The following is a 576,716-nucleotide window of genomic DNA, read 5'->3' on the forward strand; positions in this document are numbered from 1 at the left end:
CACTAGTCATGAGTGAAGCAAGCTTCGGATGCTACATCCGAAGTTGCTTCGTTCAAAACATCAGATTAATACTGTACAGAAATCCGTCACCATATAGTAATAGAATGTATGGGCTCCGATGAGCCGATCTACCTACTTAGATTAAATTGCAAATTGGTACTCAAGGGCAGACACTTGCTTATTACAGACATTAGAAGTCAGTCTAAAATTCCAAGTTTGAAAGATGCCCGATTGTCCTTTTCTGGTGGATGACGGATCATGTGAAATAATCACTCAGTTGATCAACCAGTTGGGGTTATATTATGGTGCTCAGTACCCACCCATATAATGAATGGATGTATTTTGCAAAATCAACTTGACAGCAATCAAGTCACATCTAGGGGTACCTTAATAGCACACAGGAGGTAGGAGGCCTTGGTACAGATTTTGCACTGGGGCCGTGGAGCTTACATCTGGCTATAGTGAACAACAAGTCTTTATGATAGTTGGAATGAGAATCCATGTCTCCTTACATGTCATATCTTTGTAAAAACAGTCATTAACATTGTTTTTTTGTTTTTGTTCTTTTTTTAGATTTGAAATGTAGAAAGCCAGAACAAGCTGTGCCCATGATGATGACTTTTCTCAGTTTGGGTACATCATTTAATAGCCATATCGTCAATTACATATTGTACTCATGGTGTTTTTTTTATTTTATTATAAATACATTAGTCATTAATGAAGAACATTTCCATGGATACTGGAAATTTGGAAGAAAACTATGAATTCTTTTCTAGGAACTGATTTAGAGAATCAATTAGTCGCCTCAAGAGATCAGCGGACACAATAAAACATTATGTACGTGAAAGGGACCTAAAATGTCACAGCTCAGAGGTCAGCATGCTTGTCCGGTATATGCAGTTGCAAGAAAAAGTATGTGAACCCTTTGGAATTATATGGATTTCTGCACAAATTGGTCATAAAATGTGATCTGATCTTCATCTAAGTCACAACAATAGACAATCACAGTCGGCTTAAACCTATAACACACAAATAATTAAATGTTACCATGTTCTTATTGAACACACCAAGTAAACCCCTAGACTAATGACATCTCCAAGAGCTAATTGGAGAGAGGTGTCAGCCAACTGGAGTCCAATCAATGAGATGAGATTGGAGGAGTTGGTTACAGCTGCCCTGCTGTAACGGGGTTCCGAAGGCGCACTCGGTCTCCCATCAGCCGCAGACCTGCTGCTTAGCTTCCGGAGCGAGGATCTGTGTTTGACCTCGTTCCCAGGGCGGCTTTGCTAGCTGGGAGGCTCCCTGCTCCTAGGTCTGCCATGAGCGCCGAGCTGATCACTCGGTGCTCGACTGGTCGGTCTGTCGGGCATGTGACGCTGGCCACGTCACATGACCCTCACTCCCCACTATAAATACAGGCAGCCTGCTGGCCACAGGTTGCCTGTTAATTTAGGTTCCTGGCAGTTGTTGGATACCTGTGTACTTACCTGATCCTGTTCCCTGACGATCCTTTGCCTGCTGCTCCTGTACTGCGCATCCTTCCTGGTATATTGACCTTGGCTTCCACCTGACTATTCTTTGCGGACTCCTTTGGTACTTCTCGACTCTCCTGGTATTTATGACCCCGGCTTCTCCTGACCTTTCTTTGCTTATCCCTCTGTACTGCGTTGTCCTCTTGGTTTTGACCCGGTCCGTTCACTATCCGTTATTTGTCTTGTCTGTCCTTCCTGCACGTATTGTAAGTTAGGGACTGCCGTCCAGTTGTTTCCTGTCATCAGGACTCGTGAGGCAAGTAGGCAGGGCCAGGGGTGAGGGTGGAGCGCAGTGGTCACTATCCTCCCCCCTGTGTGTGTGTGTACGTGACCGTTACACCTGCCCTATATAAAACACACACCAGTTCTGGGTTTGCTTTTCACAAGAAGCATTGCCTGATGTAAATGATGCCTCACACAAAAGAGCTCTCAGAAGACCTACGATTAAGAATTGTTGACTTGCATAAAGCTGGAAGGGGTTATAAAAGTATCTCCAAAAGCCTTGCTGTTCATCAGTCTACTGTAAGACAAATTGTCTATAAATGGAGAAAGTTCAGCACTGCTGCTACTCTCCCTAGGAGTGGCTGTCCTGTAAAGATGACTGCAAGAGCACAGCACAGACTGCTCAATGAGGTGAAGAAGAATCCTAGAGTGTCAGCTAAAGACTTACAAAAGTCTCTGGCATATGCTAAGATCCCTGTTAGGAAATTTACGATACGTAAAACACTAAACAAGAATGGATTTCATGGGAGGATACCACAGAGGAAGCCACTGCTGTCCAAAAAAAACATTGTTGCACGTTTACAGTTTGCACAAGAGCACCTGGATGTTCCACAGCAGTACTGCCAAAATATTCTGTGGACAGATGAAACCAAAGTTGAGTTGTTTGGAAGAAACACACAACACTATGTGTGGACAAAAAGAGTCACAGCACACCAACATCAAAGCCTCATCCCAACTGTGAACTATGGTGGTGGAGGCATCATGGTTTGGGGCTGCTTTGCTGCGTCAGGGCCTTGACAGATTGCTATCATCGAAGGAAAAATTAATTCCTAAGTTTATCAAGACATTTTGCAGGAGAACTTAAGGCCATCGGTCCACCAGCTGAAGCTCAACAGATGATGGGTGTCGCAACAGGACAATGACCCAAAGCATAGAAGTAAATCAACAACAGAATGGCTTAAACAGAAGAAAATACACCTTCTGGAGTGGCCCAGTCAGAGTCCTGACCTCAACCCAATTGAGATGCTGTGACATGACCTCAAGAAAGCGATTCACACCAGACATCCCAAGAATATTGCAGAACTGAAACAGTTCTGTAAAGAGGAATGGTCATGAATTACTCCTGACCGTTGTGCATGTCTGATCTGCAACTACAGGAAACGTTTGGTTGAAGTTATTGCTGCCAAAGGAGGTTCAACCAGTTATTAAATCCAAGGTTTCACATACTTTTTCCACCTGCACTGTGAATGTTTACATGGTGTGTTCAATAAAAACACGGTAACATTTAATTATTTGTGTGTTATTAGTTTAAGCAGACTGTGATAGTCTATTGTTGTGACTTAGATGAAGATCAGATCACATTTTATGACCAATTTGTGCAGAAATCCATACCATTCCAAAGGTTTCACATACTTTATCTTGCAACTGTATATATATATTTACTGTAAATGCAAGGAGTGCTTTAAAATACTGAAATATTGCTGAAATCAGTGATTGGCCTCCATAGTGGCGCTGGATCAGTGGTGGTTAAAATACTGGTATTGGTTAGGTTAATGTATGACTTAAAAAAAAAATGTTGTGTCGGATAATCCCTTTAAGCCTAATTTAAATACAACACCCACCTGGTGGAAAAGACAATGTAATATACTGTAAATCAGAGTTTGGCTCATAGGGAGCTACTTTTAAAAGGTGGCAGTAGCGAGATGGCTCTCTCACTGGAAGATACGCTGTCAATTATAAAATATGATTTGTAATTTGTCTAGTATAGTTTAATGTGGATATGTTTCAGAAGGTGATTCATATTTCCATATAACTCCCAACACAACTAGCAAGACGATATAGAAGAGAGCTTCATTAACCACCACTAAATTAAAACAAACCTTAGGAAAGATTACATCTGTCCATACATAAACAAGTGCGTACCAGTCCAAAAATAAGGACAATACTGAAAGCCTAGAAAATCCAAAATGAGCAAGTAAGTGTATACATAATGCTACAACATAACATGCAATGCAAATAGTTAAATTATAATCCCCATGATGTAAAGGTCCATGTATGCACAACTGCCTAGCCCCACGTGTATCGCTGGAATTACCAGCTTCCTCAAGGGGCTCCAATTGTTAAATGTGGTTTAATATATATATATAAATATATATATATTAAAAGTAATTATACATTATAATAATCACATGTATCAAGTCTTAATGTGAATGTGTTTAGGCAAGACACAGTGTCATGGTTCCCCCAGCTTTCCCAGAAATAGACCACGCATACTCGCAACAGCGTACCAAAGTAAGTGCATTCTACCATGTGCTCCATAGACCGGAACTGACATGGCCCATCACATCTCCCAAAATACACAGCTGGAAATGCACATCGCCATGTGTTTCAAATCCCGGGACTAAAGTGCTCAGATGGGTATACAGGTGGAACACATGGTCAGAAACTCATGATGTCCTGTGTTCCAAATGAAAAAAAAAAAAAGAGAAAAAAGAAAGAAAGAATGATTGCGCTCAACATTCAGCAATTAAACATATGTTAAAGTGCTGAAGTTCAAGGGGAAAAAGTGTAAGTCAGAGCGCATTGCCCCAGGTACAAGATATGCGTTCTACCATGTGTTACAAATATCAAAAAGAGAAGTATCACATTTCATCATACACACTCCAAAGATTTCAGCAATATAAACAGAGTTATAAAGTGCCCTGTGCCTATAAGAATAATAAGACAATAATAAATAAATGAAATAACAATCAATAAATATATAAATATAATGAAATACGTAATCATGATCATATAATCACATTAGATGGAAGAATTCTCCTCCATTCAGAAATCAATAATAATGTTCTACCATTGTATTGAAAGAAATATATAAATGTAATACAAAAACAAATATGACTTAATACATACGCTTGTGCTAGGCCCATAAAAATATATGGTACCAAAAATAACTACATTATAAAAAGGAAAACTAAATTGCTGAAATATGAGGCACGTTATACAAAGAATATTGGTTGAAACCATGAACATTGGAGAGAATAAAACCTGGTATAGCATAATAAAAATAAAGATATATGCAAAATAAAAAATGATAAACAATAATAATTCAGAGGCCATTGTGGCCAAATGACGGTGAAGGATGTAGGTGACAAATCCCAGAAAGTCCCATAATCAATATCTATGTTTATTCAAATTTGTTGCCATTTTCTTTTACTTTTAGTTTTACTTTTCGTTCCCAAAATTCATTTTATTTCCATACAACTAGCATTAATGTAGTAATTGATAAAAGGAAAAGTGAAAACACTAGTGCAAGATTAGAAGTATGGGCAAGTTGTATATTTTTGTAACAGTTGATTAAACTTAGGCATACAGTAGCTTATTATTTTCTACTTGATGGAGTGTGTCTATATTAAGCTGAAAAAAACACCCCTAAAAACAGTGAAGAATGCAGAGCTGAAAAGGTCTGAAAGTCAGTGCCTATCAATGATGATTACCCACTGTTTCTCTTCTCAGTCAATGCTGCTAGGCTTTTCTTTTTTTTTTGTAAAGCTATGATCTGTGACTACATCTTAGCTACAGTGCCTACAGGAAGTCTAGAGGTCTAGTCACACCTCCTGTCTCCTGATTGGTTCAGGCTGCTGCTCCCTCCCCACCTGATTGGTTGTTGTTTGACACCAGCTTGTCAAGAAGCCAGTGTATAAAAAGCACCGCGAAATAGCATCTTCTCCAATGTGAGTTTCTATAGAAACCCTTTAACTGATTACTTTGCTTAAAGTTTTTTTTTTAGGATTACTATAGTTTTTAACAGATATGCTCATGTAGTTGCTTACCCAATTGACATCTTCCCCATAATTTATTTTTTTCAATTTGGATTCTCCCAACCCTTTTTCACTATGTAGACAAATTACTCTGATGTGTTCCCATCCTGTATGTAGCACTTCCTGTTCTTCTGGGCCCCACAGCAAATTTTTAAAAGGGCTCCCCCCCAAGCAACGTCTCCCCCTGCTCCTGTGCAACCCCCACTCCTGTCGCTAGTTAAGATCACCCTTTATGGAGAGGCCCAACAGCTGCTCCATCCATTTCCGATAGTGTCTCTGTATATAATGTCAGAGTACAGTGACTTCCTATCTTTGACAACAGTACAGGACCTTCAGAGACATCAGTCACAGTGGACTGAATCCCATCCACAGGACTTGCAGCCAGGGGGCAGCACTTCTGCTTGGGTGCTATTATGTCACTTATTTATCTACAGAAACATGGAGAACAGGCAAATGGGGCCAAAAGAAACTCATTATACCACGTACAGTGGACAAAATGGTTATCATCCTCTGGGAAATAAATAATAATAGTATATTTTTGTTAATTTTCTTGTACTATATTAAAAAGCAAATCTAAAGAAAAAAATCCCATATTAGAGGTTATCTAGTCCGAGTGACAGAATAATACTTCTATCGAGAAGCAACATTTCAACAGAATATGATGTAGAGGATTACATGAGTGTTCTCCGCTGTAATGATCTTAGTGTTCGGTGTCACCCAGCGAATGAATTAGCTGTGGCACATAATCCTAAGCATAGACAGATCATGTCAGCATCGATAGCCGTTTGGTGTTCTTGACTGAAACTCAAAGGAATCACATTTGATGTTCACACATGGTGTTCTGGCAGTGTGTGTGCGGGCATGGCAGTGTGCCCAAGAAGAGTCATCATGCCAGCCAGCCTGAAGTCTCAACATGAGTGAACGAGATCACGGCACACACGAGGAGGAGCGCAGAACTTTTGTGCAAAGCCATTAGTTGTTGACACTAACGAAGCACTAATAAACCGCATTTTAATTGAAATCCAATAGGGGGTGAAACATCTGCACTAACTAGGGCTAGGATCCTAAATCCACCAGTATCATAGTATTGAAGAAAACTTATTTGGGTTTTCCGAGACTTTCCAGTAAAGTCAGGGTGTGTTCTAAACAAGGGATGCCCAATCTGCGGTCATCCAGCTGTTGCAAAACTACAACTCCCAGCATGCCCAGACAGTCTACAGCTATCAGCCTGCAGCAGAGCATAATGGGAATTGTAGTTTTACAACAGCTGAAGGGTCGTAGGTTGAGTATCCCTGTAAATCTGAACAATAGAAGACTTACTTGTCCAGCCCTCGGCCATTCATGCACCGACGCTCACACTAGTCTTTGTTTCCAGTGCTGCAGCGGTAACATCCCATGTGATCACTGCAGCCAATCCCTGGCCTTATTGGTCATGTGGGGTAGTCGAACACAACATTGCTGAAGAGAGACTAGTGATGATTTCCTGGACTACCCCATGTGACTGCAGAGAACAGTGATTGGCTCCAGGGATTACATGGGCTAGTCAGGGACGTCATCAATGCAGTGAAACAATGACCAGCAAGGAGCACCAGAGCGTCAGCACTGGAGCAACAGAGGATCGGACTTGTGAGTACTCTCAGACAACCCCTTTAACATTGCATCAACTGATTGGATGAGAGCTGGTCATATAACATTGAATCATGCTCCCTCATTGCTGTCCTTTAATTCCACCATGCAGTAAACTTGCTAAAAGGGGTTGTCCAGGATTAGAAAACCATAGCTGCCTTCTTACAGAAACAGCACCGCCCCTGTCCCCAGTGTGTGTACTGCAGCTCAGCGCCACTGAGGTGAATCACTGGTATATGATAGAAAGCAGCCATGTTTTTCTAATCCTGTACAACCCCTTCAGGGCCCCTTCACACACAAATGCTGTCTACTATTATTTTTTTAGGCCACCTGCACTTTTTTCTATGGTTTTGTGGCTTTTCTTTTTCATGCGTTTCCTTGCAAACAGTGTTTTAGCCCACTAAAATTTTCTTCATGGCATTTTTCCACTATAGAAAAGGTAATGTAAAAGCAACAAAAAAAACATCATAAACTGCAGCATTCTGCATTTTTGAAAAGAAGCAAGAAAGAAAAAAAACACCACTTAATGTACAAAAATCCCATGAGCAAAAATAAATAAATAAATGCTTGCATAGACCTTCAGCAAACATCTAGAGCTAGTGTTTTTACTGTAAAAAAATATATATAAAATCACCAAAAATTTGCAGGTGCATAAAAAGCCACTGAAAAAAGCTAAAGTGCAGAAAAACAGGAAAAGGCCATGATCACACGTGCGCTTTATTTTTTTATTTTTTTTATTAACCAAACCCAGCTGTGGATCCAGCAGGAAGAAGACGTAGAAGTCTTTCCTTTATATTGTCCATTTCGAATCTATTTCTGGCTTCTGTCAAAGAACTATATTAAACACGTCACCAAAATCTTCATCAAGCACTTCATGTGTGATTACAGCCTTAAAAATGATGACAAAATGAGAAGCGTATATATGGTGAGATGACAACAACCCTATGAAGTGTAGCTAACAGTACGGTCTATGTAATAATCACACATGGGAAGCACACCAGGCTCAGCCTGCAGATATCAATATAGACCGTGTGTCACAGTAATGAGGTCGTCCCACCACTATTCATGCCGTCTTCATCCAGAGTCTATCATACAGGGTGTCTATTGAAGAGGGAGTTCATTGTAAAACGGCCACCTGTCTCCTCTGCTCTCCAGTCTATTTCACACCAGATGCCATAGAATAGTTTAGTTTCAGTCACTTGGTCGCAGTCAGGTGTCGGCTACAATCCAATACAATTCATAGACCGACTCCTGTGAGCCATTAATCAATGTATCTGATTGCCATCCATTAGAAGAAATGAGGAGTCTACCTTACATGGGCTGCTGCATATGATCTATACCTCTTACTGGTTTGTACGGTAGTAGGTATAATCACCAGGATGCACATGTAAAAACACAAAAATCGGAATCATCCAATGCACCAATCACCGGTGAACCTGACAACACCAAAGAACACTATATCAAGGCTGACACCTGGGACAGTGCAGCATGGCACATTAGTCACATTGCTCATCCTATTATCACACACTACAAATATAATGCTATTTATATAGCCCTCTAACATATAAAGCAGCTTTAGTTAAGTGGTAACCTATCTTCAGAATAAGTCATCACTAGCTGACCGGCGGGGGTCCGGCACCCCGCAGTTCCGAGCAGCTGTTCGCCAATAGCTCAATAGATGACACTCTTGAAGACTACATTTCAGGCTAACAAATTTAAATGTTACATTTATCAGGACTGCAGTTGTTGGTTCATTAAATAGGTCAGTTCTTCAAATAAAACAACCTTTATCTATCATGGTGGACCACCAGTGACCTTTTTCTATAGGGTTTCCTGGTACACAAGTGTTTTTTTTTTTTTTGTGAGTCTAAGCAAACTGATCAACCTGGTTTTCTTCATTATCCTCTAAATGGCTTCATTGTTTCTGAGAATAAGCCACTGAGGTTTGTAGTTCACCAGCTTTATAGTGCCTGTCTCATATGTACCTATAACAATATACCTTCAGCAACCGATACCCCGAGCTGCCAACTCACCATTGCTATCGGCACCAGAGGAGCATGACATAGTGACTTACTGATGTCATGCTCTTGCATAGGCTTGGCACCTAGCTACTAGTTCCTAAAGCAGCCTTGCTATGAAAGTAGATTGAAGGGGAAATTCTAAAAAGGCGTGTCTGGCCAGCAATCACAATCGACTATTGGGCCAAACCTGATGTAAAGGATTTCCCAGGAACCAAAGCAGGAACTATATATTCAGTTTACAGCAACTGCTCTTGGTGCTACTTTCATATGGAGTGTTCAGCAACCATCAACTTTTCATCCCTTTGGTTTAGTTCTCCTTCAATCTGACAGTGTTCCCCATACAAAATAATAACCACTGCCATATACAATAATGCATATCCAGAGTCCTACAACACATCAATGGCCAGGATCCATAGTGTTCCATCGAAAAAGTCTGAAACGCAAAGAAGACATCTGACTTTCTCATCATGTTTATGCATAACCTCATTAAAGTCATTTTTTTATTCACATTTGCTAATTTGTTTCTACGTTAATGTGCAAAACAATTATGAAACTAATCAACAAGAAATTGCAAAAAAATGAGTATAATAAGGTGGTATCAAACACAAAAAGCGAAAACAACATACATTAAAACCACATCTGTATGATATAACGCTGGCATGACAACTTAATGTGCCAATTCATCTTCCCCTGTAATCTGACATCTGTAGTCTTGCCAAGAGAAATGGTTGTAATCAGTTCCCATTCCATTTCTGAAACTGAGAACAACAATAAAAATTAGGTGTCTATATCTTTAAGACTCTTCTTTATTATAATGATGATCATTTTATAGAGTAATGATTTCCTGTGACTATGAAAACAGTCCATACACTGAAATAGTCCCATGCTACAAATAGGGCCACCATCCGGATGGTACAAGTGGTAGTGCTGTAAGGTACCCAGGCAAATGGGACCAAGCAGAATCCACAAGGACCTATTAATAAGAGAACCCTAACTACACAAGCCACAAGTAGTCTTCTGTATTCTAAAGGGACCCACCAAACATATTGTATGGGGCCCACAGTTCCATGTCCCACTGTGTGTGGGAAAGAGAATAACTGTGTGCTAGAAAAATACTGGTATCTTAAAGTGGATTTAGACAAACCAATAATCGTCCAGATCACCAGGAACGACTGTTCCTGAGAGCGCTCGTTCCCCATAATCTGGCCATCTAACTGTGCCGCTGATCACCTGATTAATGAGCAAAACGCCCATTCATCGGGTGATCCTGTCGCTCATGCAGGCACCACCGATCATAGTTTATGGGCAGCAGATCGTGTGGTCTAAACAGTGATCTGCCACCCAGAAAAAATTATTCTGTATGGGGACGAGGGATCGCTATAGCTATCTTTCGTCCTCATACTATGAAGGTGGTCTCCTTCACTGAGCGAGCAGACGGCGGTTAGAAAGGAACACTTCCTTACCAACAATCCGCCGTTCCATCAGCCCATCTAAACCCACCTTAAAGGGGGTCTCCAGGAATTAAGAAAATGGAAATACTTAAATATTACTTTATTATAAATATATTCCCAAATACCTTTAATTAGTTAGAATGGCTCGTTTTGTCTGGGGAACAATCATCATAGGCAATAAAATGGTCGCCGTCCTATTAGTACACACAAAACCTGTCCTTATCACACAGCAGGACAAGTTACATTACAACATTAAGCTAAAGAGCTGCCTCATCCTCCTCTCTGCTCTACTTGTCAGGGATTATGATCCTGAATACAGTTTATTATGATCTTCAGCTGAATTTCTGTGTTCTTGAGGAGACTTCAAGTACAGGGTGGGGGTGGGAATGTGGCTAATGAGCAGCAGCACTTGTATGTAAATAGCCTTCCTGCAGAAGTTGTAGCTGCAAATACAGTGGAGTTTAAGCATGCATGGGATAGGCATAAGGCCATCCTTCATATAAGATAGGGCCAGGGGCTATCCATAGTATTCAGTATATTGGGCAGACTAGATGGGCCAAATGGTTCTTATCTGCCGACACATTCTATGTAGTCTCCAATACCACAGTCTGTCCTGTCCATCCTCTCTGTACTTCATGTCTCCTCATGAACTCCATTCCTGACAAGCAGAGAGGAGGATGAGGCAGCTCTTTACCTCAGTGTTCTGAAGTAACTTGTCCTGCTGTGTGATTAGGACAGGTTTTGTGTGTACTAAAAGGACAGTGGCCATTTTATTTCTCCTAATTATTTCTCCCTAGAAAAAATTTGCCATTATAACTAATGAAAGGTATTTGGAAATATATTTATAATAAACTAATATTTAAGTATTTTCATTTTCTTAATTCCCGGAGAACCCCTTTAAGTCTTCAAGTGTCTGTCAACAATGGAACTCAAGATGGAAAATTTCAAAGGAAACCTAAGGGCCCTTCAGCAGTTAGGTTAGTTATATGGCAACCAGATATTCTGACCAGATTATCAAAAATAAACCTTACAGTCTGGCATTCAACTCCCTCAAGGTGGATTTTAAATTCAGGCAGATTATTGGGAACGAACATTCCTGTGAACTCTCGTTCCTGACAATCTGCCCATGTAAATGTGCCGACGATGATCCAATGAATGAGAAAAATGCTTGTTCATATGGTGATCCTGTTGTTCACGCAGGCACCTAAATTATTATTTCTGGGCAGCAGATCGTGCTATCTAAACAGCGATCTGCTGCCCAGAAACAATGCAGCTGTATGAGGATGAGTGATCACAATAGGGATCCCTCGTCCTCATACTGTGGAGGTGATCACTGCATGTAAATATAGCAGTCTCCTCCACTGAACAATCAGCCGACTGTTGGAAAGGAACGCTTCCTTTCTAACAATCGGCTGTACATTGCAGCGTGTAAACCATGGGCGTAGGGATCACCATAGCAGCCATAGCAATGGCTATGGGGCCCAACACCACTGGGGGCCTGGGCCGCCGGCTAAGGATTTCTTTTTTTTAAATTCATGTGGCATAGCTACAGGGGTCGCAGGCCCCTCCGGGACAGAGAAAGCTCTATCTGCAGGGCCTGCAGGCTGTGGGCGGTGCGATAGGGCGCGGCCGGAGGCAGAGAGGCCTACCTGCAATGAGGAGATCGAGTGGTCCCGCTCCCAGTCTGGGCGGCAGTCCAACTGGCCAGAAGTGGAGGAGGCGGAGCGTACAGCGAAGCTGCGTGCTGCTGGACCTGGCAGCGCTGCTGGAGTGTGGGTGTGCAGACGTTCAAGTGGCTGTGAGGTGAGGGCTGGCTGACTCTGGGACTGGTAAAACTTACTGTGGAGTCCTGGACCATTATATCTGGGGTGGAGGGGGGAGCAGCACCCTGGAGGTCTGGACCAGTACATTTAAGGAGAAGGGGGGAGCAGGACCCTGGAGGTCTGGACCAGTACATTTAAGGAGAAGGGGGGAGCAGGATCCTGGAGGTCTGGTCTGGACCATTATATAGGGGGGGAAAAGGACACTGGAGGTCTGGACCATTATATCTGGGGAGGAGGGGGGAGTGGGATCCCCGAGGTCTGGACCATTATATCTGGGTAGGAGGGGGGAGCAGGACCCTGGAGGTCTGGACCATTATATTTAAGGAGAAGGGGGGATCAGGACCCTGGAGGTCTGGACCATTATATTTAAGGAGAAGGGGGAGCAGGATCCTGAGGTCTGGACCATTATATAGGGGGGAACAGGACACTGGAGGTCTGGACCATTCTATTTAGGGGGGAGGAGGACCCTGGAGGTCTGGACCATTATATATTGGGAGTAGGGGGAAGCAGGATCCTGGAGGTCTGGACCATTATATTTAAGGAAAAGGGGGGGATTAGGACCCTGGATATCTGGACCATTATATTTAAGAAGGGGGGGAGCAGGATCCTGGAGGTCTGGACCATTCTATTTAGGTGGAGCAGGACCCTGGAGGTCTGGACCATTATATAGGGAGGAGAGGGGAGCAGGACCCTGGAGGTCTGGACCATTATATATTGGGGGTAGGGGGAAGCAGGATCCTAGAGGCCTGGATCATTATATTTAAGGAGAAGGGGGGGGATTAGGACCCTGGAGGTCTGGATCATTATATTTAAGAAGGGGGAGCAGGACCCTGGAGGTCTGGACCATTATATTTAAGGAGAAGGGGGGAGCAGGATCCTGGAGGTCTGGACCATTATATAGGGGGGAACAGAACACTGGAGGTCTGGACCATTCTATTTAGGAGGAAGCAGGACCCTGGAGGTCTGGACCATTATATAGGGAGGAGCAGGACCCTGGAGGTCTGGACCATTATATATTTGGAGTAGGGGGAAGCAGGATCCTGGAGGTTTAGACCATTATATATGGGGAGTAGGGGGAAGCAGGATCCTGTAGGTCTGGACCATTATATATGGGGAGTAGGGGGAAGCATGAACCTGGAGGTCTGGACCATTAGATAGGCAGGAGGGGGGAGCAGGACACTAGATGTCTGGACCATTATATCTGGGGACTGGCGGTGGAAGATTTAGGGTGGGAGGTCCTGCAAGGGTGTTTGGGTGGGAGCTCTGGAAGGGGTGGGGGTCTGAGAGGTATGTGGGGGTGGGAGATCCGGGAGAGGGGGGCCCAAAAGAAATGTTGCTATGGGGCCCAGTCATTTCTAGCTACGCCCCTGGTGTAAACCCACCTTCAGTAGCTATAGGGTGGGTGAGTTCCCTGGTACATTATGGTAGTCTCCAGTGCCAAAATATGAACATTTCCATCAGTGCTGTAGCTAGGTCTTCCTTCACCTATGCAAAAGTTCAGTTCACTGCCTGTGCCCAGGCAAAATGTTATTTTGGTACCCTCCCATGGAAATCAGCACATGGGACACATGTCCTGGTTGCCCTTACAGTTATCCCTGATATTCATAGTACCATCAGAATAAGCCAGAGCATATTTCAGGATTTCCAATAAAGCAGACGCTTTTCAGGTCCTGAACACAACTGATTACCTTGCTCTAATAGTGCATATTCACATAAGGCCAATTTGTGACTGAAAATCGGTTCCTTTCATCTGAATGGGGGGGGGTTGTTACTGGCAAGAATATGCAAGCGCCATTTAAATGAGCAGAAAAGAAATTTCTGCAACAAATTGTAAGTATGAAACTACCCTTATAATGCATGTGAAGGGAGCAATAGTGAATATGTTAAAATGATATATTAGGAAATTGCTGATTATCCAGTGTCCTAATATATAAGCAAATTGACTTGTGTGCTTTATAAAAGAACAAGCATAGGACTTTCCCACTGCTCTCCCCTCAGTAAGAAGACTTACTGCCACCAACAGAGTACGACTTCGTCAGTCATGAAATAAAAAGCTTACAAATGATGCCAAACAGAAGGGTAATTAGTTCCATTAATTTACAACGGTTTTGTGTAAAAATAAAAAAAAAAATCACACTGGATGTCACCAACATTAAATGAGCTTTAGTACACAGTCATTTTTTCCAGTGAATAGAATTTACATTAGCAAAATGACTAATTAGCTCCCATATACAGTAATTGTAGGAGGCGACGTGCCGCAAAGAAAACAATTCACAAAATGGCCCTGTGGTTTGCCACTCACTGAAAAATGTGTCATTTTCATATTCATGAAGATATTAACCATTTCTTTTACAAAACTTAATATAGAGGGTGTACAATAACGAAACGAGTGATAATATTAATAATACTCAAACAAGGGGAACAATAAATCCCCAAAAATTGTAACACAACCGCATTAATGGAGGTTTCCAAATTAAAATAACAAACATTAGATTTTATGTGTTGCCCTCTGCTAGGCGATGTTATGAGTCCCGATAATCTGTGAAATGCCAGGACCGCTTAGGAAGGTTTTGTATTCTTCGTGTAATTCAAACAGTGATGATCTATGATGTTTATAATGAGCAGGGACAGACTGAGAACTTAAAGTGGCCCTGGGAAGCAGCCTAAAAGTGGCCCCGGGAAGCAGCCTAAAAGTGGCCCTGGGAAGCAGCCTAAAAGTGGCCCCATGCTGTAGACGGGTCCAAATTGACAGAGGGTAGGGCAACACATGTAGGCAGGGAGAACAGAAGTAAGAGAGTTGAGAAACACCATAGTACAACACAAATACAGCCCTAACAGAAACGAATACCACAGCACAAAATACTTCTGCCCCTTAGGCCGAATGCACACGTCCGTGTTCAGCGGCCGAGAGCGGTCCGTGGTATGCCGGGCTGGATTCCTGTTCAGAGCAGGAGCGCACGGTGTCATTGGTTGCTATGACGCCATGCGCTTCATTCTGCCGCTGCTTTACAGTAATACACTCATATAGTGTATTACTGTACAGCAGCAGCGGCATGAAGCGCACGGCGTCATAGCAACCAATGACGTTGTGCGCTCCTGCTCTGAACAGGAATCCAGCCCGGCATACCACGGACCGCTCTCGGCCGCTGAACACGGCTGTGTGCATTCGGCCTTATACAGATGAATTCAGGGGAGCACCTGATAATCCTAGTATTATTTAATGCTGAGAGCATCCGGTCATTATGGACCTGGACATCGGTCCATTGGAAAATTTCCCTGTAGGGTCTATTGCCAGTCTGCTCCTGATAATGAGAACTGCATGATGAGTGGTTGGAGAACACAGGCAGCAAAGCAACATGTAATTCAGATCCAACTTTGTGTCACCATTTTCCCTGCACTTCAAGGAGTCTTTATGAGGAACAGGAGTAAGGAACCCTGGAGAAGCCAAGGTCTGTTGGAGTGAGAGGAAAGGTTCTGAGGATCTACCATTCATTTTATTAGTGTACCCCCAAGCCCTATGAGTCATCTAAAAATACAATCTTTCGAGAAAATCAGTGGATCTACTAGAAACATCAGTTGGCATGCATGCTCCTTGCTGCTATAACAGTGGCTGCTGTACGACGCTGTTCCCCCGCTTACTGCCGTGGTCCTGGGCGTCATGCTTAGCGGTGATCCTTCCGTCCACCTCTGCAATCCTGGGCTCTGTCGCTGTATGTGCTGTGGTGCTGAGGATTCCGCTCGGCAGGTTCCACTCAGCCCAGGCCACAGCATGCATGCTGCTGGTGTCTTGTTACACAGCCCTAGGGGTGGCGCACATCACTCTGGACTGCATGGGTTGCGTCATGTGACCTTTCTGACCAACCCAGGCTCTCCTGCAGGTACTAAAGTTGCTCAGCCCCCTTCCCAGATGCCTGTGTCAAGGTCTTTGTGTTTGCTAAGCTCCTGATACTCACGTGTGCTCCTGACTTATACCTTGTTTCTGGATTCTGCTACTCTTCTGATCCCTGTCTGCTTGGCTTGACTCTCCTGTTGCCAATCCGGATTGCCTGACCTGTACCTGTGCCGCCTGCCCTAACCTTTTGCCTGTCTGACTACGCCTCTGCCTCATCCTTCGGTCCTGCACTGTTGCTCCTGGTAATGACCCTGCATTCCTGACTACACTAGTACTTCTAGTACCTACACCCAGAAATAGAAATTTGGAAAGTTGCGCATTTTTCCCCATTTTTTGTAAATTTGGTATTTATTTATAAATAAAAATGAAATATTTTGATTCAAATTTACCACTGTATGAAGTACAATATGTGATGAGAAAACAATCTCAGAATGGCCTGGATAAGTAAAAGCATTTTAAAGTTATCACCACATAAAGTGACACGTCAGATTTGCAAAATCCCCTTAAGGGGTTAAGGACTATTGTTGTATCTGGCAGTAATATATATTATTAGCGCAACCTGCGCTAAATTGCATGCAATTGCTTGAGACCCAAAAGTCCTTTTAAGGACTTTTGTTGTATCTGGCAGCTTGCAATTGTTTGGCCGCTGCAGACTGCGACATTATCTGCGCTACATCTCCTGTGTAACATGTGCGCAGACTAAAAATATCTGCAACATCCAGTGTACTTTTTCCGTAGACGGTGTCCACTGCGGATAGTTACATTACCTGCGCTACATCTCCTGTATAACGTTTGCGCATCCTATAAATATCTGTGACATCCAGTGAACTCTTTCCGTAGATGCTGCGGACAGCGACATTATCTGCGCTACATCTCCTGTTTAACGTGTGCACATACTAAAAATATCTGTGACATCCAGTGTATTTTTTTCCGTAGACACTGCAGACAGCGACATTATCTGCGCTACATCTCCTGTTTAACATTTGCACATCCTAAAAATATCTATGACATCCAGTGTACTTTTTCCGTAGACGCTACAGACAGTGACATTACCTGCGCTACATTTCCTGTATAACGTTTCCACATCCCAAATATCTGTGACATTGACTGAAATCTTTTCTTAGCCGCTGGTGACAGCAGCGACATTTCCTGCGCTACATCTCCTGTATAACGTTAGCCCCTGGTGACAGCAGCAACGTTACCTGTGCTACATCTTCAGTATGACGTTAGCCGCTGGTGACAGCAGCAACATTACCTGCGCTACATCTCCTGTATAATGTTAGCTGTTGGTGACAGCAGCGACGTTACCTGCGCTATATCTTCTGTATATCGTTAGCTGCTGGTGACAGCAGCAACATTACCTGTGCTACATCTCCTGTATAACGTTTGAGCATCCCAAATAGCTGTGACATTCCCTGTAATTTTATATTAGCCGCTGGTGACAGCGACATTACCTGCACTACATCTCCTGTATAATGTTTGCACATCCTAAATATCAGTGACATTCAGTTAAATTTTTTTGCGCATGCACTTACAAAACCTGCGCTACTTTACTTGTGACATACTTGCAAGCATACAGTATATACCATTTAATATGCAGAAGGTGAGCAGTAAGGGAAGGGGAAGTGGCAGTGCTGCTGATGGTGCACGAAGAGGCAATGGCCCTGGGCGAGATGAAACTGTGCCTGCTGCCAGAGCACAAGAAACAGTCATCCACGATACTTAGCTTCATGTCCCAGTTTGCAGGGCGGCGCAGGACACCACCCTTGAAGTCAGACCAGTGTGACAAGGTGGTTGGTTGGATTGCAGCAGATAATGCTCCCAGTCGGTTAAGCACCACCCTGTCTTCCACAAAGTCCAGTCTCAGTAGCCAAGAGTCTGGTCAACAGAATCCTCATCCTGATCCTCCTTCCTCCCACCATGGAGAGTCTTGCCAAACAAGTGATCCCACACTCGGATATTCCAAGGAGCTCTTTTCATCGTCATTCCTTGATTTGGGCCTCTCACCAAGCCCACTTGAAGAGGGACATGAGGAGATTGTGTGCACTGATGCCCAAACTCTTGAGCATCCACAGTTACAAGAAGATGATGGTGGGAAATGGCAATTAGTGTTTCACAAGGTGGATGATGATGATGAGACACAGTTACCAATAAGTCAACGGCAATTAGTGTCTCAAGAGGTTGATGATGAGGATGAGACACAGTTGTCAGTAAGCAACGTTGTTGTTAGGTCAACAAGTCAGGAGGATTACCAGAGTTAGGAAGTAGAAGAGGAGGTGGTGGATAATGAAATCCCTGACCTGACCTGGGAAGATGGCAAGCCGAGCGAGGACAGCAGTACAGAGGGGGAGGCAGTGGGGTGGCAAAAGGGAGAAGGAAGACCGCACCAAACAGGCCCGCAACTGTTCCCCGGAGCACACCCTTGCGGCAATCTCCCTTGCCAAGGGGTAGGTGTTCCGCAGTCTGGCGCTTTTTTGAGGAAAGTGCGGACGATAAAATAATTGTTATTTGCAACCTATTTGCCGTACCAAAAAGAGAAGGGGCGTGAACACTAGCAACCTCACCACCACCAGCATGATCCACCACATGGCATAAAAGCACCCTAATAGGTGGGCCGAACACCTGGGTCTACAATCAGTGTCTGCCAAACTACTGCCTCCTCTTCCCCTGTGTTACGTGCTTGCCAATCCCCTGTCCAAGATGCAGGCCCGGATGCCTCCCACCCTGCATCTGGGCCTTCGCAAGGACCATCAGCTAGCACATCCACTTCTTTGTCTCAGTGCAGCGTACAGATATCCATACCCCAGGCCCTTGAACGAAAGCGCAAATACCCAGCCACCCACCCAGAGGCCATAGCACTAAATGCGCAGCTTTCCAAATTGCTGGCCCTGGATATGTTGCCATTTAGGCTTGTGGATACTGAGGCTTTCTGCAGCCTGATGGCAGCCGCCACTATTTTTCCCAGTGTGCCGTCCCCACCTTACACCAGCATGTGTCCCATAACATCACCTGTGCCCTGACCAACGCAGTTATTGGGAAGGTCCACTTAACAACTGACACATGGACAAGTGCTTTTGGCTGGAAGCAGTGTAGCGCTGCAGTGGGGTAGCGGCAACAGGCCGGGCTGAAACTAATTTGCTTAGGTGACATACAGCACACCGCCGCAGAGCTGTGGCAGGGTATAAGGAACCAGACTAAGCTGTGGATCTCACCACTCAACCTGCAACCAGGCATGGTTGTGTCTGACCATAACTTGGTCGCGGCTTTGGAGCTCGGCAAGCACACACACATACCATGCCTAGCCCACATGTTAAACTTAGTGGTTTAGCGGTTTCTCAAAACCTACCCCAATTTGCCTGAGCTACTGGTGAAGGTGCATCGCGTGTGTGCCCATTTCCGAAAGTCATCTACAGCTGCCGCCGGTCTGGTAGCGCTGGAGCATCACTTGCAATTGCCAGCTCAATGACATGACACGCGTTGGAACTCCACCTTCCACATGTTGGCCAGGCTTTGTGAGCAGCAGAGGGCAGTAGTGGAATACCAGCTGCAACATGGTCGTCGTCTTTCCAGTCAGTGTTCGCTCTTCACAAGCGATTAGTGGGCATGGATGTCTGACCTCTGTGAGGTTTTACGCAACTTTGAGGAATCAACACAGATGGTAAGCGGTGATGCCGCTATTATCAGCGTAACCATCCCACTTCTGTGTCTACTGAAACACTCGCTGCTCACAATGAAGACAGATGCTTTGCATGTGGAAGAGGTGGAAATAGGGGAAGACAGTACACACAGGGTGCCATACAACCCCCCGTTCGTCTTCTCAGCGCAAATTGGATGATGATGAGGAGCAGGAGACAGTTGCCTCTGCTACAGAGAGTAGTACCCACAGCAGGTTTTTTCCATCTGTTCAGTGTGGATTGGCCGAAGAGGAGGAAGAGGATGAGGAGATTGAGAGTCATCTTCCTGATGAGGACAGGTCTTGTCTGTTGGGACTCTGGCACACATGTCTGATTTTATGTTATGCTGCCTTTCCCGTGATACTCGCGTTATACGCATTTTGGCCAACACCGATTACTGGTTGTTCACCCTTCTCGACCCCCGCTACAAGAGAACTTCTCATCTCTCATTCCTGTGGTGGAAAGGACTAGAAAAATGGTGCAATACCAGAAGGTCCTTGTGGAAAAATTGCTTCAAAAATTTACAGCTGATAAAGCTGGCAGCAGAGTACGTAGTTCCATGGGTCCCAAGGAGGGGAGGGGAACACACAGCAGTCCCAACAGAGGCAGGGCAACACTCGCCAAGGCTTGGGACAGTTTCAGGACACCCCGCCAGAAACCTCACCCTGATGTGTGGCCTAGTGTCACAAGGAGAGAAAAGTTTCGGAAGATGGTGAAGGAGTTCGTAGCAGACCGTGTCAGCGTCCTCAATGATCCCACTGTGTCTTACAACTATTGGGTGTCTAGGCTGGACACGTAGCACGAACTGGCACTCTATGCCTTGGAGGTGCTGGTCTGCTCTGCCGCCAGCGTTTTGTCAGAGTGGGTATTTAGTGCTGCTGGGGGCATAATACCTGATAGGCTCATCCACCTGGAAAGCGGCTTAACATAAAGACACTTTAAACGTGGTATTTATGGTGTATTGAATTCACTGTATTCCCAGTCACCCCTTCCACCACAAAAAAGGGTATATGGTTCAATCTTCCTTTTCTCGTCCTCCTCCTCCATCATATCAACATGCTTATTAGGCTGCCCTTGCTCCTAATGTTTTAGAGGGTCAGCTCAGCAGCAGACCCTCAACCATAATTTTTTCGATGGTCAGCTCAGCAGCAGACCCTCAACCATAATTTTTTCGATGGTCAGCTCAGCAGCAGACCCTCAACCTTAATTTTTTACATGGTCAGATCAGCAGCAGGCACTCGCCCCTAATGTTTTAGATGGTCAGCTCAGCAGCAGGTCTTCGCCCATAATGTTTTAGATGGTCAGCTCGGCAGCAGGCCCTCGACCCAATGTTTTAAATGGTCAGCTCGACAGCAAGCCCTCGCCCATAATGTTTTAGATGGTCAGCTCGGCAGCACGCCCTCACCCATAATGTTTTAGATGGTTAGCTCAGCAGCAGGCTCTCTCCCCTAATGTTTTAGATGGTCAGCTCAACAGCAGACCCTCACCCCTAATGTTTTACATGGTAGGATCAGCAGCAGGCCCTTGCCCCTAATATTTTAGAGGATCACCAGTAGGCCCTTGCTTCTAATGTTTTTGAGGGTTACCAGCAGGCCATCAATCATAATTTTTCAAGGGTGTGTATGATGTCCTCCTTTATGTGTAATAAAGGGTGTATTTTAGTGTCGGTTGCTTATAATTTTTAGCAGCCCTTTCACTTAGTGCATAGGCTTTATGACTGTAGGAGTCCCACTACCTGAACAATTGTACCACAATGTGAATGAGGCCCTCCATTATACAGGTTGTATTAGAGTACCTCTTCCTTGTAAATTGATGGCAGCACTTGCACTTTATATACAAATAAATATACAGGAAAGAATGTTTCCTAACAATTTTTCCTCTAAAATCGATTTTATCTTCGGTTTGGTGCGTATTATTGTCGGTCTGTAAAAGTGGCGTACTACTCGGACAACATCGTTCCCAGCAGCGACCTGGGAGTTCAAGATGCATCCAGACATCCTCCCCATGCTGTTTCTGAACCATTTCAGTGGTGTTTTCATCAATTTCTGACCTTTTCATGTCAACCAGACACCCTCTCCTATTCAGAGCAGGGGGTGCCTATTTTAATGCTAAGGTTCTCCCATTGACTTCCATTATCCTGAGGTGTTCTACTCGAACACCCGAGCACTTTGGTGCTTAATCAACACTAGTAGAGAGGAAAACCCACCAAATCTAACAAGTGGCCCCACAAACCCATCTTAATTACATAGTACACACCTGGAGAAAGCTTGTAATGTACTTACTGTCCCAAACTCATGAGGATCATCTGCTCTGAAACCAGATCAAATGATACTCCTCTTTTGAAAAGCCTGCTTCTGCCAATGTCACGTTCTTTACCAAGTTTCAAGTCTAGGCTATGGACAGGACATCACTTCCATTGTGGACAAGGCCAAAAGCATTCCTCTACTTGGTGTAGATGCAAATGAGATGGATTCATGAGGTTGTGCATGTATCCATAGGTTATGCCGGAAACTTGTTAAAGAAAGTGACATTGGCAGAATCCGGATTTTCCGAAGAGAAGCGTCACATGACCAGGTTCCAGAGCAGATGATCTTCATGAGTTTGGGACAGTAAGTATATTACAAACTTTTTTCAGGTGTATACTGTGCAATTAAGGTGTGTTTGTAATATCAGTTTTAGATTTGTATGGTTTTCCTTTTACAGTTAAGGTTCTCGAGTGTCTGATCCATGCAACTTTGGAACAGTAAGTATATTACAAGGTTTCTTCTCCAGGCGTATTATGTGCAATTAAGGTGGGGTTGCAGGGCTTGTTGCATCCCAGAAAACCCCTTAAATGTTCATCAATACATTGCAGCCTTGGCATAATATATTATAATATTACCTCAATGGGTTGCAGTATGTGATTAAGGACAATATAGATCAATGTGAGGGTGGATTGCTATAGTTATCTAACCAGGAGTAATGCGTTACAGCAGATATCTCATGTCACTGAGTAAGTCCAGACACTATGCTTCCTGAGAACACAAGTCATAGCATTAGCCATAACTTTTGAACACACTAACCCAGTCAATGTCTTGTCCATGGATGACTCCCCATGTATCTAATAAAAAACTATACAATAAATCAATGTTTTCTGTAAAATGTCAGCATGTGCTTTATGAAAAAGGAGACACTTTTGAAACCATGGGTAACTAGAGTACATGTACAGTAACAGGAGAACGTCATATAATAAAGAATAACTTTATTCTGCCCAAAACTTTCCAAAATACTCTCATTATGCCTATGACAGGGGATTTAGAATGTGTGCCTCTAAGCTCTGTCCCTAAAGATCAGCATGGTAGCTACCAAATGGAAAATGATTACTGTAAAGTAAAACAGGGGTATCGTTTGGGAGGGTGGCTACCCAGGTTTTTGCCCAGGGGCGGATTGGCCATAGACCTTACAGGGAAATTTCCTGGTGGGCCGATGCCCAGGGAGCCGCCTGAGTCCTCCACACGGCCGGCCAGTGGAAGTTTTTGGGGATGTATTTTGATGTATTTGGCTCTGTTAGGGGTGGTATAATGTGCCACAATATGGTATTCCTTTTCCTGCTTTCCATCAACTAGGACCAAACTACAAAAAACGGGGCTACTTTTTGTATTTTTCCCAGTCCGTCCCTGTTTGTGCCCTTGGTGCCAATAAACCACTTATCCAGGATATTTAGACACATGGCAAGGGCAGCAAAATTAAGGAAAATCTAGCTATTGCTAAAATAATTCTAGATATTTAAAGTGAAATATCCCATGTTGTTCCCCTTCGTCACCCCTTCCTTTATGATCCAGTCTCCCTATTTCCAGTTCCCATTTTAGGGCTGCCCTCTTAGCAGATATCTGTAGTAGGGTCTATGAGTGACTGCAATCTCCTCCCTCATTTGTTGTACAAACAGTTCTCTACCAGTTGTCTTTTCCAAATGGTTAGTAGAAACCTGTGCACGTCTAAGGCTAGATATCTTGCTTCACATATGAACGTACTAAAAACAAAAATGAGCAAAATGATGCTTTCTTGCTTGGTCCTAAGGGAACGATTACACAACAATTTTGGGTGCAATGCATGTTAGATTGTTTGCGATTCACGTATGGCGAGCCATGCTGACTCCATTCTTTCCTATGGCAAGCCTGCTACACTGCAATATTTGGGTTCGACACATGTTGTGCCCAAAATTGCCTTGTAACTGTACCATAAAAGCCATCCTGGATGGGAACAGAAATGGATGTTCTGAAAGTATGATCGCTGTTCACCAGGAAAAGCTGCTACCTACCTTTGGAAGACTCCACCTAAAAGCAGGTCAAGTACAATTGTATACACTGTGTAATCACAGTCTGTGCTCCGTCAGGCTATAGACCATGGTAGGGAAGCTGCAAAAAGGGTTTTAACAAGCTCTCGGCAGAAAAAGATGACGGCCTCATTGAGATTGTTAAGAGCCAGCTGAATGGACCAAGACATCATTAGAATCTCTGGTCTTGGAATCATAGCATAACCATCTTCCCAATTTACTGAAGAGTAATTCCTGTAACTTATTATTTGTGGTTTTAAGTAGTGCCCTAAAGCCCAATTAAAGTGCCAGGCTCTTTTTACTTCCATTTAGCACAGCTCTGATTGCCCAAATAAGAAGATGAGTGCATTTTTACTTCTCTTCGTCTCGAACAAAAAGAGAATCAATTAGACTGCTGCAGTGTTGATATTTCTCTCTCTTTGACTGTTGCACTTGAATGCCTTGTAAAAGCCCCTTTTCTCCTTGTTTACAGTCAATTTAATGGAATAAGTTGATTGTGGTGGGTTTAAGATACAAAGGAAAAGCATGGGGCCGAGCAGCCAAACAAACAGGCCTTTCTTGAATAAAACCGCGTACAAAAGGTTATCCAAGTGCAGCCTCCTCCTCCTCGTGATGAGGCATTCAAAAGGAAACTACATTTTATTTAAATTGGTATCTTCTCCGGTCTTCTCATTATTCCACTGAACTAAATGCTCTTATCAACATTGCCCTACCATGGCGCAACTCATATCAGGCTACCGGAGAAATACATGTCCTTATTATACACATGACTCAATATTCTAATTCAGATTTATTTATGTCTAAAAGCTGTATGTATTTATAATATACACAATAATACAGAATTTTACTATTGGTGACATCAGTAAAGGCACTACTGGAGGTTGTTCTGGCCGAATCCTTTACTTCACCGCCAGATCCCCATTCACTGCAATGAGGTCCGGCAGTGATCCGGACGATTTCCGGCATAAGTGTTGAGGCACTGAATAGTTGGAATATAGGATGCCATCTGCACCCTCACCTTAGTCCTGGGATTGCCACTTCATGTATAAAATATTTTGCAATGACATCAGGAAGTTGTCAGGAACTGAAGAAAAAGACCCCATGATCAGCATCAAGGCCCATAGACTGATGGCGTAGAGGAAGCATTGTGTACTATGGCCTATACTTAAGTATGTTTTTATCTGACACCCATAACTTTTAGTCCTGTGGAGCTGTGTGAGGGCCTGTTCTATTGTTAGTGAAACCATTTTGGGGTACATAAAACCAGGGGCAGATTGGGAACTTAAAGTGGCCCTGGAAAAAAAACAAAAAGTGGCCCCATGTTGTAGGTGTGTCCAAATTGACAGAAGACGGGACAAACAAGTAGGCAGGGATGACAGAAGTGGCCAAGGGCCTACAATGCAACAGTGCAGCACAAAATATCGCCCCACCAGAACCAAATACCACAGAGAAGCACAAAATACTGCCGCCCCACCCACAGTATTCAACTGTATCACCGTCAAGAGGACAGTAATACAGTTGAGTTTAGGAGGGCACCTGTGGCAGTTGAGCATCAGATCATTATGTACCTGGCCTGGAGCCATCAACAGGGCTTGAGTGGCCCCCTGGGCATCAGCCCACCGGGAAATTTCCCTGTAGAGTCTATGGTCAATCCGTTCTGAATAAAACCTTTTGATCATCATTTATTCTTTTTTTGTGGAGGTGAGGTGACCAATAAACAGCAGGTCTGGGATTTTTAGGGTTTCCATATAGGATAAATGATCTGATCCTATAATATGTAGTACATTTTTGCCTGCTTCAATACACATTATGTTTATATTTTTATATAATTGAGGAAAAAGGCATTTTTAAAAATTACATTTTATATGTCATGCTTCATTTTATTCCCCCAGTCAGAGTGTAAAATGAGTACTAAGATGGCAAGCTTGTGCAGATCTCAGCCAGTGCAGAAAGTTTTCAACTGTACAGCACAGCCGGCACCTGCCATTTATGGAGCAGACTCAGCCTGAGTATACTCTAGACCAGTGTTTCCCAACCAGTGTGCCTCCAGCTGTTTCAAAACTACAACTCCCAGTATGCCCGGAAAGCCTTTGGCTGTGCGGGCATGCTGGGAGTTGTAGTTTTGCAACAGCTGGAGGCACACTGGTTGGGAAACACTGCTCTAGACAATCCTTGCCTATCTGTGACATAAAAATACTTCACTATGTGCCGTGGACTTAAAGGGCATCTGTCAGCAGATTTGTACCTATGAAACTGACTGACCTGTTACATGTGCGCTTGGCAGCTGAAGACATCTGTGTTGGTCCCATGTTCATATGTGCCCACATTGCTGAGAAAATGTATGTTTTAATATATGCAAATGAACCTCTAGGAGCAATGGGGCGTTACCATTACACCTAGAGGCTCTGCTCTCTCTGCAACTGCCGTGGCCTCTGCACTTGACGTTTATACTGTCTGGACCTGTCAATCAAAGTGCAGAGGGCGTGGTTTTCTGATCAGACCTTTACATTTTAGAGTATTGTATTATTATAATTTTTTTTATATTCCATACCTTTAGAAATGAAATATTATATCGTAGACTTTCTGCAATATGAGGGAAAGGGCTGATATTGTTTGTGGGCTGATGGGGTTGGAATGCCAGGGCTGCTTTCTAGCCCCAGTCTGGCCTTTATCCCAAATATAAAAAAAATTAAAAAAAATCCCATTACGCTGTTTCCAGTATAGGTTTAATATTTGTATATTTTAATAATACAGGCTTCTTTGGATGTGAAAATGCCTATGATTTCATTAATTATGGGGAAAGGACGGGGGATGATTTGAGCTTTAACATTTTTGATTTTTTGGTATTTTTTAAAACTTTTTTTTAAGTCACCCTAGGTGACTGTAACAAGCAATCATTAGATTACAATTTGTATTCTGTAATTAATTTTTATCCATCACAGAATACAGCATTCCATATCTCCCAATGCTGTGCTGTCACCTGCGGGCCTGTATTGGAATATACATCACAGCCTCAAGCAGGCTCAGACCTATCACTGCAATGTAACAGCTTTCCCTATCTCAGCTGGGGGAGACGGTTACCAGCACGGGAGCATGGAGCTCCCACATTTTCACTACTCTTCTTCTTCTTGTCACTCTTGATCATGGCATCTGAGGGGTTGTCTGTGATCAGTATTATCGCCGATCGCAGATATTAGCTCGGGGTCTCTGTTGTGTAAAACGTGTATGACAGATGTCTTGAATTGGTTAAGATCGGTGTATGAAATGCTAGTGTTTAGTGAATGTGCCCCTATGTATTTTGCTACCCAGTGGTATGCCAATTGGTATCTGAGGATCTAATGAGTGCCATAAGGACATTCTCTACAGCATCATCAGTTTGAGATGTTAATGTGTTGCTTACGTTAAAAAAAATGGCTCTTCTATTAAGATTGTAAAAAAATATCCAGTCTTCGTCACACCAGGTGATGGCTCATCAAGAAACCTGCGTCATCCTTACCAATGCCTTAATCATGGCGTGGTCACCAACTACTTAGACATACCACTCACTGCTGTCTATTTGCCCTGTTCTCAGTACCCATTACCCTCTTGTCCTCTTGTGAAATGAATGACTGCGCCATGAATCATTGCATCTACCATGTTGGGTATAGTGACAGATACATGAAACACCGTAATTCAGAATGCACAGGCACGTTATTTGATTTAGTCCATCTTCGTAGTCCTTAAGGTGACACTGGGATGACCATTTTATTGCATAACATTTATCATGTCAGATTCTCTAAGGATAAGTATTGATGTTAACGTTAAAAATGTAAAAGTTGAAAATATTTGTATGATGAAATACTGAAAAAAAAGACCTGCCTATTGCATCTGGAATTGTGTCTAATCTGGGAGGCCAGCGAGAAGTTCTCCTGGTCACATTTAAGGTTACTTTGTATGCAGTCAGAATACATTTAATGTGTATGAGGATGTGTAGAGCTGCAGCACGGCAGCTGAATGGCAGCAAGAATGGAGGCTATTTGAATACTGATGTGTCCCTCACATTCTCCTATTTCCATTAATGACATGCTCATCAACAGCAGACAATAGGGCCGGCTGCCTGCGCCTGTCACACTGTGGCGGTCCTGGCATTGCCAGCCTGTCACTCCCCGGTTGCTTTTAGAGACCAGCAAGCTAATAAGAAGCGTTCTAAGCAGACAGGTGCTTCCGCCGCTGAGGATATGCTCCATTCTCTCCCACAAACCCACCTCTTCCTCAGGTCTGTGACAGACACCATGAAATGCTGAAATTAACAGCCCCATTATCTTCTGATGCTGCCTCTGGTAACAGCAGAAAATCTTCTTGTCACCAGACAACGTAGGATGATGACCAATGTTCTCCAGGAAGGAGTCCAGTCCATGACATTTTCCAAATCCAAATTATGTATAATACAATAAGAATGTAAAATAGAATCTAATCATTTAATTGATCATTTGTACAGGATAATGAGATATAAGGGGCATTTACACAACTTGAAATAGCACACTTAATGCAGCCAAAATATTATCTACTATATAAAGCTCAGTGTATGTATGTGTGTGTGTATGTCCACTAAAGGAATCCGCACCGTCGCATTTACAATCACGAAATTTGGCACATAGATACATCAGGTATCTGGGAAGGTTTTAGACCAAGTCTCAGCTCTCTAGCACTTACCGTTCCTGAGATATTCCCTAAAAATGCATTAGCTTATAGAAGCTTGGTCACATGACCCTTATCAGCCAATAGAAGCTGGCAGGTCCTCCAGCCTCCACATACAGTTTTACTCCAGGTTTCTATAACAACCCAGCCATTTATCTTCACTGCTGTAGGTGAGCTTTAAAGGAAATCTGTCACCAGGATAATTGCTATTGAAGTAAAGCCATGTCCTAATAGCACCTAGTACTTTATTTCAAGATGTGCCTTTGTTCCAACAATAGATGTTTTTATCCTCTGAAAATACAGTTTATTTGATATGCAAATAAGCCAGTAAGGTGCCCAGAGGGGCGTTAGTCTTGCAGGAAGGGGCCGAGACACGCCCCCCTGCCACAATGTGACCACCCTCAAAAGACTTAAAACCCCGCCCCCATGTCCCACTAAGACACGCCCCTTACCTGGTTAGACCACGCCCCCTCCCACTCTTGAGCCAACAAGGATTGAAAAAAAAATGGTAAAAATCAACTTCTGTCAACTGCAGGGGTGGGGGGGTGGGGTGACTTTCTCCCTGCACTTACACTCAGACAGCACAGTACTGCTGTCTTAGAGTGAGCTGTTCAAAAAGACACGCCCCCGATTCAGGTTAGGCCACTCCTGCCCCACTCCTCAGCCGAAGGGGATTGAAAAAATGAAGGTAAAAATCAACTTCTGTCAGCTGCAGAGGTGGGAGGGAGGGTGACTTTCTTCCTGCAGCTCACACTCAGACAGTACAGTGCTGCTGTCTTAGAGTGAGCTGTTCAAAAGGACATGCCCCCGATTCAGTAAAGGCCACTGTTAAGGGGGCGGGCCCCTGTGGAGGTTGCTGTTAAAGAGAAAGGCTGCTGTAAAGGTCAAAGTTAAGGGGGTGGGCTGCTGTGGAGGTCCAATTTTAAGGGACGAGGCACTGTAGGGGGGTCAGTATTTAGGGGTGGGGGGCTGTAGAGATCACTGTTTTGGGGGCGGGTTGCTGTAGATGTCACTGTTATAGTGGATAGTGTTGATAACTTTCAAAGACACACACAAACATTAAATTAAATAGATTTAATATACCCGAGTGCATGTATGCCAAAGGAATCCGCACCGTTGCATTTACAATCACATGTACATCAGGTGTCCAGGAAGGTTTTAAACTGGGTCAGCTCTCTAGCACGTACCGTTCCTGAGATATTCCCCAAAAATTCAAATATGGCACATTACATTACCTACATTAGCGAATAGAAGCCTGCAGGTCTTTCTCTTCATATCCCAACTGCCATACACATGTTCACATGTCCCTTATCAGCCAATAGAAGCTCCAGGTCCTTAGTCTCCACATACACACAGTTTTACACCAGGTTTCCATAACAACCCAGCCATTTTCTTGACTGCTGCAGGTCAGCTTTAAAGGGGCAGGGCGCTGTGTATGACGCTGTTAAGGGAGCGGAGGGCTGTGGATGTCAGTATACACCACAGATAGAGATAGTCCAGACGGCACCACTCCCTTATAACACGCTGGTAATAATAAATTACTGTCCTCTGTGTAAGTCAACATATCATCACTTTTATTGTGACAATAGGTACATGCTTTTACAGGGCTGGGGCGGACAAGCCTTTCATTGAAATAAAAAAACGCCTAAGCGGTGTGTGGCAGCGACAGACGTTTCGCACAGTGTGTGCTTCTTCCGGCTACCTGAATGATGTGCACAGGTGTGCCAGCCCATTTAAAGAGGAGCGTGAGAATTAACCTTGTGTGGGGTAACTGGATCTCAATCGCAACTAAAGGCAACACCTGTGTACGTATACAACTGAAACAAAATCAAAAGCAACTCAGTACATTGAAATGAATACATTGAGGTCATTCCGATCGTTCAGACCTAGGGGTCCCATGGCATCTGTGCGGATTATCCATCTCACTTCTTTCTGTAACAGGAGGCGATGCCTGTCGCCTCCTTGTTTCAAATGTGGAATCACCTCAATTCCAGCAAAACCCATGCATTTTTTTTTACCCCTGTGTTTCTGCCATACATGGTCTATTAAGCGCGGGCAGCCCTTCTTACTCTTGATGGAATTGAGGTGTTCACGGAACCTTTCCAGCATAGGTCTTATTGTTTTTTCTATATAAAATGACCCGCACTTGACTACGTACACGACATATGTGGTTTTACATGTGCAAAATTGCTTCATTCTGTTGATGTCAGTGGATGTCAGGCTGTGGATGCCAGTGTTTAGGGGGCAGGTAGGGTGGCCATTCAGGCCACCCTCAAAAGACAGACTTAAAAACTCTGTCCCCAGGTCCTGATGAGCCAGGTTAAAATCAACTTCTGTCAGCTGCAGGGGTGGGGGGGAGGGTGACTTTCTCCCTGCAGCTCACACTCAGACAGCACAGTGCTGCTGTCTGAGAGTGAGCTGTTCAAGAGAACATACCTGTGTTCGTCCAGGCCCTGCGCCAGATGGAGGACAGGGAGTCTGAAAGCTGGACTGTCCGGCCTAAAACCAGACCTCTGGCCACCCTAGGGGCAAGCTGCTTTTGAGGTCACAGTCAGGCCTCATGCACACAAAGTTTGTGGTCCGTAAAAATGGGTCCCGCAGTTCCGTGATCCGTGTCTGTTTTTTCTTCTGTGGGTCTTCCTTGATTTTTGGAGGATCCACAGACATGAAGGAAAGTAAAAAAAAAACGTTTTGGTGTCCGCCTGGCCGTGCGGACCCAAACGGATCCGTCCTGACTTACAATGCAAGTCGATGGGGACGGATCCATTTGACGTTGACACAATATGGTGCAATTGCATACGGATCCATCCCCTATTGACTTTTAATGTAAAGTCAGGAGTCCCTATTATACCATCGGATCGGAGTTTTCTCCAATCCGATGGTATATTTTAACTTGAAGCGTCCCCATCACCATGGGAACGCCTCTATGTTAGAATATACTATCGGATTTGAGTTAGATCGTGAAACTCAGATCCGACAGTATATTCTAACACAGAGGCGTTGCCATAGTGATGGGGAGGCTTCAAGTAAGAATATACTATGAACAGTGTACATGACTGCCCCCTGCTGCCTGGCAGCACCAGATCTCTTATAGGGGGCTGTGATCAGCACAATTAACCCCTCAGGTGCCACACCTGAGGGGTTAATTGTGCGTATCATAGCCCCCTGTAAGAGATCAGGGGCTGCCAGGCAGCAGGGGGCAGACCCCCCTACCTCCCCAGTTTTAAATTCATTGGTGGCCAGTGTGCGCCCCTGGCCCCCCTCCTTTCCTCTATTGTATTAATTTAATTGGTGGCCAGTGTGCGGCCTCCCCCACCCCCGATCATTGGTGGCAGCGGAGAGTTCCGATCGGAGTCCCAGTTTAATCGCTGGGGCTCCAATCGGTAACCATGGCAACCAGGACACTACTGCAGTCCCGGTTGCCATGGTTACTTAGTAATATTAGAAGCATCATACTTACCTGCTGCGCTGTCTGTGACCAGCCGGGAGCTCCTCCTACTGGTAAGTGACAGGTCTGTGCGGCGCATTGCTTAATGATCTGTCACTTACCGGTAGGAGGAGCGCCCGGCCATTCACAGACAGTGCAGCAGGTAAGTATGATGCTTCTAATATTGCTATGTAACCATGGCAACCAGGACTGCAGTAGCGCCCTGGTTGCCATGGTTACCGATCGGAGCCCCAGCGATTAAACTGGGACTCCGATCGGAACTCACCGCTGCCACCAATGATGGGGGGGCGCACACTGGCCACCAATTAAATTGATACAATAGAGGGGGGGAGGGACACTGGGGGGGAGGCTGCACACTGGCCACCAATGAAATGAATACAATAGAGGGAGGGAGGGGGGGGGCCGGGGGGAGGCCGCACACTGGCCACCAATGAAATTAATACAATAGAGGGAGGGAGGGGGGGCCGGGGGGGTTGAACACTAGCCACCAATGAAATTAATACAATAGAGGGAGGGAGGGGGGCCGCACTGGCCACCAATGAAATTATTATAATAGAGGGAGGGAGGGGGGCCGCACTGTCCACCAATGAAATTAAAACTGGGGAGGGAGGGGGGTCTGCCCCCTGCTGCCTGGCAGCCTCTGATCTCTTACAGGGGGCTATAATAAGCACAATTAACCCCTCAGGTGCGGCACCTGAGGGGTTAATTGTGCGGATCACAGACCCGTGTAAGAGATCGGGTGCTGCCAGGTATGTACACAGTTCGTAGTATATTCTAACCTTGAAGCGTTGCCATCACTATGGGAACGCCTCTGTGTTAGAATATACTGTTGGATCTGAGTTTTCACAAAGTGAAAACTCAGCTCCGAAAAAGCTTTTATGCAGACGGCTCTTCGGATCCGTCTGTACGAAAGTAACCTACGGCCACGGATCACGGACGCGGATGCCAATCTTGTGTGCATCTGTGTTTTTTCACGAACCCATTGACTTGAATAGGTCCGTGAACCGTTGTCTGTCCAAAAAATAGGACAGGTCCTATTTTTTTGACGGACAGGAAACACGTATCACGGCCGCTGATGAACAACGGTGCATTTTCCGAGTTTTCAACTGACCCATTGAAAGTCAATGGGTCCGCAGAAAATCACGGAAAATGAAACAACGACCACGGATGCACACAATGGTCATGTGCATGAGGCCTCAAGGGGACGGTCTGCTATGGAGGTCAGTGTTAAGGGGCAGATTGCTATGGAGGCCACTGTTAAGGGGACTGGTTGTTGTGGAAATCACTGTTATGGAAATGGGGTACTGTGGAGGTCGCTTATAAAGGGTGGCCGCTGTGGAGGTTAGTTGGAGGTGTTAGTCTTAGAGTTACATTTTTCTTCATATGATTTTTATTAATAATGTCCAATTTTTAACACCTTGGGGATAATCCTATGGATGGCAGAAGCATAGAAAAGTTGTGTAGACCTGCACAGATTTATCCCTGGGGCTCAGACTGGAGAATAAATGTGGTGCAGGAATAGACACTTTGCTCTGACTCTATAACAACTGTAGGTTGGCTTATTTTGAGCAAGATTTTACTCCAGAATTGTGACACAATTTTGTCGCTAAATGTTTTATATAAGGCCACACCCTCTTTTGGAAAGCCACGCCCTCTTGTTGGGCTAGGTGCAGAGGATTTCTCAAGAACTAGATGTGCTAAACTGTGAGAAATGTTGGTGCAGTGACATTCTGGGCTGACCCAGTTCTTATTAAGTTTAGCTCTAGGAGAAATTTGAAAGGCGACTGTATATATAGTTGACTGTATATATATATATATATATTTATATATGTATTTATATGTGACTGTCTATGCATATATATATATATATATGACTGTATATATGTGTGTGTGTGTATATATATATATATATATATATACACACTCACCTAAAGAATTATTAGGAACACCTGTTCTATTTCTCATTAATGCGGTTATCTAGTCAACCACTCACATGGCAGTTGCTTCAATGCATGTAGGGTTGTGGTCCTGGTCAAGACAATCTCCTGAACTCCAAACTGAATGTCAGAATGGGAAAGAAAGACCCCACCGGATACCACTCATCTCCACTACAAATAGGAAAAAGAGGCTGCAATTTGCACAAGCTCACCAAAATTGGACTGTTGAAGACTGGAAAAATGTTGCCTGGTCTGATGAGTCTCAATTTCTGTTAAGACATTCAAATGGTAGAGTCCGAATTTGGCGTAAACAGAATGAGAACATGTATCCATCATGCCTTGTTACCACTGTGCAGGCTGGTGGTGGTGGTGTAATTGTGTGGGGGATGTTTTCTGGGCACACTTTAGGCCCCTCAGTGCCAATTGGCCATCGTTTAAATGCCACGGGCTACCTGAGCATTGTTTCTGACCATGTCCATCCCTTCATGACCACCATGTACCCATCCTCTGATGGCTACTTCCAGCAGGATAATGCACCATGTCACAAAGCTTGAATCATTTCAAATTGGTTTCTTGAACATGACAATAAGTTCACTGTACTAAAATGGCCCCCACATTCACCAGATCTCAACACAATAGAGCATCTTTGGGATGTGGTGGAACGGGAGCTTCGTGCCCTGGATGTGCATCCCTCAAATCTCCATCAACTGCAAGATGCTATCCTATCAATATGAGCCAACATTTCTAAAGAATGCTATCAGCACCTTGTTGAATCAATGCCACGTAGAATTAAGGCAGTTCTGAAGGCAAAAGTGGGTCCAACACCGTATTAGTATGGTGCTCCTAATAATTCTTTAGGTGAGTGTATATACAGTACAGACCAAAAGTTTGGACACACCTTCTTATTCAAAGAGTTTTCTTTATTTTCATGACTATGAAAATTGTAGATTCACACTGAAGGCATCAAAACTATGAATTAACATGTGGAATTATATACATAACAAAAAAGTGTGAAACAACTGAAAATATGTCATATTCTAGGTTCTTCAAAGTAGCCATCTTTTGCTTTGATTACTGCTTTGCACACTCTTGCCATTCTCTTGTTGAGCTTTAAGAGGTAGTCACCTGAAATGGTTTTCACTTCACAGGTGTGCCCTGTCAGGTTTAATAAGTGGGATTTCTTGCCTTATAAATGGGGTTGGGACCATCAGTTGCGTTGTGGAGAAGTCAGGTGGATACACAGCTGATAGTCCTACTGAATAGACTGTTAGAATTTGTATTATGGCAAGAAAAAAGCAGCTAAGTAAAGAAAAACGAGTGGCCATCATTACTTTAAGAAATGAAGGTCAGTCAGTCCGAAAAATTAGGAAAACTTTCAAAGTGTCCCCAAGTGCAGTCACAAAAACCATCAAGCGCTACAAAGAAACTGGCTCACATGCAGACCGCCCCAGGAAAGGAAGACCAAGAGTCACCTCTGCTGCAGAGGATAAGTTCATCCGAGTCACCAGCCTCAGAAATCGCAGGTTAACAGCAGCTCAGATTAGAGACCAGGTCAATGCCACACAGAGTTCTAGCAGCAGACACATCTCTAGAACAACTGTTAAGAGGAGACTGTGTGAATCAGGCCTTCATGGTAGAATATCTACTAGGAAACCACTGCTAAGGACAGGCAACAAGCAGAAGAGACTTGTTTAGGCTACTGAACACAAGGAATGGACATTAGGCCAGTGGAAATCTGTGCTTTGGTCTGATGGGTCCAAATTTGAGATCTTTGGTTCCAACCACTGTGTCTTTGTGCGACGCAGAAAAGGTGAACGGATGGACTCTACATTCCTGGTTCCCACCGTGAAGCATGAAGAAGGAGGTGTGATGGTGTGGGGGTGCTTTGCTGGTGACACTGTTGGGGATTTATTCAAAATTGAAGGCATACGGAACCAGCATGGCTACCACAGCATCTTGCAGCGGCATGCTATTCCATCCGGTTGCGTTTAGTTGGACCATCATTTATTTTTCAACAGGACAATGACCCCAAACACACCTCCAGGCTGTGTAAGGGTTATTTGACCATGAAGGAGAGTGATGGGGTGCTGCGCCAGATGACCTGGCCTCCACAGTCACCGGACCTGAACCCAATCGAGATGGTTTGGGGTGAGCTGGACCGCAGAGTGAAGGCAAAAGGGCCAACAAGTGCTAAGCATCTCTGGGAACTCCTTCAAGACTGTTGGAAGACCATTTCAGGTGACTACCTCTTGAAGCTCATCAAGAGAATGCCCAGAGTGTGCAAAGCAGTAATCAAAGCAAAAGGTGGCTACTTTGAAGAACCTAGAATATGACATATTTTCAGTTGTTTCACACTTTTTTGTTATGTATATAATCCCACATGTGTTAATTCATAGTTTTGATGCCTTCAGTGTGAATCTACAATTTTCATAGTCATGAAAATAAAGAAAACTCTTTGAATGAGAAGGTGTGTCCAAACTTTTAGTCTGTACTGTATATATATATATATATATATATATATATATATATATCTTTATTGTGGGGACTCGCTCTGGTAGACAGGATTAGTGGATGCAGTATAGAGGCAACAACAAGTTCTTTGGATCAAACAGTAGAGTGTTTTATTCACACTTTAGGCAAGTGACAAAACAAGCAGTCATATTCAAACAAAAAGTCACCTAGCGGTGTTGGTGGTAATTCACACCATGCGGCAATTCTGCCTCAAATAATCTTTGTTTATAGCAGCACCAATAGGTAGCAAGCCTTCATCCAGACACAAGGCTCCCAGATCTCAACACAAATACATGGCTTTTGAGCCTAGCTGCCTATTTAAGGACAGCCAGGTGCTGCCAAAACCCAGACCGGCATTTAAAATCCGGTCCGATATTTGAGCTCACCTGGCTGTAAATCAGACCAAAGCTCTCACTGTGTCAGATACCCCCCCCCCCCTTTGTTCAACCCTGAGGGGGTAAACACACGCCAGACAGTGTACCCAGGACAGGGCACCCGCTTTTCCCTGTAATCGGCGTGCTCTGTGTTCCACCAAAAACGTAAAGTTTTGAAGGCAGAGAAACCATCAGGTGACCCAGGAATTTCTGTCCTTGTCCTGGCTCATCCACTTGAGAGGGGAGTGGTCAGTCACCAGGCGGAATTTTCTCCCCAATAAATAACAGCGGAGAGATTCTAGTGCTCACTTGATAGCCAGGCACTCTCCCTTCACTATACTATACCTGGTCTCAGCTGGGGTAAGCTTACGGCTGAGGAAGACAACGGAATGCTCCTCCCCATTGACTTCCTGAGACAGTACAGCAACGAGGCCTACTTCTGAGGCATCCGTCTGTACTATAAACTTCCTTTTGTAGTCAGGCATCACCAAAACCGGGGGGGAGGGTAATTATGTTATAGAATGGGAAGATAGTGCAGATAGAGACCGGGGGGCAAGGTAGTGAGACTGGGGGAGGAATGGAAGGAGGGACTAGAACAGTTCAGAAGGAAAGGTGTAGAGTAAAAATTATACATAAACCTCTCAAATGTATGTATACTAATGCCAAAAGCCTGACTAATAAAACTGGTGAACTGGAATTAGTGATGTGTGAGGAGGACTATGACATAGTGGGAATAACTGAGACATGGCTGGATGATAGCTATGACTGGGCGGTTAATGTACAGGGTTACAGGCTGTTTAGAAAGGATCGTCAAAACCGGAGAGGGGGAGGGGTCTGCCTTTATGTAAAGTCCGGTCTAAAGACCACACTCCGTGAAGATATAAGTGAGGGACATGAACATGTGGAGTCACTGTGGGTAGAGATACATGGCGCTAAAAACAATAATAAATTACTAATAGGAGTTTACTATAAACCACCTAACATACCAGAGTCCACAGAAAATCTACTACTAAACGAGATAGACGAGGCGGCAAATCATAATGAGGTGGTTATTATGGGGGACTTCAACTACCCAGATAAAGACTGGGAAACTGAAACTTGTATATCTCATAAAGGAAACAGGTTCTTGGCAATTACCAAAGACAATTACCTCTCCCAACTGGTTCAGGACCCGACTAGAGGGATGGCCATACTGGACTTAGTATTAACCAATAGGCCTGACAGAACAACAGACGTGCAGGTTGGGGGACACCTGGGAAATAGTGACCACAAAGTAATAACCTTCCAATTATCATTCAAGAGAGCGTTTCTACAGGGAGGAACAAAAATACCAAACTTCAAAAAAGCTAAATTTAGCCAACTAAGAGAGGCCATAGGCCTAACTAAATGGGATAAAGTCCTCACAAATAAAAATACAGCCACAAAATGGGATATCTTTAAAAGCATCCTAAAATCTCATTGTGAGAGGTACATACCGTATGGGAATAAAAGGTTAAGGAACAAAAAGAAACCAATGTGGATAAACAGAACTGTAAAGAAAGCAATAAATGACAAAAAGAAAGCATATAAAACACTAAAACAGGAAGGTAGCACGGAAGCACTGAAAAACTATAAGGAAAAAAATAGAACATGTAAAAAACAAATAAAAGCGGCCAAACTAGAGACTGAGAGATTAATTGCCAAAGAGAGTAAAACTAACCCTAAAATGTTCTTTAATTATATAAATGTTAAAACGTATAAATCTGAAGGTGTCGGCCCGTTAAAGAGTAATGAGGGGGGAGTCGCAGAGAGCGACGAGGAGAAAGCAAAGCTGTTAAATATTTTTTTCTTCAATGTATTCACTGAGGAAAATAAACTGTCAGATGACATGCCGAATGTTGAAATAAATTCCCCATTAAAAGTGTCCTGTCTGACCCAAGAAGAAGTGCAACAGCGACTTAAAAAGATTAAAATAGACAAATCGCCAGGACCGGATGGCATACACCCTCGTATCCTAAGGGAATTAAGTAATGTCATAGCCAGACCCTTATTTCTGATATTTGCAGATTCTATATTGACAGGGAATGTCCCACAGGATTGGCGCATGGCAAATGTGGTGCCAATATTCAAAAAGGGTCCAAAAACAGACCCTGGAAACTATAGGCCGGTAAGTTTAACATCTGTTGTGGGTAAACTGTTTGAAGGTTTTCTGAGAGATGCTATGTTAGAGCATCTTAACGGAAATAAGCAAATAACACCATATCAGCATGGCTTTGTGAGGGATCGATCATGTCAAACAAATTTAATCAGTTTCTATGAGGAGGTAAGTTCTAGACTTGACAGCGGCGAATCAATGGATGTCGTGTATCTGGACTTCTCCAAAGCATTTGACACTGTACCACATAAAAGGTTAGTATATAAAATGAGAATGCTCGGACTGGGAGAAAACGTCTGTAAGTGGGTAAGTAACTGGCTCAATGATAGAAAACAGAGGGTGGTTATTAATGGTAAATACTCAGATTGGGTCACGGTCACTAGTGGAGTACCTCAGGGGTCAGTATTGGGCCCTATTCTCTTCAATATATTTATTAATGATCTTGTAGAAGGCTTGCATAGTAAAATATCAATTTTTGCAGATTACACTAAACTGTGTAAAGTAATTAACACTGAAGAGGACAGTATACTACTACAGAGGGATCTAGATAGATTGGAGGCTTGGGCAGATAAGTGGCAGATGAGGTTTAACACTGACAAATGTAAAGTTATGCACATGGGAAGGAATAATGCAAGTCACCCGTACTTATTAAATGGTAAAACACTCGGTAACACTGACATGGAAAAAGATCTAGGAATTTTAATAAACAGCAAACTAAGCTGCAAAAAACAGTGTCAGGCAGCTGCTGCCAAGGCAAATAAGATAATGGGTTGCATCAAAAGGGGCATAGATGCCCGTGATGAGAACATAGTCCGACCACTTTACAAATCATTAGTCAGACCACACATGGAGTACTGTGTACAGTTCTGGGCTCCAGTGAACAAAGCAGACATAGCAGAGCTGGAGAGGGTCCAGAGGAGGGCAACTAAAGTAATAACTGGAATGGGGCAACTACAGTACCCTGAAAGATTATCAAAATTAGGGTTATTCACTTTAGAAAAAAGACGACTGAGAGGAGATCTAACTAATATGTATAAATATATCAGGGGTCAGTACAGAGATCTATCCCGTCATCTATTTATTCCCAGGATGGTGACTGTGACGATGGGACATCCTATGCGTCTGGAGGAAAGAAGGTTTGTACACAAACATAGAAGAGGATTCTTTACGGTAAGAGCAGTGAGACTATGGAACTCTCTGCCTGAGGAGGTGGTGATGGTGAGTACAATAAAGAAATTCAAGAGGGGCCTGGATGTATTTCTGGAGCGTAATAATATTAGAGGCTATAGCTACTAGAGAGATATCGTTGATCCAGGGATTTATTCTGATTGCCTGATTGGAGTCGGGAAGGAATTTTTATTCCCCTAAAGTGAGGAAAATTGGCTTCTACCTCACAGGGTTTTTTTGCCTTCCTCTGGATCAACTTGCAGGATGACAGGCCGAACTGGATGGACAAATGTCTTTTTTCGGCCTTATGTACTATGTTACTATGTTACCCACACAGGGCCGACTTCAAAGCGGAGAAATCCTCTTCCGCCCGATCATCCCAGCGAACCATCATTTACTTGTGTCTCTTCAAGAGTCCTGTCAAGGGCACGGCTAGAGTAGCAAAGTGGGGAACAAACCTCATGTAATAGCCCACCATTCCCAGGAATTACTTTATTTGCCTAGTGGTGACAGGTCGGGGCCAATTTCATATCGCTTCTATTTTGTTCACTTGGGGTTTGATGACTCCACACCCAATGACATACCCCAGGTACTTAGTGTCTTCTAACCCTATCGCACATTTTTTGGGGTTAGTGGTTTGGCGAGCTTTCCGAAGGGAGTCCACTACAGCCTGTACTTTGGGTAGGTGACTTTCCCAGTTGGTACTGTATCGTCCAGGTAAGCCGAAGCGTACCGATGATGTGGACGAAGCACAATGTCCATTAGTTGCTGAAAAGTGGTGGGGGTGCCATGCAGACCAAAGGGTCTTAACCTTATATTGCTACAGAACCTCAGGCATGATGAAGGCAGTTTTCTCTTTGGCAGCCTCCGTTAAGGGCACCTGCCAGCACCCTTTTGTGAGGTCCAAAACAGAAAAATACTGGGCTTGTCCTAACCTCTCGATGAGCTCATCCACCTGGGGCATGGGATACGCATCGAATTTAGATTTTTTTTTCGAAAGTCGTTGCAAAACCTCAACGTCCCGTCCGGCTTGGGTATCAATACTATAGGACTGGCCCACTCACTTTTTGACTCCTCAATGACTTCTAGCTACAACATTAGCTGCACCTCCTCTGATATGGCTTCTTGCCAAGCCTCGGGTACCCGGTATGGTTTTAATCGGATTTTTGCCGGGGGCTCCGTGACAATGTCATGCTGGATTATGGAAGTCTTCAGTCTGTTTAGAGGAGAGGTTGTCAGGAATTTTTACTGTGGCAGCCGCCTCTCTTGCATCAGACAGAAGGGCTAGTACCTTTTCTTCTAAAAAACCCGGCTGCGGGCTGTCTTCTGTACAGGTTTCCTTATCTTTCCATAGTTTGATTAAATTCACATGGTAAAACTGCTCCGGCTTTCACCGCTCTCGCTGGTGTGCCTTGTAGTTTACATCTCCAATTTTCTCGAGTACCTCGTAGGGCCCCTGCCACCTAGCCAGAAACGTACTGTCCACGGTCAGCACCAGAATCAAAACCCGATCACCCGGGTTAAAGATCCGGACACGTGCCTGCCGATTATAGACCCGACTCTGGGCTCACTGAGCTGCCTCCATATGCTCCCTATCAAGAGGCAACACTGTCTCTATCCGATCTTGCATCTGGGTAACGTACTCAATGACACTTTTATGTGGAGTGGGTTGTTGTTCCCATGCCTCTTTGGCCACGTCCAAGAGATCGCAAGGGTATCTGCCATAAAGGCAGTTCGAAGGGCGAGAACCCAGTAGAGGCCTGGGGTACCTCTCGTACTGCGAACATGAGATTGGGCAGAAGGAGGTCCCAGTCCTTCCAATCTTTAGACACTACCTTTTTCAACATTTGTTTTAATGTTTGGTTAAACCGTTCTACCAGACCGTCCGTTTGCGGATGGTAAACGGACATCCATAATTGTTTTATGTCCAGCAACTTACAGAGTTCTCTCATCACCTTGGACATAAAAGGGGTCCCTTGGTCGGTCAGAACCTCTTTAGGTAGTCCTACTCTGGAAAACATCTCCATTAACTCCTTAGCTATGAGTTTGGCCGAGGTATGTTGCAGTAGCACCACCTCCGGGTACCAAGTGGCGTAGTCTAGAATGACTAAGATGTGTTGATGCCCTCTGGCGGACTTCGGTACTGGGCCTATGAGGTCCATAGCTATTCGGTCAAATGGTGCTTCAATAATCAGGAGATCAGGAGAGGTACTAGGGGGACTACGGAAATGTGGCTGGGGGCTAGTTATGCAGGGCCAGTAAAACCGCTGTAGAATACGATCCTGAGTTTTCTGCAGCCCCAGGTGACCCCCAAGGCTCATCTCATAGTTGGTTTACCCGATACAACATATTTGAACCGCCCCAAGTTGTTGTGGTTTACCATCTACTTTTAATACATTTTCCCAGGCGCGGGATAGGGTTGGGTCCCGACGTTGGGCGGTACCAAAATTATCCCCGGAGACTTTGAGGTCTGCCAATTCAGGACCCGGTGGCAAGTCCACCACGTCTTTGACCAAAGGTTTTCTCGAAGTGGTGGTCACCCCTACCGCTGACTCTTCGGTCTCAGGTTTCCAGGGTTCTGGTCTCCCCCCTGAGCCAGACCACTCTGCTAGGGTTACCCCTGTCTCATGGGTATCAGTCACTCTAATAGCAGGCCACAGTACCGCACCAGGGTAGCCCTTACTAGGGTCACCAGACTCCCTGAGTCCAACAGAGCCTCCGCCAGAGTGTCTTCCACTTCCACTTCCACCTGGCACAAGTGATCTAGAGACTCTGGGGTACCCGTTGCACACAGCCTCCGAAGTCGATTCGCTCATCCCTAATGAGGACCTGCTGGCAAGTAGCTAATGGTGGTAGATCCGGCAGCTTGAATCCCCAGCATTATGTCCTGCAGTAGCGGATGGAGGAGAAATATGGTATTCCATGGCATGTGAGAGCTGATCTTATCAGCTGTTTATGGTAAGGTTCTACGTAGCATGGTATAAACGCCCTGTTTCCGCCCCAAAGCCAGCTCCAAAAAGCACCTAAAAATAGCCTATTCTTGTCTGTTTTGCGGACAAGAATAGGTATTTCTATAATAGGGACTGAGGAAATTGGGGTATTCGCACGGCCGGCATCTGTATTTGTGGATCTGCAGTTTGCAGAGTGTGCATGAGGCCTTACCAAGGGATAAATGACAGCCTAGTAATACATTAACAAGTGTCAATGGTTTTCATAGCATCTACTGCTGCCTGGATTTTACTTGATTAATTCTATAATTATAGAATGTAAAATGTCATTAAAATCGATGACCTGGGATTCTGTGTTTTAATTTTTGTTACTTCATAATAGATTTTAATATCAAGTTTATAAAAATAATGTAATAATATAATGGAAATTTGAGAGCTTAGCAGCACATCAGACTTCATTTAGATAATTATATATTTTAATGATAATAATTAATATCATATTTGAAAATATTTGTAAAGTGATCATCAGAAGCGCAGATAATGTTCTGATGACGCATTTCAGTTTTAGATATTTCCTAATGCTTCAAAGGGACACTTCCATCAGAAAGGAGTTTTCAAAAAATGTTTGATTTAGTTTTTTTTCATCAGCACTAGTATTAGAACCATGGAAGAATAAGTACAAAAAATGTCCACTTTGCTGCACAAGGAAGGTTTTATCAGCAAGGTAATCTCATTAGAATAGTAAGTGGAATGACGAGCAGAATGTCAGCTCCATTGTTCTGCTGATAGGCATTGAAAAACATGCAAATATAGGAGCATTGCATTGATTCTATATTTATATTTAAAAAAAATGTAGAATTTTTTTTGCAGTTTTTTCCCCCATTAGTACTAGTATTACTAATAGAGATGAGCGAATTGAAGTTGACGAAGTGGAATTCCATCCAAATTTTAGAAATAATTCAATTTGCACCGAATCAAAATTTCCTCGCGCTTCGTGGTAACGAATCACATTTTTCCTAAAATGGCTACTGCACGTGTTAGGACATGGAGCAAGGAACTCTGGGAACGAGGGATCACCCACAATGCCATGCATGTAGCCAATCAGCAGCCAACTCTGTGATGTCACAGCTCTATAAATAGCCTCAGCCATCTTGGATTCAGCCCTTTTCCAGTGTACTTAGTGCAGGGAGAGACGTCAGCAGGCACTAGGGACAGTGTTAGGAAAGACTTGAAAACTTTTATTTTGCTGAATCGAAGTTCAGGTAAAGAGCATTAAAAGTGTAGGGAAAGGATAAAGAGGAACTATTCCACACTATAAAAGGAGAACAGGGTCCAATAGGGGAGTGTACAGCCTGGGTAATAGGAGCAATCCTATTACACCTTGCTGCACTTACTGGGGATCCAAATCGCCATTATACTGATGCTTTCATGTTTGCAATAGATTATACCCCTGTAATTCCAGCAAACCGCTCTTTTTATTGGGGTGCAAGTGCTGTGTGATACACAGGGTGTACTACTAGGAAATATTAGCCCTTGTGCAGTGCAGTTAAGTTCTAAAGCCTTTTTTGGCTTGTATAATTGGAAAAAAGGGCTTATTTACCATTCAGTGGTGCAGTTATATGTTATAAAGCCTTTTTTGGCGTGCATAAGTGGGAAAAAAGGGCATATTAGCCGTTGTGTGGTGAAGTGAGAAAATTACAGCCCTTTTTGGTGTGTATTAGTGGCAAAAAAGTATTATTTGCTGTTCAGTGGTGCAGTTATATGTTCTAAAGCCTTTTTTGTCGTGTATTAGTGGCAAAAAAAAGTATTATTTGAAGTTCAGCGGTGCAATTATATATTCTAAAGCCTTATTTGGCGTGTATTAGTGTGGGGGAAAAAAGGGCATATTAGCCATTGTATGGTGAAGTGAGAAAATTACAGCCCTTTTTGGCGTGTATTAGTGGCAAAAAAAAAAGTATTATTTGCCGTTCAGTGGTGCAGTTATATGTTCTAAAGCCTTTTTTGTCGTGTATTAGTGGCAAAAAAAAGTATTATTTGAAGTTCAGCGGTGCAATTATATATTCTAAAGCCTTTTTTGGTGTGTATAAGTGGAAAAAAGGGGCTTATTTGCTGTTCAGCAGTGCAGTTATATGTTTTAAAGCTTTATTTGGCATGTATTAGTGTGGGGAAAAAAGGGCATATTAGCCATTGTGTGGTGAAGTGAGAAAATTACAGCCCTTTTTGGAGTGTATTAGTGGCAAAAAAAAAGGATTATTTGCCGTTCAGTGGTGCAGTTATATGTTCTAAAGCCTTTTTTGTCGTGTATTAGTGGCAAAAAAAGTATTATTTGCAGTTCAGCGGTGCAGTTATATATTCTTAAGCCTTTTTTGTTGTGTATTAGTGGCAAAAAAAGTATTATTTGACATTCAGCGGTGCAGTTATATGTTCTAAAGCCTTTTTTGGCGTGTATAAGTGGAAAAAGGGCTTATTTGCCGTTCAGCGGTGCAGTTATATGTTCTAAAGCCTTATTTGGCATGTATTAGTGTGGGAAAAAAAAGGCTTATCAGCCATTGTGTGGTGAAGTGAGAAAATTACAGCCATTTTTGGCGTGTATTAGTGGCAAAATAAAAAGTATTATTTGCCGTTCAGTGGTGCAGTTATATGTTCTAAAGCCTTTTTTGGCATGTATTAGTGGCCCAAAAAATGTATTATTTGCCGTCCAGTGGTGCAGTTATATGTTCTAAAGCCTTTTTTGGCGTGTATTAGTGGCAAAAAAATAGTATTATTTGCCGTTCAGTGGTGCAGTTCTATGTTCTAAAGCCTTTTTTGGCATGTATTAGTGGCAAAATAAAATTATTATTTGCCATTCAGTGGTGCAGTTATATCTTCTAAAGCCTTTTTAGGCGTGTATAAGTGGCAAAAATTTGCCGTTGTGTGGTGAAGTGAGAAAATTACAGCCCTTGTTTGCGTGTATTAGTGGCAAAAAAATGTATTATTTGCTGTTTAGCGGTGCAGTTATATGTTCTAAAGCCTTTTTTGGCATGTAATAGTGTGGGGAAAAAAAGGGCTTATTAGCAATTGTGTGGTGAAGTGAGAAAATTACAGCCCCTTTTGGCGTGTATGAGTGGCAAAAAAATGATATTATTATTTGCTGTTCAGTGGTGCAGTTATATGTTCTAAAGCTTTTTTTGTCGTGCATTAGTGGCAAAAATATGTATTTACTGATCAGCAGTGCAGTTATATGTTCTAAAGCCCTTCTTGGCGTGTATTAGTGGCAAAAAATGTATTATTTGCCATTCAGCAGTGCAGTTATATGTTCTAAAGCCTCTTTTGGCGTGTATTAGTGACAAAAAAAAAAATATTATTTGCCGTTGTGTGGTGAAGTGACAAAATGACAGCCTTTTTTGGGGTGTATTAATTATTTACTTATTTGATCTAACAGTATGTCAGACAGAGAAGTGACAGACCCTGCACAGAGGAGGGGCAGAGGCCTAAATGTTTCTGGCACAGGTCGCAGCAGAGTAAAGGGTGTGGCAGCAGGGATCACTTCCAGAGGCCTGAGATCCCAGTGTCAGCTAGCGGTTGTGTCTTGACCAGCAACCCAGCGGTTCTTGAATGGTTGACTCGGTCATCCACTTCACCCCAAGTTACATCAGACACCCCCAGCCAAGAGTCAGTGGGTTCGTCAGACACAACCCTCAGTTGGCATGGCCCGGGAGCAGGCCCTGTGCCCTCATCTGTCCTCAACCTGCCTTTGTCCTTTTCTGGGGGTAAAATCACCTACTCGGCGGTGTGGTAGTTTTTTGTTAAGACACCGGAGGAGGTGAACATGGCAATTTGCCAAATCTGGGGGCAGAAGATGAAATGTTCCCAGGGTACCAATGTTGGCACCACGACCCTGCGTCAACATATGCAGTGTCATCATAATGTTGCCTGGGAGAACTGTGGCTCTGATGTGGTGGTCCAGCCTGCCACAGCAACAGCTGCATCACCCAGTGGCACGCACCCGATTTTAGAAAGTCAAGGCTCCACACCTCAGCCGAAGGGCGCTGTCTAGCCTTCCCATCATCTACCGGTCCTGATGCTCCTGCTCCTCACCCTCCTACTCCTCTCTTAAGTCATTCCGTCAGCAATCGATCACCGAAGCGATTTTCAAGAGACAACTGTATGCATTCATCAAACAGCGCAGAAGCCGAACATGCTTCTGGTCAAGTTGCTGGTGCTAAAGTCCCTCCGTTTCCAAGTGGTGAACTCTGCACCTTTCAGAGAACTGATGGCTTGTGCCGAGCCGAGGTGGAGAATCCCAAGCCGTTATTTCTTTGCCAAAAAGGGAGTACCAGCCCTGCACAAATATGGAGAATAGAAGGTGGGCCAGTCATGCAGCCTGTCGGTGTCTGCCAAATGCACGGCAGCGCCGACGTGTGGAGCTGTAACTACAGTCAAGGACAATATATGTCCTTTACGGCCCACTAAGTAAATGTGGTTCCTGCCCAGCCAAACCAGCAACTTGACCAGGTGACGCCTCTTCCGCCTCCATGTTCTCACGCCGTTGGTCCTGCGACAATGTCCAGCTCTGCCTCCTCATCCTCCACTGCAGGGACAATTCACAGTGCTCCTCCAGCATACAACATGCGCAGGGCACGGCAGTGTCACACTGTTTTACACCTCGTTTACCTGGGCGAATGGAGTCACACAGGGGAGGAACTGAAATCGAATCCTGGCTTTCTCCACGACAACTCAAAATCTGAACCATGGTGACCAACAACGGGAAGAACATGGTGTCGGCGCTGCGTCAAGGAGGGCTGAGCCATGCTCCTGGCATTGCGTACATGTTCAATCTGGTTGTCAAGCGGTTCCTGAAGTCTTCCATGCATCTGCAAGACATCCTAAAAATGGTCATGAAACTTTGCATGCACTTAAGCCACTCGTACACCGCCAAGCATATCCTCCTTGAGCTGCAGCGGCAGAACGGGGTCCCGCAACATAGGCTGATAGGTGACGTTTTCACACGTTGGAATTCCACCATCCATATGTTAGACCGACTATACGAACAGAGAAAGGCCATAAACAATTTCTTGATGATCCAAGCGGACAGGAGTACTTCCCTGTGTAACTTCGATGTCAGCCAGTGGTAGCTCATGCGTGACACCTGCCATTTGCTCAGGCACTTTGAGGATGCCACTTTATTTGTCAGTCGCCAGGACTATGCAGGGCCGTTTTTAATATTGATTGGACCCTGGGCAAGAATTTACTTGGGCCCCTGGATCCCGCCCCCCCCCCACACTTTGCTGTACTTGCTATACAGCAGCACTTACCTGTCACGTCCAGGGCCTCCAGGTGACGTCTCCTCTCAAAGACACTTGTGCCGCATAAGAAGACACACAAAGCACTGTGGGCAGGGGGGCCCAAGCTGAACTCTTGCATCGGAGCCCATGAGCCTTTAGTTACGCCCCTGCCCCCCCCCAATACCCCCAAATACTATCCTGAAGAAACATTACTGCCTCCCATAGTAATAGTGCTCCTCATAATCCCACCAATAGTAATTCCCTTCTAGAATGCCCTTATTAGTAACACTGCCCCAACCGTGATAATGCTCCTCCACAATGCCCCCATTATTAGAAGGGCCCTCCCATATTAATAATACCATCACAGCGTCCCCAGTAGAAATAAGGCCTCCTATTGTTCGCCCAGTGGTAATAAAGCTCCCTACAGACCCCCCAGTAGTAATAAGGCCCCCATAGTGAGCTTAGTAGAAAACAGGCGGATCTATAAGACCCTTCTATAGAGCCCCCAGTAGTAATAAGACCGCCTATAATGTCCCCTGGATCTGCAGTGCCCCCTGCAGTTATACTCCTCCCTCCACCATACAGTCCCATGTAAATAAGATCACCTCCTCCAACGCACAATCCAATGTAGACATCACCCCCTAAGGCTACTTTCACACTTGCGTTCGTGCGGCTCTGTCCTGTACTTGTACAGGACAGATCCGCACCGATAATACAAACGAATGCATCCGTTCAGGACCAATACGGATCCGTCCTGACTTACATTGAAAGTCAATGGGGGACGGATCCGTTTACAATTGCACCATTTTGTGTCAATGCAAAGGGATCCGTCCCCATTTACTTACATTGTAAGTCAGGACGGATCCGTTTGGCTCCGCAAGGCCATGCGGACACAAAACCGCTGCTTGCATCATTTTAGGGTCCGCCTCTAAAACGAAACGGGGGGGCGCATGGAGCCGAACTAATACATTCTGAATGGATCTGCATTCATTCAGAATGCATTGGGGTTAAACTGATGCATTTGGGGCTGCTTATGAGAGCCTTGAAACGGATCCCCAAACGCAAGTGTGAACGTAGCCTAAACATTAAGTCCCATGTACATAAACATCATTCCCCCCCCACCATCCACTTTCAACATACAGTCCCATGTAAATAACATCACTCCCTCCCCCAGCCACCTCAAGCACACAGTTCCATGTCAATAATATCCCTCTCTTCAGCCCTAACATACATTCCAGTTAAATAACTACAACTCCCAGCATTGCTCTGCCTCCCCCTTCACTTACCTTTCCAGTCCTCATATACAAACATCAGCATTAGGCTCCTTCTCCTCTTCACTCCGGTCCAATCCTGCACTGGTCACATGATGGTGACATCATCCAGGTCATCCTATCACAGCCTGTTTTGCTGATCACATGACCTGTGATGTCACCACAGGTCCTTCACCTCTTCCCAGTGGATTACATTCAATTGTATTGCCGTTCTGTGTAAGGCAATACAGTTGTATCTAGTAGGCAGGCAGGACATTCGGGGCCTGGGACAAAACATCCGGGGCCCAGGCCCCGAATGTTTTAACCTAGCGACGCCCCTGGACTAGTGAATGGGAGTCGGGAAACGGAGCTCCCTTGGGCCCCCAGGAGCAACTGGGCCCGGGGCAGCTGCCCCTTTTGCCCTGCGGCAAAGACGGCCCTGGGACTATGGGATGAACAACGTTATTCCACTGCTTCATATTCTGGAACAGATGCTGATACATCTGGCTGGTCAGGGGACTGGAGACGTGGCGCCTACATCTCATGGCCACATGAGCCCTGTGAGGGGCTGAACAGGAGGAGGAGGAGATGGAGGAGGACATTGGAGCACAAGCAATGTGTAGCGAAATGGGTGGTTTTTCTACACAGGTGACAGGAGCAGGAGCAGCCGGAGGAGCAAGAGGGAGAGGGAGAAGAGGTAGACGAAGCAGATGACCCAAGCACACCATAGCAGTATGCAGTGGAGATGGAGGAAGGGAGTCCCTCCGAGTCACTTGCGCAAATGGCCCGCTGCATGCTCATTTGCTTGGGAGGTGGCAGCCGAATTGTCACCATTCGGCAGAGGTACAAGTTATTGCTCTCCACCTTGTTGGACCCTTGCTACCGGTCCAAAACTTAACTACTAGAGAGACATCCTATTTAGGATGTACCGTTATTGGGTTTCTGTGGGGAGATATGTATATCTCCCTTCCCTGGCACCCAACCTCCAACCTATGACCATGGGCATGTTCATCGTGGCCACCGGGACACAAATATGTATCCGGTTTGCGCCTGTGATGGCCGGGTGATTCATAATTCCTTTTAAATCGCCGGTTCCATGCTGTCTGCTAGATTTGATTGAACTGGGGAATGGCTTAGACCTCATGCTGAGGGATTCTTTCTGTCACATCATCTTGCTTCCTTGCTCACTGGTTGAGGTGTGAATTCGTACGCATGTGGCCTCCTTGAAACCAGAACCCCTGTGGAGTTCACTACCTCCACTATATAAGTGAGAACTTATTTTGCATGTACACTGACAAAGGTGAATCAGATGAAAATCATGGCTGCCAGTAAATAATGATCCATATTCCTCACAAGGCCTTTGTTTACTTTTCTGCAATGATGATGTTCCCGTCTATTAAAAGGGGTTGTCTGGGTTCAGAGCTCAACCTGGACAAATCCCCTTCTTCACCCAGGCAGCCTCTCTGAGATGAGCATCAGAGAATTTCATGCTCCAATGATCTTTCTTGCCCTGGGTGGAAAAATACAGGGAAAGGGCTTTTTGAGCAGATCCGGTGACAGGGAAAACAGGCTACGGCAGAGCTAAAGCCCGTTGATTATTACCGGTGGCGTCACTGGGAACACTACTAGGCGGAAGCCTTTGCGGAGCAGTGAAAGTTTGTAAACAAAAAAGCTCCGATGCTCCACTCAGGGCTGCCTGGATGAAGAGAGGGATATGTCCAGTTCTACTCCAAACCCGGAAAACCCCTTTATGTTATTATTATTATATTAATATATTTTAGGGTAAACATTGAAAAGTATTCCAGTTTCCATATTTATCAAAGACACTGCCTCCATTATGAATGGATACGGTTGTATTATCTTTAAGGCTACATTCATACAAGCGTATTTTGTTTCTGTGTTTCTACCAGTTTTTTTTTGCAGATAGGATGCAGACCCATTCAATTCAATGGGTCTGCAAAAAATGTGGACAGCACACCGAGTGCTATCCGCATTTGTATGTCCGTTCCATAGCCCTGCAAAAAAAAATTGAACATGTCCTATTCTTGTCCGTTTGGAGACAAGGATAGGCATTGTTAGAATGGATCCGTATCCATATGGAACGTCATCTGTTTATTTTTTTGCGGATCTGCATTTTGCAGACTGCAAAACACATACAGTTGTGTGAATGTCAAAAGGAACGGAACCATTTTCTATTGTGTCTGAGAAAATGGATCTGTCCCCATTGACTTGCATTGTGGGTCATGAAGGATCTGTTTTGCTCCACATCACATGACGGAAAGAAAACCACAGCACACCCAAACGGAACGGAATACATTATGAAGCATTCCGTTCTGTTCAGTTCCATTTTTTTCCCATTGATAATGAATGGGGACAAAACGGAAGCGTTTTTCTCCGGTATTGAGATCCTCTGTCAGATCTCAATACCGGAGAGTGTTTTAACGCAAGTGTGAAAGTAGCCTAACACTTATCTGGATGCTGCTTATCAGAATTCCCAGTAGATGTAGTGACTGCAGTTACGGAAGTGAGTCTTGGCAATTTAAGACATACAGGTAAAACCAATCCAAAGGACTACCTGATAATTACAATTTAAAAAAAAAAATTTTTTTTTTTTAAAGATTTTCTTTGCTGAGCCGGACGGACCCTGTTTTTCTCGACCCTGCAAATCTGTTAAAAACTGTGTCTCGGTTAAATCAACCTCAACCTGACCAAGGATAAAAAGTTTCACTGAAATGCCTCACATGGGCAAGAATTTAGATTGGATCCAGTACAGTACACACAAATTTTTAATGTCCAAGCAAAAGTGAATTGTTACCTAGATCTCTCCCAGCTTCTGAATGGTGGCTCTGCCTAGCTATACAGCTATATATAATAGAAGATGAAAAATTACTGCATAAAGCCTCATTCACACGTCAGTGTCCCATGTACGAGTGCCAATACGTGTTCTCCACGGACAGGACACGTACCCATTTATTTAGTGTGTATTCAGACGTCAGTTTTTTTTTACCTCGGCCCATGTTTTTAGCATGGAAGCATGCTCTCTTTTGTCTGTGGTCACTGATCCATCACGCTGATTAAAGTGTATGGGTCTGTGAAAACCACGGATGCCATGCCACAGATCATTATAGAGATCCTTTGAAAATTATTTTTTTGGTGTGCCGTGTTCGTGAAAAACTGATGACACACGGACCAAACATGGATTCTTCATGGACAGCTTCACAGAGGCATCATTGACCATCTTTTCAAGATTTCAGGCTCATGCACACAAACGTATTTTCTTTCCGTACCCTTTCCATTATTTTTTATAGACCGTATGTGGAACCATTTATTTAAATGGATCTGCAAAGAAAACAGAAATTACCCACACCCCTGTCCCTGCCTACTTGCCTCGCAAGTCTTAGTGATAAGGGACAACTGGTCAACAAGCCCTTAGCTAGGAAAGTGCAGGGAAGACAGACAACAGATGCAACAGAGTAGTCAAAACAAGCCGAGTCAAAAACCAAGAGAGCAGTAAGGTACCGGAGGACCAAGCAGAGGATTGTCAGGAGAAGCAGAGGTCAGAACCAGGAGAAAACGCCAAGACCAAGGGATGAGACGGACGGGTAATCAGAAGCCAAGCAGGAACAACAAACCAGGTAAGTATCGCAGGAAGGACCTCAATAACAGGCAATCTGTGGTCAGCAGATTGCCTGTTTAAATATGGCGCTAGTGGAGTCATGTGACGTGGCCAGCGTCAAATGACTCCTGAATTCGGATTCAGCCGAGCGATCAGCTCAGCACTCAGCCCCAGTGTGGTTACCATGGGAACAGGCGAAGCCGGGCGCGCTGATGATGCGAGTGAGCCTCGGCCGTCCCCACTTCATGGAATCACGCACAGAGCGCACCGTGACAGTACCCCCCCCCCTCCACCCGGGGCCACCGGATCCAAGGCCCCAGGCGACAGCTTCTCAGGATGTTCCACATTAAATTTCCTAACAAGTCTAGAGGCATTAACATCCTTAGCTGGTACCCAAGGCCTCTCCTCCAGTCCATAGCCTTTCCAGTGCACCAGGTACTGTAATGAGTTATGGACTCTCCTAACATCCAAGATTTTTGAAACCACAAACTCCTCGGAATCATTAACTAGTACCGGCGGCGGAGTGGACTGTGAAGGAACAACAGGGGAAAAAAAAAATTTAAGCAGAGATTTGTGGAAGACGTCATGGATGTGTAAAGATTCGAGCAGCTTCAACCTAAAAGATACTGGATTAATTACCTCTGCAATCTCGTACGGACCTATAAAGCGATGTGCAAACTTTTTGGAGGCCACCTTAAGAGGCACATTTTTAGAAGATAGCCACACCTTCTCCCCAGTGGCGTCGCCAGGGGGGGGCCAGAGGGGGCCACGGCCCCCCCAACATCATGCTGGGCCCCCCCATGTGCCCCCCCAACTAAAATGCGCCCCCCCCTGCTGCCAGCAGCATTCACTTGACTGATCCGAGTTCAGCTCAGCTCAGTCACACTCTCTCTCTCACCTCACGCTGCTGGCAGCAGGGACGCAGGGAGCCGAAGCCTGAGGGAGGGACGGGGAGGAGCGTAATGTGATCTCAGAGTGGAGGCTGCTTCTGCCAGCCCCACCCCTCCCCGCCCACCAACCAATCACCGACCAGAGCTGAGGGGGCAAGGCAAGCACAGCACACCAGCAGCTCTCTGAATCGTGTCGTCTGAGTCACACAAGTAAGTGCAGGGGAGTCTAATAGAAAGGAATCGAATGAGTCACAAGTTAAAAGAATCTAAAGATCCGACTTAGTTTGTGACTCATTCGATTCATTGAGTTAAAAGAGCAGTGAGTCAGAGGGTAGAACAGGTAAGGCTACTTTCACACTTGCGCTTGATCGGATCCGTTCTGAACGGATCCGATCATATAATGCAGACGGAGGCTCCGTTCAGTACGGATCCGTCTGCATTAATAACTTAGAAAAATTTCTAAGTCTGAAAGTAGCCTGAGCAGATCCGTTCAGACTTTCAATGTAAAGTCAATGGGGGACGGATCCGCTTGAAGATTGAGCCATATGGTGTCATCTTCAAGCGGATCCGTTCCCATTGACTTACATTGTAAGTCTGAACGGATCCGCTCGCCTCCGCACGGCCAGGCAGACAGCTGAAAGCTGCAAGCAGCGTTCAGCTGTCCGCCTGGCCGTGCAGAGGCGAGCGGAGCGGAGGCTGAACGCCGCCAGACTGATGCAGTCTGAGCGGATCCGCTCCATTGAGACTGCATCAGGGCTGGACGGAAGCGTTCGGGTCCGCTCGTGAGCTCCTTCAAACGGAGCTCACGAGCGGACAGCAGAACGCTAGTGTGAAAGTAGCCTTACACTGAGGCTGAGGCTGCTTTTGTTGCAGCAGTGATAAGATTAAGGGACAGGAGAAGTGACAGATGACACAAGAGTTTAGATTACAGGTTGAATTAAATTAACCCTTTAGAATCAAATTGGCTTCTCAGGAGATATATATGTTAAAGGCATCTCATTCAGTAGCTATATAACTAAGGGCCCTTTCACACTTGCATTGTCCGGATCCGGCGTGTACTCCACTTGCCGGAGGTACACGCCGGATCCGGAAAAACGCAAGTGTACTGAAAGCATTTGAAGACGGATCCGTCTTCAAAATGCGTTCAGTGTTACTATGGCAGCCAGGACGCTATTAAAGTCCCGGTTGCCATAGTAGTAGTGAGGAGCGGGGGAGCGGTATACTTACAGTCCGTGCGGCTCCCGGGGCGCTCCAGAATGACATCAGAGCGCCCCATGCGCATGGATGATGTGTACATGCGATCACGTCATCCATGCGCCTGGGGCGCCCTGACGTCACTCTGGAGCGCCCCGGGAGCCGCACGGACGGTAAGTATGCTGCTCCCCACTACACTTTACCATGGCTGCCAGGACTTTAGCGTCCCGGCATCCATGGTAACCATTGAGAAAAAGCTAAACGTCGTATCTGGCAATGCGCCGAAACGACGTTTAGCTTAAGGCCGGATCCGGATCAATGCCTTTCAATGGGCATTAATTCCGGATCCGGCCTTGCGGCAAGTCTTCAGGATTTTTGGCCGGAGCAAAAAGTACTGCATGCTGCAGTATTTTCTCCTGCCAAAAAACGTTCCGTTCCGGAACTGAAGACATCCTGATGCATCCTGAACGGATTTCTATCCATTCGGAATGCATTAGGATAAAACTGATCAGGATTCTTCCGGCATAGAGCCCCGACGACGGAACTCTATGCCGGATCCGGACAACGCAAGTGTGAAAGGGGCCTAAGGGTGGGTTCACATCACCTTTATGGATTGTACTGTCAGTGTCAGACTGTTGTCACTGTGGGTAACATTGCACACCACAGTGACAGCTTCTGACTCCTGTCTGACTCCTGACTCCTCCTGTCCGGCGTCAGCCTCAGCTTCCCTTTACTATAATAAATCACTCAATACTAGTAATCAGAGTTCAGAGAGAGCTGAAGAAGACGAGCCGACTGCACTGAGTCAGCAGCGCAGCAAGTAGTGAGTGAATCGAATGTATCAAGCATCTGCGCATGCGCACCGGCACCTAGAGTCTTCGGTTCACTTGCGAGTCAGCTCAGCAGTCTGACTCACCAAGTGAACCGAAGATCCGATTCATGAATTGGTTCATTTGAATGAGCTGATTCAAATGAACCGATTCACCTAAAAGATCCGAACTTCCCATCACTAAGCGGCGGTGCAGGGGAGGGAGAGGCGTGTCCCTTCCCCTTGCTCTGATAGGCTGCAGGCACTAGACCGGCAGCCTATCAGAGGCCGGCGCAGGCGCGCGATGACGTCATCGCGCCGCCTGAGCCATACAGCGTGGGACACAGGCCAGAAGAGGCCTGCATCGCATCGCTAACACTGAGGTAAGTATAATTTTTTTTTTTTTTTTTACAATAGTGATACTTGGGGGGGGGGGGGGGGGGGGGGACTTACCTAATAATGGCACATGATGGGGGGGGCTTACTTAATAATGGCACATTGGGGGGGACTTACTTAATGATGGCTGGACTTTTCTTCCCTGTTGCGGTTTTAGGTATTGGGTAAAGTATCGCAGCATTTCTAAGTGTACTTGTGTAAATGTATCGTTGTTATAGCTGCCCCCCCCTACTTTTGTCCTGGCCCCCAGTGTGCCCCCCCAAAATTTAAAAGCTAGAGACGCCACTGCTTCTCCCCAACCTGAAAATCCATCCCCTTAGAATGTTCCTTATTTGCTTAGATTTTTTTGATTGTTTTGAGCTTTTTCTAGGTTCGACTGAACCAATGCCCAAGCTGTGCACAGTTCTGACGAGACCTTATCTGCCTCGGGGTTAGACGAGGAGACTGATGACCCAGAATGAAAAAGAGTATGGAAACTGTAATTACAAAAGAATGGGGAGACACCAGCAGAGGCATTAACATGGTAGTTTATCGCAAATTCTGCCAAAGGAAGGTACTTAACCCATAATTGTTGATCATCGGAGATGTATGACCTGAGAAACTGTTCCACAGACTGATTAAGTCGTTCCGTCTGCCCGTTACTCTCAGGATGATAGGCAGACGAGAAAGACAATGAGATTTGGCACTTCTGACAGAAAGCTCTCCAAAATCTAGACACAAACTGGACCCTTATCAGATACAATGTTCTCGGGAACACAGTGCAAACGTACAATTTGTTCTACAAATACAGAGGCCAGAGTCTTAGCAACAGGAAGCTTAGCAAGAGGAACAAAATGTACCATCTTACTGAACCTATCGACCACTACCCAAACCACAGTTTTACCCTCCGCAGGTGGCAGGTCCGTGATGAAATCCATAGAAATATGAGACCAGGGTCTACTGGGAATGGGTAGGGGTCGCAACCCACCAGCAGGGCGAGTTCTAGGGGTTTTAGACTTCGCAGGCCAACACATAGGACTTAACATCCTTCAATAGGGTGGGCCACCAGTAAGACCTTGATACCAGCTCTTTAGTATTCTCGATACCAGGACATCCACATAAAACTGAATCATGACACTCGCCCAACAGCCGGAGACGGAATTGTTCGGGGACAAACAACTTATCTGTTGGTGTGGGTGTCGGGGCCAGATGTTGTTCTGCCTTAAGATCCATAAGATCTTGGGACAAGGCTGCTAAATAGACATTAGCTGGCAATATGGTTTCAGGTGATGCATCTGTAGGCTGAAACTCACAAAAACTCTGAGATAGAGCATCTGCCTTCACGTTCTTACTTCCTGGCCTGAAAGTGATGAAGGAATTTAAAGGTGTAAAAAACAATGCCCATCTGGCTTGATGGGGATTTAACCTCAAACTCAAGAAACATCAGATTTTTGTGATCAGTAAGCAAGGTAACACAATGTTTCGCCCCCTCAAGAAAATGCCTCCACTCCTCAAACGCCCATTTAATGGCCAGCAATTCACGATTCCCTACGTCATAATTTCTCTCAGTTGGAGAAAATTTTCTGGAAAAGAAGGTACAAGGCCTTAAATTGTTAAGACTAGAAGGGCATTGTGAGAGGACCACCCCTACTCTGTCCTCTGAGGCATCCACCTCCACAATAAAAGGTCTCTCTTGATCCGGCTGAATCAAAACAGGAGCGCTACTGAAAGCCTTTTTAAGAGTTTCAAATGCTTCAGTAGTTTCAAGGTTTGTTACACGTCTAAATCTGAAGGGAAAATGCGACAACGTGCCTCAAAAATCCCTATTCGTAACACAATGTGCCATAGGGCCTCATACTGTCAGAATATTACATCACCTTTTATACCACCTGGCCGAGCTGGTACAGGTTTTGTCTAAAAATATGCACCAAAAATCTCACACTGCACCAAAACAAGGCGCAAAATAGACAGACACAAAAACATTGTGTCTAGCATGTCATAAATTAAGAAGAATTGTGAATACACTTCATATTTGGCGCAGCAAGTGTGTGCCACAGATTCTGGTGCACATTAAGACACCTTCTGTCACACAGTGGGTTGGGAAGTTACCACTTTGCTCCACCCACACCCCTGTCCCTGCCTACTTGCCTCGCAAGTCCTAGTGACAAGGGACAACTGGTCGACAAGCCCTTAGCTAGGAAAGTGCAGGGAAGACAGACAACACATGCAACAGAGTAGTCAAACAACCAGAGTCAAAAACCAAGAGAGCAGTATGGTACCGGAGCAGCAAGCAGAGGACCATCAGGAGAAGCCGTAGTCAGAACCAGGAGGAAACGCCAAGACCAAGGGATGAGACGGACAGGTAATCAGAAGCCAAGCAGAAACAACAAACCAGGTAAGTATATCGTAGGAAGGACCTCAGTAACAGGCAATCTGTGGCCAGCAGATTGCCTGTTTAAATAGGGCGCTAGTAGAGTGGCCACGTCACATGACTTCTGAGTTCTGATATAGCCGAGCGATCAGCTTCAGTGCGGTTACCACGGGAACGGGCGACGCCGGGCGCGCTGATGACGCAAGTGTGCATCGGCCATCCCTGCCTCCTGGAACCACGCACAGAGCGCATCGTGACACCTTCCAGGCACAGTGACCTTGATATACGTGCCCCAATATTTCTATCAGGTAATTGCGTGTCTTATTTTAGGTGCAGTTTTTTTTCGGGCACCAGTTTCTATTCTCAGTATAAACATTCAGACCGTTTTTGTACCACGAAGAAATAAAGTGCCCAGTGACAAGAATCAGTCAGTGACTTGTAGCGCCAATATAATTTACTGTAGGTAATCTGTTATTCCCTATATAATTTATAAGATATTATCCAGAATAAGCACATTCATATTAATCTGCTGCTGCGAGAACAGACGCCATCAATATATCCTCCGGGAGGGATGATAACATTAAATGTGGGAGCTGCATCTGGTAAAGCTGTTTACATAAAGTTTCCTAAAATATAGTATGGTAAGCTGAAGTAATGGAGGATGCCAGCTCTGCCGAGCTGTGGATTTAATGGTATAATGGCCAGAGAAATCTTCTACAAGCCCGAGAGCTACTGACTAAACTTACAACATAAAACCCCCCTCCTGTCATATTTTATAGTAACAGTAAAACATTTTATTGAATTTATGAGCTACATAATAGCCATGGAGAATGTAACTTGAATTAGGACCAACTCTCAAGTATAATGTCAACTATAAACCCTTCTATTGCCCTGTTCCTTTAGCTTTTACACTCACTTTTTTATTTCACCAAGGGACTGCATTACCATCAAATTCTTCATCATGCTGCCAGCCAATGAGTTCACCACGCGCATAAATTCCTGCGCTTTCCTCGAGTGCAAATCTCCCACAAAGCGGAGGCAATTAACCCCTTCAGAGCTGACGGACTGTCCTGATGATGATATAGATGAAGACTCCTCCGGTTTAGCTAATGAGTTATAAGCAAAGGAAATAAGATCTCCATTTAGAAAAAAAAATACATAAATTATAAAAATATTGACTAATTAAAGGGGTTGTCCGGGTTCAGAGCTGAACCCGGACATACCCTTATTTTCACCCCGGCAGCATCCCTGAGCCTAGCATCGGAGCATCTCATGCTCCGATGCGCTCCAGTGCCCTGCGCTGTGTGTCAGGCTCTTTTGTTTTCAATAACACACTGCCGGGCGGTAACTTCCGCCCGGCAGTGTGTTCGGTGACGTCACCGGCTCTGAGGGGCGGGCTTTAGCTCTGCCCTAGCCATTTTACTGGCTAGGGCAGAGCTAAATCCCGCCCTTCAGTGCCGGTGACGTCACCGGGGTTCCTGTCAGCCCCATGGAGAGCCCCGGTACGTCACCGGATCTAAAAAAAATGCCTTTGCCCTGCGCGATTTAGCGCAGGGCAAAGGAGAGCATCGGAGCATGAACTGCTCCGATGCTCATGTCAGGGGGGGTGCCAGGGTGAAAATGGAGGGATGTCCGGGTTCAGCTCTGAACCCGGACAACCCCTTTAAGTGTACAAGAAGTAAAGCAAATTCAAAGGGCCATCTTGGATTTTGATATTGATGACCAATCCTCAGCATAGGTCATCAAAAGTGATGAGCGAAGTTTTAAAAAATTTGATTCGGCCGCTATGTCAAACTTGGACAAGAAATTCTATTCGTTACAAATTAGTTTGTAATGAATTGCATTCCACTGTACAGAGTGGGCGGAATGACGGGGAATGGCAATCACGCCGCCCCCCTCCGTCATTTAAACCCTCAGATGCCATGTTCAACTCTGATCACGGCATCTGAGAGTAACATTCAGACTATCAGGGGGTTAATCAGAGGTAAAAAAAAAAAAAAAGACATACTTGCCTCATCCATTTCATCGCGGAGAAGTCATTGCGGCCATCTTGATTGAAGAAAACGGGCTCTGGTGCGATGACGTCATCACGCTAGGCGGGTGCACTGATGTCATTACCGATGGCGGCCTCTCCGCCATCAAATGGATGAGGTATGTTTGTTTTTTTTTACCACTATTTCAGGAAAATTGATTCATTACCTTGAAGCGTCAAGAAATTCAGATTCGTGGCAAATCAAATTTTTCCTGAAATTTGTTTTGAATTCCACTTTGTTAACTTCGATTCGCTCAACACTAGTCATCAATATCTGATCGGAGGGGGGCTGTTTGAAGAGGCTACGGTGGTCCTGTGAGAGCTGCGGCCTCTTCCTAGACCAGTGACGTCACATTCATTGATCAATTGCCTAGGTGCAGATCAGTCCCAATCAAGTGAATAAGGCTAAGTTGGTATACCAAGCCCATCCACTATACAATGTATGGCGCTGTGCTCGGTCAGCTGTGAGAAGGTCGCAGCACTCAAAATCACAGAAAACCAATTTAATAGTTTTTCACACAAAAAAAAATCTAAATAATAATGTCACATAATACAGGCCACATTAGGAGCTGCAAGCCTTAGGGCTCATGCACACGAGTGTGTGTGCCCCGTGCTGCGGCTTGCAAATAGCAGTCCACAATGCACAGGTACCAGCTGAGTGCACGCCATTTGCGATGAATAAGACACTGCCAACACAGCCAACATATTGTACTAAACATGTAAAAAGTTTTTTTTGTGTATTATATGTTCTCTTTAAAAAAATAAAAAATAAATGCTTCAGTTCAGACGCTACACAAAAATAATCAAACTTGCAGTGCATCTATTATCTGCATGGTGAGTGTTATCTGCCGTAGGACGGAGCCAGATTTATTTTCCCCCAATGTGACAAAGCCTCAGCGTATGGGTCCACTCTGCAGAATCTCCATCAGAAATCCGAGACAGGCCCTCTAATTCCTGTTGTGGGTCCGCACGCAGATTTAGCACCATTCAATGGGGGGGGGGGGGGGGTGCACCCATCATGGATTCCACGCAGAAACCACAGCAAGAAATTACACATCCCTTATTTTTTTCCTGTTACACAAAAAAACATGCAGATTTCAGCACGGAATCCTACTTTAAGATCATAGTCCCTGCTGTATATATTTTTTTCTCGTCCTCAAGGGCTAATAAAACAGGATGGGTGAAACAAAGCCATAAGCCGACTCTGTCTGAAATCCATGTCATCTCATCTAAAAAGAAGAAACAGACCATTTCCACGTCTGGCCTGACAGTAACGCCTGAACTGGCAAGAGTGCAATTCCATTTGATTTATAGAATAACTGTGTGACAAATGATGACAAAAATAAACTTTTACTGCTCCGAGCTTCTCTTTTATTTATGAAATTTGGCCATGTAGTGAAATCTTTTATCTGCAAGTTGTAAGACAGAGTGGAAATGAGCATTTATGATGAGGTAATAGTAAACCGGCGGTAGAGGGCGAGTCAGTTGGAAATGGATTGAAGCAGGATAAGCACCGCACCATGATAAATGTGAACATTGCTTTGCTGACAGATGATCTAACAGGTGTTCATAACAACTATATAAGAGGATTTATTTATGACCAGCCACAGCCGCAGCGGTGTAAATCAAACAGAGCAGCTGCACTCCACTGAAACAAACTCCCTGATGGAAGCGCCGAGCAAGAACCCACACAACACAATTCATTCTGGAATCTCAATCATCAAATAACAAGTTTCACTTAATTACGCTCTTGCATACAAACCACAATTACCTTTAATTAAAAAACTCTGTAGGTTCTATAACTTTTTGTTGTCATATTAAGCCTTTTCAGGACAGATTATACTGTGCACGTGTGTTAGGCAACTGAGGCAGCCATGTTGACTCATGAACCACCATCCAGGAACTCAAAGAGTATAGGCCATCCATGATGAATACTGGTGCGGCCAAGTAATGTTTATCAGATGGTCCACCTTGAGAATTTGTGCAAGGATAGGCATAACTCTGTTTTAAATGTTGGATTAATGTCAGTGGTTTGGCTGACAGTGTCTGAGAGCACAACATTTACAATAGAGTTGTGCCTATTCTTGCACAAATTGTCAAGGTGAAGCTCTAGTAACTTTGGGCCATCAGCCATATGTTTTGAACATACTCGCCCTACAGTGCGCTGTTTTGATGTGACAATAAGTGCAAATGATCCAACCAGAAAAAAATAATTTATAATCATAAAATACTGTGGTCAGGTGAACCACACTGGTCAAACACCATCCTAATGTTGGTAAGGTAGTTCTCGTGGTTGTGAAGATATACTACAAAGGGCCTTTCACTGGATAGCTAGCATAGCAATATTATCAGCTGATTTTGCCTCCATTTCCATGTTATGTTGGGTTCAAGAGACAAATGAACAGTAAATTGAGGTAAACATTTCATTTTGGCATAGACTTTGACTTATAGTGAGGCTGAGGCCCCGGTTTCACCATGCTAGATTGTGAGATCCCAGTAGGAAAAAGTTGACAAGCCATGGCTTAGACAGATTTTTTTTCAATAGGCCATACTAGGTATAGGAATTATTTTTTACTCAGCAACCTTCTAATAGGTCATTGATCTGTAAATAGGGACATTGAGGTAACTCATAGATCTGTTCCTTGAGCCCCCAAAAGTAAAATGTATCTTCAAAACAAAAATGGAATTAGTTGGGTAACAATGGGCTTCATTACTGTCAGCCCAACTGAATGTAAACTTCACTAAAAGGTGCATTGTCACAGGCAGGTAGTGTAGAAAAAAAAAAATCACATATTTTACAGAATTACCATGGTTTTGGCAGCTATTTTTGTACAGGTTAAAGATTTATTCAATGAATTTCACCAATACAAAAAATAAAAAAACCTTTGTGGACCGATTGAATTAAAATTTTAAAGAAGACATGGGTCTCATTTACATCATCATCTGGTGTTAAGCTAACACAGCATAAAAAAAAAACCATGAGACCAAGTCAAACATGACAATGGAGGAAATTAGGAATTATCTACACAATTTGGTTGCAAGTAGTTGATTCTAAAGGAGGCACAACCAGGTATGAGGTTGAGATAGGCACTGGGACATTAATATTATAAGAGCATTTTTTTCTACACAGACACATGGAAACTGCATTGGTACTGCACTATATATGAGGCTTTACTCCCACCAGACTAAAACTGTCATCATAAAGAAGAAAAAGTAGGTTACTGGTGGCTCACCTGATCAGTACAATGTATAGGTGCTCTGGTTTTAAACTGATTCACCCAATCAGAGAGGAGATATATGCAAATAGAAGGATAAGTAAAAACCGGCACTCTACATCTAGCAGTGATACTGAAGGAGCAATATACACAGATATGGTAATAAAAATGCGTATTTATTTTTGAGGATACAGTCTAAAAATGAGGGATAAGGTATAAAATGTAAAAGATATATAAAAAATGAAAATTTTAATTTGCGGTGGTGCGGATGTACAATGAAAAATATGTGCAGAGGTAGATGCAGGAGTAAAGCACTCTGGTGGTTGTTCAATAATGGTTTCCACCTTTAGTAAGTTCAGTAATTCATTGTGTCCATTTATGTATAGTTCATAAAAAAAAATATATATATTAAGAGTCTCAAATATATGGAAATATATAGATTTATTGCAGAGGAGAAGGTACGATGTTGCCCTGTTTGGGGCTTGTTAGCTGGACATTAGTGTTGGTCACAGTAAGAAAAAATTTATATTGACAACAGGATAAAAGATATAAAAATATTGGTAATATATCAGTTGGATACTGCACCTGGTGTGGCGTCCCACACAGAGGAGGGCTGTATCCTGATTGGTTACCTTCTCTGAAAAATTTCGGTGTCTCAGCGATCTTTTTACGATCCAGAAACTTCGGATGTGATTGATTGTTTGGAAGCGCTTCATCCGAATCGATTACATCCGAAGTTTCTGGATCGTAAAAAGATAGCGAAAAGTCCAAAAGTTTGAAAAATAAAGATCGATAAAGACACGTGAGACGCCAGATAAGTGACGTTACACCCACGTGGATCGCAAATGACCGGGAAACAGCCATCTCAGAGCGCAGCCAAGACGCTCCACCAGCCGAGACACCGACATTTTTCAGAGAAGGTAACCAATCAGGATACAGCCCTCCTCTGTGTGGGACGCCACACCAGGTGCAGTATCCGACTGATATATTACCAATATTTTTATATCTTTTATCCTGTTGTCACTATACATTTTTTCTTACTGTGACCAACACTAATGTCCAGCTAACAAGCCCCAAACAGGGCAACATCGTACCTTCTCCTCTGCAATAAATCTATATATTTCCATATATTTGAGACTCTTAATATATTTATATATTTTTATGAACTATACATAAATGGACACAATGAATTACTGAACTTACTAAAGGTGGAAACCATTATTGAACAACCACCAGAGTGCTTTACTCCTGCATCTACCTCTGCACATTTTTTTCATTTTTTTCATTGTGCATCCGCACCACCGCAAATTAAAATTTTCATTTTTTATATATCTTTTACATTTTATACCTTATCCCTCATTTTTAGACTGTATCCTCAAACATAAATATGCATTTTTATTACCATATCTGTGTATATTGCTCCTTCAGTATCACTGCTAGATGTAGAGTGCCGGTTAAAACTGTCATTAGCCACTGACTAAGGGTACTTTCACACTAGCGTTTAATTTTTCCGGTATTGAGTTCCATCATAAGGGCTCAATACCGGAAGAAAACGCTTCAGTTTTGTCCCCATTCATTGTCAATGGGAGCAAAACTGAAGTGAACAGAATGGAATGCTCCAAAATGCATTCCGTTACGTTTAGTTGCGTTCTCATACCGGAGAGCAAACCGCAACATGTTGTATTTGGGAAATTGATCAAAACGGATCCATCATGACCCCCAATGCAAGTCAATGGGGATGGATCAGTTTTCTCTGCCACAATAGAAAACTGATCCGTTCCCCATTGACTTTCAATGGAGTTAATGACGGATCCATCTTGGAAATGTTAAAGATAATACAACCGGATCCGTTCATAATGGATGCAGATGGTTGTATTATCAGTAACGGAAGCGTTTGGTGAACCCTGCCAGATCCAGCAAAAACGCTAGTGTGAAAGTACCCTTATCTTATTACACACAATTAAGGATGGTGGGGATTCTCCCTGGTAGACAGGACAAGCGGACGCAGTATAGAGGCAAAGACCAGTTTGTAACTCAAAAACTTCTGTGTTTTATTCACACTTATGGCAACAAAACAGTACAACAATCCATTTGCAGTGTTGGTGTTCGTTCACACCTAGACAGTTCATACAGCAAAAACAGTCACCTTTTATCCTGGGTGTTAATCCACACCTGGTCAGAATAGCACAGGACAGAGCAGTCTTCCCGGTGTCAGGCCTCCAGCCTGGAACAATGCTCAGATCCCAGAGAGATTGCCAGAGCTCCAATGTTAGAGAGGGATCATCACTACCACCTGACACTGCTGGATGTTTTTTATAGGCCTCTCAAAACCCGGCCTGGAACGTGGGGAGTAGCCACCCACCCAGCACTTTGACTACTCCCAGTAAGAGCCGTCCCGGATAAGCTATTACAGCTATACTAAATAGAGAGGTGTCAAACAGCAACTGCTGCTGACACATGAAAACTGGCTCTTATACTTTCTGTCAATGACGATCCCTTGCGCCTTCCTACAGGATAAACCCCCAATCTTCACATAAAATCAGCTTCCAAATGAATATTGCTCATTGATTACCTTACTCTCCTTCCAAACAAATTGAGCTGTAGCAATGTTTTACTTTAGAAAATGCTGAACATTAATAGATAGATTTCCAAAATAACTTCATTTCTAAACTTTACATGTTAGGTTAGACAGTATCAAGACTAAGAGTTCACATGTAAATTAATACTTAAATTTTTTTTTTATATTACAACAGAATATTTTTACCATTCCAGTGTGTGTGTGTATGGATATAGATTATATATATATATATATATATCTCTATCTCCATAGAAAAAGGTCAGGCAGCACTCCTTTGGATATACAGCTGTAGCTGTAAGGTGCCCGCGGTAATCCCTCGATTCAGGACTTAAGCAGCAAAGAAAATCCGCAGCACTCCTTGAAGTGTAAAAAAATGTGTACACGTAAATAAAACTACACATTTTTCTATACTTCAAGGAGTGCTGCGGATTTTCTTTGCTATATGTATATATATATATATATATATATATATATATATATATATTAGTAACGGATCTCCTAGCACCCCGACCGGGTACCTCCATTGATAGATGCTCCTAGTGCTTCCCGAGGACTCCAAGCACTCCACTTGACACCGTAGGCACTGCAGACCCCACAAACCGCCGCAGCTTGGTTGGGGTCTCACCGTCCTCCACCCATGCTGGACCCAAGACCGGGCTTCAGCTTCCAGTGGGTGAACCTCTCCTACAGCCAAAGAGCAGGAACAGCTCTTATGCTAGTAGTTATGCCAGGGGAGTATAGCAAATCTCCAGCGTATAGCATTCCCCCAGTGTTGATCAGTTACCCAAACACCAGCCTCAACATGATGAAGGATAAAACAGGCACTCTTTATTGAGGGCTACCCGCCCGTATTTATGCAGGTCCCCATCTGGTGGACACACCCCTAGGGGACCAGAAGGAAGACTGTGACACAGGACAGATATGCCGCAATTCAGGATACACAGATACAATACATCCCCACAATGCATCATGGTTTCCTCCTCTCTGCCCTGGAGACACCCGAGGAGCAATTCAATTATCTCTCAGGACAAAGGGAAATCGCCAATACACATGTGGAGACAACAGGACAGAAATCGCCATTTAAACATACAATGTCACACCCTTACAGTAAACACAGACATTTAACACATCCCCAGATAGCTCAAGTCTGAGTGCCTATTAGGTGAATGGCACTTAGACTACACAAATACAATAAAATTAGCTATCTGGGTACCCTCACAAAACATAAAATACAATTCCAAAGACAGGTTTAAGCTGCGCGGCCGGTCTGTCTTCTCCTTTAAAGTTAGTATGGGCCATAATCCTGAGGCAAGAGGCTGGTAAACGGGCCCCTCCAAAACCCAGTGGCGAGGTTGATTTCGCCACATATATATACACACACACATACACACAACAAAAAGTTAGGGATATTTGTCTCTCTGGTGATATTTATCGAAAATGTATAAAGTTCATGCTACAGTGATATTATATCATGAAAGTAGGACATTTAGGTAGAAGCATTTCCTCATCTCAAACTATGTATTGAATCAAAAGCCAACACTGGTGGTGGGTATACCACAAAAGATGTCAATGTCTTAATAACTTGTCATGTGGCCTTGAGCATTAATTACAGCTTGACAACTACATCTCATGCTGTTCACAAGACGACTTATTGTCTGCTGAGGCATGGCATCCCATTTTCTTGAAGGGCGACCCACAGTTACGAACTTCTACCCAGCGACTCAGCTGATTCCATAGGTTTTCAATAGGATTCAGGCCTGGAGAAAGTTCAGGCCACTCCATTTGAGGTACCCCAATCTCCAGCAGCAGTTCCCTAATGACGCAACCTCAATGAGCTGGCGCATATTTCGTTCATGAAGAAGAAATTAGTCCTGTGTTGTTCATGCAGAGGCACGACTGGATTAATGATGTTATTAAAGTAGTTTTGGCCTGTCACTGTACCATTCACAAAGTGTAGGGCTGTTTTGTATTGACTAGACACACCTGCCCATATTGTAACACAACCACAACCATCAAAGGCAAACTGGCTGATGCATAGCGCTCTCCTTGACGTCTCCAACATTGTTGGCAGCCATCATTTCTGCTCAGCGTGAATCGACTTTCATCAGTGAACATCACTGGGGCCCACTGGTCCCTCGTCCAGCGTAGATGCACCCTGGCCCATGTAAGACAATGACGCCTGTGTTCAGGTACCCTTGCAGGTCTTCTAGTACGCAGACCACGCTGTTGTAAACGGTTTTGAATGGTCTGACTTGACACTTGGGTGCCTCTCACCTCCCTTAAATGTGCCTGGAGTTGTGTGGCATTCGTCGTCTGGTTCCACAAGGCATTATTCACAATGAAGTGGTCATCAGTGTGGGATGTGGCCAAAGTACGTCTTCTATGCCTTTCTGTGACTCTTCCTGTCTCTCTGTTGGAACCTGCTGATGACACTCTGTAAAACTCTAAGCTTAGTGGCCACTTCCGTGTGAGAACATCCTCCTTGAAGACTCACAATGATGAGGTACTGATCATCAATTGTTAGGTGTCGACTTGGTCTCATGATAACAAAATGTGAACAGCATGATGCGGAGCACTGTTTAAATACCAATTCTAATAGAACCAGGAAATTTATTGGGCGATTCATGGGTCAAACACCTGTTGTGAATTTTGCTGTTAAGCTCTCCTTGTTAGAGAACAGCAAGTTGTGCAAAAAGTACAGAAACACTGAACATTGGACACATGCATTCAAAAGTTTAGAGAAGGTCACATTAAGCTCACCTGTAAAGGCTAGAGTGCATTTTAGGTTCATCCTGAAATTTCACCCACAAGCCATATATCCCTAACCTTTTTGGGAGTAGTGTGTGTATATGTATGTATGTATATATAAATATATATATATATATATATATATATATATATACACATACATACATACATACATACACACACACACACACACACACACACACACACACATACAATTATATGTTCTTCCTTACCTTTAGTTTAGGAAAACTAAGATCCGAATTTTCTTGTGCTTCGTGGTAATTCGGGATGAGCGAATCGACTTCAGATGAAACATCCTAAGTCTATTCGCATAAAACTTTGAATACTGTATGGAGAGAGAGCTCCGTACAGTATTAGAATGTATTGGAACCGAAACAGAGTTCGGGAAAAGGTTTTTAACAGTAGAAATTCATTTTTGAAGTTATTACCCGAAGTCTCACGAGACTTTAAAAAGGAACAACTTCGGCTCATTTGAGCCAATACATTCTAATACTGTACGGAGTGCTCACTCAGTACCGTATTTAAACTAAGTTTTATGCGAATCGACTTTGGATGTTTCATCCGAAGTCGATTTGCTCATTCTTAGTGGTAATGAATCAGGTTTTCCTGATGGAAATGGAGGCTGCACATGTTACAAAGCGAAACTAAGTGTAGAGAAGACCAACCCAGCAACGCAAGATCACCCATAATGCAGTGCAGCCAGCCAGCCAACCCACAGATAGCCATCCCCATATAAAAGCCTTATCCCATGCGGTCTCTGCCATTGTCCTGTGAGCTGAGCAATTCTAACATTTTTGGCTCTATACACCACCACAATGGATTTGAAATGAAACAAACAAGATGTGCTTTAACTGCAGACTGTCAGCTTTAATTTGAGGGTATTTACATCCAAATCAGGTGAACGGTGCAGGAATTACAACAGTTTGCATATGTGCCTCCCACTTGTTAAGGAACCAAAAGTAATGGGACAATTGGCTTCTCAGCTGTTCCATGGCCAGGTGTGTGTTATTCCCTCATTATCCCAATTACAATGTGCAGATAAAAGGTCCAGAGTTCATTTCAAGTGTGCTATTTGCATTTGGAATCTGTTGCTGTCAACTCTCAAGATGAGATCCAAAGAGCTGTCACTATTAGTGAAGCAAGCCATCATTAGGCTGAGAAAAAAAAAAAAAAACAACATCAGAGAGAAAGCAAAAACATTAGCCATGGCCAAAACAACTGTTTGGAACATCCTTAAAAAGAAGGAACGCATCGGTGAGCTCAGCAACACCAAAAGACCTCGGAAAACAACTGTGGTGGATGACCGAAGAATTCTTTCCCTGGTGAAGAAAACACCCTTCACAACAGTAGGCCAGATCAAGAACACTCTCCAGGAGGTAGGTGTATGTGTGTCAAAGTCAACAATCAAGAAAAGACTTCACCAGAGTGAATACAGAGGGTTCACCAGAAGATGTTAACCATTGGTGAGCCTCAAAAACAGGAAGGCCAGATTAGAGTTGCCAAACGACATCTAAAAAAGCCTTCACAGTTCTGGAACAACATCCTATGGACAGATGAGACCAAGGTCAACTTGTACCAGAGTGATGGTAAGAGAAGAGTATGGAGAAGGAAAGGAACTGCTCATGATCCTAAACATACCACCTCATCAGTGAAGCATGGTGGTGGTAGTGTCATGGTGTGGGCATGTATGGCTGCCAATGGAACTGGCTCTCTTGTATTTATTGATGATGTGACTGCTGACAAAAGCAGCAGGATGAATTCTGAAGTGTTTCAGGCAATATTATCTGCTCATATTCAGCCAAATGCTTCAGAACTCATTGGACGGCGCTTCACAGTGCAGATGGACAATGACATAAAGCATACGGCAAAAGCAACCAAAGAGTTTTTTTTAAGGGAAAGAAGTGGAATGTTATTCAATGGCCAAGTCAATCACCTGAGCTGAATCCGATTGAGAATGCATTTCACTTGCTGAAGACAAAACTTAAAGGGAAAATGCCCCAAGAACAAGCAGGAACTGAAGACAGTTACAGTAGAGGCCTGGCAGAGCATCACCAGGGATGAAACCCAGCGTCTGGTGATGTCTATGCGTTCCAGACTTCAGGCTGTAATTGTCTGCAAGGGATCTGTAACCAAGTATTAAAAAGTGAAAGTTTGATTTATGATTATTATTCTGTCCCATTACTTTTGGTTCCTTAACAAGTGGGAGGCACATATGCAAACTGTTGTAATTCCTGCACCGTTCACCTGATTTGGATGTAAATACCCTCAAATTAAAGCTGACAGTCTGCAGTTAAAGCACATCTTGTTAGTTTCATTTCAAATCCATTGTGGTGGTGTATAGAGCCAAAAATGTTAGAATTGTGTCTATGTCCCAATATTTATGGACCCCAACTTCTGGATGGAGGGAGTCACGTACAGCGCTGCAGCCAATGACTGGCCTCAGTGGTGAGATGTCCCGAAGCAGCTTGTGACCCAGCAGTGGTGTCCCACTTGGGGACACATCACCTCTGAGGAGAGACAGTGGCTGCAGCAGCACACAAGACTCCAGCTAACTGGAAGTTCACAGACGGGGACTGGAAGACCATCAAAGACAGGCAGGGAGCTGGAACAGAGTGATGGAGATGGAGTATGTTTTTTTTTTTTGACAGGCACGGCTGGCTGGGGTGCAAATAAAAAAAAAAAAAAAATAGCTGGAAAAAACCTTTTTAAGTTATTTTATGTTGTTTTGTAATTAAAATAAGACATTCTATTCCATTCCCTGCCGTCCAGACTCCCAGCATAGCTATATGTTCCTTCTTCTCCCACTTTATAAAACTCAATATGAAAGAAAAAAAAAAAACTGACTTCACCATCTCTCCCTGATCTCACACAGCTATACCTGACCAATTAATCAGTTAAATGGCTCAACAATTTCTCCAGTATCACAAGTCTGCTGCTTACGATAACATTTGATTCTGCCCTGTTCATCAAACCGCACGTCCATGTCGTTACCACCTCCTGATGCTTCCAACTCAAAAACATTTCTAGTTTCCACTCTCTTCTCAACCCTGAATCAATAAAACTTTCAGCCCTAATCAGCTCCTAACTAGCGTACCTTACCATCTTCTTCTGTGGCCTCCCACCTAACCTTCCTGCTTCCCTCCAATCAGCTATACTGCCCAGTTAATTCATTCAGTTCAAGCTCTACCCCTAATGCCACCAGATGTAAGGCAGCTATCCTATAAGCCAACACCTCATCTGCAGACAGCTGTTTCGGGGTCATTGCCCCTCATCAGTGCAGGGCAGAGATTACTGGCCTTGGGGGGGTACTATCTCTCCTTGGGAGAGAGCGCCTTAGTCGGCGTGAGGAGACTTATAGGGCATACATGCTCATTTGCATCCTTTTCTTTGCAGAATTTCAGAAGAGCATGTGCGGCCTATAAGTCTTCTCACGCCGATTAAGGCGCTACCCCTCCAAATTCATTCAGTTCAAAATGCTAAAATGCAGTACAAAGCTGTCCATAACCTGTCCCCTCCTTACATCTCTGACCTAATCTTCCTTCTGTCACCTTCCCACATATAATCGCTAATTCTTTCAAGATCTCCTCCTTCTTTGCCCTCTTCGTCTGCTCCTCACAAAATCTCAGATTTCACAGGTGCTTCCCCATACTCTGGAACTCACTACCCCAACACATCAGAATCTCCCCCACCATACAAACTTTCAAAATCAACCTAAAAATACACTTCTTCAGGAAAGCGTACAATAGCCATGCTGCTACTACCTTACAATATGAGTGGCTTCTACATCACCTACTGTCTTATCTCCTCCCTTGTAGTCCTCACGTACAGCGTCCTCTCTCCCTTTATACCAGTCTGTCACTCTGTTCCTATTTTTATTGTAGTTATTTTTTTTATTATTACTATGTGTGTAGACTCTTTTTCATATGTACAGCGCCCTGGAATTAATTTAACTTTAAAATAAATAATCAGAATGCTGGCCATAGACTTCTATTATGACGGAATGCAATGCCTCTTATAGGCTTCCATGGTGCATGCCATTGTAGAATTCCATTATGGTTTGTAAAATCCATGACAGAATCCATGACGGAATTCTTAGACAATCCGAACGCCGAACTTGCAAATAGCAAGTTCGCTCAACACTACTGATGGCCTATCCTGAGGATAGGTCATCAGTATTAAAATCCCAGAAAACCCCTTTAACTTTACACTTCATTCAAGAAGAATGCATAATGTTATTAAAGGGTTTCTGTCACCAGAATTAACCCTATTAAAGTGTCTGACATGAGCGATAGGAGATATATTCTTATGCTTATCGATGATCCCCTTACTGCACAATTTTAACTTTGATGATATGCAAATTAGCCTCTAGGAGCAGGGGGCGGGGGGGAAGCGTTCCCCTGCTCCATTCTCCCACCCCGTGTCACGCCCTGCCGTCCTTGATTGACAGGGCCAGGCAGCGTTCATCACCTCCTGCTGGCCCTGTGAGCTGGGTAAACGGCACTGTGCAGGTGTGAGATTTATCCAGCACATAGGGTCGGCAGGAAAAGACGAACGCTGGCCCTGTCAATCAAGGACGGAAGGGCGTGACTTGAGGTGGGAGAACGGAGCTTCTAGGAGGAGGAGCAACGCCCCCCCCCCCTGCTCCTAGAGGCTAATTTGCATATCAAAGTTAAAATTGTGCAGTAAGGGGCGCACCATAAGCATAAGAATAGGAGAGTTAGGGTCTGTGGACATTAGCACATCGCTAATGTCAGACACTTTAATAGGGTTAATTCTGGTGACAGAAACCGTTTAATATAGAATTTAGAACATACTCTTTTTACATGGCACTATTGTCTTTCAGGCTATGTAGTGTGTGTTACAAATCTGCTCAATTTTTATGTAGGTTGTAATTAATTCTAACCACCATATTTTCTTTCCTCTTATAGCAGGAAGCTGTATGGTGACCAGTGAACAGCAGATTTAGATAGTGTTCTTGACCAAAACACAAACATTAAAAATGGATAAAAAAATAAATAAAAATCCTCCATGGAATAGTTTACATCAGTATCAAAGACGGATGATTTCTGTCAAATAGTTTTTCATTCTGCAGCTTTCAAGCTGAGTCTCTCTGAACAATGTTGTGATGACTACAAAACCACCAAGAAACTACTTAGAACTCATAAAGAAGCTGCCAGGCAGTACTAGAAGGATCGCTTCTACCTTATGAAGGCTTGTGGATTCTCCATGTGAATTCACAGGGACAATATCAATGACTCCAGTGTTATTTTATCCAATTCACAATTTCAAGCCAAAACATGTGATTTAAAAACAAGATTTTCAGAGGATTAATAGATGTCAGTGTCTCTACTGTTTACTGTGCAGGAGTACGCCAAGATAACCCATAAAGTGACACAACTATCTTAGAGCTGTAATTTGGCTGTACAAACACGGCCAAATCACTTAAAAGTCACATGCAACTTGTACTGTGGTTTATTGTGACAATACGACCAATACCAGGTTTAAGTTTGTAGATTGTGGAAAACAAAAAGTTGAGTTACAGAGGAGAGAATATTAGAGAGCAGACAACAGAGTGATGTCATGGGATGAGGTATATACAGTAATTGGGTGTCAGTGTAGAGATGGTACTGAAAGCCAAATATACTAATAGTTTGTCCGATACAGGATGTAGAGAGGAAAGATGGGAGGACCTAAGACTGAACCATGAGGAGCCCCAAAATCAAGGGGAAAACGAGAAGTTAGGGCTCATGCACACAAACGTGTGCCTGCTGGGCCCGTGCTGTGGACTGAAAATTGCGGTCTGCCATGCACAGACACTGACCATATGGCTGCCGTATGTGGAGACAGGACCCATTCACTTGGACGGGGGTCGTGATCTGCACCTGATGGTCTGCACCGCAAAAGAAGTAGTGCATGCACTACTTTTTTTGCGCTGTGGATACATGGACAGAAACCCCACACTCCATAGTGCTTCTGTGGGGTTCCGTGCCTCCGTTCTGCACAGCACCCTCTGGACTGCGGACCCATTCAAGTGAATTCAAGCGGTCCGCAATATGGGGACGGCCGGGCAACGGCCTTGTGCATAAGCCCTAAAGCTGTCAAATAATACACTGAACGATCAGTCAAAGAGACAGAAAGAAAACCAAGCGACATAGAAATTCAGATGAACCAATGAAGAGTAGATGTCATCCAGTATTGAAGCTCGGACCCATTCACTTGAATAGCACACAGACAAGAACGGGCGTTGTTTCCAGGAGAAGACGACCATGTGTTATTTTTCCATCTCATACATCCCCTTAAACACCACCCATTAGTAACTGGAGGGTATAGAAATGTACTAAGTAAATAAACTGTTCATACCGACAAGTCCATGAAAACAATCACTTTGGTGAAGATTTTGCAGTATTTTTGCTCAATACATAAACTCACTCACTGGACGTCATGTTCAATAACATTTATTCATGAAATGAAAGCAGGAATGATCACAATCGTATAAAAACCTGGTGGTAACAGATTCCATTTTTATTTCACCAAATATGTGAGAATGTCAAACGTTCAGTCATGCCCACTTTAGTACCATGGACATATCTCAAGTGGCAGACTGCGGAAATGTCTTACCCAGACCCAAGGTGCTTAGTGGACTGGTATTACAAAGAAAACAAAGGTTTTCCAATAACTGCTAGTAAATGTAACAAATGGCAGAGAAAAATGACATAAAAATGTATGATCTTTGGTTAGCAAGCTCCGCTATCACAAGGGCTTGCATACATGATAGATACTAGCATTCTGAAGCAGGAGACAAGATTGTCCAGGGTGTATTCTTCCCACTACTGCCAGATGGAAGGGCTATTATTATAAATGAAAGGCAGCAGTAGTTGATGCCAGGCACTTTTGTTTTGTGCCAGATTCTGAAGTCCAGATGTAAGCTGGTTACCCCTGGGACAGGACAGGCTTCAGCTCCCGCAGCAGAACTGAGCCAATCACCGTCTTCTCTGTGTTTATGATGAGCCGAGCTGTAGAGCCTTCCTTCAGCTCCACTGTGACCAGCATCAATGACCCACTGTGCACAGTCTTTGCTGCAAATCTGCAAAAAGAAGCAAGGGGGGGAGCATAGTGAATACACGGATCATGGCTTCTGTAGATAGTATACAAGTCTGTGTTTGTACATATACACTAATATATTAAATATATTACATGATGAGCAGAATTTATCACAAGAACCAAGCCTGTCACGTGCAAGCCTGGCTCAATTTCCCGAAAAAAAAGAAAAGAAATAAGAACAAAGGTAACAATATTGATTATAATAATGTAATAAAACAAAGCATCAGTCAATAAAATGTGTACCGTAAGTTAAAAAGGAAATTTGTCTTGTTAGAGTTTGCGACAGCAGAAAAATTCCAAAACACATAAATCCCCCAAATTACATGTAATTAGAAGCAAAACGGTCCTTTTGTGCTCGCCAATTGACTGAAAAACCATCCTAGCTACAAAGGACTTCTGTCAGTCCTGCTAATTCATTCCACAAGGTTAGCAAGCGATGGGCAAGAACACAGAAGCCGCAGCCTAGATGGCATATCCCATGCAAAGTAACAGCCCCTCGTTCCCCTGCTAACTGAAGGACAATGATGTGGCTGCACATGGTCCTTTGAAAACACTAACAAGTAGAGGAGCAGGTCTGTGACCCCCTCTGACCCCCACTCTAGACGTCTTTCCCCTCTTCCCATTCTGAATGACACGTGTCTCAATCGGAGCCATCTGCCTCAATTTGTGAAACAACTCTAGCCACAATAACCTGCAGTTAGCCCTAACAACAGCTGACAATGCAAAAATAATAAAACTGCTCTACTGACAGCACGACTCTGGCTACACAATAGCAAACCAACTGGTCAGTGTCTCCTGCCTGACAATTAGCATGGGCCCTTCACAGCATACACTGCGGTCTGCGGGGATCTGTTTAATTACCATCAACATAAAGGAGAGAGTTTATCAAAGATACTGTGAAAAAGAAAAAAAAAACTTCACAGGAGACTTAATTAAAATATTAGTCACTTAAGCAGGAAACAGATTCCCCTCAAATGAAAAGTAATTTCTTTTTTATTATTATTTTTTTTTATCACATCAAAACCTCTTAACGCATTACACTAGTCAGAGAAGCATAACATGTCATTTCAATCTTTTTAACCAGTTTATGTGCAATCTGAGGTTAAGTCGGTTTTCATTTTTATTGGATAACTTGCATTTTCTAAAAACAATGGCTAAAATTTAGATTGTGCAAAATTGATAGCATTCTACCACACACATTCTTTGTATTATATATATATTTTTTCATGTTCATGATCCCTTTCAGTTTTGCATATTTTTATTCCTAGTTGTTGCTGTCATTTTCAGATTTTTTTCTTAAATTTAGGGAAAAATCAAATATGTTACTTTTAAAACATAGGCACTGTGCTAAAGAATTGCAGGTGATATATATATAAGATTCTGTGCGTTTGTGTACAAGTCGCAGCACTATTCATCACACGGTTTGGCTCTTGGTATGCACTGCGCCTGTAAGACATCTGCTAAGAATGCTGACAAGACAGGAAAGAAGAAAGTTCTAGCTATTGTTGTGCGGAGAATTTTGTGGGGTTTTGGATGGACTCCCAAGCATAAATTAAACATGTGTTGTTAGAGGGTCTAAATCATTCGCGTATGTGTTGCCTCTCTGGAGAGAAGGAATATATTCTCTCTCTGTTGTGACAGCATTAATCACAATTAGTTCTCTGGTTGAAGATCACAAACCCACAATATCAACGGAATGTTATTATCTCGGCAGATTAAATGCTTCCCAGGGTTGTTGTTTTTTTTATCTGGAAGGAACATTTCACTCTTGTACTTCTTCATTTAAACTTGGCAACAAGAAAAACCCTTAATGGTTAAGATTGTGATTTTTGTTTTAGCTAGTCTATATAATCATATATAAAGTCAGCACTGAGGATTTAACCCTTAGGTAAAACACGTCAAAACAAAATAAAAAATATAAAATATATATTTATTTGTGCATACACTGCAATGTGTATATATATTTGCAAAATCATTATCACACTACATCTTGTCTGCTTGTTGGTACACTGCTAGTTACGGTTTATATATTAATATATTTTTATATAGACAGTATGTATTTTGTTTCTATCCTGCTTCTAATTTTCCTTTTTTTGTGCAGCCTCCCAGAAGCTGTGACAATGAGCTACATTGCTAAAACTTTGTCTCTGTACATGAAACCTCCAATTACTGATTGCTGAAGCAGACAGAATCCTATTAGCAGGAAAGACGATGAGGCGAAGCGTTGCCCTGCCCTGGCAGTATAAAAATAATTAGCCAAAAGTTATTATACATACTAGAAAACATACACCGCAACTAGCACCATTGTCATAAAACAAAAAATAAAAAACGGGGGAAAAACTTGCCTACACGGTAAATCAGTAGTTTAAAAAATATATATATATATAATTTTGAAAAAATTAGGGTGGATTCACAGTTTTTCCATAGACATTTTTACTCAAAATGTACAAAAAAAATTGTAGAAATTTATATTTTAATTTGGTAATATAAAACAGATAAAAATATAGAAGTTCTAAAATGTATACAAAATAGGAACGAATGCTTTGAATTTAAAACAGAAATAACACAACTTCTATTGTGCAAATATTATTTTAGTCTTTCGCAAAGTGAAACATTTTACATTTACTTTTCAAAACCACTTTGGCATATATATTCACAGCCTGACAGCCAGGACTGCAGATATATTTTAATACATTTTAATAAAATAAACTTAAAAGAATATAATGATGGATCTAACACTGTGTTTGCAGCAGTTCATACTGCAAAGAGTAAAAATCCATCCTGCACTAGAAGGCTTATGTCTAGGAAATCTGTGTGTTAACGCTTTGTAAAGTGTCAGGTGCTGATGTTATAGCGGTGCTGACCCCTACTGTGAGGAAAGAGAACTCCGCACTTACTGATTCCACAGCTTTAATACAAGTAATGATCAGCTGCAGGGCTGCTGACATTGTAATGTACGATATATATGGCTCATTGATACCAGTTCATTTGATTTATTTACTAAAATATGAAGAGTGTTGTGTACATAGAGAAGACGGTAAATAGTGTTTGAAAAAGGTGAACAGTTGACAAACTTTAAAAGGGTTGTCTCTGCATAGACATATGGGATGATTGACCCCCAGCCAATGATTAAAATGTAGAGGCGTAAATGTGTGATTTATGGGGCAGTAGGACTTCAGTAACCCTCTTTTATTATGGGAATTAAGTGGCAGCAGCGCTAATAAGTGCCATGAGTGTAAACATGCACCAGAATGAAGTGGCCACGGCCCTAGGAAAGTGCTAGGTGGGTGCATGGTTGAACAATGACTAAAGCTGGCTGACTTTTAACCCCCTAATAAAAGCTGTGTAGCGTCGGCAGGAGATAAAGTGGCATGGTCCAATACTGGCATTGCTGACATTTTGTTCTAAAGATCAGAGGAAGTCATAAACCCATCGTTCTACTGGCCAGGTAAGAGCATGTGTCAGGCGAATTCAACATTCCCAGGGGTGGACTGGGAACTTAAAGTGGGCCAGGCAAAACCAAAAAGTGGCCCTGTATTGTAGAAGAGTTTAAAGTGACAGAAGGTAGGGGAGCACGTGTAGACAGGGAAAAAATAAGCAGGCACGGCCAGCAATCCAAAATTCCACCCCACCAAAACCAAAACAACAGTGCAGCATAAAATACTGGCCTATCACCATACTGAGTACGGTGTGTAGAAAGGCACAAGGGACCATCATAGATGGAAGATGTGTGTCACCGAGGTTCCTGGCCTCGGTGAAGTAGGAGCCAGTAGTGTATATGTCCGCAGCAGTTGCTGATAGACATTTTGATAGTTAGCATAGCTGTGAAAAGCTAATCCGGGCCGGCTCTTACTGGGAGCAGCCAAAGTGCACGGTGGGTTGGCTGTTCCCCATGGTCCAGGCCGGGTTTTGACAGGCTTACAAAAAGTCAACGAGCAGGGTCAGTGGTGTGATTACCTGGTTGATGGTGGAGCTCTGTGTAGCTGTATGTTTTTGGAGCAGAGTGAAAACCAGAGGGTCTCTGCTGAGAGACAAAGGACAAAGCAAGGTTCCCATCCACTCCGTGGGGAGTACGGTACTGTGCCCTAAAACTTTCTATGTGATTTTTCAGATTCAAGACTGAACTGTTTTCTTTCAGTGTCGGCTGAAGTAAGCTGATCACTACCGCCTGTTGAATTGTGGTGTGCCAACAATAAAAGACATTTATTACTTTGATTTCCACCACTAAAAGGCTACTGTGTATTTATCTGAAGGCTACCATTTGGGAAATCCCTACAGGTGGTACAGTTGAATTCAGGACAGTACATGCGGTTGCTGATCAGGTACATAATTACCTGATGCTCCTAGCATTAATTAATGCTGACAGCATCAGATAGTTATGTACTTGGCCTGCGTGAGGAGGGCTCGGGTGCCCCTCTGGGCATCAGCCTGCCAAGAAATTTCCCTGTAGGGTGTAGGGCTAGTCCATCCCTAAACATGCCACTCTGCCTTACTCATAGTATTTATACAGGCTACTGAAATGAATCTCTGTCCAGAGTGAAGGAAAACCTCAGTACTGGAAAGGGAAGAAACTGTATAAAAGGTGAACAGAATTTTTGGTAAAGAAAATAAGTTATTAACTGGATTTTTTAAATATAGGTTACATTATTCATCCTATACTAGACTCCATGTCGGCCATTTTGTTGGCTGAATCTATTTTTCATGAGATTGCATTTTATCAAGCCGCAAGGAATCAATGACACTTATGAAGCATTTCATGACCAGATATTCTTGAGGCACTACTTGCCAACTGAGACTACATTTTCCTAATACCTGCCTCTACACGGCATGCATATTATGGGCATTCTTCACTGACATTAACCCCCTGTTGCGGAATTAGTGATGTGAACATTACCACTGAAGCTATAGGAATTGCTGATGTGCTTTTTTAAGCTGCAAAGCCTGTAGAAGCATCACTGTAATGTAATGTGCTTTACCATGTGATTCTGAACCCCCCCCCCCCCCCCCCATCTTACAGATGATACATTTATGAGGTTTGCTTTAACACTAAGTGAATAAAACAACTTACCTGGCGATCAAAACAAAGTCTGAAATAACTTATCTGTATTGGTCAATCTAATTGTCTACACACTGAACATACAGCCAGACAGAAGTTTTATACCCATTTTTTTTTTATAGCGTTTATTTAACACTTTTGCATTAAGTACAACAATCCCAAAGGGAAAGGGAACAATCTACATAGCACAATCACCAACATAAGCAATTCCGGTAAGATCCATTGTTCATACATTTCTTGACAGCAGGAGACATAAGAGTAACTTTAATGAATGAATATCACTGTTGTCGTAAGATTGACACCAGAACCCACTCATTCCACACTCACACATGCTTGGGTAGAACAGTCTCCACCTCCAACAATCACTCAAGCTGTGCCCTCAGCCTGCACCTACAAGCCCCAAATTTTGTCGAATCGATCGGGTACCCCCCTTGCTTCATATGTCAACTTGTACATCTGAAGGTCCTTATTTATAAGGTGCAACCACTGGTCCACGGTAGGACATTTAGGCGGTTTCCAGTTCAAAAGTATGTTCTTCCTCTGATAGAACATTAATAGTCGCAACAGTGCTCTACTATACTTATACCCATTTTTAAGCATAAAATAATAATAAAAGTATCACCCCCCCCCCCAAAAAACAACAACTCATCAGTAACCATCAAGGAGAATGTTTCCTTTTGACTTCATGGTATTAACACAAACTTTTTAAAGCCTATTAGAGCCTTTAGTCTAAGGCAGGGATGGCCAACCTGCGGCTCTCCAGATGTTGTAAAACTACAATTCCCACAATGCCCTGCTGTAGGCTGATAGCTGTAGGCTGTCTGGGCATGCTGGGAGTTGTAGTTTTGCAACAGCTGGAGACAGATTCCAGATGTGATATTCCTGTCAAAGTGCAGAGGGCACAGCACTTGCAGAGAGAGCAGAACCTCTAGGTGTAACGGCAACGCCCCCATTGCTCCTAGAGGTCCATCTCCATATATTAAAACTCAATTTTTCTCAGAAATGTGGGAACATATGAACATGGGACCAACACAGATGCCTTCAGCTGCCAAGCGCACATGTAACAGGTCAGCCAGTTTCACATGTAAAAATCAACTGACAGATGCCCTTTAAGTTTTAATTAAAAGGAACCTAATTTATTTATATATGGATGAGATTAGCATTCAAGTTATATACACACTATTGGGTGGCCCATAGAGTTGGGCCTTAGAGGGGGAAAATTTCCTAAGGGTATACTTACCTGGCAGGGGAGATACCATGATCACTAAGGTGGTTCTCCCAGGGTGAGGCTCATCCATTGCACTCCGGGTGTGCTGGCCCCTGCGATTTCCCCAAATGCGGGAAACTCGACTGCATAATTTGTGATAGTGGGGGACTGCGTTCGCGCTTTCCCCTGATTTTTATTTTTTATTTAAAAAAAAAATAAAAATTTCCTAAGGGTACTTTCACACTCACGGCAGAGGATTCCGGCAGGTCAGTCAAAACGCATGCAAACTGATTGTATTTGTCAGACGGATCAGGATCCTGATCCGTATGACAAATGCATTGAAATGCCGGATCCGTCTCTCCGGTGTCATCTGGAAAAACGGATCTTGCATTTATTTATTTCACATTTTTTGCGGTCTGAGCATGCACAGACTGCAATGCCGGATTTGTTTTGCTGGAACACTCGGGTCCGGATCTGGCATTAATGCATGTCAATGGGAGAAAATGCCGGATCTGGCATTCTGGCAAGTGTTCCGGAATTTCAGATGGAGATCAAACCGCAGCATGCTGCAGTATTATCTCTGTCCTGAAAAGTCAAAAAGACTGAACTGAAGACATCCTGATGCATCCTGAACGGATTACTCTCCATTCAGAATGCATGGGGATAAAACTGATCAGTTCTTTTCCAGTATTGAGCCCCTAGGACGGAACTCAATGCCAGGAAAGAATAACGCTAGTGTGAAAGCACCCCAAGACCGCCGTTTCAGTATAAAACCGGTCTCAGTAAAAAGTATTCTGGTGTGAGGTGCAACAAATTCATAATTTATTAAGAAGTGCAACTTGGGGGGGTGTTCCCCAGAAACTGCAATCTATGCCAGCTACAAGGTGAGTAGATTTCTGGCGTAATTTAGGGTACTTTCACATAAGCGTTTTTCTTTTCTAGCGCCGAGTTCCTTCCTAGGGGGTCAAATCCGGAAAAGAACTGATCAGGTTTATCCTAATGCATTCTGAATGGAGAGTAATCTGTTCAGGATGCATCAGGATGTCTTCAGTTCAGTCTTTTTGACTGATCAGGCTTTTCCGAAAACCGTAGCATGTTGTATTTTTACCTCCGGCCAAAAAGCCAGAACACTTTGACTGAACGCCGGATCTGGCCTTTTTCCCATTGACTTGCATTAATCCGGCGCTGTGTGTTCCGTCAAACCGGATCCGGCTTTTGCATGTGAAACCAAAAAAATGTGAAAAAAAAGTTTAAGTCCATAAATGGCGGATGCGTTTTTTCAAATGCTTTTTTTCATTGTGATCAAAATCCTGATCAGGATTCAAATGTAATCAGTTTTCACATGTTTTTCCGCATCCGGCGGGCAGTTACGGTGTCGGAATTGAACACCGGATTTAAACAATGCTACTGTGAAAGTAGCCTTACACCAGTTTTATGGCATAAGTAATGTTATATTTGTTGGGCCACATGTCCAGCTAACACACAGCTTTTTTTTAGAAAAGTGTCCAGCTTCGTGTAAATCTACAGACACAGATCTTTGTACAAGGGGTGCTTACGCGAAAAAAAAAAAAAAAAAAAATCCAAATTTTGGGGTACATGTACACGTTCAGGATTCATGTGCGGAGAATCCGCGCGCAAATCCGCAGGCAAATCCGTGCGGTCAATCCGCATTAATTGGTGCGGATTTTCATGCAGATTTGGAGCGGATTAAGAAAATCCGATCAGGAAAAATAAAATAAATTGACATGCTGAGGAGATTTTAAAATCCGCACCACAGTTCAAAATCCGCACACGGAAAAAAAATCAGCATTGTGTACATTGAGATTTTCAAATTTTCATAGAATACAATGTACATGAACTACAGTGCGGAATTTCCGCACGCAATCCGGATTGTGTGCATTTAGCCTTGTATGGTAGAAAAATACAGCAGAAGCTTTGAAAAATTCTCCTCTTTAGGATGTAGATTAGCGCTACCCAAAGTATTCCCACACCTCTGTTAAGATTCTCCATACTGGTAAAGCTATTACTCCTTGGTGAAATTCGAATATAGTACCCACAAAGTTACAATTCATGGAGTTTGCATAGTTGACACCATACAGCGTAATAGTGTACTCTGTTATCTATTCGGTGTTCAATTAATCTCATCAATCAGTATCCAGTTAATCAAAAAATGTGTTGCCCAACTGAAAATGCCCTTCGGTGCTCAAGTAAAAATCTGTTCAGTATGCAATTTATCCCACAGTTAAGGGCCCAATTAATCCCACCATTCAAAGGTCAATTAATCTTGCCATTGAAAGGTCAATTAACATCACCGTTCAGTGGTCAATACTCCCATACAGTTCCCCTATAAATCCTGAAAACATATACACCAGGACACTCCTCCATCCACATAGGTGGACATACAAGGAGGTAGATTCTGGTTCTTGAACCTGTGCGCCAAGATTTTGTCGCAAACCAAGCAAACTAATAGGTGGACACAGGTGTCTAAATAGGCAAACTTATCATCCAGGATAAGACACCTTTAGATTATCTGGTTATGTCATCAGTATCTGATCAGTGGAAGACCCATGTGAGATGTCACATTATTATTTTATTATTTGTAGGATAGCATCTGATATTTCAGAAGCTTTATTATATATATATATATATATATATATATATATATATATATACACACAAACAGTCATGTGAAAAAATTAGGACACCCTTTGAAAGCATGTGGTTTTTTGTAACATTTTTAATAAAAGGTTATTTCATCTCAGTTTCAACAATACAGAGAGATTAAAGTAATCCAACTAAACAAAGAAAACTGAAGAAAAGTCTTTTCAAGATCTTCTGTAAATGTCATTCTACAAAAATGCCTATTCTAACTGAGGAAAAAGATAGGACACCCTCACATGTATTCCCTCTTAAATTGGCTCACATCTCACACAGGTATATCACACCAGGTGCACATAATTAGTAGATCGTTACTCTGCATGTTGAATGAGGCTTGCCCTATTTAAACCTCAGACATTTAGTTTGGTGTGCTCCTGACTGTTGAAGTGAGAGTGAGCACCATGGTGAGAGCAAAAGAGCTGTCAGAGGACTTCAGAAAAAAGATTGTAGCAGCCTATGAGTCTGGGAAGGGATTTAAAAAGATCTCAAAAGATTTTGAAATCAGCCATTCCACTGTCCGGAAGATAGTCTACAAGTGGAGGGCTTTCAAAACAACTGCCAACATGCCCAGGACTGGTCGCCCCAGCAAGTTCACCCCAAGAGCAGACCGCAAGATGCTAAAAGAGGTCTCCAAAAACCCTAAAGTGTCATCTCGAGAACTACAGCAGGCTCTGGCTACTGTTGATGTAGAAGTACATGCCTCTACAATCAGAAAGAGACTGTACAAGTTTAACTTGCATGGGAGGTGTGCAAGGAGGAAACCTTTGCTTTCCAAGAGAAACATCGAGGCCAGACTGACATTTGCCAGAGATAAAGTTGACAAAGACCAGGACTTCTGGAATAATGTTCTTTGGACAGATGAGTCCAAAATTGAATTATTTGGACACAACAGCAGAGGACATGTTTGGCGTAAACCAAACACAGCATTCCAAGAAAAGAACCTCATACCAACTGTGAAGCATGGAGGTGGAAGTGTCATGGTTTGGGGCTGCTTTGCTGCAGCAGGACCTGGTCAGCTCACCATCATAGAATCCACGATGAATTCTACTGTGTATCAGAAGGTGCTTGAAGAACATGTGAGACCATCAGTTAGAAAATTAAAGCTGAAGCGGAACGACACCCTTGCCCCTAATAGCGAGTGTTACCTCCTTTGGCTGAAATAACTGCAGTGAGACGGTTCTTGTAGCCATCTACCAGTCTTCGACATCGGTCTGAGGAAATTTTACCCCACTCCTCAATGCAGAACTTTTTCAGCTGTGAGATGTTTGAGGGGTTTCTTGCACGTACAGCCCTTTTCAAGTCACCCCACAGCATCTCAATGGGATTCAAATCTGGACTTTGACTTGGCCATTCCAGGACTCTCCATTTCTTCTTTTTCAGCCAATCTTTGGTTGATTTACTAGTATGTTTTGGGTCATTGTCATGTTGCATGGTCCAGTTCCGCTTCAGCTTTAATTTTCTAACTGATGGTCTCACATGTTCTTCAAGCACCTTCTGATACACAGTAGAATTCATCGTGGATTCTATGATGGTGAGCTGACCAGGTCCTGCTGCAGCAAAGCAGCCCCAAACCATGACACTTCCACCTCCATGCTTCACAGTTGGTATGAGGTTCTTTTCTTGGAATGCTGTGTTTGGTTTACGCCAAACATGTCCTCTGCTGTTGTGTCCAAATAATTCAATTTTGGACTCATCTGTCCAAAGAACATTATTCCAGAAGTCCTGGTCTTTGTCAACTTTATCTCTGGCAAATGTCAGTCTGGCCTCGATGTTTCTCTTGGAAAGCAAAGGTTTCCTCCTTGCACACCTCCCATGCAAGTTAAACTTGTACAGTCTCTTTCTGATTGTAGAGGCATGTACTTCTACATCAACAGTAGCCAGAGCCTGCTGTAGTTCTCGAGATGACACTTTAGGGTTTTTGGAGACCTCTTTTAGCATCTTGCGGTCTGCTCTTGGGGTGAACTTGCTGGGGCGACCAGTCCTGGGCATGTTGGCAGTTGTTTTGAAAGCCCTCCACTTGTAGACTATCTTCCGGACAGTGGAATGGCTGATTTCAAAATCTTTTGAGATCTTTTTAAATCCCTTCCCAGACTCATAGGCTGCTACAATCTTTTTTCTGAAGTCCTCTGACAGCTCTTTTGCTCTCACCATGGTGCTCACTCTCACTTCAACAGTCAGGAGCACACCAAACTAAATGTCTGAGGTTTAAATAGGGCAAGCCTCATTCAACATGCAGAGTAACGATCTACTAATTATGTGCACCTGGTGTGATATACCTGTGTGAGATGTGAGCCAATTTAAGAGGGAATACATGTGAGGGTGTCCTATCTTTTTCCTCAGTTAGAATAGGCATTTTTGTAGAATGACATTTACAGAAGATCTTGAAAAGACTTTTCTTCAGTTTTCTTTGTTTAGTTGGATTACTTTAATCTCTCTGTATTGTTGAAACGGAGATGAAATAACCTTTTATTAAAAATGTTACAAAAAACCACATGCTTTCAAAGGGTGTCCTAATTTTTTCACATGACTGTATACACATACATACATATACACACACACTTTAGGTGATTATACTTGTTATATTTTTGCAGCTATTCTTGTAGCCTGGAATTGATTTTTAAACTAATCAATACCAGTAGGAGTCACAATTAATAAGCTATATTATAACCTATAAAGAAAGTGCCATGATATAATTAGGAAATATTAATTGGTGCACCAAAAACATATTGGATTTCAAATACCAGTAATCTGTTTTCCGTGGGCCCATGATTATATACAGTACAGACCAAAAAGTTTGGACACACCTTCTCATTTAAAGAGTTTTCTTTATTTTTATGACTATGAAGGCATCAAAACTATGAATTAACAAAAAAGTGTGAAACAACTGAAAATATGTCATCTTCTAGGTTCTTTAAAGTAGCCACATTTTGCTTTGATTACTGCTTTGCACACTCTTGGCATTCTCTTGATGAGCTTCAAGAGGTAGTCACCTGAAATGGTCTTCCAACAGTCTTGAAGGAGTTCCCAGAGATGCTTAGCACTTGTTGGCCCTTTTGCCTTCACTCTGCGGTCCAGCTCACCCCAAACCATCTCGATTGGGTTCAGGTCCGGTGACTGTGGAGGCCAGGTCATCTGGCACAGCACCCCATCACTCTCCTTCATGGTCAAATAGCCCTTACTTTAAAAGTTTTCCCAATTTTTCGGACTGACTGACTGACCTTAATTTCTTAAAGTAATGATGGCCACTCGTTTTTCTTTACTTCGCTTCTTTTTTCTTGCCATAATAAAAATTCTAACAGTCTATTCAGTAGGACTATCAGCTGTGTATCCACCTGACTTCTCCTCAACGTAACTGATGGTCCCAACCCCATTTATAAGGCAAGAAATCCAACTTATTAAACCTGACAGGGCACACCTTTGAAGTGAAAACCATTTCAGGTGACTACCTCTTGAAGCTCATCAATAGAATGCCAAGAGTGTGCAAAGCAGTAATCAAAGCAAAAGGTGGCTACTTTGAAGAACCTAGAATATGACATTTTCAGTTGTTTCACACTTTTTTGTTATGTATATAATTCCACATGTGTTAATTCATAGTTTTGATGCCTTCAGTGTGAATCTACAATTTTCATAGTCATGAAAATAAAGAAAACTCTTTGAATGAGAAGGTGTGTCCAAACTTTTGGTCTGTACTATATATATATATATATATATATATATATTTATATTACATTCTATAGAAAGAGTAAGGCTAAACACTAGGTGATGTCATGCAACATTTATGCCCATAACAGGACCATTATTAGAAATATTAGAATAGTAAATAACTAGGGAGGGAATACAGCTTGCAACACCTTTCTTCCAAAGGATAAACGGTCATTGGAACCCAAATCTAACCTATGGAGCCCGCAAAAGGTATTGGGGGAGCTCCATGAAACCTTATCTCCCCTATTTCTGCCCCCAAACTGAACAAAAAGATGAGAAATCTTTCTCCACTGACTAGTCACCTCCAAGTTTCTAGAAAGACATCTTAATGTCAAGACGGCACAGGTTCTGGGTAAAAAGAGAACGTCGTCCTTCTACCGGGAACCTGGCATCATTACTAACTTTAGCCTTGGCTTCATATTGTGAATTAAAAAGGAAATCCTTGGTCTCTTTGTTTCTAATTTCCCTCCAGTTACTCTCCTTCTTAAAGCCTTTGTTGAAATCTGTTCTGTTTTTACAAAAAAAATGATGTGCCTTAGGTAAATTTAGAGACCGGGAAACCCTTCTTAGGGTCCATTCACACGTCCGTTTTTTCTTTCCTGATCTGTTCCGTTTTTTCAGGAACAGATCAGGACCAGATCTGGACCCATTCATTTTCAATGGGTCCTGGAAAAAATCGGACAGCACAATGTGTGCTGTCCGTTTCCGTTGTTCCGTTCCGCATGTCCGTTTAAATATAAAACATGTCCTATTCTTGTCCTGAAAAATCGGATCCTGGTACAATACAAAGTCAATGGATCCGCAAAAAACGGATGACATTCGGATGTCATTCCGTATGTCATCCGTTTTTTGCGGATTCCGTTCCTGGAAACACATAACAAATTATTATTTTTTTTTTTTCAATTTTTTTTCAAAGAAATCCAAACAACTTTATTTGATTATTGAAATGTATACATGTTTCCGTTTTTTGCGGATCCGCAAAAAACGGATGACATACGGAAACATTTTCAGGAACAACGGATCCGCAAAAAACGGACCATTTTTCAGGATGAAAAAAAACAGGACGTGTGAATGGACCCTTACTGCTTTTTCTAAAATGTCTTCTAAAACTGAACAAAAAAAAAAAAAAAACCTCCCTGACAGGGGATAGACTAAAGCTTATTCTTAGACCCTGTGTCAGCTGAACACCCCCCTTTAGTCATAAGGTTCTCCTAGGGCCTTACAACCTGGAATTAAGATGGGTTGTTTGAGGATTTGCATCATTTAATTTACAGATAATGCCCACAACTTTGAATATGTTTATTTTTTTATATTGTGAAGCAAACAACAAATAGGACAAAATAACTGAAAAAGTCAACGTGCATAACTATTCACCCCCCTAAAGGCAATACTTTGTAGAGCCACCTTTTGCGGCAATCAGAGCTCTAAGTTGCTTTGGATAAGTCTCTAGGAGCTTGCCAAATCTTACCACTGGGATTTTTACCCATTCCTCCTTGCACAACTGCTCCAGCTCCTTCAAGTTGGATGGAAGTCTGACCACAGATTTTCTATTGGATTGAGATCTGGCCTTTGACTAGGCCATTCCAACACATTTACATGTTTCCCCTTAAACCACTCAAGTGTTGCTTTAGCAGTGTGTTTGGGTTCATTCTCCTGCTGGAAGGTAAACCTCCGTCCTAGCCTCAAATTACGCACAGAGTGGTACAGGTTTTGCTGAAGAATATCCCTGTATTTAGCACCATCCATCTTTCCCTCAACTCTGACCAGTTTCCCAGTCCCGGCTGCTGAAAAACATCGCCAAAGCATGATGCTGCCACCACGTTTCACTGTGGGGATGGTGTTCTTTGGGTGATGTGATGTGTTGGGTTTGGGCCAGACATAGCGTTTTCTTTGATGGCCGAAAAGTTCAATTTTAGTCTCATCAGACTAGAGCACCTTCCTCCATACATTTTGGGAGTCTCCCACATGCCTTTTCACAAACACACAACATGCCTTTTTGTTTTTAGCTGAAAGTAATGGCTTTCTTCTGGCCACTCTGCTATAAAGCCCAACTCTATGGAGCGTACGGCTTATTGTCGTCCTATGGACAGATACTCCAGTCTTTGCTGTGGAACTCTGAAGCTCCTCCAGGGTTACCTTAGGTCTCTGTGCTGCCTCTCGGATTAAAGCCCTCCTTGCCCAGTCCGTGAGTTTTGGTGGGTGGGCGGCCGACTTTTGGCAGGTTTGCTGTTGTACCATGTTCTTTCCATTTGGTTATGATAGATTTGATGGTGCTCCTGGGGATCCTCAAAGATTTGGATATTTTTTTAATAACCTAACCCTGACTTGTACTTCTCAACAACATTGTCCCTTACTTGTTTGGAGAGTTCCCTGGTCTTCATGGCAGTGTTTGGTTAGTGATGCCTCTTGCTTAGGTGTTGCAACCTCTGGGGCCTTTCAAAAAAGGTGTGTATATGTAATGACAGATCAAGTGACACCTAGATTGCACACAGGTGGACATCATTTCACTAATTATGTGACTTCTGAAGGTAATTGATTGCACTAGAACATTTCATGGGCTTCCTTACAAAGGGTGTGAATACATACGCACATGCCAATTTTCTGTTTTCTATTTCTAAACAATAGTTTCATTTATATATGTTTCTCATTTCACTTCACCAACTTAGAGTATTGTGTTCTGAGCCATCACATAAAATTCAGATTAAAACATTGAACTTAAGGCTGTAAAAAAAAGTCAAGTGGGGTGAATACTTTTGCAGGGCACTGTACATCATATGCCGATGCATCCGATATAAAGTTGACCACTTTAAAAATGGTAGGGAAAACTGACAATTGATCCCTTAAAGTTTTATTCTGGATATGGGCTTTCAATTTCTGTAGCCATAGTTTCAAGGACCTAGCAGTGTATGTAGTGGTTATATTAGGTTTGAAGGCTTGACTAGAGGCTTCCCATACTTTTTTTTTTTTTTTAAATAAACTTCAACCCTATGATCGATAGGGTCTTTCAAAGCACCCAGGTCTTGAAAGGTGAAGGCTGACTTTTTTGAAATTTTAGTGATTAGTGCATCCACTTTAGGTGGTCTATCCCAGCATGCAGACTCACTGTCAAAGGAATATTTGCGTTTAACATTTCTTGGGACAAACCCCCCCCCCCCATTATTTCTGTATCAAATGCTTAATATTTTCATAAAAGGGGAAAATTCTGGATTTTTTATGACCAACCTCCCCAAACATTATATTCGGTTTGAATTTCTGCTCCCTGGTCTCATTCAGCTTCATTGTAGCCCTTATGGCTTTAAGGAGGTAATCTGTATCCTCTGGGCAAAATAATGGTCTACCCGCAGAATCTTCATCAGAGGATGAACTGGAATCATTCAGGATTTCTCCTTGTTCTTCCCTATCTGAGGACTCAGTGTCAGAACAGATATTAGGAGTGCCAACCTGCCAGATAAGGAAGAAGGGAGGCTTTTCTTAAAGGCTCTCAGAGTCAGAAACCTCCGACTTAACAATGTCCTTAATGCTGTGCAGAAGTGACGAACATTCCTCCTCAACCACTTTATTAACACAATGCTGACATAAAATATTAGGTCAGGATGGGGAGAGCTTCTTCTTACAAATTCCACATTTCCTTCTTTTAGACTTAGCAGTAGCATTTCTTTGACATTCCTTGGTATTCTATCACATAAATAAGGTACATCAGAGACCCTAAGGGAACACACAAAATGGGGAATGAACCCCCTTACCCCTTCCAGGGACTACCGGTCTGCTGTCACGGCCCTCTGGAAAAAAAGCATGCGTAATGCTCTACTATTCCATACTGCCAGAAAGAGAGAGAGAGTTTTCCACAGAATAAAGCAGTCTGACTGGGCGCCTTCCATGCAGTGCACTGTTCAAAAACTGATGGTTTTAACACATGCGTCCAACATCCGGAAGACACGCTCCCCACAACATTTCCACTGAGCATCTCAAGCACATCCAAATGCATTGCAAATACCGGAAGTCATGACGGCCACGTCACTTCTGATATGCGTGCCTCCTGTCCGCATTCAGGGGACTGCTCTCTAAGAAAAAATATCCGGGCGTTGCAAAAAAATGGCCCTGTTGCTCCTCAACACTGCGTGCCTGAACAAACTCCAAGTTCCCAAGGGCCTGCCATCAACGCCGGCTCGACAGTAGTCAGGATCAGGGACAGAGAACCCCACTCTTCACAGGCGGCTCCTAGAGGAGTCTTACGCCGCCCCAGGTAACCTCACAGAACCAACAAAATTAAGGCCCAGCAGCCTGAAGGCAGTTCTTCACAACGATGCCTGTCAGGAACTGATGTTACAGGGGAGTTCTTCCTCTTAAAGCTCTCTACAGAAGTTCCTGTTTCCTGTCCTGGATAGGAAGTGGACTATCCAGGGTGTGATCATGGGCATAAATGAAAATATATGTATCAGAAAAATCCCCCAAAAATAAATAAACCAATGCTCAAAGGGGTTTTCCAATTTTTTTTTTAACTGTTGAACTATCCAACTGTATAGGTATCAGTATCTGAATGGTGGGGTCAGACACCCAAGACCTCACCGATAATCTGTCCGAGAAGGCAAAAGTGCCTGTAGTAGAGCCGTACCCTTCTTGCAGCTTTGCCTTGGACATGTGACTTTACCTTCATCAGACACATGGGCTAGGTGCAGCTCAACTCCACTGAAGTTAATGAAGTTGAGCTGCAACACCAACCACAGCTGCTGTACAAAGTATGGCACTACTTGGTGAGCAGATAGAAAGCTGAAGCACTACTGTGGGTGCCTTTGCCTTCTCAAACAGCTGATCAACGAGCATCCTGGGTTTCAGAATGCCACTGATCAGATACTGTTGACCTATGCAGACAATAGGTCATTAGTTAAAAAATCTAGGGAAAAAAAACTTTTATGCATTGGTTTATTTATTTTAAATTTTATCATTGATTATAATAAATTTACTTTTAACTTCTTGTCCAATAAAGCTGTATTTTAGACATTCATTTGGTCATGGCGTGCACCTTTCTGTAGCATGTATTCCTTTTTTGCATTGTAGGAGCAAGACGTTGAGTGCAGTGGGGACCTGTACACAGTTGGAAGGACAGCGGCGGCAAGGTGAGTATAAGCTACTTTATTTTTTTAACCATCTGATGGCCATCCCAGAGTTTTTTTGCACTGGAATACCATTTGTGTTTATGTTTTTCTGCAGAAATTGGTAATAAAATTTAGCAGCTTCTATTTACACAATTTGTATCTTTTTAAATGTCAAAATGAAAGTAGCAAATGAAAAGCAAGAAATAATCATTAAAAAAAAAAAACACCAGAACCTGGTGTATGGCGGTGTACTTCTAAGTAGAGTCTTGTTATATTCTGCATGTGGAAGACACATAAATCAATGCCAAAAAGGTGCAGACTTGTGATAATTGTGGCTGTAACCCAAGGTATACTGACCTAATTGAAGAAGGCAAAGTAATGATGCTTCTAGGCATATAGGAAGCACAATTCAACATCAATATGCATAGTATCAATCATTCTAGTGAAAGATACCTCTAACACATTAAATGAACAAAAAGGATGTTGCAAATAAAGTGAAGGCAAATAAAGTGGTAATTTTGAAGAACACAGGAGGATTACAAAATGTAATTCAGATTTTTTTTGGTATTCTTTTTGCATTGTGCTGTAGTTATATGGTATATATTTGGCTTCCCCACTCACCTGTGTACATTGTTTTGGCCTGAGGGTACAACCCCTAGGTTGGCAGCTGCCAAAAACTTCTGTACCACCCCTTGTGGTGTACTGTTGTGTGGAGATACCGTTATAGTCGCTGAGCTTTCATTCATACCTGTTAGCTTTGCTGCGGAATTACAACAAAAAAGGCATGTTACTGAGAGAAATGTTTTATAAAGTTCAGAATTGTAATTTCAGCAAATTTACTCTACACCCTCCACAACTACCATATCCATAAAGGGGCAGCATTTCCATATGGAAGAACAGCAATTTCTCATCATACAGAAGAGACTCAGCACAGTATTAAGTTACAATAATCTCATGCAGAAAAGATCCATGTTCTCAGTGGTACTGAATATTAGTTTTACTAAATTAGATCAGTAAAAAAAAAAAAAAATTCTGTTGAAACCATTTAAAATTGCTGTTACGTACTTGTTACAGCGCCCCCAGCTGTTCACTTCATTTCTCTTGGAATGTCCATTAATGTGTCCATTGATGTTGAGAAGTAGCTGCTTCTACTTCATTCTCATTGACTGGCCATCACAACTGCATGAATCACTTTGCCATCCATATACAAAAGGAACTGGGTGGTAGGACTGACTTCTAGAGCATGTATGACCACTGGCATCGGACACATTAGGTGGACATTCTGAGAAAATGAACAACACCTGGGGACACCATAATAAGTATGCTACAGCATTACTGAGACAGGAGCATCCTCTAAGTTTTCGCAAATCAAAATGTATGTTTTATGTGACCTAATTTAATATTTAATTTAATTACAAAACATTTAAAGGAATATTCACACATGCCAATTTTGTGGCTTTATTGACATTTTGGCTATATTTGATATAACCACAGCAACAAACACCAAAAAGACTGCACAAATATAGAAACGGCTAAATGAAAAAATGAAAAATATTAGGGTGTCTATACAGGATTCGATGATGTGCTTGATTAGAATGGTCTTATCATGTAAAGACTTGCAGGCTGGTGTCTCAAATCTTCAGGAGAGTGAAAACTGTCAACTTTCAGATCAAACTGAGGTGCATAAATGCAATTACTTTATTTTTGTAGTGTGATGATTGTGTTTATGATTGTCACTTCATCGCAATATCCATTAATGTAAAGATTTGTCATATGCATTTGTCACAATTTGGAGCTATACTGGTGTTTAGAAAAGGCCCGATTAATTGGAAAAGAAAATGCTCCACAATACAATGGAAACTATAACAAATCACGTACGTGTCATTGAGAAGCCTAAAGAAGAACAGATTATTTGGAAGAAACACAATTTATAGACCTGCAGAAAACTGACTCATCGTAATTTCAGGGATGAAATGTACTAGTTAGTACAAGTGTTGGGAATGTTGTAAGCGACTCTGAAAATTCGAATATAAGTAATAAACACATACTGCAAAATACACAGTAAACAGCACTTTCCATCACCATCAATCCATTTATAGCGCACAGAAGCAGTTAAAATGTTAAAATATAATATAACAACCTATAGAATTTACTACTGTAAGAAACACCAAACTGAAACATTTTTATTTTCTGCATAAAAAGTTAGGTGTTCCATTAAAACATATACAAAAACATAAAAAGCTGTTAGCATCCTAAATAAATGTGTAAATAAAAACAGTTGACGTGAAAGCTGCGACTACATACAGAAAACATATCAATACGAAGGTTTTATACACAAATAGACACATACATAATATATAAACACCCCGGTATAATAGTTTGTGTCACCAGTGCATCTGTAGAGACTGCAACCTAGAACAATATATATCATAACAGATTGTAAATGACTGAATACATGCAAAAAGCCTTGACCTATTGTCCAATATATGCGAATAAGTTGCCCATAGTGCCCAATTTACCATAACTATACTTGAAACTTGACAATGTCCTGCATAGACTACTGCAACATCCCTTTCTGTGGCCTCTCATCAAACACTCTTGCACCCCTCCAATCTATCCTCAACTCTGCTGCCTAGTTTATCCACTTCTCCCCTTATTTCTCCTCTGCCACTCCATTACCCAGTGAATTCAGTTCAAAATATGAACATACAGGGCCTTCCACAACCTGTCCCCTCCTTACATCTTTGACCTAATCTCTCTATACATCCCCACATGTAATCTCTGATATTTTGCCTTCCTTCTCAATACCCCAACACATCAGACTCTTCCCACCATCGAAATTTTCAAAGGCATTGTGAAAAAAACAAAAAACACCTCTCCTGACAGCCTACAACCCACAATAACCCTGCTGCCATTACACAGCCATATGAACAGTTTTTACACTCCTTTGTAAATTCTTAAAATCCTAGTGGAATTCTTTTTTTCTACTGGAGGAAGATACTGGTCCAATAAAATGTATAAGATGAAAAAAACATAACGGCCAACTGCAGGGGAATTTCAACTATATATTCAATATTATTTTCTTTGGGTCCATGCACACAATTCTGTATTCACAAACTCTGTGGTGGCGGCATCAAGAGATGCTATGGAGTGCTGCAGTGTGGTTCCTCATTAAAGGGGTTGTGCAGCCAGTAATAGTGATGACCAATGCCTATGATAGGTCATCAATATCTGATCAGTGGGGCTCAGACTCCAGCATCCCCGGTGATCAGCTATTTCAAGAGGAGTCGGCGCAAGTACAAGTGCTACTTCCTCTTCAAGATTACACTGCGCATCGTCTTGTAAGTCACAGTGTAATTACAAGTGCTTGCTCCATTCATTTAAATGAAACAAGTACTTGTAATTACACTGCGTCATTAAGATTTCTCAGACAACGCACAGTGAAATCTTCAAGAGGATATAGCACTCATACTAGCACAGACTCTTCAAACAACTGATCGTCAGGAGTGCTGGGATCTGATGATAAAATTATATATATTCAAACTATTGGTACAGGGAGGAGGTGTTATCAGTGACTGTCAGCTATCTCTAAAGCTGTTACACCAGCAGATAATCGTGCAGATCATAATTTGCCTGTGTAATACTGCCATCGATGACCCAGTGAACCAGAAAATACTAGTTCATCGGCAAGCGGTCTGTAAAGAACCATTTCCCGAACTCTGGTTCAGTTCCAAGGTACCACTTGAAACCGAACCAGAGTTCGGGAAATGTTTTTTTACAGTCCAAATTAATTTATAGGTTTAAGTTACTTAATAACTTTGGCTCATCGGAGCCAATACATTTTAATACTGTAGGGAGCTCCTGATTCGTACAGTATCAGAACAAAGTTTTATGCAAATCGACTTTGGAGGTTTCATCTCAAGTCGATTCGCTCATCCCTACCAACAATCATCAGTATCTTTCCTGTACCAATAGCTGTTCACAGGAGGTGGACAAAGCAAAGATATAAATGTTTAAATTACAGGTTTTACCGAATCTCCCCCCCTGCCAAAAAATATATATACACACACACACACACAAAAAGAAAAAATATGGGAGGACCAATTCACAATAATAGTCACAGGTGCTATGTCCCAGGGTGTAGCTTCTTACCCAAAAATATAGAAGGAAACGGACAGCATTTCCAATAGAAAACCTTGATTTATTCAGCCCAAGTGGCACAGTGAGGCAATGTTTCGGCTCGGACACAATTTTTTTTTTTAAAAAGCACCAGAATCTGCAGAGTGACCATTTCAGCCAAGTAAGGTGTCTGCCGTTCTTAGAGACCATGTAAGGTTATCTTGAATACACTGTACATTTTTTCTCAAGGACTCCCTTTTTTTTTTTTTTCAAGTACAGTAATTTAGTAATAATAATTATGTGCATTTGAAGAGTCAGCTGCTCATCCAGACTGAGACTACTTGTATCTTGTTCTCCTCTCCCACAGTTTCTATGATTTGCTACAATATAAGGATGGTTAGAATCGTCACCAATTAACTAGTAACTTATATACTATTGACTTAAAGGCTATGTAAACCTTTGGGGGCAATTTGTTTTTATTATTGCATTGTACTCATTCGAAGCTAAAAATTATTTTTTAAAATTGGTCTTTATTAAAAATATGGAGTCCTTTTTTCTGTACAGAGCTGAAAAGCTCTAGTAGCACCCTTTGGATTTTCTGTCTTTTTCATCAGACCAGGAGCAGATGGACTCCTTATCTCTGCTCTCTGACATTATAAACACTCATTATAACACATTTGTTATCTTACTGATAAGAATGTGGCTTAAATAAGTGTTTTTGACCTCTTAGTATTTTAGAGATAAGGTTTATTAGATGACAGCACAAAGTGAAAGTGAAAGTACCAGTCACACAGCCAGAAAAACAGTTAACCCTTTGTGAGAGAACAACTCAATATTTTTAATAAAACTTTTAGCCAAAAATGAGTAACATGCGATCATTAAAAGAATATTGCCTCCAAAGGTGTACATAGCCTTTAAGAACTAAAGCCACATAGAAACTTTCGACTTTATTCACCAATATGTTCCATAAATATCTAGATTTTTTAATTATTATAAAATCTTCGGTAATAATAATTTCTGGTCATTTCTAACAGGTTAACGTTAACAGGGAAAGCAAAAACAGAACCCAACCACCATGGTGGTTGTGGAAAGGATTACAAGATGACTGCAAATCAAGAAAACATTTTGGAAAATTGAAATTTTCACTTGTGTATCATATGTTGTAGCTCTAAAAGCAGCAAGAAAATAAAAGCTAATACGGTACATCCCCCCCCGTTTTTTTTTTTTTTAAAGGACAAAAAAAAAAAAAAAAAACACCTTTAGAGCCTTCAAGCACCTTTCACCCAACAACTGCCTGAAAAAGACATTGAGGAAGATGTAGCGAGTGTATGGCCCCTAAAACGATGGAATATTACATTGTGTTTAGGGCTGTTTAACCACAATATTAGGACAGGAAGGACGGAGAAAGAAAACTCAGGCGGTATAGAGTTGCTTTTAAGCAGAGAGCGCAGGGTGCCCTAACACTGCCGCCAGAAGTGTACACTCATTCGGGATTTAAACCTTCTCCATTAAGCTATATTGAAGAGCAAAAATCTCAGTCAGTAAATGAATGCAACTATGTTTATGTTAAAAGCCTGTTTCCCGCAGACTGTAATTAAAGGAAATTTGGTACAAAGCTAGGATTTTTTTTTTTGTCAAGCGCCCGCAAATGGAAATATGGATAGACAGAATTCATACAAGTGGATGCATCGTTTCATATTTAACCTTAACACTCCCGCCATTAATGCTTTGTGTAACTTCTTCTATTAAAGACAGGGTACTGCTCCATTGAAGTAAAATTAAACAAAAAGAAAAAAAAGAAAAAATCAACTATACCATGCTTTTTAGAAGAGACGATTCATTATTGCCAGCTAATGTATTGGCATAAAGAAAACTAACATCCTATCAGACAAGGCACACATTCAATCTGCCTGCCCAGCCCCCTCCCATTTTAACTCGTGCTGTTTTATTGTTATAGGCAATTTGTACCACTCAGCATGACAGTGTAAACTGAATTAAGATTAATTTACATGCAAAAGAACACTTAGGAGAGCAGCATGGTAAGCAAATGTATTGTCTCGATTGCTGAGGTGGAAAAGAACCTGGGAAGAGGGGGGGGGAGCCAGTTTAATTAAGGGGCATCAAATATGATTGCTTGAGGTAGTTAAGAGGCCAGAAAATAGTAAATGTCCGACTAGTTAAAGAATTTGCATCTTGCTTGCAAGGGATTTACAAGATAGATTCATAAATCTTAATAAGACAAAGTAAACACCTCACCTCAAACTTTCATCTGATGTCTTTCCAAAAAGAAGAGAACCGCTTACTACTAAAACTCTGCGTGTAAGAACTGGAGGCCAGACACGACATCGCTAGGGTAGGATGATAACACTATGTGGCAGAACATGGACTCTTGGTAATCTTAGATTTTTATATTTTTTTATGAAAACATTATACAAGACAGAAATATGTATGGTCCCTGGATAACTGCCCTTCCATACAACAATTTCCATCAGTGAAAAACAAAGGAAACCGTATGGATCCTTAGGCAAAAAGAAAGGGAACAATGCATAATGATATTTCGATTAGCATTGTACAGGAGGATCTCAAGACATGGATTGTGTGCACTTGAAGAAGCAAATATACGTTGAGGAAGAACAGCCAGTAAGCCATCGAAGGACTCCATCTATTTGGCTTAAATTTAACCTACACAGTGAGTTTTCTTTTTCTTTTATTTGCCAATAACTACCAAATGAATAATATGAATGAGGAGAGGGGCACTGTTGTTTGTAAGTCCTGCCCCAATTTAAGAAAATCAAACATAAAAAATTATATTGGACCTCCTGGCAAACAGTCTTGTGAAAAAACAGCAATAACACAATACCAATAACTTGAGAGGAAGTTCTGGTTTTGAGCAATAAACTCCAAATTCAAATAAATTATAATGTTACGGGCTGTGGGTGTGTAACCATTACACCAACCAACTGTTGCAATAGCTATTTCCGTCGGCCCCATAAAAATGAATGGTAGCGGAGGCCGTGCAAACGCTGTGCTCTCCCATTTACTTGTATTGGGAGAGCGCTTGGCGGTGTCCGGACCCTGGTATACCCGGGGTCCTCCAGCCACCACTCTCTCCCCACTCCATTCTCGATGTAGGTGATATCAGACAATGGGGGCATATCCTAGCAATATGCTGCCATTATTTGTGATGGGAATACCCCTTTAAGTTTATTATACAGACAAATTCTGACTAAAATATGTAATATGCAACGTGACCTCTGAGAACCTGACAATTATATATGATATTTACTCTGCCCAAAGTTATTCCCATTCTCTCCTAAAAGAAAACTCCAGCAAGAAGCAAGGAAAGTGAACTACTGTACATAGGCTCCCCTTAAGAGAAGCCGTGCATAGCTCAATAGCTTATAATTGGATTTATTTTATTTAAGTTGTAATTTCAATTCCATGAAAGATCATGAATGGAAGAAAGATCTTTCTTTAAAAGAATGTTCCCAGAAAGTTCTTTCATCGATGGCCCGATTTTACTGAATATGTATGGCTAGTTTAAACAATTGTAACATTCAATGTGGACAAAAATGTTCATGGCTGTACTATGCAGACTATTGTTTGTTCAGGTGCTGTTCAATCATCAGCCTACTTCTATTTAATGTATATGGTCAGCTTAAGACATAGGTAGTGGAAACAGTCCAAGAATGCATAACATTTATCAATGTGACTGATGCTGGATAATACATTTGGCACACCTTTAAACTGTCTAGGCTAACAGTATACCATGTATTAGTTGACTTTTCTGGCGCATTTTTTTAGCTCATGTTAAAGGGAATCTGTCACCATGATTCTAGACTACTATCTGCAGTAATAAATGAGTAGTACTGCGCATAATTCCAGATCACATCTTTATTTTCCCACTGCCCCAGTTCCCTTATTGTCAGAATTAAAGGGATTCTGTCACCTCCCCTAAGCCAAAAAACGATTTTAAAGCAGCCATGCAGCACAGCTTACCTGGATTAGGCTGTGCTCTTTTATCTTGAAATCCGTCCAGCAGTTACTGCAAAAAACGACTTTGATTGATATGTAAATGTGTCCTGAAGGTGCCCAGAGGGGCGTTTTTTTCTTCTTAGAGAGCCCAGTACCGCCCCTCTTTCAGTGCCCAGCCCGCCTTCCTTGTACTGTCTAACCGCCGCCCCCAGCCTGCCACAGCCTCTCCTCCCTCTCCTCCCCCTCCCTCACGCCGAACGAACTCTCGCACAGGCGCAGTACCCACTGAGGGCTGCGCCTGTGCGATCATCAGGAGACTGAGGGCGGCAGCTTCATCTTCGTCACTGGGCATGCGCCGAGCCCAGTGACGTCCGATGTTCGCTCTTTCCCTCAGTCAGCCTGGTAGGAAGCGCAGAGGATTGCCGATCGGCTAAATACAATACATATAATAATACCTAATTTGCCCCAACAAATACTTATTTCTTTCCTGAAGGGAGGGTGGGGAAAGAAATCGCTGGCCGTCTTCACTGTGGCAGGCAGACTGGAGAAAGCGCAGGGTGCAGCAGCCGATCGGCAATCCTCTGCGCTTCCTACCAGGCTGACTGAGGGAAAGAGCGAACATCGGACGTCACTGGGCTCGGCGCATGCCCAGTGACGAAGATGAAGCTGCCGCCCTCAGTCTCCTGATGATCGCACAGGCGCAGCCCTCAGTGGGTACTGCGCCTGTGCGAGAGTTCGTTCGGCGTGAGGGAGGGGGAGGAGAGGGAGGAGAGGCTGTGGCAGGCTGGGGGCGGCGGTTAGACAGTACAAGGAAGGCGGGCTGGGCACTGAAAGAGGGGCGGTACTGGGCTCTCTAAGAAGAAAAAAACGCCCCTCTGGGCACCTTCAGGACACATTTACATATCAATCAAAGTCGTTTTTTGCAGTAACTGCTGGACGGATTTCAAGATAAAAGAGCACAGCCTAATCCAGGTAAGCTGTGCTGCATGGCTGCTTTAAAATCGTTTTTTGGCTTAGGGGAGGTGACAGAATCCCTTTAAAGGGGTCATCCAAGATTTAAAAAGACCTCAGAGTGGCTGACCCTCGGTGAGTTTCATGCATACTGGTCCCCGCTGCTAGGTGTCAGCTGGCCGTCTCTTCAGTTCTGCGATGTTCTGTCACATGGTATAAACATCCTGTTGACAGGTGCCATGTGACCACTGCAGCCAGTGACTGGGTCACATGGCGCATGGTTGACAGGTCACAACTGCGTCCAGTAATTAGTTGCAGCGGTCACTTGGCACAGATCAACACAATGTTGATGCCAGAGCATTGACAGCCAACCACTGTCTAAGTTTGCAGTGGTATCATGAACAAGAAACCTGTACTGCTATGGACTGGAACCACATAGCATTTAGTGACGAATCCAGGTTCTGTTTGGCATCATATGAAGGTTAGGTTAGAGTATAATGGCTTCATGGGGAGCGCTTCAAACAGGGGTGGACTGGCCATAGATCTACAGGGAAACTTCCCAGTGGCGATGTACAGGGTGCTGCCTGGCTTCTCAAACAGCTGATTGGCGGATGTCCCGGGTGTTGGACCGCCACCGATCTGTATCAAAATCTCGGAAAACCTCTTTAAGTCATGATCCCTTTTTTAGCAGGGTACATCATCCTTGCCAAACAAATTAAAAAAAATTTTTTCTGTTTTTTGGTGCGAATTAAGCCTGAATTCTGGCACATTTTAATTGGTAAATGTCCTCTAACCCAAGCACCACAGGGAAAAATCACCAGAGGTTATGACGGAAAAAAAGGTACTTTCTTCATTTTGCGCATGTGCTAAAATAAAAAATTTAAATTAAAAATCCCCATCATTTTGCACTCAATTCTCCTTAATGAGAAAATCAAAAACAGAATTTTAAACATATTTACTAATTTATGAACATGAAAAATTTAAACCTTGCATTGACATAAGTATTCAGATCCTTTACTAAGGACTTAATTGAAGCACCTCTGGCAGCTTAAAGTCTCTAGTCTTGTTGGGTATGATGCCATAAGATTTGCACACCTTAATTTGGCAATGTTCTGCCATTCAGATACCCTCAAGCTTGTGTTGGCTGTGTGGTTAGAGTCATTGTCTTGTTGGAAGGTGAACCTTCATCCCAGTCTGAGGTCCAGTGCACTCTGGATCAGGTTTTCATTAAGAATATCTCTGTAGTTTGCACCATATGGCTTTTCCCTCAACCCTGACCAAGCTCCCTATCCAGGCTGCTGAAAATCACCCCCAATAGCATAATAGTGTCACCAACACTATGCTTCACTGTAGGGATGGTAGTGGGCAGTTGATAAGCAGTGTCTAGTTTCTCCAGACAAAAAGCTTAGAATTGAGACCAAAAAGTGGTTTCATCAGACCAGAGAATCTTGTTTCTCACAGTCTTCGAGTCCTTTAGGTGCTTTTTTTTTTTTTACAAACTTCAGATGGGCTTTCATGTGGCTTGTTTTGAGGAGACCGTGCAGAAGGAGAAAAAACAAATGAACCTTTTGGATGGCGCTGTCAGCAGGAATCAGATAACAGGCAGGTATTGCTAACACAATACTTTTTATTATCAGTCTACGCGTTTCAGGGAGGCGGAGAGCCCCCTTCATCAGGACAATGTTGTATATTGTCCTGATGAAGGGGGCTCTCCGCCCCTGAAACGCGTAGACTGATAATAAAAAGTATTGTGTTAGCAATACCTACCTGTTATCCGATTCCTGCTGACAGCGCCATCCAAAAGGTTCAGCTGTTTTTTCTCCTTCTGCACGGATACCTCTCCCTGACGAATGCTATCAAAGCACGGGCTGGAACCTAGGCAGCAGCGCAGGCACCCCGCATGCCGATCGGGCAAATCGGCACAAGCTTTAAATGGTGTTGTGACTCTTCACAACACAATCTGGTAAGAGTTTCTACACATCACTTATCAATTTATTGTACAACACCACACATGAGGCGCTGCCTCGTCTTTCCTTTATCTTGTTTTGAGGAGAGGCTTCTTTCTGGCCACTGCCCTAAAGACCAGATTGTTTGAGTAGTGCAGTGTTGGTTGACCTTCTGGAAGTTTCTACCATCTGCACACCTGATCTTTGAAGCTCAGCTACAGTAAACATTCGTTCTTGGTCATCTCTCTTAAAGCCCTTCTGCCCGGATTATTTTGTTTGGTGGGACTGACAGCTCTAGGAAGGGCTCTTGCTGTTTCAAACTTCTTCAATTTAAGAATTATGGACACAACTGTGCTCTTGGAAACTTTCAGTGAAGGAGAATTATTTGTAGCCTTCTCCACACAATCCTGTCTCTAAGCTCTACAGGCCGTTATTTTCACCTCATGGCTTGATTTTTGCATGGTCAGCTGTGAGACCTTATATAGACAGGGGTGTGTTGAATCAACTGGATTTACCACAGGTGGACTCCAATCCAGGTGTAGAAACATCTCAAAGATTATCAAGAGAAATGTTATCTAAATTTAAAGTGTCAGAGCAAAGGGTCTAAATACTTGCAAACGTTTCTAAAATACTATTTTCACTTTCTCATTATGGGGTATTAGGTAGAGAATCATAGGGAAAAACTAGAAAAAAGTGAAAGGGTCTGAAGACTTTTCAAATGCATTTTAATAATGATCAGTGCATTTCCAGCTGAAGTAAACAGACCACTCTCCATGGCAGCATTCAGTCGCTACGGTATTCTCTCAGGAAATAGAAAAGGCATCACTCACCTTTCTTTGCAGAGCAGCAATTAATCAGCAATGAAGGCTTTAGCCAGCAGAAAGTAAAAAAAAAAATACCAAGAGAGACGACAATGGACATCAGTAACACAAGATAACAGTTCTAACGTCCACATACAGAAAAATCCTAATCATATGTAATATTGCTCCAACAGCAAAGCATAGATGCTACTCACAGGCAACATTAAAGGGGTTGTGCAGTGGCTTAACACTGACCCGCGACCCCTTCAAACCGATGATGGGTGGGTGTGCTGGGAGTCTGCCCCCTGCCGATCTAATATTGATGACATATCCTGAGGATGGGTCTCCATTATTAAGCTGCTTTACAAACCCTTTAACATTCATTGATCATGTCCACGAGACAAGAAATACCAAGTCATTGGGTCTCCTTCATGTAGTGTAGGATAAGAGGTAACAATACCCTCACAATAAACACATGACTCTTACCTCAGTATACCATCAATCACAATTTTTTTTTTCTAATTTAAAATTTAGTTGAATTGGTACTGAAATTTGCCTTTATTCATCCATCCATCCTGACACAAGTGAAATATTTTCTCTGAAACCACCAGCCTTGCAAGAAATGCCTGTTAGGCAAGTCTCAGGCTGTCTTTAATGTCTAGAAAATCTTGATATACATAGTTACACAGTTGTTAAGGTTGGAAAAAGACAAAAGTCCATCAAGTCCAACCTGTAATCCTGCTATATTGATGGACGGAACAAATCCCTGGATCAATGTCCATCTTCCTATATATGAGAAGACAGCTAATTATTAGTGTCTGCACCAGGCTCTAACATCAAGAGCGTAAAGTATAAAAGAGACAGCCGGTGCTGCTAATATGGGGCCACACAGTTATCGGGGTCCACCTTGGGTCCTCCCCATATTTGGGACAGATTTCATAAAGGATGTCCCTGTTCACAGACTTTACAATTTTTGCAGACAAGAGGGCTTCCACCAAGGATGAATGGCTTAGTGGATGAATAAGCACTGGGCATTTTTTACCCTAAATGGGGGCATGTAATAGAGTTACCATTTGGAATAGACATCACGATGGGCAACGTTTTATACAGAGCTATGTGTTCTCTACGCGAATCCTTGCTTAATATGACTGTCTAGGCTGAGGAAAATAGGGTCAGAGTTTTGTCCCCCCAGAAACAACATGTTTGTCTGTGGGGAATGCCTGTTATTACATGCTTTCTTCATTCAAAAGAAAGGGAATGAACTGCAATGCCATTCACAGACTAAGACAGAGGTGGCATTGTATCTGGAAAAAGTGGATAATTATTTTCTAATCCCTAAGAATCCCTTTAATATTCATACTTAATGGGGCTGGCCACTTTTTGGTTACTGTTGACCAGTGTGTTTGTAAGATGACTAATATGGTACTCACTAATACAGCCTTTGTTGATATTCTGCCCTAGATTCTATATACAGTCAGGTCCATAAATATTGGTACATCGACACAATTCTAACATTTTTGCCTCTATTCACCACCACAATGAATTTTAAATGAAACTAACAAGATGTGCTTTAACTGCAGACTGCTAGCTTTAATTTGAGGGTATTGCAATATACATGCAATTCAGGTGAATGGTGTAGGAATTACAACAGTTTGCATATGTGCCTCCCATTTGTTAAGGGACCAAAAGTAATGGGACAGAATAATAATCATAAATCAAGCTTTCACTTTTTAATACTTGGTTGCAAATCCTTTGCAGTCAAATATAGCCTGAAGTCTGGAATGCATAGACATCAGACACTGGGTTTCATCCCTGGTGATGCTCTGCCAGGCCTCTACTGCAACTGTCTTCAGTTCCTGCTTGTTCTTGGGGCATTTTCCCTTCATGAGCAGTTCCTTTCCTTCTCCATACTCTTCTCTTCCCATCACTCTGGTACAAGTTGATCTTGGTCTCATCTGTCCATAGGATGTTGTTCCAGAACTGTGAAGGCTTTTTTAGATGTCGTTTGGCAAACTCTAATCTGGCCTTCCTGTTTTTGAGGCTCACCAATGGTTTGCATCTTGTGGTGAACCCTCTGTATTCACTCTGGTAAAGTCATCTCGATTGTTGACTTTGACACACATACACCTACCTCTTGGAGAGTGTTCTTGATCTGGCCAACTGTTGTGAAGGGTGTTTTCTTCACCAGGGAAAGAATTCTTCGGTCATCCAGCACAGTTGTGTTTTCCGTATTCTTCAGGGTCTTTTGGTGTTGCCGAGCTCACCGATGCGTTTCTTCTTTTTAAAAATGTTCCAAACAGTTGTTTTGGTCACGCCTAATGTTTTTGTTATCTCTCTGATGGGTTTGTTTGTTTTTTTCAGCCTAATGATGGCTTGCTTCACTGATAGTGACAGCTCTTTGGATCTCATCTTGAGAGTTGACAGCAACAGATTCCAAATGCAAATAACACACTTGAAATGAACTCTGGACCTTTTATCTGCTCATTGCAATTGGGATAATGAGGGAATAACACACACCTGGCCATGGAACAGCTGAGAAGCCAGTTGTCCCATTACTTTTGGTCCCCTAACAAGTAGGAGGCACATATCCAAACTGCTGTAATTTCTACACCGTTCACCTGATTTGAATGTAAATACCCTCAAATTAAAGCTGAGAGTCTGCAGTTAACGCACACCTTGTCAGTTTCATTTCAAATCCATTGTGGTGGTCTATAAAGCCAAAAATGCTAGAATTCTGTCAATGTCCCAATATATATGGACCTGACTGTATTTTTATAAAGGTATGCCCCTTGTTGGCCAAGCCTTTTGTGCTGTCCACGTCGCTGCTGATGGAAGGTCATGTGACCATCAGCGGACATCTTATGGAAAGGACCTTAATGTGGACAACACAGAAGATTTGCCAAAAAAGGGGGCATTGCTTATAAAATATAGAAAACAGCATAAAATATAAAAAAAGACTATATTATGTGCCATATAGTCATCTTACATGCACACTGGTAAACAGTAGCCAGAAAGTGGCCATTCCCTTTAACACTGCACTGAGCTTTTCCTTAGAGGGATAAAATCCAGCCTTTCAAAGAACCCACATGAATGTAGTAACCTGAGATGGGTTAGTTACAAACAGAAAACATCAGTTTTTATCAGGTTTTACACTACATCTGATGTTGACATGCTGAACTACATCAATAATAATACTGTAAGTCACATTAGCATACTTACCCTGCTCTTTCTTAAAGTCTGTTTCTGACATGGTTACTGGTAAGAGAAGTTCTCCGGGTGGTGGTTGTATTGCAACAGAAAATCTGTCATCTTTGGTGCTACAAGAAAAAAAAGAAAAAATATTGAATGATCTTCAGCGAGTTACTTGTTTTACCTACTTGAGTGTGACAAGTGGTCTTGGCATAAGCGGGTATCTGACCACCATCACTCCACATGTTCATTTATTTTATTTTTAATTTATTCAAGTAGGCTTTGTCTGTAAGGAATGAGATGCAACATCTCTGAATGACTACTGTATACAGATGTGTGGCTCTGGTTTGGCTGATCGATTTACACTACTAGAATCAGTACCTTTTGAGAGTAAGATCTCTGATAAAACATGAGTGATACTAGAACAGGCCAATTCATACAAGATAGCAAAGCCAAAAAAACACATCAGCTCACCGCCATACAAGAGAACTCTATACATGTGTATCTCTGTAAGCGTGGATGCATGGCGGACGCACCGGGCCAGATCTGGGGTATAGCAGAAGGAACGCAGAAGATTGCCATCATCCAAAGTGAAGGTATTTTTTTTTTCCTCTGATCCGAGGTTTGATTAACATGGGGGGGGGGGGGGTCTTATAAACATAGGGGTCTGATTTGAGGTCCGATTGCGGGTTTATAAACATTGGGGATCTGATCTGAGGTTTGATTGGGGATCCGATATGAAGTCTGAATAGGAGTCTTAGTAACAATGGGGGTCTGATATGATGTTCGGGGGTCTTATAAATATAGGGGAGCTGATCTGAGGTCTAATTGGGGGTCTTATTAACATTAGGGGTCTAATCTGATTAATATTGGAGATCTTTTTTTTTTTCTTCTTATTTTTCTACTTTAACCACTTCAGCCCCGCTAGCTGAAACCCCCTTCATGACCAGAGCACTTTTTACACTTCTGCACTACACTCCTTTCACCGTTTATCGCTCGGTCATGCAACTTACCACCCAAATGAATTTTACCTCCTTTTCTTCTCACTAATAGAGCTTTCATTTGGTGGTATTTTATTGCTGCTGACATTTTAACTTTTTTTGTTATTAATCGAAATGTAACGATTTTTTTTCAAAAAAATGACATTTTTCACTTTCAGCTGTAAAATTTTGAAAAAAAAAAAACCGACATCCATATATAAATTTTTTGCTAAATTTATAGTTCTACATGTCTTTGATAAAAAAAAAATGTTTGGGCAAAAAAAAAATGGTTTGGGTAAAAGTTATAGCGTTTACAAACTATGGTACAAAAATGTGAATTTCCGCTTTTTGAAGCAGCTCTGACTTTCTGAGCACCTGTCATGTTTCCTGAGGTTCTACAATGCCCAAACAGTAGAAAAACCCCACAAATGACCCCATTTCGGAAAGTAGACACCCTAAGGTATTCGCTGATGGGCATAGTGAGTTCATAGAACTTTTTATTTTTTGTCACAAGTTAGCGGAAAATGATGATGATTTTTTATTTTTATTTTTTTCTTACAAAGTCTCATATTCCACTAACTTGCGACAAAAATTTAAAAATTCTAGGAACTCGCCATGCCCCTCACAGAATACCTTGGGGTGTCTTCTTTCCAAAATGGGGTCACTTGTGGCATAGTTATACTGCCCTGGCAATTTAGGGGCCCATATGTGTGAGAAGTACTTTGCAATCAAAATCTGTAAAAAATGGCCTGTGAAATCCGAAAGATGCACTTTGGAATATGTGCCCCTTTGCCCACCTAGGCTGCAAAAAAGTGTGACACATCTGGTATCGCCGTACTCAGGAGAAGTTGGGGAATGTGTTTTGGGGTGTCATTTTACATATACCCATGCTGGGTGAGAGAAATATCTTGGCAAAAGACAACTTTTCCAATTTTTTTATACAAAGTTGGCATTTGACCAAGATATTTTTCTCACCCAGCATGGGTATATGTAAAATGACACCCCAAAACACATTCCCCAACTTCTCCTGATCAATGACAGGGGGGTGATCACCCATATAGACTCCCTGATCATCCCCCTGTCATTGATCACCCCCCTGGTAAGGCTCCATTCAGACGTCCGTATGATTTTTACGGATCCATGGATCGGATTCGCAAAACACATGCGGACGTCTGAATGGAGCCTTACAGGGGGTGAGCAATGACAGGGGGTGATCACCCCCCTGTCATTGATCACCCCCCTGTAAGGCTCCATTCAGACGTCCGTATGATTTTTACGGATCCATGGATCGGATCCGCAAAACACATGCGGACGTCTGAATGGAGCCTTACAGGGGGGTTATCAATGACAGGGGGTGATCAGGGTGATCACCCCCCCTGTAAGGCTCCATTCAGACGTCCGTATGATTTTTACGGATCCATGGATCGGATCCGCAAAACACATGCGGACGTCTGAATGGAGCCTTACAGGGGGGTGATCAATGACAGGGGGTGATCAATGACTGTATAGGGGTGATCACCCGCCTGTCATTGATCACCCCCCTGTAGGGCTCCATTCAGACGTCCGCATGTGATTTGCGGATCCGATCCATGTATCCATGGATCCGTAAAAATCATGCAGACGTCTGAATGGAGCCTTACAGGGGGGTGATCAATGACAGGGGGTGATCAGGGAGTGTATATGGGTGATCACCCGCCTGTCATTGATCACCCCCCTGTAAAGCTCCATTCAGACGTCCGCATGTGTTTTGCGGATCCGATCCATGTATCCGTAAAAATCATACGGACGTCTGAACGGAGCCTGACAGGGGGGTGATCAATGACAGGGGGATGATCAGGGAGTTTATATGGGGTGATCAGGGGTTCATAAGGGGTTAATAAGTGACGGGGGGGGGGGGGGATGTAGTGTAGTGTAGTGTTTGGTGCGACTTTACTGACCTACCTGTGTCCTCTGGTGGTCGATCCTAACAAAAGAGACCACCAGAGGACCAGGTAGCAGGTATATTAGACGCCGTTATCAAAACAGCGTCTAATATACCTGTTAGGGGTTAAAAAAATCAGATCTCCAGCCTGCCAGCGAGCGATCGCCGCTGGCAGGCTGGAGATTCACTCGCTTACCTTCCGTTCCTGTGAGCACGCGCGCGTTCACAGGAAATCCCGGCCCTCGCGAGATGACTCGTATATGCGTCGTTGTGCGCAGGGCTGCCGCCTCCGGACCGCACATCTGCGTTAGGCGGTCCGGAGGCGGTTAAACTGCGTCTTAGGCCTCATGCACACGGCCGTTTTTGTGGTCCGCTTCAGAGCCGCATTTTTTGCTGCTCGGGTGGACCCATTCACTTCAAATGGGGCTGCAAAAGATGAGGACAGCACTCTCTGTACTGTCAGCATCCGTTGCTCCGTTCCGTGGCCCCGCAAAAAAAATATAGCATGTCCTAGTCTTGTCCGTTTTGCGGACAAGAATAGGCATTTCTACAGTGGGCCGCCCGTTCAGTTTTTTGCGGATCCGCGGTTTGCGGACCGCAAAAAAATGGCACGGTCGTGTGCATGAGGCCTTATAGGGTGAAAAATACAATGCTAATTATGCTATTCAATTCCTCAGCTACTAGAAGTTTATTACAGGTTATGTCTAACGACAACTCTGCTTAAAGTTGGCACCAGAATACAACAAGGGAGATCCAAAGATCACAGTATCTTGCATGCAACTCCAACAAGAACATAACTGTAAAAACATGTATAAAGCGCCTATCACCCTGACTATTCATATTAGTATTCAGCAGTTTTTTTTTTTCTCCTGCCCCTAAAGCTGTTTATATGCAGCGGATAAATATTGGCTAATTTGCTGCCAATTAAATGTGTATATGGAACTACAGATTGTCACTGCTGATAAGATAAGAGAATCAGGCATGCTGGTTTGCTAACATAACTAGTATGGGATACCGCGGACCTCCTCTCCGATAAACACACTGATTCCCCCACTACAGGCAGCCTCCAACACATGTCAATCCAAATCCAAGATTACCTTGCTGTTGATACTGTATCCGTGGCTAATATTCTCTTTATCCTTCTCTGTGGGTTTTAATTCAGGGAATATCGGTCAGGTATCTATAGCATTGAGCGCGCCCCGGCCGGTGGCTGCGCTCCGTATAGTTCAAAAGCTCGCACTCACGTGGAGCAACTAGTGGCGTCACTATTAGAGCTACGGATAGTCATAAGTGCCAAATTCCCAATTTCCAATACGCTGTTCTTTGTCAAGGAATCAATTTAGCTCCCATAGATACCTTACTTATATACTCCATCGGACTTCCTATTTTAACCCTTCCCTCTCAGTCTCTAGTAATCGACACCAGTAAAACCACCAACGATCTTATTATCCATTTATGACAGCATATAGCTCCATTTCTACACCTTACTGCAATTTTCATGCTCTCGATCTAACCAAATGCAAATAGCTCTATTTCAGCATTCAAACCCATAGGTGCTAATGTGTTCATATTAAAGATCTATTTTGTTTCTGCTCTAGACATACTTTTGATATAATCCCTTCCTCGTTTATCCATTTAAGATATCTTCAAGCCACAAAATGTGGACGCTCCAAATTTACCCTTGTGTTTTTCTACATAATGCCTTTATTGTGGGTGCCCCTCAAATTTTCTCTGAATGTTATACATATGTTCTCCTATTCTTTTCTCTAATTGCCTTTTTGTGCGGCCAATATAGATTTTTTCACATGGACATGTGATCGCATATATTACTCCCTGACTATGGAAAGTAAGGGTACTTTCACATTGGCGTTATTCTTTTCCGGCATTGAGTTTCGTCTTAGGGGGTCTATACCGGAAAAGAACTTATCATGCTGCGGTTTTATCTCCGTCCAAAATTCCAGAATGCTTGGCGGAATGTCGGATCCAGCATTTTTTCCCATTGAAATGCATCAGTGCCGGCTCCGGCATTAAAATTACTGCATTGACGGATCCGGTCTTCTGGTCTGCACATGTGCAGACCTTCAAAAATGTGAAAATAATAAATACCGGATCCGTTTTACCGGATTCGGTATTGCAATGCATTTTTCTGACTGATCAGGCATTTTTCAGACTGATCAGGATGCTGATCAGTCAGAAAAAATGGCATGCGTTTGCATACAGTTTGCCTGATCAGGCAGGCAGTTCAGGCAACGGAACTGCCTGCCGGAATCAAACGACGCAAGTGTAAAAGTACTATTATGTGTTGTCTAATCTTGTATTTATATCATCCATCTTTGTTTTCTATTCCAACTTGTTTTTTTTATTATTTGGGGATTTTTTTACACCCCATACATCTTTTAAATGGAAATAAGCCTACCTATGTTTTTTGCCTTCCGATACACAAATCTCGGAGCATCTGGAACATAAGTTCCAATTATTTTGTCTTCTTTCAGAGTGCCCCAATATCTGTTAATGATATATTTAAAATATCTTGTATGACCATTATAGGGTATAATAATAGGTGGAAAAGTTTATTTAATTTTTTTTTGTTCATGCATTTTTATATCTCCTTTATCTTCCAACAGGGTTTTTCTGTTCAATTGTCCTATTTTTATTTTTTGCGCTATCAATTTTTCTTTATCATATCCCTTGGACTTAATTTTTTGCTGCATATATTCCGCTTCTTTTTTATATTCTTCTATTTGGCTACAATTCCTTCTAATGCGTAAAAACATGGATTCGTGGAAGATGACAACTTTCTTTAGAAATAAAGCTATTAGCGTCAGTTGTTTTTTTTAAATGTTTTGGTACATATTTTATCCCCCTCAACATAAAAAGTTAAATCTAAAAAAATGTATTTCTTTAGTGCTAAAACTAGGTGTAAATTCTAGATAATCTTTTTTTAATTATACTTAAAAAAAAAAAAAAAAAAAAAAAAAAAAAACTCTAATAAAGCTTCTTCGCCAGATTCTAATATAGAAATCACGTCATCAATAAAACGGCGCCAGAGAATGAGGCCCGCACGGAGCTCACCATTTGGATGCATAAAAGGTAATTTCCACCATCCCACATATAGATTGGCGAACCCCGGTGCCAAGAAGGCCTATTGGTGTCTGGAATAAATAGCTTAACTAGCTCCCTATCTAAATATGTGGATCAACATTTGCAACCGTGTGCTCAATCGTTCCACACTAAGCATGTGCTGCAAAGGCTGAGTGATATAAGGTGGTAGGCAGGGTATATAATAGGTACATTAGATGTTACGTCACTATATACGGTTATTGAAAAACAAAAGAATGTGATGCGGCGCAATTTTTCTTACCTAAAAAAGGTGAAATACCAAAAATCCAAATTGAACATATAGGGGAATACATTATGTTTATTTTGCAGAGGATTTATTTAATTTTTAAGGAAGAATTTTACCTCCAGACATGGGAGACCACGATTAGGACAAGGTTTGCAGCGGGGTTCGCCAATCTATATGTGGGATGGTGGGAAGAACATTTTATACATCCGAATGGCGAGCTCCGTGCTGGCCTCGTCCTCCGGCGGTGTTTCATTGATGACGTGATTTTTATATGGGAAGGGGCGAAGAAGTTTTATTAGAGTTTTTTAAAAGAATAAATAAAAATGATTTTTATCTAGAATTTACACCTAGTTTTAGCCCTAAAGAAATCATTTTTTGTTTTTAGATTTAACCATTTATGTTGAGGGGGATAAAATATGTACCAAAACATAAAAAAAAAAAAAACTGACGCTAATAGCTTTATTTCTCAAGAAAGTTGTCATCTTCCACGATGGCTCGAAAGCATACCAAGAATCCATGTTTTTACGCATTAGAAGGAATTGTAGCCAAATAGAAGAATATAAAAACGATATGATATATAGTCCAAGGGATATGATAAAGAAAAATTGATAGGGCAAAAAATTAAAATAGGACAATTGAACAGAAAAACCCTGTTGGAAGATAAAGAAGATATAAAAATGTATGAACAAGAAAAAATTTAATAAACTTTTCCACCTATTATTATACCCTATAATGGTCATACAAGATATTGTAAAAATATCATTAACAGATATTGGGGCACTCTGAAAGAAGACCAAATAATTGGCACGTATATTCCAGATACTCAGAGATTTGTGTATCGGAAGGCAAAACACATAGGTAATATGATAGCATCCACAGGGGCATGTGTAGCTATGGATTGTAAAAAGATGGAAAATAAATGCGCTGTAAAAGGCTTCTTTCCATGTAAAAGACATATGGGGTGTAAAAAATCCCAAAATAATAAAAAACTAGTTGGAATATAAAACTAAGATAAATCATATAAATACGAGATTAGACAACACAAACTTGCCATAGTCGGGGGAGGGGGTAATATATGCAATCACATGTCCATAAGAAAAATCTACATTGGACGCACAAAAAGGCAATTAAAGAAAAGAATAGGAGAACATATGTATAATAATCAGAGAAAATTTGAGGGACACTCACTGTCAAGGCATTATGTAGAAAAACACGAGGGTAAATTTGGAGGGTCCACATTTTGTGGCTTGGAGATAGTTAAAATGGATACATGAGGAGGGGGATTATATCAAAAGTATGTCAAGAGTAATGTTGAGCGAACCCGACCGGAAAAGTTCGGGTTCAAGTTTGGTGTTCAGGCATTTAATAAAACATGGCAGCCAATCAACAAGCTTTTAAGCCATGGGCAGGGCCGCCGTCAGCACCCGGCCAAGTGCCGGGACCCACTATGCCCGTGCACTCCTGCAGCTGTGTTCTGCCTGTTCTGAATTTCGCCATGTGCACTGCTGGGGTGGGCGGCCCCAGGACTCAGAACAGGGTAGATAGAGTTTTGGTAGATGCGATGCTAGAATGGAGTTCTTAGGAGGTGGTCTGTGATGTCACTGGACACATGCTTCTTCATGGTCACATGACGAAATGTGGGAAGTGCAGACAAACCCCGACTGCAGCAGCTTGTGAGGGGAGGGGCTGTGTGTGCAAGCAGCCCAGTGAGGTAGGATGTGCGGCAGCATATGGAGCTCATATATGAGGGGGCAGGTGGAGCACTCAGGGGCAGTGGGGTTCAGGTGGAGTGGAATCTGGTGCAATTAAGGAGGTTTTATAGTACAGATCCGGGTGTATTCTGAGGGCCATGATTTGTGTGTGTGTGTGTGTCTGTCTGTCCCTGTGTATGTCTAAGGCCTCATGCACACGCATACAGCGGGTCCGCAATACACGAGGCACTTGAATGGGTCAGCAATCACGGAGATGCAGAAGCACTACAGATGGGAAGCACTACGGAGTGCTTCTGTGGTGTTTCTGGCCGTGCCTCTGCACCGCAAAAACATAGAACATCAACTGACGGATCAACTTGAATGGGTCTTGATCCGTCCCGGTTGCCGCACAGACGTTGCCCGTGCTATGGGGACCACAAATTGCGGTCCCCAATGCACGGAACGGACGCACAATGACCGTGTGCATGAGGCCTAAGGCATTGCTTAGACTCCATCCCAGTGCCTAATGGGTTACAGTGTAGACCACCTTCTGTTACATGTTGATAATTCCCTTTTAAACCCCAGTCCATGTCTCCTCAGTACTGGGAATCAGTCGGAGTCATATTAGAAGGTAACAAAAGGTTGGAGCATAACTAAAGGTGGAATTCCCTTTTAGTGTTCTCCTAAAGGGGGCCACAAATTAGATAGAAGTTGGTTGACAATCGCACAGGTGTCTGTCCACACACAAGGACACACTCTGGGACGGTCAAATACACACAGACACACACACACACACAGACATACACAGGGGCGGGGACACACACACATAAAAGGGATGGACACATACGTACTGTGTGCGTGTGTCTGTCCATGTGTGTATTTGACAGTCCCAGTGTGTGTGTGTGTGTGTGTGTGTCTCTCTCCCTGCTGGTGTGTGTGTGTGTGTGTATCTCCCTGTGTGTGTGCCATCGCCATGCCCACAGTCCTCCTATATCTTGACGCGGCTACAACAGGATGTTCTGTGCGGGGCAAGAAGATGGAAGAGGAGGCAGCGCCGCCAGCATGAAGTCCGTGGGAGAGGCACACTAACTGGGTAACACTACCACATGATCTACACTAGTGTTATCTGTGATTTTACATAGGACTGCAGGTAACACTACCACATTATTAGCACTAGTGTCATCTGTGGTTTTACATAGGACTGCAGATAACACTACTACATTTTCTGTACTCAGATAGCCATGACTGTGTTATCTGTGCTGTTACATAGGACTGCAGGTGATATCTACTATATTATCTGTACTCAGAGTTATCACTGTGTAAGGGGGCCTACTGAGACTTTATCGCCCAAGGGCCCACATGAACCTGGACCCGGCACTGGCTGTGGGAACTTAGAAGCCATCATAGCCATGCCTAGTAATGGTATGGCTGTGATTGGCCGATGCATCATGTGACCCAGCCTCTATAAAAGCTGGATCACGTGTACCACCGCCCATCAGCTCTGAGTAGTGCAGGGACAGGAAGCAGGCAGCTGAAGTGAGGGAGAGTGTTAGGAATCTCATCTGGCTATTTGTTCTGTTGGTGACCTATAGTAAATCTTTGTACCCCTGACAAAGAAACATAATAATTAATCTGGCTGTTAATTCTGTGGGTGACCTATAGCGATCTTTTCTGGGTGCAATGGACCATCTTTGCACCCCTGACACAGAAATATAATAATCTGGCTGTTAACTCTGTGGGTGATCTATAGCAATTTTTTTGTAGGTGCAATCCACAAATTTGTACCCCTGACACAAAAATATAATAGTTAATCCGTCTGTTAGATTGGTGTGTGACATATTCCCATTCTTGTTGTGAGGTACACCTACACTGCATCCGTGACCGGGAAATAAATATAGTTAATCCGTCTGTTAGTTCGCTGGATGAAATATACCAAATTTTTGTGTGAGGTACACCTGCATTGCATATGTGACAGGAAAATTAATATAGTTAATCCGTCTGTTAGATTGGTAGGTGACCTCAAAGAATGAGGAGAGCATCAAATAAGGGACGTGGCCCCGATCATGGTGCTGTTGGAGTTCCTGTTGGAGGGAGAGAACGTGGTCGATCTGTGCCAGCTACACACCCAAATGAAACGCCTTCCTCAGGTGCACGTAGGCGACAGAAGGTTCAGCGTTATTTTGTAGGCCCGAATTTCGGTGTACGAATAGTGAGGCCAGAACAAGTGGAGGCAGTAGTAGATTGGGTGGCTGACAGTGCCTCCAGTTCCTTCACATTGTCTCCCACCCGGTCCCTTGCTGAAAGCGCAGAGTTGGCACCTGCAGCCCATGGGCATCTGTCTTTCACCTCATCCCCTTGCAAATCAGCCAAGCAGTCTGAGCCCCAAGTCATGCAGCATACTCTTATGCTTTTTGATGACTCTGCTGGCAGGGTTTCCGTGGGCCATCCAAATAGCCCCGCCCCAGAAGTGGAAGAAATTTAGTGCACCGATGCCCAACCACTTATGTTTCAGGATGTGGACATGGGAGGACCACCGCAGCACGTCTCGGATGATGACGAAACACAGGTGCCAACTGCAGAGGGCTCTCTGCAGTGTGCAGACCGGCAAGGAGGGCAGGGGTGAAGAGTAGGTGGAAGATGATGGTGGAGGATGATGAGGTCCTAGACCCCACATGTAATAAAGGTCATGCGAGTGAAGCGTGCAGTTCGGAGGAAGAGGTGGTGGTCACACAGCGCCAGCCGCACAGCAAAAGAGGGAGCAGTGTGCAAAAGCAGAGTGGCCGTCCCCTAGCCAGTACTTCTGCTACTGCCCACCGCACCCAGGGACTTCGCACACCAAAGCCAGCTCCAAGGAGTTCCCTGGCGTGGCAGTTCTTCAGAATGTGCTGACGACAAGACGCGAGTGGTTTGTACGCTGTGCAATCAGAGCCTGAAGCGAGGCATAAATGTTCTAGACCTGAGCGCCACCTGCATGACCAGGCATCTAAATTCAAAGCACAAGCTGCAGTGAAGTAGACACCTTAAAAACCACAAAAAGATCTCAGGCTCCTCCTGCTCCCTCTTCTGCTGCAGTCTCGGCCTCTTCCTCCCCCTCTAGAGAGTGACAGTGCCACCCTGCAAACAGAGGATGTGGCAGCAACGCCACCACCTCCACCACCATCATCATCATCAAGCATCTCCACACTGTCCCATGGAAGCGTTCAGCTGTCATCTCGCAAACACTGGAGAGAAAGAGGAAGTACCCCCCTACCCACCCGCAATCCCTGGCCCTGAATGCCAGCATTTCAAAATTCCTGGCCTTTGAAATGCTGTCATTCCGTCTGGTGGAGATGGAGACTTTTAAAAACATTATGGCAGTGGCTGTCCTTCAGTACGTGGTTCCCAGCCGCCACTACTTTTCCAGGCGAGCCATCCCTGCCCTGCACAGCGGGGCTAAGTGGAAGCACAAGGCGAAGGCAGAGGAGGAGGAAGAAGTACCAGAAGGGAGGGTTAGCATGGCAGAAATGTGGAAAAGCTTTGTCAGCACGCCACAACAGCCAGCACCACCAACTGATACAGAACGTCTTAACAGGAGGCAGCATTTCAGCAACATGGTGGAACAGAATGTGTGCACACGCCTACGCGTACTAACTGATGGGTCTGCCCCCTTCAAATTCTGGGTCTCCAAATTGGCCACATGGCCTGAGCTTGCCTTTTACGCCAGTGTATTGTCCGAACGCGTGTTTAGCATGGCAGGGGGAAGGTAATCACAGACAAACGCAGCCACCTGTCCACAGCCAATGTGGACAAGCTCACGTTCATGAAAATGAACCAGGCATAGATCCCACACGACTTGTCCATATCTTGTGCTGAATAGACAAGTATACCCAGCCATTGGTATACTCCAGTGCACTTTCTCTTTGCATTCTCTTTTCTATTACCCAATGTTTTGAGGTCTACCGAAATTTATAAAAGGAAAAATAAAAATACAAAAAACTGTGTTGGCTACCTCCTCCACCACTTTTACCTACACCGCCACGTCCACCGCCTCCTCAACCTCCTACTCCAAGATTATAATTTTTTTTTATTTTTCTATTCTATGTTATATGATGTCATTTCCCTATCCACATTTGTTTGCATGGCAATTGTCCTGCTCTTACCCCCATTTTATTTCCTTTTGCAGCCCTCTAGCCCTTACTATGACTATTTTACAGGCATTTTAGTGCCCCAAAGTTCAGGTCCCCATTGACTTCGGGATCAAGTTTGGGTCCAGAACCCGAACTTTGAGCCGAAGTTCTGACGAACTTCCAGGTGTTCGCTCATCCCTAGTCAAGAGCAGAAAAATAAGATCGTTGGTGGTTTTATTATAATGATTTCTAGAGATGGAGAAGAAAGGGTTAAAATAGGAAGTCCGATGGAGTATATAAGTAAGGTATCTATGGGAGCAAAATTGATTCCCCGACGAAGAACAGCGTACTGTTCAAGACGCGTTGGAAATTTAGTGCTCACGGCTATCCATAGCTCAAATAGTGACGTCAATAGTTGCTCCACGTGAGCGCAAGCTTTTGAACTATACAGAGCGCAGCCACCGTTCAGGGCGCGCTCAATGCTATAGATACCTGACCAATAGAATATTAGCCACGGATACAGTATCAACAGCAAGGTAATTTTAAATGACATGTGTTAGTGGCTGCCTGTAGTGGGGGAATCAGTGTCTTTATCAGAGAGGAGGTGCGCGGTATCCCATATACTAGTTATACTGTGACGTTTTCTCTTTAAGCAGCAGGGAGCGTGGTAATGCTGTGATACCGCAGCATAGACTGATAAGGAGAGCAGAAGCGCCAGTGGAATAGTGTTAGTATATGGTTTGTTAACATGTCTGACCATTTGTAGTGTTGAGAAATAAACTGCTGCCAATTGTTGGTGAAAAAGTTGGTGCGTTAGACAAAAACATAATTTTTCAGAACCTCCTGGTAGATTCCTACAGCAATATTCAACTAGAAGATTCTTCAAATTACCAGAATTTCTGGATTAAAAATAACAAATTAGAGGAATTTTACAAAAGTTTCTTGTAATATCAGAAACTTGACACATGCAGGCAAGTGTTTTATAGACAATATAAGCCAACACAAATGATCGATTATAATGCAACACCCTATGTATGGTATATACTATTCCATGAATTCCAAGATTATGGTCACTATTGATTCTGGATAGTTGTTTGGGTCCCATTATAATCAGAGAAATATAATTACTTGTAATAGAAAAATCAATTGCTTAATGTTCATGATATTTAAAAGAATATTTACAATAGGTTATTGATGAGGGAAGATTTTTAAGATGGCGACAAAAAGAATTGGCTGCGTTATTGATGTGTACGATATTCATTCACATAGGTCAAGAATAATATTAATAGTGTTGATGAGAATGGATCCTTCTGAAAATGAACCAAGAGCTTCAAGCATTATCAAGTCCCACACAAAAAAAAAAAAAAAATCACCAATTTCTACAATTAGCAATATACTCAAAATGTAATAAATGTACCGTATTTATCTGCTCTTACAACACACTATATGACATCCATGGTCAAAAAATTTGTTTCACCGTAATATTTAATTCAAGCAATGTGATAAATTGCAGTAAAGAAAAAAAAAAAAAAACACTGGGGGTCATGTAGTAACTTTCTATGTCAGCTTTTTTCTGGAGAAAAGTCTAAAAGTTTGAGTCAAAATTCATGTTTTTTCAGCATTTTATGACGCCATTGACACTTTTCCGAAAAGTGGGCAGGAGTGTGCAGGGAAAGGGGTCCATGGGCAGGAGCCCTGCTGCCCGATTCAGACTTCTGATCTGGCACCTGCCAGGCCTATAAAATCCACACGGTTCTCTAGGACCAAAACAGCTGCATCCTGAAGGAGTAAATATCAAGTCTATTTTATGTCCTTTTTGTGCTGCTTCAAAACTCTCCCTAAAATTTCAGATGCTCCTATTTCTGTAAAATTGACTTTGAAGAACTCAAACAGAAATAGCTTCCGACTATTTTTTTTTTATACATTTTGTGACTACAACTCCCATCACAGAGGAATTGATCTTTTCTCTACAGCACAGGTAACCAGCGTTTGCTATGCAATACACACAGCCAGAGATTGGCATCCAAAGTCAATTGATCTGCCCATTACCACCGTCTCCCAGCCCCCACAGGCTCTGCTATAAAACTATTGATCTAAACTCTGCCGATCGGTTTCCATTTTCTGATTTTGGGCAGGCCAATTAAGAATGTGAATAATTGTGATTACACAGCTTCAGGATCAATTACATCTGATGTAAAGACAGAGCGCTCATACCGGGGCGACCCAAAAGAAAAGGATTATGACGATTGATGCTTTTATGTACTATGGTTCTTGAAGAAAGTATAGAAATAATGGTGAGCTCGCCAAGAAACCGATTTGTAGTTAAAGCCTTTACTCTCCAAAGCGGAGGCCGTGGAAGGAACAATGGTGTGCCGTGCATTCACCTCCTAGTGTCAGGAATACTTACAATAGGATTCAATAAACCCATGTTTAATAATCCTGATTTGGAGTCATTTAGCTTATTATAGGCGATTTGACTAAATATCACAATCAACTTTTCCCTGTTAGGCTGCCTGTACATGGAATGGTTTCAACGTGCTTCTCCCGCCGAGGCGCCACAACCTCTACCTGTACAGGCAGTATTTACTGCCAACTGTTTGATTCTACATAGACTGGAGGGTACTTAAAAGGAACATGCGCAGTACCCCCGCTGATCCTGAGGTTGGGGGGGCTCATTCCCCCGTCCTGATTGAGCAGCAGCTCTAGTGTGCACCCTACCACTCCATTAATTTTCTATGGGACTACTGGAGACAGTGCAGTACAGCGCACAGCTATTTTCAGCAGTCCCTAAGAGAATGAATGGGAATATATTCAACCTGTCAGGGTCAGCGCATTTCTGTGCTCTGGATTGCTAGGGTCTCAGCGGTTGGGTCCCCAACGCCCCAGCCCACGATGATTTAGTTAATCTCTATCCAGTGGGCACATTATAGGTTTTAAACTTGGCACAACCCCTTTAAAGAGGATGTCTCATTTTGACAACCGATTGAACCTAATGTGGGGATCATTTGATACCCACAGTGATCGGCGGTTACTGCCAGGGGAGCTTGCGCGTTCAGCCATAGATTTACCTGCTGAGACTGCTGCAGGGGAAAGGTAATTCAAAGTAATAGCTTATATTATTATTATTATTTATTTGAAAGCGCCGTTAAAATGGTTTTCTGAGATTTTTATACTGATTACCTATAGGTCATCAATATGTGATCGGTGGGGTCCAACACCCAGGACCCCTGCCGATCAGCTGTTTTGAGAAGGCAATTGCGTTCCTGTAAGCACCGGGCCTTCTCCCTGCTCGCCAAGCACAATGTCGTACATTGTAAAGCGGCTGGGCTTGGTATCGCAGATCAGCCTACTTTAATTCTATGGGGCTGAGCTGCACCTAGGGCCACGTGATGTCATTGGCCTAGGGAAAGCAGAGAGAAGGCTGTGGTGCTCACAGGAATGCTGGTGCCTTCTCCATCAGCTGATTGGCGGGGAGTGTTCATGCTCGGAGCGCGCAGTGACGTCATCACGCTGAGCGCAGGTCCTTTTCAGTCCAGAGAAGCGACTGCCTCTGTATGTGCAAGTGAATGAGGTGAGTATTTTTTAACTTTTTTTTCGTGTGCAAAAACTAAACTTTACAGCTAGGGACCACCATGGGGAGCATTATGGGCCACCATGGGGGACATTACTACTGGTGGGGGCCACTATGGACGACATCATTACTGCTGCGGGTCACTATGGGGAACATTATGGGCCACCAAGGGGGACATTATTACTGCTGGGGGTCACTATGGGAAACATTATGGGCCACCAAGGGGGACATTATTACTGCTGGGGGTCACTATGGGAAACATTATGGGCCACCATGGGGGACATTATGGGCCACCATGGGGGACATTATGGGCCACCATGGGGGACATTATGGGCCACCAAGGGGGACATTACTACTGCTGGGGGCCACTATAGACGACATTGTTAATGCTGGGGGCTACTATGGACGACATTATTACTGCTGGGGGCCACTATGGACGATATTACTGCTGGGAGCCACTATGGACGACATTATTACTGCTGGGGGCCACTATGGACGATATTATTGCTGCTGGGGGCCACTATGAACAATATTATTACTGCTGGGGGCCACTATGGACGATATTATTACTGCTGGGGGCCACTATGGGGGACATTACTACTGCTGGGGGCCACTATGGGGGGACATTACTACTGCTGGGGCCCACTATGCGGGACATGATTACTGCTGGGTCCCACTATGGGGGACATTATGTGTACTGAGGGTAAAAAACAAAAAACACACTGAAATTCATCCGTTTTTAATGGCTATTTTTAATGGCCAGTCGGACAGAAAATAGATGCACAAATGGTTGAAAAATGGCCATTAAAATCTGACAGTTTTTGAGGGACTTTCTTTTTCATCATGTGCATGTAGCCTTACTGGATATAGCTCACAGAAGGCAGACCCCGGCAAGAATATGGAAAGGGGTTGATTCCATGGAAAAAAAAAAAAAAGTCCAATAAAAACAGATAAACTGGCCATTTTAACTGACTTTTTTTCACTGATGTCTTTTTGAGAAATGAAAGTTAAAAACTGACCTATTCAATTGTATGGGGGCGGTCAGTCAATGAAAAACGGACAAGATAGGACATGTTCTATTTTTAGTCTGTTACTCACTGGCCGTCAAAGAAACTGCCATGAGAATAACCCCATAGACTACCATTGGCCCTAAAACAGACATGTGATAGCCGAGTGCATGTAGCCGAAGAACGGTTTTTGAAATATTTTATTTTACTGTCTTAAAGAGGACCTGTCACCTCTGCTGACATGTATGCTTACTAAGTACTTGCATTCCATACGAAATGAAAATTCTGGAGCATTTAGGGTTATGATTATGTTGTGCCGCTCCTCTATTATTCCTACTAGAAAAGTATGAATAGAATTGCCAACAGGGTGTCACCAAATGGGGATGTATTGCTGCCCAGTCTGAGAATGTCCAGTTACTGCAGTGGTAGACTGAACAGGGACGTAACCTTTTGACAAGAGGAATGATAATGCCCAGTTGGCAATTTAATTCTAATTGGAATAATAAAAGAACGGCACAGCATACAATTCTAAGAAAATATGTCCTAGAACGGTTATTACACGGGAAATGCCAGTAGTTATTAGCTTGCCCGTATGGGGCAGTAAGTCCACGGTCTTGTCTACGATGTGTTCCATAGTCATTGGGTCACTGGTAACATTTCAGTGCTGCTGCGGCTTGGTAATTGGACCTCTACTGTATGAATATGGAGGATTACACAGAGAACTACTTCCTAAAAGTGTACATTATATGTAGGACGTATAAGATATGATGCACCCAACATTGTCATTGAAATAACTTTGCTGGGGATCAGGACACGTAACATCCAGCGTGAAGGAAATCTATTTCTAGCGTGGCTGGTCAGTAATATTGATCGGCCTGGTTTGTCTAATAGGAAAATAATAAACAATTACTTTGCCATGCCAGAATAAGTAATCCGTTTTTATATATCTGATACAGCAACCCTCCCTAAACATAAAGGTGATGATCTGCATAAATCAATGTGCTAGTTACCATGCTTGTATTTATCATTGCGAGTATCCTTTATTCAACATGGTAACAGTCAAATAGTCCCATCAATAAACTGCCTGCTTAACACCGGCGCCTATTCCTGAATGATATTCACAATTACTCATAGACTTCATGTTATTTATGACATTCTATAGAATCCATAATGTGCAGGTACAGCTGGCCCGCATGAATGTCAACCAAACTCACCAGTTTTGGTGGGACCAGACAATTTTGGTGGTGTCCAAACTCTCCTATAATGACAGAATTCGGGGGGGAATGTCAACATGCCTGATCCTTTGGTCTTAAAGGGATTGTGCCAGCATTAAAGGGGTATTCCCATCTAAGACAATGGGCGCTTATCGCTAGGATATTCCCCCATAGTCTGATAGGTGTGGGTCCCAGAGTTGGGACCCGCACCCATCTTATAAACGCAGCCGGAAACAGAGCCAGCAAAGTGGTGGATGATGGTGCCAGGTCCGGCCACCACCAAGAGTTCCTACTGGCCTGTCGAAAATAGCTGAGCGGAGTGTGTGGCTATTTTCAGAATCCCCATAGAAATTAAAGGGAAAACTCCTTTAACCATAGAAGAGTGACGGCAAAAAAAGACCACCTGGTTCATCTAGTCTGCCCTTATATTATTTATTTTTTTATCTTAGGATAAGAACTCACTTGATAGTACGAAAAAGCAAATTTAAAATTTTTACTACATATTGCCCATTTATGAAGGAGTTGGAGTCGGAGTGTGATAAAATGCAGGAATCGGAGTCAGAACTTCACAGCCCTGCTCATCTGATCGTAGGAGGTACGACTCCCGACACCCCAGCCGATCACTCCTGTGATCGTTGCAGTCTCTTCCTAGGCCAGTAACATCACATTCATTGGTCACGTGGCCTCGGAGCAGCTCAGCTTTGTTCAAGTGAATGTGTCTAACCTGCAATACCAAGCACAGAAGCTATCCAATGGACGGCTCTGTGCTTGGTAAGCACTTATCTGAGCACTGCGGCCGGGTTCCCAGGTATCGGTCATCCACCGATCTGATTAATGATTAATGGCCTATTCTGAGGATAGGTCATCAATATCAAAATATGAAAAAATCTCTAATAAAATTCATCATGAAAGAGTAATTAATTTTGCAATTTACTTTATATTACAAAAATGCACCAGTTGTCAGAGATTATCTTTGTTTCTTCATTATGGCACCCCTGGTGTTTAATCTGCATAGTAACGTGAGTAATGTGTATGTCCACCAACTGAGCTGGATAAACAGGGTCGCACATGCTCAGTTTCATCTTTCAACTGCCACCAGCCACATCTACAGTTACGGCCTCTTGCACACGACCGTATGGCCTCCGAGACAAACGGTCCATGAGCAGGCCATATGTCCCGGAGCAGCATTGATTGCGTGCAGGGGAGCACACAGCATCATAGGTTACTGTGATACTGTGCACGTTGGGTCGCCCGCGGGACTATTGTCCCGCACTCATATGATCATGATCTTATGAGTGCAAGACAATAGTCCCGCGGGTGACCCAACGTGCACAGTATCATTGTAATCTATGATGCTGTGTGCTCCCGTGCGCACGATCAATGCCGCTCCGGGACATATGGCCCACTCACGGACCGTATGTCTCGGAGGGCATACAGTCTTGTGCAAGGGCCCTTATAGAGAGAGGGCTGCAAGAAGAAAGGTCACTGCCCCGAGCTGCAGAAAAAGGACACACCCACAGATCTGCAGAAAAAGGACATGCTCCCTGAGCTGCCAACCTGAAGAGAATCTGGCAGAGCAACTACAGCAATGAATAGGGAGATCTCTGGATCCATATGAGGTACAGGGCTGGTTCTAGCTTTGTTAGAAAGAAATTGTCATGTACTATATGCTATATTTTACATTATTAATGGCACAATTCATGGGAGACACTGCTGCCAGAGGATTCTTCGGCCAACAGCTATCTCTGCAAACCCTCCCATGCATATGTGTGCCCAGCTTGGCCGAGCATGCATATGTAGTAAATGGGGATAAAGTCACTACCAGACAAAACTGAAACTTGTCCTTCCTACTGGATCCACTATTGATGTTGGCGCAAAAAACTGCATCAAAACCCGCAGCAACGTCCCCCCCCCCCCCCCAAAAAAAAAAAAAAAAAAAAAGCTGTAAGTAAAACCATCCTTAAGGTTGTCCATTTGGAATTGTCTAATTGGAATTGTGAACCAAGCAGATTATAAGTGCAGTCCCTCAAATTGAAAGTGAGATAGTGTTATATTGGGGGCCATGTGGGCCCCGTGCACCGCCACTGCTCATAAACCCTGTCTGCCCCCTACTGACGCTCATCTCTCTTTACATACATCCATTCAGCCAGCATCAAGCACCGTATTTATTTGATTAGTTAGTATTTCTTCTTCTTTTCCTGCTTCATTAAGCGCAAATGAAATGCTGATAACATGTGATAATGAATGGTTCTGACTAAGCTTTGGATAAAGGACTTCATAATTTTCTATATTCTTTGTTTAAAGGTTTGTCTGGAATACAGAACTGTCTGGGATGCAAATGGAAAAGTAAGAACTGCGCTAAACAATGGCAACATGATGACGTCACGTCCGTGCGGCTAAGTGACTGCTCATGTGATGAATGGACATCATGTTCATTTTGTAACCAGAGAGTACCTGAGAGACCAGAACAGCAACGACATGGGAAAAGGGAGGAATTTATAAGGTACATTACATCAAGTAACATTATCTTAAAGTGGTTGTCTCACCAAATGCCAATGTCATTTATCATGTAGAGCAAGTTAATACAAGGTACTTACTAATGTGTTGTGCTTGTCTATATTGCATCCTTTGCTGGCTGGATTTATTTTTCCATCACATTATACACTGCTTGTATCCAGGCGTTACGACTAGAGAGGAGCGTATTTCTCAAAAATTCAATTCGGCCGGTTTACTGAATTTTCCCAAAAAATTTGGTTCGCTCTGAGAGCCAGAAGTCATCCCTCTGCCGAATGCTTCCACTGCACAAGCAAGTCAGCATGCATCGGGCTATTTGTGCATGCATCGGGCAAGTAACTCGGAGGGACTCCATCTTCACTGCATACTGACACGATGTGTGTGGGTCCTCTGCCTCATCTTCTTCATCTCCCTGTAGCTCCTCTGGCTGCTCCTGCTCCTCCTCTCCTATCACCTGTGTATAAAAACCACCCATTTCGCTACACATTGCTTGTGCTCCAATGTCCTCCTCCTCCTGTTCAGCCCACACAGGGCTCATGTGGCCGCGAGATGGCAAGATCTAGGCGCCAAGTCACCAGTCCCCTGACCAGCCACATTTACCAGCATCTGTTCCAGGACATGAAGCAGTGGAATGGCGTTGTTCATCCCTGGCGACTGACAAATAACGTGGCCTCCTCAAAGGGCCTGAGCAAACGGCAGGTGTCACACATAAGCTGCCACTCGCTGACATCGAAGTTACACAGAGGAGTACTCCTGTCCGCTTGGATCATCAAGAAATCGTTTATGGCCTCTCTCTGTTCGTATATCCAAAATATGGAGGGTGGAATTCCAACGGGTGAAAACGTTGCATATCAGCCTATGTTGGGGGATGCCGTTCTGCCACTGCAGCTCAAAGAGGGTGTGCTTTGCGGTGTACGACTGGCTGAAGTGCATGCAAAGTTTCCTGGCCATTTTTAGGAGTTTTGCAGATGGGTGGAAGCCTTCAGGAACCGCTTGACAACCAGATGGAACACGTGTGCCATGCAGGGCACATTTTGCTCAGCCTTCCTTGACGCAGCGCAGACACCATGTTCTTCTCGTTGTCGGTCACCATGGTTCCGATTTTGAGTTGTTGCAAAGAAAGCCAGGATTTGATTTCTTGATGAAAAATTACTCCGTGTGACTCCATTCGCTCAGGCAAACAAGGTTTATCCAGGCTGTAAACTCCCCTACTGAACCCTTTTCTGCTTCAATACTGTGGAATGATTCCTCCATATCCTTTCCCTGAACTTCTATACAGCAAATGAAAAGTTTTAAAGACTTTCCTAGCACTGTCCCTAGCGCCTGCTGATGTCTCTCCCTGCACTAAGTACACTTGAAAATGGCTGAATCCAAGATGGCTGAGGCTATTTATAGGGCTGTGACATCACAGGGCTGGCTGCTGATTGGCTGCATGCATGGCATTATGGGTGTTCCCTCGTTCCCAGAGTTCCTTGCTCCATGTCCTAACACGTGCAGCAGTCATTTTAGGAAAAATTTGATTCGTTACCGCAAAGCATGAGGAAATTCGGATTCGGTGCGAATTGAATTTTTCCTGAAATTCGGATCAAATTCCATTTCGTTAAACTTTAATTCGCTCATCTCTAGTTACGACCACCCTGAAATCCAGCAGCGGTAAACGCGCTTGCACGCTATATGAAAAGACGTCAGACTCTTTGGCGGGTGGGACCGTGGGAGTGCGCATAGGCTGGTGCTTTTTCCTATAGTGTGCAAGCACGACCACCACTGCTGGATTGCAGGGTGGTTGTAACCTTGGAAACGAGCAGTGCATAATGTGATGGAAAAATGAATCCAGCCAGCAAAGGATGCAATATGGAGAATCACAATACATTAGTAAGTGCCTTGTATTAACTTTCTCATCATGATAAATGCTATTTGCTGAAGTAAAACAACAACTTATCCATCTGGAAAAATCACCTTAAAAAGGACGTATACAAGACAAGACCGGCACTCACTGGATGCGATCTCTCTCTCTCTTTTTTTGTCACACGAAAAACTGTAACGCGTTTCTGCTCGTAAGGTGAGCCTGTTTGAGAAAGGCTCACCTTACGAGCCGAAACGTGTCACAGTTGTTCGTGTGACAAATAAAAAAAGAGAGAGATATTGCATCCAGTGAGTGCCGGTCTTGTCTTGTATAGCGTACATGGGAGATTGATCCAGGACACGTGCACCACGCCACTGAACAAACGGAGTGCCGACTGCACCATTGTTGCTTAAAAAGGACCTGTCCTCTCTCCTGACTGTTTTACTTCTTGCATTCTCATGCAATAACAATTCTGAGGCATTTTTTCCCCCTCACTTATTGGTACTAGAAGATTATGAATAAATCTGCAACTGGGTATTACCAGTGGGGAGGGTGTTCCTGCCGAGTTCCCCACTGGCAGCACTGACTGGATAGTGTCAGGCTGTGCAGGGACACATTCCCGAATGGTAACACCCAATCACAGGCTAATTAATAAACTTCTAGTAGCAATAATCGAGGAATGGAAAAGATAGAAAAGAAAAGATGCACCAGAATCATCACTGCATGGGAAATAAAACAAAACAGACATGTCAGGATGGTGACAGGTCCTCTTTAAAGATTTTCTCTGGGCATTATGAAAAATACAAGCTTTCTGTGGAAGAAATGAATAATTACCAGTCCGTCACATTGCCGATACTGCCGTCCCCAGGCAGGGAGATCTTCCACTCTGGTGCTGACTAGATGTGTGCACTTCACTTCTTGTTCAGCTGCATAGGGGTAAATGTAGCTCATCAAGAAGAGAAGGGCACACATCCGGTCAGTACCCGAGCACAAGAGCTCATAGTCCGTGCGAGTGCCGCACAGACAATAGCATTGGCAGCGCAGCAGACAGGTAAGTATTAATAAAACCATCTAAAACTGAGTGTGTGATATCAGCCTAAAAAGCAAAAACCAATTACAATGCAACATTCAAACAAAGTTCTTCCATTATCTATACTATATAAAGCAATAAAGGCATACAGTATAATGCTACATCATAAGCTATATGATGGCACCCACCGGAAGCATTCTCTCTTAAATAATACACATCCAATGATAGCAGCCACATTCACACAACAGCGTGTCGGCCGTGCCTGCGATGCGGAGTGCAAACTGCAAACCAAGGGCACTGGCTGAGTGCATTCCGCTTTGCGGTGCGGACCCGTTGGCTTCAAGGGGTCCGCGATCCGCAAGATGCGGCGAAAGATTGAAAGATATTTTTTGCAGCACATGTAAATACACGGAAGCCCTTCTGTGTGCTTTCGGATCCATGCCTCCGCGCTGCAAAAGACAACACATCTTGCAGACCTACTGAGGCCAATGGGTCCGCAAAGCGGAGTGCACATAGCCAGTGTCCGTGTTTTGCGGATCCACAACAGCTTTGCATCTCGCAACACAGACATGGCCGTCACACCTTCATGTGAATGCAGCCTAAAGACTTTGAATGAGCATCACATACTGATGCCAGAATCTGATTGTTCTAGAGATAAGCGGCGCTGCCCCAGCAGAAGAGGTCTGCTGCAGTTTACTTCTGTTTGGATGTTGTGCTCCTTCTTTCTGTAAGAAGAGGTTCATCAGCAGCTGCAGCGTGCATCACACCTCACTGTGCCCCAACTACTGAAGGAGATAAGGTACTGCTGCTGCACAGCTTCCTCAAGAATAAGATAAGAATGATTCTATCGTTTAATACCAAGTAGACAGGAAGCTCCCACATCCTTTTCGAAGTGAAGTTCTGCAGCAGCATATGCACGGGGCAGTACATAATGGCAAAGCAGCTAATAACAGTCTCTCTGTTAGGGCAAGGGTGAGGGGAAAAAAAAAGAAGATCCATCTGACACTTAAGCAACATAAGCAGATCCATAAAGTAGTTCCTTGTTCTTTTCCTTTCTTTTCATTAGCATCTAGAACGGAACGGCAGATACTACATCCCTATTTATAGCAATGCGACGTACCACAACTGGAAGCTGGCAGTCTGAGTGGAATCACAAAAGTCAATACCCATTGAGACAGTAATGGATCCCTCTGGCTCCAGAGAATCTGCAAAATAAAATGTTTTCCCCAAATAAATTTACAAAGGTAAAAGAAAATGAAATAGCAAACACCAGTCAGCATGCACATGCAATAAAAATGCTTGGCTTATCACATTACTGGCTGGGGAGGCTGGCTACACATGAGACCATGCTTCCCTGTCAGAAAAACAAGTATAAATAGGAGCCGCCATTCGGCAAGCGAATATCATGTGTTGACTGGGCGAAATTGGATTTCAGTTAATGTGGCATTTGTTCTTTATTTAAATAGATACAACTATGGTGTCTGGGGGTCTGACATAGGGCGGCCATTTACACAACAGCTAAGAGATGGACTGCCTGCTACTAGGATTTACTAAAAACGCTGCCCGACTAGGACCCATGGTCAAGAGATATGGGAAAACCACACATACACATTCCATTAACTTCTTTCTCAACCTACAGTCATCTCAAACACCCACCATGCACCTTAGATACTCATTCAGCCGCTAGCTATTTCTGCCAGCCAGCACACACATGCACACTCGGCGTTATTGTTGGCGGCATGTGTTCTTTCACCTTTGGTGCCGGGTCTCCCTTGAGAACAAAGGATTGGGCATATTGAAATCTAACTGCCTGATCCTTCTATCCCACATCGGCCGTTATAGGAAAGTTGTGACACTCCCATGGACATTAGGTGGCAAGAGGGTCACACCAACATCGGTGCATTTCTCCAATGTTCACCCCATGTGTATGGCCACCTTTAAAGAGTCCTCCTATTAACCCGAGTCCAAATAACCCCCTTCACCATTGTCAATCATAAGTTCAGAAGCATTTCTGCCTTGTGCTGCAGAACTGAATGCTACAGGATTGGTGGCAATGATTGTGCGGTGTCTGTCAACCCCACCGAAAAGACAACCCGACTACCAGGAATGATCAGTTGATTAGCTGGACTGACAGTAAAGAAGGCTACAGCCAGTTGGCAATAGTCAAACCATGACATCTGCCCTCTCAACTGGCATTAATAATCAGACTTTCTTTCCAGGAGTAAAATATTGATGACGTATTCTCAGGATAGGTCCTCATCATTTGATCGTGGGGGTCCGACTCCCAGCACCCTTGTCGATCTATTTGATTAGGCTGCAGCACTCTTGTGAGTGCTGCAGCCTCTTCCTAGGCCAGTGATGTCACATTCATTGGTTGCGTGGCCTAAGAGCAGCTAAGGGCCATTCAAGTGACTGGATCTGGGCTGCAATACTAAAGCACAGTCGCTATATAATGCATGGGATAGGTCTTTAGCCCCTTGAATGCGGCTCTTACAGGGGCCCCCCCAGCGCCGGCCCGCAATACTAGAGCTGCTAAGTTTTCTAACTGCTAAGCGCAGCTGTGCATGGAGTTATGGAAAGGAGGGGGGCCCCCCCTCCAGCGGCTGCTCTGAGCCCCGCTCTGCCTGCCTCTTTAAGAGACTCGAGCGGTGGCTGTGAGTGAGCGTGCCGCCGCTGCCGCACAGGCAGGCACGTCTTCGCGTCTGTCTGACGTTGCTACAGCTCCGCCCTCCGAGCAGAGAAGAAGAAGGAGCGAGCCGCACCAGCGGCAGCCAGCCACAGCCCAGACTCTGCCAGGGAAGGCCCGCCGCCCACACAAAGAAGAATCTTCTGAGACTGTGACAGGAGGCAGCCAGGTAGGTAGGTTGATTAATTATAACAACTTAGTTACTGGATCCCATTCCCACCATCTCACTCGTCCCAGTAGTGCCAGTCAGTGTACTAACCCGCCCTGGTTCAGTTTTTTGGACTGGAGAAATGTGCATTAGATTGGGGTGGGGTGGGGGGGGGGGGGGGGGGGGCTTGAGTCATGAGAGAGATGTCTGTGCATGTGCTGGCACTGCTGGAGAAATGTGCCATGGGGCCGCCCTGGCTGAGAGTCATGAGAGAGATGTGACAGAACCAGGGCAGCCCCATGGCACATTTCTCCAGCAGTGCCAGCACATGCACAGAAATCTCTCATGACTCCCCCCCCCACCCCCCCAATGCACATTTCTCCAGTCCAAATAGAACCAGGGAGCAGCCTCATGGCACATTTCTCCAGCAGTGCCAGCACATGCACAGACATCTCAGATTCATGAGAGAGATGTCTGTGCATGGGCTGGCACTGGCACTGCTGGAGAAATGTGCCATGGGGCCGCGGCTGCCCTGGTTCTGTTTGGACTGGAGAAATGTGCATTTGGGGGGGGGGGGGGGGGGGGGAGGCTTTATTGTTTTTCGGCCCAGGGCCCCATTTTACCTAGCAAAGCTGGAGAGGGTGTGTACATCTGATATCACCCATATTTCCTCCCACTATTAGGAACCTCCTCCTTCCAAACGTCGGAACGTGCTGCGTCACAACAGGAAGTGACGAGGGTAGTGAAAGTTCCCGGGTAGGGAAAAAATTTGGCTCTTAAAAGAAATTTCAATCGCGGTTTTGTTGATATTTGGCTCAGTTGACTAAAAAGTTTGCCCACCACTGGGATAGGTCATCAAGCTTTGCTGATACATTTCCACACGTAACAAGACCTCCTTCTTTGTTCTCCTCTTGTCTGTTCCTTGCAATTCTCCTTGCAAAATTTCTCATGTGCACTTCCCATACTCACAACCCCAGCACATCAGACTCTCCCCCCACCTCTTCGGGAAATCCTACCACCTGTAACCCCCCCCCCCCCCCCCAACGTGTTTTGTGTTATGTATGTGTATCCCCCCACTGTGTTTTGTGTTATGTATGTGTATCCCCCCACTGTGTTTTGTGTTATGTATGTGTATCCCCCCACTGTGTTTTGTGTTCCCCCCACTGTGTTTTGTGTTATGTATGTGTACCCCACCACTGTTTTTTGTGTTATGTATGTGTACCCCCCCCCTTAGATGTACAGCTCCATGGAATTAATGGAGCTTTCAAATTAATAATACACCCAGAAAACCTCTTTAAATAAATCCTGACGCATCTCAGTTTTAACGCAAGATGGATGTGTTCTATCGTATGTGGATCAGTCTGTCCAGTCGTGGCCATGAGCAGACATTACTGGGTATTGGATCTCCAGTACTAGTTGGTCTAGTACAGTGTTTCCCAACCAGTGTGCCTCCAGCTGTTGCAAAACTACAACTCCCAGCATGCCTGCACAACCAAAGGCTGTGCGGGCATGCTGGGAGTTGTAGTTTTGCAACAGCTGGAGGCACACTGGTTGGGAAACACTGGTCTAGTAGACCCTTTGGATCTTATTTTCTGCACAGTTTATCTCCCTACCAGACTCAAAAGAGAACTTCCATATATCCCCATCCAAGTGCACAGCGCGAGTCTGAAGGGGCCTGTGCAGAGGAAAAACCTTAAAGCAGCACTGAGCTTTAGTATTCCTGCCTTAAGGCTTTTAGTGGTTAGACATAACCTACTTACACCGCATGTTCGCACTGTCAGAACTCTTCTGCCATACGTGATTCATGCTGTCATCTGAATTGGGGCTTTTCGTTTTTAAACTTTAAATATTAGAAGCTCAACTTAGCCCTCTGATTTGGTGAACACATGCATACATGAGAAATTCCAGAATAAAGGGGGTCATTTACGATCAGAAATGTAAGCCTATATTAGACATATTTCCTGTGCAGATTGCGGCACAAATCGGCAACTTTTTCCCCATTTGAGCCAGGTCAAAAAAATTGGGTGTGGCATGGGCCTGTTTTAGGTGTAGAAAATGTAGCAAGTAGGCTGGTTTACATTTAGACTGGCGCTGGATATGCTCAAGTTAGGGTACTTTCACACTTGCGGCAGGACGGATCCGACAGGCTGTTCACCCTGTCGGATTCGTCCTTCCGCTATTTCGCTGTGCCGCCGCTCCGTCCCCATTGACTATAATGGGGACAGGACGGAGATCCGGCGCAGTACGGCAGTTCACCGGACTAAAAAGTTGGACATGCAGGACTTTTAGTCCGGCGGCCTTTCGCCGTGCACTGCCGTGCTGTGCCGGAGCTCCGCCCCCGTCCCCATTATAGTCAATGGGGACTGAGCAGCGGTCCGGCGGCACGGCAAAATAGCGGAAGGACGGATCTTACAGAGTGAACAGTCTGTCGGATCCATCCTGCCGCAAGTGTGAAAGTAGCCTTATGTAGGGGCCGGCACCTCTTCATAACTTCGGTAGATCCACTGCCAGCACAGGGGCTTAAGACCGGGGTCTAAAACGCCAGTCTTAATTAATGACCCCCAACATTTTAAAAAAACTGAAAAAAAGTTAGGATTCACATGACTGAATAGTCGTGGAAATCTGACTGAAATCAGCAGTCCCGTTCTCATACACGGCAGATTACTAAAGGTGTCTCAGAAAAAAACTGACCAAGTCGAACACACTAATTTCAGGCGGAAAATACAAAAAGATTAGCCCAGTTGAAGGACAGTGGGGCCAATTCTTTTGCGGGTCAATCACGGCCTTGGATTTCAGCTGTGGAAAAAAATGGTTGGATTCCAAATTTTCCACATCAACACAGCCTTCAACTCAAGGGCTTTTTTTTTCCCTCTTACCTGGAAATGCTCCTTAGGGTCCATTCACGCGTCCGTATGCGTTTTGCGGATCCGCAAACTGCAGACTCACAAAACACGGACACTGGCAATGTGCGTTCCGCATTTTGCGGACCGCACATCGCTGGCACTCATAGAAAATGCCTTTTCTTGTCCGGACAAGATTAGGACATGATCTATTTTTTTGCGGAACGGAAGTGCGGATCTGTAAGTGTTTCCATGTGCCCATTAGGCCATTTGGTTGGGAACCCTCCTTATAAGACAGTCTGGAGAGCCAGTAGATATAATCAGCACTGTAGATACAAGTGACTGGATGCAGCCTACCCCAGTGACATCAGCTACCACAAAGCCGATGTCACTGGGGGATCAGGGATCACAAATATCAGGGAGGGCCGAGGGTGCCCACAAGGTGCCACTGTGCGAAGACTGGTACTATAAATAATATAGGATAGATCTGGGAGTCATTTCTAGAACACGCTCACTATCCTACACCCAACCTCTATTCAGGTCAACAGAACGGAGAGGGACCGAAAGGTACGGGAAGCAATAATCAATTCACCATACCACAGAGATGTACAGAATTCTGAAAATATCTTCTTCTGCTTCCTTCAATTCCTTCTTAACGCGGTAATGGACCATTAAAAGGACAGTCAAATATACAGCAGCTATCAGTCTAATTTGCCATGAACATATAAGACATTAATGAAACAGCGGTCTTCCTATTATCCTTTATGTCTTCACCGACAGGAGCACAGAGTTCCTTCATTCATGACAGGACCAGTCATATGAAATATGTGAAGCTGCAATTCTTGTGGATATTGCGCAGGATGAATCATCCGAGTAATATACCAGCGCTGTCATTTCCTTTAATTAGCCCCTAATAAAACTCACTGCATCTCAAGGCCTTCTTAACATGATCATTAGCTGTTCTTTTCCACATCAGTATGTAATAGTGATCACATTAATACACAGCGCATATACAAAGCATCTAATAAAGATACCGCCAATCGATAATACCCGGACAGAGCAAATATAAGTATTTGTGTCACTTAATGGCCCCAAATCGTATGAAAACGTTTTTGTTTTTTTTGGGAATCATGTGAGAAATGATGATATATTATGCCAGCAGTGGACATCACCATACAATGACATTATGTATTACATCGCTCATATAGGTAATGTGAAGCACCAGTTTTAATTCAAAAGGCATTGTCCACTCTAGACAATACCCTTTTGTAAAAAGGGTATGGTAAAATAAGCTCCTCACATAAGCTATCCCGCTGTTGGGATCCCCGACATCAAGTTGCGGTGGAACCCAACACCAAGTGTGTGGTTTAACTGCAGCGCAGCCACAGGTCAACTGAAGCATTACACAGTTTGCACTGAAATCAATGGGCTGTCTGTGGAATGCATGGATGTGTTGAGTCCCAAACAGTGAGATGCAGGGGTAGGATTTAAATTTTTAACAGGTTCCCTAATAAACAGCAGACACACGGCATCACATGATTACATATACATACACCATATATATGCAACACACATACACATAAATACACCATATACATGGTACACATACATAAATACACCATATATACGCTACACACATATACCACCCAACTAAGGAGCTACACTATCAGCGGTGCGCAAAGCAATGGAACCGAACCTCTCCAGCAGCCCTGCCGGGGCCAGAGCACAACATCGGGACTCAGTCCGTAACACTGTTCTCCGATCCAGTTGTAATTTTAACAACCGGATCTAGAGAACTGGCTGAATCCCATGCCTGGTGCGATGTGGGTTTTAGATGTGTGTTCTGAAAGGGGACTGACCTCTTTAACTGAACGCTTTTGACTAATTTGAGAAAACTGGAAAGGGAATCTGTCACCAGCGACCTCCCTATCCCACTGTCTGCAGACACATAGCTGTAATTCACCTGATTAAAATGCTGTTTTTCTTTTGTTCATCTGAGGTTCCGTTCCAGAGTTAAAGGGGTTCTGCAGTTTGTTTAAACTGATGATCTATCCTCTGGATAGATCATCAGCATCTGATCGGCGGGGTTCAGACACCCGGGACCCCCGCCGATCAGCTGTTTGAGAAGGCAGTAGCGCCGCGGCCTTCTCGCTGTTTACCGCAGGCCCAGTGATGTAACAACTAGTATCACTGGCCTGGGCGGGGATAATCTCTGTTCACTTAAATGGAGTTTAGCCCCGCCCAGGCCATTGATACTAATCGTGACGTCACTGGGCCTGCGGTAAACAGTGAGAAGGCCGCGGCGCTACTGCCTTCTCAAACAGCTGATCGGCGGGGGTCCCGGGTGTCGGACCCCTGCTGATGATCTATCCAGAGGATAGATCATCAGTTTAAACACTGCAGAACCCCTTTAATATACTTTTTCTTAATATGCAAATTAGGCTATTGGTGCAACAAGGGCATCACCATTGCTCTTGTTGCACCAAAGCTCCTCTCATTTCTATGTCTTGCCCCTCCGTCGCTGCTTGGCCTTGTCAATCAAAGCAGTCAGGGAGGGACTGCCCACCTAAAGAAGCGTAGCTTGGGTTGAACAGGAGCTATTGTGACGCCTTTGTTGCACCAATGGCCTAATTTGCATATTAAGCAAAAGTATCAAATCAGTAATGGAGACTCGGATCAACCAAAAAACTGGATTGTAAATCAGGTGAACCACAGCTAAGTGTCTACAAAAATTAAAGCCAGAGTGATTTTAAAGGATTATTCTAGCTGGTCACATCTATTACCTATTCAAAGGATACCTGTGGTTATGAATGATGATGACCCCTAACCAAGAGACAGGAAGGCTCTCCAGTCATATTAAACACTTCATGACCAAGCAAGCCTTCTCCAGTACAATGGAAGAAGGAGGAATGAAAAACCTAAATATATACTCTCTTTAAAAAAAAAAAGAGGTGTTCCAACTAGTAGTCAAACTTCACATGGTGCAATTCAATATTTCTCACCTACTGGGCTGAACAAATGCATCTTCAGATCAGATTTCTGTTCTTCTATGTGAATGTCTTCTATTTCTTTGTCACTGGAATTGTTAAAAGCAATTTGCACAGAGACCATTTGAGCTCCAAAAATACACGGATGTCGTGGGAAGTGGTATTGGGCTGCCAGACCCTTGCCACTCATTCGATGGAGAAGTTCATGGGTCTTTGAAGGGACAAAAGATGGCAAGTACACCTATCAGTAAAGAAGAGACACAGTTTGTATTAAAAAGGCAAATACAGGTCAAGCATAGAGTGATAACATCCAGCAATAAAGGCATTTAGGAACCAATCAACCGAACACCCACAACTGCAGAAACATTGTTTAGTCAAAAAAGCAGTGCCCTCAATTTGCTGCTTCTACCGCACAATGTCTTCCTCAAGGCACCCTGCACACACATTACTGACCATTTTCTTCCCCCATTTTAGTCTGGATGATTTGTAGTGCAGTCCTGTAATGCATGACATGCCTTGGGGAGAGGGACCAAAACAAGCCTATGCACCATGGAGATGCAGGAAATCCTACGGCAGACAGAAAACTGTTTTTGTGTGGTAGTCACTAAGATAGGAAGCCATGTAATTGTTCACACCCTATGTTCACATATATTGGATTTAACATGGACTTCAGTGTGGATTCTGTGCTTAAATCAGCATCAAATCTGATAATCCACATCCCATGCATTCAAAATCCACAGCAGAAAGTAGTGGCATGTTACTTATTTTGGAGAGATTTTGCACAGATAATCCAGGGATTCGCCTCGCTGAATGATAATGGAACTAACCAGTTCCAAACAATCAAACTCTAAATCAGGAAATATGCAGAAGCAGCCACCGATAGTGAAGCACCGCCGCAGAGTTAAATGCCCGCAATACTTTCATTGTACTTACAAGATAAAAGCATCATTGAAAATACAATACAACATATCAACATGAAGGGTCGCCCAACTCTGGTTTCACAATAGCTTCTTCCAGGGCTGAGTTTCACAGTAACTTTTTCCACGATGGGAAGAAACCGGAAAGAAGCTATTGAGAACCTATTGTGATGTTCACTTTAACTTGTAAGTACAATAAAATCACTGCATGAATTTAGCTCTGCTTCACTATTGGTGGCTGTTTCTGCATCTTTCCTGATCTAGACTTTGGTTGTTTTTAGCTGCTGGTGATAAGCCATTAAACGAGGAGTTTGTCACTTCGAGTGTTGACCCCAGAGGAATGAAAAAAAAATTGTGACTCTCTTAGGTTTTAAAATTGAGTAAGCAGTGCACACCTTTCATATATGTATGTATATGTCATATTCTAGGTTCTTCAAAGTAGCCACCTTTTGCTTTGATTACTGCTTTGCACACTCTTGGCATTCTCATGTTGAGCTTCAAGAGGTAGTCACCTGAAATGGTTTTCACTTCACAGGTGTGCCATGTCAGGTTTAATAAGTGGGATTTCTTGCCTTATAAATGGGGTTGGGAACATCAGTTGAGTTGTGGAGAAGTCAGGTGGATACACAGTTGATAGTCCTACTGAATAGACTGTTAGTATTTGTATTATGGCAAGAAAAAAGCAGCTAAGTAAAGAAAAACGAGTGGCCATCATTACTTTAAGAAATGGAGGTCAGTCAGTCCGAAAAATTGGGAAAACTTTGAAAGTGTCCCCAAGTGCAGTCACAAAAACCATCAAGCGCTACAAAGAAACTGTCTCACAAGTGGACCACCTCAGGAAAGGAAGAACAAGAGTCAACTCTGCTGCGGAGGATAAGTTTTAACAGGACAATGACCCCAAACACACCTCCAGGCTGTGCAAGAGCTATTTGACCATAAAGGAGAGTGATGGGGTGCTGCGCCAGATGACCTGGCCTCCACAGTCACCGGACCTGAACCCAATCAAGATGGTTTGGGGTGAGCTGGACCGCAGAGTGAAGGCAAAAGGGCCAACAAGTGCTAAGCATCTCTGGGAACTCCTTCAAGACTGTTGGAAGACCATTTCAGGTGACTACCTCTTGAAGCTTATCAAGAGAATGCCAAGAGTGTGCAAAGCAGTAATCAAAGCAAAAGGTGGCTACTTTGAAGAACCTAGAATATGACATATTTTCAGTTGTTTCACACTTTTTTGTTATGTATATAATTCCACATGTGTTAATTCATAGTTTTGATGCCTTCAGTGTGAATCTACAATTTTCATAGTCATGAAAATAAAGAAAACTCTTTGAATGAGAAGGTGTGTCCAAACTTTTGGTCTGTACTGTATATCTATCTATCTATTAGCAGAAGGACCCGGCTTCGCATGGGTATATTTCATCTATTTAATTTAATGTTTGTGTGTGTCGTTAAAAGATCTACAGTATCCCTTCATACCATGACCTCCACAGCCCCTAACCCTTAACACTGACCCCCCCCCCCCCCCAGTGCCTCACCTCCTTAAAATGGGACTTCCCTAGCAGCCCACCCCCTTAACTTTGACCTTCACAGCAGCCTGCCCCTCTCACAGGGAGTTCCACAGCACCCCAACCCCTCGATAGTGACCTCCACAGGGGCCCGCCCCTTTAACAGTGACCTCTACAGCACCCCACCCCTTAACAGAGACCGCGAAAGGGGACAGTCCCTCTAACTGTGACCTCCACCATTCCCTGCCCCCTTAACAGAGACCTCCACGGAACCTGCCCCTTTAACAGTGACCTCACAGTACCCTGCTGCCTTAACAGTGACCTCCACAGCAGCTGCCCCTTTAATAGTGGCCTCCACAGTGCCCGCCCCTTTAACAGTGACCTCCGCAGCGGCTTGACAACTGTCCAATTGAATTCCTTTTCTTACGGGGCATTATTGTCTTTAATTGATAGTATATAAAACCCCATAGAATTAGTATACACTTTAGGTCATGTGCGTTACATCAGCCTCTACAACAACGTTGGATAAGCGTCGCAATCAAAATTATATTAACTCACACATGAACTGTCTTTTACCTTTGTTGCCGATAGCAACCTATCAGAGCTCATATTAATGACCTGTAGCAAAACAGAGGTGAGCTGTGATTGGTTGCTATATGTAACCTGATGAATAACCAGGCTAACTGCAACAACAGCCAATGGCTCCTGGAGTTTGGTGGTTATTTTTTGGCAAATAATTGGAAAGCGCGGGGTGAAAATTTCCACTCAAAACACAGTCTATGATGTTCCCCGAGTCGCAGGAGGCGGCTGTGCAAAACTTCGTGATTGTAAATGCGACAGTGCGGATTTCTTTAGCAGACATACATGCATACACTCAACTTTATATTATACATATATATATATATATATACACACACACATACACATTTTGTGTGTGTGTGTGTGTGTGTGTGTATATACACACATATATATATATATATACATACATATATATATATATATATATATATACATATTACCATCTAGGAATGAAATGTTTTAGAATTGTGTAAAGTAATTAACACGGAAGAGGACAGTATACTGCTACAGATGGATCTAGATAGATTGGAGGCTTGGGCTGACAAATGTAAGGTTATGCACATGGGAAGGATTAATGCAAGTCACCCGTACATATTAAATGGTAAAACACTGGTTAACACTGACATGGAAAAGGACCTAGGAATTTTGGTAAACCGCAAACTAAGCTGTAGAAACCAGTGTCAGGCAGCTGCTGCCAAGGCCAATAAGATAATGGGTAGAGTTGTTGTGATACCAAATTTTTGATTCGGTTTCGATACCATGAAAAAGTATTGCGATACTCGATACCATTCGATACCACGCGGAAAAAAATAAACCAAAAAAGCCACGTGCATTCCGCATTTTTAAAAATGGCGAATCGCGCAGTTTTTATTAATTTTTTTCTGTTCCGGCGTTCACCACCTAGATTTTTTTTTATATTTTAATAGTTTGGACTTTTCTGACGTGGTGATATGTAATATGTTTATTATTTATATATTTTATATATGTGAAATTGGGAAAAGGGGGTGATTTATACTTCATATTTTGGTGGGGGTTTTTTTTTACACTTTTTATTTAATAACTATTTCCCCCTTAGGCTACTTTCACCCTAGCGTTCGGGTGTCCGCTTGTGAGTTCCGTTTGAAGGGGCTCACAAGCGGTCCCGAACGCATCCGTCCAGCCCTAATGCATTCTGAGTGGATGCGGATCCGCTCCGAATGCATCAGTCTGGCAGCGTTCAGCCTCCGCTCCGCAGGCGGACACCCGAACGCTGCTTGCAGCGTTCGGGTGTCCGCCTGGCCGTGCGGAGGCAAGCGGATCCGTCCAGACTTACAATGGAAGTCAATGGGGACGGATCCGTTTGAAGATGACACAATATGGCTCAATCTTCAAACGGATCCGTCCCCCATTGACTTTCAATGTAAAAGTCTGGACGGATCCGTTCAGGCTACTTTCACAGTTAGAATTTAATGCAGACTGATCCATTCTGAACGGATCCACCGTCTGCATTATATGAGCGGATCCGTCTCAGACGGATCCGCTCTGAACGCAAGTGTGAAAGTAGCCTTAGGGGCGAGAACCTGGGATCTTTCATCCCTTGTCCTATTCAGCTCTATCAGGGTGAATAGGACTTCACACTGTCCCTGCTGCTCTGTGCCTTGTGCACACAGCATCAGGGATGTTACCATGGCAACCAGGGCTTCTGTAGCGTCCTGGCTGCCATGGTAACTGATCGGAGCCCCAGGCTTACACAGCTGGGGCTCCGATCAGAAGCTGCCACTGCACCACCAATGAGGGGGAGGGGAGAGGTCCCTGTGGCCACTGCCACCAATGATTTTAATACTGGGGGGGTTGAGAGGGGCTGGCGCACTGTGCCACCAATGATTTTAATGGGATGGGGGGTTGAGGGGGGGCACACTGCACCACCAATGATAAATTACCCCTTTATACAGGAGGCTGGTACTGGCAGATCAGCAGTTAACCTGAGGGGTTAACTGCCGCTGATCGCAGCTCCCTGTCAGCGGCAGGGTGCCGGCAATGCGATTCTGCTGCCGGCACCCGCCTCCTGTATTGTGTTAAAGACTGACTTTCACTATCAGGCCACACAGAGCGGCGCCCAGCGATGTCTCAGCACTCACATTAGTCCTGGGCGCCGCTCCGTTCGCCCGCAGTGCTCCATTACTGTCTCCTCTCCTGCTCCGAGTCCACATGCTGCTGATTACTATCGGAGCGATGGGAGGAGACATCAGCTCCACTAGTGGGCGTTCCTTCTTCCTGGCTGTAGCGCTGTCCAATCGCAGCGCAGGGAGAAGGAACGCCCACTAGTGAAGCTGATGTCTCCTCTCATCGCTCCGATAGTAATCAGCAGCATGTGGAGCAGAAGAGGAGACACTGCGGGCGAACGGAGCGGCGCCCAGGACTAATGGTGAGTGCTGAGACATCGCTGGGCACCGCTCTGTGGGAAATGGGAATAGTCCTATCATTGGTGGCTCAGTGCGCCCGCCCCTCCTCCGCCCCTCTCTCCTCATTGGTGGCGCAGTGCGCCCGCCCCTCCCCCCCACCTTTTCTCATTGGTGGCAACGGCAGCAGCACAGGGAGAGGGAGGACAGCTTCCTTCTCCCCGTGCTGCTGAGAGAACATGAGCGCGCCGATAGCAGCGCGCTCATGTTCAGAGATACTAGACTGCGCAGAAGCGCAGCCCAGTATTGAAAAAACGGAAATCCCGGTATTGTATCGATACCGGGACAAAAGTATTGATTGGGTATCGAAATTTCGATACCCGCAACAACCCTAATAATGGGTTGCCTCAAAATGGGCATAGATGCCCGTGATGAGAACATAGTCCTACCAATTTAGAAATCACTAGTCAGACCACACATGGAGTACTGTGTACAGTTCTGGGCTCCTGTGAACAAGGGAGACATAGCAGAGCTGGAGAGGGTTCAGAGGAGGGCAGGTAAAGTAATAGCTGGAATAGGGGGACTACAGTATCCTGAAAGATTATCAAAATTGGGGTTATTTACTTTAGAAAAAAGACACCTGAGGGGAGATCTAATAACTATGTATACATATATCAGGGGTCAGTACAGAGATCTCTCCCATCATCTATTTATCCCCAGGACTGTGACGAGGGGACATCCTCTGCGTCTGGAGGAAAGAAGGTTTGAACACAAACAGTAAGTGCAGTGAGACTATAGAACTCTCTGTCTGCCTGAGGAGGTGAGTACAATAAAGGAATTCAAGAGGGGCCTGGATGTATTTCTGGAGTGTAATAATATTACAGGCTATAGATACTAGAGAGGGATCATTAGACGCATCCCCCCCCCCCCCCCAAAAAAAAAGTGGGGGGGAAATGCCCCTGCGTCTTTTGGGGCGAATACTAATGAGCACTTCCATTATGGAAGTGCTCATTAGTACCGGAGGACCGGGAAGCGGTGAAGGATTTGTACTCACCGCTTCCTGGTCTTCTGCTGTCTGCTGTGAAGGCTGCGCACAGCGTGACTGCACTCTGTGATCTCATGCTGTGCACAGCCTTTACAGCACAGCTGAAAGACAGAGCGCGCTAGAGGAGAGAAGCGTCGTCATCCAGGAGCAGGAGAGGTAAGTGGTTTATTTATTTTATTAAACATGAGGCACTGGGAGCAATATGAGAGGCAATGGGGGCCAATATGAGAGGCAATAAGGGCCAATATGAGAGGCAATAAGGGCCAATATGAGAGGCAATAGGGGCCAATATGAGAGGCAATGGGGGCAATATGAGAGGCAATGGGGAGCTACAGAGGGCTGATATGAGGCAATAGGGGCTGCTGGGGGCCAATATGAGAGGCAGTGGGGGCTGATATGAGGTCTGATTGAGGTTTGATGTCTGATTGAGGGTCATTCACATTACTTGCTGGGGTCTTATTAACATTGGGGGTCTGATTGGGGCTGTTAGCTGAGGTCTAATGGAAAATATTTTTTTCTTATTGTCCTACTCTAAAACCTAGGTGTGTCTTATTGGCCGGTGCGTCTTATAAGGCGACAAATACGTTTCGTTACTTTGTTTATATTTTCTATGCATAGCTTTTATACAAATCTGTACAAAGCAATGGTCTGCGGGACCTGGGTTGACTTTTTTTGCTGGCTTTATTATTTTCAAATAAAAAAACAAAACAAAAAACAAGTAGTGTGTCTTCTTTCTTTTTGTTTTGTTTCCAACCACAGCGACCGATAAGGGCATACAAAATATTTATGTGTGTGTGTTGAGCCCTTATGCAAAGAAAAAGGCTGTGATGACAGCAGCAACATACATAAGACCTGAGAAGCTCAAACATAGTATTCTGCATACACAGAGGGAAGAAGGAGTAGAGTTAAAGTGATTACACTCAGCCACTTTACCTCTAATAGAAGACACGGAAGGAAAGAAACTTTAGAGCCATCAGAAAAATCCAAGCGCGGAACTTATGCAGCATATTTGTAAATGATAAGTCACACCTTTGGATGGTTTGCGAAAATAACCAATCAATTCTGTAGACACGACGCTATTTCTAAAGGAAATCTATGTGATTCCTGATGCCTGCAGATACACAGCAGCAAAGCACACATATTTTATCAGTTTATTACGGTAAGCAAATAAGCGTGGAATGAGAGGGCACATAACTGTCTACTTAGCGCTTACTGAAACATTTATAAGAGCTGTTATCTCCCTAATAACAGACAGACAGCGTGCAATTTTAAAGAGGAGAAAAGCTTCATATTTTTTAACACTTCACTAAAAAGTAACTGAAGAGTGTAAAATGAAAAATACTCTGTGCCGTTAGCTGGTAATGGACCATATTATCAACTCGAGTTAGATTTATAGGATACAAACTAGTCGCTAATAGTTATTTTATGACATAGCATGTCTGCTTTTTTAAGGTTATTAAGATTAAAAATCGAGAAACTTTCTAGAACGGAAAGAAATTAATTCTAATTTGTAATAGAGAAAATAAAATAAAAAAAATGCTAAATAGTTGCTTCAGGTGAAAGCTTAGGAAGGAAAAACAAGAGCTTTGCGGAAGAGAAATCTTAGTAGAGGCCCACAAAGACTTGGGGTTCATTCAGATGGCCGTATGCTGCCCGCAAAAATGCGGATCGTTTTTTTTTGCTGGTTAGATGCAGACCTATTCACTCTATGGGGCCCTTTTCTTCCGTTCTATGGCTCTGCTAAACAAATAAAACATGTCCTATCAGGACGAGGCCCCATTGAAGTCTATGGGTCTACAAAAATAAGGACTGCAATCCGTTTTTTTGCTTACATGCTGAACTGTCCGCATTTTTGCAAACCGCATACGGCCATCTGAGCCCTTAGTAAAATGAACGGACAGTGAGACTCCCTCAATTCAGCACCAACGGGATCTGAAAAGGGCTGCATTATCAAATATTCTGGATTAGTGGACTGTAACTCATTTGTATCGACAGACTGCTTCTGAGAGAAAGCACAAAACGATATTATATACAGTTACTTTTAAAAGGGACAAACCATCCACAATTTTTCCTCATACAGTATATTAAAGGGGTTGTGCAGCGATTTATATTGATGACCTATCCACAGGATAGGTCATCAATATCTAATAGGTGGAGGTCAGACACCTAGCGCCCCCGTCGATCAACAGCGGTTTGAGGAGGAGGCAGAGCTCCATCTGAGCGGAGCTTCCTGTTCATCTCGGAAGTGCAGTGTAATTACAAGCACTCGCTCCGTTCACTTGAATAGGGCGAATACATGCAATTACACTACACTGCTGCTCCACGAGACAACGCATAGTGTCATGGAGCGCCGCCTCCACAAACAGCTGATTGGCGGGGGTGACGGGAGTCAGACCCCCCACATCAGATATTGATGACCTATCCTGTCGCTGAACAACCCCTTTAAGGCCTCTTTCACACCGGCGTCGTGTGTGAGGGCTTCTTTTTCCGTGCGAGTGCAAAGCATTTTTATTTTTGCACGCATGTGAGAAAAATCTGCATGTTTGGTACCCAAACCCGAACCATGACGTCTTCACAGAAGATTTTATTATTTTCCCTTATAACATGGTTATAAGGGAAAATAATAGCATTCTGAATAGAGAATGCATAGTAAAATAGTGATGGAGGGGTTAAAAAAGCAGCTGTAAACTGACAAAGGTTTACCTACCTGTGTCTGTGTTGACTGCTACAGAAGGCCAAAATTAAGCATTTAATATTCTAATTAATAGTACTGCTGAAATTAAAAACAGCGAAAATTTCTGGAAAAAATAATAATAGTTATCTATGAATATGGAGTTAAAAAAATTAAAATAAAAGGAAGTGTCCCTTTTACTATATGGCGGATTTTCCGTGTAGATTTGCGTGCGGAAAATCTGCACCATAGGTCATGTACATTGTATTCTGAGAATTTTAAATTCTCATGTAGACAAAGCAGATTTCAACCTGCGGTGCAGATTTTAAAATCCCCAGCATGTCCATTTTATTTTTCCTGACCAGATTTTTTTCTCCATTCACTTCAATGGGGAAAGTAAAATCCACATCAAATCTGCATCAATTGATGCGGATAGTCTGCACAGGTTTCCCTGCGAACACCTGCAGATTTCAGTGCGAATTCTCACCACATAAATCAAACGGTCTGCTTAGTGGGTGGGACTGTCTAATTTCCCCATCTCTGGCACACACACTGGGACCAATTTTATAGAAAGGAAGGGAATAAGTCACCTATAATTTTTACTCATTGAAATTACCTTCTGTAGTGATTATAGGGGAAGGTATCCTGGCAGAGCGGCTGTGAACAGCATTTAAAGTGGTTCTTGAGTTTGTAAATTCTTCAGAATTTTCTATATTTCCGTATAAATGTAACCTAATACTACCTCAGATTTTCACACAAGTGATAAAGGTAGATAAAGATAACCGAAGTAAACATCAGAGTCAAAAATATTAAACTTGGTCATTTATTCATTGAGGAAAATTATCCATTATGACAAGGACGGCCCAGATGCAGAAAAACAGACCCAAACCATGCTACTACCACCACCACCGTGTTTTACAGATGGGATGATTTTTATGCTGGAATGCAGTGATTTCCCTTCTCTAATCGTAACACTTCTCATTTAAACCAAAAAGTAATATTTTGGTCTTGTCCATATACAAAATATTGTTTCAGAAGCCTTCGTCCAGGTGATATTTGTCAAACTGCAGACAAGCAGCAATCTTCTTTTTGGAGAGCAGCAGCTTTCTCCTTGCAATCCTGCCATGCACACCATTGTTGTTCAGTATATACCTGATGAACATCAGCTAACTTGAGAAACACCTTTAGTTGCTTAGAGGTAACCCTGGGTCCCTTTGTGACCTCACAGACTACTGAACACCTTGCTGTTTGACTATGAATTGGAGGAGACCAAACTCTTTAGGGATAGGTTTGCAACCTTTTCCAGCCTGATGAGCATCAAAAACTCTTCTTACAAGGTCCTCAGAAATCTCCTTTGTTCGTGTCATGATACACTTTCACAAACATGTTGTGAAGATCAGACTTTGACAGATCCATGTTTGTTAAATAAAATACTGTAGGTCACCCAATCATACCCGATTGTCATCCCATTGCTTGAAAACACCCGACTAATTTTACCTTCAAATTATCTTCTAATCCTAAAGGTTCACATACTTTTTGACTCATTTTTTTATTTAGTTCTCTTCATCTATTTTAGGATTTGTGAGGATACCTTTCATTGTAATTCTGCTTAATGAGAGAACTGCTGAAAAGTGATCTATGAATGTGTCATATTTTAGTGGCCTGTTAAAACTGCAGGATTTTATGACTTTTGTAATACAGGTCCTTCTCAAAAAATTTGAATATTGTGATAAAGTTCATTATTTTCTGTAATGTACTGATAAACATTAGACTTTCATATATTTTAGATTCATTACACACCAACTGAAGTAGTTCAAGCCTTTTATTGTTTTAATATTGATGATTTTGGCATACAGCTCATGAAAACCCAAATTTCCCATCTAAAAAAATTAGCATATTTCATCCGACCAATAAAAGAAAGTCAACCTTCAAATAATTATGTTCAGTTCTGCACTCAATACTTGGTCGGGAATCCTTTTGCAGAAATGACTGCTTCAATGCGGCGTGGCATGGAGGCAATCAGCCTGTGGCACTGCTGAGGTGTTATGGAGGCCCAGGATGCTTCGATAGCAGCCTTAAGCTCATCCAGAGTGTTGGGTCTTGCGTCTCTCAACTTTCTCTTCCCAATATCCCACAGATTCTCTATGGGGTTCAGGTCAGGAGAGTTGGCAGGCCAATTGGGCACAGTAATACCATGGTCAGTAAACCATTTACCAGTGGTTTTGGCACTGTGAGCAGGTGCCAGGTCGTGCTGAAAAATGAAATCTTCATCTCCATAAAGCTTTTCAGCAGATGGAAGCATGAAGTGCTCCAAAATCTCCTGATGGCTAGCTGCATTGACCCTGCCCTTGATAAAACACTGTGGACCAACACCAGCAGCTGACATGGCACCCCAGACCATCACTGACTGTGGGTACTTGACACTGGACTTCAGGCATTTTGGCATTTCCCTCTCCCCAGTCTTCCTCCAGACTCTGGCACCTTGATTTCCGAATGACATGCAAAATTTGCTTTCATCCAAAAAAAGCACTTTGGACCACTGAGCAACAGTCTAGTGCTGCTTCTCTGTAGCCCAGGTCAGGCGCTTCTGCCGCTGTTTCTGGTTCAGCGGTGGCTCTGGATGTTTCTACTCCAGACTCAGTCCACTGCTTCCGCAGGTCCCCCAAGGTCTGGAATCGGTCCTTCTCCACAATCTTCCTCAGGGTCCGGTCACCTCTTCTCGTTGTGCAGCGTTTTCTGCCACACTTTTTCCTTCCCACAGACTTCCCACTGAGGTGCCTTGATACAGCACTCTGGGAACAGCCTATTCGTTCAGAAATTTCTTTCTGTGTCTTACCCTCTTGCTTGAGGGTGTCAATGATGGCTTTCTGGAAAGCAGTCAGGTCGGCAGTCTTACCCATGATTGCGGTTTTGAGTAATGAACCAGGCTGGGAGTTTTTAAAAGCCTCAGGAATCTTTTGCAGGTGTTTAGAGTTAATTAGTTGATTCAGATGATTAGGTTAATAGCTCGTTTAGAGAACCTTTTCATGATATGCTAATTTTTTTAGATAGGAATTTGGAGTTTTCATGAGCTGTATGCCAAAATCATCAATATTAAACCAATAAAAGGCTTGAACTACTTCAGTTGGTGTGTAATGAATCCAAAATATATGAAAGTCTAATGTTTATCAGTACATAACAGAAAATAATGAACTTTATCACAATATGCTAATTTTTTTAGAAGGACCTGTATTATAGCATAGAAAAATTACTAAAATATGGTTAACATAGAAACTTGATTTAAACATCAGGTCATTTTCTGATGACACATTCCCTTTAAGCTACCAGTATGTTTTTGGTGTGTGGGAGGAAACCCAAGAAAATGAAAGGAACCAATGTAGACCAGGGAGAACAAATACCTTGCAGGGTCAGCAAAAACGCTTCCGTTACTGATAATACAACCGCCTGCGTCTGTTATGAACGGATCCTGTTGTATTATCTTTAACATGGCCCAAACGGATCCGACATGAACTCCACTGAAAGTCAATGGGGGACGGATCCATTTTGTATTGGGTCATTTTGTATTGTGTCTTGCTCCGCATCTCAGGATGGAAAGCAAACCGCAGAATGCTGAGGTTTGCTCTCCGGTATGAGAAAGGACTGCATTTTGGAGCATTCCGTTCTGTTCAGTTACGTTTTGTCCCCATTGACAATAAATGGGGACAAAACAGAAACTTTTTTTCCCCGTTATTGAAACCCTATGACTGATCTTAATACCGGAAAACATTAACGCTAGTGTGAAAGTAGCCTTAGAAGACACCATATGGTAATCAAAGTATCTATCAAGTATTTAAAGGGAATCTGTTGGCAGTCTTCTCTTCACCATGCTAAACCACTGATAAAACTAGGTAGGGACTGTGGAAGGCAGAAGAAATATACTGTACCATTGTGGAGCTTATATCATGAGGAGTAGTAGGAATATAAACTTTATTCTGCCATATACAGCTCCTTAAGGGCAATGGAGGTTGTGCTTTACTTTGAAGTTCTTTCTATATTGAGCACCAAGAGACCACTACATTGAGTGGTCTCTTGGTACTCAGAGTCCCTTCTTGGTGTGGTCAAAACATTAGCATTGTCAAAACTGTGGACAAATTCTCTTTAACCTCTTCCTGCCCAGTGGCGACAGGCCTTTCTAGATGGGGTCTGGGCCAGCAGACACTCGAGGCTAATGCCTAAAATAAACGATAATGTCAATTGCAGACATTTAACCACTCAGATGCCTTGGTCAAATGCGACCATGACATCTGGGCGCTAGGATAAAAAAAAAAAAAGGAGCGGGAACACTCCCAGGCCTACAGGGGATCGGGGGAGCCAGATGGTGTATGCAGCAGCCTTCCATATGAACATAGTGTAATTCTCAGAAATTCCACTGCTAATGCAGAAGCAATCTAATAACTGCATATTCAGTTTTCAAAAAAAGTTTAAAATATAATATATATATATATATATATATATATATATATATATTTATATATATATTCAAATCACCAAAATCAAAACAGATAAATAATAAACAAATAAAAAAATGAACATCATGAGCATCACTGCATGCAAAATTGTCCATTTTCTGGTTGCTTCACCCTCCACAAACATTCCAAAAAGTACAGATCGCCCCGCAAAAAATGAGTCCTCACACAGCTCCATACACGAAACTCACATTATAGTGGTCAGAATTTTGAAATGAAAAGAAAGATATTTTTTTTCTAGGTTATTTTTTTCTTTCAGTATTAAAATGCAAGAAAAACGATACAAATGTGGGATTGTAGTAATCGTACTGACCTGGAGAATAAAGCTAATAGGTCCGTTTTACAGCATAGTGGACGCCGTAAAAAAAAAAAAATTTACTCCATAAAACTTTAGCTAAATAGTTTTTTTTTTCCAGTTCCACCTAATTTGGAAATGATTTCCAGTTTCCCACTACATTGTATACAATATCAAATGGTGTCAAGTGCAACTTGTCCTGCAAAAAACAAGCCTTCTTAGGGTCCATTCACACGTCCGTATGTGTTTTGCGGATCAGTAATACACAGACCCCACATCGCCGGCACTCTCATAGAAAATGCCTTTTCTTGTCCACAATTGCGGACAAGAACAGGACATGTTCTATATTTTTGCGGAATGGAAGTGCGGATCCAGACAGCACATTCCAACCCCATTGAAATTAAACTGCGGACCCATTTTGCAGACGTGTGAATGGACCCTTACAGCTATCTGAACGAAAAAAAAAAAAAAGTTTGGGCCCGTAAAGGTATGGAGTGAAAAACTAAAATGCAAAAAAGGAGAGGGTTAACATATATGGTATACATAAGGAATTAGCGGGTCTTATTCATCAAAATCAGCCCCGTCAATAACCAAAGAAATCTACGGAACAGAGTCGGATTGAATGTACACTATTATTTTTGGATTTATATTTAGTTCTTGCATCTTTTAGTCACACTAATCTATAGGTTTATGCCATTTTTTCACTTTTGTAGTTTCGCCAAGGAAAAGATGGCTTTACATGCACCACCGCCCCCATTTACCACAATCAATCACGCAATTCATTAAATGGATCATTTTGTGAACTGCAATTACTTACATAGATTATGCATGAGTGAGAGTATAAAAAAAAAAAAGGGAAGCCCTATATTTTGCGGGTGCAAAATAAAACAACAATAAATCCTGTGCACGTTCCCTGTGTGCATTTACATATATGGACAGCTTAGGCAACTGAAGTCTTCCCTTACAGCTTCCTTCTCTTTACCAAGTACCTTATCCATAACCTTGGCTAAACTGAACTCTGTTCTTTGAGGAGGTGACAAAAGAACTAGAAAACTGATTGAAGGGGGCCATTATGTATCAACTTAAAAAAAAAAACCAAAGTGATTGATGAAACTCTCAGTCACCTTCACTGTGAGCGGCTGCACCTGAATCCTTTATGTCAAATGACCTGAAAATCCTGCTGACAGCCTAACATTCACCACAAGGATACACTGCTCAGAACTCTTCCTTAATATTATTTTAATTGCTAGCAAATTGGAGACAAGGAGCTGCAATGTGGGATCAGATTCTGATATTTAAGAAAAGGGGAAACAATTATCTGCCATAAATGGACAAATGTAATCACAATACAGAATATTATAATATTTCAACAGATGAAAGACTCCGAAGAAAAAGTAATGTTCTGATCAGCGGATTTGTTCTTGATCTTCATTGGGGGAACCACCAACATGTGCATGTGCATTAACCCCTTAAGGACTCAGCCCTATTTCACCTTAAGGACCAGGCCATTTTTTCGAATTAACTGGTGATTCACAATAGCGTTTACGTACTAGCTCAAAGTGCATCTTTTTACTGCCTAAATAAAGTACGTTAAAATTATTTTTATTAAATTATATATTAAAATTATCTGCAACACGTTAGGCTTGGTAGGGTGAAAAGGGATATCTTAGACTGATGATGCTGATCCCTATAATCATCCCTACCACTAGAGCTCCAAAATATAAGGAGTCAATGATATATGGCGTGTTCCTTTATTTATCTGGGGTGTATAGGTAGCTTCCATACATAGGCACCTGATTGAAACAGTGGGTGAATGTGACAGGTCTCTAGTAAGAGAGACTCTGCACACCACACAGTGTCAGGCAGCACTACTAGGATAGCCAAAACCCCAATCGATAATAATGTAGGAACAGGCCGTAGGCTTCTACAGTCAGCAAGTCAGTCTGTAGTTGTTGCCACAGAAAATGATTGCTCGACGCGTTTCTCTTGTCCAACCTGTTAGTTGGTTCATCAGGAGCAAATAACTGAAGCCTCTGTTATCACCGCATGTCACCCTCTCACACCGGGTGCATTACAGAGCAGCAAGAGGCCTCAGAGATCATCTGACTAAATGAGGAACTATATGCAGTTGGTGTGATGCATGTAGCCCTATATTACACATCAAGCTCACTATCACCGTTTTGATATCATTCCCCTTACACTGGGGATAGCGGTTACTAATGAACTAAGTGTTTTCACAGAATGTGCTGGACGCCACTGATGACGTGCGTGCAGCAGAGAGCCTTCGGCAATATGGCCGTGACCCGCGCGTAGCACGGGCTTGTTTAAATGGAGGAGACACCTCCCATCTTTGAGGCCACCTTACCCGATGCCCAATCCGGAGCAGAGCGCGTCATCCGGCCGCGCATTGTTTATCCCGTCGCGACCGGATGACGCGCATCCCATCTCGTCATCAGCAAGGTACTGGGAAAGCTGCCGCTCCACCCACCCCTCTGCGTCATCCATAGGGGAGGGGAAAAGCCAATGACGGATGTCTTCTCTCTTTGCTGCATTGTTAAAGCAGAAAGGAGGAAATATATTTGTTCTGCAAAGATTGCTAGGGTTTTATAAACATCAGAGGACATTAATCATATAAGGATGCATAGCCAGCAATATGAATCTCTTCAATATTATAATTATTTCAGGAGGATGATCCCATACCTCCCATATTAAATTACAATAGAATGACAGCAATCTTTCCCAGTCTCTTGCTGATGACGAGATGGGATGCGCGTCATCCGGTCGCGACGGGATAAACCATGCGCGGCCGGATGACGCGCTCTGCTCCGGATTGGGCATCGGGTAAGGTGGCCTCAAAGATGGGAGGTGTCTCCTCCATTTAAACAAGCCCGTGCTACGCGCGGGTCACGGCCATATTGCCGAAGGCTCTCTGCTGCACGCACGTCATCAGTGGCGTCCAGCACATTCTGTGAAAACACTTAGTTCATTAGTAACCGCTATCCCCAGTGTAAGGGGAATGATATCAAAACGGTGATAGTGAGCTTGATGTGTAATATAGGGCTACATGCATCACACCAACTGCATATAGTTCCTCATTTAGTCAGATGATCTCTGAGGCCTCTTGCTGCTCTGTAATGCACCCGGTGTGAGAGGGTGACATGCGGTGATAACAGAGGCTTCAGTTATTTGCTCCTGATGAACCAACTAACAGGTTGGACAAGAGAAACGCGTCGAGCAATCATTTTCTGTGGCAACAACTACAGACTGACTTGCTGACTGTAGAAGCCTACGGCCTGTTCCTTCATTATTATCGATTGGGGTTTTGGCTATCCTAGTAGTGCTGCCTGACACTGTGTGGTGTGCAGAGTCTCTCTTACTAGAGACCTGTCACATTCACCCACTGTTTCAATCAGGTGCCTATGTATGGAAGCTACCTATACACCCCAGATAAATAAAGGAACACGCCATATATCATTGACTCCTTATATTTTGGAGCTCTAGTGGTAGGGATGATTATAGGGATCAGCATCATCAGTCTGAGATATCCCTTTTCACCCTACCAAGCCTGACGTGTTGCAGATAATTTTAATATATAATTTAATAAAAATAATTTTAACGTACTTTATTTAGCCAGGCCATTTTTTGCAAATCTGACCAGTGTCACTTTAAGTGCTGATAACTTTAAAACGCTTTGACTTATCCAGGCCATTCTGAGATGATTTTTTCATCACATATTGTACTTCATGACACTGGTAAAATGAAGTAAAAAAAAAAAGAATTTTTATTTATAAAAAAAATACCAAATTTACCCAAAATTTTTTAAAAATACAAAATTTCCAAGTTTCAATTTCTCTACTTCTATAATACATAGTAATACCTCCAAAAATAGTTATTACTTTACATTCCCCATATGTCTACTTCATGTATGGATCATTTTGGGAATATTTTATTGTTTGAGGATGTTACAAGGCTTAGAAGCAAATCTTGAAATTGGGTTTTCAAAAACCCAATTTTTAGGGACCAGTTCAGGTCTGAAGTCGCTTTGCAAGGCTTACATAATAGAAACCACCCAAAAATGACTCCATTATATAAACTACACCCCTCAAGGTATTTAAAACTGATTTTACAAACTTTGTTAACCCTTAAGGTGTTCCACAAGAATTAATGGAAAATAGAGATACAATTTCAAAATTTCACTTTTTTTGGCAGATTTTCCATTTCAATAATTTTTTGCCAGTTACAAAGCAAGGGTTAACAGCCAAACCAAACTTAATATTTATGGCTCAGATTCTGTAGTTTACAGAAACACCCCATATGTGGTCGTAAACTGCTGTACGGGCACACGGCAGGGCGCAGAAGGAAAAGAATGCCATACGGTTTTTGGAAGGCAGGTTTTCTTGGACTGTTTTTTTTTTACACCATGTCCCATTTGAAGCCCCCCTGATGCACCCCTAGAGTAGAAACGCCCAAAAAGTGGCCCCATTTTAGAAACTACGGGATAAGGTGGCAGTATTGTTGGTACTAGTTTAGGGTACATATGATTTTTGGTTGCTCTATATTACACTTTTTGTGAGGCAAGATAACAAGAAATAGCTGTTTTGGCACCGTTTAAATTTTTTGTTATTTACAACATTCATCTGACAGGTTAGATCATGTGATATTTTTATAGACCAGGTTGTCACGGATGCGGCGATACCTAATATGAGAGCCATCATTTTTTTCAGTTTTTGGGGCGATTAACTTGGGTAGGGTATGATTTTTGCGAGAGGAGATGATGGTTTTATTGGCACTATTTTGGGGTGGGTGTGACTTTTTTATTGCTTGCTATTACACTTTTTGTGATGTAAGGTGACAAAAAATTGTTTATTTAGCACAGTTTTTCAAAAAATGTTTTTACGGTGTTCATCTGAGGGGTTAGGTCATGTGATATGTTTATAGAGCCGGTCAAAACGGACCTGGCGATACCCAATATGTATACTCTCCCCCCCCCCCTATTTTTTACCAATTTTTTTAACTTTATTTGGGGAAAATGACGTTTTTGTTTATTTTTTACTTGAAACTTAATTTTTGGGGGAGGAAAACTTTATTTTTTCCACAATTTTTTGTCCTACTTTGGGACTTGAACTTTTGGGGGGTCTAATCCTTTACAATGCATTGGCTGTATGAGTAATACTGTGTGTATTACTCATACAGCTTCGGGCCTGTGAGATCCAGGGGGCTGGATCTCACAGGCTCATCACCGGAAGGCAGCGTGATGCCTTCCTTAGGCACCGCGCTGCCTTCCATGGCATCGGGTCCCCCCTACAGCCGCATGGGGACCCGATGGCACACGCTGCCGCAAACCGCAGGTAAAGCCGCAAACCGCAGGTCTGAATTGACCTGCGGTTTGCGGCGATCGCCAACACGGGGGGGGGGGGTCATTTAGCCAAGGTGCCTGCTGAATGATTTGAGCAGGCACCAGGTTCCGATCACCGCTCGCCAGTGATCGGAAATACACAGGGCGTACTGGTACGTCATGGGTCCTTAAGGACTCGGGAAACATGCTGTATCGGTACGTCCTAAGTCCTTAAGGGGTTAAAGGCTATGGACATCTTTGTAGACTTTTTTTTATAATGAAGTAAAGTATTTTGGGCTAAAACATTTTTCTAATAAATTTTGCACCGTTTGGCTTCTGCCGCTTCTGAGTTTTATACTATATAGCAAGCTGCAGAATCAGGCTGGCTTCCCCTCCATAGCTTTTCTGTCCTCTCCTGAGTGATCTTCTAACCCGATTTATAACTCAAATGTCAACTTTGATTTGTGCATAAATCAGCTTAGAAGATCATTCTGGAGAGGTCACAGAACAGCATTCTGCAGTTTGCTAGGTAGTATAAAACACAGAAGATGCAGAAGCTGAATGATGTAAATTTTTTTAAATTAAAAAGCGATCACACAAATTTTCCTTTTTGCCCCAAAACATGTTAGGCTACTTTCACACTCGCGTTTGGTGCGGATCAGTCATGGATCTGCACAGATGGATCCGTTCAGATAATACAACCGTCTGCATCCGTTTCAGAACGAATCTGTTTGGCTCAGTTTAGTCAGACGGACACCAGAACACTGCAAGCAGCGTTTTGGTGTCCGCCTTGAAAGCGGAATGGAGGCAAACTGATGCATTCTGAGCGGATCCTTTTCCATTCCGAAGGCATTAGGGCAAAACTGATCCGTTTTGGACCGCTTGTGAGAGCCCTGAAACGGAAAGCCAAAACGCCTGTGTGAAAGTAGCCTTATTTAAATTACAAACATCTACAATAGAGCACAAAACCTTCAAGTTATAGTTCACTGCCTGCAAAGATCAAAACGGGGACAGAGACAATGGACTTATAGCTCACAGCCTCTGTAGGAGAAATGTAGTAGAGCCACTTTACCGACTCCTCCATATGGATTAAGATACCCCCTCTCTAAGCACTCACACACCCATAACTTTATTAAAAACATTTTAGCGTGACTTATGGAAAAAGGAAAGCAATACAAACAAAAAATATATTTTCAGCCATGTTCGCACACTTGCTTATAACATTAATAAAGAAGATATTACTATAAAAAAAGGTAAAAAAAAACAAAAACTGTCTGGTCATTTAAAGATGCATCCCAATGTGAAAGTAAGCTGGTGTTGCGCTGTGTGCCACTGCTCTGCTATTCCAGGCGAGGGTCACTCCATTCACCCTGTGTTTATTGGAGCTAGTATTCAGTGAAACTTCTCTGAAACTTCTTTCCGTTCCGCTGTTCAGATGCCGATCTGTCCTCCTACTTATTTTAGTTGTTTGTTCCACCCCTTTGTCAGAGCTTTAGGTTTCTAGTTCTCTAGTTAGACCAGCAAAGTTATGCTTTACAGTGTCTCTGCCCATGTACCGAACTTCTGCCTGTTTACTGACCTTGTTTCTCTGCAGTCTGCCCTGACCTCAGATTTGTTTACGGAATACACGTTAGGGCAGGCTGTTCATCTCTGCCCAGTTTCTGACTTTTAAGTATTGCCTGAACCTCTAGTGCTGTGCACTAGTGTCTCTGACCCTCATGGGTCAGCTACCAACTACAATGGAACTATTCCAAGAGGTAGCGGCCTGGTTGGTTCCCTGCAGCAGTCAGTTCCCTGTACAGGGGTTAAAGGGTCAATACTAGAAGGCAACGTCCTTAGGTTTAGCTCAAAGCTAAACTGGTTAGTTGCCACAGTTTGTCCATGCCCACTGTTCATTACAACTGGCATGTGCAACTGCTTGCCTAACAAAATACATATCAATTTAACAATTTATTTTCAGCCTGTTAATGAATGGTAATTCTTCAGGAACTATACCTTGTAATGCTTTTGACTAACCCCCCCCCCCCCCCCCAGCATCAGTAGATAAGTAATTATGATAACTGTTAGAATTTACCAAGTCATGCAACCTTCATCACCTTAAGTCCTGTGGATGCAGAGGATTCCAGGTTGCTGTGTTGCCATCGCTGATACCGGGGCAGCCAGAGACCGAGGTACAGTACACAATCTCTTATGCTTGCACACAAAACATTACCATTTATGGCCTTTCTACAATTTTAGGTACAGAATGGCCAAACGCTTTAAAGGGATTTTTTCATAAAGAAGTCAACCTGATTTCAAGTGGTCCAGCTTCTCTAACCATTGGCGATGAGCTGGTATTGCCAGGGGAAGCCACTTTCTGAAATTCATTACCTTTTTGAAAGTGCCTGTATATTCGAAGTCATAGAATTGGATATAAAGTTGGAGAACATTCAGCAGTTGTCCATCTGCCCTAATAGGACATATAGACGGTGGCTGTCCTTCTAAGACAACCCTTGAAATCTAGGAAAACCAGGGAACCACAAATTTTACGAAGCTCAATGTTTGACCTGGTAGGACAACTCAAGTGCTTACAGGTAAATTATTTTTATCTTTTCACATGGGAGTTAAAGCGGATCTGTCATTTCAGCAGACTTTACAGAATAAGGGCCATGTGTGTACATTATGAGCAGCACTATATCTGATTATTATATGACTTAAACCTACAGAGAGGACAATAGATGATAAATGCAAGATACCCTCTTTTAATTGTCTGTTTTCCCGAGCTAGTAGGAGGATACTTTGCTGTGCATGAGAGACATCATAGCAGGTAAACAGACGAGGAGCTCCTGCTCCTGACACACCTGTAGAGGCAGAATCTGCATGGAGGACATTACTGTGCAGTACTAAGCAGTATAGCTGTGAATCCAGAAAGATTATACTAATGAATTTAAAGTTAGTGATTAGTGCAGGAGCTGGCAGGCAGAAGCTGGTCATTAGAAAAAGAAGAATATTTCTCTAATAAAATATATTACAAACTTTCTTATCTTCATTTGTACTACTGATTTATGCAAAGTTTCTAGAAATGACAGTGGCCATTTAAGTTACGAAGACACTGTCTCCATAACATATGTACAAGATACCCATTATATGTGAGGAAACTATAATAAATATAGAGCATGGTATATAAATTTAATTCTCTGAGAAAAAAAAAATCCATAAAATATATACCCTTTAATAAAGAATCATAAAAAAATACTCCACTGCTCAAATGAGATCATGTTTCTCTCACAAGCCATGCTCTTCTTGAGGAAAGAGAAAATCATCTCTGTCACTTGTCTACTAAACCCAAAGTGATTTCTTCAAATCAAATCCCTAAAAAGCAGATGACAATAGACCTTGACAGCTATGTGGTATCATGACCTTCTGTGAGGTGACCTCTTACTCTGATTTCTTAATCCATCTGCTCATGTGCACATCACACAGATTATTATTCCTTCCCCACAAGGCAGGAAAACCCTTGAAATAAACATTTCAACATCTTGCAGTGACACACTTGAGAGGTGAGAGATAGACGGGTAAAAAAAAATAAAAATATCTGCACATGCCAGCAACTGCTCTTGTGGGGGGACAAGCGGCATCACTTCCTCTGGGCATTTATTACCTGTTAAAAAACAATCTTTTGGTGAGTGGCAGTTCAGGGTTTTCGAGAGCAGGCTGCAATATTTCTTCGGGTCTGCTGAGTCATAATTAAAGCTGAACCGAGCGGAATTGGAGAGGGAAGGTCAGCGAGGTGCCGTATGAGAGATGAGGCTGGGCTGATCGGGACCAAATGAACAAATTATGATGGGCCCCACTCAATGTGATGAGGTCAAATGCTTGTTTCTACCCACTGACAGTTCAATTTCCCTGAAATGTCTCTCGATTCTCTATGAACTAATTATGAATGAAACGTTATCAACTGCCCACACCAAAAGCGGCCTAAACGTTATTTCTTGGTGCTCCTAATGTCAAAATATTGTCTGGAGGAGCATCGTGCCAGAACATGCTGCTTCTAAAACACAATGTGCAGCATCATTTAAATATCCGTAAATCTGAGCCCCTGGTGTACACTGCACTGCCTGATCCAAGCATAAATGGCTTCTTGTGGATTGATTTGTGCTAAACTGTTTCCATGAGGACTACAATAGGTAGGAAAAAGGAATCATGAACCGCACTAGGGTCTAAGTGACCGTCCATAATACAGTATATAGAAGGCAATATCATTGTTCATGGATTTTGAGTTGTGATTGCTATGTTAAAGGAACTTTTCCGTCAGAAACTGGTATTTTTATTTTGAAACAAAAAATTGATATTTAAGCATTTTTGATGTTTCGCTTCATTTCAGCAGTATACCATTGAAAATGATATACACAATATTGTCCTTCTGTAACATCACAGCTCCTACATATATACAGTGCTTAAAAGTTTGTGAAATATTTGGAAATGTCTATATTATAGAAATTTAACCTGAAACAACATTTGGGGATTTTTTTTAATTGAGGAAAATGGTCTAAATATCACATGTCTGAGAGCTGGAAAGGCATGTGAATCTTTTGGATTAGCAGAAAAGGAGAGTCAGGTGTTTTCAATCAATAGGATGACAATCAGGTAAGAGCGGGCAACCTGTTTTATATGCAGAACAGGGATCTATCAAAGTCTGATCTTCACAACATCTTTGTTGAAGTGTATCATGGCACGAACAAAGGAGATTTCTGAGGACCTCAGAAGAACCGTTGTTGATAATCATCAGGTTACAAAATCATCTATAAAGAGTTTAGAATTCAGAGACAGATTATGCACAAATGGTGGAAATTCAAGACGAATATTAACCTCCCCAGTGGTGGTCAACCAACAAAGATAATGCCAAGAGCAAGATGTGTAATAATCCACAAGGAAACCAAGGTAACTTCTAAGCAACAAAATGCTTCATTACATTGGCTAAGGTTCATGAGTCCTCCATCAGGAAGTCACTGAATAACAATATGCATGGCAGTTGGTGGTAGCATTATTGTTTTTGGCCCCATTTGCTGTACCTGGGCCAGAACGACTTGCCTTCATTGATGGAACAATGTAGTCTGTATTATACCAGCACATTCTATAAGAAAACGTCAGTACATCTGTCTGTGAGTTGGATCTTAAAAGAACGTGGGTCATGCATCATGACAACGATTGTAAGAATGATTAAAGAAGAATAAAGTTAAAGTTTTAAAAGAGTCAAGTCAAAGTCTTGACCGTAATCCAATAGAAAAGTTGTGGAAGGATCTGAAGCGAACAGTTCATGGGAGGAAACCTACCAACATAACACAGTTGAAGCTGTTAGTACGGCGGTATGGGCTAAAATTCTTCCAAGATAAAGATGTTGAGATGATATTATTACTGCACAAGGGGATCACACCAGATACTGAAAGCAACATTTTAAATACTTTTGCCACTCACAAACGTGATATTGAATCATTTGCCTCCAAGTCTAATATTTTAACTCATTTTTTGATTTGGTTATCTTTATCTACTTTTATGAGTTTTGTTAAAATCTGCTGTAGTTTTAGGTCCAACTTATGCAGAAGGGTTCACAAATTTTCAAGCAGCACTAAGTAATCCGATATTTAGTTTAATACTGATGTAAAGGAAAGATGTTATCTGCTAGTATAACAGTAGATTCATAGCCTGTGGATAACAGTACAGAATCTCTGTTGGTCTTTTGATAGGCCTAGATAAAGATGAAGAATACATGGAGAGACTTCAAAAACGTATATCCAGAACACAATATATGCTTCTTTTTTAGAAAAAAAAAAATACATAGAATATTCAAAGACAGACTGTTAATGATAATTTTTTATGTCCCTTTAACATCATTGAAAACTTCTATTTTATAAAGAATTTTGAATGAGGTAAAAAAAAAAAAAAGTTTGTTTTCTTCCATCAAGAGTAACACACAGCAGACTAAGGCCCCATGCACACGGCCGTGTGCGGGCCGTGGAACCGCGGCCTGGATCCCTCCTGAGAGCAGGAGCGCACGGCGTCACTAGTTGCTATGACGCCGTGCGCTCCCTGCTGCCACCGCAATACAGTAATACACTGGTATGATCTATACCAGTGTATTACTGTACTGCGCCGGCAGCAGGGAGCGCACGGCGTCATAGCAACCAGTGACGCCGTGCGCTCCTGCTCTCAGGAGGGATCCAGGCCGCAGTTCCACGGCCCGCACACGGCCGTGTGCATGGGGCCTAAGTCTACTTTTACACTTGCATTTTAGGCGGATCAGTCAATGATCTTCAAAAACGGATCCGTTACAATAATACAACCGCTTGCCTCCGCCATGAACGGATCCGTTTGTATTATCTGTAACATAGCCAAGACGGATCCGTCATTAACTCTATTGAAAGTCAATATGAGACAGATCCGATTTCTATTGTGCCAGATTGTGTCAGGGAAAACGGATCCGTCCCCATTGACTTACATTGTGTGTCAGGATGGATCCGTTTGGCTCAGTTTCATCAGACGGACACGGTGCAGCGTTTTGGTGTCCGCCTCCAGAGCGGAATGGAGACTGAACGGAGGCAAACTGATGCATTCTGAGCGGACCACTCAGAATGCATTAGGGCAAAACTGATCTGTTTTGGACCGCTTGTGAGAACCCATGACGGATCTCACAAATGGAAAGCCAAAACACCAGTGTGAAAGTAGCTTTAATTTACATGCAACTCTGTCTCTGTTGTAAATTCAGTAAAAAAAATCCCTAAACAAATTAGCGCAGCATGGAATCCATTTTAGTCAATGGGTACGTTAGTGCGGTTGGCATCATTATGACGTATCAAGCACAGAAGTTATTTTTGCTGTTCTGTTCCTAGGACAGAGCAGAAAAATGGAAATAACAGCATAGAATGTTAGCCATCCCCCGGGTCAAACCAGCAAACATGTATACACCCTGAGGGGCTAAACAAAATCAAGTGGACATACAGGATAAACCCAACCAGGAACACCCTACTTATGGGCAAGTTAAGTCCCACCCATTTTTTGCTCGAGACCGACAAATTTGCTCGGTCTCTCTGAATATTAGGGAAAGTCCTTGAAAATTCAGGAGGACTGTTGCCAACTATGACGCAGTAGTAGTAGTAGTAGTATGAGCTACATGTTCCTGCAGTGCTACCAAAGGAGACACACAGTATGGTCCGTGGTAGTGGAATCCATAACTGAATCCTTAGATAACCCGAACCTTGTACGCCGAACTTGAAACCACAAGTTCGCTCAATACTAGGGATTCCCAACCTGCGGCCCTCTAGCTGTTGCAAAACTACAACTCCCAGCATGCCTGGACATCCTACAACTATTAGGACATACTGGGAGTTGTAGTCTTGCAACAGCTGAAGGGCCGCCAACTGAGCATCCCTGAGTTTACCAAACCTGACACCACGCCCCAGTGTCATGCCCTGCTCTGACTATGTGCGGAGGTCGGCCAGAATAGCAGCACGTCTTTAGTGTTTGTTTTGGAGTCTTGCTGGATCCGCCTCCCATCAGGTGCACTGGGTGGGGTCATTAGTTTAAATGGCTCTCATTTCCAGTGCTCTGAGCGGGTTATAGAAATCAGTCTGGCCTAGGAAGCAAGCAAGGAAGGAAGGAAGGTTTTCTGTCCCAGCTCTGTTAAGATAAGTGTGGTTTCTGTTCTTGTTGTGTTGATATCATCTCTCCCATCCAGGTTCTGTGCGAGCAGGCTGCTCCTATTTCCCCTTTTCACCATCTCAGGGAAGTTAGGGTGTATTAGCCTAGGTACGAGGACACAGCATTCCTACCACCAAGGAGACTGTGGGCTGAGCAGTGCAGGGAGAGAGGTCAGGGATTAGCTAGGAGGTGACCCTTCCCCTGCTTCTCGCTCAGAGCCTGGTTGTTGGTTTTTCTGTGTGTCCGAGTGCTCGTCCGCCGTGACACCCAGCTACTGACCCTAAGAGTTGTGGTGTGTCCCTATTGTAGCCTTGTTTTAAACAAAATAGGTCCAAAACTGCGCAGATTCATTTCATAATACTGTATATGGTAATTTTACAGAGGGCAGAGATTCATTTTCCAGTCACAGTTATAGTATACAATTCTAACTTCTGCAGCCATAACAATTGGGAGCTCACAATAGAACGTTTTCTCAGTTTTCCCACTAACCACTTAAGCCTAGTCCTAGGCTAGCACTTCCTGTTCTGTATAGATCAGTTTTCATTACAGATTTCATCACCAACACAGACAGGAATAAACACCTCCGCATATAGATAACACAAGATCACACCCAGTAGGTTATGACAGAGCTTATCTACTCCCCTCCCTGCAATGAGCTCTGCACAGGTCACAGAACACATCTACAAAACTCTCCAATAGAAGTCAATGAACATCTCCTGTTTACTGTGCCTTATAGTCTACATAGCTGCAGTAAACCATATCTACATTCAGAAAATGAAAAAAATAAGAGGGGAAAAAAGGGAATACATTTTTGTAGTTTCAATTAATAAGGCGAAGAGGACTTGCACCTGTTCATTTAGTGGTATAAATGATGTCCAGAATACTGGTAATCCAGAGCCAAAGTTTATATTAGGTTTCTAATACTTACAGACATATTGGAATTTGTTCGGCTATGTTTGAAGCAGTCATTTTGGAGTGCGGCCATGTTGGTTTGTCACAAAAAAAACTATATACAGAGAAGCTCACTGAAAGGTTACAACTAGTGTTGAGCAAATAGAACTCCATCAGTGGGATTCGAACCGAATTTCACAGAGAATTAAATTTGCCGCAAAGTGACTGATCGATTTTCTCTGAATGGCGGTAAAAAATTAATTAAGAAAAATAAAAAATAAATCATACTTGCCTCATCCGTTTGAGCGTGAAGAGCTGACCGCTGCTATCTTGATTAAAGATCCCACGTGAAATCCCGTGCACAGTGATGTATGACGCCACTGCGCTAGCTGACGTGATGACGTTATTATGGGCTGCGCAAGACTTTGCACTGGACCTACAATCAAGATGTTGGCGGCCTGCTCTCCACAATCGAATGGATGAGGGCAAGTATGATTTTATTGTTTTCATTATTTTACACTGTAATATTGCTGTCAGATACTGGCAGCTAGGAACACTGCATCTGAGGGGTACAATGACGGGAAGCGGTGTAATCGACACTCCCTGTCATTTGAACCACTACTTACAAAGAAACGTTCTTCATGATGAATTACTTCATCACAAAGCACTTATTTTTTTTTAAATTCGGTGAAGCAGCCTAATCGAATTTTTCAATACTTCGCTCATCACTAGTTACAACCAAAGACGTCTATGAACTCTGAGGCAGAGAACCAGAGAGACTTTCTTGGTAGAGCCAAGACGTGTACTGCATGGTTCTGCTTTCCTACGGTTCACCAAGGAGGAACAGAGGCAGCAGGCTCCACATATTCAACCTCATTATTATCACGCTTAGGCTAGGTTCACATGTCCACTCTGCAATCAGGTAGCCTTGTAGAGTGGACTTTTATTACCATATCCAGCTTAGCCGGACACCACCAGAGCCCCACTCACTAAATTGGATCCGGTGGTTTTCCAACATACTGTAAATGCCAGCTTTCGGGTGGAAAAATAGCACTGGTCAAACTGGCTTCTAGATCTTTCAGTATTTTGCTCATTCCAGGTCATGAAGAGAGATAAGATGACGGCAGTGGTGCAGCCTCACATTTTGGGCCTCTAATATCAAGAAATCCTATCCAGTGAACAGAGCTGAGCGTAATACCAGGCAAAACCCATGGATAAGAGCGGCTTCCGTTTCTAGAAGAAGACAAGTATGTTCTTCATCTGCCTAGCATTAAAATATCTCATGTTTAAATATCTGTTAACCGTAATTACACATACGAGATGTTAACTCTTCTTAGTCATACTCACTGCTCCTCAAAGTTTCCTTTTATATATAACTACTATAGCCGGTGCCATTGATCGTGTGACTAAAATGCCCCGTATAATACCACTGTCATCAGATGTACACTGTGGGGAGTCACGGGACGGAACATGCCCCCTCGGCTGTGGTCACAGAGAAGGAGGACCTCACAATTAGACATGGTACAACGCGGCTCATTATTATTAGATCTCTTTTCTTTGTCAAATTCACACTATAATTGTATTGTTCTAAAGTTGTTCCTTGATGGCAGCTGCTTGCCCATCATTTGTATTTTCCTCGTTAATCCTGACGCAGCAAATTAACCTTTAATTACCATTGTTAAAATTGAAATGAGCCTTGTGTCTGGCTTGGGCTAGCTTCTTTCAGTGAATGATCGTGCTGGAAAAGCAAAGGGGTCAATGAATATGTCCCACGTCATGTCTGATCGCTGCTAAAGATGTGAGGAGGGAGATCTTACCTCGCCAATCTACGAGCAACATATTTTGGTCCTAACACTTATTGACAGTGCTATAACTGGACACGTAATTAGCCTGCAGGTCATTCGCTTCCTGAAGACGCCTCGCCTACACCTGGCCGCACAGAAGGATTGGATCATTATCATATTAACTGTGCCATTAGAATACAGGGTTAGGAGGTATTATTATTAAAAATCCCAAGGTAAACCATGAAGAGCAAGGTCACTTGTATATGGTCACCTTGTAACAATGGCCTCTAAATAGCAACACATATACAGATGCAGGAAAGACAAGGTAAGATAAGTCACTGCCAGATCCAAAGGATTGGACATGTTGAAAAATTAACTGCAATATTAATCTCTCCCAGATATCTGCTGCCAGGGGAGACCCCAATATACATTAACCCCTTAAGGACTCAGCCCTATTTCACCTTAAGGACTTGGCCATTTTTTGCATATCTGACCAGTGTCACTTTAAGTGCTCATAACTTTAAAACACTGACTTATCCAGGCCATTCTGAGATTGTTTTTTCGTCACATATTGTACTTCATGACACTGGTAAAATGAAGTCAAAAAAATTAATTTTTTTACATAAAAAAATACCTAATTTACCAAAAATTCTGAATAATTTGCAAATTTCAAAGTTTCAGTTTCTCTACTTCTGTAATACATAGTAATACCCCCAAAAATTGTGAGGACTTTACATTCCCCATATGTCTACTTCATGTTTGAATTATTTTGGGAATTATATTTTATTTTTTGGGGATGTTACAAGGCTTAGAAGTTTAGAAGCAAATCTTGAAATTTTTCAGAAATTTACAAAAACCCAATTTTTAGGGACCACTACAGGTCTGAAGTCACTTTGCGAATCTTACATAATAGAAACCGCCCAAAAATGACCCCATTCTATAAACTGCACCCCTCAAGGTATTTAAAACTGATTTTACAAACTTCGTTAAACCCTTTAGGTGTTGCACATGAGTTATTGGCAAATGGGGATGAAATTTGAGAATTTCATTTTTTTGCCTAATTTTCCATTTTAACCAATTTTTTCCACTAACAAAACAAGGGTTAACAGCCAAACAAGACTGTATCTTTATTGCCCTGACTTCCGTTTACAGAAACACTCCATATGTGGCCGTAAACTACTGTACGGGCACACAGTAGGGTGTAGAGGGAAAGGTGCGCCGTATGGTTTTTGGAAGCCAGATTTTGCTGGACTGGTTTTATGACACCATGTCCCATATGATGCACCCCTAGAGTAGAAACTCCATAAAAGTGACCCCATCTAAGAAACTACACCCCTCAAGGTATTCAAAACTGATTTTACAAACTTTGTTAACCCTTTAGGTGTTCCACAAGATTTAATGGAAAATAGAGATACAATTTCAAAATTTAACTTTTTGGGCAGATTTTCCATTTTAATATTTTTTTTCCAGTTACAAAGCAAGGGTTAACAGCCAAACAAAACTCATTATTTATGGCCCTGATTCTGTAGTTTACAGAAACACCCCATATGTGGTCGTAAACTGCTGTACGAGCACACGGCAGGGCGCAGAAGGAAAGGAATGCGTTTTCGGAAGGCAGATTTTGCAGGACTGTTTTTTTTTTTTTACACCATGTCCCATTTGAAGCCCCCCTGATGCACCCCTAGAGTAGAAACTCCAAAAAAAGACCCCATTTTAGAAACTACGGGATAGGGTGGCATTTTTGTTGGTACTAGTTTAGGGTACATATGATTTTTGGTTGCTCTATATTACACTTTTTATTTTTATTTTTTTACGTCACCTGAGGGGTTAGGTCATGTGATATTTTTATAGAGCCGGTCGATACGGACGCGGCGATACGCAATATCTATACTTTATTTTTATTTATGTAAGTTTTACACAATGATTTCATTTTTGAAACAAAAAAAAAAAAAAATCATGTTTTAGTGTTTCCATAGTCTAAGTGCAAAAGTTTTTTCAGTTTTTGGGCAATTATCTTGGGTAGGGTAAGATTTTTGCGGGATGAGATGACGGTTTGATTGGTACTATTTTGGCGTACATGCGACTTTTTTGATCACTTTCATTACCTTTTTTGGGAAGTGAGGTAGGCAAAATTTCAATTTTCTCATATATTTTTTTTTTTTTATGGCGTTCACCGTGCGGGGAAAGTAACATGACCGTTTTATAGATCAGGTCGTTACGGACGCGGCGATACCTAATATGTGTAGTGTATTTTATTTTGTTAATTTTTATTCAGTGATAAATGTGTGTGCAATAATTTGCGACTTTAGAGGCGTATGGGAATGTCTTGATAAATGTCCCAATGACTCATGTTGAACATGGTGTCTGAGTTGAAAACAGCATGTTATAGAGCAGGAGGAGCTGATTAGTTTTATTGAATCTTTTAACAAACAAAAAAAAACTATACATCAATCTGCCCAGCTCCTCTTGCCTAAAAATTACTTTGTATTTTCATTGTGACGGGTTCCCTTAAATTCTATTTGTATAGCACCACTTGATGATTGTTCTTATCCTATTTCTATGTCCAGCTCGCCAAGGTAGACACACGTGGTCAGTTCCATCCTTCAACTGGCTTAACAGCAGACACTCGGAGCGAATGTGTGCAATTGGCGATAAAACCTATCGCAGACATTTAGAGGGGTTTTCCTGAAAAAGTTAATGATGGCTTATCCTCAGGATTGGCCATTATTATCACATCAGCAGGGGTCCAAGTCTTGGCATCCCATGGAATGTTTGTTTCAGGCTCCCGGCAGATTTCCAAGGACAGCATCGTACATCAGTGCTGATCAGTGGGGCGTTATACTCCCACAGATCTGATACGGATGACCTATCCTGAGGATGTCAAAAATATATTTTCCTGGACCCCCCTTTAAACCCTCAGATGCCATGGTCAATTGTAACCACAGCATCTGAGACGGTTTTCCACGGAAGCGACGCATTGAAATAGGGGAGGCTGTTACTTGGTGGTGATAGGCCAGATCCTGTAGAAAGCTACCAGGCCTATCACAGGTATATTCCAAATGTAGCCCTGTAGGTGGCATCACTGCATTGGAATATGCTGAATTTCCTATCCACTTATCTATAAGGGCAGGGCATCTGTCAGCAGATTTGTACCCGATTACATTTTCACTGCCTGGTCCTCTCAATCAAAGTGCAGATGGTGCAGCAGTTGCAGAGAGAGCAAAGCCTCTCGGAGTAACGGCAATGCCCCATTGCTCCTAAAGGCTAATTTTCATATATTAAAACTTCATTTTTCTCAGCAATGCGGGCACATATAAACATGGGACCAAGACAGAGGTCTTCAGCTGCCTAGCGCACATGCAACAGGTCAGACAGTTTTATAGGTACAAATACCCTGTCCTTTAAAGTTGTGTATAGGAAAAGCAATCTAATGAAGGCACGTTCAGGTTCCCTTGAGGGGGGTTTTGTGTCTTAAAGTAAAAAAAAAAAGTTTAACAAAAATATTAAAGCAATTAAAAACCTAAAAAAAATGAAAATCACCCTCTTTTCCCATAATAAAAAAAAAAAAAAAAAAAAAAAATCATCATAGGCATCGCTGCATCAAGCGCTCATATGGCTATGTAAATGGAAAAAAAAAAAAAGTTGTGGCTCTGGGAAGGCAGGGAGTAAATAAACAAAAATGCAAAAACTGAAAATTGAAGGGCCCTGAAGGCGTCAATGTAGCATTTTCGGGTTCCAAATAATGCTTGCTGCTGCTGACTTTAATAGCCCCATATTGTCAGGAGAGCTCCGGGTAATGGGTAGATGACAATTCACTAACTTGACTACAGCACAATGGCATGAAAATGTAATATTCAGCGCAATATCTGAAAAGTTGCATTGATCAGCATATCACACCAAGTTGCGGCAGCGCACTTTTTTTAAGCAAGGTTTTTCCGTGTACATATTATCCCTGGCTCCGCTTTATCAGGCTTTTATCTTCATATTGCATTCTCTGATATTCCTACGCGCAAAACATTCCACCTCGAAGTCTTGAAAGTTTATCATACGCCCATAATTGCAAGGTCTCCCAGTCTCAGACATTAGAACCGATTCGCCGCTGTGGACGCCTCTAGTCCTCAAATTGCCTGCATAATCCAGTAACTGATTTACCGATGCATGAGAAAACAGACTGGGTGACATTTCAATCACTCCGAAAAAGAAGGTTGATTTGATTAAAAATAAAATGAACATTTAAACATATTTTCTAGTCTATTTCATTATAATTAACCCAATGCAGACTAGATGCGCCAAAAATGTGCGGATTAGCGTAACGGTACGGGTCTCCTCCTTGGCCCCAGGGTCACAAGGGAATGTACAGAAACGGCGTGGTGATACCATACTCTATTATTAATCTTCATTTGCGGACCAAGTAGATGAAACAAAGGAACAAAGTATACTTTCAATAATGTGCGGCGGCTATGAATTTAGAGAAATAGGCTTTATTGATAGGCTTTATAAAAGCTGGATGCAATTACAGGGCTGAATCATTTGAATAATAGACTGTCTGACATATTCTGGGATAAGTGGCTGCTACATTTCTCTGATATTAGGGTCATATACTCATCTATTCTTACTCTAAGCTCTCCTTCGCCTGGTAATAAATTAATTTCTTAGTGTTAGTTCGGCATGTGCACTACAGTTAAATTCATTTTCTCTCTCACTGAAGGAAAAAGTTGAAAAAAAAAAAAAAAAGTTAGGATTATTATTTCCGATATCACAGCTAGAGTATGCAAATAGCAAGGTGAGAAGCTCCTGGCTGTGTCGCCACAATAAAACTAGAAAAACGCAAAAATAGGGAGATATTAATGGAAAAAAATAAACTAGAAGACAAATAGTCCCAGCAATGTTCAATATAAGACACCACTAACCCACTTTTGTCCCGGTATCGATACAATACCGGGATTTCCATTTTTCGATACTGGCCTGCGCTGCTGTTTTAGAAGGAACGCCCAGGAAAGAAGCTGATGTCTGCTCCCCATCGCTCCGATAGTAGTAATTAGCATACGGATCAGTAGACTGTAACTGGGGCACAGCGTGCGAACGGAGCGGCGCCCAGGAATAAAAGTAGGTGCAGGGATGTCCTGCTAACTTAAAGTCCGAACCCATGAAAGGTAGTCTTTAACTTTTAATACAGGAGGCAGGTGTCGGCAGCAGAATCACATTGCCGGCACCCTGCCTCTGAGAGGAAGCTGCGATCAGCGGCAGTTAACCCCTCAGGTGCGGCACCTGAGAGGGTTATATGCCTCTGATTTGCTGCCAATACCCGCCTCCTGTATTAAAGGTTAATTATCATTGGTGGCGCAGTGCGCCCCCCTCCCCCCCAGTATTAGAATCATTGGTGGCGCAGTGTAATCGCGGGGCTCCGATCGGTTACCATGGCAGTCAGGACGCTACTGAAGCCCTGGCTGCCATGGTAATCTCTCTGCTGCTGTGTGCACTGTGCACAGGGCAGCAGGGAGAGTGTGAAGTCCTATTCACCCTGATAGATCTCTATCAGGGTGAATAGGACAAGGGATGAAAAAAATTCCAGGTTCTAGCCCCTAAGGGGGAAATAGTTATTAAATAAAAAGTAAAAATAAGAAAAAATATTAAGTATAAATTACGTATAAAATATACAAACAATTAATAAATAAACATATCACATATCGCCACGTCCGAAAAGTCCAAACTATTAAAATAGAAAAAATAAAAATGCGGTGAACGCCGGAACAGAATTTTTTTTTATTTTTTTTGCGGAATGCAAGTGTCTTTTTGGGTTTATTTTTTTCGCATGGTATCGAGTATCGCAATACTTTTTTATGATGGTATCGAAATCCAATAAAAAAATTGGTATCGCAACAACTCTACCCAGGACCAACAATGGATGAACCTCTGGCACAAATGTTCAGCTTTCAGTGATCAGTTATTTTACGATATACATTTTTACAGCTTCTGACATGTCTGTTTTAGTAGCTACTTCAATTCCCCATGTAATAACAATTCTGAAGCATCTTTTCATATAATTCTATGTTGTGCCATTCCGCTATTATTCCTACTAGAAGTTCATGCAGGAGCTACCAGCATCTGGGTGTTATCAGTTAAGGGGGAGGGGGGGGGGGTGTCCCTGCACAATCTGACACTGACAGCACTGATTAGATAAAGTCAAATGGTGCAGGGACACCCCACCCAAACTGCTAACATTCAATTGGTCTTTTAATGCAGACTGATGGCAATTCACTCATAACTTCTACACAGGATGCTTTAAAATAATACCTCTGCCACGCCACTTGATAAGTTTCTTGGGAACCCCGCTGGTCTCTATATGTCCTGGTCACTGTCGATACAAACAGGAGACCTGGGAAGTGCCGGAAACAGGAGCGGCAGGGGATCGGTGAGGCGAATATTCATTATTTTATTATTTGAAAGCATTGTGTGTCAGTCTTTTAAATTTAGGTTTGATATACTAATTTTGTGTATGAATCTAGAAACACCGTCAACACCCTGAAGAGATCCAAAGAGTGCTATCAATGGTAAAAACGTGAATAACATTTGCGATGTATGCAAGTTGCATATGTCCGTGATTTATTTTCAATGCATACGTTGCTTTCCCCGCCTACAATGACATCACTCAATAATGAAGCTGGCAGGAGCGTGACTGACTGTGTGAGTTACGTTACGCTGCCGGCCGGACCGCTGCTTTGATAGTGAGTACTGTTACAGAAGAAAGCAGAGCCATTGCTGGAGCATTACATAAAAAGATTTTACATATAAAGACTGCTGTAAGTGGGTGCCCGGTGGTGTAATGGGGGTCACTATTCACACAGGGACAATATACTGTGACACATATGATACTGTGACCAGCATAAGATGATCTTATGCTGGTCACAGTATCATAGGTGTCACAGTATATTGTCCCTGCGTGAATAGTTGTCGCCATTACATAAGATGCTACATGTGTCTCATCCACACATCCCCCATAACAGTGCGTCATCCACAGATCCCCCATAACAGTGCGTCATCCACAGATTCCCCCCCCCGTAACAGTGCGCCATCCACAGATCCCTCCCATAACAGTGCACCATCCACAGATCCCCCCATAACAGTGCGCCATCCACAGATCCCCCATAACAGTGCGCCATCCACAGATCCCCCATAACAGTGCGCCATCCACAGATCCCCCCCATAACAGTGCGCCATCCACAGATCCCCCCATAACAATGCGCCATCCACAGATCCCCCCTATAACAGTGCGCCATCCACAGATCCCCCCCATAACAGTGCGCCATCCACAGATCCCCCCATAACAGTGCGCAATCCACAGTGCGCCATCCACAGATCCCCCCCATAACAGTGCAGCCATCCACAGATCCCCCCCATAACAGTGCACATCCACAGATCCCCCCATAACAGTGCGCATCCACAGATCCCCCCCATAACAGTGCACCATCCACAGATCCCCCCATAACAGTGCGCATCCACAGATCCCCCCATAACAGTGCGTCATCCACAGATCCCCCCATAACAGTGCGTCATCCACAGATCCCCCCATAACAGTGCGTCATCCACAGATCCCCCATAACAGTGCGTCATCCACAGATCCCCCCATAACAGTGCGTCCATCCACAGATTCCCCCCATAACAGTGCGCCATCCACAGATCCCCCCATAACAGTGCGCCATCCACAGATCCCCCCATAACAGTGCGCCATCCACAGATCCCCCCATAACAGTGCGCCATCCACAGATCCCCCCCATAACAGTGCGCCATCCACAGATCCCCCCCATAACAGTGCGCCATCCACAGATCCCCCCATAACAGTGCGCCATCCACAGATCCCCCCTATAACAGTGCGCCATCCACAGATCCCCCCATAACAGTGCGCCATCCACAGATCCCCCCATAACAGTGCGCCATCCACAGATCCCCCCATAACAGTGCGCAATCCACAGATTCCCCCCATAACAGTGCGTCATCCACAGATTCCCCCCATAACAGTGCGTCATCCACAGATTCCCCCCATAACAGTGCGTCATCCACAGATCCCCCCCATAACAGTGCACCATCCACAGATCCCCCCCATAACAGTGCACCATCCACAGATCCCCCCCATAACAGTGCACCATCCACAGATCCCCCCATAACAGTGCGCCATCCACAGATCCCCCCCCTAACAGTGCACCATCCACAGATCCCCCCCATAACAGTGCACCATCCACAGATCCCCCCATAACAGTGCGTCATCCACAGATCCCCCCCATAACAGTGCGTCATCCACAGATCCCCCCCATAACAGTGCATCATCCACAGATCCCCCCCATAACAGTGCGTCATCCACAGATCCCCCCATAACACACCACCACAAAATGACATGTTTTTATATTTGTCTTTTCCAGTACATCTAAACGTATATCGAAAATGAAATGTGAACAGCCCCTTAACTGCCTTCAGCACCTTATACTGAGCACAACTTCCCATATCAGTTGCTGAAAATTGACTCCTTATTTTGAACAAAACTTGATTATAGAGGTTAAGGGTAAAAATGCAGACGTTCAGGTTTTATGTGTGGACAATCCGCACTGAAATCCATGAATTGGTGCGGATTTGCATGCGGATTTTCCTCTCCCCATTAAATAGAGAAAATCCAGTCAGGTAAAATAAAATAAATTGAAAAAAATCTGCATTGTGTGCATGACAATTTCAGAATCTTATAGAATATAATGTACAAGACCTACGGTGCAGACTTTCCTTATGGAAATCTGTGTGGAAAATTCGCACACAATCCTGATCATGTATTTAGCCTAATAATCATTTTATACAAGTCACCACACAGTTGCATACATCTAACATCTAACACTGATGGTCATAATATTCTGCAAGACTCACCAGTGGACAAATAACTGGAACCCAGTACATAATGAAATAATAAAAAGGTCACTTACGTTTATTACTGGAGATGGAGTGGAGAGGGTTAAACCTTGCAGGTCTGATATTAAACTGGGAGAAAGGATGGCAGGTTTGGGAAGAGCTACTGAAGGCAGCACATCATTAACTGCAAAATGAGAATAAAGAGAAAGATGCTAAATGCTATTTGTCATTTCCATATAGCCACAAGTACTGTATACATCCAAGTACAGACATCTTCTACGGACGCCAAGATGGCTTTTACACAGAACCATAACACCCAGCTGGTGCAATTATGAATAAATACACAGACAAGTACATCTTACTGTATAGACCAGTGATGGGAACCTATGGCACGTGTGCCAGAGGTGGCACTCAGAGCCCTCTCTGTGGGCACCCACACCCTGGAAAAAGTCTATGGTGTACCAATATGCCTTAGACTTTTCCTGCCATTCAGCAGCACAGGGCGCACTATGAACAGCACAGGCAGCACATGGAATGTAGGCAGGCTATTGCAGATAAATGATAAAGTACATGGAAGATATTCTATATTGGACTGTAGTATTCAGGGTAAATTGCCGTGTTGGCACTTTGCGATAAATAAGTGGGTTTATGTTGCAGTTTGGGCACTCGGTCTGTAAAAGGTTTGCCATCACTGGTATAGACTATGGACTTACGTAATTTTAGGGATTTAGGTCAAAAGCTTAGGACAAGGACCTCAAAGGTAGTATTTTGCGAAATACTACTGGTACCATGGGACACACAAGAAAGAGAGCGGGAGATTAGAGAGATTAACAAGTGGCTCAAGAACTGGTGTAGGAAGTAGGGCTTTGGGTTCCTGGAGAACTGGGCCAACTTCTCCATCGGCTACAGGCTCTATCGTAGGGATGGGCTCCACCTTAATGGGGAAGGGGCAGCTGTGTTGGGGGAGAAGATGGATAGAAGGTTAGAGGAGTGTTTAAACTAGGGACTGGGGGGGAGGGTAATTACGTTACAGGATGGGAAGATAGTGCAGATAGAGACCAGGGGCAAGGTAGTGGGAACTGGGGAGGAATGGAAGGAGGGACTAGAACAGCTTAGAAGGAAAAGTGTAGGGAAAAACATATACATAAACCTCTCAAATGTATGTATACTAATGCCAGAAGCCTGACTAATAAAACTGGGTAACTGGAATTAGTGATGTGTGAGGAGGACTATGACATAGTGGGAATAACTGAGACATGGCTGGATGATAGCTATGACTGGGAAGTTAATGTACAAGGTTACAGTCTGTTTAGAAAGGATCGCCAAAACCGGAGAGGGGAAGGGGTCTACTTTTATGTAAAGTCCTGTCAAAAGCCCACAGTCTGGGAAGATATAAGTGAGGGACATGAACATATGGAGTTTATTATAAACCACCTAATATACCAGAGTCCCCAGAAAATCTACTACTAAACGAGATAAAAGAGGCGGCAAATCATAATGAGGTGGTTATTATGGGGGACTTCAACTACCCAGATATAGACTGGGAAACTGAAATTTGTATATCTCATAAAGGAAACAGGTTCTTGGCAATAACCAAAGACAATTACCTCTCCCAACTGGTTCAGGACCCGACCAGAGGGATGGGCCATACTGGACTTCGTATTAACCAATGGGCCTGACAGAACAATAGATGTGCAAGTCGGGGGACACCTGGGAAATAGTGACCATAAAGTAATAACCTTCCAATTATGCTTCAAAAGAGTGTGTTTCTTCAGGAAGGAACAAAAACACCAAACTTCAAAAAAGCTAAATTTAGCCAACTAAGAGAGGCCATAGGCCTAACTAACTGGGACAAAGTCCTCAACAAAATAAAATACAGCCACGAAATGGGATATTTTTAAAAGCATCCTAAAATCTAATTGTGAGTGGTACATACCTTATGGGAATAAAAGGTTAAGGAACAAGAAAAAAACTACGTGGATAAATAGAACTGTAATAAAAGCAATAAATGGAAAAAAAAAATGCATTCAAATCACTTAAACAGGAGGGTAGCGAGGAAGCACTGAAAAACTATAAGGAAAAAAAATATAATATGTAAAAAACAAATAAAAGCAGCCAAACTAGAGACCGAGAGATTAATTGCCAAAGAGAGCAAAACTAACCCTAAAATGTTTTTCAATAATATAAATGGTAAAAAGTATACCGTATTTTTCGCCCCATAAGATGCACCCCCCCCCCCCCCAAAAGTGGGGGAAAGTGCCCATGCGTCTTATGGGGCCAATGCTGGCAATTTACATCGCAGATTGCGATGTATTAGTGAGGAGGGTCTGTAATAAGCGGGGAGAGCGGCGGGCAGTGCACTCTGGCCTGCCGCTCAGTATGTACTGTATTATACCTAGTGTTAATCATAATATCTAAACTGCGCTCCCCCTCTGTACCGTACTTACCGGTACATGTCACACTCAGTCTCCTGTAGTAAGCGCTAGCAGGCAGGCCGGGCTGCAGGCGGCCGTAACTCACGTGCCTGCTCCGTCTACTTTATGAATGAAGCTGGCGGAGCAGGCACGTGACCTTAGTGAGTTACGGCCGCCTGCAGCCCGGCCTGCCTGCTAGCGCTTACTACAGGAGACGGAGTGCAACATGTACCGGTAAGTATGGTACAGATGGGGAGCAGGGGCAGCGCAGTTTAGATATTATGATTAACACTAGGTATAATACAGTACATACTGAGCGGAGGGGCCAGAGTACAGTGCCTGCACTGCCCGCCGCTCTCCCAGCCTACTACAGCTTCTCCTTAGGGATCTATGGATGGGATAATGATGGGAAGGTGGGGGGTCTATGGATGGCATTATGATGGGGGGGGGTCTGTGGATGGCATTATGATGGGGGGGGGGTCTGTGGATGGCATTATGATGGGGGGGGGTCTGTGGATGGCATTATGATGGGGGCGAGATCTGTGGATGACACATATAGCAGTGTCATCCACAGATCCACTCCCCCATAACAGTGCCATCCACAGATCCCCCCCCCCCACCATCATAATGCCATTCACAGATCCCCCCCACCATCATAATGCCATCCACAGATCCCCCCACCATCATAATGCCATCCACAGATCCCCCCACCATCATAATGCCATACACAGATCCCCCCACCATCATAATGCCATCCACAGATCCCCCCCCACCATCATAATGCCATCCACAAATCCCCCCCATCATAATGCCATCCACAAATCCCCCACCCCATAACAGTGCATCATCCACAGATCCCCCATAATAATGTCATGCACAGACCGCCATTAGTTCAAACCCACCAAAAGCACACCTTTTGGTTAAAAATATTTTTTTTCCTATTTTCCTCCTCAAAAACCTAGGTGCGTCTTATGGGCCGGTTCGTCTTATAGGGCGAAAAATACGGTAAATCTGAAGGTGTTGGCCCTCCACAGAGAAAGCAAAGCTATTAAGTATTTTTGTCAGCTGAAATGCAGAATGTAAAAGTAAATTCACCATTAAAAGTGCCATGTCTGACCCAGGAAGAAGTACAGTGGTGTCTTAAAAAGATTAAAATAGACAAATCCCCAGGACCAGATGGCATACACCCCCGTGTCCTAAGAGAACTAATGCCATAGCCAGACCCTCGTTTCTGATATTTAAGGACTCTATACTGACAAGTAGTGTTATACAGAATTGGCGCATAGCAAATGTAGTGCCAATATAAAAAAAAAGGAAAAAAAAAAGAGCCCGGAAACTATAGACCAATAAGTTTAACATCTGTCATGGGGTAAACAATGCTATCTTGGAGTACCTCAATGAAAATAAGCAAATAACGCCAAATCGGCATGGCTTCATGAGGGATCGGTCATGTCAAATTAATTTATTCAGTTTCTATGAGGTAAGTTCTAGACTTGACAGTGGCGAATCAATGGATGTCATATATCTGGACTTCTCCAAAGCATTTGACACTGTACCACAGAAAAGGTTAGTATATAAAATGAGAATGCTTGGACTGGGATAAAATGTCTGTATGTGGGTAAGTAACTGGCTCAGTGATAGAAAACAGAGGGTGGTTTTTAATGGCACACACTCAGATTGGGTCACTGTCACTAGTGGAGAACCTCAGGGGTCAGTATTGGGCCCTATTCTCTTCAATATATTTATTAATGATCTTTTAGAAGGCTTGCACAGTAAAATATCAATTTTTGCAGATGATAATAAACTGTGTAAAGTAATTAACAAGAGGACAGTATACTGCTACAGATGGATCTGGATAGATTGGAGACTTGGGCTGATAAGTGGCAGATGAGGTTTAACACTGACAAATGTAAGGTTATGCACATGGGAAGGAATAATGCAAGTCACCCATACATACTAAATGGTAAAATACTGGGTAGCTCACATGGAAAAGGACCTAGGAATTTTTGTGAACAGCAAACTAAGCTGTAGAAACCAGTGTCAGGCAGCTGCTGCCAAGGCCAATAAGATAATGGGTTGCATCAGAAGGGGCATAGATGCCCGTGATAAGAACATAGTCCTACCACTTTACAAATCACTAGTCAGACCACACATGGAGTACTGTGTACAGTTCTGGGCTCCTGTGAACAAGGCAGACAAAGCATAGCTGGAGAGGGTACAGAGGAGGGCGACTAAAGTAATAACTGGAATGGGGGGACTACAGTACCCTGAAAGATTATCAGCATTAGGGTTATTTACTTTAGAAAAAAGACGACTGAGGGGAGATCTAATTACTATGTATAAATATATTAGGGGTCAGTACAGAGATCTCTCCCATCATCTATTTAGCCCCAGGACGGTGACTGTGACGAGGGGACATCCTCTGCGTCTGGAGGAAAGAAGGTTTGTACACAAACATAGAAGAGGATTCTTTACGGTAAGAGCAGTGAGACTCTGGAACTCTCTGCCTGAGGAGGTGGTGATGGTGAGTACAATAAAGGAATTCAAGAGGGGCCTGGATGTATTTCTGGAGTGTAATAATATTACAGGCTATAGCTACTAGAGAGGGATCGTTGATCCAGGGAGTTATTCTGATTGCCATCAGGAAGGAATTTTTGCCTTCCTCTGGATCAACTTGCAGGATAACATGCCAAACTGGATGGACAAATCTCTTTTTTCGGCCTTATATACTATGTTACTAGTCCTTTGTCTCCATGGTAACAGTCTACAGACAAACTGTTCGTAGTCTGATCCTGTCATCATGGATGGATTACACTGTTTCATCTGTTTCCTCTTCTCTTGTCTGTAAATTACAGAGTAAGTAAAGGGAAGAAAGAACACATGACTAACGCGTAAGAAGGATATAGCCGAACTAGGGCAGGTGCAGAGGTGGGAGACTTGGGTAATTAAGGGAATAGGTGGACTGCGCTACTAAGACGGGATTAATAAAGGGGGGTGTTTTCTCCCTAATGTGGGGCATTTGGCATCAGCCTCATATGGGTTTTGCCTTCCACTGGATCATACAGTAAGATTATAGGTTGGACTGAAAGGACCTGTGTCTTTTTTCAACTTTATCAACTCTATTGCCTATTTTTTGCTTGTAATCTATAACTATGAAGACATAAAAGTGTGTCTGAGAGTAGTCTACACAACATGAGAGGATTATGTTAAGTAATATTTTCTTTTAGACCCTTTGAAGCAATAAAACATCTGCTACGGGAAGATTATCTAGTTCAAGGGTTTTGTGCCATCACAATTAGTTATCCAGACCTAGCCAGCCACAATACCAATTCCCTGTCTTAGCCCTTTATTTACTCAACCAAACAACAATACAAAAAATATTTTAAAAGGTACAACATAAAACTATGCAATCTGTACAAAGCAAACCAGATTTAAGGGAGTTCAAACCAAGAATACTTACAGTCGTCTAGGTCTAGAAGGGATATGTCTTTTTTCCTGGCAGGTTCTTTGGCAGGTTTACTTTCAGTTTTCTGTTAATAGAAAACAGGACAACAGTTAGGTTATAGCTAAAATAATAATTATGCATCTCATGGAAATGTGAGTCATCGTAAGGTAAAAAACATTTCAGATAAAGCATGGTAGATGTAGACCTTGGTTTACTATACATCTGATCAAAAGACAGCATGCTTTAATGTCATCTCGGACTTTGATGGCATACCACTTGTGAGACCTGCACCCATCTCCAGAACAGGCCCCGAAAGTAAAGTAGAGCACACCACGCGCATGCGCAGTGTTCTCTCTAATAATGTTTCCTATGGTAGTTCCGAAAATAGCTGAGCAGGCATGCTTACACATATTCACCAAATAGGGCTTAACTGATCCTTTTGGCATACGCTGGAAGTGGGGGAGGGAGGCAAGAATCCCAATATTTTTTTTTTTTTTTTACTGTATGGAATGTAGTCAACTAAGTTGTTCAACATAGAAGTATGCCAAAACTGGACAGAAAACAGTGTAGACATAGCCTTACACTTTTACAATGAAATCACTTTAATATATCCACCACTGCAGTTAAAACGGATAACTTTTGGAGAACTTTCCCTGCATAGGAAACAACTGAGCAGAACAGAACGCATATAGCGAGAGAACTATAAGCCTGATATAATTATATTGATAGTCGGTTCCCTTTTTTTTCCTTTGGTGGAAATGCTGCTTCATCAAGCATTCATCCAAATGCCAGGGCTCCCACCATTCAGAAGAAAAATGACCTCCTGTCCCCTGTTCCGCCCCAGCCACAAAATCATAGCTGGTAGGAGTGAAACGATGCTCGAGCCTACTCCCTGCCTCTTTATTCAAAGTCTATGGGATTGAAGGAAATACCTGTTTTCGGTCTGCTTTTGGTATTATCCTGTCTAACAATCTATATCATCTTTTGAGGCCAGTTCTGATGAGTAAGGCTACTTTCACATCTGCGTTTCTCCTTTCCGGTATTGAGATCAGTCATAGGATCTCAATACCGGAGGAAAACGCTTTTGTTTTGTCCCTATTCATTTTCAATGAGGACAAAACGGACCGGAACGGAGTGCACCAGAATGCATTCTGTTCCGTTCGGTTCCCATGATGGACAGAAAAACACTGCAAGCAGCATTATTCTGTTCGGCATGGGATGCAAAGCAAGACATATCGGGCATGACACACAATGTAAGTCAGTCAATGGTGCCATATTAGTTTTCTCGGACACAAAAAAAAATCTGGCGCCCATTAACTTACAATGGTTTTAGTGACGGATCCGTCATAGCCTTTAAAGGGAACGTGTCACCTGGATTTTGTGTATAGAGCTGAGGACATGTGCTGCTAGATCGCAGCTAGCACATCCGCAATATCCAGTCCCCATAGCTCTGTGTGCTTTTATTGTGTCAAAAAAACGATTTTATATATATGTAAATAAACCTTAGATGAGTCCTGTCTCCTCCATGCTTCAGAGATGAGTCTAACGTTCTCTCACTCTGAGCCCATCCATGCCCACTGTGAAGGAGCCCAGCACCACCCCGCATCCTCCGAATCTCCTCCTTGCTCCCCGACGTCACAAAGCTAGTGTGCCGCAATCTTGCAGTGCGCGAGCTAGCGCATGCGCAGTTCGTTCCCTGAGGCTGATGCCAGCACAGGAAAGGAACACTATGCAGACACTGCGCATGCGCTTGTTCGCGCACTGCAAGATTACGGCGCTCTAGCTTTTTGACGTCTGGGAGCAAGGAGGAGATTCGGAGGATGCCGGGCGGTGGTGGGCTCCTTCACAGTGGGCGTGGCTAGGTTCCGGAAACGTTAGTAGCTATATATATATATATATATATATATATATATATATAAAATAGGTTTTTTTACACAATAAAAGCACAGAGAGCTATGGGGAATGGATATTGCGGATGTGCTAGCTGCGATCTAGCAGCCCATGTCCTCAGCTCTATACCCCAAATCCAGGCGACAGGTTCCCTTTAAGAGATAATACAACCGGATCCGTTCATAACGGATGCAGCCGGTTGCATCGTGATGACGGAAGCATTTTTGATGAATCCTGCCGGATCCAGCAAAAACAGATGTGAAAGTAGCCTAAACTCAGAATCCATTGCTTCTTGGCACATGAATTTCCATGTTGTGATAAGCAGAATCCCTCATGTCTTACAGCAGGAAAACTCTATGAGATCTCACTGATGACATACAGCCCTACGAGAACGGTTGATGATTTGCCAAAACATGCATTAGTCAAAGATTATGGCCAGATACCATGAGGGGTCCATTTAATAAAAAATGTAAACTGAAACACCAATTGTAAACTTTCTACTATCGTCGTGTTAAACTGGAAATTTCTGATGCTGGGCTAATCTTAGGACAGAATTAAGGAGCCCCTGAAGTGCCAAAGGACACCCTGTTTACTTGAATGGGCAGAGTTAAAATATCACAGCCATACTTGTGCGGAAGTAGCTATGTGTAAGACAATGCCCCGGTGCTGGGACCACACCAGATATTTATCTGCGGCTCAATGACAGATCCCCAATATTTTAGTATCATCCACTATTCATCTTATTTGCTTGACCCCCACAGGAATCAGACTGTCTGCACATCTCAGTAAAGCTGACCATACAAACCAGACGAGTGTTGGCCAAACCTGCTGATTTCTAATGTGTTAGGGAGTGTCCTAACGCTTCCCCAAGGGTTGGGCATGCTGGATCTCAAAACGTATCATCTCTTGTTCTCATTGGAGATAAGCCACCGCCAGAGGCATTCTGAAGTATGATCATGAACTGTTTCAACTGTAGCGTAACTGGTTTTAATGGTTTATTTTTCCAACCACAGACATCCATTAAAATGTAGTTGGTGGAATTTTCAAAACACTCATATTTTGTTAGCCCCCCTTTTCCAGTGCTACAGCTTCTGTCCTCACCAGACTGAACATGATGATGTGTTGTACAGGTGCCCCCTTGCTGGCCAAGCAATGGTCTCGGTTGGGACTGTTTGCTTTAAACATTTCTAAATTTTTAATGGTTGTTGAACATTTTATTTAACAATGGTGATCAATAAGTGCAAAATTGCTTAAGTCAGTGATGATTACCTTTATGCTATTATGTGTACTATATATATATATATATATATCTATATATATCTATATATATAGATAGAGAGAAAAAAATGATAAATATATATATATATAAATAAAATTAAAGCATAGACACTAGATAAAATATCTAGAATATTTATATGTAAGTAAAATGAGCAGTGTGTATTACATATTATCCAACAGAAATGCTTATTCCAAAGCATCAACTGAAAAAAAGTGGAACATGCACTACACGTGAAATGTTACCCAAATAGCGGCATTATCAAGATAATGTCTCATTTAAGCCTCCACAACAGATTGACGTTCATTCCACTGTAGGAGGCAATGTGGGTCTAGGAGAAGACGTTAAGGGTACATTGCCTCTAGATTTACCCATTTACAATTCATCTTGTTAATAGAGACAGAAGCTGGGTAAAGCATATAGCAGATGAAGCAGGAGATTGAGGATTTCTCTTGCTCAATGCATAATTCATAGCCCCTGACTGCAAAGTGTGTAAAATGAGAATTTCACACCACTGCAAGAGCTGCGAAGCCGCACAGAAAGCACATGAATTGCAGTTTACTGGCAGAATTTTACCATCTCTTCCAAAATATTTGCGTGTAATGCATCATTAAAGAACCACAACCTCTAACTGATAGCCCAACATTACCTTGTATCGGCTCCTAAAAAGTTACCATCCCGATACGACGTGAGTATTTAGGCCATTTAAGCAAAGGCTTCAGGAAGCTTTATAAGAAGTCAGAAACAGTTGCAGCCTTACTAACTGCAGAAGGTGGAGTATCAATATATGTAGTCCCAATGAAGCCCCATGAATATTACACAGCCTGTCAGAGGACAGTGTCTAGAATTCAAAGGTTCATAAATTTATGCTTTTTCTCTATCAGTATATTTCCAATTTCGGGTAACTAGAAAATTGCCACAAATGTTCCCTCTAAGTTTCCATAGCCACTAAGTGGCCTAATATAGGCCGTGAGTGCCGTTCTTTCCAAGGCAGGCTCCAAAATGGTATGAAATAAATATTGCTGTACAGCACCCAAATAGTTAACCATGCAGCAGCCAGATACACAATGGGTCATATGTGCACGTAAATAGCTTAATGTAGTACCTACATGGTTTTACAGTATCCTGCAGTACACTGCAGGAGGATTAACCAACACATACTTATGATGGATGGTACTGTACAGAAATACGGTGGCATTAGTCGCCCATAGGCTCCCATTGCAAAAAAACTTGCACTCTATGGTATTCATTTTTTACCAGTTATATCTGTATGGAATAGTGTTGAGAGAATGGGGGCATATGAATATGTCTGATGTGTGCGCTGGGAGCTTTTCGGGTGCACACAGCAAGTGGACACTAACGCTGGGTTCACACCTGAGCATTCTGAAAGGAGCGCTCTGTATGCGCGATTGTACTGGCGTTTACAATCGCGCATACAGAGACAAGCGAACGCCCATTGTCGCGCGTTCCCGAAAGTCTATGTACGGGAACGCGCGACAAGACGCCCCAAAGAAGCTCATGTACTTCTTGGAGCGTCGGGCGTTTTACAGGGCAATCGTACGCGCTGTAAAACGCCCAGGTGAGAACCATGCCGATAGGGAAGCATTGGTTTCTCCTTGTTGAGCGTTTTACAGCGCGTAGGAACGCGCTGTAAAAATGTTTAGGTGTGAACCCAGCCTAAAAACACCCTTACTGTGTCTTTGAAGGGAATTAGAGAATATTCCTGGTGGTCTATGACTGTCCAGGGGTTTATATCAGAATCTCAGATAGCCTAGCGCTGGGAAGGGATTAATATCTACATGCCTTGTAGACTAGGACAGTTAAGGTGGTCTAGGGCTAAGAGGAGGTTAGTACATATTTCCCTGGTGGTCTAGGGCAGTGTAGAGTTGAATGTGTGTATCCTGGGAGATCTAGGGCACAAGTGTATGGTGTATGTATATGTATATATATATATATATATATATATATATACACATACATAGTGCAGAATTATTAGGCAAATGAGTATTTTGACCACGTCATCCTCTTTATGCATGTTGTCTTACTCCAAGCTGTATAGGCTCGAAAGCCTACTACCAATTAAGCATATTAGGTGATGTGCATCTCTGTAATGAGAAGGGGTGTGGTCTAATGACATCAACACCCTATATCAGGTGTGCATAATTATTAGGCAACTTCCTTTCCTTTGGCAAAATGGGTCAAAAGAAGGACTTGACAGGCTCAGAAAAGTCAAAAATAGTGAGATATCTTGCAGAGGGATGCAGCACTCTTAAAATTGCAAAGCTTCTGAAGCGTGATCATCTAACAATCAAGCGTTCCATTCAAAATAGTCAACAGGGTCGCAAGAAGCGTGTGGAAAAACCAAGGCGCAAAATAACTGCCCATGAACTGAGAAAAGTCAAGCGTGCAGCTGCCAAGATGCCACTTGCCACCAGTTTGGCCATATTTCAGAGCTGCAACATCACTGGAATGCCCAAAAGCACAAGGTGTGCAATACTCAGAGACATGGCCAAGGTAAGAAAGGCTGAAAGACGACCACCACTGAACAAGACACACAAGCTGAAATGTCAAGACTGGGCCAAGAAATATCTCAAGACTGATTTTTCTAAGGTTTTATGGACTGATGAAATGAGAGTGAGTCTTGATGGGCCAGATGGATGGGCCCGTGGCTGGATTGGTAAAGGGCAGAGAGCTCCAGTCCGACTCAGACGCCAGCAAGGTGGAGGTGGAGTACTGGTTTGGGCTGGTATCAAAGATGAGCTTGTGGGGCCTTTTCGGGTTGAGGATGGAGTCAAGCTCAACTCCCAGTGCTACTGCCAGTTTCTGGAAGACACCTTCTTCAAGCAGTGGTACAGGAAGAAGTCTGCATCCTTCAAGAAAAACATGATTTTCATGCAGGACAATGCTCCATCACACGCGTCCAAGTACTCCACAGCGTGGCTGGCAAGAAAGGGTATAAAAGAAGAAAATCTAATGACATGGCCTCCTTGTTCACCTGATCTGAACCCCATTGAGAACCTGTGGTCCATCATCAAATGTGAGATTTACAAGGAGGGAAAACAGTACACCTCTCTGAACAGTGTCTGGGAGGCTGTGGATGCTGCTGCACGCAATGTTGATGGTGAACAGATCAAAACACTGACAGAATCCATGGATGGAGGGCTTTTGAGTGTCCTTGCAAAGAAAGGTGGCTATATTGGTCACCTATTTGTTTTTGTTTTGTTTTTGAATGTCAGAAATGTATATTTGTGAATGTTGAGATGTTATATTGGTTTCACTGGTAAAAATAAATAATTGAAATGGGTATATATTTGTTTTTTGTTAAGTAGCCTAATAATTGAGAAGATAATCTAAGAAGATAATCTGTGCAACATCCGTAAGATACGATATGGGGTAAGAACAGTCTCGGACCACTCACCCGTACTGGTTGAGGTTTGCACGGGGAAGAACAAGGACAATAGGGGGCTAGGATTCAAGCTGAATCCATATTGGTTTTCTATTATGGATAATCTTCAGCCCACTAAATCATTGATATCCTCCTTTTGGGAGGTGAATCGCCCCTCTGCTAACATCAATATAGTATGGGATGCCCTGAAAGCATATCTGAGGGGGGTTTTTATAAGTGAGATTGCTGCAGTAAAGAGAACATTTAAAAAAAAAGAGGAGGAACTGACCAAGGCTGTTGCATGTACAACTGAGCAATTTACCGGTCAACCTACTGAGCATAATAGGGAGGAGATGCAGAAGGCCAGCTGCTCCTTGGATAAATACATAACAGAGAAAGCAAATCATAGAGTATTCTTCAAGGGTTTAAAATATTTTTCGGAGTCTGGACGCCCTGGTAGGTTGCTAGCTAGGATAATCTCACAACAGGACAAAAAAAATCAATCTATTGTCTCGATCCGCAATACAGCGGGGGAAATTATAACAGATCCAGAAGGAATTAGGGACACCTTTCTACAATATTTTACCCAGATATACAGTCCCTCTTCTGGCTTGCCACCCGACCTGGCGACGCGGTTCCTGGAAAGGATCTCACTCCCCATTTTAAACGAAGCCCAAATAGAATATCTGGAAGAGGAGTTATCCCTTTCGGAACTTCAGGAGGCTTTGGGATCTGTCTCGGGGAATTCGTCGCCAGGGATGGATGGCCTTCCATATGAGGTTTACCGCAAGTACAGCGATGTGATTCTCCCCCAGCTGTTAGAGGTCTTTTCTCAGGCAATACAGGGAGGGAGCTTACCATGCACTATGATGGAGGCTCTTATTGTTTTAATTCCTAAAAAGGATAAGGACCCGATAGAAATGAGCTCCTATAGACCAATCTCGCTACTAAACACAGATGCCAAGCTACTATCTAAAGTTTTGGCTAGGAGGCTTTCACGGGTTATATCCACTATTATCCACCCAGACCAAAATGGCTTTATGCCAAAAAGGGGCACCCATCATAATTTGCATAGGCTATTTATGAATATTCAGTCTCCGGGGCGTGGTGCCTGCTCCATCCTGTCGCTGGATGCCACCAAAGCCTTCGACAGGGTGGAGTGGACTTTTCTCTGGGAGGTGATGAAAAAAATGGGCTTTGGCCCTAGATTTATGGCGATGGTTCAGCTATTATATAGTTCCCCAGCTGCTAGGATCAGGATTAATGATACGATCACAGAGAGCTTCACCCTAGGAAGAGGCACCCGTCAAGGCTGTCCTCTCTCCCCCCTTCTTTTCAATATTTATATTGAACCCTTAGCAGCCAGTATAAGGCAGGATTTGCAGGTGGCCGGCTTTGGTATAATGGGGAAGCACGACCGTGTATCTCTCTATGCAGATGACATCTTGGTCTTTCTTCAGCAAACAGAAACTACTCTCCCTCGTATAATGGATTTGGTTGGTTTTTTTTCTGCTCCGTCTGGCCTGGAGATCAATTGGGAGAAGACTGTTCTCCTCCCTATAGACGAGCTGCGAGGTGACTGGGATAACCAGTTAACAGTCTCTGAATCAATAAAGTACCTGGGGATTTCAGTTTCTGCCAAACCTCAGGAATATCTACAACTTAACTTGATTCCCCTGCTGATTAAGCTGAGGGCTAAAATCAAGATATGGCAAAAAATTCTGCACACAAGAGCTGATAGAATTTCTTTAATAAAAATGGTAGTACTGCCCCAGGTTCTTTATGTCCTGCGCAACTCGCCTGTATGGATCGCAGATAAGTATTTTAGACTAATTGAGCGGATGCTTAACGACCTACTATGGGGGAGGAAGCGTGTTAGACTGAAGGCGCTCTATTTCTCTATGCCTTATAATCAGGGAGGCCTTAACCTCCCTTATTTTAGGGGTTACTTTATGGCCTCTCAACTCTGCCTTTTTAGTGACTGGGAAAATAGCCATTTCTGCAATAAAGTGGTGAAAGACTCAGGCTTTACGGATTTCTTTACTGTATTGGAGTCCGACTATCTATTAAATATACAGATCGGGTATACACTTTTCTGCAGAATGGCTATAAAGACCTGGCGGGTCATTAGGAGTTGGTGTGGAGTTAAGGCATCACTTATTTGCACCCCATTGTGGCATAATCCAAAGCTAGTGAATTTAAGCGATCTGAATTGTTGCCAGTATTGGAGGACTAAGAAGGTTCAGTATTTACATCAGGTGGTTAGTGGTGGACAAATTCTGTCCTCGATGGAAATAGGGCACAGAGCAAATTTGGGTGAGGTGGCCTGGTACGCATATTTCCAATTGAGGTCTGCACTTTCTAGCACTCTGAATAGTCACCTTCTTCTTATAGATACTCCTGAATTCCTACACGATTTTATTATTAAGAAAGCTGCCACGAAAATCAAAATATCACATTGTTATAGACACTTAATGAAACATTTTTTTCGGGGTCTTCTTTCTCCAGGACAGAAGTCCTGGTCTTTGTTACTTTCAGAGGTGGGTCCCCCAGATTGGGAGAATATAGGGGATAGTTTAAAATATGTTTCACATAATTTTAATCACACTGTTGTATAATTTAACATTTTGCACAAAATATATGTGACACCTCTGTGGCTATATAGAAGAGGACTTAGAGCCTCCTCTGATTGCCCACGTTGTGGCGACTCCGAGGCAGACCACTTACACCTGTTTTGGGATTGCCCAATGGTGGGTAGTTACTGGAGATCGGTCCAGACCACCTTGGCTTGTAAACTTAACATTGTTGTTCCTCTGTCTCCCAGGATATGGGTCTTGGGAGACCTATTGGAGGTTAATTATCAGCCCATAAAATGTCAATTATTGATCAAGGTTATGTTCCTGGCTAGGCTTCTTGTCGCTAGACTATGGTTTAGCTCCTCCGCTCCAGACTGCAGCAACTGGCTGGCTCTGGTCGAGAAAGTGAAAAGCTATGAGAAGATTCTGTACAAACAAAGAGGATCTTATCTAAAATGGGGTAAACTGTGGGAAGAGTGGGACATGGTTTAATTAATTTGGAACTTTCCTTTTTTATTATATACCTTTTTTTTTTTTTTTTTTTCTCTTTTCCTGCAAGGTTGGGAGGGGGGGGGGATAGGTGGGGTGGGTTGGGGATGATTTCAGAATTTATAATATTATAAATGTTATGCGGATATGTATTTTTGCATTATAAATAAAATATGGAAATTTAAAAAAAGTTGCCTAATAATTATGCACAGTAATAGTCACCTGCACACACAGATATCCCCCTAAAATAGCTAAAACTAAAAACAAACTAAAAACTACTTCCAAAAATATTCAGCTTTGATATTAATGAGTTTTTTGGGTTCATTGAGAACATGGTTGTTGTTCAATAATGAAATTAATCCTCAAAAATACAACTTGCCTAATAATTCTGCACTCCCTGTATATTTACATTGCAAAAAAAAGTCACATACTTTTATTTCGTTGGACCGCATTTAGCTTTGATTAAGGCACATACAGGTCCTTCTAAAAAAATTTGCATATTGTGATAAAGTTCATTATTTGCTGTAATGTACTGATTAACATTAGACTTTCATATATTTTAGATTCATTAGACACCAACTGAAGTAGTTCAAGCCTTTTATTGTTTTAATATTGATGATTTTGGCATACAGCTCATGAAAACCCAAAATTCCTATCTAAAAAAATTAGCATATCATGAAAAGGTTGTCTAAACGAGCTATTAACCTAATCATCTGAATCAACTAATTAACTGTAAACACCTGCAAAAGATTCCTGAGGCTTTTAAAAACTCCCAGCCTGGTTCATTACTCAAAACCGCAATCATGGGTAAGACTGCCGACCTGACTGCTGTCCAGAAGGCCATCATTGACACCCTCAAGCAAGAGGGTAAGACACAGAAAGAAATTTCTGAACGAATAGGCTGTTCCCAGAGTGCTGTATCAAGGCACCTCAGTGGGAAGTCTGTGGGAAGGAAAAAGTGTGGCAGAAAACGCTGCACAACGAGAAGAGGTGACCGGACCCTGAGAAAGATTATGGAGAAGGACCGATTCCAGACCTTGGGGGACCTGCGGAAGCAGTGGACTGAGTCTGGAGTAGAAACATCCAGAGCCACCGTGTACAGGCGTGTGCAGGAAATGGGCTACAGGTGCCACATTCCCCAGGTCAAGCCACTTTTGAACCAGAAACAGCGGCAGAAGCGCCTGACCTGGGCTACAGAGAAGCAGCACTGGACTGTTGCATGTCATTCGGAAATCAAGGTGCCAGAGTCTGGAGGAAGACTGGGGAGAGGGAAATGCCAAAATGCCTGAAGTCCAGTGTCAAGTACCCATAGTCAGTGATGTTCTGGGGTGCCATGTCAGCTGCTGGTGTTGGTCCACTGTGTTTTATCAAGGGAAGGGTCAATGCAGCTAGCTATCAGGAGATTTTGGAGCACTTCATGCTTCCATCTGCTGGAAAGCTTTATGGAGATGAAGATTTCATTTTTCAGCACGACCTGGCACCTGCTCACAGTGCCAAAACCACTGGTAAATGGTCTACTGACCATGGTATTACTGTGCTCAATTGGCCTGCCAACTCTCCTGACCTGAACCCCATAGAGAATCTGTGGGATATTGGGAAGAGAAAGTTGAGAGACGCAAGACCCAACACTCTGGATGAGCTTAAGGCCGCTATGGAAGCATCCTGGGCCTCCATAACACCTCAGCAGTGCCACAGGCTGATTGCCTCCATGCCACGCCGCATTGAAGCAGTCATTTCTGCAAAAGGATTCCCGACCAAGTATTGAGTGCATAACTGAACATAATTATTTGAAGGTTGACTTTTTTTGTATTAAAAACACTTTTCTTTTATTGGTTGGATGAAATATGCTAATTTTTTGAGATGGGAAATTTGGGTTTTCATGAGCTGTATGCCAAAATCATCAATATTAAAACAATAAAAGGCTTGAACTACTTCAGTTGGTGTGTAATGAATCTAAAATATATGAAAGTCTAATGTTTATCAGTACATTACAGAAAATAATGAACTTTATCACAATATGCAAATTTTTTGAGAAGGACCTGTATTTGCTGTGGCATCGTTTCCACAAGCTTCAGCAATGTGACAACATTTATTTCTGCCCAGCGTTGCATTAATGTTTCCCTAAGATCTTGTATAAGGCTACTTTCACACTTGCGGCAGAGTGATCCGGCAAGCAGTTCCGTCGCCAGAACTGCCTGCCGGATCCGTCAAAACGTATGCCAACTGATGGCATTTGTAAGATTGATCAGGATCCTGATCCCTCTTACAAATGCATTGAAATGCCGGATCAGTCTTTCCGGTGTCATCCGGCACTAATACATTCCTATGGAAAAAAATGCTGGATCCGGCATTCAGGCAAGTTTTTTTTTTTGCCGGAGATAAAACCGCAGCATGCTGCAGTTTTATCTTTTGCCTGATCAGTCAAAAAGTCTGAACTGAAGACATCCTGAACGGATTACTCTCCATTCAGAATGCATGGGGATAAACCTGAGCAGTTCTTTTCCGGTATTTAGCTCCTGTGACAGAACTCTATGCCGGAAAAGAAAAACGCAAGTGTGAAAGTACCCTTAGGAGATTTGGACCACTGTGCAAAGTTTTCTCCAGCACATCCCAAGGATTCTCTATGGGGTTCAGGTCTGGACTCTGTGGTGGCCAATCCATGTGTGAAAATTACGTCTCATTCTTCCTGAACCACTCTTTTAAAATTTGACAAATCCTAGCATTTTCATCTTGGCATATGCCCGTGCCATCAGGAAAGAAAAAATGCATTGATGGAATAACCTGATCTTTCAGTATATTCAGGTAGTCAGCTGACCTCATTCTTTGGGCGTATAATGTTGCTGAACCTAGACCCGACCAACTTGCTTATTTAAATATTTAAATCCAGGTGGTGACCTTTTTTTGGCAATGTATATTTTAACAGATCACAAGAATAGAGCAGCAACCTATCTAGTCATGAAATAAATGTAACCTGATGGAAAATAACTTGCAGAGTAGGACAGTTAAGGAATAAATGTTTGCCTTAGACCATGGGTGTCAAACATGCGGCCCGCGGGCCGCATGCGGCCCGCAATGAATATCTTTGCGGCCCGGCAGTCTAGTATCTCTGAGCATGAGCGCGCTGCTATCGGCGCGCTCATGTTCTCTCAGCAGCACAGGGAGAAGGAAGCTGTCCTCCCTCCCCCTGTGCTGCTGCCCCTGCCACCAATGAGAGGAGAGGGGGGGGGGGGGGGAGGGGGGGAGGGGCGGGCGCACTGCGCCACCAATGAGGAGAGAGGGGTGGAGGAGGGGCGGGCGCACTGAGCCACCAATGATAGGACTATTCCCATTTCCCACACAGAGCGGCGCCCAGCGATGTCTGAGCACTCACCATTAGTCCTGGGCGCTGCGCCGTTTGCCCGCAGTGCCCCATTACTGTCTCCTCTCCTGCTCCACATGCTGCTGATTACTATGGGAGCGATGGGAGGAGACATCAGCTTCACTAGTGGGCGTTCCTTCTCCCTGCGTTGCGATTGGACAGCGCTACAGCCAGGAAGAAGGAACGCCCACTAGTGAAGCTGATGTCTCCTCCCATCGCTCCGATAGTAATCAGCAGCATGTGGAGCAGGAGAGGAGACAGTAATGGAGCACTGCGGGCGAACGGAGCGGCGCCCAGGACTAATGGTGAGTGCTGAGACATCGCTGGGCGCCGCTCTGTGTGGGCTGATAGTGAAAGTCAGTCTTTAAAACAATACAGGAGGCGGGTGCCGGCAGCAGAATCGCATTGCCGGCACCCTGCCGCTGACAGGGAGCTGCGATCAGAGGCAGTTAACCCCTTAGGTGCCGCACCTGAGGGGTTAACTGCTGATCTGCCAGTACCAGCCTCCTGTATAAAGGGGTAATTTATCATTGGTGGTGCAGTGTGCCCCCCCCCCCCTCAACCCCCCATCCCATTAAAATCATTGGTGGCACAGTGCGCCAGCCCCTCTCAACCCCCCCCCCCCCCCCCCCCAGTATTAAAATCATTGGTGGCAGTGGCCACAGGACCTCTCCCCTCCCCCTCATTAGTGGTGCAGTGGCAGCTTCTGATCGGAGCCCCAGCTGTGTAAGCCTGGGGCTCCGATCAGTTACCATGGCAGCCAGGACGCTACAGAAGCCCTGGTTGCCATGGTAACATCCCTGATGCTGTGTGCACAAGGCACAGAGCAGCAGGGACAGTGTGAAGTCCTATTCACCCTGATAGAGCTGAATAGGACAAGGGATGAAAGATCCCAGGTTCTCGCCCCTAAGGCTACTTTCACACTTGCGTTCAGAGCGGATCCGTCTGAGACGGATCCGCTCATATAATGCAGACGGTGGATCCGTTCAGAACGGATCAGTCTGCATTATATTGTAAAAAATAAAAAATAAAAAATTTTTATGCGGCCCACATAAACTTAAATTTTGTTTTTTTGGCCCATGTTAGCCTTTGAGTTTGACATGCTTGCCTTAGACTATCAAGAATGCTGAGACAAGGTTAGTGCATGTATCCCTGGTGGTCTAGGGCAGAGATGAGGTTAGTGTATGTATCCTTGGTGGTCGAGGGCAGAGATGAGGTAGGTTAGTGTATGCATCCCTGGTAATTTAGGGCAGTGTTTGATGTGTGTAGACTGGGAGATCTAAGGCACAAGTGTACGATATTATAAAATGTAACCTGATGGAAAAGAACTTAGGTAGGTGTGACCCAAACAGTCACCATTCTTTTGCGGTAAACAGATCTGTGCATGCATCACTACTTGTCTTACAAATATCCTGGGAAAGTGGGATCGGCAGGAACCCATTTCTAGTCATCCAAAAGCATTCAAAGGCTTCAGACCACAAATAATCTAACATTTATTACTTACCTACCATGTATAGGAGAAAAATGTTACAAACACGATCCCAAGACTAAAATCCACAAAATTGCAGCTTGTCACTACATCAGTATATAGAATGTCCATAAGCGTGATGCTACCATTGTACGTCGTACTACAGGCAGGCGAAAGTCTGGGCAATCGGTATCATCTTACCTTGGATTTGGTCCCATTTCTAGGTGCCTCTGGCTCAGATTCACTGTCCTCTCCAGATTCTGATGAAGAGTCAGACTCCGAACTTCCACCAGAGGACAAAGAGCTTGACCCATCACTCTGTTTGGGGTTTCCATTATTTTCATCGTCAGATTCACTTTAGAAAAAGGAGTAAATCAGATGCATTACTCTTGCTCGTATATACAGGCTTCACTATCAAGTACTCATTCACTTTAAGTTTGTTACTTGCTTTGCCAATTACTTGTACATATACTTGGTGTATTTTCTGCTAGCATTGTGCGCCTGCGTGGATAAACGCACGGATTCTCCTATAATTACTTTTCACCTTCTGAAAGAGGTTCGTCCTTACAAAGTCTGACACTGGCAGCACTGATTGGACAATGTCATTGAGTACAGCCCCAAACTAGTAGCAGCCAGTTGTCAAATCATTTCTAAATTTCTAGGACGAATAACAGAGGACCGGCACATTTCAGGGTTCTAAGAAATAATGCTTCAGAACAGTTATTTGAAGTGGAATGCAGTTAGTTATTAAAGAAGACATGGCTGGAGAACTGATGGGTCCTATTTCCACCATATGCCAGGCATTGCACCAGTTGCCCACACATTATAGGATTCAATCTAAACCTTTCACTCTCCCCCACAAAGCTGTCCATAGAGCTGCACCCCCTACATCTCCTCCCTCATCTCGGTCTATCACTCTACCCGTGCTCTTCGCTCTGTAAATGACTTACGACTGACATTAATCATAATCCGAACCCGACTCCCATCTCCAAAACCTCTCCTTAGCTGCACCAGTTCTCTGGAACACCATGACCCAGGCGATTAGGCCGATTTCCAGGATCCACAGTTTTAGGAGCTCCATAAAAACTCACCCCCCCCTAACCTAACTCGTCTCCATTCACCCCTATTTCAACCTCATCGTTCAGTGCCAGATTGATCATCCAACCGTACCCACCACACTCCATGCACTCAGAAGCACTACAGATATTGGCTAGTGACTGGCTCATACATACAACTCCCCTATTGTGTTAGGATGGCCGGACCACCGTATAAAACGAGCAGTTTTTACCATCTATGTCACCCCTATCTCCTCATAGATTGTAAGCTCTTACAAGCAGGGATCTCACTCCACGTGTTTGAGTTGCTGAATTCAGTTTGCACATAAAGCCTCTGATTGTAATGCGCTGCAAAATATTTTGGTTCTATATAAAGATTATTATTAAGGGTTGGGACAACAATAATTGTTATTTTAATATAATTCAGCATGAAAAAAGTAACAAATCCTCCAGTTGTGAGTTATTCTTGACTTCATTATAGCGTGCCCCCTGGTGTTTAATCCATATAGTAAATGTGCATGTCCACTCATTGAGGTGTTGCTTAGTTCCATTCTTCATCTGTCACCAGCTGGATCTTCTTAGAGAAGCTGTGACAGTTACAGGGAGAAAATTGCAGCAGAGAGGACACCCCACCCTCCCCCGAGAAAGGACACACCCAATGAGAAAAGGCACAAACCCCTAAGAAAGGACGCACCCGCTAAGCTGCCAGCTCGAAATTAATCTAGAAGAGAAAAAGAAGCAATGAATGTGGAGCTCTCTGGATCCATGCGAGCTACAGGGCTGGTTCTAGCTCTGTTAGAGACTGTCTGGTTTTCATTTTTTACATCATTCACGGCAAAACCCCTTTAACTGAAATGTAGGAAACAACTGTTCAAAGGTTTATTCTGCTTCACTTGCAGAGGTCTGTTATCCATAAATGTTTAGTCGATTTCCGTTAGTGAAGAATTTGTTTTCATGCCTTGATTGACAAACATGATACCACACTATCTCGCTATAATTGATGGCACGTAATAAAAATAACGGTATAGTGTAACAATTACATAGATCACTGCCTGATATGAAACCTCTGGGCCCGAGTTTACAGCTAGTTCCATCCTCCTAACATACCCTAGATGTTTACAACCTATAGAGCCCCCCGCTTAGCTAATGAGAAGAATGTAGCGCTCAGCAGCGTTCCTGTTCTGAAGCAATGAAAAGCCTGTAATAATTTAACGTACAGAATTCATTTGTTCTGTGTGGGAGTAACAATATAAATCACTTTTAAAATCATTAAATCCTGACTTAAATTAATAAAGTCATAATTAGGGCATTATGCTGTGTTTGTTATGGAAGTGGCAGGGCGAGTTGCTTTAATTACTGTCTGTAATAAAAGGAGCAGAGTGCGTACTATACCCCAATCAGGGCTGTCAGGCACGACGGAGAGGAACTGCAAACTCATCAACTGAGCTGGCGGCAGGTTACAGAGCAAAGGGTGCTCATGTCTGCAGAGGCCATTAGCCCCAATGATGAATAGGCTACCTATAGTGCTTTACAGGGGTCAGCTCTGAACCCGGACATATCCCCATCTTCACCAGCCCCCCTAATATGAGCTTCGGAGCATTTCATGCTCCAGTTCTCTACCTTGCCCTGTGCCGGATCGCGTAGGGTAATGGCTTTTTTGTTTACTTTGGCACAGTGCTAGGTGAAGGCTTCCGCCCAGCAGTGTTCCCGGTGACGTCACCGACTCTGATAGGCAGGCTTTAATGCTGCCCTAGCCATTTTACAGGCTAGGGCAGCGCTAAAGCTTGCCCATTAATGCCAGCAACATTACCGCGCTCACTGCAGTCAATATGGAGAGCCCGGTACATCACCAGCTCTCCGAAAAATGCCTTTGCCCTGCACGACTCAGCACAGGGCAAAGGAGGGCATCGGAGCATGAAATGCTCCTATCAGGGGGGGCTGGAGGGGTGAAGATGGGGATATGTCTGGGTGCAACTCTGAACACCGACAACCCCTTTAACTTGAGTGGATTTGAGCGGGACTCTATTACGAAGGTTTTCTGAGGAGGAGAATTATTTTTTCTTTTAAAAGGGTCAAAATGGATTAAAGGGGTTTTCTGAGATATTTTAACTCTGATCAGTGGGGGTCCGACACCCGGGACCCCACCAATTGGCTGTTTGAGGAGGGACCAGGGCTCGAAGTAGCACTGCGGCCTTCTCGCAGATTTGCCTTGGCCATGTGACATCATGTTCATTGGTCACATTGCTAGGCGCAGCTGTGCCCAATGGAAATGAATGGGATACCAGACCGACTTCAGTCAGGGATTGGCTGAGCAGACATTTCCATTTCAGAAGTGTTCAGCCGGGACCAGAAGTGGATAGCTGCGAGACCACACAAGCCTCGGGATCGGCAACACACTGTTACACATGCAAACAATAGAACTAGGGATTAGAGATTATTCTAGATTACAGTGGTACTATACCTACTATATATGAAAAATTGAAAAATGAGAGTTTCCATTTTTCATACATAGTAGGTATAGTACCACTGTAATCCCCAAAAATCCCAAATCCCTGGTTCTTTTTCATGTAAAACAGTGTGCTGTCATATGTATTTTGTTTGCTGTCTGCATGCTAGCTTTATGGATGTGCACCAATGACTTTGGATGTACTAGTCTAAATTTTCTTGCGATCAGCAATGACTGTAATGCTTATTTTTTATTTTTAACTTTTTCTGGCCCTCTTTTTTACTTAAAATTATTTCCAGAAGACCCCGTTAAATATATACATCAAGTAAAATTACATATAAAATGCTGAATAGGGTATGGAAATTGCAAACACTGGTCGCTTAAGACATGAAAGTTTTCTTGACAACTAGACATTAAAGGGAACCTTTCATTAACTTTATGCTGATTGTACTGAAGGCAGCATAAATTAGTGACAGAAATGCTGACGTCAGCGGTGTGTCACTAATGAGCTAAAAGTAAGTGGTTGCTGAGAACCAGCATCATAATCATTGCAGCCCAGGCGTTGAGAAGAGTCATATCTACCTGACAAGAGTCCTGGTTATTCATAATCTCCTGCTCTCCAGCCCATGTGCCGATGGTTGGCAGTTCTCTTCTAAGGAGACAACTAGGTAGAAGACTGTCAGCCATCAGCAGGTGGGCAGGAGAGCAGGAATTTATGAATAACCAGGACTCTTCTCAGGTGGCCGGGACTCTTCTCCAGGCCCAGTCTGCAATGATTGTTATGTTGGTTCTCGGCAACCACTTACATTTAACTTTTAAATGACAGACCGCTGAAATCAACTCACCCGTCTCTACTTTATTCTGCTGTTAGTAAGGGCAGCTTAAAGTTTATGACAGGTTCCCTTTAAGCCCGTTACAATAACGGGTGCTAGAACAATAGTGAATAAACATCAATAGGAACAGTCTATATTAAATAGCAAGGTAATATGACCACATTGTATAACAGGGACTCCACTTCCTGCCATTGAGGATGTTCACAAGAAGAGATGTCTACGCCGGGCACGCATCATTCTTAAGAACTCCTCTCATCCTGCCAATAAACTCTTTCAGCTCCTCCCCTCCAGAAGGCGCTACAGGACCCTTCAGACTAAAACCAGCAGGTTTAGGAACAGCTTCTTCCCCACAGCTGTCACCCTACTGAACTCAGTCCCCCGTTGAACCTTTTCATCCACACTCATTTAACCCTCTACACTCCTCCTCCCCTCCATCCTCCCAAAGACCATGATCATGACTGTCATTTATTCTCAACATTCACTGTAAGTTCACATTACACTCCGCCCTGATAAGCGTTCCCATCTCCATGGGAACCTACCATGGTTAGAGTGTAGCGTTGGATATGAGGTTTGCCGTTTGCTTGGTCGGTGCACTGATGTGAGCGGTGCGGGGGGCGTGTAGAGCACTGTGTGCTGATAGGTCCCCGCGCCGCGCATGCCCAGTATGACAAACGGCACACACACGGACACAGTGCACTCACACAGGATTTTATTATTATGTCGGATAAGTAGCAGACTAAACACTTTTTATCATGTTAACGTCACTGCATTGGAGGCACGGAAGTGCCATAATCCCAAGATGCTTTGCCAGGCAGGTTATAACCTTGTAGATTTTAGCCTGAAGTATAAGCCCCCCGAGTACGCTGGATGAGACAAGGCTTTAGTGTTCGCACCGTTACCCAATTTATATAGTGATGGGTGTAAACCTTTGTATGTATAAGCAATTGGCTGAGCAAGATAAGGTGGCCACATGGGTCAGTTCATCTGACCTGCACAGCCATATGCAAGACTTCACATCCTTTCCTACAACTTACACACAGCTCTGTTACATGTCATCTCATGATTAACACAGAAGTGGATCACACATTCAGGAGGACATGGATGCTCTCCTAATAGGTCTGTTTCATTAAGACTGCATTTGAGAGGTATGCTCCCGACTTGAGGGCAAACAATAGTCCTTTTGGCCTCCATTCGGCTGTTTGACATCGCTATGCCTTTTTTTTTTTTTTTAGCTGTATGTTCTTTTAACATTGTGGCCGATGTGTGGCCCTGTAGGACTATACAGAGATATGTGTTAGAGCTTTACACTGGAGGTAAACGCAAGGAAATCTTCATTATGTACACCTCTGTTGGCGGGCTCAGGCACACTCACTTCACCCCGCAGAGCTGGGAGGAATGCCAGGTCCCAAAAGAGCCTTACAAGTCATTGTATACATTTATCATTTTTTACATATAAACTTAAGATCAAAATACAATTCAAAGCTTTCACTTTAATATTTCATTGAAGTGGCTGCAGCATCTACAGCTTCTAGATCAAAGAGGTCCTAACTAGGGATGATCGAACCCAACCTTTTTGGGTTCGGCGTTCAGGCGGTGGAGGAATTCCGTTAGCACGGAATATAATGGAATTTTATGACAGAATGCAAAACGGAACCCTTTAAGAGGCATTCTGTTTTGCTTTACAGAAAACCAAGTCCTGTCCTGCTTAACGGAAACCAGAAGGATCCATTATGCTGCCCATAGACTTATATTATGACAGAAAGCAAAACAGAATGACTCTTAAAGGCTTCCGTTTTGCATTCCGTCATAGAATTCCATGCTAACGGAATCCATAACTGAATTCCTCCACTCCCCGAATGCCGAACCTGAAAACGTTGGGTTCGCTCATAAACCATAATGCAGCATTGTGTCCACTGCACAACAAATACCAAAAAAGAGGGAAAACCGGGTCACCAGACATATCCCTACACAAGGGATCCACTCCCTGTTTTAGTGCTGTCAACCCGGTCTGACAAAAGCCTTGATCCAGCAAGTATTAAAAATAATATACTACAGCAAACAGATATTAAAACCGGGAGGCGTGCATTAATCTCCATTTAATAAAGTCTGTTAAATAAATACTAGATCAAGCTTTTTTTTCCCCAGACCGGCATGACACCACTGGTGCCCTATAGACCCCACCAACTTACAGTAGGGTCTGTCGTGTTCAAACATGACTGGTACCCAACAGACCCCAAAGACTTGGTCCATCATGTCATGGATGTGCATCATTTTGACAGGAGAATGTATGAATCATTATGTGAGGGAGCCTCCAAGGCGGATGTGTGCAGTGCATCATGCATGGTACTGCTCCAAGTTGTATGGAGCCATAATAGGTCACCCATAGACTTGTATGGTACTCTAATGTACCTTGAAAGCATCGCTAGGGGAGAAGGCATCACATGCTGGCCCATTAGACTGCACACATCCTCCCCTTGTGCTAAATGACCTTTCAGATGATATTCCTCTCCTCAGACTCTTATTTTAACACAGCAGGAGGGGAGAAGATACCAGCATATCTCAGGAATGGAAAACTCATTAGTCACAGAAGACTTACCTATCATTTCTAGTTTTCTTCCCTTTTTTAGGGTAGTCTTCATGGCTTGACTTTTCCTCCTCACTTGACGAGTCCTCCTCACTTTCCTCACTGCTACTTTCCTCTTGATCATCACTATCCTCCTTGCTACCAGATTCTTCATCTGTCAAACAGACATCCCATGTAAGACTTGGTGAAGAACTTTACACCACACAACAGCCAGAAAAACACGCTACTTCATCAAACAACAAAATCAATGCAAAGAATACATGTATTACACAGGACTGAAGTAAGAAACTGGCCTCCAGCTGGACAGAGTCCCTGCACTTGATCATTTATTTTTTACAACATTAGGGCTCATTCAGATGACCATATGTGTTTTGCAGCGCTCAAACTGTGGTTCTGCAAAACACAGATACCGGCCGTAACAGCCAGCCATATGATAGAAATGCCAATTCTTGTGCAAATTCCTGTGAGCCAGCCTTTTTTTAAATTTAAGAATAAGACATGTTCTATCATCTTTGCAGGGCTGCGGAATACAAACACGGAAGCGGACAGGACACAAAATTGCAGAATGGCTGCGGACTCAAATATATACGGTCGGGTGAATGGGCCCTTAGTAAAAACATATTTGCACACAACCACAACCCTATATTAAAAATCTGATGCTGATATCAGTATCCACGTGAATTAATAAATTATGACCTCATCCAAAAGTGTAAAGTATTAGACGCGTTTCGAATCCATCAGACAATTTTGAGCACATGGGCAGTTTGTAGTGCTTTTTAATTTTAAGGTAAAGCACAGGAGTGGGTACAAAAGCTGCACTGCAGGTGAAAATCCTGTGCATAATGGAGCTATCCAAATGTACTGTACCCTGTATTCCATTAGGAAAAACAAGGAACTGGAATATTACAGTTTAACATAATCCTGATCCTTTGTTCTTCCATAGGTAAGTGGAGCTAAAGGTGTCTGACAGCTACAATCCTGTGCTCCTGCATCTTGCTGCTGGGAGTGTCTGAATACAGCTTTAAAGAGGTTATTCCAATCTGGACATTCATGGTAAATTCACAGGATATGTCACAAATGTCCGATCGGTGTGGATCCCACCTCTCCACTAGACTACTTCCAGAGCTCTCATAGAAGTAAATTGAGAGAGCAGCTCATTTAAGCCATATTCTTATCAGTTTGCTAAGAGTTTAGCTATAATAATGGTTTATGAGCTCATGAGATCCGAGATAAGGCTTCACATGAGCAGTCAGCTGACTAAACTCAGGTGGGACCATGTGCAAAAAAACTGATTTTTAACCCCATGTACCACAAAAACTGCTGATAATTTTTAATAAAGATTTTAGCTCAAAATGAGTAAAATGCCATTATGACAAAAAATATGCACCTAACGAGTCCATAGCCTTTAAATGCTATGTACACCTTCTGTATAAGGCCGAACGCACATGGCTGTGTTTCATGGCCGTGAGCGGTCCGTGGAACCACGGACTGGATTCCTGCTGAGAGCAGGAGCGCACGGCGTCATTGGTTGCAATGACGCCATGCGCTCCCTGCTGCCGCCACAGTACAGTAATACACTGGTATAGATCATACCAGTGTATCACTGTATTGCGGCGGCAGCAGGGAGCGCTCGGCGTCATAGCAACCAATGACCCCGTGCGCTCCTGCTCTCAGTAGGAATCCAGCCCGTGGTTCCACGGAACGGTCACGGCTGTGTGCATTCGGCCTAAGGCTGAGATGCTCCAGTAGCAGGATCTGTATTTTATCTCTGCTGCTCCGTCAGGCAGCTCAGCAGATGGTTCCTTATCTCTGACCTTATAAGCACTCATAGCTCAGTTCTTATCTTAAAGAGGGCCTTTCATAGATTTTTTTTAATTTCAACTAAATACCTTTTTTTGCCAGGTAACCACCGCTGATGCTGCCCCCTTGCCTGTTTTTTGGAAATATCGCTTGTACACCCCGCTGTGCCCCCTGCTGTTTTCCTGCCCAGCTGTGAGCTCTCCGCTGTGATTGGACAGCAGCAGATCCAGGGAGAAGGAGACGCCCACTGAAAAACAGGACAGTCTCCTCCTCCCTCTACCGATGCTCAGTAGAAACATACTGGGCGGGAAAACAGCAGGGAGGCACAGCAGTGCGTAGAAGCGATATAAAAAAAAAAAACAGGCGGGTGGCAGCATCAGCAGGGGGTACCCGGCAAAGAAAGGTATTTCATTAAACTAAAAAAAAAAAAAAAAAAAAAAAAAAAATCTATGAAAGGTCCTCTTTAAAGATTCGAATGTGGCTTAAATAAGTGTTTCTGACCTCTTAGAAAATTAGAGATGAGGTTTATTAGATGAGCGGCACAAAGTGAAAGTAAAAAGTATGATTCACACAGCTAGACAAACAGTTAACCATTTGTGACTGAACGGCTGAATATTTTTTATAAAAAACAATTGAAAAAAAGATTTTTAGCCTAAAAGGAGTAAAATGCAATCATAAAAAAGAATTGCCTCTGAAGGTGTACATAGCCTTTAAATGTAAGAAGAACTATAAAACATTTCCATATTTAATATGCTGATTTACCACTGCTGGCTGCAGACTCATTATCCTCTTCTTTCTCTTCTTCAGAGGAGTAAAACTTATCTGAAGTAGCCTTCTCTTTCTTAGACTTTCCCACTGAATTAGTCCATGTTTTAGCCTATGGCAGAGAGTAACACAGAATTGGAGCAGTTATAGAGGTCACAGGGTCACAAGATAGACATTTAACAACCATATTATGAACACATTGGAGGAGATTTTTAAAAGTTTTGCAGGAGGCTGCATTGCTGTAATTTGTGGCCAAATATATTAAATGTTACACAATGTTTGATATTTAAGTAACAGTTCTATCAAGATTTTACTTCACTTTCTACACCACCCCTTTACCGAGGTAAGACTGAGACAGTTTTTGCAAGTTAGATAAATCTGAAGGGAATGTACGAATGTGAAAATAACTTTTCAGTAGCCAAAATCATTACAACGACAAGTAACACCCTTGTATAGATAACACAGGATCCACTATTCACAACAGATGATATCACAGCTCATCTTCTCCCTCCTGACCTCTGCACGGGTCACAGAGCATGCCTAGAACATTCTCCCATAGAAGCCCATGGGGCTACTCAGCATGAACAGGAGGTCTTGACATATTCTAGGCTTAGTGGCCAGTGTGAAAATTGCATGATTTTATGATTTATTTATTTTTTATATAGACAGGGACATAGAAAATGTAAAAACAATATATAATATTAATAAACATATATATATATATATATATATATATATATATATATATATATATGTTTAACATTAAAACTTAATTTCAATATTTTTGATTTTAGAATTTTTGGTGATTTTTTTCCCCTTTAAAATTTGCTCCAGAGCCTAACCAGGGCTACTTTTCTACCCACCAACCAACAAAGGGTGTAAAAATTATGCAGAATACGATAAAAGACTTCCATGGTAAAGAAACAGCAAGGCTGTAACCCTGACCATCTCCAATATCCCACAGTTAAAATTAACGGAATACGTTAATTTCATGTGACAATTATAGCCGAAGAGATGCCTTTGAGAACAATTTATGTTGGAAAGTTTGCAAAAGTTATTCAGAGGGCAAGAAGGTGGCTGACTGTAATTGTTCATGTGGGCGATAGGCAGACATAATACAAGCCATATTTATAGTCAGACCTTATGCGATTGACTCCTGGAGTCAATTTTTTTTAAAACATTAATAAGCTCTGCGGAAGATATTGCTGGATAATTTCACTATTAGAACAGAACGTTAAATGAAAGCTTTAAATGTTCTGAAATAAAATGTCAAAGAGACGCTTATACTGGGTCAGAAAAAGTTACTGTGTTGCCCCAAGCAACCTACCAGATGTAAGATTTTCATTCTGAACTGGAGTGAGGAGGCAAGATTGAGGCATTGAGATCACAGCAGCCACGTAATAGACAAAACTGATAGAAAATTGCGCTCTCAAATTAACTCATATGGGATTTTTTACAGGCTGTCTGTCAGGCCTTCATTGGAACCGATCTGATCATGGTGATTTCGCAGTAGGGGTACCAATCGGAGGACAAAGTGAGGCCCCTGTCGGTCTGTCTAAACGCTCAGTTGCTGCGTTCGCACAGCATCTAAGGGGTTAAATGACCAGGATCTGCATAATATTCGATCCTGGTCATTATACAGCTGCATCCACCATGTTTGGAGCGAGCTCAGCTTGTGAGCCAGCGCCATATGTCCCCTTAATGCAAATTACATATTTTACATTACTTTAAGTTAAATGGGTTTTCTGCTTTTTTTTTTTCATTGATTACCTAAGGTCAGGATAGGCCATTAATATCAGAATGGCGGGGGGCCGATCAGCTGTTTGAAGATAAAGCAGTGCTCATACGGTTGCACTGTCCCCCCCGTCAATCTGATATTGATGATCAATCCTGAGTATAGGTCATCAATATAAAAATTTTAAAAAAACAGCGGACAACCAATTTAAGGTGTTAAAAGAGGTTATCTCATGGAGACAACACTTGACCAAATGGAACCTTCCTCTAGGAGTTAGAACAGAGACATGCTCTGTAACAGCTTCTGTTTTGACAGACTCACATCAATGTATTAGATTATTCAGAATAGCCTCCATACAATACTACATTATCCTGGCAGGGGCGTTTCCCTGGGAAAATCAAAGGACTTGTGTCATGAAAAATATTCTACAGTTTTTAAACCAGCACCTAGATCTGATTTCTTCTGTAATTGCATTTAAATTAAAAATTTTGCATAGCCACCGAGTTATTCAATAAAATGTATCCGTATAGTGCCACCTGAAGTTTTTTTTTCCTCTCAATTCTTTGACCTGCTCACTGAGAAGGCCGCACATGCTCAGTTTCATCCTTCAACTGCCTCCTGAGCTGTGATAGGCAGAGCTGAGACACGCCCCCTTAGCTGTAGCAGAAGAGACACGCCCCTTGAGCTGTCAGCTTGATATAAATCTAGCAGAGCAATGAATGGGGAGATCTCTGGGTCCATGTGAGGTACAGGGCTGGTTCTAGCTTTGTTAGAAAGAGATCGTCATGCCCTATATGGTGTCTGATTTTCATTTTTCAGAAAAATCATTGGATAACCCCTTTTAACTATTTATTGGGGCTGCTAGAAACTGGACGTACAGTGATCAGTTGATTGTTGCAACAAACTGACAAGACTTGGTGAGACAACACCTTTAACAGTAAAATGGCGTGTTGTTCATCAGATGTTACATTTTGTTCCTGCTTTGATGGAACATTGATTTCCAAAACAATACAGTAAGTAAAAAAATAATTTTATATATATATATATATATATATATATATATATAGATATAGATATATAATTTATTATATATATAAAAAGACAAATTACACAAATGAAAAGTACAGATCCACATAGGATAAACATATTACAAATTATGCTGAGATACAACAGATCAATGTATACAATGGGGCTGTGCAATCCATGTTATTGCTCTTTTTTGGAACGATTCTTCAAAACCAGACCCACTGGTATAAGACATCTTGCATGACAGGAACACACTTGGCATTGTTCTCCAAGGAAAATATATTAATCTGTTTACTCCACGTTACCCAATACATTCCAAAATTACAACTGAACACCCATTTCAAAAAGGTTCAATTTTGCTCGGGCTGTTAAAGTGTCTGATTAGTGGGGATCCAACTGATCATGCAAGCGTGATGCCCTTTCCCCCTGCATTAATGGAGCACCAGGTCACGCGTGTCCTCTGCTGCTCCATTCATTCTCTATGGACGTACCTGGGTCTCTGACAGTTCCACAGAAATGAACGGAGTGGTAGAGGACAACTGCTGCTTCATTCCAAACGGGGGAATAAGGGGCCACAACAGTCAGACCACAACTGATCGGCCACTTATCCACGGGATAGGGGATACGTTTTGCTGGCAGGGAAACACCTTTGAATTGTTACTGAGCTTTTTAAAAACATTTGATATGTCACAGCAACATATCAAAAATTTTTATATGTGGGGATCTGAGTGCTGAGACCCCCACTGATCGCTAGAACAAGGAGAGAAGCGATCACATATCACTCTCTCCTCGCTGCAGGAGACAGAATTAAAGTGATCATCCCATGAATAATAAAAATAAAAAATGAAAAGCATACATAATCTAGTATATGACAACTTCATTCTAACTGAGCTAGAACCAGCCCAGTACCTCACATAGATCCACAGATTTCCCCATTCATTGCTCCAATTGTTCTGCTAGACTTATTTCAAGCTGTGAAGTTAGGTAGCATGTCCTTTGTTAAGGGTGTGTCCTTTCTGCTGCAGCTGGTAGCAGTTGAAGGATGGAACTGAGCATGTGCCTCCGTCTCCGTAAGCAGGACAGGAAATTGAAAAACAGCAAGTGTACAGATTGATTTCATTGAATACCTCAGAAGCTATAATACATTTTTAATTACATGCAATTACAAAATGGTGCTGGTTTGAAAACTGTAGATTATTCTTCATAGGACAACCCCTTTAAGTTGGGCCCATAGACTTTCTACTGAGACAGTCTCCTGCAGGAGGGACAACGTGCTATGGGAGCATTTTGCTCACTTTAAGCAATTGTTGTGGGTTTCCGCACTCAGACCCCCACCAATCAAAATCTCTGATATGCTGCTACCACATAAAAGTTTTTGAACAGCAAGGGAGAAGGTGAGCTTTTTTGCTCGTGTTTATCAAGGGGCGTCTCCTTCTCCCTGGGTGTGAACTGCCCAATCACAGCGTAGAGCGTCACAGCCAGGGAGAAGGAGATGCCCCTTGAGAAACGCAGTAGTCTCCTCCTCCCTGAACCAATGCTACTAATTAGCATACAGGGCGGCAAAAGTGAACAGGAGACACCGCGGGGGAACGGAGCAGCGCATCAAAAAAAAAAAAAAAAAAAAGTGCCCTACACTGCCAGGTATTAATATTGTAACCTCAGGACCAGTGAAAGGTCCTCTTTAATAACAAAAAAATCCAACTGTGAAATTATTATACCCCTTTAAAATACTGCATATGAACAAAAAAAAAAAAAAAAAATGTAAAGAAAACAAGACACAAAAACATACCGGTTCAATAACTTCCACATTCCGGACAGAGGGATCTGGCGCCACCTCTGGCCAGTCCGACAGCTCCAAGTACCCAGATGCCTTAGCATTCAGCGTGTGAGACAGCGTACCCAGCTGGAAACGGTCTCGATCTATTGAATAAAACACATAAGTAGCAAATAGTTGATTACAGTAAAGCCTATGAGCCTTGCAGCACAAAGTGCAACCATTACGAGGACGGCAGATATTAGCCTGGATATCAAGACATAGATAGAAAGCAGACAGCCTTCCATAAGGTCAGGACGATTATTTCAATCCATACATTATAATAATCTCTTTCATAATGGTCAATATAAAAACTAATCAGTCAGTATGCTTAGAGGCGCCGTGCCAGAATGCAGATTGGGTGAAAGTGACTGGATGGTAAATATGAAGAATGACAGCGCAGTTTAACAATCCATAGACAAGGCTTTCCACGAGCTCATTCGGAATTTTAATCATTCTTTTCTGCTACACCAAACACCATTACTACTGAAATTAGCAATAAATCTACATGATCGCTAAAACACCACAAAACCGGCAGACTTACAGAATTAGCATCTTGTTGCATATGGAACACCTTAGAGATCGCTGAAATATTCTGAAAAATACCCTCACCTCAAAGGTCCTCTATGAACTTTGGGCACTCCGTTAACGGGGGTTTCCAGGGAGATTCATTCAGAATTAGGAGGTGGGGGTAACTATTTTTTCAGTTTTATTTAGTTTAATCTTCCCAGAAAATTCCTTTAGGTCCAGGTCTAGGTTTGCTATTTAGTACCACAGGAATTTTATTGCCTTTGCACATTCTACAAGCCGTAACATTTTTATTTTTCCAGCAACGTAGCTGTATGAGGGCTTGTTTTTGCAGGCGTTGTAACAGTTTGTGGCAACAGTTTGAGGTACATATAACAAGTAAAAAAATATTCTATCATTGTTTAGGGAATTTTATATTTTGCATAAATAATGTGTCACCTTTATTCTAAGAGACAATTACGGCGATACGAAATTTATATACTGCAGCTTTTTTTTATACTTTTTAACAAAATATCCACTTTTATATTGCCACATTCAGAGACTAATAACTTTATCTTATTTCTTGTTGATGTAGCCGCTTTAAGGGCTGTGTTTTTTTTATTGTATTTTTTTTTGTGGGATAAGTCATACTTCTTAATAGAATCATTTTGGGGTATACATATAACTTGTTTTTAGTGGTGTTTTGTAATAGTTTATGTGTTTTGTTTTTTGCCATTTTATGTATTTTTGCGGAGTGAATTAATTTATTATATACTGTAAGGGGTGCACCAAATGTATTTTGTATACTTTTAAAAGGAAAGAATGCATAAAAAAAAAAAAAAAACTTTCCCTGTATTTACCATGATAGGTTCCTGACCGGATTGGTTCACAAAGGCACCAATGAAGGCAATCGAAGGAAAAGCCGGTTGCTAACCCGAAGCCATGGTGCTTCAGATGCCATGGCCCTTTCCCTGGTGATTGCTACTTTTTTCATTGGGGGGATGGGGTTCTATCTAACTAACTAAAAGCCTCTGAACCGGAGATCTGGGTGCCGTCATTGGAATCTGATTGTTTCAGTGACCATTTAATATCCCTGTCCTGCAGGAACTTAACAATCACGGAGTCCCTGCAGCATGGAAGTGTGTGTGGCATCAGACAGTGCCCAGGAAAGTGCCGTTAGTAGGACCTGAACCGATGAGATCCTGTAAACGGTACTGCAGACTGACATACTGCTAGTTGATGTATATTTATGTGATTCAGTCTGGAAATTTTCAGGAAAATTGGGCACGGACACTCTTGGACATAAACTCTGGATAAGCCCTTTAATTTTAGGAGATTCAGCTTTTGTCCAGGTTCCATCTACCTGGAAGATGCTGGTAGGGATCATCACGTCTACTGTCAGGCAGCCATAATAAGGGGTACAGCACTGCACCTGCATGCATTACGGGCACAATCCACTTTTTTATTTTTTTATATATTTTTTTATTTCTAGCAGGATAAACATGCCAGGACACCACAATGTCCTAAACACAGTCACCAGGTCTTAATCCATGAAAGCACTCCTGGGAGATTTGAAGAATGAATGTGAAAACCAACACATTCATAGCAACTCCATTAAAAATGAGAGATGGATTCTGGTCGCTAGAGCAACTACACCATTTTTACTACATCTCCTACTACAAGAAGTGTAATTTTGGCTCTGGTTCAGAAGCTGGACCTAAAAGGCATCCCACATGGAAGCCTCTCTCCTTGGTGCTTGCACAGTCATTACCTGCTCATGCTTCATTGGCTTGCCAGTGCTAAATGTAAGAGGGAAACCCCTAGATGCAGAAGCAGGTCCTGCCTGTGTGAGCACAGAGGAGAGCAGCGCTATCCAAGACTCCTCGCCCACACATACGTATGGGGCTGAGGGGGGCACATATCTAATTTTACCTTTGAAAGGAGATTCTAGAACGGGAGCTGGTTTCTGGGCAAGAAATATTCTCTTGGCGTATTTACTCAGGGCGCCACTCTTCTCGTTTGGAACAATGAGCTGCCTTACAAAGCGCGTGCGGTCCCGGATATCGTAATTCTGATCATATTTGCCGAGATTTAATATGTACTGGGTAAGCAATTTTGTCTGTCGGGGGGGAGAGAGAAAAAAAAAAAAAAAAAGAGAGAGAGAGAAAGCAGAAGAAGTTATTTATGATTATTGATAACTCACGGTAAACCTATTTAAGGCGGTAATAAAAATGAACCGTTAAGACAAACAAATGTCGCCCCGCAGGGAATTATGCGTTTCTGAGGCTGCAAAGGGAGGATCGAAGCCAAAAGCACATGTCCTGTTCTGCGCTGGGAGGTGAATGCTAACGACGGCGAGGCAGCCATGTGCTAGATTATTAAACTGCTGAAGTGGAAAGAAAGGCATCATTAAAAAATAATCATATATGGCAAACCCACTGAAGGGTCTGCGTGAGGATAATGAATGTGGAAATACAACTAAAAACACAGCACTCAAAACTTAATCGAGAAAATATGCAGGACATCAAAACATCAGCCAGTATTAGGGGACTGGCAAAGTGCTCCCTCCGAGGTGAGCTTTATGAAGAGATAGTGTCCCTGGCACCAGAAGGGCCCACACGCCCGCTCTCTACTCGCTCTTACTTTGCTCTGAATTACGACCCATTAAAAGGAGACACATGAATCACTGAACTGGATTACTGCAAATTATTTGCAGTGCATTTAGCTGTTACTTTTTCATAAAAGCAAGCTGCTGATGCCCTCTAAAAAGCAAGATAAAGGAGCGCAGATAGCCTGCGGTAATACTGTTCATTTATTTATTTATGTAAGGTAACAGCTTGTTTTATGGCGGATTTTCCATCATTTCTTAATTCGGCCATTGACTATGCTACATTAAAACTGCATCGAGATCATTTTTATAATAGCCTCCAGCAAACCGAATTTTACCATTATGTTCTAAATTAGATGCATCTGCGACGCATAAATGCTGGTTAAAAACAGGCACCATGCAGTCTGCTGCTAACTATGTGTGTACAGCGCAAATAGAGACACAACTGCCCCAAATCACAGGCGGAGAGTGTGAAATGTGCTTATTTAAACTAATGAAGCAAATTCATAGGACTTGGTGTACTCAACTGAATAAGAAAAATGCCTTCAGCCGGTTTAGGAATTACTTGTAATCACAGCGGCACAGGAGAGGTCTCAGCCTGGAAAACTCGCAGCTCGGCAGCATTTTTAACACCGTCGGCAGGTTGACCCCACGTCCCACCCACTCACTAGCAAATGTAAGCGGTTTCAGGAATGAACGCACCCATATACTTTAGACGGCTGTCTTCTGGACGCCAACTATTTCCCCTGATCTCCCCTTACACATGCATGCTCAGCTCAATGTGCATGACCCCTGTTTACACAGGACAACGTGGTGCCCAAAAATGATGGTATGGGGTTCTGGCCAAGAAATACAATCACAAAATTAAGGGGGTCATTTACTAATCTAAAACATGCCTAAGGCTACTTAAAGATCTGCGTTTTTGCTGGATCAGTCATGGATCAGGAAAAACGCTTCCATCATGATAATACAACTGTCTGCATCAGTTATGAACGGATCCGGTTGTATTATCTCTAAAATAGCCATGACGGATCCATCACTAAAACCATTGCAAGTCAATGGGTGGTGGATCAGTTTTTCTTTTGTGTCAGAGAAAACGTATCAGTCATCATTGACTTACAATGCGAGTCATGACAGATCCTTCTTGCTCTACGTCCCAGGGCGCACTGTGCGCGTCATGAGAACACAACCACACGGAACGGAATGCATTCTGGTGCATTCCGTTCTATTCAGTTTAGTTTTTTCCCCATTGATAACGAATGGGCACAAAACTGAAGCGATTTCCCCCGCTATTGAGACCCCATGACGGATCTCAATAGCGGAAAGGGAAAGCACAGTTGTTGAAGTAGCCTAAATTAGTTGTGCCGCTATCTGCAACTTCTCCCCGCTCACACCAGATCTAAAATTGTGGGTAGGGTGGGGGGGTGGGGGTGGGGGGTTAGGGGGAGGGGGTTGGCGGGCGGGTCCGTCTTAATTATCATTTTCTTTGCCTGGTTTGGAAGCGGTCTTAAATTTAGAACTGGCGCTGGATGCACCGAAGAAGCTTGGCCTGTGCACAAAGCCTTAAAGGGGTTGTCTCACTTCAGCAAAGGGCATTTATCATGTAGAGAAAGTTATACAAGGCACTTACTAATGTATTGTGATTGTCCATATTGTCCTTCACCGGTTTGATTCATTTTTCCATCATCTTATGCACTGCTCATTTCCATGGGTATGACCACCCTGCAATCCATCAACGGTGGCCGTCTTTGCACACTACAGGAAAAAGTGATGGCCTCTTTGGTGTCTGGGACCACAGAAGTGCACAAAGTCCAGCACTTTTTCCTATAGTGTGCAAGCACGGCCACCACTGCTGGATTGCAGCGTGGTCTGTAACCATGGAAACGAGCAGTGTATAATGTGATGGAAAAACTAATCAAGCAAGCAACTGAAGCAATATGGACAATCGCAATACATTAGTAAGTGCCTGGTATTAACTTTCTCTACATGATAAATGCCATTTGCTGAAGTGACACAACCCCTTTAAAATGTATCCAATTCACAGAAATCTGAGGGATAAGGCTTCGTTCACATCAGCGTTCAGCCTTTCTGTTCTCCTGTTTCGTTATAGAAGCAGGAGAACGGAAAGGACGGATTCGGCACATAACGGGCCAAACTGAGCCTATGGACCCCATAGACTATAATGGGGTCCGTTAGGTTTCCGCTCAGAGGAAGATTTTTGAAGCGGAGACAAAAGTACTGCATGCACAACTTTTGTCTCCGCTCCAAAATCATCTTCTGAGCGAAAACCTAACAGACCCCATTATAGTCTATGAGGTCCTTAGGTTCTGTTCGGCTCCGTTATGTGCCGAATCCGTCCTTTCTGTTCTCCTGCTCCTATAACAGTACAGGAGAATGGAAAGGCTGAACGGTGATGTGAACGAAGCCCAAGTAAGATATGAACAGTATTACCTCTTCTCCCATAGAAATTCCCAGAACTATTCCCAGCCTGACATAAAATAAGATCCTCAAGGTCCACTTAGCAATGTCACGGCTTTACCTGTTTGGAATTGGTTAAGTACAGCTTTGCTGCAAGGTTTAATATCTGCAGCTTGACAAGGTCATCCTCATTAATGAAGCTCTTTGCCATCTTCCTCAGCACATCAGGTGCAATTTTAGGCACTCGCTCACAATACTCGCCAATAAGCCACAGAATGCTGGCCCTTGCCATGGGAACCTGGGAACACAAAAGTAGTACAATCAAATAAAATGATCCGATCATTCAGGTACTTTCACATTAGTTGCAGCCTGTCGGATCCGTCCTGCTGCTAGTTCATGTGTGCCCCCGGTCTGCCGCTCCGTCACCATTGACCGTAATAGGGGCAGAGTTCCGGCGGTGGCACGGCAGTGCACAACGAGAGGCAGCCGGACTAAAAGTACTGCATGCTAGGGTGACCGCTTTTACTAGTTGTGGGAGGAGTATATCAGAGAATGTTTTCTAATAGGTTGTTGTCAGTCCATCTGGGCCAGGGCTCTTTCCTACTGGGCTTTCTTTAAGTGCCGTCTGAAGTTCCTGTAAGGCTACTTTCACACTGGCGTTTTGGTTTCCTTTTGCGAGATCCGTTCAGGGCTCTCGCCAGCGGTCCAAAGCGGATCAGTTAATGTATGCCCTTCATGTATTCTGAATGGAAAAGGATCCGCTCAGAGTGCATCCGTTTGCCTCCGTTCAGTCTCCATTCCGCTTTCCGCTGCTTGCAGCGTTTTGGTGTCTGTCTGACGAAACTGAGCCAAACGGATCCATCCTGACACACAATGTAAGTCAATGGGGACGGATCCGTTTTCACAGACAATAGAAAACTGATCCGTCCCCCATTGACTTTTTAATGGTGTTCGAGACGGATCAGTCTTTGCTATGTTAAAGATAATACAAACGGATCTGTTCTGAACGGATGCAGGCGGTTGTATTATCTGAACGGACGCGTTTGTGCAGATCCATGACGGATCCGCACCAAACGTGAGTGTGAAAGTAGCCTAAGGAAAAGGGAGTCGACAGCTGTTTCACCCCTGGTAACTGTAAGGAGTTTAGGAATTGTTCTATCTTCCCCTGTCTAATCTGAGTGGCTTGGGGCGTCTCATCAGCTCTTAAGTGATAAAGTGCTGAATAAAACTTTTCAAACTATGCAGCTACTTCTTTTGTCTCCTTTACTGTTTCGTAGGGTTTGTGACTAATTTCTTGTATATACGTTTGCGCTTGTCTACGCTTTGCCATTAATCTGGTACCCTTGTTACCATGTATATACAACTTGTGTTTTGCATTCAGATAAGCTTTGGCAGCTCTATGGTTTAGTAATTGACTGAGTTTTTCTCTTTATGTCGTGAGTTCAGCAAACACTTGTTGAGCTGATGAGAGTTGGTTTTTGTTCCAGTCGTGAGATCGCTACTGGATCATCTATCTCTCTTTGTCTCCGCTTTTTATCATACGTCCCCATAGCAATCAGCTCCCCTCTTATGGGCTTCCCAAATTATCGTGTGTGAAATTTGGCTGTTGTTGTTTTCAGCGAAATAGTTTTGAATAACCTTTAGTATTTTATTTTTGTTTGCATCAGATTTCAGCAGTGACTCATTGAGAATGCTCTCTTAGGGATGGAGACAATCTTTAAAGTTAAAGTAACAGGGGCATGATCTGAGATCCCAATATTGCCAATTTTGGACTCTACCAAAGTAGATATATGTGTGTTAGATAAAAACAGGTAGTCTAGCCTTTGATATGATTTATGAATTCAGAGTAGAAGGTATAATCCTTCTCCGATGAGCGTGTCATTTGCCATTCATCGCACATCGCATAGCTTGATCATTAAATATGATCAAGCTATCATGACAACCTCTTTCTAACAAAGCTAGAACCAGCCCTGTACCTCACATGGATCCAGAGATCTCCACATTCATGGTTTTAATTGCTCTGCTAAATGTGTATCAAGCCGACATATAAGGCGGGTGTGTCCTTTCTGCTGTAGCTCAGGGGGAAAGTCCATATTGATGCAGCTGTCCCCTTATCACAGCTCAGGAGGCAGCTGAAGGATGGAACTGAGCATGTGCGGCCATCTCACAGAGGTGGACACAGATATAAGGAAAAAAAAATTGCAGGTGGCACTATATAGATACATTTTATTGAATAACTCAGTGAAAATCCATGGCAATTCGGTAGCAGAATGAGCATGCTGCAGAAATGAAAATTTGCAGCATGTTCTAATTTCTGTGCAGATTCTTTTTATTTTGATCCCCACATATGGGACATACCCAGTGCCAGATATACAAGTCACTGGCATGAAAGCAAAAACTGCTAAACGGACACAAACACTGCAGCGTAAAGGCAGACCGTAATTAAGAAATTATTACGGCCATGTAAGAATAGGCCCCAATAATTCTGCAATTGGCTGCATCGAGCGGTCTAGGAATGTTGGGGCCCCTATAGAAGAGCTACCTCTAGGCCAGTGATGGCTAACCTTGGCACTCCAGCTGTGGTGAAACTACGACTCCCAGCATGCTCCATTTATTTCTATAGAGTTCTGAGAGCAGCCAAGCAAGGGGGGCATCTTGGGAGTTGTAGTTTTACCACAGCTGGAGTGCCAAGGTTAGCCATCACTGCTCTAGGCAGAGGTCAACCCTCTATACAAGGGATGCTCAACCTGCGGCCCTCCAGCTGTTGCAAAACTACGATTCCCAAGATGCCTTAATAGCTGTAGGTAGTGCAGGCATGCTGGGAGTTGAAGTTTTGCAACAGTTGGAGAGCAGCAGGTTGGGCATCCCTGCTCTATACAAAACACATTCAATCAGATGACAAAAAATATTCTAATTTGTATTAGATGGTTTCCATTAAAGGGCGCCTCTGTCAGCAGTTTTGCAAGTTCCTTTCAGGGTTCTGGTATTTCTAATGGGAAAGATGGTGCAGTCTGCACTGCAATTCATGGCATCAAAAATGCACTATAGCTGATGGGTAGCAGAGTTCACCAGTGCCCATTTAGAACAGTTAGAAAAAGAATCCGCTATAAACATAAGCCATGGAGCTATTGTGAATGAACCTAAAGTGCACCGTCAGACTGGACCACCAGTGTACCAGAGGAATCCTCTGATCAGCCCAGTCTCCGATACCACAGTGGGCCCCAAAAGTCCAGGAGGAAAAAATATGAGGCTGCCTTTGAAGCTATACAATCTATTAGACTTTACTAATATGGGGTTTGGGCCCCGAGGGTAATTTCCTCTGGTGGGCTTAACCCCTTAAGGACCAGGCTCATTTTCACCTTAAGGACCAGGCCATTTTTTGCAAATCTGACCAGTGTCACTTTAAGTGCTGATAACTTTGACTTATCCAGGCCATTCTGAGATTGTTTTTTCATCACATATTGTACTTCATGACACTGGTAAAATAAAGTCAAAAAAAATTAATTTTTTTACATAATAAAATACCAAATTTACCCAAAATTTTGAAAAATTAGCAAATTTCAAAGTTTCAGTTTCTCTACTTCTGTAATACATAGTAATACCCCCAAAAATTGTGATGACTTAACATTCCCCATATGTCTACTTCATGTTTGAATTATTTTGGGAATGATATTTTATTTTTTGGGGATGTTACAAGGCTTAGAAGTTTAGAAGCAAATCTTGAAATTTTTCAGAAATTTACAAAAACCCAATTTTTAGGGACCACTACAGCTCTGAAGTCACTTTGCGAGGCTTACATAATAGAAACCGCCCAAAAATGACCCCATTCTATAAACTACACCCCTCAAGGTATTCAAAACTGATTTTACAAACTCCGTTAACCCTTTAGGTGTTGCACAAGAGTTATTGGCAAATGGGGATGAAATTTGAGAATTTCATTTTTTTGCCTAATTTTCCATTTTAACCCATTTTTTCCACTAACAAAGCAAGGCTTAACAGCCAAACAAGACTGTATCTTTATTGCCCTGACTCTGCTGTTTACAGAAACACCCAATATGTGTCCGTAAACTACTGTACGGCCACACAGCGGGGCGTAGAGTGAAAGGTGCGCCGTATGGTTTTTGGAAGCCAGATTTTGCTGGACAGTTTTTGACACCATGTCCCATTTGAAGCCCCCTGATGCACCCCTAGAGTAGAAACTCCATAAAAGTGACCCCATCTAAGAAACTACACCCCTCAAGGTATTCAAAACTGATTTTACAAACTTTGTTAACCCTTTAGGTGTTGCACAAGATTTAATGGAAAATAGAGATACAATTTCTAAATTTCACTTTTTTGGCAGATTTTCCATTTTAATATTTTTTTTCCAGTTACAAAGCAAGGGTTAACAGCCAAACAAAACTCATTATTTATGGCCCTGATTCTGTACTTTACAGAAACACCCCATATGTGGTCGTAAACTGCTGTACGGGCACATGGCAGGGCGCAGAAGGAAAGGAATGCCATACGGCTTTTGGAAGGCAGATTTTGCGGTACAGTTTTTTTGACACCATGTCCCATTTGAAGCCCCCTGATGCACCCCTAGAGTAGAAACGCCAAAAAAGTGACCCCATTTTAGAAAGTACGGAATAGGGTGGCAGTATTGTTGGTACTAGTTTAGGGTACATATGATTTTTGATTGCTCTATATTACACTTTTTGTGCGGCAAGGTAACAAGAAATAGCTTTTTTGGCACTTTTTTTTGTTATTTACAACATTCATCTGACAGGTTAGATCATGTGGTAATTTTATAGAGCAGGTTGTCACGGACGCGGCGATACCCAATATGTATAAAAATTTTTTTATTTATGTAAGTTTTATACAATAACTTCATTTTTAAAACCAAAAAATTGTTTAGTGTCTCCATAGTCCAAGAGCCATAGTTTTTTCAGTTTTTGGGCGATTATCTTGAGTAGGGTCTCATTTTTTGTGGGATGAGATGACGGTTTGATTGGTACTATTTTGGCGTACATGCGACTTTTTTGATCACTTTTATTACCTTTTTTGGGAAGTAAGGTGGGCAAAATTTCAATTTTCTCATAGTTTTATTTTTTTATTTTTATGGCGTTCACTGTGCGGGGAAAGTAACATGATTGTTTTATAGATCAGGTCGTTACGGACGCGGCGATACCTAATATGTGTAGTGTATTTTATTTTTTTAATTTTTATTCAGTGATAAATGTTTTTTATTTTATTTTTATCTTTTTTCACATTTTTTATTTTTTTTTGACCCAGACCCACTTGGTTCTTGAAGATCCAGTGGGTCTGATGTCTGTATAATACAGTACAGAACCTATATAGGGTTCTGCACTGTATTTTACTTACACTGAACAGATCTATGCCTTCAGCACAGATCTGTTCAGCACCATGGACAGCAGGATGCCTGAGCAGGCGTCCTGTTGCCATGGGAACCTTCCCCGTCTGCCACAACTTCGCAGACGGGGAAGGGTGAGGACGGGGCTTCGGGGGGGCTGCCTGGGGGCTCTCTCCCTCTCCATCGGGGGGGCTGCAAAGGCACAGCAGCCCCCCGATCGGAGAGGGAGGGAGCTCCCTGCGCTGTTAACCTTTTCCATACAGCGGTCCGTACGGACCGCTGTATGGAAAGGGTTAAACGGCTGACATCGCATCAACGATGTCAGCCGTTTATACCAGGGTGCCAGCAATGTGCTGGCACCCTGGTATACCCACTAGAAACCAACGATTATTCAAGGGGAGGCGGGCGGGGGATCGCGATCCCGCCTGCCGCACCGCCCGCCTCCCGCAACGCCCCCACCGCCTGCGACACCCCCCCTGCACCACCCGCCGCCATCAAATCGTGCAGGGGTGCAGGGGAAGGTGAAATCTTGATTTTAGGCACTCTGAAGTTTCTGACCGCGGGGATCAGAAACTGCAAAAAGCGCAGCAAACCGCAGGTCTGAATTGACCTGCGGTTTGCTGCGATCGCCGACACGGGGGGGGGGGTGTCAAATGAATGATTTCAGCCGAAATCCTGTTCCGATTAACCCCCGCGGCGCCGGAATTCCGATTTTAAGTCAGGACGTACCGGTACGTCCTCGGTCCTTAAGGACTCGGGAAATAGGGCGTACCGGTACGTCCTATGTCCTTAAGGGGTTAAAGGGAACCTGTCACCGGGATTTTGGGTATAGAGCTGAGGACATGGGTTGGTAGATGGCTGCTAGCACATCCGCAATACCCAGTCCCCATAGCTCTGTGTGCTTTTATTGTGTTAAAAAAAACCGATTTTATACATATGCAAATTGACCTGAGATGAGTCCTGTACATGAGAGGAGTCAGGGACAGGACTCATCTCAGGTTAATTTGCATATGTATAAAATCAGGTTTTTTTACACAATAAAAGCACACAGAGCTATGGGGACTGGGTATTGCGGATGTGCTAGCAGCCATCTAGCAACCCATGTCCTCGGCTCTATACACAAAATCCCGGTGACAGGTTCCCTTTAAGGAACCCCAGTGTAGCCGTGCTAACGTGCGGTTGTCTAAAGAGAAGTGAATTTAGATACAATTTTAAAAAAAACATAGATTATGAAGGATATACACTTTAAAAGGACACTTTTTTAATCACATATTCACAAGCTATATTTGAATATTTTATGTCATTTTTGACAAGTATTCTACTTCTCCTTATCTCTTTCTTTGTTTGGACTTTTAGCATGGCTCCCTTTACTCCCTCAGTCAGACCATCACTGTGACCAGAGAGAGACCCCCTGTAGTGACTCTAACACCACACTCATATGTATAGTGCTCTTCTCTGGGCATCTTTATCTAGGTCTACGGGTATCAAGATAACAAAAGAGCGGTCATACCCAGGTTTTACACCTATTATTATCACGAGGATTACCTTTCAGGATAGCATCTTTCCCTTACGGCAGCAGTATACTGACAATATAGGAGGTCTTATTTGTGCCCACTCCTACTGAAGGACAATATTTCTATTTCATTTTCAATTTTATATTACTGCCGAAATAAAGAGAAAAAAACTAAAAAAAGAGGCAAAAACTAAAAAAAAATAAGTTTTCTATGAATATTGGGTTAAAAAATTACCCTAACGGAAGTGCCACTTTAGGGGTATTGCTAGGTATGAATGTTTCATTTACTATTCCATTCATAAAATTATTTTCACGTCATTATTTAAAATAAAAAAAGACGCAAAGTGGGGGGAAAATGTCAGTGAGTCATTATGGAAGCGCTCATTAGTACCGGAGGACCAGGAAGCAGTGAATGCAGTGCTCCCTGAGCTCTGTACTCACCACTTCGTGGTCCTCTGCCGGCGGCTGTTCTGTGGCTGCGCACAGCACGAGGACGCTCTGTGATCACACGCTGTGCACGTCGGGTCACAGCATAGCCGGCGGTAGGAAGAAGAGACAGAGCTGGATCCTGGGATTTTTATTTTCATTGTGGCATGGTGGCTGATCTGAAGCACGGGGGTCTGATCCGAGGTCTGAATGGGGGTCATTTACATTGGGGTCTGAGCTGAGGTCTTAATAATACTGGGGGTCTGATCTCAGGTCTGACTGAGGGTCTTATTAATATGGGGGGTCCGACTGCTGGTCTGATATGAGGTCTAAAGAAAATTATATATATTTTTGCCTTCCTCTGGATCAACTTGCAGGATGACAGGCCGAACTGGATGGACAAGTGTCTTTTTTCGGCCTTATGTACTATGTTACTATGTTATTATTGTCCTCCTCTAAAACCTAGGTGCGTCTTATAGGGCGAAAAATACGGTACATTAAAAATATATTATCAAAAACGAAATACATTTAAATGTTCCCTACTATGAATGGCAAGTTATACAACATCTAACGATTTATTTCTACAACCACATATAGTATTAGACATACAGAAATGTATCAGCAACCTGTTGGGAAATCTGCCTCAAAAAGAAAATCCAGACACCCAGATACTTATATGATAAACACGTAATACCCTTAGTAAGCTGCACTTATTTCCTTTTCAAACTGAATTTCGCCTCCGTTCTCTCATTAATCAAAATAAGTCCATTTCTGGCTTTTCAAACTTCAAGGTTTCGGCTAAAAAGAAAAAAAAATGAAAATACTCAAGGGTTTATTGCTTCCATTACTACCCGGCTTAATGTGGCCATACACTGAGCGCAGGCAGCGGGTCTACTGTGCGGCACAAGCATTTAACCAGCAGTTAAGTGCACTTTCTTAACTCGGACGCATCAACAGTATTTGCCGTCTTGTTACCGTCTCTATTAACAGAAGCCAGGACCTACAACGGCGCTTCCACAAGTAGTCACAGAAGTGAGTATAAAAAGGAAATTGTACAAATTATGTATTGCAAAAAGAGCCACTTAAGAAACAATGCAGGTTTCACAAGCTTCCCTTTACACCAGAACGACGGCCACTAAAAGCTCCGCTTGCCTCCATTTAATCCATTTTAAATGAAGAATGAGCATCAGTAAATGAAATAGCTAAAACATAAAAAGACATACAAACCGCCAAGTCTCGGTACAGCACAGAAAATATCTGTAAACGTTTAGCATGCATCAGAAACAAAGAAGAAACATCATATTATTTGTGTTCCGAGCTCCACGTCGTTGTGTGTTCTACAATGGTCAGCGGTACATGGGTTACTGTGCAGGTTCAGAAAGATTTCAACCTCTAAGGGTACTTTCACACTTGCGGCAGGACAGATCCGACAGGCTATTCACCATGTCGGATCAGTCCTTCCGCTATTTCGCCGTGCCTCCGGACCGCCTATCCGTCCCCATTGACTATAATGGGGACGGGGGCGGAGCTCCGGTGCAGCACGGCAAAAGCCGCCAGACTAAAAAGTCGGACATGCAGGACTTTTTAGTCCGGCGCTTTCGCCGTGCTGCGCCGGAGCTCCACCCCCGTCCCCATTATAGTCAATAGTAGATCCGACATGGTGAACAGCCTGTCGGATCCGTCCTGCCGCAAGTGTGAAAGTAGCCTAACAAACATCCTCTTAAGGCTAAATGCACACGATCAGGATTGCGTGCGGATTTTCTATGGAGAAAATCCGCCCTATAGGTCATGTACATTGTATTCTGTGAGAATTGGATTGCAGATTTTTTCTATCCAGATTTTGAGATTCGCAGAATGTTAAGTTATTTTATTTTTCCTGACCGGATTTTCTCCATTTACTTCAATGGGGAGCGGAAAATCCTCACGCAAATTTGCATGTAAATCTGCATTAATTGATGCAGATTTACCACACAGGTTTCCCTGCGAACACCTGCGGATTGTCCGCACATTAATCCTGAACGTGTGCATTTACCCTAAGGCTACTTTCACATCTACATTTTCCTTTCCGGTTTTGAGATCCAGCAGAAGATCTCAAAACCGGAAGAAAATGGATCCGTTTGAACAATTCAACCAGCTTTATAAATTCAGAACGGATCCGGTTGTATTTTATCGAAAATTAACCTGACGGATTCGACATCAAATACCATTGGAAGTCAATGGGCGCCGGTTCAGGTTTTTTTTTAATGTCCGAAAAAACTGGATCTGGCACCATTGACATACATGGTTTCCGATGTCGGAAACAAAAATGCTGCTTGCAGTGGTTTTGTGTCTGCAACAAAACGGAACGGAATGCATTCTGGGGGACTCCATTCTGTTTGTTCACTTTGGTCCCCATTGACAATGATTGGGGTCAAAACTGAAGCGATTTCCTCCGGTTTTGAGATCCTATGACGGATCGCAAAACCGGAAAGGAAAACGCAGATGTGAAAGTAGCCTAAGGCACCTATGCTGGTTTAAGCAATTATGGGGACAGATCCACACAAAAAGATATTGTGCTGTATGGCAATTTACTTTTACTATATTCGTACATATGACACTCGCATATTCCACATTGTACAGAGATTGTCATCGCTCACATCAGTCCCTGTCCACATTCCCATGCTCGGACTGGCCCCCATGGGAGAAGGCGGATGCCCCCGGTGTGCCCCTGGTCCCCACACCCCCTGCACAGGTGGCAGAAGGCACAGTGCACTATACACCGACAGTCTCAACCAGCCTAAGCATCCATAAAAAAAAAAAAAATAAATTGGGAGATTCTTTAACCTCTTAGTAACAAACCTGTTTTGGGCCTTACTGATCAAAAAGTTTTTCTTCATTTTTTTTCATCGCCTTCCAAGAGCTGTCATCTTTTTTTTATTTTTCATGTAGCTCTATGAGGGCTTGTTTTTTGTGGGACAAGTTGTAGTTTTTAATGGTGCCATTTTGGGGTGCACAAAACTTTCTGATTAACTTTTAGTAACTCTTTCTGGGAAGGAGATGGGAAAAACAGCAATACTGCCACTCCGTTTTTATGTTATAAATTTTGCAGCGAAGAGTGAAGCACAGCCTGCTGGAGAACACTCAAAACAAGATTGGGGCCTATACCAGATCCCAGCCAGCCTATACACACACACACACACACACACACTGGAAACCCTGCGATCGCATTTACAGGGTGCTGATGGGAGAAAGAGATTCAGCTATTGCCCCCGGTATGTAAGAGGTTAAACAGCCCAGATCAGCACTCAAACGAGAGCCGAGCCCCCGCTCACCACTGCGCGGTGGTCCAGCCTAAGGCCCCTCCGTGACCTCCGTAAAAAGGCGGATAGGTCGTCACTATGGGGTTAACAAACTATCCATATTATTAGTTTAGATGCATCAGGTGGTAGAAATAACTTGTAGGCGCAAAGTCAGGATTTACCGGTGGACCCTATGCCCACCAGTCTAACACTGATTGGGGCTCACATTTTAAACTCCAGCGGAAACCCACGCAAACACAAAAACATACAAACTGCATGCAGATGACATCTTTGGTCAATTTCGTACCCAGGACCTAAATGCTGCAAGGCAGTAGTGCAAGCCATAGTGCTGCTGTCACAAAGTGGGTGCCACTGAACAGATCTGACTTGGAGGTACTCCTAAGCGCTTTATCTATGTGGCCCCCCTGGGCTTCCCCTTTTAACCCGTATACAGGTATCTGGACTCCACTGCAGAGGAACACCAGGCCACTACCTGGTGAAGCAGCGTCTGTTCAGTGACAGCTGACCCAGGCAGGTAAAGAGCCCAGTACAGGGCATCAAAGAAAAAGGATAAAGTGTAGTCAGTGGACAGGCCGAGGTCGGGGCAAGCAAAGTTTGTTCAATTTGGTATTCAGGCAACAAGTCAGGCTAGGAGGCACAGGATCAACATGGAAGTCAGACAGCAGTCAGGTCAGGCAGCATGGGCTAAAATCCAGTAAACGAGCAGAGGTTGAGCACTGAAATCAGAACAGAAAAATAGTGCACCTTTCAAGGATTAGAAAAGCCAAGACCTATTGCTCAGGTACGCCCCCAGAAGGGAAGGCACCTAAAATAACCCAGGGTATGGTATGCTATCACTAGCTGCTCATGCTGGCCATAGCCGGGGAGAGAGCATGTGCCCTAAGGAAGCAGGAACTAACAGACAGGAGACCATGTGGGACGAGAGTGGAGACACACCGGCAGTGGGCACAGACTGCCTGCTAGACAGCACTGGAAGAGAGGGCAGCTGCAATGCTGAAAGTAAGAATGCGGACAAGCCGACTGATGACCGGGATTACAGCTGCCCATTAGAAAGTACAACAGATACAGATCAGGAGTCTGAGTATTCATGAGTGGCGCGCTCATCCCTCCTCACACTTAGGCTACATTTACACAAACGTATTTGGTTTCCGCGTACGTTCCGTTTTTTTTTTTAGCTGACCCATTCATTTCAATGACAGGACACCATGTGCTATCTGCATCTGTATGTCTGTTCCGTAGCACCGCACAAAAAAATTGAACATGTCCTATTCCTGTCTGCAAAACGGACAAGGATAGGCATTTGCAATCTGCAATCTGCGTCAGCAAAGAAAAACGGATGCCATACGCACGTTTTTTTTTTTTTTGGGGCGGATCAAACTACGATAACTAAGCGGCAAAACAAGACCACAGTCCTCTGTTTAGACAATTTGGTAGGAACACAAGTCAGTTACCCAATCAGGTCTCCAATGTAATGGGAAATAAAAAATAAATAAAAAAAATTCTTTAATTCTTTAAAGGCAGTGGAAAAGTTAGAATAAGAGGTTTTAAGCAAATAAGCAAAAAAATATGGCAATTCTGGCACTGCTTTTCTTTTTTTAATAGAGTTCGCCGTGCAGGATACATTGTGTGACATTTGAGTATTGCAGTCTGCAAAGGGTTAGCAAAGTACGGATACCTTCCGTGTGCATGTGGTATATTTCTCGCTCCCATCAATAGAAATGACTATTCTCACCCCAATACAGACCAGAAAAGGACCTGTTCTGTAAAGTCTAGAACAGCCATATTGATCTGCACAGAATATGGACTGTTGCATGGTCCAACAGAAATGAATGGGCCAGAGTGCTACCTCCAAAAAAATGCGGGTAGCGCATGGATGAGAAATACAGTCATGTGCATGAGGCCTAGCGGTATGATTGGGAAGTAAGTGGTCTTTCAAAGAATACAACTTCATAGAGAATGTGACTGTTCTTTCATAGTGAGAAAGAAAATACAGCATATTTCATCATTTCTGTTTTCAGGGGGTAGCAGGAAGCTGTGACGCGGCGTACTGGCAGTGTTCTCCTTGGGGTAGCAGGAAGCTGTGACGCGGCGTACTGGCAGTGTTCTCCTTGGGGTAGCAGGAAGCTGTGACGCGGCGTACTGGCAGTGTTCTCCTTGGGGTAGCAGGAAGCTGTGACGCGGCGTACTGGCAGTGTTCTCCTTGGGGTAGCAGGAAGCTGTGACGCGGCGTACTGGCAGTGTTCTCCTTGGGGTAGCAGGAAGCTGTGACGCGGCGTACTGGCAGTGTTCTTCTTTAGAGAGGACCTTTCACCAAAAAAAAAAAAATGTAAACTAAGACTATAGCGTTACTTACATGCCCCCATGATTTCTTGAACGTTAATTCTTTTTTCATTCTGTGCCCCCGTTTGTCCGCTATGCCCCCCGGAATAATTCCCGCCGTCTATGCTAATGAGCCAGCCTCAAATGGGCTGGCTTTAAAAGTTCTCCCGGTCGTGCCTTCCATCTTCTCCCTGGCACGGAGCGCATCCAATCAGCGCGCTCCGCTCTTAGCCAGGGAGAAGACGCTCCAGTTCTCGCGAGACTTCAGAGAACTGGAGCGATTTCGTCTATCACGACCGGGAGAACTTTTAAAGCCAGCCCATTTGAGGCTGGCTCATTAGCATAGACGGCGGGAATTATTCCGGGGGGCATAGCGGACAAACGGGGGCACAGAATGAAAAAAGAATTAACGTTCAAGAAATCATGGGGGCATGTAAGTAACGCTATAGTCTTAGTTTACATTTTTTTTTTAAGTGAAAGGTCCTCTTTAACCATCCATGAATTACAATTCAATAGTTTGTTCACTGAATACATGCACCATCTTTTAAATCTGCAATGTCGTAGAAAAAAAAAGTACATACCATATAAAGCCCTTAGCAAAGTATAAACGCTACTCGCTTTCATCGCCCTGATATTTTTTTATTAATACAAGAAAGCTATTAATCACAAGTCTGCATTTAATGAGCCATTTGCTGCTGTGGCAATATTTGGGAAATTATAATTTAGACTCATCTTAATAACTAATCTAACATGAATAATGTGTTTGGGAAGTAAAAGCTACATCCGAATTTTATTTTAAGATACAATACCTCCCACTTTAATAACTCGACCAATGAAACCGCGTTCCAAACGAAACCCTCAGTACAGAGCTAACCTGTAAAATTATTTCACAGCCTAGCAGTGCTGGAAATGTTTACATCAGTGTAAATATTAATCTCCAATAACGAATATAATTGCCGCTGATTAATATGTATGCTGCTGTACTGTACTATCACTCCACGGACAACAAAGTATATGAAGCATGAAGGGAAGAGACGCCGCGTCTGTGTCATAGCCATGTCCTCTACCCTTCACCAACATTCACTGTTTTTCAAAGACAGGGATCAGCGACCTCCGGCATTACAGTTGTTCTGAAACTACAACTCCCAGAATCCTTGATTCACTTTGGTCAGAGTCATAGGAACAGCCGAGTAAGTGTGCATGCTGGGAGTTGGAATTTCATAGCAGCTGGAGTGCCGAAGGTTGCTGATCTCTGTTCTAAGGGGAATGGTCCCAATATGGCTGTGTAACAATAAGACCTCCTTCAGTTTTTTTTTTTTTTTGCTTCAAACAGTTGAAAGCGTATAGCAGCAACTACTGCCCAAATATAGTGTGAACCTAGCCTTAGTGGCCTGAAAAACAGTGTCGACCAAAAATGGGATATACCCCTACAGTCGATGAGCGGAAAGTGTACATTACAATTTTATTCCACAAAGTGTTGGATAACTGTGAAATAATTCTCGTTTTACATATTGACCCCTAATCCTAAAGGGGTTGTCAGAGTGTTCGAATGGCATCTGTCAGCAGATTTGTACCTATGACACTGGCTGACCTGTTACATGTGCACTTAGCAGCTGAAGGCATCTGTGTTGGTCCCATGTTCATATGTGCCTGGATTGCTGAGAAAAATGAAGTTTTAATATATGAAAATGAGCCCAGCATATAGATGCAACGGGGGTGTTGCCATTACACCTAGAGTCTCTGCAACTTTGTGTGTAAGGTTACATTCACACAAAGTACTCTGCAGTCATTTGCCATTTTTTATTTTCTTTGCCCCCAAAAAACACTGCAGCTGTTGCAGTACTTTAACCACTTCAACCCCGCTAGCTAAAACACCCTTAATGACCAGACCACTTTTTACACTTCTGCACTACACTACTGTCACCGTTTATTGCTCGGTCATGCAACTTACCATCCAAATGAATTTTACATCCTTTTCTTATCACTAATAGAGCTTTCATTTGGTGGTATTTCATTGCTGCTGACATTTTTACTTTTTTTGTTATTACCGTATATACTCTAGTATAAGACAAGTTTTTTGGCACATATTTTTGTGCTCAAAAAGCCCCCTCGTCTTATACTCGAGTCTCGATTTGGCCGACCCGAAAATGCCACTGCAGCGAGCGGCCCGGCCGGCGCGTGACTGACGTCACTTAGTAACGCTCCTGCTTCCTGAAGTGGGAGGAGCGTTACTAAGTGATGTCAGTCACGCGCCGGCCAGCCAGCTCCCGCTCGCTGTAGTGCATTCATCGTAACAGTGAGTACAGAGGCCGGACCGGTTATCAATAGGAGAGAGATTGTTTTACACAGGAGTAACATACTTTACACGCAAAGGCAGTTATGTGCGCAGTTTAGGACACGAGGGGACACATAGGGCCATGAGGGGGACCAGCATAAGATGCTATATGTCTTATGCTGCCCCCCCCCCCCCCCCCATGGACCTATGTGTCATAGCACATATCCCCTATAACAGCGTCCTCCACAGATCCACCCCATAACAGCGTCCTCCACAGATCCACCCCATAACAGCGTCCTCCACAGATCCACCCCATAACAGCGTCCTCCACAGATCCACCCCATAACAGCGTCCTCCACAGATCCACCCCATAACAGCGTCCTCCACAGATCCACCCCATAACAGCGTCCTCCACAGATCCACCCCATAACAGCGTCCTCCACAGATCCACCCCATAACAGCGTCCTCCACAGATCCACCCCATAACAGCGTCCTCCACAGATCCACCCCATAACAGCGTCCTCCACAGATCCACCCCATAACAGCGTCCTCCACAGATCCACCCCATAACAGCGTCCTCCACAGATCCACCCCATAACAGCGTCCTCCACAGATCCACCCCATAACAGCGTCCTCCACAGATCCACCCCATAACAGCGTCCTCCACAGATCCACCCCATAACAGCGTCCTCCACAGATCCACCCCATAACAGCGTCCTCCACAGATCCACCCCATAACAGCGTCCTCCACAGATCCACCCCATAACAGCGTCCTCCACAGATCCACCCCATAACAGCGTCCTCCACAGATCCACCCCATAACAGCGTCCTCCACAGATCCACCCCATAACAGCGTCCTCCACAGATCCACCCCATAACAGCGTCCTCCACAGATCCTCCCCATAACAGTGCCATTCACAGGTCCCCATAAGTGTCCTCCACAGATCCCCCATAACACTGTCCTCCACAGATCCCCCACATAACAGCGCCCTCCACAGATCCCCCACATATGCTGCATTTCCCACCCTAGTCTTATACTCGAGTCAATAATTTTTCCCATTTTTGGGGGGTAAAATTTGGGGCCTCGGCTTATATTCGGGTCGGCTTATACGGTAATCGAAATTTAACGATTTTTTTGCAAAAAAATGACATTTTTCACTTTCAGTTGTAAAATTTTGCACAAAAAAAACGACACCCATATATAAATTTTTCGCTAAATTTATTGTTCTACATGTCTTTGATTTAAAAAAAATGTTTGGGCAAAAAAAAAAAATGGTTTGGGTAAAAGTTTACAAACTATGGCACAAAAATGTGAATTTCCGCTTTTTGAAGCAGCTCTGACTTTCTGAGCACCGGTCATGTTTCCTGAGGTTCTACAATGCCCAGACAGTAGAAAAACCCCACAAATGACCCCATTTCGGAAAGTAGACACCCTAAGGTATTCGCTGATGGGCATAGTGAGTTCATAGAACTTTTTATTTTTTGTCACAAGTTAGCGGAAAATTATGATTTATTTATTTTGTATTTATTTTCTTACAAAGTCTCATATTCCACTAACTTGTGACAAAAAATAAAAACTTCCATGAACTCACTATGCCCATCACAAAATACCTTGGGGTGTCTTCTTTCCAAAATGGGGTCACTTGTGGGGTAGTTATACTGCCCTGGCATTTTAGGGGCCCATATGCATGAGAAGTAGTTTGCAATCAAAATCTGTAAAAAATGACCGGTGAAATCCGAAAGGTGCACTTTGGAATGTGGGCCCCTTTGCCCACCTAGGCTGCAAAAAAGTGTCACACATCTGGTATCGCCGTACTCAGGAGCAGTTGGGGAATGTGTTTTGGGGTGTCATTTTACATATACCCATGCTGGGTGAGAGAAATATCTTGGCAAAAGACAACTTTTCCCATTTTTTTATACAAAGTTGGCATTTGACCAAGATATTTATCTCACCCAGCATGGGTATATGTAAAATGACACCCCAAAACACATTCCCCAACTTCTCCTGAGTACGGGGATACCACATGTGTGACACTTTTTTTGCAGCCAAGGTGGGCAAAGGGGCACACATTCCAAAGAGCACCTTTCGGATTTCACAGGCCATTTTTTACACATTTTGATTGCAAACTATTTCTCACACATATGGGCCCCTAAAATGCCAGGGCAGTATAACTACCCCACAAGTGACCCCATTTTTGAAAGAAGACACCCCAAGGTATTCTGTGAGGGGCATGGCGAGTTCCTAGAATTTTTTATTTTTTGTCACAAGTTAGCGGAAAATGATGATTTTTATTTATTTATTTTATTTCCTTACAAAGTCTCATACTCCACTAACTTGCGACAAAAAAAAAACTTCTAGGAACTCGCCATGCCCCTCACGGAATACCTTGGGGTGTCTTCCCTCCAAAATGGGGTCACTTGTGAGGTAGTTATACTGCCCTGGCATTTTAGGGGCCCATATGCGTGAGAAGTAGTTTGCAATCAAAATCTGTAAAAAATGACCAGTGAAATCCGAAAGGTGCTCTTTGGAATGTGTGACCCTTTGCCCACCTAGGCTGCAATAAAGTGTCACACAACTGGTATCGCCGTACTCAGGAGCAGTTGGGGAATGTGTTTTGGGGTGTCATTTTACATATACCCATGCTGGGTGAGATAAATATCTTGGTCAAATGCCAACTTTTATTCCACTAACTTGCGACGGGGTAACTATTGCACGTGCCACCATACCAGCTTCAACTGCCCTTCTGGTGCTCGCCACTTCACCATGTTGTACGGCAGTGCTGGTACTAGGTCCAGGATGGGCTGCGCTGCTGGTGTATGCCTCACCACGTAATCCGACAGCGCCAGCCCCACTCTGCTGCCCTTGAAGCGGATCCTGCGCAACCTGTGGTCTAGCGACACGGGGCCGGGTACGCCTGGTGCTATCAGGGACCTCAGCCTCCTCGTCTGAACTTTGAGTCAGAGAGCCACTGCTTTCTACAGGTTCATATTCTGACCCGCTAGAATCATCAGATGAGGGTTCCCATTCCTCATCCGACTGGGTCAGAAGCCTGTAGGCCTCTTCAGAAGAATACCCCCTGTTTGACATTTGGGCAACTAAATTTAGGGGTATTCCCTGAGACTACCCAAGAAAAAAAGGAAGCCTGCCTTACAAATGGGAGGCTAGCGAAGTACCGGAGGCCTCTGCGGTTGATAAAAAATATCAAAACTGATTTTTTTTATCGCCGCAGTGCGTGTAAAGTGAATGTGCAGTGATCGAGCAAACACTGCGTTTTGGGTGGAGGGCGAACTAAAGTGACACTAATACTATTATAGATCTGACTGTAATCAGTTTTGATCACTTACAGATACTATAAAAGTACAAATGCTGATTAGCGATACGCTAATCAGCGAATAAGGGACTGCGGTGCGGTGGGCTGGGCGCTAACTGATCCCTAAACTACCTAACCAAGGGGCCTAAACTATCCTAAAACCTAACGGTCAATACCAGTGGAAAAAAATAAAGTGACAGTTCACACTGATCACTTTTTTCCTTTCACTAGTGATTGACAGGGGCAATCAAAGGGGTGATCAAAGGGTTAATTGGTGTGCAGGGGGTGATCTGGGGCTAAAGTGTAGTGTTTTGGTGTACTCACTGTGAAGCCTGCTCCTCTGCTGAGACCAACCGACGAAAAGGACCAGCAGAGGAGCAGGGAAGCCATTTAACACATCATATTTACTAATATGATCTGTTATATGGCTTCTGATTGGATTTTTTTAAAATTGCCAGCCTGCCAGCCACGATCATTGGCTGGCAGGCTGGTGACGAAATGGTGCTTGTAATTTTGCCGGCCTGCGATGCGCATGCGGGCTCAGTCCGAAATCTCGCGTCTCGCGAGATGACGCACGGATGCGTCCAGGAGGAATAAATCAACCGCCTCCCGGACGCATCTGTGCGTTACATGGTCGGGAGGCGGTTAATGTCACTTGCAAATAACTGAAATGTCTACACAGATTTGTGTTTTTGTCTCCCCTTTTTTTTTTTTTTCAATGCAGCATGCGCTGGTTATGGTATTCTCTTCTGGAGCTCTTCCCATAGGCTTCTCTCTAGTACTTCAAAAATGCAATAAAAATACATGGGGCCAGATTCATCATTAGCTCAAGTCTGAATAATGGAGTGAAAAAGTCGCAAAAAAAATGCGCAAACGCTAAAACTGCGCCCAAATTTGTTGCTTACTGACGGATAAACTGCTACCGTCAAACCACATTTAGCACAGTCTTAAAGGGCCGATCATAAATCTGACTTGGCTAAAAATGACTTTAGCCATAAGTGAAAGTGGAGTGAGCTGTCAGAGTCATGATAAATCTGGCCCTTAGGCCTCATGCACACGACCGTTTTTTTTTAGGTCCGCAAAAACGGGGTCCGTAGGTCCGTGATCCGTGACCGTTTTTTCGTCCGTGGGTCTTCCTTTTTTTTTGGAGGATCCACGGACATGAAAAATGAAAAAAGTATCTAAAGTCAAGTTTGCCATTGAAATGATAGGAAAAAACGGACACGGATCACGGACACGGATGACAATCTTGTGTGCATCCGTGATTTTTCATGGACCCATTGACTTGAATGGGTCCGTGAACCGTTGGCCGTGAAAAAAATAGGACAGGTCCTATTTTTTTAACGGCCAGGAAACACGGATCACGGATGCGGCTGCCAAACGGTGCATTTTCCTCTTTTTCCACGGACCCATTGAAAGTCAATGGGTCCGTGAAAAAAAACAGAAAGTGGCTGCACTCAGACATGGCTTCCTGGGCAAAACCCCAGGTCAGGTTGCAGCTGTAGACCTTGTGATTGTCCAAGTAAAAGCTTTCCAGATACCAGTCTATGGGAGGTCCTGCACTATGCTCCTTGTCCTTTATGTAGGTGAGATGGTTACGGTTAGTGGGCACAATCTAGTGTGAACCAACTGGCACACTGGAGATCCTGCTAATAGAAAAGAAGCCAATATACGGAGTCCGATTAAAACATCTGCCCTGCTATTTAAAGTTCTCTCCTTATAAACAAAGAGTGTGTGACTTTTTCTTCTGGATAAGACGGATTTGTTCATGTTCTTTCAGATTTTCTGTACACATACTGCATGAATCGAGGGATTGTTAAGGACTTTCTCCTTCTAACCCCGTGTGAGGCCAATTGGGGATACAGACTGATGCAAGCCAAGCCATAGTACTGAACAGCAAGGGATCTATGGTCTGATCAGATCAAAATACACAAAACATGATAAAAAGTATGATCACTGCAGGTCTGACCGCTGGTGTCCCAACCAATCACAAGAGTGGGAGTGCCCAAGTCCCAGTGTGAATGGAACAGTGTGACCAACGCTCCATTAACCCCTTAAGGACTCGGCCCTATTTCACCTTACGGACTTGTCCATTTTTTGAAAATCTGACCAGTGCTGATAACTTTAAAACGCTTTGACTTATCCAGGCCATTCTGAGATTGTTTTTTCGTCACATATTGTACTTCATGACACTGGTAAAATCAAGTAAAAAAAATAATTCATTTTTATTTCTAAAAATAAAATAAAAATGTACCAATATTTTTTTCAAAATTGCAAATTTCCAAGTTTCAATTTCTCTACTTCTATAATACATAGTAATACCTACAAAAATAGTTATTACTTTACATTCCCCATATGTCTACTTAATGTTTGGACCATTTTGGGAATGATATCTTATTTTTTGGGGATGTTACAAGGCTTAGAAGTTTAGAAGCAAATGTTGAAATTTTTCTGAAATTTTCAAAAACCAAAATCTTTAGGGACCAGTTCAGGTCTGAAGTTACTCTGCGAGGCTTACATAATAAAATCCACCCAAAAATGACCCCATTCTATAAACTACACCCCTTAAGGTATTCAAAACTGATTCTACAAACGTCGTTAACCCTTTAGGTGTTCCACAAGAATTAATGGAAAATAGAGATTCAATTTCAAAATTTCACTTTTTTGGCAGATTTTCCATTTTAATAATTTTTTTTCCAGTTACAAAGCAAGGGGTTAACAGCCAAACAAAACTCAATATTTATGGCCCCGATTCTGTAGTTTACAGAAACACCCCATATGTGGTCGTAAACAGCTGTACCGGCACACGGCAGGGCGCAGAAGGAAAGGAACGCCATACGGTTTTTGGAAGGCAGATTTTGCTGGACTGTTTTTTTTTTTTACACCATGTCCCATTTGAAGCCCCCCCGATGCACCCCTAGAGTAGAAACTCCAAAAAAGTGGCCCCGTTTTAGAAACTACGGGATAGGGTGGCAGTATTGTTGGTACTAGTTTAGGGTACATATGATTTTAGGTTGCTCTATATTACACTTTTTGTGAGGCAAGATAACAATAAATAGCCGTTTTGGCACAGTTTTTATTTTTTGTTATTTACAACATTCATCTGACAGGTTAGATCATGTGATATTTTTATAGACCAGGTTGTCACGAATGCAGCGATACCTAATATGTATACTTTTTTTTAATTTATGTATGTTTTACACAATGATTTCTTTTTTGAAGCAAAAAAAATTATGTTTTAGCGTTTCCATAGTCTGAGAGCCATAATTTTTTTAGTTTTTGGGCGATTACCTTGGGTAGGGTATGATTCTTGCAGGATGAGATGACGGTTTTATTGGCACTATTTTGGGGTGCGTGTGACTTTTTGATCGCTTGCTATTACACTTTTTGTGATGTAAGGTGACAAAAAATTGTTTATTTAGCACAGTTTTTATTTTACATTTTTTACGGTGTTCATCTGAGGGGTAAAGTCATGTGATATTTTTATAGAGCCGGTCGATACGGACGCAGCGATACCTAATATGTATACTCTCAATGATTTGAGCAGGCACCATGTTCCGATAACCGCCCGCCGATACGTCATCGGTCCTTAAGGACTCGGGAACCATGCCGTACCGGTACGTCATGGGTCCCTAAGGGGTTAAAGGGCTTGTCTCACTTCAGCAAATAGCATTAATCATGTAGAGAAAGTTAATACAAGGCACTTACTAATGTATTGTGATTGTCCATATTGCATCCTTTGCTGGCTGAATTAATTTTTCCCCACATTATACACTGCTTATTTCCATGGTTACGACCACCCTGCAATCCAGCAGCGGTGGCCGTGCTTCCACACTATAGAAAAAAGCACCAGGCTATGTGTACTCCCACGGTCCCGACCACCAGAGAGGCCGGAACTTTTTCCTATTCCCATGTGTGGCTTGTATCCCGGCAGGCTGTTCCGGCAGAGAACAGCCTGCCGGAACTCTCCAGATCTGGCACTGCCTGATGCATCCAGAATGCCTATTGGCCCCATTAAGTTTAATTGGGTGCAGTAGAGATCCAGCTGCATTGCAGCAAAAATTCTGAGAATTGGCTGGACACAAACAGCTGCACGTTGTGGTTGGTGTCCGGCTGATTCCCAGAATTCTCTTCCGGAACAGGTGGCGGGATCGCAGTGCCCCAGATGCTAGTCTTTAAGCAGCCTTCTACAGTTTTCAAACTAGCACCTGGATCTGAATTCTTTTGTAACTGCATGTACTTAAAAATGAAGCATAGCCACTGAGTGATTCTATAAAATGCATCTGTACAGCGCCACCTGTTTGTGCTTTATCTTATTCCTTTGTCCTGCTCACTGAGAAGGTCGCACATGCTCAGTTTCATCCTTCAACTGCCTCCTGAGCTGTGATAGGCAGAGCTGAGACACGCCCCCTGAGCTACAGCAGAGAAGACACTCCCCTTGAGCCGTCAGCTTGATATAAATCTAGCAGAGTAATGAATGGGGAGATCTCTGGATCCATGTGAGGTACAGGGCTGGCTCTAGCTTTGTTAGAGATTGTCATGTCCTATATGATGTCCAATTTTCATTTTATTTTACATTAATCATGAGATAACCCCTTTAAGAAAATCCCATTCATCACCTGAAGATAAGCAAAAAACAGTTTAAGCAAATATGAGCATAAAATAAAATAAAAAAAAACGGTAATAAATCACAGCACAAAATGTCCTCTCAAAATAAGGTAGCTAAAGGGGTATTCCAGCAGAAAGCTAAATATCTAGGATGGTAAGAAAATGGTTAAAACAATCTAGTTTAAACTCACCTTGCCGATCCCCAGGGCTGCAGTTCTGATGGTGTCTGGGTCCCTGGCAGGGAATGGCTGGGAATGACGCTCAGCCAATCACTGGCTGCAGCTATGGTCCACCTCAGCACGTGAGCGGCTGAACGGCAGCGGGACCCGTGCACCATCTGAATGGGAAACCAGTGAGATGAGTATGCGCTAGTTTGCTTGTTTTAAAGCATTCATGACCATTGGGAATATTTCTTTATCTTTAAATATACCAACCATGCGCACTAAAACACCATATAAATAAAAGTAGACTAGAAAATGTATCAACAATCGACTAACACTCTGCAAAAATATCTGCTTAATGAACAAATCTGAATAAATCTGTGCTGTCTGAAAATCCCAACCAAACCTATGCACGGCTGATCGGCTGCTCCATCATCATACTGTGTACCAAATGACTTCGGAGGATCTTACACAACAGTGAGTAAATTTCAGAGTGGATGACACCTCGGAGAAACATTGCAATAAAGAATTTTTCTTTTTGAATCCAGGGTCCATTAGGCACCTCATCGCTGAAAATGACATCTCATCAGCTTAGCACAAGGAAAATTTATAACAACATTAATACAACAAATCCAAGACTCAAATCCCAGAACAAGCAGCCCTGCAGCCAAAATCTGCAAGCACAATATTATGCAGGCCGACACCAGAAGCCCCATCTTCTATTTGCAAATAAATAACGATCGCTGACTGCAATTTCCAGGACTGGTTAATCCAGAACCTTTCAGCATTTTGTGATCCAGAACAAAAAAATTATAATTCACGCAAAATATACTGGTATGTACTAATCAAAAAAAATAAAATTTTAGTTTCGTTCCCTCCCCCCACGCTGTCACCATCCAGGTCAGTCTGTCCTATAAGTGCTGGTATTTGCTCGTTGGATGTTAGTTGACCACTTCCCAACCTACGGTCAGACAAGAGATATATAGGGCACCTATGTGCATGATACTCCCTTATTCTATTAGAAAACAGAAAAATACAAAGCGGTAGGACAGACAGAAGAAAAGCAGTATGAAGCGTCTGATGGTAGAGCTTTCGGGTGATTGCACATAAAAAAAAAAAAAAGAAACCTTTAAGTTAAATTTTATGGATTTTGGAGTACATGTTCGCAAATAATTATTTTTTGTCCGCAAGCTTTTCCTGTACACATCTCTATCAGAAGGGAAAAAAGGATGAACCCCCCTTAAAAGGGGTTGTCTCACTACAGCAAATGGCATTTATCATGTAGAGAAAGTTAATACAAGGCTCTTACTAAAGTATTGTTATCATCTATATTGTTTCCTTTGCTGGCTAGACTCATTTTTCCATTACATTATTCACTTCTTGTTTCCATGGTTATGACCACCCTTCAATCCAGAATTGGTGGCCATGCTTGCATGTTGTAGAAAAAAGTGCCAGCCTATATTTGTCCCTATGGTCCCGGCCACCAGAGAGGCCAGTGCTTTTTCCTATAGTGTGCAAGCACGGCCCCCGATGCTGGATTGTAGGGTGGTCACAACCATAAAAACGAGCAGTGTATAATGTGATGGAGTCTAGCCACCAAAGGAAGCAATATGGATAATAACAATACATTAGTAAGGCTACTTTCACACTAGCGTTCTGAACGGATCCGCTCATATAATGCAGACGGTGGCTCTGTTCAGAACGGATCCGTCTGCATTATATTGTAAAAAAATGTCTAAGTGTGAAATTAGCCTGAACGGATCCGTCCAGACTTTTACATTGAAAGTCAATGGGGGACGGATCCATTTGAAGATTGAGCCATATTGTGTCATCGTCAAACGGATCCGTCCCCATTGACTTACATTGTAAGTCTGGACGGATCAGTTTGCCTCCGCACGGCCAGGCGGACCCCGGAACTGATGCATTCTGAGCGGATCCGCGTCCACTCAGAATGCATTAGGGCTGGACGGAAGCGTTCGGGTCCGCTTGTGAGCCCCTTCAAACGGAGCTCACAAGCGGACAGCCGAACGCTAGTGTGAAAGTAGCCTAAATGCCTTGCATTAACGTTCTCTACATGATAAATGCCACTTGCTGAAGTAAAAAAAAAGTGGAAGTGTAGAAGGACCTATAATCAAGCAATAGAAGGGTTGGCCCATCTTGGAGACGGATGTCATATCACTGGGATATACCATCAGTGTCAGACAGGACTAACTCCTATGTAGAGAAAGGGGCCTCCAAAGTGAAGGAGAGAACATCCCACATGTGCAGCTATGGGACCTCCGAAAATAGCCAAGCGAGCTTGCTCAAATATTTTCAGAAGTCCCACGGCAGTGATTAGAGAGCAACCACTTCTTCATTCACCACTATGGGACTGCCGAAATCAGCCAAGCCAGAAGTTCTAGCCTTTAAATCTACTCAATTTTCGCTTCATATGAGTTTAATGTGCATAATTTAAAAGGACTGTCTGCTTTACAAAACGCATTTTCAAATACTTTATTAGAGCCTACCGAATTAATGGAGGGGGTTCCTACATTGGCTCAAGAGAGGCGCTGAAGGGGTGTTTCTTCCACCAGAGGACCCAATGCTTTGGTGCATTACATAAACAGTCCGCCTATTACAAAGGGCTCAATGTAATGAATGACTTCTCTGTGGTGGTGGTGGTGCTGTAGAGGAACTCAACCTTTCGTGCAACATTCCCCAGCTGATCACTGGAAGTCCCGAGCACCAGGATATCCCATGATCGGCTTATGTACTGCTGGTGGGAGACCAACACTATACATACAGATAAGGTTGTAACTCCATCTCTCCATCACCAATATGGCCACCCCAAGGGAGATTTTAAACAACTTCATTCAAATAAAACTCCAAATGAACTTAAAACTCATTCCCTTTAACCAGTGGCATACTGACTAGGGAGGAAGACCACAGGACTGCTATGGGGTCAGAGCCTGTCCTGAACTGCTTCCCGTGTGCCCAAAATAGATTCACAGCAATTTCCATTTGCCTCTCCTAGGGGAAGCTCAGTGCCAAGAGTTCATTTACAGCTTCTATTGAATTAAAATCTAACTGTACAAATTCTTAGGCATTGAGCTCCCCCTAGTGGTGGCTACAGGCAGACAGTTTAAGAATATACAGTTCGATGGAAAGCAGGAGATTAATCAGTGTATTTATACCAGCTGTCCACTGCCTTTTACCGTAGTTAAGGACCGTGGGGTTAAAGACATGTCAACAGTTTGAAGACGTCTTCATTGCAGTAATGTATTATTTGTTTGTTACAAGTCAACAAGATGAAAGCCATTCTGCATTTGTGCGCTGTTCCATGATGAGCTAGGCCGCGCAAACATTAAATGCAGGGATGGAGACTTTTACTCAGGACCCCATCCCCCTCCACCACCCGCCCCGTGCAGTCACAGCCTCCACAATTTCATACCCTCTGCAAAGCCTTTGCCTTTTACAAGCCCAAATACTCAAAGCACCAGGTTTATTAATATCTTCAGCAACTTAATTAGCCCATAATTGCCAACAGGCAACGGTTTTTCATGCAGAGTGTCTCCTAATTGCTCAACCCTACTTATACATTTAACCCTTTGTCCTCTAATGTAAAAACCCTAATTATTCTGACAAAAGTTAACATCGTTTGTTTGGTAAGCAAGTTTTCTGCAGAAATAAAACTAATTAACTAACACTAATTGGATGGTGCCACCTGCCTCCTTAAAGTACAGATCCAGTCTCTTAATTCAGCAGGATGTGTATGAGATTTGCCTTAGTAAAGTGAAAGGGTTATACCCATCTCAGACAAGGATATCTCACCAATGTCAGATAGGATGGGACTCGCTTAGGGCCCACCAAAGTGAAGGAAAGTGCACCGCATATGCATGGCGTGCTCTCATTCACTTCTATGAGAGTTTCAAAAATGGCCGTGCGAGTGCTGTTTTTTTTTTTTAAGTTCCACAGGGATAAAACGGAGAGCGCACAGCATTCATGGAGCTGCCAGAAATAGCCAAGACAGCACTCAACTATTTTGGGAACTAACATAGCAGTGAATGGAGAGTGGCCATGCTTGCTCAGTGTGCTCTCCTTCACTTTGGGGGGGCCCAATCTGGAGATAAGAGGGTGTCACCGAAGTTGGACCCTCGCCTAACTGACATTGGTGGCATATCCTAGCGATATGCGACCAATGTCTGACATGAGACAACCCCTTAAGGGTACTTTCACACTTGCGTTGTCTGATTCCGGCAGGCAGTTCCTTTGCCTGAACTGCCTGCCTGATCAGGCAAACTGTATGCAAACGCATGTCATTTTTTCTGACTGATCATGCATTTTCAGACTAATCCGGATCCTGATCAGTCTAAAAAATGCCTGATCAGTCAGAAAAATGCATTGCAATACCGAATCCGTTTTTCCGTTGACATCAGGCAAAATGGATCCGGTATTTTTTTTTCCCCTCATTTTTAAAAGTCTACGCATGCGCAGACCGGAAGGACGGATCCGGCATTCCGGTATTTTGAATGCCCAATCCGGCACTAATACATTCCTATGGAAAAAAATGCTGAATTCCGCATTCAGGCAAGTCTTCAGTTTTTTTTGCCGGAGATAAAACCGTAGCATGCTGCGGTTTTCTCTTTTGCCTGATCAGTCAAAATGACTGAACTGAAGACATCCTGATGCATCCTGAACGGATTACTCTCCATTCAGAATGCATGGGGATATACCTGATCAGTTCTTTTCCGGTATAGAGCCCCTGTGACGGAACTCTATGCCGGAAAAGAAAAACGCAAGTGTGAAAGTAGCCTTAAAGATCATTTCTTGTTTTGTTTTTTCGGCTCGCTCCTACTATGGGTGACCTTACACAATGTGATAAATGGATACTGTGTACGATTTGTGTACTTACGATTGTCACTTGAGTGTTTTAGTGCATAATCATTCTTGTACGATTCTAACTATAAATGGTCACTTTCAACTAACTTTATATAAATGAATATAAGAAACTTGAATATATCTTATCAAAAAAATCCCCCCCCCCCCTCCCCAACGAACAATCTTTGTTAAATCCATCTTGACAGACAACAAAGCTGTCAGCTCAAGAACATCAAATTACATGCTGCACACAGAAGTCTATGGAGAGGGGGGCGAGGAATGAGCTGCTAGAGGGAGTCAGAGGCATTTTTTTCTGACACAATATATTGCAAAGTTTCTTATACTCACATGTACAGTTGATTTATGCAAAGTTGGTGGGAAGTACAGTGACCATATAACGTAGACCACTAAGCAGATACCGTATACTGGAAAAATTGGTCGTTACAATCTTGTGTGCGAAGATTTTTGGGGATAAGTACACATGGACGACAATTACCTGCTAAATGACTCTAATGCTATTTCACTTACTGTATGCATTAAACACTTGGACCTCTTTATAAGAGGTTGTATGCGTGTATGTATGTGTTCTGAATGAGGAAAAGAGAATAATCACCTCAAGATCATGATCTCAAGAACAAACGGATTGGGCATGTCAAAATCCAACTGCCCGATCCTCATCTCCCCTGACATTGCTTTAGTTGTAGGATGCAAAACAGCAGGGAAAGGTTCATCTGTTGTTATCAGCCTTGTAAGCAATCAGTCTGGTTTTTGCAATGTTGACTAAATCCTACTTTCTGGTTATGAACTGCAGCGCAAGTGTCTACAAAGCAACCATGACACCACTGGCCTACTAATCCTTGAAAAGACCCCCACCATAGTGGTCATGCTGCATCTACTACATAGGTTGTCATTCCCCTACAGGTATAAATTAGGAAGGGAAAGCTCTTAAAGGGGTTATCCCATCTCTGCATTGACTGCTACAACTTCTCTAACAGATTTATTTCAGGTTGGCAGTTCAGGGTTTGGGTCCTTCCTCCGGGGGAGGGGGCATGTCCTTTTTACTGCAGCTCTCTCCATGTAGCTGCCACAGCTTCTAGCAATGATACTGAGGTGGACAGAGAAAAAAGCGACCACCAGTTGGCGCTATTCAGAAACATTTTACTATATAGCTCAGTGGCTATACTAAATTTTATATTACATGCGATTACAAAATAATTCAGGTCCAGGTGCTGGTTTGTGGGACAGAATAAGATATTTCAACATTTATTTTAAAAGGGCATCTGAAATGTCAGCTACAGGATTCCCTTGTTTTTGGTGAGAATTACAATTCTACCTATTTAGAACAACATAACATGATTAACACACTGAGAGACATTTAACAATGCATTTACTCCACTACTGTAGCATAAATATTGTCTTACGTGCACCATAATTTGCTACTCTGTAGCCTTCGAAAAAGTAGTGAGAAAAGGGGGTTTGGCTTAGCGGGACAGTGGGGTTTACTATTACTTACGCCAGTTTCTTCCTCTTAATAAATTAGGTGCATCTCACTCAGGCACACAGGGAATCGAGACTGGCATGTGGGAATGCCAGTCTTGAGAAACATCCCTCACTGTGTTTGTGTATTATTACTTCTACCCATCAAAGCTAAGCCACGCGTCTTCTCTTCTGGAAGGAGACTGCAGTCATCAGCGCTTGCGCAGGTGTCAGTGAAAACAGCCTCCTGAGATCAATCGCTTGGGCTCCGATGGTCTTGCCAACATCAAGGCCAGGCATCCAAACAGTGAGGATGCCTTCCCCTGTCAATCAGGCCATGAGGGGCAGTGGTGACAGGGGAGGGGAGGAGGCAAAGCGGTGCCAAGAGTGGCTAAGCCAGCCCCTTGGTGCTCCAACCATCTAATTTACATGAAAACAGTACATCCGTTTGCAGCAATAGAGGGCTCATTTTATTCATCAGCATCCACCCTAGCAGTCAGTATGCCTGGTTTATTAGTGTTGATCATGGTGACTCAAGTTGTGACAAGCTAACAGCGGGGGGAGGATGGGGTCAGCTCAAGCTAGAAGTCTGTGGGTGGAGGTTGGTGCATTCCTTGTGGCACACAGAAAATCCCCTAGTGTTACTAGCCTATACAGAGCAACTTGGTTCCCATCTCCAATTTAGTAGGACAAGAACCATTTTTTCTTCATTACAAAGCATGGGTCATCTCCCAATGGCGTACCACTGCCTGCAAAGTCCATCACAATTTAAAGGGGGATCTATGTTTAACTCCTTTCCGACCAGGTCTTTAAACACGGCACCCACTCAGAAACCGAGAGGGCACAATAGACACCATGTTTTTGCTGTTTTAAACAGCAGGCACCCAGCGCTAATGTTGGTGATTTATTGGTGATATTGCTGATATCAGACATTTAATCCCTCAGAAGAAATGATCAATTGTGACCACAGCATCTGAGAGGTTTTTTCAGAGAGTGCTGTGCTCCTGGAGCCCGGATGGCATCCCCAAGCTAAGTTCTGACAGATTTACATTAGATTTAGCATCACCGCCAGCTAGGTGAAGGAATGGGCACATACTCTGCTGAAGCAAAATCATTCAAACGCTGAATCATTTTGCATTTCTGAACCAAATGAACAAAATAATTAGTGCAAAGATGTCAATAGCCTTTAAAGAATTGTAAAACTACAGATATTTCGATTACAACGGTTGTTTTTTAGCTTAGAGATCAACTCAAAGAACCTCGCTTAAAGGGCTTCTGTCACCCCCCAAAAGTCATATTTTTTTTAGGCTAATTAAAATCCTTAAACTGTGATTTTTCAATATATAGGGCTTTTACCCTTTTCTGTTGGCTAGTTTTTTTTTTAAACGGCACTTTTAGAATATGTAAATGACCTCTCTACCAGCAAGTAGGGCGGTGACTTACTGGTAGCCGCCGCATCCTCCTTTCAAAAAATGCCCCCTCCTCCTGCTGGTTGACAGGGCCAGCGAGTGCTCTCCTCCTCCGACTGGCCCCGTCTGCAATTCAAATCCCACGCCTGCACCTCATTCGGCGCAGGCGCTCTGAGAGAAGGACGCTCGCTGCCTTAGCACTTCCGGGTGACGTCATCAGCGCAGGCGCACTGAGGAAGTGCTGAGGAAGCGAGCGTCCTTCTCTCAGAGCGCCTGCGCCTAATGAGGTGCAGGCGCGGGATTTAAATTGCAGACAGGGCCAGCCGGAGGAGGAGAGCACTCGCTGGCCCTGTCAATCAGCAGGAGGAGGGGGCGTTCTTTTGAAAGGAGGATGCGGCGGCTACCAGCAAGTAGGGCGAGAGGTAATTTACATATTATAAGAGTGTCATTTTTAAAGAAACTAGCCAACAGAAAAGGGTAAAAGCCCTATATATTGAAAAATCGCAGTATAAGGATTTTAATTAGCCCAAAAAAATAATATTATGACTTTTGGTGGGTGACAGAAGCCCTTTAAAGTGGTTGTGCAGGCCGTTTATATTGATGGTGGGGTCAATATCTGATCGGCGGTGGTCCGACACCAATAAGCTGTTGTGAGCGCTACTTCCTCTTAATTACACTGCCCATCATCTCAGAAGTGCAGTGTAATCACTCCATTCACTTAAATTCACTTAATTAAACTACACCACCGCTACAGGGGGGATGCTTGCATGGAGCACCGCCTCCTCTTCAAACAGCTGATCGGCGGGGTAGGTCATCAATATAAACTAAAAAAAAAATCACAGAAAAAACTAAGATAAAAACATCCTGCCACGGAGATGATATACAAATGTGCGGATGTCCCTGGCAATATTAATTGAAGAAAATCACAGAAATAAGATAATAATGCACTTAGTAAAGTAGATGCAAGCACTATATATGGACAAAGTCCTCACTCTGATATGATAATATCTGAGACACTTAGACAATATATTTTGATCAAAACACATCTAAGCCCGCCTACCGAACGCCAAGGTGGTCTCAGGTCAGGCTGGTCCTACGCTAAACCTACCTAAGCCTTTGGGCTTCTATGTTCAGGAGCGCAGACGCCGCACCTATGGTGTGCTGCTCCTAGTCACCTCCATGTGCATCAAGCAACCAATGGGAGGAGGAGCAAGCACAGCCATATCTACCACCTAATCAAGGCGCTCTATTGGATAGGAAGGGCAAAAGTGCAGAGGAATGCTACTCCCAAGATAAAATAGGTGTGCATTCACACTGGAAGGTGCCACTCCCTCAAACAAATACTACATAGACAAAAAAAAATATTATATAAACTGCCTACAAAACCACTTTAATCTCTAATAAACACATAATTTTCCAATAAAACATTATTGTAAATTAAGTGCCAGGTACATGTACAAAGGAAGGAAAAATGCACAACCATAACTGGCTTGGCCTCACCACTGCATAGTCCCCATGAATATATAAGCATAAGGAGCACTTACAGTAATTTTGTCAAGGAGCTTCGCCATGTGTTTGATTATTTCACCATGCTGACTCGGCTGAGTTTGTAGGAGATTTTTAATGACCACCACACTTTCCGCGACCACAATATCTAAAAAGGGGGTCGGGAAATATAAGTGTGAATATAAGAATGCATAATAATTAATACACATCAGTTCATATTCTTCATTAGACGTGGGAATGAAGACTTGTTAACTTTTGCGTCATCTAGAAATATAATATATCATTCCAAATGGAGCCACAGAGGAAAATGGATTATAACGCGTGCTGTAAACCGCGACCAGTGCAATACAAGTAAAGCAACGCATTTGAAAAGCCAATAGTCTAAAATGTATTTCTATAAACCAAATGTAGCCCTACAGCCCATGTCCATGCGCTTTACATATATTGTACATGAGGACGACCATAAATGTTATCCTGAAAACATGTTACGTGGTAATCCCATGTATGTAGGCAGTGGTCGCACCAGAAAGAGAGTCATCTGTCTACTTCACACATCAAGCTCTATTATGACTAGATCAGAAAAGCAAAGCACAATGTGTAATGTGAACAGCTTCCGGAGATGTATATCTGTGGTATTCTACTGTCACCTGCTGGAGGGGCACACAAAGACGGCACCTTCATTCACAGGCAAGAATAAAGCTCTAGGAAATGGTAGGAAAACTTAAAGGGATATTAAAGGTTATCCTTTTTGAAATTAGAAATTACAAAATCTTTCCTATATTCCTTTTGTTTCAATTCTTGTCCGCATCCCCACTTAAGTCCGATTCTTGTCTATTTTTGCGGACAAGAATAGGCTTTTCTATCATGGTGAAGGACGTTTAAATCCGCAATTTGCGGTCCGCAAAAATGGATACAGTCGAGTGAATGGATCCTAAGTGATACACTTCTGATCAGTGGGGGAGGTGTACGTATGTATGAATGCACACTGAATGTATCCTGTCTTTATGTACACTACAGTAAGCACATAGTTATGGGGGTCATTTATATGCCATTTCTTGGTGTATAAAAGTCACAGATTTTGTCGCACTAGATTTTTGTGGCAAAATCCGCTACTTTTTCCAAGTGCCAAGAAAAGTTTTTGGCGTGGAAAATGTCTTAATTGTACACCTGCTCCCTTGCTGGTGTTGATTTAAGTCTGTCGCACAGCCTGCTGGAGGAAGCCGAAACCTATGTAGAGGCCTGCGTCTTCACATAACTTTGGCGCATCCTCCAGCAGCAAGTGGTCATCTAACCTCAGACATTGGGAGCATATCGCTAGGATATGTCCCAAATGTCTGACAGGTCTGGCACCTATCTTTAGAACAGAGCCTGCAAAGTGAAGGAGGGCGCACCGCACATGCGTGGCCACTCTCCATTCATTCCTATGGGAGCACCCCATTGAAGTGAATGTAGCGGTGCGCTTCCCATTCATTTAAAAGTGGCTGCTGAAAATAGGCAAGCATGCCGCTCGGCTATGTTCAGCGCTCCCATAGGAATGAATGGAGGGCAGCTGCGAACGCGCGGTGCGACCTCCTTCACTTTGCGGACTCTGTTCTAAAGATCGGTGCAGTTCCCACCTCTGCGATCCTAGCGATCTGCCCCCAATGTCTGAGGTGAGACAACCGCTTTAGGACTGGCCCGGAAAATGCTGGTATCACCGTCATGCTTAATAAATGTCCCCCAATATGTACACTGCATGTATACTACGTGTACACTGTATGTATGCTGTGCCAATAAAGAAATACCATGCTGGCACTATGCAAGTCACTGCATACTGTACATATCTCATAAGGCTACACACGTGACTCTAAAACCATGTGAAATTTATACAATTATTCACTCATCTACAAAGATGTGTTTATTTCCTTACGGCAGAAGTCAGTAAATTAACCGTCATCATAAACATGTATTTTTACAGCAAATAACATTTTTCTTCGTACATTCAGGATTCTAGAGATCTAAGCAAATGTGATTTCCCTATCACCAGTGCCCCCTACAGGCAGCTTTAGGCAAGTAATGTGCAAGTAAAGACGGTTAATGAATAAGGTTTTGCCTTCATTGACAAACTATTATATACACCACACTATTATAATCGTATAAGATCACTTGATGTTCTAGGCCTTTTAAGGGACTCATACACTGGAGTTTTTGTCGAGATAAGAAACTGCAAGAAAATACCGTAATAGGGAAAAAAAATATGACATCAATTGGGGTAAAACGCATACATTTTTCTTGCGTTTTTACCGCAACTAAAAAACGCAATATAAAAATGCAGCCCAATTCGTAGGCTGCACTACCGTTTCTGATAATTGTAATTCTCATCTTTATTGATACAGCGCCGACATATATGTGTCATTTAGTTTTTTTCTTTTCTTTTAAATAACTGCTCATCAGAACAGGTTTGTTAAAAAGGCAATGGAAATCTTTAGGGGCATTTTTTACGGAAGTGCATGTATTTTTGGCTGAAAAACACTTTTGTTATTGTGGTTTATTAAAAATATTTCTTCCATTTGTTTACTGCGGCGTACATGCTGCCCAGCAAGCTACTCAGTCCTTACAGTCAGTCTGTAGCCCCTCTCGCCTCTAAACGGGACATTACGCTTGAGGTCAGTCTATTCTATTTGACTGTAAAGATGTCAGCTTCGACTTGTGTTCGGGAGAACAGAGGAGAAGACTATAGACCGAGTCATCGGAAAGATCAGATTTCACACGGAATAGGACTGAGCAGCCTGCAATGTGTAAGAATACGGTACATGCTGACAGAGTTTAACTTTTTTTTTTTTTTTTATTAACACCCAATTACATACATGATTTTTGGGCTTCATGCACACGGCCGTATTTTTGATTCATGTGTTATCCCTATTTTTTGCGGTTAGTACAATGACCCATTCCTTTTCTATGGAACCATGCGCACATTGACTTATATTTTATAGGGGTTGTATAGTCAAAGATATTGATGACCTATCCTGAGGAATAATCATTAATATCAAATCGGCAGGGTTCTGACAACTGGCACCCCCTCCACCCCTGTGTGCAGAGGTAGGGGTGCTTGTTTAAGCGCTGCTACTCCATTAAATGCGTGTCATGCTCTTCCCATTCAAGAAAATGGCATCAAGCTGCAATACCAAGCACAACCAGTATACAATGTATGGCACCGTGTCTAATATACTATGAAGAGCCCCCAGCACCCAGGCCCTTCAAAAAGATGATGGGTTGGGGTGTCAGGAGTCGACAGCCAGTGATAAGAAATTGATGACCTATCCTTAGAATATGGCCCCTATAATGCTGTCAGTGCTAGGGCTCATGCACACGACCGTATGCCCTCCGAGACATGCGGTCCGCGCGCAGGCCATATGTCCCAGAGCGGCATACATTGTGCGCACAGAATCATAGGTTACTATGATGCTGTGCGCATCGGGCCGCCCGCGGGGCTGTTGTCCCGCACTCATAATATCATATGAGTGCGGAAGAATAGTCCAGCGGCAGCCCGATGTGCACAGCATCATAGTAACCCATGATGCTGTGCGCTCCCGTGCTCACAATGTATGCCGCTCCAGGACATATGGCCTGCTCACGAACCATGTGTGTCTCGGAGGACATACGGTCGTGTGCATGAGCCCTTAACAAGTACATTCCATAACTGTAAGGGTTACATAGCATCATAAATCAATATAATGCTACATGACCCTCAGCAGTGCTGGTAGTTCAGGACGGGTGCTGCTCTGCAAGTCTGCCGCGCGACACTCGCTTGTCTGAAAGGGGCCTTAGTATTCAGAATGTAATTCCTAGAAAACCCCTTGAAGGACTTTTGTTTATTGTATTATAATGAAAAGAAAAAAAGACCATATTTTCAGCCCGCATTTTTTGAGGATCGAATGCGGACCCATTCATTTCAATAGGGCAAAATATGCGGAAAGCAATCCGTGTGAGGTCCGCTTCCGCACACTTGTTCCACGGCCCCACAAAAAAAAAAAAAAATTGAACATGTCTTATTCCTGTCTGTTTTGCGGACAAGAATAGGCATTTCTATCATAGGGTCGGAAGTTCCGATCCGCAAAATGCAGAGAGCACAGAGCCGGTATTTTGCAACTCCACAATTTGTGGTCCGCAAAAATAGATACAGTCGTGTGCATGAGGCCCAAGAAGCAGTCGACCGTCCTCTAAAAGATAAACTTTGAAACGTATAAAAAGGATAATGCAGAGAAAGCAAATGGAAGTTGTCAAGCTACATGTAAATGAGGGGAAAGATGGATTATCTTACCGTCCCTTTTTGACAATAGGTACACAAGGCCATTAAGACATGTGTCAGTCACAGCAGATATATTGGTGGCGCAGCGTCCTATCGCCTGAATGGTGGCTGCGGCAAACTGCTTGTCCTGGCTTTTTACATAGGTCTAAAAATAAACAGATTTATGCACGTTACAAAAGGACTTTAAAATTGCATTACAGACTTGGGCAGCTCAGTGACAAGTGAATTCACATAGTAATGAAGTATCAATCTGCCCTATTCGTTCCCTTTTCTACAATTTCATTTCTCAGAGCCGGAGTGTGAGAATCCACAGCACCATTTCCATCTCTGGGGATCCGCTGGCTGCTGAAAGATTTACTTTTCACGTCCTATGCGGAGGCCGGCAGTAACTAAACAGAACACGAACTGGGCTTAATTTTATGACAATAGAGCCAAGGGACGATACAAACCCAAAAAAGAAGGAACGCCGAATATAATTTATTAGTAACAAAAAAAATGTAAGTAACGGATAACACTGACTCAATACGAGAACACATCTGGAAGAAGCGGAGGTGGCCACCGACCAGCAGATGTCAATTATCGTCGCCGTGCCCCAATATGCCCAGCGCAATATCCCACAGAGCTTCCCGATAGGCGACTACCACCAGTATTTCTCACCTTTTACAGATTGTAAATTAATAAGGCAAGGCCTCTCTTTCCTACGGATTACACTGCACGTACATATTGTATACTGCATTACTATTATGTATTAGGCATATTTAGTTTATAGATATATATGGTTTGGTTCCTGTCTGTTGGATTATGGTGTGGTCCCAAGGGTGGCCTTAACCCCTTAAGAACACGGACAGTTTTTGTGTGGTTACATTTTTTCATCCCTGAATTCTAAGAGCCATAACTGTTTTTCGCTCCCATTGCCTCATGAGGGCTGATTTTTTACGGGAAAGGTACTAATCCATTTATCAAAACGAGTTCCTGCACAGCCGGGAGTTGTCCCCACTGCTCAAGAGGTGTCAACCTGACACTTGACAGGACATCCCACCCGGCCTTATCAATCTCACACCTGCACCACTGCTCCAAGTAGAGGTGCAAGCACAGCTGCTACCTGAACGGTGACTGTGCATGCGCCGATACCCCAAACTGTAGTCGGAGTAGTGGCATAGGTGCGAGATTGTCACAACTAGACAAGATGTCTGGCCCTGTCAATCAAGTGGTGGCGCAGTCCTCTGGAGCAGTAGTGACAGCCCCATGCTGCTCAAGATTTTTTTTTTTATGAACGAATCGAATCGCTCATCTCTAAATGATATTTTTGCAGCAGCTGGAGGGCCACAGGTTGGGCATCCCTGCTCTAAGTAATCCCATAAGAAGGACTATACATGAATTAACAGGAATATATCACTATAGTAAACCTGTGTCTTAAAAGAGTTGAGTTCCCTAAAAACAATGTCTTATCAAAGACATCCCCTTTAATACAGGACCTGCTGATGACTTTGCCAAGGGTAGTTGCAAAGACTTGCCGTATTAAGTCTCATTCACATGTCCGTGCTCCAATCCGTGAGCAGGTGGTCAGTGACGCATCCGTGAAGCTGTCCTTGAAGGACAAAATAGAGCATGCATCCGTGCTAAAAAAAACGGACCCACGGACCGTGCTAAAACACGGAGATGTGTGAATACACACAATAAAATGAATTGGGACGTGTGCTGTCCGTGGAGAACACGTACAGCACACATCCGTGAAACACTGACGTGTGAATGAGGCTTTACTAGGTGGTCATTCAGACGAATGTGGATGGATGTCCGGAGTATGCAAGAGCTGCTGTAAGTTAGCAACTCTGCTCCGGCACATAGCGAGGAGACCTCTCTTTAAGGCATCCATATGCCCGAAAAGAGCTCGTCGACATGGCATGGGTTTATGGCAAAAACCTTGACATGAAAATATAAGGTGCTGCTCGAATGCTGGTTCACCTTGATTAGGCCATCTTCTATATGCCCTAATTACGAGGTTTCTGATAGGGCGGTAGATATCTTTTAATAAATATATATATAATTCATCAATATATATATACATACATACATATTTAGAAATTTGTTCACACTTTGTTAGGTGGTAAAAGGTAAATTTGCGTTATGGATTCCGTTACTACGGACCATAATGCAATTCTATGACGGAGTGCCTTTAGAGGCATTCCGTTATTCATTCCGTCATAATAGAAGCCTATGGACTGCAAAACAGATCCTTCCCGTTAAGCAGGAGAGGACTCCCCTGCATAACGGAAACAGGACGGATCCGTTTTGCAGCCCATAGACTTCTATTATGACGGAATAAATAACGGAATGCCTCTAAAGGAATTCCGTTATGCATTCCATCATAGAACTTGCGTTATGGTCCGTGGTAACGGAATCTATCACGCAATTCACCTTTTACCACCAAACGAAGTGTGAACAAATTTCATAAGTGGAAATTCGCTCATCTCTAACGAGTACATTAATGACAGCTGAAGTTCGACATAAAGAGGATTGTGACCTTCGTACACTGACATGTGTAAGGACAGAGTTTAGACTAAATAGGGTAAGATTTTAATGAAAGGAACTATTGTTTTATATAACCAAGCCAAAAATCACCTAAGGCCATGAACTCTAATACAGCCAGTCATTTACAGTGCAGAGACGGTCCACTTACCAGGCTTATAATCGGCCATTGTCTCTACATAAGGACACACTGGTGAAACAGTCCAATAAGCAACTTATTACAACCCAATCTCAGCTCTCTAAAGCGTCTTCTTCAAGAAAAAGAATAAAAAGAGGTGCCTGCTAAGAGGCCACATATCATTTACTGAATGTGCCTGTGGTAATATAAAATATTCTAATATTTCACCAGTGTCCTCTTACACAGACAATGGATTCTGAATATTGCCCATCAGCTGATCACAGGACACCACTGAAGAGGAAAACGAGAATAACTCTTCCTATGAATCCCAATAAGACCTATGGCCAGCATAACAGCATATGTAATTACTAGGCCAGGGCAAACTCTTATTACATAAACCGGTGGGGAAGAATTGTTGCAAAAAAATGCTTTTATTGAAACAATTAAGGTTTAAAAGGTGATTTCCTGCACTAATAATAATTTGTAAGGTATATATATATATATATATATATATATATATATATATATATATATATATATATATATAGAGATATAGAGATATATATATATTTATATAAATAAAGAATATAATACTGAGTGTGTGTGTCCGCTAAAGGAATCCACACCGTCGCATTTACAATCACGAAATTTGGCACACAGGTTCATCAGTTGTCCGGGAAGGTTTTAGACCAGGTCTCAGCTCTCTAGGACGTATCGTTCCTGAGATATTCCAAAAAAAAATGCATTAGCCAATAGAAGCTTGGTCACATGACCCTTATAAGCGAATAGAAGCTCGCAGGTTGTCCAGCCTCTACATACACAGTTTTATCTCCAGATTTCCATAACAACCCAGCCATTTTTCTTCACTGCTGTAGGATTCTTTAACCACCTCAGCTCCCCTAGCTAAAAAACCTCCTTAATGACCAGACCACTTTTTACACTTCTGCACTACACTACTTTCACAGTTTATTGCTCGGTCATACAACTTACCACCCAAATGAATTTCACCTCTTTTTCTTCTCACTAATAGAGCTTTCATTTGGTGGTATTTCATTGCTGCTGACATTTTTACTTTTTTTGTTATTAATCGAAATTGGCCGAAATTTTTGCAAAAAAATGACATTTTTCACTTTCAGTTGTAATTTTTTATTTATTTTTTAAACTACATTTCTATATAAATTTTTCTCTAAAATTTATTGTTCTACATGTCTTTGATAAAAAAATAAAAAAAATGCAATAAGTGTATATTTATTGGTTTGGGTAAAAGTTATAGCGTTTACAAACTATGGTACAAAAATGTGAATTTCAGCATTTTTAAGCAGCTCTGACTTTCTGAGCACCTGTCATGTTTCCTGAGGTTTTACAATGCCCAGACAGTAGAAACACCCCACAAATGACCCCATTTCAGAAAGTAGACACCCTAAGGTATTCGCTGATGGGCATAGTGAGTTCCTAGAAGTTTTTTTTTGTCACAAGTTTGCGGAAAATGATGATTTTTTTTTATTTTTTTTCTTACAAAGTCTCATATTCCACTAACTTGTGACAAAAAATAAAAACTTCCATGAACTCACTATGCCCATCACGAAATACCTTGGGGTGTCTTCTTTCCAAAAGGGGGTCACTTGTGGGGTAGTTATACTGCCCTGGCATTTTAGGGGCCCTAAAGCGTGAGAAGAAGTCTGGAATATAAAGGTCTAAAAATGCCCTCCTAAAAATAATTTGGGCCCCTTTACGCACCTAGGCTGCAAACAAGTGTCACACATGTGGTATCGCCGTACTCCAAAGAAGTAGGGAAATGTGTTTTGGGGTGTATTTTTAGATATAACCATGCTGGGTGACAGAAATCTGTCTCTAAAAGTCAACTTTTCCCATTTTTTTTATACTAAGTTGTCATTTTAGAGAGATATTTCTCTCACCCAGCATGGGTATATGTAAAAATACACCCCAAAACACATTGCCCTACTTCTCCTGAGTACAGCGATACCACATGTGTGACACTTGTTTGCAGCCTAGGTGCGCAAAGGGGCCCTAATTATTTTTAGGAGGGCATTTTTAGACATTTATATTCCAGACTTCTTCTCACGCTTTAGGGCCCCTAAAATGCCAGGGCAGTATAAATACCCCACAATTGACCCCATTTTGGAAAGAAGACACCCCAAGGTATTCTGTGAGGGGCATGGCGAGTTCATCGAAGTTATTTTTTTTTGCAGAAATTGATTTATTTATTTTTTTTCTCACAAAGTCTCCCTTTCCGCTAACTTGTGACAAAAAGTTCAATCTTTCATGGACTCAATATGCCCCTCAGCGAATACCTTGGGGTGTCTACTTTCCGAAATGGGGTCATTTGTGGGGTATTTATACTGCCCTGGCATTAGGCTACTTTCACACTAGCGTTCGATCGGATCCGTTCTGAACGGACCCGCTCATATTAATGCAGACGGTGGCTCCGTTCAGAACGGATCCGTCTGCATTAGAACTTTTTAAAATTTTCTAAGTGTGAAAGTAGCCTGAGCGGATCCGTTCAGACTTTACATTGAAAGACAATGGGGGACGGATCCGCTTGAAGATTGAGCCATATGGTGTCATCTTCAAGCGGATCCGTCCCCATTGACTTACATTGTAAGTCGGAACGGATCTGCTCGCCTCCGCACGGCCAGGCGGACACCCGAACGCTGCTTGCAGTGTTCAGGTGTCCGCTCACTGAGCGGAGCGGAGGCTGAGCGCTGGCAGACGGATGCATTCTCAGTGGATCCGCCTCCACTGAGAATGCATTAGGGCCAGACGGCTGCGTTCAGGGCCGCTTGTGAGCTCCTTCAAACGGAGCTCACGAGCGGACACCTGAACGCAGGTGTGAAAGTAGCCTTAGGGGCCCTAAAGCGTGAGAAGAAGTCTGGAATATAAAGGTCTAAAAAATGTTACGCATTTGGATTCCGTGAGGGGTATGGTGAGTTCATGTGAGATTTTATTTTTTGCCACAAGTTAGTGAAATATGAGACTTTGAAAGAAAAAACAAAAAACAAAAATCTATTTCCGCTAACTTGTACAAATTTTTTTAAATCTTCTATGAACTCGCCATGCCCCTCAAAAGTGATCTTTTTATAGCGCCGCAGCGATTTTACTGTGTTTTTGCAGTGATCAGGAAAAAAAAATTCTGTCACTGCGGTGGGGCGGACTGAACGCAAGTGTGCGCACAAGATCAGGCCCGATCGGGCGAACACTGCGTTTTTTGTAGAGCCTATAGAACATGTCCTATTCTTGTCCGCAATTGCGGACAAGAAAAGGCATTTTCTATATAGTTCTGGCTATGTGCGGATCCGCAAAATGCGGAAAGCACATTGCCGGTGTCACATACAGACGTCTGAATGGAGCCTTACAGGGGGGTGATCAATGACAGGGGGGTGATCAGGGAGTCTATATGGGGTGATCACCCCCCTGTAAGGCTCCATTCAGACATCCATATGCGTTTTACGGATCCGCAAAACACATACGGACGTCTGAATGGACCCTTACAGGGGGGTGATCAGGGAGTCTATATGGGGTGATCAGGGGTTAATAAGGGGGTTAATAAATGACGGGGTGTGTAGTGTAGTGGTGTTTGGTGCTACTTATTACAGAGCTGCCTGTGTCCTCTGGTGGTCGATCCAAGCAAAAGGGACCACCAGAGCACCAGATAGCAGGCATATTAGACGCTGTTATCAGCGTCTCGCGAGATGACGCGTATATGCGTCCAGGAGGAATGAATCGACCGCCTCCGGAACGCAATCATGCATTAGGCGGTCCGGAGGCGGTTAAAGGAAATCTGTCACCAGGATAATTGCTATTGAAGTAAAGCCATGGCCTAATAGCACTTAGTACCTTATTCCCAGATCTGCCTTTGTTCCAGCAATAGACGTTTTTATCCTCTGAAAATCCAGTTTATTTGGTATGCAAATGAGCCAGTAAGGTGCCCAGAAGGGAGTCACTCTTCCAAGAAAGAGCCCAAACAACACCCCCTGCCACAATGTGTCCACCCTCAAAAGACTTAAAACCCCACCTCCAGGTCCCGCTAAACCACGCCCCTTATCTAGTTAGGCCATGCCCACTCTCACTCCTGAGCCGACGGGATTGAAAAAAAATTAAGGTAAAAATCAACTTCTTTCAACTGCAGGGGTGGGAGGGAGGCTTTCTCCCTGCAGCTTACACTCAGAAAGCACAGTGCTGCTGTCTTAGAGTGAGCTGTTCAAAAGGACACAACCCGATCCAGTTAGGCCACACCCCCTCCCTCTCAGCCGACTGAGATTGAAAAAATGAATTTAAAATTGAACTTCTAGGTCCTGATAAGCCACGCCCAGATCTGATAAGGCCACCCCCGCCCCAATCCTCAGCCGAAGGGGATTGAAAAAAATTAAAGGTAAAAATCAACTTCTGTCAGCTGCAGAGGTGGGAGGGACGGTGACTGTCTTAGAGTGAGCTGTTCAAAAGGACACGCCCCCGATCCAGTAAAGGCCACTGTTAAGGGGGCGGGTCCCTTTGGAAGTCACTGTCAAGGGTGTGGTATGCTGTGAAAATCACTGTTAACCCCTTAGTGACCAAGCCTGTTTGGGCCTTTATGACCAAGCGTTTTTCTTCCTTTTTTCATGGTCTCGTTCCAAGAGCTATAACTTTTTTATTTTTTCGTCTATATAGCTTTATGAGGAATTGTTTTTTACGGGACAAGTTGCAGTTTTTAACGGCACCATTTTGGGGTACACATAACTTTCTGATTAACTTTTATTAACTCTTTCTGGTAGGGAGATGGGGAAAAATAGCAATACTACCACTGCGTTTTTACATTATAAATTTTACGACGTTCATTTTTCGGTACAAATAACATAATATCTTTATTCTCTGGGTCAGTACGATTACAGCGATAGTAAATACATTTTTTTCCAATAAAACCCCTTTTATTAACCAAAAAAATGATTTTGCATAGCCACTTCACAAGACCCATAACTTTTTTTTTTCTTTTTCTTTGGAGTTGAGTGAGGGCTTGATTTTTGAGGGACAATTTGTATTTTTCATTGGTATCATTTTGGAGTAAATGCCGCCTTTTGATCGCTTGTTATTACGTTTTTTTCGGTGGAAACTAAGAATAAATTAGAAATTCTGTCCACTATAGGGGATAATTTATGTAATATTTATGTAGTCCGGGTCGTTACGGACACGGTAATACCAAACATATGGGGGATATTTTCTTTTTGCAATTTTTTTAATTAAAAAAACGTATTTTCAATGGATAAAAAAAGCATTTTTTTTATTTTATGGATTTTTTATTTATTTAATAAATGTGTATTTTTTTTCTATTTTTTTAATACTTAAGTCCCACAAGGGGACTATAATATACAGTATTTTGATTGCTTTTAAAATGTAATGCATTATCTCTATAATGCATTCCATTTCAATAGCAATGCTATTCAAAGACTGACCAGCAGGCTGCGCCACAGAGGCACAGCCTGCTGGAGAGAACTGCAGACAGGCTCGGGGCCCTGATCGGAAGCGAGGTAAGCTTCCCAACACATCAGCACCCCGTGATCGCATTTTCGGGGTGCTGATGGGAGACAGAGGGAGTCCGCTCCCTCTGTCACCACTTTACATGCAGCGGGCGCCATTGCGCTCGGCATGTAAAAGGGTTAAACAGCCCGGATCGGCACTTCTGCCGGTCAGGGCTGTTAGAGCAGGGCCCCGGCTCTCATGTGAGAGCCGGGTCCGCGCTCCCCGCTGCACGGGGGAGCTGTGCAGAGCTTAGACCGGGCTGCCGTAAAAACGGCCGTAAAAACACGTATGGGTGGTCACTAAGGGGTTAAAGGAGAAGGCTGCTGTAAATGTCAAAGTTAAGAGGGTGGGCTGCTGTGAAAGTCCAATTTTAAGGGCTGCTGTGGGGGAGGAAGGGGGTCAGTGTTAAGGGGTGGGGGGCTGTGGAGGTCACCGTTATAGTGGATAGTGTTCATATCTTTTAACGACACAAACATTAAATGAAATAGATTAAATATACCCGAGCAAAGCACACACACACACACACAGACAGACAAAGGAACATAATGTAATCCTCATAGACTCCTATCCTAATGCACTGGAGTCTATGACAGAAGCAATCTGCCAATTGCTTGTTATAGTTCTCTGTGGGAGCTGTAAAAAATAAAAAAGTCTAAAATAAATTAATTGTTTTTCAAACTGTAAAAAAAAGATTTAAAAAAATGTATAATCACCCTCGCCTTCCCCCAAAATACATAATAAAAACATCAAAATCATGGGCATCGCCACTATTAAAATATAAAAAAAATCCAATACGGCTAATGGCAAAACCGAAAAAAAAAAAAGTCACGATGGCCAATTTGCAGGTTTTTTTTTGTCGCTTCACCTCTTGCAAAAAATTGCATAAAGAGTGATCAAAAAATCATACACCCCCCAAAATAGTGTTAATTTAAAGTAAAGATCGCCTTCACACAGTTCCATACAAATAACTAAAAAAACCTTATAGGGGTCAAAATACAGTGACTAAAAGAAAAAACTAATTTTTTTCAAGGTTTTTATTTTTTTCAGTAATTAAATGCAAGAAAAACTATACATATGGGGTATAACCATAAACATACTAACCTGGAGAATGAAAGTAACATGTCACTTTTACCACATAGGGAATATCGTAAAAACAAAACATAAAACTGCTGGATTGCATTTTTTTCTTCCAATTTTACCCCCATTTGGAATTATTCCAGCTCCCTACTACATTGTATGCAATATTAAATGGTGGCATTAGAAAGTGCAACTTGTCCCGCAAAAAAAAAACAAAAACAAAAAAAAAAAACCTTCATATGGCTATGTGAACGGAAAAATAAAAAAAAGTTAGGGCCCCGAAAAGGCAGGGAGTGAAAAATTAAAACGCAAAAACATCAGGGGGCTGAAAGGGTTAAAGCTTCATATTTGTCTCAGCAATGCGGGTACATCCGAACATAGGACCAACACAGATGCATTCAGCTGCCAAGCGCACATGTAACAGGTCAGCCAGTGTCATAGGTACAAATCTGCTGACAGATGCCCTAGGTATGACTGATAAGGCTACTTTCACACTCGTGTTTGGTGCGGATCCGTCATGGATCTGCACAGACGGATCCGTTCAGATAATACAACCGCATGCATCTGTTCAGAACTGATCTGTTTGTATTATCTTTAACATAGCCAAAACTGTTGGAGGACGGATCCGTTTTCTATTGTGCCAGATTGTGTCATAGAAAACGGATCCGTCTCCATTGACTTACATTGTGTGTCAGAACGGATCCGTTTGGCTCAGTTTCGTCAGACGGACACCAAAACGCTGCAAGCATTCCCAATATAGCGCCGGCTTTGGGCCTGCGCACGCCTCCAAAGCGGAATGGAGACTGAACGTAGGCAAACTGATGCATTCTGAGCGGATCCTTTTCCACTCAGAATGCATTAGGCCTGCACAATATATCGCCAAAGCAATCGCATCCCCATAATCGACGATTGAGATATGGCGATTTGGCCGACCCAAAAATGCTGCGATTACCTACAATGATACACAGCCGCCACAATGCCGCACAGCACGGAGTGCGGAGGGGCTGGGGCCGGCATCTGGAGGAGGGGCTCGGGCCGGCATCTGGATTAGGAATGACAGTGGGGACCGATGCAGTCCCTGTATTCTAATGCACCAGCGCCGCTTATTGTTGTATAATCCTATCTAACCTATAGGCATTGTTAAGATATAATAATCATGTGTAATCCAGCTGTATTACTTACAACTAAGTTCTGTAGCCGAGAGGAGGTAGGAGGCAGGCTGGGAGGGCGGCGCATCACTCACCTGTGCCGCCCACTTTATGAATGAAGCAGGCGGCGCAGGCGCGTGACGTAGTAAGTGACGCGTCGCCCGCGCGTCCTCCCTGCTATGGAACTTAGTTGTAAGTAATACAGCTAGATTACACATGATTATTATATATTAACAATGGTTAGATAAGATTATACAATCGTGAGCGGGGCCAGTGCATTAGAATACAGGGACTGCACCAGTCCCCGCTGTCATTTCTAATCCAGATGCCGGCCCCCAGCCCCTGTATTGGGGGTCATTTACACTGCAGGGACACTTGGGGGAAGGGGGGGGGGGGATTTGTGGATCGCACATAACATAAGATGCTATATAAGTGCCATCCAGAGATCCCCCATAACAGTGCCATCCAGAGATCCCCCATAACAGTGCCATCCAGAGATCCCCCATAACAGTACGTCATCCACAGATCCCCCCATAACAGTACGTCATCCACAGATCCCCCCATAACAGTACGTCATCCACAGATCCCCCCATAACAGTACGTCATCCACAGATCCCCCCATAACAGTACGTCATCCACAGATCCCCCCATAACAGTATGTCATCCACAGATCCCCCATAACAGTGTTATCCACAGATCCCCCATTAATTCAAAACCCACCAAAAGCACACCTTTTGGTTCAAAATCTATTTTTTCTTGTTTTCCTCCTCAAAAACCTAGGTGCGTCTTATGGGCAGGTGCGTCTTATAGGGCGAAAAATACGGTATATTACCTTATATTGCTACTGCTGACTATGGTGTTCTTTAAAAAGTTCCTGTTTGTTCAGAAAATCTTATTTTAATAAACACATGTTCTTATATCTATTCTATTTATCTGTTCTGTGCAGTGCTAGTGAGAAAATGGCAAGTTTTGTATTTTGTACTTTTGCAGTAATGCAAATATGTTATTTAATTTAGTAAAAGAGGTTTTATTTTGAAAAACACTGTGCATTTCAGTTCTTGAGTTGAGCATAATTACATTTCAGCATTATCAGTGATTTGTGTGCGCTTTTGCCTTGAAAATCCAAGCAAATAGACCTCTAGCACAATTCCCTTAAAATATCGCATCGCATACCGTTATCGCAATATTTAGGGCCCTAATCGCACAAAATTTCCATATCGTGCAGCCCTAGAATGCATTAGGGCAAAACTGATCCGTTTTGGACCGCTTGGGAGAGCCCTGAACGGATCTTACAAACGGAAACCAAAAGACCAGTGTGAAAGTAGCCTAAGTCTTCACATTACAGCAGACAGTCATTGGCTGCATATGTGAAGTCTTATTGGCCACAGGCCCCGAAAGTGATCTGGTGACACATGATAATAGGTTAGGAATAAGATAAAATGCAGATTTAAGACCTGGAACTCCCGGAGCAGAGTGGAGATGGTCGCTTCAGTTGCCAGATTAGTCATTATGTCAAGCTGCAAAAAAATCATACAAGATCATGAGAGCATGGAATAACACGCTAGTTTTTCAGACGTATAACTAAGACACAAAACACATACATGGTCTTATGCCTAGTGAAGGGTCTGCACTAGATATAGCACTTGACATAGTGTAGGATGTCATAGAGGGGTGTGCAAATATATGACCTGCACTAAGTGTAACACTCCATATACCTGTCTCCCTGCAGTGTTCCTTTAACACAGGAGCTAAGCAACGATGGCGACACTAACTATAAAGCTAATTCGGGGTTCAATCATATATTAAAGGGGTTCTCCTAGTGGCACGGAGTTATAACATGCATGTACGATTAGGCTACATTCACACAAATGTATTTTGATGCCTTGTCCATTTCGGTTCTTTGCTGATGGGATGCGGACCCATTCATGTCAATGGGTCCGCCAAAAATGCGGACAGCACACCTTGTGCTTTCCGCATCTGTATGTCCGTTACGTAGCCCCGCAAACATGTCCTATTTTTGTCCGTTTTGCTGACAAGGATAGGCATTGTTACAATGGATCCACGAAAAAAAAAAAACAGATGCCATACGGACCGCAAAACATATACAGTCGTGTGAATGTAGCCTTACACAAACCAAGCAGGTGGGAAAAAGCACTGTAGCTGCATATGAGCTCAAGGGCAACCTGCTATGTGTCGTTAGAAAATGACCCATTGATTAAATCAAGCTTTTGGTGATGTTAGATTTCATTTTCGATATTGCAATCTACCCATTCCCATATGCCAGTCTGGATTCCCTGTGTGTTGGCAGTTGCCTCTTCATAAATTGAGGCACATCTCTGGCTCTGACACTCAAATATATGCCAACCAGGGGCTGGTGTAGACTTGAGATATAACTGACGCCAGGTCTGGCTATGTTATAGTAAATCCAGCCCCTCCCACTAAGCACCCACCCCTATTTGTGCCACTTAGCATATGCATATTAATAAATGCCCCTCAGTAACCACCATTCACAATAGGTGATATCACAGCTTATCTGCTCCCTCCTGAACTCTGCACAGGTCACAGAGCATGCCTAGAACCCTCTTCTATAGAAGTCAGTGAGATCAGCTCCAGTCTATTGTGTCTATGGCCCATGGTGGCTGTTGTAAAGCATATGTAGTATATGTACAGATAGACAGAACTCCAAATTGTAGATATGCAAATTAGAGTATTTATTCAGCAGGACATGGTGGTGCACAACAATACAACGTTTCAGGCTAAAGGAAAGCCCTTCATCAGGCTGGCGTACAAAAAGAAAAACAGGGAATTTTTTCAGTTTCCACATATGTTCCTTTTTCTATCCTTTCCCCATTTCTCCCTGTGGGCAGTTGCCCATAATCTATCCATATGTACAGGAGTATCTTAGGTCCCCTAATGTGCTATTCCCCCCAAAAGAATTATCTTGGCAACTTTGCCCCCAACCAAAATGGCTGCCCCCAACTCAGGGCGCCCGTCATACCCAAGCCTCCTCCACCCTGTCTCTCTTTGGCATTTAGCCTGCGTCCTTCTCGGGCTTATGGGCCTGCGCATGGCGATATTCCCTTCTTAACTGCGCTGCTGACGCTTTTCTTCCGGTATTTAAGATGGCGCCCGCCTATCCTAATGTAGCGCCGGCTTTTCCTGACCCTGGTCACAACCTAGGTAAGATTTACTATTCATGTCTTTATACCCATTTTCTTTTCTGTTCCACCACCCTTGCTATTAGCGTTCCTCCTAGCTGCCCCAGTCTGTGGATGCAACCTTCCCCTTTACCTCACTCTCCACTATTGTTTCTTATTGTCTTGCCTCTATTTCAGCCCTCTGGTATTTGCACAGCTATTTAAATTGGTGTGCTCTAAGTATTGTAATAACTCTTTCACCATTATGTATTGTTACATATGATCATGGTCTATGTACCGATTCCTGGTATCACCATTGTGTGATTATTTATAAATGAAATTACTAGCACGATATCTACTCATATCAGTGCTCCAGACTAAAAAAAATACCTAGTAGCCATTGGCTCCTGAACAAAAAAAATTCAGGAGCCTAATAAAATTTTTAGTCGCCAAATCAAAACCAAATCAAAATTTGGGTATCGCGACAACGCTACGCCGATCAGAACGGCGTAGGGTTGTTTCGATACCAAAATTTTGATTTTATAACAAGACACGGAGGCTCCTATTGCTTTAACCTTTCTTTACTTCTACCATAGCAGCAAAGAGAGAAAATGGTATACAAAAAAGAAACCATGGTAACAGACTCCTCCCCCTTATCCCAGTATATCCTTCCTTGTCTGTCTGAGCTCTCCCTCTTTCTTTGCTGCTACCAGGCAGATAAGTACTCTCCAGCTCTGTGGCATTGCTCAGGGTCTGGTATATTTGTATTTTTATGTGCTTGGATTATCGGTTCGTTCGGTTTCTTTATTAGATTCTGATTAGACTCTTATCGTAGATACATATTTCTCTCCTGTATATATATATATTTATTTATCTAGGGTACGTATATATATGTATATGTTTTTTCGTTCAGGTACTTCTGTGGCCGTTCTGCCTAGGGGTTTGTCCTTATAACAGTTTTTGCGGCTTCCCCGCTTTCCCCCCGTGTGATCCGTTTCTCTGCCCTGTCATCCTTGTCCCTCGTTACCTCAGACTGCGCCGCCATTGCGCGCGCTTTCTGCTTCTTCTTCCTCTCCTTCTCGCCCGAAGTCTCGCGAGTTCGAGATTTCGCGCGCGTTTTTTCGCATATTTTCGCATATTTTCGCATTTTCGCATTTTTTCGCATTCGGCTGCTACTGACGGCGAGATCTCGCGAGATTTCGCCGTCCCTGTGCGTTTCCCCGCTCTGCACACACCGGACATCCCGCTCTGCACAGCGCATCTCCTGGCGGTCTTTTTCCACTGCTCTTGAGCCTTGTAAGTTCTGTTTTATTCCATTTCGTCTACCCACTAGCTGGCTATGATTCCTGGCTTCATTATCCCCTTTTCTCTTTTTCTCCTCTAGTGCTATTTTTGCTGCTCCGGTCGGGGTGACTAACCCCTGCCTTTTGCTACTTCACCATGTCTGTCAGAAAGAATTCCGTTGCCTCTGTGGCCCCTAGTGAAGCCCCCCAAGTAGATCAGGGTTCCCCTGCGCAGGATAGGAGGTCCGAGGTGATCCACCCGGACGACCATGAGGTGGCACTGCAAAGATCCATATCTAATGCCATTATAACCGCCATGGGTTCGATGTCATCTGCATTGACCCAGTCTATATCTCAGGCCCTTATGGCGCGCCCTGCTACTACTACCCAGGTTTTGGTCCCACCTCCAGGACCACCTCCTATTGTCTCCAGAACACCTCAGATTGATGGGCCATCCCCATCCCAAGACAACGCGCTTCAGTCGCGTAAACGAGCTTGTACCCGCCAGGCAGAAAAAACGCGGGCATGGAAGACTGCCAGGTCTCTACCTGAGCCTAGGTCAGACTCTGATAGGGAGTCAGAGGAGGAGACTCATGACAACGTCTATGAATTGACGGATGAGGTGGAGGACGATTTGGCGGATATTGCTGTGGATCCGGTTCGTAATCTAGACCCGGAAGCCCCGTTACTACAACAGGGATCAGCAGAGGATCTCTTATTGGATCCGTCTGGGGAACCGCTGTTTAACCCCGAGGAGCTGCATCATCCCCGCTCCGCGGAATGGATGCCCGCCACACATGTGGCGCAGTATATGGAGGCTCGCATACGCAATCCGCTTAGTAAGGAATCGCGTAATAAGTTGCGGGCGGAGTGCCCTCGTCCTTTAATACCACACAAAGTGTGCGAGACGCCATCAGTGGATCCAAAGATGGTCCAGTTTCTGGCGAAGACGGGGTTTAACCCCCGTAAAGGGCTAGACGCGGCCTTGAAGGCTGTGCAAGACAAGCTACTGGACATTACAGGTCCTTTAGCAAAGATTTTCGATTTGGCTGAGTCCGCTATCGCGGCAGGTAGCCAGGTAGACCCTATAGAATTGAGAGGTTGGGCCCAGCGAGCCATATGCGTAGCGGGTAATACCAATACCTCGCTCGCCATTGAAAGGCGGAAGGCAATACTAATTAAGATCGAGCCAAAGCTCTCGAACTTAGCATTGACTGAAGCGGGCAAGGACGCCCAGGGGTTGCTCTTTGGCGACTCTTTTATTAAAGAGCTAGGGAAATATGTAGGAGCTTTTACGGCTCTTGATAAAGCCCAGACTTCGATGCGTCGAGTCTTTCAAGGGCGTTTTTCCAACAGGGCCGGCAGTGCTAGGGGCCGACTGTCCGGCCGTTCCAACTTTCATGCCAGAGGTTCCGGCAGAGGATCCTTTAATTATAGAGCATCCCTCCAGGATCAGAGACATCAGCCGTCCTTTTTTCCCTCACGAGGCGCTCCCTTCAGGTCACGAGGTTTCCGAGGGAATCCAGGCTCCCGTCGACCATTCGGTAAGTTATGTTCTTCGTCCCCCTCCTTTTTTAGACCATTTAGTCGGGGGCAGACTCCGATTCTTTTCTCATGTGTGGTCAGGCATAACCTCAGACCAATGGGTCCTTTCTACTGTGCAGGGGTTCACAATAGATCTGATTGCCGATCCGAGCTCCATCCCAGCCCCCCCTACGGTACCACTGTCCTATGCGGCACGGTCCCAATTTCAGAGGGAATTGTCGGATCTTCTGCAGAAAGGCGCGATCGAACGCGCACCGGAGAATCGTGGGGGTGTCATCAGCAGTATTTTCCTGGTGCAAAAGAAAGGGGGCCAGATGCGCCCGGTGATCAATTTGAAAGCCCTGAACAATTTTGTACAATACCGACATTTCAAGATGGAGGGCATCCATCTTTTGAGGGATCTGCTCCTTCCAGGCGATTGGTTGGCCAAGATAGATCTCCAAGACGCCTATCTCACGGTCCCAGTGTCCCCCTCTTCAAGAGACCTGCTGCGGTTCCTGTGGAACGGTCAGGCCTGGCGCTTCACCTGCCTTCCGTTCGGCCTGTCCTCCGCCCCCTGGTGCTTTACCAAGATCATGCGCCCAGTGGTGGCTTGGCTTCGCAGCAGAGGTGTTCGTCTGATCGTCTACCTGGACGATATCTTGATCATGGCCCAATCACGGGCTCTCTTGTTGAGACACCTCCACTTGACGGTGACGCTCGTTTCCGACTTGGGGTTCATTGTCAACCAGGAGAAATCCTGTTTGACCCCCTCCAGATCCATAGAGTTCTTGGGTTTCCAGGTGAACTCGGAAGAATTATCCCTCAGTCTTCCACTCTCGAAAGTCAAGGCTATCCGCAAGGAGTTGAAGCATGCTCTACGCCTACCTCAGATGTCGTTGCGGCATTTGGCAAGGATAATCGGACTTCTGGCCTCCTCAATACAGGCCATTTTCCCAGCCCCCCTCCATTATCGTGCGTTGCAGCGCCTCAAAATTGCTCACCTTCGGTCGGGGGCCTCTTACGCAGATTTGGTCTCATTAGATGCCGAGACGACGGACGAGATGAGATGGTGGATCCACAACCTGTCAGTGTGGAATGGCAGAGCGATCGTGGGTCCCCAACCGGATCTGATCATAGAATCCGATGCGAGCCTGCACGGATGGGGAGCACATTGCAGTGGTGTGTCCACGGGCGGTCCATGGTCTCCAGAAGAATCCCATCTTCACATCAACGCCCTGGAACTCCTAGCAGGGTCGTTTGCCATTCGCAGTTTTGCCAATGGTGTGGTCAGCTCAGCCATCAGGCTCCGCATGGACGATATATCTGCGGTCAGGTACGTCAATTGTATGGGTGGCACACGGTCGGTGGTTCTGACCCATTTGGCGAAGGATTTTTGGGAATTCTGTCTCGACAGGAACATCTCTGTGGTGGCCGAGTACCTTCCAGGCCTTCACAACACTCTGGCGGACTGGAGTTCTCGCTACATATCGGACTCCAGCGACTGGAAGTTAGACGAGACGGTTTTTTCTGCTATTTCTTCTCTGTGGGGTCCCTTTGCAGTCGACCTCTTCGCTTCCCGTTTGAATACCCAACTGCCCAGGTTTTTCAGCTGGAGGCCGGATCCCTTGGCGGAGGCAGTGGACGCTCTGCTTCAACATTGGGGAGGAGCGTTGATGTACGCATTCCCTCCCTTCGCGCTCATTCCACGAGTGCTCCTTCAGGTTCGTCAGCAGTTGGCGAACCTGGTTCTGATTGTTCCGTTTTGGAGAACCCAGTCCTGGTTCCCTCAGATCCTGGAACTTCTAGTGGACTTTCCGTTTCTCCTTCCCACTCAGGTGTCACTACTCCAAGGGCCTGCAGGAGAAGTTCACCCACTCCTGCAGAACGGGTCGCTACGCCTCCTAGCTTGCAAGATATCGGGAGTCCAGGAGGAGGCGCTGGACTTTCAGGAACAGCTAGGTTCTTATTGGACTGCGCTTGGGCGCCCGGGACGAGACGGGCTTATCGAGCCGCCTGGGGTTCTTGGTCTCGCTGGTGCGTCGACCGGACTCTGGATCCCGTTACGGCCCCTGTCAATTCCATCTTAGCCTTTTTATCCTCACTTTTTGAGGCAGGGAAGGCTTACCGCACCATCAATGTCTTTAGGTCAGCAATTTCCTCCAGACACAACGGTGTCGACGGCCGTCCAGCGGGTCAACACCCCCTGGTCTGTCGTTTACTCAAGGGTTCACGTTTGGCCCGACCACCTCGGCCACGGTTTTCGTCTACCTGGGATGTGTCGGATGTCTTGCAATTTCTAGTCAGTTGGCCCTCAAATGAGCTATTGTCGTTACGTCAGTTATCGGCCAAATTGGTCACTTTATTCTGTTTAATCTCCTGTAAGAGAGTTTCGGATGTGCGTGCTTTGGATTGGGACGCCAGATCCTTCACCCCGGAGGGGGTCCACTTTAACATTTCCCGTCGCACGAAAACCAGTATCCGGTCGGTCTCTTACCCCCGTTTTCCGACTTCTCCACAGCTATGTCCTGTAGCGTGCTTACGCGAGTATGAGGACAGAACCCGTCCACTGCGGTCTCTTTCTCTCCCCCACTTATTCATTTCGTTTCGCAGCCCGTTTGCTCCGGTTACCAGTGTTACGTTATCTCGCTGGGTCAAGTGGATTCTATCCCTTTCCGGGATTGATACGTCTATCTTCACGGCACATTCGGTCCGCAGTGCGACAGCTACGTCCATGACGTTATCTGGGGCTCGTTTGGAGGATGTTATGAGATTGGCGGATTGGTCCAGATCTTCCACTTTCCGGGAGTTTTATTTCCGACCGGCTTCGCATGCTTTTGATTCTATAGTGGCTCAGCTTTAAACAAGCAATAGGAGCCTCCGTGTCTTGTTATAAAATTATGGGATTTTACTAAAGTATGACGTAAAGTCATGATTTTATTAAAGACACGGAGGCGAGTATTGCCCTCCCTGGACCCACCCCTTGGGGTTTTTGACGTAAGTATGTTTTGTTGATTTACCGTATGGTCAGAATTTTAAAGTTGTTACTGTGTTTCCAACTAGTGGATCCTATGTTTCTAATGCACTGGATTATGCTCTTAGAAGGTTTTTCTCTTATTTCCTTTTTTCCTAGGTTGAGAGGCTTACGGCTTCATGTTTTAGAGTTACACAGTTCCGGTCGGAGGTCCAGTTGTGGCGGTCCAAGCCGACGAGTTCAAGGGTTTTTTTCGTTACCCGGTGGTTTCGGCGTCTGTTGTTCCGGTTGACCAGCGCTGTTTGAGACACAAAGAAAGAGGAAGAGCTCAGACAGACAAGGAAGGATATACTGGGATAAGGGGGAGGAGTCTGTTACCATGGTTTCTTTTTTGTATACCATTTTCTCTCTTTGCTGCTATGGTAGAAGTAAAGAAAGGTTAAAGCAATACTCGCCTCCGTGTCTTTAATAAAATCATGACTTTACGTCATACTTTAGTAAAATCCCATAATTCGCTTTCGTCACCATAAAAAAGTATTAGGCCTCATGCACACGACCGTTGTGTGCATCCGTGGCCGTTGTGCCGTTTTCCGTTTTTTTTTCGCGGACCCATTGACTTTCAATGGGTCCGTGGAAAAATCTGAAAATGCGCCGTTTGGCAGCCGCATCCGTGATCCGTGTTTCCTGGCCGTGAAAAAAATATGACCTGTCCTATTTTTTTCACGGCCAACGGTTCACGGACCCATTCAAGTCAATGGGTCCGTGAAAAAACACGGATGCACACAAGATTGTCATCCGCGTCCGTGATCCATGTCCGTGATCCGTGTCCGTTTTTTCCTATCATTTCAATGGCAAACTTGACTTCGATTTTTTTTTTTTTTTCATTTTTCATGTCCGTGGATCCTCCAAAAATCAAGGAAGACCCACGGACGAAAAAACGGTCACGGATCACGGACCTACGGACCCCGTTTTTGCGGACCTTAAAAAAAAAAACGGTCGTGTGCATGAGGCCTTATAGTGATACTAAATACCACACACAAAAAAAAAAGCCGCGTGCACTTCGCATTTTATGAAACGTTCGGACCATAATAGAACAGTGCTATGCTATTTTTTGGGGTGACAAGGTGACAAAAAAATGGCTAATCGCATGTTTTTTTATTTATTTATTTCTGTTACAGCGCTCACCGCATAGGAGATCTTTTTTAATAATTTAATAGTTTGGACTTTTTGGACGCAACGCTATGTAATATGGTTATTTATTTATTGTTTATATATTTTATATGTAAAATTGGGAAACGGGGGGATTTAAACTTAATATTTCAGGGTACTTTCACACTAGCTTTTTTCATTTCCGGCATAGAGTTCACTCACAGGGGCTCTATACCGGAAAAGAACTGATCAGGTATATTCCCATGCATTCTGAATGGAGAGTAATCCGTTCAGGATGCATCAGGATGTCTTCAGTTCAGTCATTTTGACTGATAAGGCAAAAGATAAAACCGTAGCATGCTACGGAAAAAACTGAATACTTGCCTGAAGGCCAGCATTTTTTTCCATAGGAATGTATTAGTGCCAGATCCAGCACTCAAAATACCGGAATGCCGGATCCGTCCTTCCGGTCTGCGCATGAGCAGACCGGTAAAAATGTGTAAAAAGATACAAGATGGATCCGTCTGTCCGCATGACAAGCTGAGAGATGGATTACTTCTTGCAATGCATTTGTGAGACGGATCCGCATCCGGATGCGTCTCACAAATGCTTTGTCACTTCATCCAGATCGGCGGATCTGGCGGGCAGTTCCAAAGACGGACAGGGAGCTGCGATCCGCTTCAGTTTACCCCTCAGGTACCGCACCTGAAGGGTTAACTGCCGCTGATCGCAGCTCCCTGTCATAGAGGTCGGGTGCCGGGTATTTGATTCCGGCACCTGCCTCCTGTATTTGTATTAACAGGTCAGTTATCTTCATTGGTGGTGCAGTGGCCACAGCCCCTCCTCCTCCTGTCTCTCTTCTTATTGGCGGTGGCAGCACAAGGGGGGGGGGAGGGAGAGACTCCTCCACTGCGCTGTGCCCCGCCGCCCCATCTCCTGTGCCCCCTGCTGCATTCAACCTCAGAGCTGCCGCGGCGGGTCTAGTCGCAAATGGCGACAAGACTAAAAAGTCTTGTCGCCATTTGTAAATACTAAGTCGCATTTTGGTCGCCATCTGAAGCCCTGCATATGTATGATGTCTCTGAATTATGGATTGATTTGCTTCCTTACTTTTCTTTTTTTTTTTTTTTGTACGCCAGCCTGATGAAGGGCTTTTTTTTTTTAGCCTGAAACGTTGCATTGTTGTACACCACCATGTCTGGCTGAATAAATACACTAATTTGCATATCTCCACTATATTTGGAGTGCTGTCTATGTGTATGTAAACTAAAAGTATCCTGAGGTAGAGTCGGGAACAGAACCATGACGAGCACCCTAAAATAAGCCAGACTATTGCTGAGTGCTGTGACTATTTGGGATTATACTGTTGTAAAGCATATGGTATCTCTAAATGCAGTTAACAACTAGGGATGAGCGAACTTCTGTTTTCAAGTTCGGCGTACAAGGTTAAGGTCGGTTTAACTAAGAATTTTGCTACCACGAACCATAACGTAATTCTTAGATAACCTGAATTTTTTACGCCGAACTTGAAAACAGATGTTTGCTCAACATTATAAACAACAACTCGGAGAAGATGGCCGCCCCTCATAATCATGTTCAGGAAATAGAATACAAAAATCGACACTCAGACAATTAGACAAAATTAGAAAAAAAACAAAGAGCGTCTCTATCTGGTTTAAAAGGGGTATTCTGGTTGGTAAAAGTTATCCCCTATCCACAGGGACCCCCACAAATCACGAAAAACAGGCAGCTCCATTGATTTCTACAGGAATTACGCAGATTGGTGAGCACAGTACTCGGCTCCAGAACTCCCATAGAAATGAATGGGGCAGCCATGTGGCTGCAGGGGGTAGGGGGCCCATGTTATTGTGATCAGCAGGGGTCCTACTGCTGGGATCTAATAGTTATCCCCTATCCTGTGGTTAGAGAATAACTTTAAAGGGAGTCTTTCACCTAAAATGACCATTATACACCACAAACATGATGATATCCATTACATTCCCCATATTATAATCTTACCTTTCATATTGCTGTCCGTCGCCTATTCTCTCTTAAAAACGCTTTTAATCCATATGCTAAATAGGTTCTGAAGGTGCCCAGGGGCGGCGTTTATGCGGCCGGTGCCCAGGCTCCACGGCGCTGTTCAAATCAAACCCCTCCCCTTTCACCCCTCTGGCCCGCCCTCGGTTCTTGAGATACCATCCTTCAGTCAATGACAAATCCGGCGCCTGCGCACTCCATTACCCACTAGGGCAGAGGCAGCAGAGCGTTTCATGCGCATGCGCCGGCCCGTACATCCCGATATTTTGGCAGTTTACTTCCGCCGGCTAGATCGGGCCGGCGCATGTGGATTAAACGCTCTGCTGCCTCTGCCCTAGTGGGTAATGGAGTGCGCGGGCGCAGGCGCCGGATCTGTCATTGACTGGAGGATGGTATCTCAAGAACCGAGGGCGGGCCAGAGGGGTGAAAGGGGAGGGGTTTGATTTGAACAGCGCCGTGGAGCCTGGGCACCGGCCGCATAAACGCCGCCCCTGGGCACCTTCAGAACCTGATTAGCATATGGATTAAAAGCGCTTTTAAGAGAGAATAGGCGACGGACAGCAATATGAAAGGTAAGATTATAATATGGGGAATGTAATGGATATCATCATGTTTGTGGTGTATAATGGTCATTTTAGGTGAAAGACTCCCTTTAACCAAAACGAATACCCCTTTAACTGGCAGAAAAATAATTGAAGGTGACGAATTCCCTTGAAAAGCTTGGTCTTACCTTTAGTGTTTTAATCATAGTCGGGTCAGTTGATAGAATATAGAAGCTCTTTAAAAATGGCTCAAACAAACCCTAAAAAAAACAGACATAAGTGAGGAATAATAACTGGTGGTAATTGTTACTTCCTGCGCTGCCATCAGAACCTACATTACCTTCCTCTGTATGGACATGGTCGCAATGTTCTGAAGAACAATGTATTGCACCTCCCTAAAAATAAAATAATAATCAAGAAACAGGTTTATTATTTCATATAGTAACATAACTCAGACTCTTAGTGACCGGCCTGTTATAGACATTATGGTGATTATTATTATTTCTTTTTCACATTTCTTGCTTCTTTTTTGTGGAATAAGTTGTAGCTTTTTGTTGCCTTCACACATGGCAGATTTTGTGGCAGAAAATTCTGCGATTGAAAGTCAGTTCCATTCATTTGAATGGGGCAGCAAGCACATGGATTTCTGCAAGCCAGGATAACTGGAACTGATTTTTAGTTGCAGAATTTTGTGCCCCAAATTATATTATATTATATATTTTTCTATATATATATTTTTTCTACACACACATATATATATATATATATATATACACATATACACACATACATATACACACACACACACATATACACACACACATACACACAGTGGATATAAAAAGTCTACACACCAGATAATCCATTTCAGAACTTTTTCCACCTTTAATGTGACCTATAAACTGTACAACTCAATTGAAAACCAAAACTGAAATCTTTTAGGTAGAGGGAAGAAAAAATATAAAAATAAAATATGGTTGCATAAGTGTGCACACCCTTAACCCCTTCAGGACACAGCCTTATTTCACCTTAAGGACTTAGCCATTTTTTTGCAAATCTGACCAGTGTCACTTTAAGTGCTGATAACTTTAAAACGCTTTGACTTATCCAGGCCATTCTGAGACAGTTTTTTTCATCACATATTGTACTTCATGACACTGGTAAAATGAAGTAAAAAAATAATAATATTTATTTATAAAAAAAAATAAAAAATTTACCAAGAATTTGTAAAAAGAAAATGCAAATTTCCAAGTTTCAATTTCTCTACTTCTATAATAGATAGTAATACCTCCAAAAATAGTTATTACTTTACAGTCCCCATATGTCTACTTCATGTTTGGATCATTTGGGGAATGATATTTTTTTGGGGGGGTTGTTACAATGCTTAGAAGTTTAGAAGCAAATCTTGAAATTTTTCAGACATTTTCAAAAACACAATAGAAACCACCCAAAAATGACCCCATTCTAGAAACTACACCCCTCAAGGTATTCAAAACTGATTTTACAAACTTTGTTAACCCTTTAGGTGTTCCACAAGAATTAATGGAAAATAGAGATACAATTTCAAAATTTCACTTTTTTGGCAGACTTTCCATTTTAATAATTTTTTTAAAGTTACAAAGCAAGGGTTAACAGCCAAACTAAACTCAATATTTATGGCCCCGATTCTGTAGTTTACAGAAACACCCCATATGTGGTCGTAAACCGCTGTGCGGGCAAACGGCAGGGCGCAGAAGGAAAGGAATGCCATACGGTTTTTGGAAGGCAGGTTTTGCTGGACTGGTTTTCTTGACACCATGTCCCATTTGAAGCCCCTCTGATGCACCCCTAGAGTAGAAGTTGGCAATTCGAGATTAAGTTTCAGAATTTAAATTTTTTGGCAAATTTTCAATTTTAATCCATTTTTCCCAGTAACAAAGCAATGGTTAACAGCCAGACCAAACTCAATATTTATGGCCCTGATTCTGTAGTTTACAGAAACACCCCATATGTGGTCGTAAACTGCTGTACGGGCACACGACAGGGCGCAGAAGGAAAGGAATGGCATACGGTTTTTGGAAGGCAGATTTTGCTGGACTGTTTTTTTTTTTTTTTTATACCATGGCCAATTTGAAGCCCCCCTGATGCACCCCTAGAGTAGAAACTCTAAAAAAGTGATCCCATTTTAGAAACTACGGGATAGGGTGGCAGTATTGTTGGTACTACTTTAGGGTACATATGATTTTTGGTTGCTCTACATTACACTTTTTGTGAGGCAAGATAACAAGAAATAGCTGTTTTGGCACAGTTTTTATTTTTGTTATTTACAACATTCATCTGACAGGTTAGATCATGTGACAAATTTGTTCACACCGGGTATCTGCTGTGTATAGGGTTCCCACCCCAGTCGTATTATAATAGAAATCACAGCAGTAGAGAAGAATCCTAAATTGCGTTTTATTTTGTGATACAGTGAAATGCGGCAACAAGCGTTTTCGGCTACATTAGCCTTCATCAGACACAGTGCCGCTTGATGGTGAGATCTTTAGGTAGAAAGACACACTATAAAAGGTAAGGTGCTGTCATATGATTTTTGCGGAATGAGATGACTGTTTTATTAGCATTTTGGGGTGCGTGCGACTTTTTGATCGCCTGCTATTACACTTTTTATGATGTAAGGTGACAAAAAATGGTTTATTTAGCACAGTTTTTATTTTTTACGGTGTTTAGGTTATGTGATATTTTTATAGAGCCGGTCGATACGGACGCGGCGATACCTAATATGTATACTTTTTATTTATTTATGTAAGTTTTACACAATTATACCCAATTTTACAAAATTATGTTTCAGTGTCTCCATAGTCTGAGCCATATTTTATTTATTTTTTTGGGCCATTGTCTCAGGTAGGGGCTCATTTTTTGCGGGATGAGGCTGACGTTAGATTGGTACTATTTTGGTGGGCAAACGCCTTTTTGATTGCTTGCTGTTGTACTTTTTGTGATGTAAGGTGACAAAAAAATGGTTTATTTAGCACAGTTTTTTTTTATATATTTGTTTTTTTTTTACAGTGTTCATCTGAGGGGTTAGGTCATGTGATATGTTTATAGGACGCATCGATACCTAATATGTATACTTTTTTACCAATTTTTTTTATCTTTCTTTGGGGGAAATTACGTTTTTGTTTATTTTTACATTGAAACTTAATTTTTTGGGGGGAAAACTTTATTTTTTACTTGGTTTTTTTTACTAAATTTTTTGTCCCACTTTGGGACTTGAACTTTTAGGGGTCTAATCCTTTACAATGCATTCCAATAATTCTGTATTGGAATGCATTGGCTGTATGAGTAATACTGTGTGTATTACTCATACAACTTACGGCCTGTGAGATCCAGGGGGCTGGATTGCAGCGTTTTGATGTCCGCCTGACGATGCGGAGCCAAACTGATCCGTCCTGACTTACAATGTAAGTCAATGGGGATGGATCCGTTTTCACTTACACAATATGGTGCAATTGAAAACGGATCCGCCTCCCATTGACTTTCAGTGCAAGTCAAAACGGATCCATTTGCAATATCATGAACATGCATGGTAATGCAAACTGATCCGTTCTGATCAGATACAAGCGTTTGCATTATAGGTGCGGATCAGTCTGTGCAGATACCAGACGGATCCGCACCTAACGCAGGTGTGAAAGTAGCCCAATATGTCTATTTTTTTATTTTGTTTTATTTTGGATTTACACAATAAAAGCATTTTTGAAAAAAACAAACAAACATTTTTGGGTTTCCATTCTCTGAAGGCCATATTTATTTTTTATTTTTTGGGGCGATTGTCTTAGTTAGGGTCTCATTTTTTGCGGGATGAGATGATGGTTTGATTGGTACCATTTCGGGGGCACATATGACTTTTTGATCGCTTGGAATTACACTTTTTGTGATGGAAGGTGATAAAAAAAAGTGCTTTCTTGGGAATTTTTTATTTTTTTATGGCGTTGACCATAAGGGTTGGATCACATGCTATTTTTTAGAGCAGGTTGTTAAAGACACAGTGATGCCTAATATGTGCATTTTTTTAAATTTTATTTTACACAAACATTTTTGAAACAAAAAAAAAAATCATGTTTTAGTGTCTCCATTTTCTGAAAGCCATATTTTTTTAATTTTTTGGACGATTGTCTTATGTAGGGGCTAATATTTAGCAGAATGAGATGACAGCTTTATTGGTACCATTTTGGGGCACATATGACTTTTTGAATGCTTGGTAGTACACGTTTTGTGTTGTAAGGTGATAATAAAAAAAAATAGCTTTTTTGGCTTTTTACGGCGTTCACCAAGACAGGTAAGCACATGTGATATTTTTATACAACAGATTATTACGGACACGGCGATACCTTATGTCTGTTTTTTAAAATATATTTTGGTTTTAAACAATAAGAGTATTTTTAAACAAAAAAAAAAAAAAAAAAACAGTCTGTCCATTTTCTGAAAGCCATATCTTTTATTTTTTGGGCGATTGTCTTAGGTAGGGGCTAATTTTTTGCGGGATGAGATGATGGTTTGATTGGTACTATTTTGGGGTACATATGACTTTTGATCACTTTTTATACCATTTTGAGGGAAGTGCGGTGGGCAACATTGCAATTCCATCAAAGTTTTTAATTTTTTTTTATTTTTTTTTTTTTATTCTTTATGGCATTCACCGCTGCGGTAAAAGTACATGATTATTTTATAGATCAGGTCGTTACGGACGCAGCAATACCAAACATGTTTAGTGTTTTTTATTTTTTACATCTTTAACCAATTATATGTGCGGATATAGGAAGAAGTTAGATTTTTATCACCTTTTTTTTTTACACTTTTTCGACTCAGACCCACTTGGTTCTTGAAGATCCAGTGGGTCTGATGTTTCTACAATACACTGCAGCACACTCTACAGCGTGCAATATATTGTCATTCACAGTAAGCCTGATCAGACTCTGCTATATCATAGCAATCCAGATGCCTGTGAAGGCGTCCGGTTGCCATGGTAACTATAGGGACACTAACAACAGCACAGCAGCGGCCAGATGGGGAGGGAGCTCAGTTTACCCTCCAAGCATCGAGCTGCTGCCACAGCAGAGCAGCGGCCCAATGGTTATCCCCTCCATGCAGCGGTCCCTAAGGAGGGAGGATAAGGGGGTCTTGTTGTGTCGCCGGTCATCCTGAAGGGAGGGGGGCGGGGGGTCTTGTTGCGTTGCCGGCCATCCTGAACGAGGGGGGGGGGCTTGTTGCCATCCTGAAGGGGAGGGGGGGGGGGGTGACAGCTTGTATGGAGGTGAGGACAGCCATTCTACATGGCGGGGGAGCCGCTGCCACAGCAGAGCAGCGGCCCGATGGTCAGTCCCTTCCATACAGCAGTCTCTAAGGACCATGGCATGGAAGGGGTTATGTCTGCATAGGAAGCACAGCAGGCTGTAGAACCCAAAAAAAAAAAAAGATACATAAACAGACCCAATTGGAGAAATTCTTTTCTCCGCAAAATAAATGAGTGTTAAAAAATGTTTTTCTCCTTTTTACAATCTTTTGAATTAGGCCTCTGCAAAAAAAAAAAAAAAAAAAAAAAAAGCTTAAGACTGCTTAGTGACCTCTGTAAAAGGAGTATTAGTGGTCACTAAGAGGTTAAAAGAAAGCTACGGGGAAAACTGATATTTTCCAAGTGGAGTGCCTAAGAGGGTGGTGCATGACCAAACACTACAGTCAGACACCACCCCTAGGGCCTCTGCACTAGACAGAATGCATCTTTAACCCCTTAAGGACCCAGCCATTTTTTCACCTTAAGAAAGAAAGTACTTTATTTCAGCGGTTAAAAATCAAACATCCAGTTAAACAAAATCCTCGTCTACCGGTTTCGGGCTGTTGTGATGTCTGCCCTTACTCATGACATACTGAGGATACCTATGATTCCAGCATATAAGCCGGCCACACCGCTGCACCTATGTGACTAGAGAACATGCCGGCAATCAGGTACAAAACACTCCTCTAAAAATCTTATACAGAAAAAAACCATATCAATACATAAAAACACAGAACGTGTGGTGGGAGCGATATCATATCACTGTTGCAACACTAGATCCAATCTTTTGTTTCGACCTTTTGGCTGACAGCTGTCCAGTTGGTATGGTCTGGCGATGTGGCGGCCATACCACACTTCATCCAATACCTCAATTCATGTTTGGAGACCATAGCTTTTGATGTCCATCACAGAAAGGAGGAGGTTAATTTCTGGGATTTGCGCCTGAGGGGCGACTCCACCACCTCCATCATTCACACGTCCACCTATGGGAAACCTCTGGCAGGCAATACAATATTGCACAGATCATCTTGCCATCCACTACATACATTGCGGAATATACCGAAAGGCGAGATGATCAGTGCGAGACGGAATTGCTCAGCTATAGAGACATATGTACAGGAGGCGAGAGATATAACCAGTAGGTTATCTCAGAGGGCCTATTCAGTGAGACATGTCACCAGCTGCATGCATCAGACACTGGAACTTGATAGGAAGTCACTAGTATACCCTCAGAATAAACCAGATAACATGGAATCTCTTCTGCCTCCAGTGTTGAATTTTCAGAAATCTGCAGCATAATTCAAAAACATCTCCCAATATTAGCGTATGATAAACAATGGGCAGAAATAGGAGGTGTAAAATGTGCAGCCAGAAGGGCCCCTACCATAGCAAACTCAGTGAGGGCCAGTCTGTATCAGGATGGAAAGAAATCCCAATCCACATGGCAGAGCACTAACGGCAGCTACAAGTGTGGCCGTGGCAAATGTGTTTGCTGCGACCACACAGTGACTGCTAAAACATTAAAATCCACTGTGAATGGTAATGAATGCGATATAAAATAGTACCTTAATTGTAATACTGCATTTGCTATTTATTTGATTACCTGCACAATCTGTGAATTACAGTATGTCGGTTGCATGACCAATGCGATAAAAGTGAGGGCACGTGGACACATATCTGACGTGCCACTCCGTGGGAGCCGCAATGTGTCAGTCAGTCTGCATTTTACGGTGGCTCATGGTGGGGACACGTCAGGTATGTGCATATAAGGAAAAGAAAGGGTTAAGATGCCGGCTAGGGGAGGTGGTCACAAAAGGAAACTCCTAAATAGGGAATCCTTTTAGATTTCTCAACTGGACAGCATGTCAGCCAAAGGGTCTAGACAAAAGATTAGACCTAATGTTTCAACAGTGATATGATATCGCTCCCACCACACGTTCTGTGTTTTTATGTATTGATATGGTTTTTTATGTATAAGATTTTTTAAATAGAGGAGTGTTTTTGTACCTGATTGCCGGCATGTTCTCTAGTCCCATGACTCCCTAATCATAGGTGCAGCGGTGTGGCCGGCTTATATGCTGGAATCATAGACCCCACCCCCCCTCCTGTATTTAACTTATTGGTGGCCAGTGCGGCCCCCCCTCCCTCCTCAGTATTAATTGCAACCAGTGCGGCCCCCCTCCCTCTATATTCATCGGTGGCCAGTGCGGATTCCCAGTATTAAATATGACCAGTGCGGCCTCCCCCTCCCTCCCTCCCCAGTATTAAATATGACCAGTGCTGCCCCCCTCCCTCTATATTCATTGGTGGCCGGCCAGTGCGGATTCCAAGTATTATGACCAGTGCGGCCTCCCCTCTCCCCCCCCCCCTCCTAATTAAAATTACCCCCCTCCCCCCATCATTGGTGGTAGCGGAGAGTACCGATCGGAGTCCCAGTTTAAATCGCTGGGGCTCCGATCGGTTACCATGGCAGCCAAGACGCTATTGCAGTCTTGGCTGCCATGGTCACTTGGCAATAAATACAAGCATTATACTTACCTGAAGAGCTGCGATGTCTGACCGGCCGGGCGCTCCTCCTACTGGTAAGTGAAAGGTCTGTGCGGCGCATTGCCTATAGCACGGACCTGTCACTTACCAGTAGGAGGAGCGCCCGGCCGGTCATACATCGCAGCTCTTCAGGTAAGTATAATGCTTGTATTTATTGCTAAGTAACCATGGCAGCCAAGACTGCAATAGCGTCTTGGCTGCCATGGTAACCGATCGGAGCCCCAGCGATTTAAACTGGGACTCCGATCGGTACTCTCCACTGCCACCAATGATGATGATGGAGGGGGTGATTTTAATTATGGGGGGGGAGACCGCACTGGTCATAATACTTGTAATCCGCACTGGCCACCAATAAATATAGAGGGAGGGGGAGGCCGCACTGGTCATATTTAATACTGGAAATCCGCACTGGCCACCGATGAATATAGAGGGAGGGGGGCCGCACTGGCTACAATTAATACTGGGGAGGGAGGGGGGGGCCGCACTGGCCACCAATAAGTTAATTACAGGAGGAGGAGGCAGGGCTGTGGAGTCGGTAGATAAATGCTCCGACTCCTCAGTTTTTTGTACTTCCGACTCCGACTCCTATGTATTTAATATGCGAATGTATTTTATACATTCCTTGAAGGAAAGAAAGAAGTTCTTCTAAGCTCTTCTAGCACAGAGAGGTAGTTGGGCAGAAGCTGCTGCCTTCTCCTTTGTGTGCTGATCTTCTGCTGAAGATGGGGCAGTGGGAGGATCCAGGAAGGGACATTTATTTTAAAACATGATTTCCCTAGAAGAATCCCATAGTCATGTTTAAAATTTAAGATAACATTCTGAGTTTACACGTTTTATAGCCTTAGCTGAATGACAGCAGTTTTTCCAATGGTTTACAGCAGGGATGTCAAACTCGTGGCCCTCCAGCTGTTGCAAAACTACAACTCCCATCATGCCTGAGCATACTACAGCTATCAGGGAATGATGGGAGTTGTAGTTTTGCAACATCTGGAGGGCCATGAGTTTGACATCCATGGTTTACAGCTTCAGTCTTGAACTATTGACCCTCCATTCCCTTCACTTATACAAGTGTCTCTAGTCCTGCAAAACACATATTTACTTAATCCCTTATCAGTGAGAGGCTAGGTAAACCATGGGCATTGTGTTCCCTGTAACATCAGAACACAACACAATGGAAAGTATATGTATTGCCACTCCTAATTGTGCATTGCGTGCCATATAGTGAAGCATATGAAAAGCATGCTTCTTCACATCACTGAACGCGTTTGTTTTGCGGTTATGTGAGGCACTGCATGCATTGGCCTTTATTCTTACAGTAGAGAAGTCATTAATTATAACCATTTATGAATTTGGACATTTAAACTTGCTTTTTTTTTTTATTCCAATTTAAATTTAGTAGGAGTCTGAGTCGGTTCATTTTTCGCCGACTCCGACTCCAGGTACCCAAAATTGACTCCGACTCCGACTCCACAGCCCTGGGAGGAGGGTCTGCCCCCTGCTGCCTGGCAGCATCTGCCAGGCAGCAGAGGGCAGTCATGTACACAGTTCTCAGTATATTCTAACATGAAGCGTCCCCATCACCCCATGTTAGAATATACTGTCGGATCTGAGTTTTACGACGTAGCTCAAATCCGATGGTATATTCTAACATAGAGGCGTTCCCATGGTGATGGGGACGCTTCAAGTTAAAATATACCATCGGATCGGAAGAAAACTCCGATCTGATGGTATATTAATAGGGACTCCTGACTTTACATTGAAAGTCAATGGGGGACGGATCAGTTTGAAATTGCACCATATTGTGTCAATGTCAAACGGATCCGTCCCCATTGACTTGCATTGTAAATCTGGACGGATCCGTTTGGGTCCGCACGGCCAGGCGGACACGAAAACGCTGCAAGCTGCGTTCGGGTGTCCGCCTGCTGAGCAGAGCGGAGGCCAAACAGGTGCATTCTGAGCGGATCCGCATCCACTCAGAATGCATTGGGGCTGTACGGATCCGTTCGGGGCCGCTTGTGAGAGCCTTCAAACGGAACTCACAAGCGGAGCCCCGAACGCTAGTGTGAAAGTAGCCTAAGGCAGATTTTGCTGGACTGGTTTTTTCACACCATGTCCCATTTGAAGCCCCCTTGATGCACCCCTAGAGTAGAAACTCCCAAAAAGTGACCCCATTTTGGAAACTACGGGAGAAGTTGGCAATTTTGTTGGTACTATTTTAGGGTACATATGATTTTTGGTTGCTCTATATTACACTTTTTGTGAGGCAAGGTAACAAGAAATAGCTGTTTTGGCACAGTTTTTATTTTTTGTTATTTACAACGTTCATTTGACAGGTTAGATTGTGTGGTATTATTATATAGAAGGTTGTTAAGGACACGACAATACCAAATAAAAGCATTTCTTCAAAAAAAAAATTTTTTAGTGTCTCCACATTCTGAAAGCCGTAGTTTTATTTATTTTTGGGGCGACTGTCTTGTGTAGGGGCTCATTTCTTTCGGGATGAGATGACGGTTTGATTGGTACTTTTATAGGGTGCATATGACTTTTTGATCGCTTGCGATTACACTTTTTGTGATGTAATGTGACAAAAAAAATGCTTTTTTCACACTGTTTTTATCTTATTTTTTTTAACGGTATTCATCTGAGGGGTTAGGTCATGTGATATTTTTATAGAGCAGGTTATTACGGGCGCGGCGATACACAATATTTTTTTTTCATTTATGTTTTACACAATGTCATTTAAAAAAAATAATAAAAAATCATGTTTTAGTGTCTCCATAGTCTGAGAGCCATAGTTTTTTCAGTTTTTGGCCAATTATCTTAAGTAGGGTAAGATTTTTGCGGGATTAGATGACGGTTTGATTGGCACTATTTTGGGGTGCGCATGACTTTTGGGTCGCTTGCTATTACACCTTTTGTGATGTGAGGTGAACTAGATGATGAGAACGAGGATGACAACAGGAAAGGGGGGTCATCCCCGTTCTCACTGGGGCTCTTGGAGTCGGAGAGCAGCTGGACATATTCCTCCTCGGCCGAGAACATCCGGCGTGCCATCTTCTAATGCTAAAGGGGAGTGTGTGTGTGTGTGTGTGTATGTGGACGGTGTGTTTTTATGTATACCCTACCCTAACAGAAAATATATATATAAAACTAAATAAAAATGATAGGCCCCAAAAAGTGGTAAAAAAAAAAAAAAAAAAAAGAAACACGCTTCAATCCCCGGAAAAATTGCTACAAAAACTCGCTGATCAGCAGTACCAAAAATAAAAATAAAAAAGGGCTTGCGCCCCAAAAATTGTGGGGGGAGGGGCAAACTGCAGCACCCGTCGGGGGTCGCACAGCTGAGGGTGCTCTGGACCCCAGACACCCCACACATCCGGGTGCCGCACACAAAAAAAAAAAAAAATATATATATATATTTTTTTTTTTTTCACTCTCCCTGCCTAACTAAAGCTTTCCCCAAATGTTTATGTGCCAGATGGCACTTTATGGTGGCGGATCACATGGGAGGCAGAGGGACCGACACGGGGCTCCTCTCTCCTCGCTCACACGGAAGATCTGTGGGCGGGGAGAGCGGAGCTCCGGGACATTATCCCCCCATCCGTCCGTCCAGCCAATCACAGGCAATCATGAGAGGTGGCGTCAATGCCACCTCACAGGATCTACGATGGGTGATTGGTGGTGTATATTACACCACCGATCACCTTCCTATTCTGGGTCATCGGAGACCCGAATGACCCGGAAACGCTGCAAACCGCAGGTACGCCGTGTCCGTAAGAGGTTAAAGGTCATCTATCAGCAGATTTGTACCTATGACACTGGCTGACCTGTTACATGTGCGCTTGGCAGCTGAAGGCATCTGTGTTGGTCCCATGTTCATGTGTGTCCTCATTGCTGAGAGAAATTAAGTTTTAATATATGCAAATTAGCCTCCAGGAGCAACAGGGGTGTTGCCATTACACCTAGAGGCTCAACTCTCTCTCCAACTACAGCGCCCTCTGCACTTTCATTGACGGGGCCAGGCTGTGATGATGTTTACACTACCCGACCCTGTCAAAGTGCAGAGGGTGTGTCAGTTGCAAAGAGAGCAGAACCTCTAGGTGTAATGGCAACGCCCCCGTTGCTCCTGGAGGCTAATTTGCATATATTAAAACATCATTTCTCTCAGCAATGAGAACACATAGGAATATGGGACCAACACAGATGCCTCACATGCAACTGGTCAGCCAGCTGACATGCCCTTTAAGAACAGTCCTACAGGACTAAACATGTTAAACCATAAGCAGGTATATTTAATCACAAGTATCTCACTCAGATGCATAAATGAAAGAGAAGGGAGATTAAGAAAATATGTAAAGAAAGAAACATAGCAACCACGCCAGCATACCTGTGACTGTGGAGTACACGGACCAGGGATTTGGCAATCGAAATGGTTTCCGATTTTGGGGCCAAGTGCCAGTAAAGCTGCGCTACTGCCACGACGACCTATGAAAAACATATAGATAACATCTCAATGAATCAAATGAATTTATAAAAATATACAATCCCTAATCTAAGTGTTCCTCGCACACTAGATTATATATTATTTCCAGCTTGTATGACGTTTCTCAAGGACTCCCACCATTTCCCTAACTGAAGGGGGTCCCAACAAGAGCTGCAACAGCAGAAAATCTAAGACCGCTCCTCTACGAGAGGAGAACATGAATTCACAAAGAATTTATAGTCTCATGTAAAATGTCACGCAAGGTCAATGCAGCCAGAGGGTCCAGCCAAAGACTGCCGAGGCTGCATTTCTTATCACGAGGCAAATATTAAAACCAAAAAAGTGTGTTGTGAATTTGAACAAAACGTATTGTTCTCTGTACCCAGCCTAAGGCCCCACAGATCAGACTCTTCACATCACGTACAAGGCCATCTTTCTTTATTGTCTACCTTTGTACTGTATATACTGACGTATACGGGACCAACGGAGGCCAAAAGGACACCCAGCTGTAATCATCAGCATTCAGTCACGCAAGATGATGCGGGTGATAGCTGCTGACCAATGGAGCACTTAGCCAAGAGCTATGCCATGTGTATAGTCAGCTTAAAGGGCACTCGAGGAGTAACAGATACTCTGTGTAATGCAGCGTCTGAGGAGGTGGTACGCATCAAACAGTAAAATGACTCCCCTCCCTGCCCTGAACTATGTATTAGGCCCCTTTCACACGAGCGTGATGGATTAGGTCTGGGTGCGTTCAGTGAAAATCGCACCATTTTGCTAGCAAGTTCAGTCAGTTTTGTCTGCGATTACGTTCAGTTGTTCCGTTTTTTCCAAATTGACAGAAGGAAGGACCAACACAAGTAGACAGGGACAACACAAGCAGGTGGGGCCAGCAATACCATACTGTGGCACAATATACTGCCGATACCACAAGCCCCACAAAATGTCCCTCTGTGGTGGACAATGCCAGCTGCTACATTCTGTCCTTCTACTCCAGCTGGAAGTTTCCCTGTATGCTCTTTAGGCGGTCTGCTCCTGGTCAAAATATATCTGCCTAGTCCACATTTCCTCACTTCTGAGACTCTCCAGAATCATTTAAACACACTTTCATTCATTCTGTTTCTGCCTTTAGGTTTGTCGACTTTAAAAGGGAGGGAGAAATTTTTGCCTGACATTAACAGCCTGTATGTGTCTACTCTATAATAAAACATTTTTTTAAAAGAAATCTCATTTTTGATTGTCAATGGCATAGTACTGTTGAAATGACAAAGAAAAACTAAATAAATCTATGAATAGAGAGTTTACCTTCTGATTACAGCCACACAACTATATACGTTGTGGCAATAAGCTCTTATCTGTATAGCAATATATAAAACAGTCAGATTACATTACGATCTGCTGACACCCTATGGCGCTGGCAGATCTCTGTGACCGCATTGTCATTAGACAGCTGCAGTCACAGTAATTATCCATGGACCAGCCAAAGTGGTTTCCTTGTGTGGCACCACAGTATCAGGGTGTTACAGTGATCCATCGCACTGTAAAGTTAAAAAATAAAAAGGGGGGGACGACACTCTTCTTTTGAAGTGAGAGGACCCTCTGCTGACTGTAAAATTAACTGTGAGCCTGCAGGCTGTGAATTAACCGCTTTTTGCCATGACTGTGGCAGGAAGGGGTTAATTCTAAAAAAAAAAAAAAAAAAATTATATATATATATGTGTATGTATATATTTAATACAAAATTAAAGAGTGAAATTTGTTTTACGTTATAGCAATAGTATAACAGACTAGGTACACATTATATATATTGAAATAAACAGAAATAGAAGATAATGGCATGACAATAATTAAATATATATTTATTAGTCTATATATAATAGCAATAGTATAGCAGACTTTGAGAAAAATATAAAATGTACACAAATTAAAACACACAGGTATTCGTTTTAGCTATATTTAGTATAGTGGATGGGGGGGGTTTGTGTGTAAAATATACAGACACGTATTTTTTTCATTTATAAAAAATTAAATAAATAAAAAAAAAAGCCAAAAGCTTAAAATGTCTAAATTTCCCCCAAGATCAATACCTACGACCCCTAAGATGTAAACTTGCTTGGCTGTTCTCAGAACTCCATAGAAAAGAATGGAGCATGCACAGAGTCGTAATTTCCCCACAGCTGGAGTGCTAGAGGTTAGCCATCACTGCCTTAGCGGGTCAACATAAAAAGTCACTTTGAAGGAGTTTCTAATTTTTTTGTGCTGTACAAAATCTGTACTGGCGGTATGGTGCCATAGGAACAGCAACAGAAGAATTGGCCATAGAAATCCAAAATGTGTTCCAGTCCTTTAAAGTCTTGTGGTCAGTGTGGTTGTCCCGTGAAAAATAATATCAAATACTTGTAGATTTGCAGTTAGATAGGCCCATTGCTAAAATGGCCTACTAAAGAAGAGGGATAAACACTCTGGTAATGAAGTGGTTAAGAAAATATCACTTTTCTGATGGAATGGTCCCTTTAAGTTGCAATGGGACAATAGTATAACAATGTAAAAATACTAGAAATAGCCAGATGGTTACACAATCTTACCGCAGCATTTCTGCTCTGCAACAACGGTTTGGTATTTCTCAATAGCAGCCTGTGGTCAGGGTCCATTGTATAAGGCTTCTTCTGGTCAGATGGCTTCTCGTTTTCCTCATCGGATTCGTAAAATTTGTTTGCATTTGCATCTTCAGTTTCATCCTGTAAAAGATCATTAATTACATCCAGTCAGTGAGAGATGAGATGAATATGGCACAGCCGCACAGAACATGCAGGAGGAGAATAGTCACTCAGGAAATTAAGCATTTATAGTCTTTTCAGTCTCTTTTCAGTCCTTTCAGTATAGTCTCTTTCATTGTTATTTCAGAATGTATTTCAGAAAGTATACAAAAAACCTAAAGTACAGGAAGTTCTTAGTTAAAGGGGTGTTTGCATCCTATGATAAAACTGCTTGACAGCTGCTGGTCCCACCTCTGGGACAATGTCCAATCGGAAAGGCGGACCTTGGCCCATATTTCCCCTGCATCAGCTGCAGAAAAGGATGGAACCAGGGAAGTCCAAGTAATTAATGGGTTTATCCAGGTAAAGATACTTTTGACTTAGGGCTCATGCACATGACTGTATATATTTTGTTGTCCAAAAAAAACGAATCCGCCAAAAATAAGGATGACGTCCGTGTGCATTCCGTATTTTGCAAAACGGAACAGCTAATAGAACAGTCCTATCCTTGTCCGTAATGCGGACAATAATAGGACATGTTCTATTTTTGGGGGAACGGACATGGAATGCAAATGGAGTAACTTCAGTGTTTTTTGCGGAACCCATTGAAATGATTGGTTCTGTATACGGTTCGCAAAAGAAAGGGAAAGGACACAGAAAGAAAATACGTTCAAGTGCATGAGCCCTTATCTTCAGGATAGGTTCATCAGTATCAGATCTGGGACCCACACAATCAGCTGTTAGAAGAGGCCTTGAGCGCCACCGCTTCTTCCTAGGCCATTGACATCTCTGTACATCAGTCACATGACCTAACTGCAGCTCAGCCTCATTCAAGTCAATGGGGCAGGAGCTGCAATACCAATAACTGCCACTATGTGAAGTATGGAGCTGTCCTTGAAAATGCTGAGAGCCTGCATCACTCAGCACAGCTTCAATAAGCACACAGGCTCCCTGCAACAGCTGATCAGTGCAGATGCTGGGACTTGGACCCCCTGAGGATAAGTCATCATTAGCTTTTCCAGGATAACCCCTTCAATGAATAAGCCAGGCCTGCTAGGGAAAATTGAAAATTCAGACAGAAAGCCAAAGTCAGTACTGCAAGCGGTGAACAAGATATCTCCTCTTACGTTAAAGAGGACCTTTCATCTGTTTTACTTATAGGAGCTAAATACCTGTACTTGCAGGGTACCCTTGTCTGATGCGGCCACCCGTTTATTTATATTTTTTCAAAAATCGCTCCTGCGCCCCGCTGTGCCCTCCTGAAGTTTTCGCGCTCAGAATGTTAATACTGAGCATCGGTACAGGGAGGAGATGCCAGGGTTTCTCAATGGGATTCTCATTCTCCCTGGCTGTGCCGCGATCCAATCACATCGGAGAGAGTCACAGCCAGGGAGAAGGAGACGCCCGATGAGAAACCCTGGCATCTGCTCCCTGTACTGATGCTCAGTTTTTACATATTGAGCGCAAAGACTTCAGGAGGGCGCAGCGGGGCACAGGAGCGATGTTGATAAAAAATAAAAAACAGGTGGCAGCACCAGCGCACGAGTACAGGTATTTAGCTTCTATAAGTAAAACAGATGAAAGGTCCTCTTTGAGGCATCAAGCATAAATACAAGCCAAAAAGTGCTGCCTACCCAAGTCACCACGGTCATGTGCCACTTACTGACTGCAGATGCACATGTGACCCCCATCCCTGCCAGGAGTTTTCATGTGGGGACCAAAGTGGAGTGAAGACAGTGGTGGACCCATGAAGCCAGAACAGAGCGTCAGAAAGCAGGCAAGTATGCTTAACTCTGGGTGAAAAAAACACTTTAAAGGGGTTGTCCAACATTCAAGTGTTTGGCCAGGATTAGAAAAACATGGCTGCTTCCTTCCCAAAACTCCACATCTGTCTAAGAGTAGTGCATTGTATTGCAGCTCAGAATAAATGTAAATAGGTCAGACCAGCAATTCCACAAGCTGTAGACAGGGTAGTACAGTTTTATTTAAATTTTTTTATTATTTTTAAAGAAACTACCCACATATTTATGATCAAAATGGCAGGCAGTGACGAAGATGAGCCTCCCTAGTATCGCGGGTGATGCTAGGGAAGCTCATCCCTGTCACCGCCTGCCATTGGCTGTCTCCTCCTCCCCCTCCCCAACAAAGGACTGTTGTCATCCGCCCACAGGGAGCAGCAGCGGCAGCTGTGCGGGGATCAGGAGCATTTCCAGGCTCGGATAACCTCTTTAAAGCGGTTATCCGGGCTCAGAGCAGAACCCAGACATAACACCTTCTTCACCCAGGCAGCCCCTCTTATAGGAGCATTGGAGCATTTCAGGTTCTGATGCTCCCCCTTGCCCTGCGTTGATTCGCACAGGGTAAGGTCTTTTTCAGCAGATCCGGTGACATAATGGGTCTCACTCTGGGAATGCTAGGTGGAAGCTTCCGCCTAGCAGTGTTCCCAGTGACGTCACCGGCACTAATGGGTGGGCTTTAGCGCTGCGCTAGCCTATAAAACAGGCTAGGGCAGCACTAAAGACCGCCCATTAGTGCGAGTGACGTCACTGGGAACACTGCTAGGCAGAAGCCTCCGCCTGGCAGTGCAGAAAATATAAACAAACCACTCTAATTCTCCACTTAGAAGGGCTGCCTGGGTGAAGAACAACCCCTTCACGTAGTTGATGCCAAGCATAATAAATGTATATTGTAGGGACAGTGCAGGAACAACTGTCTGCAGTGTCTTCTGTAGAATGGTTTCACAAAGGGAGAGATTTATCTCCCTTGCACCAGAAAAGTGGCTTTTAAAAAGTAATTTTTTAGTGTTTTTTTTATCTGCATGTTCTGTCTCTATCCCCCTCCCCCCAAAGATTTTCCCATACACTATAGGGAAAAAAATAAAAAAACACTTGCATTTTAACAGAACAGGCTTTTTATGGCAAAAATTTGTGTGAAGGAAGCCATATATTTCAAAGGAAAGTCTGGTGGGCAGCCCAAATGATCTCAAACAAGCAGACACGAGATTTCAGGGACAGGCGCGATTGTCTGGCCCTGTCAGTGAAAGTGGTGGGGGAATGGCCAGCAAGGAAAATGAGCGGAACCTATGGGTGCAATGGCAACATCCCTTGTTGCACCAAGATTCATCATAAAAAGGCGTTTTTCTCAAAATTGGGACTACGGATCGGGATAGCAGGAAGTTCACTATATTCGGGGGGGGGAGGGAATCTACAAAGTGGGTTGGCTTCATTTTCAGGTATGTGCTGACAGATTCCCTTTAATAGGCCTAATACACTGCAATAAAGAAGTATTGCAGTGTATTATTAATGCCATTATAGCATAGCCAAGTAACATACCGGGTCTAAGAATAAAAATAAAAAAAGTAAAGTACTAAAAAGAAAATCAATGCGCCCTCAGAGCCCAAAATAGCAGCGTTCATTAGGAGGTTATCTAAAGCAGATGAATAGAATATTTAGCAGAACAAAGCAGCTTTTGCTAATATCGCAGTCAGGGAATTTTCCCAGGATTCATGCCTACAAGCAAGCTCTGAATGCCGACATCAGCAACTTGCTGATAGTGAAACACTACAGCAACTAAATTTCATTTCACCCAAGATCAAATTACTGCAAATGAACGCTAAAAAACCTCCCTGTCTGTACCGCAGGGCGCTGTGGCGATGGAAATAACCAGGAGAGCGCAGCCTGAGCCGACTGGTTCCTCTGATCCTTATTTTAACAGTAGAAAAATTCCATTAAGAAAATCCAGCGGCGTTGATTTTTGGAATGCAATTACTCTAATGAAACACATCACGCTTTTGCTTAATGTGCTCTGTCAGTGCTATGGGTCACGAGGCGCTGTCTTCATTGGCAGTAGGCAAATTATTTCATTAATAACCTAGAAAAAACACAAGTTTATTCTAACAGAGTTTAGATGCGCCCAGAAAGATAGGGCGATAATTGATATATCTTGTTTATCAGCAAGTATAATGCCGTATAATGTCTTCCTTGCGTCTCTGCCGGTTCACTGTGCAACAAATTAGTAACTATCCAAATATTCTCCATCACTTCCCCCTAAGGCTACTTTCACACTCGCGTTTTGGGGTGGATCCGTTATGGATCTGCAAAAACGGATCCGTTACAATAATACAACCGCATGCATCCGTCATAAACGAATCAATTTGTATTATCTGTAGCATTGCCAAGACGGATCCGTCAGGAACTCCATTGAAAGTCAATGGGAGATGGATCCTTTTTTCTATTGTGCCAGATTGTGTCAGAGAAAACGGATCCGTCCCCATTGACTTACATTGTGTGCCAGGACATTTGGCTCAGTTTCGTCAAGCGGACAGCAAAGCGCTGCAGACAGTGTAATGGTGTCCGCCTCCAGAGCAGAGTGGTGACTGATTGGAGACAAACTGATGCATTCTGAGCGGATCCTTTTCCATTCAGAATGCATTAGTGCAAAACTGATCCATTTTGGACCGCGTGTGAGAGCCCTGAACGGATCTCACAAACTGAAAACCAAAACACAAGTAGGAACGTAGCCTTAAGTGGGCTGACGAGCTATAATCAACGCTGAAATCACTAGAGTTTGATGCTAAAATGTACTTTCATCTACCAGATGCAAAACCTCAAATTACCTGTTACATGTGCACTTGGCAGCTGAAGGCATCTGTATTGGTCCCATGTTACGGCTCTTTCACACTTGCGTTCTTGTCTTCCGGCAAAGAGTTCCGTCGTCGGGGCTCTATGCCGGAAGAATCCTGATCAGTTTTATCCTAATGCATTCTGAATGGAGAGAAATCCGTTCAGGATGCATCAGGATGTCTTCAGTTCCGGACCGGAACGTTTTTTGGCCGGAGAAAATACCGCAGCATGCTGCGCTTTTTGCTCCGGCCAAAAACCCTGAAGACTTGCCGCAAGGCCGGATCCGGAATTAATGCCCATTGAAAGGCAATGATCCGGATCCGGCCTTAAGCTAAACGTCGTTTCGGCGCATTGCCGGATCCGACGTTTAGCTTTTTCTGAATGGTTACCATGGCTGCCGGGACGCTAAAGTCCTGGCAGCCATGGTAGAGTGTAGTGGGGAGCGGGGGAGCAGTATACTTACCGTCCATGCGGCTCCCGGGGCGCTCCAGAGTGACGTCAGGGCGCCCCACGCACATGGATGACGTGATCGCATGGCACGTCATCCATGCGCATGGGGCGCTCTGACGTCATTCTGGAGCGCACCGGGAGCCGCACGAACGGTAAGTATACTGCTCCCCGCTCCTACTATGGCAACCAGGACTTTAATAGCGTCCTGGCTGCCATAGTAACACTGAACGCATTTTGAAGACGGATCAGTCTTCAAATGCTTTCAGTTCACTTGCGTTTTTCCGGATCCGGCGTGTAATTCCGGCAAGTGGAGTACACGCCGGATCCGGACAACGCAAGTGTGAAAGAGCCCTTAGTATGTGCCCGCATTGCTGAGAAAAATGATGTTTCAATATATGCAAATGAAGCTCTAGGAGCATCGGCGGCGTTGCCATTACACCTATAGGCTCTGCTCTCTCTACAACTGCAGCGCCCTCTGCCCTTATTGACAGGGCTAGACATGATTAAGTTTTCACTGCCTGGCCCTGCCAATCAAAGTGCAGCGGGCGCGGCAGTTGCAGAGAAAGCGGAGCTTCTAAGTATAATGGCAACGCCCCTGTTGCTCCTAGAGGCTCATTTGCATATAATTAGCCTTCATTTTTCTCAGCAATGCGGGCACATATGAACATGGATCCAACTTCAGCTGCCAAGTGCACATGTAACACGCTGACAGATGCCCTTCAAACATTTGGTCAGAGTATCAATGCAGTTTCTTGGTGCAAAAACATTGAAAAATATGGCATTCTGGATGAACTTCCAAAAGTAAAGAAAAATTAAGTCAGGTCGGACCCAACACTGTTCGCTGATGAATCATGTGCATACAATACGCAGAAGAGAAATAATACCTCGCCACGCACACCCCCTTAAAAATGCTGTCTTGGGTCCGGCTTCTGGCAAAAAAAATAAAAAAATAAAGCCTTTCCACTGATTTTCTAACAACTTTTTATCTATCTTCATTAAAAATGTCCTACCATTTTGTGCAGAGTGAGTCTACGTCCTTCACCTAGCTGCTGGTGCTACTGAAACGGTTAGAGCACTGCTCCTGTAGTGCCCTGGAGCAGGGAGTACTTTGATATTTGTGGACATTTGCCTATATCCCCTATGCAAAGTTAAAACTTCTTACTTTATTTCTCTTGAAAGGGTTAACTGTTATACTGTTTAATACTGTGTACCTGCATTTTATATGTTGTGATACATATCCTGTTCATTATCACTGTATTTACATGGCTCTGTGGAAAGGGTTAATGAATTCTGAGAGACTGTTAGGCCTCTTTCACACGAGCGTGTCCGGATGCGTCCCGGTGCATTGCAGCAAACCCGCGCGAGTAGGTACGCAATTGCAGTCAGTTTTGACTGCGATTGCGTTCCGTTGTTCATTTTTTATCGCGCGGGTACAATGTGTTTTGCACGCGCGTGATAAAAAAAACTGAATGTGGTACCCAGACCCGAACTTCTTCACATAAGTTCAGGTTTGGGTTATAAGGGAAAATAATAGCATTCTGAATACAGAATGCTAAGTAAAATAGGGCTGGAGGGGTTAAAAAAAATATATATATTTTTTTTTTTTAACTCACCTTAATCCACTTGTTCGCACAGCCGGCATCTCTTCTGTCTTCATCTGTGAGGAAAAGGACCTTTGATGACGTCACTACGCTCATCACATGGTCATTCACATGATCCATCACCATGGTGATGGATCATGTGAATGACCATGTGATGAGCGTAGTGACGTCAAAGGTCCTTTTCCTCACAGATGAAGACAGAAGAGATGCCGGCTGCGCGAACAAGTGGATTAAGGGTAGTTAAATTGTTTTTTAAAAAAAATTTAACCCCTCCAGCCCCATTTTTCTTAGCATTCTGTATTCAGAATGCTATTATTTTCCCTTATAACCATGTTATAAGGGAAAATAATAAAATGATCGGGTCCCCATCCCGATAGTCTCCTAGCAACCGTGCGTGAAAATCGCACCGCATCCGCACTTGCTTGGGGCCTTAGGGCTTCGATTGAGAAGCTGCTAATCTTCCAGTTGCCATAGGGTTTAAAGAAGACCATGTTTTGGAGGGAAAAACCCCAGACTTGTTTACCACCAAAAGCAGACAGCCTGACCTGTTAAATGTCTGGTTTTAGCTATGTTGTTATGTCTGGAAAACCTGCTGTGTCATTGCCATTGAGTATCATTGAAGCTTTAATGTTAGGCTACTTTCACATCAGCGTTTTCAATTCCGCTATTGAGATCAGTCATAGGATCTCAATAGCAGAAGAAAACGCTTCAGTTTTGTCCCCATTCATTGTCAATGGGGACAAAACTGAACTGAACGGAACAGAGTGCACTAGAATGCATTCCATTCCGTTTGGTTGCATCCACATCGTGGACAAAATAACGCTGCAAGCAGCATTTTTCTATCCGCAATGTGGTGCGAAGCAAGACGGATTCGTCCTGACACACAATGTAAGTCAATGGGAAAGGATCCGTGTTCACTGACACAATAGAAAACGGATCCGTCATGGCTATAGAAGACATAATACAACTGGATCCGTTCATGACGGATGCGTGCGGTTATATTATTGTAACGGAAGCGTTTTTGCAGATCCATGACGAATCCGTAAAAAACGCTAATGTGAAAGTAGCCTAAGTCTATACCAGACGGGAGCGGAGCTGAAACAATGTATCTGTTTGTGCAGAGTTTCTCCACTCCACCCCTCCCACTAGAAGGTTCTAGTCTAGCAAAAACTGTATATAAGGAGAGCAGTCAGAGCCCCTAGAGAGCTGCAGTTAGGGAACAGTACTTGAAGCGGAGACTCTGCCAGACTACTGAGTGACCAGAAGATGCTGAGATGGGGATACGCTGCCACAGAATCTGGATCACAAGTGTCACGAGGGTATCGAGAACCACGCCTGACTCAGTTATACCCGGGGTCAGGAAGTCGCAGCGGTTGGCTGCACGCTCTATTTAAGATAGGGCTGTTTTCCTTATGGTAGCTTTTCTGGGTTTGCTTTGCAAACCCTTTTGGCTCACTCAGGGATCCGTAGCTCCTTCTCCTCAGCTGTTCCTTGTCCAGCACTCCCAAACCTCCTTATATTCCTCTCTCACACTTCTCTGGTTGCCAGAGATAGAGCTTCCTGCCTGGACATCTATCCTGACCCACTGGAGCTGTGTTGCTGCGTTCTCTGACTGTTGATTCAGAACGCTACCCTCTGGATCCCTGTTGGACCTTTGTGGACAGTTGTTGTCGTCCACCTGGGTGTTTGTGTTTGTCTGTCCTCTCCCTGGTGTTTCCCTCTTAGTGCAGTGGTGAGGACTAGCGATCCCACCGGCCCGTTCACTATCTAGGGCTCATTTCAGGGAAAGCCAGGGTTTAGGCACGTGATCGCCGCACGGGTGAGGAACCCGTCTAGGGACGTCAGGGCAGTCAGGTGCCAGCCGCAAGGTGAGTTAGGGGTCACCACCGTTCCCTCTCCCTTAGGCAGGGCTTTCCCTGTTTTCCTCCCTGTGCGTGACACCGGTCATTACAACATGCCTTCTGAAGAGAAAGAGGGACAGCTAGATTAGGCCTTTCCGCAGCATCAAACCCTGCTTCTGCCAGGGAGGTGACTGGAGAATAGGGATCGACCAATTATCGTTTTTACTGATATTATCGGCCGATATTCAGTATTTTTACCGATATTCCGATAACGTATTGGGAACACAGATCGCGCTGCTGACAGCGCTCTCCGTGTTCCCTCAGCAGCACAGGGGAGAAGATAGCAGTGTCTCCCTCCCCCTGTGCTGCTGCTGACACCAATGAGAGGAAGGAGGACAAGAGAAGGGGAGGGGCTGTGGCCACCAATGAAGATAACTCTTGCATTAAATCATATACAGGAGGCGGGAGCTGCAGAATCACATAGCCAACTCCCGACCTCTATGAGCGGTAGCTGCGATCCGCGGTAGTTAACCCCTCAGGTGCCGTGGATCGCAGCTACCGCTCATAGAGATCGGGAGTTGGCTATGTGATTCTGCAGCCAGCTCCTGTCTTCTGTAAATGAATTAATGAGAGATTTCGCTTCATTGGTGGCGCAGTGTGCCCCCCCCCCCCCCAGCTCCCCCGTATTAATCATTGGTGGCAGTGGCCACAGGATCCCCTCTCCCCTGCTCCTCTGATCAGAGCCCCAGCAGTGTAATCCTATTGAAGCCCTGGCTGTCATAGTAAGCTCCATGCTGTGTGCACAAAGCACAGAGCAGCAGGGACAGTGTGAACTCCTATTCACAAGGGTAGATGTCCAGGCAGGAAGCTCTATCTCTGGGTTCTAGTCCCTAAGGGGGCCAAAAGTTAGTAAAAATAAATAAATAAATAAATAAACAAACAAAAACACCAAAATATCAAGTATAAATGAAAAAAATATATTCACAAAAAAAACAAAAAAACAAATGTAAAATCCCAGAATATCGGTATAAATTATTGGCTATTGGCCTTAAAGTTCACAAATTATCGGTATCAGCCCTAAAAAATCAATATTGGTCGATCCCTACTGGAGAAGCCATCCCAATACCTCGCCTGTATTGTTTTGCACCTGAATTCCACTAATAAAGAAGCACACTGGTATACTGCAGACCCTGACTAACTGGACTTATTTCCCATTGGGGTGCACCATGCCTTACCATCCCTTCTGGAGAGCAGCAACACGTGGTGACACCTGGACGGTGTCCAGGGGAGCCTAGCGTAGCATTGGGGCCACCCCAAACCAAGCCACTGCACTAATACTTCAGCAGCCTCCTGGACACACAGATCAAGCACATATTACTATGAGAAAAGTGTGACAATAGCAGCAGGTTGCAAACTTAATGTCAAGGAGAAAGGAATGGAGAATGCAGCATTATTCAAGGTAACCATTGGGACATGTAAAATCACTTTTCCACATCAAAGGTGTCCATAGCCTTGAATAATTGAAATAAGAAATTTTGCTTAAGAATGAATAAATAAATAAATAAATAAAAAGTCTGTGTGTAGCCCTAGCCTTATAACATGGCTCATCTGTTTGCATTAATCCAGGTGTAATAATGAATAATCCCATCCCACGATACACATCCATTGGATGGAGGTTTTAAACAGTGCGCCAAAAGTATCCAATAATTGCCAGCTTTCCCATTGGTATGCACGGCACTGTGCCTCCGCTTCCTCCTCACATCCAAGTTATTCAGGAATCAACACACCATCAATATCAATTCACTGAGAAAACAGAAATCACATGGGATGGGAAGTCATTAGTCTGAGAGAGACTGTGGTGAGACACTTGACACAAAGGAAGTGTTCGCCATCGCCAAGGTAGATCTCCATAGAACTAAATCTGCTAACGTTCATTTGACTAATCTCTAGAATTCATTAACCTAAAAAGGTTTAATTTCCATTTTCCTGCATCAGCTCTATTTATGAAATGTTGTGCCCTATAAAGACGCTGTTATTTTCCATAGTGAAGCACCCTCTTAACAAATCTTCTCATTAATATGTAAATGTAAAGTCAATCGGTCTTCTCCCTGACAGCACTATGAATTGCTAGTGCACTGTATAATCTGCTTTGACTTGGCATCCGCTATTTATCATGAAATATGTCAGTTAGAAAAATTATGGAGAATGCGCTGCAATTGCTAAGGCTGCAATCTACTTTGTCAACGCTTAATTGTTCCTTAAATCTTACATTTACATATAAACAGCCTAAATTCTGATCCATAATGACACACAAACTAAATTAAAAACCTCTTGGGCATCTCAAGAAATCTTGTTATAGGAATACAATATAAGAAGAAGGGGATGGGAAAAACTACAAATCCAAATCTTTACAAATGAACATACTTAAAAAGGTTCAGAAGAAGGCTCCCCCCCCCCCCAGAAACAGCGCCATCTCCTACACATTGGCTGTGTCTGGTACTGCACCCTTATTCTCAGTCATGTGAACAGGACTGTGTGGCAGCCTCATTCACAGGAAAGAGCTGAAAACCCCTCATTTTCAGGATTAGCAAGGGTCCCAGAAGTCTGATCCCCACCAGTCAGAAAAGTATAGCATACCATAGAGATTCCACCTCTTAGGGCTAATTCAGAAGACTGTATATTTGTGCCTGCATCGGTTCCACAATTTTGCGGAATAGATGTGAACCCATTCATTTCAAGGGGGCCACAAAAAATGCAGACAGCACACCGGGTGCTGTCCGCATCCGTAATTCTGTTCCGCAAAAAGGATAGAACATGTCCTATTCTTCTCCGCAAATTGCGGACAAAAACAGGCATTTCTAATAGGGCTTGCCGTTCCGCAAAATGCAGAGTGCACACAGCCGGTATCTGTGTTTTGTGGACCGCGAAACAGATACGATCATCTGAATGAGCCAGAAGTGTCATGGAAAAGCCTCTGTAACAATTTAACCTCTTGGAAGGACCATTCACACTTTTGACACAGATTCCACGTGGAGAACCACTGAGCAGTAGCACAGAAATTGCCTCCCATTGCTTTTAATAGGAGGCCACAAATCCATTCATGTGGCTGCGTCAAAAAAGGACATGCCTTTTCTTGGAACGGTGATGGACGTAAACTGCAGCCTCCCATTAGGTGCAGAATCCAAGTCAGATCCTGCATTCTAAAGATGGTGTGGACAGTCCCTAATATTTTCATAATCAAAAGAGAGAGCATGTCTAGTTCTCAACCAACAAGAAAGTCATCCCATCATTACACGCTACCCAAATACTCTTTAAAACACAGCAGTAATATAGTAAACCTATACTATGCAGTCTATACTGAATTCCATTCACAGATGATAGATCGGTCATCAGTATAAAAATCTTGGAAACCCCCTTTAAACCTTTCAATAACCCGTGATGTACCTGTATGTCACAGGGGTTGAGGTATTGTATGGAGCGGGCTGCTACGGTGAGCCCGCTCCATACGCGGTGGGTACTGGCTGCATCATACAGCAGGCATCCGGCCGCAATGATGGGGGAACGGCTATCCTGCCGAATCCTGTAATTTAACCCCTCAGGTGCCAGGATCAACGCTAATCGTGGTAACTGCGAGGCAACGAAGATGGATGCAGCTCCCTTTGCCTTCTGATCAGAGCCCCCAGAGCGAAATCAAGGGGCTCCAATTGGATATCATGGCTACCTGGCCGCGGCTGAAGGCCTTCCAGGCCTGCCATGCAAAGCTTCCTGCTGCTGTGTGCACAAAGCACAGCTCAGGATGTAGTCTGTAAAAAACCTGTTCGCCCTAATAGATGTCTATTAGGGTGAATAGGACAAGGGATCAAACCAGTCATCAACTTTATGCAGCTCATACTAACGGCAGATTAAAGTAGAGACGGGTGAGTTGATTTCAGCGGTCTGTCATTTATAAGTTAAAAGTAAGTGGTTGCCGAGAACCAACATCACAATCATTGCAGACTGGGCCTGGAGAAGAGTCACAGTCACCCGAAAAGAGTCCTGGTTATTCATGAATTCCTGCTCCCCTGCCCACCTGCTGATGACTGACCGGCTTCTACCTAGTTTTCTCCCTTTCTCTCTAGTAGAGAACTGCCAGTCATCAGCAGATGGACAGGAGAGCAGGAGATTAGGAATAACCAGGACTCTTCTCAGGTAGATTTGACTCTTTTCCAGGCCTGGGCTGCAATGATTATGATGCTGGTTCTCAGCAACCACTTACTTTTAGCTCATGAGGGACACACCGCTGACATCAGCATTTCTTCAACTAATGTATGCTGCCCTCAGTGAGTTCAGCATAAAGTTGATGACGGGTTCTCTTTAAACAAAAAGTTAAAAAAATAAGTTACCCAGAAAAATGTAAACTTTAAAATATTAAAAGTTTAAAATCACCCCCTTTTCCTTATTTTACATATAAAAATATATTAACAATAAAAAACTAACATATCAGGTGTCACTGCGACCAAAATTGTTTGAACTATTAAAATATATATTTTTTTTAATTCCTGTGTGGTAAACGCCATAATAGAAGGGGAGAAAAAAAAAAAAAACACACAATTTACCATTTTTAGTCATCTTGTCACCTTCCCCCCCCAAAATTATTTTTTTTTATACAGTGATCAAAATGTCATACGTACTGCAAAAATAAAAATGGTACCAATAAAAACTACAGTACGTCCCGCAAAAAAAAGCCCTCATACAGCTCTGTGGATGGTAATATAAAAAAGTTATGGCTGTCAGAAAATGGCCCTTAAAATATACAACTTATCCCCCCCAAAAAATAAGCCCTCATTCATTACGCTATATGAACGGAAAATTAAAAGTTATGGAATGTGGGGAGGAAAAAATTAAATGCAAAACCAAAAATGGGCCAACCCATAATTATTGGAATACAATTTCTGAAATTCTCTAAACTCCTGTAAGTAAATATACAATGTAATAATACTTTTAATAATTTCAAGAAATCTATGAATTTGTTCTCAGTACAAGTTAAAAGCTATATAGGTATATTCTAGAAAGGCCTCATGCACACAACAGTTGTTTTTTGCGTCCGGAAATTGTGCATCCGTCAAAAAAAAAAATTGATGCAGCATCCGCTTTTTTTTTGGAGGATCCGTTTTTTTTCCACAGATCCCTTGTAATAAATGCCTATCCTTGTGCGCATTTTTTTCAACAGACGCGGAACACAAACGGGTGAACTATCAGCATTTTTTTGCTGACCCATTGAAATGAATAGGTCCCCAACCTATCCGCAAAAAAAAAACGGAACAGAGGCCGAGAAAAACAACTGTCGTGTGCATGAGGCCAAATGCAGGGAATCATGTGCAAGTCTAAACAGGACTAAAAGAAACATGAAAACGTGGAGCTGCTATAGTCAGTGCAGCCATGGAAGGATTGTCCTGCTATTGAAAGATTCATACTTGCATGCTACCTGCAGCTCCGATCCTGCGCACTCGCTCCCGTGGGTCCATCTTCCGGTCTTCAGCTTGTTTACTTCCTCTCCGGATTGATCACCTACTCCGCTGCAGCCAATGACTGGTGGTGTGTCCACAAGAGACACATCACCACTGAATCAAGTCATTGGCTGCAGCAGAGCAGATAGCTATGCCATTGCAGGGATGAATTAAAACAAGCAGAGGACAGGAACCGGCACACAGGATCAGAGCGGCAGGGAGTAGGCAAGTATGATTCTTTCCATAGCAGACGCAGGCTCCCCTTTAATGCTGCCTTCCTGTTCCCTCCAGCAGTTCTGTGATGACTGCAGGCATGACCAGTAGTGAACTTCCTCCCCGGTCTTTAGAGGAGGAACTTACCACTGAGCACATTCAGGCATTGCAATTAAGGAACTTGGAGCAGCAGGAAGATACCTGGTATAAGGGTCAGGGCAGAACACAGGAGAGGGGAGAACTGATTATCTATCACCACTAGAACACCATGCTTACCACTGTTCATAGTATAAGAACAGGAGAGGCGAGAACTGATTATGTATCCCCAGTAGAACATTTATCACCTACAGCTCATCACTGTTTTTGATAAATAAGCGCAAAATCCTGGAAGCCCACTGCAAAGGGTTAATGTACTGTTCACTGCCAACTATTCCGCAGTATTTTATAACCTGAGTGGACGTACCCAAAGTTAGAAACTAAATTATTATTTAGGCTGGAGCTATACTGAGACTTTTTGTAGCACCTTTAATTGACTGAGTGATAGCTGTAGTCCAAAGCACAATTGTATGTAATCTTGTGCCTGCAGCTGTCACTCGACAGTTAAACTCAATTAAAGGTGCTACAAAAAGTCTAGGCGTAAGCTCAAGCCATAGCATTAATAAACCTCTCCACACTCACCTCTGTCCACGGGCTGATAAACTGAGTACGAGCATATCGAGTCAGCATGTGAATTATAACCACCTGGCCCCATTCCTCCACATCCACCAGCAGGTTACACAGTTTGCGATAATTTTTGTGAATCAGGTCAATTCGGTCTGGACAAACCTCTTCAAAGGCCATCACGACACTACCTGCAACAAGCTAGAAAACAAAACAAAAAATTAAGTCATGCTCATCACTGAGGACAACCTTTTTATATAGAGGTTTTGAGTTCCATTACCAATTTCTTGTATGTGGGTTAGGATAGTGTTCCTCAACTCCAGTCCACAGGATCCACCTGCGGATCAGGTTTTTAGGATTTCCTTAGTATTGAGCAGATGATATAATTAGTGTGGCCTTACCACAGGTATTCATTCTGTGGGATATTCTCAAATCCTGCCCGGCAGGTGGGCCCTGAGGACTGGAGTTGAGGAACACTGAGTTAAGATGTTTAAATTACAGGAAAGTGGGAAATGGATTCATATAAAAAAAATTTGCATGTCCAATGAACCCTAATGAGAAGTTGGTGTGAAATGATGTGGCCTTGTCTACAGGTGGGACTTCTTGTCAACTCACAAACGACATCCATGATTTTGTATTAAGGTATGGAAACTCAGTCAAGTTTCCTTAAGCAGTTTTGCAAGCCAAAACCAGGTGAGAATATATATAAAAAAAAAAAAAAAAAGAGGAAACATTGCATTGGTCCTTTTATAATGTATCTCCTTTCATGACCTACTCCTGACTTTGGCTTTCAAAACGGCATCAGAAAATCAAATTTTGTGCCCGTATACGGGGATAGAAAACTATAGTGCATCCTTATCACAGACACATGAAGTCACAGCTGAGATCTCTCTTTAGTGTCAGGACCCTGGCCAAACAACTTCCTATGGGCTCATTCATGCAACCATTGTTGTTTTGCGGTCCACAAATTGAGGACCCACAAAACACGGATGCCATGTGCATGCCACATTTAACGGAACAGCCGGCCCCGAATATAACAATCCTATCCTTGTCCGTAATGCGAACAATAATAGGACATTTCCTATTTTTCTGCGGAACCGACACGCGGACAAGGAACGCACACAGAGGAAAAAACAAAAACAGAACCGGTACGGACAAAAAATACTTTTGTGTAGATGATCCCTATATATCTCAGCACATGGATGATGCTGTAAAATATCTGCTGTTTCTCACAATAAAACAAACACATAAAAAGAAGTATAAAAGGGCTAACATTTCCTTCAAGCAATCAGTAAAGCATGCATAAGGAGATGTCATTTTCTGCACATACCAAGATATCACACGGTCACCGGCAACGTATACAGCAGAAATAAAGAGACAAAACCCCAGGGGAGCATAAAGGTTTGATTTATTGAAAGCAAACAGGATTACTTGTAAGTAGCAGCAATTTCCCAAATGACTTTAAACGGTAACTGAATGAAAAGACCAGTTGATGATGAAAAAAAAAAAAAAAAAAAAAAAGTTATTTGTACTAATATTAATATTTCTCGGCTTCTTTCTCTTCCTGTAGTATTTGGCCAACGTTCTGTACATTAATATGCACCCAACATAACAATCACAAGAAAACAGAGCAGAATATATACTTGTTATTATGCTAAGCAAGCTGGAAGTCCTTGGGGGATTTTATAAATTACCAATCAGCATAAGCGTGAAGTTGCATTTATTGACTCCAGGCCCGTCCATATACAGGAGCCTGCTGGTACCAGCATGAAGACAACTCAATCCACAAACCAAGCATCTATTTGGAAGAACTAAATAAAATACATCAGGCATGTTAGGATAATTTGCTTTTCCTGTCATTCATAGCATGAAAAAGGCCAAAAGATATGGTTAGCTATGCACACACAAGAACATAAAGCGGATATAAAACATCATCAGGTGGCGGTTCATGCCAAGAATTTAATTTGTAACTACGTTATGCAACTGATGTGTGTGGGAGCTCATTACTACCCAGGAACCACTCTCTAACTAGTTGTAAACAATCAAAGAACGCAAGTAACACTCATGAAGTCAAATTTACGTGGCAGTCAAAAATAGAGCCTTTATTGGATGTGTTAACGGTAAAGAATCAGAGAAAGGGTTTGTGGTAACAGCAATGGTCATAGCAGGGATATCTTGGTCAACTACAGTGAGACAGCTTTGAGAAGACCATTCAAAAGTGGTCTTCTACCAGGATGGTCTACTCAAAATGATGGTGATTATATGGTGGAACTCGAAATCTGCCATAGGAAATCTGGCTTGGATAAGCGAGTGCTTGACTCAAGAGGTGTTTATGGAGTGCAGCGATCTATGCTTCAGAAGCCAGGCAATGCGGTGAGGGAGGGCATACCTTGACAAGCTCAGATGTTCTGGACCAAAGATGCAGAAGGACACTTGGCTTCAAGGCCAGTCAGTGACATCAGTGCTCTACTTAAATGGGTTCTCAGACAATGGGGGTATATTGCTAGGATATGCCCCCATTGTCTGATAGGCGTGGGTCTCGTTAACAGAGCCTTGAAAGTCACATCAGGTCCCAAAGGTGGAACCCGTATGTAGCGGATTGTATTTAGCCTGGCCTGTTTAATTCATGTAAAACGACATTCGGTTAATTGTATGGCTATGTATTGTAAACTGTAATGTTTACCATGTTAAATGCCTCCTCCCCTCCCCCTTTTTTCCTGTCCCATTGTTTTCCCCAGCAAGGTGTTGTCTCAGGGACACTGGGAGACCAGTAATCTAGCTGTTCTGTCCCTCCTCCATCTCCCATCAGCCCTTGCTATCGTCTGGCCCCACCCTTCCTTGTACCATGGTCATCTATGTGCCCCATTGTATGTAAATAAGGCTGTTGGGGGGTTTAAAGTGTGTGCTATGTCTAAATAAAGTTAGTTATGCTCCTGATGCTGTGTGTCGTCCAGTCATTGGGATTGCTGTTGGGATATTATTGGATTATTTTGCCTGCTGGAATTACTACTCTATGGATTTATGATACTTGTTCCTGAGCCTCACTTGGATCTTAAGTGGAGATTAGCTGTGGAATATCAGCTCTCCGCTACACCGTACCTTTTAAAGAATGGGGGCATACCCTAGCAATATGCACCAACCGTCCTAGATGATACAACCCTTTAAATCCTGCCGTGGGGCTGCTCAACGCCAGTTATTGTATTTTTAACCTGGTTCCTAATGTGCGTTAGATTACTTTGTGCATATTGTACCTTCATCTCTCTTGGTTCTGACTCTGCTTGTTTCTGTTATTGCAATTGGAAACTGTTTTTGGCTTTGACATTTTACCACCCTGGGTATTTTTTTGTTTGTTTTTTTACCCCGGCTAGTACAACTAGTAAACCTGCCAGCTCCACCTTCTGGCAGCTACCCGTGAACACAAATAGGTATTTCTTCCTATACACAGGGACTGCTCAGGGTTAACACGTTTTTTTTCCTTACTGGGATCACCCCATCGTTATAGGGTTGTTTCAAGGAAAGTTTGCCAGCTCCTGCGGAACCAGGTAGCTAGTACCAAGATGATTTTCACAGAAGTCCTAGAAGCAGATAGATATAACAAAAGGAGTCCAAAATATTACACCTGGTCATTTATTTATTGAGAACATGGTCCCATATTATATGTCTGTGAGTTGCAAATGTATGTGAACCTTTAGGATTATCACAGCCTGATGAACGTATTAAAAAAATAAAACTAAACTTTATTTTAATCTATTTAAAATAGGGCAATTCCTATATGTCACAATTCGTGACCATCAGGCAACCAGACTTAACAAGTGCAGATGGGAATTATGTATAACCCTCTACACTCATTAGAGTCTGGAATAATTCTTAACTTGCTAGCAAGGTGCTTGCACATTATTATCAGCACCTTGCTAGCAAGTTAATAATTATTCCAGACTCTAATGAGTGTAGAGGGTTATACATAAGTCCCATCTGCACTTGTTAAGTCTGGTTGCCTGATGGTCACAAATTGAGACAGACATTCAGGAATTGCCCTATTTTAAATACATTACAATAAAATGTATTTTTTAGTTTTTTGAATACGTTCATCAGGCTGTGATAATAGACAACCTTACGAACGTTAACCAGATCATTCGATTAGTGTGAGATAGAACCTTTAGGCCTCTTTCACACAGGCGTTGCGGGAAAAGGTGCGGGTGCGTTGTGGGAAAAGGTGCGGGTGCGTTGCGGGAACATGCACGATTTTCCCCGCGCGAGTGCAAAACATTGTAATGCGTTTTCCACGCGCGTGACAAAAATCGGCATGTTTGGTACCCAAACTCGAACTTCTTCACAGAAGTTCGGGCTTGGGATCGGTGTTCTGTAGATTGTATTATTTTCCCTTATAACATGGTTATAATGGAAAATAATAGCATTCTGAATACAGAATTTATAGTAAAATAGCGCTGGAGGGGTTAAAAAAATAATAATTTAACTCACCTTAATCCACTTGCTCGCGCAACCGGCATCTCTTCTTTTCTGTGTACAGGAAAAGGACCTGTGGTGACGTCGCTCCGGTCATCACATGGTCCAGCACATGACCTTTTACCATGGTGCTGGATAATGTGATGGACCATGTGATGACCGGAGTGACGTCACCACAGGTCCTTTTCCTGTACACAGCAAAGAAGAAGACAGAAGAGAAGCCTGGCTGCGCGAGCAAGTGGATTAAGGTGCGTTTAATTATTATTATTTTTTAACCCCTCCAGTGCTATTGTACTATGCATTCTGTATTCAGAATGCTATTATTTTCCCTTATAGCCATGTTTTAAGGGAAAATAAAGATCGGGTCCCCATCCCGATCGTCACCTAGCAACAGTGCGTGAAAATCGCACCACATTCGCACTTGCTTGCGATTTTCACGCAGCCCCATTCACTTCTATGGGGCCTGCGTTGTGTGAAAAACGCACAAAATAGAGCTTGCTGCGATTTTCACGCAACGCACAAGTGATGCGTGAAAATCACCGCTCATGTGAACAGCTCCATAGAAATTAATGGGTCCTGATTCAGAGCGGGTGCAATGCGTTCAACTCACGCATTGCACCCGCGCTGAATACTCGCCCGTGTTAAAGGGGCCTTAGGATTAACAGATAATTTGAAGGTGAAACCAAAACCAGGTGTTTTCAATCAATGGGATGACAATCAGGTGTGAATGGACACAATGTTTTGTTAAAAAAAAAAAAAAAAGGGGATCTATCAAAGTCTGACCTTCACAACATATGTTTGTAAAAATGTATTATAGGATGAGGAAAGGAGATTTTTGAGGACCTCAGAGGAACAGTTGTTGACGCTCATCAGGCTGGAGTTAGGACTAACCCATAGTCAGACTGTGTACAAATGGTGGAAATTCAGGACTATTATTGCCCTCCCCAGGAATGTTTAACCAACAAAGATCACTTCAAGAGCAAGGTATGTAATAGTCAGCAAGGCACAAAGGAATCCAAGGTAACCTCGAGACAACTAAAAGGTCTCTCACATTAGCTAATGTTACTGTTTCTTGGGTCCAACATCAGCAGGATACAGAACAACATGGTTTGCATAGCAAAATTGCAAGTAGAAAGTCGCTGCTCTCGAAAAAGAACATTGCTGCCTTCTGTAGTTTGCTAAAAATCATGTGGACAAGCCAGAAGGCTGTTGGAACAATGCTTTGTGGACGAAGGACACCAAAATAGAACTTTTTGGATTATTGTAAAGAGGACCTTTCACCGGTCCTGACATTACAATGTAAGTACCTGGCAGTATAGGGCATTATTAGTAGATGTCTCCCTGGCTGTGAGCGGTGAGCTTTATTTTCTCCATGGCTGTGACGCACTCCGCTGAGATTGGGTAGCTCACAGCAAGAGAGAAGAAGGTGCCAGCTGAGAAACATGCCCGTCTCGTCCTCCCTGTACCGATGGTATGGATTAGCATACAGGGTGGGAAATGAGAACGGGGACACAGCGGGGCAACATGGCCTAAAAAAATTATATATACTACAGCCATGACACCTACTAATAGTGCCCTACAGTGCCAGATACCTACCGTATATTGTAATGTCAGGACTGGTGAAAGGTATTACTTGAAATACCAGTTATGTTTGTAGAAAAGAATAACACTGCATTCCAACCTTATTCCATCTGTGGTACTGTCATGGTGTGGGCCTATTCTGCTGCATCTAGGCCAGGATGGTTTGCCATAATTGATGGAACAATACATTCTGAATTCTTGAATCTCACAAGAACGTGGGTAATGAAGCAAGACAATGGCCCTAAGCACAAATAATTCCACGAAAGAATGGCTAAAAAACAATAAAGTTGAAGGGGTTTTCAAAGAGTTTTTTTCTTTTACTAATGACCTAAGTCATCAGTATCTGATTGATGGGGGTCCGACATCCGACACCCCAGCCAATCAGTTTGAGAAGGCACCCTAGATTGTATAGTGGCTGTGCTTGGTAACGCAGCTCGGCCCCGTTCACTTCAATGGGGCTGAGATACACCTAGGACCACGTGACCGAGGGACATGAAGTCACATGGCCTAGGGAAAACGGGAGAAGGCCGCAGCAATACTGCAAACCTATATAATTAATTAAACAAAAACAAAAAAAGCTCTTGGAAAACCTCTTAAACATGTTGGAATGGCCAAGTCAAAGTTCTGATCTTAAAGGGGTTTTCCAAGATTTTAATACTGATGACCAGTATCTGATCAGTGGGTATCCAAAGCCGGGAGCCCCGCCAATCAGCTGTTCGAGAAGGCAGCGGGGCTTGCAGTAGTGCTGCAGCCTTCTCACAGCTTTTTCTAGTTCATCGGTCACATAGTCTAGGCGCAGCTCAGCCCCATAGAAGTGAATGGGGCTGAGCTGCGACACCTAGCACAGAAGCTATACTATGTACAGAGCTGTGCTTGGTGAGCAGAGAGAAGGCTGCGGCGCTCACAGGAGCACCAGTGCCTTCTGAAACGAGGGATCGACACGCGGGACACCTGCCAATCAGATACAGATATAAAAATCACTTTGAGGTGACTGTCAGGTCACTGTCACTACAGTGAGATGTTAGAGTGACATCAAAACAATGGCAGTGACTGTCTGGGCCCATGAAAGGACATACCTCCTCTATGAACGGCGTGCCAACAGGAACCTGAACAGAAACAGCAAGCAGTGAATACATTGCGCTTATTATTTTTTGCATTTTTGATAGAAATATATGTTCGGTTTATGTGCTTTTCTTTTACCCAGACAAACTGTTTAAGGCACAATATACAGCCCGCTTTCTTCAAGGAATTACAGATGATGCCGGCAGCAATATACTTTATGTGGAAAACAGCTACACAATGTGTCACATTCAAGGTCCCCAAGATGGATCATGCCTCTAACCCTGTCTTTCACTCTGGAGAAAGCCATTCAGCAGCTGGAAATCATGGCTAGGCAAGCCAAGAGCCACAATAATTAATCACTGCATTAAGAGCTGCCATCTCCAGCACTAACACCTTCATCTGTCCACAAATCTCCTAACCCACCAACTGGAACATGTGAACGCCGCTTCAGAACACCCCATGTATTCATACACACAATGCACGGCCGCCGAGGGGGATTCAGCAAAATGCTGCTACAATATAAAAAGAATCAGACGTACAACCGTAAAAAACCTCAAAGAGCAGCAGCAAAGAGTCAAGAGCTAGCCAAAAGAGCCATTTCCATCAGAGAACGTCTGCTCCTAGATTAGAATGTAAATTCCTTTCTTGTCTCAGTAAGTGGAAAAAACAATTCTCTGCTCATCCAACAAATTTACTTTCTGACGTCTAATTTTTTTCATTCATTTTGGATATAATAAAGTACTCAGCTACTTCCTAGTGATGCAATCTGCACAAACAAAAATCTATTTCGCATTAGTATTTCTCAATCATTCCTGCTGGCATGCTGCTCTGCTCGCTGAAAATGGACACAGCCCCCAACTGTAGAAGACAAGCCTAATATTATAATACATATAATAAAGACGAGAGATAGATAGATATGAGAGAGAGAGAGAGATATGAGAGAGAGAGAGATATGAGAGAGAGAGAGAGAGAGAGATGAGATAGAGAGAGAGAGAGAGAGATATGAGAGAGAGAGAGAGAGATATGAGAGAGAGAGAGAGAGATATGAGAGAGAGAGAGAGAGATATGAGAGAGAGAGAGAGATATGAGAGAGAGAGAGAGAGATAGATATGAGAGAGATAGATATGAGAGAGAGAGAGAGAGAGAGATACATATGAGAGAGAGAGAGAGAGAGAGAGATATGAGAGAGAGAGAGAGAGAGAGAGAGAGAGATATGAGAGAGAGAGAGAGAGAGAGAGAGAGAGATATGAGAGAGAGAGAGAGAGAGAGAGAGAGAGATATGAGAGAGAGAGAGAGAGAGAGAGAGAGATATGAGAGAGAGAGATATGAGAGAGAGATAGATATGAGAGAGAGAGAGAGAGAGAGAGAGAGATATGAGATAGAGAGATATGAGATAGAGAGAGATAGATAGATAGATATGAGAGAGAGAGAGAGAGAGAGATGAGAGAGAGAGAGAGAGAGATAGATAGATAGATATGAGAATAGAGATAGATAGATATGAGAGAGAGATATAGAGAGATAGATTAGATAGAAGATAAGAGAGAGAGAGAGAGATAGATATGAGAGAGAGAGAGAGAGAGAGAGAGAGAGAGAGAGAGATATAGATATGAGAAGAGAGAGAGAGATATGAGAGAGAGAGAGAGAGGAGAGAGAGAGAGAGAGATATGAAGAGAGAGAGAGAGAGAGAGAAGAGAGATATGAGAGAGAGATAGATATGAGAGAGAGAGAGAGATATGAGAGAGAGAGAGAGAGATATGAGATAGAGAGAGAGAGAGAGATAGATAGATAGATAGATATGAGACAGAGAGAGAGAGAGAGAGAGAGAGATATGAGAGAGAGAGAGGAGAGAGAGAGATATGAGAGAGAGAGATAGATAGATATGAGAGAGAGAGATAGATAGATAGATAGATAGAGATAGATAATAGATAGATAGATAGGAGATAGATAGATAGATAACAAAAAACAAACGAGTGATTGCTGGTTTATCGGCTGATCGGTGGAACAATTATACAGTAAGTTATCAGAAATAAGCGTTCTTATGAACACTTGTTCTCAGTAATCGGCCTTAATATCATGCAGTGTAATAGAGGCTTCAGTGGCGACATTTCCTTCCCTGCCAACCCACCACCTATTCATAAAGGAGCATTATCCTTCGCTGCAGAGGATGGCGCTCACTGGTCATTACCACCTCCTGCCCCCCAGTGACAGGCTATATCTGTCTGACTGATGCCATGCAATTACTAGCAGGGAAAGCGTTGGTTAACCCTTTAAAGACCAGCCCTGAAAAGGCCTTTAAAGGTGTTGTTCTACTCACTGCATAGCTCTTATTGACCACTATGCACCACAGGAGAAGGCGGAAGAGGTAATACACTGTCTTCTCCTTGGGCCCTAGCTGTCACTGACAGCTGATGACCCAACCTGCTCCTGTTAGGCTCCTTTCACACAGGCGTTGCGGGAAAATGTGCGGGTGCGTTGCGGGAACACCAGTAGAAAGAGGGAGGTGCTCATGCCGCACTACAGAGCACTAGTGAGACCTCATTTGGAGTATTGTGCTCAGTACTGGAGACCATATCTCCAGAAGGATATTGATACTTTGGAGAGAGTTCAGAGAGGAGCTACTAAGGCTGCTTTCACACTAGCGTTCGCTGGTCCGCTCGTGAGCTCCGTTTGAAGGAGCTCACGAGCGGACCCGAACGCAGCCGTCCAGCCCTGATGCAGTCTGAATGGAGGCGGATCCGCTCAGACTGCATCAGTCTGGCGGCGTTCAGCCTCCGCTCCGCTCGCCTCCGCACGGACAGGCGGACAGCTGAACGCTGCTTGCAGCGTTCGGGTGTCCGCCTGGCCGTGCGGAGGCGTGCGGATCCGTCCAGACTTTCAATGTAAGTCAATGGGGACGGATCCGTTTGAAGATGCCACAATGTGGCTCAATCTTCAAGCGGATCCGTCCCCCATTGACTTTACATTGAAAGTCTGGACGGATCCGTACTAGGCTATTTTCACACTTAGCTGTTCTATGCTAAAAATAATGCAGACGGATCCGTTCTGAACGGAGCCTCCGTCTGCATTATTATGAGCGGATCCGTTCAGAACGGATCCGCCCGAACGCTAGTGTGAAAGTAGCCTTAACTGGTACATGGATTGCAGGATAAAACTTACCAGGAAAGATTAAAGGACCTTAACATGTATAGCTTGGAAGAAAGACGAGACAGAGGGGATATGATAGAAACGTTTAAATACATAAAGGGAATCAACAAGGTAAAAGAGGAGAGAATATTTAAAAGAAGTAAAACTGCTACAAGAGGACATAGTTTTAAATTAGAGGGGCAAAGGTTTAAAAGTAATATCAGGAAGTATTACTTTACTGAGAGAGTAGTGGACGCATGGAATAGCCTTCCTGCAGAAGTGGTAGCTGCAAATACAGTGGAGGAGTTTAAGCATGCATGGGATAGGCATAAGGCCATCCTTCATATAAGATAGGGCCAGGGGCTATTCATAGTAATCAGTATATTGGGCAGACTAGATGGGCCAAATGGTTCTTATCTGCTGACACATTCTATGTTTCTATGATTTTTCGGCGCGAGTGCAAAACATTGTAATGCGTTTTGCACTTGCGTGAGAAAAATCGTGCGTGTTTGTATTATTTTCCCTTATAACATGGTTATAAGGGAAAATACTAGCATTCTGAATACAGAATGCATAGTAAAATAGCGCTGGAGGTGTTAAAATAAATAAATAAATAATTTAACTCACCTTAGTCCAGTTGATCGTGCAGCCGGCTTCTCGTCTGTCTCCTTTGCTGAACAGGACCTGTGGTGAGCATTCATTGCAGGAACAGGACCTGTGGTGACGTCACTCCGGTCATCACATGATCCATCACCACGGTAAACGATCATGTGATGACCGGAGTGACGTCACCACAGGTCCTGTTCAGCAAAGGAGACAGACGAGATGCCGGCTGCGCGATGAACTGGACTAAGGTGAGTTCAATTATATATATTTTTTTAACCCCTCCAGCGCTATTTTACTATGCATTCTGCATTCAGAATGCTATTATTTTCCCTTATAACCATGTTATAAGGGAAAATAATAATGATCGGGTCTCCATCCCGACCGTCTCCTAGCAGCCGTGCGTGAAAATCACACCGCATCCGCACTTGCTTGCAGATGCATGCGATTTTCACACAACCCCATTCATTTCTATGGGGCCTGCGTTACGTGAAAAACGCACAAAGAGGAGCATGAGTGATGCGTGAAAATCACAGCTCATGTGAACAGCCCCATAGAAATGAATGGGTCGGGATTTAGTGCGGGTGCAATGCGTTCAACTCGCGCATCGCATCCGTGCGGAATACTCGCCCGTGTGAAAGGGGCCTTAGACTGCAGGAGCAGGGCTTTTAATCCAATGCTGGGAAGCTGTCCAAGCAGAAACACGGCTGATCGCATGATCAGCGGTGTTTCTTTCCAGCAGGATGTGGGCCGCAACCAGTGGCTCTGCACTCCCGAGATAGATAAATATGAGGTAGACTGGGAGATAGCCAGATATGAGATAGGTAACGAGAACTTTGAAGACAAATGTCCAAAATAACATAATACTAAATATTATTTTATTAACCACAAAGATTTTTGCTAGGGTATGCTATAAAACAGTTATTAGGTTTATTGAATGCACTTGAGTGTACGCCATTAATGAGTAATGTATACCTGAAAGAAGTTAGATTCATGCTATTTGACACTTTTTGGAAGGGTTCAGGTATACAGTATATTTCACAGATATTTAGAGATGGGTTTAGTAACATTTGAGGAAATTCAGCAAATTGAGGGGGTTAAAGGAATTAGTTGGTTTTGATATAACCAATTCGTTTCACCTTATACGCGTACAGGACAATCTCCCCTCTTTACTATTGAGTCGACTAAAAGTTTGGAAACATTGGTTAATGCACAAGGGAGGAAAATTAAGTTGTCAGGGATATATAAACATTTGGTTCAATGTGCCACCTCCCTTTACCCATCACCTGGGCATCAGAGATGGTGTCGGGACGATAGGCGACTGAACCAAACTGATTGGGATAGGATTCACAAATCTATGAAATTCTGTTCACTTAATACTAATCACGTCATGGTTGAGTTTTTTTGTTCACTGGCTGTATGTTTCCCCTGCCAGGATAACATGGATGAAGAAGGGGTGGGGGTGGGGCGGAGATCCTTGCTGTCCGTGTGGAGATCAGAATGTGGCAGATTTTTTTAATCTATGCTGGTCCTGTAAATACATTCAGTAATTTTGGCAGGGGGTATACAAAACTATCAAAGGTAGGACTAGTCTTGCACTTCCTTTCGATCCTCAAGCTGCAGTCCTTAATAATTTGGGAGGTTCCGTGTGCCCTAACCAAATTGCTGAGTGTATTACTAGAGTGCTCCTCCTGGCCCGTGGGATTATTGCAGGGGTGTGGATGTCTAGAGAACTCTCTTGTGTAAACAACTGGATTAATTTAGTGGAGAAAGTGAAAGTATAGGAGAGAATCATTTACTCAACAAGGAATAAACTTGATGTTTGGTCCAAAATATGGTAGGCCATTCCCCCTCCCCATTTATTTTTTTCAACCTTGGTTTTATGTGGGTATTAATAAAAAAAAAATTAAAAAATTAAAAATTTAAAAAAGAATGGAGAATAAAAGAAGGGAGAAAAAAAAAAAAAAAAAAAAAAAGAAGAGTGGCTCTCCACAATGGCAAAGCCCTCCTACTCCCGCTGTTCTCTTGACACCAGGACACAAAACTTCAGGTGCAGGAGGAGACATGTCACAAACAACCAAAACTTGAAAAAATGGGCAAAGCCAAGTGGCCTGTGCCACCATATGTCCTACATTTTGAGGGTATATCCACACATGATAGAAATGCTGCAGATTTTTTCACGAAGATTTGCGCAGGGAAAATCTGTAGGGGATTACAGGATCAGTCATGTAAATTAGATTTGAAAAAACTCACAACATGAGGAATAAAATGCTACAGTTCAAAGGTTGTCGCCAAGTATGGCTGATATTCTATGAGAACCAAATCTGCCATCACCAAATTGTATTATACCTGCATGCTGGTTAAAAAAAATAAAATAAAAAAATATAATAATAATAATTTTGAGACATTAATTCTGAACCTGCCATAACCTCTGAGATGATTAATTTTTTCATTAATAAAGCTCTAAAAATTGCTTCAAAAAAAGAAAAACACAAAAACAAATATTTAATAAAATTAATTTTATTCTTCACTAACTCAGGGGTGACAGATTATCCCAAATATATAATAAATAAAAAATAAAAAAAATAAAAATATATATATATAATATTATAATAATTCCTCTGTTGCCATCATTCCTGCCTGTTCTGAAATGAAATAAAAATGCACACTCTTACTGCTCAGGCACAGAAGATCATTCCACCTTATTAAACGTTCAGTATGGCATAAAATCTCTTGGAATTAAAATGAAATGATTCACGGGTAACTTAAAAGTATAAAATATTGCTTCTTAAAAACCCGACCGTTCATTTCTATCCCGTTTTGTCAATGGTGGCGTTCACCACAAGAGGAGGAGAAGACGAAAAAAAAAAAAAATGAATCACTCCGGCAAAACTAGCAATGAGCTCATCAAATTCAAATGCAGCCTTCCATTTATGTATTTTTTATATTAAAGCTATAAACACGCTTCATTTGTCTTGCAGCAGTCGCCACACGTTTCTGTGCTGTTGCTATGAACTTGAGCCATTAGCCGTGCTCCAAGGTAAACTACATGAACCATCAACAAAAGTGACACTGAATCTAAGGAGTTCATATTTTCTCCAGATTATCCATGGTGGTTGACAAGCCGGTAATGAAAAAAATCACACTAAGCAAATGGATCCTCTAATAACAATCAATTCTCTGTAAAAATATGAGGGGTACAAAATGTTTCCTTGCATCTATTCGGTCATGAATTCTGATTAACAGGGGGGGGGTGGAAAAAAAAATATATAAAAAAAATTGCAGAGTGCTGGGTCATCACAAGAAGTGCATGGAAAGATGATTGATAGTGTGCTGCAAGGTGGCCTATGCTGCAAAGATTCTTTTCTCTTAAATTAATGATCCTCTACCTGCCCTAATCATAGGACCCGAATGATATTCCCCTTCTTATTTCAATTTTCTCCAGACATGGAGGATGAAAAAGATCGGTCATTAATCTTCTAATAGCAGTATAATAGATCCATCACAACAAAACATCTGCACAAACAGTTATTTTTTCAGAACAGCGATGCTCTTGCCGTCCTTAAATCAATAACTTAAGAAAACAGCAGTTTACCTATGTTCGCCTCGGCTGACAACATGAAATCTTATTAAATATTCCAGCCCTGCAGCAGAAGGAGAATAAGCTACACCGGGAATCAGTCCTGCTTCTGCCGCATGGATGTTGTGGGGCTACTGTATTACAATCCATTGCAAGGTGCCACGGCTGCATTTACCAGACATGCATAGTCTAGAAGGATTAGTCCCAGTAGTATATGCTGGAACTTGCTCAAAATGTCATCTTGTCAGATAACTAAAATGTCACAGAGGCTTGTGAAAATCTTTGCACAATGTACCATGATCTGGTATAGGGTGACTGGCGCCCATATGTGGTCCACACCTGGCACAAACATATCTGGGAAATATATCTATATTTTAACCCCCTTCCCCCTGCAGCCATTTTCCATTTCTGCATTTAGTTTTTACTCTGTGTTTTCGAAAAGCCATAACATTTACATGGTCTTGTGTTTTTTTTGAGGGGCAAACTGCGCTTTCTAATGGCAGCACTTAATATTACATATGATACGTATTGGAAAGAGAAAATAAAATATTAATGGGATGGAATGAAAAAAAATGTAATTGAGCCACTGTTTTACATTTTTTTTTTTTTTAAGGTGGTGCAAAGGACAGGTTACCTTTATTCTGAAGGGAAGTGCAATTACAGCCATCCCAAATTTATATTGTATTTGTCATATTTTAATGCTTCAAGGGACACTGTCACCTGGATTTTACTTACTGAGCTAATAATAGGACCTCATCAGTCTCCACGATTTACATTAACATATACTAGTATTACTACCCCGTGTCTTATTTTGCCAATAAAATCGTATTTATTAATATGCAAAGAACCTCAATAAGGAGTTTAAGGGGCTGTCCCTCCGACATTCACCGACATAATGTTTGTGCAGCGCCTGTAATCCCACGCATGCGCCCTGTATACACATGTCAGCGCCCACGCGGTATCCTGGCATCGGCCTCACAGAAGTCATTGGGCATGGGCCATCTTAGCCGCTCCTGCTCCTCTGTCCTCCATTCGGCAAGTTGTGCCGCTCTACCCTGGGTCGGGCGAAGAGGACTGAATAAATTAGCAGTGGCGCGGTGCTGTGCTCCAAAGTAATGGGCGCAGCTGGGCTCCAAGTGGCAGAGGGACGTCCCCTTGGGCTCCTTATTGAGGTACTGATACCCAGAACCTCTTTATGTTTCCATATACGGAGCTGTGTAAAGGGGCTTTTGTTTTGCACGGCAGGTTGTTGTTTTTGTTAATACTAGTTTGGAGTATGTATGACTGATATCTTTTTTGGGAAGGTGAAAAAGACCGAAAACGGCTATTTGGCCATTTTGCTCTTTCCATTATGGTGTTCGCTGTACCAGCTACATATCTGTATATTTTAATAATGTGTGCATTTTCACAAGCAGCAACACCAATGATGTTCATCTTTTGTTGTTTAATTTGACATATAATAAGGAAAAAGAGGGATTTAGTTTTTAAATTTTCATTTTGTTGGTTTGTTTTAGAAGTTTTTTTTTTTTAAACACACTTCCTGCAGTTGCCTGCTGAGTAAGGGCTCTTTCACACTTGCGTTCTTTTCTTCCGGCATAGAGTTCCGTCGTCGGGGCTCTATGCCGGAAGAATCCTGATCAGTTTTATCCTAATGCATTCTGAATGGAGTGAAATCCGTTCAGGATGCATCAGGATGTCTTCAGTTCCGGAACGGAACGTTTTTTGGCCGGAGAAAATACCGCAGCATGCTGCGCTTTTTGCTCCGGCCAAAAATCCTGAAGACTTGCCGCAAGGCCAGATCCGGAATTAATGCCCATTGAAAGGCATTGATCCGGATCCGGCCTTAAGCTAAACGTCGTTTCGGCGCATTGCCGGATCCGACGTTTAGCTTTTTTAGAGTAGTTACCATGGCTGCCGGGACGCTAAAGTCCTGGCAGCCATGGTAAAGTGTAGCGGGGGAGCAGCATACTTACCGTCCGTGCGGCTCCCGGGGCGCTCCAGAGTGACGTCAGGGCGCCCCACGCGCATGGATGACGTGATCGCATGGCACGTCATCCATGCGCATGGGGCGCTCTGACGTCATTCTGGAGCGCCCCGAGAGCCACGCGGACTGTTAGTATACCGCTCCCCGCTCCTACTATGGCAACCAGGACATTAATAGCGTCCTGGCTGCCATAGTAACACTGAACGCATTTTGAAGACGGATCGTCTTCAAATGCTTTCAGTACACTTGCGTTTTTCCGGATCCGGTGTGTAATTCCGGCAAGTGGAGTACACGCCGAATCCGGACAACGCAAGTGTGAAAGAGGCCTTAAACAACAGGTGCCCACTGGCTATGGTGCCTGCTCAGCTCCTGAGCAGGCACTACATTTAAAGACCTGACATCTGCCATATATGTAGAGCAGATGTTGGGAAGGGGTTAGGCGACTTTCACACTGTGATCCAGCGGGAAGTTCCCCGGATCCGCCTATCTGCCGCTGACTAAAAGCATTTGTGAGACGGATCCGGATGCGAATCCGGATCACAAATGCATTGCAAGGACGGATCCGTGTCTCAGCTTGTCATGCGGACAGACGGATCCGTCTTGTATCTTTTTTTCACATTTTTATTGGTCTGCGCAGAGCAGAAGGACGGATCCGGCATTCCAGTATTTTGAATGCCGGATCGGGCACTAATACATTCCTATGGGGGAAAAATGCCAGATTCGGCATTCAGGCAAGTCTTCAGTTTTTTTTGCCGGAGATAAAACCGTAGCATGCTACGGTTTTATCTTTTGCCTGATCAGTGAAAACAACTGAACTGAAGACATCCTGATGCATGCTGAACGGATTACTCTCCATTCAGAATGCATGGGGATATGCCTTTTCAGTTCTTTTCCAGTATAGAGCCCCTTTGACGGAACTCCATGCCGGAAAATAAAAATCCTAGTTTGAAAGTACCCTTAAAGTAAAACTGTCGATTTTTTTTGGAGTATTGGATTGTGGTGATTAATATCTCCTTGGTGGCCCTATTTCAACTTTTCACTGTGTACTCACTTACCCCTTATTTCCACAGTTTTGTTCCCTGTACTGCCCACTTTTACCTGTTCTTAAAATCAGGTTGCTAGGCATGATCCGTCTTATCTGTTGAAGGACGGAGGACGCAGCATGCAGGGTCAGATTACTGACAGCCAGGGACTGTAAGGCCTAGTTCACACGAACGTTTTTTTTTTGCGGGTGTACGGGCCGTTTTTTTGTGTTCCGTATACGGTCCGTATACGGAACCATTCATTTCAATGGTTCCGCAAAAAAAATACGGAATGTGTTCCGTATGCATTCCGTTTCCGTATTTCCGTTTTTCCGTTCCGTTGAAAGATAGAGCTTGTCCTATATTTGGCCGTAAATCACGGGTCGTGGCTCCATTAAAGTCAATGGGTCCGCAAAAAAAACGGAACACGTACGGAAATGCATCCGTATGTCTTCCGTTTCCGTTCCGTTTTTTCTGAATCATCTATTGAAAATGTTATGCCCAGCCCAATTTTTTCTATGTAATTACTGTATACTGTATATGCCATACGGAAAAACGGAACGGAAAAACGGAAAGGAAACACAACGGAACTTAAAAACGGAACAACGGATCCGTGAAAAACGGACCGCAAAAAACAATAAAAGCCATACGGTCGTGTGAACTAGGCCTAAGTAAATGATTAAAGCCAGGTCCTCCCCAGCAGCTGATAACAGTGCCTGGGCTGTGTGCACTTCTCCCTGTCCCTGCACTTGGCAGACGCTCCCTCACTCAGCAGAGCTGGAGAATGCAGAGTTAGAGCAGCACACAACAGGGAAGGGAGATCTGCCGTCTGCTCAGTGTATAAATAAAAGCACTTTGTGGTAAGAGGACCCCTTTGTGCTGCAGGAGATTAACCCTTTAGGGGGGGAGGGCTCTGGTTACTGACACTTTTGGGGGGCTATTGTTACTGGCTAGTGAGGGCAGGCGGGATTAGCCTCAGGGTGAGGGCAGTGGTGGCCATCTTAACTGAATAGTGAAATTGCAGTTTTATGCAGACTGGTTGCTAAGGGCTGAATCTTATTAAATATGGGGTAAGTCAGTCTAATAGTAACTGATTCTGGAATATCATGTTATTAGTAACTACATATATGAAAATTGAAATTAGGGTCCAAGTGTGACAGTTATCCTTTAAAGAGCTGTAAGGTGCTTTAAAGAGAACATTACTTATCCCCACACACTAGGATTAAGCATCTGATTGGTGAAATCTGGAGATCCATCAACAGCAGTTAGTTTATTTATTCATGGCTTCTCTATGGAAAAAAAGTAAACAAAAAATAAAAATTTGTAAAGCTATACGAAGAGGCTAGGTCTAGGTTTTACTTTGCTGACTATTTAGCCCATGTTAGCCAAAGGCAGAACATTTCTGTTGTTCCAACTTTTTCTATAAATCAAATGTACAAGCAGTGATAATTTTTTATTAAAGAAAAATCCCTCTTTTTCATTTATCAGACTCATTTCCTGCTGCTCTCTGACTCCAGCCTTATCAAATACATTCAGTAAGGCAAAGTTAAAGATGAATTATCAGCTTCACTGAGAGATCAGGTTACAGCTGCTGTCTAGAGAAGTCCATAGAGAGGGGATGAGGAGGGAGCAGCTGCAGAGAGCAAAAAAGAGCAACAGGTAGAGAGTCACAGCGAGTAAGTTCTCTGTCTCACCCCAGCTTTGGATTCACAACTACACTGTTCAGTACTGCTGTATAATGTCCTCAATGCTGCATCTGAGTATATGTAAGAGACAGACATATGGGGTCACTTTTTCTCTATACATGCAGAGCATGAGAAACATCATGGTATAGTGTCCAGTCACTCTGTAGCTGAGCTCAGGGACAGCTGATTAGAGTTGGAGTCTATAAGGGGTAATCTGCTGAGTAGTGTAGAACACAAGTCATATAATAGCCTGAAATAGTGTTATTCCTCGTGTACATACTTAAAGCGACTTAAAGTGACCTGAAAAACAATTACACTTTAAAGATCAAACACTGCAGTCCTTAAATTAGAGAACGGCCCAGCATGTGAGAACTTACCGTGCTTTTATCTTTAAGAAGTTTCTCGATGACCTCAATAAGCATGTCCTTCTGCTCTGGATCAAGGCTATTAAAGTAAACACAGTGGCTTATTACACACGCTTAGTGATTCTGCCAGATCAATTCTTTCACTATAAAGAGACCTCCCTGGTATTTCTTAATCAAAGGACTTTTCTACTTTCTACAAAAATTTCTGAAATGTAATACACTAATGTGTAACAGCATTAAGAATTTGCTGCATTGCTTTTCGGCTTACTTAGCCCCATCCATGGAGATGCCCAGGGGTACCTATGTAAGCAAGACTCGGCATCCATGGCTTTTTCAAGGGAGCCGCAGTGTCTTCTACTGTGCAGGCGCCTCTACAGATCTGTTCACCTAGTTACAGGGAAGCAATGGACATCTTGTATCTGTGCCTGTGAGGAGTGCCTTCAGCGCCTGTTAACCAGAAGACACAGCTGCCATCTTGGGAAAGCTATGGATGTCATGGCTTATTCACCCTGGCATGCATCTCCATGCGTGCTAAGCGATGTAGTGGATTCTTATGCCAATACACATTAGTCAGCCCCTATAACCCTATGTTGCATTCTTACTTACTGTGCAATAAAAAGGGCTACCGCATTTGATGCAAGTATCGCAAAGGACAGGTTCACTTATGACAGTTGTGTACAGTGACCCCATAGAACACATTGGGGACATTTTGCTGTCAGTTTCATTTTGGTCTTTTTGTACTTTGTTACTACTCCAGAAGGAAGAGGGAAAAGAAACTGAAAGGCCAGACATATGTGAAGGTGCCATGTCTTAACAGAGCACAAGAATATCTTCACATTTCCAGAATATAGAGTGCTTCTGAGCGGTGACACCAATAAGTACGGAATGTTACTGGTAAGACCACTGATTAGCGGTGGTTACGTGCGTGTAGGGGCATGTCATTGCTGGCCACCTCTAAACAAAGACTGGCAGGGGACCAACACATCATCTGAACAGGGGGAACTGAAGAGGTGAATATTTGCGGTGCCTCTTTCTTTTCAAACTCTCTGACCACCCCTTTAAAGGGTTTCCCAGCATTTTTATATTGATGGCCTATCCTACTGGACGGAGCTGCTTACTGCAGCACTGCTCCCACTGAAGTGAATGGGAGCAGTGCTGCTGTAGCCAGCTCTGTCCACTAAACAGTGGACGAAGTTGGAGTTGCTCGGTATCAGCAGATCGGCAGGGCTGAGCGGTGTCAGACCACAGCTGACCTATCCTAAAGACAGGTCATCAATCTAAAGAATCCCTTTCAGGCTTTCAGCCCTGTGGCTTTCTATTACTACACTATACATGACTTGAAGGGTTAGGAAGCATTGCTGTTGCTCCCTTAACAAGAGCACCTGCAACACTGTGGTAGAGAACAAAACATCTGACTGTCCACTTCTTATAAAGATTAAGAAGTTACAGACCAAGGAACTCGTCTCTTAATAAAAAGGACAAAGCTGTGTAGCTGATGTGAAGCCAGACTAAAGTGGCCAAGTGTCATACTGAGTTATATATTGGAGCCATCTTACCTATAAAGCTTCTGGATGGCATGCGCTGCAGTCTTCCGCACATAGGGAGACAAGTCTGCTGCAGCTTCTTTTATAGCCAGCATCATTATAGGGACAATAATTGGCACCCGGATACTAGATAACACCCGCAGAGCGCTTGCACGTATAAGTTGGTTAGGATCCTGAAACAAGACAATACATTTTAGCAGATATACAACCTAGCTTCCATAGCACTGGTTACCTTTCTTAACCATCCCAAATAAATGAAGGCATGCTGCCTCTCTGGAAAGTCACTGACTGCATAGATTTGTTTGCCAGTGCTCATGTAGCCCCAGCACAATCAGCAGTGCTCACCTTTCAGTTAGTCCCTGTCCTATTACGGCTCCCACTCTGATTTCCCTACATCAGACACACTGGATCCAATTTCATCAGAAGCTTATTAACCCATTAGTTTTTTGAAGTATGGGAAGAATCTGTAGTATCCAGAGGAAGCACAGAACAGCACAAGAAAACATGCAACCTCCGTTGCACACAAACGTATTTTATTTCCCTGTCCGTTCCGTTTTTCTGCGGACCGTATGCAGAACCATTCATTTCAATGAGTCCACAAAAACTAAGTTACTCTGTGTGCATTCTGTTTCCGTAGGTCTGTTCCGCAAAAGGATAGAACATGTCCTATTATTGTCCACATTATGGACAAGGATAGGACTGTTCTATTAGGGGCCAGCTGTTCCGTTCCGCAAAATACGGAACGCACACGGATGTCACCCGAATTTGTTGCGGACTGCAAAAAAAAACATATGGTTGTGTTCATGAGCCCTTACACTGCATATGGACAGGGTTGTCTTCATGAAACAACCCCTTTAAAAAAATCATGAAAAACATTCTCCTCTGCAAATCACAGACCTACAACACTTTAATTTCAAGATATCCGAAGCAGACCAAGCTTAAAGGGGTTCTGCACTTTCATTTAACTGATGATCTATCCTCTGGATAGATCCCCAGCTTCTGATCGGCGGGGGTCCGACACCCGGGACCCCCGCCGATCAGCTGTTTGAGAAGGCAGCGGCGCTCCAGCCTTCTCACTGTTTACCGCCGGCCCACTGATGTCATGACTAGTATCAACTAGTGTGGGCGGGGCTAAGCTCTGTTCACTAGAATGGAGCTTAGCCGCGCCCATGCTAGTTGATACTAGTCGTAACGTCAGTGGGCCGGCGATAAACAGTGAGAAGGCTGCGGCGCTGCTGGAGAGCCGCTGCCTTCTCAAACAGCTGATCGGCGGGGGTCCCGGGTGTCGGACCCCCGCCGATCAGAAGCGGATGATCTATCCAGAGGATAGATCATCAGTTAAATGAAAGTGCAGAACCCCTTTAAAGGAGTTAAAATGGGACACTGCAATAAATTAAAGAGGCATTACTTACCAATTAGACTCATTGGTGCGGCTCCAGTCTCTCCAGCCAAACATTGCTTACCTGGGTGCAGCGATGACAACATGTGCTCACTGCAGCCAATCACTGGTCTCAGCAGTGAGCAGACAAGGGCAGTGATTGGCTGCAGCGATCACGTGTTTTCACTGGGACATACTCTCTCCAGCCACATAAAGAAAGCCGGGCAAGGAGGACTGGCGCTGCACTGATGGATCTAATCGGTACATTCCCCCGATATATCATAACCCTTTAATGACCAACCATACACCTTTTTATGGCGGCTAACGCTAGGCTGCCATCTTTTAACAGCGGCCTAGTCTAAGCACTATACGGGTCTCGCATGCAGCCGGACTCCTGCTCCAACAGCCCGGATCAACAGAAGTGCCGATCCGGGTCGTTTAACCCACTTAAATGCGACAGTCAATAGAGAGCACAGCATTTAAGCGGTTTAGAGGAATGGGGCTCCTTTTATTAAGTAAAAAAATCTCCAAGTGAAAAAATCCCCATCACATATTTGATATCGCTGCGTCTATACTACACAATTACCATGTCTTTTATCCCATACAGTGGATACCATATAAAAAATTAAATTAAATTAAATAAAAAAAAAAAAAAAAAAACAAACACAATGCCAGCAGTTTTTTGCTTACTTGGCAAAAAGTGTCAAGTACCCTAAAATGATAACAATGAAAACTACAAGTCGTCCCTTAAAAATCAAGCCCTCAAGTAGCATCCATAAAATTAAAAAAATAAAAAAGTTATTTATAGAGCAAAAGTAGTTGAACTAAAAACAAAAACTCTATACGTATTTGGCATCGCTGTACTCGTACACACCCAGAGCGTAAAGATAACATTTAATTTATGCTGGAAAATGAATGGCGCGAATTTAATAACGTAAAACCCCAGTGCACGTATTGCTGTTTTTTTACTATCTCCCCGAAAAGAATTAGTAAACGTTAATCAGTAAGATATGCATGGTGGCTCAGTGGTTAGCGCTGGGGTCCTGGGTTCAAATACGACCAAGGAAAACATCTGCATGGAGTTTGTATGTTCTCCCCGTGTTTGCATGGGTTTCCTCCCACACTCCAAAGACATTCTGATAGGCAGCTTAGATCGTGAGCCCCATTGATAGTGCCTCTACAGCGTGCGCAATATAGTAGCACTATATAAGAGAGTATAATAAATAAATATAAATGCATACCCCAAAATGGCAAATTAAAAAAGACAACTTGTGCAGCAAAAAAAAAAACAAAAAAAAACAACCCCTATACGGCTACATCGAAAAAATATAATATAATATAATATTATATATATATTTTATCAAAAAAGGAACAACATCTCCAGAGATAATTGATTTTAAAGCAGGTGAAAGTTACCATAGCAACTATGTAGAAAATCAAATACACTAAGACTGGGTGAACAGGTGAATGTGTGAACAGGGTCAAATACATGACTACCATACCTACTATTAAGCGGAGTAGAAGCTCTTGGCGCATATAATTGATCAAATATGTCGGGCCCATGTACCTGACGTCAAGGTGGCTTCTCATCAGATGGGACCTACAATAACACGGAGTGTCCAGCTCCATTGTTACTCTGATTAAAAGCACCAGGCAGGTGGGCCAGAGTGCTAAGTTCGACAGAGGACGCCTACTCCTCTACTATATATACACATAATCAAAAAAAGGACCAGCAACTCCAGAGATAATGGATTTAAAAGCAGGTGCAAGCTACCATAGCACCTATATAGAAAAACATAAGTAGCAGCACAGTAGTTGCTATGGTAGCTTGCACCTGCTTTTAAATCCATTATCTCTGGAGTTGCTGGTCCTTTTTTTGATTATGTATATATAGTAGAGGAGTGAGAGTCCTCTGTGGAACTTAGCACTCCGGCACACCTGCCTGGTGCTTTTAATCAGAGTAACAATGGAGCTGGACACTCCGTGTTATTGTAGGTCCCATCTGATTAGAAGCCACCTTGACGTTTGGTAGATGGGCCCGACATTTTTGATCAATTATATGCGCTAAGAGCTTCTACTCCGCTTAATAGTAGGTATGGTAGTCATGTATTTGACCCTGTTCACACATTCACCTGTTTACCCACCCTTAGTGTATTTAGTGGTTTGCTGCTACATTGCTTAAGTTATAAAGGTCTGTTTCACACTTGCAGGTAGTCATTGTCAATGGGGACAAAACTGATCAGGAAGCATTCCATTCCGTTTGTTGCGTTTTTGGACCGTTTTGGACCGCGAAATGGATCCGGCATGAAAATCAATGTGAGTCAATGGTCCTGGATCAGTTTATTTATTAGCAAAAAAAAAAAATCCCATCGACTTAAAATGATTTTCATACCGGATCCAGTTTGTTCAGTTTCGATTTAATACAACCAGATCCGACTGAAACTGATGCCTCCAGATGTATTAAAAAGGCACAGATCAGTTTAATTCCAGTTTTGGGATCTTCTGCCCGATCTCAAAACCGAAATGCCATAACGAAAGTGTGAAACAGGCCTAAGCCCCAAAACAGGCAGTCACTAAAGGGATAAAGTTTTTTTTTTTTTTTGTGAATAAAGATCCTCAGAATAGGTCCTCAATATCTCATCAGTGGGGTCCAACTCCTGAGACTCTGCAGATCAGCTGTTTGAAGAGGCAGCACAGATCCAGTGAGGCCTAATCCTGGGTCGGTGACGTCACGTTCATTGGTCACATGGCCTCGCTGCAACTCAGTTCAGTTCATGTGAATGGGCCTTATCTGCAATACCAAGTGCAGCCTCTATACAATGGACAGCGCTGTGCTTGGTAAGCTGCGAGGAGGCAGCAGCACTCACCAGAGCACTGCAGGCTCTTCAAACCGGTAATCAGCGGGGGGTGACTGGTTCGGACCCCCGCCAATCAGATATTGATAATCTTTCCTGGGGACAGGTGATCAATATAAGGAGACCCCTTTAAAACCGAACAACCCCTTGCTGAATCTGTCACGCATTTCCATTCCAACTTCTACCACATCCACATTTTTTTTTAAATCTTAAATCTTACCTAAAACTGCTTAAAACAAAAACTTACTTTTAACCCACGCTGAAAGGTGGCGATAGATAAGAGCGCCAAGTCTTGCTGTTCCTCTGCATATCGTACCAGGTAAACGTACACCAGCTTCTTTATCTAGAAGACATAGGAGGAATATTAAATTAAATGGCACGGGAGGGAAAAAAATAACTAAAAGTGTCACGCTGGAGCACGTCACCGCATGCATCTCGAGCAGAGCTGGATGGTGAAAACAGACCAGACACATCTGCACTTAAGACGGGTCGGAGTCTTAATGCTCTGTGTGTACGACGTGTCGACGCAGTACATTTCCAAACTTTTGGCTTAACAATATAAAATTATATACTCTCAATCTCCCGAGAGGCTCTTTTGTGGCTGCTGGGGCAAAAGACATAACAATATTAAATCACAGAAGGTTGCAAAATACAAGACTTGTCCTTGTTCTGCTTTAGATTAGAGCAAATCAATAGTGACCACAAGAGGCCTGTGCACTGAACGGCAGCAGGTTGCTGAGAATGGCTCCTTTCCTTGAAACCACTCTGTGCCCAGATAAGGGAACGCTCAGAGACGCGTGACTGCACCGCTCTCTCCGCACTTACTGCCATTCAGTGTTACTACATGCCTGGCTGTGAAACTAATCACGACGGGGCCACATTAGTCTTGGGGAACACAGGAAGGTCTGTTTAATTAGTTTATCAATGCTAGAACATCAAACTTCATGACATATCGACTAAACCTTTGATTTTGGTCTGTACCTCCAGCGCAGCAAAGGGTCACTAACCGCATCCTTTGTCATCTGCTAACATCTGGTACGCATCCCAACAAAGCCTGGGGTAGCTTGGCTTTGCTAAAAAATGAAAATTCACAGCATTTTGGAAGCGGCGCTCAAATCAGTTAGGAGATGGAATGTGCTAGAATGATTTTAGCCATGATTTTTATCACTTTGCCTTTGATATTCAGTATGATGAAAGAAACAGAAGTCGGGATGTTTCCCGCCGATAGAAAAGTGATCAGGTGGAGCAAGGAGACGCGAAGACATGAGGGGCTCCTGATGGCTCTCGTAGGTGGGCAACGTCTACTTGCGCTAACTCGCCTCATAATGCTGTCGAAGTGACATCATCGCTCAAGACCTATGGCCAGCACATAAGTGGCTAAATCAGAAAAGCGCTGCATTGAGCGGAGCCGTAAATCTGATTAACAATTCGGAATTTATGTAGCGTTCAGAGTTTTTGGGAAGCGGGATGACTGCCCCTTTAAGCACGCCAGCCATCAGCTGTTTTCACTTTTGTGCATGTTTGGGGCCAGGGTTCAAAGGAGCCCACGCGTCTGGCCATTCGGGCACGGCTACATGGAGTTTTTTCGGACAAGGTTTTGAAGCAGAAGTGGATTACAAATCAATTATAATTATAAAGGAAGGCATTATATTTGTAGATTGTAAGCCCTCGCGGGCAGGGACCTCTCTCCTTCTGTACCAGTCTGTAACTCGTCTTGTTCATGCTTAGGGTACTTTCACATTAGGGTTTTTTGCAGATCAGTCATGGTGCTGCAAAAACGCTTCTGTCACAATAATACAACCGCATGCATCCGTCATGAATGGATCCAGTTGTATTATGTCTTAGTTGTATTATGTCTATAGCCAAGACGGATCAGTCTTTAACGCCATTGAAAGTCAATGGGGGACGGATCAGTTTTCCATTGTGCCAGATTGTGTCAGAGAAAACGGATCCGTCTCCATTGACTTACATTGTGTGTCAGGACGGCTCCGTTTGGCTCCGCTTCATCAGTCAGGCAGTGTTTTGGTGCCCGCCTCCAGAGCGGAATGGAGACTGAGCGGAGCCAAACTGATTCTGAGCGGATCCTTTTCTATTCAGAATGCATTAGGGCAAAACTGATCCGTTGTGGACCGCTGGTGAGAGCCCTGAACGGATCTCACAAACTGAAAGCCAAAACGCCAGTGTGAAAGTAGCCCTAGTGCAATTGTCTGTATTATGTAGGTGCACCCCTCATCATATGTACAGCGCATGGAATAAATGGTGCTTTAATAAATAATAATAATAAATAATAATACTTGCTGGTGGATCCACTTCTGGCAAATCTGCCCCAAAACCTTGTCCAAAAAACTGTGTGGCCGTACCCCAATTGCCTGATAGATATGGGTCCCTCTTCTGTGACGTGCACCTATCTCCAGAACAGGGATCACCCAGACCACATGACACCTGGCCACCACATCCAGGCGAGCAATGATCAGTGAGGTGGTTGTGCATGTACGTGGACATTTCCATTTACTTCTGTGGACGTCCCAGAAGCAGTGAATGGAAAGTGGCGGGCATATAACCTATCTTTCTGCGGAGTCCATTGGTCCCCTCACCAGGCAGGACAGGGGTCTGGAGATAGGTGTGACTTTCAAAAGGGGGGCTGCATTTAGTAGACATTTATGGCATATTCTTTGTGTTCTAAGATGGGAATACCCCTATAAAGAAGAGCATCACCTCCCCGACATGTCTGTTTTAATTTAATACTTGCATTCACCATGAAAAAAAAAAAAAAAAAAAACTGTTGTGCAGCACCTTTTTTTCCAGAACTCTGCATTGTGCCGTTCCTCAGCTATTCATCTTACAAATGTAGAAATAAATTGACAAGTGGACATTACAATCGGGTGTGTCCCTCCCTACACACCCTAAGGCTGGGTTTTACGCGCGTTTTTGACGCGCATTTTTATGCGCGTTTTTGTAATAGTAAACGCGCGTTTGACGCGCGTTTGTGTGATTCACTACAGTGTCCTATGGCCACAAACGCCCCAAAAGTCGCTCATGTACTTTTTGGAGCGTCGGGCGTTTTACAGCGCGATCGTACGCGCTGTAAAACGCCCAAGTGTGAACCATTCCCATAGGGAATCATTGGTTTCTCCTTGTTGAGCGTTTTACAGCGCGTAGGAACGCGCTGTAAAACGCTCAGGTGTGAACCCAGCCTAAAATAGTCTACTGTGAAGACACACTTCCATAACAAAGGGAACGCTAACATGCAGCTGTCAATTTATTTATACATTTCCCTGAGGAATAACAGAGGAATAACACAATGTAGTCTTTTAGTAAAAAATAAAAACATGCAACATATTTTATAATGCTAATCTATGGTGTTGCACTGTGACGGCATCTTTTGCAAAATGCTGCAACTGCGACACGACAATCGTACAAAAATCCATCTTGGATGGGTTCTTTTGCGACCGTCGTGCCTCAGTCGTCGTGCGACATCATCATCAGACTAGCATTAGAAAATATGTTGCACAACATTACTGCGACAAATGTCGTTGTGCAGCCCTAGCCCAACACAGAAGAATACTTTACATAAGATTACAACTAAAGGGCTCACGCACACGGCCGTAGCCGTTTTTGCAGTCCGCAATTTGAGGATCCACAAAACACGGATATCGGCCATGTGTGTTCCACATTTTGCAGAACACAATGTCCTGCCCTCTCTAGAACTGTCCTATCCTTTTTTTGCGGGGCCGCAGAACAGACATACGGATGCGGACAGCATGTGGGTGTTCTGTCAGTATCTTTTACGGCCCAACTGAATTGAATGGCTCCACACAAAATGCAGCTTGGATGCAGACCAGAAATACATTTGTGTGCATGAGCCCAAAGGGGTTGCATTTGTAGATCTTAATTTTAGGGGGGTTGGGGTTAGAGGGAAGGAATTATTTTTAATGCAAGCCCTTCTCTACTAAAATGTCCAAAACATGGTACCCATTACATCAACTGTATACCGGGGATTACACTGTATGGCACTTACTGTAGTAATACATCTTGGGGAAGATTTAGCAAAACTGTTGCAAAGGAAAATATCAACCAATCAGACTCTACGTTTCATTTCTCAGAGCTCCTTTGGAAAATGAAAGGTGTAATCTGATTGGTCGCTATGGGCAACTAAGCCAGTTCTACATTACACCAGTTTGATAAATCTTCCCTGTTAACAAACTTTTGGGTCATTTTCTACATTACTGAACGCATTCCTCGTCCACTCATGTATCGGGCATGTTGTGTCTCAGTGGAGGAGGCATGATGAAGTATGTGGCTACTTGACCCTTCATCTGCAAGCAACCATCTTATGCTGTCTGAATGGGACTACAGGAAGCTGATATAAAGATGTAACCCATTACCCTTATTAATCACATCTATGTAGTTAAAATAAAGCGGCCAACCCCTTTAAAGAGAACAGGTCACCATAAAAATCCAGTGTAATCTGCAGGCCACATGTTATAGAGTAGGAGGAGCTGAGCAGATTGATGTATAGCTTTTTACTTCAGTTGTACACGGGGAGGTATTATCAGTGATTGATAGCATTCTATGTGTAAGTGTGTATACAGAGATACCTGTCAGTCACTGATAGCTGTATACAGAGGGGTGTTATAAGGTAACTTCTATATTTTTGTGGAACGGAAGCACGGAACAGAACTCCGTAGTGCTTCCCGCAGGGGTTCCGTTCCGCACCTCTGGATTTGCGGACCCATTCAAGCATAGGCGTCGCTACAGGATGGCAAGGGGGCCCCCCCTAGGTTATTCCTCCCCCCCCCCCCATTCTCTTTTGAAACGCTGGCCTCCGCCACTAGTACAGCCAGGGCCATCTTCAATGCGGGGCAAAAGAGGCAGCTGCCCCGGGCCCAGTTGCTCTTGGGGAGCCCAAGGCAGCTGCCTCTTGAGCCCGGCGTGCCACTGGTGACGTGTGGGGCGGCAGCAGGGTACAGGGAAATGAGCGCTGTATCAGCGATACAGATGGAAGTGCTGCGGTGGGGCAGGGGAGGGAGAGGCGCGGGACACAGGCCGGAAGAGGCTTGCATCACATTGCTGCCAGGCTGATGGAGGTAAGTATAAGTGCAAATTTTTTTTTTTTATATGGTACTACTACTGGCACATGATTGGGGGGCATCTATGTAAGTGTGTATATATAGATAGCTGTCAGTCACCGATAGCTGTACACGGAAGAGGTGCTATCATTGTGTCACCTGCCGGGGGCCCAAAGCAGACCTTCGGATCTGTCTTGGCTATGTTAAAGAGAATACAAACTGATCCATTCTGAATGGATGCAGATAGTTGTATTATCTAAACGGATCCGCACCAAACACAAGTGTGAAGGTAGCCTTATTCCTGCATGTGTCATTGCTCCAATCAGCTTCAGTTTCAGTGTTGCGAGTGCGCAGGAGCCACTGGTCAAAATTATAACTTATACTGAATCGTTTCCCACAAAACTATACAAACAATCTGCTCAGCTCCTCCTGCTCTATAAGCTGCCTGCAGACTGCATTGCATTTCATGGTGACAGATTCTCTTCAAGCAAACCCGTAATAAATGGAAGAACTGCGCTGTTGTGTGTGTGGTACATAAAAATAAAGCTCCACATAGATGACCGGTATTCACATTCATCACCTCTAACCATAAAAGCCACCCTCGCAATGCTGACCTACTGAACACTAAAGGGAATCATCTTTACTCACAGGGCTAGCTTTGGTCTACGTACGTGTTTGAATAACGTGTGGCTCTTTGCTATTAATAGCTACATTTTTCATATTCAGTGAAAAACCAGGAAGATCTGAGTTGTTATAGGACTACTGCTTCTTTATTAATATCTCACCTACAAAGATAAGGACCTGCCTCACAAGCATAAGCTGAATACTTAAAGGGGTTGTCCAGTAGTTAATAATAATGGCCTATGCTCAATATCAGATTGGCAGGTCCAGCTCCCGGCACCCCCACCAATCAGCTGTTTGAAGCTTGCAGGAGCGCTGCAATCTCTTCACTGTGTACCTGCTCGCTGTCGACATTGCTGCGGTGGCGCAGTGCGATTATAGCTCCTCCTTTATACAGGTACAATGTTATGATACACAACATTAGCGGTTTATTTATATTTATTTTTATTTTGTAACAATCCTGAAAAATATTCTGCCATTTTATAATGGAATATACTTAACATTATACATTTATTTTTAGGTTGTTACTGTCATAACAATAGCATATTATTCAATGTTTTATATTTAATAAAAGTTATTTTTTTCTACAAAAAGTGAGGGTTTTTTCTGTTTGTTTTTTACTGATTTTGTTTTATTACCTTGTTTACTTGTTTTAACCTCAAGACTTTCGTATTTTCTTTTTACATTTCTAAGTACAATGTCCATCGCCGTAACTGCCTGCTGGATCCCGCAATCCGAACGCAAACGTCAGACGGATCCGGATGCGGACTAGTCAGACAAATGCATTTAAATACCGGATCCATCTCTTCGGATCCGGTATTAATTTTTTTCACAGATTTAAAGGTCTGCGCATGAGCGGACCGGAAGAACGGATCCGTCAATGCGGCAATTTTGATGCCAGATCCGGCACTGATACATTTCAAAAAGGAAATTAATGCCGAATCCAGCATTCTGGCAAGTGTTCAGGATTTTTGGCTGGAGAGAAAAATGCATTATGCTGCAATATTTTCTCCGGCCAAAAAACGCAAGAGGGACTGATCTGAAGACATCCTGATGCATACTGAACGGAATGCTCTCCATTCAGAATGCATTAGGATAAAACTGATCAGTTTTTTCCGGTATTGAGCCCCCTTGGACGGAACGCAATGCCGGAAAAGAAAAATGCTAGTGTGAAAGTACCCTTGTATAAGATATTTTTTATATGACATTTTTCTATACAATTTTTTTTTATATATTTATATACTCATGTATATCATATATGTGCTTATATATTTATGTATTCATATACCATATGTATCCCCATTTTCTGTTTATGGCTCCTTATATACATATATACCCACTTAGCTTAAAGGGGTTCTGCACTTTGGATAGATCCAGAGGATAGATAATCAGTTTAAACAAAGTGCAGAACCCCTTTAACACATATTTCAGGGAATAACCGCCCATTTTTTGCCCGATTAGGGTCCATTCACAAGTCTGTATGTGTTTTTGCGGATCCGCAAAACACAGACAACGGCAATGTGCGTTCCGCATTTTGCGGACCGCACATCGCTGGCACTCTTAAAGAAAATGCCTTTTCCTGTCCGCAATTGCGGACACCACATTTCGGCCCTATTGAAAATGAATGGGACCGCACCTGTTCCGCAAAATTGCGGAATGGATGCGGACCCATTTTGCGGACGTGTAAATGGGCCATTATAGAATGAGCTATATATATTTAATTAGCTATATGGGTAAATAGAAGTTAAAATACAGTCCCCAGCCCGCAGACACTGGAATGAGAAGATTCTGCCATACCATATGCGTTCCATGGAAGAGCTCCGCGCTCCACAGCGAGCGGGACCGGTGCGTTCCTTCCTGACCCGCTCGTTACCTGACCAGCACCCTTCTCTTCTTACACTGAGACCCCTGGTGTAATCTCCCAAAACCAGGGGCCGGATTAAAATCATAAGGAAACTACTGGATCACCAATTATACATACAAAAAATATAGGATTTCAATATGCATTCCACAATGGAGCGCACACTCCCGGTCTGTAAACCAGAAGTGACGTTCCTTCCCTCTCCGCCCTACCACATGGCACTCACTAATGATATGGTATATAAGACCCACTTGACAAAGGTATTGTCTATGGCTGTATTTTAATTTTGTATGACTGCACCTGAAGAAGGGGGTGTTGTATAAAACCCCTGAAACGCGTTGAGCCCACCTGGGATGATAATAAAAGGAAACCACAAGAGGTAACCCTTGGGTACTGCCGTGTTTGTTCCTAACATACTACAAGTGATCCTGGTGGGGGAGGCAGAGTCTTGAGCTTTATCTCTTTGACCTCCTCCTCAGTGACGCAAGTCAATTGATCATTTTATTTGTTTTTAACATTGAATTTTTATTGTAGAACTAGCCTTTATAGCAGCAACTATGTGTCATAATAATTATTAGTGTTTTATTCAGAGACCATTGGAGCCTGTGGCACCACTTGGGTGGCTTTTATCCCTTTTTTCTTGACACATTTTACTGAGTATTTGTTCTACTCAAAGCCACCACGACGGCCTCCCCCCTCCATTCACCCCCAATCCTCCCCTTTTCTCCATGTGTCCCTTCCTTTGGCGCCCTGCCGGTTATTTCGATATTTCCTTTTCTACCAAAGGGATCTCTCAGATTAACATTCTTATTTTTTTTCCCGTTTAATGTGTATTGCCAGCTTAAAGGGGTTGTCCAGGTTTCTGATACTGATGACCTATCCTTAGGATTAGAGATGAGTGAAGTTTTCAAAAGTTCGATTCGGCCAGTTCTCCAAATTTTTCGAAAAACTCTGGTTCGATCCGAATTTATTTGCGGCGAATCGCATTAAAAAACAGCTATTACCTGGCTGCAGAGAGCCTTTATAGTGGCGTAGGATTCTGTGCCTTGCAGTAACACGCATAGGGAGTCTGCTGTGGTAGTGAAATAATACTGTGAGTCCGTATGACATGCAGATGACAGGCTCTAGAATCACTGCACACTTCACTTATTTGGGCAGTGACGGGGCCAAAACTGACCAAATAACTTAAGTGTGAACTCAGCCTTACAGGTCAATGTTAGCACCAAGAAGAAGCGCACTCCATTTACACTGTCGTCAGCTGATTCCACATAGATGTCTACAGAACCTGTTCTTTTAAACGCTTATATAAGTAGAGGGGCCCCCCCCCCCGACAGAGTAGAGAGGTTGTCAGCAGTAAGTTTGTGTTGACGTCACTGATTATTTTGTCCTTCCTCTGATCCGTCAGAACAATAACCCCCAAAAAACAGATCATGTCTGTTGAGCATCCGCCTTCACTCAGACAGCAATCCATCCGTATTGCTAATGCCACAAAAAAACAGGAGTGGATCCAAAACAGAGATGGAATATTTGTATGTCTTCGGTGTTTTGTACCCACTACTGCTTTTGGCTACCAAATTGTAAGCCAATTCTGATGGGACCATACAGGCAATACAGCTGCTATACAGACAGGATCCGTTGTGCCTCTCATTTTCCCTTCCTTCTGACAGATCATCAGAAGGATCAAATAAATGATGATGTCAGCCAGGCCAAATGTCAGCCCAGTCATGAAGTGGGGAGGGTGGGAACAGTATGAGAAGTCCACAGAGTGGACCTATGACATACTGATGAGGTGGAAGCAGCATGAGGAGACCACAGAGTGGCCCAATGACAGAGTCTGGAGGTGGCAGCAGCATCAGGAGTAAAACTTTGTAGGAAAACCGCAGCACTCTCTTGTCTTCAATATCCAATATGTTCATTCACCAATACAATGCGACGTTTCGACCGGTATGGTCTTTCTCAAGCAACTAACAATGTGAACACAATCAAATACATATACCCTCTCCAAAGGTGACCCATTTAAGTATGCTAATTAACATTTGCATATGAAAAATATGTACCACCTCTCCTTGTAACCCGGACTCTAGATTCTACCTTTCACCCTATTCAGTTTACACTCCTTCATAATACACATTGTGATATATTATAATAAAAAACCGTGCTTACTGAAATGTTTAGCGGAATCCTGGGGAACATTTCTCAGAAGGCTTAGAGTGCATGCGCGCCCACATCTAAGGCTACTTTCACACTAGCGTTTGATCGGATCCGTTCTGAACGGATCCGATCATATTAATGCAGACGGATGCTCCGTTCAGTACGGATCCGTCTGCATTAATAACTTAGAAAAAAATCTAAGTGTGAAAGCAGCCTGAGCGGATCCGTTCAGACTTTCAACGTAAAGTCAATGGGGGACGGATCCGCTTGAAGATTTAGCCATATGGTGACATCTTCAAGCGGATCCGTTCCCATTCACTTACATTGTAAGTCTGAACGGATCCGCTCGCCTCCGCACGGCCAGGCGGACAGCTGAACGCTGCAAGCAGCGTTCAGCTGTCCGCCTGTCCGTGCGGAGGCGAGCGGAGCGGAGGCTGAACGCCGCCAGACTGATGCAGTCTGAGCGGATCCGCTCCATTCAGACTGCATCAGGGCTGGACGGAGGCGTTCGGGTCCGCTCGTGAGCTCCTTCAAACGGAGCTCACGAGCGGACCGACGAGCGCAAGTGTGAAAGGAGCCTAATCTGTGCAGTGCTATCCATGTCCCCCGGCGCCTGCGCAAAGCACTCCCGACGGGAGTCATGGAGACCAGACGCGCGTCCCCACGTCTCCATGTGCATACTGCGCATGCGCGCCCGACATGTATAGACCGGGCATGGCATCAGGCTCCCTGCTCCTGCGCAGTGCATTTCCAGCAGGCACCTTGTTAACTGGACAAACAATCTTCCTTAACGTTCCTTCTCGTACAATATACAAACGCAACATCCATGCTAATGTGTTAAGTGCGGCGTTCGTATTTCTATAATCTTTATTACATACCTCAGTTAGTTATAAAGCCACTCAAAAGTGGTACAACGTCAGATAAGACAACCTTACTAGAAAAATAGGGCATCTTAGTCACAGAGTTGAATGTTTAGAGCCCGGGGTGGGTGCATCTATCCCATAGGTTTGTGGGATGATGTGCCCACCAAAAAGGGCATTAGTGTGATATTATGGGGGTAGGTTAAGACCTACGCATGATTTATGCGAAGGATGGCCCCCCTATGGAATGATTATATAAGCCCTTTATAATGTTCCAAAGATTACACAATGGGACCTACACTTGACATGTATCCTTGAATTATGGTATAGCAATAGATACCAAGCTGTTTTGATTTAAATGGATGTACCAAATTTGGATTAACTTGGCCCCTATTCATCCCGTGGATGAGTGACTAAGATGCCCTATTTTTCTAGTAAGGTTGTCTTATCTGACGTTGTACTACTTTGAGCGGCTATATAACTAACTGAGGTATGTAATAAAGATTATAGAAATACGAACGCCGCACTTAACACATTAGCATGGATGTTGCATTTGTATATTGTACGAGGAGGGACGTTAAGGAAGATTGTTTATCCAGTTTCCATTGCGCCTGCTGGAAATGCACTGCGCAGGAGCAGGGAGCCTGATGTCGTGCCCAGTCTATACATATGTCAGGCGCGCATGCACAGTATGCACATGGAGACGCGTGTCTGGTCTCCATGCCGCCTGTCGGGAGTGCTCTGTGCAGGCGCCGGGGATAGCACTGCACGGAATAGACGTGGGCGCGCATGCACTCTAAGGATTGAGGAACGCCGAACGGGCATGGATACAAATAGGAAGGTGCCTTCTGAGAAATGTTCCCCAGGATTCCGCTAAACATTGCAGTAAGCACGATTTTTTTTATTTTAATATATCACAATGTGTATTATGAAGGAGTGTAAACTGAATAGGGTGAAAGGTAGAATCTAGAGTTGGGATTACATGGAGAGGTGATACATATTTTGTATATGCAAATGTTAATTAGCATACTTAATTGGGTCATGTGACCCTTTGAAGAGGGTATATGTATTTGATTGTGTTCACATTGTTGCTTGAGAAAGACCATACCAGTCGAAACATCGCATTGTATTGGTGAATAAACATATTGGATATTGAAGACAAGAGAGAGCTGCAGTTTTCCTACAAAGTTTGTTTACGTCTGGGGGAGCTTCGGACTGGCTTCCAACACAACTGGCACCACCGAATAAAGGAACGGTAATTTATATCTTTGTCGTTGTGCTGCTTAATTTTGTTTTTTCTCCAGCAGCATCAGGAGGCCACAGAGCGGCAAGGTGACATAGTGGGGAGGTGGGTGGCAATACAAGTACCAGCTGAAGATGGTGGGTGAAAGAAGGAGCACTTGGCATCAGATGTGTGGCATCAGGCGGGTGGCAGCATCAGAATAGTAGCTGAGGCAGGTAGCCAGAAGAGATCGGTCTCTTTTTATCAAAGTGTTTGTGTGGGACCATAGAAGATCTAGTTTGATGCATCAGGAATTGGTGGGTGGAAATCCTGGCTGATCCGTGCCTGATTCATCTTGACAAAGGTCAGTCTCTCCACATTTTGGTTGGACAGGAGAGTTCTTCTTGGGGTAACTATGGCCCCTGCTGTACTAAACACTCCTGGCGACTGACAAATAACGTGGCCTCCTCAAAGGGCCTGAGCAAACGGCAGGTGTCGCACATAAGCTGCCACTGGCTTACATCGAAGTTACACAGAGGAGTACTCCTGTCCGCTTGGATCATCAAGAAATCGTTTATGGCCTCTCTCTGTTTGTATAGTCAATCCAACATATGGAGGGTGGAATTCCAATGGGTGAAAACGTTGCATATCAGCCCATGTTGGGGGATGCCGTTCTGCCGCTGCAGCTCAAGGAGGGTGTGCTTTGCGGTGTACGAGTGGCTGAAGTGCATGCCATTTTTAGGAAATTTGCAGATGGGTGGAAGCCTTCAGGAACCGCTTGACAACCAGATGGAACACGTGTGCCATGCAGGGCACATTGGCTCAGCCCTCCTTGACACAGTGCCAACACCATGTTCTTCCCGTTGTCGGCGGTCACCATAGTTCGGATTTTGAGTTGTCGCGGAGAAAGCCAGGATTTGATTTCTTGATAAAGGACACGGAGCAGTTCCTCCCCCGTTTTACTCTGTTCGCCCATGGCAAACGAGATGCAGAACAGCGTGACACCGCTGTTCCCTGCACATGTTGTATGCGGGAGGGGCACTGTGAATTGATCCTGCAGTGGTGGCAGAAAACACGGTGGAGGATGAGGAGGCAGAGGCGGACATTGTCGCAGGAACAACGGCGTGAGAACGTGGAGGCGGAAGCAGCGTCACCTGGCCAAGTTGCTGGTGTGGCTGTGCAGAAACCACAGTCACCCAGTGGGCCGTAAAGGACATGAATTGTCCCTGAAAGTAGTTACAGCTCCACACGTCGGCCCCGCCATGCACTTTAGCAGACACAGACAGGCTCAAGGACTGGCCCACCTTCTGTTCTACGTGTGTGCAGGGATGGTACTGCCTTTTTGGAAAAGAAATGACAGCTTGGGGCTCTCCACAAGCCATCAGTTCTCTGAAAGGTGCAGAGTCCACCACTTGGAAAGGGAGGGACTGCAGAACCAGCAACTTGGACAGGAGCACATTCAGCTTCTATGCCGTTGGACGAGTGCATGCATACTATTGTCTCTTGGCAAGGGCTTCAGTGATTGATTGATGATGGAATGGCTGACGAGGAGTAGGAGGAGCAGGAGCATCAGGACCGGTAGATGATGGGAAGGACAGACAGCTCCCTTCAGCTGAGGTGGTGGAGCCTTGACTGCCTGAAATCGGGTGCGTGCCGCTGGGTGATGCAGCAGTTGCTGTGGCAGGCTGGACCACCACATCGGAGCCATGCGTCGCTGCATATGTTGACGCAGGGCCGTGGTGCCAACATTGGCACCCTGGCCACGCTTCACCTTCTGCCCCAGATTCTACATATGGCCATGTTCACCTCCCTTGGCAGCTTAACAAAAAGCTACCATAAATCAGAGTAGGTGATTTTACCCCCAACACTACGCACTGACTGACTGCTACCGCTGCTGCTTCCATAAGCCCGTGCACCACTAATTTCTGGCCAGGTAGGCTCCTGCAAAGCGGGTGATCTACCCCGGGCATGTTCGGCTACCGCCCACCCTCTGCTGCCACCCTGCTGACTCCGGGCCACGATAGCGACTTGCTTGCTCCGCCGCTGTCTCACGGGCAAGCAGCCACCCTCTTCTCCCGATGATGATGATGAAGCCCCTAATTCCCCCGGCTCCAAAGTGCGATCAGTTACATCATCATCAAGTATTGTCTGCACATCAGTGATGTCCTCCTCAATGGTCTCTGGGTTAGGAGCCTCACGGAGCGGATTTTTCATCCACATCTCGGCTGGCCAGTAGCTCATCCTCGCTGTATAGTGGGGCTGAGCCCACAGCATATACTACTTCTCTGGCTGAGGGAACAAAAAAGGACAGAGGCAGGTTGAAAACAGGTGAGGGCACAGGGCCTGCTCCCGGGCCATGACAACGAAGTGTTGTGTCTGACAAACCCACCAACTCTTGGCCGGGGGTGTCTGATGTCACTTGGGACGAAGTGGATGACCGAGTCAACCATTCAAGAACCGCTGGGTTGCTGGTCAAGACATGACCGCTAGAGGACACCGGGAGCTCAGGCCTCTCGCTGCCGCGACCCTTTACTCTGCTGCGACCTGTGCAGGGCCTGGCACTTCTGTCTGACCTAGTGTTAGATCAAATAAATAAATAAATAAATAAATAAATAAAGGAAATTAAAAACACCCCCAAAAAAAGTCTGTCATTTTTTTACTTCACCACACTATGGCAAATATTTTTTTTGTGCCACTAAAACACGAGAAAAAAAGGGCTTTAGAACAAATAACTGCACCGCTGAACGGCAATTTGCCACTAATACACACCAAAAAGGGCTGTAACATTCGCACTTTACCACACAACGGCTAAAAGGCCCTCTTTTCCCACCAATACAAGCCCAAAAATGCTAAAGAAAATATAACTACACCGCACAAGGGCAAATAAGACGTAGAAATATTCCCTTTTAATAAACCCTGTTAATGGCTGTATCAAACAGCACTTGCACCCTAATAACAAGAACGGTTGGCTGGAATTACAGAGATGTATAATGGCAGTTTGGATCCCCAGTCAGTGCAGCAAGGTGTAATAGGATTGTTCCTCTTACCCAGGCTGTAACCTCCCCTACTGAACCCTGTTCTACATAAGTGCTGTGGAATGATCCCTCCCTATCCTTTTCCTACACCTTGGATAATCTTTCCCTAAACATGTAAATCGATTTTTTTAGCACAATGAAGTCTTTCCTAGCACTGTCCCTAGCGCCTGCTGACTTCTCTCCCTGCACTAAGAACACTGGAAAATGGCAGAATCCAAGATTGCTGAGGCTAATTATAGGGCTGGGCTGAGCACTCATAAACTGGACTTCTACATATGTACCAGGTGATATGTTAAAATTCCCTGCAAGGCACATACAATAAATCAACTATAAACTGACATATAATGACATATACTGACAAATAAAGTCTTAAAATATACTCTGCATTGAATGGATCCAAATAAACCAAATGTAACGATAGGCTGCAAAATATTCCCACATCAAGGGGATGAATTACTCGAATAAGCAGATTTAACAATGTTTGGTATATCTTTCCACCTCAGGTTTAACCACTTAACAACCCAGGACGAGAATGCTCGTCCTAAATCGCCGGCACTTAGCGCTAGAGGACGAGCGTTCTCGTCCTGCAGTCGTTCCTCCCCCCGCGTGCGGTGCCGTGATCAGCGGCAGAGATCCAGCTGTTACTGACAGCTGGATCCCTGCTGCATCCGTGATAACGCAGATGAGGGTGGATTAACCCCTCATATGCCGCGGTCAGCGCTGACCGCGGCATATGGGAGGTTTGCGCTCCTTCACCTCATCCATCGGTCCCCGCTCTGCTGTGGCAGGGACTCGATGGTTGCCATGGCAGCCCCAAGCCATTCCAAGGCTTGAGGGCCTGGCATGTACGGAAGCCTAAGAGGCCAAGCCCCCAGGCTGGGTCTCCTAGGCAACTGTTAGCGTCTTACAGTGTAAGACACTAACAGTTCAATACAGCACAATACAGATGTATCGTGCTGCATTGAAACAGGGATCAGACCCTGTAATGTTAAAGTCCCAGAGTGGGACAAATAATAAAGTAAAAAAAAAAAAAAAGTAACATTTTTTAAGTTAAAAAAAAATAATGAAATAAAAAAAAAGTAAAAAATAAAGCGTCATTTTCTGAAAATAAAGTAAAAAAGAATTGTAAAAAAAAAAATAGGGAAAAGACATATAGACATTAGGTATCGTCGCGTCCATATCGACCAGCTCTATAAACATATCACATGACCTAACCCCTCAGATGAACTCCATAAAAAATATAAAATAAAAACTGTGCTAAATAAACAATTTTTTGTCACCTTACATCACAAAAAGTGTAATAGCAAGCAATCAAAAAGGCCCACCAAAATAGTACCGTCACCTCATCCCGCAGAAAATTAGCCCCTACCTGAGACAATCAGCCAAAAAAAAAATAATATAAATAAATAAAATATGGCTCAGAATATGGAGACACTAAAACATCATTTTTTTTGTTTGTTTTAAAAAAGCTGTTATTGTGTAAAACTTACATAAAAAAAAAAAAAAAAAAAAAAGTATACCGTATTTTTCGCCCTATAGGACGCACCGGCCCATAAGACGCACCTAGGTTTTTGGGGAGGAAAATAAGAAATTTTTTTTTTTTTAACAAAAGGTGTGCTGTGTGTTTGGTGGGTTTGGAACTAATGGTGGTCTGTGGATGGCACTATTACTGGGGATCTGTGGATGACGGAGACTGTTATGGGGGGGGGGGGATCTGTGGCTTGCACTGTTACGGGGGGATCTGTGGCTTGCACTGTTACAGGGGGGGGGGGTCTGTGGCTGGCACTGTTACAGGGGGGGGGGATCTGTGGCTGGCACTGTTACAGGGGGGGGGGGGAATCTGTGGCTGGCACTGTTGTATATGTGCCATCCACAGACCCCCAGCCCATAACAGTGCCATCCACAGACCCCCCAGCCCATAACTGTGCAATCCACAGATCGCCGCAGCATCCCATCCCCCCCCCCCCTGTCGCCGCCACCATACAAATATAAGATGTGATATTCAATTAATAATTATCAAACATGCCCCCTCACTGTCTCCTATTAGGCCTCTTTCACACAGGCGTCATGTTTTTTGCCCGGATAAGAGGCGGGTGCGTTGCGGGAAAATGCACGATTTTTCCGCGCAAGTGCAAAACATTGTGATGCGTTTTGCACTCGCGTGAGAAAAATAGCGCATGTTTGGTACCCAAACCCGAACTTCTTCACAGAAGTTCGGGCTTGGGATTGATGTTCTGAAGATTGTATTATTTTCCCTTATATCATGGTTATAAGGGAAAATAATAGCATTCTGACTACAGAATGCATAGTATAATAGTGCTGGAAGGGTTAAAAAAATAAAAAAAAGTTATCTCACCTTATCCTCTTGTTCGCGTAGTTCGTTCCCGGTCTGTTCTTTGCTAGCTTCGGGCTGAATGACCTGTGGTGACATCAGATCACATGCTCCAATCACATGGTCCATCACCATGGTGATGGAGCATGTGATCTGACATCACCACAGGTCCTTTAGCCCAAGCCTACAGCTAGCAAAGAACAGACCGGGAATGAACTACGCGAACAAGAGGATAAGGTGAGTTAACTTTTTTATTTTTTTAACCCTTCCAGCACTATTATACTATGCATTCTGTAGTCAGAATGCTATTATTTTCCCTTATAACCATGTTATAAGGGAAAATAATACAGTGAATACACTGTCACCTAGAACCCATGCGTGAAAAATCGCACCGCATCCGCACTTGCTTGCGGATGCTTGCAATTTTCACGCAACCCCATTCACTTCTATGGGGCCTGCGTTGCGTGGATTACCGCACCGCAAAGCACAATATAGAGCATGCTGCGATTTTCACGCAACGCATAAGTGATGCGTGAAAATCACCGCTCATGTGAACAGCCCCATAGAAATGAATGGGTCAGGATTCAGTGCGGGTGCAATGCGTTCAACTCACGCATCGCACCCGCGCTGAATACTCGTTCGTGTGAAAGGGGCCTTACTACCTTACATCCTAATCGCTGCTGTTTTCAGGCAGGCCGGCCGGGCAGCCGGCGCGTCTCACTGACGCCACTTGCCTGCGCCGCCTGCTTCATTCATAAAGTAGGCGGCGGTGACCAGAGTTAAGCTGCCGCCCGCCCGGCCTGCATGAATTCAACAGCAGCGATTAGGATATAAGGTAGTAATAGGAGTGAGGGGGCATGTTTGATAATTATTAATTGAATATGACATCGTATATTAGTATACCAGAGCGGCGGGGCGGTGCTATACTACACTGACTGCACCGTCCCGCCGCTATTGCCGGCCCCCAGATCCTCCTCCCAGTCCCTCCCCGAGTCCCCGCTCGCTCCTACAAAATCCCGTCTTGCAGCGCCGCATACACCGACTTGCGTGTAATCTGACAGCAGCGCAATGCTTCTGTCAGAATGCACATCGGTGCTGCAGCTGGTCGATCGGTTGGTCCACCTGGAAGGTAAAAAGACAAAAAAAAAAAAAAAAAAAAACCAGGCCGCAACGCAATAATTTTATTAACTTTGCAACAGAACATGTAACTTTAACTTTTTGAACTGAACATTAACGTGTTTGCTTACTGGTGTGTTTTTTTTTTTTTTTTTTTTTTACCTTTATAGAACAAACCTCTCCTTCCCCATGGGTCAATGTGCAAAGCGCAAATCGCCCAAAGATGTGGCGAAGTGCGTTATGCACTTTGTCCCATGTGAAAGGAGACGTTTGCAGCAGCAGTGAGTGAATGGGCCCTAATAGCCCTGTGTGCCTATCCTGGTGAGATGATCCCTATGATAATAGTGTACCTGTGAGTGGTACTTCCGGAAACACTCTCCAAAGCATAGGGCAGGGTGGTCAGGACAGTCAGGACAGAAATAGCGGGTGTCACGCCTTATTGCACTCCTGCTACAGACACGACATCTTTTTCGGGGTGACGGTTGGGTTGAGGTACCAGGAACGACATTGGGGAAATGTCGCTCGTGTAGACGGCTAACTACACTGGTGGATGGGGCCACGGAACCTCCTGGGTACAGGAGGTTCTCGATGATCTCTTCCTGAAATTTGAGGAAGGATCCAGTTCTCCCAGCCTTACTGTAGAGAACAAAACTATTGTACAGAGCCAATTGAATTAAATATACAGACACCTTCTTATACCAGCGTCTGGTTCTGCGGGAAACTAAATACGGAGACAACATCTGGTCATTGAAGTCCACCCCTCCCATGTGGAGGTTATAGTCGTGGACTGAGAGGGGCTTTTCAATGACACGGGTTGCTCGCTCAATTTGTATTGTCGTGTCTGCGTGAATGGAGGAGAGCATGTAAACGTCACGCTTGTCTCTCCATTTCACCGCGAGCAGTTCTTCGTTACACAGTGCGGCCCTCTGCCCCCTTGCAAGACGGGTGCTAACGAGCCGTTGGGGGAAGCCCGCGCGACTAGTTCGCGCGGTACCACAGGCGCCAATCCGTTCTAGAAACAAATGCCTAAAGAGGGCCACACTTGTGTAAAAATTGTCCACATAAAGATGGTACCCCTTGCCAAATAAGGGTGACACCAAGTCCCAAACTGTCTTCCCACTGCTCCCCAGGTAGTCAGTGCAACCGACCGGCTCCAGGGTCTGATCTTTTCCCTCATAGACACGAAATTTGTGGGTATAGCCTGTGGCCCTTTCACAGAGCTTATACAATTTGACCCCATACCGGGCGCGCTTGCTTGGGATGTATTGTTTGAAGCCAAGGCGCCCGGTAAAATGTATTAGGGACTCGTCTATGCAGATGTTTTGCTCTGGGGTATAAATATCTGCAAATTTCAGGTTGAAATGGTCCATAAGGGGCCGAATTTTGTGGAGCCGGTCAAAAGCAGGGTGGCCCCTGGGACGGGAGGCGGTGTTGTCACTAAAGTGCAGGAAACGCAGGATGACCTCAAATCGTGTCCTGGACATAGCAGCAGAGAACATGGGCATGTGATGAATCGGGTTCGTGGACCAATATGACCGCAATTCATGCTTTTTTGTCAGGCCCATGTTGAGGAGGAGGCCCAGAAAAGTTTTAATTTCGGAAACTTGGACTGGTTTCCACCGGAAAGGCTGGGCATAATAGCTTCCCGGGTTAGCGGTTATAAATTGTGTGGCATACCGATTTGTTTCTGCCACAACTAAGTCTAAAAGCTCCGCAGTCAAGAACAGCTCAAAAAATCCCAGGGCCGAACCGATCTGAGCTGTCTCAACCCGAACTCCAGACTGGGCGGTGAAAGGGAAAACTACAGGTGCGGCTGAAGTTGGGGACTGCCAATCAGGGTTTGCCAGCACCTCTGGGATTCTAGGGGCTCTACGGGCCCGTCTTTGCGGTGGCTGCGACGGGGTCACTACTGCACGTGCCACCGTACCAGCTTCAACTGCCCTTCTGGTGCTCACTACTTCACCAGGTTGTACGGCAGTGCTGGTACTAGGTCCAGGAAGGGCTGGGCTGCTGGTGTATGCCTCACCACGTAATCCGACAGCACCAGCCCCACTCTGCTGCTCTTGAAGCGGATCCTGCGCAACCTGCGGTCTAGCGACACGGGGCCGGGTACGCCTGGTGGTATCAGGGACCTCAGCCTCCTCGTCCGAACTTTGGGTCAGAGAGCCACTGCTTTCTACAGGTTCGTATTCTGACCCGCTGGATTCATCAGATGAGGGTTCCCACTCCTCATCCGACTGGGTCAGAAGCCTGTAGGCCTCTTCAGAGGAATACCCCCTGTTAGACATGTGGGCAACTAAATTTAGGGGTATTCCCTGAGACTACCCAAGAAAAAAAAAGCAAGCCTGTCTTACAAAGGGGAGGCTAGCGAAGTACCGGAGGCCGCTGCGGTTGATAAAAAATATCAAAACTGATTTTTTTATCGCCGCAGTGCGTGTAAAGTGAATGTGCAGCGATCAAAAAAAAAATTTTTTTTTGTCACTGCGGTGGGGCGGGTGTGGGCGAACGCACGTGTGGGCGAACGATCAGGCCTGATCGGGCAAACACTGCGTTTTGGGTGGAGGGAGAACTGAAGTGACACTAGTACTATTATAGATCTGACCGTGATCAGTTTTGATCACTTCCAGATACTATAAAAGTACAAATGCTGATTAGCGATACGCTAATCAGCGAATAACGGACTGCGGTGCGGTGGGCTGGGCGCTAACCGATCCCTAAACTACCTAACCAAGGGGCCTAAACTATACTGAAACCTAACGGTCAATACCAGTGAAAAAAAAAGTGACAGTTTGCACTGATCACTTTTTTCTTTTCACTTGTGATTGACAGGGGCGATCAAAGGGGTGATCAAAGGGTTAATTGGGGTTCAGGGGGGTGATCTGGGGCTAAGTGTGTAGTGTTGGTGGGTATTCACTGTGTAGCCTGCTCCTCTGCTGGATCCAACCGACGAAAAGAACCAGCAGAGGAGCAGGCAGCCATATAACAGATCATATTTACAAATATGATCTGTTATTCGGCTCTCTGATTGGATTTTTTAAAAATCAGCAACCTGCCAGCCAATGATCACGGCTGGCAGGTTGCTGACGAAATAGTCCTGAACGAAATGCCGGCGCGAACTGCGCATGCGCGGGCGCATATTCGCGTCATCTCGCGTCTCGCGAGATGACGCGTATATGCGTGACTCTGCGCAGCGCTGCCACCTCCGGACCACACATCTGCGTTAGGCGGTCCGGAGGTGGTTAAATTACTCCCCTTTCCCAATTTTACATAAGAAAATATATAAACCAAAAAAATAAACAAACATGTTCGGTATTGTCGCATCCGAAAATTACTATTCAAATATTTTTTTTATAATTTCCTGTGCGGTGAATGCCTTAACAGAAAAAAATAAATTAAAAACACGCTATTCCCCATTTTTAAGTCATAGGCAATATGGTCGGACATGCCACAAAAAAATGGTACCAATAAAAACTATAGTTCGTTACGCAAAAAACTAAACTAAACTATTTTTTTTAAAGTAATTAAACAATTGTATTTGAGCTGCAGAATAAGGCCCCTTTCACACAAGTGAACGCATAGTACCCGCACTGAATCCTGATCCATTCATTTCAATGGGTCTGTGTACATGAGCATTTTTTTTTCACGCATTTTTCCAGTTTTTCAATACAAGACATGGTAATTAAATGGTGGCATTAAAAAATGCATCTTGTCCCGCAAAAAATAAGCCCTCAGATGGTTATGTGAACTGAAAAATGAAAAAAAGCTATGGCTATTGGAACATAGGGAGGAAAAAAAAAAAAATATATATATATATATATATATATATATATATATATATATATATATATATATATATATATAATGTAAAAATGAGGCCTGGTTTCAAGGGGTTAATCCTAGCTGTCACGTGCAATGTACTCTTTTTCCCCATTCTTTCAGTCTTTACAAGCTCCAAACTGCACAATACAAAATACAAGCACCGCCAGAGTAAACAGGACGATCATAATGGCAGAAAAGCTTACCTCGAGATTTTTGCTGGCAACGTTCTTTACGACGGCCGGAAATAACTCTGAGGCATTTTTTCCAGCTGAAATCATCTTAAAAGAAAAAAAAATTAAAAGCAGGTCAGAAAGACTGATAGATGATTAAAATACCCCCGACTGATCCAGCTAGGACATGGTTGATCAAGCTCGTGTGATTCTGACTGTCTGCAAAAGTTCTCCAAGGCCTTCCAAGTTCTGTGAGCATCTAACAGCCCCAGTCTGTGTGATACATAATGTCCATACTGCAGCTATCCTACACTATGAAATCCTATACATGGAAGCAGATCCAAAAACAGGACATACATATATGCAAGTAAGCAAAATGGGTTAAAAATCTTCTAATAGGACTTAATTTTGTAGTCTCAGACTTCCGCTGGAAATAAGTGCCAAAATATCAGCTTTTCTGGATCATCAGAAGCCATATTAAAAGAATTTCAGGTAATGAAGGTTTTTTCCTTAAAGGGGTTGTCCTACTAAAAAACTTTTACATTTTTAAAACCACACCTGTATTGTATGTAATTAAAAATATATTACAGCTACTGAGTTATTCACTGAAATCTATCTGTACAGCGCCACCTGCTGTTTGCCCTTTTTCTAATTTCTCTGTCCTGCTCACTGAGACTGAAGCACACGCTCATTTCCATCCTTCACCTGTCAACAGCTGTAGCAGAACGGACACGTCCCCTGAGCTGCCAGCTTGAAATAAATCCAACAGAACAATTGGAGTGATGAAGGGGGAGATCTCCGGACCCATGTGAGGTACAGGGCTGGTTCTAAGTTTGTTAAAACGGTATTGTCGTGTACTATATGATGTATCATTTTCATTTTATACATTACTTAGGCAGTAACCCCTTTATCACCATCTACCCTAGGGGTATTATACAATGGAGCAGATTTAATACTACCATTTACCAAGATATTGGAACACGTCTTGCAACACATTTATTAAAGGGGTATTCCCATCAATTGTCTGATAGGTGCAGGTCCCACACCTATAACGAGAACGGAGCAGGGAGAGCTGTGGCTGGAGGTCCCCAGATTTCCCGTTTTCTGTCCACCACCAAGCGCTGCTCTTAAAAAAGTGAATGGGAGCGTACCGCTCATGCGCGGCCTAGGCTCCTATTCATTTCTATGGGGCTGACGGAAATAGCTGAGCCAGCGCTCAACTATTTTCGGCGGCCCCATAGAAATGAATGGAGGGCGGCTGCGCCCTCCTTCACTTGCGGGGCCCCGTTCTCGATATAGGTGCGGTTCTCAGCGGTGGGACCAACATCTATCAGACAATGGGGGCATAACCTAGCGATATGACCCCGTTGTCCGAGATGGGACAACCCCTTTAAAGGGGTTTTCCAGGCCAACAATATTGATCTATATTCTTCGGATAGGTCATCAATGTCCGATTAGTAGGGGTCTGATCCCCGATACTGCTGCCAATCAGTGGTTCTCTGCAACCACTGGAACTACCACTGAGAACGGAGCACTAAGCACAGCTCCATTCAAAGTGTAGTGGCCATGTCGGGTAACTGCAACTCAGCTCCCATTGACCTAAATGATGCAGTAACCCAGCATAGCCACTACACCTTGAATGGAGCTGTGCTTCCTGCTCTGTTCTCAGTGGTAGGCCGTGCTAGATCTACGGATCAGACCCTCATAGATCACATATTGATGACCATCAGTAATACATGCGTTTTTTCATGGTTTCACACCATAAATTGCAGTGGACTTTTTACACAAAATTTTTAAGTACACGCGGCGGAAATGCAGGGGTGGATTGGCCAGAGACCCTACAGGGAAATGTCCTAGTTGGCCAATGCTACTGCGAGCGCAGCTGCCTTAACAAACAGCTGATCTGCAGGGGTCCTGGGTATCGGATCTCCACCAATCAGATGCTGGTGATCTATCCAAAAGATAGATCATCAGTAATAAAAAGGTGTAGAACCGCTTTAAAGGGGTTGTCTGAACATACCAACCTATCCCCCCTTCCACAGGATAGGGAATCCGTATCTGATCGGTGGGGTCTGACCACTGGGACCCACAGTCATCACGAGAATGGGGGCCCTGAGACCCCTGCATGAAGGGAGTGATGGATAAACATGTTCGTCCAATTCATTCTCTATGGAGCTGACGGAAATAGCCGAGCACTGTACTGAAGAAGTGGCGTGGCAGCCAGAAGTGACACCACTCCATTCATTTGGAAAAACTTGGGAACCCTGATCAGTGGGAGTCCCAACAATCAGATACAGGATAAGGAATAAGTTTGTATCTTAATAAAATGTTTTTAATTTGAATGAAGAAGAGGCAATATGCCATTAATATGCCCACTTCCACCTTCGGGTGATCTGTCACCTCTCCTGAGATGTCCAATTTAGTAGACATATATTCTCCATGAAATAACAATTCTGGAGCATCTCTCTGCATAGTGTACTGTCACCTCTCTGTTATGCCTCCTAGAAATTTATCAATTAGCAACTTGGCCTTCGCCAAGCGTTGTGCCCCATTGCAGCCTGATACAGGCAGCACTGTCTGGACAGTGCGAGACTGTGTGGGGACACTTCCCCAACCGGTAATACCCAGTTGTTGATTTATTTGATCATTTCTAATAAAAATAACAGGAACACTGAAACCCAGAATTATATATAAGATGCTTCAAAATTATTTCATAGTACTCAGAATCTACCAAGACATGTCGTGAATGGTGACAAGTCCTCTTAAAGCTCTGAACCCGGACATACCCAGAATTGGTGAAAATATGGGTATGTCCGGGTTCAGATCTGTGCATGATAAGCTAAAGCCTTCACCAAGTCATAGTCTTGCATGTTCTACTAAAAAGAGTAAACCGCAGAGGCCACAGTCACAGATTTTTGGTGTTTGTGGACAATGGCATGTCCAGGACAAACAGCTCTAATGGCAGCAGGGGGAAAAAAAAAAGTACCCACATAGAAAGGTCATGGCAGGGCTTCCAGCTGGCATTTTTCAGTAGGATAATGCTCGTCTACACACAGCAATGGTTTCCCAGGAACATCTCCAGATTTGCAAATGACACTAAGGCCAGTTTGACACAAGCATGTTCAGTCTGGGGAACACGCCCAGTGGTGATGACCACATTTCCTGAACCGAACAACGCTCCTCTGACCTGAGCTTACAACATCATAACTACTTATTAGGGTTCCGTTCTGCTGGCCATACACTTGTATTATGACGGCATGAAAAACGGAATTCCGTTGGGCATGCCGGCATTTACATTATGGATTCAGCAAGAACGGAATCCATTACATAATTCACTTAAACCCCGAACCCGAACTTAAACCTGCCAAGAGGCAGGTTAGCTTAACTCTGTTTGTGATGCTGAGAGTTCAGTCGGGGGGGCCGTGTTTGATCAAGGAAATGCAGCCATCACATGGAGCGGGCTTCCCAAACTGAACATGCTGTAAAGGCACAGTCAGGCCTTACATGCGGATTTGAGGCAAATATCTCCAACAATTCGTAGAAAATATGGCATGCTGTAGATCTGAGTGTCAGTAATACATCCTATAATCTGTGCAGATGTCTTATGTATGGATTTCGTAAGACCCCATTCACCATCATTGTGCTGTACCATGGTGCACACTTTCACTGAAGATTTGCCCAAAAGCTTGCCAGGTCTCGATGTGGCTGGAGATCAACCATACACAATGTTTGTACAATCACTGCCTTATAGTGGCTTATACTCGCATTTACTGGGAAAACCAGTTATGTCCACACTAGGCTAGACTGTAAGTCACCTTGGACTGGGTGGCTGTATAAATCCACTGACCCTGTGCATTCATAAATTCATATTAGCCTCATAATAACGAGAAGCGAAGGACAACCCATAAACCAAATTACCACCAAGAACACCCATTGCGACAAAATAAAAAGGAACCATACCCCTATAATCCTCTTCATTGCTTCCAGTTTGGAGGAGTCTTTGTTACTTTCCAACATCTGCTTTAAGTCTTCATTCCTACAAAAAGAAAATACAGCGATCACAAAAATGCATATAAACTCAGAAAACACAGTATACTTTCTTTTTAGAAAGGGAGTCAATGGGCAACATGCACACTATGCGTCTACACAGTGGTATACATTGGAGCCTTACATCAGTCATCGAGTCGACCAAGAACTCCAAAGTATTACAGAGTCTAATGAGAGGCCACCTACCCAACAACTAAAGCTCGGCCGAAACTGGGTCAGGCAACAGGACAATGATCCCAAGCACACCAGCAAATCTACAATGGAATGGCTGAAAAAGAATACAAAATCGAGGGGCTGCAATGGCCCAAAGTCCAGACCTCAACCCGACTGAAATACTGTGGTGAGACCTTAAATGGGTTCTCCAGGATTTCCTCAGGATAGGTCATCAATATCTGATCGGCGAAGGTCCAACTCCCAGCAACCCTGCCGATCAGCTGTATTAAGGAGTCACATTCAACAGTCACGTGGCCTGGGCACACGTTAGTCCCATTCAAGTGAATAGGGAAGGAGTTGTATTATCAAGAACAGCTGCAAACTATAGTACTGCGCTGTGCCTGGTAACCTGTGAGAAGGCTGTAGCGCTCACTAGAGCTCCGGTGTGCTGGGAAACGGACTCCTGCCAATCTCATGTTGATGACCTATACCAGAAAAAGGATTCAACCCCTTAAGGTCCAATGCTGTACATGACACCTTATCCCGCATTTTCCCAAAAGTTTTTTTGGGAGTTTCTACTCTAGGGGTGCAAAAGGGGGGCTTCAAATGGGACGTGGCGTCAAAAAACAAGTCCAGCAAAAATCTGCTTTCCAAAAACCATATGGTGTTCCTTTCCTTCTGCGCCCTGCCATGTGCCCAAACAGCAGTTTACAACCACATATGGGATGTTTATGTAAATTACAAAATCAGGGCAATAAATATTGAGTTGTGTTAACCCTTGCTTTGCTAGTGGAAAAAAAATAGGATTAAAATGGAAAATCTGCCAAAAAAGTGAAATTCTAAAATTTCATCTCCATTTTCCATTAACTCTTGTACAACACCTAGAGTTAACAAAGTTTGTAAAATCAGTTTTGAATACCGTGAGGGGTGTAGCTTCTAAAATGAGGTCACTTTTTTTGGAGTTTCTACTCTAAGGGTGCATAACGAGGTCTTCAAATGTGACATGGGAGCTTAAAATTATCCCAGGGAAATCTGCCTTCCAAAAACCACATGGCGTTCCTTTCCTTCTGCGCCCTGCTGTGTGCCCATACACCAGTTTACGACCACATATAGGGTGTTTCTGTAAACTACAGAATCAGGGAAATAAATATTGGAGTTTTGTTTGGCTGTTAACCCTTGCTTTGTTACTTGAAAAAAATGGATTAAAATGGAAAATCTGCCCCAAAAAAAACACAGTGAAATTCTAAAATTTCATCTCCATTTTCCATTAATTCTTGTGGAACACCTAAAGGGTTAACAGTCTGTAAAATCAGTTTTGAATACCTTGAGGGGTGTAGTTTCTAAAATGGGATCATTTTTGGGTGGTTTCTAGTATGTAAGCCTCACAAAGTGACTTCAGACCTCAACTGGTCCTTAAAAAGTAGGTTCTGGAAATTTTCTGAAAAAAGATTTTCTTCTAAACTTCTAAGCCTTCTAACGTCCCCCAAAAATAAAATGGCATACACAAAATGATCTAAACATGAAGTAGACATATGGGGAATGTAAAGTAAGAACTATTTTTGGAGGTATTACTATCTATTATAACAGTAGAGAAATTGAAATTTTTCAAAAATGTTTGGAAATTTGGTCATTTTTTATAAATAAAAATGAATTTTTTTTGACTCATCACTGTCATGAAGTACAATATGTGACAAGAAAACTATCTCAGAATGGCCTGGATAAGTAAAAGCGTTTTAAAGAGGACCTTTCATCAGTTTAGCCCTATGAGCTCCTCCCTGGCTGCTAAAGGTGGTTTTGATTCGGATTTACATTAATTATAAGACCAGATTATTTTTATGTTCTAAAAGGTAAAACAACAACTTTAAAAAAAAAAAAATTATATATATATATTTATTGTAGGAAGGTGCAAGGGTCCGTCATAGACGGAAGGTACGTGTCACCGAGGTTCCTGGCCTCGGTGAGATAAGAACCGGTTATTTTATGTGTCAGCCGCAGCCAGTGGTCGCTGACACTGTTTATTCTTAGTGTGGCTGAAAAGCCGATCCGGGCCGGTTCTTATTGGGAGCAGCCAAAGAGCAGGGTGGGTGGCTGTTCCCCACGTCCAGGCCAGGTTTTGGGCTGGGGTTTAAAAACCCAGCCAGCAGCTCAGCTGGGTGTGGTATGTTCCTCCAAGTAAAAGTGGTGCTGTGAAGGCTCTGTGTCTTGGGGAGCTGCATGAGAGCCACCAGCTGGAAGCCAGGCACCCTAAAAGCCTGCTGTGGATATTCAGGTGGCGTGTTCGTTTTGAGTTCTGTGGACTTTGGCCATGTGGAATAACATGGGGAATTTCTGTAGTGTGAATTAACACCAGGACTCTGCCAAGTGTTTGTGTTATTTTTTTCCCTTGTTGTGTGAATAAACACTGACTTTTGCTTTACTACCGTGTTCTTGCCTCTGTACTGCGTCCGCTTACCCTGCCTACCAGAGCGAATCCCCACAATATATATATATATATATATATATATATATATATATATATATATATATATATATACACACACACACACACACACAAAACTTCTACCTGTAAATAGCTTAATTAAAAAATAAAAAAGTTCCTGAAACTGGAACTACAACATAGTTAGGTAAAATACTAGAGTAGCCATGAGCAATTAGAGGAGGAACGTAATACACGGCTCAGACTGGCAGCAAACAGACACATGAAGGTGAAATCTTATTTAGTGCAAAGGCAAACGGAAGGTTAACTAATCCTAAATAACATGCAGATGTCCTCTGCCCAACCTTGTCTGTGATGGATAACATACCCATAATGACAGACACCACTGAGGCCTGCATGTGAGCGGCATGTATAGGAGAGCCGCAACTGTGCATACTCTATGTATACTGCTACATGCATGCACATATTTTCACATACATCTCACAGGCATGCCTCACATTAGGCTGAGGCCACATGCACACAGTGGATATGCAAGAGATGGATACCGACGTGGTGCATCCCGCACTTTCCTTGATAATTATTAAAAAAATGTCTGTTCTTGCCTGCAAAATAGACGAGTAGGACATGTTCTCTAATTTGCGTAAAGATGACACCCGCGTGCTGCCCATCATTTTTTTGCAGACCCACAGAAATCAACGGGCCCGCGTCCGTTCCAAGATTTTCCAAAAATACAGTCATCTGCATGAGGCCTAGCATTGCAGCCTTGCAGCGCTGGGGTCCTGAATGCAAACTCCTCATGTCCAGCGTCCTCCAGGGGGCAGGGACTGACTGCCGAGGACCTGTCTACACCCCAGAGAGTGGGCCGAAAACCTTTTTGTCTCATGTTGGAAGAATGAAACACATAATATGCATTATTATATTCCGCTTATACAACAACATGTATTATTATACTACCCTTATACAATAATATGTATTATTATATTCCGCTTATACAATAATGTATTATTATATTACACTTTTATAATATTTTTCACTGACTGACAGTCTTTGGACAGTGCTAAATAAATAAAATAATAATTCCTTGGATTGCTGATCTCCACCACTTTACACGTGTCCACAGATGCAGCATATGGGTATAGCAGTGACATGCCATTCAGCTGTGCCAGCGCTATCCTGGCCTCCAGCACAGATGTCGGACCTCTAGTGCCTATAAGGGTGGCGATCCAGCTTTCCATAGACCCTGCATGGCATGTCATTTTGCAATGACATTTAATGTTACTCTGGCTATTAATGCAGGGCAACATGCCATTCAAGGTCTGCGAGGAAACAATGGAGGCCATGGTAAGCGAGAAACGGCAACTCAGGCTCTTTGTTTAACCCAGAAAAGTGAAATTCTTGAACATAAATCTTGGGTTACAGTCCCTTTTTTTTTTTCCACAAGTTGTCTGACAAGTTTCCTGGATTCAAGACCATTAGTTACCAAGTACCCGGCCTGGGATCTTGAGGCCATTAACATAATTGTTTGAGAAAGGAGTAGTAGTACATAAGATAGTATGTGCTGAAGAGAACAGAAGTAGCATAAAGGGAGACATTCCAGCCGGCAATCACTGTCCGCGCTGTAAATTTGCTTACTGGAATGTGATGCTTTCTGCTGAAAACGCCTACAAATGACTCACAAAAGGGATCACCTCTACCCATGTGTCAAAGCAAAAGAGGCATGGCCGGCAAATGTGTACTTGCAACCAGCCAGTGTCCCATCACCTACTTCAACCAGTCACCCTTCACAATTGTCTGCTGCCACAGGGCCGTATTTGCCACTAGGCGAGGCACTGTAGGGTGCCAGGTAGCAGAGGGGAGGGGTAGGGTTGGGGCCCCATAAGCATGGGAGAGAGATATTATATATTTAATAAATTTTTTATTATTATTATTGCTCCCCTGGCTCCCACTCTATTGGCGTTTTCTGGAAGGAAGAGTAGATTCCCTGTCCGCAAGCTTCCCTCTCCTCCAAGCAGAAAGTGACTGCTGCGCAGATTATTGAAGCAGTAGGTGGTCTGCGCTCCACCGGTCAGGTACACTTACAGCTGCAGCGCACTACCTGTCTCACACTCAGAAGTCGGAAAAAAAATAAAAATAAATGTGTGCAAGAGGCCTAAGGCTACATTCACATCTTCATTTTCACTGGATTCGTCAGGGGATCAGCAAAAACGCATCCGGTATATAATACAGCCGTTAGAACGGATCCGGTTGTATTATACCCCAAATGAACAAGACGGATCAATCACTAAATCCACTGTAAGTCAATGGTGGATCATTTATTTATTTATTTATTTTTTTCATTTGCAAAAAAAAGATTCACAGTTGACTTACATTGTGTTTCATGACGGATCCGTCTAGATCTGTATCTCATGACTGCTTGCGTTTTTTGTGTGCGTCATGGGAGCGAAACAGAATGCATTCTGGTTCTGGTGCATTCCATTCTGTTCAGTTTTGTCCCAATTGACAATGAATGGGGACAAAACTGAAGCTTTTTCCTCCGGTTTTGAGATCCTATTACGGATCCCAATACCGGAAAGGAAAATGCAGAGTTGACAGTAGCCTACAACACACAGAAGGAGGAGCTGCTATCTGTCAGATGCTCGCAGCCAGCATTGTGCGGAGTATTTGAAGACAACTGCAGCTGATACATTTCTGTTTAACTGTCCACTTCAGCTGGATACCAGACATAGTATACAGCCCCACACTGGTTCGGATCAAGGCCTCGTGCACATTTCCGTTTTTCACAGACATCTGCATTTTCTGCGGACAGCACATGTACCCATTTATTTAAAATGTGTCTGTTCACATTTCAGTATTTTTTTTTACTAATGGTGGGTCAGTATAAAAAATAAAATCACGGAGACATGCACTACTTTGATCCCCGATTTGGACCAAGCACGCCCATAGAAGTCTATGGGTCCGTGAAACTCACGGACACACCACAGATAGCATCTGTTGTGCGTCTGTTTTTCAGTGAAGACAGATAGGAGATTCTTTGGAAATGAATTTTCAGCTGAGCAACGTCAGTGAATTACGGACGACACACGGATGGTAAAAACTGACACACCGATCCTTCATGGATATCTTCACATATGAAACACGTATCCTTTTTTTCACGGACGTGTCATTGACACGGAAATGTGGACGAGGCCTAACAGTGGGAGCAGTAAGGGTCTACAACTTCTACTGGGTAAGAAGCAGAACCAGCCCAAGTACAGCTCCGCACCTCTAGCCCATTCTCTGGTTATCTCCGTATCCCCCACCTTCTATATCGATGCAGACATATATATACATATAAACACACGCAATGTATAGAAAAGAGGATTAATACGGTACATGTCATAGAAAAGGCGCGTTAGATGACCAATACTACATACCCGAAGATCAGATCAGAGGGCGGCCGCTCACCGCTGCTCAGCCCTATTTCCTCTGCTGTGGGCTCAGGACTCAGACTTAGCTGGAGGTTATCAGCCACATCGAGGACAGACTGGACTGCGGAGGTAGCACTCACTTTCTTTATTAAAGCGATATGCTGCTCCATGCTGCACATAAATCCGAAAGGAACCAAGGGTTGTGACGTTTCGACCTTGATCTTTTGATAACTCCTGGAGACACAATTATTATAGCCGGACAGGATATAAACTCCCTCTAGAACAGAGAAAACTTCTTACAAGCTCAGAAACGAATTTCCCTTAAAAAACAAGCCGGCGGAAACAGCATAAAGCGACATTGTCGTCCAATCTAAATGAAGGGGCTCTGGGGCGGCCCGAGTAACGTGCGGCTCATGCTTGATATATCCATGTCCCAGCAAGAAAGAGAAGCTTGAAGAAGTTCCTTTTTTTGCCTTGAATGACACGAGGAGTATTTCACGCTCACATGGTGCAAGTGAGAAAGTGAAGTAAAGCCCATCCGCTCACATGTCCCATAGAAGGAATGCACAGTAGCTTCCCTACAGACACCCTCTAAGAAATGTTGCTCTACAGGACCGGGTGAGTGTGAACCTTCCCATAAGGTGTGTCTCCTTAATGGGACCCATTCACAGCCTCATAAAGACTGTAAAGAGTGTGGCCTGCTTCAGCCGATGAAAGGCAAAGCGATTGCGCTCTTACCTCTGCCACAGTAAATCCAGCACTTAAGGGTTTACAGGAGGATTAATCACGGGACGTCTCATCCTTAAGCCACTTGCACACGAACGTTGCGCATCCGTTCCGTGCATTAGGGACCGCAATTTGCAGTCCCCAATGCACGGGCAACGTCCGTTCGGCGGCGGTGACAGATCGAGACCCATTCAACTTTAATGGGTCCGTTATCCATCCGGACTGAAAATAAATAAATAGATAGAGGCACGGACAGAAACACTCTGTAATGCTTCCATGGAGTTCCGATCCGTGCTTCCGCTCCGCATCTCCTGTGATTGCGGACCCATTCAAGTGAATGGGTCTGCATCCGTGATGCGGAGTGCACACGGGCCAGTGCCCATGTATTGCGGACCCGCCATATGCAGGCCGCAATACGGCCACGGGCACACAACGTTTGTGTGCAAGAAGCCTTATACTGACTGCACTGGAAACCATATAGGATCTGCACCCGCGACCATTAAAAAAAAAAAATATATAATAATAAAGAAGGGTAAAAATGTTACTAAATTTCTACTTTTTTTTTTTTTTTTTTTTTTAAGTGGTTGTCTCATCAAGAGAATAACTAACACACTAATACAGAATAATTCACTTGTGACATATGCCTTCCATCTGCCCTATTACAACATATGGATGTCAGCGCTTCCTGCTCGTAATCCCCCTCTATTACCCGGCTAACAATTATCAGCTCTTGCAGTAATAGACCCTGTCCGGCCATCTATTACATTAATACTCCATTTTTCCTATGGTGGTCACTGCAGGGGAAAGAAGGGCTTACCGCTGGGGGTTCCCGAAGTCGCAGTGACCAGCTAATAACCAGGTTGGATTCAGTCTGAAAGAGGTTGTCATCATGTAGCGAGATTTGGCCACCATGAAGAGATATCCAGTTCTACCACAATCCAGTGCAGTTTGCAAACTGCTTGTTCACGGCCTTGCTATTCTGTAGATGGCGGCCATTTACAAAGACTGGCTTTTTACACTGGTCTTTGTTTCCCCCCCTGTGCTGCTCAAGGAGCATTAGCCTAAAGCCTCATGCACACGGCCGTTGTTGGTCTGAGCATGGGCACCGTCCATGTGCCCGCCGTATGCGGACGCAAACCCATTCACTTAAATAGGGTCCGTGATCTGCATCAAACGGTCTGCACCGGAAAAAAACGTAGTGCATGCACAACTTTTTTGCGGTGCAGAGGCACAGACAGGAGCCACACGTTAGCGCTCCATAGTGCTTCCGCAGGATTCCATGCCTCCATTCCGCACCGCACCTTCTGTATTTCAGGCCCAGTCAATTGAATGGGTTCACATCTGGGATGCGGTGCACAAACAGCCGGTGCCCTTATATTGCAGACCCACTGTTTGCGGGCCACAATATGGGCACCGGCTGACCACAACCATGTGCCTGAGGCGTAATTCATAATTCTACCACATTTTTAAAATAGTTTTTACTCCTCTTTTACGCCTGTTTGCCGGAGCTGAAGTCCTGGCACCGACCCAAGTTGTGAGAGAAGCGCAAAAACGGCTGCTATAAAATACGGTCACAAGGGCATTTAAAAAGTTGCAAAAAAAAAAAAAAAAAGGGGGTCTGGCAACAATTTTTTTGCAAAAAAAGTTAGTAAATGCCCCCACATGTGTCTCTTCACAGTCTGCCACCATCAGCCCTGGAACAGGGGAATGGTACCAACCATCTGGAAAATGAAGCCAAACTTTCCAGGAATAGCAGAGTAACGGCACAAGGCAGAGATCGGAGAAAAGCAGCTCCACAACTGGTATGTTACACCATTATGTAATGACAGGCCCTCTTTAAGGCCGTGGTTACATGGCAATCTGCTGCAGCACCTGTTGTGTGCCCGAGGATCACCGTGCGGTACTGCAGCTGCTGAACCCAAGTTACCAAAACCCCGGAATCACAAAAATGACCGCCTGGGCTCCACTAACACTACATGTTCTAATAAATTTTAGTTCGGATATCTTTACATTGCATAATGAATACACAAAACACAAGAAAAAGACAAGACTACAACAATGACGTCCTCAGGATGATTTACAGAACTGTAGCATATAGTGTGCTGACTAATAAGCACATGATCCCAATGTGACATGTGGTCCGGGACTGTGCCGCCAAGTGACGGGGCATCTAGGAAATAACCAGGAGCTGGCTGCACCGAGGCCATACAAACAGGGAGACGCGAGAGCGAGTGCATAGAGGCAGTAATAAAGGGAGATCCATCATCCGGACAAATAAAGGAACCTATTACCGTACAAAAAACTAAATCTGCACCTAGCACCATTATATCTCTAGACCTGAAGAAGATCAAGGGATGGAGCGGCCTGGTCATGTCATACGCATCACTAAGGCCTCTTTCACACGGGCGAGAATTCCGTGCGGATGCAATGCGTGAAGTGAACACATTGCACCCGCACTGAATCCGGACCCATTCACTTCTATGGGGCTGTGCACATGAGCAGTGATTTTCACGCATCACTTGCGCGTTGTGTGAAAATCGCAGCATGCTCTATATTGTGCGTTTTTCGCGCAACGCAGACCCCATAGAAGTGAATTGGGCTGCGTGAAAAATCGCAAGCAAGTGCGGATGCGGTGCCATTTTCACGCATTGTTGCTAGGAGACAATCGGGATGGGGACCCGATCTTTATTAATATAAGGAAAAATAATAGCATTCTTAATTCAGAATGCTTAGTAAAAAATAAAAAAACAATTAATAAACTCGCCTTAATCCACTTGGACACTCAGCCTGGCATGTCTTCTTTCTTTTTTGATGAAAAGGACCTGTGGTGACGTCACTGCACTTATCACATGGGCCATCACCATAGTGATGGCCCATGTGATGAGCGCAGTGACGCCATCAAAAGGTCCTTTAGCCAGGTCTGAAGAAAGTAGAAAGAACAGGAGATCTGCTATGCGATCAAGAGGATAGGGCGAGTTAAATTTGTTTATTATTTTTAACCCCTCAATGGACATTTTACTTCGCATTCTGTATTAAGAATGCTATTATTTCCCCTTATAACCATGTTATAAGGGAACATAATAAAGTCTACACAACACCGATCCCAAACCTCGGCTCGGGTCTCGGTACCAAACATGCAGATTTTTCTCACGCGTGCGCAAAACGCATTAAAACGCTTTGCATTCAAGCACAAAAATTGTGCATTTTCCAGCAACGCACCCACATCTTGTCCGGCCCTCACACGCGACGCCCGTGTGATAGAGGCCTAAGACTTTCGCTCTGCTCCTCTTTCTACTCCCTGATAACAGAGTAAGGCTACTTTCACACTAGCGTTCGGGTGTCCGCTTGTGAGCTCCGTTTGAAGGGGCTCACAAGCGGACCCGAACGCTTCCGTCCAGCCCTAATGCATTCTGAGTGGACGCGGATCCGCTCAGAATGCATCAGTCTGGCAGCGTTCAGCCTCCGCTCAGCAGGCGGACACCTGAACGCTACTTGCAGCGTTCGGGTGTCCGCCTGGCCGTGCGGATCCGTACAGACTTACAATGTAAGTCAATGGGGACGGATCCGTTTGAAGATGACACACTATGACTCAATCTTCAAACGGATCCGTCCCCCATTGACTTTACATTGAAAGTCTGGACGGATCCGTCTGAGGCTATTTTCACACTTAGAAATATTTATAACAATATAATGCAGACGGATCCGTTCTGAACTCAAGTGTGAAAGTAGCCTAAGGCCTCATGCACACGAACGTATTTTGTTTCCGTATTTTGTTTCCGTGTTTTTGCGGATAGGATGCTGACCCATTCATTTTAATGGGTCTGCAAAAAATGCATCAGTATGTCCGTTCCATAGCCCCGCAAAAAAAATAAAAAATTCCTATTCTTGTCCGTTTTAGGCATTGTTACAATGGATCTGCAAAAAAATAAAAATAAAACGATGGCATACGGATGTCAACCGTTATATTTGTTGCGGATCCGCAATTTGCAGACCACAAAACACGGTCGTGTGCATAACATGCCTACAGGGCATGCAGTGTGAAGTCTGTAACCTGAGACAGATCTATGTAGTAGCTGTAGACAATGGATTATACTTTTTTTATTTTACATCTGTTAGGGCTCATGCACATGACCATAGCCAATTTACGGTCCACAAAACACAGACAGCGGCCATGTTGCGTTCCACATTTTGCGGAACGGAACACCCGGTCCATAAAAAAAAAAGTTCTATCCTTGTCCGTAATGCAGACAAGAATAGGACATGTTCTATATTTTTGCAGACGGCACGGAACAAACATACGGATACAGACAGTAGGTGTGCTGTCCGCATTTTCTGTGGCCCAATTGAAGGGAATGGATCCACATGCAAAAAATGTGGATCGGACGCTGTGCAGCGTTTGTGTGCAATAGCCCTTAGAGCAATTTTAAAAAAAAAAGGCTAAAAAACATGGACATAGCTGTAGATTTTGACTACAGTATCCGTTTAGCCCATTTAGAAAATGTCCTAAAAACTCTTCCAGCAAATAATCTGGACGTCTTCAAACCCCCTCCCCTCCCCCCTCCCCCCCCCCCCTATATTCCCTTCTAGCATCCTTTTGGCAAAGGGGGTTTATATTTGGTGCATACATAAGGATATTTTTCTGGCATACGAGCCAAACATAATCCAGAAATGCAACATGAACATCACTTTACTCTTTGTATAGAAGAAAGCTATATCATTTTCTAGCTTTCAAGTTCTCTGCTTGCTGTCACTCAATATAAACTCTCTTTTTTTACTTCCAGGGGATGTGTCCTGGTCCCACGAAGGACCGACAGGTGACGGCTTGTTACAGTACAGCGTATCAGGGCTGTGCCTTATAAAGACTGTGTGTCCATTACATGACAAGAAGCCTCTGATCAAGTCACAACAAGCAGAGATCTTGAAAACTTTCTGAATCAGGAAAAAAAAAAAAAAAGAAGACTGAAAACAACTTTTTTTTTTAGGTCAACCACCACTTACCCCATCCCATAACTCCCACAGAATTACGGAAAGAGATGATTAGCTATCCACTGAGCTCTACCGAGGATGCAACGGCTGTGAATCCGTGAGCAGGGGCCGCAAGACCTCTGATCTGGTAGGTAAAGGTCGCTGAGGTTATATCGACTATGAATGGCTAAAGTAGCCATATACACAGAATAAGTGCCCACCAGACTCCCCAATTATCATGCATTTACAATCAATATAGAAAGGACCATAAGAGTCTAGCAGGCAGATTCCCTGCTAGACTTCAGTGAGAATCACCCATAGGAGGAGGAGGGGAAAAAAAACAAAAAAAAAAAAACATAAAACAAACTGTAAATCCTGTGGAAATCTGTAGGATCCACAACCTAAATAATGTCTATGGCCAGCGTTACTGTATCAAGTTTATTGACCAAATATTACCAAGCAGCAATTCAACCAGATGACACATCATTGTAACTGCTCTAGTGCCATCTAGTGGACACAAGTTATTATTGCATTTGTTTCATCCACCAGTCCTTAGACACTAATTTGCTTATAGGCATTTGAACAAAAATTACTGTAACAGAGTATCTGGATAATAAAAGTTCAAAAATGGTGTGGTGTCAAAAGGCAGTAAGTGCTCAACCCCATGTGCAGTTGTGCATCTATACCCAGGGGAGCAGATCCTGCACTTGTGGCCCATTGCGATCCCCAGCAAAAATGCATACAGTGAAGGATGCCTGCAGCGGACCACCAGTACCACAATAGACACCCTACACAAGATAGAAAAATGTGTGGATGTAAATAGCTATATGAAAAACATTAATAAGGAAGGTGCACTACTGTGGATGCAAACAAACAAGTCTGACTAAACCCTCAAACCTCTGACTAAGGCTAGGTCTACACGACGACATTTGTCGCGCGACATTTTGTTGCACTAATGTCGCGCGACAATTTTTATAATGGCTGTCTATGGTGTCGCACTGCAACATCCATCTCGAATGGATTTTCTGCGACTGTCGCGTCGCAGTCGCAGCATGTCGCATGTTGCAGTGCGACACTATAGACTGCCATTATAAAAATTGTCGCGCGACAAATGTCGTCGTGTAGACCTAGCCTAAACCTGCAACTGGGGTCCATCACGGTGCCCTTTCTAATTACTCTGCTGTCACCGCCAATTTATAACACCATTGTGTCCTACCACCAGTAACTATCCTGCACTAGAGTGCCCACACAATTGGTGTCCAGCACTGAGCCCCTCCCATAATAATGCCCTAACTACCAGTTTAATGGGCACACACCACTATTTACTTTGCCCACTAGTCCTCACACCACCATATAAGATGTCCTCATAGGGATCCACCAGTTATTTTGCCCTCATACTAGCTCAGAGAAGTGCATCTGCGGCAGCCGGGTCCATGCACTCAAAACGTAGTGGAAGAGTTGTGCTCCAAAAAAATAAAATATAAAAATCACATGGGTATGGTAGAAGGAGCCATGCAGATTCTGAGTCCACAATGTAGTCTTGTTCTAGCTGTAGTGTCCTGTGCAGTCACTTACATCTACACGACATATACTGTCCCATACGTTTTCCAGAACCATCACTAAACAGTAAGGCTGATTATTAGGGACATACTACAGACGGCAATTCCCAAAAATCAGCCTGCGGAAATGCACCACCAAGCAAAACGTGTAACATGTAAATGCAGCTCCACTGACGAGCGGGTGATTATCGGGAACTGTCCATTCCTAATAATTGCCTGCTCAGTCAGGTAGCGTAAATCCATTTTTACACAGAGAGATATCCTCCTTACAATTTAGTGACCATCCAGGATCGGGTCTCAGTTACTGGTGCATTACATGGAGTTGACAATGTGTGTAGACACTGTTTGCCTCCCTAGGCTTGGGATGTCACCTCCAATTTCACTTGTAGCACAGAATGGATCACTATGCGCCATTCTACTAATGAGATAATCTGTCCGTGCAGAGGTCGCCTCTGTGCACCTCTTGCTGCTATTCCAGTTAGTCGTTGTTCTCCCAACCACTGGGACACGCAACGTTGAACAGTTCTGACATCGCAACCTAGAAATGTAGCAATCTACCAAAGTGATAAACCAGGGTCTGTCAGTTAAAGGATTCTGCCCCTCTCAGTTTTTTGCCGAGTGCCAATAACTGGCACATCAATCCTAGATGACTTGATCCAATTTTTGAGATTTCACATGGCTAAAAAAAAACAACAAAAAAAAACTTTGCTTTAAACCTTGCTTTTGGCCCCTCCCACTTGCCACAGATTGGAGCTAGGTGCTTGAAAATTTTATTGTCTACAGATCTTAGCGACACCTGCTACTTCCTAGATTTACGTAACCTTACAGCTTGTCCTTCTTGGCATTACAATTTTATAGAGGTTGTCCAGGATCAGCAAAGTGTGGCTGCTTCCCTACAAAAACAGCACCACTTCTGTCCACAGGCTGTACGTGGTATTGGAGCTCAGATGCAATACCACACACAACCCATGAACAGGTGTGGTTCTCTATTAGTTAGAAAGCAGCCATGTTTTTCTGATCCTAGACAACCCCTTTAAATGTTGAGGAATGTATAATAGCCCCCATAGTGTCCCAGTTTATAAATGGTCACACACACACACACACACACACACACACACATAGTACTACCATAGCGCCCCAGCATTTAAAATGACCCCTTACATACATCAGGTTCCCCCACCCACGATAATGCCCAAAAAAAAAACACCTCTCCATGGGCACGCGTGCACTGAAGGCAGTAAGACCTGATGCTCCCAGAGTAATCAAGTGACGTCATGAGGTTGGGAGCGTCAGGTCCTGCTGCCTCCAGTGCTGAGCAATAGAATGCATGCCTGTGGAGATGTGAGTATTTTTATTTTTTTATTATTAGATGGGTGCACTTCTGTCTAAACGCCTGTTAAATACTGACCCATTGATTTCAATGGAGTCCATTTGGTCATCAAAATGGACAAAAATAGGATATGTCCAATTTTTGATGGCCGCTATTCACTGACAGTTAAAAAAACATCCATGTGAATAGCCACATAGAGAGCAATGGTTCTGTAAACGGCTGTGTACCGGGCCGCTTTCCACTGTCACGTGGATGTACGCTAATTCTTCTATTTGTTCCCAAGTGAATGTGAGATTTTTTTACTTGAACCAGATAGCCACTTTAAAGGGGTTGTCCGGGTTTAGAGCTGAACCCGGACATACCTACATTTTCCCCCAGGCAGGCCCCCTAATATTAGCATCGGAGCATTTCATGCTCTGATGCCCTCCTTTGCCCTGCACTGAATCGTGCAGGGCAAAGGCATTTTATGGAGATCTGGTGACGTACAGGGCTCTCTATAAAGGACTGCTGGGCAGAGGCTTCCGCCCAGCAGTGAGCCCAGGTGAGGTCATCGACACTAATGGGCGGGCTTCAGTGCTGTCCTAGGCTGTAAAACGGCTAGGGCAGTGCTAAAGCCCGCCCATCACCAAATAAATAAATTGCGATCCAGCGCAAGGGAGAGCATCGGAGCATGAAATGCTCACATTAGGGGGCTGCCTGGGTTTAAATGTGGTTATGTCTGGGTTCAGCTTTAAACCCAGACAACCCCTTTAAGGGCTCATTCATATGACCATTTTTGTGGATCCGCAAAACACGGATACCGGCGGTGTGCATTCCGGATTTTGCAGAACTAAACATCCTCCTCCATGAAATGCCTATTCTTGTCCGCAGGGCCAAGGAACGGCATACGGATGCGGACAGAAATATACAGTTAAATGAATGGGTGCTAAGGGAATGTTCACACTGAGTATATATATATATATAATATTTTTTTTTTTTTTTTTTTTTTATTCTGACCCTGCTTCAGGATTCCTTGCGATTTTCTGGATGCGATTTCTATTCCAATGTGGTTTTTGACCCATTTTTTATGTGGTTTTATGTGACCATTTCATTGGGAAGTTTGGACGTGGATCCAATACTGAATCTGCACCAAGAATGAACATATCACGCCTCTTTTCTACACTGCGGTTTTTAAAAACGGAGTGCAGGGAAAAAATAAGAATGCACTGTGTAAACTAACAAGGAGTTTTCCGAATTGAAATCACTGGAGATGATTTGCAAATTTTTTTACGTGGTTATTGGGTGTGGAATTTGCACCAAAATCCATGTTAAAAAAAAAACCTCTGTGTGAACATACACTAAACGTGACAAAACTGAAGTCGTCAGCAGAAGTGTGAACAAAGCCTCAACCACTGCAGTGTATTTTCTACACCAGAAATTCCCAACCTGTGGTTCTCCAACTGTTGCAAAACTGTGCTTGTAAGCCCATGCTGGGGGTTGTAGTTTTACAACAGAAGATAAGTAATAGGTTGGAGAAGACTGTACAGATTCATGGGATAGCTGGTGCTGAACCCTGTCATTTAGCAGGTAGATGTCACAAAGGCTTGCACTCAGCTAGATCAGCATGTAATTAGAGCTTGAAAGCAATATGGAGCTAAATAGGGACACAATTAATGGGATTTTCCAGGATTCAAATACTGATAACCTATCTTCAGCATAGGTCATCAATATCAGATTGGCGGGGGTCCGACACCCACCTATCAGATGTATGAGGAGACGGCGCACACTGTGCACACTGTGCACACATGCAGTCTCCCTTCTGTCTTCCCGACCGGTCGATGGTCTTTGCCATAGACAGCAGCGGTGAACTGGAAGAGAGACTGGAAGCATGTGTCCACTGTGCGCGCCGTCTCCTCATACAGCTGATCGGCGGGTGTCCGGTGCCGGACCCCCGTCGATCTGATATTGATGACCTATGGTGAGGACAACCCCTTTAAATACTGATAGGGAACAGATTGTGAGCTCCATTGGGGACAGCTTGAAGTTAATGTCGGACGCTGCGGAATATAGTAGCGGTATAGAAGTGCGTAAAATTAATTTAAAAGAATGAAACCCAGGTCGTTTATAAAGTAGTGGTGGGTCAAGAAGATATATATTAAAAGTTGCAAATACTGGTTAATAGATATTTTGGAACATCCTGATACTGTGAGAAGGTTTGGATAAAGAATAAGTGGGAATTATTTAACAATGCGGTTTTTATGGGTTGCAGTTTTATATGGGTTGTGCGCAGAGTAGAGGGTCTCCCCCTAAGAAGCCTTTTAATGTTTAATGATCACTGAAGCTGCTTGTAAGGCCTCATGCACACGACCATGCTGTGTTTTGCGGTCCGCAAATTGCGGATCTGCAAAAGACAGATGCTACCCGTGTGCGTTCTGCAATTTGCGGAACGGGTCGCCCATGTTAGAAAGGCCTATTCTTGTCCGCGAAATGGACAAGAATAGGAAATGTTCTATTTTTTTTTGCAGGGCCACGAAACGGAGCAACAGATGCTGACAGCACACGGAGTGCACTGCTGTCTGCATCTTTTGAGGCCCCATTAAAGTGAATCTGTCCCCATCAGAGCCGCAAAAAAAATGCGTCTCAGATGCGGACCAAAACAACGGTCGTGTGCATGAGGCATAAGTATAGTAAAAGCAAGGAACCCTATAAACGTCTGTCTGTTTTACACGATGTGTGACTACTTTTGTTTTCTTTAGCATCTACAAAAGGAGAGGGTCCTTGGAGATCTGAGTGTCTGCTCCTCGGGGAACTAGAGAGCGCAGCTGACCAAGATGGCTTAAAGATGACCCGTCCCCTGTCCTCACAAGTCTCTTGTAGTAACTACTTGCATTCCCCATGTAACAATTCTAGAGCGTCTATTCTTATGTCTCTATGTTGTGTCATTCCCCCGTTATTTCTACTAGAAGTTTATGAATGAATTGTCAGCATCTTGCAGTGAAGGTACAGATGGGTGTTACCAGTTGGGGGTGTCCCTGCACAGTGACACCAGCAGCATTGATTGGACAGAGTCAGACAAACTCACTACTGGTAATACCCAGAAGTACCTTTACTGCACACTGCGATTTCTTTATAAACCTACAGGAGGAATAATAGAGGAATGGCACATCATAGAGTCATAAGAATAGATGCTCCAGAATTGTTATTACATGTCACGAGAGGGGACAGGTCCTACTTAAATGGGTATTTTCATCTGGACATTTATGACATTTCCACAGCACGGGTCAAATGTCAGTCAGGTACCATTCCTATCTCGAGAACGGGGCTCCTCCAGGAATGGAGATTACTCCGCGCATGTGTGGCCTTCTCCATTCACTGACCGCCTGAATTTTTTCAGAAGTCCCATAGCAATGAATGGAGAAAGCCATGCATGCCCAACGTCCTCTCAATTCCAGATGGGGACCGGTTCTCAAGATAGAAGGAGCCCCCAGAGGTGGGACAAGCAATTTCGGACATTTAAGAATATCCTTTGGGATGGGTATATCCCTTTAAGGCCGAACAAAAAAGTTCTGCATCCTGAACAGAAACAGAACGGATTCCACCACAGTCAATGCAGTCTGTCCAGCCATTATTCGCTCCTCTAACGGATGTGGGGTGAACCCTAGGCAGCTTTCATGGCATTGTGCTGCAGCAGGTCTGGTGTCTGGTAGTCAGGGATCACATAAAGGATTAGAGGTTGTCGGAGAAGGCAGAAATGCTGTTTCTCCACAGGGATCACTGAAGATTTTGTATAAGGCCGTTTTCTGCAAATTTCCGTGCAAGCATGTGAATGTCAGCCATGTGACCGAGCTGTTCTGCTTTAGCATGCTTAGGGCCCCTACACAAATTCATTTTCTCTGGTGTCTTCCTTGCATGCCACACATTTTTTTGGAATTTTTTAAGTGCCTTTTTTCAGTCTTTTTTTTCCCCCCCAAAAGAAAAGGGAGATCGAAAAACACCGGAAAAACCTGTCATTGGTTCGACACGAGACACCCAAAAAAAAAAAAAAGGAAGACGGCGACACAAAGAACGCCACCAGGCAAAAAAAACCTAACATTTCATATTTCCCATAGACTTTTTGCTAACATTTGGAGCCGCTGTTTTTGCAAAGTAATTATTTTGTGTCCTTGATTTTCCAGTTTAGTATCCAATAGTACCCAAGCCATTCTGGGGACCTGCCGTACACTGAGATACAGATCCCGAATACAAGCATCATACAGCGCTCAATGGTGACACGCTATCTGTTCAATGAAAATCGTGCCGGCCATACGTATTTCTACTGACTTCTCCTTACACTGGCATGCTCAGTTTATAAGTTCATTCACACTTCAGTGGGCCACAAATGAAGCATTATGCTGGTGCTGTATTTTGCGTTACACTACAATATTGCTGACCCTGCCTACTTATGTTGCCACACCTTCTTTCAGTTGGTCAAAACTGAAAGAAGGCGGGGCAACATAAGTAGGCAGGGTCAATAAAAATAGGCAGGGCCGGCAATACTGTAGTGCAACGCAAAACACTGCACCAGGCTATGTAACCGATGAACATGACATCAGTGACCTAGGAAGGGGCCTAAGCACTTGTGGTGCACAGAAACCTCTTCAGACAGCTGAATAGGGTGATGGCCACCATTTGCCTCACGCAGTGCAACACTTTTCCGTCGCATAGAGTTGATCAGGTTGTTGATTGTGGCCGGTGGAATGTTGGTCCACTCCTCTTCAATAGCTGTGCGAAGTTGCAGAATATTGGCAGGAACTGGAACAAGCTGTCGTATACGCCGATCCAGAGCATCCCAAACATGTTCAATGGGCGACATGTCCGGCGAGTATGCTGACCATGCAAGAACTGGGATGTTTTCAGCTTCCAGGAATTGTGTACAGATCCTTGCAATATGGGGCCATGCATTATCATGCTGCAACTAGGGATCGACCGATATTGATTTTTTAGGGCCGATACCGATAATTTGTGAACTTTCAGGCCGATAGCCGATAATTTATACCGATATTCTGGGAATTTTCATTTTTAAAAAAAAATTAAAATTCCCACAAATCTGCTGAAAATTTATGTTTATTGTTAATGTGTATTTTTATTTTTTTTGTAAATCTTTCTTTTTCATTTATATTTAATATTTTGGTGTTTTGTTTTTTTTTTAACTAACTTTTAGCCCCCTTAGGGACTAGAACCCTTGTCCTATTCACCCTGATAGAGCTCTATCTGGGTGAATAGGAGCTCACACTGTCCCTGCTGCTCTGTGCTTTGTGCACACAGCAGCATGGAGCTTACCATGACAGCCAGGGCTTCAATAGCGTCCTGGCTGCCATGGTAACCGATCGGAGCCCCAGCATTACACTGCTGGGGCTCCGATCGGAGGAGCAGGGGAGAGGGGATCCTGTGGGGGGGCGCACTGCGACTGGGGTGGGGGGGGGGGAGCGCACCACTGCTTAATACTGGGGGGGAGGGGGGGCGCACTGCGCCACCAATGCCTAATATTGGGGGGGGGGGAGGGGGGGCGCACTGCGCCACCAATGTCTGATACTGGGGAGCTTGGGGGGGCGCACTGCGCCACCAATGAAGCTTAATCTCTAATTTATTCATATACAGGAGGCAGGAGCTGGCTGCAGGATCACATAGCCGGCTCCCGACCTCTATGAGCTGTAGCTGCGATCCGCGGCACCTGAGAAGTTAACTACCGCAGATCGCAGCTACAGCTCATAGAGGCCGGGAGCCGGCTATGTGATCCTGCAGCTCCCGCCTCCTGTATATGAATTAATGTGAGATTAAGCTTCATTGGTGGCGCAGTGGCCATAGCTCCTCCTCTTGTCCCCTGTCCTCCCATTGGCTGGAGCGGCAGCAGCAGCACAGGGGGAGGAGACACTGCTCCTTCTCCCCTGTGCTGCTGCTGAGGGAGCACGGAGAGCGCTGACAGCAGCGCGATCTGTGTTCCCAGGACGTTATCGGAATATCGGCAAAAATAAATGCCGATACCGATAACGTTCAAAATCCTAAATCCTAAATATCGGCCGATAATATCGGTAAATCCGATAATCGGTCGATCCCTAGCTGCAACATGAGGTGATGGTCGTGGATGAATGGCACAACAATAGACCTCAGGATCTCGTCACGGTATCTCCGTGCCATCAAGTCGGTTACGACAACGAACTGCAGTCAGGTCCAGACCCCGGTGAGGATGACGAGCATGCAGATGAGCTTCCCCGAGACAGTTTCTGACAGTTTGTGCAGAAAATCTTTGGTTATGCAAACTGATTGTTGCTGCAGCTGTCCAGGTGGCTGGTCTCAGACGATCATGGAGGTGAACATGATGGATGTGGAGGTCCTGGGCTGGTGTGGTTACACGTGGTCTGCGGTTGTGAGGCCGGTTGGATGTACTGACAAATTCACTAAAACGCCTTTGGAGACGGCTTATGGTAGAGAAATGAACATTCCTGCAGTCAACATGCCAATTGCACGCTCCCTCAAACGTTACGACATCTGTGGCATTGTACTGTGTGATCAAACGGCACATTTCAGAACGGCATTTTATTGTGGGCAGTCTAAGGTAGACCTGTGCAATATTCATGCTGTCTAATCAGCACCTTGATATGCCACACCTGAGGTGGGATGGATTATCTCAGCAAAGGAGAAGTGCTCACTGACACAGATTTAGAATATTTGTGAACAATATTTGAGAGCAATGGGTCTTTTGTGTATGTAGAAAATGTTTCATTTCTTTGAGTTCAGCTCATGCAAAATGGGAGCAAAACTGAAAGTGTTGCGTTTATATCAATCTATATATATACACACCTTCTCGTTCAAAGAGTTTTCTTTATTTTCATGACTAGGAAAATTGTAGATTCACACTGAAGGCATCAAAACTATGAATTAACACATGTGGAATTATATACATAACAAAAAGTGTGAAACAACTGAAAATATGTCATATTCTAGGTTCTTCAAAGTAGCCACCTTTTGCTTTGATTACTGCTTTGCACACTCTTGGCATTCTCTTGATGAGCTTCAAGAGGTAGTCACCTGAAATGGTCTTCCAACAGTCTTGAAGGAGTTCCCAGAGATGCTTAGCACTTGTTGGCCCTTTTGCCTTCACTCTGCGGTCCAGCTCACCCCAAACCATCTCGATTGGGTTCAGGTCCGGTGACTGTGGAGGCCAGGTCATCTGGCGCAGCACCCCATCACTCTCCTTCATGGTCAAATAACCCTTACACAGCCTGGAGGTGTGTTTGGGGTCATTGTCCTGGTAAAAAATAAATAATGGTCTAACTAAACGCAAACCGGATGGAATAGCATGCTGCTGCAAGATGCTGTGGTAGCCATGCTGGTTCAGTATGCCTTCAATTTTGAATAAATCCCCAACAGTGTCACCAGCAAAGCACCCCCACACCATCACACCTCCTCCTCCATGCTTCACGGTGGGAACCAGGCATGTAGAGTCCATCCGTTCACCTTTTCTGCGTCGCACAAAGACACGGTGGTTGGTACCAGATCTCAAATTTGGACTCATCAGACCAAAGCACAGATTTCCACTGGTCTAATGTCCATTCCTTGTGTTCTTTAGCCCAAACAAGTCTCTTCTGCTTGTTGCCTGTCCTTAGCAGTGGTTTCCTAGCAGATATTCTACCATGAAGGCCTGATTTACACAGTATCCTCTTAACAGTTGTTCTAGAGATGTGTCTGCTGCTAGAACTCTGTGTGGCATTGACCTGGTCTCTAATCTGAGCTGCTGTTAACCTGCGATTTCTGAGGCTGGTGACTCGGATGAACTTATCCTCCGCAGCAGAGGTGACTCTTGGTCTTCCTTTCCTGGGGCGGTCCGCATGTGAGCCAGTTTCTTTGTAGCGCTTGATGGTTTTTGTGACTGCACTTGGGGACACTTTCAAAGTTTTCCCAATTTTTTGGACTGACTGACCTTCATTTCTTAAAGTAATGATGGCCACTGGTTTTTCTTTACTTAGCTGCTTTTTTCTTGCCATAATACAAATTCTAACAGTCTATTCAGTAGGACTATCAGCTGTGTATCCACCTGACTTCTCCACAACGCAACTTATGGTCCCAACCCCATTTATAAGGCAAGAAATCCCACTTATTAAACCTGACAAGGGCACACCTGTGAAGTGAAGACCATTTCAGGTGACTACCTCTTGAAGCTCATCAAGAGAATGCCAAGAGTCTGCAAAGCAGTAATCAAAGCAAAAGGAGGCTACTTTGAAGAACCTAGAATATGACATATTTTCAGTTGTTTCACACTTTTTTGTTATGTATATAATTCCACATGTGTTAATTCATAGTTTTGATGCCTTCAGTATGAATCTACAATGTTCATAGTCATGAAAATAAAGAAAACTCTTTGAATGAGAAGGTGTGTCCAAACTTTTGGTCTGTACTGTATATAATATCCAACAGTGTTGGATCTTTGCACTGCGATACAGTAATCTTCAGTCGCTTGATGGATAATGCAGTTCAGACTGCTGTGTAGTCTCAGCGTTATGTCCATAAAAAAGGAAAAAAGTGCCACTTAAGGGCTATGTACACGTTTGATTGCATTTAACTTATTTTTGGCAAAAAATATTTTTTTCAATTGGTCTTTATTAAAAATATTGAGCCTGTCACAAAGGGTTAACTGTTTGTCTAGCTGTGTGACTTGTACTTTCACTCTGTACCAGTCCTCTAATAACCCTTATCTATACATTACTAAGAGGTCAAACATTTAAAGGTACAGTATATCAGACAAGCAGATTTTCTGCCGGATGATCACTAACGTATGAACACTCGTTGGCAATCATCTCACAGTATAAAGCCTCATTCACACGTCACTGATTTCCATCAGTGATTTTGAGCCAAAACCAGGATTGGAGCCTTCACAGACATAAGGTATAAGGTAAAGATCTGCACCTGTTCTGTGTTTAGAGCCGCATCTGATTTTGGCTCAAAAACACCGAAGGAAATCACTGAAACTTATTTTGTTTCAGTGTCAGTTAGTTGTTTTTTTTTTGTGGACCTTATGCAGCACCATTCATTTCAATAGGTCAGCATCCGTATGTCCGACCTGTAGCCATGCAAAAAAATACAGAGCATGTCCTATTCTTCTCCATTTTGCAGACAAGGATAGGCATTGCTAGGGCTCATACACCCTATTTTCTTTCCATGTCCGTTCCGATTTTTTGGCGGACCGGATTTGGCACCATTCATTTCAACAGGTCCACACAAAAAAGCAAACAGAAAAAAAAAAAAAAAAAAAACACGGATGAAACACCGAACAATACAGAGTAGTGCTGTCTTATCTACCATGTATGAAACACGGATGTCACATGGACATCATCCATATTTTTCGGGGATCCGCATTTTGATTAATAGCACATGCACAAGAACATATTTTCTTTCCGTTCTATTTTTTTTTTTTTTGCAGACCGTATTCAGAACCATTCAATTCAATAGGTCCGCAAAAAAAAAACGCAAGTTACTCTGTGTGCATTCCGTTTCTGTATGTCCATTCCACAAAAAAAACATATCCTATTATTATCCCCATTATGGACTGTTCTATTAGAGGCCAGCTGTTCCGTTCCGCAAAAAACGGAATGCACTCGAATGTCATTCTGTATTTTTTTGCCAACTGCCGATGAACAAGCAAATGTTCATTGGACAATCCACATCTTTCCGCATTCGCCATCCGGCAGATGGCGCTGTATAATTATGATCTGCCACTGGCAAACCACTGTAAAGCAAGGGGACAAGCGGTGGTATAGTGATCGCTCCTGCCCATGCTGTAGAGGACATCACTGCATGTAATAGGAGCGGTCTCCTCAGCTAGAGAGTAGGTGATTGCCGGAAAGGAACGCTTTTCTCCCGTCAATCGTCTGCCTGATCGGGGTGTCTAATACAGCCTTTAGGCCACACTCACTGTATCTGATACCACCGTGCACTGCCAGATGCCCATTCACTGTAATGTGAACCAGCTGCTTACCAGCATATATGATGGCTTTCAGCCGGACAATAAAAATACTGTGTGTAGTCATTTTTGCTGTGCAGGAAGCTGGCATATATGCTGAATACAGTTACCGGATCAGTGGCGGAGTTCATAACTCAGATGTGAACCTGTCATCAACTGTAAGCTGCCCTCACGCAGAGCAGCACAACGTAGTGACAGATGCACCGATTTCAGCGGTGTATCACTTAAGGGCTAAAAATAAGTGGTTGCCGACAACCAGCACCATAATCATTGTAGCCGATGCCTTGGAAAAAAATCCCCAGGCCCATTAGTAGTCCTAGGAAATTTGATTGCAGTTTTAGACAACCAATTGGATATGTTGAGGCCTCCGCTGAGACGCGACCCTGGCTAATTGGTGGAAATTTGGAGATGGGAACATTCAGCCCTTAGAATTTCATGTACCGAGAGGGCAAGTACCCGGTCAAATATCTTACCTCAAACATGATAGCAGTACTAGACGTATGGAAAAGGAACACAAGGGGGTATGGAGAAAGCATGACCACTGAGGGGTGGTCCCCGGTGATACCCCTCTGGCGAAACCCCAAACTGTCTGAGCTATACAACCTGACGAATTTCAAATTCTGGTTGCAACGCGGCGTTAAATACATTGTTCAGTTGTACTCGAATGGCAATTTCAAAACGTTCAGGGATTTCAAAGAGGAATTCCAGCTGCCACAATCTAGTTTATAGAAACTTCCAGCTTAGACATACATGTACAAAACTATTTGGCAAAGATCCGATTAAACTAGAATACAGCGCTATTGAAAAGATTGCAAGACTAAAAGAGATATGTAGGCCGGTATGTTCCTTCTATATAGAGCTCTTATCGCAAGCCCCCTCAGATGGAAGGCAGACATCGCAGACCTGGAGGATAGGCATCAGAGATAACATACAATTGGAGAAACACGGTCATCAGCGCCAGAGATCATCGCATCGCACTTATCTAACCCCTGTTAGATTGGATAGCGCTCAGTGTACTAGATGCGGTGGAGATAGGGGAACCCTGATTCACATGATCGGGAGCAGTCCAGTTATAGCCGAATATTGGTCAAAGATACATGGTTTTCTCAAGGAGAATGGGATTACCGGCAGTTTGCTCCTCAGCAAATAGTTTGTTAGGGTTGATAATTGATTTAATCCAAACTAAATACACTAGGATACTTCATCGACGCCTAATGTTTTATGCAAGGAAATCTATTCTATTAAAGGGCTTCTACCACCAGAAATACATTAGCGATGCGCCATTGTCAGCACTACATAAAAGAGTTTGTTACATTTCTCCCTGCAGCCGTTTTGGTAAAATAAGGACTTTTATAATATGTTAATGAGCCTCTCGGTGCTATGTAAAATCAGCACCTAGAGGCTCCGTCTACTCACCCTTTATCCCGCCCAGGTCCCCTGTTCTGCCCACCCCGCTCCTCTTGATTGATATGACGGTTCGCAGCAGCGTTGACGAAATCCGCGCCGTTCACTTCTGTATTCAGCGCAGGCGCAGTGAGTGAAGGCCGCTCTCCTGATGCCAGCTTCCTCACTGTGACGTAGTCGGCGCAGGTGCAGTGAGGAATCCGGCACCAGGAGTGCATCATTCACTCACTGCGCCGAAGACAGAAGTGAACGGCGCAGGCGTGGGATTTCGTCAACGATGCTGCGATATAATTTTAAGCATGTGCGATATGCGATATATATCGCGATATATTGTTTTCTATATTTGGGGGGGCGTGTTTAAACCTTTTTTTTTTTTTTAACTTTTTATTTAATAACTATTAGCCTCCTTAAGGGCTAGAACGTAGAACCCTTGTCATATTCACCCTAATAGAGCTCTATTAGGGTGAATAGGACTTTACACTCTCCCTGCTGCCCTGTGCATAGTACACACAGCAGCAGGGAGCTGAGTCCCCTCCCCTGAACAGTGCCATCCACAGATCCCCCCTCCCCTGAACAGTGCCATCCACAGATCCCCCCTCCCCTGAACAGTGCCATCCACAGATCCCCCCTCCCCTGAACAGTGCCATCCACAGATCCCCCCTCCCCTGAACAGTGCCATCCACAGATCCCCCCTCCCCTGAACAGTGCCATCCACAGATCCCCCCCTCCCTGAACAGTGCCATCCACAGATCCCCCCCTTCCCCTGAACAGTGCCATCCACAGATCCCCCCCTCCCTGAACAGTGCCATCCACAGATCCCCCCTCCCCTGAACAGTGCCATCCACAGATCCCCCCTCCCCTGAACAGTGCCATCCACAGATCCCCCCTCCCCTGAACAGTGCCATCCACAGATCCCCCCCTCCCTGAACAGTGCCATCCACAGATCCCCCCCTCCCTGAACAGTGCCATCCACAGATCCCCCCCCTTCCCTGAACAGTGCCATCCACAGATCCCCCCCTTCCCTGAACAGTGCCATCCACAGATCCCCCCCCTTCCCTGAACAGTGCCATCCACAGATCCCCCCCCTTCCCTGAACAGTGCCATCCACAGATCCCCCCCCTTCCCTGAACAGTGCCATCCACAGATCCCCCCCCTTCCCTGAACAGTGCCATCCACAGATCCCCCCCCTTCCCTGAACAGTGCCATCCACAGATCCCCCCCCTTCCCTGAACAGTGCCATCCACAGATCCCCCCCCTTCCCTGAACAGTGCCATCCACAGATCCCCCCCCTTCCCTGAACAGTGCCATCCACAGATCCCCCCCCTTCCCTGAACAGTGCCATCCACAGATCCCCCCCCTTCCCTGAACAGTGCCATCCACAGATCCCCCCCCTTCCCTGAACAGTGCCATCCACAGATCCCCCCCCTTCCCTGAACAGTGCCATCCACAGATCCCCCCCCTTCCCTGAACAGTGCCATCCACAGATCCCCCCCCTTCCCTGAACAGTGCCATCCACAGATCCCCCCCCTTCCCTGAACAGTGCCATCCACAGATCCCCCCCCTTCCCTGAACAGTGCCATCCACAGATCCCCCCCCTTCCCTGAACAGTGCCATCCACAGATCCCCCCCCTTCCCTGAACAGTGCCATCCACAGATCCCCCCCCTTCCCTGAACAGTGCCATCCACAGATCCCCCCCCTTCCCTGAACAGTGCCATCCACAGATCCCCCCCCTTCCCTGAACAGTGCCATCCACAGATCCCCCCCCTTCCCTGAACAGTGCCATCCACAGATCCCCCCCCTTCCCTGAACAGTGCCATCCACAGATCCCCCCCCTTCCCTGAACAGTGCCATCCACAGATCCCCCCCGACGCTCACAGGAATACATTTAAAAACTAATCAGTAACTTTATTAATTGGTGATGTCTTTACTGTATACCTTACTAGGTCTTAGCTCCGGTAACAGCAGGCAGTGCGGGGGGCGGCGCTCACTCACTGACGTCACGCGCCTACGCCGCCTAGTGGGAGAAGCAGCCGCGTGACGTCAGTGAGTGAGCGCCGCCCCCCGCACTGCCTGCTGATACTGGCGCTAAGACCTAGTAAGGTATAAAGAGATCACCAATGAATAAAGTTACTTATTAGTTTTTAAATGTTCTACTGTCAGCGGCGTGGCCCTGTATATTCTAACCCCCATTGGATTTGAGTTTTCACGCGCTCACTGAGATCGTGAAAACTCAATGATTTACTGTCAGTCCCTCCCCTCCTCTTTTGTCATTGGTGGTCAGCGGCAGCCGCGCACAGTGGGGAGGGACTCTCTCGTTCTCCACTGTGCCAGCTCAGAAGAAGATGGTGCGCGCAGAGAGCGCGATTATGGCGATATAGGCGATATGCTCAAAATCTATATTGCATATCGCCTATATTGTCTATATCGCCCACCCCTAGTAGAAACCATTTAGGCTGGAAACCTCCGGCGGTTCCAACAGTCCAAAACTGGGCTCAGATTATAGATGCAGCTTTGCCAATTTACAATATGACCTTCATAGTGAGGAGTAACCCAGAGAGATTTGAGAACATTTGGGGGCCCTGGCTGATGGCTAGGTCAATTGTCATTTAAAAAAAGGGGAAAGAACATGAGATGTTGAGAAGGGTATAGGTGTGGAAGTGAATGAGTTTTAAACATGACCGAAACTGGGAACTACTGGCAGAACTACCGTAGAAACGAATTGCTTGGTGTTGAAAAGGGTAGCTGCAGCGCTGTGGTGGGTGTGCATGTGAGAGTGCATGGTAGTTCTATCTCTTGAGCCAGTGGAGCTGGATGGCAGTGTACAAGTCAATATGTACAGACTCTCCTGAAAATTGCAGCTCTCACCTGTTGTGAGCACGGACGCCAGCCAACATGGACACGGCTGTTGCTTTTGACTTTTGGAGGAAAAAAAAAGAGAAAATCCAGCTATTTTAAACAACAGGAAACACTTTGTTGATGCGGTAAAAACGTTCCAGTCCTCATACGCAGGAGACAATCTACGCGTTTCGGACCCTCATGTTTCGGTCCTTAATCATGACATGATGTAATGATTAAAGTGATTCTGTCACCAAGTTTTAGGCTATAGAGATACGGACATGCACGGCTAGATCGCCGCTAGCATGTCCGCAATATACTGTTCCTATAGGGCTGTGTGCTTTTATTTTCTTTAAAGAAGGATTTTAGAGATATGTAAATTTGTCTTGTAAGGTGCCCAAGGGTCTGTACGAACCTTCCTGGAGCCCAGCCACGCCCGCCTGTGAAGATGCCCAGCACCGCCTATGTCCTCCGAATCTTCTCCTTTCGTCACCAATAGATTGCCGCGAGCTTGCGCATGCGCAGTTCCTTCCCTGAGGCTGATGCCAGCACAGGGATTGCCGTAATCTCTGCGCATCGCGAGATTACGGCAATCTATCGGTGACAAAAGGAGGAGATTCGGAGGACATAGGCGGTGCTGGGCTCCAGGAAGGTTCGTACAGCCCCTTGGGCACCTTACAAGACAAATTTACATCTCTCTAAAATACTTCTTTAAAGAAAATAAAAGCACACAGCCCTACAGGACCGGTATATTGCGGACATGCTAGCCGCGATCTAGCCGTGCATGTCCGTATCTCTATAGCCTAAAACTTGGTGACAGAATCCCTTTAAGGACCAAAACGCGTAGATTGTCTCCTGCGTATGAGGATTGGAAAGTTTTTACCGCATCAATCAAGTGTTTCCTGTTGTTTGAAAGAGCTGGATTTTCTCATAGATTTTTTCTACTGAATAATAATATAAGAAAAATGTACCTTCATGACAAGTACTAATGTTGTTTATGTATTACCGATTCCATCAACTCTGGTCTTGAGACTTGTATTAGTCCATTTTTCTCATATATATATATATATATATATATATATATATATATATATATATATATATATATATACACACCCAAGAAGAGTACTGAGTTATTCATAATCTCCTGCTCTCCCCGCCCACCTGCTGATGATTGGCAGTTCTCTTCTAGGGAGAAAAGTAATTAGAAGACTCACTTACTTTTTAGCCCATAAGTAACACCTCTAAAATCAGCGCGTCTGTCACTACTTCATGCTGTCCTCGTGAGTTCAGCACAAAATTGACGACAGGTTGCCTTTAGAACACATTGTTATCCGTAAGATAAGAATTGAGACATACTCAGCGTTTAGGAGGTCAGAGATCAGGAGTCCATCAGGTGAGCTGCCTGACGGAACACAGTAAAAAACACAGAGCCTGCCATCAGAGAATCTCAAGGCTGTACAGAGAAAGGGGCTCAAAAGTTTTATTAAACACCAATTGAATAAATCATTGGAAAAACCCCTTTAAATATGACAAGTACACAGAGTTTAATTTTTTGTGTTTTTTTGAGTCAGATGCCATTATTTTTTTTTCTTTTATTTAAACACAGCATGCTGTGGGTACGGCAATTGAAAAATACCAGAAAAAGCACTTGACAATGTAATAAAAATGTTTAAATGAAGTCACCAAAAGTTATGAAAACCCTTGAATCAATGGCTTCCTTCTGTCAAGCACAGATACGCATTTAACAGAGAAAAAAAACTGCATGAAGGAAGCCTTAGACGCACGGATAGAGAGCGAAAGCGGCGGGGGGGATGACTGCTCCCTCCGGCTTTATTCGGTTTTCTGCTCCTTTTGTGACATAACCCAATCATGTGACGACAACCTGTGATCCTGCCCTAGGAGACAACTTTAGGGGGCGCAACTCAAACGGGCAAAAGTCACATCCATAGGAATGAGCAACTGTGCGTCTCACTGGATCTGACCACCTGGGCTCACCACAACTCTGCGACTACTGAATTATGTTCTAGCCCTTCTATTGTAACGTTTGCTACAGGCGGATTGGGCCACTTAGCCAATATTCAACTCTGAAGCCAGGACGCAAGGAAAACTATAGCTGCAGAACTACAAGTCCCAGCAAGCCCCACACAGGTTTTAGCAGAGCAGGCACCCCAGTACACCCAGCTGACGTCTGACAGCTGGCCAGTATGCCCCCCTCCCCCCAGGCTGACCCCCCCACACTTACTTCTTGTCGCTACTGAACAGCCTGAAGGCAGCCGGTGTGGAGCTGCCGCCCGGGGTGGCGTCCTGTGCCAGCTCTGCGCCCTCGCCGCCCCCTCCGCTGCTGTAGTCATTGTAGGTCAGGCTGGTGCTGGAGTTGGACGCGTGTCCGCTCATCCTGTAGTTTGTATAAATGGAAGAAGTCCCAGAGCAGCGGAAAACGGGAACGTCTGCAAGCGCTACGGAAGCCGGGGAAGACGGCCAGCAGTCACGTGACAGGAGGGTGACACGGCGCTGAAGGCAGAGGAGGCACCGCCACTTACTAGGAGTTCCGGGTGTACTGTGCTAACGGCGACACCGCCAATCAGAAACACGCACTCTAGAATGGGCGTGTCTGAAAGGTTAGTTTATATCACGTGGTACCGGGAAAGTTGTAGTTGTCTAGTCCCGTGGGGTAGTAGTGGTGCAGGGACCTGTGGCTGGTCAGGGGGCCTGAAGGCAGTCATGGGACCCACAGCGATGAGAACTGGGAAGCTTAGAGGAGGACTCGGAAAATGGAAGGCTTATGGTTATTTCAGTTTTCAAATGCACAGAGATTATGCACAGCTTGATGTATAATAGAGAGGTAATGTACAGTGATGTCACAGCACAGGGATAATAAACACAGTGATGTCACAGCACAGGGATAATAAACACAATGATGTCACAGCACAGGGATAATACACACAGTGATGTCACAGGACAGGGATAATAAACCCAATGATGTCACAGGACAGGGATAATAAACACAGTGATGTCACAGGACAGGGATAATAAACACAGTGATGTCACAGCACAGGGATAATAAACACAGTGATGTCACAGCACAGGGAATATACACACAGTGATGTCACAGCACAGAGATAATAAACACAGTGATGTCACAGCACAGAGATAATAAACACAGTGATGTCACAGTACAGAGATAATAAACACAGTGATGTTACAGTACAGGGATAATAAACACAGTGATGTCATAGGACAGGGATAATAAACACAGTGATGTCACAGCACAGAGATTATACACACAGTGATGTCACAGCACAGAGATTATACACACAGTGATGTCACAGCACAGAGATTATACACACAGTGATGTCACAGCACAGAGATTATACACACAGTGATGTCACAGCACAGGGATAATAAACACAGTGATGTCACAGCACAGGGATAATAAACATAGTGATGTCACAGCACAGGGATAATAAACACAGTGATGTCACAGCACAGGGATAAAAAACAGTGATGTCACAGCACGGATAAAAAACACAGTGATGTCACAGCACAGGGATAATAAACACAGTGATGTCACAGCACAGGGATAATAAACACAATGATGTCACAGCACAGGGATAATAAACACAGTGATGTCACAGCACAGGAATAATAAACACAGTGATGTCACAGCACAGGGATAATAAACACAATGATGTCACAGCACAGGGATAATAAACACAGTGATGTCACAGCACAGGGATAAAAAACACAGTGATGTCACAGCACAGGGATAATTAACACAGTGATGTCACAGCACACGGATAATAAACATAGTGATGTCACAGCACAGGGATAATAAACACAGTGATGGCAGGCCCCTCATCGCTTTTCATATGAAACTCCTCCCCTTTCACCCCTCTGGCCCGCCCTATGTTCTTCAGAAATCCAGCGCCAGCGCCGTTCACAAGATTTGCCGCGCCTGCGCACTTCATTCCCTATTATGGGCAGAGGCACAAGAGCATTGAATGCGTATGTGCCGGCCCATACATCTAGCCGGCCTTGTGCCTCTGCCCATAATGGGGAATGAAGTGCGCAGGCGCGGCGAATCTTGTGAACGGCGCTGGATTTCTGAAGAACCTAGGGCGGGCCAGAGGGGTGAAAGGGGAGGGGTTTGCATATGAAAAGCGATGAGGGGCCTGGGCACCGGACGCTTGAACGCCGCCCCTGGGCACCTTTAGAACCTAATTAACATATTGAAGTGTTTTTTAGCGAAAATAAGCGACGGACAGCTATACGGTAAGTAGCATTCCAATATGGGGACTGTAATGCAGATCATGGTGTCAGTGTTCTATAAGGCCTCTTTCACACAGGCGTCATATTTTTGGCCCAGATAAAATGCGGGTGCGTTGCAGGAAAATGCGCAATTTTTTCGCGCGATTGCATAACATTGTAATGCGTTTTGCACGCGCGTGAGAAAAATCTGCATGTTTGGTACCCGAACTTCTTCACAGAAGCGGTTGTGTAGATTTTATTATTTTCCCTTATAACATGGTTATAAGGGAAAATAATAGCATTCTGAATACAGAATGCAAAATACAATAGCGCTGGAGGGGGTTACATTTTTTTTTTTACCTCACCTTAATCCACTTGCTCGGTCTTCTTCTTTGCTGATTGCAGGAAAAGGACCTGTGGTGACATCTTTCACATCACATGGTCTATCACATGATCTTTTACCATGGTGATGGATCATGTGATGGATCATGTGATGACCGGAGTGACGTCACCACAGGTCCTGTTACTGCACAGAAGACGACAGAAGGAGATGCCGGCTGCGCGAGCAAGAGGATTAAGGTGAGTTAAATTATTTTTTAAAAATATGTAACCCAGCCCTATTGTACTATGCATTCTGTATTCAGAGTGCTATTATTTTCCCTTATAACCATGTTATAAGGGAAAATAATAAAATGATCGGGTCCCCATCCCAATCGCCTCCTAGCAACCCTGCGTGAAAATCGCACCGCATCCGCACTTGCTTGCGGATGCTTGCGATTTTCACGCAGCCCCATTCACTTCTATGGGGCCTGCGTTGCGGGAAAATCGCACAATATAGAGCATGCTGCGATTTTCACGCAACGCAGAAGTGATGCGTGAAAACCAACGCTCATGTGCATGGCCCCATCTCACGCATTGCACCCGTGCGGAATACTCGCCCGTGTGAAAGGGGCCTAAAGGTCAGTTTAGGTGAAAGACTCCCTTTAAATGCCGGTCCTGGTTTTGGCAGCACCTGGCTGTCCTTAAATAGGAGAAGAAAGAAGGGGGGGGGGGGGGTCAAAAGAGACCCCCACCCGAAAAAAAGAGTGTTAATCACAGACTATCAAAGGAAGAGTCTTTGAAAAACTACCAGGCGCCAACAAAGGGAGAGAGAGGTATTAGGACAGAATGGGGACTAGGGTAGTGAGAGGCTGCCTGAGAGTGGCTGGAGCTGCAGTGGAAGGCCACTGCTAGTAGAATAGCATATACTTGGAAAAAGAGAAAAAAAGTGGGCCCAGCCAGACTCGAGGGCGCCAACCCTGTAACGTAGTGTATGAATAAAACTAAATAGGAGAATATAGTATTGTCTAATAAGAATCAAAATACATAATGGGTATCAGATAACACCTTAAAACTTATCAAAAGATAAAACAAGGTAAAACCAAGAAAATATGTGTTATAACTCACGTCACGGAGGGAGATAGTCCATGGGATAGTCAGGGCTGCCATCAGAAATTTTGGGGCCCCTTACACAGCTCAAGGCCCCCCTCCCACCCCCCAGGCGAAAGCTAATTTTGCTGCCCCCCTGGACTCAGCCTATTGACCACACCCTTTAACCCGCCCCTTTTTGTCAACCACCTATTTAATGATTGTTTCATGCAACGTTTTACTTGACCAGCTAATTTTAGATATTCTTGGGGGTCATCGGTGCCATTTTGGCCTCAAAACATTACTTGGCCCCCTACACTACATTACATTATTGACAACTGTAAGTTTTTACCTTGACTGGTGGTGGCCTAGGTGTGTTTATCAGCAGGTCTGCTCCAGTCACTGTTATGGGGGGATCTGTGGATGGCACTGTTATGGGGGGGGGGGTCTGTGGATGACACTGTTATGGGGGGGGGGATCTGTGGATGACACTGTTATGGGGGATCTGTGGATGACACTGTTATGGGGGGATCTGTGGATGACACTGTTATGGGGGGATCTGTGGATGACACTGTTATGGGGGGATCTGTGGATAACACTGTTATGGGGGATCTGTGGATGACAGTTATGGGGGATCTGTGGATGACACTGTTATGGGGGATCTGTGGATGACACTGTTATGGGGGATCTGTGGATGACACTGTTATGGGGGATCTGTGGATGACACTGTTATGGGGGATCTGTGGATGACACTGTTATGGGGGATCTGTGGATGACACTGTTATGGGGGGATCTGTGGATGACACTGTTATGGGGGATCTGTGGATGACACTGTTATGGGGGATCTGTGGATGACACTGTTATGGGGGATCTGTGGATGACACTGTTATGGGGGATCTGTGTTTCTTCTTCACAATTCTGTATCTATTGGTTAGTGGGTCACACACATCAGAACTCAGACCACCTGTGCTGTATTATTTCTGCCCTGTATATGCTGTGTGAACCTGACTGGGAGGGAATGTTTGCAGAAGCAGTAAACTAGCAGCATGTCCCTTACATAGGGCTGCTGTAGGCAGGACTGCCAGGACCCTCCATGTGAGTGACTGTACCCTTCACATGTATAGAAAATAATCTAATGCCCCCCAAGCAAAATCTATGCAGTCAATTTAGGTCTGTCACTCAGCTTTCCCAGAGTCCTGAATGGGAAATCTGCCTGTGATTCTGGAGCAGGGTTGTAACTAATGAGGGAAAGGTGAGTAACAACCCTTATGGGAGGGTAAAAGGGCCATTATTTGTCACCCAGCTTTTCCAGGAACAGAGCATTCCCATTGTTCACATGGGGACTTGTGCCCTGTGAGATAAATGGTGCTGGGGGAGGGGGTCCTGCTGTGCCCATTACGGTATAATGGACCCCTAGGTCCTGCAGAATTTTAGGGGAGGATGAATGAGTTGGAATAATGCGGCATAATGCACTAAGCCATGCAGAAAGCTGGCACTGCCCGCGGGCACCGACGTCCAGGCCTAATGCACATTTCTGAGGACATGTGAAACAATGTTTTATGAATACATGCAGATTATACGTGGTCCAGCCAACCTTTGCCAACCATACCTTCTCTGCTGAAACAAATGGCCGATACATAACATTACATGTCAATATACAACCGGAGCCACGCCCCGCCCACCCCCGGTGATCTCAGCGCTCAGGTGATTAGCTCCCTATTTAGGGCAGATACTGGCAATCATCCTTTGCCAGTTATAGGTTTTCCTTGCTGTGCTCTGCTGCCTGTGTGTGAATTGGACTGTTGCTTTTGGATTTGACCTCGGCTATACCTAGACCTCTCCCTCTGCTTAGCGATTTTGTACTTGCTTCCTGTCCGGTATTGACCCTTGGCTTGTTGTTGCTATTTCCTTCCGCTTAGTGATTTTGTTTTGTATTGTTCTCCTGGTTTGACTTTTTCTGGCACAACTTCCTCTTTGTGTTTGTTTGTCTGGTCCTGTGTGTGAACAGGTGCCTGCGGTTTTCCACGGGTACTCTGTTTGTATCTTTTCCGTTACTAGTATAGGGACCGTCGACCAGTTGTGGACTTGTCGCCTAGGATTTGTTCTGCAAGTAGGCAGGGTCAGCGGACTGGGTTCAAGTTAGGGCTCACCGTGTGAGTGTCCCTGCCTATGGCCATGACAACTGGAGAATTGAAAATGCATTTTTAGGCCCAAGGGGAGGAAACTTGGAAAAAAAAATATTGCAGATTGAGGCCCGCTGGATCTATAAGCCCAATACAATGAGCCCCACGGGCCTTAATGAAGGCTTTTCTTTCTCAGCCTTCATATAATGAACATGGGAGAAATTTGTAAATAAATTAAAATAATGATAAAAAGTACAGGAAAAAAGTGAAAAAGCCGAAGACAGAATAGTAGACACCTCAGTTAATAATTAGAAGCCTATACATTTGATACCAAAAATAATAACATTTAGTCATAAGTGGGTAGTGCATTTTTAAAACTATAGATATACAATAATATAAATTATGTTGGATAATTGTAGATATATCAATTGTATAGATTAATCTCCCTAGATTGGAAAGACATAATTGATGCTGCAGGTACAATTATCTCCAATCAATCTAGATCCTACAAAGAACAATCTGGTCTATTTAAATAAATATATATGTATGTGTAGATGGCAATCAGTTGCCTAATATACAGAAGAAAATGTAATAGTATATACTATACTAGCAGTTCAGGATTAATCTGGAAGAAATCAGCGTCAAGGTTCAGCAATGAAGTCAGGTCAAGTCTTCTTTTTCCTCTGATCTTTGCTCTAAGATAATATAGTGATGTCACAGTACAGAGATAATAGAAAAACAACAAACGTGGGTGCTTCCCCCATGTAACATCTCTGATATCAAGTAATAGGACTGTATGATGGTGAGCTTTTTAGGTATTGTGCCCCAGTGTCAGACTGGGGTGCCAAGGGCCCACCAGTAGATGTGACTCTAGGGGCCCACACTATAGTTTCATACAAATATTGACACTTAAGGGGGTTTTCCCATTTGCATCAACATCCTTTAAAATAATCCTTTATATAGGAAGCTGTAATGTAATGGCCTGCATCGCATCACTGACGTTTTTTATATATGTTTATTGTTTTTATTATTTATAGTATACTGTGGCAAGAAAAGGGGCGGGGGCCGTATATACTGGCACAATATGGATTGGTACTATGGAGAAGAGGGGAAGCACTATGGGGGCTAACTCCAGACTTTGAGGCCTTAGCAAAAAAGGGAGACCAACAACACTGTTCCCACTAAAATTGAAGGTGAGTTATACATACTATGTTATAAAAGAAATACATTGCATAAACGTTTTGTACAATAACTTTTTTTTATGCTTTTCTACCTTGAAATAAACTAAACCTTTAATGTTACGAAATTTTAATTTAGTTTATATTAATTCACACAAACGCTCCATCCATCTACTCTTCGTCTGGCCCCCGGGTCCAATATGTGAACCCATTGTGGCCCACGAGTCAAAAAGTTTGCCCACCTCTGACCTAGAGGCTTCATCCTCTCACCATTTGGCACGCCCTTGTAAAGGACGGCAGCAGGCGAGCGTCCTTCACTCACTGCGCCAGCGCCTAATACTAAACTGGACGCCGCAGGCGCGGGATTTGTGGGGCACGGAGAAGACCGAGGATATCAATTACCTTTACAAGGGCAAACCAAACGGTTAGAGGACGGAGCCTCTAGGTGCTGCAGCAACGCCCCACTAGCACCTAGAGGCTCATTTGCATATTATTAAAGTTGTTATTTAGCGCGAACGGTGGCAGGCAGGGAGATATAAGTCATCCAGTTATGTTCTGCTGACATTAGCACATCGCTAATGTCAGCCAGCTACATAACAATTTTTCTGATGACAAAAACCCTTTAAGCCTCATTCACACGTCAGTGTTTTGGTTAGTAATTTCTGTTGGGAAAGTTTAAAAAAATATATATATATTATATGTCAAGGGTTAATTAAGTATATTATTTCTTGCTTTTCTGCTACTTTGTAAAGGCGTCTGCCTTCCGGTCTTTGGTTATATGACCTATATAAAACCGCAAGTAAGCCACATAGACAGAACGGTCAGAAGCCTGATAATACAGCTTGTCTTCTCAGATAGTGTCAGACAACATTAGCACGCTTAAGGCCTCATGCACACGACCGTATGTATTCTGCTGTCCGCAAAAAAACGGATCTGCAAAAAATACGGATGATGTTCTTGTTAGGGTTGGGCGATATCAAAAATATTCAGACGATAACGATATTAAGAAATTTATTGCGATAACGATATATATCGCGATAAATACCTGTTTAAAATAAAAAACACAAGGAGACGTTATACTGTATGGGGGCAGCCACAAGGAGACGTTATACTGTATGGGGGCAGCCACAAGGAGACGTTATACTGTACGGGGGCCACAAGGAGACGTTATACTGTATGGGGGCCACAAGGAGATGTTATAGTGTATGTGGGCCACAAGGAGACGTTATAGTGTATGGGGGCCACAAGGAGACGTTATACTGTATGGGGGCCACAAGGAGATGTTATAGTGTATGTGGGCCACAAGGAGACGTTATAGTGTATGGAGGCCACAAGGAGACGTTATACTGTATGGGGGCCACAAGGAGATGTTATACTGTATGGGGGCCACAAGGAGACGTTATAGTGTATGGGGGCCACAAGGAGACGTTATACTGTATGGGGGCCACAAGGAGACGTTATACTGTAGGGGGCCTCAAGGAGATGTTATACTGTATGGGGGACCTCAAGGAGACATTATACTGTATGGGGGCGGGGGCCACAAGGAGATGTTATACTGTAGGGGGCGGGGGCCACAAGGAGATGTTATACTGTAGGGGGCGGGGGCCACAAGGAGATGTTATACTGTAGGGGGCCGGGGCCACAAGGAGATGTTATAATAAAGTCTTGTGGCCACAGGCCACCATACATACAGTAATGTCTTCTTGTTGCTCATGTTTGGGGGACTCATGTGACTCATTATTCCCTAATGCCTGCTATTATAGATCAATGTGCTGACACTATTCTATGCTTTTTAGGGTCTCTCACTCACTCCTGTTCCTCTGCCTGGACACTCCTCGCAGGCCAGGAGTCGGGCGACGTGGCGAACTCTTCTGCGGAGGGATTCTGGCGAGACTTTTCCCGCAGCTGCCTCGCTTGTGTGCTCTGATTCTGACATGAGATGTCGGTGGGCGGAGATTTGAATATGGGAGCAAGGAGGAGGGAGAGCCGGGGGCGGCCGCTGCGGGAAGTAATACGTTTGTAATTTCATCATCAGAGCACACGAGCGAGGCAGCCGCAGGAAAAGTCTCTCCAGAGACACCCTACTCACACAGAGTTCGACACATACAATAGAACCGTGCCGGGTGGGTGACGGATGGTGATGTCAGATGGTGGGTGGAGTCTGGAGACTTGAATAAGGGAGGCGGAGCAAGAAGGAGCCAGGAGTGAGTGGCGGGAGGGGATTTAATGTGTTTGTACTCAGCGCTATGCAAGGTGCAGGGGTGGGTGGAACGCAGATTTAGAAGCGGTCAGCGCACAAGACTGCTTCAATGACGTCACAAAATACAGCGGTAATTAGGAAACAACGATATCGCCATATCGCCGTTTTTTTATACCGTGGTATATCGTGAACACCGGTATATCGCCCAACCCTAGTCCGTGTGCATTCCGTATTTTGCGGAACAGAACAGCTGGCCCCTAATAGAACAGTACTATCTTTGTCTGTAATGCGGACAATAATAGGACATGTTCTACTTTTTTGCACAACGGAAATACAGACATGCGGAAACGATATGCACAGACGGAGTACCTTCCTTTTTTTTTGCGGACCCAATGAAATAAATGGTTCCATATCCGCAAAAAAAACGGAACGGACACAGAAAGAAAATACATTTGTGTGCATGAGCCCTAAGGGATATTATATCTTGTGTTATCTGGTTGTCCACTGCCGACAGGAAATAAACAAGACCTACCTTCTTAATTCAGATGACTTAATTTCCATCAGTGATTGTGAGCCAAAACCAGGATTGGAAGCTCCACAGACATAAGGTATAAGGGAAAGATCTGCACCTGTTCTATGTTTAAAGCCGCACCTGGTTTTTAAAGACAATCATTTTTACTTTATTTTTTAATTTAAACAGGTAAAACAGTACATAAAAGCGACAATAGTACATAGGTATTACATAGGTATATACAGGTGAAAATCATTTATTTCAGTCATCCAACTTAAAAGGTGAAACTAACACAATTTTGAGGTCCCCTTTGCTCAGGGGATATGGATTAATTAGCTGACTAGAGTGTGACACTTTGAGCCTAGAATATTGACCCTTTTCACAAAATTCAAATTTTAAAGGGAACCTGTCACTGGGATTTTGTGTATAGAGTTGAAGACATGGATTGCTAGATGGCCGCTAGCACATCCGCAATACCCAGTCCCCATAGCTCTGTGTGCTTTTATTGTGTAAAAAAAATGATTTGATACATATGCAAATTAACATAAAAGAGTCATATCTTACTTGTGTGACCAGAGAAGAGTCATATTTTCAAGCTCTGATTCATCTCAGGTTAATTTGCATATGTATCAAATCGTTTTTTTTTTCCAGAATAAAAGCACACCGAGCTATGGGGACTGGGTATTGTGGATGTGCTAGTGGCCATCTAGCAACCCATGTCCTCAGCTCTATACCCAAAATCCCGGTGACAGGTTCCCTTTAAGCTGCATTAATGCAATTCCTTTTAATTTGCATTACTGAAATAAATGGACTTTTGCACGATATTCAAATTTTTCGAGTTTCACCTGTATATACCGGTAGATCCACAGTAAATCTTACATAGTAACTGAAATCATCTACATTTATTTGTCCATAAGAGTAACGCATTGTACAGTCCATGTACTCAAAGTAGTTTATATGTGACAGCACAGGTTGGGGATGAAGGTAAGTAGAGAGGTAAACCCATACTTTATTAAAGATAAGAAAGGCAATTTTGGGGATTCTACCCTTTCTCTAGTTCAGAGATTATCATGGTCTGCATAAAGAAAGAAACAATGTAATCAGTTTGATACTACCATTGCACAGTAGGGATGGAAGAAGGAGGGGAGGGAGAACAAGGAAAAGCAGATTTCTGCTCCAAGGGAAAGCAAAGGGTAACTAATAACAACATCAAACATATACCTGTAAAACTCGTCCTTGCTGGTCATATGTCTTTTAGGTCGTCATCTTATTCGATATAGTATGGGCTACTATATCCATAATAGGCTAAACATAGAAAAGGTAAAATTTTGATATGCTATTATTTTTTAAAAGCCACAAATGGAAGCCGTATATGGAATGTAAGATGAAGTCAGACCTGGACATTTAACCCTTAGTGGTATTGATGCTAATAGCTTATGCAATAGTGCCACCTAGGTATAAATAAATAACATTACACCAACAGCAGAAATGCATTCTGGGTAATACAGTGACATTATAGTCATTATCATATGTACACGCCTAACCGACAATTATTGGAGAACTCCAAGTTGGGAAGGTGTGCGTGTAAAGGGTTTTTGATAATAAACCACACAAAAGAAAGAGAGAAAAAAGAAAAGAGAGACCCCAGGAGAAAACTCCCAATGATCAGAACGAACTTTAGTGCTGACTTCCCTTAGACTCTGCATATCATCTGCATTCTAGGGTAACGTATACCTTTATTATGTGTAGTATTGATTTAATTAATTGGCTTGACATTTAGTAACTCCCCGCTTTAGTGCAGATGTATAATGTTAAAAGTGCTACATCAATATTATCACTATTCAGTAAAGATGCATATTACTGAATAAAAGATCTAATATTGATATCGGAGAAACGCTTTGATTGGCATATTCACATTCCATAGTCAATTTCAGGCCTGATAATTTATAAGTTGTGTCGCAATACTACCCGATATCCGAGATTGGTCATAGTTTTAGCAGAGCAAGGGTTTGTATCTACCCTAATCACTATTGAGTTTACTGTGTCAACTGAGAGTATATTTCATAATTGTGGTCCAGACACAGTTGTATTACATTTTATGTTTGAGAGGTAAAAAGGAATGCTGGTATTTGTGTTAGTGCCATCTAGTGGCGAATTTAGCGCGCTACATATTACTGCGTGTTATTGCATATTATTGCATTTTATATTGATTGCTTAAAAAAACATTAATATTTTTGCATAAACGCCTGTACCAGGTTTTACTGATTGTACAATATAATTAGATTAACGACAAACTATTTTTGAGGTGTTTTATATGTCCACCTCTAGGATCAATTCCCTTTGAAATGTTTCCTTTGATCCTTTCTTTTATATAAAGCATTTGCTTTATATTCCTGACAATGTTTAGAGGGGGGAGCAGTGGTAAGGGGGTGCGCATGCACTCGCCCGGGGGTTCTTTGATTCCAGAGTGAAGCAGGGAGCCCTCTCCGCTCCCTGCTTCACTGTTCTTCTGAGCTCCGACGCTCCACCTGCAGGCCGCACATTGTGTTGCTGGCTGTGGAAGGACCGCTGAAAGCCTGAGAATCGGCCTCCAGCACCACCAGCGGCGCAATGTGAGTGTGGGAGTGCGTCATCAGGGAAGAAGGTAAGTATGTGTTTTTTTTATTTCATAAAGCTGCAGACTGGAGGCAAAAGGGGGGCCACAAATAGAGTGAGGGGGCACAAAAGTGGGCATATTTATTGAGGGAGCATATAATCTGGCATAATTACTGTGAGGGGGCACCTAATCTGACATAACTACTTTGAGGGGGCACCTAATATGGCATAACAGCTGTGAGAGGTCGCATATGTGGGCATAACTACTGTGAGGGAGCACATAATCTGGCATAACTATTGTGAGGGGGCACATAATCTGGCATAACTACTGTGAGGGGCACATAATCTGGTATAACTACTGTGAGGGGGCACATATCTCAACATAACTACTGTGAGGGAGCACATAATCGGGACATAACTACTGTAAGGGAGCACATAATCTGGTATAACTACTGTGAGGGGGCACATAATCTGACATAACTACTGTAAGGGGACACATATCTGGGCATATCTACTGTGAGGGGGCACATGTCTGAAAATAACTACAGTGAGAGGGCACATATTTGGGTATATCTACTGTGAGGGGGCATATATCTGGACATAACTACTGTGAGGGGGCACATATCTGGGCATAACTACTGTGAGGGGGCACATATCTGGGCATAACTACTGTGAGGGGGCACATAATCTGGCCATAGCTACTGTGAGGTGGCACATAATCTGTCATAACTCCTGTGAAGGGGCACATAATCTGGCATAACTACAGTGAAGGGGCACAAAAGTGTGCATAACTACTGTGACAGGAACAAAGGTGGGCATAACTGCTGTAAGGGGCCACAAGGAGGATATAACTATTGTGAATGGGCCACAAGGTGGGCTTAATTACTGTGACATAACTACTTTGAGGGGGCACCTAATATGGCATAACAGCTGTGAGAGGTCGCATATGTGGGCATAACTACTGTGAGGGAGCACATAATCTGGCATAACTATTGTGAGGGGGCACATAATCTGGCATAACTACTGTGAGGGGCACATAATCTGGTATAACTACTGTGAGGGGGCACATATCTCAACATAACTACTGTGAGGGAGCACATAATCGGGACATAACTACTATAAGGGAGCACATAATCTGGTATAACTACTGTGAGGGGGCACATAATCTGACATAACTACTGTAAGGGGACACATATCTGGGCATATCTACTGTGAGGGGGCACATGTCTGAAAATAACTACAGTGAGAGGGCACATATTTGGGTATATCTACTGTGAGGGGGCATATATCTGGACATAACTACTGTGAGGGGGCACATATCTGGGCATAACTACTGTGAGGGGGCACATATCTGGGCATAACTACTGTGAGGGGGCACATAATCTGGCCATAGCTACTGTGAGGTGGCACATAATCTGTCATAACTCCTGTGAAGGGGCACATAATCTGGCATAACTACAGTGAAGGGGCACAAAAGTGTGCATAACTACTGTGACAGGAACAAAGGTGGGCATAACTGCTGTAAGGGGCCACAAGGAGGATATAACTATTGTGAATGGGCCACAAGGTGGGCTTAATTACTGTGAGGGGCCACAATGTGGGCATTAGTACCGTGTGGTAGCACTTAGTGGAAATGTCCTAGATTACCCTGCTATACACTCACCTAAAGAATTATTAGGAACACCATACTAATACGGTGTTGGACCCCTTTTGCCTTCAGAACTGCCTTAATTCTACGTGGCATTGATTCCGCAAGGTGGTGATAGCATTCTTTAGAAATGTTGGCCCATATTGATAGGATAGCATCTTGCAGTAGATGGAGATTTGAGGGATGCACATCCAGGGCACGAAGCTCCCGTTCCACCACATCCCAAAGATGGTCTATTGGGTTGAGATCTGGTGACTGTGGGGGCCATTTTAGTGCAGTGAACTCATTGTCATGTTCAACAAACCAATTTTAAATGATTCGAGCGTTGTGACATGGTGTATTATCCTGCTGGAAGTAGCCATCAGAGGATGGGTACATGGTGGTCATAAAGGGATGGACATGGTCAGAAACAATGCTCAGGTAGCCCGCGGCATTTAAACGATGGCCAATTGGCACTAAGGGGCCTAAAGTGTGCCCAGAAAACATCCCCCACACCATTACACCACCACCACCAGCCGGCACAGTGGTAACAAGGCATGATGGATACATGTTCTCATTCTGTTTACACCAAATTCGGACTCTACCATTTGAATGTCTCAACAGAAATCGAGACTCATCAGACCAGGCAACATTTTTCCAGTCTTCAACAGTCCAATTTTGGTGAGCTCGTGCAAATTGTAGCCTCTTTTTCCTATTTATAGTGGAGATGAGTGGTACCCGGTGGGGTCTTCTGCTGTTGTAGCCCATCCGCCTCAAGGTTGTGCGTGTTGTGGCTTCACAAATGCTTTGCTGCATACCTCGGTTGTAACGAGTGGTTTTTTCAGTCAACGTTGCTCTTCTATCAGCTTGAATCAGTCGGCCCATTCTCCTCTGGCCTCTAGCATCAACAAGGCATTTTCGCCCACAGGACTGCCGCAGACTGGATGTTTTTCCCTTTTCACACCATTCTTTGTAAACCCTAGAAATGGTTGTGCGTGAAAATCCCAGTAACTGAGCAGATTGTGAAATACTCAGACCGGCCCGTCTGGCACCAACAACCATGCCACGCTCAAAATTGCTTAAATCACCTTTCTTTCTCATTCTGACATTCAGTTTGGAGTTCAGGAGATTGTCTTGACCAGGACCACAACCCTACATGCATTGAAGCAACTGCCATGTGATTGATTGACTAGATAATCTCATTAATGAGAAATAGAACAGGTGTTCCTAATAATTCTTTAGGTGAGTGTACATTGGCATTGCTTATTCTTACAAGCCAGCACAGCGCCCCCTGTTGGTGATTTCACAGGGGCAGTCACCATCCCTTCCTTTTTCCCATTCTTTTTTTCTCTATCACCACAGGGACCTTGTTCTGGATACAGTGGACATCACCAGGGGCATACATAGAAATCATTGGGCCCCATAGCAAGAATCTGATTTGGGCCCCTTAACTCTGCCCACTACCCACCCCTGGCCCATCCCACCACCTGCCCTGGCTCCTCCCCTGTCACACCCCCATTGAATTTATACTGACTCAGAGAATAAAAGGCACATGTCAGTTTCTCTGCAAAGGGAACGCCATAGAAACAAAACCTGTAAAATGGTGGAGAAATTGTGGGGGGTTTTCCAATTCCACCCCATTTGGAATTTTTTGCCTACTTCCCACTACATTGTATGCCATATTAAATGGTGGCATTAGAAAGTACAACTTGTCCTGCAAAAAATAAGCCCTCATATGGATATGTGACCGAAAAAAATAAAAAAGTCATGGCTCACGGAAGATAGAGAAGAAAAAAAATGAAAATGCAAAAATGAAAAAAAAACTCTGGTATCCTAACTGTTAAAAGGGGTATCTAACACCTATTATTCCCCTCCAAAATGTCTGGCCACCGCATACAGGTAATACATTAGCTCGGGGGGGGGGGAGGGGTCGCAGCCAACAGCAGGCCATGAAGGAAATGAGCCTTCGTAGCGTCACCCATGATGCTAAGGAGGTTCGTTCCCATTGTGGCCTACTATTGACTGCCCCCCCACGTCATTTATATTGACTTTAGACTATAAATTGATATTGCTATCAGAAATAAAAGCGTGAACATCATACGTTATGCACAAAAACTATGATCTATTACACGTTACACACCAATAATGTTGTTAAACCTTGCACACACCAGTAACTCCGCCATATAGTGCTTCTCCCATACACTATGCCCAAATAATAACATAATATGCTATACAGATAAATAATCCTGTTAAGGTTCCATTCAGACGTCCATAGTATTTTGCAGTCCGCAAAACACTGACGCCGCACATCGCCACCACTTAATAGATCATTCCTATTCTTGTCCGCAGCTGCGGACAAGAATAGGACATGCTCTATTTTTTTCCGGAGCTGCAGGCCAGAAGTTCGGGGCAGTGGACCGGAAATGCAGATGCGGACAGCACACTGTCTGCTGTCCGCATCTTTTCCGGCCCCATTGAAAATAAATGGGTCTGCATCCGTTCCACATAATTGCAGAACGGATCCGGACCCATTTAACGGACGTCTGAATGGACCCTTATACAATGTACACAGATAAAGCCACCATATCCTGTACACAGTGGGACAGGGCAGCTATTAGCAATGTTTTGTCCCATAATTGCCACAGAGTCAGTGCCACTAGGCACTGTAAGGGACCATTTACACGTCCGTAGTGTATTGCGGATGCGCAATACACCCGGCCGGCACCCCCATGGAAATGCCTATTCTTGTCTGCAATTACGGACAAGCATAGGACATGCTCTATTTTTTTGCGGAACTGCGGACCGGAAGATCGGGGCCACGCTCTGGAAATGCGGATGCAGAGAGCAAACTGTGTGCTCTCCGCATCCATTCAGGGCCAGTGCAAGGATTTTTGTCAACACAAGCGAATCTACATTTTGCCCCCCCCCCCATCATTTCACATTTCTGCCCCTCATGATTCATGGCCATTTCTTGCCCCCCCATCATTTCACATTTCTGCCCCTCATGATTTATGTCCATTTCTTACCCCCCCTATCATTTCACACTTCTGCCCCTCATGATTCATATCCATTTCTTGCCCCCCCATCATTTCACATTTCTGCCCCTCATGATTCATATCCATTTCTTGCCCCCCCATCATTTCACATTTCTGCCCCTCATGATTCATATCCATTTCTTGCCCCCCCCCATCATTTCACATTTCTGCCCCTCATGATTCATATGCATTTCTTGCCCCCCCATCATTTCACATTTCTGCCCCTCATGATTAATATCCATTTCTTGCCCCCCCATGTGCCAATATCATAGTGCCATCCTCTCCCCCTGCCCCCTAATGTGCCAGTATCAAGTGCCTCTCTCCTCCCCCCTCCATGTGCCAGTATCATGCACCAATAGCCCCCCCCACCCCATGGCAGTAAAGTAACAGTCCGGTATTAAAAAAAAAAAAAAAAAAATCTTTTCTACTTACCTCCATGTCAGCGATGCGATGCAGCCTCTTCCTGTGTTCTCAGCAGCCTCTAGTGTTGAAGATTTGGTGCTCGTGTTCCTATTTAGCCTGTCTTTCATAAAAGTTTGTGATGGGATTTGAACCCTTGACCTTCTGTATCAAAGGCAAAGTACTTACCCACACAGCTATGACAGCTGTACAGACAGTTACTTAAAAAAAAAGACTTATGCTGTAGATAACATTGATACCTAGTGTACAACCATACACATGATAGTTGCCCCAACACACCCAGCTCTGCTACATCCATACAGTGTGCTGGGGCAGCTGTCATGTGTATGTACACTAGGTATCAAAGTTATCTACAGTAGAAGTCTTATATTTTTGGGGGGAAGCGATAATTTTTTATTCGGTTCAGAGTCGTGTAAATTGTACTTTAAGTTACGTCCGCTCTCATCTGGGGATGAAAGTCAAAGAGTAGGTATTATCATGTTGTTGCTTAAAGGGGAAGCTCAGTCTTGGGCTTTTTCTCTACTGACCGGATCACTGTCCCTCCGGTCGGTAGATGCTCTAGGTCTTATTTACGATGACCCGGATCGGATCTCCCTGGCCGTGACCAAGTTACGTGGTTTATGGCAGGGAGGGCGTTCTGCAAAGATCTATTGCTCTGAATTTAGGAGTTGGGCTACGGATAAGGAGTGGAATGATACAGCTCTGCGTAGCCCAATTCTGCCAGGGGTTTTCCGAGAGGCTACAGGACGTGTTGGCTTTTCACGAAAATACTGAATCATTGGAAGCGGCTATTTGCCTTGCTGTACGTATAGATAGACGCCTGAGAAAGAGATCTAAGGTCCCTCACTCTCAGGACGAACTATCATAAAATGTGGCGGCTTCCTCTGACACTCTTAGTGGAGAGACGCCTGAGTTTATGCGGGAGCTACCCCTGGACCTGCTTGCAAGAGTGTTAGTCATAAGAAGGGAGTATGTTTGTTCTGTGGAAAAAAGGTACATTTTGTTAATGTTTGTCCTTACGTTCAGCGTCAAGGTAAAAACAAAAGAAAGAAAACGTCTAATTCCCATTTTACTCTTGGTGGTGTGGGTGGGGAGTCAGAGAACTTACTTTTCTCATTTACTGGTAGTACCCGATTTCTCCTGCCTGCCAAGGTGGCGCAAGAGTCCAAAACTGTGGGAATTGAGGTGTTCATTGACAGTGGGGCAGGGGTTAGCCTAGTCAATGGTCAGTTCGTCTGTATGCATGGGTTGACAACAAGTGCATTAGAGAAAAATATTTCTGTGTTTGCAATAGACTCCGGACCACTTACTCAGCAATGTTTGTCATAGATGGTGCAGGACATCCATTTAAGAGTGGGCGATTTTCATCAGGAATCCATTTCATGTTTTGTGCTGGAGGGTCTGCCTGCTCTGTTGGTTCTGGGTTTTCCATGGTTGAGCAAACATAATCCTACCATTGACTGGCAAGTAAGACAGATTCTCGATTGTCCTATCAATCTTATTCCCAGAGCGAATTTGCCCAAATCTAGGCTATATAGCCTTTCTGAACCCGAAAGAGTGGCCATGCGAGGGTATATTGCTGAGATATTGCTATGCGGTTGATAGCTCCCTTTGCTGTGGAATCGCTGGTGTTGGTTCATATTAGACCTTCCAGGTCCCCAGTGGCGGCAGGGTTCATCTTTGTAAAGAAGAAAAACGGAACTCTTAGGCCATGTCTGGACTTCCGTGAGCTCAATCAGATTACGGTCCGTGATCCTTACCCCCTTCCTTTGATTCCTGACTTGTTTAACCAGATTGTCGGTGCTAAGGTGTTCTCCAAGTTGGATTTATGGGGTGCATATAATCTGGTCAGGGAAAGGGATGAATGGAAGACAGCGTTTAATACCCCAGAGGGTAATTTTGAGAGTCTGGTCATGCCGTTTGGGTTAACTAACGCTCCTGCGGTTTTCCAGCATTTTGGTAATGATATATTTTATCATCTGGTGGGGAGGTTAGTTCTTCTGTATCTGGATGACATACTAATTTATTCTCCAGACATGGAGACTCATCAGGATCACGTGAGACAAGTTTTACAGATCCTAACAGAGAATAAATTTAATGCTAAGTGTGTATTTGCAGTTCAGGAAGTGCAATTCCTGGGGTACCTACTCTCATCTTCAGGTTTTCGTATAGATCCAAAGAAGGTCCATGCTGTGTTGGACTGGGATCGATCAGAAAATTTTAAAGCACTTATGCGGTTTTTGGGGTTCACCAACTACTACCGTAAATTCATTTTGCACTACTCATCTGTGGTTAAACCTTTAACGGACATGACTAGGAAGGGTTTGGATGTCTCAACCTGGTCTGATGCGGCATTACAAGCTTTCTCATCGGTGAAGGAATGTTTTGCTTCTGCTCCTATACTGGTGAAACTGGATGTGTATAGCCATTCATTGTTGAGGTGGACGTATCTGAAGTAGGGGTAGGAGCAGTCTTGTCGCAGGGTCCTTCACCTAGTAAATGACGCCCATGTGCATTCTTTAAAACTCTCGGCCACAGACAGAAATTATGGCGTGAGTAATAGAGAGTTGCTGGCCATTAAGTTGGCTTTGGTTATTGGTTGGAGGGAGCAATTCATCCTATTACTGTGCTTACTGATCACAAACATCTGGCTTACTTGGAGTCAGCTAAACAATTAAACCCAAGGCAGGCCAGATGGTCGTTGTTTTTTACCAGACTCAATTTTATCGTCACCTATCGCTCTGGGGTCAAGAATGTCAGGGCTAATGCTTTGTCACGTAGCTTTCCTGGGGGGTGATTCGGAAGATCCTGGTCCGATATTGTCTGAGGGGGTAGTTATATCTGCCGTATATCCTGACCTTGAGGCAGATGTGATGGAGGCCCAGGGAGATGCTCCAGATTCTTGTCCTCCGGAGAAGTTGTTTGTTCCTTCTGAATTACGTCACAAAGTGTTTGAGGAACATCACTGTACGGTTCTCACAGGTCATCCTGGGAACCGATCCACTGTTGATCTCATCACTTATAGATTCTGGTGGCCCGGGTTGCGCAAGTGTGTTGAGAACTATGTGTCAGCTTGTAGTACTTGTGCACGCGCGAAGGTGACACACACTCGGACTTCTGTATCTTTACTTCCGTTGCCCATCCCATCCCGAGGGAAACCTGTGATTTTGGTGGTTGTTGATCGCTTTAGTAAGATGGCGCACTTTATAGCATTGCCTGGTTTACCTAATGTTAAGACTCTTGCACAAGTGTTTGTCGACAACATCGTGAAATTACATGGTATTCATTCTGAGGTGGTGTCTTATAGGGGGACTCAGTTTGTTTCTAAATTCTGGAAGGTGTTTTGTACTCGTCTGGGGGTACAATTGTCCTTCTCTTCGGCCTTTCATCCTCAGTCGAATGGACAGATTGAACACACTAACCAGAATCTGGAGACGTATTTGAGATGTTTTGTCTCTGAGAACCAGGAGGAGTGGTCCTCATTTTTGTCTTTAGCCGAGTTTGCCATAAATAACCGTAGTCCACTGATAAGTCGCCATTTTTTGGGGCATATGGGTTCCACCCGCAATTTGGCACATTTTATGGTAGGGAGATTTCTGGTATACCTGAAGAGAAATTATATTCCTCTTCTATTTGGTGGAAAATTCAAAATAATCTGAAAAAAAATGGGCAACAAGTATAAACGTATGGCTATAAATGGTCCAGACCTGAGAGTGGGTGATTCTGTGTGGCTCAAAACAAGAAACATTAAAGAGGACCTTTTCACCAGTTTTTAACTTTATAAAAGCGATACCTCACAGTGTAGCCCATGTTTCCTAGATTTCAAATCGCAATTTTTTTTCATAATATGCTCCTCCGTTGCGCCGCTGTGCCCCTCGTTCTGTTTAGGCTTCCTGTATGTTAATAGCATCAGAACAGGGAGGAGGAGACATCAGCTTTTCTCAGTGGGCGTCTCTTCTATCTGGCTGTGGTGCTGTCCAATCACAGCGGAGCGCATCACGGCCAGAGAGAAGGTGAGCTGTTTTTTTCTCAATGGCTGTGACGTGCTCCCCTGTGTATGGACAGCGCCACAGCCAGATTGAAGAGACGCCCACTGAGAAAAGCTGATGTCTCCTCCTCCCTGTTCCGATGCTATTAATTAGCATACAGGGAGCCTAAACAGAACGTGGGGCACAGCGGCGCAACGGAGGAGCATATCATGAAAAGAAATTGCGATATGACATCTAGGGAACATGGGCTACAGTGTGAAGTATCGCTTTTATAAAGTAAAAACTAGTGAAATGTCCTCTTTAAGTTTTAAGTACCTTCCTGGAAGTTAGGTCTAAGGTCTATTGGTCCATATAAGATCACTGCCATTATTAACCCGGTAGCCTTTCATCTTGAACTTCTTTAGGCTTTGAAGATTCATAATGTGTTCCATAAGTCATTGTTGAAAAGATGTGTCGAACCTGTTGAACTGTCCTCCTTGCCTCCTGCTCCTGTCATGGTGGACGGTAATTTTGAATTTCAGATCTCCAGGATAGTTGACTCCCGAATTCTCTGTAGATCCCTCCAGTATCTCGTTCACTGGAGTGGTTACGGACCAGAGGAGAGGATGTGGGTTCCAGCGGCCGACGTAAATGCTAGTCGTCTGATGAAAGCCTTTCACCGAGCTCATCCGGAGAAAGTCGATCCTGGGTGTCCGGAAGCCACCCGTAGAAGGGGGGATACTGTCATGGTCTCTACTAGGACAGGGGTCAGAAGATCTAGGAGACTGGCTGCACGTGATGTGAGCTGACAGCCTCTCTGGTTTCACTCTTCTATGTTGTTGCTGGGTATTACCACACCTCTGGTCTTAGGTGTAGCTTAAAGGGTTTCTGTCATCAGAAAAATCGTTATGCAGCCCGAGTGAAGGATGGCAGGAGGTGAGCGTCCTTCACTCACTGCGCCTGCGCCTAATACTAAAATGGACGGCGCAGGATTTGCGGGGCACGGAGGAGACCGAGAATGTCAATCACCTTTAAAAGGGCGTGCCAAACGGTGAGAGGACGGAGCCTCTAGGTGCTGCAGCAACGCCCCACTAGCACATAGAGGCTTATTTGCATATTATAAAAGCCATTATTTTGCACGAACGGCGGCAGGCAGGAAGATATAAGTCATGCAGTTATGTTCTGCTGACATTAGCACATCGCTAATGTCAGCCAGCTACATAACGATTTTTTTGTTTTAAAACTCTTTTTATTGTTTTCTCAGCAATAAATATATACTCATTGACACTTGGGCATAAAAAATAGAAATCTGAGACACAGATACATGTTGTCATAATACATATCAATAATAACAATGACATTCTCTTATAGGTCAGCAACATGTCCAAGTGCATGAGGTAGTTCTACATAACGATTTTTTTGATGACAGAAACCCTTTCAGTGGTAATTCTTACTCCTCTATTTAGTCTGACCTTACCCATCATGCTATGCGGTTGATAGCTCCTTTTGCTGTGGAAGCGCTGGTGTTGGTTCTCCTCTGAGTTCCTGCTTGTCTGCATACTTTGAAGTTAAGTGTCTCTTTTTCCTATTCTTTGTGTTTTTTCCCTTCCTTTTGGTATTAGGCCTGAGGGGGTCTCCTGTTACTTCAGTTTGGAAGGAACGGGCCATCCGTTGTCCTGACACTATCTCCAGGGCCCTGTTAGGGTGAGATAGGGCCTAGGTTCCGGCGTATGAACATTCCTACCATCGAAGTCTGTTCATACTGTTAGTAGTCAGGGCACGGATTAGGGACTCACTAGGTGGTGACCATCCCCCTATCCCTAGTTTCCAGGCCTAGTACCTTTCCCGCCCTCCCTCCTGTGTTCAGTGTGGAGTGTTTTCCCCACACCGCACCGTGACAGGGAAGAAGGGGATATGTCTGGGTTCAGCCCTTTAATTTTTAGTTTTGCCTGGAGTGACCCCTTATTTGATTTTAGACACTTTTCTGCCATGAATGAAGTCCTATATGGGGTTTTTTTACACAAAAATTAGCAACTTCTGTTTGCAATTTTCAGCTTCTTAGTGTAAGGAGTCAAATATGCATGCCCTGTCCTTAGGATAGTATCATCAATATCTGTTCGGCAGGATCCAACTCCCAGCCTCGGAGCCTCTTCCTGGGCCAATGTTCATCGGTCACGTAGCCTAATTACAGCTCATTCCCATTCAAGTGAATGGGCCGGGGTTACAATACCAAGCACAACCGTTATACAATGTACGGTGCTCTGCTTGGTAAGCTGTGAGAAGGCTGGGGTGCTCAGAGGAGCACTGCAGCCTTTTCAAACAGCTTATCAGAAAGATTTACTACTAAGCCAGAATATTGCGGTGCACATACAGAACATCGAATTTATCAAGAGTTCTAGACATTTTTTCTGCTGTGTCCAACAAGGGGGTTTGGCTTACTAAACTGGGAGTGGCTTGGTAGATTTACTAATATTATCTGAACACATATGTTAATATGTAAGTGTCATGCTTTATTGCCACTGTCCAAAATGTGCAAAGTGTCTGGAAATCTGGAAGTAATCGACCCAGAGGACAAAGTGCTAACCCATATCTGTAGTCTGTGACTTATTACATTCAATATGGCCACTGTCATGGTTAGACCTTGCTTGTGATGTCATCATTAGAATCTTGACAGATGACCAACTTTCTTGTGATGTCATAATGGGGTATAAATTGAGATGACGCACTGAACCCAGCCTCAGTCTGCCAGGCTGGCTCTCAATATTACAGGACCTCTGACAAGCAGCACAGGACCAGATCAGTTAGTTTGACCTCTTTTCATGTGTTTGGGAATTGTTTTGCTGATCTTTATTTTCTTTTTCTTCATTACAATGTGAGAGCTGCGCGTGACTCTCTCTAGCCTCGAAAAATATGCCTGAGGTGCCACACTCTACTTCCTCCAATGGAAGAATCCCAGGAGAAAGTGAAGAAGGAGCCTCCACCTCCCTTAAAGGGCCACACCCACAGAAATACAAGACCATTTTATAATAAATAAAGGTGTTTGTGTGTGTTTCTTTAAAAAAAAAAAAAGATTGTTGTGTTTTTTTCTTAAAGGGGTTGGCCACTTTCTGGTTACTGTTGGCCAATATGTTTGTAGGATGATTATATGGCACTTACTAATATAGTCCTTGTTGAAATTCTGCACCATTTTCTATATTTCATGAGGTATGCCCCTTTGTTTGCAAAGTTTTTTTGTACTGTCCACTCTGAGGTTCTTTCCTTAAAATGGCTGCTGATGGAGGGTCATGTGACCAGGCAAATCACCTCCATGTGATGGCTCCTCCCATGAAATGCACTGCACCTGAACTAACATCCCAACAGAACAAGTCCAGATGGCAGGAGACATCACATGGGGTGGTTTGCTTGGTCACATGACCCTTCATCAGCAGCCATTTTATGGACAAGACCTCTGTGTGAACAGCACAAAAGGCTTGGCAAACAAGGGGCATACCTCATGAAATATAGAACATGGTGCAGAATTTCAACAAAGATTTCATAAGGTATAGCCCCTTGTTTGCCAAGTCTTTTGTGCTATCCAAACAGAGGTCCTGTCCATAAAATGGCTGCTGATGAAGGGTAATGTGACGAAGCAAATCCCTTTCGTGTGATGTCTCCTCTGCTCAAATACACTGTTTGCTTGGGCTCCCATCATGTGTATCACTGTCTGCTGCGCTGCTGTATCTAATCCTCTCATATGTGATACTGTGTGCTGAACTACGTATCTAATCATCTCCCAGACTTCCTCCATTAGTAATAGGGTCCCCATTATTTACATCGCCCCTTTTAGTGCCCCCACAATTTATTATGCTTTTTGTAGTGTCCCCAATGTTTATAATGCCCCCTTAGTGCCCCAATAGTTATACTGTGTCTTGTAGTGCCTTTAGTATTTATTATGCCCCTTGTAGTGCTCCCATTTTTTATACTGTGGGCACTACACGGGGCATTTTAAATACTGGGGGCACTACAAGACACAGTATAACTATGCAGCGATGAGGAAATGGATTGGAGGATGGAAGTGGTAGTGGCTCTGGTTTTCACAGTCAATCACGATGGCTGTCCTCAGACCGTTGCTCCCCAGGGCCATTCAGTGATAGGAGGCCATAGCTTTTATTTCCTCGGGACACACCCTGATTCTGGGGCTTCTGTCTGATGGTAGTTGGGGTGCCAATGATGTTTGGTGTCTGGATGGGTTAAAGGCAGGGCATGTAGAGTGCAATGACCAGTGTATGGTGTAGTCAGAAAAATAGGCCAGAGGTAGAAGGATAAACATCTCTCTTTATTGCATAGTAAAATGGGAGTTGTAGTATATCCAACTATAGCAAAACACATTTCCAACTGTGCATAGTGCAATTTCCTCCCAGGGGCCAGATCCTGGATCCCCACCAAACCTCTCGCAAAGGACTTAGCCAGAATTATTAACCCTTGGCTGTGCCATTAATACATGGCTATGTTGGGTGCAATACATGGAGAAACAATACATACCATGACATTAAATAACATTAGATTAAAGAACAAACCATTTGCACAAACCTCCTGTTCTGGGGTACTGCACGGACAAAGTGCTAACCCATTATCTGTAGTCTGTATGTGTGTGGGTAGCATGGTGGCTCAGTGGTTAGCACTGGTGCCTAGCAGCCCTGGGGTCCTAGGTTTGAATCCAAGGGCATCATCTGCATGGGTTTCCTCCCACACCCCAAAGACATACTGATAGGAACCTTAGATTGTGAGCCCCATTGGGGAGAGTTGGATGCTAATGTCTGTAAAGTGCTGTGGAATATGGTCAATATGGGCACTCTCATCATTAGAATCCTGACAGATGACCAACGTTCTTGTGATGTCATAATGGGGTATAAATTGAGGTGACGCACTGACCCCAGCCTCAGTCTGCTGGGCTGGCTCTCACCATTAGGGGGACTCTGACAAGCAGCACAGGACCAGATTGGGTAAGTTTGGCTGCTTTTCTCCTCCTGTATGGGAACTGTTTTGCTGATCTTTCTTTTCTGTACAATGTGAGAGCTGTGTGTGACTCTGTCTGGCCCTCGAAAATCCAATGGAAGAATCCCAGGAGAAAGTGAAGAAGGAGCTTCCACCTCTCTCACAGCCACAGAAATCCCAAACCATTTTATAATAAATAAAGATTTTTGTGTGTTTTTCTTTAAAAAAAAAAAAGGATAGTTTTTTTTTCTTAAATATTAAATTTCACAATTTCTCCTGCTGTTTTCTATAGGTATCCTAGGGGTGTATGGAATATGTACAGACTCAGGCTACTTTTACACTAGCGTTCGGGCGGATCCGTTCTGAACGGATCCGCTCATAATAATGCAGACGGAGGCTCCGTTCAGTACGGATCCGTCTGCATTAAAATGGCAAAAAAAAAGCTAAGTGTGAAAATAGCCTCGGACGGATCCGTCCAGACTTTCAATGTAAAGTCAATGGGGGACGGATCCGCTTGAAGATTGAGCCACATTGTGGCATCTTCAAACGGATCCGTCCCCATTGACTTACATTGTAAGTCTGGACGGATCCGCACGCCTCCGCACGGCCAGGCGGACACCCGAACGCTGCAAGCAGCGTTCGGCTGTCCGCCTGTCCGTGCGGAGGCGAGCGGAGCGGAGGCTGAACGCCGCCAGACTGATGCAGTCTGAGCGGATCCGCTCCATTCAGACTGCATCAGGGCTGGACGGCTGCGTTCGGGTCCGCTCGTGAGCCCCTTCAAACGGAGCTCACGAGCGGACCGACGAACGCTAGTGTGAAAGTAGCCTGAAACCCTTCATTCACTGCTATGGGACTTCCAAAAATTGCAGAGGAAGTGTGCTGCGTATCTTATCCCATCATGTGTGATGCCGTCCGCTAATCTGCTGTATCTAATCCTATAACATGTGATACTGTCTTCTGAGCTGTATATGTAATCTTCTCACAGAGTGCCCTCATTAGTAATGGTGCCCAAAGTACTTACAATGCCCCTAATAGTTCCCCAGTATTAATAATGCCTCCCTATAGTTCCCCTGTAGTTATATTGTCCCTTGTAGTGACCCTAGTAGTATAACAATCCCTATACTGCCCCATAGTTATGGTGCCCCCAGTACATTGTATGGTGTTCTCAGGGGGCGGGGCATAGACGCTCCAAATTTACCATCTAAAATGTGGTACGTTATCTCCATGACTCCAAGGCCGGTAAGTGAGTCTCTTGCACAGCAATTACCTTTTTGTACACATGTCAGTGGGCGGAGCACACAACTAAGCCTGAGAGACATAAACCTGAGGTCATTTTACATCTATTTTACTTCCTAAAAGTCCAAAGAACAATTTAGCACAATTTTTTTTTTATTGCTAAGCCACGCCTCAAACTCCATCCAATGTCTATCGTTACACCCCTTAGTGCCCCCATACAGTAGAATGCCTTTGTGCCCCCCAACATTATCATCCTGCCGTTATCCCTAATACTGTGCCCGCTGTGCTCCCCAATGCCCACAAATACAATACTGCAGAAACAACAGTACCATAGAGATAGTCCCACTATAATAATAGTGCCCCCTACAGTGACCATTCTCCCTAAGATTGCCCACTAGCAGGGGTGCACCACCAATGAGGCCAGGTGAGGCGATCACCTCAGGCAGCACCAGGTGGGGGCAGCGGAAGGGCCATGTAGAATGAGCGCTTTCATTGTGGTGGCAAAGGGGTTAGGTTAAGAAATTGGCATTTTGGGGGGTGTCGTTTTAGCAGAAAGACTAGGTACACCCCTTCCCACTAGTAGTGTCCTCCATATTGTGCCCAAAAAAAAATAACCATTCCCGCACAGAACCCTCGGTAGTAAAGATGCCCCACAGTGCCCTCAGTAATGATAAAGCTCCCCAAAGTGCCCCCAATAGTAATAAGGCCCCCTAAAGTGCCCACAGTAGTATTAAGGCCCCCTAAAGTGTCCCCAGTGGTAATAAGATCCCTACGGTGGCCCCTTCAGTGCCACCAGTATTAATAAGGCCATCTAAAGTGCCCCCTGTAGAGCACTTATTAGTAATGAGTCCCTCTATAGTTCCCCCAGTAGTTATCATTTCTTTTATAGTGCACATGTAGTTATAATGCCCCCTGTATTGCCCTCAGTAGTTATAATTTCCTCCTGTTGTGCCCTAAGTAGTTATAATGTCCCCAGTACTTTTCCTCTGTATTGTCCACCTCCTGTACTCCTGTATTGCTTCAAAAATGAAAAAAAAAAATACTTTTCTGAGCCCCGCTTCTTGCGTCAGTGTGCTCAGCAGGCCTCTTCTGTCAAATGGCTTCACTTCCTTACATCCTGATGTGATGGCATAATCGCAGCCACCTGAGACCTGACGCAGGCGGTCGCGATGATCTAATCACTTAGCAACCACCTGCCCTTCCTCTTAGGTTTCAGGCCTAGCAGCCTGTGGCCTATGACAGGGAACAGCAAGGCTGGGAACCATTGGCTTCTGTGCCCCGCAGCACCATTCAACTGTATCACCGTAAGGAGGATGGCAGAACGTTTCCCTCCGGATCCCTGTTGGACCTTTGTGGTCTGCTGTTGTCGCCCACCTGGGTTTATATGTTTGTCTGTATTGTCTGTCCTCTCCTTGGTGTTTTCCACTTAGTGTCAGTGGTGCGGACTAGCAATCCCATCGGCCCGTTCACTACCTAGGGCTCATCTTAGGGAAAGCCAGGGTTTAGGCACGTGATCGGCGCACGGTTGAGGAACCCATCTAGGGACGTCAGGGCAGTCAGGTGCCAGCCGCAAGGTGAGTCAGGGGTCACCACCTTTCCCTCTCCCTTGGGCAGGGCTTTCCCTTTTCCCTCCCTGTGCGTGACGCCGGTCATTACATTATATCTGGCCCTTATTTTGTGTAGGTAAAAAAAAAAAAAATTTTTTTTTTTACCTACTTAGAATCCAGTAAGGATCCAATTGCTGCTTTGTCAAACCAATTTCATGGCCTGTCTTTGGAGGTGGCAGGATTGAAGGCGTCGGTCCTCCAGCAACAGCAGCAATTGCAACAGACCGCAAGCCCAGTGCTTGCTACAGGTAACCAGGTTGTTGCGAAACCCAAGGTTGCTCTTCCTGACAGATTTTCTGGGGGAAGAGACAAGTTTGTGACTTTCCGTGAGGCCTGTAAATTATATTTTAAACTGCGCCCTTACTCCTCTGGTAAGGAAGAACAGCGGGTGGGGGTTGTTATTTCCCTGCTGCAGGGGGACCTGCAATCCTGGGCGTTCTCTTTACCCACTGATTCCCAGGCTCTCCGGTCAGTGGATGAATTTTTTGGGGCCTTGGGTCTCATATATGACGACCCTGACCGAGTCGCACTGGCTGAATCAAAATTACGGAGACTCCTACAGGGAGAGCGGCCAGCAGAGGAGTATTGCTCTGAGTTCCGTAGGTGGGCTACGGATACCCAGTGGAACGACCCGGCTTTCAGGAGTCAGTTCTGCTCTGGGTTAACCGAAAGGGTTAAGGATGCGCTTGCGCTGATGCGGTTATGTCCCTTTCTATCCGAATAGATAGACGTCTTAGGGACAGATTGAAAAACCCGGAGCAATTGGTAACCCCTCCCAAGCAGCAGTTAGTCTGTACGGACTTAGACGAGCCTATGCAGCTAGGAGGAACTACTAGTCAGGTCCATCTTCCTGAGGTTCGCCGTAGGCGTGGGGTTTGTTTTTTCTGTGGGGAGAGGGGTCATTTCATTAATGTCTGTCCTTCTTTCCTCAAAAAACAAAAGACCGTCGGAAAACTACTTACCCCAGGCTGTGTGGAGGATGTCAGCCGGGGGGTATATGTTTCCTCCATACCAACATCGCAATTTGTGTTGCCAGCGGTTGTTGTTTTTGGCGCTAAGACGGAGACAATTTCTTTTTTTCTAGACAGTGGAGCAGGAGTAAATTTGATTGATGCCCATTTTGCCCACACTATGGGTTTGTCTCTCTGTACGCTACAGAGACCTATTCCCATTTTCGCTATTGACTCTGCTCCTCTGTCTCAGAGAAACCTCACTCACATTGTCCATAACGTACACCTTCGGGTAGGGGACCACCATAACGAGATGCTTTCATGTTATGTTCTGGAGGGGCTTCCCACTCCGTTGGTGCTGGGCCTTCCCTGGTTAGTAGCGCACAACCCAGTGGTGGATTGGCAGGCCAGGGAGATATTGGAGTGGAGTGAGCCTTGCAGAGAAAATTGCTTAAATAGCAATTGCTTAGTCGCCTCCATAGCTACCCTACCTACATTTGTGTCGGACTTTGAGGACGTTTTTTCTGAAAAGGGTTGTCAGAAGTTACCACCTCACCATCCTTATGATTGCCCGGTTAACCTTATTCCTGGCGCAAAATTACCCAAGACCAGGTTATATAATCTTTCGGGTCCGGAGAGACAAGCCATGAAAGATTATATCTCCGAGACCTTGTCTAAGGGACACATCAGACCCTCTTCTTCACCCGTGGCTGCAGGGTTTTTCTTCGTTAAAAAGAAAGATGGGGGCCTGTGTCCTTGCCTAGATTTTCGCGAATTAAACCGGATAACCATCCGAGACCCATACCCTCTTCCTCTCATTCCTGACCTGTTTAATCAGATTGCAGGTGCTAGGTGGTTCTCCAAACTTGATCTTAGGGGGCCTACAATCTGAGTCATATCAAGGAGGGGGATGAGTGGAAGACAGCTTTTAACACCCCTGAGGGGCATTATGAAAATCTAGTCATGCCTTTCGGTCTGACCAATGCTCCTGCTGTCTTCCAACATTTCGTTAATTAAATTTTTAGTCATCTTATCGGCAGGTTTGTGGTAATATACCTAGATGATATTTTAATTTATTCGTCGGATCTGAAAACACATGAGGTGCATGTCAGACAAGTACTGCAGGTCCTTCGGACGAATAAATTATATGCTAAAATTGAAAAATGTGTCTTCGCCGTTCAGGAGATACAATTCCTAGGTTATTTTTTATCTGCTTCTGGTTTCCGTATGGATCCTAGGAAGGTCCAGGCAATTTTAGATTGGGATCTTCCTGAGAACCTCAAAGCACTGCAACGGTTCTTGGGCTTTGCAAATTTCTATAGAAAATTCATTAAAAATTATTCAGTTATTGTAAAACCCCTTACTGACATGACTAGGAAGGGGACTGATTTTTCTAAATGGTCTGATGCCGCTAAAATTGCTTTTTCCTCTTTAAAAGAGAGGTTTACCTCGGCACCTGTACTAGTCCAACCTGATGTTTCCCAGCCTTTTATTGTTGAAGTCGATGCGTCAGAGGTGGGAGTGGGGGCGGTGCTGTCTCAGGGTCCGTCTCCTGGCAAATGGCGTCCTTGTGCTTTCTTTTCTAAGAAACTATCTGCAGCAGAAAAGAACTATGATATTGGCAATAGGGAACTATTAGCTATTAAACTAGCATTTGAAGAATGGCGTCACTTTTTAGAGGGGGCAATCCACCCCGTCACTGTGATTACGGATCACAAAAACCTTCTGTACCTCGAATCAGCTAAGCGTCTCACCCCTAGACAAGCTAGGTGGTCGCTATTTTTTACCAGGTTTAACTTTGTTATTACCTATAGGGTTAAGGATGCGCTTGCGCTGTACGAGACCCCCTTTTCCCTTGATGCGGTTATGTCCCTTTCTATCCGAATAGATAGACGTCTTAGGGACAGATTGAAAAACCCGGAGCAATTGGTAACCCCTCCCAAGCAGCAGTTAGTCTGTACGGACTTAGACGAGCCTATGCAGCTAGGAGGAACTACTAGTCAGGTCCATCCTCCTGAGGTTCGCCGTAGGCGTGGGTTTTATTTTTTTTGTGGGGAGAGGGGTCATTTCATTAATGTCTGTCCTTCTTTCCTCAAAAAACAAAAGACCGTCGGAAAACTACTTACCCCAGGCTGTGTGGAGGATGTCAGCCGGGGGGTATATGTTTCCTCCATACCAACATCGCAATTTGTGTTGCCAGCGGTTGTTGTTTTTGGCGCTAAGACGGAGACAATTTCTTTTTTTCTAGACAGTGGAGCAGGAGTAAATTTGATTGATGCCCATTTTGCCCACACTATGGGTTTGTCTCTCTGTACGCTACAGAGACCTATTCCCATTTTCGCTATTGACTCTGCTCCTCTGTCTCAGAGAAACCTCACTCACATTGTCCATAACTTACACCTTCGGGTAGGGGACCACCATAACGAGATGCTTTCATGTTATGTTCTGGAGGGGCTTCCCACTCCGTTGGTGCTGGGCCTTCCCTGGTTAGTAGCGCACAACCCAGTGGTGGATTGGCAGGCCAGGGAGATATTGGAGTGGAGTAAACCTTGCAGAGAAAATTGCTTAAATAGCAATTGCTTAGTCGCCTCCATAGCTACCCTACCTACATTTGTGTCGGACTTTGAGGACGTTTTTTCTGAAAAGGGTTATCAGAAGTTACCACCTCACCGTCCTTATGATTGCCCGGTTAACCTTATTCCTGGCGCAAAATTACCCAAGACCAGGTTATATAATCTTTCGGGTCCGGAGAGACAAGCCATGAAAGATTATATCTCCGAGAGCTTGGCTAAGGGACACATCAGACCCTCTTCTTCACCCGTGGCTGCAGGGTTTTTCTTCGTTAAAAAGAAAGATGGGGGCCTGTGTCCTTGCCTAGATTTTCGCGAATTAAACCGGATAACCATCCGAGACCCATACCCTCTTCCTCTCATTCCTGACCTGTTTAATCAGATTGCGGGTGCTAGGTGGTTCTCCAAACTTGATCTTAGGGGGCCTACAATCTGATTCGTATCAAGGAGGGGGATGAGTGGAAGACAGCTTTTAACACCCCTGAGGGGCATTATGAAAATCTAGTCATGCCTTTCGGTCTGACCAATGCTCCTGCTGTCTTCCAACATTTCGTTAATGATATTTTTAGTCATCTTATCGGCAGGTTTGTGGTAATATACCTAGATGATATTTTTATTTATTCGTCGGATCTGAAAACACATGAGGTGCATGTCAGACAAGTACTGCAGGTCCTTCGGACGAATAAATTATATGCTAAAATTGAAAAATGTGTCTTCGCCGTTCAGGAGATACAATTCCTAGGTTATTTTTTATCTGCTTCTGGTTTCCGTATGGATCCTAGGAAGGTCCAGGCAATTTTAGATTGGAATCTTCCTGAGAACCTCAAAGCACTGCAACGGTTCTTGGGCTTCACAAATTTCTATAGAAAATTCATTAAAAATTATTCAGTTATTGTAAAACCCCTTACTGACATGACTAGGAAGGGGACTGATTTTTCTAAATGGTCTGACGCCGCTAAAATTGCTTTTTCCTCTCTAAAAGAGAGGTTTACCTCGGCACCTGTACTAGTCCAACCTCATGTCTCCCAGCCTTTTATTGTTGAGGTCGATGCGTCAGAGGTGGGAGTGGGGGCTGTGCTGTCTCAGGGTCCGTCTCCTGGCAAATGGCGTCCTTGTGCTTTCTTTTCTAAGAAACTATCTGCAGCAGAAAAGAACTATGATATTGGCAATAGGGAACTATTAGCTATTATACTAGCATTTGAAGAATGGCGTCACTTTTTAGAGGGGGCAATCCACCCCGTCACTGTAATTACGGATCACAAAAACCTTCTGTACCTCGAATCAGCTAAGCGTCTCACCCCTAGACAAGCTAGGTGGTCGCTATTTTTTACCAGGTTTAACTTTGTTATTACCTATCGTCCTGGGGCAAAAAATACCAAGGCTGATGCATTATCTCGTTGTTTCCCTGGAGGGGGTAATGTGAGTGATCTGGTACCCATTCTACCAAGAGGAGTGGTTGTCTCTGCGGTACACTCTGCTCTGGAGGGGAAGGTGTTAGAGGCCCAGGGAGACGCCCCGGTCTCTTGCCCCTCAGAGAAATTGTTTGTACCGTTGAACCTGCGTTTCGAATTATTAAAGGAACATCATAATTCGGCACTTGCTGGGCACCCGGGTAGTAAAGCAACCTTGGAGCTACTGTCTCGTCGTTTTTGGTGGCCAAGGTTGCGTCAGGATGTAATGGATTTTGTGTCTTCTTGTTCTACTTGTGCGCGCGCGAAAGTCTCTCATACACGTCCTGCAGGGTCTTTTTTGCCACTTGTCATTCCCAATAGGCCATGGACACATCTGTCAATGGATTTTATCACTGACTTACCTTTGTCTGCGGGTAAAACAGTTATTTTGGTAGTAGTGGACAGGTTTAGCAAAATGGTACACTTCATTGCGTTACCCGCACTACCCAATGCTAAGACTCTTGCTCAGGTATTCATCAGTGAAATCGTGAAGCTTCACGGGGTCCCTTCCGATGTTGTTTCCGATCGGGGTACCCAGTTTATTTCCAAATTTTGAAAAGCTTTTTGTTCCCGTTTGGGGGTACACTTGTTGTTTTCCTCAGCTTTCCATCCTCAGTCAAATGGACAGACTGAGCGTACCAACCAAAACCTTGAGACATATCTAAGATGTTTTGTGTCTGAAAACCAAGAGTTGTGGTCATCATATTTACCCTTAGCTGAGTTTGCCATAAATAATCGTCGTCAGGAATCCACTGGCAAGTCACCATTTCTTGGTGCATATGGTTTTCATCCCCAATTCTGTACTTTCAAAGAGGGGGGGTCTTCTGGGGTTCCCGAAGAGGAACGGTTTTCGTCATCTCTTTCATCGGTATGGCAGAAGGTGCAAGCTAACTTGAAAAATATGGGAGGTAAATACAAATGCATGGCTGATAAGAGACGGTCGCCAGGTCCGGACCTAGGAGTGAATGACTATGTGTGGTTGTCTACTAGGAATATTAAATTAAAGGTTCCCTCTTGGAAACTGGGTCCTAGGTTCATTGGCCCTTACAAAATTGTAGCCATCATCAACCCCGTGGCTTTTCGCCTGGAGCTACCTCAGACTTTTAAAATCCATAACGTCTTTCATAAGTCGTTACTCAAAAAATATGTTCCACCTCTAGAACCGTCACCGCTGCCACCCCCTCCTGTTGTTGTGGATGGTAATCTAGAGTTTCAGATATCCAAAGTTGTTAATTCTCGTTGGGTCCGCTGCTCTCTTCAATATCTGGTGCATTGGAGAGGTTACGGTCCCAAGGAAAGAATGTGGGTTCCTGCGTCTGAGGTAAACGCCGACAGGCTAGTTCGAGCTTTTCATGCCTCTCATCCTGAGAGACCTGGTCCTGAGTGTCCGGAGGCCCCTCGTAGAGAGGGGGGTACTGTCACGAGGGTGTCAAGAACCACGCCTGACTCCATTATACCCGGGGTCAGGAAGTCGCAGCGGTTGGCTGCGCGCTCTATGTAGTAAGATAGGGCTGTTTCTTCATGGTAGCTTTCTGGGTTTGCTTTGCAACCTTTTTGGGCTCACTCAGGGATCCGTAGCTCCTTCTCCTCAGCTGTTCCTTGTCCAGCACTCCCAACCTCCTTATATTCCCCTCTCACACTTCTCTGGTTGCCAGATATAGAGCTTCCTGCCTGGACTTCTATACTGACCCACTGGAGCTGTGTTGCTGCGTTCTCTGGTTGTTGTTCCAGAACGTTACCCTCCGGATCCCTGTTAGGCCTTTGTGGTCTGCTGTTGTCGCCCACCAGTGTTTATATGTTTGTCTGTCCTCTCCTTGGTGTTTTCCACTTAGTGTCAGTGGTGCGGACTAGCGATCCCACCGGCCCGTTCACTACCTAGGGCTCATTTTAGGGAAAGCCAGGGTTTAGGCACGTGATCGGCGCACGGGTGAGGAACCCGTCTAGGGACGTCAGGGCAGTCAGGTGCCAGCCGCAAGGTGAGTCAGGGGTCACCACCTTTCCCTCTCCCTTGGGCAGGGCTTTCCCTTTTCCCTCCCTGTGCGTGATGCCGGTCATTACAATCTGGCATTTTCCAGATGGGCAGTCCAGCCCTGACCATGGCCTTGGGTCCTCAGAATTCATAGTCTCTTGGGAAGGATATTTGGCCTGGATTGGAAGTGGACAAGCAGGGTGCTTCATGTGTCTGCAAATTTGTGTGACTGTGCGGCCCTGTTTGGGACCACCAGAGTGTGACATCTGGACCAGCAGAGAAAAGACTGTAGCTTTGGGTCCTTGAGATACAGCTTCAGGGGTATGTTTAGCTTGATGGTTTTATTGTGGGGCTAGGGAGAAGCAGTACATCATGTCTTTACACACAGGTAAGGATGCCTAGTGTATGGAGAGACTACAAAGGTGGTTAAAGGAGACCACCTCCCATTTGTGATTGTTCCCAGGATTATCTTAAATTTAATTCCAAAGACAAAAATCTGATTGGTCAGCCTTGGAATTCTGCCTTGGATTGTGTGTCAGATTTTTACACATGACAATTTAGTCATGTGAATATACCCTTAAGGTCCATTCACACAACTGTATGGTCGTCGTACCAGTGTTGCAGACAAAAAACTAGAAAAACTAACTTTATCTCACAGTGATTTCGTAGTAAAGAGATCACAGAGAGGCACGGAGCATTATCAGTCATGTTAATGCTCCGTGCCTCTGCAGTCTGCATCGGGTCTTGGCACTCTTTCACGGAGCGGATGTCACGCACGGCATCCGCTCGTGTGAAACAGCCCTAAAGCTCATAAACACCCAATTTATGAAAAAGTACTTTATTGTTACATAATAAATAATGTGTATAATACCATTAAAAAGGAGGGTAGGGAACAGAGAAAAACCCCATCCCGGCACAATACAGATCACTAAATCCAAGTAGATGTATATACAGTCGAAAATTCATCAATTACATTGCATCATGATAAATTGTAGAGGTGAGCCCTCAATAATAAATGACATAAAAAGGACAGCAAATGGCAGTACTGCCCACGCTGCAGAAGTCCTCATGTAAGACACCTTATGGTGTAAAGCACCTTTGGCTAGGGTATATACTGTCCAAGTCACAGAGGAATATAGTGTGGCCTGGTGTCCTAAAGATAGACTAAAAGTGTACACAGTGTATAGATGCGAGAGACTAAGGGCTCTTTCACACCTGCGTTCTTGTCTTCCGGCATAGAGTTCCGTCGTCGGGGCTCTATGCCGGAAGAATCCTGATCAGTTTTATGCTAATGCCTTCTGAATGGAGTGAAATCCGTTCAGGATGCATCAGGATGTCTTCAGTTCCGGAACGGAACGTTTTTTGGCCGGAGAAAATACTGCAGCATGCTGCGCTTTTTGCTCCAGCCAAAAATCCTGAAGACTTGCAGCAAGGCTGGATCCGGAATTAATGCCCATTGAAAGGCATTGATCCGGATCCGGCCTTAAGCTAAACGTCGTTTCGGCGCATTGCCGGATCCGACGTTTAGCTTTTTTAGAGTGGTTACCATGGCTGCCGGGACGCTAAAGTCCAGGCAGCCATGGTAAAATGTAGCGGGGAGCGGGGGAGCAGCATACTTACCGTCCGTGTGGCTCCCGGGGCGCTCCAGAGTGACGTCAGGGCGCCCCAGGCGCATGGATGACGACGTGATCGCATGGCACGTCATCCATGCGCATGGGGCGCTCTGACGTCATTCTGGAGCGCCCCGGGAGCCGCACGGACGGTAAGTATGCCGCTCCCCCGCTCCCCGCTCCTACTATGGCAACCAGGACTTTAATAGCGTCCTGGCTGCCATAGTAACACTGAAAGCATTTTGAAGACGGATCCGTCTTCAAATGCTTTCAGTACACTTGCGTTTTTCCGGATCCGGCGTGTAATTCCGGCAAGTGGAGTACACGCCGGATCCGGACAACGCAAGTGTGAAAGAGGCCTTAGCCACTGATGACGGGATCTGAGTGCCTGGGATGGCGTTACCCCGACGTGCTTTTCGGCGTGCCTTCGTCCAGGGGTAACGCCATCACTGTGGAGACCACTATTTAAACCTGCCTCTAGCCAACGGGAGCCCTGATGATATATAGTTTCACTCACCTGAGCATGTTTGTGGCCGCACCGAGCGCGCAAGCTGGAGCTCTGTGATCCCGCCCCCAGGCGTCATGCCGTCATGTGGTGGATCACATGATGGTCACCATGTGATGCGTCTGGTTGGCATAGAGACGCACTGGAGGAAGGACACAGAGCGCGGTCCCCACGTGACCCTGTGCGCCTTGTTGAGGCAAGGAAACATCACCGGGAAATACATAACATGGGTATGACCGGATATGTCATATTTAAATGCGCCGTAATGCAGCACACAAATAAATAAATGGATAAACTATTATACGGCAACCTTATAAATAAAATAGATTAATTACAATTCATTACTCAATAACAGGATATGCAATACTTCCATATACAATGATACAGCGCATAAATAAAATAAATAAACTATTAGATGAGCCATTATGCTGCAAAATTTCTGAAATATATATGAATAAAATGAATTACATTAAATTCATAAATAAATAACCCAATAAAATGTGACATAATAAATATGAAATAAGAGCAAAGATATTATAATAATTAATGGTGTGTGATTTTTGAAAGTGATAAAGAAAAAAAAGAAAGAAACACTAGTGCAAAAAAGTTTTGTGGCAAACAATGTGCTGAAAATTGCTAAAATATCGGTGTATCACACCAAACCATTCAAGTGTTAAAGCAGAGAGAGATTTGAAATAAATAATGTCATGACATTAATGCCACATAAGTAATATAGACGTGTGTGCAAGTAAAATACATGATTCATCTGAATGAACAGAAATATGTGGGAGTAGGTCAAAAAGAAATGATACAGTCTCAAATGGACAAGTATGTTGGTGCTGTGTACTGGTGTGCAGCCAGAGCCTCGGTGCAGCTCGTGTTTTGAACCAGTTGCTTCGGTGTCCAGTCGGCGTCCAGGAACCAGCTGAATTCTTTCCGGTCAGGTGAGTTCACTGCAAGTTCGTGCAGCACCGTCTTCTTTCAGTCCGGTCAGCGGTGTGTGTTGGCTCCTTAGGTGAGGAGGAGCAGCACCAGAACAATCTGCCTGGCAGCCCGCGATTGGCTTCCACGCGGCAGTACAATTAAGGCGCAGGAGTCAGAGCGACTCCGTTTCAGTTCCTCCTATTTTTGTGCTATGAGAGAGGCAGGGTGGGGGTGAGACGGGGAAGGTTTTCAGCCTGTGTTGTAGTGGTTCCTTTTCTGCATCACGTAGCGGCACCAGCTGTTTTAGGTTATGGCTGTATGGTCCATGCTTATGTCCGGGCATGCCGCCGTGGCCTATGCCGCCCTACCTCCCCGTTTGCTGGGGGATACAAACTGATAGCTTACCCAACTACAGCAGCGTTGGTCCATGTTATGTAAGCTTTGTGGTCACATACGGTTTCTGTCGAGGTCTGCATGCTCCAGAGCTAAGCTGGTAATAGTATGTCTTTATTTTCAGGTCAGCGCTCTATTTTCTGTTGATTATCAAATACACCTTTGGATCAGGTAGAAGTCAGCTTTCTTGGTGGCAAGTGGCACTTGTTGGTTTTCGTTAGTAACGTACACTCAAGTTGTCCAAAATGTCTGTTTAACATCAACGGTTGCAACATGTCACATGCATCTGACATAGTGGAAGCTTCCGTGGATAAGAACGTCGCAAGGATGTCGGAAGGGTGGCAGTGTTCCGTCGCTCCGAAGCTGGACCATTCCCAGGCTCACGTCGGATTTGTTGAAAAGGGGTATCTCTTTCTCGGCTACTGCTAGGAAGGCGGACCTGTACCGCTTGCTTGTGGCAGGTACAGCTAGTCCTAGCCAAGAGGAGGTGTCTATGGCCACAGTACAGACTTCTCTTTCACAGTTGCATGTCATGGTCAATAACTTGACATCCTCAATCACCAATATTTAGGCGAGGTTGGAGACAGTGGAGTCTCGGGTTGCAGTTGTCGCTCATCCTCCACCAGATGTACCTGTCGTTTCCACATCCGCCGCAGGTTGCTCAGGTACAATGTCCCCTGTGCCCAACGTCACACCTGCTCATTTCATTCCCACGAATATCAAGAAAGACATACTTGAGGGTAGAGACGTGAATCTAGCTTCCTTACTGATTGCCACTCGAGATCTCTCCGATAACAAAGTTATTGCCTGTGGTGACGTTTCAGTGGTTCTAAAGAGACGCGACCAGAGGCTTAATCGGAAGCTAACGATTCCGGAATTTGTTTTGGCGTTCAGCTTGTACAGGGATGTAATTTGCTCTGTCCGTCCAGACAGGAGAGAGGAGTTGGATCTCTACCTTTATAGAGTCACTGATTTGGGGCATAAGTATGGCGGTGCTGCGTTTTTTACTACTACCACTATTCTTTTTCTGCGAAAGCAGCAGCAGGACTTAGTCAGTTTCAGTTTACCACTAATTGGGCCAACATAGACACTGAGATCTTCTGCAGACACTTTGCAGGGCCTAAAGCCCTATAGTGTTCTCTATGTCAGTCTATATTTCATACAACCGAATGGTGTCATAGTGCAACCGCCGGCTCGGAGTCGACTTTTAAAGTCCCTGCAGCAGGTCCGTCGGATGCCCCCAGGGGTACCGGCGTGGTGGATAAGTTAGGTCGCCCTATCAAACATTTAGGGAGATCCCAGATTTGCGACAACTTAAATTTCTCTGCTTGTAATTACAGACAATGTCGTCGCTTCATGTTTGCACCAATTGTTTCAGAGCTCATCCTAAGATAGCGAGCACATTAAGTCAGATAAAGCTTACATGAGTGTCATAAACACTGATTATTTACAGTTATGTCTGCAAGGTCACCATGACCCTAAGTTTGTCAATTTCTTGATCACCGGGTTCGTGGTAGGGATCCATACAGGACTGATCGCCCTGCCAGAGGTTACGTACGAGTGCAAAAATTCTGAAGTCAGTATGAAGTATTCTACGATAGATCAGGCCATAGCAACCATCATGCAGTTGGGGCCTGGAGCCTACTTGTCTAAGGCAGACATATCCGATGCTTTCAAACTCCTTCCCATCATGCCTGCGCTCTGGCAATGGCATGGTATAAAATGGAGGAGTTTGTACTATTTTGCCACAAAGCTAACATTTGGCTCCAAGAGTAGCCCTTGTTTGTTTGATCAGTTTGTGCAGGCCCTGCATTGGATTTTGGAAACCAAGTTCCACTGCGAACATATCATCCACTATCTGGATGATTTTTTGTTGATTGAACGTCCGGGATGTACATCTCAGGGGCTTGAAACCTTACGAGCAGTTTTCTCCCAGCTAGGTGTGCCAGTGTCACCCAGAAAGGTTGAGGGCCTATCCACTGTTATCACGTTCCTGGCATCGTGTTAGATTCATGTTAGCCAGATTGCCTGAAGACAAACTGGTGAGGATTAAGGAAGTTATCCACAAGTTCACAGTAGTGAGGATGGCGACGAAGGCAGACTTACAGTCGTTATTGGGGATGTTAAACTTTGCTATGCGTATTATTCCACAGGGTAGGTCATTCATTTCCCGTCTGTTGGCTCTTCTTCCCGCGGCACCACATCAGGATTGCCCAGTACAGCTAGATGGCCAAGTAGTGGCAGATCTACTCATGTGAGACCAGTTCCTGTTAGTGGAACGGGATTTATTTTTTCATCCCCGCTGCTTCTAGTTCGTCTCCCATGGTCTTTTCTGATGCTTCCACTGGCACTGGTTTTGGAGCCATTTTTGGCACCTACTGGATGGCCGGGACATGGCCCGCTGAAGTTAGACAGATCCCGGGTTTTCTACAGACTTCAGCCTTGTTTGAACTGTACCCCATAGTGGCTGCTGCATACGTTTGGGGTAGCTCATGGGCCAGTTCCACGGTTAAGTTCATTTCAGATAATTCGGCTACAGTGGACATTTTAACAAAAGGTAGATCTAAATCCCCACACGTTATGTCTTTCATGAGACGTTAAGTTCAGCTCTCGTTACAATACAACTTTCACTACTGTTGTTCCCATGATGCATTGTCACGGGCTAACTTCTCCCTCTTTTCACACGTCATGCCAGAAGCGGACATCATAGGGGCCTTGATTCCTCCTTACTCAGCGTTAGTTCTGGACTAGCAAACCATCTGGTTACTGCACACAGCCTGGTAGCCAGGTCACTGTCATCTAACATGGCTAGGAGTTACAACACAGGTTGGAATATGTTGGGATATGTTCGGCAGGTTTCAGGAGAGATACCCCCAGGGAAATACTACATTTATGGATTATATTTTGGCGTTCAAAGGATACTGCCACTCGGAATTGAAGCTGTCCCACAACACTGTTCGGTCCTACCTGGCTGGGGTACAACATTTCTCCGCTATTAGTCATCCGGAGCGGGGGTCCCTGTTTTCTGCTCATGTTATCAAGGCCGCCTTGAGAGGTTTGGGTAAATGTAGTACGGGAGGCCAGCCGCGCAGACAGGCAATCACTGGTAAGATCTTTCGGGACCTGTCTGACATGTTGGATAGAGCCCCTTTCGGTGTACTCCCCAGTTTAGTGCTTAAAGCCGCCATCTACTTAGCATTCTACGGGTTCATGAGGCCGAGCGAGTTCACGTGCACTTCCATCAATAGCAGATTTGTCAGCCTCAACCAGTTGATCTTCACCCCCGACGGTTATGCGCTGTCCTTGCCCATCACCAAGACATCTCAAACAGGACCCCCCACTCAGGTCATTTTCTTTCTGATGTCTCACTGGTGCCCGGTTCAGGTCTTTCAGCAGTTACTGACAGCCTTAGCAGACCGAGACCCAGACAGTCCTCTTTTGCCGTTTCCCACAGCACCACTCACCACCTCTCAGTTTGTATGTCATGTCCGTATGCTGGTGTCCAATTTAGGGTTGAACCCGGCAACCGTGTCGGGTCACTCTTTCAGGATAGGTGCAGCATCCGCTGCCTTCAGGAACAGCGTGCCGGCCCATATTATCCGCAAACTAGGTCGCACTCTTCATGTTTTAATAGGTATATACCTCAGCCCAATCAAGAGATGCTGCTTGCATTTCAGGATTTGGTCATGTAGTGTTGGTTTGTAATAAAGTATTGCTAATCATTGAGTTGTGGTGTTTTGCCCTCTTTTAGGCGTCCCTCCTATGCAGTGGTTATGGAACATTTCAAGCCGCTTAGATCTAGTTAGTTAGGCAGGTTGATGGTTACGTCTCTAGTTGCCTTCGTCACACAAGTAGCCATGACCACAAGTGGAAAAAGACAGGTGAAAACCGCGTAGATGAAGTGACTCAACATTGCACAATCACAGAGAAAGAAACAGGTATGGTAAAAAAGCAGCAGAGCCCGAAGATATACAACAAATCCAAAATAACGCATAGCACAAAGAATGTGTATGTGTATCACATCCCATGAAGAACAGTTGCGGATAACATACATGGGCATCAATGACTATCCTCACTGACCAATGACCTAGAGCAAGAAAAAAACTGGAAAATACCATAGTTAAAATCAATAATTGACTAGTTAAAAACATAAAGAGGGGGTAAAGGGGGAAACCACAGTCGTGGTCCTGGCAATCAGAGGAACGACGAGAAACCCAGATTCTCATTTAGACCTCTTGGACGTAAAGTTCCAAGTGTCCATAGCCAACAGCTTTCTTTTTGAGCCAGTTTTTTTTAAACATTTCCTGCTCTTAAATTCAACCCAATACAGTCAATCCCTTTCACTTTAATTAATCTGGGGTTGCACGCATTGAACTCCTTAAAATGTCTTGCTATAGGTTTCAGGTCCTCGCTTCTTTGTGCATCATCTGCTGCTTTATCTCTTTGTATATTTTGTGTAATCTTTGTATTTGTCATCTTTTTCATCCTTTCCTGCTCTCCTTTTCATTCCTTCTCCGCTCCTTTATTCATTTTTACCTTACCTGTTTCTTTCTCTGTAATTGTGCAATGTTGAGTCACTTCATCTATGCGGTTTTCAACTGTCTTTTTCCACTTGTCCATTTGAGACTGTCATTTCTTTTTCACCTACTCCCACATATTTCTGTTCACTCAGATGAATCATGTATTTTTCCTTGCACACACGTCTATATTACTTATGTGGCATTAATGTCATCACATTATTTATTTCAAATCTCTCTCTGCTTTCACACTTGAATGGTTTGGTGAGATACGCCGATATTTTTGCAATTTTCGGCACATTGTTTGCCATACAACTTTTTTGCACTAGTGTTTCTTTCTTTTTTTTCTTTATCACGTTCAAAAATCACACACCATTAATTATGATAATATCTTTGCTCTTATATCATATTTATTATGTCACATTTTATCGGGTTATTTATTTATGAATTGAATGTAATTCATTTTATTCGTATATATTTATGAAATTTTGCAGCATAATGGCTCATCTAATTGGTTATTAATTTTATTTATGCGCTGTAACATTGTATATGGAAGTATTGCATATCCTGTTATTGAGTAATGAATTGTAATTAATCTATTTTATGTATAATGTTGCAGTATAATAGTTTATCCATTTATTTATTTATTTATTTGTGCGCTGCATTACGGCGCATTTAAATATGACATATCCGGTCATACCCATGTTATGTATTTCCCGGTGATGTTTCCTTGCCTGAATAAGGCGCGCACGGTGATGCGGGGCTGCGCTCTGTGTCCTTCCTCCAGTGCGTCTCTATGCCAACCATAGAAAAACTCAAGGATTGGCAGCACTACTCATCCCACACACTTGGGTACAGACCAGTGAAGGGGCTTGCAACATAGGCGACAAAGAAGATGAGGGTCTAAACACAGACGGTGGAGGAAAAACCATCATCGCCACCGGAGAGATATTTACCACTAATGAATCAGTCTTTGTTTGTTCAGAGGGGTTTCTTTGGATCTGCTGGTCTGTTCCATTCGACCCAATCCAATCGGTCAAGGAGACCACCGATTGGATTGGGTCGAATGGAACAGACCAGCAGATCCAAAGAAACCCCTCTGAACAAATAAAGACTGAATCATTAGTGGTAAATATCTCTTCATCCACATTTTCTGACTCTGAACTTGCTATACTGAATAGGGGACTTTCCTATTGCCCTACCACACAGGTGGACTGGTTTGACTATGAAGTTGACATGTTTGCATTTTTCAGACGTCTGAGGCTAAAAGGCTTATTTTCTGAAAATACAACAAATGATGTTACGGGAGGGTCTAAAGAAGTAGGGAGTGACACTTTGTCCCTACGGGATTATAAAATCCTGACTAAAAGTAATTTTTCTCCCCCCTAACAATAAGGTAATTGAAGCCTACATTACACTAGTGCAGAAAGACATGTTTAGGCTGAGGGAACAGTCTTCACAACTGAGATTTAAATCTAACCTCTCTAGAACCGAGAATGCTACATTACTGGAGTTGAGCAATAGGAAGGATGTCACTGTTAAACCCGCTGATAAAGGGGAGCAATAGTGATTATGGACATTGTTAAGTATGAGCAGGAAATCAGACGTCAACTTGATGATACCTCGGTATATCGCCTTGTCAGCCAGGATCCAAAATTCGAAATAGCACAGAGAATTGGGCTCCTGGTTGATGACGCATATGCCGAGGGGACCATTGATGACTCACTTCACAAGTACCTTATTGCCACACACCCTATTACACCGGTGTTATACGTTTTACCAAAGATCCATAAAGATAGAGACAATCCACCCTGACGACCAATAGTGTCGGGTGTGAATTCGTTACTCTCCCCAATAGCCATTTTTTAGATCATATCCTGAAGGAATTTGCAATGATGGCTACATCCTTTGTCAGGGACACCACCCATTTGCTCCGCAAATTGGAAACACTCACATTTACTAAAGGGGATCAGCTTGTATCTTTTGATGTTGTCAGCTTGTATACAATCATAGATCATGACAAGGGTTTTTTCAGGCAGTGAAACATAGCCTTCAGAACTCTCAGTATACACCAGAGAAGGCAGAGTTTATTTTATCACTGCTTGAAATTGTACTGACCTGTAACTACTTCCTGTTCAAGGACGAGTTTTATATACAAAGCCAGGAGACCGCGATGGGGTCTAATGTTGCCCCATCCTATGCAAACATCTACATGACACACTTTGAAGAAATGTTTGTGTATCCATCCAGCTTCTTCAGCCAGGTAAGGGGCTGGATGAGATACATTGATGACATTTTCTTTGTATGGACTGGAACTGAGACTGATTCACAGGGGTTCAATGAGCACCTTAGTAATATACATCAAAATCTAAAATTCACTAGAGTGAGCTCGACTGAAAAACTCCAGTTTTTAGATACATCAGTGTATATACAGGGCTGCTCATTAATTACTGATATACACATCAAGACAACAGATAAGAACAATATCTTACAGTATGATAGTACACATCCACGTGGCATGGTCAAGTCACTTCCATATAGCCAGCTCCTACGAGTAAAAAAGACTGTTAGTGAGGAAGAAAAATCATTGACCAGATTGGATGAAATGAAAAAGAAATTCATAGAGAGGGGTTACCCTGCACAACTCGTGGATAGACATAAAGATAGGGTTCTGGATACGCAGAGACAAATGTTGTTGTATAATACATCTAACAAAAAAACATCGAGTAGAATTCCCTTTGTATCAAGGTAAACATGCTTGAGTAACAAAGTAGCAGCATTGATCACAAAAAACTGGGGTCTCTTGACATAGGCTTTTCCAGGGATTCCAGAGTTTCAGAATCCACCATTGTTTTCGTATAGAAGAGGTCCGAATTTAAAGGATAAGCTAGTTCATGCAGATTTGAGCAACCCCCCAACTACAGTCCAATAAAAAAACTGGGGTGTTTCCCGTGTCTCGGATGCTGTCATTGTAAAAGCATGGTAAAAGGGAACACCTTTGTACACCCCAGGACAGGCAGGAGGTACAGCATCAGACAATTTTTTACATGTAATTCCTCCTATGTGATTTACATACTTCGGTGCCCATGTGGACTTTTATATGTGGGTGAGACGACCCCAGAAGTAAAAAAGAGACTGACACAGCATAAATCTAAAATTCGCAAACTTGCATTGGACCTCCCCGTCCCGGAACATTTTTTCAAGGCTGGACATAACATCTCACAGCTGAGGTTCCAAATTATTGATGGGATCAGGCAGCCCGATGAGGAGGGGATCGGGAGACCCTGTTGAAACGTCTAGAATTGAAATGGATACATAGACTAGACACCCTAGAGCCCAGGGGTCTTAATAGGGACTTTAATTTGGGGGTCTTCACTTGATTGTTGATCCTTGTATAGTACCACTTCATTCCGTGTATATGAGCATTTAAATACTGTATCTTAAGTTTTGTGCCCAACATTTATGTTGTGTTAAGGTTGTAATAGATTACGGTGGTATGAACACAGTTTACACATTACTTTTTTCTCTTTTTTTCAGCTTGTGGATGGTAGATCCCTGTGTATTCCTAAGCACTCTACGCTTATTTTGGTCCGCCCCCGGCTGTTGGATCCAGTGGTGTCTTTCTACAGCTACTAGTCGAAGGTAATAGGGGAATTTGGATTCCAGCCTGAAGAGACTGTGGGATGTTATGCCCAGCTTTGAAAAAATGGGGGTGAGTCTGGTTATTCCTACCTGGAGAGGTGTGTTTGGACTGTTTGTCTATGTGGATACAATTTTGTTCCTACGGTTGGTTGTCATGAGCAACGGTGGGGCATTTTTTACGTCCATGATTCCCCCAAATAACTTGATATACGTCCATTCCAGTAATATGGATATGGAGGTATGATCTGTTTCCTGGGGCGGAACGAATGTGTACATAGGAGCCTCAATTTGGTGTTCAACTGGCAGCTGCTGGTTGTACCCCTGGAGGGACCATGTCTTGTTTTGGGTGGTTCTCTAGCTGATGCATGAGTGGATACACTCTTGACCCTGCGGTTGGTTGTCATGGGCAACGGAGGGTGATGTTTCTGTATCCACGTTCCCCCAAAATAATTTGGCACACGTCCAGTCCTGTAATAGGGATGGGAGATGTGGCCAGTTCCCTGGGGTAGAATGTATGTGAACACAGTTGCTTCATGGGGATGTTCAACTGGCGGTTGCTGATTGTCACCCTGGATTGTGCTCTAATGTATGGATTTCCAGCTAGAGACAGATGGATCTAATAGTTCATTGGCAGGTTTGACTGACACTCCCCCTATTGATAAATGGTTGCTGGCCCTGGTTGGCTCAGTGTGACAGATGAGACGGATCGCTCCACTTCTATTTATGGAAGCATCCCTGTCTCCCTGACGACCGGAGCTAGCTGACTAGCCTTTAGTCTGTGTTGAGGGAAGGAGTAATCTCCCCTCCACACAGCAACAACTGAGGTCATGATAGGCCCCCTTTTTCTATTGGCTCCAGCTTCCCAGTGGTACATTTTTCCTATTGGTTCCGGAGACGGCAACTACTGACGTCATGGATGGCCTTTTTTTCATTGGCCGACGCCAAGGTAACACCTCCGCTACCTAGTGGCTGTGGAAGGATACTGACGCATGCGCCATGAGGAGGAGGGGATGCCGATGTTTGGCGCGATACCGGGATCAGCGTGGATTGCGGGGCTATCGTGGAGATCATCATGTACAAGTGAGATATAAGGGAATTATTGACTTAATCACTATGTATGTTGTTAGACAAATCACTTTGATGGTATTGATGCATTTCTTGAACGTTCTTGTACTTAAACCGTGTTTTGTGTAGATAGAAGTATACTCCCACCTGGGAGGAGGGACTATACACACCTACTATTGTACCCACCTACATACACTATTTAAGGCACACTGGGATATGGGAACTCATTGCTTGATAAAGACCAACTAAGGTCGAAACGTCGCTGTATTCTAGCTGCTTGAGTGAATAAATCACTGCTTTTTCACCAACTACCGGCGAGTGCTGCGGATTATAGAATTTTCTATGCCAACCAGACACATCACATGATGACCATCATGTGATCCACCGCATCACGGCATGACGCCTAGAGGCGGGATCACAGAGCTCTAGCTTGCGCGCTCGGTGCTGCCACATACATGCTCATGTGAGCAAAACTATATATCATCAGGGCTCCCGTTGGCTAGAGGCAGGTTTAAATATTGGTCTCCACAGTGATGGCGTTACCCCCTGACGAAGGCACGCCGAAACGCGCGTCGGGGTATTGCCATCCCAGGCACTCAGATCCTATCATCAGTGGGTGAGTCTCTCACATCTATACACTGTGTACACTTTCAGTCTATCTTTAGGACACCAGGCCACACTATATTCCTCTGTGACTTAGATGGTATATATCCGTAAGAAACGCAAAAGATAGGACCTGTCCTCTCTTTTGCAGTGTGGAGGGATGGACCCGAAAACCCACGGAATGGGCTTCCAAGCCATGCCTTTACTCTGCAAAAGACACGGCGACCATACAGTCATGTGAATGAGCGCTTAGGCTAGGGCTACAAGACGACATTTGTCGCGCGATTAATTGTCACAGTAATATCACACAACATTTTTTGTAATGATAGTCTATGGTGTCGCACTGCAACACGACAGTCACACAAAAGTTTTGTGTAACTGTCATGTCGCAGTATGTAGCAAGTCACAGCGTGACACCTTATTGACCCTTATTACAATAAATGTCGCGCAACACATGTCGTAATGTAGCCGTAGGCCTTATATACTGTTAAGTATAGGTTCAGAATACCAGCAAGTAATCACAGGGCATAGAAGAGTAAAAGCTGTAGGTTAGGCCTCGCCTTCTTCAGTAGTATATATGAGACAGTGGCACCCACCTTACCAAATTGGAGACAAAATTGCTATACTTGAAATAGTGCTACTTTAACACAGAGTTCTTAGAGCCCATTAGCTGCCGTCCATTTGTTTTAGTAGCACAACTGATTGGAGGAGAAGCATGTTCCTTTCACAGAGGTGGCAGGCAATGCCTCCTAACTCCAGGTCAGGGGTTAAAACAAATTGGTAAAAGACAGGATTACCTATTCTACCTATTACCTAATAGGATTACCTATTCTAATTAATCATTAGAGAGTCCTTCAGACTCCCTAATGAATGATTATTTAGTTGGGTTAAAGGGGTTGTCCCACTTTGCTAATTCATCCTGAGCTGCAGTCACTCTGCTGGATACTTCCTGCTTTTGTGCAGATAAGGCTGGGCGGGCTTAGGCAGCTAGAGTGAAGGACGGCCACGCCTCCTTATGACATCACACTGAGAGCTGATTCCTACGTGCTCGTTCATGTGAAAAGTATGACTCACCAGTCTGGCTGGCACCAGGAAGTGTCTGTGAAGCTCATCTCTCCTGCTGTGGACTCATCAATCCGTGGAGCAATGGTCAGTGATTTTATAGACTACCATTTAGATGACCTGAATACTAACTACACATAAAAGTTTTCATATCTATTCGAAAGCCTATCTGTGCAGCAGAAACTGTAATTTACTGCAGCCCAAATGCATGTCTGCTAGTATCCATATGATTAGTTTTTTTGTCTCCTATAAAAAAAAAAAACACTGAACAGCACAGATGCAGATTTGTTACCATTAGAGCTGTACTACATTAGAGTAATAACGTGCATATTCAACTCAGCCACATATCAGTGTATTACCCTATCTCTCCACCATTCTTTATATGCCATATATTGATAATCCCCACCTCACCAATCACTAAGAATGTACCAGCGCATACCTAGCTCTGCTACATATGCATTTTATGTCAGTCCTACACCTGTAATATCTCTCCACCATTCTTTATATGACATATATTGATAATCCCCACCTCACCAATCACTGAGCATTTACCAGCGCATACCTAGCTCTGCTACATATGCATTTTATGTCAGTCCTACACTTGTAATATCTCTCCACCATTCTTTATATGACATATATAGTTGCCCCCAGTCTGCATAAAATTCATACAGTTGCCCCCAGTGTCCATAGATATAATATAGTTGCCCCCAGTCTGCATAAAATTCATACAGTTGCCCCCATTGTCCATACATATAATATAGTTGCCCCCAGTGTCCATAGATATAATATAGTGGCCCCCAGTCTGCATAAAATTCATACAGTTGCCCCCAGTGTCCATAGATATAATATAGTTGCCCCCAGTCTGCATAAAATTCATACAGTTGCCCCCATTGTCCATACATATAATATAGTTGCCCCCAGTGTCCATAGATATAATATAGTTGCCCCCAGTCTGCATAAAATTCATACAGTTGCCCCCATTGTCCATACATATAATATAGTTGCCCCCAGTGTCCATAGATATAATATAGTTGCCCCCAGTCTGCATAAAATTCATACAGTTGCCCCCAGTGTCCATACATATAATATAGTTGCCCCCAGTCTGCATAAAATTCATACAGTTGCCCCCAATGTCCATATATATAATATAGTTGCCCCCAGTTTGCATATATATAATATAGTTGCCCCCAGTTTGCATAAATATAATATAGTTGCCGCCAGTGTACATAAAAATGCCCCCATGGACTTTCCTATGAAACCCCTTTATTGCAGAATATTCAATTATCGTTGGTCGATTAGTGGGTCAGGAGAGATTTTACTTACAGTATCCCGTTCCTCCGACGTCCGTCTGCTCACTCCGCTGACTCGCCCGAACTGTTGTGACGCCCGCGCATGCGCAGCTTTATCCAAGACGCGGCGGATATACTGCGCATGCGCGGTCGTGCGCGTTCATGTAGTGGAGAGGGCGGACGATAAATTTACTACTGTATGTAGTGCGCAGACGCGGCAAAAGGATGCGGCCGGCGAAAAGCGGCCGTATCCAGGGGAGATCCTAGTAAACAAAGGATAGTTATATAAGCAGTTTTAGGGTGAAGGAAAGTTTTTTTTTAAACACATATATAGGAAGAAATGTTCACTGGGGGACAATAAATTAGTATAAACCGATTTAATGAAGTGGGACAACCCCTTTAATAGACATGCAGCCTCCAAACATCTTCTGGCTTTTGTTTTCTTGTGGGGATCTAGTGTTGTTTTATGGTCCCGGCTGTCCGGGAAAGGTGGTTGGTGACAACACAGTCGAAGAGCATAAAACCACACTGCTCCTGCCAGATCTCTTTGTTTGTTGAGTCACATGGCTTGAATACTGAACCTGTTCTTTGCATGCTACTTGGTTCTCAGCTTCTGTAAGCTGGTTCCTAGCATTTCTGAGAACCCTTGGTCCCAGAGTCTGATCCCTGTTGCCCACTGACATCAATTTAGCTTCTTGTTTAACTTTAGCAGAAATGTTTCATAACTCCTTGTCTTGCCCTAGGGAACTCTTTGGGGAATTAAAGTGGTTGTCCGACCAAGAATTGAAATGATAAGGTTTGTCCAGCTTTTTGTATATTTTAACTATCACTAGCAGCAGGCTGTACCTGTTGAAAAAAATCCTACTCGTCTGCTCTGCCTGCACCATTTCAGCTCCTTGGCTCACTTGAGCGGTCTTTGTTCCCAGTCCTGTAAACTTCTCGATGGATAGGGTTGCAGCGTGCTGCCCCTTCAGGGGAGTAGTCCCAGTGTGTAGGATGTGAGTGGTAAACTGTTGCCTTATGTTTGTGTCACGGTGCTCCTACCTTAAGGCTGTCATTTCCTGGGGTCAGTCTCCGTTGCAGAGAGAGTTTTAGCGAGGAACAAAATGAAATCCAGACTTTGTGAAGTTCAACTTTTCTTTACTTGTCACAAATTTACATTAACAGAATGGTACTTGATATTTATTTTTGTTGGTTCCAGCGGTATGCACAGTTCTGGCAGTTGGACTTGACTGTTTATTCTGTAATGCTATCTTTAGCTTCAAATTTTGTGGGGTGTCTTGGATGTGTTGTCCCCTTCTAAGATATAGTCCTATTCGTATCAGGAGTCTGCTGCTCTCCCAAAGCTTTTGCAGCCAGAGGGGAAAACGCTTCCCTCACTGTGCCTTGTCTGGTCTCTTTTTATTCTCTCACTCAACTCCTCTAACTTCCTAAAAAACTCTCCTTATTGGGAAATTGGAAAACCCACTTCTGCCCAAAGGGGGGCAGAATGAAATGGTTAATTCTATTCTTTCTAAAGGAATCTGCCAAAACATATGCCAACTGCTGGAAAACCAGGCACATCACATGTAAAAAAAAGGTGCATAACAATATTAAGGCTCTAAATGAGAAGACCTTGCAATAAATATACTGATGGGATACATTGCTAGACATAGGAATGCATACCCAGGTGACTAAATGGTAGTGCCCTACTTCGGAGTACTACAGCGTCACATGCAGCGCTATAGCCAATGACTGGAGCAGGTGAGTATAATTTTTTCAACAGGTAGAGAATGCTGTTAGTGAAAGTTAAACATGTTCAAAAAGCTGGTCAACCCCTTTTTAGCAGAGGCAGGGGGTGGATAAAAAATATAAAAGAGTCACTCTTAAGGCTCTGATGATCCAGTGTTGCGACTCTCGTCCCCGCTGTTTCCAGTCCCTGACAGACTGGAAGTGATGACAGGCAGAGTCGGACTGGCCCATCAGAGTACCAGAGGATGCTCCAGTGGGCTCAGGCTCTGATACTACAGTTAGCCCCAAAGATCCAGGAGAAAAGATAGAACATTTGGAGTTGCCACTGGAGCCAGTCACTTGCCACAAGGGTCTATTTCTTTGAATAAAAACCTATTAGACTTTATTGATGATATGGGGGTTGGGCCCAAGAAAAAATTCCTTTGGTGGACCTAGTAACCCCAGTTTGACCCTGGTGACACGTCATTCCCATTCATATGACCAGGCTGCTTAATTTTAATTTTTATTTAAAGTTAATTTCAGGGCTTCACCAACATAATATTAACACTGCTGCCAGTTCTGTTGGTCTAAATTTCTGTGGCACTACAATTTCCAGCTGTCTTTCTGCTTGTCCACTGCCCCTAGCTTCTAATGCAGTCACAATGCCTACCATGTGACCGAACAACTTTGGTTGGCAATCATGCTAGTACGGAGGGCCGGTGCAAGGATTTTTGCCAACACAAGCGAAGCTACATTTAGGCGCCCCCCCCCCCCCCCTCCCCACCAGAACTCGGTGGTGGCGGTGATGTAAAAAGAGGTGGAGAAATGTGACATGGAGGGGGGAAAAATGTGACATGGAGGGGGTGATGTGACATGGAGGGGGAGAAATGTGACATTGAGGGGGAGAAATGTTACATGGAGGGGGTGATGTGACATGGACGGGGAGAAATGTGACATGGAGGGGGAGAAATGTGTGTCACGGGTGAAGTTTGCAGATAGCTGGAACTTATGAGTAAACAAGCGACTGGCTTGATCCCAAACTAAGGAGCTTATAGGTGAGCCCTATAAAACCCTAAGACCTCTCCCTGACTGCTATGCACATGCAAGGGTCTTGATGGTAGACCATTGCATGCCCATGTACCTAAGTCTGTGTGACACCTGAAAACCCTATAATAGTGAGGGGACACAACCACCGGCTCCCTGCACTTAATACGGATGGAGTCAGATTCACCTAGAATCAAGCCAGCAAGGAAACACAATAAAGTAAAGGACTTATCTGAGCAAACAGCAGAAGCAGCCTCAAGCAGTGAACACTTCATCCAGAAAGTAGTATAAACCGCAAAGTGAGGCAGTATGGGAGGGAATATGAAGGAAGACGATTAGTCTAAATAAGTGACACCTGGCAGAAGGAAAGGAGATGAGAAAGTGGAACCAAAACAAAGAACATCATACAAGAGGTAGAGAAGAACGTCTGCCAGACCTTCTCACAGAACTGGTGGTGACAGTACCCCTCCCTCTACGGGTGGGACAAAAAAGAATACCAATCCTCCTGATTCTCCGCCACAAAACAGCGCAGGTATGTCTCCAGATTCTGATTGACACGTTCAGTCTGATCATTCGACTGTGGGTGAAAAGCAGAAGAGAACGACAACCGAACCCCCAAGCGAGAACAAAAGGCCTTCCAGAATCTGGAAACAAATTGTGTGCCCCTATCAGAAACGATGTCTGAAGGAATGCCATGCAATTTAACAATATGATCAACAAACGCTTGCGCCAGCGTTTTAGCATTGGGTAACCCAGGAAAGGGAATGAAATGTGCCATTTTGCTAAAATGGTCCACTACCACCAGAATCACAGTCTTCCCCGAGGAATGAGGTATGTAATGAAGTCCATGGACAGATGAGTCCAAGGACGGGAAGGAATGGGTAACGGGAGGAGAGAACCCGATGGCCGTGAATGAGGGACCTTGGCACGAGCGCAGGTCTCGCAGGCTGCCACAAAACCCTCAACCGTCTTACGAAGAGCCGGCCACCAGAATCTCTGAGCAATGAGATCCACTGTGGCTCTACTCCCCGGGTGCCCAGCAAAGACAGTATCGTGGTGCTCCTTAAAAACCTTGTGTCGTAAAGCGAGAGGCACTAACAACCTCCCAGGAGGACAAAGATCAGGAGCCTCTGCCTGGGCTGCCTGAACCTCTGCCTCCAAATTAGGATAAAGATCAGAGACGACCACCCCTTCAGCCAAAATGGGACCCGGGTCTTCAAAGTTCCCCCCTCCCAGAAAACAACGTGACAGGGCATCCGCCTTCACATTTTTAATTCCAGGGCGGAACGTAACAACAAAATTAAACCTAGAAAAGAACAAAGACCATCTGGCCTGTCTCGGGTTCAGACGCTTGGCCGATTCCAAGTAGGCCAGATTCTTATGGTCGGTAAACACAGTAATAGGGTGTCTGGCTCCCTCTAACCAATGGCGCTATTCCTCAAAAGCTAATTTGATGGCCAACAACTCCCTATCTTCCACATCGTAATTTCTCTCTGCAGAGGATAGTTTCTTGAGAAAAAGGCACACGGTTGCCATTTGGCAGGAGAGGGACCCTGAGATAAGACCGCACCCACACCTACCTCAGAAGCATCCACCTCAACAATAAAAGGTAGCGAGACATCAGGTTGTACCAAAATGGGAGCGGAAGCAAAACTCTCTTTAATACTAGAAAAGGCTTTAAGCGCATCTACCGACCACAAGGAAAAATCCACCATGTTTTTAGTCATATCAGTGAGTGGCTTAACCACAGAGGAATAATTTAAAATTAACTTTCTGTAATAATTGGCAAAACCGAAAAACCGCATCAGCGCCTTCTGATTCTCAGGAAGCTCCCAATCAAGCACAGAGCGGACCTTCTCGGGGTCCATCCGAAAACCAGAAGCGGAGAGAAGAAAACCAAGAAATTGAATCTCCGGAACCGCAAACACACATTTTTCCAGTTTAGCGTACAATTTATTCTCCCGCAGAATCAGCAAGACCTGACATAGGTGGTCCCGATGAGTCTTGAAATCAGGAGAAAAAATCTAAATGTCATCTAGATACACCAGTACAAATTTCCCCATGAAATGATAAAAAATGCTGTTCACTAAATGTTGGAAGACGGCCGGAGCATTCATCAAACCAAAGGGCATAACCAAATTCTCGAAATGACCCTCAGGGATATTGAAGGCCATCTTCCTTTCGTCCCCTTCCCAGACCCTGACTAGGTTGTATAGCCCTCTTAAATCCAACTTAGAAAAAACTTTAGCCCCAACAATCTGGTTAAACAGGTCCGGGATCAGAGGAAGCGGATATGGGTCATGAATCGTGATACGGTTCAGCTCCCTGAAATCCAGACAAGGTCTTAAAGAAGCATCTTTTTTCTTAACAAAAAAACAAACAAACAGCGGCAACAGGTGACTTCGAGGGTCGGATGTGTCCCTTTCTCAGGCTCTCAGAGATATAAGTACGCATAGCGTCCCTTTCAGGTTGGGAGAGATTGCATAGTCGTGATTTTGGCAGCTTGGCGCCTGGGATGAGATTAATAGGGCAGTCGTACTCCCGGTGAGGGGGAAACTCCTGGACACCACTCTCGGAAAACACATCCGAAAATTCAGAGAGAAAAGATGGCACAGTCTTGGTAGAAACCTCTGAAAAAGACGCCGTGAGGCAATTCTCTCTGCAAAACTCACTCCAACCATTTATTTGCCTTGCTTGCCAATCAATGGTGGGGTTATGTTTAGTGAGCCAGGGTAGCCCCAACACTAGAGGAGTAGGTAATCCGCTTAAGACGAAACATGACATATCCTCAACATGAGCGTCACCCACAGTCAAACGGATATTGTGAACTATGCCCTTTAACGATCTTTGAGAAAGTGGAGCGGAATCGATAGCAAAAACAGGTATATCCTTTTCCAAAGTGCATACCTGGAAACCATGCGTTGTTGCAAATTGATTATCAATGAGATTGACAGCTGCTCCACTATCTACAAAAATCTCACAAACAATGTTCTTGCTGTCTAGCGCCACCCTGGCACGTAGGAGAAAACGGGAACTACAAGCAAACGGCAAACCTTCAATTTCCACATCAACCTTGCCAATAGTAGCAAATAGAATGGTTTTAGAGGTTTATTTTTGTTTTGTTTTTATTACCCTCAGAAAACTTCATGAATCTCCTAGAGGGGCAAACATTAACTAAATTATTTATACCCCCACAACAAAAACAAACCCTCCTCTGAGAGCTGAATCCTCTACTATCAGAGGCAAGCAAACCCAGCTGCATGGCCTCCTCCTCAGAGGGGATTGAGACAGACTAAGACCCCTGCGCACTGAATGAGACAGCCGCACTGTCCTTGGGCTGAATATGACAGGAAAGAGTAGTCTCCTCTCTTTCTCTAGGACGCCTGTCAATACGAACAGCTAGAGACATGGCTGACTCTAACGACGCTGGTCTCTCATGAAAAGCGAATGCATCTTTCAATCTTTCCGAAAGACCATGGCAAAATTGACTTCGGAGTGCAGCATCATTCGAGCCAGTATGAGCTGCCCATCTCTGAAATTCAGAACAATATATCTCTGCGGACTGTTTACCCTGGCATAAAAAACGCTGTTTAGATTCAGCCAGAGCAATACGATCCGGGTCATCATATATCTTGCCCCAGGGCTACAAAAAATTCATCCACCGATCGGAGGGGCTGTGCCCCCACGGCAGCGAAAAGGCCCAAGACTGAGCGTTATCCCTGAGCAGCGAGATGATGATCCCCACCCTCTGCTCCTCATCACCAGAGGAATGGGGAAGTAGGCGAAAATGGAGTTTGCAAGCCTCTCTTAAGCAAACAAAATTCTCACTACCCCCGGAGAAGGTATCCGGAAGCGAGATCTTAGGCTCAGAACAAACTCCATGAATGCCAGCAGAACCGGTCACCTGAAACCGAGACACAGTTTTACGGAGATCTGCTACCTCCAGCGAAAGACCTTGCACCATCAAGGCTGAAACCGGATCCATGCTTAAGACGGTTATGGCGGTTTATAATGTCACGGGTGAAGTTTGCAGAAAGCTGGAACTTATGAATAAACGAGCGACTGGCTTGATCCCAAACTAACGAGCTTATAGGTGAGCCCTATAAAACCCTTAGAGCTCTCCCTGACTGCTATGCACATGCAAGGGTCTTGATGGTAGAAGATTGCATGCCCAAGTACCTAAGTCTGTTGACACCTGAAAACCCTATAATAGTGAGGGGACACGGCCACCGGCTCCCTGCACTTAATATGGGTCACCTAGAATCAAGCCAGCAAGGAAACACAATAAAGTAAAGGACTTATCTGAGCAAACAGCAGAAGCAGCCTCCAGCAGTGAACACTTCATCCAGGAAGTAGTATAAACCGCAAAGTGAGGCAGTATGGGAGGGAATATAAAGGAAGACGATTAGTCTAAATAAGTGACACCTGGCAGAAGGAAAGGAGATGAGAAAGTGGAACCAAAACAAAGAACATCATACAAGAGGTAGAGAAGAACATCTGCCAGACCTTCTCACAGAACTGGTGGTGACAATGTGACACAAAGGGGGTAATGTGACACAAAGGGGGTAATGTGACATGGAGGGGGAGAAATGTGACATGGAGGGGGAGAAATGTGACATGGAGGGGGAGAAATGTGACATAGGGGGGTGATGTGACATGGAGGGGGAGAAATGTGACATAGTGGGGTGATGTGACATAGGGGGAGAAATGTGACACAAAGGGGGTGATGTGACATGGAGGGGGAGAAATGTGACATGGAGGGAGAGAAATGTGACATGGAGGGAGAGAAATGTGACATGGAGGGAGAGAAATGTAACATAGAGCAGGAGAAATGTGACATAGAGGGGGAGAAATGTGACATGGAGGGGGAGAAATGTGACATGTCACATTTCTCTCCCTCCATGTCACATTTCCCCCCCTCCATGTCACATTTCACCCCCTCCATGTCATACAGTCCTGATCAAAAGTTTAAGACCACTTGAAAAATGGCAAAAAAATAAAATAAAATGTTACATTGTTAGATCTTAACAAGGTTCCAAGTAGAGCTTCAACATGCAACAAGAAGAAATAAGAGTGAGACAAAACATTTTTTGAGCATTCAATTAATTGAAAATAACTATTAAACTGAAACAGGCTGTTTTTGAGCTGATCAAAATTTTAGGACCACATGCGTTTAAAAGGCCAAATCTGTGCAAAGATGTGGATTCATTGTCATTTTCTGTCAGGTAGTCACACTTTGTGATGGCAAAGGCAAAAAAACTTCTCCCTTTTTGAACGTGGTCGGGTTGTTGAACTGCATAAGCAGGGTCTCTCACAGCGCGCCATCGCTGCTGAGGTGGGACGCAGTAAGACAGTCATTTGGAATTTCTTAAATGATCCTGAGGGTTATGGAACAAAAAAGTGGAAGACCCCAAAAAAATTCATCAGCACTAAGCCGGAGGATCCAATTGGCTGTCCGTCAAGACACTGGACGATCCTCGACCCAAATTAAGGCCCTTACTGGTGCTGACTGCAGCTCATACCGTAACCATCAGAAGGCATCTGAGACTGAAGGGCTTCAAAAACAAAAAACGTCTTCAAAGACCTCGTCTCTTTAAACGCCACAGAACTGCTCGTTTGGACTTTGCAAGAGAGCACCAAACATGGGACATTCAAAGGTGGAAGAAAGTTTTATTCTCTGATGAGAAAAAAAAGTAACCTTGATGATCCTGATGGTTTCCAACGTTACTGGCATGACATGACAAGCAGATCCCACCTGAGATGTTTTCTACGAGTCACAGTGGAGGGGGCGCCATAATGGTCTGGGGTGCTTTTTCCTTCAGTGGAACAATGGAGCTTCAGGAAGTGCAGGGGCGTCAAACGGCCGCTGGCTATGTCCAGATGTTGCAGAGAGCATTCCTCATGGCTGAGGGCCCTCGTCTATGTGGTAACGACTGGGTTTTTCAACAGGACAACGCTACAGTACACAATGTCCTGCAGGGCAAGGGACTTCTTCCAGGAGAATAACATCACTCTTTTGGCCCATCCTGCGTGTTCCCCTGATCTAAATTCAATTGAGAACCTTTGGGGATGGATGGCAAGGGAAGTTTACAAAAATGGACAACAGTTCCAGACAGCAGATGGCCTATGTGCGTCCGTCTTCACCACTTGGAGAAATGTTCCCACTCACCTCATGGAAACGCTTGCATCAAGCATGCCGAAACGAATTTTGCTAGTGATAAACAATAACGGCGGAGCTACTCATTACTGAGTTCATGTTTGGAAGTTGGATTTCTGTTTTGGGGGGTTTTAGGTTTTGTTTGGAGGTGTGGTCCTAAACTTTTGATCAGCTGAAAAACAGCCTGTTTCAGTTTATTTGTTGTTTTCATTAACCCCTTAGTGACCAAGCCTGTTTGGGCCTTTATGACCAAGCGTTTTTCTTCCTTTTTTCATGGTCTCGTTCCAAGAGCGATAACTTTTTTATTTTTTTGTCTATATAGCTTTATGAGGGCTTGTTTTTTACAGGACAAGTTGTAGTTTTTAATGACACCATTTTGGGGTACACATAACTTTCTGATTAACTTTTATTAACTCTTTCTGGGAGGGAGATGGGGAAAAATAGCAATACTGCCACTGCGTTTTTACATTATAAATTTTACGGTGTTCATTTTTCGGTACAAATAACATAATATCTTTATTCTCTGGGTCAGTACGATTACAGTGATACTAAATACTTATAATTGTTTTAAGTTTTACAACTTTTTTTTCCAATAAAACCCCTTTTATTAACCCAAAAAATGATTTTGCATTGCCACTTCACAAGACCCATAACTTTTTTTTTTTTCTATGTAGTTGTGTGAGGGCTTGATTTTTGAGGGACAACTTGTATTTTTCATTGGTATCATTTAGAAGTACATGCCGCTTTTTGATTGCTTGTTATTATGTTTTTTTCGGTGGAAACTAAGAATAAATTAGAAATTCTTTTTTTTTTTTTTTTTTTTTTTTACGGCGTTCACCATAAGGGATAATTTATGTAATATTTATGTAGTCCGGGTCATTACGGACGCAGCAATACCAAACATATGGGGAATATTTTCTTTTTGCAATTTTTTTCATTGAAATGCGCATTTTCAATGGAAAAAAATGCATATTTTTTTATTTTATGGAATTTCTTTATTTAATAAATGTGTATTTTTTTCTATTTTTTTTACTACTTAAAAGTCCCACAAGGGGACTATAATATACAGTATTTTGATTGCTTTTAAAATGTAATGCATTATCTCTATAATGCATTACATTTTAATAGCAATGCTATTCAAAGATTGACCAGCAGGCTGCGCCAGAGAGGCACAGCCTGCGGGAGATAACTGAAGACAGGCTCGGGGCCCTGATCTGAAGCGAGGTAAGCTTCACAACACATCAGCACCCCGCGATCACATTTTCGGGGTGCTGATGGGAGACAGAGGGAATCCACTCCCTCTGTCACCACTTTACATGCAGCGGGCGCCATTGCGCCCGGCATGTAAAGGGTTAAACAGCCTGGATCGGCACTTCTGCCGGTCAGGGCTGTTAGAGCAGGGCCCCGTCACGGGGGAGTCGTGCAGCGCTAAAAAGGTGTATGGGTGGTCACTAAGGGGTTAAATTTAATGCTCAAAAAATGTTTTGTCTCACTCCCATTTCTTCTTGTTGCATGTTGAAGCTCTACTTGGAACCTTGTTAAGATCCAGCCATGCTAAATATGATTTCTCCCCCTCCATGTCACATCTCTCCCCCTCCATGTCACATTTCTCCCCCCTCAATGTCACACTTCTCCCCCCTCCATGTCACATTTCTCCCCCCTCAATGTCACACTTCTCCCCCCTCCATGTCACATTTCTCCCCCCTCCATGTCACACTTCTCCCCCCTCCATGTCACATTTCTCCCCCCTCCATGTCACATTTCTCCCCCCCTCCATGTCACACTTCTACCCCTCCACGTCACATTTCCCCCCCCCCTCCATTTCATATTTCTCCCTCTCCATGTTACATTCCCCCCTCCCATGTCACCCCCCCCCCCTCTATAAATGTTGTGTAAAAAACATTATGCTCACCTGGCCCTGGTCACATCTGCAGCTGCTCCCCTTCTCCTCTGTGTGGTCCTGGTATCTTCTCACTGTGCTCCCGACAAGTTTGAGGAGTTTTCCCACTCAGCCAATCAGTGGCTGCAGCTGTGTCACGGGTCAGGCCAATGATTGGCTCAGCGGGAAATCACTGGATGACACAGCTGCATCCACTGATTGGCTGAGTGGGAAAGCTCCTCAAACTTAGGCCCCATGCACACTGCCGTGTTTCACAGCCGTGTGCGGGCCGTGGAACCGCGGCCTGGATCCCTCCTGAGAGCAGGAGCGCACGGCGTCACTGGTTGCTATGACGCCGTGCGCTCCCTGCTGCCGCCGCAATACAGTAATACACTGGTATGATCTATACCAGTGTATTACTGTACTGTGCCGGCAGCAGGGAGCGCACGGTGTCATAGCAACCAGTGACGCCGTGCGCTCCTGCTCTCAGGAGGGATCCAGGCCGCGGTTCCACGGCCCGCACACGGCTGTGAAACACGGCAGTGTGCATGGGGCCTTATCCGGAGCCCAGAGAGAAGATACTAGGACCACACAGAGGAGAAAGGGCGGCAAGTGATTTATTTCCCCCAGATCACACAGTCCCAGAAAAAAGATAGAACATGTCCTATTTTTGTCTGTTTTGCAGACATGAATAGGCATTGTTACAATGGGTCTGCAAAAAACACAAGGATGTCATCCATATTTTTTGCTAAATATTTATGGTATGTGACTGCACCCTCAGTAAGTGTCTGGTGTGATGTACTGCACTCTGGTCACTGCTGGTTAAATGCGGAAAATGCTTCTGAACAGTTTTCTGAACTATTTAGAGGCATTTTATTATTCATTTCAATGCTTCCCAGTCCTTACTGTTGATCTATTCACTGCTTCCCAGTCCTTACTGTTGATCTATTCACTGCTTCCCAGTCCTTACTGTTGATCCATTCACTGCTTTCCAGTTCTTACTGTTGATCCATTCACTGCTTCCCAGTCATTACTGTTGATCCATTCACTGCTTGAAAATTCTGATCATGTTTGTCGGGAAGTTTTATCTCAAGGGTTTGACGAAAAGGCTGTTATCAAATATTTGGTTTTGAGGGTGTGGTTAACTACAAACAGGAAACTCAGGTTTGTGTTACTTAGCAAACTTGCTTTTAGTTGGAAATAATTTTTGACGCTGTGTCTTAAAGGGGTATTTCATGAATAATGTAAAAAAAAATTATGGTACATCATATAGAACATGACTATCTCTTCCTAACAAAGCTAGATCCAGCCCTGTACCTCACATGGATCCAGAGATCTACTGGATGACCGCTCATGTGAAGGGCCGGCATGCATAAAAACTATTATTTACAACCTTAGATTTGTTTCTTACAGCATGGAAGGGGGTTATTTACGAACAGATATATGCCACTTTCTAGATGTGGGGAACCAAAGGCCTTATGGATCTGCCCCCCAGATCTGCTATTTTAGCTACTGCAGTGAGCCCAGGAGGTGCTGGAGCAGAGGATGGGAGTGGTAGTTGCTCTGACTGTCACAGTCAATCACAGTGGCTTTCCTCACACTGTTGCTCCCTAGAGCCTTGCAGTGAAATGAAAGAAGGGCACACCCTTTCTTCCCTCGGGGCACACCCTGGTTTTGGGGATCCTGTATGATGGTAGTCAGGGTGCCCATGATGTTAAGTGTGTCACGGACGTACCAAGATCCACGGACGTCCTGGCGACAGTGAGTGGCAGGAGATCTGTGAGACTGGCAATTCATGGTTTGATCTGACAGGTTTTCCTTGTGGATCAATAGGTGTCTGTGTTGTTTCTGGTAATGGCCACACCCCTTGCCTCCAGGTGTTGCTTATGTGGTAATTTAACCTTCCGTATTTATAGTTGCTTCTCCCACTGTGCTGTGCGTCTTATAGCTTCTGTGCCTGTGGATTGTTTGTGGTTGGATATCGGCTGAGTTCCTGGTGCTTCCATAGCTTCTTAGAAGTTAAGTCTTTCTTTTCCCTTTTGTATTTTGTTTGGGTTCTGTGTGTTGCATTTCCCTATTGTTTGTATTAGGCCTGAATTAGACTCATGTCCGTCCTTCCTTTTGAAGGAACAGGTAGTCTCGTCCCTACCATTAGTACCAGGCTCCTATAGGGCTAGATAGGACTCTAGGTATTCCTACGTATGAACTCACCTACCTTTCGGGTCTGTTCATACTGGTAATCAGTCAGGATTTTGGTTAGGGTTTTCACTAGATGGTGTACATCTTCCTTCCCTAGTTCCCAGTCCTGATTCCCTATTTCCCCTTCCCTCCTATGCTCGGTGTGGTTTTTCCCTCCCACACCGAAGCGGCTTGTATGGGTGCAAGGCAGGGGGGTAGAGTGCAATGGCTGGCGTATGGTGCAGCAGTCAGTAACCAGGCCTGATGTAGCAGAATAAACGTCTCTCTTTGCTGAAGTGCAAAATAGGAGTTGTACATCCATCCATGGAAAAAAACACAGTTCCCACAATATACAGTGCAAATCTTCCCAGATAGTTTTGTATGGATTTGAGCAAGGATGGAAATTTATTACTCTTTCCTCTCTATCTTTCTCAAGTCTCTTCCTGCAGAATCTATAGTTGATATCACTTTTGCAATTGTGCCTGTAATACGTAACTGAGGCATACAGTTTTTGTTTTTATATGCAACTGGCTAAGTCGTGTCTAAGTGTGAAGGGTGTCTTAAAAGTATCCCTCTCACTGCAGTAATGTTAAAATAGCTTAGATAGGTGGATACCCTACTGACTCCAACCCTCAGCTATACAGATTTCTGAAGCTTCGTGTCTCTTTCTCTCTTTCTTTCTATAGATCATCTAGAGATCTGTGAGTCTCTGTAGCTTTAGTCCAATTCTTGGAGAATTCGAGTACATGAAGTTGCTTCCTCACTCTTGCTCTCCTAGCTGGAACTCTCAAGACTCAGCAAGGAGCAGATCCAGGATCATTTTGTCTGCTCACCCCATCCTCCCTCCCTCACCACTGACATGGACCTTATAGTGCTATGTTGGATCATCCCCAATGACTTTAGTGATCTAACTATAAATCTTCACTTTGAACTTGGAGGGTGCACTTACTTCTCTTCCTTAGAGCACCTGCTAGATTTGACCTACTTTTGGATACAATTCATGTTGAACATAACCACTCTTTTCCATCCCGGCCAACTATAAAGTCTCAAACATGTAGGCTCAACCACCATGGACCTTCATATCATCTACTAACTCTGAAAGTGCTGAAAGTGTCAGACTGACTTCAGTACACAAGCTGTTGAGGGGGGAAACGTAAACACCCAGTGGTCAAGTTATTCATACATTTCCAGGAGGAATATCAAAGGAACAACAAAGTGCAGAGTTCTAGGGAAATTTACCATAACCGACATGTTAATAGAGAGACATGGTATGAATCTGAGGTTTCTCAGTAAGTGCAGGAGTGTAACTGTCAGTCACAGCCCCTCTCCTGCGGGTGATCTTGTAGGCGCAAACATTAAAGACTTATTCTGGTTATATAATTATTAGATTGTGGGGGTCCTAAAGATGGGATCCTTACCAATCGTTAGTATGAGGGCTATCTCCAGAACCCCATAAAAATGAACGGAGCACCTGGCCGTTCCATTAATTTCTATGGGAGTTCCGGAGATAGCCCTTGTTCTCATGATTGGTGGGGGTCCCAGCGGTAGGACCTCCATGATCTAATAGTTATCCCCTATGCTTTGGATAATTTTAAGCCCTTTTAGGCTTTACTCCCACACCAAACAGATTATGTGACATAAGCTCTGTTTTAATTCTCTTGCATGTACGTATATATGAACTGACATCAAAACCGAACAAACAAAAAAAATCTTTCGGAAAATCAACAATATCCATCTCCAGTGGAATTATTGTCTTTAGTTCTTTCCGTTGTCACTTTCCTCTTTGCTTTCTGCTTACTCAGCAGTTTCCATCACTGCCACAGAAAGAAATGGTGAGAACTGTGCACATGTATGACCCTCTCCCCGTTCAATCTCCACTTGGATGTGCCAGCCAATGACCACCACAACAGGTGGGATAAGGATGGGGTCCCAACTCTAGAAATGGGTGCCAGCATTTCAAAGGGATAGATCATCAACATCGGATCGGCACACCACAATTCAGCTGTTTAAAGAGGCTGTGATGCTCTAGTGTGAACTGTGGCCTCCTCACAGCTTACTAAGCACAGCACACTGCTTGGTATTGAAGCCTAGGCCCATTCACTTGAATGGGACTGAGCTGCATATAGGCCATATGAACAGGATGCCACTGGCCTAGGAAGAGGGCGCATTGTTCACCGGGGCTCTGCAGCCTCTTCAAACAGCTGAATGGCAGAGGGTTCTGGTAGTCAGACCCCACTGATCAGATATTGATAACCTGTCCTGAGGATCAATATCAAAATTTTGGATAACCCCTTTAACAGACAGTTATGGCATATCCTGTGGACATGCCATCCATAAATGTCTAATGTGGGAATACCCCTATAAGAATACATTCACCTGTTTTGAGATCCAGCACGGGATCTCAAAACCACAGCAAAACGTTTCTGTAATAATAATACAATCGGCTGCATCCGTTCAGAACGGATCCGGTTGTATTATATCGAAAATGGAGAAACTAGATCCGTCACCAAAAACCATTGTAAGTCAATAGGCGCTGGACACGAAAAAAACGGATTAGGCACCCATGACTTACATGGGTTTTGGTGACAGATCTGGCTTCTTCAATTTCCCATGCCACACGCAAAAACGCTGCTTGGAAAGGAATTCATTCTGGTGCACTCCTTTCCAGTTTGTTCAGTTTTGTCCCCATTGACAATTAATGGGGACAAAACAGAAGCGTTGTGCTGTTGTTTTGAAAGCCTATGCCGGATCTCAAAACCGACAGCACAATGCAGATGTGAAAGTAGCCTTAGGCTGGGTTCACACCTGAGCGTTTTACAGCGCATTCCTATGCGCTGTAAAACGCTCAACAGGCAAGAACCAATGATTCCCTATGGGAATGGTTCTCACCTGAGCGTTTTACAGGGCGTACGATCGCGCTGTAAAATGCCCGACGCCCCCAAGAAGTACATGAGCTTCTTTGGGGCGTCTCGTTGCGTGTTCCCGTACATAGACTTCAGCGAGAACGCGCGACAATGGGCGTTCGCTTGTCTCTGTATGCGCAATTGCAAACACCCGTACAATCGCGCATACAGAGCGCTTCATCGCGAACGCTCAGGTGTGAACCCAGCGTAAGCTGTGTCCACACTTTGGGGCACATTTATTAAGGCTGGCGTTTTAGACACTGGTCTTAATAATGCTTCATAGCCGGCTGGGGATCCGCCTCTTCATAACTGCGGCGGATCCTCCAAAACTTCTAAATGTAAGACAGCTTCCCCGCCCACTCCAGGCCCACTTTTTTAGACATGGCGTTAACGGGGAGAAGTCGTGAGTTTTACCGCAATCTGAGCCTGAAATACGTCTAATATAGGCATATTTCAGCATCATAAATGACCCCCTTTGTGTTTTTGTTTTTGTTTAAGAAGGTTTTACTGCAACTTGCGAACACTCTTTTTAAGGTTCTGCATGCTATCCTAGTTGTATGGAGTGTGACACAGTGAGAGGCTTGGTCTGGGAAAACAGGTATTTTCCTCCCAGCATGTGCTTCTGGGCTGATTTACAGCCAGGTGAGGTCAAATACCGGACGGATTTTAAATGCGTCCGGGTTTTGGCAGCACCTGGCTGTCCTTAAATAGGCAGCTGGGCTCAGAAGCTATGTCTCTGTGTTGGGAACTGGGAGCCTTGTGTCTGGATGAAGGCTTGCTACCTGTTTGGCGTTAAAACAGCTTGTTGCTGCTATCAGCAAGGACTCTATGAGGCAGAATTGCCGCATGGTGTGAATTACCACCATCACCACAATGTGACTTTTTCAGCGTGCCTAGAGTGTTTGGCATTCGGGGCGGGTCTTTTCTCTGGCAACCCCCCCAATACTTGACCACATACCTATTACATCCAGCGACATCTCCTGTCATGTAGACCTTCTCTTTCCTCTTCTCCTCCTTTAGACCGCCATGACAAATTCTTTCAGCCGTATCTCGTCTCTACAGAGTTTGTAATACAGACACGTTAGATTTCTCAATTTTTCCATCAACCTCCCCATCCTGGTGTCCCCACAGTGTTATCCTGCTGCCACCCCCAATACTGTGCCTGTTGTGCCCCCCAATGCCCCAGGTACTATACTGCTGAAAAATAGTGACATAATTGGGGTAATTTATCAAACTGGTGTAAAGTAGAACTGGATTTCCAAAACAGCTGTCAAAAATGAAAGGTGGAATCTGATTGGCTGCTATGGGCAACTAAGCCAGTTCTACTTTACACCAGTTTGATAAATTACCCCAAATGTCCCTATAGTGCCCACAGCAGTTATAATGTCCCCTAGAGTGCTCCCAGTAATAATAACACCCTATATTGTGCTCCAGGTAATAATCCATGTATAGTGTCCCCAGAAATAAAAGAATTGCCCCTACAGTGCCTTCCCAATAGCAAGGCCCCCCATGCTGCCCCCATATAGCAATTTCCCCCACACCACCCCCACACAGTAATTTCCCCCACACTGCCCGCATACAGTAATTCCCCACACACTTCCCCCACACAGTAATTCCCCCCACACTGCCCCATATAGTAATTTGCCCTACACTGCCCCCACACAGTAATCTCCCCCACACTGCCCCCACACAGTAATCTCCCCCACACTGCCCCCACACAGTAATTCCCCCCCACACTGCCCCATACAGTAGTTTCCCTGACACTGCCCCCACATAAAATAAAAAAAAATTAAAAAACGACCAAAGCCTATGGCGGTGATCTGTATTGATGGAAGCGCTCATTGCTTCTGGGCCTGGCAGTGGCACCCCCGTGAGAGCTGGAATATGTGGGCCCCCCCTGGGTACGCCACAGGACATTTTTTTATTTTTTTATTCTTTATTTAAGCAATTTCAATAAAGACAAGAACAAGAGTCTCTTCATTACAATAAAACATATCAGACATATATCTGTAAGGCGAGTCGTCAGCAACTCAATATCTTCATCATCATTGAAATAAAACATGTCAAATATAGACCTGTGTGAAGAGTCCTCTGTGACAAATCAGTTTCAGCGCTATTGTGCATTGTCCATATGATATACAGTACCTTGCAAAAGTATTCACCCCCCTTGACTTTTTTCATATTTTGGTGCCTCACAACCTGGAATTAACATGGATTGTTTGAGGATTTGCATAATTTAAGTTACAGAACATGTTCACAACTTTGAAGATGGTTTTATTTATTTTTTATTGTGAAGCAAACAACAAATAGGACAAAATAATAAAAGTCAATGTGCATAACTATTCACCCCCCTAAAGTCAATACTTTGTAGAGACAACTTTTGCGGCAATTACAGCTCCAAGTCGCTTTGGATAAGTCTCTATGAGCTTGCCACATCTTACCACTGGGGTTTTTTGCCCATTCTTCCTTGCAAAACTGCTCCAGCTCCTTCAAGTTGGATGGTTTGCTTTTGTGAACAGCAATCTTTAAGTCTGACCACAGATTTTCTATTGGATTGAGAGCTGGGCTTTTAGGCCATTCCAATACATTTACATGTTTCCCCTTAAACCACTCAAGTGTTGCTTTATCAGTGTGTTTGGGGTCATTGTCCTGCTGGAAGGTGAACCTCCATCCTAGCCTGAAATCACGCACAGAGTGGTACAGGTTTTGCTCAAGAATATCACTGTATTTAGCACCATCCATCTTTCCCTCAACTCTGACCAGTTTCCCACAGCATGATGCTGCCACCACCGTGTTTCACTGTGGGAATGGTGTTCTTTGGGTGATGTGATGTGTTGGGTTTGCGCCAGACATAGCGTTTTCTTTGATGGCCGAAAAGTTAAATTTTAGTCTCATTAGACCAGAGCACCTTCCTCCATACATTTTGGGAGTCTCCCACATTCCTTTTTTTCGCAAACTCACAACGTGCCTTTTTGTTTTTAGCTGAAAGTAATGGCTTTCTTATGGCCACTGTGCCATAAAGCCCAACTCTATGGAGCGTACGGCTTATCGTCGTCCTATGTACAGATACTCCAGTCTCTGCTGTGGAACTCTGCAGCTCCTCCAGGGTTACCTTAAGTCTCTGTGCTGCCTCCCTGATTAATGCCCTCCTTGCCTGGTCCGTGAGTTTTGGTGGGCAGCCGTCTCTTGGCAGGTTTGCTGTTGTGCCATGTTCTTTCCATTTGGTTATGATAGATTTGATGGTGCTCCTGGGGATCATCAAAGATTTGGTTATTTTTTTTATAACCTAACCCTGACTTGTACTTCTAAACAACATTGTCCCTTACTTGTTTGGAGAGTACCTTGGTCTTCATTGCAGTGTTTGGTTAGTGATGCCTCTTGCTTAGGTGTTGCAGCCTCTGGGGCCTTTCAAAAAAGGTGTGTATGTGTAATGACAGATCATGTGACACAGGCTACTTTCACACTGGCATTTTGGTTTCCGTTTGTGAGATCTGTTCAGGGATCTCACAAGCGGTCCAAAATGGATCAGTTTTGCCCTTAAATCATGCTGAATGGATAAGGATCCACTCAGAATGCATACGTTTGGCTCTGTTCCGCCTCCATTGCTCTTTCGTTTTTGTGTCTGTCTGACGAAACTGAGCCAAACGGATCTGTCCTGACATGCAAAGTAAGTCAATGGGGACGGATCAGTTTTCACTGACACAATATGGCACAATAGAAAACAGATCCGTCCCAGATTGACTTTCAATGGAGTTCAAGACGGATCCATTTACAAACGGATCCACTCTGAATGGATGCATGTGCATGGCTGGCCTTTGGGGTGTGCAGGGGCGCCCAGCGGCCGACACAGCCACTAGCAGATCCAGGGGGAAGCAACAGGGCAATTGCACCCCCCCTTGAGCTGGCGGCGCAGTAGGGGGCAGCGGGGGGGCACAGGGAGATGAACGCTTCCATTGTGGAAGCACTCATCTCCATAGTCATCTGTATCGCCGTCCTCAGGACAGCGATACAGATGGCTGTGCTGAGGCAGAGGAGGGAGAGGCGTGTCCCTTTCCCTTCCTCTGATAGGCTGCAAGCACTAGGCCGCCAGCCTATCAGATGACATCATTGCGCCGCCTGAGCCGTACAGCTCGGGACACTGAGGTAAGTATAAGTGTTTTTTTTTTTATATATGCAATACTTTTACTGGCACATTGGGGGGCTGTTATTACTGGCACATTGGGGGGCTGTTATTACTGGCACATTGGGGGTCTGTTATTACTGGCACATTTGGGGGCTGTTATTACTGGCACATTGGGGGGGCTGTTATTACTGGCACATTGGGGGGGTTTGTTATTACTGGCACATTGGGGGGCTGTTATTACTGGCACATTGGGGGGGCTGTTATTACTGGCACATTGGGGGGCTGTTATTACTGGCACATGATGGGGGGCTGTTATTACTGGCACATGATGGGGGGCTGTTATTACTGGCACATGATGGGGGGCCGGTATTACTGGCACATGATGGGGGACGTTATTACTGGCACATGATTGGGGGGGTTGCTCTTGTTACTGGCACATTATTGGGGGCGCTATAGGGCATCTACTGAGGCCACAAAGAAGGGGTATTTTATATGGGGGCTCTGTACAGTAGAATTTTATACTGGGACACATTATGGTGGGCACTATGGGGAAGGGGGAGAGCAGTACTATGGGGAGGCTTTTATTACTGGCCTTACTTAGACTATTGTGTTCTGATCCATCACATGTCCTCAGCTCTATACACAAAATCCTGGTGACAGGTTCCCCTTAAGGCTGTAATGTAACAAAATACGAAAAAAAGTAAAGGGGGGGTGAATATTTTTGCAAGGCACTGTAGTCTAACAGTGCTTCAAACTATCAATCTTATCTTAAATACTGTATAATTAGACAGACAGTAGGAGGGAGACAAATAGCAATATAAAGGGGAGGGTTGTGGGGAAAGGGGGAGGAGAGAAAAAAAAAGGGGGGAGGGGAGTGGAAGAGGGATGAATAAAGTAAGGAAGAAGGTGTCCATTATGTTAACAGAGCGTGGTATTCTAGTGTGTCCTGGAAGGTAAACCACAGAGTTCATGCCGAGACAAATGCCTCATGAGAGTTTTTCAAGGTGGCTGTTAGTTCCTCCATTCTCCGAAAGTCCTCTACCTTGTTGACCCAAAGGTGTATAGCAGGTGAGGAACGTGATTTCCATCTGGCTGGGATACAGGCCCTCGCGGCATTTACTAGGTCACGCAATATTGATTTGTATAGTAGGCGGTTAGGTAGGTCCGAAAGGAGTAATAAAAAGAAGCTAGGAGAATTTGGAATGGAAAAGGAGAAGATCTGTGTCATGTTTTTATGTACCGACTCCCAAAATTGTCTGATTCTACTACAGTGCCAAAAGATATGAATCAGTGTGCCTGGTGCTGACTCACATCTCCAGCATAGTGGAGATACTGAGGGGAACATTTTCTGTAGGCGGGTCGGACATAGTACCATCTAGAGAGTATCTTGAAACTTGCTCCTTGAAATTTACAGGCGATGGATAATTTATGTGTTATGTGCAATAGCTTTGGCCATTGGTCGGAGGGAATGTCTGTCCCAAGATCAGAGCTCCATTTATCAATATATGGAGGGCAGAAGTCCGGATCCGGAGATACCAGCGCTTTATAAAACTCTGAAAGAGAGTGTCGGTAGACTCCTGAGCCGATACAGACCTTTTTAAATGAAGTCAAGGATCTGTCAAAGCCCAGAGACCAGGGGATCGAGGAGAGGAAGTGAGATATTTGTCTATCCCTCCAATGCCGTCTCCCTGCAGCTCTAAAGAAAGAGTCTCTGCACTTACCACTCAGATGCCATTGTAGGTATGGCCCTGAGGAACAGCTGACTAAGAAGTTTGGGTGACCCTGGATTGGGAACAATGGGGAGGGTGAAGGGGATAGTGTGTTCACGGCAGCATACTTGTGGAATTGGAACAGGGTGGGCCTATGGTGGGATCAGTGGAAAGCGCGGTCTCTGTCCGCACCATTGCCCAGGGCAAGAGCGCTAGAGGGGTTTGAGAGCAATGCTGTTCAATGGTGACGCATTGCTTAAAGGGAGCGCGTCGACACCAGTCCATCACCCGCTGAAGCATGGTAGCTGCATAATATTTTCTAATGTCTGGGATCCCCAGTCCCCCCGTTCCTTCAGGATATGAAGCAGAGCGGGCCAGCCTCGGACTCTTGCCCGCCCAAATAAAGTTGGATAGGCCTTGGTGTATTTTGACCAAGAAATTGGGAGGTAGTTTAATTGGGAGAGTCTGTAATAGGTACAGTAGGCGCGGGAGGACATTCATTTTAAAAATGGTGCAACGGCCAAACCAGGTGTACATACCCTTTGCCCATTTCGTGAGATCTCCTTTAATCCGACCTAGCAAGGGGGTATAATTTCTACTGTAGAGTTCACTAAATTCTTTCGGAATCCAAGTTCCTAAATATTTAACCGCTCCAGCTAACCATCGGAACGGGAAAGAGGTCCTTAAGTTGGATTCCAAGAAGCTAGACAGCAAAATATTTAAGGCCTCTGATTTTTGAAAGTTAATTTTTAGATTAGTTATCGTCTGGTATTGAATTCGGTAATCAGACTCTGGAAAAAAGTCATAGGCTTTGTGATTGTAAACATTAGGTCATTGTCACGAGGGTATCGAGAACCACGCCTGACTCCGTTATACCCGGGGTCAGGAAGTCGCAGCGGTTGGCTACACGCTCTATTTAAGATAGGGCTGTTTTCCTTATGGTAGCTTTCTGGGTTTGCTTTGCAAACCCTTTTGGCTCACTCAGGGATCCGTAGCTCCTTCTCCTCAGCTGTTCCTTGTCCAGCACTCCCAAACCTCCTTATATTCCTCTCTCACACTTCTCTGGTTGCCAGAGATAGAGCTTCCTGCTTGGACATCTATCCTGACCCACTGGAGCTGTGTTGCTGCGTTCTCTGACTGTTGATTCAGAACGCTACCCTCCGGATCCCTGTTGGACCTTTGTGGACAGGTGTTGTCGTCCACCTGGGTGTTTGTGTTTGTCTGTGTTTGTCTGTCCTCTCCCTGGTGTTTCCCTCTTAGTGCAGTGGTGAGGACTAGCGATCCCACCGGCCCGTTCACTATCTAGGGCTCATTTCAGGGAAAGCCAGGGTTTAGGCACGTGATCGCCGCACGGGTGAGGAACCCGTCTAGGGACGTCAGGGCAGTCAGGTGCCAGCCGCAAGGTGAGTTAGGGGTCACCACCTTTCCCTCTCCCTTAGGCAGGGCTTTCCCTGTTTTCCTCCCTGTGCGTAACACCGGTCATTACATTATCTCTGGCCCTTATTTTGTGTAGGTAAAAAAAAAAAATAATAATAATATTTATATTTTTTTTTTTTACCTACTTAGAATCCAGTATGGATCAAATTGCTGCCCTGTCCAAACAATTTCATGGCCTGTCTTTGGAGGTGGTAGGATTGAAGGCGTCGGTCCTCCAGCAACAGCAGCAATTACAACTGACCGCAAGCCCAGCGGTTGCTACTGGTAACCAGGTTGTTGCGGAACCCAAGGTCCCTCTCCCTGACAGATTTTCTGGGGGAAGGGACAAGTTTTTGGCATTCCGTGAGGCCTGTAAGTTATATTTTAAACTGCGCCCTCACTCCTCTGGTAATGAAGATCAGCGGGTGGGGGTTGTTATTTCCCTGCTGCAGGGGGATCCGCAGTCCTGGGCGTTCTCTTTACCTACTGATTCCCAGGCTCTTCGGTCAGTGGATGAGTTTTTCGGGGCCTTGGGTCTCATATATGACGACCCTGACCGAGTAGCACTGGCCGAATCAAGATTACGGAGACTCTTACAAGGAGAACGGCCGGTAGAGGAGTATTGCTCTGAATTCCGTAGGTGGGCTACGGATACCCAATGGAACGACCCGGCTCTCAGGAGTCAGTTCTGCTCTGGGTTATCCGAAAGGGTTAAGGATGCGCTTGCATTATATGAGACCCCCTTTTCCCTTGATGCGGTTATGTCCCTTTCTATCCGTATAGAGAGACGCCTTAGGGACAGGTTGAAAGAACCAGAGAAATTGGTAACTCCTCTCAAGCAGCAGTTAGTCTGTACGGACTTAGACGAGCCTATGCAGCTAGGAGGAACTACTCGTCAGGTCCGTCCTCCTGAGGCTCGCCGTAGGCGTGGGGTTTGTTTTTTTTTGTGGGGAGAGGGGTCATTTCATTAATGTCTGTCCTTCTTTCCTCAGAAACAAAAGACCGTCGGAAAAACTACTAACCCCAGGCTGTGTGGAGGATGTCAGCCGGGGGGTATACGTCTCCTCCATACGTACATCGCAATTTGTGTTGCCAGCGGTTATTGTTTTCGGTGATAAGACGGAGACTATTTCTTTCTTTTTAGACAGTGGAGCAGGGGTAAATTTGATAGATGCCCATTTTGCCCGCACTTTGGGTTTGTCTCTCTGTACGTTACAGAGACCCATTCCCATATTCGCTATTGATTCTGCTCCCCTGTCTCAGAGAAACCTCACCCACATTGTTCATAATATACACCTTCGGGTAGGGGACCACCATAACGAGATGCTTTAAGGTTATGTTCTGGAGGGGCTTCCCACTCCGGTGGTGCTGGGTCTTCCCTGGTTGGTAGCACACAATCCAGTAGTGGATTGGCAGGCCAGGGAGATATTGGAGTGGAGTGAGCAGTGCAGAGAAAATTGCTTAAATAGCAATTGCTTAGTCGCCTCCATAACTACCCTACCTACATTTATTTCGGATTTTGAGGATGTTTTTTCTGAAAAGGGTTGTCAGAGGTTACCACCTCATCGTCCTTATGATTGCCCGGTTAACCTTATTCCCGGCGCAAAATTACCCAAGACCAGGTTATATAATCTTTCGGGTCCAGAGAGACAAGCCATGAAAGATTATATCTCCGAGAGCTTGGCTAAGGGACACATCAGGCCCTCTTCTTCACCCGTGGCTGCAGGGTTTTTCTTCGTTAAAAAGAAAGATGGAGGCCTGCGTCCCTGCTTAGATTTTCGCGAATTAAATCGGATAACCATCCGAGACCCATACCCTCTTCCTCTCATTCCTGACCTGTTTAATCAGATTGCGGGTGCTAGGTGGTTCTCCAAACTTGATCTTAGGGGGGCCTACAATCTGATTCGTATTAAGGAGGGGGATGAGTGGAAGACAGCGTTTAACACCCCTGAGGGGCATTATGAAAATCTAGTTATGCCTTTCGGTCTGACCAATGCTCCTGCCGTCTTTCAACATTTCGTTAATGACATTTTTAGTCATCTAATCGACAGGTTTGTGGTAATATACCTAGATGATATTTTAATTTATTCGTCTGATCTGAGAACACATGAGGAGCATGTCAGACAAGTACTGCAGGTCCTACGGACGAATGAATTATATGCTAAGATTGAAAAATGTGTCTTCGCCGTTCAGGAAATACAATTCCTGGGTTATTTTTTATCTGCTTCAGGTTTCCGTATGGATCCTAGGAAGGTCCAGGCAATTTTAGATTGGGATCTTCCTGAGAACCTCAAAGCACTACAACGGTTCTTGGGCTTCGCAAATTTGTATAGGAAATTCATTAAAAATTATTCACTTATTGTAAAACCGCTTAAATGGTCTGACGCCGCTAAAGTTGCTTTTTCCTCTCTAAAAGAGAGGTTTACCTCAGCACCTGTACTAGTCCAACCTGATGTCTCTCAGCCTTTTATTGTTGAAGTCGATGCGTCAGAGGTGGGAGTGGGGGCGGTGCTGTCTCAGGGTCCGTCTCCTGGCAAATGGCGTCCTTGTGCTTTCTTTTCGAAAAAACTATCTGCAGCAGAAAAGAACTACGATATTGGCAATAGGGAACTATTAGCTATTAAACTTGCGTTTGAGGAGTGGCGCCACTTCTTAGAGGGGGCAGTCCACCCCGTCACTGTGATTACGGACCACAAGAATCTCCTGTACCTCGAATCAGCTAAGCGTCTCACCCCTAGACAGGCTAGGTGGTCGCTATTTTTTACCAGGTTTAACTTTGTTATTACCTATCGTCCTGGGGCAAAGAACACCAAGGCTGATGCACTATCTCGTTGTTTCCCTGGAGGGGGTAATGTGAGTGATCCGGTGCCCATTCTACAAAGAGGAATGGTTGTCTCTGCGGTACACTCTGTTTTGGAGGGGAAGGTGTTAGAGGCCCAGGGGGACGCCCCGGTCTCTTGCCCCTCAGAGAAATTGTTTGTACCGTTGAACCTACGTTTCGAATTATTAAAGGAACATCATAATTCGGCACTTGCTGGGCACCCGGGTAGTAAAGCAACCTTGGAGCTATTGTCTCGTCGTTTTTGGTGGCCAAGGTTGCGTCAGGATGTATTGGATTTTGTGTCTTCTTGTTCTACCTGTGCGCGCGCAAAAGTTTCACATACACGTCCTGCAGGGTCTCTATTACCACTCGTCATTCCCAATAGACCGTGGACACATCTGTCAATGGATTTTATCACTGACTTACCTTTGTCTGCGGGTAAAACAGTGATTTTGGTAGTAGTGGACAGGTTTAGCAAAATGGTACACTTCATTGCGTTACCCACACTACCTAATGCTAAGACTCTTGCTCAGGTATTCGTCAGTGAAATCGTGAAGCTTCACGGGGTCCCCTCCGATGTTGTTTCGGATCGGGGTACCCAGTTTATTTCTAAATTTTGGAAAGCTTTTTGTTCCCGTTTGGGGGTACACTTGTCCTTTTCCTCAGCTTTCCATCCTCAGTCGAATGGACAGACTGAGCGAACCAACCAAAACCTTGAGACATATCTAAGATGTTTTGTGTCTGAAAACCAAGAGTTGTGGTCATTATATTTACCGTTAGCTGAGTTTGCCATAAATAATCGTCGTCAGGAATCCACTGGCAAGTCACCATTTCTTGGTGCATATGGTTTTCATCCCCAATTCTGTACTTTCAATGAGGGGGGGTCTTCTGGGGTTCCCGAAGAGGAATGTTTTTCGTCATCTCTTTCATCGGTATGGCAGAAGGTGCAAGCTAACTTGAAAAATATGGGAGGTAAATACAAATGCATGGCTGATAAGAGACGGTCGCCAGGTCCGGACCTAAGAGTGAATGACTATGTGTGGTTGTCTACTAGGAATATTAAATTGAAGGTTCCCTCTTGGAAACTGGGTCCTAGGTTTATTGGCCCTTACAAAATTGTAGCCATCATCAACCCCGTGGCTTTTCGCCTGGAGTTACCTCAGACTTTTAAAATTCATAATGTTTTTCATAAGTCGTTACTCAAAAAATATGTTCCACCTCTAGAACCATCACCGCTGCCACCCCTCCTGTTGTCGTGGATGGTAATCTAGAATTTCAGATATCCAAAATTGTTAATTCTCGTCGGGTCCGCCGCTCTCTTCAATATCTGGTGCATTGGAGAGGTTACGGTCCCGAGGAAAGAATGTGGGTTCCTGCGTCTGAGGTAAACGCCGACAGGTTAGTTCGGGTTTTTCATGCCTCTCATCCTGAGAGACCTGGTCCTGAGTGTCCGGAGGCCCCTCGTAGAGAGGGGGGTACTGTCACGAGGGTATCGAGAACCACGCCTGACTCCGTTATACCCGGGGTCAGGAAGTCGCAGCGGTTGGCTGCATGCTCTATTTAAGATAGGGCTGTTTTCCTTATGGTAGCTTTCTGGGTTTGCTTTGCAAACCCTTTTGGCTCACTCAGGGATCCGTAGCTCCTTCTCCTCAGCTGTTCCTTGTCCAGCACTCCCAAACCTCCTTATATTCCTCTCTCACACTTCTCTGGTTGCCAGAGATAGAGCTTCCTGCCTGGACATCTATCCTGACCCACTGGAGTTGTGTTGCTGCGTTCTCTGACTGTTGATTCAGAACGCTACCCTCCGGATCCCTGTTGGACCTTTGTGGACAGGTGTTGTCGTCCACCTGTTTGTCTGTGTTTGTCTGTCCTCTCCCTGGTGTTTCCCTCTTAGTGCAGTGGTGAGGACTAGCGATCCCACCGGCCCGTTCACTATCTAGGGCTCATTTCAGGGAAAGCCAGGGTTTAGGCACGTGATCGCCGCACGGGTGAGGAACCCGTCTAGGGACGTCAGGGCAGTCAGGTGCCAGCCGCAAGGTGAGTTAGGGGTCACCACCTTTCCCTCTCCCTTAGGCAGGGCTTTCCCTGTTTTCCTCCCTGTGTGTAACACCGGTCATTACAGTCATCTGCATATGCCGCAATTTTATATTCCTGTACCCTTACTGCAAGACCCGTTATATTAGGGTTCAAACGTAATTTTCCATGTAAAGGCTCTAAGGAGAGTACTAAAATCAAGGGCGATAGAGGGCAACCCTGTCTGGTCTCATTTTGAATTTCGCAAGCTTATCGCAAGCTTGTGTTAGATCTAGCCCGCCAACACGTTCTTGGGGGTCACCTGGGGCTGCAGAAAACTCAGGATCGTATTCTACAGCGGTTTTACTGGCCCAGCATATTTAAAGAAGTGGAGGAGTTTTGTAAGTCTTGCCCGACCTGCTAGATAACTAGACCCCAGCCACATTTCCGTAGTCCCCTAGTACCTCTCCCGATTATCGAAGTACTGTTTGACCGAATAGCTATGGACCTCATAGGCCCAGTACCGAAGTCCGCCACAGTGCAACAACACATCTTAGTCATTCTAGACTACGCCACTCGGTACCCGGAGGCGGTGCCACTGCGAAATACCTCATTTAATACTCATAGCTAAGGAGTTCATGGAGATGTTTTCCCGAGTAGGACTACCTAAAGAGGTTCTGACCGACCAAGGGACCCCTTTTATGTCCAAGGTGATGAGGAAACTCTGTAAGTTGCTGCACATAAAACAACTTCGGACGTCCGTTTGCAATCCGCAAGACGTCTGGTAGAACGGTTTAACCAAACAAATAAAAAATATGTTGAAAAAGGTAGTGTCTAAAGATGGGAAGTACTGGGACCTCCTTCTGCCCTACCTCATGTTCACAGTGTGAGAGGTATCCCAGGCCTCTACTGGGTACTCGCCCTTCGAACTCCTATATGGCAGACACCCTCGCGGTCTGTTGGACGTGGCCAAAGAGGCGTGGAAATAACATCCCACTCCACATAAGTGTCATTGATTACGTTACCCAGATGCAAGATCGGATAGAGATAGTGTTGCCTTTTGTAAGGGAGCATATGGAGGCAGCTCAGCGAGCCCAGAGTCAGGTCTATAGTCGGCAGGCTCGGGTCCGGATCTTTAACCCGGGTGATCAGGTTTTGGTTCTGGTGCCGACCGTGGTCAGTAAGTTCCTGGCTAGGTGGCAGGGGCCCTACGAGGTACTCGAGAAAATTGGAGATGTAAACCACAAAGTACACCAGCCAGGGCGGCAAAAGCCGGAGCAGGTTTACCATGTGAATTTACTCAGACCGTGGAAAGATAGGGAAACCTGTACAGAAGACAGCCCGTGGCTGGGTTTTCTAGGAGAAGAGGTACTGGCCCCTCTGTCTGATGCAAGAGAGGTGGCTGCCACAGTAAAAATTGTTGACAGCCTGTCCTCTAAACATACTCAGGAGGCCAGGGAGTTCGTTAATTGGAACACAGATGTGTTCTCGGACCTCCCTGGATGCACTTCCATAATCCAGCATGACATTGTCACTGAGCCTCAGGCAAAAGTCAGAATAAAACCATAACGGGTGCCCGAGGGTCGGCAACAAGCCATATCGGAGGAGGTGCAGCGAATGTTGCAACTAGATGTCATTAAGGAGTCAAAAAGTGAGTGGGCCAGTCCTATAACATTGATACCCAAGCCAGACGGGATGTGGCCGTTTTGTAACGACTTTCGAAAACTTAACAAGGTTTCTAAATTTGATGCATATCCCATGCCCCGGGTGGATGAGTTCATCAAGAAGTTAAGACAAGCCTGGTATTTTGCTGTTTTGGACCTCACAAAACGGTACTGGCAGGTGCCCTTAACGGAGGCTGCCAAAGAGAAAACTACCTTCATCAAGCCTGAGGGACTGTATCAATATAAGGTCTTACCCTTTGGTCTGCATTGCGCCCCCCACTTTTCAGCGACTAATGGACATTGTGCTTCGTCCACATCGTCGGTATGTTTCGGCTTACCTGGACGATATTGTCATCCACAGTACCGACTGGGGAAAGTCACCTACCAAAATGCAGGCTGTAGTGGACTCCCTTCGGAAAAGCTGGCCTAACCATTAACCCAAAGAAATGTGCGATAGGGTTAGAAGAGACTAAGTAACTGGGGTATGTCATTGGGCGCAGAGTCATTAAACCCCAAGTGAACAAAATAGAGGCGATATAGAATTGGCCCTGACCTGTCCCCACTAGACAAATAGTCATTCCTGGGAATACTTCTCCCAGCCATCCCATCAGCCACTATCCCTTCAGGAAGCACACAGCGAAACGCGCGTTGGGGAGTGGATTGGTGGTCTTCTCTTAGCGTGGGATTTACTATTGTCAGCAGGGGCGTAGCTAAAGGCTCATGGGCCCTGGTGCAAGAGTAAGACTTGGGCCCCCCTTCCCTCAGTGCTTTGTGTGTCTTCTTATGCAGCACAAGGGTATTTGGGCCCCCTCTGGCTCCTGGGCCCGGTAGCGACTGCTACCTCTGCACCCCCTATAGCTACGCCCCTGATTGTCAGTATGCTTATTGACTGATATTTCTTATCATTATACTCTGTATTGACCTTGTTATATCTACTTTATGCATTTGCTACAATTTGACTTATTATCAATTCACAACTCAAGGTCATTATTTGTGATATATATCTGTAATGCTATATTTATTTTCATTTGGCCATATTTATTTTTTGTGTATCTGGTACATTTTTGAACTACTGTTATCTTTACACTATGCTTTTGGCAATAGCAACTTTAATCTGTTGAGGCACTTGCACTTTACATATTTTTTCCCCACTCTCAGACCACCATCCTTGTGAATTTTAACCCCTTAAGGACACGGCCCTATTTCACCTTAAGGACCAGGCCATTTTTTGCAAATCTGACCAGTGTCACTTTAAGTGCTCATAACTTTAAAACGCTTTGACTTACCCAGGCCGTTCTGAGATTGTTTTTTCGTCACATATTGTACTTCATGACACTGCTAAAATTGGGTCAAAAAAGTTAATTATTTTTCATAAAAAAATAAAATTTTACCAAAAATTTTGAAAAATTAGCAAATTTCAAAGTTTCAGTTTCTCTACTTCTGTAATACATAGTAATACCCCCAAAAATTGTGATGACTTTACATTCCCCATATGTCTACTTCATGTTTGTAGCATTTTGGGAATGATATTTTATTTTTTGGGGATGTTACAAGGCTTAGAAGTTTAGAAGCAAATCTTGAAATTTTTCAGAAATCTTCAAAATCCCCAAAATCCTTTTTATGGACCAGTTCAGGTTTGAAGTCATGTTGTGAGGCTTAGATAATAGAAACCTCCCAAAAATGACCCCATTCTAGAAACTACACCCCTCAAGGTATTCAAAACTGTTTTTTCAAACTTTATTAACCCTTTAGGTCTTCCACAAGAGTTAATGGCAGATGGAGAAACAATTTTGAAATTTCTATTTTTTGGAAAATTTTCCAATATAATCAATTTTTTCCAGGAGTAAAACAAGGGTTAACTGCCAAACAACACTCAAAATGGGTTGCCCTGATTCTGTAGTTTGCAGAAACACCCCATATGTGGTCGTAAACTACTGTTTGGCCGAACAGGTAGCACAAAATCCGGGTCTGGGATTCTGATCGATAGATTCTGATAGATGGAAGTTTTGAATAAAAGTACTTTTTCTTTTTTTTTTCCTAACTTACTTTTCCCTTCTTTCCTTGCCTAACGGTGCCTCTCCCTCACTGACCCTAACCTACCTGGGTGGCGATGGGTGCAGGAGGGTGATGGATGGCGATTAGGGGGACGCAGGAGCTAGGTGCTGGATGATGCTGCCTGGTGCTCGTGCAGAACAGGAAGAGGAGGGGAGAGAGGAGCGCAGGAAGTTTGAATTTCGCGCCTCTTTTCCCTGCATCAATCAGCACCCTGGACAGCAGGGTTCAGCACCAGGGCCAGCACCGCCTCTTCAAATCTTCGTACTGCGATTGGTGGTGTATAATTACGCCACCGATCGCAGTCTTTTTCCGGTTCATCGGGCCACAGGACACCCGAATGGACCGGAAACGCAGAAAACCGCAGGTCTGAATTGACCTGCGCGGTTTTCTGCGATCGCCGATACGGGGGGGGGGGGGGACCCCCCCTGCGTTGTTACGGGATGCCGGCATCCCGTTCCGATTAACCCCCGCGGCGCCGGAATCCCGATTTTAAGTTAGGACGTACCGGTACGTCCTGTGTCCTTAAGGACTCGGGAAATAGGGCGTACTGGTGCGTCCTGTGTCCTTAAGAGGTTAATGATTTTAAATATATTTGTGTCTTGCCAATAAAATATATTTGTTAATAAAATCATATTCCTCTAAAGCCTGATCCAGGCCAATGTTTTGTCATAGGTTCTGTAAAGACTATGGGGGAGATTTATCGAAACTAGTGTGAAGTAGAACTGGCTTCCATCACCCACTAGCTCCAGTTATAAAAAGCAGTCTATCTTAGAGTCTGCTGCACTTTCCTATACAGAAAAAAGGATTGGCAATACATGCTACCACAATGGAGGCCACGGGTGAGTACTAAATGAAAACATTTTATGTATGTGCTAGGAGCTTTTCCTGACATATATATCAAATATGGGGCTTGAACACTGGGGGAGATTTATCAAAACTAGTGTAAAGGAAAACTGGTTTAGTTGCCCATAGCAACCAATCAGATTCCACTTTTCATTTTCCAGGAGCGCAGAAAAATGAAAGGTGGAATCTGATTGGTTGCTATGGGCAACAAAGCCAGTTCTACTTCACACTAGTTTCGATAAATCTCCCCCATAGTCTTTACAGAACCTATGACAAAACATTGGCCTGGATCAGGCTTTAGAGGAATATGATTTTATTAACAAATATATTTTATCGGCAAGACACAAATATATTTAAAATCATTAAAATTCACAAGGATGGTGGTCTGAGAGTGGGGAAAAAATATGTAAAGTGCAAGTGCCTCAACAGATTGAAAGTTGCTATTGCCAAAAGCATAGTGTAAAGATAACAGTAGTTCAAAAATGTACCAGATACACAAAAAATGAATATGGCCAAATGAAAATAAATATAGTATTACAGATATATATCACAAATAATGACATTGAGTTGTGAATTGATAATAAGTCAAATTGTAGCAAATGCATAAAGTAGATATAACAAGGTCAATACAGAGTATAATGATAAGAAATATCAGTCAATAAGCATACTGACAATAGTAAATCCCAACGCGCGTTTCGCTGTGTGCTTCCTGAAGGGATAGTGGCTGATGGGATGGCTGGGAGAAGTATTTATAGGACCACAAAGAAGATATTGAACAATAAGGCTACTTTCCCATGAGCGTTAGCAGGGTTCGGCAGGCCTGCCGGATACGTACTAACGCTAGCCCATGTGTGCGGTCAGAAGTCCTATCCGGCCCCATTCACTATAGTGGGGATGACCGGAGGTCCAGCCGCAGCACGACAAACATGCAGCATGCTGTAGTTTCTTGGTCCACCTCTTGGCAAGTTTGCCGTGCTGTGGCCGGACAGCATACCTGTTGATTAAAAAATGGAGGGTGCCGCTAATTATATGGTGCGCCATAGCCCTGCCATGCGATCGGCCGGGGAAGCGAGCCACGTCACCCGGAAGAAATGGGGCGCGCAGTCTATATCATCACTGAAAGAGGGGAGTGCACCACCAGCCGACACATGCGCAGAGCCAAGCGCGCACTGCGGCAACCATCTTAAGAGTGGTATGTGGTGGGTTATAACATGATGATACAAAAGAATATGATAAGTAACTAAGCCAGGAAACTATTGAAATGTTGCAATGCATAATTAGAATATGTGAGTATTACAAGCATGATTGGGCAATATAATTAATGGAAATGATTGGAGTATTCATAAAACAGATGGTAAATATAAATTTTGCATAAATATCAAGATATAAGTGTGTGTGCAATAAATCTTGAATAATTGTAAATAAATAGACTGAAATGGTAAATTCATAGTACGGTAAATAATGAGATATAATGTCAATTTTTCATAAAATAAAAATAAAAAAAATTAAAAATAAATATCCACAAGGGAAAAAATCTGTATAAAGATATATAAAAAAAAAAGCAAAAGGGGACATTAAAAAACGCAAAAAGCTCAAAAAGATTTCGAAATAAATTTGAAAAGTGAAATGTGAAACACTATCATAATGTATGGGAAGTATGAGAAATAATGAAATTAAAATGTGAAAAATTATGTTTATAAAAGGTGTGAATTGAGCGAATGAAAATCATAAAAAAAATGATGATGAGTGATGTGGGATGATTGAAAGAATAATGTGAGAGAGGGTATGAAGGATGATGACATGAGATATGTAGCAACATAAATGTGAGCATCCTGATGAGATGATATGTACTCCCTGTTGCTCCCTGGGGATCGGTTCTGTGAAAAGATGGTGTAAGGAAGTCTCTCTTTACCAAGTGCAAAATAGGAGTCATAGTACATCCAGCAGTAGTTTGTACACAATGCACTTTCTCTCCCCAGATGATGAGGTATGGTGGCTGGATACGTGGCAGATAATGGCACTAGGGATGAGCGAATCGTCTTCGGATGAAACACTCGATTCGCATAAAACTTAGTTCTAATACTGTACGGAACTCAGGTTCGGTTCGGTTTTTTACAGTACTAATTAATTTATGAAGTTATTACACGAAGTCTCGCAAGACTTCACGAAGCAATGACTTTGGCTCATTGGAGCCAATACATTCTAATACTGTACGGAGCTCCTGCTCTGTACAGTATTAGAACAAAGTTTTTTGCAAATTGACTTCGGATGTTTCATCCAAAGTCGATTCGATCATCCCTAAATGGCACCTCTGGTATGCTGTCTTGCTGATGTCTCTCTCCTCAACTTTTGGCTAACAGCTGAAAGCTGGTACTTGTGGCTGTAGGTGTTCACTGTGTAATGCAAAAAAATATATAAACATGCGGGTTAGTCAGCACATCCCAACGTCCACTATGTAAAGAGTTCACCTGGGCTGGATGTGATTTAAAGTGATAGGTGTCTATGCCATTGTCCCTCACCTGCAGCAAAGTCTTTGAAGTCTCACTAGAGTAGTATTCTCACAGATGAGTTGGTTCTCTAGTCCCTAAGGCCCTTGCAATAGCACATGCTTCCTCACAGTCCTAGCTTAAGACGTCCCTCTCCTGGCAGGAATTAGAACCAGCCCGCTCCTAACGCCACATATACAGTGTGACCATGCCCTAATACAGGTGTGTGCACGGAGACAAGTGTAAATAAAGTTTATTATGTCACCATCATAACAACCTGCACAATAAACTTGCAACAGAAATAAGGTTGGAAACTTTATTCCTAAAATGTCAGGACTCTCCTCATAATAACATCCCTCAGGTACACTTTCTGACAGGTGTGATACTGAGAACAGCAACCCTTGCAGCCGACCGCACCACGTGACGCCGGGGCGGAGCCACAGAACACCCTCGATGAGTCGGATTCCCTCAGATACTTATCCCAGGTGCTGACGTCATATCCGGAGTGGCCATTTTGCTAGTTAGGATAACGGTTCGTGCGGGTCCGTGCTCCCGGAGCTGGCCGTGACCCGCCACTGCCATGTCCGACTTCGATAGCAATCCGTTTGCGGACCCGGACCTCAACAATCCGTTTAAGGTGAGCTAGGTGTGAGCGGTTACTATGGTGACGGGTCTGCACCATTCATTGACAGATCTCCGCTGAAAGGCTAGCTGTGTGGCACATCCCCGGCTCTCCCTGTATGAAATGGTATCTCCCTACTGGCCAGTGCGGAGGCGGCAGTGAGATGTGCGGGGCTTTGTGTCTGGTGGCCGGCCCCTCATGGACCTGTAAGGCTCCACAGCAGACAGTGCTCTTAAAGGGGAGCTCCATCTCTGACATATACCAGTTTTGCTCCAGAATGTATCTAATAGTGGATCAATAAACCTCTCTGCAGGTGACATCATCAGAACTCAGGCCCCTGTGTTTTCTAGTGGGGCTGGCTGTGTGTCTCCTGAGGACAGGCTTTGTCTGTTTTCTAACTGATACCAGTGGATCCCTACACATCCCAGTGAGGTCCATGAGGTTTCTGTTGGGGGTTTGGGGATTTATCCTGACAGCAGCTGATAACGCCAGTGTCTGTAATATACTGGGCTGTGTACATCTAGGGCCCCGGTGTATTTACAGTGGCCCCACTGCGTCCAGCAGCCGGGGGTTGGGCGTCCGTCGCTGTGACTATCTGTAGGGCGTGCGCCCGATCTCGGACTGTGTCTACCACGTGTAGTTTTACTTCACACGCTGCAGAGTTTTTATGCAGAAAATGAATATTGGCTCCGTTCACTGGAGCTTGCAGAAATCCACGTGCTTCCGATGAGAGGAACTGATTTTCAGGCTCAGAAATTTTCCGCAAGGCACCCTTATCCTGTTCTAGTATCTCGCAGAGATGCCTGGAAGTAGTCATCATCCACCCGTGAGTGCCTCTTTTATTACCAACATGCCTGTGAAAGAATGAGAGTTGTAATCTGACTTATTCGCCTTAGGGCCTCATTCACACGTCAGTGTTTGGTCAGCCAAAACCCGGTGCGGCTCTAACCACAGGACGGGTGCAGATCTTTCCCTTACACCTTATGTCTGTGGAGGCTCCACTACTGGTTTTGGCTCACTATCACTGACCAAACACTGGCTGAGCCTACTTTCACGTGCATGGTAAAAGTATCCGGCAGGCGGCTGGCGGCTGGCTGAAATCCGGCGCTCATTTTGGAAATCTGCTGAATCCCTACCTGATCCAATTATAGTCAGTGGGCAGATCCGGTGAGCTCCGGCAGGCTGTTCCTCTACCAGATGGATATCTTTACCACGGGTATGAAGCTAGCATAACACAGCACAGTCAGTAACAGATCTCACCAATTTTGTCCATTTGTATGGCCGCTGTGTGGTACTGCGAGGGTCACTTTTCTAGACCGCTGTTCCCGTAAGCCAGTCTTGATGCCTCTTAAAAAATGTGGTGGATTTTGGGCGATCCGTGTGCCATAAACTGAAGCTATGACGTAGGCCAGTTTCTGTCATAAGTTGGGGCTCATGCACATGACTGTTGTCCTCCTACAGTCCGCTTTATTTGCGGTTTAGATGCAGACCCATTCACTTCAAAGGGACCGCAAAAGATGCAGACAGCACTCTGTATGCGTCCACATATGTATGTCTATTCGGTGGTACCAGTTAAAAATAAATAAATAAATAGAACATGTCCTATTCTTGTCCGTTTTACAGACACTTGTCCGTTTCACAGACCGCTCTTTAAATGGCAGGACGTTCCATTCTGCAAAATGCGTAACATACACAGCTATTATTGCGGTTGAGTGCACGAGCCCTTATAGTAAATGTGGCATCAAGTCATTAGTAAATGCCCCTCACCATGGGCCAGGGGTCTCAGAAGCCCAATCTCTGCATTGGTTCTCTTATTGTGATGAGACAAACCTTTTAAAGGGCTTGTCCCATTCCCATAACCTATCCACAGGGTAAGGGATTAGTGTTTGATCGACGGGGTGTCTGACTGCTGGGCTCCCTGCTGATCACGAGGTCAGGGCCCGTTTCCCCCATTTAAATGCAGTGGACAGACATGCACTCCATTCATCTATATGGGGCTGCCGGAAATAGCTGATGGCTTGCCCTCCATCTCTGGCGGTCCCATGGCATTGGACTGTTGGGCACAGTCTACTGAGGGAACCCAGGTCCCTGTTCTCATGATCAGCAGGAGCCTTAGAAACCATTTAGACGCTGCAAGGAGCAGCCGATTGTTGGGAAGGAAGCGTTTGTTTCTGGTAGTTGGCTGATCATTCAGTGGAGATGAAGCTCTGATTTTCATGCAGCGATCTCCTCCACGGTATGAGGAGAAGCCACTGCTGCTATCGCTCCCAGCAGGGAACGAGCATTTGTAGGAACGTTGGTTCCTGATCGTCCCGAGCATCGGGCCATGTAAATCCAGCTTTTAGTGGTCTGATGACCACTGATCAGAAGTTGTTCTAATGGGACCACTCCTTTAGGAAACCATGTTGTCGATTACACATGGGTTTTCCATGCGGCTTTTCATGCTGAAAAACCGCAACATAATACAGCACCAGCAAAGTGTATGGGGTTAGACAGGGCGAGAGCTGCAGGTGAATGAGTCTTGTGCACCCGGCGTAAGCGCAGAGAGACTAAAGTGGCTGGCTGAGTGCCAGAGACGGGATTGCGCAGTGACCAGGAGCGCACTGCGCATGCGCGAGACTTGCGCGATCCCAGCCTCGCAGCGGGATGTCAATCACAGTGAAGGGAGGACGGGTGAGGGGCAGGCTTAGCTTGACTTGAAGCAAGGAGGCCGCTGCCCCCTTGACTTCAAGCTGACTCTGAGGATGGCGAAAAAACTATAAAACGCTGTTTTAATAAAGTATACTACAACCAGTGGAGGAATGAGAAACACGATTAGGAACACACTAGGGGCTACTGTAAGGTGGTGATGTCGGTTTAAAATGTCTTTTAGAGGTGAAGGGTTCCCTTTAAGGGCTCCTTCACACACATTTGCTTTGACCTTTTTTTTTATTTTCTTCAGTGGTAAAAAAAAAAAAAAATCCCTTTGCAGTTATTTCCATACTGCATGTGGTTTTTCAGCCTTATAAACTGTAACAATAAATTTTATTTGCGTACAGTATTCAAAAAAGTTATGAAAACATATAAAAGTTGATCGACCGCAGATAAGAAGATAGATCAGACTTTATTGTCATTGTAACTTACGAGCTTTGTTTCGTAGCGCTGTACTCGGCTTTTTCTGGGACTCCCGTAGAAGTGAATGGAGCGGCTGCACGCAGTTCCGACCCCTCATGGTTGTATAGATTATCTGGGGCTAGGAGTACATATATAGCCTCAGATAATCTATACAGCCATGCTCCTGCATATATAACTACAGCGCACAAATAATAGCTCATGGGTAGGGAGGAGCAAACTTGTGTCTTACAAGTTCGGGTTTTGTTAAAATTCTGATAAGCATTCTGTTCCCACGGGCCGTAACGGAATTCTAGGACTGAATGCATAAAGCCCATAAGAGGTGTTCTGTTTTGATCTGTCACAATAGAGATCTATGGGCAGCATAAAGCCCCTTTCACATGGGTGAGAATTCCGTGCGGGTGCAATGCGTGAGGTGAACGCATTGCACCCGCACTGAATCCGGACCCATTCATTTCTATAGGGCTGTTCAGATGAGCAGTGATTTTTCACGCATCACTTGTGCGTTGCGTGAAAATCGCAGCATGTTCTATATTCTGCGTTTTTCATGCAACCCAGGCCCTGTAGAAATGAATGGGTCTGCGTGAAAATCGCAAGCAAGTGTGGATGCGGTGCGATTTTTCACGCATGGTTGCTAAGACACGATAGGGACCCGATCTTTATTATTTTCCGTTATAACATGGTTATAAGGGAAAATAATGGCATTCTTAATACAGAATGCTTACTGAAATGTGGCTTATGGGGTTAAAAATAAAAATTTAACTCGCCTCATCCTGTTGTTTGCGTAGCCGGCATGTCTTCTTTCAGGACCTGCAAAAGGACCTTTGATGACTTCTATCTACATTCAGCAGGACCTGCGCTGACGTCACCACGTGGTGTGCGCGATTTTACATGAGCTGAACTCAAAGAAATGAAACATTTTCTACATACACAAAGGACCCGTTACTCTCAAATATTGTTCACAAATCTGTCTAAGGGTGCATTCACACGACCGTTAGGTGTTTTGCGGTCCGCAAATTGCAGATCCGTAAGACGTGGATACCGGCCGTGTGCATTCCGCAATTTGTGGACCGCACATGGCCAGCTCTTGAGCGCTATATAGAGAATGTATAAGCTTGTCCCCGGTTGAGGACAAGAATAGGACATGCTCTCTTTTTTTGCGGGGCCACGGAATGGAACAATGGATGTGGACAGCACACGGTGTGCTGTCCGCATCTTTTGCGGCCCCATTGAAATAAATGGGTCCGCACCCATTCCGCAAATTTGCGGAACGGATGCGGATCTATTTATACGGTCGTGCGAATGCACCCTTAGGCCTCATGCACACGACAGTTGTTTTTTGCGTCCGCAGAAAAAAAAAACGCAGTACAACACATCCCCGTTGCATAGAGTTGATCAGGTTGTTGGTTGTGGCCTGTGGAATGTTGGTCCACTCCTCTTCAATAGTTGTGCGAAGTTGCAGAATATTGGCAGGAACTGGAACACGCGGTCGTATACGCCGATCCAGAGCATCCCAAACATGCTCAGTGGGTGACGTGTCCGGTGAGTATGCTGGCCATGCAAGAACTGGGATGTTTTCAGCTTCCAGGAATTGTGTACAGATCCTTGCAGTATGGGGCCATGCATTATCATGCTGCAACATGAGGCGATGGACGTGGATGAATGACACAACAATGGGCCTCAGGATCTCGTTGCCGGTATCTCTGTGCATTCAAAATGCCATCAATAAAATGCACCTGTGTTCGATGTCCATAACATACACCTGCCCATACCATAACCCCACCACCACGGGCCGCTCGATCCACAACGTTGACGTCAGCAAACCGCTATCCCTCACGATGCCACACGTTCTGCCATCTGGCCTGAACAGTGAAAACCGGGACTCGTCCGTTAACAGAACTCCTTTCCAACGTGCCAGACGCCATTGAATGTGAGCATTTGCACACTCAAGTCGGTTACGACGAGGAACTGCAGTCAGGTCCAGACCCCGGTGAGGATGACGAGCATGCAGATGGGCTTCCCTGAGACGGTTTCTGACAGTTTGTGCAGAAATTCTTTATTTATCCAAACCGATTGTTGCTGCAGCTGTCCGGGTGGCTGGTCTCAGACGACAATGGAGGTGAACATGCTGGATGTGGAGGTCCTGGGCCGGTGTGGTTACACGTGGTCTGCGGTTGTGAGGCCGGTTGGATGTACTGCCAAATTCTCTGAAACGCCTTTGGAGACGGCTTATGGTAGAGAAATGAACATTCGTTGCACGGCCAACATCTCTGGTAGACATTCTTGCAGTCAGGATGCTAATTGCACTCTCCCTCAAACGTTGCAACATCTGTGACATTGTGCTGTGTGATCAAATTGCACATTTCAGAGTGGTCTTTTATTGTGGGCAGTCTAAGGTAGGGTTATTGCGGGTATTAAAATTTCGATACCCAATCAATACTTTTTTCGGATTTCAATTTTATCGATGCTGGGCTGCGCTGCTGCGCAGTCTAGTATCACGGAACATGAGCGCGCTGCTGTCGGCGCGCTCATGTTCTCTCAGCAGCACAGGGGAGAAGGAAGCAGTCTCTCCCTCCTCCCCTGTGCTGCTGCTCTCACCAATGAGAGGAGAGGGGCAGGCGCACTGTGCCACCAATAATAGGACTTTTCCTGGGTCCAGACTTTAAGTATTAGGCTACACAGAGCGGCACCCAGAGATGTCCCAGCACTTGCTATTCCTGGGCGCCGCTCTGTTCACCCGCTGTGCCCCATTACGGTCTCCTGCGCCATATGCTAATTATTATCGGAGCAATGGGGAGGAGACATCAGCTTCTCTAGTGGGCGTTCCTTTGCGCAGCGCTGCGATTGGACAGTGCTACAGTCTCCTCCCCATTGCTCAAATAGTAATTAGCATATGGAGCAGGAGACAGTAATGGGGCACAGCGGGTAATGGTAAGTGCTGGGACATCTCTGGGCGCTTCTGTGTAGCCTGCTACTTAAAGTCTGGACCCATATAAGGTAGTCTTTAACACATAATACAGGAGGCAGGTGCCGGCAGCAGAATTGCATAGACGACACCCTGCCTCTGACAGGGAGCTGCGATCAGCGGCAGTTAACCCCTCAGGTCCGGCACCTGAGGGCTTAACTACCGCTGATCTGCTGCCAGTACCCGCCTCCTGTATTAAGGGTTAATTATCATTGGTGGTGCAGGAAAAACTGAAAGGACGGATTCGGCACATAACTGAGCCGAACGGAGCCTACGGACCCTATAGATCCCCATAGACTATAATGGGGTCCATTAGGTTTACGCTCAGAAGATGTTTTTGGAGCGGAGACAAAAGTAGTGCATGCAGGATTTTTATCTCCGCTTCAAAAATCTTCCTCTGGGCGGAAACCTAACGGACCCCATTATAGTCTAAGGGGTCTTTAGGCTCCGTTCGGCTCAGTTATGTACCGAATCTGTCCTTTCCGTTTTTCCTACCCCTATAACATAGCAGGAGAACGGAAAGGCTGAACTCTGACGTGAACATAGCCTAACCCTGCTAAGTAGGGCATGAACATGCGTGGCCCGTGCTGTGGACCGCAAATAGCCGCCCACAATGCATGGGCACCGGCTGTGTGCCCGCCGTTTGTGGATGTGGATCTATTCACTAAAATAAGTCTGCAATCCGCAAGATTGAGTCAACACCGCAAAAAAATGTGTTCTATATCTAGATTTAATAGGGTTGGTCCTGCTTGACAGATGCTCTTTGAATCCCTGCACTTTCTATTCCTATGGGTTGTCCTTCGCCCACATGACTCCTAAACGTGGAAAGAGCAGGTGTTTAAATGAATATATCCCCATAAAATGATAAATATCAATCTGCTCAGCTCCTTCTGCCTTGTGTGCCCTGCATTTTATGTTTAACATGGTTTCATCTAGTTTTTTGGGGGGAAAAGAAATAAAAACTGTGTGCGCATCCGCCCTGGCGGTGCACCTTATGTGCATTTTCCGCCCAGATTTGCTTGCGGTTTCCTCACCGAAATCCTCTGGTCTATTTGGCCTGCTTTTTTGACACGGATTTGGCTCAGATCTCACCATCTGCATTGCACAGGGTGAAATCTGCACAAAAAATCCCCACAAGCAATTGACATGCTGCAGGCTTCAAAATCCACACCGCGCGTCAACTTCTGCGCCGAAAATTTTCATTTAAACTTAGAAAATCTCATCCGCTCGGCTGGTACTGTATTAGGGTCCATTCACATGTTCACAAAATGGGTCCGCATCCTTTCCGCTATTTTGAAAATGAATGGGGCCGGAATGTGCTGTCCGCGGATCCATACTTCCGTATCCGCAAAAAATAGAACATGTCCTATTCTTGTCCGCAATTGTGCCGGCGATGTGCGGTCCACAAAATGCGGAATGCACATTGCCGGTGTCCGTGTTTTGCGGATCCGCAAAACACATACAGATGTGTGAATGGAACCTTATGCTGCAGATTTTTGCACAAAATTTCCATGTGGGTTTATGTGCAGCATTTCCGCACCAAAAACCGCAGTGTGTAACAGCGGTTTTTGGCTCGGATTTGATGCGGTTTTGCCGCACATCTCCCCTTTGCATTGAAAAGGGTGAAATCTGTAGCCAACACAGCAAACCTAACTGACATGCAGGTCAGTTTCTGTATGTAAAACATCAGCAAATTATACTTGACATTAGTGTAATCTACACTTTGCTGGTTTTGTAATACACTGCATTTTTTCTGCACGTGAATCCGCAACGTGTGCAGGTGGCCTAAGGGTGAAGCACATGCTTTTTGAGTCCGTTTTTGAGGCCAAAGCCAAAAGTTGGTTGGAAGAGTTCTGGTGGTGGCTCAGCCGAGCAGCTTTGGGCGTAACTTAGTAAGGCCTCATGCACACGGCCGTTTTTTGGTGTCTCGGATGCGGACCTATTCACTTCAATGGGACCGGAAAAGATGCGGACAGCACTCCGTGTGCTGTCCGCATCCGTTGCTCCATTCCGTGGTCCGCAAAAAAAATATAACATGTCCTATTTTTGTTTTGCGGACAAGAATAGGCATTTATATTGAAGGCTGTCCGTGCCGTTAAGCAAATTGTGGAACGCGCATGGACGCCATCTGTGTTTTGCGGATCCGCGATTATGAACCGCGAAACACACCGCGGTCGTGTGCATAAGGCCTAAGCCTAGGGCTACATGGTGACATGTTGCGCAACGTTTTTTTTCTAATGATAGTCCATGGTGCCGCACTGCGATTACGAAACCACCAGGTTTCCATTCACTACAGTTGGATCTGACGGGGATAGGGCCATTTTCCAGCATAAATGCTGGCTTTCAGCTGCATGCCGAGGTTTTTTTCCAGCCAGCATTTATGCCGGATTTCTGCATCTTAGAACTTGCAGGAGTCCTGGTCTTCTTTGGAAGTTCTTGTCACCTTTGCCTCCTTATACAGTGTAGGCGTTTGTGTAACCTAATCAGATGTGAGCCGGCCGGGTGTACGCTGATTGGCGCTGGTCATTTCATTAGTGCGGTGTCTCTTGTATTGGGTTACGTGCAGCTCTGGTGTCACCCATTATTAATGAGCTGCGAGATGCCCCCAGTTACGTGTGGAGCTTTTTTTTCGTGCATCTCCCTCTTTTGGATATACGTTTCTTCAGCTCCTGAAATATTAGGTTGCAGTTTCAGTGTGTGATTGAGTGTAGTCTGCTGATCGCTGCAGATTGGGCTTCTATTCTGTGCCCACTTACCTGTGGCATCGCCTGCCCCCTATGTACCGCTCTGCTGCACACTCTTTGCTGGGTGAAATACAGTTTTGCATTCAATATTTTAATAGGCCCCTGCGTGAGAAATGATGTTCAGGATTTGCATTTTCTGCTGCTTTCACACATTTCAGGTTTAGTATTAACCGCCCTTTGGTATTTCGGATTAAAGGGAGGCTCCGCAACCTGGAGTTTGATTCATTGCTAAACTGAAGTAGCGTAGCTAAGTGACCCACTGGTGCAGAGGAGGGGGGGACCCTGCCTGCTCGGACTTAGTCTCTGGAAGGGGGTTTCATTCATACATACTGTATGTTAGGAATTTCAGACAGTGGGGGGTCAATTTTTAAAGACCACCAGAGGAACCATCTAATTTACAATGAAATGCATAAATTAGACACCTCCTCCGGCAGTCCGTGCGCCTAGATTGAAATCTACTCCAGTCCCTAGTTGGGGTAAATTTCAGCTGTCATTTACGCAGTGGAAGCCACTCCACAGTGGCGAGGGTGACGTAGAAACCACGTGTGCCTAAATTGAGGCGCACGGGCATTCAAAAACGTGCAAAATGTAGGTGTGTGGCTTTTAATTTTATTCCAGTTTTCGGCATAAGCTCATCATAAATAACGCCCGGTGTTTTTTTTTTAATCATGGTATACGGGGCTGCCAAGTGTCAGTCTCTCCTGACGTGTTTGTTTTAGTAAATTCTTCCATTCCCCATGTAATAATTCTGAAGCATGTATTCATATAACTCTGATGGACAATTCCACTGTTTTTCCTATGTGGAATACCAGCAGTCTGCAATAAAGGTCCAGCTGGGTGTTACCAGTTGGAGGAGTGTCCCTGCACAGTGTGACACTATCCAGTTAGTGCTGCCAGTGTAAGGCCTCATGCACACGACAATTTTTTTTCACGGTCCGCAAAAACGGGGTCCGTGATCCGTGACCGTTTTTTCGTCCGTGGGTCTTCCTTGATTTTTGGAGGATCCACGGACATGAAAAAAAAAGTTGTTTTGGCGTCCGCCTGGCCGTGCGGAGCCAAACGGATCCGTCCTGAATTACAATACAAGTCAATGGTGACGGATCCGTTTGACGTTGACACAATATGGTGCAATTGCAAACGGATCCGTCCCCATTGACTTTCAATGTAACGTCAGGAGTCCCTTTACTTTCACACTTGTGTTCATAATGCAGACGGTGGCTCCGTTCAGAGCGGATCCGTCTGCATTATATTGTTAAAACATTTCTAAGTGTGAAAATAGCCTCAGACGGATCCGTCCAGACTTTACATTGAAAGTCAATGGGGGACGGATCCGTTTGAAAATTGAGCCACAGTGTGTCATCTTATTTATTTATTTATTATACACACTTATATTCAAACGGATCCGTCCCCATTGACTTACATTATAAGTCTGGACGGATCCGCTTGCCTCCGCACGGCCAGGCGGACACCCGAACATAACTTGAAGCGTCCCCATCACCATGGGAACGCCTCTACGTTAGAATATACTGTCGGATATGAGCTACATCGTGAAACTCATTTCCGACAGTATATTCTAACACCGAGGCGTTCCCATGGTGATGGGGACGCTTCAGGTTAGAATATACTGAAAAACTGTGTACATGACTGCCCCCTGCTGCCTGGCAGCACCCGATCTCTTACAGGGGGCCGTGATCAGCACAATTAACTCCTCAGGTGCCGCACCTGAAGGGGTTAATTGTACTATCATATCCCCCTGTAAGAGATCAGGGCTGCCAGGCAGCAGGGGGCAGACCCCCCCCCTCCCCAGTTTGAATATCGTTGGTGGCACAGTGTGCGCCCACCATCGCCCCCCCCCCCCCCCTTCCTCCCTCTATAGTTAAAAATCGTTGGTGGCACAGTGTGCGCCCACCATCGGCCCCCCCTCTCTCTATAGTAGTAACAACCATTGGTGGCAGTGTGCGGCCTCCCATTCCCTCCCCCCCCCCCCCCCCCCCCCGTCCCATCATTGGTGGCAGCGGAGTTCCGATCGGAGTCCCAGTTTAATCGCTGGGGCTCCGATCGGTAACCATGGCAACCAGGAAGCTACTGCATCCCTGGTTGCCATGGTTACTTAGCAATAGTACAATTGTAGAAGATTCATACTTACCTGCTTGCTGCTGCGATGTCTGTGACCGGCCGGGAGCTCCACCTACTGGTAAGTGAAAGGTCTGTGCGGCGCATTGCTAAAGAACTGTCACTTACCAGTAGGAGGAGCTCCCGGCCGGTCACAGACACCGCAGCAGCAAGCAGGTAAGTATGAATCTTCTACTGTTGTACTATTGCTAAGTAACCATGGCAACCAGGGCTGCAGTAGCTTCCTGGTTGCCATGGTTACCGATCGGAGCCCCAGCGATTAAACTGGGACTCCGATCGGAAATCCGCTGCCACCAATGATGATGGGGGGGGGGGGGGGGGGATGGGAGGCCGCACACTGCCACCAATGGTTGTTACTACTATAGAGAGAGGGGGGGCCCGAAGGTGGGCGCACACTGTGCCACCAACGATTTATTACAATAGAGGGAGGGAAGGGGGGGGGGGGGGCTGGCTATGGTGGGCGCACACTGTGCCACCAACGATTTATTACAATAGAGGGAGGGAAGGGGGGGCGATGGTGGGCGCACACTGTGCCACCAACGATTTATTACAATAGAGGGAGGGAAGGGGGGGGGCGATGGTGGGCGCACACTGTGCCACCAACGATATTCAAACAGGGGAGGGGGGGGGGTCTGCCCCCTGCTGCCTGGCAGCCCTGATCTCTTACAGGGGAATATGATAGCACAATTAACCCCTTTAGGTGCCGCACCTGAAGGGGTTAATTGTGCTATCATATTCCCCTGTAAGAGATCGGGTGGTGCCAGGCAGCAGGGGGCAGTCTTGTACAAAGTTTGCAGTGTATTCTAACTAGAAGCGTCCCCATCACCATGGGAACGCTTCTGTGTTAGAATATACTGTCGGAAATGAGTTTTCACGAAGTGAAAACTTAGATCAGAAAAAGCTTTTATGCAGACGGATCTTCGGATCCGTCTGTATGAAAGCAACCTACGGCCACGGATCACGGACACGGATGCCAATCTTGTGTGCATCCGTGTTCTTTCACGGACCCATTGACTTGAATGGGTCCGTGAACCGTTGTCCGTCAAAAAAATAGGACAGGTCATATTTTTTTGACGGACAGGATACACAGATCACGGTCTCGGCTGCAAAACGGTGCATTTTCCGATTTTTCCACGGACCCATTGAAAGTCAATGGGTCCGCGAAAAAAAACGGAAAACGGCACAACGGCCACGGATGCACACAACGGTCGTGTGCATGAGGCCTAAGGCTGTGCAGGGGCACCCCCCTCACACCTGGTTGCTTACCATAGTAACATGTTTGTGGTACAGCAGTGATTGGCATCATTCTACTTAGTGCTGGGTGATTATGATCAGAATTGTGATTAATTGAACATTTTACCTTGATTACAATTTTGATGAATAATTTTTTTATTTTTTTGTGCCTTCATAGTTTATGGTCAGCAGTTGTGGGGGTGGGCATTTTGCGAGATGGTCGCGGAATCAAGCGAATTGGGTCAGGGGATGGCCGTGGTCGGAGCAGAAGGGGGCAGGCGGCTGTGCTTGGAGCGAATGGGGGAAGCCTGACGGAAACATCTAAAGGGTAGAGGAGACTCGGAGTAGAGCAGCTTCATCTGCAACCAGAATAATGGAAATGATCGACATGGGAAAGATTGTCGATGAATCGGGCTGCATTTTGGTTCTGTTTCGTTATCGATTAGACGCCCGGCCCTAGCTCTACCTCTGGGCTATGCACTCGGCTGGATTATTTGCACAGTATATTTACTTTGCAGAGACATAAAAGCGGTCATTGTGTGCTGCGGATACCTGTTGTGTTACATATAGTATAGTTCACAGCCCTGCACTGAGATACAATGTGGTTTTGTGTGATAGTCAGCAGATAACACTTGTGATTCTCCAATACTAAAGGATGTGGTCAGGAGCGTCCGCCTGGAGCTGTCGGCTCGGGTGTAGCAGCCATGCAGTGAGAGGACGGCACATTTGTACTTGTACAGATCCACAAGCTGCTGCCTTTACCCTTAGGCTGTATTAGTCAGCCCGATTCTGCCAGCAATTGTCAGGAAGGAAGTGTTCCTTACTGGCAACCGCCTGCTCACTAGTGGAGGAGACCGCTGCTATTGCATGCAGTGATCTCCTCCACAGCATGGGGAGGAGTGATCGGTATACATCGCTCGTCCACATGCTGTATAGTGGTTTGCCGGCGGTTTTTAAACCACTTGCTCATTCATCAGGTAATCAGCGGCAGTATTACACTGCTAGATCATCGCTAACGAGCATTCATACGAACGCGTTAGCAATGATTGGCCCAACAATTGTCTGGTGTAATGGCCTTTACGTGACAGGGACCTAATGTTTCATGGCTTGCGTGGTGCGGGCATGTAGTCACACCGCCGTCTGCAAGGCCGGGCTGTACAGGACTTGTTATTCTTGTCTGTAGCCAAAGGCCGACCATGCTTGCTGCTCCATTCATCTCTATGGGAGTTGTGGAAATAGCCAAGCGCTGTCCTCTGCTGTCTCCAGAACTCCCTTAGGCCTCTTTCACAGTGGCGTTAGGATTGTCCAGCACGCTGGATGCGTGCTAACGCTTGCACATGTGTGCTGCCGGATGTCTGGCCTGGCCCCATTCACTATAATTGGGACCTCTGGGAGATGCGGCCTCCCATTATAGTGAATGGGGCCAGGCCGGATTTCCGTCAGCACGCGTGTGAGCGCATTAGTACGGTTCTGGCAGGGGAACAGCCTCCTAGACAAGTCTAACGCCAATGTGAAAGAAGCCTTAGAGGCGAATGGTGCTTTCCTCAAGATTGCAGGTGAGTCAGAGCTGGATTGCTGCGCTGAGTAGGTACAGTCATGGCTGAGTCTGGGCAGGTAAGTGTTCTCACCTCTGACACATTGTGGTAGCAAATCATCAGCCGAGGAGACAGGTTTGTTGCTGAAGTATTGTGTGACTGGAAACAATGCAGCAATCCATCAGCTGTGACAAATATTAAAGGGGTTTTCTCACTTTAGCAAATGACATTCATCATGCAACGCACTCCCACAGTCCCAGCCACGAGAGAAGCAGGCACTTTTTCTTGTGGTGTGTGAACACGACCACCTCTGCTGGATTGCAGGGTGGTCGTAACCTCTGGACTGAAAAATCAATCACAACAGCAAAGTAGACAATATGGCCAATCGCAATACATTAGTAAGTGCCTTGTGGTAACTTCCTCTACATTATAAATGCCACTTGCTGTAAGACATCTGCAGGCTGCTCCGGTCAGGAACAGCCTGCTGGATCCATTGCTGCCGGAATTCCATCTGGCCCCATTCACTATATTGGGGACCAGCGGAGATTCGCCTGTAACCTAGCAAATATGTAGAGAAGAGGCCGGACAAGTACAGCTGGATGCAGTGGCATTTGTCCGTCCGCTTCTCGGCACATTTGCCGGGTTGTTGACGAATCTCTACCGATCCCAGGGCAGACAGAATTTCGGCAGTGATTGGTCCAGCAGGCTGTTCCAGACCAGAACCACCTGCCGGATCTGCTTAACGTGGATGTGAAAAAGGCTTAAAGGATAACTGTCGTGTATGTGTATCCAATTACCCCTTAATTCCACAGTTTTGTTCCCTGTACTGCCTACTTTTACCTGTGCTTAAAATAGGGTTTCTAGGCAAGGTCCGTCTATGTGTTGAAGGACGCAGCGTGCAGGGTCAGATTACAGACAGCCAGGGACTGTAGGTAAATGATTAGAGCCAGGTCCTCCCCAGCAGCTGGTAACAGTGCCTGGGCTGTGTGCACTTCTCCCTGTCCCTGCGCTTGGCAGACGCTTCCTCACTCAGCAGAGCAGGAGAATGCAGAGTTGGAGCGGCGCAGACCAGGGAAGGGAGGTCTGCCATCTGCTCAGTGTATAAATGAAAGCAACATGTGGTACAGGAGATTAACCCTTTAGTTGAGGGGCTATTGTTACTGGCTAGTGAGGGCAGGCGGGATTAGCCTCAGGGCGAGGGCAGTGGCGGCCATCTTGACTGAATAGTGAAATTGCAGTTTTATGCAGACTGGTTGCTAAGGGCTGAATCTTATTAATTATGGGGTAAGTCAGTCTAATAGTAACTGATTCTGGAATATCATGTTATTAGTAACTACATATATGAAAATTGAAATTGGGGTCTAAGTGTGACAGTTATCCTTTAAGTCTGAGTTTCCATCCTCTTGTCAAGGATGTTCCCATTCACTAACAGCAATCAGAGCACTTGAAAATGGTGAGATTGGAAGATGGTTGCTATATGCATCTACTCCATTTTTTTTTTTCTTTGCTCTACATTTTAGAAGATCTCCGCCAGTTGCCTCAAAACTCTGTTCACACTTAGGTTGGCGGTTACCGTTTATAAAGAGAAACCCAACGCTTGCCCAGATCGTTCGTATGACAGATTCCACCAGCTGACCGCAGTGACTTATAATGGGGTCTGTGGGGGTCCATTGTGTTCTGTTTATACCCGTGATGGAGGCTCAGAAGAGAGATTGCAGCTTACATGTGAACGGAACCTAAATTGTATAGTGATTAGATACAGGATAGCCATCTGATCAGATCCGAATCTCTCTTCCTTCTGGGATTTGCTCCCCACCTATCCCTTGGTTGAACTTGAAGGACTTATGTCTTTTTTTCAACCGTATTAACTATGTAACCATCTGGTCATGGTGATCCCTAGAATGGGGGGCTCGTTCCTCCTTCTTGGGCTCCTTTCACATCACCATTTCTCCTTTCCGTTCCCCGGCTCCGTTGAGGAGCAGGAGAACGGAAAGGGCGGATTCTGCAGATAACTGAGCGTAACGGAGCCTAAAGACCCCATAGACTATAATGGGGTCCGTTCGGTGTCCGCTCAGAAAATGATTTTTGAGCGGAGACGAAAGTCCTGCATGCAGAATCCGTCCCTTGCGTTCTGCTCCTCAACGGAGCCGGAGAACGGAAAGGAGAAACGGTGATGTGAAACGAGCCTTAATGGAGCGGCAGGACGAGCATTGTCTGTGGGACTGCTGGCGATTGCCTTTCAAGCCTTCCCTGTCCTCATCCTAATGAGCGTCGGAGGCAGTGATCTCTGTGAGGCCGCTCTGACATCCATTAGTCTTATTCTCTATCACGTTGCGTTTTGACCTTCCTTATGTTGCTCCTTCCATTATCTGGCATATAGTGCCCGTCCTGCCGCACTGTCAAGTGTGACATCAAACGGCTTCAGTAGGGCTGCAGAGACCATTCAGGTATGTGCACAAGGCACCTTCTAGAATCTGCTCACAGCACATTGTGGCTTTGCTATAAACATGTGTTATAAAGAACACCATAAAAATCCTAACCATACAGCCTATAGCTTGTCAGGGCAGAGCTTCAGATGGATTTGTTTAAAACCAGGAACCCAGTGCTGCAAACAGCCTGCATAGGAACTCGTGCACATGACCATATCCGTTTCGCGGTCCGCAAAACACACATCACGGCCGTGTGCATGCCACCTTTTTTTTTTTTTTTTTTTTTTTTTTTTTTTTTTTTTCAGGCTCCTTTAGAAATGTCCTATCCTTTTCTACAAAATGGACAAGAATAGGGTTTATAATAGGAGACTCCATCACAATGAAATATCAAGATCTCAGACGTTTATTGTAGATGCGGCTGTACAATTCCTGTGACGTTTTCGGCCGATGTGGCCTTTATCAAACTACTGCAGAAATAAAATACATATACCGTAAGTAGATATTTACCTGGTGCCACTAGAAGAAATCTGGAAAATGGTGGAAGATGTGTTTGGTAGGAGGTATGTGCCACGTGGGTACCGTGTGGTGTGCTTTTTATAGTGCGTACCAGCTGACGAGGAGAGGAACGCAAGCGCAGTGCTGGTGATGCATCCCAAGCCTTTGTTTTGAGATGGAAGATGGAACGCGTTTATGTTGGCTGTTACGGTTGCACCAATAATCAAAATTAAACACATGTATAGTGGTGGTAAACGGAGGACAATTGATGTAATAAGTATATTTGAATCCTATTTTGATGTCTAAAAAAGGAAGATGGATTAGCGCATGCGCAGAGGACCAAAAGTTCCATCTCTGGAAGCGTACTAATGGCTAGCGCTACGGAGTGTGTATGATGATGAATACACCAATTATTTATTATGCACTACAATTAATCTATTATACCATATACATTCCCTCAATATTATCTCGTTTTCATCAGCCGCATCTACAATAAACGTCTGAGATCTTGATATTTCGTTGTGCTGTAGTCTTCTATAAGATTTGTCTGACTCGGTGGGAACCCGACTCCAAGCAATAGCGGAGTGCCACACAGTCTTTATAGCAAGAATAGGATATATTATCTTCTTCGCGGGAAGGTGGAGAGAACATACGGATGTGGACAGCTCACCCTGTGCTGTCCATCAGTGATGGCTAGTTCGCAGTGTTCTCCAGCGAACACATGCGGGCTGCCATCTTGCCTCAAGTCCGGTGGTGCACAGGTAAGCCTGTGCTGCGAGCCGGTCTGAAATCAAATGCGGTCACCGGGAGCAGGCAGTTCTGAGAACAGCTGCCGGGGGCCTTCATCGGGCTGTTCTCGGAACTGCCTGCTCCCGCTGACCGCATTTGTTTCAGACCGGCTCCCAACAAAGGTAAGGGCTTTCCTGTGTATCGCCGGACTTGTTAGTCAAGATGGCAGACCATATGTGTTCGCTGGCGAACACTGCGAACTGGCCATCACTGCTGTCCATATCTTTTTCAGCACCGTTGAAATGGATGGGTCTACATAGGATCAGCAAAAAATGCGGATAGGATGCGGCCCGAACATACTGTTGTGTGCATGAGGTCTAAGAGAACCCATTAAATCTGAAGCTCTTCTAAAAGACTCTTGTAGTGCAGGTGGGTGAGTAGGCCTGTCTGGTTTGATGTGTAGCGTCAGTGACGGCTCTGCTATACAGACCTTCAAGCAGTAGACACATATGGACATCTACTGAACAGAATGGCGGTGAGTCACCGGCAGCTGGAAATATTCTACCGCCAGAAATCCAGGAGGCTCCTGTCACTTATGTGCTCGTCTGATGAGAAGACTATTGTGCCTGAACGGTTGGTCTCTGGAAGGCAGACATATAATGGAAATACTGCTCAAGATGTCTTCTAGGTAACAGGCAGGATCATGAAGTTACATACAGGGTATTCAAACAGGCCTAGAAAACCATAATAATAGGCACATCCAGAGTATAAAATCAATCAAGTAATTTTATTAGACAACATTAACATACAGACACCTTAAAAATGGTATACAATAAGTCATGTGCCGGGGTAAAAGTCTATATGTGTCAATGCCCTATAAATATCCATGTAATTGATGCTTAATCATAACAGAATTGATCAAATACAATCACATATATAGATATGAAACGGACAGCACTTCCAATAGAAAATCGTGATTTAATCGACCCAAGTGGGACAGTGAGGCAACGTTTCGGCTCGGACGCGGAGCCTTTCTTGGGTCGATTAAATCACGATTTTCTATTGGAAGTGCTGTCCATTTTCTTCTACATTTTTTGGGTAAGAAGTTATACCCTGGGATATAGCACCCGTCATACAAGTTGTGAATTGGTGCTGATATATTGATGTGCTTATGGCATCCAAGACTCGGGACCGCGCTTGCGCAAGATGGCCGCAAACCGGAAATGGCAGAGTGTGGGACCACAAACAGGAAATGCGTATTTCCTTTTATTTGGAACGCAAATGCGTTTTATTTCGGAAGTTTAGAAAGCGTAGAAGGAGACATAAATAAGGCGTGCTGTTTATAAGACAAACAAATATACACCTTAGGCCACAATTAGAGATGAGCGAATCGACTTCGGATGAAACGCATACCCTTAGACTTATTTGTAGTTTTTTACCCTTAGAATTTTAACATTGGATAGAGCAGGATGATGAAAAAGGAAGACATTGTAGATTTTTTAAATCTTTTTATCTTGCCTATTAACCTTCCCCATGCCAGGTGCCAGCCTGTAGACATCTGAGCCACTCACAAGCTCTGCAGATTATTGTTCTGTATAGTAGGTGTTCTGTTAGGTGGGGGCCCCTTACACAGGGCTCTGTGTTCTCTGGATCCACGTGACGCAGGATTTGTGCAGTGTCATCTGGCGTTCTTAGCGGAGATCTCATCTAAAAGAGGTTAGCCGGCAGCTGCACCCTAGTGAAGAGAGCAGGCCAGGAACCCTGGAGACCCCGGATCCCCCCTCCATTCCTGTCCCAGGAGATGGCGATGCTATCATCAGCAGGACCGTGCTGCATACGGTATGTAAAACGTATGACATCTGTGCTTTCTCTTGGCTGTAAGAGAGTCTTGTAATCTCTAAGCAAGAATACAGCAGGGGGGAGGGGTGTGTAGATATATGCATACATGGACTACTAGGATCATTTCTGATGGCAGTACTGCTGTATTACTATTCTATATAAATGATGTGCGGCTGCTGTTACTGCAGAGCAGATGCGGCATTGTGCTGTCAGGGGGCTGATAACTTTCTGCGTTGTATTATAATCGCTGGTCAGTTCTGGGGCCAATCGAGCTGTCGAAAGACGACCAGAAAAGTCATCCGTCAAGTTCAGTGTGATTGGACTGGTGGCCTTATTGCTAAAGGACAGACGGCGCTTATACTGTAGGAGCTGCTGCATTGGGGCTTGTTATGACGGGCAGGGGGATAGATCAGTCCAGTGACTGTGGGCAGATTGTTCATCCTTGCGCCTCTATATTGTCGTCTTAAAGCGAGAGTCTCATTGTCTGCAGGGCAGTAGGTACTAGGTATTAAGGCTTATTGCACGCAGACGTGTGCGCTCAGTGGCTGTATTCCGGACCGCATTTGCAGATCCGCAATACATGGGCACCGTTCCGTGTGCATTCTGCATCACGAACGCGGACCCATTCACTTCAATGGGTCCGCAATTCCAAAGATGCGGAAGGGAACCCTATGGATGTGCTACGGAGAGCTTCCCTGGGGTTTCCTCCCGTACTTCCGATCCGCAAAAAGATAGAACATGTCCTATCTTTTTGTGGAACTGCCGTATCACGGACCCATTAAAGCTGTCCCACGGTGGGTGTTCGTGCATTATGGCCCGCAGCACGGCCACGGGGGGGCCGTTTGTGTGCAAGAGGCTTTACACGTGGGGCGGAATTTCCAAATTTGCTTCTAAACCCACATGTTACATGCGGAATTGTTAAATGTGATGTCCTGTTACCACGTATCCCCTATTCACAGGTTAGGGGATAGGTGTCTGATCAGTCGGGTCTGGCTTTCAGGGCCCCTGCTGATCACTAGAACGGGGCCCATGTTCCCCTTGCGTGTCCGATGCTATTTAACTCTATGGGACTGACGGATACTTCAGTAAAAGCACTTTCTCCAGCAGCCCCATAGCGTTCAATGGAACGGCAGCGTGCATACGGGTCAACCGCTCCATTGTAACGAGGAACGCGGCCCCAGCAGTCAGGCTCTAATCTCCTATCCTGTGCACTGGGGTCAACTTGTTGTCATGGTTCATCCCTGGGAAGGATGGTTTTCCGGTGTGTATATTGGCATGCTATAGATTTAACGTTCCGTGCCGCGCATCCACTTCTGCTGTAGTTTTTGTATGAGATTTTGCAGAACCCCTTCCACTGTTCTGGTAGCTAACGCACTGCTGACTGGGAAAAGGGCGTCCGGGCAAAGATCTTTAGATGTTTCAAAAATGTAAAAAATAAATAAATAAAAAATCGTGTTTAGCAGGAAGTGTGACAAAGCTTGAATATGTCATAGGTAGAGATTTTTGACAGATTACGTAAAAATGATAGCAAATCAGTAAAGCTCACATCAGTGTTGGAGATGCTATGTACTGGGCTTCCATTGCAGACTCCATTATGATTGATGTGAATAATAGCGCCACATACATGTTCTTCCTTCAGAGCAGAGGACGACCCTGGTATAAGTCAGTGTGGTCATGTGAAGGAGCCGGCTGAGCATTGTGGTTTCTGTTCATAAGGGTTAACACTGCCTAAGGGTCCATTCACACTTCCGCAAAAGCGGTCCGGATCATTCCGGAACGGATCCGGACCCATTCATTTTCATTGGGGCCGCAAAAGATGCGGACAGCACACAGTGTGCTATCCTCATCTGCACTTCCATTCTGCAAATAAATAGAACGTGTCCTATTCTTGTCCGCAGACACAGACAAGAAAGGCCATTTCTATTTAAAGTGCCGGCCATGTGCGATCCACAAAACAGTTGCGGACGTGTGAATGGACCCTAAAACTTCGCAAATTGTAAAACAGTTCTGTAGCATCTTACCTTGGAATTCTGCTTCATGCCATTCCTCAGTTACTCCTCCTGGAAAACTATGTATAATGACATGCTGTCAGTAGCATGTGCCTCTATATGGTCTGACACGCTATTCAATATTGGATTTGAATAGTAGTTAAAAGCCCTTTAAAAGTTCAGGTCCTGACACTTCAGCTGCCATGATGATCTGCTCTGCTCAGCTGGTGGGGGGGTGGTGCCGTCATCTCCCAGGCGTTGTGCTTCTGCTGGCAGTGCCGAGGCAGCAGACAGACCAGTATGTCTTATGGCACCTGCGGAGTGCCAGCATACAGGATAATGGGGGGACAGATGTCTCAGTTGTCTTCAGAAGGGGACGGTGAAGAGACCCCTAGATTTTTGGAACAGGAGACGTTGGTAAGTTGACCAAAGCAGGGTATTTGTGCAAGTGACAGCCGTCTGTGGTGCTACGCGGATGTTTGTCATTATGTCTTGTATTATTATTATATGTAGTATATAAAAATCCGACATTGCAGGAATATAATCTGTCCTGTCATGCAGGAGATCTTGGCTTTAGGTGGTCGCTTGCTTTCTGCTCAGGTTTTTACTTGCGCCAGGCTTCTTAGTCGTTGACAGCAGGCAGCATTTTCCATAGCGTTTTCATATTAGTCCGTATGTCCGCTGGTTGTCAGATGCCAGGCTCAGCACTTCATCTAACCCTGCACGGAAACTTGTGTCGCCATCCAGGTGAGACATGAGAAGGCCACTGCACTTATGTGGAAAATGGCACCTTGCCAGCGACTCCTCTGTGCTGGCTGTAAGGTTAGACAATGGAGTCTGTAGTTTGTTTGCTAAATTTACAAGAAATGTTAGGACCCTGTAGGTCCAGGTCCTCCCAGCCCCACATAGGGGTGATTGCTGGCCTTTGTAAGTGGTGGCGCTGCCTCCTTCCTGTAGCTGTGTCCACCCCCCACTACTGCCTTTTCCTATGTCGCACAGTGCGCCCTCTGTTGGCAGGAAGCCATGTACGAGCTGCCTGTCCATCCGCTGTGCTCAGCCTCCTGGATGAGTGTCTGACAACACTTTTTCACCTTTTGAACACAAATCTAGTCTTAAAGGGTATCGCTAGAATGTGCCCTCACTTAATGACTGATCCCGAGGATGAAGGTACTTCAGTGATGATCTAGTGCTGTGTCCCTTGCTACCTTTTTCCTGCAGTCCAATTCTGCCAACCCAGCGTACAAGGAATTGCAGTGCAGCTCCATTCAAGAGCAAGTGACCGTCTGGTTCAAGAAAAAAAAAAAAATTGCGTTAACTGGGGAACAAACAGAACACTTACCTGGTGACCTCCTTTTCATCTTTATTGTTCATGTGAGCATTGCTGGCCAATCCAAGGGCAGCAAGAAGTGCCTGGGCCCACCAAATGCACAATACACATCAGGCGGTCAGTGCGGCCATCTTGGATGTCAGAAGAGGGGCCCAGGAACTGGCAGATCTGCACCTAAAAGGATGAAAAGGAGGTCACCAGGAAAGTGTTTTGTTCCCCAGTTAATGGGAATTTATTTTCTTGAACTGGAAGGGGACTTTAATGGGGTGATCAGTTGGGTCGGTCTAGCATGTGGCTGTGCAAGGAAAACGTAGGAGGGGCACAGCGTTAAATCTGCCGCCCTTTGTCTTATCAGATGGGGATTCCTCATTAAACTACACTAGTTGCCTTCAAACCTGACTAGGGGTTTATTCACACATTGCAGTGATGTCTCGATGAATGAGCCCTTACAGCCCATTCACACAGCAGTTTTTACAGCGTATTTTTGGCGCGCACAGCTGTGCTGACACTCTGCTAAAAACCCAACAGCCACGTCCTTTCTGCCTCCCATACGTATCAATGGGAAGCAGTGCTGAGATTTGCAGAGTGGCGGCACCACACACAGACATGTCCCTTCTCGTCATGGCCATGACTATAAGCCGCTGCTCCACGATCCTCAACGCTGCCTCCCATTGAGATGTATGGGAGATGGAAAGGACGCGGCTGCTGGCAGGTTTACAGCACCGTTCCGGCGCTGCTTTCCGCCACATGAATGGGCCCTACTCTTTTCATGCCACGCATGGCCAGATCCTGCCAGGAATTTGGTGGTGTGTAGGATAGGGTATGGAATCCCGGATCAGAAGTCTTTGCTGTAACGTATAGAGTCTGTGGGCTGCGTTTTCTGCTTTCTGAGCCATATACGCAGGTCTGCAGGGTGTGGTGCTCGTTCAGCCTATATCGCGTGGATTATTAGGTGTCTGTTTCTGTACAACTGTCTGCCAGGATAAGGATTTGTTCTCGCCTTCGCTTTCTCCTGTTCTACTGCTTACGTCTGCGCTAGTGTTCGCTTAGGAGTCCCTGTTCTGACTCCATATATAGCTATATCCAAATATGGAGTCAGTGCTAAATCTAATTTCTGAAAAGTTTCTGCTGGGATTTGGACTCTCAACATTGTTTTTAGCCATAATATATTTACATAATTATATATTTAGAATATATAACATTATAATATATGCAAATATAGTATGGCTAAAAACATCAGTAGTAGTTTCCCCATATATTATGCATTCATATATATCAGAAGTATATATTCATTAATTTTTAATTTATTTTTAGTAATTACACTTATTTTGTGCCATACATTTTTACAATTATAAAAAAAAAAACATATAAAATATTTTCAATTTAATCTCTCTTTCTGAAATGTTTCTGCCAGGATTCGAACTCCCAACCTTGTACATTAGAGGCAACCTTATCCACTGAGCTATAAAGCTCAATGCTAAAGTGTCATAAAAACTTCATAGTAGTTTTTGATGTAGTGAGTATTCCTATTCAGCAGGAGACTTATTTTATATTTCTGTGCCCGTTAAAGCTACTTCCACACCTATAATGCAAACGCGTGTATCCGTTCAGAACGGATCCGTTTGCATTACCATGAAAAAAAAAAAGGAAAAAAAAGTTAATCATAATGCAAACGGATCAGTATTGCTTCAAATGTACAAGGGGTTGGGAGTTCAAATCCCAGCAGAAACTTTTCAGAAATAGATGCTAAATTACACTTAAATACACTGACTCGAGCACACACTATGTGATGCTCGAGCCGAACTAGTCTGCACATCTTAAAATGCATCCCGTTTTTCAAGAGTCGAGAACGATCCCCCTAAAGTAATCGTTACCGCAGCTGATACCGTATTATATAAAATCAAAATGAATGTATGCTGGATTTTTTTTCTGTCTAAAGTAATGGCTCTGAGATAGAAATGGCTAAAACGGATTCCAAATGTGCATAACAGATGCTTGAAATACAGGATCCGTAGAACTGAAAACTAAATGATGTGAACTCCGCCTAGTAGGTACTTTGTATAAGGTGCTAATTCACTAAAGACCTTTCATGGCTGAGATGGGAATAATCCTTGTTATCGGCAGTCAAACTGTGTGGCCGCAGCCTCCATTGCTGTTTATGTAGGTCCTGCCACCCCTGCCTACTGGTTTGGCTCCATTCACGCATCCGCAATTTCGTTCCGCATTTTGCGGAACAGAATTGCAGACCCATTCACTTCTATGGGCCGCACGATGTGCGGCGCCGATCTGGAAATGTCCGTTCCTGAAAAAAAAATAGAACATACCCTAGTCTTGTCCACAATTGCGGACAAGAATAGGCATATTCTATTAGTGCCGGCGATGTGCAGTCCGCAAAATGCGGAACACACATTGCCGGTGTCCGTGTTTTGCGGGTGTGTGAATGGACCCTTTTGCGGGTTATTCCAGTCTGTCATGTAAGGCTGTGATAGGATTAACCCTTTAACCCGGCATAGGCTGATAGTTCAGCTCTTCTCATAGCTGCACTGTATTGATTGTTTCATGTTTCCTGCAGGATCCTTCAGTCACACAGGTGACCAGAAATGTGCCCCCTGGGTTAGAGGAGTACAATCCCTTCTCCGATTCCAAAACGGTAAGTGTGTCCTCGTGTCATTTGGGCGTAAACAGGGTTGTCCACTCTAGAAAGTGTAGTTTTATTTATAAAACCAGTGTAGAGAACAGTTATAAATCCCCACCCTGGAGCACCTGTTCTGCCCCAAATTACACAGACCGCTCCTTGATTTGTAAGGGTAGTGTCATGCCTAATTTCCCCTGTGATGGCGCTATAGTGAACTTCAAGACTTGCTGCTAGATTCCCCCACAAATAACTACTAATGTCTGGGGCCCTCAGCCGGTGAACACTCTTTTTGATAAGCTTATTGTCAGGGGATTTCCCAAGTGGACTATCCCTTTAAGACAGATGTTTTCTTTATAAACACTATTTGTAGTGTACATATAAAATTTAAATAATTGCAAAGTTTATACAATATAAAAAAAAAAAAAAAACATTTTAAAGGGGCTTTGTCATGATGACAACCCCTGCCCATACGTCCTTGTAGAGCATATGGAGATCATAAAGGACACCCTCCTTGATCCGGAATAGAGAGTACCTCTTTACGAGTGGCTGCTATTCTGGAGGATTTGAGTGTTTTTGGATTACAGTGACGGGTATTGACATGTGATAAGACACCGCCACTGTGGGGGAAATGCCACCACTTATAGCCGGGATCTAAGGTAAGCCTGAGTGTGATCAGTGAGGGCTGATCTCTGAGATCCACATCAGTCAGCGGTCATATCGCTGATGATGAACCCCCAATAACATCCACAGAAATATAAACTCTTAATCCAGAAAGGTATCCTATCTTCTGCAGATTGGTAATCTGCTCTGCACGTGGGGTTCTCAGACAGGTGCTCAAAAAACCAGAGAGAGATGGAAATCAATCCTCTTATTTTTACTTATTCAGGACATCAGGTATTTTATTTTAGGCTAAAATCGGTTTTTAATTGTATTATGAAAGTGAGAGACAGAATCGGACCCGTGGCATGTCGTCAGTGTGTGGAGAGTGATTCTATGACTTGTATTGAATCGATAGTTAACTTAAAGGGAGTCTGTCACCAGCGACCTCCCTGTCCAGCTGCTTCCATGGACACATAGCTGAGGTTCACCTGATTAAACCCGGTTTCTCTTTTGTTGATCTGAGGCTCTGTTCCCTAGTTATACTTTTTCTTAAAATGCAAATCAGGCCTTTGGTGCAATAAGGGCATCACCGTTGCTCTTTTTGCACCCAAGCTCCACTCCTTTCTGTGGTCGGTCCCTCCCTCACGGCTTTGATTGACAGGGGCAGGCAGTGGCAAAGCAGCCAGGGATGAGCTGGACATAGAAGTGAGGGGAGATTGGGTGCAACAAGATCAATTATCATGCCCTCATTGCACCAAAGACCTAATTTGCTTATTAAGAAAAAGTATCAAGACTAGGAGCCTTGGATAAAAAAAAAAACTAAGTTTTAATCAGGTGAACCACAGCTATGTGTCTATGCAAACAGCTTGATAGGGAGGTCGCTGTTGACAGATTCCCTTTAAAGGGTTTCTGTCACCAGATTTAACCCTATTAAACCTAACTAGCCTATTCCTACTTTTATCGATGCCCCCGTTACTCCAGAAATATAACTTTTGTATTATGCTAACTAGCCTCTAGGAGAAGGGGGTGGGGGGCGTTGTTCCTGCTCCTAGAGGCGGTGAGGAAGCTGGCAGCCTGCGAGCGTCTTTTCCTCACCGCGCCGAATGCTGAACGGCTCGAGATTTCGCCAGAGCACAGGGCTGGCAGACAGATGCGAGTGCTGCCTGGCCCTGTCAATCAGGACTTTGAGGGAGGCGACAAAGGTGGGAGAACTGATCCTCTAGGAGCAGGAACAACCCCCCCCCGACCCCCGTCCCCACCTACCTGCTCCTAGAGGCTAATTAGCATATTATAGAAATTATATTTCTGGAGTAACTGGGGCATAGATAAAAGTAGGAATAGGCTAGTTAGGTTTAGCTGACATTAGCGATGTGCTAATGTCGGCTAGCTTAATAGGGTTAAATCTGGTGACAGAATCCCTTTAAAAGTGATTTCCGGGATTTTACTACTGATGACATATCCTCAGGATCTGATCGGTGGAGGTCTAACACCTGGGACCCCTGCTGAACAGCTGTTTGAGAATGCCCTCTCTCAGCTCGCCAAGCACAGCGCCGTACAGTGGCCGTGCTCAGTATTGCACTCTGCCCCATTCACTTGTGTGGGGCTGAGCTGCAACGTGTGAATGAACGTGTCGTCACTCGGCCTAGGAAGAGCAGAGAGAAGGCCATGGTGCTCACAGAAGCGCCACTGTCTTCTCAAGCATCTGATCTGCGGTGGTCCCAGGTGTCGGGCCCCTACAGATCAGATACTAATGATAGATCCTGGGGATAGATCCTGGGGATAGATCCTGGGGATAGATCCTGGGGATAGATCCTGGGGATAGATCCTGGGGATAGATCCTGGGGATAGATCGTTGGTAGTAAAATGTCTGAAAACACCTTTAATTTATAGATTTGGTCGCACTGTATTTCTACTAATTTCTCATATTTTCTTTCCCTTATTCTCTCAGCCACAACCAGCAAAAGTGAAAATGCCGACCTCGGCTCCTAGCACCCAGCCGGCTATAATGAAGCCCACAGAGGAACCTCCTGCTTACTCACAGATTGCAAAGGTACTGTGTTGTCTAGTCTAGTGCGTGGGATCTTCAAGAAAAGGCATATTCTATGTGTAATTTTCTAGTATACTCTAAGATACCCCTTAAAAAGCAAACAGTGGCTTTAGAACAGGGGTGCACAACCTGCGGCCCGGGAGCCACATACGGCCCTCGATACCATTCTGTGCAGCCCCCAGCCATCTGGTAACAGACATGTATGTCTATGCCTTGTGGCTGCTCACATGTATCTTTTATGTATTCTCCCATTAGATGGGAGTTTTGGAACTGTAACTAGACATTTTTTATATATACTGTATGTTCAATATGCCATACATACAGTATTTCAGTTGGTAATGCCCCTTTAAGTTTTGTTTTCAGCCCTTGGAAATGGTTCAAGCTGACAATGTGGACTCCAACCAGAAAAGATTGTGCACCCCTGCTTTAGAAGTTGTGTTTTTTTGTACATAGAAGGTGCCCAGGGTTATTTGCCAGTGTACATAACACCACAATCTTTAAAGGGGTATTCCCATCTGGGCCATTGATGGCATATCGCTGAGGCGGGGCGGGAGAGAGGAAGACTGTGTGTGCTCCCGTGTGCACACAGGATGAGTTAAAGTAAATCTGTCAGATGACTGATTCTCTGTAAACTCACTGGGAGCAGCCTGCTGTGCATAGGAAGCACAGCAGGTTGTAGAGCAAAAATGAAAAAGATAAATAGAACCAATTGGAGAAAAAAATGAATTTGGCAACGTAGAAAATGGCAAAAAGCAAAACAAAAAAAACCCCTCACCCTAAGGGCTCATGCACGCGGCCGTTGCCTAACTGTTCCAGTTATTGGTGGCTATAATTTGCGGTTCCCAATTCACGGGCCACATCTGTGCGGCTACTGCAAACGGATCTAGCCCCACTCCACTTGAACGCATCCATGATCCATTCTAACCCTTGTGGAGCCATGGAGAGAAACCCCATTGAAGCACTCCACTCCTACACAGGAGTCTATGTAGACATGAATATGGCAAACCGAGCAAGTTACAGATTGACATGACTCCAACAATTAGATCCAAGAAAAAGGAAAGAAGACATTATAAGAAGTGTCATATAAAAGCTATAGTGCCACATTTTTAATTTTAAGAACGGCACCCCAACCCCTCTTATACAGTCGGGTCCATAAATATTGGGACATGGACACAATTCTAGCATTTATGGCTCTGTACACCACCACAATGGATTTTAAATAAAACGAACTAGATGTGCTTTAACTGCAGACTGTCAGCTTTAATTTGAGTGTATGTGCATCCAAATCAGGTGAACGGTGTAGGAATTACAACAGTTTGCCTATGTGCCTCCCACTTGCTAAGGGACCAAAGGTAATGGGCCAGAATAATAATCCTAAATCAAACTTTCACTTTTTAATACTTGGTTGCAAATCCTTTGCAGGCAAATACAGCCTGAAGTCTGGAACGCATAGACATCACCAGACGCTGGGTTTCATCCCTGGTGATGCTCTGCCAGGCCTCTACTGCAACTGTCTTCAGTTCCTGCTTGTTCTTGGGGCATTTTCCCTTCAGTTTTGTCTTCAGCAAGTGAAATGCATGCTCAACCGGATTCAGGTCAGGTGATTGACTTGGCCATTGCATAACATTCCACTTCTTTGCCTTAAACTCTTTGGTTGCTTTTGCAGTATGCTTTGGGTCATTGTCCATCTGCACTGTAAAGCGCTGTCCAATGAGTTCTGAAGCATTTGGCTGAATATGAGCAGATAATATCGCCCAAAACACTTCAGAATTCATCCTGCTGCTTTTGTCAGCAGTCACATCAATAAATACAAGAGAACCAGTTCCATTGGCAGCCATACATGCCCACGCCATGACACTACCACCACCATGCTTCACTGATGAGGTGGTATGCTTAGGATCATGAGCAGTTCCTTTCCTTCTCCATACTCTTCTCTTCCCATCACTCTGGTACAAGTTGATCTTGGTCTCATCTGTCCATAGGATGTTGTTCGAGAACTGTGAAGGTTTTTTTAGATGTCATTTGGCAAACTCTAATCTGGCCTTCCTGTTTCTGAGGCTCACCAATGGTTTACATCTTGTGGTGAACCCTCTGTATTCACTCTGGTGAAGTCTTCTCTTGATTGTTGACTTTGACACACATACATCTACCGCCTGGAGAGTGTTCTTGATCTGGCCAACTGTTGTGAAAGGTGTTGTTTTTCATCCACCACAGTTGTTTTCTGTGGTCTTTTGGAGTTGCTGTTCCTTCTTTTTAAGAATGTTCCAAACAGTTGTTTTGGTCACGCCTAGTGTTTTTGCTATCTCTCTGATGGGTTTGTTGTGTTTTTTCAGCCTAATGATGGCTTGCTTCACTGATGGTGACAGCTCTTTGGATCTCATCTTGAGAGTTGACAGCAACAGAATCCTAATGCAAATAGCACACTTGAAATGAACTCTGGACCTTTTATCTGCTCATTGTAATTGGGATAATGAGGGAATAACACACACCTGGCCATGGAACAGCTGAGAAGCCAATTGTCCCATTTACTTTTGGTCCCTTAAAAAGTGGGGGGCACATATGCAAACTGTTATAATTCCTACACCGTTCACCTGATTTGGATGTAAATACCCTCAAATTAAAGCTGCAGTTAAAGCACATCTTGTTTGTTTCATTTCAAATCCATTGTGGTGGTGTATAGAGCCAAAAAATGTTAGAATTGTGTCGATGTCCCAATATTGATGGACCTGACTATGTATGTATATATATTAAGCATTTGCATTCAGGTTTACATTATCCTTAAAGGAAACCTGTCATCACTTTTATGCTGCCTATACTAACGGCCGCATAAAGTAGAGATAGGTGAGTTGATTTCAGCGGTCTGTCATTTAAAAGTTAAATGTAAGTGGTTGCCTAGAACTGACATCACAATCATTGCAGACTGGGCCTGGAGAAGAGTCACAGCCACCTGAGAAGAGTCACGGTTATTCATGAATTCCTGCTCTCCTGCTGATGGCTGACAGGCTTCTACCTAGTTTTCTCCTTAGAAGAGAACTGCCAACCATCGGCACATGAGCTGGAGAGCAGGAGATTATAATAACCCTGATTCTTCTCAGGTAGATTTAACTCTTTTTAAGGCCTGGGCTGCAATGGTTATGATGCTGGTTCTCGGCAACCACTTACTTTTAGCTCATTAGTGACACACCGCTGACATCAGCATTTCTGTCACTATTTTATGCTGCCTTCAGTACAATCAGCATAAAGTTGATCACAGGTTCCCTTTAAACCACTCTTCTCTTTAGGAACATGCTATAACCCAGGCTGAACTTCTGAAGCGCCAAGAAGAACTGGAAAGGAAAGCCGCAGAGTTAGACCGCAGGGAACGGGAGATTCAGAGCCTGAACCAGCCAGGAGGCAAGTATGGCTTTTGTCTGTGTAGGATCGTTGGTTATACCTGCGATGTCTGCTAATAGGTATAACGGAGGAGAAAATCTCATTTTATGTGTCTGCCTTAAAGGGGATCTGTGACCCTGATTTTGTACTGTTATCTGCGGTAATACATGAGTAGTACTGCAGATACGGAGTCCAGATTACTATTTTTTATCTTCATACTGCCACCAGTTTCCCTGCTGTAAGTACTCAGAACTCTGTTGAAATAGTCAGGATGCCGTGCATGTGCACAGGAGTCCACGCCATTACGTTAGAAGAATGCGGCAGTCCAGACAGTGTATTTCAAGGGCATCTGTCAGCAGATTTGTACCTGTGACATTGGCTGACCTGGTACATGTGCGCTTGACAGCTCAAGGTGTCTGTGTTGGTCCCATGTTCATATATGCCCGGTTTTCTCAGAAAAATGTTTAAATATATGCCAACGGGACGTTGCCTTTACACCTAGAGCAGGCATGCTTAACCTGCGGTCTTCCAGCTGCAAAACTACAACTCTCATCATTCCCGGACAGCCTACAGCTATCAGCCTACTGAAGGGCATGGTAGGAGTTGTAGTTTTACAACAGCTGGAGGGCCGCAGATTGAGCATCCTTGACCGAGAGGATCTGATCTCTCTAACTGCTGCGCCCTCTGCACTTTAACAGGGCCAGGAAGTGAAAATGTCATCACACCTGGCCCTGTCAAAGTGCAGCGTGCACAGCAGTTGCAGAGAGAGCTGAGCCTCTAGGTGTAATGGCTATTCCACCATTGCTCCCAGAGGCTCAACTGCATATATTTTCCTCAGCCATACAGATAAATCTGAACATGGGACCAACAGATGTCTTCAGCTGTCAAGCGCACATGGTCGGCCACTTTCATAGGTACGAATCTGCTGACAGATGCCCTTTCGGTGCAGTTCTGATTGCTGACAGTGGGGGAACCAGAGGCAGTAGGATCTGGACTCCACATCTGTATTAATTTGTATGATAGTCTAAAATTAGGGTGACAATTCCATTTCAGTAATGAGGGGGATATTTATAAACGTCTTTACGCCAGAAAACGGTCGTCAAGAATCTCACAGTTTGGTGTAAGATTTGGAGGCATTTTGGAAGTTTTCAGCCCCGCTCTTTACTTTTCCAAAAAAAAGGGGGTGAAGCAGGGCAGTGGGTGGAAGTCCAGCACCTTACAGGGACACTCAATGTAAATGGCAAAATAAAGGTACTGCTTACCTCTAGAAAGAGCGCCACTTTTGTCCATGATCTTTGTTGTATTGCAGCTCAGCCCCTTTACACGAAGTGAACCTGACCTGCAGTACCTCGCACAGCCCTACAGACAAGAGTGGTGCTATTTCTGAAAAACATGAATCTGTGTTTTTTGAATTTCATAAACCTGCCATGACTGTTTGTTTCTTTTGGAAATATCAGAGCAGTACACACAAGTACTAACGTAATCCGTAGTTGGGATATGATAATGTTAACCGCATTGTGACTTTACCGAACATCAAATAACACTGTTTGTTGCTGTATCTTTTGTTTCTCCAGGAAGAAAGAACAATTGGCCTCCCCTACCGTCAAATTTTCCTGTTGGCCCCTGTTTTTACCAAGATGTCTCAGTGGATATTCCTGTGGAATTTCAGAAAACTGTAAAGATTATGTACTATCTATGGACGTGTAAGTGTTCTATTCACATGATATGTAAACTGGCCTACATGCCTCCTACAAACAATGGACAATGTGTTTTTAAAAGTGGGTTTCCGATTTTTGAGGTATTTTCCAAATCTCCCTAATATAGAGTTGTGAGATGAATCACTCCTGTTAGTAGCAGGAGATCTTAAAATAGAGCAGGTCGCCAAGGGGAATATCCGATACTACTGGCTTCCAGCTTAGGGAAAAACACGGTCACAGTAATTTCCAGTGGTTCCTGTTTTATTGGGTTAAACAAAGATTTCTTAAAAATAATGAAGGCAGACCCGTCAGATGATTTCTACTGCACTCCTAGGAGAGTCCTGCTTACCCTGCCTACATGGGATGGTTGCTATCTATATCAATGTGTGTACATTGTGGTGTGGTAATCGGGACTCTCACTGCCCCTTTTAGGAGTCCTGTCACGATTTAATCTGCTTTTTACTCAGAAATACTAGTTTACATATAAACCCATATATCTCAGAGCTCAGCTTCTTGCCCTCTATCATATGATGCTTTCAGCATAGCAGAAATTGCCTGACAGTTATATTAAACCAATGCTAAAAGGGGTGTTTTCAGCTCATAATGTTATGGCAGACCACTCGGGTTTACCATAAAAATTATGGTTTGAAGAGATTCCATCCCCTGGGTCCCACACAGATCGTAAGGACCAAGCGATGAAGGTCCCTTAAAGGATTTTTAAGGGCCGGTGAAATAGTTGTGACGTCTGCGGGAAACGGCGAGAAGGCCGCGAGCATCCCTGCCTTCTCATGCAGCTGATGGACTCGCCGTGATCAGATGCTGATCTTTTCAAAGGATAGGTCATCAGTAATAAGGTTCAGAACCCCTTTAATCTCATTTCTTGAACGGCAGCCCAGGAGCGTTATTCTGAGAGCGTCAGCATTTCACTAGTGCTGTGGCTCCTTCATTCCGAGGATTGTGGGCATCCCAGTAGTTGTACTCTCAGATCAGTAGGTCATGGCCTATCCTGGTCCTCTGAGTCGCCCAGGAAACGCAGTGTGCCTGTTATAGGTCTCGCCAATGTGGAGCCTGCACTCTAGGAGGTCCATTTCTAATGCCTGTGAAGAAGTAGAATACTTTCATTAGGTAGATTTAAAATTTACAAAGCTGTATTGTTATAGTAAATTGACTAATCTCTAATTGCCTTCAAAAAGGTAACTGTGGTTAGACGTCAGGTCTGCTCATCAAATTGTCAAATTAGGCGGTTTCATATATTTAGCATCTATAGGACATATTTACTAATGCGAAGGTTCAGCAGTACATGCCGACATGCTGCTTGTAGATGATGGGGTAACTGCTGGTCCATGCCAGGATATATACGTAATAATTTTTGTCACTTTTCAGTGTGGGAATGCCACATCCCTATTTTACTTTAAAGAAAAAATTGTCTTGGTGGTGACAGGGGCTTGATAAATATGCCATTCATCTAAAACATTGTTCTGTTATGTTCCCCATTAATTCAGATCCCACAATATGTTTGTAGTTATAATGGTTGTGTCTTGATAATTTGGGGTTGCTGTGCTAAGAGGGGTTATCTAGTTCATTAAAACTTTGTCAATCACATGAAACATAAAATAGCTACATTTACTAATATACAGTCACTGAAGGTAACGGCTGCACTATGGCTGTGCAGCTTGAATTTGCTGAGAAGACATATGAGTGATCCTCCCATTCTCACTGGGGGGCTGGTCCTGTGATGCCAAGGAAGTAATTCTGGATTTACACAGGCAGATTTTCAGGATCGAGTGTTTCTGTAAATGCTCTTTCTCAGGGTCCGTTCACATGTCTGTAGCGAGTTTTGCGGATCCACGAATCCGTGGATCCGCAAAACACAGACACCGGTAATGTGCATTCCAGAAATGGATAGCAGGTGCTTAGGGTTGGCGTCATTATGGGGGTGGGCCCGTTCTCCCCGCTCCCATGTCGGCAGCTGAGCAGAGGGAGAGTGGGCTCTGCCTACTTCCAGGATTTAAAGCACCTGGTGGGACACTGATGAGCTGATCTTGCTGCTTGGAGGGACACAGGCTGGGTAAGTGCTGTTTGTCCCTTCTTGCAGGGCCTAACCTTCCCCTCTTCCTCATTTAGGTGACAGGATTGTCATTAATTGTGAGACCAGGCCCCGACGCAGGGGGTCCCTTCGGTGCGACATTTTGCCTGTGCGTGGCGCCGCGCAAAATTTCCAGTCAGACTCCCTCTGCTTTGTGTTTGCTGCGCCACCATCAAGTGACTTGGCCCTGGACCCGATGGTTCCTGCTGCCCAGCCTATGGTAGAACCGGTATGGGCGGGCAGCCACAAGGAGACGACGTACTGTATGGGCGGGCAGCCGCAAGGAGACGTTGTACTGATTGTTAATACCGCGGTATATCGTTGACACCAGTTTACCGCTCAACCCTAGGTGTGGGTCGTGAACTTTTCCTTATGCTATCACCTCCTCACCCCACCCTTTTTCCCTTCAGAGGATAAATGCTGTTTCTTAGGTTTTTGGTGTTTTTCTGTTGTGATTTTATGAAGGTATGTTCACACTTCAGCTTAAAGGGGTTGTGTCATCTGAGACATTGGCATAATGCTAGTCTATGCTACCCATGTCAGGTCTTGGTCCCACCTCTAGGACCCGCACCTATCGGACAAAGGTAACCTATCGTAGCGATATGCCACCAGTGTCTTAGATGAGACAACCCCTTTAACCTCTAAAGGACCCTGGGACACTTTAAAATGACCTAAATTCAACCCCCATACAGTATAACGTTTTCCTTGTGGCCCCAAGTGTTTTTTTCTTAATGGGTATTTATCGCAATATATATAGTTATCGTGATAAATTTCTTAATATCGTTATCGTGGGAATATTTTCAATATCGCCCAACCCTACCCACACCCCTGGGGTTACTGAAAGACTTGAGGGGGTCACTTTTTTTGGAGTTTCTACTCTAGGGGTGCATCAGGAATTTTTTTTTACTCCATTTTACCAGTGTCATGAAGTACAATATGTGACGAAAAAACAATCTCAGAATGGCCTGGATAAGTCAAAGCGTTTTAAAGTTATTCACACATAAAGTGACACTGGTCAGATTTGCAAAAAAATGGCTAAGTCCTTAAGGTGAAAATTAGTCTGGTCCTTAAAAGGATTCTGTCACCAGGTTTGGGGCTATAGAGCTGCGCACATGCACGGCTAGATCGCCGCTAGCATGTCCGCAATATGTATCCTATAGGGCTGTGTGGTTTTAATTTCTTTAAAAAAGGATTTTATAGATATGTAAATGAGTGTTAAATGTGTCCAAGGGGTGTACTAACCTTACTTGTGCCCAGCCACGCCCGCCTGTGAAGGAGCCCAGCACCGCCTATATCTCCTCCTTTCATCAACTATAGATGGTCGTAATCTTGCGATGCGCAGTGCCGGTATAGTGTTCCTTCCCTGTGCTGGCATCAGCCTCAGGGAAAGAACTGCGCATCGCGAGATTACGGCTATCTATCGTTGATGAAAGGAGGAGACATAGGCGGTGCTGGGCTCCTTCACAGGCGGACACGGCTGGGCACAAGTAAGGTTATTACAACCCCTTGGACACATTTAACACTCATTTACATATCTATAAAATCCTTTTTTAAAGAAATTAAAACCACACAGCCCTATAGGACACATATATATTGCGGACATGCTAGCGGCGATCTAGCCGCGCATGTCCGTATCTCTATAGCCCCAAACCTGGTGACAGAATCCCTTTAAGGGGTTAAAATCGGATGTGTATTTCAGCTGCAGAAATCCATGGCTGACACTGAATCTAGTGCAGATCCGCACAAAGATTAGCGCCTTTGTCATTTGGCTACTTTCACACTTGCGTTCGGAGCGGATCCGTCTGGTATCTGCACAGATGGATCCGCTCCTATAATGCAAACGATGGTATCCGTTCAGAACGGATCCGTCTGCATTATATTTCAGAAAAAAGTCTAGGTCCAATTTGTAGTCATACGCATCTGTCCAGACTTTACATTGAAAGTCAATGGGGGACGGATCCGTTTGAAATTGCACCATATTGTGTCAACGTCAAACGGATCCGTCCTCATTGTCTTACATTGTAAGTCAGGACGGATCCGTTTGGCTCCGCACGGCCAGGTGGACACGAAAACGCTGCAAGCAGCGTTCGGGTGTCTGCCTGCTGAGCGGTGCGGAGGCCAAACTGAGCCATACTGATGCATTCTGAGCGGATCCGCATCCACTCAGAATGCATTGGGGCTGTACGGATCCATTCGGGGCCGCTTGTGAGAGCCTTCAAAAGGAACTCACAAGCGGAACCCTGAACGCAAGTGTGAAAGTAGCCTAATGGGGCTAATCCTCTGTTTCTGTCAGAAATAGTTTATTTTTCTGCCATGCAGTCATAAATCTGCATGGAGATTCTATATTGACTGTAAATGGATAGCCCAAAAATCGGTGTGCTCATTTGCATTTTTAAGGGTAAAATCTATGGTGAAAATCCACAAAAGGGATTACTATGCTGTAACATTTACAATCTGCACTGCATTTCAGCTTACACACGTACATTTTCTGCACCAAGATTTGCTGCAGCTGTATTCCCCTGTGGCTATTCCGCCAGTAAATCTGGATGGAAAGTCGTCAGCAAGTTTGGTACATGTGGGTATATTAGTGTGTTTGTTGTTTACACAAACCATTACCTATATTTTTTCTTTTTTTTTTTTTTTTTCTTTCGCTTTTTATGCCAAATTGCACGAAGGCGCACATGGCTGATGTTTATTGAACTGTATTTAGTGACCCTGTTGTTTTTCTCTTCCACAGTCCATACAGTCACCCTGTTTGTAAATATCTTTGGTTGTCTGGCGTGGTTCTGCGTCGATACAAGTCGAGGCGTTGACTTCGGATTGGCCATCCTGTGGTTCTTGCTTTTCACACCATGCTCCTTTGTATGCTGGTATCGACCATTGTATGGAGCCTTCAGGTAAGGTCTTTTTAGTTTCAATAGATTTTTTTATTGGATTATAGACATAAGCAACAAACCAATACATATTGTATGGCGCTGAGTACATGTATGCATAAAGATTTGCATATTTCAAGGATTAACAATATCGAGCATGTGTTGCCCAAAAATCATAAAAAATAAAGTACAACATTAACACAGGCCTGTTCAGAATATTGTTCTAGCAGTGACTAACATTAACTGGTGGATCCAGTTAGGTGACTATAAATAATGAAGGACAAGTATTTGCTCAGAAGATAGATGTTTCCGCTCCATTGGCTCTATCACTGACTAGTTTGAGTGCTATAGCCAGGTATAGCCAGTGCACGGACGCGCGTTCCTCTGTGCATGCCTGTCTGTAAAGGACTGCTGTAAAACGCCCGACGCTCAAACAAGTTCTTGAGCTTTTTTGGGGCGTTTTTTGTCGCGCGTTCCCGTACATAGATATTCGGGAATGCGCGACAATGTGTGTTCGCTTGTCTCTGTATGCGCGATTGTAAACGCCCGTACAATCGCGCATACAGCACGCTCAGGTCTGAACCCAGGGTTAGAGAAGAAGGTCTCTCTCAAACTCAAATTCCCTGTGATGCAATCACCAGGTGCCTATGGTTGCCATGGCACCCAGAAGTCTTAGGGTCCATTCACGTGTCTGCAAAATGGGTCCGCATCCATTCTGCAATTATGCCGAACAGGTGCGGACCCATTCATTTTCAATGGGGCCAGAATGTGCTGTCCGCATTTGCGGATTAGCACTTCCGTTCCGCAATTTCAGACAAGAAAAGGCATTTTCTAGGAGAGTGTCGGCGATGTGCAGTCCGCAATATGCGGAACACATGTTGCCGGTGTCTGTGTTTTGCTGGTCCGCAAAACACATACGGACGTGTGAATGGACCCTTACAAAAGGCCTACCATGTACCGAGGCCTGTGAGGCCCAGCCCTGGTCTCATCGGGGAACTGTTAGTGTGAAACTGACAATTCAAATGCAGTACAATACAGCATTTACTGTAATGCATTGAAACAGGAATCGGGGACTAATAAAAGTAAAAATAAAAAGTTTCAAATGTAAAAAAAACTAATAAATGCATTTACAATTGTAATTTTTTTTTACATATTTGGTATCGCCTCAGCGCTATTGACTGTCTCTATAAAAATATCACATGCTCTACCTTGCCAGGTGAATGCTGTGTTAAAAAAAAAAAAATATTACTGTGCCAGAACAGCCATTTTTAGGTCATGTTGCCTTGCACAAAAACATATCAAGTGATCAAAAAAATATATGTACCTCAAAATCGTACCAATGAGAACATCAATTGATCCCACAAAAAATGAGCCCCCACACAAGACCATTGCCAGGAAAAAAAAAAAAAATGCCTCTTGGGAATTGGACACACACATGATGATTTTTGTTTTTCCCCTCCAAATTTTTTTTGGTGTAAAAGTAGCAAAACATAAAAATAATATATATAAAATTGGTATCTCTAATTGTAGTGACCAGATGAGGCTACTTTCCCACCTGCGTTAGGGTGCGGATCGGTCTGGTATGTGCACAGACGGATCCGCACCTATAATGCAAACGCTTGTATCCGTTCAGAACGGATCCGTTTGCATTACCATAAAGAAGAAAAATATATTTCTTTTTTTGTTCATGATAATGCAAACTGATCCGTTTTGACTTACACTGAAAGTCAATGGGAGGCCGATCCTTTTTCAATTGCACCATATTGTCAGTGAAAACTGATCCGTCCCAATTGACTCACATTGTAAGTCAGGACGGATCCGTTTGGCTCAGTTTCATCAGACTGACATCAAAACGCTGCAAGCAGCGTTTTGGTGTCCGCATCCAGAACAGAATGAAGGCGAAACGGATCCTTATCCATTCAGAATGCATTGGGGCTAAACTGATCCGTTTTGAACCATTTGTGAGATCCCTGAAACTGATCTCACAAATGGAATTCAAAACGCCAGTGTGAAAGTAGCCTAACATGACCTTTTTCCTTCTTGTATGCGGCAATAATAAAGCACTGGCAGAATTACTGCCTTTTCTTTATTCTGCTTCCCAGAAAGTGAAATAACGTGATCAAAAATTCATATCTACTATTGTACTGCAAAATAGGACCAATGGTGATGGCAACTTTATCCTGCAAAAAATATTCCCTCACACAGCTCCACTGAGCTCCATCCGAAAAACATATGGGGTAGATTTATCATTCCCTGTGCGCCTGAAAAGTGTTGTTAAGGAGTCACAGGTGCGAAGGTGCATCTGCCATTTTTCTCCGTCCCCTGCACTTTTCTGAAAGGGCGACTGGGAAGGGAAGGGCGCATGGTCAGTCACTGTGACAGATTTATCTTTATCAATAGAATGGAGGATGCTCACCAGTTTAATGAGCCCAGCCCACTGAGCACCACTCAATGATATAAGTAGACACCAAAAATTCTGAGGGATGGCTGGCTCAGAGATTTGCATATAACTTTACAACACACTAAAAAAACTGTACATAAGTACTGTATTTTTCGCCCTATAAGACGCACTGGCCCATAAGATGCATCTAGGTTTTACAGGGGGAAAATGAGGAAAAAATATTTTTCATTATACCTCAGGTCATACCACCAATCAGACCTCAGCTAACCACCCCAATAAGATCCCCAATGTTAAGACCTCAGATCAGACCCCCAATCAGACCTTAGCTCAGCGTACTCAAACATCAGTTTATGGCATATCGGTACCCAGTAGAACCCGCCTAACCTCAGTGGCTCTGTAAATGTGATGTAGCACGCAATAACGATTCCAGCAATATCCGCAATGGGGCGTTTCCGCATTTAGGAAAAAGATGCTTAAATTGTGGAATTCAATTTTTTTATTGATTTTTGATATGGAAGGATACGCCATCAATATCTAATTTAGGGTCCAAAACCTAGATTCTCCCCACCCCCACGGTGCTCTAATAAGTAGTGCGGCCTCCTCACAACTTACCAAACATTGTATAGTGGCTGTTCTTGGTACTGCAGCCCAGGCCTATTGAATTGAATAGGACTGAGCAGCAAATAAGCCAGGTGACTGAATGTGACCTCTCTGGTTTACAAAGCCAAACAGCTGATCAGGGAAGGTCCTGGGAGTCGGAGCCCCGCTGATCTGCTATTCATGACCTATCGTGAGGCTAGACCAGTGATGGGCAAACTGCGGCTCTCCAGCTGTTGCAAAACTACAACTCCCACCATGCCCTGCTGTAGGCTGAAAGCTGTAGGCAGTCTTTGCATGCTGGGAGTTGTAGTTCTGCAACAGCTGGAGAGCCACAGTTTGCCTATTACTGGGCTAGACCATCAATATCGAACTCCCAGAAAACGCCATTAATTGGTCACAAATCACATTCTTTACATTTTGCGATTAACATGAGCAAATCTAGCTAAAAATGCACTTCCATCCAAACTTTTAACATGGTCACTTCAAGATGTATGTCTCCTGACAACTCCTTCCTGTGTGTAACACTCGTTCTCATCATTGGTAGACGATTTCCAGGTCTCAATGTATGGCACATAGACGGCACACTTCATAGAAACTGGAACACATTTTATTCTTGGCACGTGAAATGTATTCATTTTCTTGCTTTATCACACGGCTCACATCCATGTATATAAAGCGTTTAACGGGCTGCGTATATTACAGAAGACTTTACAGCTGAGGCTACTTTCACACTGGCGTTTGGCTTTCCGTTTTGTGAGATCCGTTCAGGGCTCTCACCAGCGGTCCAAAACGAATCAGTTTTGCCCTAATGCATGGGAAAGGATCCGCTCAGAATGCATCAGTTTGCCTCTGTTCAGTCTCCATTCCGCTTGCAGCGTTTTGGTGTCCGTCTGAAGAAACTGAGCCAAACGGATGCGTTCTGACACACGATGTCAGTCAATGGAGACAGATCCGTTTTCTATGACACAATAATAGAAAATAGATCCGTCCTCCATTGACTTTCAATGGTGGTCAAAACGGATCAGTCTTGGCTATGTTAAAGATAATACGAACGGATCAGTCTGTGCAGATCCATGACTGATCCGCACCAGACGCGAGTGTAAAAGTAGCCTGAGCTTTTCATGTCATTGATGCAAAGTCTGCAAAGCTTAAAGGGGTATTCCCATCACAAACAATGGGGGCATATAGCTAGGATATGCATCCATTGTCTAATAGGTGCATGTCCCTCACCTAAAACGAGAACTGAGCAGGGAGAGCTGTGGCTGGAGGACCCCAGATGTCCCAGGGTCCATCCACCACCAAGCGCTGCTCCCATAGAAGTGAATGGGAGCGCACTGCGCACGTGCGGTTCCTGCTCCCATTCATTTCTGTGGGGTAGACGGAAAAAGCCGAGCCAGCGCTCGCCTATTTTCGGCGGCCCCATAGAATTGAATGGAGGGTGCATGCGCACGGGAGTCCAATAGCTCCAAGCCATAAATCACTCATATAGGCCACTAGGCTTGAAGCCTCTTAGAGTTTGCATGCTTCCCAGCGCAGGCTGTGCAATGATGTTATCACGAACGCCTGCGCAGAGGAAACAGTCAGTGAAAGCCGGAAGATGTCTATCTTTTGCATTGCGGGTTGCGGGAGGAGCAGAACTGAGGTGAATATTTTGATGTTTTTGTTCTTTGTCACTTTGGGAGATTATTGGAGATCTTTTCGGTCAGGGGCAATATAATTGCTTTGGCATTGCAATGGGCACTACTGGTGGAAGAGGCATGAGAGTTGAACTTCTATCAATCTAATCTTGATGGCCTATCCTAAGGGCTCATGCACACCGTGTGCCACCTGTTCCATCCATTGGGGACTGCAAATTGAGGACCGCAATGCACATACACTGTCCATGTGGCTGGCACAGACATTGCAGACCCATTCAGCTCAAATAAGTTGTATTTTTTGCGGTGCGGAGGCACGTTGAGAAACCCACGGAAGCACTCCGTAGTGCATCCATGGGGTTCCGTGCCTCTGTTCTGCACCGCACCTACTGGTTTGCGGACCCATTCAAATGTAAGTTTGCTTGCTTACTATTTTAGAAACCCCCTTACAAGTCATGGCGCCCTGTTTGCCACCTCTGGAACCCGCATCTATTGGACATTTATGGCGCATCCTGTGGATAAATGCCCCTTTGATCACATATGTCCTTGTCTTTACAGGAGTGACAGTTCCTTCAGGTTCTTTGTGTTCTTCTTTGTGTACATCTGTCAGTTTGCAGTACACGTTCTGCAGGCTGCGGGCTTTAAAGGCTGGGGTAACTGGTAAGTTAAACATTATTGCTTAGTTCTAGTGGATAGTACCAAAATTGCATAATATAACGCCTAAAGGAGTTATCCAGCCTTTATCCTGAGGATAGCCTATCACTAGATCAGGCATGTCCAAACTGCGGCCCTCCGGCTGTTGCAAAACTACAACTCCCAGCATGCCTGGATAGCTTACAGCTATTATGGCATGCTGGGAGTTGTAGTTTTGTAACATCTGGAGGGCCGCAGTTTGGACATGCCTGCACTAGCTGATCGTTCTGGTGTAGCTACGTTACCTGAAAGTCTGCTCCAGAACTACACAGCTCCATCATCCTTGTTGTGGACGGAGCTCATTACTACAGCGCTAATTCCATCGGTGACGGAGCTACACCCAAATAGCTGATTGGCACCCCAGGGCCATCACAGTAAAGGCTGGACAACCCCTTTAAATCACTTCATTAACAGCTGGTGGAAAAGCCTTAGCGGGAGTAATGATTCTGTGGTTTACACTGGGCAGTATTGTGGGAAGAATACCGATAACCAGAGATGGACAGGGTTTTGCGGCACATAGTTAAAGATTGTCGTTAAGAAAGAGTAACAGGAATTTATATTTCTAATGTGCAGATATGTATATATCAGACCAATAAAGCCTGTAGTCCTATGGCAGTTGATTTGGATTCAGTGACATAATGGTTGTTGTTGTTTTGCAGCGGTTGGATTTCTGCACTAACTGCGCTCAATGAGAATATTCCTGTGGGGATTATGATGATCCTGATAGCCGCCCTTTTCACAGCGTCTGCGGTAGTATCACTAGCTATGTTTAAAAAGGTATGTGTGCAAAAGTGAAGACTAGAACTGGGTATGTCGCACTGCAATCGTTTTGTATAGCCAGCTCATCATTTGCAACTTCAAATCCCCTCTCGCCTTATATTATGTCCTGGCTACAATCCCTATTACATGTAAATTTTCATATCAATATGTTACTGCACTTTTACCCTGTCAGCAGGTGTGTTCGGAATACTCACACCTTCCATGTAAAACTGGCTATATAAGGCTGAGTTCACATCACTGTTTAGCTTTCCGTTCTTCTGATCCGTCGGGAAAAAGAAAAAAAAACAGGGTCCTGTTGCATCAGTTGTCATCCGTTTGAGCCTTTTCCATCTGAGATCTAAGACGGGTCTAAGACGGAAATGGCTCAAATAGATGACAACTGTTGCAACAGGATCCGTATTTTTTCTCTCTTCTGACTCATCTGTAGAATGGAAAGCTAAACGGTGATGTGAATGCACCCTAATTAAGGTAAATGTCATCTAAACCCATGGATGATCTGTTGTGTATGGGGGAAGCGTTTACACTAAGGGCTCATGCACACGACCGTGTGCCGGCCAGGCCTGTGCTGCGGACTGCAATTTGCACGGGCACCGACCCTGGGGCCCCCGCATGCGGATCCAGACCCATTCACTTGAATGGGGTACAGGATCTGCATCCGGCAGTCTGCACCGCAAAAAGTAGTGCATGCACTACTTTTTTGCGGTGCGGAGGCACGAACAGAAACACCACGGAAGCACTCCGTTGTGCTTCCGATCTGTGCCTCCGTTCCGCACCGCATCTCCCGGATTGCGGACCCCTTCAGTGCCCGTGTATTGCGGTCCCGCTGTATGCAGGCCGCAATTTTTTTATGCAGCTTTTCATGTGAATGCCAGACGTGGGTTGGAAGAGAACGAAAAATATAAAGAAAGGACTTGTACTTCTCCTTCCTGCTGGGTCCACTTCTAGTTTTGAAGCAATAAACTGCCACAAAAAGCTGTGACCTCATCCTTAAGGGGATTGTCCAAAAGTTTTGATGATTTTCAGGGGAGTAAAGAGCCGTATAAAACACATTCTCCCCCTTCCTCTTTACATTAGATTATATGCTGCTCATAGGAATAAATCATTGTGAGTTTAGTCAGTCTCGTCTGTAAAGATGATTCATCAGAGAATGTTAGTTTAGGATGGGTGAGAAAGATGTTTTCCTTGATAAGATGTATTATAAAGTTTCTTATATTCACTTGTACTATTTATTTTAGGCCTTGTTTGTTGAAAGGTTGGTGACTCGTTATATATAGTGTTTGAGTTTAGATCTTGATTTATCTTGTTATATATTTTACTCTTGGTTATGTGTCTCACAGGTGCATGGACTGTACCGGACAACAGGTGCCAGCTTTGAGAAGGCCCAACAAGAGTTTGCCACAGGCGTGATGTCGAACAAAACCGTGCAGACTGCTGCAGCCAATGCAGCCTCTACAGCTGCCACTAGCGCTGCCCAGAATGCTTTCAAGGGTAACCAGATGTAAAGGCTCCCACCGAAGGCAACCATTACCACTGTCATCTCTCTTCAGTCAAGCTCTATTCCTCCAGCCGTGTTTGCAACACCCACAAAAGTCTTTAAATTGCACTTGCCATGTGTATCTGTTACATAGAGCTCATTCTGTGCCAGGAATAAAAAGGCACATCCTGGCACATCATGGGTCTGTTGGTTGTGCATGGTGAAAATAATGATGCTGTTACAGGATCTCTTGTCCCATTATCCCAGCCCTTTCTTTCCTTGAGCTCAGAATGCTCGGCCCCAACTCCTGTCTAAATACCCGGTGGGTAACTGTAGTGTGAGTTTGGCGTAACTAGATCGCAGTCGTCGTGAGGTTCTGATTGCAGAAAGTATTTGCTATCTCTTAATGCTCAAAGTGCACATTTTTATGTATTTTAAGATACACTTTTTTTTGTTGGTACTTAATCTATTTTAATTATAAAAAGGCATAAATTTCATGTCTGTAGAAAGTGTTCACTCGGTTATTAGAGAAGCCAATGACAACTCTCCATACCTGCACAGAATAAGTAGTCAGTGTCTGATTTTATGTGCATTTTAAGGATAAAGCACAAATTGTATTTTAGTCTGATATAGTCCATAGATGTGTGATAAATGGCCGTTGTAACCCTTTATTCCTGGGGTTCCATGTAATCAGAGTACCTCCACAGGATGGCGGTATACTTTTGGATTGTCTGTGCTTGAAGCAAGACTTAGTGGTTTCTGTAAGGTCCACTGTGGCTGAAGAAAAGAAAGGGAAGTCGTATCAGTGTTTGTGCTGGGTTTCTTCATAGCCTTTGTTTTTGTGTGTTCGTGATGTGTCTTTAATCACTTCTGTTTTGCTGTTATTTAATGCAGTGCATTGTTCTTTTGCTTGGATTTTTATTTAATTTTATGTAACTTCTAGAGGAAGTACTTTGAAGCAGTCTAACAGTAGCCATGACTGTTTCTGATTGTGTAGTTAATGCATTTACAGTCTGAACTACCCCTGAAAATGTAATGCTGGTATCAAACTTTCTGTATTCCATCTGGCCAGCCTGTGCACACAGTTTTAACTGTATTTTATTTTCCTTTCAATAATAGATTATTATTATTTTTAATCTAAGGTTTTATCCTGCTTTAAAGGTATGTACTAATGAATAACTTTCCTGACATAATAATGAGGACCAGAGGGGCCCAAGGATCAGCTTGAAGCTGACCATAAATTGAGGCTGCCCCATACAGGCAGGTGGATAGTTTACACACACACACACACACACACTATTGCTGTGTACTTGCATCATGTGAGTATACTGCAGTAGCCCTGTGATCAGATTGAGATTATCATGAATTGTTATGATGCAGTCGGTTCGGGTCAGGGGAGCCGCACTCAGCCCCGGAGATGTGGCCGACACGTGCACTGTTTACCGGCCCACTTGTGGTCATCTGCGTTAGCCATTCAACTGTAGGCCATCTGACATCACGTTCATTGGTCTCGTGGCCTAGGTGCAGCTCGGCTCCATTCAAGTGAATGGGTTTGGGATGCAATACCAAGCACAGCCACTATCCAGTGTACAGCGCTGTGCTTGATAAGCTGCTAGTCGGCCACGGCGCTCACAGGAGCACTGAGGCCTCCTCAAACAGCTGATCGGTGGGGTTGTTGGACCCACACTGATCTCATATTATTAACGACCCATCCTGAGGATGTCATCAGTTTGTAAATCCAGGGGACCCCCTACATTGTACTTGTATTGTAATTTACATTAACTATATATAGAACCCACATGTTCCAGTATGAATTGGATGTCTTACTATAGGTGTCATTTAGTTTTGTGCTCTCTGGGCCCTGAAACCTGTTAGTCCCTGCTCCAACCTTCTGTATTATATATGAGCAGTGGCAGAAAGCAAGATGAGGAGCATACAGTATTGATGAAGTGATGAGCATTTGCTCTGCTGAGCGCTCTTGTTTTGCAGTAAGGGCTGCACCTTGGCATCCATCTATTATATCTGTAGCCTCCTCTGTATGATTAGGGGCTGATGCCTGATGTGTACAGGATCACAAGAACCACTAGGTAAAGTCACCTCCTGAGCTGACCTCCCTACTAATGTATGTTCTTTGTGCTGTCCTGCAGGACGAATGCATTCTGACATCCCATATCATCAGTTTAAGAATGTCCCGTTGTAGAAGTAGGCCTCACACACCGTGAAGTCAGGATAGACCCTGTGATGATCCGTGCATGAAATGTTATGAAGTTACGCTTTCTTTTCTTTCGCTTTAGTAACCACCACACAGATGGTTGTAAGATTTTTCTCAGTCATTGCAAAATCATTAATTGACTATGCAAAGTATGCGTACAATGTAGGATAAACTCTGCATTGTAGGATTATTCCTGTGCAGCCGCATGCTCTTCATTACCAGCTTGAATTTCATTGAAAAAAAAGCTACACAATTTAGTCTTGTCACTGCATGAGTAATATTGGTAACATTTGATGGGCATTGTTCTGTGTCACACTGACCTTCAGAATCATTAAAGGGAAGCCTACAGTAGGGCAATGGGCTAGGGAAAAATCCACCACACGAAATTCCACTTAAATTTGTAGCGATCTGTGGGATTCTTAAAGGGATTATCCCATGACTGATGTAAAAAATGAAAATCAGACATCATATTAGACATGACCATCTCTTCCTAACGAAGCTAGAACCAGCCCTGTACCTCACAGGGATCCAGAGATCTCCCCATTCATTGCTCTAGGGGAGTTTCTCTTTGGCTACACTTCAGGGGGCGTGTCCATGCTCTCCCTATCACAGCTCAGGAGGCAGCTGAAAGCTGAAGGATAAAACTGAGCATGTGCGGCCATCTCGGTGAGCAGGACAAAGAAATAAGGAAAAGAACAAAGAGCAGGTGGCGCTATACTGATACATTTTATTGAATAACTCGGTGGCTATACTAAAGTTTTAATTACATGCAATTTCCAAAGTATTCAGCTCTATGTGCTGGTTTGAAAACTGTAGAATATTTTTTGTGGGACAACCTTTTAAAGGAAGTCCTTCAAGAGGAACACCATAGATCTTCAGGAAAGAGATTATTAAATCTTGGGGTTGGACACCTTCACTTTGGGAAAATGGATTTCCAGCTTTTATATCGGGTGTCACTATAGTGAATAGTTCCGGTGCATTTAAAAAAAAGAAAAAGCATTATTGCATTGTATCCATTTGGGCTAAAAAATAAAATAATTTTCATAATAGGCTTTCCTTAAATATTTTGCTCCATTTATCTTTAGCTGCTTATATTCACACACACTGCAGCCTGGTCTGTCCCCTGTTAAGAGCAATCCTTTACCTTTCTGAAGGTTCACTCTGTAGCTCTTATCTCTGTTCTCCTAAGTGGTTATATACACTCATTTAAGCTGAAATCTTCTCAAACTGACCATAATTTCAGCTTAAATGAGTGTTTATAACCACTTGGGAGAACAGAAATAAGAACTACAGAGTGAGCCATCAGAGATGATTTCTCTGAGCAGGGGAAAGACCGGCCTGCAGTGTGTGTGAGAAAAGAAGCCGTACATACTGACTGGTATTTCAGGAATCCTCCCCTTTATTCCCTTGATTAATGTTCTTATTCATGGAATGAATGCTTGATGTTTGTTCTGGTTTTTCAGATTATAGTTGTAAATTAAACTTCAAAAAATCAATTGAAGAAAATCTATTAAAAAAAGAAAACAAGTAGTTAGAGAAGACAAACCAGGTAAAATGTTAATGAAAACCTATTAGGAAATTATTTTTTTTTGCCTATATGCAATGCAATAGTAAAAATAAAAAAATGCACAGAAAGGTGAACGTATACCCTGACAACTGATGGCCATGCTTTTACTGGTAGCTGATGTATCTGCTTTATATCCTGCACTGAATTTAAAAAATTCTAAATAATACTGTAATTGTTGTATGAGCCTGAGCTGCCATTATGGTCTATGAGCCCTATCAGATTGCTGCAAACACCTTGCCATTCTAAGAAATTGGATCCTTCAGGTTGGGGATCCTTGCACAGCTCTATTTTCAACTCAGGTTAGTTGTCTGCTCTCTGGATCTTCTAGGGTAGGACTACACAGCGTGGTTGTGTGGCCCCTGTAACGCGGACATGGTACATTTGAGTACCCTACGGCTATACAGGCTGCTGTGGGCTTAAATTAAACTAAATACTGTTTAGTCATCCGTTAACAATACTGACAGACTAAACGGTGCGTTCTTAATTGGAGCCCGGGTCGTTGGGTACTCTATTGCAGCACAGCCACGTCATAAGAGCCTCATGACCGTCCCTTGTGGTTGTACCCTTAGGCCAGTTTCCCACTAGCATTGGACATCTCCAGCAGGCGGTTGGCAGGGAGCAGCCTGCCACAGATGTCTGGATCCGGCAGCAGCTTTCGTCTGGCCGATTCTCTGCATATTTGACAGGTTGCACCCGGATCGCTGCTGGTCCCCATTATAGTTAATGGGCCTTGACAGCAACGACAGATTCTGGCAATGCAGAGAGATATGGCATGCTGTTCCCTGCCGGATACAAAAGCACTAGTGTGAAACTTGCCTTAGACTTTTCTCTTTTTTTGGGTAAGCTGTATGTTGTGCTATAGGATAAGACTTCACTCTGCCGCTGAGCACCCTGACGATTCAGCCTATTTGTTCTTAAGGCCGTACAGAACAGATTGTCAGTCGAACCTGCCATTTTCAGCAGTAATATAAGGCTACTTTCACACTTGCGTTTTGGAGCCGATCCGTCTGGTATTTGTACAGACGGATCCGCTCCTATAATGCAAAAAATGGTATCCGTTCAGACAGAACCGTTTGCATTATATTTCACTTAAAAAGTCGAAGTACAATTTGTATTCAGACGGATCCGTCCAGACTTTACATTGAAAGTCAATGGGGGACGGATCTATTTGAAAAATGCACCATATTGTGTCACCTTCGAACGGATCCACCCCCATTGACTTCCATTGTAACTCTGGACGGATCAGTTTGCCTCCACACGGCCAGGCGGACACCCGAATGCTGCAAGCAGCGTTAGGGTGCCCGCCTGCGGAGCGGAGGACAGATGGTGCCAGACTGATGCATTCTGAGCGGATCTGCATCCACTCAGAATGCATTAGGGCTGGACGGATCAGTTCGGGGCCGCTTGTGAGAGCCTTCAAACGGAACTCGCAAGCGGAGCCCCGACCGCTAATGTGAAAGTAGCCTAATGTGTATGGGGCATGCTGGCTCTAGTCTGATGGCACATGCATGAATTTCAACATGCCCAATTTTTTATTTTCTCAAGGCAGAGGGCCTTTTTATTAGTCTTTTTTATTTTATTTTTTTTCTTTTCCTACTCTTTGGATGTGTGGATATTAGAGAAATCCCTCTGAATATAATGGTAGATCGTTATACAAAAGCAAACTGACAGGTGTTATCTAAAGGTGCCCATACACCTTCAGTAGCTGTTGACTGAACTCTTTCAGTGGACAGCTATCTCTCCCACCTTCCACATAACCCTCGGCTCAGTGTGTGTTCTTGACGGACACCTACTAACGGCTTATCTCCTGAGAGAACAAAAGGATTGAAATTCATCATCACGCTAAACATTAGATTGCCTGCCGTGCCGAAAACGGCAGGTTTGGCTGACAATATTCTGATGTGTGTAGGAGCCTTTATACCATTTTCATTTCCTCCTTTTGTAGGTTAATGAAAGTTTTTTAAAAAAAGTTACTGTACAGAGGATAGTTTGCCTTAAATGACTCCTAGTATAGCTTGGTCACCCTTTACTCCTATGACCCAAGGCACGCCGTAAAAGTCCTTCCTTTCAATGAAGCTCGACCAGAAATGTTTTTTCCAAACCCCCTGTAATGCAACCAATGCCCATGGCAGTTGTGGACTCCTATGTGAACAGATTGGGCGTCTTGTACCAAGTGGTGTCCTTTAGGGTAACTTTGGCTGAAAGAATAATGACTGATCATTTTTCATCTGCTGTGGCATCAATGCACCTTCCATAAAGCATGAAAGTCTGGCTAAATCTGAGACTCGCTTCTTGGGAGAAGGTAACTGAAGTGAGAGACCTCTCCGCCTCGCCCTACATTCTGCACTCCTTTAATGACACAGACTGGTAAAACATTAGTTGTGTTGGAAGATTTTGGTTTCAATTCTCAGTATGCATTGCAGCGGGCCCTAGGGTGCACACAGCGGCAGTCGCCGCTTTGTCAGTGGAACCAGTATTTCTGAACGCGTGACACCGAGGTATCGGTGAAGTAGAACGGTGGCTTCCTGCGCTGTGGGGCTCCTTTAATTGACAACCATTGATATGGAATCTAAACACTGGAATGTCGGCACGCTACAATATTGCTGTAATGTAAAGCTTGAATTTAATTTATCTGACATCGGATGTTTGTATATTTTGTAAATGACTTCTGCTTTCCCATCACAGATCTCATCTCCCTGTACAGATGTACGCCCTCCCACTCTGTGTTGCATGTCTGAGTAGTTCAGATGTTTTGTATATTTATTGTATTAACACAGAGTGTCATAGAATAAAATGAATATTTACCAATGTGTCGTGCTTACTGGGGGGGCTACACCACTGGCCATGCCAAGCGTCTATGTGTGATATGCTGTTCTGAAATGTCCTGCTGACAGTTTGTTCATCCCTGCTGTGCATTTGCATAATTGAGTGAAATCTCATGCTTTCACAAAGAGGTTTCCCATCATTTTTCCTCACTGCCCGTCTTAATACAAATGCAAGAAAAAGGGGGTCAGTCAGCACATCCCAATGGGCAGGTGCACGCCGCCATGGCTAGAAACACGAAGAAAGATAAACCACAAAGCAACAGCACTCTGCAAACACATTACGTACAATAATTCCATAGTTATAGAAAATATTCTGGTGCGAATTTGTGCTTATTTTGTAAATTTGAGATTCTTGGCAATTTCATGGAGTGCAGGTTCCACATGCATGTTGGCAGTGATGGCCAGTGCGGGCTGCCATCTTTTCTTACAAGTCTGGCGAGGCGCAGGTAGGCCCTTACCTGTGCAGGGAGCCAGTCTGAAAACAAATGCGGTCAGCGGGAGAAGGCAGTTCCGAGAACAGCCACCGGGGGCCTTCATTGGGTTGTTCTCTGAACTGCCTGCTCCCGGTGACCGCATTTGTTTTCAGACCGTCTCCCTGCACAGGTAAGGGCTTACCTGCGCCTCGCCGGACTTGTGAGAAAAGATGGCAGCCCGCATGTGTTCGTTGGCCATCACTGCATGTTGTGTCCACTCTGCCTTTTACCATTTTTTTTTTTTTTTTTTTTTAGGGAATTTGTCATCAGAAAATGACTTATTGTTTAAATCACGTTTTTATGTTTCACATTTATAAAGAATTTTTGGTGGTTATTTTTAATTTTCCAGGTCAATATCTAGATTTAAACAAAAACCTTAATCCTGTTTTCATACTGGCCACTAAGACTAATAATAGGTACCAGTTCTTAGTTTGTGTAGTTAAATGCTTATCTGTCATTCTAATCCTGCCTGTATTGATATCACCTCTGTGTATAGATAAGACAGGATCCACCATTCACAATAGGTGATTTTCACAGGTCATCTATTCTTCCCTTGTACAATGTTCTCCGCACAGGTCACAGAGCATGCCTAGAAAAATCTCCCATAGAAGTCAGAGGGGTCTCCCCCTGACCATTGGGTCTATGGACCATGTGGCTGCCGTAAAGAAGTTTTATTTTTAAAGGGAGTCTGTCACCTCCATATGGCCATATACAGCGCTTACATTGTCCTATAGCACACCTATACATGAATGTTATGGCACCTTTTGTCTTTACACTTGCAGAAGCTGGAAAAAAGAATGGGCATAGCAGTGCGCATGCTCCGGCGAGGCAGTGCACAGGCGCGGGATCTCGCCCGGACTGAAGGATGACGCAAGGGAATAGGAGGGCGGGCATAGGCTGGGGCAGGGAAACAATGGAAAAAGGCAGGGCAGCCTGGGCTTCTGCAAGTCTAAAGAAAATAACAAAGGTGCCATTACATTCATGTATAGGTGTGCTATAGGACAATGTAAGCGCTGTATATCGCCATATGGTGGTGACAGACTCCCTTTAATGCTTTTTAAATACTGTTAAGAACAGCTCAGGCAAGTTGGCCGCCCCCATAATCATGTTTAGTAAATGGAATTAAAAATTTAAATCTATAATAGTAACACACATCCTTGTTTGTAATCTGTTTTTATTTTTCTATCTGGTTATAACTGGCAGGTACAATTTTTGCTGATGTATTTCCTTTAAGGCTAGCTGCAGACGTTGCAGATTACATGTGTTTATCACATGGATTTTTGTGCAGAAAAACCTCAGCATAAGATATTACCAGCAAAGCGAATGAGACTTGCCAAATCGTTGCCTATTTATGGGCGGAGATTGACCTGCTGCATGGATTGTGGATCTCAAATCTGCAACAGCACAAAAAGTCGGCAAAACTGCAATAAATAACCGTTTTGGTGCAGATTTTCTGCATACAAATATTCAACATGTGCGGTTAGCCTCAAGAGGTTGTCTGGTTTCAAACTGCACAGGGGATCACAGGGGATCCTCCAGCAAATAAGAACTCAGCTGTTCTCCACTGCAGCCAGGTAAATGGAGAACAGCTGAGCTATGGCATGGGATCTTCCAGGTATGTAATACTCTATTTTTTTTTATTTTTTTTTTGCAGAAGGATCCCATGTGTTGTCAGTTTTTTTTTTTCTTCCCCCGGATTGCTTGGGGTCCAACTCTGATCTTCATACTGTACAAAGCACAGCGCTGTACTTTGTATAGTGGCTGTTCTTGGTATTGCAGCTCATTCACTTGACAAGGCTGAGCTGCACAATGGACATGCCGACACATACCTGATTACCATGGGTGTCGGGAGTATAGAACATTAATATTTAACTCCTGCAAAACTCTTAACATGAATTTACTATTATTACTAATGCTCAAACAAGCATTGACATAAAACATCCATCTTTAGGTAAAATGGAGGAGAGGGTGGGCATTGATGCTAATGAGATGTGTATAATAAAGCATCATCTGCCCTCTGTATGAAGAATATTGTAATTCATGTCTGAGGTCTTGTGCTGGATGAGTGGACATCAGTCTGCTTTATCCCACATACAGTACAATCCATGAATGTCTACTGTGTAATACTTCACATCCACTAGAGGCCGCTAAAGAGCACATGTTCCAATCCAAACTATAGGTTGATGTGAAATGATTGTATCTAGCTGCTCCAAAAAGATGTTAAAAGAAATAAAAGCTAATATTCTGACACATCTATACATAGTGTTACACCTCTTGTACACGAACGTATTTTCATTCCGTTTCAATTCTGGGGGTTTTCGGACCGTATAAGGAACCATTCATTTCAATGGGTCCCCTAAAAAAATATGGAAGGTACTCCGTGTGCGTTCCATTTCCGTATATCCGTTCCACTAAAAGGTAGAACTTGTCCTATGCTTTGCATTATGGACAAGGATAGTACCGTTCTATGAAGGGCTAGCTGTTCCGTTCCCCAAAATACGGAATGCACACGGATGTCGTCGGTATTTTTTGAGGACCGCAAAATGCATACGGTCGTGTGCAAGAGGCCTTATTCGAAAATGACCCCAAAAATCTGGAGTATTTATGTTGTTTGTATGGGCCCAACATATAATTGCTTGTATAAATCCCTGCCATCAGTGGTGCTCCCAGTCTAATTTCCCATAGTATACTGGGGGAAATGTATAGACTCAATACAGATTTTGAGGGTCATTTCCACTCCAGTTTTTGGTGTAAAAATGTTGCATTACACCAGGCATGCTCAACCTGCGGCCCTCCAGCTGCAAAACTACAACTCCCATCATTCCCTGACAGCCTGCAGCTATCCGCATACAGAAGGGCATGGTGGGAGTTGTAGTTTTACAACAGCTGGAGGGCTGCAGGTTGAGCATCCCTGCATTACACCCTTTTTGCAACTGAACACCCGTGTAATGAAATATTTTTGCGCCGTGTTCAACACACAGGAGTGTCGAGGGTGTGTCGGAAGCTGGGATTTTGGCGCCCAACAAACCGATATAAATGTTGACAGAAAACTACTCCCGGCAGGGGCTGGTCTAGTTTTCCCGCCAGGCGCATGGACTGCTGAATGTGCACACGCCTTGCGATAAATTGGGTGCATCTTCCACCAGCATAGCCAGAGCAAAAGCGGAAACAAAAACCAGTGTAAAAAGCAGATATTTGTAAATACCCTCCATTTTCTCTATGAAATATTTTGACTATGAGCATACAAAGTACAGGGAGGGAGACATCACAGAACCGAACACCCATAGAGTAGTAACATTTTCTGTGTGGTATAAGGTGTTTGACATCCACAAAGAATATACACATGACACTGCGATTGTGCTGTTGTGGGTTTTAGGGTAACAAATCCACAGCGTTGTACAGTAGCAGCAAAATAGATGGTATTAAGAAATCTCACCTACAAAATGGATTTGAAATCCACGGTATGTCTGTTTAAGTTGAAAATCTCCACCAATGATTTTACCCTTTATGAAAGTCACATGTGGACATATCCTTAAGGGCTCATGCCCATGAATGTAAGGTCTCCATACCCGTTTTGCGGACTGCAAACAACGCATCGGCAATATATAGGCACTGGCCTTGTGCACTCCGATCCAGTTCAGATCTTTTGTGGAGCGAAGGCATGGTTTGGAAGCCCATGGAAACCGTTTGAAGAGCTTCCGTGGGCTTTATGGTCTGTGTCTCCGCACTGCAGAAGATAAGACTTGTCCTATCTTTTGCCATATCTTGCGGATGGCGGACCCGTTTAAGAGTGCACACGGCCAGTGCCCGTGCATTGCTGACCACTATTTGCGGTCCGCAGCACGGGCATGGAGCCCTTACGTAGTTTTCCCATTGTATGCTCCAAACCTGCAGTCCAAGTCTGTTGTGTGCCCATACACATTCAAGATCTGTTGGCTGAAAGCATGTCTCTCCTGAGTTCCCCAGACATTATCACCTTGGCCAAATGCAGGGGCGTAGTTATAGGGGGTGCAGAGGTAGCAGTCGCTACCGGGCCTAGGAGCCTGAGGGGGCCCAAAGACCCTTGTGCCACATAAGAAGACACTGGTATTATGGAAAGTGCCTCCCTGGCCACAAAGCACTAAGGGAAGGGGGGGCACCAGGGCCCATAAGCCTTTAGCTACGCCCCTGGCCAAATGTGTGTGTATTCAATGGGGGAGAGCAGAGAAAGCCACTACCGGCCACTTCTCACGCCAACTCATCTCCCGGGAGAACAAAAGGACTGGCCAAAAATATTACCTTTGTCCAATCCTTCTTTCCCCCGACATCATCTCTCAGGAGAGAGTTGGGAGCTCCTCTCGCACATTACACTGTCTGATGAACCCATCCTTCTCTGCCAGTTCAGTCGAGAATACCCTAATGCAGGGAACGGCAACCTCCGTCTCTCCAGCTATTCAGGAACTACAACTCCTATGGGAGTTAAAAGCAACAGACAAGCATGTGTTAAGGATGCTGGGAGCTGTAGTTTCACAGCAGCTGGAGTGCCGAAGGTTGCTGATCCCTGACCTAATGTCTATGGAGCATTTAATGGTACCTCCACAGGTTGTGGATTATGTGTGGTGTTTCAGCGCAGATTTTCGTGCAGAAAAACTACAATATAATACAGTACCAGCAAAGTGTATGAGATTAGACAAATCTCATGCACACTTTGCTTTTTCGTTCTGTGCAAATTCTGCAATGCATAGCACGACAATTCTTTGTGCGGATTTCACCCTTTTCAGTGCAAGAGTCAGATCTACTGCAAAACGGCAAGTAAGGCCTCATGCACACAACCGTATGTTCGCAAAAAATACGAACGACGTCCGTGTGCATTCCGTATTTTGCGGAACGCAACAGCTGGCCCCTAATAGAACAGCCCTATCCTTGTCTGTAATGCGGACAATAATAGGACATGTTCTATTTTTTTGCAGAACGGAAATACGGACATATGGAAACGAAATCTGAATGCACACGGAGTAACTTCCGTTGTTTTTTTGCAGATCCATTGAAATAAATGGCTCCGTATACGGTCTGCAAAAAAAAAAAAAAACGGAACGGACACAAAGAAAATACGCTCGTGTGCATGAGGCCTAACACATGGTTTTTGGTGAAGAAACACACACAAATCTTGGTGGACTTTCTGTTTGTGACCTTTTTCATATGGTCAGTGTTTGTAAGCAAATCCAGAAATGGATCCAAAACAGAGAAGAGGCACCTAACCTTCCGTAATTCTTTTAATACCTCATTCACACTATCAGTGATTGTGAGCTAAAACCAGGTGCGGCTCTAAACACAGAACAGGAGCAGATCGTTCCCTTATATCTTATGTCTCATATGTGATAAAGAAGACCACTTGCAGGATAACAGGCCGAACTGGATGGACAAATGTCTTTTTTTTTGGCCTTATGTACAGTACTATGTTACAATGTGTAATGGATTATGTCAATACATTGGAAATCCCAATATCGCAGCCTTATTGGTAAAAGATCTTGAAAATCAACTCACGAAAGTGCTGAGAAGGACTGGGAATGCTTCCAGAACATCTTGCATTCATCTACACTTAAGGCTCTCGGACCCACATGCAGGAAAGAGCGGGATTGGTCTGATGAAAGCGATGAAGAGATTAAGGCCTTGCTAGCCGAAAAACATCGCCTTCACCATGCTCATCAAAATGACCCATCGTCAACTGCAAAGAAAAATGTTTTTATCAACACCCTCAGGACTATACAGAGTAAACTCCGTAAGATGCAGGACTCCTGGCTGTGTGCCAAAGTAGATGAAATTCAGAAGTTTGCTGATAGGAACGATACCAAACATTTATAAGAAGCCATCAGATCCCTGTATGGACCTCAGTCTTCAGGAAGCTCTCCGCTACTGGATTCGTATGGTGCAACTCTCATCACTAAGAAGTGATACAAAGATACACTGAAAGCCTCTCTCAAGTCCCTGGATATCAACATCACTCGTGGCAATCTCTGGCGCATGATCGTTATACATGGCGTTCCCTGATCCATCAGGGTTGCAAGACATACGAATCCAGAAGGACAATCCTAGCACAGGAGAAGCGCACACTTCGTAAACATAAAGCTGCAAATGCTGAAACAAAAACATCCATATTTGTCTGTTCAGTATGTAACAAAACATAGGCCTTATTAGCCATCTAAGCATACATCGCTAATGGCCGAAGATCTATCAGATGTCAAGGTCCTCTTCGAAAACGATGGACAAACAACAACTTACTGTGTGAAAGTGACCATAAACTAGGTTCTGGCTTGCAGCAGTATCAGAATCATGGAAATCATAAAGGAGCCCATAATGAACTCCAGTGGGTTCCATCATGAGCAGCTGGTGATCATTTCATGCTGGATCTGGTGCTTCTGTTTTTTTTCTTTTCTTTCGATACTGTAACATAGAAACGGAAAATGTAAAGTGTGCTGCAGATGTGAATGTAGCCTTATACAAGCAAACCCTGTCAAAGAGCGAGAGGGTTGACCTTCATATCGGATATCTCACTCCTGGGGTTGTTTAGTCAACTTGCTAACACTTCACACCCATAAAGAGATTAAATGGGAATTTCCCCCTCTCTCAGCACTCAGGGACATTGTTTGCATTCTGGGATTTAACATGATCTTATCCATTGTGAATTAATCTTCTCTTCCTCCAACTACCTGACAAAGAAAACACTGCTGTTGTCCAACATGTCATCCAAATCTAACAGCTTCCGTTTCATGCCTATATGTGCAGGCACAGAATCAGCTGTTCTGTTCTTATATAGCATTAGGTCCAATTCACATGGGGGCATCCCAGGATATATGATGGGGGAGAGGGGGGTCCCTAGACCCCTGGTCGGTCTTTGATTTCCACCAGTGCTGTGCCTCCTGCCACCCCAGTACACATGCACACTCCGCTTGTCCTCACAAGGGAGAGGGGAGTATGTTCCGGCAGAGTCCTCTGACAGCAGCTCCCTTAGGGTATGTTCACATGCATATTGGCACATTGAGGAGCAAAATTTGTATCAAAATTGCACTCGTTTTCTGCAGTTTATTTTTTTATGTGGTTTTCTGTTTTAAGCGGATTTTGATGTTGTTTTTAGGCCTCCTTTCCATGCAGAATCGAGGTCAAGAATGAACATGTAGTTAGTTTTTTTTCTTTTTACAACACAGATTATTAAAGGGGTTATCCCACTTCGCCTTTTTATACTTACCTGCTGCCACCGCGCCGTTCACTTCCTGGATTCTGGCCGGGGGCGGGCTTCATCTTGATTGAAGTCTTCTCCGGCCGGGCCGCGCGCTGGACTGAACGCGCACGCCGCCGCGCATGCGCCATGGTGACTTATTTCTGGCCAGTATAGTACAGAGCCGGCGTGCGCGTTCGCAGCTCTGTACTATTCTGGCCGGGAAGAAGTCACCGTTGCGCATGTGCGGCAGCGTGCGCGTTCAGTACAGCGAGCGGCCCGGCCAGGAGAAAAGAAGGAGTCTTCTGCGCAAGCGCGGCCATCGGGATTCTGGAGAAGGGCGGTGGCCGTAACCAGGGGAGATCGAGTCACAACAATAAGGTAAGCGGGGATGAATTTTATCCTAAACGGTGGGAATTTGTTAATCAAGTATATTTACAAAAATGATCAATGTCAAATCATTAACAGATTTAACAGTGATCATTATGATGGGATAACCCCTTTAGTCATTGCTGGGAGAAAACCTCTCCATGTGAACTAGAGCACATACAGTGTGAAAAGTCTGCTGTATAAACATGGTGGACCAGACATGTTGAAATCCAACAACCTCACTTTCCCCCTGACGCTGTCATTATTTGGAACTGTAGGATCCAAAAAGGGGTTTCTTCCTGAAACAGTGGCACTTTTGTACATGAATTGTAATTCACCTTCATTAACTGGAGCTCCTTGGCTTTTATAGCATACTGAAAAACATGGTTATATTAACCGCTACAGGACCGCCGTACGCAGGATCGTGTCCTGGCGGCGGCCCTGTTATTCCTCCTGGACGCGCCGGCGTGTCCTCTCGCGAGACGCAAGATTTCGGTCAAAGCCGGCCCACGCATGCGCATCGCGGGCCGGCAAAAGTTCAAGCACAATTTTGATTTTTAAAATCTCAAATCAGAAGCCATTTAACACATTATATTTGTAAATATAATGTGTTAAATGGCTTCCCTGCTCCTCTGCTGGTCCTTTTCGTCGGTTGGTTCCAGCAGAGGAGCAGGCATCACAGTGAGTAGCACCAAACACCACACATAGCCCCAGATCACCCCCCTGCACCCCAATTAACCCCTTGATCACCCCTTCTTGCACCTGTCAATCACTAGTGAAAGGGAAAAAAGTGATCAGTGTAAACTGTCACATTTTTTTTTTCACTGGTATTGACTGTTAGGTTTTAGGGATAGTTTAGGCCCCTTGGTTAGGTAGTTTAGCGATCAGTTAGCGCCCAGCCCACCGCACCGCAGTCACTTATTCGCTGATTAGCTAATCAGCTTTTGTACTTTTATAGTATCTGTAAGTGATCAGAACTGATCACAGTCAGATCTATAATTGTAGTAGTGTCACCTTAGCTCGCCCTCCACCCAAAACGCAGTGTTTGCCCGATCAGGCCTGATGGGTCGCCCACACGTGCGTTCACCCACGCCCGCCCCGCCGCAGTGCCAAAAATATATATTTTTTTGATCACTGCACAATCACTTTACAAGCGCTGCGGCAATAAAAAATCAGTTTTGATATTTTTTATCAACCGCAGCAGCCTCCGGTACTTTGCTAGCCTCCCATTTGTAAGACAGGCTTGCTTTTTTTCTTGGGTAGTCTCAGGGAATACCCCTAAATTTAGTAGCCCAAATGTCAAACAGGGGGTATTCTTCTGAGGAGGCCTACAGGCTTCTGACCCAGTCGGATGAGGAATGGGAACCCTCATCTGATGAATCCAGCGGGTCAGAATATGAACCTGTAGAAAGCAGTGGCAGTCTGACACAAAGTTCGAATGAGGAGGTTGAGGTCCCTGATAGCCCAGGCGTACCCGGCCCCGTGTCGCTAGACCACAGGTTGCGCAGGATCCGCTTCAAGGGCAGCAGAGTGGGGCTGGCGCTGTCGGATTACGTGGTGAGGCATACACCAGCAGCACAGCCCATCCTGGACCTAGTACCAGCACTGCCGTACAACATGGTGAAGTGGCGAGCACCAGAAGGGCAGTTGAAGCTGGTACGGTGGCACGTGCAATAGTTACCCCGTCCCAGCCACCGCACAGACAGGCCCGTAGACCCCCTAGAGTCCCTGAGGTGCTGGCAAACCCTGATTGGCAGTCCCCAACTTCAGCCGCACCATTAGTTCCCCCTTTCACCGCCCAGTCTGGAGTTTGGGTTGAGACAGCTCAGATCGGTTCGGCCCTGGGATTTTTTGAGCTGTTCTTGACTGCGGAGCTCTTGGACTTAGTTGTGGCAGAAACAAACCTATATGCCACTCAATTTATATCCGCCAACCCGGGAAGCTATTATGCCCAGTGTTTCCGGTGGAAACCCGTCCAAGTTTCCGAATTTAAAATATTTCTGGGCCTTCTCCTCAACATGGGTCTAACCAAAAAGCATGAATTGCGGTTATATTGGTCCACGAACCCAATTCATCACATGCCCATGTTCTCTGCTGCCATGTCCAGGACACGATTTGAGACCATCCTGCGTTTCCTGCACTTCAGTGACAACAGCACCTCTCATCCCAGAGGCCACCCAGCTTTTGACCGGCTCCACAAAATTCGGCCCCTCATAGACCACTTCAACCAGAAATTTGCAGATTTGTATACCCCTGAGCAAAACATCTGCGTAGACGAGTCCCTAATACATTTTACCGGGCGCCTTGGCTTCAAACAATACATCCCAAGCAAGCGCGCCCGGTATGGGGTCAAATTGTATAAGCTCTGTGAAAGGGCCACAGGCTATACCCACAAATTACGGATCTATGAGGGTAAAGATCAGACCCTGGAGCCGGTCGGTTGCCCTGACTACCTTGGGAGCAGTGGGAAGACAGTCTGGGACTTGGTGTCACCCTTATTTGGCAAGGGGTACCATCTTTATGTGGACAATTTCTACACAAGTGTGCCCCTCTTCAGGCATTTGTTCCTAGAACAGATTACCTGCTGTGGCACCGCGCGACCTAGTCGCCGGGGCTTTCCCCAACGGCTCGTTATCACCCGTCTTGCAAGGGGGGAGAGGGCTGCATTGTGTAACCAAGAACTGCTCGCAGTGAAATGGAAAGACAAGCGTGACGTTTACATGCTCTCCTCCATTCACGCAGACACGACAATCCAAATTGAACGAGCAACCCGTGTCATTGAAAAGCCCCTCTGTGTCCACAACTATAATTTGCTCATGGGAGGGGTGGACTTCAATGACCAGATGTTGGCTCCTTATCTCCTTTCCCGCAAGTTAAAAAAATGCTTTTTCAAAATGTTCTATGTTGGCCAATAGTAAAGATGCTATAACTAGTATGGGATACCGCGGACCTCCTCTCCGATAAACACACTGATTCCCCCACTACAGGCAGCCTCTAACACATGTCAATCCAAATCCAAGATTACCTTGCTGTTGATACTGTATCCGTGGCTAATATTCTCTTTATCCTTCTCTGTGGGTTTTAATTCAGGGGGTATCGGTCAGAAATCTATAGCATGGAGCACGCCTCGGCCGGTGGCCCGTGCTCTGTATGGTTCAAAAGGTCATGCTCACGTGTAGAGCTACGGATAGTCGTGAGTGCGAAATCCCAACGTGTGTCGAACAGTGAGCTGTTCTTTTGTCAGGGAATCAATCTGGCTCCCATAGATACCTTACTTATATGCTACATCGGACTTCCTCTCTTAAACAGCATATAGCTCAATTTCTACATCTTACAGCAGTCATTCCAATCAAACGCAAATAGCTCTATTTCAGCATTCAAACCCGTAGGTACTAATTAGGGATGAGCAAATCGTCTTCGGATGAAACATCCAAAGTCGATTCGCATAAAACTTTGTTCTAATAATGTACTGAGCAGGAGCTCCATACAATATTAGAATGTATTGGCTCCGATGAGCCGTAGTTATTGCAAAGGGGGGCGCGGTTACCTTGACTTGAACCAAGGAGGCCGCTGCCCCCTTGACTTCAAGCATGACTACAAAATCACACGGGCAGGGGATAAAAACGTTTTCTAAACGTTTGCTTCATCTGCCTTCAGGAAGAAAACGATTGTCTGAAACAATCTGCTGGCTACTCCCAGGTACTGCAGGCGGCTTGGGATGGTTTTTGGAGGTGACAGGTTCCCTTTAAAAATGAAATAATTCCTCTGCAAAATAAACATAATGCATTCCCCTATATGTTCAATTTGCATTTTTGGCATCTTGCCTTTTTTTATGTAAGAAAACTTGCGCAGCTTCAAATCCCTTTTTATTTTCCATAACCGCATATAGTTATTTAACATATAATGTACCTATTATATAACCTGCCTTCCACCTTATATCACTCAAGATTTGCAGCACATGCTTAGTGTCTTTTAAATCTATTTTCATTTCTATTATCTATTCTGAACATTCTTATTCTTTTGCCCTATTTATTTCCCCTTTGTCTCTTTATTTTCTATAATACATGTGGCTTCTTCCTGAACATTTTCCACGAGCCCCCTTCTTCTTCCTCCTGTTCAATACTATCCCGTAATAGGGGATCGTACTGATTAAAGATAGGGATGGTTGGACCCTCTAGTCTTTTTTGTATTGTAACAACAGGAGATAATGGGACATTGGAATCTGTATTTGCGGTCTCTTCATCAGTGTATGTAGTTAATACAGACGTTTGGTCCTCCTAATCATTATTATCACCCACCCCTGGTAAATATTCATCTACCGTCTCAAACGAATTAAAGTTTTCCAATATTTCATTTTCTTTCATTAATAATATTCACCGGAATGGAGTCTCATAAATGTTTTCATTTTTTTCTCTCTTATCTTCCCTTCTTTTAAATAGATTCTTCTCTTTATACTATCAACCAGTGGCTTTATTGTGGAGTGATCTTTCCAAGGTCTTAATTTCTCAAACAATTCCCGAATTTCTCTGTCAATATTCATTAGTCTCTGTCTTCTTTTATTAATGATAAAGCTCATTGCCTTCCTAGAGAAATCATGGAGTGTCGAGTCCCATTCTTCAATATAGGGGCACTCTGAAAGAAGACAAAATAATTGGCACTTATATTCCAGATACTCCAAGATTTGTGTATCGAAAGGCAAAAAACATAGGTAATATGATAGCATCCACAGGGGCATGTGTAGCTATGGATAGTAAAAAGATGGAAAATAAATGCACTGTAAAAGGCTTCTTTCCATGTAAAAGATGCATGGGGTGTAAAAAATCCCAAAATAATAAAAAAACAAGTTGGAATAGAAAACAAAGATGGATCATATAAATACAAGATTAAACAACACATTACTTGACATAGTCGGGTTGTAATATGTGCGAGCACATGTCTATGTGGAAAAATCTATATTGGCCGCACAAAAAGGCAACTAAAGAAAGGAATAGAAGAACATGTGTACAGTCATGGCCGTAAATGTTGGCACCCCTGAAATGTTTTAAGAAAATGAAGTATTTCTCACACAAAAGTATTGCAGTAACACATGTTTTGCTATACACATGTTTATTCCCTTTGTGTGTATTGGAACAAAACCAAATAAAAGGGAGGAAAAAAAGCTAATTGGACATAATGTCACACCAAACTCAAAAAATGGGCTGGACAAAATTATTGCCACCCTTTCAAAATTGTGGAATTGTTTCAAGCATGTGATGCTCCTTTAAACTCACCTGGGGCAAGTAACAGGTGTGGGCAATATAAAAATCACACACGAAAGCAGATAAAAAGGAGAGAATTTTACTTAGTCTTTGCATTGTGTGTTTGTGTGCGCCACACTAAGCATGGACAACAGAAAGAGGAGAAGAGAACTGTCTTAGGACTTGAGAACCAAAATTGTGGAAAAATATCAACAATCTCAAGGTTACAAGTTCATCTCCAGAGATCTAGATTTGCCTTTGTCCACAGTGCGCAACATTATCAAGAAGTTTGATGTAGCACTGTAGCTAATCTGCCTGGGCGTGGACTGAAGAGAAAAATGTTCCACGTGAGCGCGAGCATTTGAACTATAAGGAGCAGCACCACTGACCGGGGCGTGCTCCATGCTATAGATAACTGGCAGATACCCCTTGATTAAAAAAACCCACAGAGAAGGATAAAAAGAATATTAGCCACCGATACAGTATCAACAGCAAGGTAATCTTGGATTTGGATTGACATGTGTGGCTGTCTGTAGTAGGGAAATCAGTGTGATTATCGGAGAGGAGGTGCACGGTACCCATATACTAGTTATACTGTGACGTTTTCTCTTTAAGCTGCAGGGAGTGCGGTACTGCTGCAATACCGCAGCATAGACAAGGAGAGCGCAAACGCCAGTGGAATAGTGTTAGTATAAGGTATCCAATGGTAAACATGCCATATAAACACTGCATTTTGTGGGGATATAAAGCAAATGTTTTATATGAAAGAAAGGATCAAAGGAAAATGTATAAAGGGAATTGATCCTAGAGGTGGACATATAAAACACCTCAAAAATAATTTGTTGTTAATTTAATTATGTTGTGCAATCAGTAAAACATGGTGCAGGCATCTAGACAAAAATATGCATGATTTATTATACAATAACTTAAAATACAACCAAAGCTTAATCAATGTAAAATTCAATAATATGCAATAACACACAGTGATATGCAGTGCCCTAAATTTGCCACTAGATGGCTCTCACACAAATACCAGCATTCCTTATTACTTCTCAAACATAAGAATGTAATAAAACTCAATAGTGGATGGATACGAACCCTTGCTCTGCTCAAACTATGACCAATCTCGGATATCGTGTTGTATTGCTACACAACTTATAAATTATCAGGCTAGATATTGACTATGGAATTTGAATTTTCCAATTGGAGAGTTTCTCCGATATCAATATTAGATCTTTTATTCAGTAATATGCATCTTTACTGAATAGTGATAATATTGATGTAGCACTTTTAACATTATACATCTGCACTAAAGAGGGGAGTTACTAAATATCAAGCCAATTAATTCAATCAATACTACACATAATAAAGTTATACGTTACCCAAGAATGCAGATGATATGCAGAGTCTAAGGAAATTCAGCTCTAAAGTCTGTTCTGATCATTGGGATTTTTCTCCTGGTGTCTCTCATTTTTTATTTTCCTCCTTTTTTTCTCTTGTCTGTGTTTTTTCCAAAAACTTATCAGTTAGACACACCTTCCTAACTTAAACATTGTTTAATCACTTCAATGGGTGATTAATTGTTAGTTAAAATAACACCGCTTTCCCTGAACGGAAGTACATGCGTTCCTAGTGAGAAATATATAAGATAATAGATGCATTGACGTCCTTCATAATATTTAACAATATAAAACAATATATATGTCCTATTAATTATCTTATACAAAACAAAACTAAGGTTCATTATACGTGTATACAGATATCAATAAATACCTAATTGGTCAGATATAGTAACAATGTTGTTACTGGGATACTCAAAAATATCAATGTCACCACAATAATTGAGTACTACACGTCCCGTTCAATATAAAAATATTGAATCTTTATTTAAAAAATCACAATATAAACAAGATTCCACATCTATTACACATTTCATATCATAATGCCTAAGCCTTCTAGTGGATGTATCTATCAAGTTACTACACCTATTATAAACGGAGTATACCTCATACAAGAAAAGGATTGTCAGTGGTGAGTATCATAATAGGAAGTGGGGATTCTGTGGATCAGTCTAGCATGGGGCACAATGAGATTTCTCATTATACAATGACCCAGTGTAAAGTTAGACAATGACCCCACTTCCTAATAGACAGTCATAATGACACAGTAAGGTACTAAATGTTCCCAAACAACAAACCAAGGACAAATTAGATATCGTACCAATGAGGGTCCGAATAAATATGTAGTTCCCCGACGTACGTTTCGCCGTTCTGCGTCCTCAGGAGGATTTTTCTCCTGGTGTCTCTCATTTTTTATTTTCCTTCTTTTTTCCCTCTTTCTACCCCCCTCTCTCTTGTCTGTGGTTTTTCCAAAAAGTTATCAGTTAGACACACCTTCCTAACTTAAACATTGACGGTTAGGCGTGTAAATCACTTCAATGGGTGATTAATTGTTAATTAAAATAACACTGCTTTCCCTGAACGGAAGTACATGCGTTCCTAGTAAGACATATATAAGATAATAGATGCATTGACGTCCTTCATAATATTTAACAATATAAAACAATATATATGTCCTATTAATTATCTTATACAAAACAAAACTAAGGTTCATTATACGTGTATACAGATATCACAGATTTTCTGCTTCATCAATAGACATTAAACCGTAGGGATAATTAGTACCAGACGCATCTATAGAATATCCTTATCTCAGTCATAAGTCTATAAGGAGACAAGAATGACTCTTCTCAGACTGGCACATCTATAGAGAAGAAACCTTATAAACCGTGTCCTTTCCATGAACCTCTTTCGACCTACATACAAAATGGTGAATATGTCACAATATGGCCTCTTATAGGTAATCAAATCCACTATAATTAGGATATTTAGATATAAATGTTATACGCCTATGAAAAAGGACCAGCAAATCCCCCTTCATTACAATCTAATCCATTCAAATAAAATTGGATTACATTGGAATGTCAAAAAAGCTTTTCATACGTGTTCCTTTATGAATATAAGTTTTTGTTTAAATTGTTCGTTACTCTCATTAATGACTTATTGAGTGGGTCAATAACTTTGAATGCAAGTTGGTGGTAACGATAGTGTCCTCCACAACGGAATATAAGTCCGATAGATGTTGCTTCTCATTTTCCATCAGCATGGCACATTTTGACTTGGCAAGATTTGCCCACTCTTCTTTGCAAAAACACTCCACATCTGTCAGATTGCGAGGGCATCTCCTGTGCACAGCCCTCTTCAGATCACCCCAGAGATTTTCAAATTCAGGTCTGGGCTCTGGCTGGGCCATTCCAAAACTTTAATCTTCTTCTGGTGAAGCCATTCCTTTGTTGATTTGGATGTATGCTTTGGGTCGTTGTCATGCTGAAAGATGAAGTTCCTCTTCGTGTTCAGCTTTCTAGCAGAAACCTGAAGGTTTTGTGCCAATATTGACTGGTATTTGGAACTGTTCATAATTCCCTCTAGCTTAACTAAGGCCCCAGATCCAGCTGAAGAAAAACAACCCCAAAGCATGATGCTGCCGCCACCATGCTTTACTGTGGGTATGGTGTCCTTTTGGTGATGTGCAGTGTTGTTTTTGCGCCAAACATATATTTTGGAATTATGGCCAAAAAGTTTAACCTTGCTTTCATCAGACCATAGCACCTTTTCCCACATGCTTTTGGGAGACTTCAGATGTGTTTTTGCTAAATATAGCAAAAAAGCCAGTGGAGATAATATATCCAAATTAATATCACTTTATTATATAAAATATAGAGAGAAAGGGCAAGATGGAAAAAGTATACAGAGAAGCAAAGGGCATATATTCCACTGGACTATCATGTATCCCCACAAGACCAATATGCACTTTTCGGGTACCAGGTCCGTGCTGTGACACACAGACATCCAAAATGCACCAAAGAGGTGTGTAGTATAACATATGCACACCCCAATGGGGGATAACATAATATACTGCAATTACTTCAAAATAAATTCATGGATGTTAGTGCAATCCACAGCCAACATCCATGGCAACCATCAGCAACATAGATATATATAATGCCTGGTACCAAAATATTCACAGCCTATTCTACACACAGCATGCAATAATATGTCTGTATAGCCTAATCAATAACATGGGCCTAATATAGAAGCAGTATATGGCAGTATATATAATGGTGTTTCAATAGACACTTAAGTCCTGGGATGGATGTAATAGCCCTAAGCGCAAGACCTCGACGCGCGTTTCACTTCAGCACCTCAGGTGGAACGCTGTGCTGTCAACTATAGACAGAGAGGGTTTTTGCAAAATATAGCCTGGCTTGGATGTTTTTCTTTGTAAGAAAAGACTTTCGTCTTGCCACTCCACCCTATAGCCCAGACATATGACGAATACAGGAGATTGTTGTCACATGTAGCCAGTACTTGCCAGATATTCCTGCAGCTCCTTTAATGTTGCTGTAGGCCTCTTGGTAGCCTCCCAGACCAGTATTCTTCTCATCTTTTCATCAATTTTGGAGGGACATCCAGTTCTTGGTAATGTCACTGTTGTGCCATATTTTCTCCACTTGATGATGTCTTCACTGTGTTCCATGGTATATCTAATGCCTTGGAAATTCTTTTGTACCCTTCTCCTGACTGATACCTTTTAACAATGAGATCCCTCTGATGCTTTGGAAGCTCTCTGTGGACCATGGCTATTGCTGTGGGATGCGACTAAGAAAATTGCAGGAAAGACCAACTAGAGCGGCTGAACTTTATTTGGGGTTAATCAGAGGCAATTTAAATAATGGCAGATGTATGCTGATTCCTATTTAACATGATTTTGAATGTGATTGCTTAATTCTGAACACAGCTACATCCCCAGTTATAAAAGAGGGTGCACACTTATGCAACCACATTATTTTATTTATTTTTGTTTTCTTCCCTCCACCTAAAAGATTTAAGTTTGTTTTTCAATCGAGTTGTACACTTTATAGGTCACATTAAAGGTGGAAAAAGTTCTGAAATGATTTATCTTTGTCTCATTTTTTTGCAACACAGAAATCCGACTTTTTAACAGGGGTGTGTAGACTTTTTATATCCACTGTACATCTTTCCACTTTTCTTTTTGTCAACCCTACAATAAAAAAAAAATCATACTAGCATACATCTTCAATTTTGCATAGTTTTCTTTCTTAAAGAGAGCAAGTTCTTGGTTCAGAAGTGAGTCAAGAGGTACGGTAATTAGTTACAGAGAAAAATACATGAGGATAGTTTGATACACTTGTTTGTTTATATGATACCGATCCTGGGTTTCTGTCTTTAGCTGGAACCTTGATATCTCTTCACTCCTCATCATCCGGTAATCCTTCTATTTTGCGAAGTTGTGACCTATAGTCGTGGCCAAAAGTTTTGAGAATTACATAAATATTGGAAATTGGAAAAGTTGCTGCTTACGTTTTTATAATAGCAATTTGCATATACTCCAGAATGTTATGAAGAGTGATCAGATGAATTGCATAGTCCTTCTTTGCCATGAAAATTAACTTAATCCCCAAAAAACCTTCCCACTGCATTTCATTGCTGTCATTAAAGGACCTGCTGAGATCATTTCAGTAATCGTCTTGTTAACTCAGGTGAGAATGTTGACGAGCACAAGGCTGGAGATCATTATGTCAGGATGATTGGGTTAAAATGGCAGACTTGACCTGTTAAAAGGAGGGTGATACTTGAAATCATTGTTCTTCCATTGTTAACCATGGTGACCTGCAAAGAACTGCGTGCAGCCATCATTGCGTTGCATAAAAATGGCTTCACAGGCAAGGATATTGTGGCTACTAAGATTGCACCTCAATCAACAATTTATAGGATCATCAAGAACTTCAAGGAAGGAGGTTCAATTCTTGTTAAGAAGGCTTCAGGGCGTCCAAGAAAGTCCAGCAAGCGCCAGGATCGTCTCCTAAAGAGGATTCAGCTGCAGGATCTGAGTGCCACCAGTGCAGAGCTTCCGGAAGTTTCATCTGCACACAGGATCTTTGAAGCTCTGCCAGAGTGACCATTGAGTTTTTGGTTACCTCTCTTACCAAAGCCCTTCTCCCCTGATTACTTAGTTTGGTGGGGCGACCAGCTCTAGGAAGAGTCCTGGTTGTTTTAAACTCCTTCCATTTAAGAATTATGGAGACCACCGTGCTCCTGGAAACTTTCAATGCAGCAGAATTTTTTGTACTCTTCTCCAGATCTGTGCCTCCACACAATCCTGTCTCTGAACTCTATAGGCAGTTCTTTCCTCCTCATGGCTTGGTTCTTGCTCTGATATGCATTGTCAGCTGTGAGACCTTATATCAGGCATCCTCAAACTGTGGCCCTCCAGCTGTTTCAAAACTACAACTCATAGCATGCCCAAACAGCCTACAGATATCAGCCTACATCAGGGCATTGTGGGAGTTTTACAACAACTGGAGGGCCGCAGTTTGAGGATGCCTGCCTTATATAGACAGGGCTGCGTCTTTCAAAATCATGTCTAATCATCTGAATTTATCATAGGTAGACTCCAATCAAGGTGTAGAAGCATTTCTGATCAAGAGAAATGGGAGCCCCTCAGAGCTATATTTTCAAATGCCATAGCAAAGGGTCTGAAAATTTTAGTTTTTCCTTGTTAATACATTTTCACAGAAGGGTTTCCTGGTTCACGTGACTGCGATACAAAAGATAGGACATGTCCTATTCTTTCCTGCAGATTGCAGACCCATTGGAGTCAATGGGTCCGCACCGCCATGCAGGGGGCACGCACCCAGTGTCTGTGTTTTGTGGATGTGCAGTTTGCAGTCCAAAAAACAGATGCAGTTGTGTGAATGGACCCTTAGGCTACATTTACCTGACATGGACTGCTCTATTCCATAGAAAGGTATACCTTTTTTACAATGAGACCTTGTGGGCCTATACTAGAAGATACATCAGGATGTCTTCCTAACATAACTATAAATAGGAGGAGTGTCATAGCATGATGTGAACAAGGCTTTACCTTTCATGATGACAACAGAGTACATTTCTTGCAGGGCAACAAAGGTGCGTTCACTTGTTATGTAGAGCTAATGCCAGTTACTACTGACGGCATCGATGTGCTGCAATCGTGAACTATTGACTGTATAATTGTTGCTTCGACCATGGCCAAGAAAGGAAAATCCAAGCGCATTAAACAATATGAAAGAACAGAAGAAAGATCTAATTATACACCATACAAAGAAGTCATACTAGGACTTACAAGGAAGCCAAACATTGTGATACAAATAAGTCTTTGTTGGAAAGCCCCACAGAAAAGAATGATGACGTCATCAGAAGATAAAAAGCATAACTCCAGCCGCACATGCCAACGATATAGTCATTAATGAGACATTTCATCTACAGCAATAAAGCTGCACTGATATGGACTTGAGTAAAATACTTTTTTATATTTGTAAGTTTTCCCAATCTTAAAACAAAATGTAAAATGAAATAAAAGCAGTCGTAATCCAGAAAAGTATGAGAAAAAAGGTACTAAATGGGAAACTTCCATCAGAAAGAGTATTTTTTTCAAACTCAATGATTTGTTTTTAGAATTTGTATCACTTTTTTATTTGGAGAATACTACGCCAGGGAAATTGCATACAAAATATTCTTCTTCTGTAGCAGTCAGCGCAAATGATAAGACCTCCTATATAGACAGGTAATCCATTTCAGTTTACTGCTGGGTAAGGAGAAGGTGTTATCTGCAGGGTAATCTTAATGATAAGAGTAGGTATAGAATTGGGATAACAGTGGGACAGCTCTATTCTTCTCCTGATAGGCCTAGATAAAGATGCCCTCAGAAGATCCTTTCATTTATCAGTGTAATGTTCTTATGGAGTCACTACAGGGGTTTGCTCTGGTCAGAGTGATGGCCTGACTGAGAAAGTTAAAGGGAATGTGTCATCAGAAAATGACTTAGTGTTTAAATCAGGTTTATGTTTAACATATTTATAAAGAATTTTTGTGATGTTATTTTTAATTTTCCATGTCGCCCTCTAAATTAATTCCTGCAGTTTTTGCACTGGCCACTAAGCCCAATAATAAGCACCACTTCTTGGTTCTCTACAGATCATTTTATTGCAGTTATCTGCTTATCGGTCATACTAATTCTGCCTGTAATGATATCACCTCTGTGTATAGAGAAGACGGGATCCACCATTCATAATAGGTGATTGTCAAAGCTTATACTTTGTACAATGACCTATGCAGAGGTCACAGAGCATGCCTAGAAAACTCTCCCATAGAAGTCAATAGGTTCCCCTCCTGTCCATTGTGTCTATGGACCATGGGACTGCTGTAAAGATGCTGTCTAAATGCTGTTAAGAACAGCCATCAGAAAATAAAAACACATTAGAAAAAAAAAGGATATGTGCTACTATCTGATTTTAACTGACAGAAAACAAAATTGGAGACACATTTCAATAGTGAGGCTGTTTGCTGAGCTAAAAGTAAGCAAACAAAGAGGAAGCTAAAAGAGCGAGGACAGGACGTAGAATACATGACTTCATAAGTTATATCCAGAAGTCCATCCACCCATTTGTATTTAAAAAAAATAATACATAGAATATTCATATATGCGTTGTTAATATGATGGTAGTGTCCCTTTGACCAGTTGAAGACCAGGCCACTTACCCCCATTTTTCTCATTGTATTTTTCATATTTATTAGCTTTCACAGACATAACTTATTTTTTTCTGTTCGGTTATGTAAATACTTTTGTGCCTTTCTTAAGTCACACGAGGCTTTATTTTTGTAGTTTTTATTTTTTTTAAACCTTTTTTTACAAAGAAAACAGAAAAAAATTATTTCACATTTTGTTTATTCTTAATCACACAAAGTGCAAATGATGTCTACTTTCAGTCATTTTGACATACAGGGATATATAGGTAATGGTTGCCAGATCGGCTCTAAAATCTGCAGTTTGGTGTGTGAAGTGTTTTTTTATTTTTTATTTTTTATTTTTATAATTTGTCTTAAAAGGGTTGTCCCACAAATATTCTACAGTATTCAATCCAGCACCTCGATCTGAATACTTTTGTATTTGCATGTAATTAAAAATGTATTACAGCTACTGAGTTATGCAATAAAATGTATCTGTATAGCGCCACCTGCTATTTGTTCCTTTTTCTAATATCTTTGCCCTTCTCACAGAGATGGAAGCACATGATCTGTTCAGTCCTTCAACTGCCACCGGCTGCAGCATTCAGGACAGACGCCCTGAGAAAGGACACACCCCTGAGCTGCCAGCTTGAAATAAATCTAGCAGAGCAATTGGAGCAATGAATGGGAGGTACGGGGCTGGTTCTAGCTTTGTTAGAAAAAGATTTTCATTTTCTAAATTACTCATGGCATAACCCCTTTAGCTTTATATTTTGTGCCCCCCATAAAGTCACACAAGACCTTTGAGGGGCATTTAATATGACGGGGGATTTTAAATGTCTGAGTGCACTGGTTTTGGCTCAAAATCACTGATAGAAATCACTGACCAAACACTGATGTGTGAATGAGGCCTAACACAAAATACGGTTTACATGGCATGTTCCTTTGATAACTTCTGACTCCACCTTTCCTTCCTAAATTTAATATAAGCCTTTCACATGGATAATGAGGAATTGAATCCCTTTTCTTGACAGCATACATTGGTAGGTAGTGTAACGGATCTCCTAGCACCCCGACCGGGTACCTCCGTTGATGGATGCTCCCAGTGCTTCCCGAGGACTCCAAGCACTCCGCTCTACACCAAAACCACCACAGAAGCCAGGAATAGCTCTTAGAAGAGCTAGTAGTGATAGCCAGGGTAGTATAGCAAATCTTCAGCGTATAGCAATCCCCACACACATAAGACGAGGCTCTATGTTAAATGTAAAACAGCAACTCTTTAATGGGTTATTTTTATGCAGGTCTCCTAGCAAGGGACACTCCCCCTGGGGCCCTTGTAGAAGACTGTGACAGTTTATATTTTAGCCAATCACATGCATTTACAGTATTGAAACCTTCCCAGCAATTGTACACAAAACCCTCTTCCCTCTGTCTGTAACGCAATCAACAAAATACAATGAGCATTGTCTGAGACGCAATTAACTGACACACTGGCATTGTCTGAGACGCAATTAACTAACACACTGGCATTGTCTGAGACGCAATCAACAAAATACAATTACCAAGCATAATGGGCTAACTTAATCACTACCAGACAGAACACACAAATTTTTCCCAACACACAGAAAACACCTCAAAACCCCACACATCCCCATAATGTATACATCCATTGATAGCTCTGATCTGGGTGAACAACATATCCAAAAATCACCCAGATCCGAGCAGGGGTTCCCGAATTCCATGGAAGTCACATTTGGCCGGCCGCAAGCATGGCTTTCCTGCCCAAAACAGTTCCACAGATTTAAGCTGTGCGGCCGGTCTGTCTTCTTCTTCAAAGTTAGTATAGACCATATTCCTGGGGCAAGAGGCTGGCAAACAGGCCCCTCCAAAAACCCAGTGGCGAGGTTGGTTTCGCCACAGGTAGTATCACTGAAGTGTCATTCCAGGTACTGTCACAGCATCCTTCATAGATTTGAGGACTCCTAAATTGATGTTTTTAAAAACTTTTTTTTTTCTTAGCCATTCAGATGTAGGGTTGCTGTAGTGTTTGGGATCATTATAATATAAAGGCACTGGTGCCTCAGCTTATAAATGCCTGACCCCAGTGGCATAACTACAGTAGAACTTTCTGGGCATCGCAGAAAATTTGTGAATGGGACTCCCCTCGGTACCCTTAATGCAGACCTCACACCAAACAAAAAAAAAAGTACTCACCTCTCTTCTCCGCCTACGGACGCCTCCGCTCTTCATGCAGCACTGTGATTAGGCACGCACTACACATTGCACAGTGTCAGTTCATAGTAAGCGCCTACGCACACTGCGTCTCATCTTGAAGCTGTGCGCTGCCAGGACTGACTGCAGTGCAGGAGCACGGAGTAGACCAGGGAGCGGTAAGTAATACCATTGATAGGATAAGCAATACTCACTGCTCCCCGGGCACTGAAAATAAATCCATTTGTCCTCCTCCTGGGCCCCTTGGACATATCTATATAGGAGGCCTCATCATCAGTGCCGGATTACAATAGGGATGTTCGGGTCGGCAGCCCCGGGCCCAGCTCCGCTAGGGGGGCCCAACGCCGACCCGAACACCCACATACTGCGGCGGGGCATGGGGGCGCATAGCTCCCTGTCCTGTCGCCGATCATCGCCATAGGCTTCAGGCCTATGCGGTAGTGAAATCCCGGCGCAGGCGGGCGTGATGACATCATCGCACGCCTGTGCCGGGACGCTGCACTGTGACGTGTGCATGCCTGCCTCATCCCGCCTTCCTCTGCAAAGAAGCGCCTGGCCTTGGACATAGGTGAGTATTTAGCTTTTAATTTATTTTTTATTTCATGTGTCTACATTGGGGGACATGTGGGGGGGATACACAGGAGGACATTAGTGAAGAGACATAGAGTACATTGGGGGGAGAATGTGGGGGCTGTGTGGGGCCAAATTATTATGGGAGGGACTACTATATGGGGGAAAATTACTATGTGGGGGCAAATTATTATGGGAGGGACTACTATGTGGGGGCAAATTACTATATGGGGCAGTGTGGGGGGAAATTACTATGGGAGGGACTACTATGTGGGGGTAGTGTGGTGGAAACTATTGTGTGGGGGAAATTGCTATGTGGGGAAATTGCTATGTAGGGACAGTGTGGGGAAAACTATTGTGTGTGGGAAATTGCTATGTGAGGCAGTGTGGGGAAAACTATTGTGTGGGGACAGTGCAGGGAAATTGCTATGTGGGAACAGTGTGGAGAAATTGCTATGTGGGGGCAAATTACTATGTGGGGGCAGTGTGGTGGAAATTACTATGTGGGGGCAGTGTGGTGGAAATTACTATGTAGGGGCAGTGTGGTGGAAATTACTATGTAGGGGCAGTGTGGTGGAAATTACTATGTAGGGGCAGTGTGGTGGAAATTACTATGTGGGGGCAGTGTGGTGGAAATTACTATGTAGGGGCAATGTGGGGCAAATTACTATGTAGGGGAAATTACTGTGTGTGGGCAAACTACTATATGGGGCAGTTTGGGGGAAATTACTGTGTGGGGGCGAATTACTATGGGGGGATTACCATTTGGGGGCAGTGTGGTGGAAATTACTATATGGGGGTGTTGATATTGGGGAGGCACTGTAGGGGGCAATGCTATTATTTTTGGGGACACTATACAGGGATTATTGCCTGGAGTACAATAGAGGGTGTTATTATTACTCGGGGCACTCTAGGGCACATTATAGCTGCTGTGGACACTATAGGAACATTTGGGGTAATTTATCAAACTGGTGTAAAGCAGAACTGGCTTAGTTGCCCATAGCAGCCAATCAGGTTCCACCATCCATATTTGACAGCTCTTTTGGAAATCCAGTTCTACTTTACACCAGTTTGATAAATGACTAATTATGTCTATTAGGGTCACTATTTTTTTTAGCAGTATAGTACCTGGGGCATTGGGGAGCACAACGGGCACAGTATTGGGGTGGCAGCAGGATGACACTGTGGGGACACCAGGATGGGTAGGTTGATGGAAAAATTGAGAAATCTAACGTGTCTGTGTTACAAACTGTAGAGACGAGATGTGACTGAAAGAATTTGCCATGGTGGTCTGGGTCAAATGGAGGAGAGGAGGAAAGAGAAGGTCTACATGACAGGAGATGTCACTGGATGTAAGAGGTATGTGGTGCTGTATTCTCCATGTCTTTTTTATTATAATTATATGTATCTTAAATTTGGCGACCAAATTTTTTTGGGTTTAGGACCCAATTTGGGGAAATTTGGGGTATTTTTTTTAGTCTGAAGATGTCATATGGCCTAGGAAGAGACTGTGGCGCTCATGAAGCACCGCAGCCTCTTCATACAAAAAAACTAAACTAAACTAAAATGGAGGGAGGGGCCCAAAATGGGTAGACAGCCCCGGGCCTATCATGCACTTAATCCGCCCCTGCTCATCATTTGTATTGACAGCTACAGAAGGACAATATTTTGTATGCAATTTTCAATGGTACAGTGCTGCTGAAATGAAAATGAAAACCAGCCGAAAAAATGAAATAAAGTAGTTCAAAACCCTTTCTGATGTAAGAATCAGGGCATCTGTCAGCAGATTTGTACCTATGAAACTAGTTGTCCTGTTACATGTGCACTTGGCAGCTGAAGACATCTGTGTTGGTCCCATGTTTGTATGTGCCCACATTGCTGAGAATAATTATGTTTTAATATATGCAAATGAGCCTCTAAGAGCAACCAGGGGATTACCATTGCAGAGTGAGCTGAGCCCATTGCTCCTAAAGGCTTATTTGCATATATTAAAACATCATTACAAATCCGCTGACAGATGCCCTTTAAGATTTTTTTTACAGTGTAGTTTCCAAAGTTCTTTCATGGATAGCAAGTTATCCCCAACTCCACCTCACTACCCTGTGCTATAGCAAAGGCAAAAATAGCACATGTTCAAAGACCACCACCACCTAGAAATCTCCACCATTCAGTTTCCTACATCTTTTTTGTCACAGCAGCAACTCATAGGAGTCTGAAAACATTAAAAGGAATTCTGTCACCTCTTTTCACCCTATAGAGAAGCGGACATGCATGGCTAGATCGCCGCTAGCATGTCCGCAATATACCTGTCCCATATCTCTGAGTGGTTTTATTGAGTGTAAAAAATGATTTTATATATATGTAAATCAGCCTGGTAAGGAGCCCAAGGGGCTGTACTAACCGCTTTGGAGCCCAGCCATGCCCCCCTGTGAAGGAGCCCAGCACCGCCTGTATCCACGAATATCTTCCTTGCGAATCTCGCCATGTTCTCGCGATGCGCAGTGACGGCATAGTGTTCCTTACCTGTGCTGGCATCAGCCTCAGAGAAGGAACTGCGCACCGCGAGATTACGGCAATCTGACTTTGTGAGCAAGGAGGAGATTCGTGGATACAGGCGGTGCTAGGCTCCTTCACAGAGGGGCATGGCTGGGCTCCAGAACGGTTAGTACAGCCCCTTGGGCTCCTTACCAGGCTGATTTACATATATCTAAAATAATTTTTTACACTCAATAAAACCACTCAGAGATATGGGACTGGTATATTGCGGACATGCTAGCGTCCATCTAGCCGTGCATGTCCTCATCTCTATAGGGTAAAAAGAGGTGACAGAATCCCTTTAACCACTTCAGCCCCGCTAGCTAAAACCCCCTTAATGACCAGGCCACTTTTTACACTTCTGCACTACACTACTTTCACCGTTTATTGCTCGGTCATGGAACTTACCACCCAAATGAATTTTACCTCCTTTTCTTCTCACTAATAGAGCTTTGATTTGGTGGTATTTTATTGCTGCTGACATTTTAACTTTTTTTGTTATTAATCGAAATTTTATGATTTTTTTGCAAAAAAATGACATTTTTCACTTTCAGCTGTAAAATTTTGCAAAAAAAACGACATCCATATATAAATTTTTCGCTAAATTTATTGTTCTACATGTCTTTGATTAAAAAAAAAAATGTTTGGGCAAAAAAAAAAATGGTTTGGGTAAAAGTTATAGCGTTTACACACTATGGTACAAAAATGTGAATTTCCGCTTTTTGAAACAGCTCTGACTTTCTGAGCACCTGTCATGATTCCTGAGGTTCTACAATGCCCAGACAGTAGAAAAACCCCACAAATTACCCCATTTCGGAAAGTAGACACCCTAAGGTATTCGCTGATGGGCATAGTGAGTTCATAGAACTTTTTATTTTTTGTCACAAGTTAGCGGAAAATGATGATTTTTTTTTTGATTTTTTCTTACAAAGTCTCATATTCCACTAACTTGCGACAAAAAATAAAAAATTCTAGGAACTCGCCATGCCCCTCACTGAATACCTTGGGGTGTCTTCTTTCCAAAATGGGTCACTTGTGGCGTAGTTATACTGCCCTGGCAATTTAGGGGCCCATATGTGTGAGAAGTACTTTGCAATCAAAATGTGTAAAAAATGGCCTGCGAAATACGAAAGGTGCACTTTGGAATATGTGCCCCTTTGCCCACCTTGGCTGCAAAAAAGTGTCACACATCTGGTATTGCCGTACTCAGGAGAAGTTGGGGAATGTGTTTTGGGGTGTCATTTTACATATACCCATGCTGGGTGAGATGAATATCTTGGCAAAAGACAACTTTTCCCATTTTTTTATACAAAGTTGGCATTTGACCAAGATATTTATCTCACCCAGCATGGGTATATGTAAAATGACACCCCAAAACACATCCCCCAACTTCTCCTGAGTACGGCGATACCACATGTGTGACACTTTTTTGCAGCCTAGATGCGCAAAGGTGCCCAAATTCCTTTTAGGAGGGCATTTTTAGACATTTGGATCCCAGACTTCTTCTCACGCTTTCGGGCCCCTAACATGCCAGGGCAGTATAAATACCCCACATGTGACCCCATTTTGGAAAGAAGACACCCCAAGGTATTCCGTGAGGGGCATGGTGAGTTCCTAGAATTTTTTTTTTTTTGGCACAAGTTAGCGGAAACTTATTTTTTTTTCTCACAAAGTCTCCCTTTCCGCTAACTTGGGACAAAAATTTCAATCTTTCATGGACTCAATATGCCCCTCACGGAATACCTTGAGGTGTCTTCTTTCCGAAATGGGGTCACATGTGGGGTATTTATACTGCCCTGGCATTTTAGGGCCCTAAAGCGTGAGAAGAAGTCTGGAATATAAATGTCTAAAAAATGTTACGCATTTGGATTCCGTGAGGGGTATGGTGAGTTCATGTGAGATTTTATTTTTTGACACAAGTTAGTGGAATATGAGACTTAGTAAGAAAAAACAAAAACAAAACCAAACAAAAAATTTCCACTAACTTGGGCCCAAAAAAATGTCTGAATGGAGCCTTACAGGGGGTGATCAATGACAGGGGGGTGATCAATGACAGGGGGGTGATCAGGGAGTCTATATGGGGTGATCACTCCCCTGTCATTGATCACCCCCCTGTAAGGCTCCATTCAGACGTCCGTATGATTTTTTACGGATCCACGGATTGGATCCGCAAAACGCATACGGACGTCTGAATGGAGCCTTACAGGGGGGTGATCAATGACAGGGGGGTGATCAGGGAGTCTATATGGGTGATCACCCCCCTGTAAGGCTCCATTCAGACGTCCGTATGATTTTTTACGGATCCACGGATACATGGATCGGATCCTGCAAAACACATACGGACGTCTGAATGGAGCCTTACAGGGGGGTAATCAATGACAGGGGGGTGATCAAGGAGTCTATATGGGTGATCACCCCCCTGTAAGTCTCCATTCAGACGTCCATATGATTTTTTACGGATCCATGGATACATGGATCGGATCCGCAAAACGCATACGGACGTCTGAATGGAGCCTTACAGGGGGGTGATCAATGACAGGGGGGTGATCAGGGAGTCTATATGGGTGATCACCCCCCTGTCATTGATCACCCCCCTGTAAGGCTCCATTCAGACGTCCGCATGTGTTTTGCGGATCCGATCCATGTATCAGTGGATCCGTAAAAATCATACGGACGTCTGAATGGAGCCTTACAGGGGGGTGATCAATGACAGGGGGGTGATCAATGACAGGGGGGTGATCAGGAAGTCTATATGCGTGATCACCCCCTTGTCATTGATCACCCCCCTGTAAGGCTCCATTCAGACGTCCGCATGTGTTTTGCGGATCCGATCCATGTATCAGTGGATCCGTGAAAATCATACAGACGTCTGAATGGAGCCTTACAGGGGGGTGATCAGGGAGTCTATATGGGTGATCACCCCTCTGTCATTGATCACCCCCCTGTAAGGCTCCATTCAGAGGTCCGCATGTGTTTTGCGGATCCGATCCATGTATCAGTGGATCCGTAAAAATCATACGGACGTCTGAATGGAGCCTTACAGGGGGGTGATCAATGACAGGGGGGTGATCAATGACAGGGAAGTGATCAGGAAGTCTATATGCGTGATCACCCCCTTGTCATTGATCACCCCCCTGTAAGGCTCCATTCAGACGTTCGCATGTGTTTTGCGGATCCGATCCATGTATCAGTGGATCCGTAAAAATCATACGGACGTCTGAATGGAGCCTTACAGGGGGGTGATCAATGACGGAGGTGATCAGGGAGTCTATATGGGTGATCACCCCTCTGTCATTGATCACCCCTCTGTAAGGCTCCATTCAGAGGTCCGCATGTGTTTTGCAGATCCGATCCATGTATCAGTGGATCCGTAAAAATCATACGGACGTCTGAATGGAGCCTGACAGGGGGGTGATCAATGACAGGGGGGTGATCAATGAGAGGGAAGTGATCAGGAAGTCTATATGCGTGATCACCCCCTTGTCATTGATCACCCCCCTGTAAGGCTCCATTCAGACGTCCACAGTGTTTTGCGGATCCGATCCATGTATCAGTGGATCCGTAAAAATCATACGGACGTCTGAATGGAGCCTTACAGGGGGGTGATCAATGACAGGGGGGTGATCAATGACTATATGGGGTGATCAGTGGTTCATAAAGGGTTAATAAGTGACAGGGGGGGGTGTAGTGTGGTGTTTGGTGCTACTTTACTGAGCTGCCTGTTTCCTCTGGTGGTCGATCCTAACAAAAGGGACCACCAGAGGACCAGGTAGCAGGTATATTAGACGCTGTTATCAAAACAGCGTCTAATATACCTGTTAGGGGTTAACAAAAATCACATCTCCGGCCTGCCAGCGAGCGATCGCCGCTGGCAGGCTGGAGATCCACTCGCTTACCTTCAGTTCCTGTGTGCGCGCGTTCACAGGAAATCTCGGCTATCGCGAGATGACGCACGGATGCGTCCAGGAGGAATAGATCAACCACCTTCCGGACGCATCCGTGCGTACAGCGGTCGGGAGGTGGTTAAGCAACATAAAGGTTTAACCCCTTAAGGACTCAGCACTATTTCACCTTAAGGACTTGGCCATTTTTTTGCAAATCTGACCAGTGTTACTTTAAGTGCTGATAACTTTAAAACGCTTTGACTTATCCAGGCCATTCTGAGATTGTTTTTTTCGTCACATATTGTACTTCATGACACTGGTAAAATGAAGTAAAAAAAATCATTTTTATTTATAAAAAAAATACCAAATTTACCAAAAATTGTTAAAAAATTTCAAATTTCCAAGTTTCAATTTCTCTACTTCTATAATACATAGTAATACCTCCAAAAATAGTTATTACTTTACATTCCACATATGTCTACTTCATGTTTGGATCATTTTGGGAATGATATTTTATTTTTTGGGGATGTTACAAGGCTTAGAAGTTTAGAAGCAAATTTTTAGGGACCAGTTCAGGTCTGAAGTCACTTTGAGAGGCTTACATAATAGAAACCACCCAAAAATGACCCCATTCTATAAACTACACCCCTCAATGTATTCAAAACTGATTTAACAAACTTTGTTAACCCTTTAGGGCACACGGCAGGGCGCAGAAGGAAAGGAATGCCATACGGTTTTTGGAAGGCAGATTTTGCTGGACTGGTTATTTTGATAGTTTTATCCGTTTTTGGGCGACTATCTTAGGTAGGGTCTCATTTTTTGCAGGATGAGATGACGGTTTGATTGGCACTATTTTGGGGTGCATATGACTTTTTGATCGTTTGCTATTACACTTTTTGTGATGTAAGGTGACAAAAAATGGTTTATTTAGCACGGTTTATATTTTTTACTGTGTTCATCTGAGGGGTTAGGTCATGTGATATGTTTATAGAGCCGTTCGATACGGACGCGGTGATACCAAATATGTATTTTTTTTTTACATTATTTGGGGAAAATGACGTTTTTGTTTATTTTTACTTGAAACGTAATTATTTTTTGGGGGGGACTTTATTTTTTCAACTTTTTTTTCACTTTATTTTTTCAACTTTTTTTCACTTTATTTTTTGTCCCACTTTTGGGAACTTTGGGGGGTTTACTCCTTTACAATGCATTCCAATACTTCTGTATTGGAATGCATTGGCTGTATGAATAATACAGTGAGTATTACTCATACAGCTTCCGGGGCCTGTGAGATCCAGGGGGCTGGATCTCACAAGCTCTTCACCGGAAGGCAGTGCGATGCCTTCCATGCCATCGGGTCCCCCCCACAGCCGCATGGGGAGCCGATGGCACAGCCCGATCGCCGCCGCAAACCGCAGGTAAAGCCGCAAACCCCCGGCGTTGTGACAGGATGCCCGCTGAATGATTTCAGCGGGCATCCTGTCACAATTAACCCCCACCGCGCCGCAATGTAAATTTAAACTTAGGACGTACAGGTACGCCCTGAGTCCTTAAGGACTCAGGAAACAGGGCGTACCGATACGCCCTAAGTCCTTAAGGGGTTAATATATGATGGCTTTTACTAGTATTTATTACAAAAGGTTAGAGATCCGGAATGAATGATATGGTTGTGCATGCATGTCTGATGCCATTATGTGTGGGGATAAACAGCTGCCATATACATCTATATCACCTAAAACACATATCTACCGTATGTATGAGATCTTGGTTTGTCAGGCCAAAGGTTTTATGGAGTTGACAACCACTTTCCTACGCCAGACATATAGTCAGTGTCATTGTGCAGATAATGCAGTAGACATGTGATCCCTGTAACATTACATATTGATTTCCACTAAACCACAGATCACATTAACTATCTGACAAGCCTCTCTGTTCCTATTATATGTATGAGCAACGTGACAAATGCTATAACATGGCACATAGATTGGCTTCCTGGAGGTCTGAACACATGCATTTGACCTCCCAATTTCCACATCCCTGCCAGGAACTGTTACAGCTCATAGCTCAGCTACATTATGTCCCACCACCTTCCATGGCCTTCACAAAGACCTCCACTACGAGGCACGGGAGCCCCACAGGAAACTGAAATCTAAGCTTTTTCTTCACCATTTGGAAACTGGGGGAAAGTATTAATAACTGCAGCGCCAAGATCACCGTCTGTTATAAATCACTGCCACATTGTATATGGATGACAAGAACTTCTTGTAGACCTTTACTCCAATGAGTATCCGGTTACTCTTCAATTCACCGAAAACTGGACTTGAGTAGCTGTGCCCTGCCATGTATGTTACTTACTCCTAGAATGAAAAGTCTGCAATAAAATGAAATGTGGATGAAATCTGCCAGGCATGAGGCACAAGATCCTGGGACGCCACTAGCAGAACATCTCCTAGGCTATGAAAGAAATCATCACACTTTCCATTCATCATGCCTGAGCTGTGAAGAGAATTTCTTGGTTTACAGCCACAGCTGGACACGCCACGGTGAGAGACTGGGGAAGGAATTTGAGGCAGACTGGTTAACCACAATCTCAGAACATTAGGGCAAAAGTTTGTTTCTCCTTTTCTATTAGAGTGAATGTGATGGTAGGGATTGGAGACCATAGGAAGTCGGCCTTTTGGGATTCGAACATCTTCTGACACATGGCCCTGATTTATCAAAACTGGTGTAAAGTAAAACTGGATAAGAAAGAGTTCACATCACTGTTATTCTTTATTCTTCAGAGAGCAAAAAGAACAGAAAAAAAAAAACTGATTCTGCATTTTTTTTTTTTTTTTAGATGGGGCAAAAATATTCCTGCATGCTAACAGATCAGAAGAATGGAAAAATAACGGTAAGGTCTCCCTTAGTTGCCCATAGTGTGGGCTAATTGTACTTCATTATTAAAAAGGTTTAATGAGACTTTACAACTGATGACCTCTCCTCTGGAGAGGTCATCAGTATCTGATCAGTGGGGGCCAACACCTGTGACCCCCGCTGATCAGCTGTTTAACCACTTCAACCCCGCTAGCTGAAACCCCCTTAATGACCAGGCCACTTTTTACACTTCGGCACTACACTACTTTCACCGTTTATTGCTCGGTCATGGAACTTACCACCCAAATGAATTTTACCTCCTTTTCTTCTCACTAATAGAGCTTTCATTTGGTGGTATTTCATTGCTGCTGACATTTTTACTTTTTTTGTTATTAATCAAAATTTAACGATTTGTTTGCAAAAAAATAACATTTTTCACTTTCAGTTGTAAAATTTAGCAAAAAAAAAAAACGACATCCATATATAAATTTTTCACTAAATTTATTGTTCTACATGTCTTTGATAAAAAAAAAATGTTTGGGTAAAAAAATAACAATGGTTTGGTTAAAAGTTATAGCATTTACAAACTATGGTACAAAAATGTGAATTTCCGCTTTTTGAAGCAGCTCTGACTTTCTGAGCACCTGTCATGTTTCCTGAGGTTCTACAATGCCCAGACAGTAGAAAACCCCCACAAATGACCCAATTTCGGAAAGTAGACACCCTAAGGTATTCACTGATGGGCATAGTGAGTTCATAGAACTTTTTTTTTTTGTCACAAGTTAGCGGAAAATTATGATTTTTTTTTTCTTACAAAGTCTCATATTCCACTAACTTGTGACAAAAAATAAAAACTTCAATGAACTCACTATGCCCATCACAAAATACCTTGGGGTGTCTTCTTTCCAAAATGGGGTCACTTGTGGGGTAGTTATACTGCCCTGGCATTCTAGGGGCCCAGATGTGTGAGAAAAAGTTTGCAATCAAAATCTGTAAAAAATGACCGGTGAAATCCGAAAGGTGCACTTTGGAATGTGTGCCCCTTTGCCCACCTAGGCTGCAAAAAAGTGTCACATCTGGTATCGCCGTACTCAGGCGAAGTTGGGGAATGTGTTTTGGGGTGTCATTTTACATATACCCATGCTGGGTGAGAGAAATATATTGGTCAAATGCCAACTTTGTATAAAAAAATTGGAAAAGTTGTCGTTTGCCAAGATATTTCTCTCACCCAGCATGGGTATATGTAAAATGACACCCCAAAACACATTCCCCAACTTCTCCTGAGTACGGCGATACCAGATGTGTGACACTTTTCTGCAGCCTAGGTGGGCAAAGGGGCACACATTCCAAAGAGCACCTTTAGGATTTCACCGGCCATTTTTTACACATTTTGATTGCAAACTACTTACCACACATTTGGGCCCCTAAATTGCCAGGGCAGTATAACTACCCCACAAGTGACCCCACTTTGGAAAGAAGACACCCCAAGGTATTCAATGAGGGGCATGGCGAGTTCATAGAATTTTATTTTTTTTTGCATAAGTTAGCGGAAATTGATTTTTTTTTTGTTTTTTCTCACAAAGTCTCACTTTCCGCTAACTTGGGACAAAAATTTCCATCTTTCATGGACTCAATATGCCCCTCACGGAATACCTTGGGGTGTCTTCTTTCCGAAATGGGGTCACATGTGGGGTATTTATACTGCCCTGGCTTTTTAGGGGCCCTAAAGCATGAGAAGAAGTCTGGAATATAAATGTCTAAAAAATGTTACGCATTTGGATTCCGTGAGGGGTATGGTGAGTTCATGTGAGATTTTTTTTTTGGACACAAGTTAGTGGAATATGAGACTTTGTAAGAAAAAACAAAACAAAAAAAAATATTTCCGCTAACTTGGGCCAAAAAAATGTCTGAATGGAGCCTTACAGGGGGTGATCAATGACAGGGGGGTGATCACCCATATACACTCCCTGATCACCCCCCTGTCATTGATCACCCCCCTGTAAGGCTCCATTCAGACGTCCGTATGATTTTTACGGATCCACGGATACATGGATCGGATCCGCAAAACGCATACGGACGTCTGAATGGAGCCTTACAGGGGGGTGATCAATGACAGGGGGGTGATCAATGACAGGGGGTGATCAGGGAGTGTATATGAGGTGATCACCCCCCTGTCATTGATCACCCCCCTGTAAGGCTCCATTCAGATGTCCGTATGTGTTTTGCGGATCCGATCCATGTATCCGTAAAAATCATACGGACGTCTGAATGGAGCCTTACAGGGGGTGATCAATGACAGGGAAGTGATCAGGAAGTCTATATGCGTGATCACCCCCTTGTCATTGATCACCCCCCTGTAAAGCTCCATTCAGACGTCCGTATGTGTTTTGCGGATCCGATCCATGTATCCGTGGATCCGTAAAAATCATACGGACGTCTGAATGGAGCCTTACAGGGGGGGTGATCAATGACAGGGGGGTGATCGGGAAGTCTATATGGGTGATCACCCCCTTGTCATTTATAACCCCCCTGTAAGGCTCCATTCAGACGTCCGTATGCATTTTGCGGATCCGATCCATGTATCAGTGGATCTGTAAAAATCATACGGACGTCTGAACGGAGCCTGACAGGGGGGTGATCAATGACAGGGGGGTGATCAGGGAGTCTGTATGGGGTGATCAGTGGTTCATAAAGGGTTAATAAGTGACAGGGGGGGGGGTGTAGTGTAGTGTAGTGTTTTGTGGTACTTTACTGAGCTGCCTGTGTCCTCTGGTGGTCGATCCAAACAAAAGGGACCACCAGAGGACCAGGTAGGCAGGTATATTAGACGCTGTTATCAAAACAGCGTCTAATATACCTGTTAGGGGTTAAAAAAAATCACATCTCCAGCCTGCCAGCGAGCGATCGCCGCTGGCAGGCTGGAGATCCACTCGCTTACCTTCCGTGCCTGCGTTCACAGGAAATCTCGGCTATCGCGGGAGGACGCGTATATGCGTCCACCCAGAAGAGCAGGGCCGCCGGCAGGACGCAATCCTGCGTACGGCGGTCCTGTAGCGGTTAAGAAGGCACCGACGCTCCTGTGAGCTCCACGGCCCCGTCTCTGCTCACCAAGAACAGCGCCGTACATTGTATAGCGGCTGTGCGTGGTATCGCAGCTCAGCTCCATTCACTTCTATGGGGCGGAGCTGGACATGTGACAGATGAACGTTACATCACATGGCCTAGAGAAAGCTGAGAGAAGGCCATGGCGCAACTGCTCAAACAGCTGATCAGCAGGGGTCCTAGGTGTCAGAGCTCCACCGATCGCATACTGATGACCTATCCTGAAGAGAAGTCATCAGTAGTAAAATCTTGTAAAACCCCTTTACGTATTCTCAATTTTTAAAAGGACACTGTCACCTGGATTTTACTTACTGAGCTAAGACCATCACCACATCAGTCTCCACGATTTACATAAAAATATACTAGTATTACTGCCATGTCTTTTATTTTGTCTATGAAATTGGTTTTATTAATATGCAAAGTACCTCAATAAGGAGCCCAAGGGGAAGTCCCTCCAGAAGTTGGAGCCCAGCTGCGCCCATTTCTTCGGAGCCTAATTTATTGTAATGCTTGTGCATCGCCCGTAATCCCATACATGCGCCCTGGATACACATGTCAGCGACCGCGAAGTGTCCTGGCGCCGGCCTCACAGAAGTAATTGCGCATGTGCTAGCTTCGCTCGACCCGGAAAGGAAGAGCGGAGCGGCGCAACTTGCTGGGCGGGCGGAGGAGCAGAAGCGGCCAAGCTAATGTAAATCGTTGTGATGTTATTAGCTCAGTAAATAACATCCAGGTGACAGTGTCCCTTAAAGTCTTTATGCTGAAATGTCTGTCTGTCTGCCGACATCTGATTATGAGCCATGAAAAGCATGATTTTTAACAGACTGCAAGGAAAGAGGAACTAATGGAATCAGCAATATTTTAGTAAAGCAGCATCCATTTCGTCTTCCTCCATATGCTTTTCATAAAAAAATTAAATAAAAAAATGTATTTTATCATATGTTACTGCTGCTGCAGCATTATGCATAAAGCAATCTTTAGTTTCTTCACACACCAGTGTTTTCCTTGAGCTTTTCCCTTAGTTACAGCTGTTTTAAACCCTGCATTATAAGAACCTTCTCAAGATGACTCCTCTCCCAGTTCTCTGAGGCTCAAACTGCATTCCCCTCACTTACAATACACACTTGCTTTAGCCAGCAGCCTCCTGCCAGCCAATTAGCCATTGATACATTTGGGGCATCTTCTGCCAACTTTGTCTAGTTTTAAAGGCTGTGTACACCTTCGGGGGCAATGTTATTATTATTATTGCATTGTACTCATTTTGAGATAAAAATATATATATTTTTTTTAATTAGGCTGGTTTCACACAGGCGTTGCGGGAAAAGGTGCGGGTGCGTTGCGGGAACATGCGCGATTTTTCCACGCGAGTGCAAAACATTGTAATGCGTTTTGCACGCGCGTGAGAAAAATCTGCATATTTGGTACCCGAACTTCTGTGGGATCGGGGTTCTGTAGATGGTTATAAGGGAAAATAATAGCAATGTTATAAGGGAAAATCGTTAATTTCTAACGATAATTTGTTTTCCCTTAGTCCTAACAGCAGCACAGATGGGGTTAACTGCCCCTGTGGACTGGTAGGACCGGCGGAATTTTAATGAGCCCAAGAACCAATAAACGATCTTCAGCTCCCTGAAAGGGAGGAGATCACCCCCCAGCCCACCGTGTTTTTAACAAGCATAATGTATTTAGGGTGGGATATTTGTGTGCTGCTGTTAGGACTAAGGGAAAACCAATTATCGTTAGAAATTAACGATTCCCTTACGTCCTCAACAGCAGCACAGATGGGGAGATAGCAAGAATCCCCTAGGGAGGGTCCTCATGCCTGGCAGAACTAAGAACAGTCTGCCCAAAAGCCGAAAACTCTGCCATCCTAGCATCTATCCTATAATGGGAGATGAAGGTTGACTCAGAGCTCCAGGAGGCCGCCCTACAGATCAACTCTAAGGGGAGGAGTCTTCTCTCCGCAACCGAGGTGGAGACCGCCCTAGTAGAATGGGCCCTCACAAACTCGGGAGGATCTAAGGATTGGGAGATGAAAGCTTCCATAATGGCCTCCTTGATCCAGCGACTAATGGTGGCTTTAGACGCTTTACGGCCTTTAGACTTACCGGCAAACAGGATAAGAAGATTCTCATCTATCCTGAACTCACTAGATCTATCCACATAGATCTGGAGGCATCTTGAAATATCCAGCGGGTATCTAGCTGGAGTATCAGAGGAGGAGGCTGTAAACAAAACTGGTAAAGATATTACCTGATTGATGTTCTGGAAAGTAGGCACCTTAGGCCTGAAGTAAGGTAAAAACTTCAGGAGTACTCTATCCTGTAGAAAAATAATGTACGCGTGATTTGCGGAGAAAGCCTGCAATTCAGAAACTCTCTTGGCTGAAGCTATAGCCAGAAGAAAGACCATCTTTAAAGTCAAAAATTTAAAATTTACCTCCTCCAAGGGCTCGAAGGGGGGAGATGCTAGCCCCCTGAGCACTACTGAAAGATCCCACTGGGGGATAGGTTTCAGTATAGTAGGCTTTAGTCTTTCAGCTCCCTTCAGGAAGCGTTTGATGAGTGGGTCCCGAGAATGTGGCCTGTTGAGACAGGCCGAGATGGCATAAACCTGTACCTTCAAGGTAGCTGGAGCTAGGCCTTTATCTAATCCATCCTGAAGAAATTGAAGTATCGCAGGAAGGGGCGGATCTGCAGACGCCACCTGTCTGGAATCACACCATGCCTCGAAGATTCTCATGATCCTGGAGTAGGCCTTCTTTGTAGACTCTGCTCGGGAATGCGACAAAGTCCTCAGGACCGACTCGGAAAGCCCTTCTATATTGGGAAGGGACTGATCAACCTCCAGGCTGTCAGGTTGAACCTGTGCAGATCTGGGCAGAGGTGAGTGTCCCACGACACCAGGGTCTGCTCCGGGGGGAGTCTCCAGTATTGTCCCCGACTCATCTGAATGAGCTGGGTAAACCAGGATCTTCTGGGCCAAAACGGTATGATGGCTATTACCGAGGCCTGATCCTGACGGATTTTCATCAATACCCTCGGTATCATGGAAAAGGGAGGGAAGATGTAAGCCAGCCTGAACCTCCACGGTATTGACAGAGCATCTATCGCCAGGGGGTTGTCTTCCCTGTAGAGGGAACAGAACCTCATCACCTTGGCGTTGAACCTGGTTGCCATGAGATCCACTTCTGGCATACCCCATCTGTGAACTAGCTGCCTGAAGATCTCCGGATGCAGAGACCACTCCATGGTCGGTAATCCTCGACTTAAGCGGTCCGCTATCATATTGAGGGAGCCTCGAATATGAACGGCAGATAGATGGGAAAGGTTCAGCTCTGCCCACCGAAGAATTACCCCGATCTCTGACAGAAGGGGCAATGATCTTGTGCCTCCCTGTTTGTTTATATAGAGGACTGCAGTCATATTGTCTGACTGGACTTTCACTGCTTTGCCCCGGATCTGAGGCGCAAAGTGAAGGAGGGCTAGCCGGATAGCTCGCATCTCGCGAAAATTGGAGGAAAGATCCTGCTCCAGAGGAGACCAAGATCCCTGAATTGGGGATCCGTCCAGGTGAGCGCCCCAGCCTACAAGGGACGCGTCTGTAGTCAATATGACCCAAGCTGGTTGGGTCATAGACTTCCCTGCTGGTAGCTGAAACCACCATCTGAGGGAATTTCGGGTTTGACCGGACAGGGAGCACAGGGAATCTAGCCCCGCAGGGCTGCCCATAGGTGTAAGACCTCTGACTGAAGAGGACGGAGGTGCCATAACGCCCAAGGGACCGCATCCGCAGCCGCTGACATGAGCCCCAGCATCTTCATGAGAGTCCGGATAGAGACTCGACGAGGGACATAAAGGACCTTAGCCAGGTCCTGAATTCGCGCTCTCCTTTCTGAAGTCAACCGGAGGGACATCTCCACAGAGTCGACCACGAATCCTAAGTAATGGATTGAAGTCGATGGGCTCACATTCGACTTCTGCCAGTTGATAATCCAGCCTAGGCGGAAGAGAAAGGAGACTGCGACCTGAAGATGGTGGGTAAGGATCGGAACTGAAGAGGCTATGAAAAGCCAATCGTCCAGATAAGGAATAATAGTCAGACCTTGGAGTCTCAAAGCTGCCACCACCGAAACCACCACCTTGGTGAAGATGAGGGGGGCAGAAGAGATTCCGAAGGGAAGCACGGCGAACTGAAAGTGCCTGCAAACCCGAGATCTGGACCGCGATCCTGAGGAGTTTCCGGGAAGCGGAATGGATCGGAATGTGAAGGTACGCATCCTTGAGGTCCAGAGTAGCCATGACGTCCCCAAGATTGAGGATATGGCTGACTGACCTTATGGTTTCCATGCGAAACCTTGTTTTCCTTATAAATCGATTGAGGAATCTCAAATCGATGATCATCCGGAGATCTCCTGTCTTCTTGGGAACCAGGAACACTGGTGAATAAATCCCTAGGCCCCTCTCCCCTGCCGGTACCTCCTCCAGGGCTCCCTTGGAAATATAGTCCTGAATGTAAGATTCTAGGACCACCTGTTTGGCAGACCCGAAGCTTCGTGTGGCGATGAATCTCTCTGGGGGGAGAGAGATAAGATCTACCCGGTACCCGGCGGAAACTATGGGAAAATCTAGAGGAGACACTGCAGGGGCAGCAGGGCTTATCCAAGAGCCTCGAGGAGGCCCATAGTCAGGAGGGTTTTGCCTCCCTGGTGGGTTTGCGGGGGCGTCTCGGATATTTACGAGACGCCCCCCCCCCCCCAATCTCTGCGCCTAGACTGCTGCCCAGAACGACCTCCGCCCTTCTTTTCCTGTCTGGGGCGTCCCCGAAAGGGCTGCTGGGGGAGGCTCTTCCCTTTTTTATCGGAGAGCCCCTCCATTATTTTGTCCAATTCGGACACGAATAACCTATCTGGTTCGAAGGGGAGCCCACAAAGGTTAAACTTGGATGCGTTATCCGCGATCCACGGTTTCAGCCAGAGTGGTCTGCGGGCAGCTGAAACTAGGGCCATAGTTTTGGCGGCCAGCTTTAGCTGCATCTGGGAGGAATCAACTAAAATGTCCATAGCCAGGTTGGCTGACTTGAAGGCTGCCAGGATGTCGTCTCTTGATACACTCTGATCCACATCCATCTGGATTTGATTAAGCCTAGAGCGTAGATAGGTGGCTACCTCAGTGGCCGCAATGGAAGTAGATGCGGAGGCAGCGGCCGCCGCGTAACCCCTCCTAAGGGTGCACTCTGCCCTCCGGTCTAGAGGGTCCTGCAGGCTAGACCCATCGTCTGCAGGGACTAGAGTGCGCCGGGACAACTTGGCTATAGCCATGTCCACCTTGGGAACGGAACCCCACGATTCCACCAAGGGTTTAGCCATCGGGTACGAGTCTGAATTTTCTGGTAAGCACTGGACCCTTCTCAGGCTTTTTCCACTCTGTGCGCATCACAGAGAGGAGGGTCTCATCCGCTCTAAAGACACGCTGTGTCCGACCGGCGGGATCGGAGGACTCCCCCATGTCAACATCCTGGTCCCCCGACCTGATGGACTTGAGTAACTTCTGCGTCTTTTCTGGAGGAAAAAAGCAAGAAGTAGATTCTTCTTCCTCAGAAGAAGAAGACCCCACTGAACAGGGGGTAGGTCTTTCGACCGGTGCGACCACCTCCATGGGAGTCTGAGAGGGACCTGGTAGCCTCTCATTAAGTAGCTGAACTACTCCCTTGATGGAATCATCCACGTATGTCTTGGTCCATTGGAACATCTCCTGCATCGTGGGTTCCGTGGATGCCGTGCGACAACTCTCACATCTGGAGTAAGGACAGCTGTCAACTAGGGGTGTGTTACATTCGTAACATGCCAAATGCTTCCTCTTGGCCCCAGCCTTCCGCTGATCCTCCTTAGGGGAAGCCATAGTCTGTAATGGAAGAAACAAAACAGGTCATAACACCTACAACATCAGGAGGTGGAGAAAACCAGACCTTAAGGGGGCCCACCAGCACTAGAAGAAATAGAGCTCAAAGAAGAGGAAGTACAAAACCCAAGCAAAGCAATACTGCAGGAATATCACAAAGCACAGGAGAGCTCTGGAGCTAACTTGTGAAAGCAACGCAACCAGAGCACTGACTGATGGGCTCTGGGCGCTTAAAAGGAGGAAACCCCGCCCAATGGGCGGGTTCCTGAAACGAGATCAGCACCACTCCCTTTTTTTTTTTTTGTATATGTGCTGCCAAAGCAAGCACTCAGAAAAACCAGAGCCTATACTGGCTCTACCTAAACGAAAAATTGTCTCCCCAGACTAATTCCTAAGTCCAGGATGTCATTCTAGGGAGCCAGTTTAAAGAAAGGTGAGTTTTATACATCACCGCATCGCTTCGGAAAACCGGAAGTGACGTAGCGCACCTAGGGCGGGTCACTTCCGGAAAATGGCGGCGCCCATAGCGCCGCACACATGCGGTGACGGAGGAACAGAGGACCGTATACAGATGATGAAAGAAGAGGGGAGGGGACGCCCCCCTCCCCAACGGTACCCCAGACCGAAATCGCCATGATCAGGCCTAAAATAAAGGCACTGAGATCCATAGAAAGCGAGCAAGGCTTTAAGGAGGGAAAAAGGAACCCTTAAGCAATCTTCAGCTCCCAGAGGACAGAAAAAAACACGGTGGGCTGGGGGGTGATCTCCTCCCTTTCAGGGAGCTGAAGATCGTTTATTGGTTCTTGGGCTCATTAAAATTCCGTCGGTCCTACCAGTCCACAGGGGCAGTTAACCCCATCTGTGCTGCTGTTGAGGACGTAAGGGAATAATAGCATTCTGAATACAGAATGCATAGTACAGTAGGGCTGGAGGGGTTAAAAAAATAAATAAAAAAAATTTAACTCACCTTAATCCACTTGATCGCACAGCCGGCATCTCTTCTGTCTCTTTGCTGATTGCAGTCAAAGGACCTGTGGTGACGTCACTCCGGTCATCACATGGTCCGTCACATGATCTTTTACCATGGTAATGGATCATGTGATGACCGGAGTGACGTCACCACAGGTCCTTTGACTGCAATCAGCAAAGAAAGAGACAGAAGAGATGCCGGCTGCGTGAGCAAGTGGATTAAGGCGAGTTAAATAATTTTATATTTTTTTTTAACCCCTCCAGCGCTATTGTACTATGCATTCTGTATTCAGAATGCTATTATTTTCCCTTATAACCATGTTATAAGGGAAAATAATAAAATTATCAGGTCTCCATCCCGATCGTCTCCTAGCAACAGTGCGTGAAAATCGCACCACATCCACACTTGCTTGCGATTTTCACGCAGCCCCATTCACTTCTATGGGGCCTGCGTTGCGTGGAAAACACACAATATAGAACATGCTGCGATTTTCATGCAACGCACACGTGATGGGTGAAAATCACCGCTCGTGTGCACAGCCCCATAGAAATGAATAGGTCCAGATTCAGTGCGGGTGCAATGCGTTCACATCACGCATTGCACCTGCGCGGAACACTCGCCTGTGTGAAAGGGGCCTTAGACTTTATTAAAAATCTTGAGCCCCTGTCTATATGCAGCCTTGAGTTTCTCTATTAGCAGGCCCTGAATTTTCATCAGTCAGGCAGCACAACTGAGGGCTCCTTACCTCCTAAATACTCATTATAGCTCAATCCTCATCTCATACCTCCCAACTGCCCTGGATCCGGCGGGACAGCCCCAGATTTCAGTGGAGAGGTATGTCCCGCTTTCTGGCAGCTGTCCCTGTGTTGCCATAATGAAGCAGAGAGCCGTCGCAGGCATCAGCTCCCCGCTTCATCATTCCTGCTGGCTCTCCACACCTCTGGTCTGTGCGGGGGCCGGCCAGCAGTCAGCCTCGTCTCCACCTCCTTCACAGACTAGAGCAGTCGATATCCTGCTGCTAGGAATCAGGTAAGTATGTGGTGTTTATTTTTTTCACATTCTGTAAGGGGCACAATGTGGGCATATTACTGGGGGGGCACAGCTGGGTATATTACTGTGGGCGCAGCTGGGAGTGCTGTCCGCATCTTTTGCGGCCCCATTGAAGTGAATGGGTCCGCACCTGAGCCGCAAAAAACTGTGGCTCGGATGCGGACCTGAAAAACGGTCGGGTGCATGAGGCCTTAAAGAGGACCTTTTACTACTCCTGACATGCCTATTTTAATAGCTACATGCATTCTCCATGTACTAACAATTCTGGAGCATCTATTCTCATGTCTG

The 576,716-nt window shown here is 44.1% G+C and overlaps 3 protein-coding genes and 1 non-coding gene across 7 annotated transcripts; 3 read left to right on the forward strand and 1 right to left on the reverse strand.

The window, feature by feature from the left end:
• Positions 1-76,368: 76,368 nt before the first annotated feature.
• On the reverse strand, positions 76,369-392,631 carry AP3B1 (adaptor related protein complex 3 subunit beta 1). 2 transcript variants are annotated; one of them, XM_044276105.1, is made up of 27 exons: positions 392,348-392,631; positions 361,226-361,301; positions 357,299-357,373; positions 335,257-335,352; positions 330,789-330,949; positions 329,245-329,311; positions 309,782-309,964; positions 294,720-294,872; positions 292,039-292,136; positions 280,134-280,188; positions 279,982-280,053; positions 268,599-268,661; positions 256,777-256,909; positions 252,515-252,624; positions 220,085-220,261; positions 216,870-217,056; positions 214,407-214,537; positions 209,854-209,968; positions 207,304-207,445; positions 200,575-200,728; positions 185,947-186,016; positions 180,147-180,256; positions 141,626-141,851; positions 134,070-134,154; positions 109,757-109,854; positions 95,368-95,506; positions 76,369-77,013 (listed from the first exon to the last, which is right to left on the reverse strand). In XM_044276105.1, the coding sequence occupies exons 1-27, from the start codon at positions 392,497-392,499 to the stop codon at positions 76,860-76,862; spliced, it is 3,282 nt and encodes a 1,093-aa protein (XP_044132040.1). In that variant the 5' UTR covers positions 392,500-392,631; the 3' UTR covers positions 76,369-76,859. The 2 variants fall into 2 exon arrangements, with proteins under 2 accessions (XP_044132040.1, XP_044132037.1); XM_044276102.1 differs by lacking the exon at positions 392,348-392,631 and adding an exon at positions 367,316-367,750.
• On the forward strand, positions 83,319-83,482 carry LOC122925207. The gene has a single exon (XR_006387554.1). It is a non-coding gene; the product is annotated as a U1 spliceosomal RNA (small nuclear RNA).
• LOC122924732 lies at positions 270,979-276,495 on the forward strand. The gene is made up of 2 exons (XM_044276101.1): positions 270,979-273,410; positions 273,453-276,495. Exons 1-2 carry the CDS (start codon positions 271,722-271,724, stop codon positions 275,949-275,951), a joined length of 4,188 nt encoding a protein of 1,395 aa, XP_044132036.1. The 5' UTR covers positions 270,979-271,721; the 3' UTR covers positions 275,952-276,495.
• A 49,897-nt stretch (positions 392,632-442,528) lies between the features above and the next one.
• Positions 442,529-527,744, forward strand: SCAMP1 (secretory carrier membrane protein 1). 3 transcript variants are annotated; one of them, XM_044276108.1, is made up of 10 exons: positions 442,529-442,582; positions 444,528-444,580; positions 504,508-504,585; positions 507,119-507,220; positions 510,499-510,610; positions 512,164-512,292; positions 517,110-517,269; positions 522,439-522,540; positions 523,233-523,350; positions 524,691-527,744. In XM_044276108.1, exons 4-10 carry the CDS (start codon positions 507,140-507,142, stop codon positions 524,853-524,855), a joined length of 867 nt encoding a protein of 288 aa, XP_044132043.1. In that variant the 5' UTR covers positions 442,529-442,582; positions 444,528-444,580; positions 504,508-504,585; positions 507,119-507,139; the 3' UTR covers positions 524,856-527,744. The 3 variants fall into 3 exon arrangements, with proteins under 3 accessions (XP_044132043.1, XP_044132041.1, XP_044132042.1); XM_044276106.1 differs by lacking the exons at positions 442,529-442,582; positions 444,528-444,580 and adding an exon at positions 478,489-479,422; XM_044276107.1 differs by lacking the exons at positions 442,529-442,582; positions 444,528-444,580 and adding an exon at positions 498,433-498,620.
• Positions 527,745-576,716: the final 48,972 nt, after the last annotated feature.

This window comes from Bufo gargarizans, chromosome 1, assembly GCF_014858855.1.
Source record: "Bufo gargarizans isolate SCDJY-AF-19 chromosome 1, ASM1485885v1, whole genome shotgun sequence".
In the NCBI taxonomy this organism is placed as follows: Eukaryota; Metazoa; Chordata; class Amphibia; order Anura; family Bufonidae; genus Bufo; species Bufo gargarizans.

Bases quoted from the DNA above. Each gene is read 5' to 3' on its own strand.
- LOC122924732 (XM_044276101.1), top strand. From the start codon at position 271,722: ATGTCTGTCAGAAAGAATTCCGTTGCCTCTGTGGCCCCTAGTGAAGCC. The intron at 273,411-273,452 runs GAAAGGGGGCCA...TTTGAAAGCCCT, and splicing joins AGTATTTTCCTGGTGCAAAA to GAACAATTTTGTACAATACC.
- AP3B1 (XM_044276102.1), bottom strand. From the start codon at position 367,488: ATGTGCAGCATGGAGCAGCATATCGCTTTAATAAAGAAAGTGAGTGCT. The intron at 217,057-220,084 runs GTAAAGCCGTGA...CCCCCCCGACAG, and splicing joins ACTTAACCAATTCCAAACAG to ACAAAATTGCTTACCCAGTA. The intron at 109,855-134,069 runs GTACGTCGCATT...TTTTTCTTGTAG, and splicing joins ACTGCCAGCTTCCAGTTGTG to CACCAAAGATGACAGATTTT.
- SCAMP1 (XM_044276106.1), top strand. From the start codon at position 479,366: ATGTCCGACTTCGATAGCAATCCGTTTGCGGACCCGGACCTCAACAAT. The intron at 517,270-522,438 runs GTAAGGTCTTTT...TTGTCTTTACAG, and splicing joins CCATTGTATGGAGCCTTCAG to GAGTGACAGTTCCTTCAGGT. The intron at 523,351-524,690 runs GTATGTGTGCAA...TGTGTCTCACAG, and splicing joins CACTAGCTATGTTTAAAAAG to GTGCATGGACTGTACCGGAC.